At 38.5% G+C, this 544548-nt stretch overlaps 4 protein-coding genes, 2 non-coding genes and 1 pseudogene across 8 annotated transcripts; 4 read left to right on the forward strand and 3 right to left on the reverse strand.

The window, feature by feature from the left end:
• Positions 1 to 45517: 45517 nt before the first annotated feature.
• Positions 45518 to 45624, reverse strand: LOC134365152 (U6 spliceosomal RNA). The gene has a single exon (XR_010021941.1). It is a non-coding gene; the product is annotated as a U6 spliceosomal RNA (small nuclear RNA).
• A 62893-nt stretch (positions 45625 to 108517) lies between these two features.
• On the forward strand, positions 108518 to 395048 carry CERS6 (ceramide synthase 6). 2 transcript variants are annotated; one of them, XM_063106910.1, is made up of 11 exons: positions 108518 to 108687; positions 185089 to 185194; positions 197031 to 197161; positions 261044 to 261101; positions 317840 to 317890; positions 322124 to 322216; positions 340469 to 340597; positions 345225 to 345331; positions 390854 to 391010; positions 391613 to 391636; positions 394128 to 395048. In XM_063106910.1, the coding sequence occupies exons 1-11, from the start codon at positions 108518 to 108520 to the stop codon at positions 394278 to 394280; spliced, it is 1179 nt and encodes a 392-aa protein (XP_062962980.1). In that variant the 3' UTR covers positions 394281 to 395048. The 2 variants fall into 2 exon arrangements, with proteins under 2 accessions (XP_062962980.1, XP_062962985.1); XM_063106915.1 differs by lacking the exon at positions 391613 to 391636.
• Positions 395049 to 403936: 8888 nt separating this feature from the next.
• LOC134366240 (dolichol-phosphate mannosyltransferase subunit 3-like) lies at positions 403937 to 404215 on the forward strand (annotated as a pseudogene).
• Positions 404216 to 421721: 17506 nt separating this feature from the next.
• On the forward strand, positions 421722 to 481085 carry NOSTRIN (nitric oxide synthase trafficking). Its single transcript, XM_063112397.1, has 16 exons — positions 421722 to 421802; positions 431173 to 431258; positions 443584 to 443667; positions 446424 to 446486; positions 446673 to 446754; positions 450060 to 450122; positions 453356 to 453454; positions 460144 to 460269; positions 467589 to 467687; positions 467784 to 467909; positions 471732 to 471840; positions 472746 to 472834; positions 475524 to 475649; positions 476578 to 476692; positions 478407 to 478496; positions 480945 to 481085. Exons 1-16 carry the CDS (start codon positions 421776 to 421778, stop codon positions 481079 to 481081), a joined length of 1521 nt encoding a protein of 506 aa, XP_062968467.1. The 5' UTR covers positions 421722 to 421775; the 3' UTR covers positions 481082 to 481085.
• A 10839-nt stretch (positions 481086 to 491924) lies between these two features.
• SPC25 (SPC25 component of NDC80 kinetochore complex) lies at positions 491925 to 509073 on the reverse strand. The gene is made up of 7 exons (XM_063079691.1): positions 508998 to 509073; positions 508088 to 508232; positions 507921 to 507986; positions 499564 to 499710; positions 498354 to 498458; positions 495254 to 495352; positions 491925 to 492049 (listed from the first exon to the last, which is right to left on the reverse strand). Exons 2-7 carry the CDS (start codon positions 508218 to 508220, stop codon positions 491925 to 491927), a joined length of 675 nt encoding a protein of 224 aa, XP_062935761.1. The 5' UTR covers positions 508221 to 508232; positions 508998 to 509073.
• Positions 494723 to 494829, reverse strand: LOC134365090 (U6 spliceosomal RNA). Its single transcript, XR_010021927.1, has one exon. It is a non-coding gene; the product is annotated as a U6 spliceosomal RNA (small nuclear RNA).
• Positions 509074 to 524105: 15032 nt separating the features above from the next.
• Positions 524106 to 530918, forward strand: G6PC2 (glucose-6-phosphatase catalytic subunit 2). Of its 2 annotated transcripts, XM_063079259.1 has the most exons (5): positions 524106 to 524323; positions 524910 to 525019; positions 527299 to 527410; positions 529486 to 529601; positions 530407 to 530918. In XM_063079259.1, the coding sequence occupies exons 1-5, from the start codon at positions 524106 to 524108 to the stop codon at positions 530916 to 530918; spliced, it is 1068 nt and encodes a 355-aa protein (XP_062935329.1). The 2 variants fall into 2 exon arrangements, with proteins under 2 accessions (XP_062935329.1, XP_062935331.1); XM_063079261.1 differs by lacking the exon at positions 529486 to 529601 and having other exon boundaries at positions 530407 to 530431.
• The last annotated feature ends 13630 nt before the right edge of the window (positions 530919 to 544548 follow it).

Consider the following 544548-nt stretch of genomic DNA (forward strand, 5'->3'; position numbering starts at 1 on the left):
GAGACTCACCTCACTAGTAAAGACACACATAGACTAATAGTGAAGGGATGGAAAAAGATATACCATTTGAATGGAAACCAAAACTGAGTAGGAGTAGTTACTCTTATATCAGAGAAAATAGACTTTAAAACCAAAAGCTATAGAAAGAGACAAAGAAGGCCATTATATAATGATAAAGGGATCTATCAAGCAAGAAGACATAACAACCATAAATATATATGCACCCAACTCTGGAGCACCCAGGTATATATGGCAAACACTATTAGTCCTAAGGAAAGACATAGACCCCAATATGATAACAGTAGGGGACCTGAACACCTCTCTCTCAGCACTGGACAGATCATCTAGGCAATAGATTAAGAGAGAAACATAGGATTTAAACTACACTTTAGAACAATTGGACCTGGCAGATATCTACATAACATTTCATCCAACAACTACGGAATATACATTCTTCTCATCAGCACAGGGAACATTCTCCAGGATAGACCACACATTAGGTCACAATTCAGGTCTCAACAAATTTTAAAAAACTGAAATCATCAAGTATTTTTTTCAGATCCCAATGGATTAAAACTAGAAATTAATAACAAGAGAAACCCTAAAAACTGTACAAATACATGGAAATTAAACAACATGTTCCCAAACAACCTGTGGGTCCAAGAAGAAATTAAACATGACATCAAAAAATTTCTTGAAACTAACAAAAATGAAGGCACATCATACCAAAACTTAAGGGATACTGCAAAAGCAGTACTAAGAGGGAAGTTTGTTACAATAAATGCTTATATCAAAAGAATAGAAAGATTTCAAATAAACAATCTTATGCTATACCTCAAAGAACTGGGAAAAGCAAGAACAATCCAATCCTAAAATCAGTAGAAAGAAAGAAATGATTAATATCAGAGCAAAACTAAATGAAATAGAAACCCCAAAAAGATACAAAAGATCAAAGAAACCAAAAGTTGCTTTTTTGAGAAGATAAACAAAATAGGCAAGCCATTAACTAGGCTAACTAAAAAAAGAAGAGAGAAGAGCCAAATAACAAAAATCAGAAGTGAAAAAGGAGACATTACAACCAATACCACAGAAATACAATGAATCATTAGAGACAATTATAAGCAACTGTACTCAAACAAATTTGAAAACCTGGAGTAAATGGATAAATTTTTGGACACATGTAAACTACCAAGACTAAGCCAAGAAGACAGAAAACCTGAACAGACCAATAACAAGCAATGAAATTAAAGCAGTGTATTAGTTCATTTCGGTTGCTTATAACATAAATACCTGAAACTGAGTGATTTATAAAGAAAATGAAATATATCACTTACAGTTTCAGAGGTTGGGAAATCCAAAGTCCAGGGACACATCTGCTGAGGGTTTTCTATGGTGGTAGCTTAAAAGCAATGCAGGGGTCTCACATGGCAGAAAGTGGCAGATCAGGGAGAGAAATATTTCTTCATGCACTCTCCTTTTGAAGCCCTCTGAACCATGCCCCTGAGCAGTATTATTAATCCATTCACTACAGCATGGGCATACAATCTAATCATCTCTTCAAGGCCCCCCTTTCAATTACCATAATAGGATTTCCTACCCTCACCAGTTTCAATGGGAATTAAGCTTCTAATATATGAACTTTGGGGGATACAATTCAATCAATCCATAGCAAGTGGTAATCAGCAGTCTCTCAACAAAGAAAAGCCCATAATTGGATGGCTTTACTGCTGAATTGTGCCAAAACTTTAAAGAGGTATTAATACCAATTCTCTTCAAACTATTCCAAAAAATTGAAACAGAAGCCATTCTCCCAAACTCATTCTGAGTCCTACATCACCCTGACACCAAAACCAGACAAAGATACAATAAAAGAAGAAAACTACAGGCCAACATCTCTGATTAACATAGAGGCAAAAATCCTCAACAAAATATTAGCAATCAGAATACCGCAACACACCAAAAAAATTATACACCATGATCAAGTGGGATTCAGCCCACAGATCAAAGGATGGTTCAACATATGCAAGTCAATAAATGTGATATAACACATCAACAAAATCAATGCCAAAAGCCCTATGATTATCTCAATAGACACAGAAAAAGCATTTGACAAAATTCAACATCCCTTAATGATAAAGTCTCCTAGCAAATTAGGTATAGAAGGAAAGTATTTCAACACAATAAAAGCCATACACAACAAACCCACCACAAATATCATCCTATAAATGGTTTCAGTAAAGTTGCAGAATACAAAACCAACACGCAAAAACCAGTAGCATTTTTATACTCTAACAATGAACTAGCAGAAAAAGAAATCAAGAAAGCAACCCATTTATAATAGTCACACACACACAAAGAAAACCTAGGAATCAATTTAACCAAGGAGGTGAACAATCTGTACAATGAGAACTACCGATTACAGCTGAAATAAATTAAAGAAACACAAAAAGATGAAAAGATATTTCATGCTCTTGAACTGGAAGAATTAACAATGTGAAAATGTCCATACTATCCAAAGCAATCTACAGATTCAATGCAATCCCCATCAAAATACCAATAACATTCTTCACAGAAATAGAAAAAACAATCCTAACATTCATATGAAAAAAAAAAGACCTCAAATAGACAAAGCAGTCCTGAGCAAATAAATAAATAAAGCCAGAGGCATTATACTACCTGAGTTCAAATTATACTACAAAGTTATAGTAACCAAAACAGCATGGTACTGGCATAAAAACAGACACTTGGACCAATGGAACAGGATAGAGAACCCATACTTACAGCCAACTGATATTGGACAGGGGTAACAGGAGCATACACTGGGGAAAGGACTACCTCTTCAATAAGTGGTGCTGGGAAAACTGAACATCTGCATGTAGAAGAATGAATCTAGACCCGTACCTCTTGCCATATAACAAAATCAACTCAAAATGGATTACAGACTTACATATAAGAACTGAATCTATAAAACTATTAAAAAGGAATGGGAAACACTTCAGGAAGTAGGACTGTGCAAAGACATTATGAACAAGACTCCAAAAGCACAGGCAACAAAAGAAAAAATAAACAAATGGAATTATATCAAACTAAAAAGCTTATGCACAGCAGAAGAAACAGTTAGAGCAAAAAGACAACCTACAGAATGGGAGAAAATATTTGCAAACTATGCATCTGACAAGGGATTAATATCCAGAACATACAAGGAACTCAAACAACTTAACAGTAAAAACAAACGAGTAACCCAATTTAAAAAATGGGCAAAGGAGCTGAATAGGCATTTCTCAAAGGAAGATGTACGAATGGCCAACAGACACAAGAAAAAATGCTCAATGTCACTAAGCATTAGGTAAGTGCAAGTCAAAAACCACACTTAAATATCATCTCACACTAGTTAGACTGGCCATTATCGAAAAGATAGAGAAAAACAAATGCTGACAAAGATGCAGAGAAAGGGGAACTCTCCTACATTGCTGTTGGGACTGTAAATTAGTGCAGCCATTATGGAAAAATATATGGAGGTTTCTCAAAACAACTACCAATAGACCTGTCATATGATCTAGCAATTCCATTGTTGGGTATATACCCAAAGGAATTGAAATCATCATGTTAAAAGAATACCTGTACTCCCAGGTTCATTGAAGCTCTATTTTCAATAGCTAAGAGTTGGAACCAACCTAAGTATCCATCGATGGACAACTGGACAAGTAAACTGTGGTATATTTACACAATGGAATACTACTCTGCCATAAAAAAGAATGAAATTCTGCCATTCACAGCAGCGCAGATGAACTTAAGAGAAAATTATGTTAAGTGAAATAAGCCAGGCACAGAAAGAGAAATACTACATGTTCTCATTCATAAGTAGGAGCTGGAAAAAAAAAAAAAAAAAAGAAAGAAAGAAAGAAAGATACATCGATCACAATAATTTCCTAAACTTTCAAAAGGAGAGAATGGAACTGAGGCCACTAGAGGTGGGAAAAGGTGAGGGGTAGGGGGGCTAGGGAGAAATTGGTAAAGGGCCACAAAATATGTTTACATAGTGTAATGATAAAATTAAAAAATATTTACCCAGTTTTCTAGTATTTTATCACAGAAGAACTAGTCCAGTACTAATACCCCATCATGGCAAAAACCATAAGTTCCAAGACTATAAATTTTTAAACCAGAAATATTTTTTCCAAGAGATATAACTTTAAAAAGGTATTTTTAAATGATTTCACATTATCAAAGGGAATTGACATAAATAACAAATAAATGTGAGGAAACTCCAAGGTATTTAACTGTGGCTACTTTCATGCAGGTCAATGAAAGGTAAAACTTTAAGAACCAAGTAGTAATTATGAGCTTATGTCAAGGGTTTTCAGTGTATGTTCCTTACATTTTTATCTCTACTTTCATCCTTCAAAGATAAGCCATTCATTTGCAAAACTTTTCTTCTGAAATGAAATTATTCCCAGAAGGGACTTATATTTGATTTAATAAAGTTATTTGTAAAAGGCTTACTATACAAAATATGTCTTAAATAATCTGTAAGAGGAAATTGTATTAGCTAGATAATTACATGGGTTCAGAATAAATGCAAAATCTTTCCTTCTATCAATCTAATAATAGCAACAGTAAAAATAATAATAGCTACAACTTATATAGACTTTACTATATTCCAGGTAATCTAAATGCTTTACATATGTTAACTTTTTAATAAGCTTATGAGGTATATGTTATAATTTACTTACTCTACAGATGAATAAACAGAGCCACAGAGAGATTAAGTAATTTTCCCAAGGTCACACAACTAGAGTAATTCAAATGTATTCTGAATAAATTTTGGAGAAGATGCCTTTGTCCTAGCCAAAAAGAAAACTTAATTAGATGATGTAATCATTTAAATTTATAATCCATTTTGATTGCTGGCTCAGGTCCCAAACTCATACATAGGGAAATTTTTGCCCTATTAAATTAACTGAAGTGTTGCCTGCATTCATTGTATAAGACTTGTATCATAAATACCCTGTAACTAAGACCAGGATTTAGGAGAAAAGTGGCCACTTACATCAACAATGTTACTCAGGTTGAAAAACAAACAAAAAAACAAAAAAAATCCGTCTTTTTTGTTAGCTTTACAACAGTTTTATTAAAGATTTTTTCTTGTCTATTTAAATGAAAATGACATTGTGGGTTGGTTCACTAAAAGAAATTTTATATTTTCTTACAGGGTTGAAGTTTGAAAGACTTGGAAAATTGATGTTTTCCCTCCATATTTTGAACTCTTGGAGGAAGACAAATCTTTTTTCAACACATAAAATCTCAATGATTGAATTTTATGTGTTGAAAGCCCCCACGGAGAATTTCTCATCTTATTTGGTAGAGAATCTACTAATACAGGCAGACAGCAGTAGCCAAAAGAGGGAAAAAGAAGGAGCTTCTGGCAAAGGTAGGGGTGCTAGTTGGAGAAGAGGGTGGTCCGGTGTATTTACATCTTCTTTGGGAAAGAAAGAGGTATTACCTGGGACCATAGCCTACCTAGTACATACCGATTCAAGGGAATCTCTGGTATCTATTTTGCTAAAGCAACATATAAGTTATCACAGTCACCACAGTTCTGTTCATAACTGAACCAGAAAGAAGTGCCTACCTTGGTTGGGTGAAATCTCCCAAGACCCAAGTTATGGTAGACTGGAAAGATCTATGAAACCTTCCAGCAATGGCAGGAACACTACAAATGTGATTTGTCTGGAATACCTAAGCATTTCTGTAGGGACCTGGAACTCAGAAGCACATGTGGGGTAGTCAGGACTACTGATGCAGGGATTCCCTTTCATCTGAGCTGCTAGCTGACACAGATGAGGACATATATTGACTACATGTGAACTGAAATGCACTACCACCGGACCAACATGACCTGTCATGGTCGTGCAAACATATCCCCTCTGGATAGGATCAACTTGTGCCCTTTATAACCTCTAAGCATTGGAAAAAAAATTGGTACCCCTTTCCCAGCACACCTGACTAAAAATAAAAACAATATTAAGCCAGAACACACAAATTTTACACTAAAGAGAAAATAAAATAGTTTCTTTCTGGGTTTTCAGATTGATAAATTCATTGAAGCTAAACCTCTCTCTCTCTCTCTCTCTCTCTCTCTCTCTCTCCCCTCCTCCCCACCATACTCTCATTTTTTGATGCCCGAAGCATGTGTTTAGTCTGCCCGTTCAGCAGTTCACCACAGCCATTCTCACTAGCCAGCTCAAGTGTGAACATTCTCTTCATATTCACTTTCATATTTACTTTAGTTTTGAACTTGCATGCCAGTCATTCTCAACAGTAAGGAAATTGAATTGTTGTATGAGTATGTAGATATAGCTTAAATACTAATGCTTACTTTTGTAAAATTTTATGAAAAGCTCAAGATTTAAAAGAATTTCTATAGCACATTTGTCTTTCATCATCATTAAACATCCTGTAACTAAACCAGAATTTAGAAGTCAGAGCTACTTTGGAGACAGAATGAGGACACATGACCTAAAAACACATTTTAATAAACATTTACTCTGGGAAACAAGAGAATTGAACAATGAAAAACTTTGATATGGCACGGGGTAGGGAAATATCTAATAGCTAACCATAATAGTTAGGTTACAGAGAATTGGGAAACACTATAGTGGAAGAGTGAGAAAACATTGAACCTTTATGTATATTAATACAAATCTAATGCATTTGTCAATTTGTGACATTATTAACCTGTGTGCAAAATGAACATAATTTTATGATTACAAAATAAAGGAGTTAAATTTCTAAGAAAAGCATGTGAATTGAAATAAGTCAAATACTTCAGATCACTAACATTTAAAAAGCCATTTTATAACAATAATGAAAATATTTTAAATTAACAGTATTATTTTCCAAAATCTAAGTTAAGGAAAAAAAAAATCTTCATTGCAATTTTGAAGGTGGATTAATTCCTCTGAAAGTGGGGCAAATTTTTGCCATGCATTTAAACAAATATACAAAGTCTCTTATGTATAGAACCATATACAGAAACTAATTATTTGCAATGCAGATCAAACCTGCCTGAATAAACTGAAACACTTCATTTAGAACTTGGTAAACAAAAAAAGTTAATATTTATAAATATGCTACTTAGGCCAAGATATTATAGGTATGAAAACTGCTAATAAAAATTATGACTTACTGAAATTTAAATATGTCTTTAAATTTTTATTACTTACTCAAAAAGTGTTTTAAAATTAACTTTACCATTTTAATCCCTGAATTCAGTTTTCTTAGCAGAAGGGCAGATCCCATCTGCTAATTTACCAGTTATTTGGGTCTCTTGTCAACTGGAGTATTCCTAAATGTGAGTTATTTATACAAAAGCTCAGGGGTGAGCTATCAGACTATAGCTGCCTATGTCTTCATGAGATGAATATAAACTGCTCCGCCACACTCAGGGTGCAAGTAACATCAACTCTGTATTCTTTTTACCAAGTTGAATCAAAATTGGCTTAAACCCCTACCTGCTAGATTGGAAAGAAATCCCACAATATGCTCTTGAGGGTTCCCCAATCCCTGTCTGTGCTTATCCCAAAATAGCGGTGGCTTTTCATTCCAACAAAGAGTCTACCCACTTCCATTTCTACATGAGGCAGGACTTTGTGTCTCAAGGTCTGCTACTGCCTTGTGGCCATTGTTCCTTGCTGCCACATACTGCCCCTCTTCACTATCCACTTAACCACCCGGAGCCATAGGAAAGTCACCCTCAACCAACTTTTGCCTCAGGTCCCTGTACACTTTCAAAGGAGGCCACATCTATGGTTGGCTCCACTTGGCCCAGGGTGCCCTCTCTGGGTTCGCTTGACATCACCTAAGTGCCCATATGGCTGGATTCTTCTGCCACGAGTTTCTATACTTGAGATGATTAGAGGGTCAGCCCATCCCAGAATATGCAATGCTGTCCCTCTTCCCAGTCTCCGAAATTCAGGGAGGCTGGGAGAGGGGTTGGCCAGCCTCCTTTCCTTTCCAACTCTTAAAACACAGAATGCTCATTCCATACCCTTCATCAGAAAACAGCTTGCTTGCCTTTGAAAAGAACCCAGATTATGTTTAATGGGAAATACTTTCTCTGCTTCCCTGATCAGTCCTCCTGCCCAGGACAATTCAAAGGAATCTCTGGCATCTGTTTTGCTAAAGCAACATATAAGTCACCACCACCACTATCAGCACCACCACAATTCAAAAACAGAAATTACATCTTCACTGGATCATGCTGCCACCTTTATATCTAAAGAATCTTCAGGTGTCTCTCTATTTTTTAAAATATCTACTGTTTCCAATGCACTGTCTATATGTTCACTTAGGTACTGAATTTAGGTGAGAATTTTAGATGGGACCTATATTGTTGTCTATTCTTCAGGTAGAATACAGAGCCTTGAGTTCAGTAGAAATTTCTGTGATGATGGAAATGTTCTCTATCTGTGCTGTTTAATACGGCAGCCACTAGCCACGTGTGGCCATTGAGCACTTGAAATGTGGCATGTGAAATTGAGAAACTGAAATTTCAATTTTATTTAATTTTAAATAATTTAAATTTAAATAGCACATGTGGCTAACAGCTACTGCATTGGACAGTTCTAGTATTTTCCTTAATTATTCCTTATGAATGAACTTAATAAAAATTCACTTCTGGAGTGAATCTTTTTTCCTGAACTCTGAGTTTAAACGTGAATTTAATAGACTCCTCTTTTAAAAAAAAAAATTTCCCTGAAAAAATGTGTTTTTGTTCTTTTATCAAAACAAAAGCTTGTTGTAAACTTGAGAACCAGATATTTTTGCTGGATGAGACTTACCCATCAGCCTTTCCCTCTTCCACAGCATGGCTTTTATAAGTTAAACATTTGCAGTGGTAACATAAATAATTTCTCTCCAAAATTAACACACACTGAATTCTGAGAGCAGAGAGACAGTCTCTACCTATCCACCCCACTCAACCCATCTTTCTGTCAACATGACCTGTCTCACAGAGCTATTCTGTGAATTGGTTCATTTATGAAATGTGCTTTTTGCCTCTTAAAAATAAGACCCTACTGTGTAGAAAAACTGAAAATTAAAAATAAACGTGAACTCATGCTATTTCTTTAGACTATTTTTTTTTTGATAACTTGCTTTCAACTAAAACAGAACTGAGTTTGGTTAATAGTCTCATCCAACAGACTCGGGTATATGTCCCACCCAAAAAACTAAATATATATGAAGCTCAATTGTCTTTAGGAGGAGGCATTTTAACTTACAACAGGGCCACAGTTTTGCCCACAGTCACTTTTAGAAACATGTTCATATTGGACCACTGTATCTTTGGCTACAAGGACTAAAGTTAGGTGCCAAAGATCCGTCTATCTTCTCTGACACTTACTGGGCCCCCATTCTCTAAAATTATTTTTAAAGTGACCCCTCGGAAATAATTCCAATGTTTAAACATTATACATTTTGGGGTAGCTGAAAAGTGAAGCTGTAAAGAAAGATGATTCACTTTTTTTTTTTTTTTTTTTTTTTTTTGTGACCGGCAAGGGGACCGGAACCCTTGGCTTGGTGTTGCCTGCACCGCACTCAGCCAGTGAGCGCACCGGCCATCCCTATATAGGATCCGAACCCGTGGCCTCGGGGCTCCCAGCGCCATGCTCCCCCAAGTGAGGCACAGGGTCAGCCCAAGATGATTCACTTTTGATTCTGTAACAAAATCTAAGGAATTTCACTTGGAAAATAAATCAATATTTGAGAAGTCTAATTTATGCAACTTCTTATCAATATGTCCTTTAAGAAACAATTAGCATACCAAAGTCTTCAGTATACATGCTTTAAAAAGTGGCTCTGGAAGAACCTGTTTGAATAGAATTACAATTCAAATTTAGTTACCAGTTTGCACAACAAGGTGTTTTCTACTCAGATGGAAAATTATAGTTGATTTAAAGAATAAGATATTTCACCCTTGACTTTCTAATATTGTGGCCTGAGAGATGTGCCATGATTATAATAATAACTTATTTCAAGAATTCAGAACCTATGCAGTCTATATATAGTCTATATAAGTGTCATGCAAAATCACACTTACTTTAAAATGCCTGTTATTGAAGAAAGAGAGTCATGCATCAGAGCGTGCATAAGAAATGTACCAAGGGGATGCATGCAGTAAACAAATGGCAGGAAACTCAGTATGATGCCTGAGGAGTTTTCTCTTGTGGGTCTGAACATTAAAAAGAATTATATACTGAAGGGAGCATACTTGGACCAAAAGGTAATAACAGTGCATCATTGGCTTGGTCTCTGAGCCCAAATTGGGATTGATTAGATCTCTCATCCACATAATACAGCTAAGACAGTGCCTGGGAAACACACAGACATACATTATTTATTTCCATTGTTCTTAGCACAGTTGGATCTGGGCTCTTTAAACAATAACTACTTAGACATGAGATAGGTAATTTAGAGTCAGTGATGGATTTGTTATACCAAGTATGTTCCCTGTCTTCATCAAAGAAGTGATAGGAATAAAGGGACTCAAATCATAGCAAGAATTTTGCTTTAAGGGGAGAAATAAACTTCCTAAATGAAGTAATGAAATATGAAAACAACTCCTTGAGAACTGGTACAATCTCAGTCCCTAAAATATTTTCGAAAATAGGGTACTCCCCATCTATCTGGTACGGGTGCCTAAAATGCTTCGGAAATAGGAGCTACACTGTAACCAAGGCTGGGAGTTGCCAATGTGTGGCCATAAGTCTGGGATGTGGCTTTTTCTTTCTATCCATGGATGTCTGCACTGTGCACATTGCCATAGACCTCGTCTTGCAATTGAACCAAAAGGTCTTAATAATTATTTGTTGGATCAAATAAATGAATATGGAAAGAAATGAAGTAATTAGTCTCTATTGCTACATAACAAAAGTACCCTATATTTAGCAGCTTAAAACACAAACATTTATTATCTCATAGTTTGTGGGTGTCAGGAATTCAGAAGTGGCTTGGCTAGGTGGTTCAAGCTCAAGGTCTCTCATGAGGTTGCAGTCAAGGTATGGAGCTGTCATCATCTGAAGGCTTGACTGGGGCTCTAGGATCACCTTCCAGGATGGCTCCCTCATGTGGCTCTAGGCAGGAGGTCTCAGTCTCTCCTGGCTGTTGGCAGGAAACCTTGGATCATGAGCATCCTCACCACATGGTAACAACTTTGCTCTAGAACAAATGACCCACAAGAGGAATTCAGAAGCCAATGTCTTTTATGACCTACTATCAGAAGTCACACTGTCATTTTGCAACTTTCTATTGGTTACACAAGTCAACCTTATTCAATGTGGGAGGAGGCTGGCTCCACAGGGGGCAGGAATACTAGGAGGTGTGGATCTTTGGCTTTCCTGGAGGTTGGCTGCCACAGAAGGGTTATTAGAACTGCCAATAAAGTTACACACTACAGGTCCGTAGTGACTCTTATCCTGGAAGTGAACTCACTTAACAAGGCTGCTTGTGCTCATCTGTAAGACAGACGATTCCCTCTCTCCCACCCACTCTCCTGGCCGCCCTTCCTTTTTAATCCCAGATATGGCTCTAGGCAAAATTAAGAAGTTGCTACTTTGCACTTTCCTTCACATCCTTTTATTCGGCATATAGATTTCCCTCTCTCCCATCAGTGCTGGTCTTCCATGGCTACACTCCTCTTATAGATCCTTTCCACCAAAATGTTCTTGTTCTTTCTTTCTTCAAGGTAGCTAATCAAATCCCTGTTTCTGATGAATATGTACCAATAAGCTAGTATGTTGATATCACTCAATAAAAAGGAGTCATTTTAGGGAATGCCATGAGGATGGACTATGGAATTAGACGACCTTGTTCAAATGCCCTCTCCAGCTACATACTTGCTATGTCTCTTGTGCAAGTTTCTTAAATTCTTTCTGCCTCATCTGTGAAATGGAGGTAATCATAGAAGCTATGCGATAGGCCCTGATCAAGCCTGCTGCACTGAAACCTCAAGTAACCAACAGCATAGGAAGAAACAGAGCAGAGGGGTGTCTAATGGTGGTGCAACAAGAGTTTTCTCCTAAGGTAAGGAAGTGGGCCCCGGAGGGCTGGCAGGGCTCCTCCCCACAGCTGAATTGTTGGCAATTCCGGGTCTCTCCGACTTCATGGATTTTTCACTTTGTTCAAACTGGATGTACTTCTTTATGCTACAATTAAAAAGAAGTGCCCAAAAGCCAAGTGCATTTGTGTCCTCTGTATGCTTTTTTGCTGGTTTGATTCCTACTTTATCCTTGTGGCTAGAACCTTCTTTATAATCTTTGAAAATTCCATGAGCTGAGCAGTCCTTGTAAATGTCATCACATCCATGGAGTGGTACAGGTGATAGCTGCAGAGGTGGTGGATCAGTACCCAGAGATTTATCTTGGTCCTGAAATTCCTAGAGAATCTCAGTGTGGGAAGCCCCACTGGGTCTGGCTGGCTGCAGCAAGGACCTCAAGGGTCATGAGACAGTTGGAAGCAGAGACTGGGGAGCAGGAGGTAATTATTAAGGAGCAAGAGGCAAGCACCATGAAGATAGGTGTGGAGATCCCCAATTTAGGTGTGCCCAGAATGGGTCCAGAGGAAATGGAACTGTACAAGAAAAAACAAAGAAGTCAGAATGTTGAAGCAGAGTGAAGAGGGGTGAGCCAAGAAGCACCTGGATAGTCCATGGCTTAGGACAGAGAAGGCAAGAGGGCACATCACGTGGTGAGAAAAGAAAATAGGTTGTCACGTACCAGCCAGAAAACTCTGGTGTGGGCCCTCTGCTCTCAAAGTGCCTGTGCTAACTCCACCCAGCTAGGGAGGGTTTACAGGGGCTGGAGAAGGAGTTCAGGAGGTGTCAGAAGAGGAGGATGTTTTACCCTGAAGGCCACCTCTCTAGACAGATAGTTACCTACTCTCCCTGGGGTAGTCCTGGCCCAGCCTCTCTATTCCATTTCCATTAAACATTACCTCAGTCAGCTCCTGACCTTGCTGGCCTCTCATATATGACATCATGTTACTGCTTCTGTCACCATGGGATTCTGAAAATATACTCACAGCTCCCACAGATGCAACATGAAACCAATAAACATTAGACTGTCAGTCTCTGAAGATATGTCACATAATATGTACAGAATGTGCCTTTTATTATTTTTAAAACAATTGAGAAAATTAGAATATGGACTGGGTATCAGATAACATTAAGTAATAATCATTAATTTTTTTAGGTGTGATAATGGTACCACGATATTATTGGTGCTTAAAGTTCTAGAGGCCTAGCCTAGTATCTGAATGCAATCCCACTAGCGGATCCCTTGCCTACATTGCATAAAGCATGGCATAAGAATGCAAGGTTTGATGGAAGTAAGTGAATCACAAGTACATTCATTAGTGAAATAAGATTTCACAATGTCACTATCAAGTTTTTGCTCCACAAACTGGAATTCTGATTCTCAGGCTGCTGGAAGCAGCAAAGTAAATTCCCATCAAATTGACACTTGGCCTGGTGAGATTCTGTCTGAGATATCCTATCTGATGCTCAAAACAGGATTTATTAAAGACGATTCATCATTGGAGATGGCCACGTCTCAGGAGAAGAGAAGACAAGGGTGATGTATAAAAAAAGATTTGGAAGGAGAAAAACTCAAATGCATTTCTTAAATATGAAGAAGAAAATAACTGAAGTTAACATTATTGGAATTAATTCACAAAGCTGACAAACTGAAGTTCTCTTTTGCAAAACTACAAAGAAAAAATGAATAAAAACTGAGACCTCACAAGGTCTGATATCTCCAAAAGATGATCCAACAATCCCAACCTTTCTTGTATTTATCAGAGTTTTCCTGTCTAAAAAGAATAGAGACTAACTGTCACAGCTGTTGTGTCATCACCTGCAGTGAGCGCCTGTGGACAGTCCTTTGTACTGCTCCAAACCTGGCTTTGATCAGACAGCTCCCTAAGGAGAACACTCTCTATAAGCAGCAGAAAGAACTTCAAGGGAATATGATGGGGGGTGGGGGTGGGCAGAGAGTCCTAAAGCTATAAATGTAATAGCAAAAACAGTTATATTGAAAAGATAAATAGAAACTAGTAAGTGCTCTGAACATTCTGGTATATGTTTCAGACCTTTTTCTAGAAGCTAGAAATTATTGAGTCTTTGGGGACATAAATCGGAGCAATTTCCTAGAAGATTCTAAATGGTTACTGGCTGTCGTGATCCAGTCTGTAAATACTGGGAGGTTACTCCTCTCGTGAACTTTTTGGCCAGAGGATTTAAAACACTTTATTAGACAGACTTAGCAACTCCCCCCGCCTTCACCTGCACTGAGTAGTTTTGAATTTCATTTCATGAAAAGAAATACATACATAAATCAAAGTACTTTTATACATCAAAAAAATTGTAGTATAATTTTAAATATGACCACTTTTCCATTTAGCCTATATAGCTAAAAATGGCCAACCTAAAAAAACAAACATGTTTTTCCTGTTGCTGAATACAGCCTTCGAATTTGCAGCAACACTATAAACTCATTCCAAATGCAGGACTCTAAAGGATTTATGCCTTTTTAAGGAAACAATAATACCACCTTCAATGTTTAAAATATTGTGAATTATATGTGATGATTGATAGGGGAAAATTTGTGTTTGTAGTCCAAAGGATAGAATTCTCCAGAATCTTCTCAATTCTATTCTTTCCTTTCACAGAAATTCACTGAAAACTAGTACATTCATTATTTTCTATTGAGTACACTTAGCCACCAATTACATAAAAATGTATTATAAAAATAATTGCTTTTCACATCCTCCTTAACCAACTATTAGGAAGAAAAATGATGGAAAATCGTTCATCATTTTATTAATTCCACAAAAGTATTTCTAATGAATCCTCTTATCAAGTTATATGTAAAAAGCATTTCCCTCCCTATTTTCTAGTGAATTAGGCAGCACTTGAACAAAAAAGATAGATACTCCCATTACGAACACATTACAGCATTCCCTGTAGAACATGGAGACTCTTCAGCATCTCTGGGAAAAATTAAACCTTGCCTTCCCACTGTTCTTTCTCACAGGCTTTGTGGAAGATTTAATTGAGACTGGCACACCCTCCTAGTTTTTCTACACAAAATCCACTATTTATTCCTTTTTGAGTGATTGCAAGGAAGCTAGCACTTCCTTTAGATTATGTGTGTCCTAAAGCCTGAAAGGAAAAGGCAGCCCTCTCAGACATCACCATAAACCCACAGGGAATGGGCCAGGGAACCATCGCACCTGTGTTTTTGTCCCTGCCCTTTCCCTCTGGTGGATGCAGGCAGGATCTGTCTTCCCCACCCCTGTTTTGCCACAGTTGAGTCTCACTCATTTTCTGAAATGAATGTTCACCAGGGTGCTGCCTGATGGACTTTCACACCAGTTCACACTACCCACCTTTGGTTCAGGGCTGGTATATTACAGTGGGATTTCCATCTCAAGTGTCTTGTTACTCTCATCAATAATTTGGGAGTGAATTAACAACATGCAGCTTTAGCAGGTCTGAAGGGACCAGGGCTATAGTTTCATAAACCCCTCAACTGCCTTTTAAATCCAGTAGAGGTAAATCAAGTCTATTCAAATCAATAAAATTTAGTTATTACCTGCTCTGTGCTTGACACAGAGGACACAAGCCAGTATAGGATGAACTGCCAAGTGGCTTGTAGAAAAGGGCCCATCCGAGTCCAAAGCTGGGAGAGGGTTTTCTAACAGGGATTCAGTGGAGGCTGTGTGAAGAAAGGAACAATTGACCTAGGGCTTGGAGGCCACACAGGATCTGAATGGGCAGAAGGAGAGGGTAATCCCTGGCAGGTGGGATAGTATTAGGACAAATTCAGCTAGCAATACGGGAAGTGTTTCATGTGGACTATCACAAGCAGTCTGTCTGTGATAGAGATATGGTGGTTCTCAGCAGTGGTTCTCAAATTCAGAATCACCTGGAGGGCTTATTAAAACACAAGTTGCTGGGCCTTCCCACCTGCACCCCACCCACAGAGTTTCTGATGGTATAGTTTTGAAGCAGACTGAGAGTTTGCATTTCTCACAAGTTCCCAGGTAATGCTGGTGGGTCCAGCATCATACTATGAGAGCCCCCAGGTAAGAATGTAGCATTTCTAGTAAGATGTGGCTGAAAAGATGAATGAAGCCCAATTGTGAATAGCTCTGAAAGTCAGGCTAAGGAGTTTCGGTTTTACTATTTAGGCTGCGAAAACTGCTGAACAGTTTTTAAAGCAGGTGGTATGGATTTGAGAAATGAGAGAGGTGTTTTAGAAAAGATGCTCTGACTGCTATGCTGAGAATGGCTTGGAAAAGAAAAGGACTCATCAAAGGAGATTTTTGTAGAAGGTGAAGCCCAAAGTCTTGGGTTGTTAACATGGCTGTGGAAGAGGAACTAGAAAAAGAAAGGAGATGGTGCAAAAGCCCACTCATTCATTCTCCTTTAAACTACAATAAATTTAAAGCTACAAGACTTTACAAAATAACTAGCAAAGCTTCCAAGCTAGTAGCTATCAACATTTAGGACAAAAGGCTTACCAGAGAAGCTTGTTAAAAATGCAAATTCCTTCTAGGTATACACCCAAAAGAAATGCAAGGGATTCTAACAGATATTTGTACACACGTGTTCATAGCAGCATTATTCAAAATAGCCAAAATGTGGAAACAATTCAAGTGTCCATTGACAGATGAAAGGATAAACAAAATGTGGTATATACATAAAATGAAATATTGTTTAGTCTTTAAAAGGGGGAATTTTGATAAATGCTACAACTTGGATGAGACTTGAAGATGTTTTGATAAGTGAAATAAGCCAGACACAAAAGGGCAAATAGTGTATGATCCCACTTATATGAAGTACGTAGAATAGCAAAATTCATAGAGATAGAAAGTAGAATAGAGGTTACCAGGGGCTGGGAGAATGGAGAGTTAGTATTTAATGGGTACAGAGTTTCAGTTTGGGATGATGAAAAAGTTCTGGAGAGGGAAAGTGGTGATGGTTGCACAAAAACGTGAATGTTCTTAGTGCTACTGAACTGTACACTCAAAATGGTAAATTTTATGTTATGTATATTTTTCTACAATTAAAAAAATTGTGAATGCCTGAAGCAGCCCTCCAACTAGAGAATGTGGTTCATTGATCTAGGTGGGGCACTGGGATCTGCACTTTAACATCCCAGGGGATGCCAAAGCAGGTGTTATAGGACAAACAACTCTATCTTAACTCTAGGGAAAATTAGCTCCTCTGAAGTAAAGTCTTTTGTGAGTGAGGGGATAGGGTTTTGCTTAGTGTAAGAGTTTTCCAGGTATCAATTAGACCAGAAGTTTATTTCTCCCACCTAAGGCCAGAGATGTCCATAACATTTATCTGACTACAAGAAATCTGAACAGAAGAAGCCTTCATCTGGGGCTCTGCTCACCATCTGAAGACAGTCCCATGGGAGAGTCTCTCCTGCAGTTCTGGCATTGCATGTTTTCTATAATAAGTACTAGAAGCAGCAATAGAAAGAGCAATGTAAACACAGATGATGAACTTTGTGTAGTTGAAGCAGAATGCCTGAATTTTATGGCTTGAACTTTGTACAATTATTGACTGGCTGAGAGCTTACAATGAGTATTAATTAATGTGAGGCAGGAAACAGTCCAGCAGGAAACAGAATGGAATATAGATGAGGATAATGGGGGTTGGAGACACAGAAGTGGGATATTAATGTGAAGTAGGATCTGCATTAAGACCAAAATGGAGACACCACCTCAGCTGCTCTCTGAAGATTTAACCCTGGAGACCACAGAGGTTATTTCTCCCCAGCCTGAATGTGTGCATAACATAATTCTAGTATAAACCAGATTTACTTCTGTGAACATTTTTAGGAACTGAGAATTACAGGATTAAACATATGTGACTCTCCAGCCACTGCAAATAGTAATTTAGGGAGGATAACTCTGAGCTCCATTGAAACCAGAAAGACAGAAGTCAAAAGGGAAGAAGAAAGTCACTTAACATACAAATTATATGGCAATAAAACAAAATGAATTTTAAAGTTTTTTTCTTTTTTTAACTGGGAATGTGGTATAGGAGTGGTACAATGGTTAATTTTATGTCTCAACTTGGCTGGACTATGGGGTGCCCAGATATTTGGTCTAACATTATTTTGGGTGTTTCTGTGAGGATGCTTTGGATGAGATGAACATTTAAATCAGCAAACTTTGGGGCCGAGCCTGTGGCGCACTCGGGAGGGTGCTGCGCTGGGAGCGCGGCAACGCTCCCAGTGGCTGCGGTTCGGATCCTATATAGGAATGGCCGGTACACTCACTGGCTGAGTGCCGGTCACGAAAAAGAAAAAAAAAAATAAAATAAAATAAAAAAAAAAAAAAATAAATCAGCAAACTTTGATTAAAGATTGCCCCATTGGTAGGCTTCATCCAATAAGTTGAAGGCCTGGATAGAACGAAAGGAACAGCTTCCCTGGGCAAGAGGGGATTTGCCAGCAGATTGTTTGAAGTTCATCTGCAACCTCAGCTCTTCCTGGTTCGACAGCAGCCTGCTGGCCTTTGGATTTGAGCTGGAACATCAGCTCACCTTGGTTTCCAGTCTGCCAGCCAACTCTGCAGATTTGGACTTGCCAGCCTCCAAAGTTCCATGAGTCAATTTCTTATAATAAATCTCTTCACACACACACACACACACACACACACACACACACGGGTACTTCTAAAAGTTTGTGGGAAAATGAAATTAAAAGATAATATGAATCTTTCTATGAACTTTTGAAGATGCCCTCACAGAACAAAAGGAAAAGTTGAGAGAAAAAGAACGTATTCTTTGGAATTAACTATTTTCAGTTTGCTAACAACTAACAGATATATATTAGAAATTAAGTTTCTTTTCTCCTCTACAGCAATTATATCCTTAAAGATTCCTAAAGCAGAAAAAGTCACTAAAAATAGTTTAAGAAAGAGTTTGATTTTAAAATTTTAAACCATTTTATTAAGTTCCTGGATTCCTCAGATCACGAATTGAGAAAGGGCTCAGCGGGGATGACTTGTCCTCCCTCTTCACAGTGTCTGGGGTCTCGGCTGGGAAGACTCTGATTACTGGGAGCTGCAGCCATCTGCAAGCTTCTTCAGCCTCATGTCTGGCATCTGTGCCAGGATGACTTGAGGGCTGGGCTCAGTTGAGGCTGTCACCAGAGAGCTGCACAGGGTCTCTTGACGCGGCTTGGACTTTCTCATAGCATGGCAGCCTCAGGGTGTTCAGAATTCTTTCAGGGCCCCTCAGGGCTCCAAGAGTGTGTGTCCAGTGAACAAGGCAAAAGCAGCATGACTTTTATGATGTAGCTTCAGAAGTTGCATAGTGCCACTTCTGCCACAGCTTTAGTCAAAGCAACCACAAGCCCGATCAAATTCAAAGGGTAGGGATATGCACCTCACCTCTTCAGGAGAAGAATGTCAAAGAATTTGTGACCTTTTAAAAGAATACCACAGGCATATATTTTACCTTTCCTAACTTACTAGAAACTACAAATCTCCTCATCTACCACCTGTACTAATCAGGGTTCTTCAGAGGAACAGAGCCAATGGCATGTGTGCGTGTGTGTGCACGTGTGTATGTATGAGCGTACTCCAAAAAGTTCGTGGGAAGATTCTTATTATCTTTTAATTCTATTTTTGCATGAACTTTTCAAAGTACCCTAGTAGTTATAAAATGCAGAATTTTTAAAATTCATGGAATTATTACCAAGGGGAGCTAGTTGCACTAGTGTAAACCTTACCTACATTTGATAGCATGTGCTATCAGATACAATTTTGCCTGTCTATCTGATTGGGTTGAAGAGGTGAGCATAATTTTTTAGTGGGGTTTTATAAACCCCAATGATCACAGTACTCTCAGCTACCAAGAGAGATAATTAATATTGTTCAATGCAAAAAATGTTATTAAGCCCTGTTATATGCAGATTTGGGGCTCAAAATTAGTAAGAGAAAAATTACTCATTAGAAGCATATTTTAACTACTGTGATAAGGTATATATTTCATGATCTTAAAAGTGTAGTTACATCACCATCATCAGTTACATATGAGTTCCTTGAAATGAAGTTAATTCAACCATATTCATAAAGTTTTATAGTGTGTTTGTTATTCTACTGACAATGTAATGAACATTTTAAAAGTTAATATGTATAGAACCTGACCTTGTGAGTCTTCTAGTCTAATGAATGAAGTAAGATTTGCTCACTAGAAACGACTAGGCAATAGTGCTTGGTGGAAAAGGTACATTCCCTCCAGAATCCAGGAGAGTTACCTCTGAGTCTACAGAGCCTTTATGTTGGACATACAGAAAATAATTCCCTGAGTGAAAGGACATACATAATATCATTCCTTTTTCTAAGGAATTCTGGTAGTTTAAACTTGGCAAGATCCTTTCTGTATTTTCACAATGGCTGGTAACAAAACAAGAAAAGGCAAAATAAAACAAAAAACAAACTCTCCCCAGAACTGGCATGTACTGGATCTGGAATCTCGGCTAATTTTGTATTATTTTTAAATGTTTTTGCACTTGTTTCTTACTGTAATTAAAAATTTTATGAAAATGACTGCAGTAGATCAGTAAACAAAATAATCCAGGCCACACAAAACCTTGTTTTGTCTTTTCTTAGTTCCGATAAATACTGTGAACTAAACTAGACTTTCTCCCTGCCTGCTCTTCATATAAATAACTTGGTCCTGGGAATTCCACCTCCCTCGAGAGCTCAGTGGTCTGCAATTCTCTGTTTCTTGTCTCACACACTTCTGTCATTTCCAGAAGCAGGGAGTGTTTGGAGAAGGCAAAAGAAAGTTGGATTTTGGTTACAAAATCACATTAATCCCTGTAAGATAGGTACTCTATACTGTGAAAGAAATAAAAGATAGCAAACACAATTGCTGCTTTTAATAAACGTAATTTAAAAGAATTAGGAAGAGGAGGAGGAGGAAAAAGAGGAGGTGTAATAATACATAAACATTCCAAGGTTATAAAGATGAATGATTTATTTTAATAAGCTTACTGGAACTCATAACTCCTGCATGTTTCTTCTTACCTCTATATAACTTCCCATGCCTGTTGTCTCCTTCCCCTCTTCCTTCTCCTCCAAGTTGGCATCCTGATCAGTCCTGCCTTGAGCTCAGTCTCTGGCTTTTCCTTAGGCAGTCACCTGCATGGCCAGGAAGTGTGGCACCTGGCTTAGCCCCACTTTCTGATGTGCTTGTGTTAACTGTGTCCAGTGTCTCGGGACCTACTGAGTGCCAGATAACTGAGAGTCATCCTTTTAACCTTCTCCTCCTTAGTTCTCAGACCCGTGAGTTACCTACCTGGCCAATTTCCCTTTAGGTCTATAGCACTTCCCTGAACCTCACCTGCCTGGTGGGGATGGATTCGTCTGTCTCTTGACAGTCAATCCATATTTAGTAATCTATTGCTGCATAACTACCCCAGATGCAGTGGTTTCAGATAACCATGGTTTCTTCATGTACATATGTGGTACCTCAGTGCTCCTTGGTGTCTCTCTCTCTCTCCTTGATATCTCTCTCTCTTTCCAGCTATACTCATCTTTCAGGGCCTAATCATAGCTTGGTGGCTTGGGGTTCTTATGCATGAAGGGCTTAGGCTAGGGGGATTTCTTACCTGGCTCCTGGTTTCCTCAGAAGCAATGTTCCAAGAGACAGAATTTGGAAGTTGCTAGTCTCCTAAGGCTGGGGCTCAAAAACTGGCATGGTATCACTTCTGGCAAATTCTATTGGTCAAAACAGACACGGAATCTGTCCAGATTCAAGGTAAGGGGACATAGACTCCACCTTTTGGTATAAAGATGATCAAAGAGTTTGAGGCCACCTCTAATCTGCCATTACTGCCTTCCCCCAAAGTCCCTGTGGCTTCAGCCACTGGTAAGAGTCTGCTGTGGTGGACTGGAACATTGGGAGCAACCCAACAGAGCCGCGCCTGATTCCATCTGTGCTCATGCTGTGTCTAATAAATCACTGATGTGATGATTGCCTAAACCTTTCTCATGAGCTTTCTGCATCCTTTTGGGCACTGCGCCTGGGCTGCTCAAATGCCCTTGCTGGGAGCATCCTCTGTAGCCAGCTGTAGTAGTCAATGTTGCCCAGAGAAAAAGAACGAAAAGGATATGTATGTGTATGTATATAAATGTGTGTATATGTGTGTGTATAAGGAATTGGTGATTATGGAGGCAGTCACATCTCAAGATCTGCAGGGTGAATCAGCAAGGTAGAGATCCAGGTCAGCTGACGGGTTCCAGACTGAGTCTGAAGGCCTGAGAATCAGAACAGCCTATGGTGTAGCTCCTTTCTAAAGGCTGGCAGGCTTGAGACTCAGGAAGAGTGGATGTTTCAGTTCAAGTTCAAAGGCAGGAAAAAAGCTGATGTCCCAGTTCAAAGGCATTCAGACAGAAGGAATTCTCTTTTGCTTAGGGCAGGATCAGACTTTTTGTTCTATTCAGGCCTTCAATTGTTTGTATAAAGCCCACCACTACATTGGGAGGACAATCTGTTTTATGTAGTCCACCTACTTAAATGTCAGTCTCATCTAAAACACCCTCACAGAAATACCAAGAATTATATTTGGCCAAATATCTGGGCACACTGTGATCCAGTCAAACTTACACATAAAATTAACCATTGCACCAGCTCAGTTTCCCCAGTCCTGCACAGTCTCAGTAACCCTTGCCTCACTGTCCCTTGTGACAAAGTCTGCTCCATAATAACAAGAGATGCTGTACCTGAATTTTAAGAGAGCCATTTCTTTAAAATGTACCTCTCCTTCCAATAATGGCGCCATGGCTGTATGGCTTGTGATTTGATGATGAGGACAACTACTTAATAGTCGAACCAGGGACATATTAGGTAACAGAAGCACAGTTGTCCCTGTGTGTGCATGTGCACATGATGGCTGTGCAGGGGGATTACTGAGGTGTTTGCAGGAAAAAGAACTAAGGGATATCAATGATCGCAAAATCCTAATATTTGTCTAGTTCTTTACAATTGATAAGCGATTTTCATATACCTTACCCCCTGCAGTCCTTGTGATTCTTATAATTAGAATTGACCGCAGGTGTGGTAGGACCCGCAGCTTTGGAAAATACAAGCTGGAAGTCTTGGTGGCATCCATGTGGTGTTAAGTCTGCAGGCTCACAGAATGCCAGAGCTGTGAAGGCTTGGGACCTCCACCCAGATATCAAAGGATGTATGGAAAAGTCTGGGGACCTAGGAAGAGATCTGTTGCAGGGGTGGAATCACTGCAGACAACCTTCACTAGAGCAATGCCAAAGGGAAATGACCCACATTTGGGTCAGAGTTGTAGCAGAGAAACTCCATCAGCACCAGGCCTAGTGGAGCTGTGAGAGCAGGACCACCAGGGAGACCCCAGAATTGTGGAGCTACCAGAATGGAACACCAGCCTATGAGAGCTGAAGCATCACCTGAGACCAGGAAAGCCATAGGAGCAGAGCTGCCTGTGGACTTGGGGACACAACCCCCACACAAGGGTGCAGAGAGTTGAACATGGAGTCAAGGTACCTGATTTGCCAGCTTTGAGATTCAATTCCTGCCCTGCTGGGTTTCGGACTTTTTTGGGACCTATTACCCCTTTCTTTTGGCCTATTTCTCTCTTCTGGAACGGGAATATGTACCCTATGTTTGTCCCACCATTGTGTCTTGGAAGTAGGTAACTTGTATTAATTTCACAGATGGGACTTGGAACTTTAGACTTTTGAGTTGAAACAAGTTAAGACTCTGGGGATGAAATGAATGCATTTGCATGTGAAAAGGACATGAGTTTTGGGGGACCAGGGGTGGAATGTAATGGATTGAATTTTGTCCCCTTAAAATTCCCTGAAACTTGAATTGTGTTTCCCAAGTTTTATGTATTAGAAACTTAGTTCCCAGTGTGACTGTTCAGAGGGTGGGAAATCCCGTTATGGTAATTGAAAGGTGGAGGCTTAAAGAGGTAATTGGGTTGTAGGACCCTGCAGTAGTGAATGGATTGAAAACAGTGGTTAGGGGTGTGGTTCAGAGGGCTTTAAAAGAAGAGGAGGTTTCATCTCTCTCTGCTCTCTCTGCTCCCACTGTCTTGCAATGTGAGACCCCTGAGTCACTGTCACCACCACCACGTGGACTTTGGACTTCCCAGCCTCAAAAACTGTAAGCAACAAATGTTGTTTTTCTTCATAAATCACCCAGTTTCTGGTATTTTGTTACACACAACATAAATGGACTAATACAGTACTATAAAATTTGGAGAAGATAATAATAATAACAACACAGTGTTAAGTGACAGACCTGAATGGTCTCCTTTATTTTCACAACTATTACTCATTTATTTATGTTCATTCATTTATTCCACAAATATCCATTAAATGGTGGGTGCTAGAGATAAATTGGTGAGAGAAAACAGATGTGTCTGTTCTCACAGAACACTATGTCTATCATGGGAGACTGCTATTAATTAAGTAATCTCACAAATAAATATAAATTTAGAACTGGGATCAATGCCCTGAATGTGAGGTTCATAGTGGTATGAAAGGAACATTTGGGTCAGTTGCTGAGGAAGTGACCACCAAATTGGTACCAGAAGAAATGAAATTTATCAGGGTAAAGGATGGGTGGGATCCCACACTCCAGGGGGAAGAGAACAGCTTTTGCAAGAGTGCTGTGGTAGGAAGAGGTGCTTCCAGAACTGAAAGAAGGCCAGTGTGCCTACAGCACAGCCCAATGGGGTAGGTTCTGTTATTTATACTAATTCCATTTTACAGATGAAAATGAAAGACCATGTTTCTGGTCTTCACTTTTCCGGTAGTACAGCCAGGCAGCAGCGAAGCCAGACCTTGAGCATTCCCTAGCTTCTGTTCCTCCCTGAATGGCTTGCTGTTTGAGACAGGACAGTTTAAGCATTTTTGTTGGATAAAAATATAGCATGGCCAGAGCAAGGAAGAAAAAAAAATGTAGCATGGTCAGGGCAGGAAAATGCAAGGAGCATTCCTGCTAAAGAAAGCCTGGAGGAAGTGCAGAAAGACATAAGCTCGGAATTATAAGTAAGGGAGCTGAGCTCCTGCAGAGAACTTGAAGAAGGGATGACTAAGATCAAAGCAGTAAAAAAGGGGGGAGTGTATTCTGTGATTAGGATTCTGGATTTGAAACAAATGTGGGTCAATCACTCAATTAACCAATCACAGCAGAAGCTGAGTCTGGTGTTTGATCAGTCTGATCTGCCACATTTTTTCCTACTTAGTGGTCCTTAGAGAAGGATCAATGTTCATCTGAATAAAGCAGTTTCACTTTTATCCTCTCTGAAAGGTAGAGCTGAATGCACTCAATGACTTTTCAATTTCCTAGTGATTCATCAAACAGTAGCTCTTCTAAGTGTGTTCTGAAATACTGTTGGGTAGAGCGAGACCAAACTCTAAGGTTTTGCCTCCCAGGTGGAAGAAAATGTTTTGTTCCAAAAATCACTACAGGCTAAAGAAAGGCATACTGGTCAAGAGGAAATACCAGTGTGTACACAAAGGATACGAAGAATGCTGATATTTCAAGGGGAAAGACAAAGCTCAGGAAATTCATATATTTGGAAGTCAGTTTCAGATTTTCATTGTATGAATATGCCCAGCAGATGTGAAACCCAGGTCATACTGTTGGCAGGTAAAACCAGGGATACAAGCCATGTCCCTAGCAGAAAGCCTGAAATGTCAAAGCAGATGCTCAGGACACTTTGTAAAAGGAATGTTGAATAAATGACTGAGGGAAGTCTTATTAATGCTGATGATTTGGACTGATGACTTAGCTCAGAGCATCAGAACAATGGTGTGTGCCCAATATACAAGAGAATCAGGCAATTCTAGGGCCAGAATATGGGGAATGTTGTCTAAAAGAGGATACAAGTGGCTTCCTGGAGAGATGTTCTGACTTGAGCTGACGTCAGACCTGCTAAGTGTACAAAGAGACTGACCTCTATTCTCTAGCTATTAGGGATTTAGGAAATTGGAAGAGCTAAGAAGAATAAGCTCCCAAAACAGTGTTGGTTAAAATGCAAATCTCCAGACTCTATTCCAGTTCCACTTAACCTGAGCCTCTCTCTGGAGCAGGGAAGACCTGGGAATATGAATTCTTAATGTATTTCCCGGGGACTAGTAAAGGAGCTAGGCAGTGAATGAGTGAAGAATAAAAAGAAAGATTCCCGCATCTCACTGCGACCATGAGTCCCCCTGAGGGAGAACCACCCACTGGAGCCCAGTCAATCCAGAGAGCTGGAGAGATTATAGTGAATTTTTTTAATCCACTACATTTGGAGTAATTTGTTATGTGGGAATAGAGAACTGAAATATACTCACAAAGTCCAAAAATGTTGTTCCTGATTGGCAGGCAGCTCTTTTAAATCCCCAGAACACAGGTGCCTTCCATCTTGTGGCTTCCCCACCTTCAGTACTTGGTTTCTAAGATCACTGTGGAAAGGGAAGAACACGAGGGATAACACATGGGAAGGCTGTGTGGACCGGGTCTGAAAAGGGGTATGTCACTCCCACCCACATATTATTGCACAGATCTCATTCACACGGCTACACCTAACTGCAAGGAAGGTTGGGAAATACCGCCTAGCTGTGGGTTTAATGAATAGCTAGTCGGTCTCTATCTCCTGAACTGATGTTCCTCCTAAGTCTGTCTCTCACTGAGTGTGGGGTAGAAACAACTAAACTAGACAAACATCAATATATCAGTCTCTTCTGGTTCACACCGTCCTTTTACATTGTAACCCCTCTCCTTTCTCCTGTTCCTCACCAAAATGGTGATCTGGGTCTTTGCAGCTGGGGAGTAGGTAACCTTGTGTCTTGAGAGCACGGGTGGCTCAGATCAGCACATGTGGGTTCTAGCGAGACTGCTTGTTGTGCCTCTGATTCTCTGATTCTTACTTCCTGCACAGTCTGGTCTTGTTAGGCATTTATGGATGTTAGGCTCTCAGCCTCAGCTGAAATTGGTGGTTTGGCCTGTCTCTGCCTTTGGCAGCCTCTTGGATACAACCCCAGATCCCTGGCAGCTCAGTGACCCTCTTAGGACTTCTATGTCCCCTAAATGGGGACACAATGGGACTTTTACCTCCCTGCACTCCCCACCAGCATTCTGCTTCTAGGCTTTGGAGAATGTGGAGCCCTTTGGCTTGGATCCATTAGCTTGGACATGACATACAAAGAAAAGTGACAGTCCAGTATGTCCTAGAAGAAAACTGAAAAGGAATAAAAGGATAAACCCTTAGACTTCAATGTTTCTCTTTCAAGCCCTCAGCCTATCTTCTTTTCTATGGATCCTATCACACTAGTTGGCACCACAATATGAAATATTTACATAATCAAATACATTTTTGTTGAGATTGGGTTTTAAATTTTGTAAAGCCTCTGACAAAGCAAAGAAGACATACTAGAGAAAAATATGAACTTAACCTGAATAACTTACAAATTGTAATATGACTAATAATTAGAAGAGAGAGGAAGAGAAAGCGTAAGTATGTCAAACATCTCAGCTATCATTGAGGCAAGATAACATACTTTCTAAAACAGATAAATCAAGAACTCTAAGCATATGTATTTAATTTAAAGTTAAAATGTCAAGTACTGGAAGAACAAAAACAAACACAAAAGCAGCAACAGCAACAACAAAACTCTGGGGAATGGGAGTAGAGTTTGGAATGGACAGTAGGAGAAAAAGAAGCTTAAGTTTCTATTTTAGAATTCCTCTGCATGGCTTAAATTTTAAAAATCACACAGATAATACTTTAGTTAGGAAACACTAATATTGAATTTTGAAATAAAACAGGGAGATTCTCATCAATAAGGAAATTCTTAAATAAGATATAATATATTCATTACATTGAATATATACCTTAGAGGGAAAAAATGAACTAAATGTATAGATTCTGACATCATGGAAGAATATCTATGATGTAAGATGACAGAAATGATTTATAGAACAAGATAGTTAGAATGCCCCATTTATGTAAAAATGTTATATGTTCATATGTACAGTCACATGACATGTGCATAAATACAGGTTTGTGTATACAAGGAAAAAGTATATAGGGATATACCCCAAACAATTTGGATTGTAGAAAAGGGAAGACTTCTATTTTATATGTTTTATACTTCTCTCTTTTTTTTTTGTTCACTTTTTAAAAAGCAAAACAAGTCAGTTATTAATTCTATTATAGTTATGATTTAAAACATGATTTGCATATAGCACTGCCTCTCGCCAGCTCTATAGTATGGGGGAAGTCGTGCTACCCCTTTGTACCTCAGTTTCCCTATCTTTACACAAAAGCACTCCCATCCATCCCTCAGTGGAATGTGAGATGAAACACATGAATGTATCCTAGCAGCTTGTAGGGATTCCATATAAATTACATCCTTTCCTCTTTCTCCTTCTAGAGAGAAATGGTGGTGTGGGGTGACTCAGGAAGGGGATGAGGTGGAGGGTGGAAAGCAGAGGGTGGGGTGGAGGAATGATTCAGACAGTGTTTAAAAACAGCCCTCAGATGCACAAGTACAAAGCCATCTCCAGCTCCGAGATAACAACCCTCCCCTTTCCAGCAATGTTTTTCCTGCTCTCACCCTCATCCTTTCTCTCCTACACTCCTCTTAATATTTATTTTAACCCAACTGTATCTGTATAAAATGTTCAGAGATTATTAAAATGTTCCAAAATAGGAATAGCCTCTTTTTTCATGCTCTTCTACGTCTTCACACTAGTCAATGATGAGCACTTGACCGGTTAAGCTCCCGAAGGGTAGAGACCCTGTTCGGTAATTTTTTCTCAAGTGTCTAACATTATGCCTGATACATGGTAGTTGCTTAATAATGCATACTGAATGACTCCAGAAAAACTTTTCTTGGTCCTTTCCGTAAGATTCCCATTGCTCCCATGCTAGGATCATAGCTAGTCATGACAAAAATAATTTTCAAGGATGTAATGCATGTAAAACATCCAAGGTGTATTTGCTTATTAATATAAATGCACCTCTAATTGGTCAAAGTTCAGTCTGGAATATTGGTTTGGTGAGGTGAGGAAGAAGGAAAATGAAATCCTTCCTGTCACTGAATTTTTCTTATTCTAAGGACAAGCTACTTTAAGCCAAACTAGTCCCAGGTCTCGGATTCCGGCTTTTGTTAACTGTTCTGCATGTACCTTGTTAGTCTTACCTCAAACGGAAGACAGATTGAGACGGTGGTATGCGGTTGGGACCCAGCAATCTCAACAACCAAAATACAGTCCTACCTGAAGCACGTGTCACGCTCCCAACCCCGGCTGCCCAAGAGGATATGGCACAGACAGTAAGTCGGGCAATTTCACACCTTTTATTGCCATGAGGATTACATCTCCATCCTCAGTATGGATCCCAGGTGAGCTAGACCACATTCACGATGCTCTGTGCCGGTGCAAGACATAGTGGGGCTGGCAGCTTCTTCTAAAGTAGTTTCAAATTCTCTGTGCTCTGGACTTCACCAATCCAATACTGAGGAAAGGAGAGCCTCGCAAGCAGATCCAGCCCTCCCCCCACAGCCCATCGGTCTCGGGGTCCCTCCTTTGGAGATGCAGCAGGGAGCAGCAGGGCAGGGAGGTAGCAAGTCGCTGTTGGAGGCTCACACACGTGTCAGCTGGGAGCTCGTGGGCCTCCTGGACAATGGTCGCTAGAGAAGTGGGGGCAAGGGTAGGACTTGATCTCCTGCCTTTTTAATCTGGGGTCCTTCAGAGAAACCCCAGAACAACTTCCTGCTGTCTCTCATTTTTCTTCCCCACAGCTGACTCTGGAATTGCTTGGCTTGGCTTTGTTGACATGATAATAATTATAGTCATTTTCATTAATGGCTCCCTATTTGAGCCTAATTGCTATGGTGTACAATAAAAATTATGCACATCATTCAATGTGCCATATTAACTTCAGATTTTATTCCATTATAATATCAGATTTGGCTCACTTTTACACAATATCACTCACATGACTTGGTTATATACACATTTTTTTAAAAAAAATAAGGAAAAAGACGTATTTCAGTAAGCCAAATCAGTGTAACGAGCAGGGGAGCCTCAGGAGGGACCAGGACCAAGAGGAAGAAGTGTCCCTTTTTGCTTTTCTCTGTGCAGCACTTTGTTCTTATCTCTTTCTCCTGGTCGCCTTTTCCTGCTTCTCATGCACATGGCAGAAGATGCTCTTCCACATGGCTCTGAGTTTACACGGCCTCCATTGAAGTAAATGGCTTTAACTGATGGAGCTTTTAGATCTGATTCCAAGTTGCCAGGAGAAAGAATTCGGCTAACGCAGCCTGGTTGACCACTGCTGGTCCAATCAACTGGGGCCAATCGATGGGGTGATGTAGTTCGAGAAGAGCTTCAGGGGCTCCCACCCTGTGGGTGGTTGGGCAGATGAGGGTGGGGGTTGAGGGGTGCTCCACTTCTTTAAGCCTTTCTGCAAAGTAGGGTGGTGGTGAGTGTTGCAAGAAAATGTTCACAGAGTACTTTGTACAGTCCCAGCACATAGAAAACACTCAGTATAATATTTACCATTGTTGCCATTGTTATTACCTCTTCAGGTCCTTAACCACCCCACCCCACCCCCCTTTTCTCTCTCTCTTTTTTTTTTTTTAAGGCTTTTGGGCTTTCATAACTTGAAAATCCATAAAACCCACCTAAAGATTTATATGAGAAGAATCCAAGAATCTCAGAAAATTATCTCAAAAATTTTTTATTTATTTTTTCCCTCAAAGTTCTGAACAACAGCTTGGACATTTTCACACATTAGATCCAATTTTGGAGAGCTTTGAAACCTGGCATGTAGCACTCCACTAATCCAGGAGAGGGCAGGCTTCCCAAACATAAATTCTCTGTGCTCCTGAGAAAGGGCTCCATGAGAGACAAAGGGGATTCTGGTGAGAGCCGACTGTGGTATATAGAATCTGTTGGCTTTCAGAAATCCAGTCTTACCCTCAAGATACGTAAGAAATAAGAAGCAATAAAACAGTTTTAAGGACTAGAAAAATTTCTCATCTTCTCGTGACCACAGTGGTTCCTTGTCACCTGCTGGGCTTGGTCTGCTATAAGCTTGTGAAATAAGCAACATAAATTTCTTTTTTTTTTTTTTTTTTTTTTTTTGTTGTTTTTTCGTGACCGGCACTCAGCCAGTGAGTGCAGCGGTCAGTCCTATATAGGATCCGAACCCGCGGCAGGAGCGTCGCTGCGCTCCCAGCACAGCACTCTACCAAGTGTGCCACGGGCTCGGCCCAAGCAACATAAATTTCTGGTGCCCAGCCACTCTCATCTCATATTCGCCTTTGTTTCTGGGGCTCTGCCCCCTTTCTGCCTGTGTCTCCCTGCTTCTGCTTTGTCCCCTTCTCCTATGAAAACCTATCTTCAGGAAAAATAACTGTGATTTACATTTTAAAGAAATAAAAATCCTAGGAATTTTAGTTCACTGCAAACACAATCAAGAGTGTGATAGTTACTAAAAAAAGAAACTTGGATTTCCAGATGTCCTACCAGGACTCATATTAAGAAAGGTGGATTATTATGGTTCAAAGCAAGGGCATTGAAGGTAGACAGACCTGGGTTTACATTCTGGCTTTGGTTACCTACACATTACCAGCTCCGTGACCAGTTCCTAGCTCTGTAAACTTGGGAAGGTGACTAAGCCTCCTTTTCCTCATCTGTAAAGTGGGACAATAATAAAACTGTCTTAGGGTTTCATGAGGATTAAAAAGGATACTGCATGTACAGTGCATGGTGTCTGGCACAAAAAACACATTTAATAGTTGTTGCTCTTATAATAAAAGTTTTATTACAGCAGTATTACATCAATAATTATAGAGGCTGGCCAGTTAGCTCAGCTGGTTAGAGCATGGTGCTGATAACACCAAGGTCCGGGGTTCAATCCCTTTACTGGCTTGCAGCCAAAAAAAAAAAAAAAGAGATATAGAGATATGATTTATACTACTTTATGATTATATTTTTATCATGGTCCTCCTTTATCCCACATGTTAGACAATTTCTGCGTTGTTACTTTTCGGAATGAACTGGAGGAGGACGGCACATTTTAAATGGAACACTGGCATGTTTGAGAGAGCTCAGGAGAAAACAACCAGGATGGTGAAGTTCCTGGAAACTATCATATGAAAATTAGCTGAAAGGGTTGAGGTCATTGAATCTGGAGAGTGAAATATTCATGGGGAGCTTAAGAGCTGTCTTCAAGTACACAAATGGCTGGAGGGAGTCCTGAGAGGCCTGGACAAGGGCCTAACCCTCCAGAATGAGTGGGTTTTGCATTTATTTCTGTTAGCTGCCCAAGGGAATTACTGCCCTAACCTCAGTTTGTGTTTATTTCTCAGCCTGGGGTTTTTTGGGACCAACGTAATGACAGACCCATGGTTACTAATTCTCAAAGGAAGCTTTTCCTCCAGAGCCCAGACCAAGACAAAAAGGCTTCCCGAGCTAACAGGTGCATTTTTCCCGATTCGCCCTTTCACTGCTAGTGAAGGCCTTCTGAGGACTGGGCTTTCTGCAGGAGTCAGCCTCAACACCCAGCATTCTGCAGCTCCAATCTTCAATCTTGCTCTGGCCTGAGCATCATAACCCAGGCCTCTAGGTTGCTACACCTGGCAAGTCCCACCCTGAGTGACTGTAGCACCCACACATGCACTCGCTGCCCTAATTTTTCTTTCCCTCTTCATTTTTGACCCCAGGAACTTTCTTTACTCTCTTCCAGCATTCACCCATATCTTAATGAAGAGCTGTTTTATGGTATCCATAATTTCTGATTTTGGAGCTACATGGCTTTCTGGTCGTCTGGTTTACTGTATAACCAGAGACAGAAGTTAGTTTAAAAACTAATTAAATTTTTTAAATGTAATCATCCTATCTAGAGAGAACTTGGAAGTTCCTTTAAGGCAGATTTAAGCTGTCTGTTAAAGGATGCTACTAAGGAAATCTGTGGAAAGAGGACAAGGTTGTCCTATAGTGTGATAAGATCCAGGCAGCGAGGGCCCTGGTGACTCTATGACACCACATGAGGAATTAACTACCTCCTGCAAAGAAGGCTGGATCTGGTTAGCAATTTCACAGGCTTAAATCTAATTCTTTGTGTCTGGAGGACAAAAATGAGCCAAGACACCAGACTTGTTGGGATCAACAGAATCTATTGATTGGAGAAGAGTAATAGTCAAAATGCTGCTTCCTCTTTCTTCGAACTCTGGTCATGACGCTCTTGATAGTCTTTCTAGCTCTGTAATATTTTACGGTTTAAAGAGTTCTTTTTCCACATACATTTTCTTTGTCACAAGAACCCTGTGAAATAAAAAGAGATTATTGTCCCCATAGCACTTTGTCCAAGGACACACAATAGCAGGTGGACAAGACAGGACTTGACTTCCAGTCTTTAGGCCAGGTCACGTGATGCCAATTGTTTTATGTGAATTGTGTGATTTGTGCTCATTCTCATGTCTCTGACACAGCCCTTTCAACATCAGCAAGCTACCTCCTTCAGTTGTCTCTTTCGGTTGCTGTAGGTCTCTAGTACAGTCTTACTTGACTTGCCTGACTCTAGATATCTTCAAGAAGAAGGCGGCTAGTGAAAGGAGCCCAGTGACTTTGTTCTGCTTTATGGCTCAAATACTATGCATTTGGTAATATGACACTAGATTATAATCACCATCAGTATACTTGAATCATTAGACTAACTCAGAACAAGCATATTATAGAACATAGTAGCTACCAGAGAGACAAACTGGGGCTTGGGCCCATTCTTTCAGATACTGCTAGCAAGGTAAGTACAGTAGGTAGCACATTTTAATGGTAAACCAATTAGACTAGAGCAGCAATCACAGCAAGTCAAAAAAGTCTTCAGGTTCTTTAAATGCATGTTTGTAAAGCAGCATTCAATGCAAGTAAGTAAATTTCCTTCCACCCTCACTTCTATGCTCCAATCTCAGATAATTTTGCTCATTCATTATAGACGATGGAGGGCTGTGTGGGGACTTATAAGGGTTGCTCCAGTCATCTGCCACATTCTTTTTCTGAGGCTACTTCTCTCTATAGGATAGAAAGTGCTGGCCCCATACTAAAGTACAATGTTTTAGATTCATTTCCTCCCTGCTGACTTCACAAAAAGACTCTATGTGCCATGGAATCACTAACTTTAAGCTCGGCCTGCCTAATGGAAAGCATTCATTGAAAACACTACATCAGGCTGTCTTTATTGGTTGATGACATTTATTCTTGTCATAAACATCATTATATACTTTCCCCTAAAATCCATAGAAAAGCATAATAATAGCCAGAAATAATTAGAGGGAGCACAGAATAAAAGAGGCAACTCTGGTTAACGGCAGAAACAACAGCACAAAAGCCAACCAATCATGTCAATAGCCTTTTCATCTCTCTAGCCTTGGTTATGCAAATGTGATGGTGTTATAAAGTGCTCATAATCACTAATAACATTGGAAAGCTCTCATTATCTACTAAAGCAAATACAAGGTGGGATATACTCACTGTAGGAAATAAAGAGGTATATTTAAAACCTTGTGACTTTCAAAGCAGCCATGTGATGAAGATGTGAATTCCAAGATCTCATTTTCTCCCATTTAAAAGTTATGAGACAAACAAAAAATTGATAAGTGATTTCAGTCTCATAGAGTATAAATGCATAAATATTGTAGCAATGACTTCCACAAGGATGATAAGCATAGCTTGACCACATTTAATTCGGATGCAAAATCCAACTATAATATTATAACAGCAATTACCCTTCCTGATGGCCACAAGTTTTATGAAAAGGAGACAGGGCGACTTCAAAAGAGTAGCTGCATTTATGTGGTACAGGCTCAGCCAGCACTTGAGTATTCACCTATGCAACTTCTCTGTCTCAATGGGTTGCCAAAGCCTGGCTTCTCATTGCTCTGACCCAGAGTAAAATTGTGAAGTTTGTCTTTGAAGCTCCCAGAATCCTGGATTCACTCCTATTGTCAATAGAACCTTTCCATTCCCACTTAGAATTCCATTTCCACTTCTCAGCTCTCAAAAAAAGACAAGAAAACTAACCTACTAAAGTGTAAGACTGGTAATAGTTTAACATACAATCCTTTACTTTTCCTAGGGAAGTTGTAATTGAACAAGAATGAAAATTCTAAGCTAAACATGGAGCAGAACAGTGTTTATGGTAAGGAAATATATAATCATTTCTGCTTATATTTTCAAAACTAAATGATGAAATAATGAGACAAAATCTGATAAAAACAGATAACCTCTCTCCCATATAGGGGGGAGAGAATGGGGTGGAAAACATAGGTATAAAAACAATCCTTTTCTAAATGTACTTTGTTTTGTGGTTTTTACTTTGGCACAGAGGTGTGCTGGAGCCAACTTATACCAGCTAGCAAGAGCCAATTGTTAAATTTTCAGGAATTTTGTGAGCCAGCTATGAAACAGCTATTATAAAAAGGTAAATTATGTAAACTTAATATTAAATAAATTAAATTAAAAAACAAAGATAATAAATACTCAAAAATCATCACGTTTTAATTATTTTTACTACATTTTACTATTGTCTATGCTAAGAGATTATTTATATGTTTTATATTTGCATGATAGAAATACTATACAATGGTGTGTTACTGTTCACATTCCAGATTCTGCACTCAGTGACGTAACATTGCTATCTTGAAATTGGCCATGGTGCTAATATTTACACCATAGAAATTTGCAAAATCAGGGCTTTTATTCTGAGGGAGTTGGCTGTTAAATGTTTCCCAGCACAATGCTACTTTGAAACCACGTTAATATTTTACTTAATTTAGAAGTTAATATTTCCCACAATTTGAAAGTAAAATTTAAAAAGAGTAATCATTAAAAATAAAAAACAAACTGAAATAAACAAACATAATAAATGTATATCATTTAGCTGCCATAATAACATGGAAAAAATTATTTCAAGTGATATTAAAACTTAGTCTTTTTTTTCTGACCAGTAAGGGGATTGCAACACTTAGCACGGTGTGGTTCACACCACGCTCAGCCAGTGAGCGCACCGGCCATCCCTATACAGGATCCAAACCCTCGGCCTTGGCGCTATCAGCACTGCACTCTCCCGAGTGAGCCACGGGGCCAGCCAGAAAACTTAGTATTTTGACTATAAATTCCTACTAGAATATATCCTAATGGTAAAAAATGCAAAGAATTCTTAATCAGCATTAAGTAGCATTATCGAGTAGTAATAATTATGCTATTACTTTGAAGCTATTATATACATACATATATACACACATATATATACATGCAAATATTTTTTTATTAGAAACCAAGATTTCTTTTCAATGTAACAGAAAAGACATAAAATATAAAACCAAAAATTTTAAGTAAAACTTTATAATCTTAAATTTAAATTCTAAATATTGGTATAAATTTATGAGTTTTTATATAAATACTTATTTTTAAGCTCTGCACTGAAAGGACTTAGAAGTAATGACAATCCAGAAGAAATAAACATGCCTGGCACACAGATTATGGTTTCTAAATATCATTTCCTACTAACAAAAGGATGAGTGTTACCTAGATAAACAGTTTATTCCATATCTGGGTCAGGAAAAACATAAGATGAACATGGGATATTGCTTTTCTTCCAGAAAGCAAAGAAAGTATCAAAGACTACTCAGGGCATAAAAATAACTTTGAAGGGACTCCCTTTGGCCATAGATGGAATGGCTTGAACATAATACACACACACACACAAACACACACACACACACACACACACACACACATATTATATATATACACACATACATATATATTATATATATGTGTGTGTGTATGTCAGACTCATCAAATACATTAAAATCCATGAGCTCACAATGTTAACTTAAGTATAATTTTGTAAAGAAACTCAATTGTTTCCTTTAAAGGTTGCCTAAAACATCTAATTATTCTAAAACTGAGAAACATAGAAAGAGAGCATTTATTCTATCTTTTCTCTATGGATTGAACTACTGGGTAACAAACTAGGTGATACAGGAAGGATATTTTTATAAAATAATCCCAACTAATGAATGCAGAAATAATGAGAAAAATAATTATCATTTTACAACCATTAATAAAATAATGGTTGTAGGACATGAACATCCAATGACTGCTAATACTATTAAGTGAAAGGCTGATGGATTAAGACACTGGACATCAGACAACAAAGGATAGGGTTCCCTAAGAAATAGAAGCAATTGAGGTGAGCCTTACAATTGTACCAGCCAGGCAAGGAAGCAGGAAAATAAGAACCATGAAGAGGAGAAAATCAACCAATCAAAGTGGACTCAGAACTAACATAGGAGTTAGGATTAGCAGACAAGTACAGTAAATCAGTTTTTATAATTATAATTGTCCATATGTTTAAAAAGTTAAGTAGAGACAGCGAAGATATTTTAAAAGACCAAATTCAGACATGTAGACCTGAAAACTATGTCTGAGGTAAAATAAAAATACACTGAATAAGATTAAGTACGGATCAGATTTACAGACGTAAAGACTACTATACTTAAAAAGGTGGTAATAGAAACAATCCAAAATAAAACACAAAGAGAAAAAGGAATTTTACAAAAATGAAGAAAGCATTAGCAAGCTGTGGGACAACTCCAACTGGTCTAATACAGGTGTAATTCAAGTTCCTGAAGGAGAGGACATATGGATGAGGAGGAAGAAATATTTGAAGATGTAATGGCCAAGTTTTCAAATCTGATGAAAACTATAAATCACAGTTCCAAAAAAGTTTACTGAACTCCAAGCAAAAAACAAAAAACAAACAAACAAAAAAAAAACCTACATCAAGGCACATCATAGTCAAATTGCCCAAAACCAATGATAAAGGGAAAAAATTTAAAGCAGTGAGGGGAGGAGAAGTGCATGTTATGTACTGAGGAACAAAAATAAGGATAGTAGTGATTTTCTCATCAGAATCAAGGCAAGCAAGAAGACAATGGAGTTATGTTTTTAAAGTACTAGAAGAAAAAACATCAACCTAGAATTTTATACCCAGTAAAGATATCTTTTAAAAATGAAGATTGCAAAAAAATGACTACTTAGACACAAAAGCTGAAAAATATTTATCATCAGCAGGCCCACACTGTGAGAAATGTTAAAGTCCTTTCAGCAGAAGGAAATAACTCCAGATGAAAATATGGATTTATATAAAGAAATGAAGAACACCAGAAAATATTTATAAATCATGTATCTGAGAAATGAATTTTATCAGTTTCTTTTGTCCTATTATTTAAATCTATTTAAAAGATAATTGACGGGCTAAACAAAACTAATAGCTATATGGGGTGGGATTTACAATACAGTATATATAAAAGCAAAATATGTCAGAACAATCACTCAAAAGCTAACAAGAGAGAAGTGGAAGTGTACTATTGTAAGATTCATATACAATACATGAAGTGACAGAATATCACTTTAGGATAGATGCACACTATAATTTAAAGATGCACACTATGAATCCCAGAGTAACCACTAAAGTAACAAAACAAAAAACAACAGCTAATAAACCAACATAAAATAATATAACCAGGCATCACGAAGGTAATTTTCTAATGAAAAATTGGTCAATTCATCAGGAGGACAAAAAAATCTTAAATGTTTATGCCCCTAATAACAGAGCTCCGTATTATGGGAAGCAAAAATCAAGAGAATGGCAAAGAGAAATAGATTCACAGTATAACCAGAGATTTCAATACTGTTCTTTCAGTAATTGATAGAGCAAATAGAAGGAAAATCAATAAGTATATAGAAGACTTGAACAACATAGTCAGCCACCTTGACCTAATTGACATTTATAGAACACTCCTCTTAACAAGAGTAAAATATATCCTCTTTTCAAGTGCCCAAAGAATATTTGCCAAGATAGATCATATCCTGGGCCATAAAACTAGTCTCAAAACACTTAAAAGGCTCAAGTCATACAAAATGTATCCTCTGATCTTAATAGAATTACATTGAAAATCTATAGCAAAAAGAGGTCTAAAAAATACTAAAATATTTGGAAACTAAATAACATACTTCTAAATAACCCATGGGTTAAAGAAGAAAACAAAACAGAAATTAGAAAGCATTTTGATACCCCATAGACATGTACAATGAAAAAGTAAATTAAAAAAGAAAACATTTTAAATGAATAAAAATGAAAATACAACTTATCAAAATTTGTGAGATGCAACAAAAGCAGTGTTTGGGGGGAAATTTATGGCACTAAAACCCTGAGTAGCAAAAAAAGAAGTCTCAAATTAATGATTTCAGCTTCCAGCTTCAGAAACTAGAAATAAAGATCACATAAAACCCAAAGTAGGCAGAATGAATTCCCTTCTCTTTAATTTTCTCAAAATGCTGGTGAAGATTTGGTAGTTTGCCAACAGAAATTAAAGCAGACCTAAACACCTAAAGATATACTATGGTCATAAATTTGAAGGCTTAATATTGCTAAGATGTCAATTCTCTCCAAATTAATCTACAGATTAAATGCAATCTTAATCAAAATCCCCACACACATTTTTTGTAGAAATTGACAAGCTGATTCTGAAATTTATATAAATGTGGTGAAGACCTAGAATAGTTAAAACAATTTTGAAAAGAATAACAAGTCTGGAACACTAAATACTACTTGATTTCAAAATTTATAAAGCTGTTGCAAGACAGTGGGGTATTGGAGTCGAGATAGACAAATAGACCAATGGAACAGAATAGAGTCCTAAAACAGACCCAAACATAAATGAAAAATTTATTGTTAACAAAGGATAAAGCACATTCCTTCCTTGGAGAAAATATGCTCTTTCAACAAACGGCTCTGGAAAAACTGAATATCCATGTGCAAAATAAAAGAACTTCAATCCACACCTTGTACCATATGCAAAAATTAACTCAGACTGGATAATAGACCTAAATGTAAACTGTGAAACCATAAAACTTCTAGAAGAAAACATAGGATAAAATTCTTGCAGCCTTTGGTTAGGCAAAGATTTCTTGCACACAATACCAAAAGCACATACTGGGAGAAAATATTTGTAAATCATGTATCTGATAAGTGATTTTTAAGAAGATATCAAAATTCAACAATAAAAGAAAAAAACACTAACCAAATAAAAAAGGAGCAAAAACTTAAAGACACTTCATCAAAGAAGGTACATGGATAGCAAATAACACATAAAAAGATGCTTAGCATCTTTAGTCATTCGAGAAATGCAAATTCAAACCACAATGAGATACCACTACCCATCTATTAAAATGGCTAAAATTAAAAAGACTGAGCACACCAAGTGTTGGGGAGGATATGTAGGAACCCAAACTCTCAGAGACTGCACATATTTAAAATGTAAAATTTTAACATACGTATGTAACCATATGTATGTAAAATTGACATACGTATGTAACCATGAAATCATTGTAACAATCAGGATAATGAACACATTTACCATTCCCAAAAGGTTACGCACACCCCTTTGCAATTCCTCCCTTCCACCACTTCCTGCTGCTTCCTTTCCCTTGGTCCCCAGGCAACCACTGATCCTTTCTCTAGTACTATAGCTTGCATATTTTTAGTCTTTCATATAAATAGAATAATATAGTATGTATGCTTTTTGTCTGGCTTACTTCATGGGGCATAATTTTTTGAGATTCATCCTTGCTGTGTGTATTAATAGTTCACTCCTTTCCATTGCTGGGTAGTACTCCATTTCATGGATACACCAAAATTTGTTTATGCATTCACCTGTTGATGGACATCTGAGTTCTTTCCACTTTTTGGCATTTACAAGTAAAGCTGCTATGAGCATTCTTATATGACTTATGCCTTTCTTTCCTCAAGAGAAAGGGTATTATATGGCAGGTGTATATATATTTAATGTTTTGTGAAACTGACAAATTATTTTTGAAAACCTCTCAATGACCTATTGAGATGAGGATCATTACTCCCCTCTTAGAGATGAGGAAACTTGAATCTCGAAGATGGCATGTTGATTTATCCCACGTTACTCAGCCAGTAAGTGGTCAAACCAAAAATAAACTTAGTTCTCCCAACTCTACTCCCAGAGAAGCTTCCATCAGCCCACAGGCATTCCTATAAAACCTAGTCTCACCACTAATTTGCAGGATTAGTAGCACTGTTACTTGGAGACCTATCCTTAGGACAGTGCTTCAAAAATTTATTCCATGAAACATTAGTCTTCCAAGATGATGTGTGACACAAAGATTCCATGGTCAAGAAAGTTTGGGAAAGCACCCATTAGCCTCCTTCTGTAAATATATCACACCAAAATATTAAAGACATGAGACATTCTGTAGTAACAAAACCCATTTATATTTGTTTAATCAAGTATTTCCTAAAAATATTTGAACATATAAATTTTTTCTTCACCCACTGCAATGCCATAGTTGAATAGTTCTGAGAGACTACATGGCATGCAAAGCCTGAAATGTTTACTATCTGCTTCTTGATAGAAAGTTTGCTAACCGTTGGGAAAATAGAATAATTTAATCAGGACCCCTCGCCTTAGGCCAGGTTGGGGGTGGTGCAGCATTCTGTGTAAGCCAATTGTGTGTGTGTGGGTGGGTGGAGTTAGTGTGCATCTGTGGCGCCGTGACCTTGGCTGGCATCTGCATTGGGCATCTGCCCCACACGCAGCCATGCTCTCAAACCTACAGCTCCAAGGACCTTTTGGCTGGTTTCCTAGCTCATAGACCTGCTTCTGAGGGGTCTGGTGACCCAGCCTGGCATGTGAAGGGTTTGTGACCCAGTCTGGTCAATGGGCTTGAGGGGTCTGTGAGCTCCAGACCCAGCCCTAGCTCGACAATTGGCCCAGTCAGCAGGATTATGGGCAGGTAAAAGAGCACCACAATTGGTGTAGGACACTAACCCTTTATCTAGACAATCAAAAAGACAAACCAAGCCTTAATTGTAGTGTTTGCCAATTTCTATGGTGTCAGCACTCCCATCATGGCTGATTTCAAGCTACCACCATAAATGTCACTGAACACAGAACTGGGAAGAGACATGCAGTTAAACGCCATTATGTGGTATTTCCACCATTTATAAAGTGATAAACATAAATAACCCCAAGAACATAGGTAGTAATAAAATGTAGTAAAATAATCAGGAAATGATGAGTTTTGATTATATATTATCTTTGTTTTTATTATAATTTATTTAATTGTAAGTTCTTATAATCTACTTATTAATAATGGCTGTCTTTTAATGACTGGCTCACAAAATTTCTTGAAAATTTAACATTTGGCTCTCACAAGCCAATATGAGTTGGCTTCAGCACACCACTATCACCACTTCTTTTGCAAGGCATGTTAACCTCACTTAGACCAAAGGAACAGTATAGAGAATCCAGAAATCAACCCACATACTTACAGCCAACTAATATTTGACAAGGGTAACAGGAGTATACATTAGGGAAAGGACTGCCTCTTCAGTAAATGGTGCTGGGGAAACTGGACATCTGCATATAGAAGAATGAATCTAGACCTGTATCTCTTGCCATACACTAAAATCAACTCAAAATGTATTAAAGACTTATCTATAAGACCCCAAACTGTAAAACTCCTGAAAGAAAACATAGGGGAAACACGTTAGGAAGTAGGACTGGGCAAAGACTTTAGTAATAGACCCCAAAAGCACAGGCAACGAAGGAAAAAATAAACAAATGGGATTATATCAAACTAAAAAGCTTCCGTAAAGCAACAGAGCAAAAAGACAAACTACAGAATGGGAGAAAATATTTGCAAACTGTATATTTGACAAGGGATTAATATCCGGAATATTAATGCTACAAAGAACTCAAACAACTTAACAGTAAAAAATCAAATAACCCAATTAAAAAATGAGTTAAGGATCTGAATAGGCATTTCTCAAAGGAAGATATAAAATGGCCAACAGACACATGAAAAAATGCTCAGCATCACTAAGCATCAGGTAAATGCAAATCAAAATGCCAATTAGACTGGCCATTATCAAAAAGACAGAAAATAACAAATGTTGGCAAGGGTGCAAAAAAAGGGGAACCCTCCTACACTGTTGGTGGGACTGTAAATTGGTGCAGCCATTACCGAAAACTGTATGGACATTCCCCAAACAGCTACAGATAGAACTGCCATATGATCCAGCAATCCCACTGCTGGATGTATACCCAAAGGAATGGAAATCGTTATGTCAAAGGGATACCTGCAGTCCCATGTTTATCACAGTTCTATTCACAATAGCTAAGAACTGGAATCAAACTAAATGTCCATTGATGGATGACTGGATAAGGAAAATGTTTTATAAATACACAATGGAATACTACTCTGCCATAAAAAGGAATGAAATTCTGCCATTCGCAGTGACATGGATGAACTTAGAGAAAATTATGTTAAATGAAATAAGCCAGGCACAGAAAGAGAAATATCATATGTCCTCACTCATAAGTGGGAGCTAAAATAAATAAACAAACAAAAAAAAGAAAGATACAACAATAACCATAATTCACTAAACTTTCAAAAGGAGAGAAGGGAACTAAAACCACTAGAGATGGGAAAGGTAGAAGGTGATGGGGGTGATTAGCAAGAAATCAGTAAGTGGCCATAAAAAATGATTACATTGTGTAATGATAAATATAGTAATAAAAAAAGGAAAAGAAAAGAAAAAAAGAAAGAAAGTAGTGGAAAACAAAAACAAAACAAAGTCACGTCTCTTCCTTGTGGCAGTCATTATGTGAAGGCTGGGGGTATCTCTCATCTTGACAAAGCTCTAAAACAAAGTATACCCCAGAATTGGACCAGTTTTTCTTCTGGTTGCAGGCGATGACAGTCTCTGTTGAGAGAACAGGTGCCTGTGTCTACTTGGCAGTCGAGGGAGGGCTACAGAGCACAGTTAATGTATCGAACTGGTATTTTGCCCCATCCGGTTGTAGGCTGGTTCTTGCTAGTCTTTCAAGATTATGACCCATTTTTAGGTGTCCTTCACTTTGTGTCCCAGCTGCATCTTTTTCACGTAGACTTTCAAAGTCAGAACTCCTCAGAGTACCTATGTGCCTGTAGTGGACTCTGTGTGGTCTCCTTTTTTCTTTCCACTTGAGATCATTTCTGATGACCTTGTCAGCGTTTTGTTTTGTAGAACCTCCAATCTCTCTTTAGCCATATTCCTTCTCAGGCAATGGATCAGGCCTACATTTCTTGTGAACATCCTACAAGCTGCTTCCTCAAATCCCAGGGAAATGTCTAGCCACTCAATACTCCTCCCTCTTCCTTACCATTATGACGGGGTCATTTTCCCTCATGATTCCCATCTCTTCCATACCCATGACCAGTCTTTCATGTTGGCCAGAAGCGTGTCCAGCATAGCTGTTTTCTTCATCGTTTTTCCTACCCTAGCAGAGGAAAAATTGTCAATAAGCCAAGCCAAAGACTTATTAAATGCCCTCTGTGGTAGAATGGCACTTCTAACAGAACTATGACTTTCCGGCCCGTCATTACTAAATACAACCCTGGCACTGTGTCCTTCTGAATCTCACACTGGGTTTTATACCATATTTTTTTTTTTTTGCCATACTTCTTCCATGAGATTGATTTTTTTTACCTAGAGTTCCTTTCTAATGCTCCATTCCAGTGGACAGTTCTATCTTGTTGTGACTCTGTAACACCAATATTGTCATATTTACCTTTCTCTGTGAAAAGGTCAGCCTCATTTTATCTGTTACCTATGTTCTATGAAATATATTTATCTCTACATTTCCAAGCAGAGTACCTGGCACATGATAAATAGTCAATAAATGTGGATTGAATAGAAATGTCAGTATAGATATATATGAAGCCTTAAGTACATTTTTATTTTTTGCTTTACATTTATTTATTTATTTTTTAAATGTAATTTTATTAATATTATTTTTTACATTCTAGGATGTTGTTGCGGAGTAGTTGAGAGGGCGGGGAGAAGGGAAAGGGGAAGGAAATGGGATGGAATAAGGAAGAAGGAGGAAGGGTGAAATTGAGGGCTGTGGCACTCCCCTCATTGCCACAGGAGAGACTGGGGGCCTTCCAGTGGTGGTTTGTCATTGCTGGGCTGGGTGCAGATGTCAGGGGGTGTGTGGCAAAAGCCCTTTCCCCCCACCATTCCAACTTGGGAACCCAGGGCCCTTCTTGCTGTGGCTTGCTGATCGTTGCTTGACTGGTTGCATGTGTTGGGGGGGCGTGGCCAAGGCCCAAGGCCCCCACCATCCTGGGTCAGGAGAGCCCAGGGCACTTCCTTTGGTGGCTCAGTGGTCACTGCTTGGCTGGCTGTGTGTGTCGGGGGCATGGCTAAGGCCCTTGCTCCCCCATGGCCCCAGTTCAGAAGAGCCTAGGGTGTTTCCTGCCGTGGCTTGGTTGTCGCCACTGGGCTGGCTGAAAAATATGGAGTGCTTCATGAATTTGCATGTCATCCTTGCACAGAGGCCATGCTAATCTTCTCTGTATCATTCCAAGTTTAGTATATGGGCTGCCAAAGCGTGCACTGAAGCCTTAAATATTTTTAAAGATTCTCTCCCTAACCGTATTTTCTTGAGAATAACTGGCTCCTTTTTTGTTATTATTCTTTTCTCTGTTTGTCACAGACTTACATTCTATGGGTTTATGGATTCTGGAACTTGAGTTTCCAGGCCTGATAAGTACCTATGGGTTTACTAGAATTCAGAATTACCTCCGTCAAAGAGCAATATAGCATTGAGACTTGGTGAGCCCTAAATATAAATCCAAGGGTGAAATTTTGTTGTGAAACAGCCAAAGGACCAGGATTCCCATTATTACTTTAGACAAAAAGATCACTTCTTGCATTATTTGAAGCTGCTGCATGAGGGACTTGCCTGCTTTTCAGAGGCAGTACTGCACATTTTGGGCTGAAGGAAATGGGAAGGTGTAGGGGAAAGAGACGTTTGAAAACTCAGAGGCTTTATTCTAAGGTATAAACAAGTCTCTGAGAACGATGTTCCTACGAGAAGCCCACAAACACGTTTTATAGGAAAAACAACAAAAACTTACTTGAAGATTCAGGAGGAGTTGGTTCTTCTGACCTAGATAGATAAAAATGACATTGCAATGCAGATGACAAGACAATTATCATTTTAGGTCTAGAAAAGAGGAGTTAAGTCAGAAAAGTGAGGTCATATTTTAAAATAGATTAAAGAAAAAAAGGGCTGAATGGGATAATGGAAATATGGCAATTGTTTGGTCAGGGGAGCATGTCCAGAAGGCTATTTGCGGAGCGGACATGCTGCTTCTTTCTTGTTTCTCATCAGCAAATGGTGGGAACAACTGTCTTTTAGAGTTACGTATTTGTGCAGACCAAGTTTCTAGGAAAGCATTTGGTTTGGAAGCAAATTACTGCAAACACTAAAAAGAAAATCTTGTGTGATTCAGAGTGAACTTAAAGGTTCTAAAGTGAAGAAATATCATGACATATCCATGCCAAAATTTCCTCTGGATGATTAAGATTATTCCTGTTTCTTACACAATTTCTCTTTTCCTTGCTGATGCCGCAAGCCCAGCCCTCATCCTACTGCTCTTCTCTCTTGACACACTTTATCTCAGAACACTCATTGCCCACAAACTTTAGTTCCCCCCTCTCTACAGGTGAACACAAGTCTTCATCTCTAGTCCTGACTCATACCACCTCTTCCATCCCCATAACTGTGATAGTTACTGGATAATTCTCACTTTAACATTGTGCTGTGACCTCAAACTCCTCAGCCAAACTCATTGTCTCCTCACATCACACCTTATCATATCCTGCCATGTAAACTTTCTCCTTGGCAGGTAGGGGAGACACCAAAAAACTTACTTGGTATATGAGGGGCAGATAGAAGATATTGCCAGGTGCAGGCAGGGATGAATGGGACACACACAAGAACCTTCCTTTTTGCCTCTTCTGACCTCTCATCCTGAGCCTTGGTGCTATTTCACTTTCCTAACCCTGATCCACTGGATTGTCCTTGTTACTTTCAGGACTTAACTTTGGCCTGTGTGCCTAGAACTGGCCCATTAGTTTGACCCTGCCTGATAATCTTAACATTGCTTATAAGTTAGTATGCTACCATTTATATGGAGAAAAAGAGAGGATATATTTTTGTATGCCTGTATATTCATAGAATATTTCTAGAAGGATACACAAGAAATCAGTAAACGTTGCTGCTTCCAGAGAGAGAAATTAGGTAGTTGGGGCAAAGGGAGAGGGACTCATTTGTTAATTAAACCCTTTATATATTTTGGGTTTTTTACTCTATACATATATTAATTACTTTAAAAATTAAATTAAAAAGTATGGACGTGGTCATCATTTGTTCAGTCAAAAGATATTTATTGAGTGCCTCCTGTATGCGAGATACTGTTGAATAAGTAATACCTTCCTGGTTATTATCTACTAAATAGAAAAAGTCAACAAACAAGTAGACAAAACATAACAAGGTAATTTCACTACCTCACACACATTAGTATGGCTACTATAAAAAACAAACAAACAAACAAAAGCAGAAGATAACAAATGTTAGAAAGAATGTGGAGAAATGAGAACACGCATGCACTGTTGGCAGGAATGTAAAATGGTGTGGCTACTATGAAAAACAGTATGAAGGGGCCTCAAAAAGTTAAAAATAGAAATACCATATGATTCAACAATTCAACTTCTGGGTATATACCCCAAAGAATCAAAAGTAGAGCCTCAAGTAGATATTGGTACACCCACATTCATAGTAGCATTCTTCACAATGGCCCAAAAGTGGAAACAACCCAAGTGTCCATCGACGGTGAATGAATAAGCAAGATGTGGTATAGGCACACAATGCAATAGTATTCAGCCTTGTAAAGGAGGAAACTCTGACATATGCTACAATATGGTGAACCTTGAGGACATTGTGCTAAGTGAAATAAGCCAGTCACAAAAACAAATATTGTAAGATTCTATTTAAATAAATTATCCTATATTCATAGAGAGAGAAATTAGAATCATGGTTGCTAGGGATGGGGGCGGACCAGGGCTGGGAATGGTAAGTTAGTGTTCATGGGTACAGAGTTTCAGTTTAGCAAGATGAAAAGAGTTCTGGAGATGGATGGTAGGATGGTTACACAACAATGTGAATGTCCTTAATACCACTGAACTGGACACTTAAAAATGGTTCAGATGGAAAATTCTATGCTGTGTCTATTTTACCACACTGAAAAAAAGTAATCTAATTTCAGAAAGAGTAAGCAGTGTGAGGAAAACAAAATAAGGTGACAGGACAGAGAGTAGCCAGGACAGAGAGTAATGGAGTGGGTTCTACAGAGTGGGAGAAGAAGCCTCCCAGAGGAGCTGGCGTCTTAATGAGATGGAAAAATGGAAACAAGCTAGCCAGGAGAAGGACATGTCAGAAAGAAGCAGCAGCAATGGGAAGACCCCTAGGTGGGTGCTACGGTTGGAATGTTCCTGTGCTGGAAACTTGTTCCCTCTGCCCACATGAATGAATTAATGTGGCTATCACAGGAGTGGTTTTGTCGTAAGTGCAATCTCCCTCTGGCTCTATCGCTCTTGCCCTCTGGTCATGTGATGCCTCTGCCATGCTGTGATGAGCAAGAAGGCCCTCAGCAGATGCCGGCCCCTTAATGTTGGACTTCCCAACCTCCAGAACTATAAGAAATGGATCTGTGTTCCACATACATTAACCAGTCTCAGGTATTCACTCACAGCAACAGGAAATGGACTAAGACAATGGGAAAGAGCTTGGTGTGCTGGAGACAGAAAGCAGGCCTGTGCAGCTGAAATGTGGTGAAGGAGGCAGGAGCGAGGCAGGCACGTCCTAGCACAGGGGCACTGAGTGGCTGTGGTGCTGTACAATTCCAGCCAGCAGGCCAGCAAGTGTGAACTGATCACACTGTCTTACTCTTTCTTATGTCAGGATTCTAATTACTCTTAATACCCCACCCCTTTCTTTCAGGAATCAAGATTAAAATTTCTTTCTGATGAGCATTCTCAGGAGTCTAAAAGTGGGAAAATGCTGAGGCCTGAGGCCTGGGATGATTCCAAATGTCCAGAAATGCAAACAGTAAGTACCAATTCGACTCAGTTTTGAGTATTGGAAGACCAGCTTTTGAGTTTATGCTCAGATGCTTTCTGACTTGTGACCTTTATCAAGTTGCTTTACATCCCTAAAGCTCAGTTTCTCCATCTATCAGATGGGATTCATTTTAATACATTCCTCACAGTGCTATTGTGAAGATCAGATTAATTGTGAATAACTAGTTATCAACTAGTGCTATTTATATAACAGTTATCATTCTGCCATTGATTTTCTGACTCTGTCTTGTCTCACTTTAGAGTCGTACTAACTATCTAAAAGACTATCAAAATGAAATTGAGGAACAAAGAAAAGATGTGACATGTGGCAGTTTGGTGAGCACACCGAGAGGAGGGATGGTGTGATATAAAATGCTGACTCTGGCAACTCTAGAAAGGTGCAACGTCTGGAAGGGCAGACCCTGGGCAGCACACACAGCAGCTATGACAAAGGCAGCCATGTGTCCCATGGCACAGCTCCCTGAGGTCACAGAGTGGGGAAACCTGGGTTTCCACTTTTCAATGATTTGTTGGTGACAGAGAAGAGAAAAGCTTAAAAGAAAATGAGCTACTGAGATTACTTGAGTTTGTTCAGAGAATGAATTTTAAGTATCCCAGAGAACTTCATAGATGGAGGGAATTGAGAAACATTAAGTAGGATGAACAGAAAACTCCTTTTAATCTTGAACATTTTGATCATGGAATTATAATGTCTTTTGGGATTGGGGGATGCTTTGACAATCTTTCAACATATTGTAAATGAAGTACTCAACTGTCATATTAGCCCCCACCTAGATAATCTTTTGAACTTTTTACAGCACGAGCAAGTTGTCATAAGACACGTCTGGAAATATTATCTGTGGGAAAATATGCTTTGAACAAAAAGCGTAGTTGGATACAGGGAGAACACCTGGGGCAAATGATTCCTTCAAAGAGTGCACGTGGCAGCACATAGCAGACTCTCAATTACAATGCAAATTCCATGAGGCAGGGACCATGTCTATGTTGGTCACTTTTGTATCTCCAGAGCTTGTCAACTATCTGTTTATGTTTGTTAATTTTAATTAAAAGTGGTTTTTCTTCCTACAATGGTGGTTCCAATCATCAGCCTATTGAATAAATGCCTCTCATTTCAAAGGATGTTGGTTACTTATGTAGCCCTTAGGCAGAAAGCTGGCTCAGGGATTGTTGGGGGACAAAGGAGAGACCAGGAGCTGTGGGAAGCAGTCCTCTGACACTCCAGCCGTCTTCAACCAGAAGAGATCTGTTTTCATCTGCTTTGCACACTGGGAATCTGTGTACGTTTTATTTGGAAATATTTGACCAATAAAATAAAAATGTGAAAAACGACTGCTTTACATAGCTGACACTGAATGATTTAATTGGGCCTTAAGGAAATAAACACTTAATAAGAACTTTTGTAAGATAGTGATGAACATATACATACCTATCTGGAAAACTGTGCAACATTTCCTAGAACTTTCCTGCCTCCCCTTTCCTTTAATGAACTTTGAACCACCAAATATCTGCTTGCACTATGCTGCTGCCAGGCATTTTCTGGACTTTTCTCTACTATTTCTCCCAATAGGTTCATTACATCAGAAAATAACCTGTTATGGTTTCCCATTCCCTTAGGATTTGCTCTCTATTATGTAACCATAAATGGTAATAGTTTTAACTAGTCCCATTAGATGTGCTGCTACTCCCAAAACATCTTTACCAGAAAGCCCTTGGGACTAGTTCTTCTGAACCTGGGTAAGAGAAATAATTGGGGCCAAGAAGCTTTTCAGAATCCTGAAATCATCCCAGTTGGTCAGTTGCCCAGAACACACAGAGATAGCTTAAACTATGAAGCAATACTCTTTGAGGAATTATACCTTTGTGTATACCTGACCTCTCTAACTACTCTACTATTAGAAGAAAAATGTTCTAATTAGAAAACTTTTGCACAATTATATTTTTTTCCTATGGATGAAACCATTCCCTACATTTTTACTAAGATAAGCAAAGCCACCTACTAACATTATGATTATTTCTGCCAAGATTATATAGTTCAGAAAAGTGTCTTCATAAAGTTTCCCAGGAAACTAGCATGTAGGCAAGATATCATTGGGAACGACATGAAAATCGTGGGAGGTGGGAGGAGATGGAGAGAGAATTTTGTAACAGAATTTCAATAGAGTCAAAATAGTACCCACGAGTTCTGTGAAGGCTGGAAAATAACCTACACCAGAGAAATGGTTACAAACACACAAGATGAAGGCAGATGCAAAATACTGCCAAGCAAAGAAGCCTGGCTGAGCAGGGGAAAACAGTGACACATAAAGACTGAGGCATGAACTGGTAGAGCTAAACAGTAATTACTGACTGGATATTATACAAAGACTTAATTAATATCTCCATGTTACAAAAGAGCACCTGCAAGGCAGGGCACACTCACCCTCTAACAAGCATGAATTCATGCTGGGCCAGTAAAGGAATAAGAGAAACTGCTCCTGTCATTTGCTTTTGAGGCGGGTTGACAGACAAATGCAGTGTGCTTTTTTTCCTGGCTGGGTAATTTCCCAGGCCTGTTATTCACTTTCATCCTTGGAGACAGCATCTCTCTGTATGGGTTATCATAGGGGAGTATTTTTCCATCAAATATTCTATAAGTTAGGAGATGTAGATGTGGTATTGATACACCACCACCACCACAAACTGAGGATCCTTTTACAATGGAGGAAAAATTTCCTTCCTGACAATTAACATTCATAGGTAGTTCAACAAAAATATATCAATCATGAATTTCTGTTTTCAAACACAGGACACGCTTGAACTAGAAATCATTCTTTTATCTACCACTTGTGCCAAGTTTTAAAAGCATCAAAAACCATGTATTTTTAATGCAAATATTAAAATTTGATGAAATATTAAGAAGTTATCACCTTTGTTATTTATTTTATTTTTAAGGATCTTTGTTGGCATATATTCGGTGACACTTAGCACAGTATACATCTTTAACAAGTGAAATCAACATCAACCATAAATGTATTGAACAATATTTTCAAGACATTTTGTCAAATTAAAAAATGTTAACTAAGGTAAAAAAAAAAAAGACATGCTGGAGAAAAGAGGGGAGATATAAAACACTTCAAATCAGTGTATTCTCAGAATTATATTAGGTTTGAAATAAACATTATTTTTGTTAAACACACACACACACACACACACACACACACACACTCTCACTCATCCCCCAAACAAAAACTAACCATTTAATCTACTTGGTTTAAACATTGCACTCTACTTGAGGCTTTGTAAGAATGTTATAATTACAATATAAATAAGCTATTAAACTATTGAGAACAAGGGCTTCTAGTAGAAAAAAAAATTCTAAATAATATTAAGTTATTTTTAGATAGTGTGGTGGTACACAGAATAATGGTCTCCCAATGATGGCTGTGTCCTAATCTCTCGAACCTGTGAATATGTTACCTTTCATGGCAAAGGGACTTTGCAGATGTGATTAAATGAAGGGTCATAAAATGAGGAGATTATCCTGGATTATCCAGGTGAGCCCAATATAATCACGAGGGATCTTGAAAGAAGGAGGTAAGAAGATCAAAGTCAGAAAAGGAGAGGTGGCAATGGAAGCAGAGGCTGAAGTGATGCACTTTAAAGAGGGAAGAAGGGGTCGTGACCCCAGCATTGCAGGTGGCCTCTAGAGTCTGAAAAAGGCAAGGAATGTGATTCTCTCTGCAGCCTCCGGGAGGAACACAGCCTTGCCGGCACCTTGATTTCTTTAGCTCAGTAAGACTCATTTCAGACTTCTGATCTCCAGAATCATATGAGAATAAATTCATGTTGCTTTAAGCCACTAAATTTGTTGCAAGTTTTACACAGGCAATAGGAAACTAATACATAAAGCTTATGAAAAACAAAAAGTTTCTCCTTATTCCTTTCTCCACTGAGAGCCATCATGAAGTTCTGCTGTTTTCATATTTGCACATATATTCACAAACACACAACTTGCAAAAACAGGCATACCCTTCAGATTGCTGTTCTATCTAGCTTGATTTTTTTTACTTAAATTGTGTCATTGACATTTTTCTAAATTATCTAAATGAATTTTCATGGTTAACTTTTGGGGCGGCAAGGGACAGGGGCTGTAGTATAGTTTGTCTTAATGTGGCCAATCCAATTGGTGAATAATTAAGGTGAATTTTTTTCTCCATTTTTTAAAACTACTGTAGGCAAAATTTGATGAACAATCTTTATACATCAGCATTGCTCTGAACCAAGTAGTTCAGATGGAATGCAGTGAAAAACTTTACTGCATCATTAGACGAGCTCCACAATTATTCAAGTTGCTACTGTGATCATTTGTACCAGCTCTTTGTTGGTAATTTTTGAGTATTTTTTGGTCTCCTCTTTATTTCTTCTTTAATAAATCTTACATTTTAGTGTCCCTTTGAGATGATTATTTAAAATTTTGCATAAACTCCAGCTGTATCAGCCAGGTTTCTTGATAGCAAAAACAGAAACTTACTGATTATCCAGAAAAGAATTTAGTCACAGGATACTGGATAACTCAAAGAATGGCCAGCCCAGCTGAAAAACCAGCCTGGAAACTATCAGCCAGCACCAGCCACATCATGTCAGCAAGCTGGTTCTGCATTGACGTCATTGCTGAGCGTCATCAACGGTCTACACGCTGACACTGAACTCAGACACTGGCACCACTGCCAATCCCCCCTGCCCCCAAGTTCTTCCTTTCCACTCCCTCCCACTGGAACCCAAGAAACGACTGCCACTGCCCTCTGTCACAGCAGGTCTCCTCTCTTCCCGCTTATTTGGGTCACCCGCTCCCCTTTTAAAATCTGGGGAGGGTGTGTCTCAGTGGCTAAGCCTCAGTTATGCCCTTGGCCCTAGACACAGGGAGCTGAGAAAACAAGTCTTCGGCATTTTTAGCTCTTACAGTAGGAAACAGACTCTGTCTTCCATGTAGCCTCAAGGGGAAGAAGTCTCCAAAGACAGAAAAGGGTATTCAGATGATAAGCAGACAAAATATAATTATATATGTCCGCCACATAGGACAGTGGATCTTCAGCTTCTTGACTTTTTCTCCAATTGACTAATGGATAGGCTTGGTTGAAACTGATCTTCATTTTCTTGGGCTAAAATTAGAAGATATGGTGAGTGAAGGGAATGAGAAAGCACACTTAAATGGGAGAGAGACTTCCAGCACTTTCTTTTAAATGTTGATTTATTGCATGTTTCAGATGATAACTCTTCAAATTTAAGAAGAAATTGTGTATTTACAGATGAAAGGATGTGCTGTCTCAAATTTACTGCAAAATTGTATGGAAAGGTATTAAGAGAATGAGGAATAGATGAAATGAGATTGGCCATGTGTTGATAGTGGTTGAATCTAAGTGATGGCTACTAACGATTTAGTATTCTCTCTTATTTTGTATTTATTTGAAAATTTCCATAAAAGCATGAAAAAGAGGAAGAAATTGTGTAAGATCTATTTATTCAGGGATATATTAATTAAATCCTTTTAAGGAAGGCAAAGAAACCTCAAGTGGTTTCCAATGAAGAGTTCAGCCAGATCATCTCCATAGACATCTGCTTCTCTGTCATGATCCAAGAACCATTTGCCAAATGATGAGATGGGTTTGGTTACTCCCAATGCCTGGCTGTTCCATATGACTAAAAAAGTAAATGTACCTTCAGCTTCTGTAGGAAGCAACTACCACAGATTGGCTTTCTGCCATTTAAATTTATACCATCAATCTCAAAAATTTGGTCAAAGTACTTTAAGTGTTTCCATTTTTAAAAAACTAGAACTTCCTTCAAAAACAGTACTCACCACGCTCATAGTTTCTCCACTCTTATCTATTTCAATGCCCATACCAAGAATACCAATTGATATGGACTGAATGTGTCCCCCAAAGTTCCTTGTGTTAGAAACTTGGTCCCCACTGTGACAATATTAAGAGGGTGGGAAATCCTATTATAGTAATTGAAAGGCAGGGCCTCGAAGAGGTGACTAAATTGTGAGGACCATGCCCTAGTGAATGGATTAATCCATTGATCGTTTAATGGTGTCATGGATGTGGTTCTGATGGCTTTAAAAGGAGATTTGTGAGAATCTCTCTCTCTTGTTTCTGCCATTTTGCCATGTGATTCCCTGCACTGCTGTAGAGTCGCCACCAACAAGGCCCTCACCAGATGTGTTCCCTGGACTTTGGAATTCCCAGCCTCCGAAACTGCAAGCAATAAATACTGTTCCTTTATATATTACTCAGTTTCAGGTATTTCTGTTATAAGCAACAGAAATGGACTACTACACCAATACCTAGGCAACTATTAATTTTCAGTGTTATTTATAGAGAAAATATCCATGTTTTTTACTCTCTTCTCCATTTCAGTTCAGATACTAATGCAAAAGGATCAATTTCTTCCTTGTCTTTCTAGTTCAGGGATTTTATAACCTGCTAGAGAAAGGAACATTCTGTTTTTCTGATTCTGGTTTGAAATTTGACATACACTTTTGCCAGGAGAAAATCTTTAATACATGTAAAAGAAGGAAAAGAAGTAGTTCAATCCTCTTGTGTTTTCTTTGAAGAGAGAAGGAAATGATTTAATTTGGACAGGGATGATGCTCATAGGAATTCTGATTTAAAAATATTCATCAAAGGATAGAAAGGTGAACAGACTTTTAAATTTTCAGTGCTATTTCTTGGCTTTATTATTAATAATACTTTGCATTTGATTAAGAAGGGAATAGTTAGAGTTGAAAATATATGAATTTTTGAAGTAACACTGTCAAAGGGAGGTAAATCTTCAAAACTGTATTTTTTAAAAAAAGCCAGAAAGAAAAAAGTATATAACAAAATAACTTGCAAAAATAATGTCTCCATGTACGACCGTCCACAATCCTATATTCACAAAATAAAAAATATTTCAGTAGGCTCCACCATACATCAGTTGTCCGGAGGGAGGTGGCCAGAAAGGATGTCGCTGCCTTCTGGTATATAAATTTCCCTTTGAGTCTGAACTGGTTTGTAGCAAAGGCAGAGCTGGTAAAATAATGGAAGATTAGAATGGGAAAGAAGAGGAGAGAAACCAGAAATATTGCAAGGTGTAAAGGGGGCCACAGAAAACTTCTGCTAATACAAGAGTACTTCAAAAAGCTCATGGAAAGATTTTGTGTTATCTTTTAATTCTATTTTTCCATGAACTTTTTGAAGTACCCTCATATTTTAAGCTCTGAATTTAGTTTCAAATGAAGACAAATTAACTAGTAAAAGAGACCACAACAAAGAAATATGTATTTTGGACAGATGGAACAGAGTTGACCTAATCCCATCTTGACCTCCAAGACAGGCCCAGATGTAGCAGCAAAGGGCACGAGCACTAGACTCAGATAAATCCCTATGATTATGACTCCAGCAGTTGCTAGCTGCGTGACCTTGTACAAGTTATTCAACCTTTTAAAAATCTCAGTTTACTTGTCTATAAAATGGAGAGAATAACTTTGCCTACATTAGGTGACTGTTCTGGAGATTATATGTAATAATGCTTAGAAGATTTGTTAAATTAGAATAATATTCAGAGAACAGTAAGTCTCAAGAGAGGTTAGTTGCTTATTTCTATTATTGTTTTATTTCTGCCCTGTATACTGGCCTCATATTGTTCCTTGCACAAGCCAGACACACTTCTGCCTGGGCACTTGCACAGTGTGATCCCTCTGCTTGTATTTTTTTCCCTCCAGATGTCTCTGTGGTTTACTCTCTCAGAATCCTTAAATCTTTGTTCAAATGTTGCCTGACCATCCTATTTAATAATGCAAACATCCTCTTTTTTCATTCTGATACTTCTTATTCTACTCTTTTTTCTACATAGCGGTTATCACCTTCTGATGCTATGAAATTTACATATCTATCTATAGCCATCTATCTATCAGCTTTCTCCTCAGTAGAATGTAAGTCCACAAGCACAGAGGTTTTCATATGATTATTTTTGTTGATGTATGCCTAGCATTTAAAACAAAGCCTGGCAAATAAGAGGTGCTTGATAGATTATTATTGAGGGAGTGGTCAACTTCTCCAGATAATGTTATTATCAAAGTAAAATATTACTCCACTGACTTTTCCCATTCCACTGGCTTTGGGGGCTTAATTTTCCTTCAGGTTTGCTCTTAATGTTTATTTTAGTTTTTTTGTACCTGTATTTTCTCAGGAACTGAGCAAAAAATATGCTATTTATCCTACGTGACCACGCCTCATTCACTCCTCTTGCAGGTTACCATTTTTCAATAACCACTCATTTATTTTATTGAGCTTCTGAATTGATTACTAAGTGAAAATGCTTTTTGCTTTTCTATGGCAATAGAATTAAGCCAAGCCAAGCCAACAGGAATCTATATTTCCATTGCCACTCTCCCTTCACTGCCAAGAGAACACCAAATTTCTAACCCTAGAATTCAAAACATAGGAAATACAGACAAAACACATCCATTTTAAAGGAATTTGAAGTAGGCAGGAAGAGTGGGAGGGAAGGGGACAAGATGCAATGACCATAGGGCAGTAACAATTGTCAACCATTTTTGGATTGTTTGCCATTTCCCAGAAACCATACCCAACACTTAAAATACATCATTTTATTTTAAAATCCTTATAACAATCCTATGATGAAGTGCTATTGTTATCACTATTTTAGAGATGAAGAGGGAAAGCCTGGAAAACTTCAGGAACTTGTTTAGGGTCACATGGCTGGCAAGAGGCGGGGCCAGAATGCAAACCCCAAGCTCTCAGACCGCTGAATCTGTGTCCAACCAACGTGCTGTCCTGCTGCCTTGTGAGAATGGAAAGGAGAGAGTCAGCCATGCCTCAAAGGGAGAACTAGGAGAAGGTGTTGCTCCATTTCACCTTTCATTTCAACAACGGCCGAAGAACTATGAGTTTTACAACCCTTCAATCATTAGGCATTTGCTGAAACCATACAAAGTGCAAGGCAATGAGATGGACTCTGAATGGACACAAAAGTATATTAGACATGGTTCCTGTCTTCAAGTTGGAGAAATAAAACACAGACTTAATAAAAGGTAATGGTGCAAAAGAAATATTAACAGCTTAATTCATTAGAGCAAGGGTTGGTGAACTTTTTGAATAAAGGGCCAGGTAGTAAATAACTAAGCCTTTGTGGTCATATGGTCTGTGTCACAACTACTTAACTCTGCCATTGAAGCACAAATACAGCCATAGACAAAATGTAAACCAATGACAGTGACTGCGTTCCAATAAAACGGTATTTATAAAAACAGTTGATGGACAGCTAGATAGGAAAAAATGAGTTCTAGTGGTGTACAGAAGTGCTAGGTGTCCGTAATTAACAATAATTAACTGCATGTTTTCAAATGGCTGGAAGAGAGGAGTTCAAACACTCTCACCACATAGAAATGATAAATTTTTGTGATGATGGATACGCTAATTACATTGATTTGATCATCACACATTGTATTCATGTATTGAAATATAACTCTGTACTGCATGTATATGTGCAATCAATACGTGTCAAATAAATAAATAAGACAGTTGATGGGCTGCATGCCATGGCTTGCCAACCTTTTGTTAGTTAAAATCCCAAGACAATATTTCTGAGTGAGCTTTTGGGACATTAGGTGCTCTGGGAAATTTAGAGGTGGGAGAAAAAAGTGGAGACAAAGAAGTCAAGGGGAGCGGATGGAGGAGGAGGAGGAGCATCAGGAGAAAGCAGCATCATGGAAACCCAAAGAAAGGGAAGGTGTGGTTTACTTACGCTTCAAGGATGGTGAAGACTTCAGATGGGCCTAGAAGGATGAAGAGGATTTTTGGAAAATGGGGACATCATAAGAAACACATCACTATGTATAGGAGCCCACTGAGGCTTTTCAGATGAATCTGCAAGGTAGAGGTTGATGGGGAGGAGCGTGGTTTTGCGTGGAAGCAAAGCTGGCACTGGAAAGCCTGCACTGGAGAGCGGTGAGGGCGGACGTGTGTGGGCGTGTGGCCCCTGCTGCAGGAGGCGCCAGGCTCTCCCACGTCTCCAGCTCAGGCGGGCCTGACTCCTCTCCCCCGTCTCACCTCCTGTGCACATTGCCTTTCCCTGCTACCTTAGAGTAAGTGACAAACATTCCTGCCTCTTCACTTTTTGTGTCTTAGAGCAGCCAACTTCACTTATGCTGTATTTTAGACAGATCTGTGTTTCTTTGCATGAGTCAGTGGGTTTGGTTGCCCCCCCCCATTCTTTTACTTCATTTTTCAATTTCTTTAAAGAAAAACACAGCCCAAATAATCTATACTCCTAGGATTTTTGCTTTTTATTCATTCACAAGCAGTTATTTTATACAATTACAGAATGTTAGCACTAGAAAGGCTCCCAAGATCATTTAGTCTAACTTATTATATATTAATAATAGAAAATGAGGCCCAGAGGAAAGGATTTTCCAAGGCCTCATCATTCTCACCATTTGGAATAGCCTTTTTTTGTAACTTCTTGAATAACCTTTTTGTTGAGAAATATAACATAATTATTTGCTGAAATAAAACAAAGGTAGGTATAATTACTGAACAGATTAAACATTACCAGAGCAAAAATAGAGCAATGCCAGGCCCTTCCCAAATATACTCCCATACCTCCTTCCTGAAGCAACCACAAGCCTGACTTTTCTTTTTAATTGTGGTAAAATATACATAACATAACTTTACCATTTTAACCATTTTTAAGTGTACAATTCAATGGCGTTAAGTATACTGACATTGTTGTGCAGCCATCACCATTATCCATCTCCAGAGCACTTTCATCATCCCAAGCTGAAACTTCATACCCATTAAACACTAACTCTTGGGATATTCTTGATTAAGAATTTCCAAGATTTTCTAGAGTTTTGGTCTTTCCAAAGATAAAAAGTTTTTAAAGCCACATAGTGATTTGTGCACGTATCAGCTGAAGGGAGAAAGGTGGAAGAGAAAATTGAAACTACTTGGTGCTGTTTTAATATTTAGAGGATTTTAAACATCTATGGCAGCTTTGCAAGAGAATTAAGGCTGAAACTTATAACTGTTTTTATGTTGAAAAACAAAGAAAAGAATTTGAATGCCTAGCACTGAGAAGAGCCAATAAAGCCCCTTTTCAGGAGCTCTCTAGAATCAGGGGAGATGCTATGGAACGCTCTCTACCAGCCCTTAAGGAAGGCTTCCTTTTGGGGCCCTAAAGTTGGGAGCCACAATCTCTTAGTAACTGATTCCAAAGAGACAACTGCAGAATACGCTTAACAGATAAACAAGAGAACTCGCAGCTGTCTCCTCAACCTTTTATTATTCTGAGTGAAGTAATGGAATGTTCACAACTCCCCCATCTGAGTAGTTTCTCGTCACTGATAATAATTGCTGTTTTTCTCTTGCCAACCACATAAATAATGAAATCTTTTTTCTCACTTCTTCCAGAGTCTAGGAGCAGAAAAAGTCCCAGACAGGTTAGTGAGAATTCTGGGAGGTGCAAGAGAAGAGGTCACCAAGGCTGGGACTGCAGGTGCTAGGCAGAAGAGGGATGGGTGGACGGAGGTGGGGGCTGGCAGCAAAGACCATGCTTCTCTCACACCTTCCTCTCCCTCTCCTGAACATGGGCTTTCAGTGGAAACGTAGTTACAGGGGGCACCCAGGGCAGCCTGTAACCAGAATAGAGAGAGCAGCCAAGTGCATGATCATATTCTTCTGATACTATTTGTCTTAGATATAATTACATGTATGCCCAAGTGAATACAAAGATTCCAGACACTGATCATTTCCTTATCATGACAACTCCATTCCTAAATATTTTTTCTCTGCATTAGTTAAACCAAGGCCACAAACTTAAAAAAAAAAAAATGAAAGGTCAAAGCCAATTAAAGGCCACTCCCCTTCTGGCTTGAGGGACTATGTCCCCAGTTTCTGCTATTCTGAAAAATAAAACCTTACCTTCCTTCTCTGGTATCTGAAGTCTCAGTAGTCTCCAGGCTGAAGTGATTTGATTGCATCCGAACGCCTGAGAAAATAGAAATTCTATTATATTTTCAAATAAGTTTCAATTCTTCTATTGACCTGCAGAAAAGGACTGGAGTTACAACTTTCTGCACTAGTACTCTTAAGTTGCAAATTTTCTGAAATAAAAAGTAACTCTACCTTTCTCCAGGACCCTCAGTTTCAACCTTATTATCATCGAGACACATTTCTCCTAGACTGCTCACATCCCATGAGACTCCAAGTCATGTCGCCTTTATTTCTTGAAAGACCCTCACATCTCTCCCTTTCTGTTCCCACTGCCACACCCCTCTTACTCATCTAACCCATTATGATAATCTCCTGCTTCTCCTCTCTTTTCTTTCCTTGGGAAAAACACAATCCAAGCCCGTAAATGTGTTTTCTTCAAGCCTTTCCACTTTTAAAACTCATTCTTAAGCCAGTCTTCTCTTACCTCTCCCAGATTCCATCATTATCATCACCGTTGTTTCTATTTTTTCTTTTTGTGACTCGAGTTTGGGCCACTTAACTAACAAGAGGTAAATTTGGAATAAAGCTTTCAATTTTGATATTGATGAATTATGGCTGCAAATCTCCTTCCTGAGAAGGAATAAAAATGTATAATAAAAATCCAAAGTACAACAGAGGTGCTGACAAGCATCTGCATTGCTAGAACGAGTTGTTTTCTGCAGGCACAATCATTAGCATGTGGCTAAGTCAAGAGCTGATGGAAAGAGACAGGTTCAGTGATGTTTGAGAATACCGCTGTATCAGAATAAGACCCCCATGTTTTTAAACTTGGGTTCAAATAACCTTCTATTTCTAATTCATTGTTGCAGTCATTAGCTTGAAATTGTAGTTTTTCTTCCTAGTTTCAAGTCTCAGACTTTGCCAACAGTGTGAAAGCGAAAGGCATCTATGATATTACATTATGACTCATCAAGAATAACAATTAAGTCACTACTCTTCACATATTTTATGGTCTGGCTTTCAGCACCCTGGGGCCCATCTTTATCTTCCTGCATGCTGTGAGTTTTTGACATGTAATTTTTGTTTCAAGAGGCAGAAAAGTGTTGAATTATGAATTCCATTATAGAAAATGCTTAATTCTCAATGATCAGATGATCATTTTCAAGTGTATAGATGATCACCTTCTTTATATAGCAGTCAGAGTCGTCTTTTAAAAACCGAAATTTGTTCCTGTCACATCTCTTTTTATTAAAGCCTCAAGACCTTGAGCTGGAACACAGGCCCCAATGGCCTGGGCCTTCTCTGTCACGTGCTGCCTTCTTCTCCTGCTCTGGCTACTCTGGTCCTCTTTTGGTTTCCCCAATGGGACAGACCTCAGAGCTCTCGCACACTGCTATTCCTCTTGTCCAACTCTTGACCTGGCTAGTGTCTACTTGAACTCCAGGTCCCAGCTAAGATATTACTCCTTCAAAGGGGTCTCCCCTAACACCCCCCTCCCCAGTCTAAATTAAGGCAACATATTTATATTGTCTCACTGCGGCCTGTACTCTTTCCTCAAATCCTTAACACAATTGGTAATTATACAGTACATTGTATGATTCTTTGATCAATGTCTATATCCTTGTATTAGTCAGAATTGATCAGAGAACTAGAACCACCCTGAGTAATATTAAAAGAGAGGTTTATTATGGGGATTGGACCCGATGCAGTTGTGGGTGCTGGTGAAGAAATCTAGAGAAGGCTGTTGCCTTGCCTCTGGTGATGAGCCTGAGGTCTCCATAGGTCAGCAGGACTGGCAGCCGGGAAGAAATTTTAATCATAAAATGGGGAGACCTAGGGCAAGCAGGAACTCCTAAGGACAGACTGGAAACCACACCCAGCTATCTCCACCTCCAGCCTTGAAAATGTGGGAAATGTGCAGAAGAAGCTGGTGGCTTTCACCATGGAGCTGCACGTATGTCTTGCCAAGGACTCAGAGAAGCTGAAAGAGGAGATCTGGTAGGAGCTGCAGGGGCTGTTGGCTAGCTGCTGCCTGTCGCCAGCAAGGTGAGCTGCAGTTCAGTGACAATGTGGATGAGCTGCAGCAGTGCCCGGCACCTGACACTGACTTTCAGAGCTGCTGCTCCCTTCCTTCCACCTTCCAAGTCTCAACGCTGATGTTCCTTGTGATCAACGCTAAACCAGAATCATATAGGAAAGGGAGTTCTGAGAAACATGGCTTCATCTTAGCTAAATTGACATAATACAGAACTACCCATTCCCTTACTAGCCTTTGAATTCCATAATGGCAGGGAATATATTCTCTTTATATGCCCAGCACCTAGAATAGTTTTCAACACAGAGTAAGTCCTCTCTAAGTTGTAATTCAAGGGATGAATTTTTTAAAGAACAAATTATATTTTTGTCAATGAACAAAATTAATTGCATTCAAAAAATTCATCCTTTGAATGACAACATACTGAAGACTTGATTATAAACCGCAAATTGTGAAACTGACAAACTTTGATGCTATTTTAACAGTGCACTTAATAAATTTAACCACTGTTAGTAGCTTAATAATTGGTGCAAACAAATTTGCAAGTATCTCAAATTATTTCTGAATATAAATATAGTAAAGTAAAATTAATTTTAAAATGCCAGTACAGGCAAAATATAGCTGTTCCTTTTCTTGACTATGAAATGTATACTTTTAAGAAATCAGGAAAAAATACACCTCAACAATTCCCTAGAACCTTCTTCTTAAGATGTAATTGATGGTAAAGAATGAGACTACCTTTAGTCAACTGTGAAACCCTCTGTTTGGAACTAGCCTAAACTTCAACAACTGTATTGAAAATTAGGAACCTTTGGTGGGGAAGGGGAATGAGAAAACAGAAACTGTCCACTCCTGTTCACAGAGTTTCTGGGCCCTTGCAGGGAACTGGAATGTGAAAATCCACCTGCCTCCCTCTGTTTGACTATGGAAATCCCCAGGGACCTGGAGTGCCCCACCCAGAGCTGAACTTTGGCATGCCTGGTCTTTGGTCAGTGTTTGACAACTCTTGGGTAACAATCTGGTGCTTTGGTTTGGAGGACATGTTGAAGCCTGTCGCTGTACATTTTCCCAAGAATGACAACTTTAAGAAAATACCTTCTGTATGGTATGTTTATTTGAGTCATATTTAGTTTCTAATTTTAGGAAACTCCCCAATTTTTTATGATGTGACAGCACACTGGATGAGGAGGAGTAGAATCACATGGAATTGACCCAGTGTTAAGTATGTAAAAGAAATACTTTGGTATGTCAGTTCAAGCAGGTGAAGATATTTTGGGAAAAGCAACCTCGTAAAGAACATTGAGTTGTTACATGAGCATTAGGCAAGTTTTAAACAAGGAAAGACCCTGACACATCACTAGCTTTCAAGTTGCTGTTTATTTACTCATTCATTTGTTCCACAAATAATTTTTTAAGAGTCTACTACGTATTAAACACAAGTTAGGTCCTAGGATTATAGCAGTGAATGAATCAGATGAAATCCCTGCTCTTATTGAACCTAAAGGCTAGTGGGTCTATTCAGTCAGTAAACAATTTTGCAGATAACTGTATAACTATAATACAGGTTGCAACGAGAGGGCTAGCAAAGGGATCTAACTTTCAGAGTTCAGATAAGGTTTTTTTGCAAAGATGACCTTTTATTTACTTTCTCAAATTCTTGATAAGTTAAAATAGCAAAATTAAATGCAAATATTTAAATGGGACACAGGCATTATATTAGTAAGAAAATAAATAAATAAATGAAATAGATGCAAACTTTCTAAATAAATTATAAGCAAGTCGAATCTAAAATGTGCTAATAGTGATAAAAAAGTACATATTCCAGAAATAAAGTAATGATCAGTAGCAGAAATCTATGTACTATTAAGGTTGTTCATCTATGTACCAACAATGTTGTTCATCACCTTGACAGATTTTTTTACATGATAATTTCAATGGCTGCAAAAAACAAAACAAACAAACAAAAAACATCATGTAAAGCACAGCATTTATTCATGAAAAAGAAAAAAACTTACAGCAAATTAGGAAAATAAGAAAATTCCTTAACCTAATAAGAGGATATTCTTAAAAATCCTTCAGCAAATATATTTAATGATACAAATTTAAAAGTATTTCCTTTAAAGTCAGGAGACCACAGCTATTCAGTACTGTCCTAAGAGTCAGAAAGATTAGAGAAAGGTAAAAGAGATTAGAGAATCTATCAGTTACACTAAACATTATTCAGTTTGTTGTGGTTTGGAAATGTAAACGTTAACCACATTGTCCATTCTGAAAGGAAGAGACAAAATTGTCATTATTTGCAGATGATATAATAATCTTATCAAAATCCAACCCAAGGAATGAAAAAATGATTTTAATGCATAAGATAATTCAGCAACTTTTTTTTTCAGTAAGATAAAAGGTTAACATGAAATAAATCAATAGTATTTCTTTATGCCAATCATTCTCAAGAGCAAGCACAAATCATACCAAGTCATTCTCAAGAGTAGCACAAATTATAAAATGTAAAAAAATGAATTTTTCAAAAGTTAGATTTTTATAGAGAAATTATAAAACTTATTTTGAAGGACATTAAGAAAACTCGAATAAATCAAGATTATGTTCAAGCACGAAAGGACACACTATTATAAAAATAGCTCCTTGAATTAATCTATAAATGCAATAAATTTCTATAAAAATTACAAAATGATTTTCAGCAAACTTGACAACTTGAATCTGAAATTTATGTAAAAGATTCAAAGTACATGAATACCTAAGGCAATTTTAAAATAAGAAATATAAGTTACATATTTTTAAATAAGACGCCAAAAGCCACCAAACAAAAGGAAAAAATATGATAAACTTGACTAAATTAAAATTAAAATGTCTACAGAGTTAAAGACACCATGAACAAATCTGAAAAAGAAGCAAACAATTGGGAAAAGTATTTTCAGCACAATAATTAGCAAAGGATTAAGATTTAAGTCATACATATAGAACTCCTACAAATTAATAGAAAAAGGACAACTCAATAGAAAAAAGACAAAGGATATGAACAGGCAATTCACAAAAGAGACAATTCACATGGATAATAAATTCATAAAATGGCATACAACCTCATTAATATTAGGAAAATATAAGTTAAAACAACATGGAGACACCATTTTTAACCCATCACAATAGAAATATTTCAAATTCTGAAAATATCATTGTTGGTCAGGATACGGAGAAAAATGTACACTGCTGGTGTGAGTACAAACTGGTATAGACCCTTGGGAGAATGATATAGCAGCATCCAGTAAAATTGAAAGTATACATAACCTACAATTCATTAATTCTATGTCTCGGTACACACTCTAGGAGAACACATGTATTATGAAAAGGAAAAATATCAAGGATGTTGATGGAAGCACTGTTAGTAGAAAATAAGTGGAAAAACCTTAATGTTCCTCAGTAAAGGAATGGATAAATCAAATGTATTATGCCCATGCAATTCAGTACTCAGAGGCAGTTTAAAATATCTTTAACTTTATAAATATCAACATAAATAGATATCAAAGAGCAATGCTGAAAAATAAAAGCAGGATAGAGATTGATACATACTTTAATATGATATTCATGTATATCAACCATGTAGAAAACAATACTACATGTATTCTTAGTTCATCTTGTACAGATCCATAAAATTAAAATGCATAGGTATGTACGCGCACATAAATTTATATGTGTACATATGTATATGTGTGTGTACATAAATATGCATATATATCAATATGTAGATATATGTAAAACCACATGTAGATCAATGTAAATCTATTCCAGAACAGACTGGAGGAAAATAGACAACACTTCAAACACACCAGAGAGAGGGCTGTGGAGAATGGGAAGAGAATAAGCCCAGGGATAGGGTTTAAAGGAGACTCACTTATATCTGTAGTGTGCCATTTCTTAAATAAACAAAAGACTAAGAGACAAAATATCAACAATGTTTAATTCAGAATGGCTGAATAAGATATTTGCTGTATTACTCTTTGTAATTTTTTCTCCTTTGAATATCTTGAAATTAAGCACAATTTTTAAAATGTGTTTATAAATTCCTATCACACAATGCAAACATGCAGATCAAATGCCCAAAGTGTCTTTAGAATTTTCTTTTCTATGGGATCTGGTACTGGAGCATTATTGTATTCCTTTGCCAGTGTCATGTTTCCTTGTTTTTTGATGTTTTTCGCATCCCTATGTTACTGTCTGGGCATCTGGTGGAATAGTCACTTCTTCTAATTTTCTGGAGTAGCTTTAGAAGGGAGGAACTGTTTCTTGTAGATGTGTTCTATTGTGTCAGTTGGGTAGAGTGTTTTACTTTTGGTTAGGGGTGAGCACAGTAATGTAGTCTCTGTGTGATTTCTTCAACTGTATTCAACATTGAAGTTGTCTGTGAGTGTCTCTGTGGCCTTGGTGCTGGAGTGCTCAGCAGCTCCTTGCTGGAGTGAGTGACATTGGGCAAGGTTGCTGAGAGATGCACAGCTGTGCTCAGTGCTTCCTCAGTTGAAGTGGACAAACGTGGACAGGGCCAATGAGGTCGTAGTTGGGATGTCAGGATTCCAGGACAGGTGCTGTGGCAATCAGGTGAGGTGGGAGGGTGTGGATAGGTTGGTTACTGGACATAAAACTAGAGCTAGATAGGAAAAATAAGTCCTAGTGGTGTACAGTAGTACTAGGTATCTATAACTAACAATAATTTATTGTATGGTCTCACATGGCTAGAAGAAAGGAGCTGAAAAGTTCTCATCACAAAGAAAATGATAAAGTTTTGCAATGAGTATACTAATGACCCTGACTTGATCATCACACATTGCATACATGTATTGAAAAAGACTCTGTACTACATAAATATGTACAATCAATATAGACCAATTAAAAATAAATTCCTTTAATAAAAAAAAGAATTTTCTTTCCTAAAATTCCCTGATTAGAATAGTCAGATAAGTTTTCTTAACAGGACTGGCTAGGTATGGAAAGGGAAAGGTAGGAGAGAAGCTGCAAAATCTTTACCCCTTGAGACTCTTTCCTATACCCTGCAGATTCCTCCATCTGTCAGAGCATGGATGTGATGCACTAGTGAGCAGAGAGAGTAAATAACAAGGGAAGCAGACGTGTCAGCTCCCTTGAGGCTTAGACAAGACAATTTTGATAAGAATTTACTACATTCTTTTTATGTAAGAGGCCAAAAAAATGAAAAGTTGTGGTAATGCATAATAATGGTAGAACAGGGACTAAAATCCATCCTTCATGAAATTTATCTTGTGCTACAACAATCCATACTAACTTCAAACTCTCAGCAGCAATAGTAGACTGCTCTGCCATCACATGACTATAGAGCCTCTCAGAACCCAAAGACAAGTTTGGGCCACTTCTATTATTTTTGAGACTCCAGCACATTAAAAAAATGATGAAATACCAAAATAGACTTACAATAATTATACTATATTTTGTTTACTATTAATGATAACGCTTTTAATACTAATTAAAGTCATGCATCACTTAATGATGAGGATACGTTCTGAGAAATGCATCGCTGGGCAATTTCATCATTGTGCAAATATATTAGAGCGTACTTACACAAACCTAGATGGTAAAGCCCACTACACGCCTAGGCTATATGGTATAACCATTATAATCTTATGGGACTACCATCATCTGTGTGATCCATCATTGACTGAACAGTCATTATGGGTGCATGATTTTGTAATAAAATATTAAGTATGTGCTGTAGATTGAATGTCCCCCCCCACCCCCAACTGCATTGAGGCTTAATCCCCACTGTAACTGTTGAGGGTGGGAAATCCTATTATGGTAATTGTAAGGTGGGGCCTTGAAGAAGCGATTAGATTGTAGGACTGTGCCATAGTGAATGGATTAATAATGGTGGTCAGGGCATGTTTCTGAGGGCTTTAATAAGGGAGTGCATTAGGGACTATCTCTCTTGCTCTCTCTGCTCCACCATTTTCACAATGTGATACCCTGCCATCACTGAAGTCACCAGCAAAGAAAGCCTTCACCAAATGTGTTCCCTGGACTTTGGACTTCCTAGCCTCAGAAACTGTAAGCAATAAATTTTGTTTTCTTATAAATTACCCAGTTCCGTGTATTTTGTTATAAGCAACAGAAATGGATTAATACAGTATGCTAGTCATTGTAACCACAAATCATGAAAACATAAATTCATAGTGCACTATGGAAGTCTGCTCTATTGATGGGACAAAAATGTAAAGTTCTATAATAAATGTGTTTGTCTTTTAATCCTGTCAGTACGTCTGTAGTTGTATATAATATCTCAGTAGAAAATAAGGCTAAGAATGTACAATGAGTCCCTTTGTGAATAAGAGGTCAGGACCAAGTGGCCTTCCTTTGCCATCCTCTCCTCTCCTCTTCTGTTAAGTCCTGCTCATGGGGGTTCCCAACGAGACTGCAGAGCACTGACCACTGGAGAAGAATGACTGTGTCTTATAAGTTGTGTGGCAAGAAGATGAAAGGAACAAGAGTGGGACTTTGGCTAGACCTATGGCAGAATGGCACATACTACAAATCAACTGGGTGTAGAGGACAAATTCAGAGAGGACAACATAAAGTAGGGAAGGGCAGGAAGATGCCATAAGTCAGGCAAGTAAGATGCTGAGAGCAGATACATGTGCCTGGTCTAACCACCCGGGACAGAGCCTGGCGTCCCATGGAATGATGGTGGGGTGCAGAATGGATGGGTGGGATGAACTTTCAACTTCCTTCTCTATGCAACTCATGGTCTTGTCACCATGTTTTATTCTCATATTTCACTCCTCTAAAGGCTTTTCTACTAAGTCTTAATAATCATCGTGTTAACATCATGTTAACATTTACCTTGAGAAATTGTTGAAATAAGTGCCACATTGGGGGCATATGCTCAAAGAGAGTGGTGGCTTTCCCCATGACTCTTCCACCTCTGAAAACACACATCCTACCATCAAACTAAGCTTGTGGCTTAAAGACTGGAAGAAAGACCAAGTTATGATGACAACATTTGACTTTGATTAAACTCTTTTTGTCAGCCTGTTCCAACCTGGTGGGAGAGGGGAAGAAAATAGTAGAGAGAGTAGTGGGGAATGACCATTTAGGGACCTGGAAGAGAGAAGGTTTATTTGCAAAAGGTGGAGCCAATGTGGATTATAACTTAACATAATCTTAAAAAGAAAATAAAGAGACTTTGATAAAAGCAAAATAAAACATAAAAGCAAACTGTTTAAATTAATTCAGACCCTGGTAAGAAGGTAGTTTCTTTTGACCTTTAGCTAAAAAGTCCTTTAAAAAAAACCTGGCAGCCCAAAAAGGAAGGCTGTGTTTGCAGGGAAAGTTGCTGCACAGTCACAGAACAGTTAGTTTTTAGTCAAAGTTTAACACAAAATCCCCTGGGAGTCTGTAGTTCCTCCCTCTGTGTCATTTTGGGTTGCTGTTATCTGTCCCTAACCCCATTCAGATTAATCAGTGTGAGAGGATTTGGGAATGTTTCTGCCCATTCATTTATACATTTCTAATTTTAAAAAATACATAATAAACTTAAAATAATAGCAAGTCCAATAATAGTAAAAGCTTTAAAACTTTTTTCTAAGATGATGGTTTCTTTTAATTTAAAAGACTGCCTCAAAGAGCTTTGTTTAAAAATTCATGAGATCAACTGATCTTTTATCAAGTCACATATCTGCTTCTACCAAGCCATTAAGATCATGTGTTATTTTGAAATCACCAAATTCCAAAAATTCTTGTGAAAACTCTTCTCTTTCATTCTCCCTCCAAAGTAATTGTGGACAGAAAGGAAGTGGATTTGATAAAATATCAATGCATTGCTGGAATTTAAAATGAAAAGAGGGTTCCAGATGGAAGGGACTGCAGACATCAGATCAGTGGTTCTCAATTCTGGTTGCACATAGAATCACCTCTATAATGTTATTTCAGCCTTTTATTTCAACTCTGCTTCCTTAAATCCATCTTTGATTATTTCTTCTATTTCAAATCTTTTCATCTGCCCTTCCCATCCTACCACCACTGCCAAGTTCAGCCATGGGAACACCTATACTTCTCAGCCCTGGGCACACTTATTCTCTCTCTTGTTTGAGACCAACTTTTCTCACATCTGTTTATCTTTTCATATGAACTGAACTCTCATAGTGTTTCAAAGCTCTCCTCCACTTCATGGATTCTAATGCTATAATATTTATTGTTTCTAATGCAGATGTAATTAATAACAACCTACATTTGTTTTATTGTATTTGTTTTTTAAAGGTTAATATGTTTATTATAAAATAATTTAAAATATTTGAACTTGATAAGCATAAAAAGATACAATGATAATATGCAAAAAGGATATATATTTATCACACATATTAAGAAAATGTTCAAGGACATGCAAAATTGCTTAAGTATTATTTTCTTGTGTATTGAGGTAGAAAAGACTCAAATGTGTCATGCCTAATAAGATGAAATAGGCATTCTCAGGATTTTTAGCACACTTTGAAATACAATTTAACAATATGTATCAGAAGTCTTAAATACAATCATTTCCAAAACCTAACATTAAAAAAAAAAAAGTCAGTCATGTTAATGTCTCTGTCTTTCCTTTATGAATTTCTGCTCCTTTGTCATAATAGCCATGACTTTGGACATTGTGTTTAGAATTCCAATAAATGTTTTATGACTTTTTTCTAGTTTTTATATTAAATCACTTTTGGAAGTATGCATATCTTCTGAGTCTTCATCAAGGATGAATCTCTATTTTTACAGGCTGCCAGATGAGGGTCATAATGATACCTACCTCACAGTAGTATGTAAATTCAATGAATTTTTATGTGGAAGGCTGGGGTTGACCAACTAGTTAGAAGATTTCTGTAATTCACTCTGTAACTGAAGCCCAAGTTCTTGATCATCTGTGAGGCTGGTATGACGTAGCCAATAGCATTACATGTCTAGTCCATTTCCTAAATTTCCTCACATTGCTGTGAAAAGTAGTCATGGACAAGTTGGCTCCCGGGTATGCTGTGCTGCTGAGAGTGTGGTGGAGACCTTCTGGAGAAGCGAAAATGGAGGAAAGTCAAGGCCTAAAGGCTGTGGTTTTAAGGGGAGACATTTCCCATTCTGCCCATTTTTTCCAGGGGAGGGCTGCCAGCATCAAAAGGCAGCCAATTGAGACCGAAGCAGTTGGTTACCCTCCTATTTGCAGGCTGGGGTTGTGAAGAGCGTCCTAGGCAAGAAGGCATGGCTGACCTGTGAGTGCCAGCCTTACTGGCTAGGCCATACTTCGCCTTCTCCATGCCCTGCTCCTGCTTCCTAGTATTCCAGGTCAGGGCAGATTTGTCCCATCATGGAGGACTTCTAGAGATATGTTGTTTCTTTTCATGTATCCCAGGTCAGCACCTTTTACCTTCATTGACATAAAATGTTTATTTTTAAAAACAAACTTGAATTGGCAACCATGAGGGAAAAAACTAGCAAAATGAAAACACAGAATGATCTGGTTTCTAGGGTTTCTTTCAAGATTTTTCCCACTCCCTTTCTGTTTTTCTTCCTTCCTTCTTTTCTTCCTTTAATTTTTTTCCTTTTCCTTTTTCTATTTAATAAGCTTGTTGAGTACTGTGCTGGTTAGTGGTGAGTCAAGGATAAATAAGAGGCATGATTTTCTTCCCCTAATTTAGCTACAGTTGAGCCAAGCAGTGGCTTGGCTGCTGCAGCTCGTAGAACACCAGACCCTGCATCCATTTTCAATCCTATGTATGCCAAGCCTCATTTCAGCTGTTTTAGTCTAAGCCTCTCTCGGATGTTCTCAGTATCTGATTTTCTTGTGACATTTCTGTAGTCACTTAGCAATGTATTTATATTACTCTTAACTGCCACCCGGTGGTGTCTAATGCTGGAGCTCACCATTTACACATATTATTTATTTTAAATAGATTCATGGTAAAGTCAATATACTCCATAAAATAAAATATGAAGTCCTTAACCATTTGCTAATCACTAAATTTTGCATAATCACAACCAACATTTGTATCCTGCTTTATAATTTGCCAGGTTGTTCATACTATTATTTCTTTTGATGCCTCCAATAGTTCTTTGAGGTCAGTATGGCAGATGTTTTATGTGCCACACTTTACAGATGACAGAAAGGTAAGGTGACATGGTGAGGGTTACAAAAGTACTAAGCAGTAGAATAGGGATAAAAGGCTGATCCTCTGATTTTATATCCAAGCAACTTCAACACCATACTGTAGCATAAATATAGGAAACATCCAGGTACAAGTCCTGCAAATGCTAAACTAAAGCCTCAGTATTATAAATCTCTAGTCAATTATCATCCTCCTTGTTGCTTTTAGAACACTGTTGAAGTTATGTTCTAGGTTTGACATCCACATTTCCCATGTGTTGTATGGCTGAGACCCACATAGCATTCACCTGTCAACGTTGCAGTTTCAGGTAAAATATTCGTTGCCATTGTAATCCTCAGTTTCTCTCTAAGTTCAAAACACTTTCTTTTCTGTCTTATTTTGTACAATGAGAGACTGCTCCTCTTATTTTATTTTCCTTGCACAAGGACCTCTAAACATGATACACATCTAGAATGATATGATAACACATGACTGTTTCTCAGAAAAGAAAAAAAATTTCTCTAGTAACCAAGTTGCTGCATTCTCTTACAAAACTTAGCGTTTCAATTCTATTTTTCTCTTCTTAAAGAATCCAAGCCATTTTTTTCCCTTGTGGACAACTTAATGATGCTTTAAAAATAATTTTTAAAAAATCAGCATGTATTTTCTTCTTGACCATCCACTCATGGACTAACTCAGAGCAAACCAGTGAGATAAGAGGTATAAATAGAAAAAAAAAATAGTAGTCATAGCAATTTACATTTATTGAGCACTCACTGGCAAACAGATTCTCTGCTAACATTTAAAATTTCTTATAGCTTATTTAATCTTCACAAGAACCTTATGAGTAGGTACTTTTATTATCTGCATTTTCCAGGAAAAGCAACTGAAGCTTAGAGAGGTTTAGGAGTGTGAGTGTTAGAGCTGGGATATAAACCTGGATGTGCTAGAACACAGATTTAGATCTGCCTGACTCTATGTTTGAGTTCATCTTATGGCTTCCTAGGCTTGACGATAAGCCAGACTGATTTTTTATTCTTCCCGTCAATAACCATCCCTATCACACTCCTTTTGCTTTCCATCTTAGGGCTAGGAAAGTGTTCCACACATCACCACTCGACCTTTGGATGCTATTTGATAGCAGGGAAAATCTGTGCACAGCAACTCAGGGGAAGCGGATGCTGATGGATTCATGCTAATGACTTGCCCTATAATATTGGGCTTTTAAGGAGCTGTAATGTCAGGAATTTATCCTCCATATTCTCATAATCTTAGGATGTGGGTAAGGAAAGATTTCTCATAAAAGAAAGGACGTTTAAGTTCTTTAGAACTTAAAATACGCCTTTGTAGGTGTGTACTGAAGATAGAAAGGTTATTGTAAATATTTTAGCCACCTCAACTATTTAAGTATCTTCATTTATTCACTGACTACCTATTGTGAGCCAAGCACTGTGTTAGGGATAAATGACACAGGAACTGGCATAGAAAAGAAGAACACTACCAACAACATTAATTCAACATAAATTTATTTGACATGTATTTATTTGTTAGTTATCATATTTGTTACTAGGAATATACATATTACTATGACCTCTTTCCTAATTTTAAAAAGCTCCTGGATTGGAGAGGGAGAAGATACAAATTCAAACACTGAAATAAAATACAGTGAGTTCTATAATAGAAGTATATTTAAGGTGCCATGGCTTTAGAAAACGCTATAGAGAGGGGATGAAATTTGGTCTGAGTCTTAAATGAGGAAAAAGAGTTCTCTGTTCAAATGAAGGCCTTTCTTGTAAGGTCTTGGCACGAGCAGGGCTAGAGCATTCCAGATTGCAGGGTTTCTAAATTGGTAGTGAATTGACCCATTGGTTACACTCAGGTTGTCCTCTCAAGCCTCTAGACTGTTCAGCCCCCAAAGTAGTTGATTAGGTCTCTGCCTCCTCTTTGGGCTTTAGTTTTCAGGTGTGTGGCCTGAAATGAGCTCACTTCTTTATGCAACATCCTCTCCTCACTGACACCTCACCCTAGCTCCAGGACCAGCTCTCACCTGTGATCTCTCCCATTGCTGATAACCTCTTTGCTGGCACTAACTTTAGGTCATTCTCCAGGCAATATGGACATAGCATTCCAGGAAAAGGGGAGGCATGAGCTGGGACATATGAGTGTAGAGCAGCACAGTATGTCCAGGTAATGGCAATGGTTACTGTGATTAGAGTTAAGGCCTGTGTCAGAGGAACCCATGAGGGCACTAGGGAAGTTTGGCCCAGACTGGGTGGGGCCTTGTCCTCATAAAAAGGAAATTAAGCTTGATCCACTAGGCAGTGTGGAGCCATTAATAGGTTTGGGGAGGGAGACTGAGGCAATCATATCCCTGTTTTAGAAAGATGACTTCAATATGGAAAATGGATTGAAAGATGAGGTCACAAGAGATAGGGAAGCTAGTTATAGGAGGTTTGCCCTAATCCAGACAGAAAATGGTGTAGGGTGGAATCTGAGGCTTCACAGTGGAATGGAGTGGATAAGGAAGATGAGAGAGATTGCTTCAGAAATAAACTGATGAAAAACCTTTTGATTAATTGGACGTAGGTTAGAGGGAGAAGGGAGAGTCAAAAGGGATTTCTCTTTAAGCCTATTTGGAGAAGTTTGTGCCAATAACTGAGAGAGAAATATGGAAGGTGAGGCAGATTGGGGACAAGAAGATCAGTTCTGCTCTAAACATGAATGGAGAAGCTAAATGGGTATTAGACAGGCAGAGAAAGCACTGTGAGTTAGTAATGTGAGACCAAAAGAACAAAAAATTATATTTTGACCATAACAACTGAAGAAATATACTGCAGAGCACCAAGGGAGTGGCAAAATCCTTGTGGAGCATGGAAGACTGGGATAGCATCATAGTGAGCAGAGCAAGTCATCCTGCCTCAGCCTCTGCCTTGCCACAGGGACTGGATTGGAGTCAGGCAGAAAGAAGATAAACTGGAAAAACTCCAGCTGTTTCTGCTGCCACCACAAACACCAGCAATCCCTGCCACAAGAGAGTCTCCTGGTTCTCAGAGGCCCCACACTCTGGAGAGTAGCTGGGAGTTTGTGCAGCTTCACAGCCTCATAGTAGAAGCTAAGGAAGAGCAATCCCCACCCTCCTGACCTAAGTAGCTATGGCACAGCAACATCTTGAAAGTGAACCTACTGCTAGAGTGCATCCTGTTCTGGGGGCCAGAGGAAAGAGACTCCCTCTATCCTAAGGCCACTCCTTCATTCTACCGTATTCACACAGGTGCTGGTAGGACCACGACCTCAGCTGCATGGAGGCTAGGCCATACAGAAAGACTGAGACCCAGCATCTGAACGCATGAGGTACCCCTTCCCTCCAGGAGAACAGGCAGACCTGCTCAGTGGAAAAGCCACCAATAAGCAGCAGTTCACCACATTCATGCATACCTACCCTATACAAGCTGCTGGCCTGCTGAACCCACAGCTGCCTGTGCTGGTCTGAGGGCCAGTCTAGCAGAAGCTTCACTCCACCCCCTGTGGCCTTCCATGGAATTGCTGGGCCCTGCTACATGAGTCTACACAAGCTTCCTTACCAACAGCAATTGGACAGTGGTTTTGCCTCTCCATGGCAGACCTCTACAGAGCTGCTGGGCCTGGCTGCACCCTTCCTTGCAGGCCTGCTCTAGGCTCAACAGTTGATCTGGTGGTCCTCCATAAGGCTGCCAGGCCCTGCTGCACAGGTTCACACCTACCCCTTGCCTGATGGTGAACCAGGCTATAGCTTTGCCTCCACCTGGCAGGCCTCTATGGAGCTGCTGGGCCCTACTGCACCAATGCACACCTGCTCCCTCCTGGACAGTAAATTGAGTAGCAGCTCTGCCTCCGCCTGATGACCCTCCATACAGGTACTAGGCCCTGCTGCACCTATACACATCTCATACCTGCTTGACTGTGATCAAGCAGTGGCTTTGCCTCCTTGGGCAGGTGTCCATAGAGCCAACTGGCCCTGCTTCGCTAATGCTCACCAGCTCCTGGCCAGGCAGTAGCATCCACTTCTCTGACAGACCTTTCTTTACAGAGCCATTTGACCTCTTCATCTTGTGCCCAGGCACACCTATTTCCAGCCCAAGCTGGTCAGACAGCACACCACCCCCTGGGAGAGAAAACCTCAGAGCTTCATGCATATACCTGGCTTGATAGCTGGTCAGGCAGCATCTCTGCACCTCAGAGACACCACCAAACAGCCAGTTGGCCCTCTGTGCCTGCACATACCTAGCCCAACAACCAGCTTGAAGTCTCCAACCCAGCAAAACAAAGCCAGTGTTGGCCCAAACTCCTGCAGTCTAGGCCACTGAGGCATTTGTAGACATCAATGATGAAAATTACAACCAAAGAAACTGCACAGAGACTATATTACTGAGTCCACCTAAAGGCAAAGCCAATTCAACATATCCAACAGACACACTAGGACTGACATATAGGAAAAAGTTATTTCTACATAATCTATACCATAAAATTGGGAAAAACAACCATGCCATTAGATGTGCAGATATCAACGTAGGAACACAAGAAACATGAAAAAGCAAGGACATGTCATTCTCCCAAAAGAACACAATAAATTTCCAGTAACAGAGGCCAAAGAAAAGGACAGTTATAAAATATCTGCTGAGTTTCAAATAATGATCTTAAGGAAACTGAATGTGATACAAGATAAAAATGGGCAAACAATTCAATGAAATCAGGAAAACCATTCATGATCTGAGTGAGAAATTTAACAAAGAGATAGATATCATAAACAACAATAAAAAAATCAACCAGAAATCTTTGAGCTGAATAATTCAATGAATAAAATAAAAAATATAATTGAGAGTTTCAACAACAGACTAGATTAAGCAGAAAAGAAAATTTTTGAACTTGAAGACAGATATTTTGAAAGGCCCTGAGGGGAAAAAAAAGGAAATAAGAATGAAGAAAGCCTACAATACCTCTGGGACACCATTAAGTGAAAAAATACTCAAATGATAGTTGTTCCAGAGGGAGAAGAGATGAAGTAAGTCATAGAAACCCTATTTAATGAAAAAATAGCTAAAAACTCCCCAGTATTGGGAGAGATATGGACATTCAGATTCAGGAAGTTCAAAGGTCCCCAATTAGACTCAACCCAAATAAAGCCTCTCTAAGGCAAATAATAATCAGACCATCAAAAGTCAAAGACAAAAAGAGAATTCTAAAAGCTGCAATAGAAAAGCACCACGTCCCATATAAGGGAAGCTTCATTAGACTATCAGTAGATTTTTCAACAGAAACCTTGCAGGCTGGGACAGAGAATGGGATGGTATATTCAAAGTACTGAAAGAAAAAAACTGTCAGCCAAGAATACTTTACCCAGCAAAGCTATCCTTCAGAAAGAGGGAGAAATAAAGACCTTCCCAGACAAGCAAAAGCTGAGGGAATTCATCACTACTAGACCAGCTTTACAAGAAATGCTTAAGGGAGTACTACAGCTGGAAATGAAAAGACAGTAATTACTTCCATGGAAACATGAAAAAGTACAAAACTCACTGATATGGATTGAATTGAGTCCCCCAAGTTTTATGTTTTAGAAACTTAATCCCCACTGTGACTGTTAACAGGGTGGGAAATTCTATTATAGTAATTGAAAGGTGGGGCTTTGAAGAGGTGATTAGAGTCTGAGGACCATGCTCTAATCAATGGATTAATAATGGTGGTCATGGGTCACATCCCTGATGTGTCACAATACCCTCAATGAACATCAGATACAAAAAAAAAAAAAAAGAGCATGTGAGAGTTTATCTCTCTCTGCTCCACCATTTTTGCTATGTGAGACCCCTGGGTCACTGTTGCCATCACCAAGGCCTTCACCAGATATGTTCTCTGGACTCTTTGGAGACTTCCCAGTCTCCAGAAGTGTAAGCAATAAATTTTATTTTCTTTATAAATCATCCAGTTTCAGGTATTCATGTTATAAGCAACAGATACATTCACTTGTAGAGGAAAATCCATGATTCAAAGTTAGAACACCCTATTGAGGTGATGGTGCTGTCTAAATCTTCCAATCCTTTAAAGTCAAAACAATCAAAAAACAACAATGGCTACAATTAGGGGCTAAGGAACATACCATAGATACAAAAGTAAATTAAGGCAACAAAAACATAAATAGGGGGCAGGAGTCTAGAGTATTTTGATGTGACCAAAGTTAGGTTGCTATGAGCTTAAAATAGTTCATTATGTTAGCCCCAAGGCAGCCAAGAAAAAGAAATTACAGCAGATACACAAATGAGAAAGAGAAAGAAAACAAAGATTAGCACCACAGAAAAACACCAATTGACAGAGGTAAATAATAAAAGAAAAAGAAAGGAACTAAGCATCTACAAAACAACCAGAAATAATGAACAAAACATCAGGAATAAGTTCTCACATATCAGCAATAATCTTGAATGTAAATGGATTAAACTCTCCATTTAAAAGATATAGAGTGACTGGATGGATTAAAAAAAAATACCCAATGATATGCTGCCTACAAGAGACTCACCTAACTATTAGAGATAAACATAGACTGAAAGTGAAGAGCTAGAAAAAGCAAACAGAAACCAAAAGTGACAAGGAGCTTCCATAATTATACCAGATAGAAAAGACTTTAAATCAAAACTGTAAAAAGAGACAAAGAAGGTCATTATGTAATGATAAAGGGATCACTTCATCAAGAGGTTATAAGAATTGTTTATATATATGCACTCAACACTGGAGCACCCTTTATAAGACATAAGGGGACAGACAGGTTGCAATTTAATAAGAGAGGTTTAACACCCCACTTTCAACAATGGACAGATCATCTGGACAAAAATAAACAAAGAAATATCTGACTAAAACTGCACCATAGATCAAATGGACCTTACAGACATTTACAGAACATTCCATCTAACAGCTGTAGAATACCCATTCTTCTCATCTGCACATGAAACATCCCCCAGGATAGATTATATGTTAGGCCACAAAACAAGTCTACATAAATTTTAAAAGATAGAGATCATATCAGATATCTTTTCTGACCACAATGGTATAAATCTAGAAATCAACAAGAAAATCTTAGGAAACTTTACAAATACATGGAAATTAAACAACACACTCCTAAACAATCAATTGGTTAATAAAGAAATTAAAAGGGATATTTAAAAATTCCTTGATACAAGGAGAATGGAAACACATCATACCAAAGTCAATGAGATATGGCAAAAGCAGTTTGAAGAAGAAATTTTATAGTAATAAATGTCTATATCAAAAAAGAAGAAAGATTTCTAATATACAGTCTAACAAGGCATCTAAAGGAAGTAAAAAACCAACAACAAACTAAACCCCAAATTGACAGAAGGTAATAATAAAGCTCAGAGAAGAAATAAATGAAAATGTAGACAAGTAGGATTACATCAAACTGAAAAGCTTTTGCACATCAAAGGAAACTGTTAATAGAGTGAAGAGACAACCCACAGAATCGGAAAAAATATTTGCAAACAATACATGTGGCAAGGGGTAAATTTCAAAAATACATAAGGAACTTAAGCAACTCAACAGCAAAAAACCTAATAACCCAATTGAGAAATGGGCAAAGCATCTTAATAAACATTTCTCAGAAGAAGACATATAATTTGCCAACAGGCATATGAAAAAATGCTCAACATTACTAATCATCAGGGAAATGCAAATCAAAACAACAGTGACATACCACTTCACTCCACTTTGAATGTCTATCATTAAAAAGACAAAAGAAGACAAGTGTTGGAGAGGATATGGAGAAAAGGTAACACTTGCACACTGTTGCTGGGAGTGTGAACTAGTACAGCCATTATGGAAAATAGCATGGAGGTTTCTCAAAAAATTAAAAATAGAACTACCATATGACCCAGCAATCCCACTACTGTGTAACTACTCAAAAGAAATAAAGTCAGTATGTCAAAGAGATATCTGCACTTCCATGTTTATTGCAGCACTATTCACAATAGCCAAGATATGGAATTAACCTAAGTGTGCAACAACAGATGAATGGATTAAAAACTCTGGTACAAGTACACAATGAAATACTATTCAGTCATAAAAAAAAAGAATGAAATCCTGTCATTTGCAGCAACATGGATGGACCTGGAGGTCATTATGTTAAGTGAAGTAAGCTAGGCACAGAAAGACAAATACCATATGATCTCACTCATATGTGGAACTTAGGGGGAAAAAAGATACTACAGAGACAGAGAGTAGAACAGTGGTCACCAGAGACTAGGGAGGGGAGGGGGAAAAGGAAAATGGAAAAGTTGGCCAATGGGTGCAAAAATTACAACTAGATAGAAGTAGTAAGTTCTGGTGTTCTATTGAACAGTAGGGTGACTTTGGTTAACAGAGGCTTTTGAATGTTTTTGCCAAAAGGAAATGAAAAATGCATGAGGTAATGGATACTTTACCTGGACCTGATCATTATACAACATATATATGTACCAAAACATCAGAATGTATCCCATCAGTATGTACAAGTACAATATGTCAATTAAAGTAAATAAGTCAATTAAAAACAACAAACAAACAAACAAATGTCCAACACATTGCTAGTCCAGAAGACATGGTTTTAGTGAAGAAGCCATATTGCATCCAGCTGACAGTACACAAAGCATTAACCTTCAATAAGTCTATACTAAGGAAACAAGATGTAAACTGTATGGGGTGGGGGTTGGAAAGGCTTTTTATGTGTTTGTCTTTAAGATATGGTGCCCTTGAACATGTTTGTAGCCTGAGAGACTTGGGAAAGGAGAAAAAAAGCTAATTAATGAAGCAAGTCACAGAAAGTAGGTGGGACTGGTGTTGGGAGCACAGAAGGAGAGATTAGCTTTGGAAAGGAGAAGGCACACTTTTCTAAATAGAGAGAGATGTGTAGGGTGAGGAGAAAGGAGAGGTTTTCAAATCAAAGGCCTCTATTTCTCAGTGAAATGTAAGACAGTGATCTGCAGATTGAGGGGTCTAAGGAGTAGGGACTTGAGATGGGTGGGAAATGTCTGTGAGCCCTGCTACTGGGTCAAGTGAAATAAGGACAGCAGAGCAGGGGAGAGGTCAAGTCAATATTGAAACCACAGATTGCTTATTTTTCCTTTTTACTCCAATTGCCCGCTTTTTTGACATTTTAATGCTTACTGGTCTCTCTCCCAAAGGGTAAACTAGGAAAGAAAATAGAAATGGAAAACCAAATGTTGCAGGTAAGACTGGATGGGCCACACCTTAAAGTTTCTTCTTAAGCTTTGGTGGGGGTGAGGGTGGAGTGGGGACAAAAATAGGTTGTTAGGTTATAATTGGACTTCTGTCCTCCATGCTTCTCCATCATAATAATTCATCATCCATGGAGTTGGTTTGTCTTAGCGCTATCTAGGACTTGAAGCCTATGGTTCAGAGGATGAGGAAGAGTGTGACAAATCCCTTTAAGTGTAACTTTATCACACAAGCGTGTACCAGGTAAGCAGTACCTGTCACAAACCTGCCAATGAAACCAAGAAAGTTTATATCACTTCAAGATAGGGTTGTAGTAATAGCCAAACAAAAATGACATGAAGGCCATACTTACCTTCCATACCTGCAAAGGACATCCTCAGCAAGTCAAAAGATCTCTCGGTTTGAAGCAAAGTGACCCCAGGTAAGATATCCAACAAGATCTGCCTCCTCTGAGTCCTTTAAAACTGAGCCTGCGCTGTTGGCTTCAGAATGGCTTGAACCCAAATATCACAGGCCTTCCTGATAGCACAGCCCTAAGAAAAAGCTTGGTTTCAGGTTGCACACTGATGGGAGAAGCAACTAGATGTTGCAGAAATTAGATTAGACAGACCTGAGCTAGAATCCCTATCCCATCATTTCCTGCATGTCTGACAGTAAAGCAAAGGCAAAATGCCCACCAAACTGAGAAGGTATCTTAAGATGGAAAAATGAAGCAGGCACTTCTGTGCAGTAAGGTAAAGAATTTTAATTAAGAGGGCAATTTACTTACAGGATAGTGGATCAGGTAGGCAACAACCTAGGAACATACACAAAGGTTCTCCGTGCCACCTCCTGGCTGAGCCCAAGTTTATATAGGCAGTTACACAAAGCAGTGGAAAAAGCCAAGAAGCAATTACTAACTAACTAAAGGAATAGCTAATATCATTACTCATGACAATGATTATCTTTGGTGGTCTTGTGATGCAAATAGCCGAACCAGCTGTCCCATCCCAATACTTAATCATTAGGTACCTTGTTTGTAGTCAGCAAGCTGTTTCTACCTACTGTTCTAACTTCTCTACCCCTAGTTACTGTATAACTTCTGTAGGCAGGGCTCACACAAAGAAAGCCACTGGTAAGGGATTTCAAGATGGAGTGAGTTAGGCTCACAGTCTCACACTGTGTGTCACTGGGAAAATTACTGATTCTTTCAGTTCCTACTTCTTCTTAAATAAAAGAGTAATTTGAAGATTAGATTAATGCGAATATGTGGATGAAAGCATTAAATAGCAAGCTTGGCACATTGTTAGCTGGGCAATGAGTGTTGGAAATAACGGATTTGGATCACGATATCTGCAGTGGATTGAATGGCCCCCAAAGTCATTAAAGCTTAATCCCCATTGTAACTGCTGAGGGTGGGAAATCCTATCATGATAATTGAAAGTGGGACCTTGAAGAGGTGATTAGATTCTGAGTACCATGCCCTAATGAATGGATTAATAATTGTGGTCATGGACGTAGGTCGGAGGGCTTTAAAAGGAGAGCACATGAGGAGCTATCTCTCTCTGCTCTGCCATTTTCTGCCATGTGAGACCCCTGCATTGCTATAAAGCCACCACCAAAGAAGACTCTCATCAAATATGTTTCCTGGACTTTGAACTTCCCAGCCTCTGAAACTGTAAGTAATAAATTTCATTTTCTTACAAAGTACCCAGTTCCAGATATTTTGTTATAAGCAACAGAAACAGACTGATACAATATCTAATTTGATTAAAAGTTGCAGGTGGGGTCTCTTTTTTAATCATCTAAAAGACACTTGTGAAAGTCCTCTGTGGATACCATGTAACACAAATTCAAAGTGAAAAGGAGTTAGTCTCATTACCAGAAAAAAACCAACAGCAACAATAACAAAAACAACAAACAAATGAAAACCTGAAGACTCCTAGCAATTCATAAAAAAAGTTCTGTTCTCTCAAAGACTGAGATTCAAATTGCCAAAGACATTATTCTTTGATAAAGCAATGAAAGTAAATACAAAAGATATGCAGATACCCGCATCAAACAGCCCTTGGATTACCTCATACCACTGATACCAAACCCTTAGCAATTCCCCAATGCCATTCCTGCCCTTTCTAGTCTTCTCTTTCACTGACTTCTCATGACCTTTCAGCTCTGGTGAACTTGGATTCCTAGCCCTGTACTTGTTTTCCCAGGTTAGCATTCTTGTTCATGTCCTTCCATTTATGTCTAGAAATCCTTCTCTTATTCCTACTCACAGACCTACCTGGAAGGGTTTCCTCATCCTTCAAGACTTGATCAAATCTCCCTCCTGTCTAAAGTCTTTCTTATCCATACCTCCTCAGCATGATCACTCTCTGCTCCAAATCCCATGGTACTTTTGTTCTGTAGAACTAATTTGGCCAGCTAATTAGAGTGGGCATGAGCCATTTTTTAGGCTGCTTAGCACCCAAACCACTTTGCTGTGTTTGAAGGAAGCAGAGCCTGCCTCCCACCATGGAAGCTGAAGATGATCAGACTCTCCAGGACTGCCTTTCAGTTAAGATGAGGACACATGACCAAGGCTGAGCCAATCAGATGCATTCACCCCACTTTGAAGTGAAAGCCAGGGGTGTGGAGAAGCAGGGACAGTGCAGTCCTCAAGCAGTTGAGGGTGATGCCTGTGGAGACAGCTGCGTTCAGTTTCCTAGTCACCGACAGCAGAAATTCTAGCAGTAGTGGCAACTGGACACACTGATTGGTCTGTGCTCTGTGGCAGAAATGGTGAGGCCTTTACCAAACTAGCTTTATAGCATGATTTTGGTTGTTGCTCGTGACCGACCATATCCAAGCCTAATTCTCCAGCTTTGCTGAAGACTTCGGGCTAAAAATGGGAGAATTCAGCATAGTATAAAACAGAAAACATATTAAAATAGAATGCAAAGGCTCTCTGGGAATTGCTCACTGCTTGTCTTCTTAGAACCTTGCCTCCAGCCATGTTAGTAGGCCTTCTTTCCCTATGGGTCTTGCCCACAGAGGGATTTGTGGTGATAGTTCTGGATGCTGCAATGTTTAGGGGGGAATGCTGACAGCTGGAAGGGAGCAAAGATGTAATGTGCAGGACAGTCCCATACAATGAGGATTGTCTGGAGTCTCATGCCATTTCCAAATGTGTCCTGGACATTCATGTAGGTAAAAAATCCTGTTTATAATTAGCTGAGCCTAGAATCTGACTCTGTTTTACATATAACAACAAAATATTTGGGACTTTTTGAGGGAACATGGCATTTGGTTTGGAACCTCCCCAGGAGTCCTTCACTACTCAGGGACTTCACATCCCTGGGGATGGCAGTAGTGCTTGTGGTGTTGTCAGTGCAACACACAAGGGTTCAGGGTTGACTGTCGCAGCTGCACTTGCTGGACTCTGTGGATAGCACGGCATCTGACGCCTTCATTATATATTTTCTAGTGTCTTCCTGGTCAAGCATTTGTATGTTGAATACATATTTTTATGTATTATGTAAATTGCTGCCCTTTTATTCCTCCTTTATATTATAGTTAGGGAAGTATATTAGATTTTTTAAAAGCTTATTTGAATTTCATTTTAGGAGAATCATGGTGGCAGTCTAAAGTACTTGTTATGAAAATGAGGTGTTTCATCTAGCAAGATTATAAACCATGACCCTAAAGCCCTCTCTTACTTTCTCCCAGCCTTCTAGCCTAGCCCCCATCCCAACCTGTTGGTTACTAAAGATCCATCAGTGTGGAATTTAGAATGCTATTTATTTTTTTATACAACATACTTTTCTTCCTTTTATATACATAGACACCTTTAGAAAATGGCTCTGTTCTTACAACCAAAACATCTTGGGTTGATATTGACTGAAAGTTTCATGGCCCATTTCAAATGCTGAGGGAGGGAGAGCTTTAAAACCATCAACTATATTGGGTAGAGAGAGAATATAGTGACCCAATCCACACTCTCCTCTTGATGACCATGTCAGGGGAGAAGACTTGCTTTATCTCTAGATTCTTCTAAGGATTTAAACATAAATTAGCATGAGATTTGAAAAAGAGAAAAGCAGCAGCACTATATTGTGTTTTTCTGTTACCAACCATTAAGTTCCTATTGGTGAACTTTTGAGCAGAATGTGCTACTTGGCCTTATAGTGACAGCACTAAGAGACTCCAGCGACAAGGGGTCCTTCTCAGCCAGCTGTGTGCAGATTGTAGATAAAGCCTTGGTCCAGCCAACAGTGCCCAGAGCCTTCCTCCCCTGTTTCAGGCCTCTTCTTAAATGATAATAACTATGAGGATGACATTTCAGGAAGAATGTTTCCTGACAATGAAAAACAAAAGCTGGGTCGCATTATGTTTTACTAGTGGCCCTTGGCTGGTGATGATCTTAGTCTTGCAAGTTTTTGCTGGAAATAAAAGTGAAACAGTAAAATGCCTTTTCAAAACCTTATCATCTCAGCCTGCAGAGCCAGCACCTGAGGATTTACTGCATTGAGTTGACCTGTGTGTACTGAAAGACCTGCATGTACTTAAAGGGGGGGCTAGGGTTTTAAAACAGACTGAGTTTTAATCATTTTGAAACTGTATGAATTAACATGACTTCCAAAATCAACAGTCTGAGACTTTGATTTTATCAACTCAAGAATCCTTGGCAGAAGATCCGTGGGAGCTACACAACATGTCCTGGAGATTTTCATCAAGATGAGATAACACGTAAGAAAGTGAACTGTGAAGTTCCACACAAATGTAAGGTATTTTAGGATCGCCACTAACTGTCATAGTCTCCTGGGAAATGACATAGCATAAACTCACAAACAATAAAATAAATATTCTGTGAAGCTGTAGTCTCATATTTTAACAGCTACTCATTGAAAAAAAACAAAAAGTGGGCAATTTCTTAGGACATTGTATTAGCCCAGTTCTGTGGTTTATAACAAAATATATGGAACTGGGTGATTTATAAAGAAAACGAAATTTATTGCTTACATCTTCTCAGGGTGAGAAGTCCAAACTCCATCTGGTGTGGTGACAGTGACCCAGGGATCTCACATTGCAAGATGGTAGAAGCAGAGAGAGAGAGAGAAAGAGAGAGAGAGAGAGAATTCCTCATGCACTGTCCTTTTAAAGCCCTCAGAATCACACCCTGACCACCATTTTTAATTCATTCACTATGGCATGGTCCTACAATCTAATCACCTCTTCAAGGCTCCACCTTTCAGTTACCATAACAAGATTTCCTGCCCTCTTAACAGTCACAGTGGGGGCTAAGTTTCTAATACATAAAACTTGGGGGACACAATTCAAGCTTCAGGGAGTTTTGGGGAGACATAATCCAATCCACTACAAATGTTAATTAATAACTGTTTTTTAAAACTGGGTTTTACCTCTTTGATTTTGAGTCAACCAGATATAACCTGAGTGACCAAAAAAAAAAAAAAAAGTTATTTTTTTCAAATATACCACCTTTATATCCCAGAATTATTTGCTAAAGGTGTTATTCAAACATGTAAGCCACACTGGAGAGCTTTAAATAATCTTTTTTACACTGAAGTGTCAATTATTGCTCTATTCTTTTCAGATAGTTGAGTGGCTTGGTACCCTCTCATCATTGCCTGTCTCGTTTTCTTTTTTCAAATGCTAACCAAAAAGTGGCCTAGTGCTTTGTTGCATCTTCTTGTTTTCATAACCCCCACAGCAATCTCTCTTTTTCTTCCTTGTCATTTTCATAACTTTGACCTCAAGGATGTTTTTCAGCCCTCAGAGCAACTTGCAACTTCTAAGACTCCACTGTGCACACATGCCTTTCACTTTGTCAGAACTACCTATGCCTTGATGTGGTACAGATACTTCCCTTCCGGGAATTCAGTAAGGCACAGTAACTTGTTTTCTTAACTCACACATTGACTTAAACATTTATTATGCATACCATTCTGGGGATCTGGGGAAATACAAAAATGTCCCCTCCCATTTCTTGACTTTAAGAAACTTACATTTTCAAAAGATAGAAACAAAACATGCTGGGCCAACCCTGTGGCTCACTCGGGAGAGTGTGGCGCTGGGAGCATGGAGGCAGCGGGTTCGAATCCTATATAGGAATGGCCGGTGAGCTCACTGGCTGAGCGCGGTGTGGGCGACACCATGCCAAGGGTTATGATCCCCTTACCGGTCACAGAAAAAAAAAAAAATGCTAAATGCAACAGAACTGTGATATGCAATAGAACAGCCATAGTTAATTGGTTATTGAGTATTTGAAATGTGGCCAGTCTGAAATAAGATGCACCATAAGTGTAAAATACACATTGGATTTTGAAGATTTAGTGCAAAGTACACAAAACATCTCAATATTTTTAATATTGATTACATGTTGATGTGATAGTATTTGGAATATATTGGATTAAAGTATATAATAAAAATTAATTTCACTTCTTTTTTTAGTTTTTTCATGTGGTACTACAAAATTCAAAACTACATACATGGCTGGCATTATTTCTATTGGACAGAGTTGCTATAGAAGTTTAGGGAGGAGTGAGAGAGTACCTCATATGGGGATGGGGAAAGGGCATGGCGAGAAGAAAACTACCTAAGAGGAGTTAACAGTTGAGCTAAATCTTGAAGGGTGACAGCCTTCAGACATGCAGAGTAGAGAAGTGACTTCAGCCAACAGCCAACAATAGAGAGGCAACACCATGTAATGGGCAAGCCACAGTCTTTGGATGACAGGCCAGCTCCTCTTATTAAGTTAGTACAGGGCTTGGAACAAGAAAATGCACTCACTAAGAGGTATCTAATTTTACTAGTATGTGGAACATCAGCAGAATTCAAGGATGATTTAGAAGATGTTAAAATGACATTTAACCTAAAAACCATCTCCTCCACTACTGTACCAGAGACACAATCATTAAAGTCTTGCCTCTCTTTTCACATCATTGCTTATGAAATAATTGTTTATAATCTTTGTGAATCCCAAATTGTCAGGTCTGCCGCCGGCCAACCCGAACAGCCCTAGCCTCGTTCCTTTTGGTGGGCGAGCAAATGGCCCAGATGCCTGTTTTCCTCCAGTCCCCATTAGGAGGAGACGGGGGGAGAGAGCTGTGAAGAGAGGTGAGCACAGCCGCTGGCCCCAACCAGCCCGTTAAAGGACATTCAGACGTGGGCGGGGGGGTTCTGTCAAGCAGTTCTGTTTATTATCACACAAGCACTTGCTTTTAAAGGCAAATGGGGAAGGGAGGTTTTTACATTCTCCAACCAGCTTAAAGGTTATGAGAGCATGCATCCTGTCTCAATGCCTAGCTATTGCAATCAGGCAGTGTTCACGAGCGTAGAAGTGTGTATTTGGCCAATAAGGGCTAAGGCAAGGTTCCCGCAGACACTCCCACCCTACTTCCTCCCGGCGCCATCTTAGGTTGCCACGTTAATACACCCTTGTGGGCCCATAATGGCACCGCTTGTAATGTCACTTAAGGTGGCCTTAGTTTTTAAGGCCCGACACAAATTTTACACAGCACATATTCAGGAACAAACAAAAACACAAGGTATAGTTCCCAGATGATTTTCACTGTCCTTATTTCATAACTGACTTTATAACATTCTATACATACTTTTTATGTGTGTTGCAAAAAAGGTTAGAAGTAGAAATGTGCCACTGTCTTACCTTTCCTGTTGAAATCCTTGGTCTTTGGGAAACCCAGGAATATATTCAATGGCCCATACCTATCTATATCAAAATTATGGATGGTTCTGGAAAATAGAGCAAATTCTGAGAATGATGGAGTTGCAATTACCTTAGTGATGCAGGACAAGCTTGGCATATCCCCAAGTTCCCATTAAAGCAGTCTGACTTTACAGAAGGGCTTCATAACAGGTTGATAGCTTACTGAAAGATTCTAAGAAGCTAATATTAGATCAGCACATGATCGGTTACTTGGAGGGTTATCGACTGGAGAGATCATTATAATTCCATACAGAAGCTAGCTAGCTTCTGTTAAAGACTGGTGCTTGCCACAATATGGCTAACAATTGTGAGGGCCCCAGACATGACAGTGGCCCCAACAAATAGATTATCTCTTCCATCCTGAGGTTCTGGCTGCTGGAGTTTTAAGAGGAACTCTTCTAGAGGAGTAAAAACAAAGTTTATGCATGACTGTTGATTCAAGCACTAACCCCACAGACCTCTGCTCCTAACTCAGTTCTTTGTGCATTTCAGTCTCGCTTTCTCCTGGTTACCTGTTAAGAGAGCTTTGCTTAGTAATTGGCTTTTTTGTTATAATAAAAATATGAAACATTATTGAGAACTTACTGCTGTATTAAACATTATACTATTTTTAAAATTCTCATAACACCTCCATGTGTTAGGTATGATTACCCCTTATTTTACTTTTCCATTGTTATATAACAAATTACCACAAAACTTAGTGGCTTAAAAAACAATAATAATTTATTTTCTCTTAAGGTTTTGTGTGCCAGTAATTCAGGTAGAACACAGTGAGTATGATTCTGGGGTCTCAGCTGGAGAACTTGAAGACTGGGCCCTGGAATGATCACATGTCTGGGTGGTTAATGCTGCTGTCAGCTGGGGGCCTAGATGGGGATGTTGATTGGGACAACCACATATGGCCTCCATGGGGTCTGGACTTTCTGACAACCTAGTGACTGGGTTCCAAAGGCAAGTGTCCTGAAAGAGAGAAAGAGGGAGAGAGAAAGCACCAGATGGAAGGCCATTGCCTTTTATGACTTAGCTGGAAATCACATCACTGTGGCACATTATTTTGGTTGAGGCAGTTTCAAAATTCAGCCAAGATTCAAGAAAAGGGGAATATAGACTCCATCTCTTGATGAAGGAATGTCAGTACTTCATGAGAACAGCATGTGGATGGAATATATATTGGTGTAGCCATCTTTCAGAAAATACAATCTGTCATACACCTATATTTTATAGATGAAAAAACAGAGGCTTAAAGAGGATTAATAAATTGCTTGTGATCATGCAACTTGAAAAAAAAAAAAAAAGTCAAGATAGAAGTCTGCTGGCTTCCAGAATCCATCTTCTTAAAAAAAAATCACTGTTACACTATCTCCCACCTCAAATTATTTCCTGCTTTAAATTTTAAAAAATAGGGCCAGCCCTGTGGCTTACTCAGGAAAGTGCGGTGCTGGTAGCGCCGAGGCTGCGGGTTTGGATCCTATATAGGGATGGCCGGTGCGCTCACTGGCTGAGCGTGGTGCAGACCACACCGTGCTGAGGGTTGCAATCCCCTTACCGATCAGGAAAAAAAAAATTTTTTTTTAAATAATAAATTTAAAACTATTGATTTCATTTTCTATTATAAAAACCATGCCAAAGACTATACAAACCTGGAGTGGGGCAATGTAATATATCACAATAATTTTAATGTCCAAATTACAGGAGCTCAAACCTCTAATAATTTAAGCCCTTGACCTCACTGTTTTCTCCCAAATATTTCCCATTCTTTCCCACAATTTCTGTAGTTCCTCAAGGGGTGTGTCTCAAGTGCCCACAAACCCATTGGTCCTCCATGTAACAGCTACCATGTCTTTGTTTCCTCTGCTGATGGTGGGACTTCTGACAACACCAGCGACAGCTGCTGGGGGAGCAAGAGGGGAGCTGAGCCACACTCTGTCTTGCCACCTAGGCAGAAAAGCAGCCTTGCCTTTCCCAGAGAGTGACAGTTCTGTCCCGCATCATTTTCAATTCCTGTCACTGATGCAAGCCAATTCACCCCATCCCACCCTTATGCTGTCTACATCAAGTCATAATTCAGCCTGGGTCTCCAGACTCACTCTTGCAAGGGTAAGGAACATTTATCTTTTTCCTTTCCACCAAAAACCTGCAATAAAGTCTACAGGAAGAAGTTCAGCTCAATAATACAAAACATACCAAATGTCATCTCTGACTTCCAGGGCTGAACATACAGGTCTTCTGATTATTGGTGACCTCCTGGTTTCTGCCAAAATGATGGGTGGACATTTATTTTCATTTCTATGTCTCAAAGAACAATGAGGTAGCTTTCCCAGAACAAAAGAGGGGTTCATCTAAAGACAAATTCTCTTTTTGTACACTGCTCAAAGCTGTGAAAAAAAGTTTTCCCAGGCTTCTCTCTACTCTATCAATATATCAAGGTCATGTTTTGATCACAGCTTCAGAGCTCTTTGCAAGAAGGGAAGTTCTTCCTAAGTAATGTCACCCAGACTTGGTAACCCAGCTGCAGGACAGGTGGCAGAAAGCTTTATGTTCCCCAGCTGGCCTTTCCCTTGTGGTATTAGGATAATAATAGTGATAGTAGTAGTAATAGTGGTGGTAGCACTGATGAGCAGGAGGAGATGGGGGAGGAAGAGGAAAGAGGAACCAGAAGATACAGGGATAGAGAAGTAACATATATTGAATCCTTACTAAGGGCTGGCACTGTGCTAAATGCTTTCATTTAGTTCTTCCAACAGTTGTGTGCTATGTATGTTATATATATATGCATGTAAAATACTGTTACTGTTATGTATGTATGTAAAATACCCCGTTTTTTCAGATGAGGAAACTCAGGTTTAATGACATGGAATGTTGTCCAAGGCCACATAGCTTGTAAGAGGTGAAACTGGGATTTAGACCCAAGCATTTTTACTCCTGAACTCCTACACACTTCTTATCAACCATCTCCTACTCCAAACTAGCTGTTAAGCTGTTGTTTTCCTAAGAAATCCAATTAGACCAAATTTACAAAACACTTACCATGTGTGCAACTCTGTGCTAGGCCCTGGGTGATGGAAATAAAGTAAGAACTAGCCCTTGCCTGGAGGGAACCAGAGATTTAATGGAAAAGACAACATGTGTGGTGGGGAGGAATCTGAGGATCCTCTGGTAACACCCATCAGGAGAGATTAATTCTAACTTGGATGAGATCTAGGAAAAATTCCAGAAGGTGATTTTTGAGATGGAAATTAGCTTACAAGTACAATTTTGATAAAGAGAGAAGGAAGAGTGTGAAAGGGATTCTAAATAAGAGGAAATAGTGTAAAGGAAAAAAAAAGAAGAAAAGAAAGGCCTGTTAAAATGCATGTTGAAGAGAGAGGGAGGTTGAGTTGTTGGGGGAAGGGTAGAAATTTAGATGGTTTGGGTGAGGACCTCAAGAGAAGGATCAGTAAAGAGAGATGGAAGCCAATTGTGAAGGCCCCTGCTTGACCACGAAGGAGTCTGGATTTGCCCTGTAGATGGGGAGAGCCATGCAGAGGCTGGTGTATAGAGGAGAGGCAGAATCATGTAGGTATTTCAGACACAAGGCAGCTCCTCTAATGGACAGGTCTTCTGCATCCACCTTGCATACTATCAAGATGGTTAGGGCAGCCCAAAGGGAGGGCCAGACGACTCACTGGGCAGAAATCCATGGAAGCCTCATCTTTCACCTTCAGGATTCTATTTTGTTTCCTTGAGTTGGATTTTTGTGGCTTTGTCTTTTGGGTGGCTCTCATATTACTTATATTTTCCAATGGTGTGGGAAAAGAAAGGCTGAGATTTGTGCTTAAATTCCCAACCAGAGGCCAAATGTTGGCCACTGGCAGTCATTCCTAGAGAGGGCAAAGGTTTGCAGGGGGAAGAATGTGTGTGGGAGGAGAGCAAATGCACCACATGCCTGAAGGTGACCTGGGGGCGGGGGAAGGGGGGACGGTCACCTTCCAGTTATAGCCTTTTCCCTGGGCCTCTGCAGTAGCATTTGTTCACCTCTTAACAAATGTCTAGCCTTAAAAATGGAAACAAATTCCCATTATTTAAAGCCAAAGACATGAAATTTTTCTAGATGGTTTGTTATTCAATTTTAATACTACAGAGATCTTTTTTTACTGAGATCTATGGAGAGTTGAGTCCTAGTTAATTTGCATTTCTGAGAATGGTCTGGAGTCCAGAAAAGCAATGCCTGCGGTGACCATAGTATCTGTTTACCTTGGCTAACCTTGGAAAGCCTGTGCAGATGACTCTGTGCTGCCTGCTAGGTTAGAACAGGTGAAATCAGATGTTGGGAGAAGATAAAGCAGGCTTTTTGCCTCAGTAAAAATTTCTTCTTTCGAACTGACTACGATTTACAAACTGTCTAATTCGACATGGGCTGCCATGTTTCCCTTCAGGTTTTGAGTAGCTCTGGCATGCAGTTTGGAAGTTAGTGCATCGATCACAAAACAGCTATTGGTTGACCACTGAATTAGGGCATTATAATAGTCATAGAAAACCATATTCCCATATTTAAGTAAGTTAAAATTAATTAAGGAGATAATACATACTTGCATACCAATGCAAACCTTTCACCAAGGCAGTAGGATAAACTCCTTGACTCTGTGGCCTGAGCAAAGTTAACAGGAGAGAGGAGTAAAAGGAGCATAGAGGTGGATTCCGTACATCAGGACACAGGCAGGCCCTGGGGCCAGGAGGCAGAGGCCTGCTCAGGGCATTTGGTCTAGACTTCCTAAGTTTATGAAGTGCCTAAAATGTAGACAATTGACTTTTCAAATATATGTCAACATGGGATTAGTTCTAGACTTCAGAGATTCACTGACAGCTCAAGAGGGAGAAGATATTCCACACCAGCCTTAAGTGTATGTTCTAGACTCTACCCACCCATTGTGCTCTATAATTCATGTTTTTTAAACAGATTTTATAATTATCTTATGATGGCACAAATATATTGCATTGTGTAATGGCACAAGTATATTGCATTATCTTATGATGGCACAAGTATATTGCATTGTGTCTGTGTGTGTTAATAACACTAATTTTAAAAGTTTCTAAAATGGTCAATTTTGTAATTCTGGAGAGCCATTTTACTATTATTTTAATATCCTGGGAGCCTCAAAGAATTGAAGTGAATAGAACCTCACCTGACCTCCCTGGGCCCTAGATATGGAGACGCTAAGGGGGTTCCCAGCCCTAGAAAACACCTGCAGGCTTGGAAGAGTGCATTAATGTGAATTATGTATGTATCAGCACTTAAGCTTGCCTATTTTAGATCCTGTTAGCACTGAGCTGCCCATTTGCCCTGAAGCACTGCAGCATTTTCTTGTTCCCAAAGTATTTAAGGGGTAGTCTATTAGCACTTGTTAAATCTACCCAAAATGAGAATGTATAGATTTTGTGTAGGCACAGCACAGAAAAGAGTTGAGCTGAGAACATTCCATCCCGGGAGAATGAATAACACTGAAAGTGCTGTTAGCTAATCCTGCCAAATGTTCAACTTGGACTACACTTTGACAGATTCTGGTTTAACTCACCTGAGATGCACAGCTTCAGTGCGAAGGTTTGTGTGTGTGTGTGTGTGTGTGTGTGTGTGTGTGTGACTTCAGGTCCATGCACAGTTATTCTGATTAAACACCTGAGCCCATGTTTCCTCCACAAGATATCCAGCCACTTTCCTAGCTCAGATTCTAGAATAAATCTCTTGTTTTGATTGCTAGAGAGAAGTTTGACACTTTAAAAAAATCTGCATTTCACTCATTCAGCAATGATTTACTGAACTGCCACCATGTGTCAAGCACTGCCCAAGGTGCGGGGTAGAACTGTGACCAAGATGCCCAGGCCCTGCCCTCCCTGAGCCACATGCTCCAGGTAGTAGGACAGTAACAAACAAGTAAATAAGTAAACTCACAAGAAGATTTCAGATGGCCATAAGTGATGCAAAGACAATAAAATTTGATTTGATAGAGGGATTAGGTAGCAATTTTAGATTGTATGGTCAGAGTTGGCTACAGAGAAAGTGACATTTGAGCTGAAGATATGTACCTAAATTTAGAGCTTTTTATAGCTATATGGAGCTACGTGATCCAAGAATTCCAGAAGAAACAATGATTGCCTGGATAACACTCAAGTCTACTACTTAAAATAAATAGTTTCATACATGTATATGGTTGGTTATCTCTCAAGTTCAACCAATATCCTCTGATGACATTTGGTTTTTACTTTTGTGGAAAGGGCAGGCTGCTTGCTTGTGGCTAAAGTGTCAGTATAAGCTGACAGCTCTGGTGGGTAGAGCTTGGTTAGAATTGCCTGGTGTTTATTACAACCCTTTCTCTCCCTTCATTTTTTATTGTTGTAAAGTTTTTTCCCATAAGATTCTTTTATTTGAAGTATGATGACATCAATGAAACTGATATTGCAAAACACAAGTTTGTGTTGCCGTTTTGTCGTGACATCTAAAGTCTTTCTCTCTGGCCACCGCTTGGTAGCCAATGAGTAGGAGAAATACTTTCAAAGTGGCTGCTGACTCAATATCCATGAGTGGCCCACTGCTATTTAAAGATGCAAGGCATTTCTAAGCTTTCCATAAGGGAATAATTAAACCACTGCAGGTAACAAAGAATTAATTTTGAGGGATATTAAGCACCCTTAATTAGCACATTTGATTTCACTTCCCCACAGGGAAAATATTCTCATGGCAACTTGCCATGTCAAAGCCTCTGAAACTTTTCGCTAAGCTTAGAGCTGAAGTTAGTTTTACAATGCAAATGAGGACTGCAAAAATCTTTCAAGCCAAATCACTCATAAGCATTTAACAAGCTCCAGGGCCTCTGTATTTTGTTAATAATTCTATGGCAATCACTAGGGAGGTCTTCTGAAAAATATATAGCTGGTGAATTCAGAGTGCCTAAATCTTCCAAAACCCACATCTGTGCTGATTTTTGAAAGCTTGTTTTTTTCTAAATCCTGATTATGCTGTATTTTAATTGCATTTTAAAGTTTAAGTGAATTTAGAGGTCATAAAAATGCGAGACAAATAGAAATATCTCAGCCTATACACATCCATCACATGGAGTTGATCACTTACAACATCACATACAATTAGGGCAGCAGAAGGTATTACAGTTTATTGGTCTCAGATTCAATTCAATGAGATCAATTAATTCTTTGGAATATTTATGATGTGATTCTCCTATGTAAGCATCTATGTGGCACTGAATTTAACAATGAAAGTGGGCTGATCTGTTTGATTGTTATGTATATTGATACATATTTTCAAGTTTAGGGGAAAGACTTTTAAAATTATATGTACTTTCCAAATATAAGCATGTAAAGATTAATTAAATATATGTTAATGATTACCAGGTACTGATTATTGCAGACTTGAAAATGAACATTTGTCTTAGACACACTTTTGAAAGCAAAATTAGTGAACAATTATTGCAAGGGAAGGTTACCTTTGAGATTCTACTCTCTTTCTTGGATCCACACATGACAATAAACTTGAGCTCTAACAACTGATGAGGGAAAGAAAGAACATACTCATTTGATCTAGGATTGGTTCTCAGGTAGTATAAAGTGATTTCTGACATCTAATTACCTACTACTAAAAATAACACAAAAAATGTTCAAAGTGCAAGAGGGGGAAGTCAGTAACCAACAGGCACTGCCACTCTAACCATGTGGCCCCAAGCCCTTTGATTTTTTTTTTCACAATGGGATCCTGCAGGCAGCTAGTGACATATTCTGATATAACCCTTTGAACACTTCAAGACTTGGTACAGGGTAAAGCAAGAAGTAATGTACTTTTTTTGATTTTTAAATTTCTTTCTAACTTTTAGGCATTCCTCCATCTGACAGTAATTACCTCCTGCTTTTTCCTTTCCTTCTCCATTTTTTTTTTTTTTTTTACTTCCTTCCTTGTTCCTTCTACCCTCTAAGAGAATAGAAGTTTAGGACAGAAGAGGTCTTCTGTCATTCCCTCCTGTTCAAACACTCTGGTTTGTGTTATCAGAGATTTGGGGCAGCAGCAGCATAGGACAAGAGGCTAGGCCATGTGTGCAAAGCCATGAAGTGTGGTACTGCTGGGGGCCTAGGCTTGCAAACACACCTGCCAGTAGCTGGAGACAGTGGGCATCAAGATTCTGCAAGGCCAGGGTAGACATTTGGTATGAACATGAAAGCAATCAGAGGGCCGGTGACAGATGTATGTATGCCAAGATGCTTTAAGCATAGAACAGTTAACACAATGCACTGATGAGGACATCTTAAAAACAGGGAGACTGGCTTGAGCCAGTTATCTTCTTATATATGTCCTATTGGGCTATAAAATCCAAAACAGCAGGAGCTGTACCTCTTTTGCTCACCATTATATGTTTAGCACTTGGCATTGAGCCTCGCAAATATTTGTTGAATGACTGAAGTTCATTTTAGGGTATTGCAGCTCCGGATCTGCAGGTGGGAGCACAACTCTTCCTCTGCGTCTTCTGTATCTTCCTCTTCTTCCTTCTCCTCCTCATCAAAATAACCAAAGTTACTTTTCATTGAACACTGGCAAATAGAAACATCTCAGCTATACTATGTGTTTTATTTGAGATTTACAACAACCTTTTGGGGTAGGTGCTGTGTTCTTTTACCTCTTTAGTAGGAAATTGAGGCACAGAGGTTGTTACTTACCAATGGTCACATAACTAGTGAATAGTGGCCCTTACTCCAAATACAGGTGTTTGATTTGAGAACCCATGCTTTCAACCACTAAACTATACTGTGTTCAACAGCATCAAGATATGAATCAGTTTAAATGGGGATTTTTCAATAGGTGGCTTGAATGTCATGTCCCACTTAAGTTAGACCTGGCCCTATGAGCATTAGAAGCAAAGTCACTACTTGGTAGAAGCTATAACCATTAGTATGTGATTTATCATACTTCTTTTCCCTGTAGTAGTAATCTTGAAAATGCATCTTCAGTTAGAATTTTTGCCACCCTTAATCTCTTATTAAAATGAGATTCCTGCTAATTCATATTGGATATGGAGTCTGAATGAGAAATAGCCTTTACTTGTATCGAGCTGCCAAAAGTTTGTTTTTTTCATTACACAGCACAACAGTACTTATTCTGACTAATATAGAAGTTTCTCATTTCCTCCCCAAAGAATCTAAAGTCTTTCCAGAGTTGTTTACTTAAGGACATTAGTTATTCTCTAAGATATAAAAGTATGTTAAAAGAATTTGTTTAAAATTACTTGAAGATCCCATATGAACCTAAAAACTAATTAAGTCATTTATATGATGATATTATATAAGGCTATAAAATAATTTTAACACATAATTTCAATATCCTCATTAGAATGATCCATTTTAGTTACCCTCAGATGAGAGATGAATAATAGCTTAATAGTATTTCTCTGTACTGCTTCCTGTATCTCCTTTATTTATCACATGTTCTTGCATAATTTCATCTTTATTTTAGGCTTTCATTCTTCCTCCATTTGAGATGGTTAATGCACAGTCTCTGAGGATGAGAAAAGTATCCCTAGAATTAAATGGTTGGACTCACACAGCCGGAAGACCGTCTGGTCAGGGTGTCTGCTCTCCAGTGGATGTTCTGATTCTGAATCATGGCTCTCACCATCCGAATCGTTTATTGTGGTATGTTAACCTAGAAGAAATACAATAGAGAAAAAATATCTCCAAATATGTTGAGTTTATTCAGGAATAAAAATAGGATTATAATCTGGAATGCATACCATGGCAAACCACAAATGCATTTGGTGAGGGAAGAGTAAAAGAAAGCTTTTATTGGGAAAAAGAGAGGTTCATGTAAGCTTCTTGGAAACAGAGTTAATTGGTTTTGGAGGCTCAAAGTCAGATTTGTCGTCAGTTCATTGGTGGAGATGCTGTTACTGGACAGTTTCTTCCCGGAGCATCTTATCTGAATTACTGCAATTCTAAAGAATGTCTAATGATGAATTTTTTACAGAAATGTGTGTTCATGCAAAGCAGGAGATATGTGAAGGACACGACAGATGTGAAGGGATTTCTGATGGATTTTTAGAAGGCCCTTGGAAACAGTTCTTATTTCAGACAAGCAAGCATAAGTCCCCCTCCTTCGGGACTTTTCCAGTTCTATTTTGTCCGGGTCTGATAGAAAGTGATTTTATCAACTTTCACAGGTGCTTGAGGCCACAAGCCCAAGTTATCTTCAGCTCAAGAAGTTAGAAGGTGAGTTCCCTGGATGTCTGGACAGCTGCTGCAAGGGGACTCCCCGGCACACCCAGTTCTTTGATGTGATGGTAGGAGGGCAGTTGGTTCATTCCAGGAAGAGAGGTAGTGGCTATGTGATTAGATATGAATCTTGTCCCTTGCTCCACAGAGAGCAAGTTTCTGAACTTGGCATCCATGGACTGATGGTTGCAGTTGTAATTTTTCCCAAGTAACACAATAGGTTTATGGTTTATAGTAATTTCTAACCTTGCTGAGGAATGAATATAAATTTCCTGTCCTCTAAATCTATTGTTTGGCATGAAGTAATTTAGCTAATGAATGTGCCTAGCTAATCACACAGCTTCTATATCTAATGTGGTCTTTCTGTTCTCTACTTGTTTTCACACTTTTTATTTTATACAGGAAACTATATGCCATGATGTCATTCATGTTCTGTAGAATTCATGAAGATCTTAGGATTTAAACTTCAAGAGTTTAAATTTTTTTCTGTATCTACATGGCAAACTGATAATTCCCATGATGCCTACTTGTGAAAAAATGTTTTCAGGGATATCAGGGTACTCTTTTTATGTCTAAATTGAAAGGAGCTCAGAATTCTCCATAAACCACTTGGCAAATGATTGATCATTCTGAGGGCAAGTTAAACTTTTGTATTCACAGATGCATGGAACCCCTGGGCGACATGCAATATTACTAAGAGATGTTCCTAATGCCTGTATTTGACTTAGTGATTAGTCAAATACAGTGTTGCATTTTGTTCAAGGTTATGTGATTAGATATGAATCTTGTCCCTTGAGTTCTAGGTCCATCTAGCCAACATAAAAATATTATTTTCATTTTACAAATGTAAAAACTAAGAAGATTTTGCTAGGCTCATCAAGATCATGTCTTTATTAAAGGATTTTCTAACAGCCATAGGTGTGCTGATATGGAATGGGTCTATTTATGAGGTAGTGAGCTCCCTGTCATCAGAGATGTTTAATAACAGTTTGTATGACCACAGAGGGTGAATTGTACTCACTGACATATGACATCCCTTCCAATCCTGAGATTTTATGGTCCCATATAAAGTCAATAATTTCAAGCAACATTTTAGGTTATTCTCCTCCCACAAATTAGCCAGCTGATTGGTTGAGTTTTCTGTTTCTCTTTGGTTATAAAAATCTTTGCATAGTAGAAAGTAGAATTTAGGGTTTCTGGCTAATAAATTGGATGCCCTGCCTTCTAAATGCTGTTCCCCTATGTGTAAACAAAGAACATGGCATCATGGTTAACTATACCTGTAGATAGTTGAATGTACCTGTGAAATTATAGATGTAAAAGTATAACTAAGGTAAATTTAATCCCTAACTAAACAGCCCACAGTCAAATAACCTGGATGTTTCTCACTTTTCTTCTTTGGTAGTTTTGCAACATATTTGGCATACTTAAAATTTTAATGGGATTCTTCCACAATATAGTAGGTTAATGAAAGTTGCAAGGGGAACATTAACATTTAAATCAATGTTGATTATTAGAGAGAAGAGAAAAATCCAGCTAATGATTTGGTCTAGCCAGCAATACCAGAGTAATTAATGGTTGTCAGTATCAGAAAAGGTTTTGAAGAGGAAGGAATTGTCAAGGTAGAAGAGAAAGGAGAAAGATCTTCAAAACTTCACATGGTTGTAAGAAAGACTGTGAGCATGGGAGGGAGTAAGTCCTCCTAGAGAACTTGCGGCAAACAATGTATACCCCATTCTGCTTTAGATTACAGACCTTAACTCAGCCTAACTCCAATGCTGTGAACTAAATATTCATTTCCTTTTCTTAAGATGGCAGGAGACACTGAGTTTTTTGACTGCTCTGGGTGATTTGCACACTGAGGGGATGAATCCTACCTACTTCTTGCCCAAATCACTCCTCCTCTACCCCAATACTGTATAAATAAAAACCCAAGAGACTAGTACCTGGACAGCAAAAAACAAGTGTAGATTTAAGACAGCTATGCCAGCCTTAGTGAGAAGGTTTTGCATTCATGAGGAACAACTGCAGAAATAAAATTTAGCAATATTTCTATATTATTCCCAGTGAAAACTAGTTTCCTTTAAAATCAATGAATTGAGTGTTTAAACTGAATGCTTACTTTTAGCACCATCCTATGTTTTAAGCAATAAATTTTGTGCACAGTTTTTAAACTCATAATAGCTGAGTGTGTTTTGTGCACTGGGCATCATACCATAGACTTACTTAGATGCTATGATCATAGATAAAGTACAATTCTCACTAAATAAGTAGGAGTATTCCTTTGCCTCAGACTAATGGCCATCTGCAATCTGACATCTCAGAATCATTTTGTTTACTGTCCCTCAGCAAATTTTCCTCACTTTTTACCTCTGCTCATGCCTTTTCAAGTCTTTCTCATTTTTCGAAGTCTGGTTCCATTTCTGCCTCTTCCTTGAAGTTCCCTTGACCTCTTGAAAACTGAATGTCTCCTTCCTCCTCTGAGCAGGAAACCCTTTTCATCTGCAATACTTGGGCACTTATCAGTTACTGTCTAGTGCCATCTTGAGTGGTGCTGGTGTGCACTACTATCTGGCTTTTCATGGGAGCACAACCTGCTCCCCAAATAGATTTTGTGTTCTTTTTTGTAGAATAAGTACTATAATTTTATGTTATGCAACTCATAGTGCAAATTCTTCTAAGCTTCTGGCTGTTCTCCTGCATCCAAGAAGTGGAGATTTCTTACAGTGTGGACTCAAATATATATGGAAACATTAAGACCTGGGTGTGTACCTGAGAATGAGAAAAAAAGCTCAGCTTTGTTGATATTTTCTAGTTGCCTGGAAAAGAAGGCATATTCTCAGATGATGTTTCATATGCAGGAAACAAAGCCTGCTTTCCTAATATGCAGTGTAGGCAGTGTTATTCTGCCACTGCCCCTGCCACAAAAAAATTGTTCACCTTTTCTCTTTCCTTGTCTCTTCTCTTTATGGACCAACTATTCCCTTTCTCACTTAGCTACATGTTTACGTGATGCATAAGTTGTATTTTTTGTTTTCTGGGGAAACAATTAGAAGTCTTTCCTGCACAGATATAAAGTGGCTTCTTTGGGAGGTGTGCTGTGCTGTGTCCTTCCTGTGACCAACCCTCTCTAGGGCCTGAGTTGAGGTCAACACAGTGTTAACAACATACACTACAGGTAATGTTTTGGATAGTGAGACTCTTTTGGATTAAACCAACAGTAACTCAACCAGAAAGAGGAATTTATCATGAAGATATGAGACTAGCTCATAGAACCTAAAGATGAGAAGGCAATTGGCCCTAGGTACCACCTGAAACTTGGAGCTCAAATGCTAACAGGACCCTTTCTGTGTCTCTGACCTTTACTTTACTCTACAGGTCTACTTTCTTCTTCTCTCTTCTTTCAGACTAGCATCTGCTTTTTCTCAATGTACAAAGAAGCAAAGGGGCCAACAGCTTCTGAGTTAAAAATCTCTGAATCCAAATTTCTAGAGAAAGACTGCCTTGGCCCAAATCCCAGTACCTGAAGAAGGATTTTAATTGCTATCTTGGGCCAAGGGTCCACCCCTAGACCAATAAAATTTGGTCACATGTGGAATGATATTTTATTCTATTATGTTTCTAGGGTGATCATTAGATGCAGGGTGGTAGGAAGGGGTCATTGTCTACAGAAGATAAGCTAGACAGATAAAAGAGTAGAGTTCGCTGTACTATGTATGGGCATAAAATAAATAGTTTACAAGCCCTTTCCCATATGTTATCTCATGTAAGTCTCATTACAATCAGGTGACAGAGGCGAGACAGGCACTACTGGTTCACAACTTACACAGGAGGGCATTAACATGCTCTTAGAAACTAAGGGACTTATGAAGATTCACAGATAAGTACTAAATCCTTCTTTCACTCTCCAACAAAACTCATCTTTCAGTATGTTCCTAAAATCCCACCACCTTCTCAAAGTTGATGAGTGGGAGAGCAACATTATCTTTTGCACTCCTATTAGTCTGGCTTCTCTAGAAAAAAGTGAAGTTCTAGGGAAGTATAGTTTCAGGGAAGTAGGAATGAGGGAAAAGGAGGTAAGACAGAGAAAGAGGGAGAGGAAATATCAGGGGGTGAGTTACTGAGGTGGTCACAACTTTGAAATAAGCTGATTGGTTTGTATCACAGGATATATCCAGCAAAGCTGTTTGAAGCTACTGTGTGTGTTCGGGGCGGAGGGGGGAATAAAAATTCATCCATCCACTGGCTTTGCCCATGATCATCGTTCAGGCCACAGGTTATTAACTCACCAAGACTTACCGTTATCCATGCTTGGGGACATAGAAGGAGCTGCTGGACATCACAGAAGCCCCGATAGGAGGCAAAGTAGCATCAGGTCATATAGGAGGATATGATGCTGAGAAACTAGGGGTAGTCACAGAGGGGGGTTTGGCTGGCCCAGAGGTCTAAACTCCACCATGACATGTCCTTCTGCCATGAAGTTGGTGAGAGGCCTTAACAAACCTCTTTTCTATAGCTTACAAGAATGCATTTGGTGCCAAGGTATCTTCCAGAGGGCTATCAGTAACACTGAGCAGCTGGCCACACGATCTGGAATGGGAACGGTGACATTTACTCCCTGATGAAGACTTACTTCAATGACATGTCCCCTCCCCCACCCCAGAATTGACCAATATTTTCATGCCCACACTATTTTCACATGAGTCTAACATGAATGTTTTGACATTTAATGCAAGTATCCAGGTTTTTTCTCCCCTAGAGAAGATTTTTTTTTTGAGGTTGGAGTAAAGCTGATTTATTAATTGAATAGCTTATTGAGTACCTACTATGTACCAGGCAGCTTTTTAAGTGCTAGGGATAGAATAGTGGGTAAAATAGACACAAATCTTTAACTTTTTGAAGCTTACATTTTAGTGTGTATGGATAACCAATAAAGAAATAAATAAAACATATATCATGTTGATCATGTTGATGGCAATAAATACTTTGGAAGAAAACAAAGCAGGATAAGAACAGCAGGGGTGAGGAGTGAGGGTTTAGATCAACTGGGTGGCAAGGGAAGGCTCCACTAAGAGAGTGGCATTAAAGAAAGAGCAGACATGGATATTTGGGGGAAACGAGTTCCAGGGCCAGAGAAAGCAAGTACAAAGCCTCTAAGGCATAGCTGGTGTGTCCCAGGGAGGGCAGGGAGGTCACTTGGTGTGACCAAGGCAGAGAAAGGAAGAGGAGAGAGTATGAGGTTAGAGAGTTAATGTGGAGCTAAATACCTTAAGACATTGTAATGACTTTGACTTCTACATGGGGAGGGCTGTGGAAAAAGCAGGGTTTTAAGCATGGGGGTGATCTGACATATTTCACTCTGGCTGAGAATGGTCTATACAGGCATGAAGGTTGAAAGTGGGGTTAGGAGGTTTACTGGAGTAATGCAGATGAGAACCAAGATGGTAGCAGAAGAGGTGGTGAGAGAGGGTGTGATTATGGTTTAAAGTCAGAGATGACAGGATTTGTGATCTATTAGGAAGGAGGTATGAGAGAGAGAAGGGTAAAAAAATTACTCCATGTTTTTGGGCTGAATCAAGACTACAGGAGGAAGAGATTTTAGGGAGAAGATTAGTAGTTTAGACATGAAATGGCTTTTAGACATCCAAGTGGAGTTGCTGAATTGACAACAAGTGGATTTAGGAGTCTGAAGTTCAGGGAAAGATTCATGGGTAGAGAAAAAAAAATGTGGGAGCTATTAGTATGACATTGAAAGCCATACAGGTGTTTTTAAAAGCCATGAGACTGGGGCCGGCCCGTGGCTCACTCGGGAGAGTGCGGTGCTGATAAAAGCCATGAGACTGGATAAGATCAGCAAGTGAATGAGTCCAGATAGAAAAGTGAAGAGGACAACAGACTGACTTGCAGGCCATTCCAACTTTAGGGGTTGGGAAATAGAGGAATAACCAGAATGGGGACCGAGAAGAAGTGGCCATGAGGGAAGAGGAAAACCAGAAGAGTATGATTTCTGCAAGCCAAGAATGTTTCAAGAGGCAGGAAGTGAGCAACTGAGCCAAGGGCTACTGATAGAGGTGTTGAGAACACTATGGATTGAATATTTGTGTCCTTCCACCATGCACGTGTTGAAATCCTGCCCCTCAACGGGATGGTATTTGGAGAAGGAGCCTTTAGGAACTAATTAGCTCATGAGGGTAGTGCTTTCACGAATGGGATTCATGCCCTTATTAGAAGACAGAAGAGAGCTTGCTTCCTCTCTTTGCTCCCTCATGTGAGGATACAAGAAGACAGCCATCTGCAAAAGAGAAGGAGGACCCTTGCCAGACAGTGGATCTGCCCACACCCTTGATCTTGGACTTCCCAGCCTCCAGAGATGTGAGAAATAAATTTCTGATGTTTAAGCCAGCCTGTCTAAACAGTTGGAATTGACTAAGACAAGAATTGACCTTTGTGTTTAGCAGCATGCAGATCGTTGGTGACCTTGAGCAGTTTCAGTGATGCAGAGGAGAAAAATGTCCAAATGGAAGTTCAAAAGAGAACTTTTGAACTTTTTTGAGGGGGGAGAGAAACTGGAAGCAACAGTATGGGCCATTCTTCAGAGTTTTGCTTTAAAGGCAAGGGGTGAAAAGAAGGTGGTAATTGGAGGGGGAGGAAAGGTAACAAAACTCTGTGTGTGTGTGCCCACTGGAAAGGTCTAGCAGCATTTCCTGGCAGAACCAGGCAGAAAATGAATGATTGTGAGGAAAATGAACAAAACATCCCTTGGAACCAGGTCTACATGGGCCACTGAACGGATCCACACGTAGTTCCTGTATCGATGGGGAAATGTATTGAGACTGAAGGTGCCTGGGTCAGCCCTCAGAGACCTAATGCCTTAAAGGTTTCCGATTCAAGAGGCAGAAATAATGAGCCTGTCAAGTAGCACAACAGAGGTTCTTTCATGACCTACGAAGTCAAAATACGGTTTAGCAGCATTTCAGGGAGGCTGGTTGAGAAGAGTGGTTTTACAGAAGGCTGCAGTTGCTGTCATCACCACCACCACCACCACCACCACCATCAAATAGCGATTAACAATCAAATAGCAATTAAGTGACTAATTTCTTGTGCCACCTCATAAATCAAAATAGAGGGCCTTGTTTCCTAGGGGAACTGTTTTGATGAGAAGCAGTGGGAGTATAACGAGGCCGGAAGGTGTAAGATGGGGGAAAGACTGGCGTGGGGCAGAGGCAGAAGGCTCTTGCCAAACCATCCTGCCCCAGTTCCTGATTTTCACCCTGCCTCTCCAAGCGCTGGGGTGGATGCTCCTTTCCCTCCTACTTCTTCCTCCTTTGCTCTTTGCGCCCCCTACTTCTCCTTTTGCTGCCCTCTCTCTGCAGGGCTGGTTCTGAAGCTCAGCCTGCGCCTCTACCTGCCTCCCCACCGCCTCCGGGCGCACGGGAAGCGGACGAGCCCTGAAGCGCCAGTGGGGCCGGGGCCGGCGTTCTGAGCATGTGCGAGCAGGCCGGGGGGCTGGGGCGGATTCGCGGGGCCGGCCCGGCTCGCTGCTCTCAGCGCGCGTCGAGAGCGAGGCCAGCGCAGGAGCGTGAAGCGCTGCCCGGAGTGGTGCCCTGCGCCCAGGGCGCAGCGGCTGAGCCCTGCCCTCCGGGCGTGGGCGAGCTGGCCGCGTGTGCCTCGCTGCTTGACGCGAGGACGAGCCAATCAGGGCGAGCGGCCCGGGCTGCCATGTGACGGACGAGGCGGCCCCTTTCTCCAGCGCGGCCAGAGGGAGGAGAGCACCGGGGCTCGCCGCGAGCCTTCGAGAGCAGCGGCCGCGGAGGAGGCGGCGGCGGCGGCGCCTGCGGGCAGGAGCGGCGGCGGCGGCGGCGGCACAGGCTCGAAGCCATCCCCGAGCGCCCTGCGCGGCGTCTCGAGAGCTCAGCGGGCCGCGTGAGCCGCAGGAAAAGAGTGGACAAAGCAAGATGGCAGGGATCTTAGCCTGGTTCTGGAACGAGAGGTTTTGGCTCCCGCACAATGTCACCTGGGCGGACCTGAAGAACACGGAGGAAGCCACCTTCCCGCAGGCTGAGGACCTCTATCTCGCCTTCCCCCTGGCCTTCTGCATCTTCATGGTGCGGCTCATCTTCGAGAGGTAAGAAGGGCTGGAGCGCCTCCTCCCCTCCCCCTACACACACGCACACTCGCGCGCACACACTCGCGCGCACACGCACACAAGCCCCCGTGCCCGCTGCGCCCGCACTCACGCCTGCCAACCTTTGCGTTTGGGGAGGGGTTGCCGACCCCTCTTCCCCGATTGCTCCCTGGGGGCCAGAGAGGGTCTGGGGTGCTTATAGATTTCCTCCGGGGCGCCGGGGAGCGGAAGGGTCGTCCCCCGTACTTCTCCGTGGCCCGGCTCTCTCCTGGTCGCGGCCAGGGCGCTCGAACAAAGGTGAGCTCCGCGGGGCTCGCCCCTCTCCACACGCGCCCGCGCCGCGCTGCCACGCAGGGCTTCCCCGCCGAGGCTCGCCGCCACCCACCTGACAGCCAGGAACGTTCCGGACGCGCGGCCCAGAGGAGGAACCGCGCACACTTCCATTCCTTACACTCCGGCACACGGACTGTGGGGACTGCTTCAGAAGAAGTCGCCGGGGACTCTGGCTTCTGGTCGCTATTTGGTTTCCATTCGTGACTCTGAGTATCATGTTCACAGTCCTGGGAAATAGGTGACAATTGCATTTCAGGTCATTAGCGGTTTCTTTAAAAGAGGATATGATAGGACGTGTGCAGGTCCTGCAAAATGATGATATTAAATTGATAGTTGTGTCCTTTGAATAACCATAAACTTTTTTGATACTAGAACACACCTAAAGAATTGTCATATAATTGTTTGTATAGTCCCTCGATTTGGTTGGGTATCTCTATCGTGTCACGCACAAACTTGTGTTAACTCTCATGGAATCAGTCTTAGTCACGAAACTAGATTTTGCCTGCCATGCATTCACTGGGTGCTTTTGAAACAAAAACCGGGACAGCAGCACACACTTCTGTCTTTTTCTCAACTGAAAACCTCACCTTCCCCTTCTTTCTTCCTCCCCCCACCCCGTCCCCCAGTTCATCAGTAAAGGCTGAATTTCTTAGATCAGAAAGTAGAGTTTAGATTTCATTTCTCACGTCCACTCCACTCTCTTTCTCCACCCCAACTCACCTTGGTTGTTTCTTAAGCCTTTGCTCTGTTATCTTGTGTGCTGCTTCTGTTCTCCTAAAACCACTACTGAGGATGGCAGAATGTGTTTTTTGTGTCTTTTGGTGCTGGAAATGGCAATGAAGCTTCATGGGAATAAAAAGTATCTTTTGTTTAAAGAAGGTGTATTTTTCAGTGGGCAGTATTGTTGCTGGAGAACTAAGTCAGCTGTTCACACGCAGAAATTTACATGCACGCAGGAAGAGATTTAAAAACCTATTTTAAGATAATTGGGGATCCAGTACAGATATGTTATTGATCTAATCCAAAGCTGAGAGATACTGTGAAAAGTTTGCGTGTTCGCAGGTCTAGAGTTGCTTCTAGAGCAAATGTTTACTTAATGAACTCATATCTAACCTTGCAGTCTCTCCATCGACAAGCAGACTCTGAGGAACAGCAGGTTGCTCTGTGTTGGCACATAGTAGGGGCTCCCCACTCAATCACTGAATGACATCCTGTCAGTTTTGCCTGATAATTTCTGGCTGGAATCTCACTTTTAGATAACTAATGCATTTGAAAGAGATATGCAGCCTTATGTTTTGGAGAACTAATGAACTATGTGCGGAAAGCAGCGTTTTCCTGACATCCTTCTCTATTCTGTTTCCAGGCAGTTCATTAGGTTGGAAAAAATATTTATTAGAGAGCGGGGATAACTTTGTACTTAGACTCTCTGTCTTTAAAAAAAACCACTAGAGTAATAGTTGAAAACTGGAAGTTCATTTTTCCTCTTCCTGAACATTTTGTTTTTCTTTGAGTAATCCTGTGACTTGACTTACAGTCACACAAAGGGGTCAGCTGCTTTCAACTATCAGACACAGCAAATGTGCTCATATTGATATGTAGAGAGTTGGTCGGTTTCCTTCAGGCCACTGGTTCAAGTAGAAGTCATTTAATGACCTGTATGGAAAGTGAAAGTTTATGATTAATGTTCAGAATAATCCAACATGGGACATATACCACAGGATGCTACTGACTTTTGGAGGGATCTACTTTATTTTTTTCCAATGGTAGTGACAGCTCTGTTTTTAATCATTCAGACTTTCTATTATCCGAAAACCCCACGGTATAGTTGTATTTAAGTTAGTCTGCATGTTTCTTCTCTTCTTAAACTTAACGGACACATTCTGGGATCCAGCCTATGGCCTTCATCCCAGTAGCACTCATCAAGGTCCTGAATCAATATAACTGAGCCAGCCAATATTATTATCACTGATGCAACTTACTTTCAGTACACTTTTAACATGTTTTTCTTTGGAGTATTATATAATGTATAACATGATTTAAAGAAGCCTGTTGTGAATCCCATTATAAAATGAAATGCTTTTGTAATAGGAACAATTCCTTCAAGATTCTATTCCTTTTATGCTTCTATTGTCATTTATTTCAAAGCTGAGAACATATCTAAGAATTACATGATTATCCCAGATCCTTATTTCCCATTAAATGAGGTCAGTAATACCTTTATTGAGGCTGAAATTGTGAATTCAGATGCCTGTCCTCAGTCTTATGTGTTTCTTCTCTATGAAGAGAAACACTAAAGATTGATTAAACTGGGCTATAACCAGTTGAACAGCTCTATCTTTTTGTTTTTACCCCCACTGTTGTGGTGAAACAGTGCATTGGTAGCCAGAACATGCCATGGTATAGTACCATATGGACAGCAATATGGAAACCCAGCATGGCTGGTTAAAAATGGAGCAGCCTAAGGTCCATGACTTTTGGCTGAGTCTCAATAGCCCAAAGCTTGGTGGTTTTTAGCATAGCCTTACCACTACACTTAACTCTGGGTAGGGGCCAAAAGGGCCACTGTAGATACTATTTGCTTGACAAAGTAAATATCTGTTGTTTAAAAAGAACAACTGGGTGGTTTCTCTTAGAATGAAAATTGTAGCATATACCATTATATATTTTTGACTTGATTACAAGGAACAAAATATTATTTAATATTACCATCTATTTGATGAATTTTGTCAATTTAATGCTTATTTAGGTTCAGTAAGCCATTCTCGGGAATTATAATAAACGCTTTTTCCAACTTCACTTTTTTCAAAAACGTGTTTGCTATGGTGTTCATAAATGTAGAGTTAAAGTTCTGCTGAATCTCTGTTTGGAAATAAAGATTCTTTGAGTTATTGTTATAAAAAGTAACTTTAATGCCTGTTCCTCCTTGTGGGCTTAGGAGAGATACAGAAAATATTGGTTGGGAATCAGAACATTCAAGCTCTAGTCAAAACTTACCTCACACTGGGGCATCTCCTAATTTATCTCTGTGTATTTTACCCTTTGTACAGTGAAGTAAATGCCTTTGTAATCTAAGGTTGCTTTCACCCTCCCAACACCCTGATTCCTGTGAGTCCTCTGTATTTGAAACTTACTAATTATTATCTCGTGGAACTTTGAAACATGCTAAACATCATTTTTTTGGCAGGCAGAAGTAAGTCCTCTAAGAATAAAAAAATTTTTTTTTCATAGAAATATTTTAGTCAATTGTTTTGTTTCATGTATTTTTCAATTGTGTTTTGAGTGGGAAGAATCATTTGGATCATTATCATTTGTGTTCTAAAAAGCTACAATATTTTGGATTAGCCAACAAAGAAGATTCTAGAGAGAAAACAATTGCTCCCTTTCCTCAGACCTCTTTTTGATGGAACCCAAAGTAGACCTGGCACCTCATGTGATGACTGGGTAAGAAATGAGAAGCTCATTCCTGTTAGGATGGCTTGCAAAATATCAAGCTGTGTGAGGAGTGCTATACTTCATGAGGCTGACACTAGACAGTCTGGCCTGGATCATTCACCTCAAGAATGGTCTGCTACCCCCATACTATTAACGAACGACAGTGTCTCAGTTGTGTCCGAGGGAATGTCTGGCCGGTGGGCTTTTTCTTATGAATTTATTTAGTATCTTTGCCTTGCCAGTAGCCTTGGGTGAGGCCCTCTAGGACAGTTGGGGGAGGAGGGAAGGTGAATGGGTGAGGGAGAGGGGAAAGGAAGAATGATGTGTTCCTGGTGATTAGGGAGAGAAAACAGAAGTGAGTGAATGACTGCTAGGAAAAAGTCGGGTATTAAAATGGGTGAAGTTCATTACTGAAGGATGTTCCTGTAGTGTGCCTCATAATGAAGAGATGGATACAATCAGGTATATTTTAAAAGCATGAGAACAGCTTGCACACAAACATGGTTTTTCTCATGCAGTTAGTGCTGGATATTAAACCCTGTAAATGTATCTTATTTAACTTGTTAAATGATGGTGTGATTCAGATAAAACTATGGATACCTGCTTTGCCAGATACTGGTGTAAGAGGCAAGAGTTGGGTTCAGACACAAATAGGGTGCCTCTTACAGTTTCTGACTGGGATAGGAAAATTGGATGACAACGGATGGTTTGTTAGAAAACAACCTAAAATCAAAGGTGTAGTGTTCTTTGCAAAACTTTCGTACAACTTTCTAATCTAGCCAAATAAAAGGCTTGCATTTACATGGCGCAATAGTTTGGCTATTTGTGATAGGTTGATTTGTGGGTAAAAGGCATAATGTTACTCCTAATGGGCAGCGCCTTAGAATGGTGGGGGAGGCAGGTGAGATAACTTTAAATTATCACAAATGATTTAACATCATCAAGGATTATAACATGAATACCCTGAGTTCACTTATGACTTTTCTGTCGAAGGTATCTGAATTCTCTATGGACAGGGCTAGATCATTTTCTCCTGGATTCCTAGTTTGTAAGGTACTGCAGAAGTGGTTGCTCTTCTGTGATGGGGAAGGGCAGGTGGCAGTGAAAGGAAAGTAGGCTTTCATGTGAATTTCTTCCATTACTATTACTAGTCCCATGGTTTTGTCAGATATCACTGCACATTCTTCAGGCTTTACTTGTGTATTTTACTCACTTGACGAAACCTTGATGAGCACTAGAATCTAGGTCCATATTGTATACTGAAGATTTCAAATGTTTATTACATAATTTACATTTCTTTTTCGATCACCAGACGAAACCAGATTTTCTATTTCTTACAAAGTCAGGACTCTCCAAATGTTCTTGTACACCGTGCCCCGCCCCCAATCATTTTTTGATCAGTTCATTTCTTAAACACTTGAGTTGGGATATTTGGGGTTCCAGATTTTGTTTGCTATTAACTAGTTGTATCATTTAATGTTTTTTAGGAACCACATTTTTTTTTTAAGGTAAACAAGATTGTCCAGTCATTCTTCTATACTAATGATGCCCCGAGAATCTTTATTCCTAAGATTTTATTTTTTGGTTTCTCCCCCCGCCTTCCTTTTTTAAAAATTATTTTTTAATCTCTTTTTTTGTCACTCTTTCCTGATACCATAGTCTTTATTGACTGCTTCAAACACGTGTGCTATGGCACGATTGAAGACAAAAGGGTGATTCCCACAGTGCCTTTTTTGGGTGTATGGTTAGTCATGCTGTGGATGATTGGGTGCCCAGGGCACATGGTCTGAAGCTGTGACTTGGTGCTCACCATTTATTTTGTTTTATGTATGGATATTGTGAATAACTGCTATTTTTAATAAATAACTTTTTAAATTTTGAAAATAATAGTACTAATATTCCCTAATCAGTTTGTTACTTTAGATGAAACAAAGGATTAAGAATTTAGGAAATGCTCCTAACTTTATACAGCTTAAAATAGCAATGTAGGCATTTGGAACTAAGTTTCTTGCTCTAACAATTTTGGTGATCTCCTATTTTAAAGCAAATATTGTGAGATCATACTGTATGTATAGACGGTCCCTGACTTAAGACAGTTCAATTTACGATTTCTCAACTTTATGGTGGTGCGAAAGTAATATGAATTCAATGGAAACTGTACTTCAGATTTTGAATTTTTATCTTTTCCCAGACTAGCGATGTGTGGCCGATACTCTCTCAGGATGCTGGGCAGTGGCTACAGCTCCCAGTTAGCCACATGATCACGAGAGTAAACAACTGATACTCTTAACAATGTTGCCAAGATGATTTTGCACAAGTGTAGACAATTGTAAGTGTTCTGAGCATGTCTAACGTAGACTAGGCTAAGCTATGATGTTTGATAGAGTAGGTGTATTAAATGCATTTTTGGCTTATATTTTCAACTTATGATGGGTTTATCTGGACGTAACCCCATTGCAATTCAGAGAGCATCTGTACATGGTTTTAGATGCAACCTTTTGGCATTTAATGATATAATCTGAACATTTTCCATGTAGTTAAACTTACTCAAAAGTATTTTCCATGCCTGTACATTATTCTACACTATGGGTATTCCATAATTCACTTAACCAGTCCTCATATTTTTGTTGGACATTTAGGCTAGTTCTAATTTATGTATAGAAATGTTTCAATTCCTGATGATTTCCTGAGGAATGTTTCCTAGAAGTGGCATTTCTAAACCCAAAAGGATAAATGTTTTAGTGCTCTTGATAGATGCAAATTGCTAAACTGTTGTCCAGAAAGGTTATACCCATTTGCACTTCATTATCAGAATGTAGATTATTATCATGTGAGGAATTTTTGCTTTGAGAGTTGAACAAAATGTTACTGTTGTTATGTAAGTGTGTTTTTAGATTACTTATGATGATCTTATTTTAAAAATTGATTATCATTTGTATTTCACTTTCTGTGAATTTAGGTATATTTTCTTATTGGGATGAGGAGATTCAGTTTTATCTCTCTTTTTTTTTTTTTGGTAGGAAAATGGTGGCCTTCGATTTAAAAAAAATTTTTTTTTAATGCAGAATGGTCTGGTCTTGGTCTTTTTCTCTGGTCACGTTTATACTCTTTTATTTCTTTCTGCCTCCCGCCTCTTCCCCACAAGCTAAGTCACTACCATCAGGAAGGAAGCTTCTCAGATTCTATATAAATGGAAGGGGTGCCTTAAAGAAGGAGAAGTGGATGATACCCTGACGTTATTATGGACAGCAAGGCAGAGAGAAAGGGCTGGGGGGAGAGAAAGAATGAGGCCTCAAGAATGAGTGGGTTTTTTTGAAGGAAAACTCAGAGATGGAGCCTAAATTCCCTTATATTGTCTTTCTGAACTTTTGGATAAAAATGACTTGTGCAACTTGAAAAACAGTACAAATCAAAAACACAATGAGATACCACCTCATACCCGCTAGGATGGCTGCTATCAAAACAAGCAAACAAATAAACAAATAAAACAAACAGAAAATAACAAGTGTTGTCTAGGATGAGGACACATTGGATCTCTTGTGCACTATTGGTGGCAATGTAAAATGGTGCCACTGCTGTGGAAAACAGTTCTTCAAAAAATTAAAAATAGAATTACCATATGATACAGCAATTCTACTTCTGGGTATATTCCCAAAAGAATTGAAATCAAGGTCTCAAAAAGATATTTGTGCACAAGTGTTCATAGAAGTATTATTCACAATAGCCAAAAGGTGGAAGCAACCGAAGTGCCCATTGATAAATGAATGGATAAACAAATTGTGGTATATACATATGCCTCAGTCTGTTCAGGCTATTATTACAAGTGCCATAGACTGAGTAATTCATAAACAACAGAAATTTATTGCTCACAGTTCTGGAGGCTGGGAAGTCCAAAGTCAAGATGCCAGCACATTTGCTGCCTGGTGAGGACCCACTTTCTGGTTCACAGATGGTGCTTTCTAACTGTGTTCTCACATGGTGGAAGGGGCAAGGCAGCTTTCTGGGGCCTCTTTTATAAGGGCACTAATCCCATTCATGAGGGCTCAGCCCTTGTGACCTAATCGCCTCCCAAAGGCCCCCCTCTTAACACTATCACACTGCTAATTAGGTTTCAACATATGGATTTTTGGGGGACACAAACATTCAGACCATAACAACGTACAATGAAATATTATTCAGTATTAAAAAGGAAGAAAATTCTGCTACAACATGGATGAGCCTTGAAGATAGTATGCTTAATGTATGAAAATAAGTATGAGACAAGCCAGTCACACAAAAGACAAATACTGTATGATTCCACTTATACGAGGTACCTAGAGTAGTCAGATTCATAGAGGTAGATAGTAGAATGATGATTGCCAACGGCTGGGAGTGTGGTACAGAGTTTTCAGTTTCGATTTTGCAAGATGAAGAGAATTCTGGATGGTGCGATGGTTGCATAACAACACAAGTGTACTTAGTGTCACAGCACTGTACACTTTAAAATGGTTAAGATATTTTTACGTTATGTGTATTTTACCATAATTAAAGAGTAGATGGTACAGTGACTTAAAAAATTTTTTAAAGTCACTTACGAGAAATAACTGGCTTCATTTTGTTGGCTTGACATTTTTCTAAGTTAGAAACATCCCAGTCCTCTTGATCTCAGTTCCATCGAGCATTTTTTTTTTTTTTTTTTTTTTTTAATGCATAAGTTCCTTCAGATCCCAGAGAGCCCTTTTTCTTTTCAGGATCATCTGGCATGGATGGGTGGGAGGTGAGGTAATGGAAGGAAGGTTCAAAATCCAGAGAGCACGTATGTGTCCTGGAACATTTTTGGAAGGCATGTGAACTGATCTACTGCCTCAAGTGCATTTGTTAATATGAAATTTAACAGTAGTAAACTGGCATGTATGGAAAAGACAACCAAAGTGTCTTAAGAAAAGCACATAGCATAGTTTCAGAGGATTCCTAGGATTAAAGTAAAGGCATCCTAGTAAGTACACAATCCACTTAAGGCAAATCAGGGTGATAGGATAAAATTCTCCTAACGTAAGAGGCCTAAGCCCCAGATAGGTCCTGTGGATGCTTTGGGTGGGTGAAGATCAGATTTGACCCTCCTCCCTAACTTGTAATTTAATTTTATGCTCATAAGTAAGTAAGTTAAACACTTGAATACATGAAGGTGATTTTTCTAAAATGCTACATATTTTAGAGTTAATCAGTTTGTAAGCATTGTCAGGTACATATTATTGAACAGTAGTTTTTTAAAAAATAAATTTTATTATGTATATCTGAGGTTTACATACAGATACATATAAATAGTACAGTAGTTACTCTAGGTGAAGCAGATCAACACATCTGTCATCTCACATAGTTACTTTTTTTGTGACAAGAGCAGCTAACAACACCTACTTCTTTAACAAAAATTCCTAATACAGTACAATTTTACTAACTTTAGTCCTAATGTTGTACATTAGATCTCTAGGCTTGTTCATCCTACATATCTGCTGTTTTGTATCCTTTGACCAACATCTCCCTATTTCCTCTGAACAGTAGTTTTTGAAGTTTATTCTAATATCTGGTCATTGTGCAAAACACTGCTTTTCATAATTCATCCTTTTTTTTTTTTTTAATAAGGAGAACTTTGTTCCCTCACCTCTGGCCTTCCAAATGGACTTTTCTTAGACCACTCCTGCTTGCTTTTCCTACTTTTTCCTTTTAGTACCTCAAAATTGGATTGTGGGGGTTGTTTTTGGCAGATGTGAGGCAGGAGACACACAAATGGTTTTTAATTGCAAGAGAGAAACATTACTTTACTAGGTAACCTTTTTCACACAGTGACCTAGGAATGGCATTTGTGACTTGCCTTTGTCTACATAAATGTTATATCTTATCTTTGAGGTTTTCAGGTTACAAAGCTACTGTTGCGGTGCTGGAGCTGTGATTGAGATTCTATTTTTTTTCTTTTCCTCCCTTCCTCCCTCCCTCCCTCCCTTCTTCCCTTCTTTCCTACTTTTCTATTCTCATTGGTACGGAAACTTTAAAGACACAGGGAAGTCTTGGGAGAACAGGAGCAGGATAGAGTTAAGAGTCGGGAGAGGATAAAGGAAACCATCTAAAACCTTGTCCAGGGACAGAGTTTGGCAAGTGTCAGAGTAAAAGCTGCCAGCTAGTCTAAGTGGCTCTGTAGATCTTATTTTAATAGATCACCGTTTCAAAGCAGAATAAAGTGACTTGGTGATTTAAGCAGAGTGGCAGTTGTGGACACAATAGCTTGAGTGAAAGAAAATTGAGAAAGAAGAGATCAGTCATTTAGGCATTATGGAGATGGAGAGATTATCAGGGCTTTGTGTGTCAGTGGGTGTGTTTTTTTCTTTGGGTACAAAGGAGTAGACTTGATAGTGACAGTGCATTTAAATTATGTTCCTATTTTGTACACTTATTGCAGTTAATTAGAAATGTTAACTGGAATTAAAAGGGAAATGGATGGGATATCAGAAAGATTATAGAACGTAGGCTGAAGTCCAAACACTGCCCCTTCTCAGCTGTTTAATAGTGGACAACATACTTTCTGAAATTTGGTGTCCTCACTTGTGAAATGAGGAATATGCCTATTTTGTAGTATTGGAGGAGTCTGTAAAAGTGTATTTAAAGGAGACTCAAGAAAAACTGGTTCTTAAAAATACACATGATGTAGAAAATAATTGATACCATAGTACAGCATATAGCACCTACTGGAGAAATAATGTTCTGTAATGTGACTTAATGTGCTGGGTGTGTGTGTGTTGTGGGGGTATGGGGAGAGGGTGTAGCTTGTGGAAGCAGTAGGACCTGTTTATGTATTTGATTCCGGAACTGGAGGATTTACTTGTTCTGTTAAGTAAATATTTAAAGTTTCAGACAGGACTTCAAGCTCCAATCGCTTCAGCACTGAGCCTGTCTAGGTAGGAGAATACTTCTAAGCCTTTTCTTCTCAACTGTTAATGATGTGGATTGTACCCCAGGGGCCTGTCTGTATTTGGTGGCAGAAAACTATTTCTAATGGTGGGGTTTTACATAAGTGACGGAAGCTGTGCTACTTGGAGCCTGACACCTTCTCTGGAAGATAGTCTTCCACTTGTGGAGTTTTCTAAGGAAGCTGTCTTTCAGTGGAGGGAGGTGCAAATATCTTAACGTACTCCCTGCCTTTTTTATTGCATGTAGTCTCAAGGGATGATTGACTGGGTATTCCACCACTGGTAATGACAAACCTCATATTTGGCTTTTATATTGATGTAAGACCTGGACTGCATTCTGGCCCTGCCACTTATTAGCTACAGGTGTAAGAGCAAATTATTTAACTTCACCACACCCAGTTTTCATCTGAAACTTATAAGGTTACTGTAAAGATTAAATGAGATAATACATGCATTGTGTTTAGGGCAACGCCTAGCTCATTGCAGTAGTGATTACTTACTCTTCAGATTTATTTAAAGCACGCATGCACGTGCACACACACAGTCAACTTTCTGAGTGTTTGTTGGTACTCTTATTTCCAGAAATGAGACTTTACTGGCCTAACCGTTATGTCATGAACATGTGTGATAGACCCCATTTTTGTATGATAGACCCTATTTTCGCCAGTTAGGGTTGTTGGTGTGGTCATTTGGGTTTTAGTTTCCCTATTAACTTTCCTCTTCTCTTTTTCCTTTGAGGAAGATTCTGTTCTGGTTGTAGCTGGCAGGAAACAATCCTAGCATCTTAGTGAATAACTGGGTCTTGTTCACCTCACACTCATGTAATGCGTTTTGCTGAGGTTGTACGTTAATACTTAGACAGCGTAGCAATATTTCTTTCTTGTTAGAGCCTCACAGAAATAGGAAATCCTTGAACCTGACATTTGTTGATTTCTTTCAGAATTTTAAGCCTAGTGGATTATCTTAATTTGATCCTTAAAAAAAAGAAATTCAGTCTCGTGGTGTTGGGATCATATTTATGAAAATACAAACATTCAAAATTAACTTAAAATAATACTTATGTATTTTTTCCTTAAGAGGAACAGATTCTCACCCCCAGATTTGAGCTTCCATTGGTGTGCATGTGGCTGACCGCAAATTAGTTTAGAAGGGATTTGCACCTGTTTTCAGCTACAAGCATTTTTCTAGCTCTACTTAGGTTTAACATAATTTGTAAGTAGTTAGCCATGTAAATAATTTAACAAACTGCTACTTCTTTTTAAGGCATTGATAGAGGCATCTTAGGGTGATCAAATATGACACTTCTAGTGGGTTGTATTTTAAATAAGTAAGAAAGGCAAAGATGAAACCACAATGCTGTACAATGACTACCAAAAACTGCCTCTGTTTTAATTCATTCATAGTTTAATACAGTTATAGACTTTCTACTTAAAAAGGAAATTGAAACTTATTCATTCAGAAATGAGTCTATTGTGAGTCAGACAACAGTGGTAGACCAAAGAAGTGGGGGATGGTGGTGGGAATGGTCTTCCCCTACAGAGCAGTCTGGGTGCGTTACCTGTAGAGGATATGAAAAAAACGTTAAAATTGGCTAAAAGTTGGTCTGCTTTTTATTAGCACTGTGTGAAGCCAATTCTAAGCATAAAATTGACGGAAGTGATAAAATAACTTCTCCCCACTAGGGCGCACGGCTTTTACCCTCCCCCACCCCATCCCCACACTACTACCAGCCACACTTTGAGAAATAGTGGCAGAGATAAGAATACTCCACCTCGCACTTTATATAACAAGGTACTGAAGCCTAGAGAGACAAAGTGACTTGCCCTCTGCCACCCAGTCACGTGCTGGCAGAGACTGGCTGCTCTGGAGCCCTTGACAGTGCCATTGTAGAGTGACCATCTCATCTCGTCTTGGTTTATCTGAGACTGTCCCAGGAAATGCCTCTGTCTAGAGAGAACTGGAACTGTTGGTCACCCTGTCTGGTTGCTCACCCTGTTAAACCCATGCCGGTCCCAGTGAGGGACGTTGTCACAGTGAAAACGGCACCTCTGCCTCTCTGTAAGGGGGACTTAGAATGGTTGTGGGAAGAAGCTTCCTTGGTGATTGAGGTGTGTTGCTTGTGTCCAGTGTACCACATTCCATGGCCTTTTTTTTTTTTTAAAGGCAACCATTAAGTGTGTGTTGGAGCTCTGAGGACAGAATTCCCCCTTACCATACTGAGACCATAAACTTTTTTGTTTTTCTCTTCCTTTCATTTCAGTGTGTGTTAAGTTTGTGCAGCACCCATGCTTAAATGGCTGCTTGCAGAATTGTGAAGGGACTGGAGAGAGAACAGAAATAAATACACAAGGGGTGGTTGTTAACCAGACGTTATTTCTAAGAAGGGTTCAGGCAGTCAAGTGGTTTTGTAGATGTGTTTTATATTTGTGGTTTTCTTGAGTTTTACAATGTGTGGAGCTTACTTTGGCTAGCGTTAGGTATGGTTTATTTGAAAGAACTGGGCTCCTGAAATAAACATGCCAGTGAACTACATCTTAGAGTTTAACCTGGGAAGTGCCAGGAAATTCCAGATGCTCTGACAGTCCCTCCCTCAGAGGAGGGCTTGAGCTGTGAGGACACACTTGCCAGTGTCAATACCTGTGCTGTGCCCCCCAGCCCACCAGCTGTCCACATCTGGCACAGTATCAAGGTATGTAAGATTGGGCTGAGGGCAACTTGTCACCAGTTTAGGACCAGGCTTTTCATTTCACTCTTTTAACTGCTGGTTCCTATTTGCCCAGGGCTTCCACATCTTTTTACCTTCCCCTCTAGCTCACCACCTACTCTGTCTTCATATCTCAAGTATACTGGGTAAATGGAATTTCTGATTGGAAAGAGAATTTCCCTTACCTATATTTTGCCCTGAGCCCTGGTTATCAGCTGGTCTGTTATTACTCATATCTCTCAGGGCAATAATGAGTTTGGGGCAAATCCCTTTACAGGGATAGTTAATAAAATCTTTTGTCAACTTTTGCTAACTTTGATTTTTTGTGTTTAAAAAATATGTAATAAATAACGTGGAATAAATGCTCTTTCTGTTTTCAAAGATAACTTAATGGTTTTAGATTTTCTTCTGATTAAAAAAAAGAGAAATAAATTTGGGTTATTGCACTCCACAATTTTAAAACAATAGTTTATTGTTTGGCAAGAAGTTTTCCCTTTTGTCAGAGCTGAAGATGAGACAAAAATTTTGCATTAAAGGCAGGACCAAATCTGGGTAGCCTTTCTCTCCATCATTTCTCATTCTATTTTCCAGCCATCGTCTAATCCTTTACTTAAGGGTCAAATCTAAGGAATTTCAGTTCTTTCAAATTGTCTAAGGTTTTTCTGATTTGGATGCACTTAGTTTCTAGGAAATTCTTATTGCCCTATTTTAAAAGCTAATCTAAAAGAGTCAGGAGGCTGTTCTGAATGGGAACTGCTAAAGTAAATAGTGTATGATAATATATTCTGGATGTTGAAAACAGATTATACTGATCTTTGCAGATGAAGCTAAACAGCCTTTTTGGTTCTGAGGCCCAGTGTTCAGATTTGTTGGGGGGTTGGGGTGGAGAGAGAGAGAGAAAGAATGAATGAATGAATGAGCACGAGAGCGAGGGTGCGGACGCTGACTCTGCACAGCAAGATGGAGCACACAGAACCCTGACTTTAGCTTAAAATTTCATCTTGGAGAAACCCTGGTTGAGTGACCATTAAACCCTAGTGGGTATTAGCTATAAACCTCAGCACTCAAATGTGTAGTCATTACTTGCGTAACAAATGTTCTTATGGCATTGTTAGAAAAGTGCATTGTTTTTCTAAAGTAAACTTTTTATTCTGCATGTACATACAGATAGAAACATGCACAAAAGTACATCTTAATGTACAGCTTATTGAATTATCACAACAAAGTGAACACACTGTGTGCTCACTAATCAGAATCAAGGCATAGAACATTGCTAGCACCCAGAAGCTTCCTCCTTATGAGTTTTTATCCATTTTATAAATTAAGAAAAAATCATTTGCAGTATGAAGATGAAAGGCCTAATCTATGTGTTAGGCCTTCCCAGTGTTCCACTTAAGGTCTTTGGTGCCTTATGGAGGGAAATGCTGGTACTGGCACCTGCCATTACAACAGAACCCTCCTCTCTGGGTTGTTTGTACATATGCTTGGATGTGTGTGTACAAAACGTGATTAGTATTTGGCTATCCAGTTTAATTATGAAATTATTTGGATATGAGAATGTGAGAAAGTGAGAGAAAGAATCATAGTCAGAACACCCATTTTCTTTCCCACCTTATTAACTAATGATAATGTTGTATAAGCATAGGCATTAGTAAATGGACAAAAATTCAGTGTCTGCATTTTTAAAAAAACAAATTAAGGATGTTAAGCAGGGATAGGTTTGTAAGTTTGTTGATGTGCTTATGTATCCTATTCGTTGAATGCAGATAGTCTCATGGGATTCATGGTTTGAGACAAGGGAATCAAAGCTATTATATATATACTTTGAATTCGAAAAGGCTGTGTATTTTGAACATTCAGTATTGGTTTGTGACATCAAAATACTGTATTTGTTTTGAAAATAGTAACGTTAAGGCTTTCAGTGCTTTGCATTTTAAAAGTTACACTGCCCTTAAAAACATGTATCCTTTAATGTTAATTTTTCTTATTTAAGAAGTTTTCTATTCTGTTTTTGATGTATCTTCAATTTCCTTTGTCCTCTTCTTCAGGAATATCAATTATACATCTGTTGGATTCCTTTTGTCTACCTTTCATGTCCCTCATCTTCTCTATAGCCATTTTAATATTATTGGGTTTTTCCATGTGGCTTTAGTTTCTTCCTGCCTACCTACCATGTGTCTTTTTCAGTCATGTTTATTCATTTATTTTTTCTATTGCTCTTAATGTTTCTGTAATATTTTTGAAAATCTTTTCCTTCATACTATCTTGGCCTTTTTTGAAAATGAATTTTATATTGTAAACTTTATTATTTTTTTCTTTTTGAAATGAATAGCTTCAAAACTGTAGAAAACATTTACTGCTTATGGATTTGATAAAATTATAAGGTAAAGGAAGACTATAAATTTAGACTCAATTATTAAATTTAATGGATATATAAAAAATAAAGCTAGAAGTGATAATTTAATGAAAAATAGGTGATTATACACAATATTTTGCTTGGTATTTCATGGACATCGTGTCCAATGGTCTGAACTGGGAAACCACAAGTTTACAAGAAGTAAATAAGTAGTTGTTTATTAGTAATATATCTTGGCTTTAGAGAATCAGTATAAAGCACATCGGCTCATAAATCAGGTTGTTTGGCTCATTTATGAGTATATCAGGCAAACTTTCTCAAGATTATTGGCTCTTGCTCCTGATGTGGTAGTGTTTACGCTTCTGTGGGTCATGTTTGGTCTTGCAGCATGGTAGCTTCAGGGCTCTAAATTAAACATTTGTTAATGTGTAGTACATTTACCCTCTCAGATGCAGGTAAGGACTCACTATTCCTGTTAGCTAGGTAAGCCTAAGGCAACAAGTTGCAAAAGGGTTTAAATATATGTGATATGTTTATTAAGTAGGTGATCGCAGTAGATGTTGCAGGTTTCGAAATTATATACTAAAATAAACTTGTATTATTATTATTATTATTTCTATTTCCCATACAGAAAAGAAGAATAGCAAAAGAGGTTAGCTCATCTCCCCCAAGCCAACTCTTGGATAGAAAAAGGAATCACAGCTTCCAGCTATTGCATTAACTGTGCTTCTCTCAGGAATCCTCTTTTTCTTATCATCCTATTATTATCACCTTGCCCTGAGTAATTCTTGAGAAGGAAGCTGAAAAAGAAAAAATCATTACATGCATATTGTGAAAAAGTGTGAAACAGTAAAACAGGGTATACAACGAAAAATACAGCTCCTTTCTCAGAGACAACCATTTACAACTGCTTTTTGAAATTTTTTCTATGCATAGCCAAGCATATATGTTTCAGTCAATTTTGGCTGCTAACAAAATACTATACCTGGGTTAGTTTAAACAACAGAAATTTGTTTTCACAGTTCTGGAGGCTGGGTGGTCTGGGATCAAGGCACTGGCAGATCCAATATCTGGTGAGGATCCTCTTTCTGGTTTGCAGATGGCTGTCTTATCACTGTACAGTTACATGGTGGAGGTGGGCAGCGGGGGAGAGAAAGAGGGAGGAAAGAAAAAAAAAGAGAGAGAGAGAGAGAGAGAGAGAGAGAGATCATCTCACCCCTGTCTCTTCTTCTAATCCCATTCATGATGGCTTTACCCTCCCTCCTAAACCTCCCAAGGGCCTACCTCCTAATACCATCACAATGGGGATTCAGGCTTCAATGTATGAATTTTGGGAGGATGTAATCATTCAGTCCATAGTAATATATCTCTCTGTATACATTTTATTTGATACAGACTATATGAGGGATCTTCAAAAAGTTCATGGAAAGAATCATATTATCTTTTAATTCTATTTTTCCAGGAACTTCTGGAAATACCCTCATCTATGATTTTTTGTACTTTGTTTTTTACTTACTGTATCTTGAACATCTTATTATAGAAATACTTGAAAGTCAGCTTTTTTCTTGTAAATGGTTGTGTAGAATTTTGACATATATATTATATAGCCTATATAATACATGTAGTATATTTATCATAATTTACTTAAGCACTCTCCTATCAGTGAATCTTTAGGTCATTTTCAATCATATGCTATTAAAAGCAATGTCACAATGGCTATTTTTGTACATATGTATCTTTCTCTACATGTGAATTACTTTAAGATAAATTCCTATTAGTGTGGAGTTGCTGTGTCAATTTGAATTTTGATAGACATCGTCAAATTGTTCTCCTAGGGGATTGTACCTGTTTATTTCTATTAACTGAAAGAAAATTTCTAACTGTATAACTGAACTTTCAAATGTTTTCCAATTGACTATATGAAAAGTGGTGTCATTTTAATTTGCCTTTATTTTTAAATGCAGTTCAGCAATTTTTCATGTGTTTTAAAGCTACTTATGTTTAATTTTCAGTGAATTACTTACTCTTTTTGCCTTTTTTGAAATGTTTATTTTATAAAGTTTTTCTATGCAAAATAAATTGTCTATTTTTTATGTATATTGTGAATATTTGTCTATTTTTTATCTCTTGACTTTATGATTTTTTTTCTGGGCTGAAGATTTTTATTTTTATGTGGTTTGGTTAATCAAGGTTTTCCCTATAAAGTACTACAGTTTGTCTTGAGCTAGTTTCCCCAGAAAACAGCCCTCTTCTAGCCTGCCTGAAGGTTGTAAGTCTGCTGCCCCCATTCTCACAGCTAACCAGTGAGCTAGAGATGCACCCTTAGTCCTGTATTTTGGTCACTGTGCTCAGTGTTGCATAGGCCCGTCCTCTGTGATTCAGCCTCTCCAGGAGTAAACCACCCCTTCACTGCTGGGGCTGGGGAGAGTAGTCACTTGGCTTCAGGGACCCAATCTGGAGATCTGCCTGATCCTCATATAGACCTTAGACCAGTCCTCTCATTCCAGCCGATTCTTGCACCCTGACCTCTAGAGGTATGTGGTGACCACGGTTCTTGACCATTTCTGGCATTCTCTACTCTGAAGCCTCACTACTCAAAGTATGGACCACAGACCAGCAGCCTCTGTCCCCATCCCCAGGGAGCTTATTAGAAATGCAACAGTTCAGGCCCAGCATCATAGACCTGCTGGATCACAGAATGTACATTGCTCAGGATGGCCAGGAGATTCTTGTGCATATAAAAGTGTGAGAATGTCTTCTTTGACTTCCATCACCGCAGGCAGTTAGGCTTCAGCTGTCTCCACTTGGCTAATCAGTTACCACTCACTCTTCTGCTTTCTGTCTTCCAAATTTGGGGTGACATCTTGTATCTGTTACCATCTTTTGTCCTTTTGGAATTGTACCTTCTTTATTCTTGATAATGATTTTATTGGGGTTTTAGGAGAGCTTGGAGATAAAAAACATTTGCTTTATTTACTGTGTTTAATGAAAATGATCTCGTAGTATTTTATGGTTATATTTTTTGTTTAAAATTATTAAACAAAATTATTAGAATTAATTTGGGTGTAAGAAATGAGAACCTCATTAATCATGGTGTGAGAAATGGGAAATCTAGATTTAGTATTCTTCCCCTAATTGTGTAGCCAGTTGTCTTAACATGATTTATTAAATAATCCATATTTTCCTCTCTGAAGTACTACCTCTATCATATTCTAAACTTCCATTGTATTATGACTATTATAATTATTATAACTTTATAATAATATATCTTGCTGTCTGGTAGTACTAATTTCTCTTCATTTTTAGAAGACAGTTTTAAAACTCTGAGTTAAAATAAACAATTTCTCTATTTCCCATTTATTTTAATCTTCATTTTTATTTATTCCATTTTTACGTTTACTTATGAAAGTGATAGGGTCATTAACATTTTTATTTCTAACTAGATTTTAAAAAATATACTAAATAGATATGCTTTTTTATGTGCATACTTTTTTAAATTATAGACTTTATTTTCTTTTTTTACATATGACAAATCTGAAGCCATTCCCAGGAGAATCATTTCTTTCTGTCTTTTGAGAGTGGTACAGTGTAAACACTGTTCAATGCAATAGAAGGTTTTACTGCATGCATATGGCGTGGCAGGCAGCTCTAGTGTTGTGATTACTTGTACCCAAACGGAAAGGTTAAGTGCTTTCTCTGATCCTCATTAGTGGGCCAAACCAAAGCTGGGCTCTTGCATTTGAGTTCTCCCACCACCACTTATTTGAGCTGCGACCCTGAATAAGTTAAAGACTCTCTCTGATCTTGTAAGATGAAGATCATGTTTACCTTTCAGATAGTGAGGGCTTGAGTTAATGCAGTAAAGTACATAACTGAATCCTTGGCCCATAGGAGGTCCTCAGATAATGGGTTCTGCCTCTTTAAACTTGTGAGAGAATTTGATATGGATGAATCAATCTTTCAGAGTGTTCTAATCAACAGGGGCACTGAATTGCTCATTCAGATATGCTAGTAGAATAAAAGTTTACAGGGAAGCTTCCCCAGTGTCTGCCTTAGAGTTCATAATCAACTTTTAATTGTCCATACCAATGGAGGGGAGAAATGGCATGAGTAAATAACAGTAGCTAATATCTTAAGCTTTTAAACATGTCTGGGGATTCATTTAACACTTAAAATACAATAATAGAATTTCATAGCTGGAAGAAACTTTGAAGTTATAAAATGCTTTAATTTTACAGATGAGGAAACAAATCTAGAAGGTTAATGACTCACCCAAAATCACACAATGGTGTGATCTTAGTGGCAGAGTTAGGATCAAAAACAGATACGTTAACTCCCAGTTTCATGTTCTTTATTTACCTTTAAGATTTTATTTCTTTAGGTACATATCCAAAGCCACCCATGTGCCTGAGAATTGCTGTCTGGGACCTCAGCCAAGTGTAGGATAAGGGACGCCTGAGCTTGTAGGAACAGAGACACTTTTGAGCTTTTGCTCTCTCTGAGTTTTTTCTTTGCCAGGTACTCTCCTGTGACTCACAAGCACGGTTTCAACTATGTGATATTGGGGTGTTGGCCACTAAATTTAGGGTAAGAAGGTAGGATTGGGGAAAGTCATGCTAACAGGATAGATATACATCCAAGTCAGAATGAAAGTGAAATGTCGGAGCCCTCAGACAAGCCAGCGTCTGTTGGGGACATAAGTTGGGGACAGAAGTCCTGGGTAGGGTATGGATTCCGTGTCAGAAAGACAGGCAATAATAAGGACCACACACATATAATGGGCAAAGGCGAATGGTTAGAAGTCCAGGCTCATGGGTGGTATGAGCAAAAAGCATGTAGGAATGAAACATCACTTCAACAGATGCTGAGCATCTGGGCTCTACTCCCAGAGAGGGACCTGCATTGGGGATCCTTGGAATGCTTGTGTTTTGAAAGAGGGACGGTTAAAAGCCATCAGCAGCAATCTGACTTTGCAATTGAACACCTTTGCTCAGAAGGTTTTTGATTTCCTAGTCAAGTTGGATCAACTCTAGCTGATTGGGGTTTCTAGTGTAAGCACTAAATGGAGTAAATAAAGTAATTCCTGGGTAATTCTTGACCCATCTTCGTTAGCTAGCTCCAGACCTGAAGCTGCCCTTTAGAATATCTAAAGCTCTCCAATCCTACAAAATAATTTTGCTTTTGACTTTAGTATTAAGAAATAAATGCTTAACCTATTATATAAGTAGGAATAACATTGAAATCATGGCCAGGATGAAAGACCAGTTGTTTCTCCCAAATATGAGTTTACTTATTGTGCTAATAAGCCATTCATATGTAAATACATATATTTGTTATTCTGTTGGGTCTTTATGAACTCAAAATAGTACCAGCATGAACACATTTGATTTAGAAGTATTTTGGTTTAGAAGTTATTTCTCTTTAGAAAACAACAATTTAAGCGTAGGTTGAATAAGCTTAGAGGAATCTTTAAAAAACCTTTGTCAGGGACTCTCAAAACTTTTGTTACGGAGGCCTTAGAAATCCAATGAAAATGAACAATTTGATTTGTAGAAGTCATAGTTGGAGTTCAAGTACTGAAGTTAATTATGGCATTTAAATTTGAATCATAGTGTTTTAGGGAAAAAAATAAAATGAGGTTTTAAGTTTGAACTTGAAGAGTCTTGAGTGATGATGGTTGATGTACCTTAATCAGAAAATAAGATAGCTTTTGTTGGGTTTATCTTGGTTTAATTGAAATTAATTAAAACGAATGTTAATTTCCCATTTGCTCACTAGATTTAAATAATCAATTATGGGGACTAGATCAGTGGTCTCAGACGTCAGTGGGACACAAGCCACCAAAAGACGAGTGAGTGAGTCTGTGCAGCTGTTGGAGTCATTAGCTCGTGTGGGTTTTGCTGCTGCATCCACAGAAACTGAAGTGACCCTCCACTGTGTGCCTCTCACCTAGTTCAGGAATGTTGGCTTCCCAGAAAATGCACAGTATGAGTTGTGCCTTTAGCTTTCTCATACAATGAGTCATATTCTGAGTGGTCTCCCTTCTGTTCTGCTGTAGTGCATAATTCATGCAAAAAAATCTGATTTCAACTGTGTCAGCTTCAAAGGGTTGCGATCAGGCATATATCTAGAAGGATTTGCTCAGAGAGAAGTTTCTGTATAAATTGGAAATTCAGTCTATCTTTGATCAATGTAGTGGCAAGGAACTGAAGGCAGCTTTTTAATTTGCCAGGCTTACTTTTTAAAAGGCCTTTTGTTTTTCCTTAAATTTCAAGAAGCTTTCCAGGGTGAAGGCTGTGGACATTTACATCATTATCTGGTTTATATCTGTAAGAGCTAATCATTAAGTTGAAATAAAAATGAAGTGTCTGATGATTGGAATAGCTGCTAGTAAAATACCCATCTCTTAAGTTTTTTAATGACTTAATCTATTGTAAGCTTCATCATGATGGGATCATGTCTGTTGCATGAACACTCAACATGTGATTTTCTGGATAGTATAGAAAGTCTAAGGAAAGAGTAAAGTTAAAAAATGCCCAGTTCACTGGAGCAGTTGCAGTGGCAGCCGTGTTGTAATAGCTATAGTGGCAGTGGTGTCAGTGTCAGTACTTGTGGCTAACATTTATTGCAATTGTGCTACGTGCCATTCGTAGAGTCTTACATGGGTTATCTCATTTAATCCTCACATAAATTCTGTGAAGTAGGTGCTGTTTTCATTTCTGTTTTATAGATGTGGAAATTGGGCTTATAGAGGTACAATAATTCGTCCAGTATTACATAGCTAATGTTTCTTTTATGAAGACTGCTTACAACACTGCACTTAGAAGAGTAGAATCTCTGTGTACTTACTGGCCAGCTGGTCTTGGACTGGATACTGGTTACTAGGAATTCTGAGTTTCAGCTTCCTCCTGTGCAAAATGGGAAATTGAAGGAAGGCCAGCCCCTTTCGAGAGGGAGGCTTTGGTTCCCTCTGCTCCCACTGAGAAAGCAGACGTGGTTCAGAGTAGGCACTGAATATGAGTCTTTTTCCTGACTTAGAAGGTCCTACCCTTGCATGGTAGGGAGATGGGGATCAAGAGATGAGATGCTTCCCCAGCCATTCTCATGTTATGAGCATGAGGAGCTCCCCGAAGCCAGACTTCACTAAATAATTGGGCCCAGTCAACTTTGAGAAAGGAAGATAAGACTTGTTCTCATATTTATGAACATCTAGAACTATGGCTGTCAAACTTCAGTGGGCATCAGAGTCACCTGGTAGGCTCATTGGAACAGAGGGCTGGGCCCCACCTCATTTTCTGATCCAGTAGATCTGGATTAGAATTGCCTCTCTAACAAGTTCCCTGGTAATGCTGATGCTCCTGGCTCAGGGTCCACACTTTGAGAATCACTGGTCTAGAATATCTTGTATTCAAAATATTGTACTACTATGTTCAAAGCTAAAAGGTAGGCATTGTTTATCAAAATCACAATCAGGAGGAAATTCTACATGCCATTTAACACAATAAAAGTGCGGTTGTTTGTAATACTAGGCTTTTTGCAAGTCTTAAGAGGCAGGGAAGAAAGTAACCAGCCACTTTAACCACGCCAGTAAATTGATACATACCTTTGGAGACACCTAATCATAAATTTTCCTGAACTGAGCACTCCTCCGTCTTAACAGCTAGAAATGCTTAACTATTTGTTAATGGTGTTTTTGGGGGAGAGTTTATATTCACCTATTCTTCAAGTTAAATATGTGTGATTTTTTTTTTTCATCAGATGAGAACAGGGGCTTTAGAGTCTTTTCACTCAAAACTTCTCTCATGAGAGGCATTTAACACTTGTCCTGATATGTTGGTATTTCTGGCCATGTGAAGAGTCCTCAGAAGCTGCCCTTGATGCAGCTTTATGGGGATGTGAAGAGGGCTGTTTCCACAGGTAAATCCTTGGGGACTGAAATAGTGCTCCATATTCTCTCATGGAGGAATAGAATGCATCTTCTTTATGAAAATAAACAAATGGATAACTAGGCATATTGGACATTAATGAGAAAAGAACGTGTAGAAAATGATAGGCAGGCTCTCGTTAGGTGGTTTTCAATTTCAGCTTTGCCTCATAATACAGTTCAGGCTTATGAAGTTGGAGGAAATTAAAATGTCCTTTGGTGCCATTTAATAATCTTGACCCTTAAGTAAGAAACAAAAACACAAAGGTAAAGCACTGCTTTGCTTTTCTAAAAACAAATTAATAGACTGTTGTTTTGATCACTTTTAGGTTTACAGGAAAATAAATGGAAATAGAGCTCCCATATACGCTCCCCCAGTTTCCTTATTATTAACTTATTTTCTTAGTGTGGTGCTTTTGTTGCAATTGATTCACCAATATTGGTACATTATTATTAACTAAAATCTATAGTTTTACATTAGGGTTTGCTCTTTGTGTTGTGCATTTTGTGAGTTTTGGCAAATGTATAATGACATGTAGCCACCATTACACTGTCATACAGAATAGTTTCACTGCCCTAAAAATCTCTTGTGCTCACCTACCCATCCCTCTTTCCCTCCCCACAGAATACCTGGAACCAGTGATCTTTTTATGTCTTCATAGTTTTGCCTTTTCTAGAATGTCATGTAATCATTAATGACAGGGATATGTTCTGAGAAATGTGTCATTAGGCGATTTCATTGTTGTGCAAACATGATAGAGTGTACTTACAAACCTAGATGGTATAGCCTACTACGCACCTAGGCTACATGGTATAGCCATTATAATCTTATGGGACCACTTCCGTACACGTGGTCTGTCATTGGCTGAAACGTTATGCGCATGACTGCAGTTGGAATCATATAGTGTGTAGCCTTTTCACATTGGCTTCTTTCACTTAGCAATATGTGTTTAAAGTTCTTTTCATGGCTTAATAGTTAATTTTTTTTTTTTTAAATGGCTGAATGACATTCCATTGTATGGCTCTACCACAGCTTGTTTGTCCATTCACCTATTGAAGGACATCTTGGTTGTTTCCAAGTTTTGGAAATTATGAATAAAGCTGCTGTAAACATTCATATGCAGAACAATGTAAGAGTATGTTTAGTTTTATAAGAAAATGCCAAACTTTTCCAAAGTGGTTATACCATTTTGCATTTCCACCAGCGATGCATGAGAGTTTCTGATGCTCCACATCCTCAACATTTTTTGTTGTCATTGTTTTGGATTTTAGCTATTCTAGTAGATTTGCAGTGGTATCTCATTGATTTTATTTGCATTTTCTTAATGACATATCATGTTGAGCATCTTTTCATATGCTTATTTACCATTTGTATATCTTTTTTGGTGAGGTGTCTGTTCAGAGATTTTGCCCATTCTTTAATTGGGTTGTTTTCTTAAGTTTTTTAAGAGTTCATTGCATATTTTGGGTATCAGTCAATCCTTTATCAGGTACATATTTTGCAAAGATTTTTTTCTGCATCTGTGGCTTTTTCATTTTCTTAACATTGTCTTTTGTAGAGCAAAGGTTTTTAATTTTAATGAAGTCAATTTATCAATTTTTCTTTCATGGATTGTTCTTTTGGTCTTGTATCTAAAAAGTCACCACCAAACCCAAGGTCATCTAGATTTTTCTACTGTGTTATCTCCTAGGAGTTTTATAGTTTTTGCATTTTACATTTAGGTCTATGATCCATTTTGAGTTAATTTTTGTTAAAGGTATCTATATTCTTTTTTTGTTGTTGTTTGTTTGTTTTTGTGTATGTATTTCTATTTGTTCCAGAACCATTTGTTGAAATGAAATCATTTCCTCCTTGGTCCAAGATCAGTTGACTGTACTTGAATATACGTGTGGGTCTATTTCTGGACTTGGTATTTTAATTACAAATTTGCAGTGCTTGCTTTGGGTCTTTCCTCCTGTTGATCCTCCTTATAGTACAGGTCAGTATTTATATCCATGACTGCTGAAGGTCCCTGCTTGCTTGCGTAGTTAGCCTTTCACTCCTCCAGACATTCCTTGTGATGTAGTGAAAGGAGGACCAGTAGTTCAGTTCTCCTTGCCCTTATACTCTTATTCATCAGTAACTTTTGTTGGTAAAGCCAAACCTATTCTAGTAAATGAATTTAATAAATTCCACAGAGTCCACTTAATGATTTTTTCGGTGTGGTTTCCAGGAATGAACTGTATTGTAAAAGCAAGCCATGCTTATATTGATAGAACACTTTTTGTCTGTTGCCTCATTTATAAAATAGAAGTAATACTCCTTTTACCTACAGCAGAGTGATTTTTTTTAAAAAATCAAATAAAATATATGTTAAGATACATGAGGTGATTGAGGGCACCGGTAGTTCACATGTACTACAGGGTTAAGTTCTTTTCTTTCTCTTCATTTTATACTTTCTCCTAAAAAATTCATCTACTCCCCTAGTTTTAATTATAGCTGCAAAGTTTGCATTGAAGACCCTCACTCATGTGTTTTAAACAGCTGCTGAATTTCCATTGCAGAAGTTCCTATCCCCTTGCCTAATCTCTTCTCTCTACTACCATTTAAGAAAATGACTGGTGGAGAGGCGGAGTGCCTGCAAGTCTATAATTTCATAGTGAGAATATTTAGGTACAAAATATTGATTGGAAAGACATCTATCAAGTATAAACCCCAGAGCATTATTTTCATGATTATAATGTAAGATGCAGTGATAGGCATAATCCATTTGATCTTGTTGCTAATCTTTATAAGTCTAATGAAATTATAAGAGGCTTATCTATCTGTGTATTATATAGCCTTACGCTTGCTTTTAGTGTGCATACTCAAAATCTACATTTAGCTGCTTCTGAAAAAATTTTTTCCCTCAAGCTGCGTATATGAATTCTGTCTTCCCCAGTGTTATTCTCTAAATCACCTAACCTGTAACTTTTAATGAGAATCTCACGCCATTCCTAAAGCCTATAAAATTTTCTGTGTACATATGGAACTTAACACCTTTCTCAAACATTTAGTGCTTTAGATCTATTTGCTGTATATTGTTTTTTTTTTTTAAATAGACTATTGCCTTGATGTTGTCTGTCTTAGATGGTAAGTTCATAAAATGAAAGGGGTATTGTGATATATTTTGTAAATCATTGATGAACACAGCTTAATACTCTGGAAATGGTTTTATGAGTAATAAAGGAATAGCTACCATAAGTAAATATGTTAATATCAAAAAAATTAAAAACTGAAAATTGGGAGAGGCAGGAATAGGAGATTGGTTGAAGTTAATATAGCTATTTTAGCTTTCTTTTGATTATTACATATGTGATATGCTTTTTTCATCCTTTACTTTTTGTCTATCAAGGCCTTTCTATTTAAAATGTATTTTTTGTAGGCAGCATGTAGTTGGTTCTTGTTGTTTTGAAAAATTCTGGTAATCTCTTAATAAACACTAATAAACATACCTAGTCTTTTCATGGGTGTGTTTAGATCATTTACATTTAATATAATTATTGGTATATTTTGATTTAGATATACCACTTTATTATTTGTTTTCTGTTTATCTCCTCTGTTCTCTTTCCCTACTTTTCTTTCTTTCTTTTTTTTTTTTTTTTTTGTGACCTGTAAGGGGATCGCAACCCTTGGCTTGGAGTTGTCTGCAACGCGCTCAGCCAGTGAGCACACTGGCCATTCCTATATAGGATCTGAACCCGCAGCGGAAGCGCCACTGCGCTCCCAAGCGCTGCACTCTCCCGAGTGCGCCATGGGGCCGGCCCTCTTTCCCTACTTTTCTATCTTCTTTTGGGTTATTTGAATTTTTTTTCATATCTCATTTTATCTATTAGCTTTTTGGCTATCTTTCGTTGAGAAAAATATTTTTGGTGGATGCTCTAGGAGTTACTATACATACCTAAACTTTCACAGTCTACGTAGAGTTAATATTGTATCACTTCAAGTAAAATGTAGAAACCTTACAACCACATAAGTTCCTTTATCCTCCCCCATTCACCTGTATGTTATAGTCATGATGTGTATTACATCTCCATATATTGAAAACCCTACCAGTGTTGCAATTTTTGCTTCTAGCAATCATATGCTTTTTAAACAACTTAGGGGGAAAATAGCCTTTTATATTTACCCAAATATTTATTATTTCTATTCCTTAATTTGTGAAGATTGCAGTTTCTTTCTGGTGTCATTTCCCTTAAGCCTGAAGCACTCCTTTTAGCTTTTCTTTTAGAGCAAGTCTGCTGAAAATGAATTCTCTTAATTTTCCTTCATCTAAAAATACCGTTATTTAGCTTTCTTTCTGAAGGATGTTATTGATGGATATAGAAATCTAGGTTGGTGGGTTTTTTCTTTCATCACTTTAAAGATGTTTTTCTACTGTTTTCTGGTTTCCGATGAGAAATCTTCAATAATTCAAATCATTCTTCCCTGGTATATAATGTGTAATTTTTCTCTAGCTGCTTTGAACATTTTTTCTTTACTTTTAAGTAGTTGATTATGATGTATCTAGGTGTGATTATCTTTGAGTTTATTCTGTTTGAAGTTTGTGAATTTCTTGATTTGTAAATTTATGTCTTTTAATAATTGGGAAGTTTTTGGCCGTTATTTCTTCAAATAATTTCTCCACCAATCTTTTTCTTTTTTTTCTAGGACACCCATGACATGAACACTAGAATTTTGATATTCTCTTGCAGGTCTCTGAGGCTCTGCTCAGTTTTTTTAAAAATGTTTTTCTTTGTTCTTCATATTGAATAATTTCTCTGACTCTAAGTTCACTTACTCCTTCCTCTGTCATCTCTGTTCTTTTATTGAGCTATCCAGTGAAAGTTTTTATTTCAGATATATTTTTTATTCTCCAATATCCACATGGTTCTTTCTCTAGTTTCTATTTCTCTGTTGAGAATGTCTATCTTTTCATTCATTCCATGTCCTCATGAAGGATAGTTATAATATCTATTCTTCCAGGTCATCTCAGGATTGGAATCTGATTGTTTTTTCCCTTAAGAACTGGTCATATTTTCCTAGTTCTTATGTACAATGGTGTTGAATTATATCCTGGACATTGTGTATGTTGTGCTGTAAAGATTCTGGGTCCAATTAAACGATCTGAACAATGTTGATTTTTTGGGTTTTGGGTTTTTTGGGGGGTTTTTTGGGTTTATTTTAGCAGGCAATGAACCCAGTTAGATTCAGATTCTGTCTCACCTTTTGTGCTTCATGGTTCTAATCTCAGCTCAGTTCTCAAAGCCTTTGCTATGCTATTATGGGTCTGTTCCATGCATGTCCCTCTCTGGGGTTTATCTGCGACTTGGGCTGTGGGTTCAGATTTAGTTCAGCTCTTAAAGTCTATGCTGTACTGCTTTGGTCTTGTGCCATATATGCACAGCTCAGGGCAAAGCCAGGAATTGTGCAATTCATGTACAGAATTGGGGGATTCCCTTCTCCATCATCTTTTTCTCCATGATTCCTCCCATCTTCTTTGGCCTGCGAAGGCCCTTTTTCCAGGTTCTTGTGGCCAGATAGACAGGGTTTCATTTGGAGTTTCAGCTACTCACGTGGCTGCATTGCTACTGTGTTGTAGTGCTGTGGAACACTGTGACTGCATTCCACTCCAGGACAAAACTTCCAGAATGAAGAAAACAAACAGGAAAAAACAAAAAAAACCCAAACAAACAAACAAAAAGCAAAGAAAAAGAGCAAAACTGAAGAAATTCACCTCCTTGTAGGTCACTTCTCTAAGTTTGACTCCTCTCCATAGTTCATCCTATTTGTTAACTTTTCATTCCTTGGGTAGTTGCTTTTTGTATTATTTTGGTAGCTATTGAGTCCTGCACAGGTGCTTATGCTGTGTCTGGAGGGCATGACTTTTCTGACTCGGGCCACAGCCTGTCTTCCCCTTTGTTTTGCATCTCCGGCCCCAGGGACTCAGTTCTTGTGTCTGAGCTTCCAGCTGTAAAAAGCAGGAGAGACAAGCAAGCTTCAGTGGGCTTACCCCATAGAGGAACCAGAGCTCCCTGCTTTTCTTCTATTTCTGCTTTACAAAGCACTGCTGCACCTCAAAGGAGAGAATAAATGGTGATAGCGAATATGATGCCTTTATAGATTCCAACAGAGCTTGCAAAGAAGATCCATATCTTGTTAACAAATGACACTTCGGCATCAGGCTAATTTAAAGCAGTGATTTTCTTCCTTTCACTTTTTTGTGAGATGTACATTGTATTTATACTTTGGGGAGGCAGGTAACATTTTCTGAGAGGGAAACCTAAAGTCCCAAAGGAACTCGGGGGTATAGAAACTGTACCAAAGAGGTGAAGGAAGAAAGAGCCTCACAGTCTGCAGGTAGTTGCTTGTCACACTACGATGGAATCTGTGATCTGACTCCAGCTGATGCACACTGTCACTTTCTCTTCTCAAAGGGCTGTTTGAAAGAAAGCAGAGTTAACACATGTAGCATGTATTAGTCCTTTTCTGTTGCTTATAACAGAATACCTGAGACTGGTAATTTATAAAGAAACAAATTTTATTTTTTACAATTTCAGTTGCTGGGAAGTCTAAAGTCCAGGGAACACATCCAGTGAGGGCCTTTGGTGAGAACTCTCTCCTGGTTCTGTGGTGACCAGGGTGTCACATGGCAAGAATGGGCTGAGCAAGGGAGCTAACTTGCTCACTTGTTCTCCTTATAAAACCATGGGAACCATGCCCATGATCACCCATTAAACCATTAACCCATTATTCCATGAAGGGATCAATCCATTCACAAGGACACAGTCTTCGCAATCTAATTACTTCTTAAAGGCCCCATCCTTCAAATACCATAATCGTATTTCCCACTCTCTTAACATTGTTAGAATGGGGGTCAGGTTTCCAATACACGAACTTTTAGGGGGACACACTTAACCCATACCATAGCAAAAGATGATTATGAGGAGGGAAAGAGGATTAGGTCAAAAGTATTTAAAATTCAGGTGTGATTCTGCCTTCCTTGAAGTAGGGCTTTGAGCCCTCATTTGGTTGTGTTTCATTAAAGACAGTCTTTTAGTGTTTACTTGGTACTTATTCATTTTAGAGTGACAATCTTGGCTTCTTTATATTTGGCTTTATATGTAGGTGTGGGCAAAAACACCTCCTATAACCCTACCACTTGTCATATTAGTACATGTCCCATATGCTATTTGTTCTTTTTTAATCCTTGGGTGTTTTCTTTAATCATGATCAATGCTTATTATTTCTTTCAAATAGCAAGAAAGTATACAAAGTAAAAAAGTGAAAACTGACCCCCTGGGGTTAACTGTGATTATAGTGTTTCAAGAATTTTCTAGTTTCTTTTATTGGGAAGGGTTAAATTATTCTGTATTAAAAAAACTTTTGTCCTGTCATTTATGATAACTTTATACCTGAAGCATTTCCACCATTTTTGCCAATCATTTAAAAACTCTTACTAAGTGTAATTTTTTTTGATTTTTAAAAATTATGTGTAGGAGACATTTGAAGGGTGTAAAGTGAATGTTAAAATTTCTTCTTATTCATCATCTCAGTTTTTGCTCCCTAATGGGAACCATTAGTAATGTTGTTGCTTTGTGTTATTTCCAGAAATATTTTATGTATAAAAATAGATGTATTATTCCATAAAGGAGCTTATACTTCTTAAATTCTTTGCCCTTTCTCTGAATATGTAAATATTAGTAGAACATAAATATTTCCCCATTTGTTAAAAACTCCTTGTAAACTTAATTTTTAATGGCTACAAGATTTCTATTTTCTTGAAATTGGGTGTTTTGGTTGCATTACATTTTCCTTATAGTACTTTTAAAATGAAACTGTAGTTTGTTTTTAAATCAGCCCCAACAACTTCTCGGATCCATTTTATCTGAAACATCTGATCTCTGCTAGCCATTTAAATAAGATAACTTGTGAAAACACCGGGTTTGTCCCTTTATATGAAGTCATGAGATATGTTTATTCTGCCTCCCATTTCCTTAACTCTTTAACTCCTCACCTACCAGGAAAAGGCAGCTGCAGATCAACATAGGAATCAATTTTAGGTGAATGGCAATAACTGATATGTTTTACAGTCTTGTTGTGGGCAGAGTACCTGGTCTTAGGTGGTTATTTATTGTTAAAGAGATAAGGTAAGGCTCCTGGATTTGGCAAGACACCCATGACAAATACCAAAACCTTTCATAATGCAACATACAGAAGATACAGAGAGAGTAAATTAACATAATGAAAACACCACATGTGGAAGGGATCTAGAAGAAAGTCAAGTGGGACTGCTCAGACTAAGGATGAATCCTGCCTCTGCCCTTCCTCTCTCCTCTCTGAGCTAGAACTGCTTCATTTTTACAATGAAAATATTATTTGTTATTTTCCAGGGTTTTCTGAGGAATCAGCAAGGGTTCAGTGAATGTTTCCATCAGTCTTTACCATTCTATGTTGTGATATCCCATTATTTTTCCATTGTGGCATTTTGGCACTTGTAATTAAATTGTTATATATTGCTTGCCTTTTTCCAGTGCCTCCTAGCTAGAAGGTAAGCTCCCGAGAAGGTGGAGGTAGGGTGTGTCTTGTTCCCTGGTAGATTCCTAGTGCTTAGCTTTGTGCCTTTTGCAGAGCACAGTAGTTAAGAGCCTGAACTCTGGACTCAGACTGCCTCAGCCCCTCCCACCCCCCCATCTCTTTGACCTCAGGCTAGTTACTTAACTTTTCCCTGCTTTAGATTCCTCACCTGCAAAATGAGGACAAAAATGGTAACTATTATCTCTTTGGGTTAGTTATGAGGATCAAATAAACTTATACTTAAATGAGAACATGTGTCTGACACATCTTAAATGCATGTAAGTGCTTGTTAAATAAAATAGATAATAGCATTTGCTCCGTATCTGTTAAGTGAAAGAATGAACGGGTCTTTATCAGCCACCTCTGGTGAGTTGGGTGGAAGGTCATTTGTGTCTTTATCAGCCACCTCTGGTGAGTTGGGTGGAAGGTCATTTGTGGGCACTGCGTTCTCCTGGAATATTGGAATTCTTGGCTTAGACTCAGCTGCTGCTGAGATGCACAGTTCGGAACATGGGATGACGAAAATGTCACGAATAAAATTGTCCTCGTTTGGAACAAACAAACCAAGAAACATAGCCTTATAATTGCGATTTTTCTGACTCTCAGATTTCTGAATTATACTTAGTCAAAGTGAATTCTAGTATTTTATTGGTAGAGCAATAAAAACAGTGAGAGGAAATTGTTTAAAAAACTTAACCCCTTTCTCCTCTACTACTCTCTACTGAAGCTGTACCACATTCAGTCAAAAGTAAAGGGTATTATTTAAAGTTAAAACAATAACTAATCACCTGGGCTTTAAATTTTCAAATGCTTAACAGATGCCAGAAAGGCCAGAGTTGCAAAAACAAACAACAAAGGCAACGAAACAAAATAAAACAAACTTCCCAGAGAAGCCAAAGGGCCAGTCAGTCCTTGTAAGTCCTGAAGCTGGTTGGAGCGTCCAACAGTATTTTTGTGTTTTGTGCACATCGTCAAGAGCACTGAAACTTGAAATTGAGAAATGAAAAAGCCTCATATTTTTTTCCTCAAAGTAGTTATGACTTATACATGCATTCTGCTTTGTAATTTCCTGTGGGCTTTCACATACGGTATCTTAATCTGTCTCATAATCCCTTGAAGGGGGCATTTTTGTTTCCGTTTTGACTTTGCCCTGTGCACTCATCTGGTACAGTGGGAATTTTATTTTATTTATTTACATCCACCTGCTACAAAAATTCAGTAGGTACAAAAGGGTACTCAGCAAGTCTTGAGTCTCCAACCCCATCCTGTCTCCCAGGCTCCCAGTTTGTCTCCTTGGAGGCAATCACTTTTTATGCGTGTCCTTTGCATTTACAAATACATATACACATTCATTCTGTGGTCCTCACTGTCCGCCAGCCATAAATGTTAACACCACATGTGCTGTTGTGAACTGTGCTCTTTACTTATCATGTATCTCAGAGATTCTCCCATGTTGGTGCACACAGACGTACTACATTCTTTATGCCACTTACCCAGTATTCCACTTATTTAGGAAAGTCCCACTAAAAGACACTTATATAGGTTGTTTCCATTATTTTGCTTTGCAAAGACTGTTACAGTGAATAATCTTGTACATGTAGTTGACACATATACAATGATTTTAGTATAGTAGTTTTAAAAGTAATGGTCAAGCATTTGGATCCCTGTACCTGTCAGCTGCGAAAAAAAAAAAAAAAGATTATTTGGTTGACAGAGGACTTAGAAGTCATTATGTTCTTTGCAGAACAGCACCGTGAAATTGTAAGATATTACTGTATATACAAAATAACTAAACGTTTGTGCTAGAGTAGAGATTATCTTATACTAGATAAAAGTATAGTGAAATGGTAGCTGGTGCTCTGGATTTAAGACCAAAATGATAGGAAAGCCATTGGACTCCATGAGAGGGGTTCTTTTCTGTTGTGTCCCCACATTGTCACCAGCACCTGGGACACCAGTAAACAGAGTTAATTCCATAAGCATGTGTTGAATTGATAGTGGGTACATCCCTTCATTGCTGAGTCTCAACTGCTTGCTTGCAGGGTTGCTGTGTGAGTCCCATGAAATACCAATTTTTTTTTGTAAACCTGGAAGTACTACATATTATCATTGTATAGTACTTAGTTATATCATGTTTTTCATCTTACTTGTTTCTAGTAGCAGCCCTAGATGTTAAAGGAATCTAGCATGATCAAAAACAAGTTTCACTTAGGAATTTTCTGGATTAGCTTGAGGTTTGCATTTAAATTCTACAGGATGATTTTACTTTCAGCTTCATGACTACTAACTGGAGTTAGACGGAATCTAACCTTTTTTGACAATTGGCAACCATTATTATCAATGTTGGTTAATGTGTGTTAAATAAAGCCTAATATTAGGCTTTTTCCTACACTGAGTATCCTCAAACTTAGTGCGTGTTTTCTTTTTTGACCTTATTGCTGCTATTTGTAATTTTCTTATTGCCTGTCAGGCTGAGAACTGTTATTCATGCCATCATCACAGCTGTCTCTAAAAGTTTTCCCTCCAGTCTACCATTTCTAATCCAGCGTAGGCAGAGAAATCAGACCTGGATATTTCATAATTGTTTCTAAAGTGTAAGTAAACCACTATGAACCACAGTCTAAAGGGAGCATGGGTAGCCTGGGAATGAAAGGAGCCAGTAAGAACACTTTCTTAGACAAAAGAAAGTGTGGGAGATGGAGAAGATATAAGTATGAAGATGGTGATTGAGTTGTGTCTTAGAAACGGTTTTGTCTAGTCAGAGTATGAGGAATTAACTTGGATTCAAAAATGCAACAAACATTGACTGTGAGCACCAGTATGCCATAAGGCAATTAGTAAATGATAAAGAAATAGAATGTATCAGGTGCTGATAAGTACCACAGAAATAAATAAGGAAGGAAGGAACAGAGCGAAGGAAAGAGAGAAGAAAGGAAGCTAAATATGTAGGTACATGAATACATTACACACAGAGGAATGCTTTTATACTGGTGCTCAGGGAAGAATTCTCTGAGAAGGTGACCTCTGAGCAGAGACCTGAAGGAGAGGAGGGAGTCAAAAGCAAGTGCAGCGACCACAAGGCAGCGCCTGCATAACCTGTTCCAGGAAAAGGGGGGAAGTAGGTTTGGCTGCAGCAGGTGAGCAAGGTGGAGAACAGGAGCAGACGAGGTCGGTGAGGTGTGTGTGTGGCGGGGCTGATCCAGCAGGGCCTTCAAGACCCCTGGGAGGCCATTGGCTTTTATTGTGACTGACATGGGAAGCCATTGCTAGGTTTTGAGCAGCGGAGGGACATGAGCTCACTTTCTGGCTGTGGCATGCAGGGGGAGACGCAGGGAAAACAGTTAGGTGACTAATGTGAAAGCCAGAAGAGAGATGATGGTGGCTTTGAAAATCAAAAACTAAAGTTGCTTGGGCAAGTGGAGAAGATCAGTGAGGGAGGCCCTTATTAATAAGGGTGGAAAATGGCACCTGAACCTAAATGGGGGCTCTTGGCACCAAGCCTCCCGCACTCCCTGCACCCTGAGCCCTTCTCTGCTCTCCTGGCCAGTATCTTCATGTTCCCATTGCTTCCCTGGTGGAGCACACCTCAATGTAAAACACTGTTATTGGTGGGCTTCAGTTTCAGAAATACTGCAATCCTGAAGATAGTCATATTGCTGAAGTAGTCGCCAGCCTTGAAAACCCTTTTCTAAGGTTGTCAGTAACCTCCTTGTCAAGTGTAGTGGCTCTTGTGCCTTTCTAGTCCCCCTCATCTCTCCTCTGAATTTTATTTTGTCCTAATGCTGTGTGTTTGTATTCTTTCTCTTTTTCCTGACCCTTGTCCTTTTGGTATATGTCCACCAGGGTCCTGCACTTAGTCTTGGTTTCCTTCTTTATAAGTTCTGTCTTGGCAAATTCATTGCTCCTTTGGTTTAAGCCATCCTTTGGCATAGGTCACAGATCCTCACCTCTAGCCCTGACATGTCAGCTCTACTCTCTGTTGGCTGATATTTTCTTAAAACTGGCTCCTTGGCCCCATTTCTCTCACTGGTGCTTCATTCTTCTTACCTCAAAATAGAACCCATCCTGACACATTTTTCTTTTTCTTTTTCTTTTTTTTTTTTTTTTTCCAATCTGTTTCCAAATCTTATAGATCCTTTTTTCTGGAGTGTCTTTCAGGTTTCTACTGTCTTGTAAACTGCACGTCCTCAACCTTACTGTCTTATTCCTGGATTCCAGCCACAGCCTGTGGGTGGCTAATTTTGTTTCCAATCTCCCTCAGCTCCAGTTCTTCTGGCACAACAGTAATAATTCATTCAACACATATTTAATGAATGCTTGTTATATGCCAGGCACTGTTGTAGACCTTGGGGGTAAAAAAAAAACAGGCAGCAGCCCTTCCTTAAGGAGCTTACATTTTAGAGTGGAGAGTGGACAGCGAGCTAAATAAGTAGAGAAATATCTATGTTTGGTATTGCTGGTGCTAAGGAAAGGAAAAAAAAAAAAAAGGGAAGAAGAATAGGGATGAAAAATGCCAGATTAGGAAGTAGTTTGCAGTTTAAACTGAAATGGTCAGGAAGGGCTTACCAAGTAGGTGACCTTTTGTTAACTTATTTTTTATTGAGGTAAAATATAAAATTTACCATTTTAATCATTTTGAGTATACAATTCAGTGGCATTGAGTACGTTCACATTGTTGTGTATCAACCACCACTATCCTTCTCCAGAACCTTCTCCTCATTCCAAACTGCAACTCTGTACCCAGTGCCTGGTAACCACCATTCCACTTTCTTTCTCTATGAATTTGACTACTATAGATACCTCATGTAAGTGGAATCATACAATATTAGTGACTGGCTTATCTCACTTACCATAATGTCCTCAAGTTCATCCATGTTGCAGCGTGTATCAGAATTTCCTTCCTCTTTAAAGCTGTATAATGTTCCATTGTATGTATATACCACATTTTGTTTATCCATTCATCATTGATGGACATTTGGGTTGCTTCCACCTTTTGGCTATTGCAAATAATGCTGCTGTGAGTGTTTATATGCAAATATCCATTTGAGTCCCTGCTTTTAATTCTTCCAGGTATATACCTAGCAGTGGAATTGCTAGATCATTTGGTAATTTTGTGATTAATTTTTTGAGGAACCGCCATATTATCTTCCATAGTAGTTGCACCATTTTACATGCAAGAAAGTGACTTTCGAATAAAGACCTAGAGGAGGTGAGGGAGTGAACCGTGAGAACTCTGAGGGAGAGCATCTAGGGTCAAGGGAACTCAACATGTGAGGGTCTCAAGGTGGGAAAGTGGTGGCTACGTGTGAGACTTGGTAAGGAGATCATTGTAACTGAAAAGGAGGGAAGGTGAAAGAAATAGAAAATGAAGGCAGAGAGAAAACAGGTTTCCAAACCTCAGAGGGTCTTCTAGACCACTATAAAGACTTGGATTTTTCCCTCAGTGATGTGGAGAGCCCTTGGAAGATTGTGTAAGGGACTTCACAAAATTTGTGGAAAAATGGAATTAAGACATAATGTGAATCTTTCCACGAACTTTTTGAAGACCTGTCATATCATCCTACTATCATCAGGTCAAAACCCCATCTTCAGGTCAAACCCCATAGTAAAAAATCAAAGACATCCCAAATGCTTAGCATCTGGTCCAAACTGCTATAATTCTTTCCTTATTGTCTTTTCCTACTTGTTCCATCTCATCTATATTTTCACTATTAGCTTTTCCTCACTTAATTACTGGTTGCCCTTATAATCACTGTTGTCATATAGCAGAAAATATATTTGTTATGTGTTTTTCTCTCTCTGCTTAGGTGATGTATTGGTCCATTTTGTGCTGTTACAACAATGCCTGAGACTAGTAAATTATAATGAACAGAAATTTATTGGCTCATGGTTCTGGAGGCTGGAAAGTCTAATGCTGAGGTGATGGCATCTTGTGAGGGCCTTCTTGCTGCATCATTACATGGCAGAAAGCAGAAAGGCAAGAGAGAAAGAGGAGTCGAACTTGCCCTTTTATAATGGCACCAATCCTACCCATGAGGGGGGCTCTCATGGCCTTATCACCTCTCAGAGGTCCCACCTCTTATTATCTGTCACAGTGGCAGTTAAATTTCAGCATGAGTTTTGAGAGGATGAACATTCAAATCATATCAAGTGATCAGATTCTAGGTCAAGGGTCATTTATTATAGTGTTTTAGGTCTCCCTATAGTAACAAAATAGTGGTAGGTAATAATTATTTATATAAATAAGCTCAACCCCTCCAGTAAAGGGTAAGCCACATAACACTTGGGCACTTGCTTGTGGATAGGTTGATTCTATACTTGTTGGTGAGCATATTTTGGTAGTTTATAATATAGGTGATAAAATTAAGTAGATGTCAATCATGACCGTTTTACTAGTGTCTAAATTAGCATTTTTAAAGTTGAAACCTAAAGGGCTGTCTTTGAATTTGCTGTACGATTTTTGAAAGTTAGCTTGCCATCTTGGAGACTAAAGCATGCCAATTAAACACTTATCCAATTATCAGAGCTTCAGAGAAAGCAGTGGATTAGGAATTCTTTGTTTTACATTTATTTGAATGTCTGCCATCAGATCTGGTACTGCTGGAACTGAATTCTACTCAGTGTGAGGTTCCTACTACCTCACATCAGTTCACGTTTCTAACTGTACAGTCAAGACCAACTTTAGACCCTAGGCCTATGCCATTATTTTGTATTAAATTATATGGCCTAAAAACGATTCAGTAGATTGTTATAATAAGTAAGCCCCTCACTATCAATATAATTCTGTAACGGGTATCCATACCCACCATTCAGAATAGAAGATTGCTAACATTTTACCGCTTTCTCTCTTTTTTCCGTTAAAAAAATATATCACAGATAAAATTCACCTGGTTCTTCATTTGCAGTCTGATTCCCCTCTCCCATCCTACAGTCACTCGTAGTTGATTCAGTACCTCTCCTTCTAGTCTATTTCTTATACTTTTTGCATATATGAGCATTGTATTTATGAATTCAATACAGTTTTTGTTTTACCAGTGTTCTTAAAATCTACGTAAGTGATACATATTATGTCATCGTATAGCCTGCTTTTCTGAGGCATCCTTTGATACAGATCAAAGTTATTTAAGTGCGAAATAGTAATTCTGTTTTATGAACATGATGTTTTGTTTATCCATTTACTTATTGATGAACGGACATTGTGTACATCTCTTTGAACATATATTAAGGACTTTCTATAAGAAATAGCCCCCTGTGGCATGTGACTGTTTGTGGCACGTTGTTTACAGAGCACATCACAACTAAGTGTGATACATCAGAATATACCAGTACTGAGAATGGGAACAACTGTCCCAGTCCTTGAGGGATGCAGCCAGAGCCCAAAGTGCAACTGCTGCCCTTGAAGAGCTCTGAATTCAGTTGATGAGCCAGACTTGCAGGATTCATACAATAGACTGGTGTTCCCACTTTTGCTGCTTCTAATGCTGTTATTTAAATGACTCTTTTTGTCTTCATTCAAACTCCTCAAAAGAGAGGATCTGATTGATAGGCCCAAAATACAGTAACTTTCACAGGGAATAAAGCATTTTATCATTTAAAGCAGATTTGAGCCAATTAGATTGCCAGTTTTCTATATTGTAAAGTTTTAGTGGCTAAAAAATTCGGCTCATTTTCATATTGACATCCTTCTCTTCAATGAGATATATTGCCTAGGTTTTAAGAATATATATTTTTTCAAATGTATTAATTTTTTCAAAATAATTAATTTTGAAATTATTTCAAATGCAGAAAAATTGCCAAATGGAACAAAGAACTTCTGTACTTCTAGGTTCCCTAGTTGTTAATATTTTACTGTACGAGGGTACTTCAAAAAGTTTGTGAAAATGAAAACTAAAAATAACAAGAAAAGTCAAATAAATAGTTCATGGAAAAATAGAATTAAGAGATAATATGAATCTTTCCATGAACTTTTTGAAGTACCTCATATTTGCTTCATTGAGTGTGCTTATTCTGTGTGTGTGTGTGTGTGTGTGTGTGTGTGTGTGAATGATTTTTAGTCCTTTTCTTGACCCTGTGAGAGCAAGCTGCAGACATAGTAGTCCATCACCTCTAAGTACTTTAGTGTGTGTTTTTTCCATCAAAACAAGGATGTTCTTCTAAGTAACCAGTATACAATATTTCAAATCAGGAAACAAGCATTGGTACAGAATTACCACTCAGTTCACAGTGTCAACATTGTGAACTCAACAATGGCTTTTTTTTCCTTTCTGGTCCAAGATCTTGTCCAGGAGTATATATTGCATTTAATTTTTATCTTTTTTTGGACTCCTTCAGTCTGGAAATTTCCTTAGTCTTTCCCTGTTGTTTGTATCCTTGGCAGTTTTAAATAGTACAGGCCTTTCATAACATAGGGTGCAGGATCTTTCTGATCTTTCCTTATGACTAGGCTCAGTTAACTCATACTTGGTGGAACGCACAAAAACGATGCTGCATTCCTTCCGAGCAAAGTGGCGATAGTGAAATCAAAATAGTGCTTCCCATTTCCATCATTCCAACTACATTTGTTTGTTGGCATTCTGTTCTAAGAAACATCTTTCTCTTCTCCTTCCTTCCTCTCTCTCTCCCTCCCTCCGTTCCGTCCCTAGGAAAGTTCTTTCAGATTTATAACTATTAGATATATCAAATTTGATGTTCTTGATGCTGTGCATTAAGCACTCTAGAGAATAGGTGATAGGTACATTTAACACATATGTAAAAAATGGGCCATCTATGAGGGTACTTCGGAAAGTTCATGGAAAAATAAAATACAAGTCTTTCCATGAACTCTTTGAAGTGCTTTCATATTCTTAGACAGTTGCCTGTCTAAAATTGTATCAGTAAGTGTGAATGCAGTTGGTTCTTGATTTTCTGATTTGCTCTTGTCTGTCTTCTTTGATTGACCCTGATTTACCGCGTTCCAGTTGTGCAGTAGAAAAGGAAGATGCCTCATGCCTGGGAAAACATGCGCTGCTAAATCCTTTCTCAACAACAAATGGCCATAGTTTGGAAAACATTGATTTACAATAAGATTGTCTACTTCAGTGTTAAGTTTATCACTTCAGGGCACATGGTGTTGCACCTGGAGGAGAATCAGCAAAATCTGGATAAAATAGCAAAACCCCCTGGGTTGAAACAATTGGGTAGGGCTAAGTTAAAATTGACAAATGACATATAAAAGATTGTGTGCATTGCAGCGTCAGGCTGGCACTCTCTCTCAAGTTCATGTTTTCCCTAGACAAGGCTTGCACGGACACTTCCAGCTGTGTCTCTGAGCCACTCCCTCTCCTTATGCGCTTCTGTCCTTCCTTAAGCACTTCCATTGCACCCTTTAAGATTCCTTAGTATCTCAAAGAACATTACTGTCAACTGTTTTTAGATTTGAGGGACATCTTGCTCCTTAGGTGACTTTATATGTCTCTCATCTGTCTTGCGTTGATTTTGGAGTTTATTTTTTTTATCTTAATTTAAGTGGTAATTCCATTTTCTTTATTGCTATCGTTGCTGTGCAGTCATTCAGGCTGCAGAAGAGGTCAGACTAACTCACTCTTGCTAGTTTTTCTTCTGCTTTCAGGAGTGATTTTATACCCTCAGTTGGCTTCTTAAAGGCCCCTGCTGACTTAACCCCGGGGCCCTTTTTTCTGGACAAATTCATTCTTAAACAATTTCACCACAAATGATATTTGTTAATTTACTTTTTATAAAACATCTACAAAAAAACCCCATAGAGAGTAACATTTTTTCCTTTCATTCTAAAATTAACTGAGCTAAAAATTATCTTTAATTCATGCCACTAAGGCAACCAGTTTCACTCTTGAGCATATTACAAGTATTTACAGCACTTATTTTCCACTTATATTTTCACACATGTGTTCCAGTCATGCTATTGGAAGACAGTGGGTCTCTGAACCAGGAAACGTTTAAGGAGAACAGTGGTAACCACATCTGTGTTCTGCCTCCAGCATTAAGTAGCTCTGGCCCTGGGAGAAGCTCATGCTCTGTGTCTCAGTGTCTTCATCTGTGAATGAGAATGTTGGATTAAGTCATCTCTGAGGTTTGTAGTCTAAATATATTCTGGATGGTGGATGAGATGATGATAACATGATCAATCTCAGTATTTGTAGAGTGTTTGGCTGTACTGTGTAGTTTAAGGTAAAGACTGCTTTGAGCCCAGACCAAAGATTTCCTTTCAAAGGATGGCTGTGTTGAGATTTGAATTGTTTTAGTTTTTATAGTGTTTATCACTTTATTTCCATATGTATAGAAAGAAGGCAGTAGCAATAACATGACCCAAAAACATAATCACAAGAAAAATTAAGAAAAACGTTATATTTAATATAATAATATTGATGCAGTACTTGATATTTTACATTAATTGGTAAACAAAACAAAACAAAATGAAACAAAAAATCCAGCAATGATCTTTGCAAGAAAAGTTTGCCATATGATCTGTGTTTTATGTATCTTGGTGGATGTGAAAAAGGACATTTGGGCTGGCCAGTTAGCTCACTTGGGAGTATATGGTACTGGTAACACCAAGGTCAAGGGTTCTGATCCCCTTACCAGCCAGCCACCAAAAAAAAAAAAAAAAAAAAATATATATATATATATATATGTATATGTATATACATATATATATATATAAAAATATGAAAAAGAAAGACACATTTCACCAGCATACTTATCCTTCAGCAGATTCAAAATTTATATAAGCATTTCCTTTAGTTCTGATGTTTTCAAATGCAGATAGATAATTTTTTATTCAAAATGTATAAGATTCCTGCACAGCAGACTTATTGAAGACACAGTGTAGAATCTGATACTGTGTATTCAAAGAAGCATTCGTTTTAGTCTTTCTTATGGACTCTTAGATGGTTTATTTAGACAGTGGTTTTAGTGCTATACCTTTTAGTTAACAAGAGCCCATGGGCTCATTAGAAGATAATTTGCTGATAAAACAACATGAAGAAAATGTGCAAATGGAAACTTAAGCTTTTATGTGAATTTTTAAAAAATAGAAATAATTATAAACAATATATGTATATTAGCTAGCTTGAGAGTTTTGTAGGAATGGTAGTAAGATCTTTTTTCTTTAAATTATTTTTTCAAAGTAATACACATGCATGGCAAAAGATTATAGTACAGAACAGCTTAGTGATAATCTTATTAAAATTTTAAACATAGAAAAATTGAAAAAATAGTATAATAAACAACTATTCCTTTGACATATATTCAACAATTAATATCTAATTAACAAATTTTACATTTACTTTCCATTTTTATAAATATGTATACACACATACACATATATATTTTTTAAATGTGTACATGTGCACATATATATGCTATATATAAGTTTTTTCCCCATCTATTTGAAAGTAAGTTGCAAATATCATGATATTTCAATCCTAAATACTTCAGCATTTATCTCCTAATAATAAACATGTTCTCCTCATTTATAACCACAACACCAGATCACATACAAAATTAATAAACCTATAATATAACCTAATAACTGATTCTTATTGGAATTTTCCACTTGTTCACCCAAAGTCCAAAGTCTTTAAGCTTCGTTTCCTTTTTTAACGTGGCTCCCACTGAATTTCCCACAATGCTTTTGGTTGTTATAGAGGCAGCCATTTTAAATTCTTTCAACTGTTTCTTCCGCAGTTACCTCCAAATCACTAAACAGTATGCTTATATGGATACTTCTCAAGTAATTGATTAATTCCTAATATGTTGACATTCTGCTCTGACAGCTGAGGATTTAACTTTTTTATGCTTTCCCAACACCCTCTTCCTCTAGTCTACTGATGTGGTTTTATCACTATTTTAGTTAAATCAGTGATCAGTGTTTATATTGTTATCAATATGTAAGTATTTTTCTATAAAACCAAGAGCCATGGTTACATTTCCTTTTTTGTTCAGCTCTTTCCCTTTTTCCTGGAGTTTATGAGTATTTAAATTTATAGTGCTTGCTTGCTTCACCATCGTTATTACTATCATCATGGCCAACCTTTATTAAGGGCTTAAAGTACCAAGTAATTTCTAAGTGTTTTACATGCATTAATTAATCCTCACTACAACCTATGATGTAGGAATTCTTCCAGATGAGGAGACTGAGGAATAGAGCTAAGTAAATTGTCCAAGGCCATACAAGCACTAAGTGGTGAGCTGGGATTTGAACCTAGGCTGTCTGGGCATTGAGGTCATGCTCTTTACCATTTTGTTATAATATCTCCACTGATTCAAACAGAGTACTAAATTTCTTGGATATACTTATCCTTTCTGCTTTTCTCCATCCTCCTGACCCAATCCAGGCTAACTGATTTTCTAGGTGTGCTAAATGTCTATCTTCTTAAGGAATCTTTATTTCTGTCTTGGTTGAATTCATGGTTTCCTCTATCCTAAACCTTCTTCTTTCATGGTTTAATTCTACATTTTGCTAGAGCACATTTGTAAATAACTTCCTGCAAAAGGATGTCTAAAAGGATGCTTGTATTTGCTTTACTTACCTACCTATCTTTTCCCGTTAAATTGACAGTTTAGCTAATTAGAAGATTCTGGGCTGAAAATCACTTTCCTTTAAACCTTTGAAGCGTGGCTCTGCTGTCTTTTTGCTTCCTATGTGGCTAATGAGAAATTTTCTTGCCTGTCTGATTCTATTGCCTCTGTATGTCATATTGGGGTTCTGAAGATTCAGCATGTTGGACAAAAGTTGGTTTTGTTTTCCATCATGCTGAGCGTTTGTGTGTTCTATCAGTCTGAGGACTTAGAAACTTCAGCTTCAGGCAATATTCTGGTATTATTTCTTTGAAAAAGTCTTCCTTTGATTGTTCTTGTTCTTTTTTTCTGGAAATAGAATTTTTTCTAGTTTGCTGCAACTTCTCAATCCTCAGTTTTTCATATTTTTCTCTTACATTTAAAGTTTTTATACAATTAAAGTACAGTTTATGCACAATAAGTCACTCATTCTAGTGTACAGTTCTATATGTTTCGACAAATGTATGTAGTAGTAATGCAACAACCATCACAGTCAAGAAAAAGAATTCACAAAGGCCAAAAGGTGGAAGGAACCCACATGTCCATCAGTTGGGTTGATGGATAAACAAAATGTGAGATAGGTATATACAAAGGTACTTCTAAAAGTTTGTGGAAAAATAGAATTACAGGATAATATGAATCTTTCCATGAACTTCTTGAAAACCCCTAGTATATGCTTGTGAATGAGGGTACTTCAAGAGGTTTGTGGAAAAATAGAATTACAGGATAATATGAATCTTTCCATGAACTTCTTGAAAACCCCTAGCATATGCTTGTGTATGAGGGTACTTCAAGAGGTTTGTGGAAAAATAGAATTACAAGATAATAGGAATCTTTCCATGGTGGTTGCCAGGATGGGGAGTTGTTGTTTAATGGGTACATAGTTTCAGTTTTGTAAGTTCTGGAGATGGGTGGTGGTAATGATTGTTCAGCAATGTGTTCTTAATACCACTGGGCTATAGACTTAAAAATGGTTAACTCTGTACTGGCCAGCTGCCAAAAAAAACCAAAAAAAAGATTAAGATGGTAAATTTTTTTATTATGTGTCTTTTACCACAGTTTAACAAAGATATTGAACAGTCTCATCACACCTCTCCCCAATTCCTTCTCTCTTATCTTTTAAAAATCACTTTATCTTCATCTTTTTGATCTACATTCTGGAATATTTTTTACTATTTTCTATTGGTTTCTTGTAAAATTTCAGCAATTGTAGTCTTTTTAAAAATTTTTAAAGTGTTTTAATATTTTCTGATTGTTCCTTTTTCAAAGATCCTTGCTCATATATCATAGATGCAGTATCTTCTTTAATTTCTATGGGAGTACTAATTAAAGATATTTTAACAGTTCTTTAATTTTTCCTGGTTCTTCTGGGGGGAGTCATTGTACTATTGTTGGTTTATAGTTTTTTCTGACTTTTATTTTGCACCCTTTCCTCAAATGTTTAATTCTCCTATTTTATCTCATATATTTGAGATTGGGGCACTGCAATGTTAATTGAGAGATGTGTGAACAATAAGGAGGTCTTGTTGACTTTAAAAAAAGTAAACTTTTAACTTTAGAATACTTTTAGATTTACAGAAAAATTATAAAGATAGCACAGAGAGTTTCTATATATCCTACCTATTGTTTTGTATGTTAACATTTTACAGTAGCATAGTATATTTGTTACAATTAATGAACCAATACTGATACATTATTATTAACTAAAGTCATTACTTTATCCAGGATTCCATAGTTTATACCTAATGTCCTTTTTCTGTTCCAGGGTCCCATCCAGGGTACCATGTTACATTTATTCATATCTCCTTAGTCTCCTCTTTGCTGTGACAGTTTCTCAAACTTTTCTTGTTTTTGATGACTAACGGTTTTGAAGAGTACTGGTCAGGTATTTTGTAGAATGTCCTTCAATTAGGGCTTGTGTGATGTTTTTCTCATGATGGACTAGGGTTATAGGTTTGGGAAGACCACAGAGGCAAAGTGCCCTTGTCATCCCATCATGTCAAGGATATATAACACTGCTGGTGCTTACCTTGATCACTTGGCTGAAGTGATGTTTACCAGGTTTCTCTGCTGTAAAATTATTCCCCCTTTGCATACTTCAGTCTCTGGAAAGAAGCCATTGTATGCAGCCCACACCTAAGGAAAGGTCTTTCTTCTTCACCTTCCATCCCTTCTTACTCCAAGCCTTTGCTTTCTCTTTACTGTTGCTTCTCCTGCCTCTGGAACTTGGGCATGAGGTGGAGCTGGGCCAGAGCTGGGGAGTGAGAGAGGCGGTAATTCAACCAGATCTTCATGACCACTTAGCCTTGCCTTCTCTTCTTCTGTATCCCACTGGCCCTAAGAAATGCTATGTCTGCAACACAAAGTAGAAAAAACCTGTGCTTGGTACTGCATTGTTATTCTCAAGCACAATTTCTAAGAATAACAAAAGGCATGGTAACTTACATAGTGTTATTTGTCATTTTCAGTTTTGACCATGTTCTTTGAAGGGGTCTGGAAAAAATTTAAATGTTTTTCTGAAAGCTTTTTTGGCATTTTAGTTACTAACAATCTATCAGGCCAACTTTTTGAACCAATATTTGCTTCCTGGTCTTAAAAATTTCCCAAAGAAATGTGGTTATTTAAGTACTATTGGAAAGATAGACATGCACCATCATGTCACCTCCCTTCCTTAGGGTGTCACATTTCCTTTTCCATTGCTGCCAGCTTTACTTCTGATGAGGTTTGTTTTTCCTGGATTTAATTGGATCAAAGCATTTATAATAGTTTTCTCCTCTGTTGATTACAAGTGATTCATGATTGGGCAAAGAAAAAGGCATTGATGAGATACATGCCCTTCAGTCCTTGGGGTGCCACAAACGTGAACACACACACATGTGTACACACATGTACACATACACATACATATATTACATAATCTTTTTTTTAAAAAAACCTGAGAATATGGGATATAATTACAATGTCAAGTGTCTTTGGGGAAGTTTTACTTCTTGCCCCCAAAGAGCTGATTGCTTGCCAAGTGTGCTCATCAAAACTACTGAAATAGGTGCTATAAGACAGAAGAATCTCCTTTTCTTGGGTTAGTCATATTTCTTCGGGGTGTGTTTTTTTTAAGAAAATAACTCCTCAGATAAAGAAAAATGATAAACAGTTGAAAGTGGATATGAGTCGATTTCTAGTAGAAATTAATTTATTTGGGGAGGAAGGAGAACCTTCTAGAATGGTAATAGACTTAGAAGGACCTCTAAGATTATCCAGTACCTTACTTTCACAGTTGAAGGAGATGAGTCATAGTGAGGTAAATGGGTTGGCCAAAATATCAAGACAGATTTTTCAGCACCATCCAAAGCAGACCAAAGTTCATCAGAGTTTTAGTTCTGACTTCCTTTTACCACCACCAGTGGATTTCAGCAATGAATATGTCTATGCACACTTGTGTATGCAGGAAGATAATTTAAATTTCCTTATAACTGATTTCTTATATTGGAAGCTGGACAGTGGAAATAAAATGAAAATTTGGCATTTTAGATTTTCTCCTTGAATAAGCTTTAAAATTGCCATTGCCATGAATAAGAATTCATTTATTTTTACTGAACAGTTCAATTGCATATATTTAAGCAGTGCAAGAGAGCATAATTCCACTATTTAATAATTGAGAAATGACAATTATGTATTTTTTGCCAATTATATGTTAACACAGAAAAACATAATTGTATTGCTTAAATTAATCCCCCGTGTCAAAGTCCAGCATATAAATTAATAAAGTTACTTTTGGTCTCCTTAAATGTAATTTTTGATAATTTAACCATATGGTCACTGTGGGGAAAAACTTTATAATATGAATTTTTTTTTTAATTTAAAGATGGTCCTGGTCCAATATCTTTCAAAGCATTATAATTCTAATCACCAAGGGAGAAAGGAGTTGATGTGGAAAGTGGGGACCACTTTAAGTTCATTGCTAAATGTGTCAGTAAAATAATGATTCTCTCATTTTCCAGGGCTTCTGGTTCTCAGGCTTTTGTCTCAGGAGAAAAGTAATTGGCCTTGCTAAAAGGATAGCTTGACAAGTAATTTTAAGAGACATACTTTGAGCATTACTAGCGACAGAAGGAATGCAGTATTTCAGAAGTCAGGATCAGTAGGTTCCAACTTGCATGTGAAATTGGGCTACTATTTTTAAAAATACAAGTTGTGCCAAGAAGAGAATCTGTAATGAGATACTTTGTTGGAGAAATTTTCTGTACTGTAGCTGACACTATTCTCTAGCTTTCTGGGATCTTCTCTCTGGTGACTTTTTTGGAGAAACACTAACTCATAGAGATGTCTCTTGCAGTATAAAAGAACTAAAAAGAAATAAGGAACTTAAGCCCTTTTTGTTGGACAGTCTCCAAATGGAGCTGGAACTTCAGAATTCAGCTTATGTTTGTATTGACAGCTTAAGTTGCATCTTGAAATTTTAAACAATGGGCCAAGTCTTCCATTTGTAGTAGTTTAGTCTCCTTCTTGCAGGTGTAGTTTCCAGAATATTTAAAACTACCTACATTTTTTTTGGCTTGAGGTTTGCCAGGTAGTGGTGTTTTGGGGGCCTGGCTCAGGGGAAGATTGTAGATAAGATATCATAACATTTTCCTCTATAGTTCAAAGAACCAGAATGACCCACCATGAAATAAAGTCATAGCATGGAAAAGAATCCTAGAGAAGCTTTCTCTGCCCCTCGTTAATGTTAGGATAACGATCTAAATATTCGATGGGTGTTTGGACTCTGTAAAACTTATGATTTGGAGAAAAGAGAGGAACACATAAAAGGCTTTCATAATCCCTTAAGCCCAAATGAACCAGAACTGGGTCCCTTGTGTAAAGAATTTCTTTTCTCAGTGAATGTCACACTCAGGAGGACAGATTGCTGGGGGCAGGAGGACGATTATAAATACAAGTGGATGGGAGTGGTGACTTCGGAAGTAAAGCACTATCTACTGTTTTAAGGGGGATATTGAGCTCTTTAATACCTTGTTTTTAGCTGCAGGAGCAAAAATAGCCTTAGCTTCCATGGAAAGGAAGAGACACAGGCATCTTTTATTATTATTATTATTATTATTAAATGATTCTGCAAAAATTTTTCTTGGAAGTGGGATTAATTGTAAAAACCCATACTAATAAACTGGAGGGATGTCGGAGTATAAGATATTACTCCCTTCTTTATTATCTATTGGAAGACAACCTCTAAAATTTGTGAGGGAGGTGTCCCTTCCACTTTTTATTTGGCTGACATATACCAACTAATCAGTGTAGCCACAAATTCCTTTTAGGCTAAAGTAAAAATTAAGATGTACATCCTTAATGCATTGAAACAGCACAATAGTATAAGGCAGCAGTACACAGGGAGATTGTTCTTATGAATAGTTTTGCAGTGAATGACTCTCTGCTCTGAAAACACATAACCACTTTAAAGGACATTAGAGGATGTGTCGTAATTAGTTATATTGTCATCATTCACTTATTCTCCGTTGGGAATCTAGTTTAGATTCTGAAATCTGAAAATTCCCAAATCTGAAAATTCAGCTTCATTTTTCGTTGTCTGTGCTGTAAAGCAGAGCTGGCTCTACCACATACTCTAAAACTTGATTGTAAATTGTCTCATCTTCGGTTGTTTGGACCTGCAGTACAATAATTTCCTGGAGGGTGGGTTATACTTCTTTGGTTCCCCCTCTTAACAATAGCATAGAGCTTAGTGTCTTCTGAAATTGGGTTTGAACTAATTGTACAGGAAGATCACCATTAAAGCACTTTCCTCAGAACATGAAAACAGCTTTGCCTATATGTAGCAAATGACTCTTGAAATATGTAGGATTTCTGAACATTTCATAGCTAATGCTTATATGACTTACTACATATGTTGCTGGAAACCTATGTGTATGTATTCGTCTCTTTCTCTTCCTGCCTCCTGCCCCCCCCACTTCCTACTTTCTCCTGCCCTCTTATGACCGACATCTCCTAAGACTCAACTCTGCATACCCAGTGAGAGCTCTCCAAGCTGTGTGATGTGATCCCTTGGTTTTAACCCATACCCCTCTGCCTAATATTTCTACAGCTGCATCTCTAGGGCCTTTGACCACTTAGTCTCTCCCTCTTCGCAGTCCACACAGATCCAGCTGTCACTAAGCGTTGACATGTTGAAAATGGATCAGTTTCTCTCCCTGCAGAACTGATGTCTTCCTAAGTTTCTTTTTTCTGTCAGCAGATGGGAGTGCTTCTGAGACTGACCTCTGGTGTCCTCTTCCTCCTTTATGCTTCTCTCCAAAATGCCATTGCTTCCCACACCCTTCCCCCACCTACACATCCTTAGTGTTTTGCACAGTCAGTAGTTCCCAATCTGGCTGTACATTACAATTCCCCGGGGAGCCCTTGACAAAGTTGATGGCCCAATCCCACTCCAGTTGTGTTATCATATGTTTTAAAATGCTCCAGGAGATTGTATTGTATTGTGTTGAGGACCGTAGGAGATGTTCAGTAAATATTTTCAACTAATTAAGAAGTAATTTTACATACATCATAAATATGGATTAATGTTTTTGTGCTGATTGATATTCACTAGAATGCTGGCCTTGGTGGCATTTTTCAAATAGTCTTAGTGACGATACATCATAAATCACAGAGTCTTGCCGATACTCTGCTGTATAGGAAAAAATATATTGAGGGGTGAGGAGGAGATTTCTTTTTAAAGGGATATGGTTTAAAAAATTTTTAAGTATGCAAAAGACATTTATGATATATTTTCAATTAAATACTGTAAATAAATTTTGGAAATACTTCTAAACTCGTTTTTCTCCCTGCTACATAAAAAAAGTTTGCTCATGTTTATGAAAGCATAAAAATGCTATTTTCTATTTGTTATAGTTGTGTAGATTTCTGTTTTTCATAGATTACCAAATCAAGTTTGACAGAATTGGTTTAGGCTTAACTTCAGGGAATTAGTCTGATCTGATAATCAGAATTTGAGACCGACAAGGCAATACAGTAACATTGCAAAGTAACAAAGGAGATTCCAGATGGTTTCCACAGCAGAGATCAGGATCAGCCTAATACAGCCTGGTAGAGTGGTAATCTGTAAGTGAAATGTTCCAGTTTAATGGTCAGTGTGGGGCAGTGGGAAACCCAAAGCCCTATTTTTTTCCTGTTGATTTGGCTGTTCAAATTTGGGCCATATTTTTCTCTTCTCTAACAGAGAGAGAGAGACTGCCTACTCTATAGGCTTGATAGGCCTGGTAGATCTGTCATGCGGATCCCATAAGATAAAGTGTGACAGTGGCTTTGAAGAACTGGCCAGCACTAGGTGAGGAGAAAGAGGAGGAAAAGAGATGGGGGGGGGGGAGATGATGATAATGATGATGATGATGATGATGATGATGATGGTGGTGGTGGTGATGATGGTGATAATAACAGGCAGGGCCTGACAGTTCAGCAGGTTCCTAATGCAACTTCTTGGGTGCATTTGAAATGAAGCACTTCCAGACAGGGGTCTTGGGTTCTTCTCACTAAGTCAGAGCTGAAAGATGAGATGTTCTCATGTTGAACTAATAAATGACATTAGTAGGGCCAGAAGTTGAAAATAATTCTGCCTGTACCTTGGGAGCTCCCTTCCCTGTCCCCCTGAAGGTTTTCAAGGTCTAGGAGCCAAGAGATCTCTCATTTCTGACAGGAACAGTGGAAAGATCTAAATTAAAAATGGAACAGCCTTTAGAAACCCTCAGGCCCTAAAGGGCTTCACTGAGCATAATTTTCTTTGAATGAAAATAGAAGTTTATAATTTGTTAGAAGAAATTTTTAAAAGTAAAAAAGAAGCATGTTTCTCTATGCTTTTTAAATTTATTTATTGCCTTTCCAGCTCCTTCAGACTTTCCTGGGTTTTGATTCTTGTAAAATTTTACCACTTTATATGTCTTGACACAGTTGCATAGCATTGATCTTGAATACAGAAAAAGAAATTTGGAAATTAACCAAGATTGCGAGATCTGTATAATAGGTACAGGTGGCAGACGACTGGATGGACGAGCAGGTAGGTATTTGTGGGGTTTCTGATAGAGCCTGGCTACTTCATCTAGGATAAACTATTGGTTGTTCTGGGATTTATAAACTATCTTTTAAAGCAGATGTCATTTAGAACTGTACATTTAAAATATTTTTCCTCTTTGTTGCTGTGAGTATAACCTCTTCTGAACAAATATTCCTGTTTTTTAAAAATTTGTTGTTAGTATGCTGGAAGTGTTAGCATTTGCTGGCAGTTAGGAAGTGTGTCTCCCCTGTAACTTTGGTGAAATTTTGAATAAAGAGGGAGAAGTGGCAGTGAGATATCAAGAGCTTTTGTATGTTTTCTATTTATTTCAATGGATTCAACTCAATAAATATTCAAGTATTTATTATGTGCCAGGAGTGATAGTAGCTGTGGTAGTAATGCTTTTGGCTGAAAGTAACAATACCTGTTTGACACTGGCTAAATGAACAATGATTATCTTGCTTAACAAGAAGCATGTAGGTCACTGGTTCCAGTTTTGATGCAGTAGCTTTTCAGAGCCAGTAGAGACTTAGCATCTTTCTGCCTTTCTGCTCTGCCATTCCCAATGTGTTGGTTTTTGTCCATAAGCTTCTCATCTCTTGCTCCCATTGTGGCTGTAGCTGCTCCAAACAACACTTTACAATAAAGGAGGAAGAGGAAATAAGAGACTAAGTGGAAAAATAAACAGTTCTCTTATCAGGGGAGAAAATTTCTCTCAGTCCTTTCCACTACCCCAGCAGACATCTCCATGGCTGCTAGGGAAACAGTGGAAGCAAATGCCATGGATTGAACTGTGCCCCCAGAGTTCCAGGTATTAGAAATTTGACCCCCACTGCGACAGTGTTAAGAGGTTGGCAAATCCTATTATGGTAATTGAAAGGTGGGACCTTGAAGAGGTGATTAGATTGGGAAGACCATGCCCACGTAAGTGGATTAATCCATCAGTGGTTTAATGGTGGTCATGGGTGTGGTTCTGTTGGCTTTAAAAGGAGAGCATGTGAGCGTCTCTCTCTCCTTCTTTTACCCAACCATCTGTGATGGTGTACCCTGAGTCACTGAATAGGGTCATCAGCAAGAACATATCCCTCACCAGACGTGTTCCCTGGACTTTGGACTTCCAAGCCTCTGAAACTGTAAGCAATAGATATTGTTTCTTATAAACTACCCAGTTTCAGGTATTTCTGTTATAAGTAACAGAAACAGACTAATTCAGCAAATATTTGGAGATAAGAATCTGATATTCATGATTGCCGAAGACCAATCATAATTCATAATTAGCCTTTCCAAATAAAAGAGATGTTTTGTTTGTAAGAAAGAAGGAGGGGTGGTTGTTGGATGGGAGACCCACACTGTGTCCCAGAGTGGCATGTGCAGGGCTTTAAGAGGACAGAGCAACAAGCCCTGGTCATCAGGATCCCACTCCTTGATGGTAGGGAGAAGACAAGTGAAAGAATGACTGTAGTGATCGTGGAATAAGAGCAGTGTCAAGGAGGTACAAATGGAACACTGTTACAGGAAGATTTGGAGAGAGGTGCAAAGGGTCAAGAAAGACTTGCAGAAGGTAGCATTTGAAATAGGCACTAATGTTTTCAATAGGTGTAGATAGACAGGCAGCTGCCTGTAGACATCTGCAAAGACAGAAACCTTGGGTTTGTATAGCAGGCGTCCCAGGAGAGTAATCAGTGGGAATATTGGAAAATCTAAACATGCCATGGTGGTTGCTGCATTACTGTGTTAGACAGCAGCAAGTGAATGAAAGTGTAACTTAAGACCTGTGTGTTCTGTGCCAGGTGCCGTGCTGGGTGCTTCTGCAGATAAACTTACCTTCCCCTGTGCATGTGCTGGTGTTTCTCCTCTCTGTCTTCCACTCATTCAAGGGCCGCCCCATACTGCATTTAAAGTCGAACTTTGAGTTCATTTGTGTTTCTGAGGCCTATTGTTTGTAACCTGTAGATATAGGTAGTATTTTTTTAAGTAAAAGGAAGTGTCAAAGGACCTCGAGTCACAGTTTCAACTTTCTTAATGCGTTGTGATAATATCATGCAGTTTAATGAACTGTGGTAGGCTGGTGATTTACATTAGTTTCACTTTGAATGGTGTTTAATAAACCATACCAAGTTATTTTTGGTACAATTAGAGCTGTCATTGAGCTAATTTTTCTGTATGAAAAAGAAATTAATGAAAAGAAGCAGTGATTGTGAAAGAGAGGAGCTAAACCTTAGCCTTCTCTAAAGTCTCTATTCACATAGCCCAGTGCTGCTTCCTACTGTAGTCAAATGGAAGCAAGATTGGAGACTTGCGTGGAGAAAGAATTGAGAGACTTGAGTCACCTCTCAAAGAATGACATTTGTAGAAGGAAAAAAAATCCATGCAATAAAAAGATAAACAATAATGTTATTGTTGATATGCCACTTAGGTGATTGGAGTGACGATAAGGGGCTGCTGAAAACTTAGTGTTAATGTAGCTCCTGATAGCTGACATTCAGCTTCTACAATGTGAAAGATGATAATTTTACTCTTCTTTAGTTAATATGAGATTTCACATATATGACATATATATTTATGCATCTGTCTGTAAAAGGGATTTATTTTAACAGTTACTATGCGATTATCATACCCAATAAAATTAATTGTAATGTATATTTTAATATAATATTGACATATATTTTACTATGTATTATATCTATATTATATATCTAGACTGTGTGTCCATATCTGTGTCTCTGTGTACACATTTTACCTGAAGGAAAGATTCAGAATATCACAGCTGTTTCTGAATGTTGTAGGATTGTCACATGGAAGAAAGTTTTATCTGTGTCTTTATACCTTCTTGGTAGGAAAGGCCCAGTTGGTAGAGTTATGGAGAGACATTTTGGCTCAGTTCAGTGGAATAATTTTCTTAGAGTGCTCCCACAGGTGAAACAGGCTGCTTTAGAGAATTCTTTCAATCCTTAAAACCAGTCTGTTCAAGTCTAGGCTAATGCAGAGGTTCTCAAGCTTTAGCTCACATCAGTATTACCTGGAGGGCTATTAAAATCCAGATTGCCAGAGTTGCTGCCCTTAGCAGGGCTGGCCCAGAGTCCTGGAATTTGCATTTTTAACAACTTCTCAGGTGAGGCTGAGCTGCTGGTCTGGAGACCATACTTTAAGAAGCTCTTGGCTAAGTAAAGCATACTTCTCAAATTATACTGTGCATAGTAATCATATGGAGATTTTTATTAAAACACAGAATCTTATTCAATTGGCTTGAAATTGGGCCTGAGATTCTGCATTTTTAATGTCTCCCAGATGATGCCAATGCTCTTGGTCCATGGATCACACTTTGAGTAACTGGTGCTAGAGAACCCCTTTTCAGGGATGATGAGACCTGAGGAAATTTAAACATCCAGGGTCCAAGAGTTCTATATAACTCTGAGTTCTTGTGAAATAATTTTATTTTGGTAAGTCCCTAAAGGGGAAAAAGAAGAAGTTGACTTTTGCTTTTCTGCTTTTCAAAAAAATTTTTTTCATGGTAAAATATACTCTTTTCTTACAATTATCACACCATGATTACTAACATTTTATGACCTTTCTCTGCAGGTCTTTAAATAAGAACTCATTTAACTCACTCTATAAGATTTTGCCCCTCAGGAAAATGCCTCATTGATTGAATCCACTACTGAGCTTTAAATGGAAATGAACTTCATGTTCTTTTATTTAATTGAGCTCTTATAATTGCGTGCAGATTTGGTTATTTCTCATAAATGCCCCTATCTAAGAATTTTGAGGGTTTAATGCCATTATGTCCATTCAGTGTGCTTTCTAATGATGCCTCTGGGGTTGTGGCCATAGAAAGATTATAATAAATCAAGAGAGTACTAATATTTTAAAAAATAATGTGGATCTATATCCATTGCTTGGGTAATGCAAGGTTGTATTAAGGAAACAAAATGTCCCTCATGAGGAAATGCGTATTTTCTTATTAAGAGCCAAGTGAATATTTCATTCTGTTTTCTCCTATTTACTCCTTATGTGTTTTGCCTTCTCTGGCTTCAGAGTTTGCTCTCTGATGCCCCTTATTTGAGCTGCTCTTTGATGCTAATCTTGTGAGCCTCCATTGCTTTTTAGATTTCGGTTTTCTGGCATTAAGGGGATATTCTCATAGAATCACAAGCAGTTCTTAGACCACCTGGAAGTATAAGATGAAGATCTCAAAAATGGAAAGCTGATTATTAATAGCTCTTTAACCTTTTGATATGTAAGTTTTCTCATACAAAAAGAAAGAAGTTTCAAGATGGCGGCGGCTGCGGTGGCTGGCGCGGAGTAGCTGAGGTGGAAAAGGTGGCCACTGGGCCTCAGGCAGCCGGGAAACTTGTGGACCTTCCTCTGGCCATCTCTTAAGGGAGGACTGCTGCTGCTGGCCGGTCGTGGGGGCTCAACGCTACTTTGCCCCCGGCAGGAGAGGCTGCCTCATTTACAGGCAACAGCTTTGAAGTGTGGAGCAGGAAAAGAACTGATTCTTAGCTGCAAAAGTGAGTCTTGAAACAGGGAACACGGCGCCAGGGCTGCTGTGGATGCAGCCAGGATCCCGGAGGCTGGGGCCGCACTGAAGGCGGCCAGCTGCCCTATCCAGGATTCGAGGTTTCAGGCCGGCATTAAAGAAGACTCCTGGGAGCGCCCGAGCGGCGCCGCGACTGAACAGCCCGAGGCGGCAGCGCCGAGAACACGGAAGGCAACAAACCAGAGACAGAGCGAGCGCCCGACCTGGCACAGCACTGTGAGTGATCCCTGGCACAGCTCTGTTCGGGGGGTGGATGCCCACGCGGCTCCCCGCCTGCACCACCAGGCCACTCACTGCCCCGGTGCTGCCTCCATTTTCCCAGGTGCGGGCAGCTCCGCCCTGCTCGGCCATCACTGAGCCCATTTGCTTGGCCTGGCGCGGGGCTTTCCGGACCCTGCGGGCCGACCTCCTCTCCCACTCCCTCCACGGTTCTCTGGCAGGGCTGGGGGTGTGGGGCGTCCCGACCAGTTTTGGGAGGGCTAGGAAGTACGGGCGGGCCGACTGTCACTCCACCACACCCTGGACTCCGCCCCGGTAAACTTCCTGTTACTGGGAGGCAGATACCATCTCTGCGACCACCAGTTTGGAAAAAAGCCTAACGAATTTCTGGTTGGGAATAGTGTGGTAGGAGAGTTCCCAGGTCCGCTTGAACCTGCCGGAGAGCAGGCTGCAGGCGGGCACTAGACTCGGTTTATACCGGGGGGATACAAAGGTGAACAAGACCCGAGAAAGATCTACACAGTGCTACAAAGGCACCCAGAGAGACCGGTCGTCTGTGCCTAGCAGAAACCTGGTAGACTTCCTGGGCGAGGCGGTGCTGAGCAGGGTCTTGAAGGCCCAGCTGATAGACGAGAGGTGCAGAAGACACGCCCCAGCCCAGCACAGTGTGCACAGAGGGGGGAGACGTGCGGCCAGGGAGGCGGAGACTCGACAGAAACCACACACCCGGTGGGGTCGCCACTGCACGATCTAACAGCCTGGGCCAGAGCACACGGAACAGGGAGAAGTCCTGTACAGAAAGTGAAAGCTCAACAGAGATCACACACCCTGTGGTACGTGATCCACCAGCCCAGCAGAGTACAAGCTGACCAGAAAGGTGGATCCCCGGAGAAGCCCAAGACCCGAGGCAACCACACACACAAGACACTAGAGGCCAACTGAGCAGTCACGGCGGGAGCCATACCAAATTGGCAACCACAGCAACATCCTAGTTAGTCATTAGTCTTAAACCGGTGGACTGTGAAACCCCCTGCCACAATGAATAAACACCAAAAAAAAGACACCAGAAATACAAAAAATCAAGAAAGTACACCACCAAAAGTTAATAAATCTCATACTCTAGATCCTATAGAACAAGAAGCCCTTGAAATAACTGACAAGGAATTTCGAGTGATAATTCTAAGGAAACTGAATGAGATACAAGAAAACTCAGCTAGACATCATGATGAAATGAGGAAAAGTATACAGGATCTGAAAGAGGAAATATACAAGGAAATCAATGTCCTGAAAAAAAATGTAGCAGAACTTGCTGAACTGAAGAAGTTATTCAGCGAAATAAAAAACACAACGGAGAGTTTAACCAGCAGGCTTGTCGAAGTTGAAGAGAGAACCTCTGAACTTGAAGATGGGCTGTTTGAAATAACACAAGCAGACAAAAAGAAAGAAAAAAGAATCAAGGACATGGAAGAAAATCTGAGAGAGATATCAGACAACCTCAAGTGCTCAAATATCCGAGTCATGGGTATTCCAGAAGGGGAGGAAAATGGAGATTCCATTGAAAACATATTCAACAAAATAGTGGCAGAAAACTTCCCAGGTATAGGAAAAATCACAGATCTTCAGATCCAGGAAGCTCAACAATCTCCAAACGTATTCAACCCAAAAAGGCCTTCTCCAAGACATGTCATAGTCAAATTAGCAAAACTCAGAGACAAAGAGAGAATCTTAAAAGCTGCAAGAGAGAAGCATCAAATCACCTATAAGGGAGCCCCAATCAGGTTAACATCAGACTTTTCATCACAAACCCTAAAAGCTAGAAAGGAATGGGATGATATTTTCAAAATACTAAAAGACAAAGATTGCCAGCCAAGAATACTCTACCCTGCAAGGCTATCCTTCCGAAATGAGGGGCAAATAGTATATTTCTCAGACAAACAAAAACTGCGGGAGTTCACTACCACAAGACCACCCTTACAAGAAATCCTCAAGGGAGTACTGGGTTTGGTTCCTGAAAAATAACTACCACTGCCATAAAAACCTAAGAAAAATCTAAACCCGCTAGTACAATAAAAATGGCATTCATGAAGAGAAAACAAGCTAACAAAAAGAAAGAAAACCACTATTTGCCTGCCTACGTGCCATTTTACACCAATGTCTCATTTAATTCCTTAAAAAGACATGTAGTTGAGGTGATATGATTGTATCATGGGGAAACTGACTCAAGGAAGTGAAACAATTAACCTAACATCTCACAACTAGGAATTGGTCAAATCAGAATTTGAACCTCGGACCTGTCTCCAAAGCATTAGCTGCTTTTTATGTAATGAGGTTTCCTAATACAAATAGCAGATTCTTTGGAATGCAAATATTCCCTCATCACGTACCAATGGCTCAGGAACAGAAGGTTTTGAATGGGAGATGGAGAAAATAAATGCCCTGGTTAGTCAGTATCTCTTTAGTTTCTTATCCAGCAGCTGAAACTGTTATCAGCCTGTGCTATAAAAATCAAGTGAAGATGAACACCCAGTTAGCAGGAGCATCCCCAGACTGAAGATTTTGAATGTGTGAAGAATGCTGTGTGCTAATTAGTAAGCCATTGACGCTCAGCTCTAAGCCCACCCTTCAAATTTTGTGTTGTTGGGTCTGAGGCTCTAAAACTACATTTTTTTCTTTGCCAGCTCCTTCTCTGTAGTTTCTTTCAATAGGAGGCGCTAGAGAGAGACTGCTTGGCTGGAGGAGGGAGACTGGATATGCTTATCTAGTTTGTCTCCTTTCCCGAAAGTGTCACCTTAGCAGCAGTTCCTGCCATTTTTTTTTTAGACTTTATTTTTTTAGAGCAATTTTAGATTTTAGAACAAAGTTGAGTGGAAGATACAGAGATTTCCCATATACCTCCTGCCCCCACACATGCATAGCCCCTCAACATCCTCTGACAGAATGATAAATTTGTTACAATTGATGAACCTTCATTGACATATCATTATCACCCAAAGTCCATAATTTATGTTAGGATTCATGGGTTCATTCTTGGTGTTGGACATTTTATGGGTTTGTCCATATTATGTTGTTATAACAAAATACCCGAGACTGGGTAATTCATAAAGAACAGAAATTTATTTCTCACAGTTCTGGAGGCTTCCTAAAGTCCAAGATCAAGACGCTGGCAGTTTGGTGTCTTTGCTTCCAAGATGTTGCCTTGAATGTTGCATCCTCTAGAGGGGAGGAACACTGTTCGTCACATGGCAGCAGACCAGAAAGGCAAGAGAAAGTGAACCTACTTCTATGAGCCCTTTTTATAATGGCATCAATCCATTCATGAGGGTGGAGCCCTCATGACCTGAACACCTCCCATTAGGCCCTACCTCCCAGCCACAGTTGCAATGGGAATTGTTTCCAACACATGAATTTTGGGGGATGCATTCAAACCATAGCACTGTGTATCCACTATTATGTTAACATACAGAGCAGTTTCACTGTCCTAAAAATCCTTTGCTCAGTAGCTGTTCTTCACCCAGCAGAGGTGGTTTCTTCAATGATTGATTTTCCCAGGATTCCCAAGAGCAGTTGCATCATGTCCCCCTCAGAGGCATCGTCTCCACTTGGGTCCAGCTTTAGGGTTCCTTCTCAACCTCTGCTCTCTGTTCTCCCAGCCCTGGAGCTGGTGCCTGCTCTTGCTTCTTCTGTGACATTTCAGGATTTCCTTTGTGTCTTTTAGCACTCTGATGCCAGTTTAACTAGTTCTCTATATTAAATTATCCCTGTTAAAATAACTTGTGGTTTCTGTTTTCTTGAGTAGACTTGTCTGACACATGTTCTTTTGGAGAATAACTTCTAAGCTACACTGAAGCGTGTGCCATGAGCACACACTGCCAGAACATACACTCCCCATTGCTGACATGAAGGAGTTGGGCAGAAATCATAGAAAAACTAGAGGGATTTGCAAGCTAATTTTAGGTTCACATTTTTACAGCACAATTCAACCCTGCGATAGCATGTCAAATATAAGAAAAGAGTAGGAAACAGCAGCTGACTAAGAGAAGTGGTGTGTTCCAGCATCAGCTTTGCCTAGGTTTGGGAGCAACACTTTCTCTGGACCTCAGTTTCCTCACCTTTAGATGTGAGGTGATACCAATTATGAGGTCAAATGAAGTTAAGAGAATTATTTATAACAAGTACAAGGCCTCAAATTGAAGTAAACTCTCGTGATGATTAGATAGTATTGTAATGCCGTCATTAGACTTGATCTCTAAGTGAAGGAGTTTGCTGAAACCACAGGATTCTTAAGTGATGATGGGGTGAGGGCTGTGAGGGCTTGTGGAGACCAGGCCTGCTGTGTCCTGGCACTGCCCAGTATATTACATGTCTGTCCCTTTCAACTTTACCGTTTTATAGTAGACAAAACATTTTGCTGATGCTGAGAGTCAGCTTTCTTAATTATTCTCCATGCTTTCAGTGTGAAGGATGCTACCTTCATTTTGTCTCATTCTGTCCGTTGTTCACAGATCCTTGATTGTGAAGCAGGCACATGGCAGATAGTGGTGTTAGGCTGTCAGATTCTTCTGGGAAGAATTTTAGCATATTGACAGATGATGAGTTTCACTGAAAACCTTTATGAAATTTTTCTTCAGGAATTGTGGACTCTGTTTTTCAAAATTCCATAAAGTCATTGTGTTATTAGTAACCCACAATAAAAATAAGGGGGCACTATTGTCATTATACTCTACACACAAGCAGACATCTTCAGTAGTAGATTGTTACACTTCTCACTGTGTAACAGAGACAAAAAAAGGATTACTCAAAGCACCATGAATGTGATGAGAAGCCCAAAGGGACTGCACCTCAGCAGTCTCTGTTAGGAGGAGAAAACTGGGTACAGCCCCGATTCAAAGTTAGCTTCTGTTTTTTATTGTAAAGACAAGGAAGTTTCATAAGAAAAAACAGTTGATTCAAACATTACAAAAGGACACAAAGACATGGGCAGTGTTACAAAGGCTATTTATGGCTAAGTATAGCTTAAACAATGGAAACTAGTAACATCAGCAAAATTAACAATGTGACATCCCAAAGTACAATTAGTGAAAAGCTAGGTTGGTCAAACTGTGATCATTATCTAAAGTATAACCTCTCCTTAAATGATATAAGTAAAATTTGCATTCTTATGATAAAATCTAAGTATAAATATCTCTAAAGTTTCCACCAATAGACAGCTTACCCCTTAGCAAACATCTTTTCACATCTTTCCCTTCAGTAATTCTTAAAATCTCTTAACAGGATCAGTATGACAACCACCTGTTAGCTCTAAAATAATTGAAGTATACAATTCCATACCTAAGCAATGATTAGAGTTGATTAGATGGGCTGTTGCCTGCTGGCTGTAGGCTGTCTTCTCCTACCCGAGGACTTTTGCCCTATACATGCATTTACCTAAAAACCCTGTTCTAAAATCAAACAAGAATCAAGATTTCTAACCCTCTATAATAGATCAAGAGTAAAACCAAAATTTGTGGTTTTTGAGACACCAGTGGACAATTCTAGTCTGTTGATATCTAGGCCAAAAAAAAAAAAAAAGTTCACAGACCCATGAGCATGTATCATCAACTAAAAAGTGAGAAATATTGGGAGAGCTCAGTTCTTAGGGCTAGAATGACAGGGATCTGTAGTAGCATCCACCTCTTTTCCTTTAGTTTCTAGTTCAAGTCACCAAAACATTGGAATCTCTTCCTCACTTGTAAGACTGTGATGATGATATCTTTTGCTTATCCCTTGGGGACATTTGAAAGATTGACTGAGATAAAGCATGAAAGCAAAATTGTAAGGCACCTGGCAATTGTAATGGAATTAAAGGATTAATACATTACAGGAAGGCTTGAAGTTCCCTCAGCCTAATGGTTAGCCTAAGGGCCAATTTTGATTTTGAGACAAACCTACCAGTAACAAGGTCCTATAGGACAGTCTGTCCACAGGTCTCGAAGGCCTGCCTCTTGCAACTCTGCTTTCCTCAGTGGTCCATCTGAGAAGGATGAGTGATAAGGGATGCCCAGACCCTGTCACAGAGCAAGAGGCATGGGGACAGTGACAGGGAAGGTATCTGTAAAAGTGCCGAGGGGTACAGTTTAAAGGAAATTCGGAGGCATGCTGGTAGAGCTCTTGATTTCTGCAACGTGTCACAAGCTGACAGACTGCGGAAGCAGCAGTTAGAGATAGAGTTGCAGTCAATGAGGTAAAGAGGCATAGCTGGCAGTGACACATTCTGTGACAGTGTAGCTCTATCCCTCAACCAGAGGTCCAGATAGTATCATCTTGATGTGCAAGGAAGAGCACATTAAAAATAAAGCCTTAGTCACACGTGCTCTATTCGCAAAAGACTCACTGGCAACTATGGTAATTCTGTAAGCACTGTAACAGTATGAAAATATCAGCTAACTCGTAGTGGTAATGTCTCACAGACTTTCCTGAATATAAGGATATTTTCATTTGTAAATACATGCTATAAAGTCTTTCTTCTGATAAATATCTTCAATGCCTTTTGTATCTGGTTTAATGCAAAATACAGGGGCATTTTTTTTTTTTTTTTTTTTTTTTTTTAAAGATGACCAGTAAGGGGATCTCAACCCTTGGCTTGGTGTTGTCAGCACCACGCTCAGCCAGTGAGCCAACCGGCCATCCCTATATAGGATCCGAACCCGTGGCCTTGGTGTTATCAGCACCTCACTCTCCCAAGTGAGCCACGGGCCGGCCCAGGGGGGCATATTTTTTATTGCATAAGGTGAAGACACTTTCTTTGAATTTTGTGAACATCATTCTTTCAACAGCTACACTCTGTTTCTCTAATAGCTGAATTGAAATCATGATGAAATGTCTGATGTCTAGGGTACTTTTCTTCAGAATCCTGGAAATACGTAGCTAGGAGAGGCAGTTTTGACATTTCTCAGATCAACTTAGGCATTCCAAGGATCGCAGCTCTTAGTTTTTGACACTTAATGGCCTTTTAGTCTCTGATCTGCCCCTCAAGTGACGTTGGTGTGGACTTGACTGACAGATCCCTTTATTACTGCTATTTAATATTTAGCTATAGTTTTTAGAAAGCTTCCTGTGAATTTTTATTAACAACCACCACTACAAAAGTCTTTGCCCATAATTATTTATTAATAAAAACAGCTATTATCTAAGGGTCTAGTCCACTTCTTTAAAGTATAGTGTAAAATTAGATTCAGGAAAGAATCCCTAAAATTTTTTTTAAAAAAATTAATGTTAGAGAAAAAAAAGACTGATGGGGAAAGGTTTATCAGAGTCAGGCTGTTTATTCTGAAGGAGAAAGAATCTAGGATGACTTAATCAGCGTCTTCAAATATTTGAGGAGGTTGTGGACTGTCCTGTCTCTCTAGAGGGTTGAGAAAAGAGGAAATGGTTTTACATTTCAGCAAGAAAGAATGATGCAGGAAGAATATTTTGAGTCAAGCATGATGAAAAACTAAAATAGGACATCAAGGGACTTTTTTAAAAAAAATTTTTAATTTTGAAATAATTATAGATTCACAAGAAATTGCAAAGAAATGTACAGGGAGGTTTTGTGTCCAAAGAAAGATTTTGAATGATCTCTCTAGAGAAAAATCTGGCTTGGAAAAAGGATACTGGGCCAAGTGACATAGTAAGCTCTTAAGTTTTCTGCTCTTTCATGAAGCTGTGCCTTCCTTACCCTCTTCCCATGACAGGTTTCCCAGTACAGGTTACTGACCAGCACAGACTGGAGCACCTCCTGATGTGTGAAGTGTGTGCTTCTTGTAATCAAAATGTAAGAGCCAGCACTTATGGAGTACTTTACAAATATTGAGCTCTGTTGTGTGAGGTTTATATTCGTTCTGTCAATGCTCACACAAAATTTGCCAAGTAAATTTCATTGTCTCTGTTTTATAAACATAGTAACCAGGGTTCAGAAATATTAAACAGCTTTCCAACACTCCAAGCTCAGAGTAGGTGCACCTAGGATATGAGTTTGCTATAAAGGAATTGTCCTTTTTGCTATATGGTGCTACCTAGAAAAACAGTCATACTTTTTCCTCAGAAGAAAATTGTCTTGTGATTGCACACCACCCTGAGTGCCGTCCTCCTCTTTCTCTGTTCTTTTCCATTTGCTCTTAAGATGCCAGTGATTTGGAAATATTTCCCAACATGAGAGAGAGCCAAATTATGATTTTCATTATATAGATGGGGAAATGGAGAAGTTCAGTGGGGTCTGCAGGCACAGCAGTATTTTTTTGGGTGGATTTCAGATTTTCTCTGCAAATTTATTTAATTTTGGTAACATTTTTCTTGGAGTAATTCATTCAGTTGCATAGTTTCATCTTTTGTTGCTCTCATTGACTTGATAGTCATCCTTTTTCTACCTGACAAGGTACTGAAATATTTTATTTTTATTCCACCTACTGTGTCCTCCCTTGTCTCAGTCACAATGGAGTCCTTTGCTTGCAGAGCTCCATGGAATTGACTGAATTATGGCTGTCTCTGGGCTTTCCATCTTAGATTTGTGTCATTGAAGCTTCGAGTCTTTCCTAGGATCTTGTTCATCTCTGTTTTTAAAAATACTTTTAAAAAATTTTTGGTATTGAAAGTTTGCACTCTCATTTTAAGATGCTGAAAAATATAGAAAAGCATAAAAACGAATATTAAAGTAAGCTGTAATCCCATCACCTGGCAACCAACATGGCCAGCCTTTTAGTGTATCTTTAACGTTTTTTATGTCAGAAATTTATATGTATGAGTATATATAAATAGTGATCATGTAAACATTGCTTTATCTCTTGCTTCTGAGCCTTTTTCCATATTATAAAATATGAATTGAAAGCATTTAAAATAAATGTTATTTACCTTTAAAAATAAATATAAAGCACACATGTGTACAAACATAAAACAATACAGAAATATATAAAATGCCAATTAAGTTTTCTTCTTAACCCTAAAAGATTATCATCATTAACTATTTCTCACTACTCTTCCTGATAAAAATTTTTTCAAGTACACAGATAGTGTACCATACTTGTTCTGTATCTTGCTTTTTACGTTTTACCATTATGTCTTGAAGCACAAATCTACCTTGTTTTAATAACTTCATAGAATTCCATTGTATCCTTCTGATAAATATTTGTTTCCTGTCTTTTTGCTATCTGAAACAGTGCTACAACAAACTTTATTTTAAAAAATGCCAGTGTATCTGTAGGGTAAATTTCTGGTAGGATATATAACTTAGTAGTACTCACAAAGGCTTAGGAATTTTAACAATTTCCTAAATACTAATAAATTGCATTTCAAAGCTTGTACCAGTTTAGACACCCATCGATAGTTTGCCGGAGTTCTTGTCTCTCACCACTCTTGCCAGAATTGGAATTTGTAAAAATTTAAAATTTTGACATAATTTTTGATATTAGTTTTGCTAATTGAGTACAGATGACCATCTTTTCATATGTCTCTTGGTCATTGTTACTTATTTCTATGCTCTACCCTTTTATGTCCTTTGTGCACTTTTTATTAAACTTTCATGAACAGTGTTTTGGAATTATTCTTTCTTCAAATCCTTGGCTGTATGTAACCCTGTCGAACCCAGCCGGATGGGTGGGAAATCGTGGTGTTGCATTTTCCTGATGATGTTGAACACCTATCTCACTGTATGTTTGCTGCTATTTCCGTTTTCTCTTCTGTGAATTACCTTTAGCATCTTTTCCTCATTGTTCTATTGATTATGAAAAAATTTTAAGAATGTAAAATTTCAGGATGTAGAACAGTCTAGAGATTTACCTCTTCAAAACTTGTGGCTAATTTCTTTGAAGCTTTGGAAATGTTAACCAGCAAGGGTGAGCCTGCGTTCAAGTGGCAGAGATAGAGCAGATGGAAGATGGATCGTTATGAAGACAGAGTTATTTCAGTGGTCATTCTAAGGAATTTAATTCTTCAAATCCACCTTTGCTTGAATCATCTGTATCATGGTAACATGCTGGGACTATAACCAGAGTTTTGTACTGTCAAAAAAGACTAATGACTGTTTCCTGAGAGAGTCTTTACAACAGCAAGCATAAGAACAACAATCTAAGTCTATGTAACCATTAAATACTGTGTTTTCTGAGGATATGTAGTTTCCTGAGGGAAATATTCACAATAGAAATGCAAAACAGATTACAAAATACATATAGTGTGATGCAATTTTGCTAAACAAAAATATGGCAAAGAAATTCTAAAAAAAAATCTGGTAGAGTGTGGGGAGGGGTAGCAGAAAAATGTTCAAATGTTAATAATGGTTATCTTTGGGTGATGGCATTCCTGGCAATTTTAATATTAGTACAAAAATTTTTTTACATCTATATATAATGTACACTACTTCAGAAATTCACAAAAGTTATAAAAACGAAGACTCAGTAGCAGTTTGATGGGTAGTAAACATTTCTTGATCTCTTGGAGAACAGGGACTGTTGTACTATTTGTTAATTGTGTCTGCCCTGCCCATAGTTCTCTTTTACTGCAGGTTCATTATATTTTTGTTAACTCCATCACCTTTTTTTCCACCTGGATTTTATTGTTACTCAACAACAAAGGAAACACAAAAGAAATATAATGCTATGTTCCTCTGATATATCAACTGTTATTTTTCAGATTTTATTTTATCAGATACTTTATTTTATTTAGTGTACATATATGGCTTGCTTTTTAAAATTAACATTGTACTATAAATGTTCACGTTCTACATAGTTTACATGATATCCTTTTAAATAGCTATATAATATTTCATGGGTTTTTTGCACAGTAATTTTTTTAAAAATTAAACATTGGAGTCACCCTAAAGTTTATTTCTTGAATCTCATATTATACTCACTTCCCAGGTGATTTCCTTTGTCTTATGGCTTTATATGCCATTTGTATGTTGATGACACCAAATGCGTATCCCTAGCTCAAGCCTCTCCTGAACTCCAACTACTATATCCAATGGCCTACTTGACGTCTCTGTTTATAAGCCTAATACCCTGATAAGCAAAACCTCAAACTTACCATGCCTCAGCGTGAAGTCATGATCGTCATCACAACCCCCAAGCCTCACTGCATCGTTCCAGGTGCTCAGGCCAACAACCTGTGTTATTCTTCATTCCTCTCTTCCCTCAGCCTATGTTCAGTCCATCAGTGAATTCTGTGGGCCCAGCCTTCAGGACACTTCCAGGATCTGATTACTTCTCACCATCTCTTTTGCCACCATTATCTCTTCTCTGGATGATTCTAGAAATCTCCCACTTAGCCTTGCTGTTCCCATCCCTGCTTCCCTTCAATCTGTTCTCAACAGAGGAGCCAGTGATCCTGTAAAAATAGAAATCAGATCATTTAGGTTTTCTTCTCAGAGTCCCATAGTATCTTTCTACCTCATTCAGGGTAAAAACCAAAATCCTTGTAATGACCTACATAGTGGGCACCAAGGTGTGGCTGTGGGCCACACTCTGACCCCACTTTGACTCCTTCGAGATTATTAATTCTACTCCAGCCACATTAGCCTTCTGTACATGCCTTCGATATCTCAGTCATACCCCTTCCTCAGGGCCTTCATTCTTGGCTGCTATTCCTTCCAGAATGTTCTTCCCCCACTTATCCTCCTAGTTTATTTCCCTAATTCCTTCAGGAATCCGTTCACTTTCTCACGGGCCTTCTCTGGCTGGCCAATCTATTTAACATTGCAACCCCACACTGGTGCCGCTATCCTCAGCAGGCTTTATTTTTCTCTATAGCACTTTTCACTGTCTGGCATAATGTACCCCTCTTTATTTGTATATATATATTTTTAATCTCCTCCTGTTAGAATGTAAACTCCATAAAAGCAAGGATTTTGTTTACTGCTGCATTAGAGCAGGGCTGATGCATCATAGATGCTCAATGAGTCATTTGTTAGTGAATCATTACGCTACTTACCATTTTCCACCTCTAGATAATGGTGATGAAAATCTTGAAATTTATGGCTTTTTTTCTTAGTTTACAGATTTCCTTAGATAAATACCTAAAAGTTAGATTACTTAGTGAAAGTATATGACCATATCACAAATATCTTAACAGTGCCTCTTTACCTTATCTTTTTAAACATTTTTTTATTTTAGGGAGAGGGAAAAATATTGCCTTTACTAACAAATTATGTTAGGATTAACTGGGTGTAAAACTTGTCTCTAAGCTCTTTAATTAGCTTTAAGACCTTTAGCAGACTCTTTAACTTCTGTGACCTTTAGTTCACATTCCTGTAAAATGGGACTAATATTTACTTCAAAGAGTTGTTGTTGGTCTAAAAAAATAAAAACAAAACATTGCAAAGCACTTGGAACATGTAATGGTCAATAAATATCAGTCCCCTTTCTCCATCCCAGCCTTCTTTCTACTAAATATTTGTTTTCTTGAAATAGCTGTTATCCTAGATAGGTTGTAGAATATACAGTCATGTACATATGCCTACTCAGGCATGTGCACACATGTGTCTAAACATGTACCCACACATTAGCTTTCAAAATCCAATTATACTATAATTATACTATTTACATCCATTTGAAATTATTAATATGTAGTGTGATGCTAGCCATGACACACCCATTGCTGATGAGTGTTAGGGTCTAAGGAAGTGCTAATAATGAGGCAATGAATTGATTTAATTACATCTCCTTTTTTTCTTGAATTTTTACTTGTACATAGGTTTCTTTACAGCACAGTCTAGGGTGATACATATGTTATTTCTCAAAATTAGATTTAACTATTTTATCTATTATTAATTGGTTGTGATTACTGCAATTTCAAAGACCTTTTGAGTCCTTTTGTATTTACCAATATATTAGCCATTTCTGATGCTCCATTCATTCCTGAAGATCTAAGTTTCCCTCTGGTTTTGCAGCCTTTCAACCCAAAGAACTTCCTTTAGCATTCTTGAAGCAGGGGTCTGGAGGCCGCAGATTCCCTTAGTTTTCCTTTTAACTTTATTCTTTGAAGGATAATTTTGTCAGGCATAGAATTTTGGAGTGAGGGTTCTTTTTAATTTTGTTTTGCTTTTTTTTTTTTTTTAAAGTGCTTTCAGCACTTTAAAGATGTTATTTCACTGTAATTGAGCCTTCATAATTTCTGATGAGAAGACATTGTATTTCAAATTATTTTTCTCTGTATGTAATATGCCATTTTTGTCTGATGACTTTCAACATTTTCTCTTTTCCTTTAGTTTTCATCTGTTTGACTCTGATTTGTCTAGATTTTCTTCTTTTTGAAGTTATGTTTTTGGGGTTCTTGAGCTCCTTGAATCTAAATGTTTATGTCTTTTACCAGATATGGGAAGTTGTAGTCTGTTATTTATTCTAATATTTTCTTTTTCTTCTGCAGTCTGTCTCCTTTTTCCCAGGGACTCCAATTACCCATATATTAGACTTTTTGAAATTGTTCCATAGGTCCTCAAAGTCTTTATTTTTCCATTTTTTTCTTTCCTCTTTTTTTCAGATCGCATGGTTTAATTTCACTGAATTTTTTCTTTGTATATATTTTTCCCTAAGAGTGGGTCATATTTTCCTTGACATGGTTAAAGTTAGTGTGGGGTTTCTGGACTTTTTTACTTTGCTCTGAAAAATGTTGACGTTTTAGTTAACAGGCAATTTACTTAGACTCAAATTGCAGCCTGTCGTGCCTGCAACGAACAGTGGTTTCAGTCTGAGATCAGTTCTGTAAACCTTAGCTCCTAGCTGCGTTCGGTTTACCTTGCACATTCATGGTTCAGAAGTCAGCCATGATCGTGCTTGGTTTATACACAGCATTAGGGTTTGCTTCTCAGGCTTTTTCCCTTTCATGGTTCTCTAATCACTCTCTGATTTCCCCCAGGCTCTTTCCCATGTTTCCTCCAGCTAGAAGGAGGGTGCGTTTTTCTTTCAAAGGTTTACCTGCTACTGTGACTGTATCTGATCTCAAGATAGAGCTCCAAAATAAATATATAAATAAACAGGGAGCTTGCTCTTTGCTGGTTGCTTTTGACTCTCTTCCAAAGTCTGCTTTTATTCACTCTCCAGAGCCCTCAAATAGTGTTTTTCTTTTTCTTTCTTTTTTTTTTTTTTTTTTTTTGGTGGGGGGTGCGGTAAGGAGAGGGTGATGTGCAGAGTTTTTAAAGATGAAAAATGTTTGTTAGGAGCTCATTCCTCCACATCAAAAACAGAACGTACCTTCCAATTATTTTTAATTGAAATCTTTATTAAGATAGTTGTAGATTCACATACAGTTGTAAGAAGTAATACAGCGAGCTCTCATGTATACTTTACCCAGTTTCCTCCAGTGGTAACATTTTGCAAAACTGTGGTGTAACATCACGATCAGGATATTGACGTTGATACAATCTACCCATCTTATTCAGATTTTCTCAGTTTTACTTGTGCTCATTTGTGTGTATGTGTGTGTGATTTAATCCTATGCAATTTTATCAAATGTATAGGTTTATTTATCCACCATCATAGCCTTCCAACTATCTTTAAAAAGTCTAGGAATGCTACAGTTAGAAAGGACTAAAAATCTCTGGCCATGTATCCACTGAAGATAATAAAATATTTTTAAGTAATTAGAACAATGACATAGACTCTGTAAATGTTTCTTTTTTTTATAATCTACTTTTACAGATAGTAAACTTCTGTGAGTGCATGGATCACTTAAGGTTTTGTGTATACCTCTCAGCACACCACTGCCCAGATTTTACTTCAATACCTTGTGCAGATGTTTAATTCGTGTTTAAAATACAAACACTTATTGTTAAATAGAATGGAAAAGAAAGAATACCATAGGTGTTTTCTCTGCTTTTTAACCAAGACTGGTCTTTTTCAAAGCTTACATCTTTATTGTATTTACTTCCAAATATAGTACATGAAAGTACTGTACAGATGTTTGATCTTTTGAAGGTGGTGCTGCTGCCTTTGATAAAAAGTAATTAGGTGAGCATTTCCTGGTAGAAGTAATCATTGAAGCTTGAAAGTACATATTTCCTTTCAACTACTCTATTTGTATGTGCTCTGCCCTTTCCCCATCTATCTGTTTCTCTTTCTCTGGCTGTGTCTCTGTCTCTGTCTCTTTTAAGATAACTATTGTGAAAAGACAGCTTTTGTGAACTTATTTCTCTTAGAGACAGCACTGGGGAAAAAGAAAAAAAAAAAAAAAAAATCCAGGTCTTCTCTAATGGACCATGACAGTAGATGATAAAAATGTAGTAGTTGTGTCATGGGTTTATTTGGTATCTAATATGCTCTCTGAAAAAAAAAAAAAAAAAAAAAAAATACTACAAGTGATTCACAGATTCTCTGGAGATTAAACACGAAATCTCTATATTTTCTCATAATCAGGGATATCTATTAGGAAGATAAGAGTTATACACTCCCCTTCCCTTCTACTCTCATTTGGGATTTCAGATTATCTTTTTCTGTCTATTTTATGCATTTCTTTTAAATATTAGAAATTAAGTATTTGGCTCTCTGTACTGGATAAGTTGAATTGACAACATAGTGACATGGGAATTGTAGAAAATGGCTTCTCATATTGTAATGGTCAGTCTCTTTATTAGTCTATTTTGTGTTGCTATAACAGAATACCTGAAACTGGGTGATTTGTAAAGAAAAACACTTATTGCTTACAGTTTCTGAGGCTGGGAAGTCCAAAGTCAATCTGGTGGTAATAACAGTGACCCAGGGGTCTCACGTTCAAGGTGGTGGAAGCAGAGAGAGCAGAGAGAGAAAGACACACTCTCCTCTTCTTTTAAAGCACTCAGAACCACGCCCCAACCATCATTTTTAATCCATTCACTACTGCAGGATCCTACAACCCAATCACCTCTTCAAGGCTCTACCTTTCAATTACCATAATAGGATTTCCCACCCTTTTATCAGTCACAGTAGGGGCTAAGTTCCTAATACATAAAACTTGGGGGACACAATTCAGTGGGTTTTGGTGGGACATGATTCAATCCACTACAGTCTCCTACCCTCTGTGTCCCAATGACCCTGAGTAGATGTGGATATTCAAGAGAATTAAAATGTATAGCCTTGGTGGAAAAGATGATAAAGTTACACCCCATTGGATTTTAGCTGATTTGTTCATTCATTTGTTCATTTATTCACACATCCATCAAACGTTCATTGAATGCTCACACATGGTTCATGTGAAAAATTTTAGACAAGGGACTGTGTAACATCTTTAAACGTATACATGTATTTGCATGTATACATACATGTGCATATGTAATTAAAATCATTTTTTACATATGAGGAGATTAAGGCACAGAGAGATTAATTTCTGCAACTAGAACTCCACAACCAGATAATAGCAGAGATGATTCCTACTCTGTCCTTTGGATGTTGCTTTAAAAATCTGTTTACAGAGCATCACCTTTGAGTTTGGTGATCGAGGGTTATGCCTTCTTTAAGATGCTATTGCATTCATTCTTAAAATTTAGAGAAAATAGAACTTTTAAAAAGTGGTTTGAAGCTTAAAAAGAGGGATAGGGAGGTCTAAAACATTGTATTGTATAACAAATACTAAAAAAAATTTTATTTGAATGCTTTTTTAAGTTACTGGAAGGTGATAGCAAAGGTAAAGAAGTTGCTATTGAAGAAATTTTGTTGAGTAAATTTCTTGACTCCCCTAGTGCTTGCCCACACATTGTTACGGGGCACACAGAGAATGTCTGTTAACTTGTCAGCAGCACTTAAAACCATAAAAACCGTGAAAATGTATATACTGAAGAGAGCCAGCCGATCCCATTTCTTGACCCCCTCCTGTGTTTGCCCCAGGCATTGTCATGAGGTATACGGAGATGAAGTGATCAGCCTCTGCGTGTGAACTCTTCACTATTTAGAAGAAGAAGAAGAAGACCTTGTTCTAGATGGGCAGATTTTTACAAGGATGATGATGACAAAGTCCAAACGGGAATTTGATCACAGTGTATCAGAAGCCGTGAGAACAGAGAAGACGTGGGAGGGCTGGGGAGGAATCCAGCTGGGAAGGGTAGAAGGAAACCACTGGAAGAGTAGATTTTGGCCTTTACACCACATTAATTTGCTTTTTTACCTTGTCTGTCATTTTTATTGGACCTTGTGTCTTTTCACATCCTTCATTCTACCTGTGATGAGGAGGAGAGTAACCACAAAGCAGGGACCTTCTTTGTCAAGGAAACAAGTCTGCGTTCTACACAGGAAACTGTGGTCACTGCCCGTCACATTCCATTTCTTTTGCCACAATAGCTACAGCCATGCCTCCATGATTATTGTCCATAGTGAAGACCCACAGACATTAGGAGAGGGTTACACTTCTCAAGAAGGTAGGGACATAGGTAATATGTGTCAGAAAACTTTACAAGAAAAAAATTGAGAATGCAAATGTTTTGGGAAAACTCCAGTTTCTAGAAGATTTATATATTGGGAAAGGCTGATTATTCTTTCTTTCCCACTTTGTCCCAGATAACCCAGTGTAACAGGTACTGTATTGCATTTTCTGTGTTTATCTTTCCTGGTTTAAGCTTGCACGTGTACAGTGTTCCATTTTCCTGTTTGAATAAATTTCTTCATTTTTACTTGAAATAGGACCCAGTAGAGTATTATGTGGTACTGTGTATGTAAACCTCACTAGTCCCACTTAAATTAAAAAATCCTTTTTTGTGTGCTGTTCTTTAATCTTGTTGACTATTATTAAAGAAGCTTCATCTAAGATTGACTCATTTATCAGTTGTTACCTTTGGCCAACTTTAAATTAACTTGGTAATGCTTTCATATGATATTAAATTAGTCCATATTAGTAGAAAATGTTAAATGTCATTACTGAAAATGATTATTTACACAATCTTATTTCTTCAGCTTTTAGTCTAAAATAACTCTTAAATCTCTAAATGCTTTTTCTTTTTCACATAGTTTTTTAGAAATACATTCCACATGTTCCCATTCAGAGCCTCATTCACACATCAAATGTGACCAGAAGTGAGGGTCCATCTTCGCATTCTTCTTGACATAGGCATTTGCCTAAGAATAAAAACAGTTTAGCTGGTGCTCATAAATACTTAGACCTTTTAACTTTTCTGGAAGATCGTGCCGTTTGACTTCCTTCATTATTCCTTATGAGAAAAAAGCAAATAACTGCAAAACAGAAAATTTAAAGAAGCCACAGAGATTGGGGTAGAGTATAGCACATTTGGAGTATAAGGGCAAAGGTGGCCAAGCTTATGACTAGGAGTAATCAAGGGTGCTCTCTCTGCATGTGAAATCAGGTGCTTAGTAAACACTTTCTCCCAGTAAAAGTATATAACATGATTACTGCTATGTGTTAGTAAGAAGAGCATAAGTTATACGATTTAAAAATCATTAATTGTTTTATTTATATGAGGGTCCTTCAAAAAGTCCCTGGAAAAATGGCATTAAAAGATAATGTGGATCTTTCCGTGAACTTTTTGAAGTACCCTCATATGTCTTACGTGTTCACTTATGCTTTCATTTGATGGTCTGTCTGTTGAGTCTCATTAGAACTTGAGGATCAGAGGGTTTAAATGTTTTAAAGGGATTTATTTTTTTCCTGTTACTGCTGGGGCATAGAAAAACAGTTCAGTCTGCTTTATAGTTAGTTACTGATGTGAATGTTGACACTGTACACCCATAACATTCTATCAGCACTTTATTGGGACAATTTAGTAATGTATAACTGGTGGCATTGAAAACAACTACAGAAAGAATAACTTCTGACTTTTTTTTTTTTCAATTTTTAGATTTGTAGCCAAACCATGTGCCATAGCCCTCAACATTCAGGCCAGTGGACCACAAATTGCCCAGCCAAATGCCATTCTGGAAAAGGTCTTCACTGCAATTACAAAGGTATGACTGTCCCTTCCTAGAGTGTGAATTGTCCCGACCACCATTCTCAACCTGCAGTCATTCACTTCCTTCTCTCCTGAGTTTTGAGAGTCAACTTTTTGCTCGGCCTCACTTTCTGGAAAGAATTCAAGTATTTTTTATTACAATTATTGGAGCATAATTGATTATATGTATTTTGGAGGTATGGTGCTATCATTATTTGTGTACAACATATGATGATCAAATCATTATTATAGATTGTAATTATTCTTTGTGTCCCTTATGCAATTTCTCCCTAACCTTTCTCCACCTCCCCATTTCCCACCTCAAGTAAACATAGATTTGTTCTCTCCTTCTGAAAGAATTCAAGTATTGTGATTAGACCCGAACAGTAGAAGCTGAATTAAAGGTGTTAGACCTGCTAGTTTACTCCCAAGTTGATTTTAGAAGCTTGTCTGTGAAGAACAGTCCTGATTAGATTGTGATTAGACTAATTCTGAGCTTCTTTTAATCTCACGTGACGTGCAGCAGTACAGAAAAGGGCTGAGGGGGACTTTGTGGAGGCAACTGGGTAGAGCCAAAGAATGTAATTTGTGTGTGTGTGAAAAAAAGGACCTGTTTGCTGATAGCATTGTCCATATATTCAAGGAGTTGTGATGAATGGACACGTGAACAACAGCAATAAAAAAGCATGACTGAAAGAGAAAAGAGTTCCATGTAATAGACTGAAGGACTAGGGTTAGGAGAGCTGGAAGTGGAGAGACAGGTTCACTGTGGACAACGAAAAGACAGAAGATACTCAATTTGGTAAGAGTTAACTAGGAGTGGGAAGAAGAAAGCAGGTGAGGGCAGTGAGGAGAAAAGTCCCAAATTGATGATGAACTCCCAAATTGATGGGCAGGAGAAAGAAGTCAGAAACCCTCAATCTAAGACCATAAGACAATAAAGCAAATTACAGAGTTTATATATCGTATTTTTATGTATCTTATGTATCTCACATGTGTCTTATCTTACTCCTACCTGGACAAGAAAGAAAAAAAAGATCAGGAGAGGTATAAAATTCTGTGAAAAGTATCATGTGTTCTTATACTAAGTGGCTCATTTTCCCTTTTATTTTTCTGTGAAAATTACTCAGGCTTCTAAGATGCGATTTTACAGTGTTAAGCAAATTCTGTTCTTTTTGGCATTTGTGTTGCTAGCTGTTTATACTGTCTCTTGCCTTACAACGATTAATTAAATATCCTGTTAAACTTTCCTCTGTGTAACCGAGACAGAAAAAAGAGAAAGAAAGAAGTCACTCAAAGTACCATCAATGAGGCCTGGAGGGACTGCCGCCCATCAGGGGAGCAGCAGCGATCCAAAATCAGCCTTTCTTTTTATTGACAAGACAAGGAAGTTTCACAATAAAAATCAGTTGATTCAGTCATCAAAGAAGGACATAAAAACAGGCAGTGTAAAACTAGTAACAGCAGTAAATGAACAATGAGATCAATTCACCAACAAACAGCTTGTCCTTAGTGAGCATTTTCTTTTTTACAATCTTCCTACAGCGATTTCTTTAGCATATTTAAATAGCATTCAAGCATTTTCCTTAACATATCTAAAGAACAATCAATAGGTTAAATAGTCAATAGTCATTCAAGCTGGAATCAAACCAGCAACCTAAAACAAAGTACACAATCCCATCCCTAAATAGTGATTAGAATTGATTAGATGGCTTTTGCCAAACTTATCTGTGGACTTTTGTCCCCTGCTCAAGAGCCTTTTGGCTCATTCATGCATTACCTAAAAATCCTATTCTAAGATCAAAGGAGAATCAAGATTTCTAACCTACTACAATATCCAAATACTTCTGTTTTATGCTCTTCGTTTCTGCCAGAATTCTCTAGGGTTTCCCCCTCTTTCCTTTTAAAAATGGTATTTATCCTGGAAAAGTGTAAGAAAGCACCAGGTGTTTTTTTACATCTATGCTAGGAAGAAGAGAGGAATGAATGGAATTTTAGGAAGAGCTCTTTTGGTATTTTGTGGGATGGTTGTAGATTGCCAAGCTCCAGCCTGAAGGGACACATATCTATGGTATTTAAAGGAAGAAAATATTAAGAAAAGCTTGCATTTTTACTTAGTGTATCAATTTACTGCAGTGAAACACGTTTTTTTTTTCCCTTTTAAAAAAAAGCAGATATGTAGGGAATTATCAGGTCATTTTTAATGTGAATTACAACACGTTTGTATTTCATTTGTGAGCTACTCTAAGTGTATTACACAGTATACTAAATGAATAATAAAATGAGTTTTCAATCTAAATTTTATGCCTTCCTTTAAAAATCCTGCAGTGGATATTTTATTTCCCTTGCCTTATGTTTAATATGGTTACTGGAGAAATTCCCTCTATAAAGGTAATAAAAAGGTTTTGCAGCCAGGTTGATCGCTCTGCAGAATATTTGCTTCTAGCTAATTTTAATAGTCATATTCTCTCCGTTTCCAAGTTGATTCCTTTGGAAGGCTTTTATGTAATTAAAACAGAAGGCTCTTGTTTTAAATGCTGCCAAAGTTAGAACTGTTTTTCCTTGTATTCTTTGTAGTTCTCCAGTCTTATTTGTGATAATGAAAAAGTAACATGTGGGTTGACTAGAATAGGAAGAGCAGGGTTTGGAGAATCTGTATATGTTTGAGTGATCATCCAGCTTCCTAGCCTTGGCTACAGTTCCAAGTGACCTTTTGTAGAAGGCATGGTTATCTTCTTCAAGTGTCTAGGGATGTACCCTCATAAATCCTTAAAATCTACCATGTACAGGGCCAGCTACATAATTTGTGAGGCCCAGTGCAGAATGAAAATGTGGGACCCTTTGTTCAAAAAACACCAAAAAAGTGAAGTTAAAAGTACAAAAAAAATAAAGCTTTTCCCTTCCTGCCACAGTCTTTCAACCTATCAAGGTGTTTTTTATTTGCTATGTAATGTCATGCTCCCTCAGTCACAGGGATACTCACAAGGCAAATGCAGACCATCACAGGTGCCTGGGGCCTCACTCTGTGACTTAGTGCATACATAGCTGTCCAGCTGCCATGTTCCCCTTTTCTTCTGCCGCTGCCTGATACACTGTGCCCTGGCCAGTGGGGCAGTGAATTTGAATCAGGCCTCTCCCCTGTCCACCGTCCCACTGTCCCAGCCCATGCTGGATAGGTACCTCCAAGTTTATTTTTCCAAGTGCACTGGAGTGGCTGCCTCCATGCCCTGCCCGAGACACCTCGGGGTGTACAACCCCCACCTGCCACATCCTTTGCTTGCACTTGGGCCACTGCTGGGAGCTGAAGACAGCAGCAGTCACTAGGTAGTGGGAGAGAGGGAGACTGGTGGGTGCTGGGAGCCTGGGATGAGGAATTGGGTGACTAAGAACCCATGTGGGGGATGTGATGGGACTGTGCATGAGCTAAGACTCCAAGCCTTGGCACATGCTCCATTGCCCCACTAGACTTCACTTACATTAAGAATTTCAAAACGGCAGCCACAGAGCATTAAACCCCCAGTGTGGGCCCTTCTCAATGTGGCTACACGGTTCACATGCCCTGACTGTGGAGCACTCATCTATGAAATTAGTTGATAAATTTGAGCCTGTTTACATTCTCCAGCAGTTCTCCTTTTGAGGTAACACCTGTCTGTCTATTGTCTGACTTTCTTTTATCTTCCCCGTTCACTAAATCTAAAGTTTTAAAATCATTTTGGAGAGCCTACAACTATTAGAAAATAATTTGAAGTTGTGTGTGTGAGTTGGTCAGACACTGGCTCTGCTGCTTCCCAGCACTGTGGCCTTGGGCAAGTTTTTCAACCTCCCTAGGCTGCAGGTATCTCATTTATAAAAATCTTTGAATACATCCTCACAGGCTTTCATGAGGGCTAAGTAAAATAATGTCTGTAAGTCATTCAGTAAATGATAGGGCCAGTTTGGGCCAGTGGGCCGGTGTTTCCCCCACTGTAATTTGCATTAGGATCACCTGAGGAGTTAAGATGCAGATTGCCGCATCTTATTTCTGGAGATTCTGATTCAGTGGTTTGGAGATAGGACTGAAGAATGTGCAGTTATGGGTTTTCAGATCCTTTCAAATGAACAGAATGATTATTTCTCTTTAGTGAATATTTTTGAGTTCATGTTTCTTAACTGGTTATGTTCCGAGTTACCCATGCATATACAAACTTTTGGGGATTCTCCTGCTATATTATTTGCAAGTATCTATGATGCCAGCTACCTCATTTTTCTAATCAAATCAGTTCTTAAGCCATGGGGTTTAGAATATATGTCACCTATAAAGCCAGGTTTTGTGATCTAGGGAAATCATATCATAATCCACTTTTGGTATATTAGACTTTATTTTAAAATTATAGGCAGGTTCCCTGTACTTTGTTCTCCCTCATTGCCATCTTATACCTATTCTCCTTCTTCTTCTTCTTCTTTTTCTTTCTTTCTCTTTTCCCTCCCAGTACTGGTTAAGGTTCATGTTAAAATTAACCTAGGATGCTGGCTGGCTAGCTCAGATGGTTGGAGTGTGGTGCTGATAACACTAAGATATGGGGTTCAATCCCTGTACCAGCCAACAACAAAAAAAGGTTAAAAAAAATTAGCCTACGTATTTGTAGTATAAAAAGGTTTGTATAAGTCAGCATTATTCATTTCTTTCCCTGGAAATCTTTTTCAAAAACTTATGGAGAATAATAAGAACAACAAGAAAATACACATGCACAAGGAAGAAAGAAGAAAAAAGAAAGAAAATCTCACAAACTTTATATTTGGCAAATCAGAATATAAATATATCTATATTGTAAAATATATAGAAAGACTAACAGTTGGGATTGTGCAGAAGCAAGTAGGAGGAATTGAAAAACATGAAATGTGGACAGAGGGCCCAGTGGGGGTAGATTTCAGTAAAGCAAACAAAGAGTCACTTTGCGAAGGTGAAGATGGCGAAAGCTCCACCCACTGTTTGCACCAACAGGTGCAGGAACAGCAAGGAAAAAACAAGGAAGGAGCAAGGCTGGCAGGAGGAGTGGGGGAGGTACGCAGAGCAGCACCTGGGTGACACATCTTCAGGAGGCAGTCTCTCTCGGTGGCAGCTAGGCTGGAGGAGCATCTTTGCTGTTCCTTACGTTACAGGTGGCTGGGCAAGAAGATCCACCTCATTCTAAGATGATTAATAAAGAAACAACTCACGTTAACAGCAAAGACAATGAAAAGAAAATGCAGCAACGCTCATTAACAAAAAAGGTCACTAGAAAAATGAGGCCAAACAGAAAGGCAAATGAAAATTGTCATCAAATATTTTACCATAAAATTAAAAAAATGAAGCAATAACTCTGTGAAGGGAGATCACAAAGAACAAATATAAGAACTAAAAAAGAAATAGTTGCTCAACAAAAGGAGGTGGAATATGAGCTGATAAGAGTTCAGGAAAAGAGTCCTGAAGCCATCCCAGAAAAGAAGACAAAATTGGAAAGAACACAGGAAACACTAGAGACTGCAGAATACTCAGCAAGGAATATGGAAGATAGAAATAATAAAACTGTATGAAATGAAACAAATGAAGAGCTAAAAAAATTTGATATGTAGGCGATGCAGATCCAGCATCTTCATAACTGGAATCCCTTAAGGAATATCAAAATAAAACAATGAATTAGAACAAATTTTGAAAGATGTAATTTAAGAAATTTTTCCTAAAACAAATAGAGATTTATTTTACTATGTTAATAAAAATGTCATGAAAATTGACCCAGCAAGTTCAACACCAAGAGTAATTGGACTTGATAAATGAAGAAATAATGATTTGAGCAGCCAAGCAAAAAAATCAAATCACTATTTAGGGAAAATGTCACATGATTTTAGGCTTCTCTATAGTAATATTATCTGTATTCCCATGGAAAATGTGAACTAAGATTTTCATATCTAGCCAAAATGTTTTTTCTGTGTAAAGCCTACAAATATGTGAACATGAATAAATTTAGGGGAAATATTCTGTGAGTCTTTCTTGAGGAGACTATTAAGTCATTACTTTTAGCAGACAAAGAGATTTCTGAGAATGTTTGTGAGTTTTAAATATATTTAAACTTTAGAACTAAGAGAGAAAGAAATGTGAGGATTGGTGACAGGACAGAATATGACCATTCTGTATTCTCACAATGTGGAAACAATACAGCTAACAGTAATTGAGGGGAGGGGAGAAGAAAGTGGAAGGTAGAATTAGTTTACTGTTTGCATAATCGCTAATAGTTGGGAATTGAAGCCTATCAGTTACAGCTGGCAAATCAAATAGAAGCATAGCACATTTTCTGGTACAAGAGTAAACTCTCAGAAAGATAATATTATTGGCTAGTATCGGGTGGTGGAGCGGAAGGAAGAGGAAATAATGCTAGTTTTATATATTGGTTATATGGAATTATTGGAAATGGAAAAGAAATAGAAGAGTGATGTATGGATAACCACCAGAACAAACATTACCCACAAAACAAACGAAAATAGAACAAACCGTATAGTAAAATACTTTTTAAAATCATCAAAACAGAAAGCAGAACATAAGGTAGGAAACGATAAATGCATCATTTCTATCAATACATTTAAATGGGTTTAATTTATCTGATAAAAAATAATTCAAGGGCATAATTTAAATCATAGGCATAATTTAATGCTAGAAATTAGAAAACAGAAAAATCAGAGAACAGAAAGCTTCTCGCTCCTGAAAAGTTATAAATGCTGTCTCAACTCTTGGGTAAAAATAAAATTTCAGAATATTTCAGTGATAATGAAAGCACTACTCACAAGTACTGTGCCAAAGCAGTGCTCAGTTGAAAATTTATACATATATGAAAACAATAGTTAACCAGTTAATTAAATGTTAGAGAAAAAACAGCAAAACAAATGGAGATAAGCAGAAGGAAAGAAACTGATAAAGATAAAAGCCAAAATTAATGAGCTAGCAAAAGTATAGAATTAAAAACGTTTAATCCAAGAGTACTTTATTGATTTTTTTGCAGAATGTCAGCTAACCCTATTAAGAAAAAAAAAAAAAAAAAAAAAAGCAAGCACAAATATTGACATAGTGATTGACAACTACAGAAACAGAGGAAAATTAACAGTACATTTTTATTAGCTGGGTGAATATAATTGAAAAAATTGGATAAAATGGAAGTTACTCTAGGAAAATATAATTTAGTCCATGCATGTGTGTGTTGTGTATATGTACAAAGATCAAATTAGAAGAGCTCAAATGCAAAAAAGTACCAGGCTCAGATGCTCTCACAAAATAATTCTTTGGTTTTTAATTCACTCAAGGCATTTATTGAGCATGGAGGCATTTTTTTTTAACCCTTAGATGATTAGCATTTCTAAGATATGCAAAGGCCTAAATTCACACCTAATAATATCAAAAATTATATTTGCTCTTCCTCCTTAATTTTTTTATTGTATATAATTGAGGTATACAATATGTTTTGATGTACTGTACTTATACACAGTGAAATGGTTACTGTAGTCAAGTAAATTAATACATCCATCTCACAAAAATATTTAACATACTCTTAAAGAGAAGATCATTCTCAAAAAAAAAAAAAAAAAGAGCAGATCATTCTCAAACTATATCAAAGCATAGAAAATTAAGAAAGCCATCCAATTTTCTTTTAATTTTGGAATAAAACGTTAACATCAAGGTAGACAAAGATTTCACCAAAAAATACAAGGCTAGAGACCAATCATACTTATTAATATTGATGAAAAAATCCTAAATAAAAAACAGCCAACAGTATCTACTTTTTCAATAGGGAAGAGATAAACAATGATAACACATTAAAAGATGGTAACACATTAAAAGAATTACTTATCCTCACCAAACAGAGTTTATTCTAGGAATGCAAAGCTTTCCCTATATTTTATATTAAAAAAATCTATTTATATAATTCATCATATTAATAGATCTAAGGAGAAAAAGTACACGATATTCAGTGAATACTGAAACCTAATATCACTTTGGTTAAAATAAAATTATCTACCTAGGGATATGTTGTTTCCATTACATGGTAAATATATTTGGATCTCAGTCCCAAATCTGTCCACTTGATTAATGGGAAAATTAGAGGTATTCCCACTAAAGTCTGGAACAGATGGGAATGCCTGTTACAACCACTATTCTACACTGTGCTAAATTTTAAATTGAATTAGCAAGTAGATAAGAGAAAGGAAAAAAAAAAGTCATAAAAATTGAAAAGGAGGAGGCAAAACTATTGCTATTTGAAGATTTGTTCATTCATTCAATAAATATTCCTTGAGTCTTGCTATCATCTAGGTACTGGTGAAATAAGATACTAAAAAAATTCCTTTGTTTGTAGAGCTTACATTCCAGAAATATGCTGTCACATGATTGTTTACCTGGAAAATTAAGAGAATCAAGTGAAAAACTACCACAAACAATATGAAAATTTCGTACAAAGTTCATAACCAGAAACCAGTGGCTTTTATATATATGCAAACCAATAAGCAGTTGAAAGATATAAGAAAGTACCTTATTTACAACAGAAACCAAAAAAGATACTATCCCTAGGGGTATGTGCAAAACCTATATGAGGAAAAATTTCAAACACCCTAGAAGGACCCAAAAGACAAATTGAATGAAGATGCCAGTTCACCCCACATTAATTTTAAAATGGTATGTTCTAATTAAAAATGCCAGCAGTTTTGCTTGATTAGCCATTTGTTTATTTTGAAAGTAGACAAGCTATTTCTAACATTTATGTAGATAAATAAAGATTTCTGAGAAAGCTAATGGTGTAGTACTCACACATGAATAAGAGGGCAATGGAAGAATAGACTTGGTTTTTCAGTGGGGAAAAGATGAACTATGGTATTGGGATATTGGGTAGCCATCTGGAAAGAAGCAAAATTCAATTCATACCTCACTGAATACCAGTATACATTCCAAATGCTAAAAATTTTAGCATAAAAATAAAAATCCTAAATGTGTTAGAAGGGAACCTGGGAGAATTTTTTGAACATTTGGAGTATGGAAGGCCGTTCTAATTATGACTCCAAATCTAGAAGCTATAAGAGAAAAGATTGATAAATTCAAATATGTTTTTTAACAGACTTCTGCAAATAAAAACAAATAAGCAAAAACACCATAAGCAAATTCTGAAATACAAGTGACATACTAGTAAAAAGTATGCAACTTAACTGTACAGGCAATGGTTTAATCACCCTAATAAATGAAGAACTCTTACAAAGCAATAAAGAAAAGACCAACAAATCAAGAAAAAAAGCCAACAACAAAAAACAGGCAAATAGATTTCAGCATATTCTTCACAAAAAAGGAAACATAGATGATTTTTCAAATACATGAAAAGATGCTTCTATCATAAAAAGATCAAAACTACACTGAGATACTGCTTTTTATGTGTCAGACTGGAAAAAATAGAAAAGTCTGGTGTGCTTTGTTGAGGAGGCTTTGAGAAATGGCACTCTTGGTTATGAGAGTATAATTTTTCAACATCAAAATAAATTACAAATGCATAGACTACTTTGATCTACAACTTTCACTTTCAGGAAGTTGTCTCACAGATAAACCTGTACTAAGTGACCTATGGCAGGGTTATTGCAGCATTGTTTGTAGCAATAGAAGTTTGGAAGCTACCTAAATGTCCATTAATAGCAGAATGTGTAAATAAATAAATTATGGTATATCCCTATACAGAAGGAAGCTTTCTCTGTATACTAATACTCCTACAGGTTGGCCAGATAGCTTACTTGGTGAGAACTACACCAAAGCACCAAGGTCAAGGGTTTGGATCCCCAAACCAGCCAGTTGCCACACAAACACACACAAAAGAAGTATTCCAAGTTACATTGTATAGTGAAAAAGCCAAAGCCCAGAATAATATCTGCAGTATGCAACCACTGTGACAAGAAGTGATATTCAAATTTAAATACATATTATTATACATATTTGGATACATATAATGTATTTGAATATATATTCAAATTTGCTTATATTTGAATAAAATAACTAAAACTGATTTAATAATTGTGGTTACCTGGCAGGAAGGGGGGGAGGGTAGGGACTGAGAGGGTAGGAATAAAGTTGGAAGGTGAAACTTTGAATAATTTTTAATTTGTGAACCAAGTGAATGTTTTCTCTATTAATAAACTTAGAAAATAAATTGAAATTAAAAATAAATTCCTCTAGGAAAATGGTATAGCCCAGGTGTATCATAGGCAGTGAATTTTCCTCCACCCATATTTTTGAGCAAGAGAGATATGAGCGTAGATGGTGTCATTACTACTAAAAAAAACCTCCAAGTACACACCCAATTGAAAGTTGGTAAATAACATTTATAGGCACAAGGTCAGCACAATGTGTTTCCTAAGGCCATTTGCTGTCTTCTGGGTGTCTGACTGTCTTAGTCAGTTTTGACTACTGTAATGGAATACCGTAACTGGGTGGCTTAAACAACAAACATTTATTTCTCACAGTTCTGGAGGCTGGAAGTCTGAGATCAGGGTGCCAGGATGGTCAGGTTCTTGTGGAAACCCTCTTCCTGGTTTGCAGAAGGCCATCTTTTCTTCTATCCTCCCATGGCAGAGGGAGGAAGAACAAGCGCTCTGGGGTCTCTTCTTATAAGGGCACTAATCTCATCATGGCATGTGTATGACCTAATCACCACCCAAAGGCCCCACCTCCTAATCCCATCATATGTGGGATTGGGGTTTCAACATACAAAGTTTGGGGGACACAAACATTTAGTCCATAGCACTGACCCCTTGTCTTGCTTGAGATGCTTGTGAAAAGGTGTCATGTTTAGCTTCTATCCTTATAACTTGAAGGCTGCTCAGCCTGCCTTCTCCCTACCTGCTTTTTGGTTATTTTCCCTGATCATTATTGTCTTGTTAATATTAAAGCAAAGATAGAATCAATAAAGGAGTGGAACTCACTTGGCTTAGTTTTGTTGTGTAGTAGGTCACTCTCACGTGACTATTGGCAGGTTGCTCTCTCTGACAAGTTGAAGAGAGGGGAAGGATAGGAAGAGGAAAACTAACATTTATTGAGAGTTTTACATACATTTTCACATTTGGTTCTTACTGCAATCTCATTTAGGTTGATAAATAACCCTCTTCCTTTTTTTTTTTTTTTTTTTTTTTTTTTGAGTGAGGAGTTGAACCTGTACCTGTCATCTCAGGGCCATCTCTTTCCACTTCATCAAGTTTTGCTTCTTCCAGTAATGCATAGTCTTGGTGAAAGACTTGACTGGGCTACAGTCAGAGGGAATGACCAAGAAAAGAAGTAGAAGATGAATGTGTGAAGAATGCGGGAGAGTGAGGAGAGAAAGGGAAGAAAGAGAAAACACATTTGATAGTAGAAATGGTACCTTAGGCTAATGAGGCATTTTGGGATTTTTCCATGCTTTTTGTCTGTCCTACATTATCCTTATATGTGATAGTTGGGCTAACATTTTTTTCCCTTGGGAAAATATAAAATTTAAATGATGCCTGCTTTGCAAATTTACCTTCCCTTGAAGGCTGGTGGAGCTGACTCAGCCAGTCGGCTGTCCATCAAACCCTTGTTGCTCCTTAGAAGGGACATTGCTGATAAGAAGTACACCAGGTTCATGTTTTTTCAATGTTGTTTTATAATGAGTAACTTTTCTTGTCCTAGTGGATATTTATGTTCAAGATGCTAGTGGAAGGCTTAGGTCCTCATTGGTAAATATAGAAATCTCAGTAGCAGATAGTAAACATAGGAACAAAAAAATCTCAAACATAGATGGGGCATACTGTTTATGGTGAAGATGAAAATGGATTGCAAATGATTTTTCTGGTACTTTGTTTCATAGCATCCTGATGAAAAGAGATTGGAAGGCCTCTCCAAGCAACTGGACTGGGATGTTCGGAGCATTCAGCGGTGGTTTCGACAGAGACGCAACCAGGAGAAGCCAAGCACACTGACAAGGTTCTGTGAGAGCATGTAAGTTGCTGTTTTTTCTAGAAAAGCCTGCCTGAGTAGTCATGCTGTCTCTGAGGTGAAAAGTAGCAGATCCATGCAACCCCCAGCAGCCCTTAAAAAGCATGCCGTCAGGTGGGAAAATAGTTCAGGAAGAACTGGGGGAACAGCGGTTTGTAAGAATTTGTGATTTCCACTTTGCATGCAGTACATAAAGTTAACTTTTTAATGGAAACAGATTATAAGGGGATACAATGGTATTTTTAACCAGCCATCTTTGAAATATTGCATTAAAAGTCATTATTTGGATAGATGCTGATAGTTTGAATTTTAATAGAAGGGACGTAGTCAAGACATTCTTTCCACTGATAAGAACTAAGATACTAGGCTATACTATCAGAGTTTTGACAATGTCATACATTCATGGAGATTTAAGAAACTGCTGTGTTATATTACTGGGTGAGTTTTAATGAGGCATTGCTTGAAGATGGGGGATGGAATGAAAGTCTCTTCCATTTCTGAAATGTGAACTTTATGGTGTGTAAATTGTACTTGTATATCAATAAAGCTGTTAAAAATAATTAAAGACCCGCAGAGAACTCTTCTAACACAGTTATATTTGGAGGTAGTGATATTCAGTATACTTATCTATAGGAAAACCAGAGAAAGAAATATTGAAGCATTGAGCACATCCCCCCAAAATGGAAAATTCTTCCTCAAGAGTCATTACTCCATTTGGTCTTCATCATTTGGCATATGACTGTTCCTCTGTCTAACAGTTATTTTTTTTTAGGGATTATTTAAATAATACTGCTGTTGGTGGAGGCTCCCTTAATTGCAGGCACTTTCAGTTTGAGGTTAAAGTTGCATTTTCAGGTTTGGCTTTCAATTATGCTAAAAAAAATTTTAGCAATCAAAATCTAAGACTTAGAGGGAAACCTAATGTTGTAGGAAAAACGAATCAGAGGCAAAGTAATATCATAAATTCCTAGTGCTAGGTAAATATCAGAGCATAAAACCCGTCTTCAGGAGGTCAGGATATTTATACAGTCTGGAAAAACAACCTAGTAGATACAATCTGCAAAGCCCTTCCTATGGCTGAACTTAGTGGCAGTTTATGGAAGAATGATTTATGTATCTGGGCTCCTGATCAAAAGCCAGCTTCCTACTGGCCCTGCCATAATATACAGAGGGCCGGGGCTCCATCATTGAGCCAGAAGCATTGCTGGGTCTCAGCACATGCCCACATGCTGAAACTCATGTGCCATCTTCCCCTCCTCCAACTAGGTTCTTTGGTAACTCAGTGCTAGACCCTTCTATACTGAGTCTGCACCAATTTCTCTCAAATACCGATGTGTGTAGGCATCTGATTCACTTGATCTGCGATGGCAGCTGAGATTCTGCATTTTTAACAGGTTCCCAGGTGGTGCTGTTGCGGCTGGTCCGTGGACCATGCTGTGAGTGGCAAGGACCAACACTAGACCAGTGTCTGCGTCTTCTCCCTGAATTCAACTGGTCTTTACCTGCATACCATTATAAATAGAACAGTGATAGTTACTATCAATTAAAAATATTTCAGAATATCACTAAGAGGCATGGCAATGTGGAAGCACAGTGGTGGGGAGGGGGCAGTATATAGAGTATCATTATGATCTCTTCACTCAAGAAGCTTATTAAAATGTGTCAAGGAGATAAGATGTAATATCTGGGCATGTGTGGATTGATGATAGACTTTAAAAGATAATTACATATGTGTGTTAAATTATTAGTAGTATGGATAGTCAGTAACTAAAGATTAAAGGAAAAGGTCAGGTGTGGGGCTGCTGGGACTAGAGATGGATCAGTGCCAGTGGCCTTTGACCTCTCTGTTGCATAACTGTGTTGATGAGCTCTTGTTTTGAAACTCTCTTCCTTGGCATCTGGGTTGCAACTAGGTTCTCCTACCATTCCATGGCCTTTTGTTTGCATCATTTATACTGCATTTCCCCTGTGGTCTTTAATGTGCTACTTTTCCAGATCCAGTTATCAAGTGCTTGTTTTTCTTCCTCTCCTTTCCATTCCTGGTATAGAAATTATTTCTTCTCACCAACTTCTTCTGAAGCCACGTGTCCAGTGCAGATGTTTCTTCTGAGGCATCGTTCTGCTGTCTCCACTTGGTATCTCTGATTTGCTTCCACTCCTGACTCCCCTTTTCTCCTATTGTTTCTATGCCTGCATTTTGTTACAGGCTAGAAACTCAACCCAGTCGGCCACTGAGTTCCATCAATTCTCTGTAAATCCACCACTTATCCCAAATCCTAATCGCTCTCATAGTCTCCTTATTATTTATCTCTTATACTCATAGACATTTTATTTGCTACCAAAAAAACCCCAAAACATTTTCCTATAATACTACTGTCCCCATGTTCTGCTGCTTTAAAACGTTGATGATTTTTCTACAGGTTAAGCATTAGGCTTCTTAGCCTGATAACTGTAGAGTCTGGCCTTTGCCTGCTTGGTATCAGTCACCCAAATGACCTCTTCCTTCCAGAGAGCTGTGTTTTCACCGTTCGTTCCTTATTCATTCCTGCCTTGGTTTGTGCAGTGTCTCTGGCCTAGAATACCTACTTGCTCTGTCTTGCTCATTTATCCCCTATCCATTCTTTAAATCCCAGGCCTTCTCTAAAGTGTGGCCTGACTGCTGGGTTGGGAGTGAACACAACTTCTCTTTAGAGCCTTATCGTAAGCACTAGTAACCTAAGACTGAATCACATGCCGCCTTATGCAATTACTTAACTATTCTAACTTGGTGGTCTGTCTCCACCCCAGTTACATCAGAAATGCCCCTTGAGGGCACGAGGGCCATGTCTTCTTGTTCTTGCATTCTTCTCAGCCTTTACCACAGCATACAGACTCTGCTGAATAAATGTCAAGTGACTGTATGTTAAAATGGCATTGTTTTGGAAGGAGTTTTGATCTCAGTTGCCAGAGCCTAATATACAGTGACTTAGCTTAAAATTTGTCTAGGAGAACTACCTGACTATGGAAAACTCCATGACAATTTTAAAGACAGAAATTCAGAGGAAAGAATGGGATGGCAAAGAAGAACATTTAGAGAATACCATGAGGGATAAAGTAGAATTATATTGGTCTGTGTATGCATGTGTATGTCATTTTGCCTATAAAAAGTGATCTGCAATAATTATTTTTAACCAGGAGTGCATTTCATAATCACCTGGTGAGCTTTTCAAGATACAGATGCCTGGGCCCCACCCAGGGTGTCTGATTCAGTACAGTGACGCAGGTGGGGTCTGGACGTGTGTTTCCTAGAAGAAATGCCCCAAGTGCTTATGACACACATCCCTGGGTAAGAAAAGAGATGACTACTGTTCAGAAACACTAAACAAATTAAAAAGCAAGAGAACATAAATTTGGGATTTGTAGATATAGGACCAAAATGTAAAGAATCTATAGTTTTTCTATTATGTAAGTTATTGTTTTAGAATATATAGAATCCCTTCAGGGGAATTGTATTTCAACTCTCAGCAGTATGGAATAGCACCAATAAGCATGTCAAACGGTGCTTGTATGCATCTGCTGGCATGTCCAATTTTTGGCACACCCACTTAATGCAGATGGATAGAGAAGAAGTTGTTTACTTGAGTAATGTGCTGAAACATTGACATGGTTTCCCCCCCCCCCGTTTCTTGATGTCAGTCATTCACTGTCATGTCAATTTTGGTGGATATCTCTTCCAGAAGCATTTAAATCCTTATTGGCAACTAAAAAAGAGATTTCAAGAGGCAGTAAGGAATTTATAAAAATGAGATGTCGCATGAGATGTTTTAGGAGAAACTGGTTCAGAATGGAAGCTGGTGCTGGCTCAGATTATGCCTTTAGGCTTCTGAAGCTGTGCCACCCTCCTTCAACAACTTCAGAGTTGTGGGGTTTTGTCATTCAGGATAATATAAGTAATATCTGCAATAAAAAATATTTGCTGATTTGCACATTTGCATATTTGGCTGAAACAGGAAGAAGCAGAGGTAAGACGTCAGAACAAATGGCTTCACCGTAATTTCTACTTTACCTGTGCTCATCATTTCTGAATCTTGTGTAGTACATTTATTAGCACAGGTCTTGGAGTAAATATTATATTTAGCTTTCATTTAAGCAAACTCCAATCGATTGGAAAGGTGAATCTCCCATATGATAACCTAAAAATATAGAGCAAGGAATATTCACACTTTCTAGATTAGTACTAATTTATCTGGTTTTTTTTTTTTTTTTTTGTCCGTTTTGTGACCGGTAAGGGGATTGCAACCCTTGGCTTGGTGTCGCCCGCACCGTGCTCAGCCAGTGAGTGCACCAGCCATCCCTATGTAGGATCCGAACCTGCGCAGCGGGAGCGCAGCACCAGCGCTGCACTCCCCCAAGTGCGCCACGCGGTCGGCCCGTACTAATTTATTTGAATGGAAGTTTGCTCCAGATGGTGCTGAAGTTATAGAGCCTGGGTTGTGTAATATGAAGGCTCAAGATTCCTTTTTCTTTATGAATTTTGTTTTAGAGTTGATGCTTATTAAAATTACCCCCAAAATGCTGCCATATTTGGAAGCATCTCTACAGTGGCAGCAGACTCATCAAAATCTGGGAACCTTTTGAAATTTTGACCTTATTTCTGGGAAAAAGCCCTGTGATTTTCTTAATTTGTGATTGCATTGAACTCAGGATAATTCATCAGTGAGAAATGAGTGGCTTAGCCAATTGCCCTCATGCCACAAATTCAGTCACTGTGAATCTAGATAGCTGTTTTTACTTGGATAAATCAGCAGTGCTCTTTTGTGACCTCAGTAAGAAAATGGAGCCTAATAATTGGGGGAGTTTGAGGGGAGAGGGTTTTACAGGAAACAGTTGAGACTCTCATATCCCTTTATTTTAGATCAATCTTTGATCTGAGGAAATTGTGTAGCGAATATCTTCAACAAGTTTTTGTAACCAGTCACCTATTTGCAAAAAAATCAAAGAAATATTTGTAAACCGTTTCCATATATTTCATACTCTGGTGATGGACAAAGTTTTTTGCCAGAGAGAAAATTCAATTTTGATTATTTTCTCCATCAGATCATGAGATGAGCATCTTTTACTAAATTTACTACCAAAATTCTCCTGAAGATTGATGCAGTTTTTGAAAGGGGAATAAGTTGGTATTATTTTCTACAAAAATGGCATATATGATCAGCATTGTGTAGATACAGATCTTAGTCTAGAAAAAAAAATTAATCATAAAATCACAGCAGGATAGTCTCTTAGTTCCTGAAAAGTACAGGGTTGAGCTGTTTGTTACTGTTGTGATGGTGGTGGTGGTTTGCTTATTAATACAAAACAGTCCCTGGAGTAGTGAATAACTCCTGTCATCCAAAGTATATAGATATAGGTCTAGTTATTGCTCAGTGAATATCTTGGTGTCCTGTGGATTGTATTCAGGTCAGTTTTAACTTTGGGGCATAGGTCAGCAAACTTTCCCTGTAAATATCTAGGAAATAAAAACTTTAAATCATACAGACTTTGTTGAAATTACAACTCTGCTTTTGTAACTCAAAAGCAGGCAGAGACAATGCAAATGTATGTCGCTGTGTTCCAATCAATGATACTGAAATTTGAGTTTAACATTGTCATGTGTCATAAAGTAATATTCTTTTTTTTTCAACCATCAAAAAATTTAAAAACTGTTAACTTGTGAGCCATACAAAAACAGATGACAGGCTGGATTTGGCCCTTGAGCCACAGTCTCCTGAATCCTGACTTAGGGTTGTAATACCATTAGTAGTTCTTCCAGAGTTTCAGCAAAGAGAATGGGCCTCCTAGTGCTAGGCATAGTCATTCATTTCTCAGAGTTTCGTCATATATTAGAAACATTAGAATGGTTCTGTAATCGGTCTGGCCATCTCCAATATTCCTAGGACGTGGTACCTTGATGGCGTGTGGTTTCATTTAGCTCAACCAGGGACTCTTTAAGGCTGTCAGTCTTCTCAAGGCGGCATCACTTGCACTAAAAAATTCTGAAGATTGATGGACTGGACTATGAACAGTCTACTCTATTGCCTTGAATAAATTTTTGAAACTTTGCCCTCTCTTTTTATTCCAGACCTACCACCTGTGGCAAATGAACTCAAGTTTTCCATTTAGATCAAGCCTCCCACATTCCTTGCAGGCACATGGCTAGCCCTCTAATGCATGTGTACTGGCTAATTAAGGAAAACAGATTTTTGCTAAAAATATCAGACAGGCCATACCTTGGTTAAGCTGGCTACATATTAAGTACTGCTGTGCTATGCTTACTTTTGACTGGTCAGTTTTTCTTTAGAATCTAAATTTCTAAAGACTGTTTATTAGTTTTTCCAATAACTTTGTCCAACATGGAATTATATGGTGATAAGGAGGAGAGAATATATAGAGGAGCAACTGAATTTATTAAGGCCTTATTCTCTTATTTAACTCTGCTGGCCATTTTTAAACCTGTGTACCATTTCTCTTTGTTGTTTAATCTCTTTTAAAAGTTACTTGTTTCTGATTTAAAACAGAATCATGCAAATCATTATAATTGGCTTTGGTTATAAAGGATGTATAAAAGTATACATAATGTTCATAAAAAATTGGGGGAAAATACTCCAAAGCCTACTACTCAGAAATAAATACTTACTGTTTATTTAGTATTGTATTTTATACATGTGCCCACACAAATACTTATGCATACTGTGTGTCTATGCTTGGTGCCTGCTCTTTTTGAGATTTTGGTTTTTTTTAAATAGAAATTACCTCATCAGAGTGCCAGAAGAAAGCTATAGAAACATTATGTTTTATGCTTTATCTTCAGGATCTATAAGTCATTTACCTCTGAGTGGCAGTACAGTTAGTTGTGCTGTGTAGTATGACATATCCATTTCTAAAAATGGTCATACTGTGCAGAACTATATAATAAAACAAAACAAGATTAACATAGGACTTAGGAGAAAAAATGTGTTAGGGGCACAAAACTCAGAAACTTAGTGACATGTTGAAAAAAGATACGAACCTAATAAAAACAGCACATTTGACACATATTGAGTGGTTAAGAGATACATAAATATTATAATAATATGGCACTTTACCTTGAAAAATACCTTAAGTTTGTTTGTAGAAGTTTGTGTTGTTGTATTAGTCTGTCTGGGCTGCCATAACAAAATAACCACAGACTGGGTGGCTTAACAGACAGAAATGAATTTTCTCATGGCTGGAAGTCCAAGATCAAGGTGTTGCAGGATTGATTTCTCCTGAGGCTCTTTCCTTGGCCTTTCCTCTGTGTGTGCATATCCCTGGTGTCCCCTCCTCTTGCAAGAACACCAGTCCCACCCTTATGACCTCCTTTAACCCAATTACCTCTTTATAGCCCCTGTCTCCAAATACAGTCACATTGGGAGGTAGAGTTTCAGCACATGAATTTTGGGGGTACACAGTTCAGTCCATAGCAGTCTTGGGAGGGTTGCAGCTTGTGGGTTCCTATGAAGTGGTGGAAGGAGGATGATCTGAAATCAGAGGGCAAGTTGTAACACCAGATGGGTGTGGCCCATAACACATGTGAACCAAGGTGGCTGAGAGATGCTGGAGGGTGTGTGTGTGTGTGTGTGCGTGCGTGCGTGCGTGTGTTCCTAGGCCATTCAGGTCAGCCCAGTGCAGGTCTGATGGTGCAGTGTAGTAATGAAGGGAGTGAGCTGTGGTGCCAGGCAGTCTGAGTTCCAATCCTCTCTAATAAAAACCTGTGGGGTATATGGAAGCGTTGTTTGGCCACCCCAAGCTTTAGTTTCTTTATCTGTAAAATGGGCATATTAATAGCGCTTACTCCATAAAGTCGTTGTGAAGACTAAATGAGTTAATATACATAAAATGTTTAGAAAGGTGGCTTGCAGGTAGTAAGAGGTGAATAAATGTTAGCTGCCTTCAGCAGCCTCAGTTGTCTGTTGTTGGTCCAGTTGGTGTAACATGAGCAGTAGCAAATAGCCGTTAGTCTGTCAGCACTGTGCACTCTGGTGTTTGTCATTTTGGGAGGAGCGATCGGAGGAGAGCAGGCTCTCAACTTAGAATGAAGTTCTTTTATTCTGCGGAACCCCAAGGAGGCAGAATCCGTGGGGATTCACGGGACTGTCCATTTGGGCATCTCTCCCACACAAGAAAATGCAGCAAAACCGTCCCAAGTTCAGAGCGTCATTGCCCTTTGGCTTGCTGCTGTGTAGCAGCATGACAGAAGTGGCTGAGAAGAGGTGTCCTCCTTCAGGAGGGAGTGCTGCCGCTGTGCCTCCAGAAACTGAAACTTTTGAAGCACCACATGAGAAACGTCAAAACACACAGCGAATGGCTTTGAACCACAGAGATTTAAAATTTGCCCAGGCGATTCTGAGGAGGACACAGCTTGCCTCTACCAGGAGGGAGAGAGGAACAAAGCCTGGAGCTCCGTGGCACTAGGGCTGGGACAGTCCGATCAGACTCAGGAGGTCAGCATGACTCCTGGGAACAGTAGTTTGCTATTGAATGTGATATTTATTGGTTACCTCCAGCGGGCAGGTAAAATACAAGGAGCTAAGGAGGCGATTGATCTTGAACAAAGTTGAGGATGGGAATCAAGTGTCCCTGGTTCATGTCCTGGCCCACGCTGTGTCTTCCTCAGCAAGTAATTTAATTTTGCTAGGTCCCAGATGCCTCTTTGGGAAATAGTAACTCCTATTTATAGGGTCATTCTGGGGTTCACCTGAAAGGCTGTACGTATAATGTGCATCTTTCACTGTCTGGTTCCCTTTCACCTGGGGTCTCAATGTTGAGTAAGCAGGTTTCTGACATTGTGGAACTCGGAGGGGCAAGTGATTCTGCTTATTGGTAAAGTTGTTCAATACCTTAGATAGGGAGTAACTGAATTTATTAAGCTTAGTCTTATATTCTTATTTAACTCTGCCTGCCATTTTTAAACCTATATACCATTTCTCTTTGTTGTTTAATTTGTTTTAAAAGTTAAAACAATGTTGCAATTACAACTCTGCTGTTAGGGAGCCATAACCTGTGATACTTATGTGAAGTGGCTCCTTTCTAGGGTTACTGCCCCAGCCATGGGCTGTTCTGGATCTTGTATATTAATTTGCCATCAGGAGAACTGTATGTTAGATTGTTCAGAAGGAAGCTGCCCTCTCTTGCTCTCCTCTTCCATCCTACCCCCTCCCTTCTTTGCACTCACCTCCCACTGTCACAGGGGTGGTTGCCTTCTGCTTGGAACCAGAGTGTTTGATTTCTCCTGGCTATTCGCCTTTTCTGTGGTTAGCTCATGGTCACCACATCCCTTAGCTTGAAAGAATCCTCGGTCATTATGAATTTGACTGTGATTGTCTCAAAAGTTGGCACATTGCACAGGACTCCTGATGTCTGAATACAGCACCTTGTGAGGTAAGGGGTGAATGAGTTTGTGTGTGAAGTGGTGGTTGTGGTGGTGGTGGAGATGGGCATTTGGACTAAGCAGCAGGCTACTCAGCCATTTCCCCAATTGGGAGGATTTGAGCAGATTCCAAATAACTATTGGGGAAACATGTCTTCGAGTTTTATTTGTCCCCAAATCTAAATTCATAATAAACATTCCACATGATAGAAAACTTAACTAAAAGAAATGAAGGCCAACTACTTTATTTTAAATGCAAGTTGAGCTGCTGGCAGTGTCTGTAAGACTGTCAGGATTTGAGCAAATTAACATATTTTAGAAAAATCGCTGTAAATTTGGCCAGTATTTCTTATATTGCCTTTATACAGCCTTTCAGCAGTTGCCAACTGATGGGAGGCTATTTTCTGCTCTTAGGGATCAACTATGTAGGAAAGTTAGTGATACTCTTCTGCAGAGGATAGATTGTAAGTGCAGTGATTGGTGCAGTGACACACACAAGGTGCACCCTGTCACATAGGTCAAGGTTAACAGCAGAATTGGCATTAAGGGCTCAATTATTTAGCCACAGAGGTAATGAAATTGCCTATTTTCAGCTTATGTATTATTCTATAATAATAGATTTTCTTACAGATGTTGTTGGCACTTAATGCTGGCAGGAAACTTAGACCCCTAGAAGGATGGGGAAAGAGATATGTCTGAGGTTGTGTTGTATTCCAGATGCTATGATGGAGCCTTCACAATTAAATAACAATCCTATGTAATATGTTAGGTGCTAAAAGCCTTTCTTACCCGTGAAGAAACTGGAGCAAAGAGAGGTGGAGTTACTAACCCAACACCATACAGCTACTAAGCCACCGAGCTGGGATTTGTATCCAATGATGCCTAAATCCAGAGTCTTGTGTTATTTCACCACACAGTGTTAGAGAAAACTCGGGAATTCTGTATTTAGCACATTCAGAGCAAATATGGAAGGGGAAGTTTGATGTTTTGTTTGCACACCATTGCCCCTTTCCCTTTCCTTTTCCCTCCAGTGTATGGAAAACTGGGGTAAAACTCACTGCTTTGTCTTTGCCACACCTAGCACTTTGACTTATTCTCTACTAGTGCATTTGGAGACTTGCTCTTTTCCCTGTTTGCATCTATCTCTGCTCCTGAGCTGTCAATACTTTTAGTACTGGGACTGTGTCTTATTCACCTTCTCACCCCATAGCTCAGCACAATGCCTGGTGCTTTGTAAGACCCCAATAAATGTCTACTGAATGAATCAAGTAATTGGACTTAAGGGACTGGAGTGAACCTCTAGGGACTAGAGGGCTGAATTTAATTGGAAGAAACTCAAGTATATTTTTCAGATAGTGCTAGGGAAGGCTGACATGAGGAGGGAGGAGGTGAGAAAGGATTTCTGGAGGAGGTGACACTGCTGAATTTTCAGGGATGGCTACATTGGCCAAATGGATAAAGAGAAAGAGGGTGTCAGAGGCTCCTCTGGGGAGTGGAAATCACCTGAAGAGTAACTCCAGTGAGCATGGAGGGTGCATGAGGTAGGGAAAGCCAGGAGGCCCGGGGCCACCTGTCCTGCTCCCATCCGCATACAAACATGCAAAATTAAATATCCAAAGGAAAAAGAAATAAAGTTAAACGATCATCTCACTCTTGGCTATACTTACTGTGTCATATTTTACAGAAAAAAATGTCAGGGCATGGGACCCGTGACAACTGGTCATATGCCATTATCTCAGCCCTCTACAATGAAGGTCGAGCATTAAAAAAACCAAAACAAAACCAGGACATGCAGTCAGAACAGCATGCGTAGGCTTATATGCTTTGGGGAACAAGTGAAGATGTGAAATCAAGATTTCCCCAGAAAATCCAGATCAAATCATGCACTCTCAGGACTTGATTCACTTCAGTTTCCCAGATGGTTACAGAGGAGCTATTTTGTGGCAGGGACTTGTGGCTGGGGATTTAAAGACAAAGTTGCTGTTCTCTGGGACTTAGAGTTTAGGGGGAGAAACAGGCGCAACAATTTAGAATAGAGCTCCGGGAGCATCCAGCTCTCCCAGGGGACAGGGCTGAGTCATCATATTGTAACGAGCACTTGTGGGCACAAACCAAATTTGAGATCAGCAAATCTAAGAATTGGTCAGTGTAGAGAGCTTCTTGTGAATGCATTTTATGATGGATTTGGGGGGCAATTAATATTGAAGTATATAGGCTAAGTGGGTTATATCACAATTATATTTATCTAATTTTTATCTTTCCAAGGAACAGTGTTTTTCTAGCGATACCTGTGGTATAACAAGTGACCATCTTGAAGTAGGATTCTGCCAGACTGTCCTACAATGAAGCATATAGCATTATACCTCACTGTGTTTATTATTATTCTGGGTGCTAGGAGAGTCACTAAGCCTAAAAGTACCTTCCCTATGCGGGACCTTTGGTGCTCCTTGTCAGTGGGAACCAGCTTTCATCCAGTTATCACTGAACTTTCCTTTAGTTCTTCCTTCCTTCCCTGTGGGCGAGTGGTGTTGGGGACAGGATTTAGGTGAGGGGCCGGAGGAGGTAGGAATAGTGAGAGTGCTTTTTGGCTTATATCCCATGATCTGAAGTCCAACCCCATGATCTGGAGATTGAGATACTGCTTGCAGAAAAACGGAAGCCCAGTGAGAAATTTCAGTGTGTAAGGAATGTAGTATGTGCTATGTTTTGTGAGACCAGCTGAGAGAGACTTAAGCCTGCCCCTGTAGCACTCGTTGATAGGCCATACAGATCTCAGGAAGTAGCCAAATACAGAATTCCTTCAAAGTTGTCCTTTAGATGTACTTTTCAATAGACACTCTTATTTTTCTTCTATTATTCATGGAGATGGTAATTCTCATCTACTCTTTTCTCTCCCATTATTAATTTCAGTCAAGGAAATATGTCCCACTTGAACTGATTTTAGTTCTTATTAATTCCAGTTCTGAAATAGGACTTGTGCCTGTGTGTATCATTTTCATTTTACTGATTCAAAAATGAAATATTACCTTATCTGGAATTATAAAGTGTATACCTGAAGCCAGGCTAAACCTTTGGTGTATTAAAACTTAAAAGCTTCTCTTGATCCGTGGCTTTGTGTTCTTATTTCTTTTTCTCTCTAATATGTATGTGGTTCATTAAGCACTTTCGGAGCATTTATTATATGCTGGGTTCTGTGTCAGATGCTAGATGGAAAAACAGGACCTATTCCCTTGATAGATAAATGACACTATCTCCTTTAAAATTTAGTTTTCTCATCTGTAAAACAGGGCCGATAATCTTAAAAACCCGATGGAGTTGTTACAATGATTAAATAAGATAATTTTTATAAAACACCTAGGCTAGTGCCTAACATATAGTAACAGCTCAAGAAAAGTAATTGTTTTTGATCAATTCTAATTTCTGTTTATTAAAGTCTGGAAAAATGAATTGAATTTACCTACCTGGTCAAATAATATTATCCCAAGCTTGCTTAATGCTCTAGGTTACACATTACTACTGTGCATTTTTATCTGGGTATTATTTCTGTTAAATCCCCAAATGCCTGAAGATGTAATTATTTGGTAGGTTTGATAACGATGACTTTTGTTGAAGCCACTAAAGCTCATAATTTTCTTTTCTTTTTTTTCCCTTTGCTTAAAGAAAAACTTCTTGGAAGTTGAGATGAGAACATGGTTTTCTGGCTTTCTGATTTTTAAAGTGGCATGTAATTCAAACCTGCAATTCTTTAGTTGTCTTGAAACAGTGGGGTGGAGCCTTTGTGGTAAAACTGGGAGGTTTATATCTTAGGCCAAGAAGGGGCCAGCAGGCAAGTGGTCCAGGGTGCTGGCTCTACCTACCCGTCTTTACCACTTACCAACTTGCTCGGCCTCAGTTTCTTGAAACTTAACATGGATCGATATGGTACCTCAAATTGAAAATGGGGCCATAGAGTTGTTCTGAGCACATAAAGCACTCATGCTTTGCAAGTACTTAATAAATGTCAGCTATTATCATACTAATGATCATTAGTAGTAGCAGCACTATAATTATCACTGAGACAAAGAAAGGCCTTCTCCATGTGGGCTCACTTCTTGAACAAGTTTTAGCTTTCTTAAGAATTCCGTGAGGATTTGTGACAATCTCTTCCTCTCTGACTTGTGCCACTAAGTGGGGGTTCCATCCTCACTCCCACCCCTTGGCCTTTTACTCATGCTGTCCCCCCACACCCCCAGCCTTGGATGCCTTTCCCCCTGTCTTATCCCCTTGACAAATGCCTGCTCTTCCATCGAGACTCAGTTTACCTTCATTTAGGCAACTGTGGATATTTACTGAGTGACTACTTTGTGACAGGTGTGGTGCTCAGTGTCTAGTGGAAGGGAGACCTGGAACCAGATTATTAGGCCTGTGTGGTCTCACTTATTCTATGAAAGAAGCATCACACCCCATTCCCTTTTTCCCAAGTAGAGCTGACAGCTCCCTCCTGTGTGTACCCTTTTAATAGTAATGATTACAGTTCATTGCTCTTACTTATATTTCTTTTTATCGTCTAGACTATAAATTCCTTCAGGGCAAGGAGTCCATCTTATCTCTTTTTGAATGATTTTAGAGTTAGCAAACATATATTTTAGGGCTAACAGTCTTCTGCAGATTATTTGCCACATCTTTGTTTCATTTACTGCTCAAATATATTTTGAGTGCCTACTATAAGTCAAGCAGTCTTGTAAGTGCTTGGGATATAGTTTACATTTTATTGGCAGAGGAGACCATAGACAAATCAGTAAAATATGTCAGATATCAGTGGACTCAAAGTGCTATGGAGAAACATAAAGCTGGAAAGAAAGCTCAGGAGTGAGTAGGTGGACAGTGGCATGGGTAAGAGCATTTAGGGGTGGTTGGAGAGTTCTTTCCTAAGAGAGTGACACTTAGGCCAAGGCCTGAAAGAATAAGGAAACCTCATCCAAGTCAGAGGAGGAGCAATCGCAAATGCCCTGAGGAGGGTACCTGGCCTGTGTGAGGTCAGGGGTGTCGGGAGTCGAGAGTGAGGGGGAGACAAGTAGAAGTTGAGGTAAAGGGGGTGAGCAGATTGTGCATAGCCCTGTAGGCCATTCTAAAGACTTTGGTGTTTTGCTCTAAGAAGGGAAACCATTCATCCAGAGGGTTTTGAACCAAGGAAGGATATGTCTGATGAACGCTGTGACAGGATTTTATGTTGGCAGATATCTTTGGAATGGAGTGTAGGGAGGTAAGGGCAGGCATGGAGACCAGCTGGAAGGCTAGTAGTCAGCTGTAGTAATCCAGGGTGAGTTCTTGGTGGCTTGAACTAAGGTAGTAGTAGTGGAAGCAATGAGAATGGTTCAGATTCTGGATTTTTACAAGATTTTAATTTTTAAAAATTTCAAACATGTAAGAGAAAAACAGTAGTTTAGTGGACACTATTTATCACCCACATCTAATAATTGTTAACATTTTGACATACTTACTTCACCTATAGCTTTTTTTGCCAAACCCCTTTCAATGTAAATTACAGACATTGTGAGATTGTGTTTCAGCATGAATCTCCAGAAAATAAAGATCCTGCATAAACAGAAAACCATTATCATACCGAACTAGTACATAGCTCATATTCAGAGTTCCCCAGTTATTTTCCCTCAATGCCTTTTGTATATGTATTTCTTTCCAGATAGAATCCAGTCAATATTCATACATTATATTTGGTAGTCACGTCACTTAAACCTTTCTCTTCTATTTTAACTTTTTAATTTTGAAATAATTTTAAATTTAGAAAAAAGTTTCAAGAGTAATATAAAGAAATCCTGTATAAACTTCACCCAGATTCACCATTGTTAACATTATGCCATGCTCGCTCTGGTATTCTTTCTGTTCTCTGCATGAGCATGTGCACACACACACGCACACACACACAGACACACACACACAGAGATCATTTTTCATGAACCATTTGAGTGGCAGCTTCAGGTCAGGATTTATTTTGAAGACAGAGTAGACAGAATTTTCTGAGAGATTGGTTATGTGGTGTGAGAGAAAGTGAGGACTGAGGGTTTTGGCCCGAGCAGTTGGAAGGAAGGGGTTGCCATTTCCCGCAGGAGGAAGAGCCAGGTGTAGGAGCAGGTGTAGGAAGAAGCTGGGGTTTCGATTTTGCTCATGCTAAGTCTGAGATACCTAAGAGGTATCTATGTGGAGGGCTGCCACGGACAGCTGGGTGGGTGAATAGGGAGTTGAGAGAGGAGGAGTGGGCCGCACGTAAATTTGGCGATTGTCAGTGAGGAGGTGGCATTTATGCTTGAGACTGTGAGATCACAGAGAGAGTGGGGATCAGTGGAGAAAACGTCTGAGGACTGAGACTTGAGATGTGCTCTGTGTTAGAGATCGTGGAGCTGAGGAGGAGAGAGTGAGAAGACTGTGCAAGGGGAACCAGTGAGCAGGGGAAGCCAAGAGAAGAAGTGCGCAGTCAGCTGTGTCAGGCGCTACCGATGGGCCGTGGGACAACGCAGAGGTCACTGGGGTCTGTCAAGAGCAGCTTGTTGGAGTGGTGAAGCTGAAACCTCGCTTGAAGAGGGCTTAAGAGGAAATGGAGGAGAGAGATTGGAACATGGAAACTCTCGAGAAGTTTGTTATAAAGGGAGGTTCAGAAAAAGAGAGCAGTGATTGGAGGAGGAATGTGGGGTTAGGGATTTTTTTAAGAAGGGAAAAAAGATAGCATGTTTGTATGCTGATGAGAATTATCCAGCAGAGAGGGAAAATTGAGTGCAGGAGTTGCCACGGACAGGAGCACAGGTCACAGGAGAGAAGCCACTCTGGGTAGGGACGTAGCTAGGTGGCGTCGGTAAGTCTCTCCTGATGTCTTTATCATCCCAGTGAGATAGAAGCAGGGTCATCAGCGGAGAATGAGGAGGGAGGATGAAGTACTGGAATTTTGAGGCGAGGGGAGAAAGTGTGAAATAATTCTCTGCAGGTGTGTTTATTAATTTCTCTGTATGGAGTGTATTTATCTGTGTGTGGGTGGCAGGCAGTAGGGCCGAAGGGCATCAGTAGATTGCCTTTTCTGAGAACAAGGGGTATAGGCGTCTCTAGGGTGTGGTCACCCTTTCCCAATCCAAAAAGCTACAAGGTTGGGATGAAACTTCAGAAAGCAGAGAATGACTTCTTGAACAGAAAACTTGGTTGAAAGCAGAGTGCGGAGGTTTAGAGCCCTGGCTCAGGTGTTTGGTGCTGCTTTGGTGCAGACGTTTGTCAGACCAGACTGAAACTGATATCAACCAATAAGGATTCATTCATTCTTGATCCTTTTTACATTCATTGTTTACAGTAGAGGGAAGTCCCTTATGTCCTTCAGCCAGTCGGTAACTTTGGAAGATACTGAAGGTACAAAAACAACCCTATTTTGCATTTTGACTTCCTTTAAGGAAAACTGTTGCCATGCTAATAAAGCACTATCCTGTATTTTAGTTCATTATCCAGTGAGCTGCTGAGGTAGTAAATTCTTATTAAATTGAATGATGTTCTATTCCAAACTCCCTTCTGTCCTAAGGTATTCTATACCACATACTGAAGATTCTTAGGCCGCCACATGGATTTCTCTTGAGCTTTGGATGATTTGATGCATTAGACAATTTTATTTAATTTATGCTTTTAATGTTAAGAAACACATCCAGGTAAGCCTGCAGCCAACCAGCCGGTTTTCTAAATGTTCTATAAATAAGAAAGAGGAGAGGGAAAAAAAAAAAAAAAAAGACAAAAAAAGAGAGAAAAGAAAAAAAGCAAGCAGCCTGTTCTTTTTTCTCTTCATACTTTGCATGTTATATCCTCATTAAGTGTTTAGAACCAGGTTTCGTGCTTTGGAAATAAGGCTTTTATTAGGAAGACAACCAAATAAGCAAATCAAAAACTGGAAGGAATGCATTTTCATAAAGTCCTATGAGTATAACTTTTTTGGTACTTAAAAAGTAATCCGAAGTCTTTGATAATTATCTCAAATAAAATCTTTCCCTAAAATTATTAAATGTGTAAATGTCTATAAGATATGATTTAATAGCTCAACTCAAATAATAGACTTATGAGTATAAATATAATAGTTTTAATCTCAAGAGGCACAAAATAACAATTCTTTGAGTTATTTTTAACTTGTGAAAATTTTGATGTGCTCAAAAAAAGAGATAATAGTATAATGAATTTCTATGTGTCCATCGTACAGCTGTAACAATAATATGTATGCATTCTGTCATCTCCTTATGAAAATTATTTTTAAACAAAAAGTTATAAAATAATCAAGCCCCCCTCCCCTTAGGGAGGGTGGGCCTCCAAATTAGAGACCAAAGGCCTGCAAAGGTTTTTCAGTGGCCCTATCCCGTGGTTCTCCATGGGCTTGAGTTCACAGGGCTCACCAGTTCTTCTTGTCTGGTTTCTTCCTTGCATGTGGTGCTCTGGTAATTTACTTATACTCAGAGTTCTTTGCACATTCTGTCCCTGGGCCCCCCACCTCCCTCTTTCCCTGCCTTTGACTCCTACTCATTCCTTTAAAGTCCAGCTCAGGCACCCTCGCTTCTGAGGTTTCTCCTATCACCCCACCCCTTTCCTGTCATAGGTGTGCCCACCTGGAGCTCCCATAAGAGTCCTGCCACTCCCTGTCTCTGCCCTGGAGTAAAATCTAGACCAGGCACCGTGGCCTGCTGGGTTCTGCATGGTCTGGATCTTGGCTGTGTTCCTGTCTGGCTTCATCTCCTCTCCTGGCTCCTCTCACTCACTGTGTTCCAGTAACATCGAGGTGCTGCCAAGCTCGTTCCTGCCTACGGGCCTTTGCACTTGCTGTCCCCTCTTCCTGGAACGTTCTGCTCTGCGTCTTTAACCTTCTGGCTGCTGCTCCCCAGAGGCCCCATATGAACTCCTTGCCAATCAAAACACTACCTTTCCTCCCAAGAAATGAACACTAGGTCAACTTGTCTGGTAAACATTTTCTTAACTTTACTCACACTCTTACCACTTATACATGTATTCCAAACAATACAGTCTAGTTTAGTTTTGCCTACTTTTTAACTTAGCATGAGTAGAATGTGTTATAGATGTGTTTCTTATCCACAATATAAGGTGGAATTTTGTTTTATTCAGTCTGAAATATTTGTTCCCTTTTTTTTCACCAGAGCTTAGCACATATGTACTTAATATCTTAATTTGTAAATGCTCTTAAATTTTATTTTGTACTTTCTGTTGTTTTGTCTATTTTATGTTTCTTTTTCTCCTGTTTCTTGACTTGATTCAATTTTCAAATCTTAGTTTAGAAATTATAAACTCAATTTTCAGTTATTTGGGTGGTTACCCTAAGAATTATAATGGTTATACCTAAGTTATCAAAATCTAATGTTGATCTGTCTTTTACCCTCCTCTCAGAAAGTCCAGGGTGCTTAGAATACTATATTTTCACGTACCCTCTTCTGACTTATGCTATTTCTGTCATCTTTCACTCTGTGTTTTTTAATCTTAAAGACATTATCAACCTTAAAAAACATAGAGACATTTTTTTTAGATTTGCACACACATTTACCATTTTCTTTGTTTTTCATTCTTTTTTATACCTAGACCTTCCACTTAGCATCACTTAACTTTTGTCTGAAGATGCTTGAGGCTTGCTAGAGATAAATCTCAGTTTTTGTTGTGTAAAAATGAATTTATTTCTCCTTTATTCTTGAAAGTTTTTTCTGAGTACAGAATACGAGATTGGCAGTTGTTTGCTTTTGCACATTGATGATGTCATTCACTGTCTTTTTGCTTAATGGTTGTTATAGAAAATTGATTGTCAGTCTGTGATACCTTTGAATAATGCCCCTTTTATCCCACTTCTGTGCTTCAAGATTTTTCTCTTTGTCTCTCTGTTTTTCCAGTATGCTATGTATAGATGTAATTTTTTAAAAAATTTATACTTCTCAAGATTCTCTGGGATTCTTAAGTCTGTGAATTGCTATCTTTATCAGTTCTGGAAAACTCTGAGGCATTGCCTCTTCAGATATTGCCCTTGCCCTACCCTCTGTATTTTCTTCATCTTTAATTACGTTGAAATATATTTTAGACCATCGAACTCAATCCTAATGCGTCTTAATTTCTCTTCCATGTTGTCCATTTTTTTTGTTTGTTTGTTTCTCTGGCTGTATATCATCTGACCTGTGTTTCAAATCACTAGTTCTCTTTTAACTGCTTCTAATTTATTTCATTCTCTTCCTAGTTTTTAATTTGGTCATCATATCTTTTTATTTATACAAGTTGTATTTGGTCTTTTAAAACCCTGCTTGGTCAGTTTTTTTTCTTTTGTTTTCTGCAGCTACTTTTTACCTGGTCTTTTATTTCTTTACAAAGAGTAAGCATGATCTATATTTGATTGTTCCATCGTTTGTGGGTCTGTTTCTGATTCTGATTCATGGCACCTTTTTCTCTTTGTGTGCTTAATTTTGTACTGCTCTTTATTCTTAAAAAATATGGGGGACTGATTCTTGAGACCTAGGGAGAGGATGCTTCCCTCAGAGAGTTTATGCTTATGCTTCTGTCAGGCATTGTCGGATACTACCAGTCCAGGATCACCTTAAACCACGTTCATTGTTTAAGATTCCCAGGATCACCAAGGCAGAGTGAGCCTAGGTTATAGTCACAGTTATGGATCTCTGACAGTACTTCTTGTGAAATTATTTTCCCTTTTCTTTTTTCTCCTATTCTGCTTAGGGCCAAAGCAACCATCCCTGGAGTATCCCAGAGTTAGGGGTAGAAGTAGGGTTTGTATGGGTGTAACCCTTTGGGATTCAGCTTAATATGGATGGTATCTCCTGTAATATCCCTCATGTTGGGTGGACTCTGGGCCTTGGTTCTTTCCGCTTTTCTCCAGGAGGCTGCCAAAACAGAAACCCAGACTTACTGGTGGTGGCATACACTGTTATTTTAGATGATACCTCATTTTAATATTGATGTAAAGTTAAACAAGGTCAATTTGGCCTTGTGTCCAATGTGACTGTCAACTTGAACTGCAGCAGTTTACTAAAAGTGTAAACACCAGCTTAAGGTGCTTGCATTCACAGTGAGCCAGTGAAATAGCCATCTTTGCTAAGGGACATGTCCTTTACAAGACATGGAAGATATAGATTTGCCTACGTTGCTTTCTGGTACATATTGGGTAATAAACTAAGAGATTATTACCTAATATGCATCAGAAAACAATGTAGGCAAGGCTTGATCTTACAAAGTTATGCACAGACAAATGTAACTTAAGTTAGCTGGTTTGGGAAATGTTGATTATATGTGACACAGATTGATCAATTGGGTTGTGTTAAGCAGAAAATCTCTCTTAGAGGATGGAGATCTTGAGTAAAATTTTGAACCTTAGAAATACTCAGTGTGGCATATGAATAGGTAGAGATGGGGAGGGGGTCTAGACAGGTACAAATGAGTAGTGTGTGGGGATTGGCAAGCACGTCCTTCTGACGAGGAGAGACTACACCAGGAAAGTGACTGGGAAATGAACCAGCTAAGAAAGACGTGAGAGAAGAAAACTTTGTAGTTCTGCCATTCAGTAACAGCCCTGACCTGATTTGTGTAGAATCGAAGTCCAACTGCACTTGGTTTTTCAGCCAACCACAGAATCTGTTTAGCTTTCCCTGCTTCTTTCCCATTTACTTTCTCTTTTGACATTGAGGAGAAGGTTGCAGTTTAACCAGATACAATGAGCTGAGACCTCTTGGGTGACCTCCCTGGGTCTGAGATCAAACCAGTTATTAGGCCTTCAAAGAATAGTTTAAAAATACCAGGGCTTAATATTATCAGGGTTGTTTGAACTTTGGGAAGAAAATAATAAGCATGAAGTCAGACCTTTAGAGGACTGGATTGTCTAGAATTTGTAGTTAGTTGAAAGGCTACAAGGTCGATTTATTCATGTAATTTCATTTGCCTTCCCACTCTGATCTATAATTATTTGTTATCCGTGGATATGGAATTCATTCTATCAGTCAGTAAAATGAATGCTGACTTTGTGCTGGGTACTTTCCTAGACCTTGTGAATATTCTCTGGTAATTATTTTAATGGCCTTTTGCCATCTTGAGCTGGCTGTCTGCCATCATGATAGCATATAACATTTATCAAATACTGTTATTACCAAGGTCACTACCTGAGTCATTTTATTTAATCCTCACGACACTCTCATTGGGTACATGGTTTTACCCTAATTCAGAAAAGGTTAAGCAGTTTGCCAGCAATGTGTGATAAGAGTCAGGATCTGTGTGTGACTGACCCTAAAGTCCATGCTTCTTCCTTTGCACAGCCACTGAGATCGTGACTTTAAAAGTAAATTTTAATGGCATTGAATTCCTAAGGAATTTCCAAAGTAATCACACCTGCCTTTAAGGTTGACTTTCTCTAAAAATGTGGGTATTGCTCATTCTTTTATTGATTTATTTATTTTTATTTATTTATTATCCCATGTTTTTGGTTTTTGCATGATACCTATTCATGGAAAATAAAAGGCCCTTTCTGGCTGTTTTATTAATAATATTTATCTGCTTAGAAAAACTTCACAGTGGAGTCTATATGTATGGTATGTATGAGAAAGACAGACAGACAGACAGAGTGATAATCATGATTAACATATCCATGACTGTGTGAACTGATTGAATTGTGTCCTCCAAAGACCATATATTAGAAGCTTAATTCCCACTGTAACTGTTGAGGGTGGGAAATCTTATTATGGTATTTGAAAGGTGGGGCCCTGAAGAGGTGATTAGATTGTAGGGCCATGCCACAGTGAATGGGATTAATAATGGTGGTCAGGGACATAGTTCTGAGGGCTTTAAAAAGAGAGTGAATAAGGAAGTTAGTCTCTCTCTCTCTCTCTCCTCTGACATTTTCTGCCATGAAGACCTCTGGGTCCCTGTTGCCACTGCCATGGCCTTTACTAAATGTGTTCCCTGAACTTTGGACTTCCCAGCCTCTAAAACTGTAAGCAGTAAGTTTTATTTTCTTATAAATTATCCAATAGAAACAGACTAATACAGCAATCAAATTGTAGGTGCACAAGCACACAGCTCTATGGGTCTCACCAAGACTAAATGTGGCTGCATTTTCTGTCCTTTTTTACACAATTTCCCCATTTCACTATGGACTTCTCCCCTGTGATAGGGTCCCATGTGTTCTTCAGTTAATCCCAACCACTCTGTCAAAATAGACAGTGGTGTAATACCAATCACTTGGGGTTTGATAAAACTATTTGAATTAAAACTTACATACATCAGGGCATTCTTTCATTAAAATTGGGAGTTGCTAATTGGCAATTTGATATGGAGAATTTGGGGCTAGGTCTTTCCTTTTTTCTGCTGTAGACATAAACAAAAGCAGCTGCAAGAAATTGGTTTTTGCTTGTTTGATTTTTGTTTTATGAAATAAATAAAAGTAGTTAAGAGCAGGGCTTGGATTATTTTCCTGGGAAATGGTTGGAGGAAGTAGGAAATGTGTAAATAAATATTATCTCTAGATATATGGCTGCACTGGTCAATTTTGGAACGTTCTCAGTGAAAGAGACTAGCAGGAAGAGTTATCAGGATTTCACCTCCTGTCTTAAGAATTTAACAAAAACAAATGCCAGACCCATCTCTGCTGTGCTCTAAGAGGTGGTTGGCTCTTCCAGTTGAAATGGTAGTGAGCGTGCAAGGGGTTTGTGTTCCTTGACCCATGTCAGGAAACACACAACTCACTAATTGTCTGGGGTCCAGCCACTAAAAACTGGGAGATATATGCTCCCAGGTTGCTGAGTGAACAGCAACTGCCTGAGTCCAAGTGTTGAGGTTAAGACCAGATTCTTGGTCATTCTCCTTATTACTGTGTTGTTTCATTCATTCACTCATTCATTCATTCATCCAGTATATTCACTGAGCACCTGTGCCCATTGTATGCCAGGCAATAGGTGCAGGAGATACACAGTGAGGGACAAGACACTGTGTCAGCCTCCAAAGAGCTTGTGTTCTAAATTCTTCCCCTATCGCTCTCTCTCCCCAGGTAAGTATGGCCTCATGGTTAAGTGCTCAGGCTACCTGGGCTAAAGTCCTCTGCTTGCTAGGTACATGATGTTCGCCAAGCCAAATTTGCCTCAGTAATATTCCCTTTCTCCACCCATAACGTGGGTGGAAGGCAGATCATTTGGGAAAAGACTTTTCACAGTGCTTGTGGCACAGCAAATGCTCCATAGATGTTAACTATCACCACTGCAGTTTTGGTAATTGTTATGATTATATTCTAGCTTCAGGGTTTGAGGAAAAAGGAAAAGTGTTTAAAATGAATTGGAAGAATGTGTCTCCTGGGTATGCCAGAAGGAAGAACCAGATAAAGCTACAGTTCAAGCCCACCAGGGAAATAAATAGAGTTGATCCTTTGCAATCTTGGGCTGTATGTCTTCCTATATAACTTCTTTCAGGCATTATTTTAACTTGGTTTTTTTTCAAGTTCAAATGTTGGGCAGCTAGGGAGGGAAACAAGCAGTATGAATGACCCTGAATCTTTCATCATAGTAAGCATGTGTCTGGGGCAGGGACCCCAAAGGGGGAAACAGAAGTGGTTCTTTGTAGACAATATCTGTTACTGGATAATCTCCCAAATATTAAGGAAAAGTTGCAAAAAGGCATTTAGATCCATCAATATAAGTTTTCTTGAATGGCATACTTACTAGCAGTGGCAGTTTAAGATACTTTAAAAAGAAAGGAAAAAGGAAGTTGACCTTTTTTTTTTTCCTGTTAGATATTCAGAGATGACACTTTGACTTAGAATTAAAGAAAACCAGGACTAACACATTTCTTTCCTTTGTCCATTATAAAATATTCCTTAAAAGCATTTGTATAAAACATTCTCATTTATTTATTTGATGGAAGGCATTTTATTTTCAGTGAAAATTGAATTTGAGATAATTGCAAATAAGACTTCACCCAAGTATATATGAGGCATCCATTTATTGTTTTCCCTCCTTCACTTATGTACTCATGAAGTTTCAGAAGCTTGTTTGATCTTCGGAGATGGAAAAGACCATGTTTACTGAAAATGTTTTAACTGTGGAGTTACCTAACAGTAGACACATGTACAAAATTATTATTTAGGGTTTGTTCCATTTTTAAATTTTATTTTCCATAAGTTCACACATTATCATTGGTCTTGGAGGTCTGAAATTTAGTTTTGAACCCGTAATTAAGTAATACATGCCCCTGAGGAAATCACTTAATTTTTTAGTATATTTTTTGACTTAAAAAATGGGAATAATGTTACATACCTCAGAGGGGAGTTGTGAACTTTAAATAATACAGTGTGTTAAATTTCTTGGCACATTCATTGGTATACTAGGTGCTATGGTTTGAATGTCATCCCTCACCCCCAATCATATTGGAAGTTGGTCCCCATTGTAATAGTGTTTAGAGGGTAGGAAGTCAGACTACGGTATTTGAAAGGTGGGGCCTTTGGAAGGTGATTGGATCCTGAGTGCTCTGCCATTATGAATGGATTATTAATCCATTCATGGATTAATGGGTTAATGGATAAATTAGTTATCACAGGAGTGGCTCTGGTGGCTTTACAAGGAGGGCAGGTGAGCATATTAAAACACACTTGCCCCCTTCACCATGTGATACCCTGTACCGCCTTGGGACTCTGTAGAGTTTCCACCAAGAAGGCCCTCAAGAGGTGTGCTTCCTGGACCTTGGACTTCCAGCCTCCAAATTGTAAGGAATAAACTTCCTTTCTTTATAAATTACCCAGTTTTGGGTATTGTGTGGTAAGTGACATAAAATGGACTAAGACACTAGGGGTCTTTTATAAATGTTTGTTGAATGTTAATCAATATGTCTTTCAATTCTGGTTTTTCCATACTTGGATGCATATTACACTTGAGGATACCCCTCTCTGTGGATTTTATGAAATTATCTTAAAAATTACCATGGGTGACCTGAGGAGATCCTATCCTGTGGTAGCTACTGAGTATGGTAGCATATTGAGGAGTGTGACATTGTTTTGGTGGTGGCTGAGATACACCAATTTAGGAGATAAAGATAGAGCTGAAAATAAGAGCAGAACAGTGCTGTTCCTTGCCAAGGGCCTTTGTGTATAAGGGTTTTCTTGACCTCTGCCTCTATGCCAAGTGATGATTGTGTTAAATGCTTCTCTGCTTCCTTTTGGCCAGAGGTAGTTGCTAAGTGTCAGCTCCTGGCTGTGAAAAACCCTCTTTACCTTTCTGGAAGGACTGCAGTTTGAGAAAAGAAGGAGGCATATGATATACATGCAGAGTTAGTGTGTGATTAGTACAAAGTCATTTAAAGAACTTGTATTGAGAGTTTTTATTTTGGCCAATGTGGTTTTGGGGTTTTTTGTTAAATTGCATTTTTAAAAATAGAGCGTAATGACAGTATGGCATTATTGTTATTGCTAAAATTTATTGTGCACTTGGTTTGGGGAAGATACTGCTCTAAGGGCTTTATTTTTTATTTTACTTTAATTTTTAATTGTGGTAAAATACACATAACATAAAACTTACCATTGTAACCTTTTTTAAGCGTACAGTTCACCGGCATTAAGTACATTCAGTTGTTGTGTCACCATCGCCACTATCCATCTCCAGAATTCTCTATGTGGCAAAACTGAAACTCTGTACCCATTAAACACTAACTCTCCATTTCCTTCTCCTCCAGTTCCTCACAACCACCATTCTGCTTTGTGACTCTATGAACTGACTACTCTAGGTACCTCAAATAAGTGGGATCATACAGTATTTGTCTTTTTGTGACTGGCTTATTTCACTTAGCGTAACGTCCTCAAGGTTCATCCATGTTGTGGCATGTGTCAGAATTTCCTTCCTTTTTAAGGCTGAATAATCTTCCATTGTATGTTTATGCCACATTTTGTTTATCCATTCATTTGTTGGGGGACACTTGGGTTGCTTCTACCTCTTTATTATGAATACTCATAATGCTCCTATGAACATGGATGTGCAAATATCTGTTCAAGACCCTGCTTTCAATTCTTTTGGGTATATGCCCAGGAGTGGAATTGCTGGATCATATGGTAACTCTATGATCAAGTTTTTGAGGACTGCCATATTGTTTTCCATAGAAGCCTCACCATGTTGCATCCCCACCAACATGGACAAGGGTTTCAATTTCTCCACACCCTCACCAATACTTCTTCTTTTAGTTTTTCCTTTCTTTTTTCTTTCTTTCTTTTTTTTTTTTTTTTGATATTAGACATCCTAATAGGTGTGAAGTTTCAGGCCTTATTTTAAATATTTTAACTTATTTTGTATGTTAATATACTAGAGGGAGGTCATATTATCTCCACTTGAAAGAAGAGGAAACAGGGGCTTAGAGGTGTTGTGTGGTAAAAAGTGGAGCTGGAATTTGATCCTAGGCAGCATGGTTCTAGTGCCTGAACTCCTACTACCTGCCTTTCTCATTATATAATCATTGAAGCAAATTAAAATAATAGAGAAATGTTTGTGATAACAAACAAGCTTTTCCTCCAGCTCCAGTACCATGCATCCCTTAGAATTAATCTCTGAAAATTTTGGTGCGTTTTCTTCCAAATGTGGTATATTTTTGTTTTTATGTGTATAAATATAATTTTTATAGAGTTCATGCTTTACATTTTGTTCTAATACTTTTTCTACCCCACTTAATTTATGAAAGACATCATTTAGGTCAGTACATATAAAGGTACCTCATTCTGATTAATGAGTGCATTTGGCAGAAATTTAATTTGTTAATCATTGTTTTGTTGGTATAACCATTTAAAAGAGTTTCAAGGAACATTCTTATGTGCATATTTTATGTTAGTTTGTTTGTTGTTGTTTTTTGTTTGTTTGTTTGTTTTGCAGAGTAAGCTCCTAAAAATGGAATTTCAGTTAAAGGGTATACACATATTATGTTTGATTCTAGAGTTAAAAGCTGACTTAGGCAGACCATTAGTTGACCTAGTCAGACAAAACTCCCTGGCTGCCTCCAATTTGTTTAACAAGTGCATTACCCAGGAGAATACTCCAGAATTGATCAGACAGCTGGAACCTAGCACCAGAGGGGTTTCAGATGGGCATAGCGAGCTTCAGGGAGCCCAGCAAATCAGCGAAATGCAGTTTGACCCACAGCATTTGTTCAAATTATCAAGAGCTTTCTTGTGAAATTTCTTTTACCTGAGCAACCAGAAGAGGTTATGGTTGTAGCTAAAAGAGATAGAAGAGTAAAGCCTGTCCTGTTGTTTGAAAGATATACTTTAATTTGATCTTGTGGGCCATTTTTAACTTAGTTTCAGTAACTAATTTAAGTAGGCTATCATATAAATAATATCAGAGAAAAATTACTACTAAAAAAATGAATTAAACTAGCAGACTTTCTTATAGACATATGAAGGCCGTTTAAAAAGTTCATGAAAAGATTCATATTATCTTTTAATTCTGTTTTTCCAAGAACTTTTTGAAGTATCCTTGTAATGTGTATATTTATAGTTATGCACATACATTTTATGTGTGTGTATAATTTTAGTGTATATTAGGGGAAGGATACTCTTATTAAAGCAGGCTACTAGGAAATGAAGTTTTAAAGTAAAATTGTTATTTTACTACCATTATGTAAAAATATATAAAAGTTATAGAAGTTTGGAAAATAAAGGAGAAAAAGGGGAGAATATTTTAGTGAAATTAGTTAAAGCATTTTTCAGTGTACAATTTTGTTTTTTAATATAGTTGTGGGATCACATTCTATATACAATTTTCTCTCCTACTGTTTGAAAGTACTATATTTGAAAGTGTAGTGGTAGACATTGGGGTAAGTGTCCTGCATTCATTAACTTGTTTAATCTTTACAAAGTCCATCTGTGGTAGGTTCTGTTTCTGTTCTCATTTTACAGGCAAGGAAACTGGGACTTTCCTTCTCAGTTCTGGGTAACTTGCCCAAAGTGCATAACCTGGAAAGTGTATTACCACAAACAGTGAATCCAAATAACGTGCCCGTGTTGTCTCTCTATAGAGGGACAGGTGAGAGATTTGCATCTTGCTGCCTCATATGGCATTAATATCCCGTGTTAATGCCCTTTCTTTCTATGTGTTTGTTTAAATAGCTGTATAATATTGCATCTACTGGATGTCTCAAGGTTTGCTTCATTATTCCCCTGTTATCTAGGACCAGTCTTAATAAATTTTTATTATTGTAAATGTCTTAGGGCCACGAACAACTGTGTGTCTGTTTTTCCCCTTGTATTTTGGAGTGTCCTCTGAATAGAGTCCAAGTTAGTTAATTGCTGGATCAAAATCACCAAACTTCTCAAAAGATAAAGAAGCCTTTAAAATTATTCAAAAATCTCTGCACAATATTGTTGGTGTTATTTCCCTTTGTCTCTAAAAGATAGCAGAGGCCAAATGACTCCAACATCCGTATCATGAAATTTCATGTTGTCCCTAGAGGAAAAAAAATTTTTCACTATTACCTGGGAAGAATGACTGAAAGCTTGAGAGTTTGATATCTAAATGAAGATTACTAGCATTTAAATGAAATCACACTTTTAAATAACTTGAGTTAATAGTGCTGCCTAGTATACAGTGTGTGGCTCATCTTTGAAATACTCTGTGACTAATGCTTATGCAACCATTAGTCTTAACATTAGACTTATTCTTCTAATCAACATTATTATTCACTAAAACCTCCATTGTGGAAATTTTTTTGTTTTTCATAGTAGACCTTTTCCACCAGTACTTAAATTGTAAAATTTTACTTATTGGCTATTGCAGTGCCCCTAGCAAAAGATTTTTTTACCCTTTAGGAGTGTTTCTTGGTTTAATTTTATTGTTATAAAGATGCATAAAAGCAGATTCTAGAAAAGGTTTTTAAATTCTGGATCACTTGAATTCTGTGAAGTATAATTCAAAAGGAATAGTAACTGGGCTTTCCAAACCCTCCTTAGATTTTGGATAAGGGGACTGTGGGGGGATGTACGAACACTTTCTAAGGGAATAGAGTGGTTCTCTGCGTGGATCCCCCAGTGCTCAGATACATACACAACAGCATCAGAATAGGGAATATTAGGGTTGAGACATTCTTTTAAGAATAAGGCCACTTTGTTGTGTTGGCAACTTTCAACTGGGTATCACATCACAAATAAGTAAGATAATTTTGATGAAACTTTGGATTTAGAAGTGGAGGAGGAAGAAATGAGATGAGAATAAAGTAAATGCCCCCAATGAGAGGAATGTGTATTATGCCAGGCAGTTCATTTACAAAAGGCTGTGGGGCTTCACTTGGGGTGGGAGAACAAAGTTTTGGGGGAAACTTTGAAGGAGGAGACGGTGTTTCAGATAGAGCAGGAAAAATGGATTGAATTTGGACTGGCAGAAAATGGAGAATCAATAGGTAGAAAGAGTGATCCAGCCAAAGAAGAAGCAGGAGCCGAGGCGGAGTCCAGGAAAGTGCTGGAGAGCCTGAGCCTGCCTGTTGGCTGGAGCTCGGGACATGGGAAAGGGAGGTGAGGCTAGAGAGGCAGATGCAGCCTTGCAGGGGGCCCCAAAAGCCAGCAGCGGAATCTTAACTGGGGGGGCAATGAGCCGTGGCAGGAGGGGGATTTGATGGGAGCGGCACATAAAGAAGATGAAGCCTGCAGCAGTGCGGGGTGAAAGTGGGCTTTGCTGTAGTACCCTGCAGAATTGGAGGGAATGGAAGGCTGGGGGCAGTGGAGAGGAGAGATTTCAGGGATGGTGGAAGCTCAACATCTATTCGCGTTTTTTACCCCTCCCCAGCAGGGTGGAGGAGCAGATTTTCCTCAGCTGTTACATTACTGTCAATTGGACGAGGAGACTGGGAGACCAATATGATGACATAAAATGCCCATTCCTCAATAACAGCTTTGCTACAGAGGCCCATTTTGGGTGTTATTGTGTATATTAGTTCCTATTACTGCTGTAACAAATGACCATAAACGTAGTGGCTTAAAGCAACACAAATTTATCTTACAATTCTGGAAATCAGAAATCCAAAATGGCTTTACTAGGATAATTTCAGGGTGTCGACAGAATTTCATTCCATTTGGAGGCTTTAGGGCAGAATCTCTTCCCTTGCTTTTTCTAGCTTCTAGAGGCTGCCTGTATTCCTCAGGGTGGATCCTTCCTCTACCTTGAAAGCCAGCAGCGAAGCACCTTCAAATCTCTCTCTGCTTCTGACACTCCTATTTCTGTTTTCTCATCTTCTCTGACTCTGTTACCTCCCTTTTTTCCCTTATAAGAACTCTTGTGATTACAATGAGTCCACCCAGAACATACAGGATAATCTCCCATTTCAGGATCCTTAATTGAATCACCTCAGCAAATCCTCTTTTGCCATGTAAGTTAATATATTCACAAATCTGGAGATTAGGATGTGGACGTGTGTGGGCCATTTTTCTGCCTGCTACATTACTGTACAGCAGCTTGATTGTCATGAGTACCTTGTGGGAATCAAAATGCCCAGGCTGTTCGTATTCTCATTTGGAACCCCCGACTTTCTGAATTAATCCCATATTCACCAAGTGACTAAGTAGGGGGACATGGGAGGCATTGTGCACCTGCTCTCATGAAGGCCACTTGCCTCTTTCCAACTTTTGAAATTCTATATTGTGGTGATGGTGCTTATCAGTGGAATTTAAGCAATGGTTTGTAGTGATCTGTGTTTACATGTGGGCTCTCTGTGCACGTATAGGTGCATGGGCGTATGTCTTTTGGCGATATTACTTAGGTTAAAATTTTCAGGATCAGTTCTGGGTTCTATTTTTTATATTATCTAATTGAATCTTCACAGAAACCCACTGAAACAGGTTTTTCCATTTAACAAATGAAGCCGAAGAATTGAGAGGTTAGAAAAATTGTCTGTGATAAAACAGCTTAGATTTGAACATTGGTCTTGAATTTAAACTTTTTTTCACTTGGCCACAATATAATGATTTAAAGCTTAAAAGTGATATAAGAAAAAGAAAGCTACAAGAAACAAAAACAAACAACAAAAAGGTGATATAAATTCATATCTTCTACATATTTATACTAATAAGCAGTTCACAAAAGTACTACTTTTTTCCTGTCTCCTTATCAGCATTTTAAAAGTTAAAAAAAAGTTACTAATATGATTTGTAGAAAAGTGTTTTAATTTTATTTGCTTAATTATTATTAAATTAGGTGAATTTCTTCTCTAAATTGTTTGAATTATGTATATCCTTTTTCTGTTTTTTTTCCCCCTATTGGGATAGTAGTTTTTTTCTTTCAACATATAGTAGATATAAGCCCATTCTCTGTCACTTGTTATACTCCTTTTAGCTGTAAAGAAGTTGTCACAATAAGGTCAGGAGATTCTGGAAATTTTTTCCCTTTTTTTATTTTATAAAACTTTGTAGAATGTCTACCTTTTTCAGAGGTTTCAGCTCCCTTTAGAATCTGATAAAACATTTTTCCCAGAATAATTTATATTTATACCTGTCTCCTAAATTTGCATAAGATTCCAGCATTCTCTGCAAACTGTAAACTGTCTCCCTTGTCTTACTGTAGTAATGCCTGTGGCCCTGCAAACTTGAACCAGCACTCACAATGACCATATACTCCTCGTTACTCTGTTTTGTGTGTTAACGAGCACCAAGAATTGTGGAGTATACATAAAGCAAATGTATTTCACAGAGCCTGGTTTTCCAAAGCCCTGCAGTTTCAGGTTTAGCCTAACTTCTTGAAAGTGCATATAGAAATGTTAACCTTGCAAAAGACAGGAAACTTTCCTCAGGCTAGGGGCCTGATGTGGATGGAGTGTTGTGGCACAGCAAGGTTGCTGGCTCACGGACAGACAAGTTACTGATAGATATGTAAAGATACTGGGAAGCTGCTGCAGGGAGATAGAATGTTTGCTAAGATCAAGCTTTTGTTGGTGGATCAACTTAACCTTTTGCAAATTGCACTATGGAATGTCACTTTGCTTGTTCTGCTGATGTTACCAGCCTCTATTATTAAACTTGTTAAACTATACTTAGCAAAAAACCCACCTATATTCATTTCGTGTAACTTCCTGGTCTGGAGAATAAATGTGGGGCAAGAACCCCAGTTTGTGGTTAATTTCCCAAAGGAAGGAATGCCTCGCTCTTGAGGGTCCTGGGAAATTAACCCCTTCAGGGTCTCTCACTGCTCGGAAGAGATGGGCTTTGAGTAATCCTTTGCAGCTCTGTCACCCAGGGGAAGAGAGGTGACAAATCTGTGGGAGGCAAAGCAACAAAGAATGGTGTTGCCGTGTTACTTTTGCTTGTACTTTTAACTTTTACCCACTATCTGATATTTATGTTTTATTTTAAAACTTTCAAAATAATTTTAGATCCTGTGCCTTTGAGCTTAATATTTTCCCATTAATAAAGAAAAAGTATGTTTCATGAAAATATTGGTTTTACACTTACAAGAGTTATTTCTAAGGCAATATTTATAAAATTTCCTGAATTCCTTATTGTTAGTATCTTATATAAATCTCTTGGTGCTTGCTTGCTTCATCTAGTGACCCATTCATCAAATAGGAATACTTACTGTGTAGCAAGACAAGATGATTAATGGTTAAGATTCATTCATTCAAAAAATACTGACTGCATGCCTGTTCACTGGCACTTTCTAGTCTCTGGGGGCGCCGCAGTGGACAGAGCACACGTACTGCCCTGGTGAATCTTACATTCTCTGAGTAAAAGAGACAAGAGTGTAAGTCCAGGTACCAGTACTCATTCCTGTATGACCCCAGACAAGGCATTTCACATATCCAATCCTCAGTTTTCCTTGTTCATCAACTGAAAACTCAATTCAGTACAAACTCATAGTGAAGTAGCTCATAGATATGTCATGCACTACAGCATGTGGCACTAAGTAGGCTTTCAGTAGTCTTTGGTTATTTCTATCATTTTGTGACCAGCTTTTGGCCATATCCTGATAATATAGTGAACTAACTGTGCTAACATTTTTAATGTGGGAAGTTGAGGTATTATAATCACACATATCCGTTTTCTTTACATTCTCTGTTTATTACCATGTTTCCATTTAATCGTTCTGTATCCCACCTCTCCTTCTTCATCCTCTCCTTACCTGTCTGTCCATCCCCACACTCTAGAATCTAGCTCCACGTGCTCTCTTCCCTTCCAGGTAGACAGGGCTCTCAGCCTTTGCTGCACGTGCCTTCTCCTTTCTGTTTCCCGTCTTAGCTCAGCCATTCTCCCCTCCTCCCTTGTGTGAGTCCTACCTACACTTTAAAGCCCAGCCCTAGTCCTGTTATTACCATGAGCCCATTCTGCTCTTCTTTCTCACACGAATCTCTCCAGAGGTTCTTCCCCGAATCCCAGTGGAACTAATAATTAGCACTATCCGTTTTAGCCATTAGCCACTATTGAGAATTATTCCCTATTTGTTTCATGTATTGTAAGTGTTTGTTTTCTCCCCAGCTAGATTGCCTGCGTATGCAGGCTTATGCTCAGGGAATATACTTGTATGGTGGTTTGCTGTTTGACTCAGGGTGGGCTTATGTAATACATTTCCTTCCTTGGGGATTAAGAGAGTTGCCTAGTGCTATGTCAGGGCTGTGAGGATGTGGGAGTAACAGTTGGCAGCTAACTCTCAAATTCATCAAGGCATCATTGATGAAGGTGACCATTGCTATCTGTCAGAGTTTAACTCTCTGTCTTTCAGAGGCAGAAGAACCCTTTCTCTCAAGCCATTTTATGACTGCTTTTAGGAAAGGTGGTAGGACCCAGTTCTGTGCTTCTCATCAGGGGAAGCAATACATGTGCAGACAAGAGCAGACGTATTAATGTGCAGTGGTTCAGAATAATTCCACTTTGGACTCCTGACTGTCAAGTGATGAGATGTTTAGGAGAATATTTTGAGTCTGAAGAAAAGAATTACTATTTAGTCTGAGATTTTAGTCTGCACTTTCTTTTCATGTGGTTTCTACTTGAGAGTTCTTAGACCAAGGTTAGACTGAATGTGAGACACTTTGGAGAACATAAAAATCAATGAATGAAAGAAAAAGGTATAAATGCCATAATTGCATTTATTCATTTCTCCCTTTACTCTTTTTTTAAATCCTGTATCTCCTTACATTGGATTATTTATAATACCAATTTTCATTGACTGATTTGAATGACAGCATGAAAATGTTAAATTTAGGGCTGATGGTACTTATGAGTAGCATCTCTTATTTAATGTTATCATTATATATTCAGATATATTATAGTAAATGAATTTTAATGGTTGAAATTGATATCATCTTCACCTTTTCTTTATAGATGTCAAATAACATGTGCTAATGTTTGGCTCTTATGAATATTTCTTTATAATTGGCAAGACAGTTATGCTGATGTTTACATAATTATTTAAGATTACTGGAGGAGATTAAAGAGAAGAATTTTGTGGTTTTCTTTTTGGCGGACTTTAGTGTTAGTAGACTAAGTGGGCTTCATAGTTTCCTCCAGATGTAAGGGAAGATGCACAAATTAGCAAGACTTTAAAAATTATTATGAAAGCTGCCAAAACTAAATGTTTGTTGATAAATGTTCACGCCTCTGGCTAATAGACTTGGATTTTATTCATGAACCACAAGGGAAAGAGATTCAGTACGTTGTAGAACGAGTGGCTTTGGTTTTGGATCTCATTGAGGGTACTCAGTTCATTGTTGATCACAGGGTCATGTGAAATGGGACCTTGAAGGGGGGGATAGATTTTTTTTGGGGGGGTTGCATTTGGGGGAAAGCTTTTATCTTATTTCCTGGCCCCCTTCCGAATGCCATGTTCAGGGAAATGTAGATGGATGGATGACCTTGGCAGAACACAATATGAGTGGGAAAATGTGAGGTTAGTACGGCTGCTATGGAAAACAGTATGGCTATTTCTTAAACAACTACAGATAGATCTCTTGCATGATCCAGTTATCACACTTCTGGGTATATACCCAAAGGAATGGAAATCATCATGGAAGGGATACTTGCACTCCCATGTTCATTGCAGCTCTATGTACAATAGTCAAGATATGGAACCAACCTAAATGTCTGTCAGTGGACAACTGGATAAGGAAAAGGTGTTTTGTGTGTGTGTGTGTGTGTGTGTGTGTGTGTGTGTGTGTGTGTGTGTGTGTGTGTACAATGGAATACTACTCAGCCATAAAAAGGAATGAAATTCTGCCATTCACAGCAACACGGATGGTCTTGGAGAAAATCATAAGTGAAATAACCCAGGCACAGAAAGAGAAATACTGCATGTCCTCACTCATAAGTGGGAGCTAAGAGAGAAAGGAAGGAAGGAAAGAAAGACCACAGTGGTGTGTTGGACTTGCAGAGGGAGAGAGCAGAACTAAGGTTGCTGGGGTTGAGGGAAGGGGTTTGAGGAGAGGTTGGGTTGGGGACATGGGGAATAACTGCAATTTGAGGTGGTGGGCATGCTGATAGTATTGATCTGATCACCACCTCTTTGGGCACAGATGCTGATGCTCAGCTCAGTGCCCCGTGAGTATGTGTAATATAATCAAAATTAATTAATTTTTTAATTAAAAAATTTTTTAATTAAAAAAACCTTAAAAACAACTAATATTCAGTCCAATGGCTTTTCGTCTTGCCTTATTGTTTCAGGGCCCTATCCCTCTGTTAGTACACACAATTTGGAGTTAAGAACAAATGCAGTGGAGGTCATGCAACTTTTTGTTTGTTTTTTAGCTCTAATAAAAAAATTGAGTGAGAATTCTTTTGTCATAACAAAAGTGCTATATACTCTACCTGGTCTCCTTAAAATACAATGCTCTGTTCATGGTGTCTTTCCTATTTCTTGAACCCCAGCAGCTGAGCATTGAAGTCAATATTCTGACGATTCTGTGACTCACTTTCACACTACTGTGAGCCTAGCTTCTTCTTTTATCAATTGCTGTATTCCGCAGAGGGGAAGGTAGGCTTCCCTCAGATAGAAGACCAATTTCTCAATGATAAAAAATATTCTGGGGCTACCTTGAACATGTAAACTGTTGGAGATGAAATAATTAGCATGTATATTAATAACCTTAATTAATGCTGTATTTATTTAGGAATAATATTTTTCCTATTCACTTCCATGAAATAATTTATTCAAAGCTTACATTTGCATCTTTGATATCATTGCAGCTGCTTCGAGGTCATCTAGGACAGTGTGCCAGGGTACATTCCTTTCACTCCCATCAAAATTGCATAGACTTTAATGTGTTTGTTATCCACGTATGAAGTTATTTCTATAAATTTTATCCTAGGCCCTAGCACTCATTTTCCTGTCTTTCAGTCTATTTTTTTGTGTCCTCTGCCTATAGGTATATATGGGGGATCTCCAAATGTAACTATTTTCTGTCCTGCTTTTGAAAAAGATCTTTGAAAGCCTTGTTTACAATAACATCTAATACCAACGGTTATGAGATCACAACCCTAGAGGTAATGACTAAGTTTTTATTAAATTTTTTTACTTCCTTAAAATAGATGATTCTATCAGCTGACCTTCTTAAGCATCCCAAACAAGCATCAAAAACAAGGTTGTTTCAGATTTGAGTGTCTTTATTCAAAGTAAAGTGCTTGAGAGAGTATTCTGTAAATAAGAGATTGTGTGAAGACTTGAATACATGGTAATGCTCTCTTTTAGGGGGCAGAGAAAAGAGATTCTCAGTTTATACAGGGCATAGTAGATAACGAAAGGGTCTTCTTTTCTTTTTTCCCACATCTACTGGCAGAATTGTTTATTTTCTTGTTATACGTTCATATGCATTTTTGAAGATAAAAGAAATAGTGTAAGGGGCAAAAAAAGTGTTTTACAGGAAGAATAGGGAATTTAAATAGGCTACTGATTATCACATGGTACTTGTAAACCCTTAATAGTTAATATGTGACAATCTAAGAATATAATACCATCAGAGAAAATAAATTACAGGATTAATAGAAAAATAGGTTTCAATCCTCCAAACAGCAGAGAAAGAGAAACTAATGACTTTGCTTATAAGATATTCATTAATCTTTACTTCTGTAATGTAGAGTTATCATTTGATCTTTTGTATCTTAATTTTCATTTAAAGTGATCTCAAGTATTGTAGTGATATGACATAGGACAACTAATATAAAATCTGAACATTTTCTTTGAAGAGTCTGGTTAGTTTGGGAAGAAGAGGCATACATAGGAGGAGAATCTTACTGGAGCATGGTCACAAGTAATTCACCTCTCATGAGACCTTTTCCTGCCTCTCTTGTAAGAGAAAGACATGTCGGAAGAGGGTGAGGAGAGTAAGTGGGCAGGTTGTAATAACAACACTTGACATTTGTATAGCTCTGTGATTTTCAAGGAATTTTTGTGAGCATTATTTAATTCCATCTTCATAACAACTCTGAGATGTAGACTAGGGAATTAGAGGGATTCTCCCTCTGTCTCCTCCTCGTCCTCCTTTTTGTCCTCTGTTTTTTTTTTAACACTTAAGGAAACTGAGGCTCCAAGAGGTTACACAGATTGACTCAGGTCATCTTGTAGAAGATGGGAAAACAGGAACCAGCCTGCTTCTTTGGGTAGAGGAAAAATACTGCTAGAGTTGTGCAGTGCAGTGTAGTTTGGTTTTTTCCCTTCTTTCTAGCCTCTCAAATCCTGTTTCTCACTTCTCTTCCTTCCAGGGACAAGTAAAATGTAGTTGTGAATATGTTTTAGAGGTGATTATCCTAGAAATGTTTGCCATGAGTTGTTTCTTTTTGTAGAAGGGCAATAAATTCTTATCCTTTCTCTATTTTCAACTCAGCATTTTTACTCTTGCCAAAAACAAGAACGCAGGTATACTTAAGAACAAAGGAAATATCAGTGTATTTTTAAATGAACACTGTCAGGGTAAATCCAACTGTGAGCTGCCAGAATTTATTATCTTGTCCTGAAAAACGTCTGAATTTAAGTGGGTTAGTAACTGCGCTGCACACGTTTCCCCCCCACCCCCAGTCTTTTTAGATTAAAAAACATTGTTCTCAAGACGTAATTTCAGGAATAGGTGGCTGACAATTCTTTTGAGATCTGTGTAACATTCATTTGAGACCTTTATATAGGTTTTATATGTAATTCATATATATACACACACAGTATATATACAAGGCTACTTCAAAACGTTTGTGGAAAAATAGGATTGAAAGGTAATACAAATCTTCCATGAACTTTTTGAAGTACACTTGTATATATACATATATATATACTCATATATGTATATGTAGTTTGAAGATCATATAAACGCTTCTAGACTCTAATTTACCCACATGATTAAGAACATTGTTTTGAACTTCATGTGTGGAACCTGGTTAACATTCTTGGGTAAATTTAATTAAATGTTATAAGTACTTACTGAATTCTGAACATAAGCAGGAATGGAGTTGGTGATAGAGAGGTGAGCTTTTTCCCTTCAATGAGGTTAACACGCTGGGAGTAGGCATAAGACAAGAACAGGAATGACTGAAGGGCAAAGGAGAATGAATAGATACAAAAAGAGAAATATGAACTAAGCCCTTCAAGGGTTCAAAGGAGATAGTGTGCATGTCAGGTTGAGTCAGTCAGAATGAGCTCCACAGTCTGGGATGGGCCCAGGAGGAAGCATGTTATTTTGATGGCAACATGTGGAGGCAAGGTGTTCCCTTGGAAGAAAGCATGAGCAAAGGCCTGGAAGCAGGAACGTATAGTGTGTATTAGGGAAACAAGGACCCAGTTCAGAATGACAGGAAGAAAATGGAGTATGTGCTTATGTACATGGCTCTTTCCAAAGAGTAATGAATGTATTTGTGACCATTAGGTAATTTGGATTTTCTTGGGAACTAAGAAGAAAACTCCTTTTCCTTAAAGGAGTTTTGAAGAAAGGAAAGCAGGAAGCTAGTTGGTATGTTGCTTCTACCATGTCAAACTCATCATTATTGTATCTTGACCTCTCTCCTTTGATCCAGAACCTTCTTGCTGTGAAGGACCCAGCATGCAGGAGGGACACAGAAATCCCCTCTGCACAACTCTTGTTCTCCTTCCCTCCAGCCAACTCTCTACTGTCCTTCAAATATTTTCTTCCAGCTTCCTTACAAATTAATTTAGCGAGAATTTTCATACTCATTAATTCTTTAATGTGTGATTTGACCCAGGGATATTTGCATTTTTTATAGCCAGCAATTCCCTATTCAAGGTTTTTTTTTGTTTTTTTGTTTTTTTGTTTTTTTTTATCTCTAGCAGTATGATTTTCAGATACTGGCAATATACTGGTGGGGATTCAAGACCAGAATGGACTTTGAAGTCAGAGTCACCTGAGATAAAATCTGGCTTTCCCAAGTATAAACCTGAGACTCATCTGACCAGTGAAGTAATTAATGGTGTTGCAATGATGCTTACCTCCTTGGGTTGCTATAGTGTTTGTAACTTGCACGGGGAAGGCTTTAATACATCCTGCTTTCCCTTCCCCCTCCATCTTTCCCTTCTCACCATAAACATTATAGACGATGGTGGTGTCTGCTCAGTCATGGGCAAACTTATCCAATTTCTCATTCTAGGGTAAGTAAACTAGTATACTTCTCTTAAAGCAAGAGGGAAGTCTCTCAAAGTCTGTGCTGTTGCTCCAGGCCTTTTTCATAAATCCCCTTAGCCTCAAAGCATTTCAGTAGTTCAGCCACTTGGCATCTCACTCCTTCTCTGAAACCTGAAAGCACCTTGATAATATTTCTTTCACGTGTCTTCCTGAGTTGTGGTTATTTGTATATTTATTCCATCTCACTTCTTGACTGGAGGTTCTAGGCTGTACCTTCCTTAAAAGGATCTTTCCAGTTCCCATGGTATCTAGCACAGTGCCTTGCACTCGTTAAACTTTAGGATTGAATTAAATTGATCTGACGCCTTTGTAATGCTCCCATATAAACTGTAGCCAAGTCCAGTTCCTGCTTTTATATGGCACTGGGCAAAGTTAACCACCACCCCATCTCTGTTTACGAATACACTACAAAATATCTTCAGTGTGTCTAGAAACATTGCACCCAAGTAGACTTCATGGGTTGATTTCCATTACCCTTCGGAACAAATGCAGAATTATTACCATGGAATCCACGGCTCCTGCATCAGTCTCCTTAGACTCCCCACCACCCAGTACTTATTACACTTCAGCCTACGCCCCATGATTCAACAAGGCAAATTGGCTAGATATACTCCCTTTCACAAAGATTGATAAAAATATCCATTGTCAGCTGACATAACAGGTGGCTTTCTCTTACCACCTAAAATTCCATAAAAAATGTTGGCACAGTCTCCCACATAAGGTCATGGCCTAATCTGGGAAACAGTTTTGAACCAGCCCCAGTACAATTGTGACTCTCAGTACAACAGATCTCTTTTTTTCCTTGATGTTAACTCATGTTTTAAATTAAAGTTAATTTGTATTTATTGGTAGTATTGCATGCTCCTCTGCTGGTTGTTTGTGGACCTCTGCTTTCTGAAGACAGAGACCAATGATGAATTCTGATTAAACAGTTTCCCAGCACTAGCATTCAAATAGTCCAGCTATCTCATTTTATAGAGAGGAAATTGAAATGTCTCAGGTAGACACCAGTTTCTTGGCCTCAACTTGGTACCTTAAAAAAAAAAAAAAAAATTCAACTCACTGATCTTACGTTTGCTTGTAAGTTGAGCTTAAAAATACTGAAATAGAATATTTTAAGATGAATTCCAGAAAAGCGAGCATAGATGAAGTAAATTTACTGTCCTTTTAAACCACAAAATCATAAAATGAAATGCCATATCAATGAATTTGATTTAAACAAGGTTCTGGGAGGCAGTCAGTATGCTACATACATATTTCAGTAGTAACAGTGAGACTAAAGAAGGTAGTGGTTACAAATAGCAGGGGTATTGCATATTACAAGCATTGATCAGTTCTTTTTCTCTCGTTTAAAATATATAAGGGAATTGATTTTCACAATCTTTTTTGGATCAAGTGACATTGAAAATCAGTTTAGCAAAAATTAAGGGACATAGAAGTATTTAAAATATATGTCTGTGAGTGGGACTAAGAGAAAAAATACACAGATTATCTGCCTGCTATAGTACTTTATTCTCTATAATTTCAGTATCTTCCAAGAACATGACCTTCCAAGACAATGAACTACTTCTGTAGCACAGGTCACAGGTGAAAGAAGTTACAAGGGCATGGAATGTCTGCTGGGAAGGCTGCTGCCAGTGCATGGATAAAGAGGCTTCAGTGATCTACATTCTCTATAATTTCAGCATCTTTATAATTCTCTATAATTTCAGTATCTTCACTAAATGTATAAGTGCTAAAATGACATTGGCCCATTGCTAGAAGCAATGGCTTAGTTTAATCTATGTCTTTCTAGCTTTAATAATAATAAAAAAAAATTACCCAGATCAACCTACCTATGTGGATAGACTTTTTACAAAGGAACATGTAGTCAGATAACATTTTTGAGTACCCAGAATTATGCAGTGCTAGCATTCAGAGAGTTTAAATTAATAATTCGGATGTTTGCTCTTGGGGAACAGACAAGTAGTATCTATACATGCAGTTCAGTCAATGGATATAAATTAACTTGAATTCATTAATCTTATGAGTTGACATCAAGGACAGTGAAAAATCTGATCTAGTAAAGTTTAGGATTGTGGCTATTTTTGCAGCATAAAGAAATGGAGTTTGGGATTTGACCTTTGTAGTCACTCTCGGACAGTATTTTATTCCTAGCCCTGGCCTCTCAGTCCTATATAGGTAACCATTCAAAAAAAAAAAAAAAAAAAGTTTCCAGTAATGCCATGATTTTCGAGAAATTCTCGGCACTGATGAGTCTCCAGGATGAAACATGTTGCAGCTAATTTATTCCATGAATTTACATTTTGTAAAATGTATAGATTACAGTTCCAATCACCCCATCTGTCTAGTTTGCAATAAGCCATTAACAGTGATCTTCCATTCTATCGAAGGAGAAACAGAAGCTCAGAGTTCCTGACTTCTTTATTACTCAGCTGCTGGTCCTTGGGTTTGTCCTTTGTCCAGGTGATGCTTGGCACCATGTTTTTGCTGAGTGTCTTATTTTGAGAAGAGAGAAGTGAAACGTGCCTAGAGGGCTTATTGGGAAGAAAAAGTTCTGACCCACATTCCATATTTGAACATTTATTTCCCTTTCCATCAGCCCCACTGAATCACACTGAGTGACTTAGATGGCTACATGTGTTTTCTTGTTAAGACGAGAAATTTGAAAGAGCTGCTAAGTACTCCAATGAATGTTTGTAACATTGATGGAAAATAAATACAAGGAATGATTATCAGTAGGTATGTAGGTAGATCAACATCTGGGCATTTGATTCTGAAACATTTGAAAAAAATCAAAGAATGACTTAGCTAAACAATGCCTTGATTTTTCAAGAGATCTTAATGTTTGTGGATGTGCCAGATCTCACTGAAGCCCCTTTATCCATGCACTGGCAGCAGCCTTCCCAGCAGACATGCCCTGCCCTTGTAACTTCTTTCACCTGTGACCTGGGCTACAGGTGTAGTTCATCGTTTTGGAAGGTCATGTTCTTTCATAGCTGCCAGTGGGAGGCTGGATGGTAATTAAACCTTCTGTGATGCCACGTCTTTAAAAGCAAAGCTAGGCTACAGTTGTTGGCCTAATGCCCGAAGAACTATGGCTATTAGCAGATTGAAGCAGTAGAGGCCCAGAACGAGGAGCACCTTGGTGCTAGAGCGAGGTAAGCTTAAGAAATGGAGTTTAGGCAGGTGAGCCTTGTCTGTGGGTTGGTTATGTTCTCTTTAGTTTATACCCTGTATCCAAGTCTGTCTCTAGGTCTTAATCTCAGCATTTTAACAATAAAGCATTTTGGTTTGTTTGTGCAGTGGAATTATGGAGAACTGTTATTAGATATGGTTTGATAAGAAAAATGAAAAAACTTGTTAGAAGGAAGCAGAAATGTGTTGAAGGGAGTCATTCTCAGTCTGTCAGAGAAGACAAAACAAAGATTTAAGTATTTTTTACATCCCTTGGAGCCACTCTTAACTAAGACAAGTTTGATTTTAGTCCTTTTTTCTTAATCCTATTTCCCCTCCCACTTGAAAGTTATAAGCAATTTCTGCTCTAGGTTTTAGCTACTTGAGAGGTTATAACTTTCAGAAACACAACTTTGCAGAGGTGTAATTCCACATTGCCACAGAGAAGTATGTTTGAAAAAATTGGTATGGGGTGTGCGTGTGAAAGAGAGAAATTGAGCAGCGTGTATCTGTGTGTGTGTTAGGAGTATGTTTAGGGCAGAGGTTGACAAACTGGCCAGTCAACCAAATCTGTCCTGCTGCCAGCTTTTGTATGGGCTGCAAGATAAGGATGGTTGTTACATTTTTAAATGGTTACACTTTAAATGGTTATATAACTCCTGTACTTACATAATATCCTGCTTTTGCCTCTTGGCCTACAGATCTTAAAATATTTACCAGCTAGCCTTCAAGAAAAAGTTTGCCGACTCTTAGTCTAGGGGATGGTGTCTCTCCTGATTTTGGTTATAAAAAATATTCATACCCTTTTGTTCAACTCTTTTAAATGTTTTTTCCAGTGATCAAAACTAGTATCTTTTAATATAAATGTCTCATATTTGTGCAGTCTTTTCAGGGTTTATTTAGGGAGTACAAAAGCCTTGCTGCAACATATTTAAAAAATCACCCATAGTCATTACAGTATATTCTGGAAGTATACAAGGAGAAGAGAATGACAGAATACCCTCCCCACATGAAGAAGATGGTGCTAGGTTCACACTGAATGGAACATTCCCTAAGCATTTTCTTCCCCCATGAAATACATGGGGCACCAGTTCTCTCTTTTTCAGTGTTTGCTCTGTACTTCTGAATGCATCAGAGAAAGAACCTCAGTTGTGATTACCCTGTAGAGCAAACAGAACCCTGAACAGCCAGGGTAGAAAACTTGCATTCAAAGAGCTGCTGGAGCAGAACCTGGGAGGAGTGGAGGTAGTGTTTTTTGTTTGTTTCTTGTTAACAGGTTTATTGAGGTATAATTTACATACCATAAAATTCACCCATTTTGAGGGTACAACTCAATGATTTTTAGTAAACTTATAGAGTTATAAGTATTGCAATCCAATTTTAGAACATTTTGCATCACCCCAAAAAGATAACTTGTGCCCATTTACTGTCACTCCCCATCCCCTTTTACTCCCAACTCTAGGCAGCCTTAATCTATTTTCTGTCACTAAATTTGCCTTTTCTGGACATTTCATGTAAATGGAATCATCTGTTTGTGGCTGACTTCTTTCACTTAGCATAATGTTTTTGAATTTTATACATCTGTGATATGCATCTGTATTTCATTTGAATGGATATAGCTCATTTTGTTTATCCATTCACCATTGGTTGGGTGTTGGGTTTGTTTTTGTATTTGGCTATTATGAATAATGCTGCTGTGAACATTCACATACAAGTCTTTGTGTGGACACACGTTTTCATTTTTCTTGGGTAGATACCTAAAAGAGGAATTGCTTGCTGGATCATATGGTATATTTATGTTTAATTTTCTAAGAAATTATCAAACTGTTTTCCAGAGTCTGGCAATGGCAATAGCATTTCATATTCCCACCAGCAGTATATATTTGGGTTCTATTTTCCCTACATCCTCAAAAACAATGTGATTATCTTTTTGATTATAGCCATTTTAGCGGGTATGAAGTCGTACCTCATTGTAGATTTTATTTCCCTCATGAATGATGTTGAGTATCTTTTCATGTGATTATTGGCCATTTATATATTTTCTTTGGTTATATGTGTATTCACATCTTTTGCTCTTCTTAAGCTTTTTATTGGGTTTATCTTTTCATTATTGAGTTTTAAGAGTTTTAAAACATATTCTAGATATAAAACCTTAATCAGATATCTGACTTGGTAAACCTTTTCTTCCAGTCTGTAGTTTGTCTTTTATTTCCTTACTAGTGTCTTTTGAAGGGCAATGCATTTTTAAACACGAATTATGAATTCATAACATGGAAGTAGTTTCCAATATTTATTCTTATGTCAATTATTTTATTCCAAAGCTGAGGTTTGTGGGAACTTATGGAACTCTCCAATGAGTTAGTGTTAGGATTGGTGATAGTGTCACTTCTTTGGGTGGTTTTAATATTTTGGATACTCACACAGTGCTAGAGCTCTAGGCAGCTCCAAGTTTACTGCTGCCTGTGTCTGTTTATTTTAATTTCCATTTAGAGTGTGGCTGTCAATAGTGACTTCAGTGACACCAGTAAAGGAAAGGAAGTTATCTTGGAAGATTGGTTCCATCCTGAGGATAGCCTGAGGATTTCATCCTCTCAGGACCACAAAGGCCAAAGAATGGGAGTGTTTCTTTTCGATGTTTCTCCACTCACCATTCATTTAAAAATCTGTTTTCCTCCCATGACCTCCCTTTCTGATGTAAGGAGAGGAATAGTTCTTATGTTCAACTTTTTTTCCTACATTTCCTGTCTATAAATGTCAAGCAGTTAGGCAGCACTATTTATTGGACAGTAAATGAGGCAGTACTGAATATTGGTTGAGGGCAGGGACTCTGATTCTGCCACTGACAAGGCACAGAGCTCAGACACGTTGCTTGATCTATGTCTCCTTTCACATATCTAAAATGGGGGTAATATCTTTCAGGACTGTTGTGAGGATTAATGAATTTGAACGTGTAAAGTGCTTAGAAGCGTATCTGTTGGTCATCACTTGGTGTTAGCTATTATTTTTGTTATTGCTGTTGTTAAATGACAGAGTGCTGTTTGTACAAACAGCACAGACTTTAGTGTCAGACGTTCTGGGTGACATCTGAGTTTGGTTCCTAGCTTCCGTATTTACTAGCTGTTCACCTCAAGCAAGCCATGTTTGATCTCCGTGCCACAATCTTCTCACTTGTTTAAGGAGAAAATACTAGCTGTCTAGAAGTGTTGAGGTGATAAAATGGAATTACTTATGCAAATGCACGTAACAGTGGCTGGATAATAGTAGGTAGTCAGTAAATATATTTGTTGCTGTTTGTTTTGATGTTAAGGAGGCATGATTAGCAATGCAAAAGAATCCTATAACTTTCTAGGGAGGGTGAGAGTACTGCAGGAGTGGGAGAAAAAGGGAAAGTCTTGCAGAGAAGCGATGAGTTGAAGTCCTGTAGGGGAGATTGGATCTGGATACATGATGAAGGGTGGTCAAGGCAGCAGCAGTCCTGAGCTGATGATTCAGGAGACACATCGGGCTAATGGGGACCGAGGTAAGAGTCTAAAGGTGGAATTTCATTATTTAAAGTTTTAAAAGCCAGACTTATTTCATAACAGTGTCTTCAGAGTTGTTCTTTTAGAAGCCTCAATCTGGCTACAAATAGACAAAATCTTGGAGTCAGAAACCACTTCTAGGAACACTGCAGGTTTTAATTATTTACCTCCTTAGAAAGAAGTCCTGATCCCCAGGCTTCATTCTGAGAAAATCTATATACCATCCTTTTGCTAAAGACCTGTCTGCTCTCTATCTTTCTCCTTTCTTGGCAGCGCTACCCTGGTTAACCTGAGGTTCTACATGAAAGAGCTTTTATAGCTCCAGGAAATAATGTTACTCTAAAGTATGCAATGGAGCAAAGAAAGAATGTGTACTAATTATATTAGCCATTATATTCCAAATATGTACAGTGATCATAAAGAACCACTTGAGAATCAATTTCCTACATGATTGTGTATCTCTGCCTTGAGTTATTTAGTATATATGTTGTAGGAAAATTGCAAATATATTTTATTTTTGTAATTTGTTTCCCCTTAACATATGCCATCATTTGAGATGTTTTGACCCATTTGCTGTCATAACTCTAATTGTAAATTTCTTACAGATTGCCTCCCACATCTTCCATCTACCCACTCTCCCTGCCCTTCCTCCTCCTTTCATACATTTTCAAACTTAAAAAAAAAATTTATGATCAAAACTTTGGCAATGTGATGGATATTTTTGTAATAACAATTCCTTTTTGTTGTTCCTCAAAGTGTGAATGTTGATATACCTTTATTGTCCTTCTTATTTGAAAAGGAAAGAGAAATATAAGAATATAGTTGTATTAATCTGTTTTCTGTTGCTTGTAACAGAATACCTGGAACTGGGTATGAAAAGAAACAAAATTCATTTCTTGCAGTTTTGGAGGCTGGAAGTCCATAGTCTAGGAGGTGCATCTGGTGGGGGCCTTCTGGGTGGGAACACTCTACGGGGTCCTGTGGTGAAGCAGGCAGTCACATGGCAGGGACGGCAAGAATGAGAGAGCTAATGTGCCCACCTGCTCCCCTCATAAAGCCGCAGGTGCGACTCCATCATAACCCACTAAACCCATTACCCCACAAATGGATTAATCTGTTCATGAGGGCATAGTCATCGTGATGCAATTACTTCTTAAAGGCCCCACCTTTCAACACTGCCATAGTCTGATTTCCTACTCTCTTAACACTGTTACAATGGAGATCAAGCCTCAGATGAGTTTTGGGGAGACATTCTGAAATAGAGCTCCCTTCACCCTCATAACATACACTATCTGCTTCTGTAGAATTGCTTGCTTAACTTAAGTAACTCCATTTTGCCCCGTCTGACCTGCCCCCTTCTGCAGGAGAAACCGCTGACCTTCTCATAGAAACAAAAAACAATTACACAAAAACAGGAGCCATACACAGTGAATTATTACATGGGAACAGGAACCATACACAATGAAAACTTGTATGCTTGATTGCTCGAACGGCTCGTTCTTGGCCTCTGTGACCTAGCCCCCTAGCTTGCTCTGTGCACCTGGACAAACCCGTGTGCCAACAGGATATAGTTTTTGTCTTTAAAAACCCTGCAAAACCAAAGCCCAATGCCGCTTTTCTTTGTTTGCACCTTGGGAGACGGACACTGGCCAGCTGGAGTGAATAAACTGCCCTTTTCTTCACGAGTGGCGTGTAAGTGCACTTCTTGTGGGAGGGTGCCTCACAACAATGCAATCCACAGCAATAGTTCGTAGTTCATTCTTGATAATTGTTTCTCAAGAATCCTTTAGCCTCTAGTCCTTTTCAGGTTCAGAACAGTACTAGAAAAGGCCTTGCCACCCTTGGCTCCCATCCCCGTGAGCTCTTCTTCCACCACTCCACTAACGTGGAACAGGGACCTCCACATGCTTAACGATTTCTCCCTGCTCTGTGTTACTACTAAAGTCTTCAGAGTATTCAGACATTGGGGAAACTATTTAGCTCATTGGATCTTTCTCTTAGCTTTGTTTTCTCCCTAGTTCTCTGCTGCCTTTCTACTCAACCACTTGCTTGCCCCTGTTACCCAGAGAAGGGACCAGGTGTGACATCATCTCTATCTTACCAAGGTTTCCAAATCTAACACGGAAAGATTGAGTTCTCCAGGTATTTTTCCCTGTTGACACTAGGGTAGTATGACCTTGAGCATAGAGGTTACTCTGTGGATATTGTTACAAGCTGGGAGTGCAGAGAGAAGATATGAATGACTTCTTAGAATAGGTGAGGCCTTGATAGATTTGCAGCTGTAGCCCATCAGGAAGCAGCTTTATAGATTGTCAGCTCCTTGAAGGAGGGACCATGACTTGTTTATATTTATATTCCCAGCACTGAGTAATATATCTTGACATTTAGTAAATCCTTAACATATCTTTCATTATGAATGGCCATCTGGTTTTTAGTATAAAAACAAATGGAGTTTCTTTAACTTGACTTATTTCCATTTTTATTGGGCGGATGTTTTCTGAGAACTAAGCAAGAGTTCATTAGATCATTACAAAACAAGGGTCAGTTTTTACCCATGAAAATTCCATGCTTTAGGAAAGCAGACAGCTCCATTCTGGATTATTCATAGAGTTTAACCAGTAAGAGTTGGAGATAAAACATCCCACCTATCTCTGCCACGTACTTATAGTTAGTTATACAGTTAAAGAGTTTAGAGCAATGGTTGTAAACTGATGGCCCCAAGTTGAATCCATCCTGCAAGATTTGACCTGTATAGTGTTTTTGTTTCTAATGGAATTAATTGTCAGCAGTCAAATTTGATTTCATATAAAATATCAGATCGCCAGCTTTCTCTGAAAATTGGGGGGAAATCTGGCAACACTTGAGTTTGCATTTTCCCTTGACATTTGACTGTCCCTTTTCTCAATGGGGTAGTGACTGTGCCCCAGTTCTCAGAGAGCTAAGCCTAACCAGCTCCTGCCTGGTCCCTGTAGGCATTTGTTTCCAACTCCTTGTTTAGAAACTCTAGGTTTAAAGGTTTTAAATGATGACCTTGAAGTTTAGATATTTAATTTTGTAGCTGTAAAATATCTCATTTCAAAGGGGTTTAAAACCCCATGAATAAATACAAAACCATTTTGTTCATCTGTACATCTTCAGTAGTTGATTTACCTATGTGTCATATCTTGTTTATAACACCGCATTGCCATGGAATTTCACTGCTGTACTTTTCACTTCCCAGCCCTACTAAATTTTACTCTTAATGTTTTCAGAGTTGCTTGTACAATGTACAGATTTAGTGTAGTAGCAATCTCTAGTGGTTTTGTAACATTAAATATTTAATAGCTTTAAAACTGCAAACAAGGGAAAAATAAGAAGTCAGCCAAATCTTAACACATAAATTTAATGAAAAAGCAACAGAGTCGCTCATTTGCATGACCACTTTAGGAGAATGAAGGAAGGCCTCCTCTACTCTTATATCTTCTTCAGATTTAATAAGAGATGTGTGTTGTAGAGTCACATTCTAGTTTGGTAGTCTGTCCAGTCATTGACACTGGTCCATATAGTTAATCATTAAACTTAACTCAGAAATCATTTACTGGGTACACGTCATATACCAGCTATATAAATATAGTAATAACAAAGAGTTATTGAGCACTTGCCATGTGTTGAATGCTGTTCTATTTACTTTACAAGTATTGCCTCATTATTCCCTATTCTAACCCTTTGAGGTAGTGTTATCTTCATTTTGCACACAAGGAGATAGGGCACAAAGAGTGCCCAAGATCATGCAGACTGTGAAAATTGTGGATACAGCATTCCAGTCCAGGCCATATGAACGCAGCCTTCTGAGAGCTAGTCCTGGGTGGAAGATTTAAGATATGGGTCTTTCACTCAGAGCTGAAGAATCCAACTGGTTGTTAATCACGTAAAGGATAACTATGATATGTTATCTTAATGTTGGAACAGTGTCATACTTGGGAGGTGTAGACCAGAGAAATCTTCAGAAAGGTCATGAAAGGTTGAGCTGTACAAAGAGGAAAATTTGGGGTTAAGGTTTAAAAGAAAAAAGCATCAACATGTGATAGAACAGAAATAAGATTTGTCTAGTCACCCCAAAGAGGTGATCCCAGCCTAGGCTACAGTAGCAGTTGATTGGCTTTATCCAGCTAAGGAAAGGTAGGGGCACAGAAACATTGTATAAATTGCCCTTGTATAGGATGTTCTGAGATACAGGTTGGGGGAATACATTACAACACTGGGAGATTAAGAGTGTTGGCCTCTGGACTGGTAAAACTTGCTCTTTGGTGGTAGTGCCTTAGCCTATCTATCTGAGCCATCTATCTGTCTACTTAAGATCACCAACTCCTCTTGTTCTGTTGGTATGTTTTACAAGCAAACTCCAGATTATACTGTGGATTATTGTGTAGATTTGCCTGTAGAACGAGAAACGCTTGTTCATGCCAGTGCAAATATTCTTGACTTAGTGACTATTCTCTTTCTCGTGATTAAACTAATCAATTGACAGTCTGACTTAAATTTCTGGCTGTGGCACTGGCCGATCTAATGCAAGAAAGGTGGAAAGTAGGTGTGCTGGGCTAGGGGAGGTGAGGGAGCAAAGGAAGTCAGTGAAAGAGATATTTCTAAGGCAGAATGTTGAGATTTGATGACTGATGAGATAAGAGGTTGAGGAAGAAGGAAGACTCAAGAATAGGACACAGAATGGAAAGTAGTGTCCTTGACAGAGATGGAAGGCAGAAACAGTGGATTTCTGGGGAAAAGAAAAAAAAATGTTTGGTCTTAATCTTGAGTCTGAGGGGCCTACATTGGTGGAGGGGTCTGATGCTTGGGTATCCAGGGCTCTGCAGCCAGTTAGAGGCAGCAACTGCATGTCGTACACAGAGTGGGTGAGCTCACCTGGAGGGAACACATGTAGTGAAAAAGAGGTTGAGGATGGAACCCGGCTGTCACTGGCATTGATGGACCAAGGGCAGTCTGTGCAGGAGGCAAGAGAAGCAGAGAGTTGGGAAAAAAAGGAAAAGAGGAAAGCAGCAGTGATTCAAGCAAAGCAGAATGGCCAGCTTTGTCAAATATTGCAGCATCGAAGTGTAAAACTTAACTTATATAAGACTTGCACTGAGAATATGAGAGTTCAAGAGACACATATGAGTTTGATGCTCAAAGTGAAAAGAGGGCACTGGCTGTTTAGAACATGAAGTGCTGCAGTATGAACACAGCTGGTGTGTGAGCAACCTTTAACTCTTCCAGTCAGCCAAGAGTTTCACTGTGTGTGTTGTAACTGGATTAGATTTTGTGAAATGGCTTATTGTCTTGTGCAGAAGAGCAGGTTGACTGACATTTGTTGGAAAAATCTCAGTGATGACAGATTGTTAGTCTGATTATGTCCCTTTCTCTGAAAAAGGAGCAAGAGCATCATTCTTTCAAATAGAAAATATTATTGGTTATTGGTCAATTATTGGTCAGATGTCTGCACGACTACATTTGTTTCCATTTGGGAGATCCTTGACATATAGGAATTTAACTTCCATACGTATATACATAAATACACATGTGAATATATATATACATATTTTCATAATATATGTATGTGTATATGTGTGAACATATATGCATATGCACTTACATATACATATGTAAAGATCTATATACGCATATATTTTTTTTTCACAAACTTAAAACTTCGGGTGAGACATGATTTTAAATGTCTGCCTGGTGAGACTTGTATGAGAGTACGTCAAGAAGTTCATGGAAAAATAGAATTAAAAGATAATACAAATCTTTCCATGAACTTTTTGAAGTACCCTCATATGTCAGGTTGAAGAAATAAAGAATGAGCCTAGTCAGCAACCAAAGATTCATTTCTGTTCATCTCTCTCTTTTTTTTTAATTTTATTTTTTCCCTCTCATTGAATTCTCCTAACAGCCTTGAGAAGTAGGTATTTAGTCCCCATTTTCAAATGGGAAAATGAAAGAAATTTTATGCTCAAGTCATAGGGATAAGTGATAGCCTCTACCCACATCCCTGTGAAAGTTCTGCTGCTCGGTCTTAGGAGGCATTCAGTAGAGCTTGCAGTAGAAAATTGACACCAAACAGGATACTAGAGAGGGGAAAATTCACTTCCTTCTTAAAATCAAGTGGACATATATTTTGAAAACTGAAGTAATGTTGGTTCCAATTTTCTTTTTCATGCAGTCACAGCATCAGTGTTGAACAAGTGGCTTTTTATCTTCAATCTCCTTTCAGATGAGAAAAGAATTATTTGGAGACTATGAAAGCACTTGATGTTCAAGGGACATATGACATTAATTTGACTATAGATGATGATAAATATTTGGCTGCTTTGCCTCAACCACACACTTAAGAATTGTGACATTTGCAAGTGCATGCTACAAAGTCATATTGGCTGAATATTGGTTTTATTTCTCTTTTTTTAAATATTTACCATAGACAATTGTTAGTTGGAAAATGCTCACTGATCTTTTTCTGGTTTCTACAAATCATGACCATTGAAATGAATATAAATGGACTTTAAGCTCACAATTATTAGTTTAGTCTGTTTTCAGGGGAATTCTAGGAACAATGAGGAGGAGTATTTTATAAGCAGAATGACCTAACAGAGGTGTAATTTATGGACATTGATTTTTGACAGATGTATTTCTAGTAGATTGTTGGGGACTGGAACTGGTGTTGGAATGACTGATGGAAACAAATACCAACTATGCTGAATTCTGCCTTGCTGGGTGCTTGACAAGGGTCATCAGCCTGGGGAGAAAAGGATGGATCTCAATAAAGAATCAAAGAAAGAATCAATATAATCTCGCTGTTAATGGAGCCTCTGAACGAAGCATAAGAAAACAAAATCAAAATCAAAGTTAAATCTAAGAAACCGAGCACAGTAGCTTTAGAACTAATTATAAAATGCATACAAAATCTGAAACACTTCCAGTGGCAAGTTTAGCCCTAAAAGCATGAATATAATGACAGGAAACAGTAAAATTAGTTTAAAAAGCTTACAAAAGGGTGCTTGGAGTGAAGACGTAAAGATAGGTCATTCATGGTGGTCATTCATGGTTTTTAGGTGTGAGAGAAGGAAGAGATGTAGTCATTTAATATGTTTTTAGTGAGCATAATTATTTTATTCTATCTTTTAGAAATGAATATTTTAAAATACAGAGATTAATATAACAAAAACCTACTCAGTTCTATCTGATCCTCTTTTAAAGGACTAGAATATTACAGAATTAGCAGAAGCTCCTTGTATATATCCCTTCTCTGTTCTCTACCCTATCCTGAATTTGGTGTTTATATGTCCTTGTTTTGTTTTGTTTTTTGATTATATATGTGTGTGTGTATAAAATATATGTAGTATTGTTTTGCATATCATTAGAATATACATAAGTGCTGAATTTATTTTTTTTTGAACCAGTGGTTTAATAATGAAGACTCTTCTGTTCAAATTAAGTAAATTCACATCTGATCTGAGAATGAAAACTGAATAGATTTGACTTACCTTTAACCTCAGTGACATTGCATTGATGAGTCTGCTGTTTCTCAAACAAACAGCTGAGCCTTCAGAAAATGAGGAAAACAATTTGGAATCACAGAGTTCAGTATTAATGGAGGTAGAAATAATTTCAGGAAGTGTTTGCCTTGAGGCTAGAACTCAAGTCTGCAAAATCAGTTTATGGGCTGAGTAACATCTTTCCCCCCAGCTGTAGTATTTCTTTGGACTCCAAAATTAATGAAAATTTGAAAGCTTGAGAGATACCCTGGGAATTTAGGTTGTGTATCAGAGTTCCCCAGAAGGAATCTTTAGTCTCATCTTTATTTCATTCTTTAAGATATATGAGATATTTTCAAAGTAGAGTCAATTTACTTTCTCCCTCATTGATGAACATTTCTATTGTACTCTAGTAATAAAGTCAGTGATAGCTTGAAAAAGAGGCTACTAGCCTAAAAACCATGTTACATGTTTTTAAAAAAATGTTTTCAGATGAAACCAGTTAACCAAGACTTCAGGTCTATACCTCACTTCAAAATATTGTGTCAGCTGAACTCATAGAAACAGAGTAGTATAGTGGTTACCAGGGGTGGCGGGGGTGGGGAGATAAATGTTGGTCAGAGGGTACAAATGTTCAGTTATAAGATAAATTGAGAGGATCTAATATATAGTGTGGTGGTGTAATACGTGTTTAAAACTAACTTGATGTGGTAATCAAATCATCACATTATGCGTCTTAAAAGCACGCAACTATATTTGTCAATTATACCTCAGCAAAGCTGGAAAAAATATGGTGAGATTTTATATATATTTTATATATATATATATATATAAAAAATATGGTGAGATTATGTATGTACATAAACACCAATCTTTGGAGGGTGGCTAAAAGCCTGAGGGACAAGAAAGAAATGTCTGCATCATTAACATGATTCTATGGTGTCTGGTGGCTTTGTTAGACTTACTAAGTGCAAAGTAAATGAAGGGCCTTATTTTGTTCTACAAATCAAAAATCCATCCACCCAAACAAACAGATGTCTGAAACTAGTGACTTTTTAAAAAATTTAGGTGTTGGTTTAATTTGTAAAATTTGATATCTATACACTAATTAACACTATACTGCCTTCTCAGAGAATAGGCAGGATATTGGGTATCTGCTGAGTTTTTTCTGACACTTAGGTGTAGTTATCCATTTCAAGTCTTGACTTTAAGGCCACAGGGCTCCAAAATGTAGATGAAGACCTGGTGTGAAAAATGTGGAGACCTATTTTCTTTCACCAAGTTGCCTGTAAATAGAAGGAAGTGGCACAATTCCCTGTACCCAAGTGTCCTCATCTGTAGCAAAAAGGGGAAGGAGGACTCCCAGGGTCCCTACCTGGCTGTTAAAAAAAAAATCTCCTATTTGAGGAAATAAAAAGATGGAAGATTGTATACACCGATTTATGTATACAGAAATATACTGATGTTCCAGTAACACCCAGAAGACCAAACTCTTTGCTCCAGTGAGCTGTTTTCCTGTGAGGGTAAGCAGCATACATTCACGACACCAAGTCTGAATAGAGTTCTGGTTAAGTCATTTCTCTTTGCGTGTGTGCTTTACATTATGCAAAGAAAGGAAGAGAAGACAACAGAAATTCTTCTTGCCTTCCTGCCTTAGCATAGAAAGGAGCTGCAATGGAGGTGCAGCTGTCAGATTAATTCCACTGGGAGTGTGTGTCGTGTGTGTGTGTGTGTGTGTGTGTGTGTGTGTGTGTGTGTGTGTGTGTGTGAGTGTGAGAGAGAAAGAGTGTGTGTGAGAGAGTGTGTGTGAGAGAGAGTGTGTGTGAGATGGGAGAAAGCTGCAGAGTAATGTTACAGTAAAAGAATAAGTTTAATTTTAATTTAGGTTTTAAAATCAATATTTAGTAGTGAGGAACGTGGTTTCTGGAGTCAAATTGCCTAGATATTAATCCAAAATTTGCTGCTTGCTAACTGTTACTTAAATTCTGTCCTCTTATCTGTAAGATGGAAATGATAATAGTATCATAGGGTTCTCATAAGATGTGAATGAGTTGGTATATGTAAGACTCTAACAATGGAACCAAGCACAAAGTAATACCAGCTATTATTGTTTTATAAAAGTAAATAGGTGAACCCCCGGAAAAACCTATAGTAAGTAAAAAGGACTTCACAAGGATGACTGTTTCTATCAGGCTTGAAACCACAATCACTTCACATCAAAACCTGGTGGAAGTGAGTATGTCAGAAATAATACAGAAACCTCTTTGGAGTGTTTTTATAAATCCAGTTGTGTATGACTAGAGAAGTGATAAAATATGAGTGTAATGTGTTTATCCTGTAGCTTTGTCCATATCTTATAAAGGCCATTAGCTATGCGTTTTGAGTAGAAAAATAGGTGCTTAATCTACTTTGTGCTTCGAGGTCAAATTATAGATTTATGGATTTTAAAGTAACAGTAAGATAAAGTCTATAATAACTTATTTCTAAATATATTCTGTTCATTTTTCCAACTATATAATTTTATTTCATTTGTCATAATTTGTAAAATATAGCAGAATGACTTATATTAAGTGTTAAATTTTATGAAAGAAAAATTTTAATGCCATAGGTATAAGCCCTACTTTACTTCTCTTCATGTATTGGATTAGAAATGAGTTAATCTTTTTGCTTTTGTTTAGCTTATGGAAGAGCTGACATGAGAAATTTCTCAAAATTAATAAATTCAATTTCAGAATCAAAAGAACCACGTACTATTTTTTTGTGCTCTAACAGTGTCTCCTAGTTTTGCACTCAATAATGGTATATTTCTTTACTTAGAACATTCCAGAGTTGACCATCTTTGATTCCTGATTTCTATTATACTGATCATCTTTAAAATTGCATTGGCAATATATGTCATATCTTTCCCTTTTCTTGTTCATATTTGCATAGTTTCCAGAAATAGTTGATAAATTATTTGAAGGACTATTAAACTTTAAACGAAGGGAGTACTCATACTCTTAATAAAAATTTTGATGTTAATTTAGGAGCTATTCTTTACAAGGTACTATATTTGCTGTCAGAAATGCAGAGATAAATAAGACTCAGTCCTACCCACTTGGAATTCACAAACAAGTCAAAGGTTCGTGGCCGTAATCAAACATGGAGAAAGGAGGTAAAGAACACAACACGAGAGAATTACAGTGTTTTCAGTGTTGCCACATTAAGAAAAGGTAGCTTCATGGAACAACTAGCATTTGACATAAATCCTGAAGGAGGGATAAAAGTACCTCAATATGTAGAGAGATAATTGGGGAGGACTGAGAGGGCCCCCAATTACTGTTGACTTTATTTGATAAAGCCTAGTATTATTTTAGCTGTCCTGGTATTAAAAAGAAGCACCAGTGCAATCCTCCCTTATCCCCAGATTTGCAAGCAGTCAATTTCTATTCATCAGGGTAGAGACTGTTGTCATTATGCGGCATCCATTAACATCCACAAGGTTGGAAACACCATTTTATCTCAATACATTGCCTTCACTTCATGTCTATAAAATGAGGAAGAGGCAGCATTGTCTAATGGTTAAGAGCTTGGATGCTAGAACCAAGCTGTCTAGCTTCCAATCCCGATTCCCTCCCTTGTTAGTAATGTGGCCTTGGGCGAGTTATTTAACTACTCTGTGTTTGTTTCATCATTTGGGAAAAAAAAAAAATGTGGGGGGGATGATGATAATAGTGCCAACTTTGTTATATGGAAGAGTTTTATTAAATGACTTCCTATTTGTAAAGCGCTGGGAAGAGCTTGGGGCATAGAGGAAGCACAACATCACTGTCATAAATAAAATGGCCCTATCTGCCTCCCCTGCTCTATATAGAATGGCATGCTGAGTTGAGCTCAGGGGCTGGTCTGGATGTTTTACCCTGCTTCTGCCTCCCTGTGCCATTTGGGAGACACCTAGCATCAAGATATGAGACCTCGAGGCTATGATTCCCTGCTTTTAAGACACATTTTATTAATCTTGATTTTAACAAAGGGCTGTGTTCATCCTTGTTGTGTAAGGACGATTAACCACATTCCGTGCGTAGTAGTTTTTTACTAGTTTCCTATTCTCATTTTCAGGTTTGATTATAAAAGCTTTCCACCTCCAAACAAATGTAGTGGAACACATTGACTTCTGTAGGCAAAGAAGTGTGCTCTAGTTCTGCAGAATTTGAGAAAGGGCTTTAGAGTCAGCACCAGGTTCATGTCCTGGTTTTGCTGCTTACCAGCTGTGTGGCCCTGGACAAGCTAATCCCCAGACTTGGGATTCAAATAGAGGTTCCTACCTTGCAGAGTTGTTTCCTCATCTAGAGTCTTTCTGGAATTCTGTGGTCCTTCTGAGCATCCTCCATGTACAGCTTAACATTCAGCTCCTGGTTCTGCTAACTAAACTATTTCCGCCCCTCCCACCCCACCCCTTTTCTGTTTTCTAGGCTCCAAAATGGGGTGGTTGACCTCACTTCTATTTCCTGTGTCCTTGGGAGTGTATGCTTTACTTAACAAAATCCCTCTTCTGCTAGTTTAGTGCTACATTCATAAAGGTATGGAGGTAAATTTATGTGTTCAATTTACCATTTTTACCCAGGAGTTGTCTTTAAGTTTTTAAGGAAACATTCTTAACTGTATTTCTCTTATCAGAACAATAGACTCTTGAAATTTCCCTGTAAGAATGAATTTAATGCTTCCTTTTTGTTTCCTGTTTTCATTAACATAATCTGAGAATTTGTTTCTTGATTATTGTTGTTAAATACTTTATATTAAATCATCCCTTAAGAACAATAGCATTTAATTTGGTAACAAATTTTAGGGCAATTATTTATATTACTAACTATAGTCCTTTTATTCTAAAATTATAGTTTTTGAATTCTTAGTTTTTATTTGCATCTTAGCAGGTTGGAATTGGCCTAAGTAATTTTTTTAGTAAAGGTTAATAAGTAATGTATTTTCAGAGCCTTTGAATATATGAGAATATCTTTCAAATTCCCTTACATATATGGCCAGTGCTGCTGGCAGTAACTTTCTTCGATTGAGTCTTCCCCTTGTCATGACATTTGGTAATACAGAGGAGACATTTAAGACCAACTGGATGTTTTGTTTCTTTGACTGTGACTTGTTTTCATTTGATTTCTGTATTGACTTTTGTTTTCATGCCTCAATACTAAAGGATTTTTTTTTTCCACTTTAACCCTAGGATTCAAAACTTTTGTCAGAATTTGACTGTGAGTTGGTATTGTTTGGAATACAATTTAGTCCTCTTCTTTTTTTAGTTGAGATTTTTTCCCCCCAATGGTGGTGTTTGATTATTACTTCTATTTCAGTTCTTCACTTGTGTTTTCTTAGAAACAACTATAATTAGATTTGTTTTTATCTGGTTCTCCAGATCCAGGATGTTTTTTTCATCTGTTGGTTCTTTTCTCTGGCCTATAGGGTATTTATGTCAGTGATTTAATTTTACATTGTATGTATCTACATTTCCCCCCATACCCTGTGTGGATAATATAATGCAGTAGTTCATTTTTAGAATCTCTGTAATGCTTCTTTATTTCACCTATAATCTCTTTTTATCTTACCCAGCAGTCTTTCATTGACTTGTGGCTTTCTACTTTTGTTTCTAGGGATCATATCTTATTATACTATATTGATGCCAAATACTTTCTTAAAAATTACTTCTGATTCCTTTAGGAAGTCGTTTTTAGGGGACCATTCTTCCTTTGAATCTTTAGCATGCTCTTTTCTTTCCGTTTTCAGTATTACTTAGTAGACCCATGCTGACATATAGCTGTTATTTCCGTTCCTGAATTTCAATATACATTTAGACCTGCTCATAGAGGATGCGAGGACTGCCTTTGGCCCCACCCTTTGTCCTCTTGTTTGCTAGCAAAAATCCTCTTTTAGATCTTTGGCTTGTAGCAGGTTGATGTTTATGGGATCTGACCATTTTCAATGGACTAGAAGAATTTCATATAAAGCCGCTATCTCCGGTGCCTTGTTCTCTGTTACTTTACATAGTTTTATGTAAGAATGCCAACCCCCAGAATGCAGTACCTTCATAGATCATCTTGTCCATAAATCTGCTTTTCTGCAGCTGAAACTATCAGGGTACAAAGCACTGCCCCTTTGTCCCAGAAGTCTTTTAGAAGTAGCAATCACTAACCAATGGGATAGGGGATTCTCCTGCTACCTCAAAAAGCATCGTTCATGACAAAGAGCTGTCTAGGTTTCCGAATAATACAGATTTTTGCATTTCTGTACAAGATGGCAGAAAATAGAAAAAGGGAGATATTCAGAGAAATATTTCCTACTTCATTCAAGGCTTGTAGCTTGTTTCTTATCACCCCAATCACATTTTTAAAATGTACTTTTATTCTTTTCCTTTGTAAGAATTCTTTCCTGATTCTGTCAATAGGTCTAAGGTCATATCTTCCTTCTTCTGGTTGCATGTACCTTTATTTATCTCTGTTTTTATGGCTATTTTAGTGGAAAGCTAAGGGTCTGGTAACTAGCATTCAAAATGATAACTTATGTCAGACTCCACAAATAAAAGTACAAAATGTTGCAAAATGCTTGAAAATTTTGCCTCCTGCAGATATGTTTTGTAAATAAACTCTGCCTTATAAATATTCATCATAAGTTGTTATTCAAATGATGGAGACATCAGTGTTCATGTAATAGAACCTATGTCTTATGAAAACTAGGTCATTTTAGTGAAATGAAATGTAGATCCCTAAGTGATGGTAGGAATTCTAATGACTTCTATAAAAATTTTTATTATCCATAAATGCCTGATCACTGCCTACTAACAAGAGCCTTAGAGCTGAAATAACAGTTATAAATTATTTAACGTAGGTGTTGCAAATTCAGTTGCCTCCAGGGGTCAGAAAAGTAAGGCAAATGCATGAGGTAGGCTAGTTCAGTACAATAGGGAATGGGAGTGACTAAAGAAAAGTGGAGATTACTTGTACCACTGAATACTTGATTATACATCATTATAGCATAAACCCACTTTCCCATTATAGAGATGAGTCAAGGCACATTAACAGATTTGCCCAAAGTGAAGAGAATCTCCATCTTAACAAAACCAGCTACATAATAGCAGGACCCCGTGCAAAATAAAATGCTGGGCCCCTTGCTCAACAGTTACTAAGAATTTCAAGACGGCAATAGCAAAGTATTTAATCAAGCATGGGACCCTGTGTGACTATGCAAGTCACATGCCTATGAAGCTGTCCTTGGTTTTAACTTTTATCTAGAATTTGTACATCCAAACCAAAACCGCAGAGGCACTCTCATCAACAGCTGCCAAGAAATTAATAATGGAAATGGGGTTAAAATTAAGTTTTTGACTTTGATACTACAAGTGAGCCATCTTTACCTACAAGAGAGCTTTTGTATGAGGTTTTAGACGCATGGCTTTTCTATATTGTTTTGAAGTTTTGTTTAATCATTACTGCTTCCATCAGTTTTATTGTTCTTTCTTGAATTTAGGTTTTATGAATTGATAGTTGAAGATTTTCAACCCTGAAATTCAAAGCTCTTTAAATATTAGTTCTGACTTGAATTTCAGAATGTTCGAAGATTTCATCCCAGGAATGAATGTGCCCATGAAAGTCTGAAGAAAACTTCTTTCTGCTGTTGGGTCTTACTCAACTCCTGGAAACCCCATAGTTTTACTCCTTCCTCTTACCTGACTATAATTGTCATTTTTTTCAGATGATTTTGTATGTAACTTGAATCATCTCCTGAAATCACCTTTTATTTTTACCTTATTTGAAATTTTTACATGATTTGCAAGCACAAAACGCAATTTGCCTTCTGAAGTTGACTAGTCACTTTCTCCTTTGTGTTCATTTACAATTTATAACCCATGGTACCACTAACAACATGACCTCAGGAATACTGTTGTGAAATCCAGCCAGCTTTTAAAGGCTCAGCTATTCATATTCAGAAAATACAAGAAATAAAATTAGGAATTGAATACCTAGGGTAAGAACTTTTTGTAATACACACACACACAAATGCATATCTTATACTTTAAAAGACCTAAAACATTTCAATCACTTAAAATCAAAAGAGAACTTAAAATTTTTTACTCTTTTAAAAAAGTAAAAGTTTAACAGCTAGATCTACATTTTGGAATGGTATGAGATTGTCATTTACAGTTGTAATTTGATTTAGATTCTATGATGCCTTCCTTTAGCAACATCCACAAAGATGTTGATGAAAAAAAATTGTTAAAAGATACAGAAGAAAATTCTTACCTAATTGAAAAATATTGAGGCTTATATTTTTAAAACAAATGTGAACTTCAGTTAAGTCAAGTTATTTACTTAATATCTAAATCAAATAATTCAAAACTATCTTATACACCTTCATGTTGTTGAATCATATCAATTCATGAGTGATTAACAAGAGGAAATTCACATGTTGGGGAAATAGAAGATGAGCAAATGGGCAAATAAAGTAACTGAGAGAAAAGTTGTCATGAATATAATCATAGGCATTTCTCAAAGGAAGATATACAAATGGCCAACAGACATATGAAAAAATGCTCAACATCGCTCCACATTCAGGAAATGCAAATCAAAACCACACTGAGATACCATCTCACCCCAGTTAGGATGGCTAATATCCAAAAGACTGTGAACAATAAATGCTGGCGAGGTTGCGGAGAAAAAGGAACTCTCATACATTGTTGGTGGGACTGCAAAATGGTGCAGCCTCTATGGAAAATGGTATGGAGGTTCCTCAAACAATTGCAGATAGATCTACCATGTGACCCAGCTATCCCACTGCTGGGAATATACCCAGAGGAATGGAAATCATCAAGTCGAATGTATACTTGTTCCCCAATGTTCATCACAGCACTCTTTACAATAGCCAAGAGTTGGAACCAACCCAAATGTCCATCATGAGATGAGTGGATATGGAAACTGTGGTATATCTACGCAATGGAATACTACTCAGCTATAAAAAAGAATGAAATACTGCCATTTGTAACTACATGGATGGACCTAGAGAGAATTATATTAAGTGAAACAAGTCAGGTGCAGAAAGAGAAATACCACATGTTCTCACTTATTTGTGGGAGCTAAAAGTAAATAAATAAATACACAAACTGGGTGAGGGGAGGGAAGAAATAATAATTACAATTTCTTTTTTTTTTTTTTTTTTTTTGTCGTTTTTTCGTGACCGGCACTCAGCCAGTGAGCGCACCGGTCAGTCCCATATAGGATCCGAACCCGCGGCGGGAGCGTCGCCGCGCTCCCAGCGCAGCACTCTACCAAGTGCGCCACGGGCTCGGCCCAATAATTACAATTTCTTGAAGTTGATACGACAAGCGAACAGAAAGGACATTGTTGGGAGGGAGGGGGGAGAGGGAGGAGGAGGGAGGAGGAGGGAGGAGGAGGGAGGTTTCGGTAATGGGCCACAATAATCAACCACATTGTATATTGACAAAATAAAATTTGGAAGAAAAAAAATATTTTAAGTACTTGTTGTAAGCCATGCTCATGAGTATATATATTCAGCTCGCACTGAAATTGTTCATTAAATTTAATCCCTGGTTGTGGGGGAGGTCAAATTTAATTAACTTTTTTCCCTCACATATTTCAGAATATGCTATGAAATATATGAACTGAATATCATAGAATTTTTTTTTAACCTTCTACAGGTGGAGATTTTCATTTTACCTTTATGTATTTACCTACGGAGTCCGGTTTCTGAAAAAGGTAGGATCTGTCAAACTACTTTGTATAATTCTTATGTAACTATAAGCCTATATCCCTTTTTTTAAAAAATGTCTGATCATAGTAATATTTGAAGCAATCATAACAGGCTTCCTAAGAATTATTCGTGCATTTATATATGACTTACAAAAATATTTTGCTGCTCATTCTTTATAGTAAATCATTTTTAGGCATATATCTAAAATACTTTTGAAAACAATTTGTTTTTCCAATGAAAGACATTGCTAAGTCCCATATCCACTCTAGCTGGTTATTTTTTACTTTTGTGCATTAGGATCCTTTTAGAATCCATCTGATGCTTTGAAAGAAGTTAGAATTTCCATATCACACAACTTGAAAACATCAGTTGTTGCAATGTCCATTATCAATGTAGTCTTCACCAATAGAAATTACTGTTTTAGTGTTCTTGCATAGTTGATGGAGCAATACCGACTGCTGGTGGAAAATTCATTTCCTTTCATAGTTTGTGTTTCCCATTCTGCTTTGCTATATCCTCCATGAACCGAGGCCCCTTAATCTATGAAAGTAGTTCTTTGGGTGCTGCCATAGTCTTTTCACAGGTATTTCAATTCTTACTGGTACTACTAACAAGTTAGGCTGTTTAAATTTAAGACTCATGAAAACTCATTTTTTCATAATCATGCACATATTAACAATAGTGATTTGGCATAAAATGGGAAATTATTTTTGAAAGTACTTTCCAGTATTAACCTCCAAAGTGATATCAGTCTTATCTTTATTGCTAAAATTTTTCAAAAAAAGGGCATGGGCCAAGTGGCATTTCTTGTTAGTAAATCTTCTTGTAAATATTGACATGAAAATTTCAAATACATTTTTATTTTTAAAGTCTGAGTTATCAGATATTGTCTGCCTGTGGCGAATTCTATTATAAACAGTGGTAGTTTCCCATTATTGTGTTTTCCTTGAGGAAATATTCTCCTACTGTCTTTTCCTTCGATAACTGCACTTATTTTTCACATAATAAGACCATATGGCCCAGAGGCCATTTTAATAGACCTAAAAGGAAGAACTTCACTCTGTAGGCTTTCTAAGTATGAAGAAATTCTCAACTGGGGTAGATAAACACAATGAAAACTTATTATTTTGGAACCCTACTACTCTAGTTTTCAGATTTACTTATCTACAAAAAAATAGAATGGCGGTAGAACTTTTATGCTTACAGCTTTATTATTTTGGAAGAGAAAATAGCTTTGGATGGAATTTCAGCTGTTAATGGGTGAGTTGTGCTTCATGGGAATGTTGACTTGCTGACTGAGGTCATGGTTTGGAACTCATGTTTGGTTCTGTATGTGGGGGGCTTTGATGGTGAAAAAGAAAAGATGGTGAGAGACAGGAGCACTTTTTTGCCTTTCTCCTAAATCTGCTGGATATAGTCTCCTTTTGCTGTCATATGGCAAACGTGGCTCTCTGTCATCATAGTAGGAAACCCTCTTGGTTCACTCTGTCCCTGAACAAACTGAATGGAATGAGAATCGTTTCTATCCACCAGTCCTCACTGGGTCTGTACGAGTCAGTAAGGAGGCCTCTCAATAAGATGTTTGCTTGGAAATTGTTTTCCTTTCAACTATACCAATTTTCTTTTAACTGCCTCTGGTTAAAAAAAAATGCTTTAAAAAGGGGGAAAAAGCTAGACATTGTTTTTCTTGTTGAATTAATTTGTATGGGGGATTTCTTTCATTAGTACTATCTAAACAGCACTCAGTTTTGCATGAGCTGTATGGTTTAGTCTTATTTATAATGTGCAATAGAAATATGTACATAGAATCCATGTGACTGAAATAGCTGTGGAGGACTTCATAAGCCATCGTGTTCAACCCTCTCACTTCACAGCTGAGGAAGCAGAAATCCAGAGAGGGTAGGTGGCATTCTGAAGGCCCCATAGTTAGTTTATTGAAGGCTGAACCTGAAATGAAATAAACACTGCTGTCTCTTATTCCAGTGCTTTCTGCACTTTGCCAGCTTGCCCTAACCTCACCATGATTTCAAGATCACGTCCTTCTTTGGTTAAGTTAGCAAACTTGAAACCAAGTCATTATTCCTACTTATAAACTTTAAATACTTACTTTAATGTATATTTAAAATATATATTTATTAACTTTCTTGTAAGGGGCAATATATTTGCTCAGCTCAACAGAGAGAAAATTATTATGGAGGTAGCATTGGAAATAATCAAAACAATGTGATTCAAATTTTCATAATACCCTAAATATTTTACAATAACATACACACATTTCCATCAGTACAACCTAAATTTCTTTGCACTCAGGATTTTCCAAAAATTATAATAGGAAAATTTTCATATAATACCAGAGTAATGGACCAACCTTTAGAGGTGAGAGGCCATAGCTACCCCTTACTCCCAGCATCAAAAATGTGGATTGTTACTGTTAGAAAAATACATCGGCAACTTGCCGGTTTTCCTCTGTCTTCAGGTCAAACACATCTGATGTGTCTCTCTTCTAGGGTGAATTAATTAAGTGCCCTTTCTACTTTAAAAGACGAAGGAAGTAGACACTATAAGGCATTGACCTTACACACATGTTAATGAACTATTCTTTTAATGACAAATGATATCTTATTTTATTTATTTATTTTTTGGTGGCTGGCCAGTACAGTATAGGGATCTGAACCCATGACTTTGGTGTTACCAGCACCATGTTCTCCCATGTGAGCTAACCCACCAGCCCATGTTAGTGAACTATTAAGTAAAGTTATTGCTAGTTTGGTAGGAAATATTTAAACAGTTGAAAGTAAACCTGAGTCAATAGTCTATACCTGTAATTGCGGTACACAAATGACTGTGCCCTTAAATATAATTGGCAGAGACAATGTAAAAGAGGAGACAAAAAAAAGACCCTTGTAAAAGAAGATCCAAGTCCTAGTGTACAGTGTATCATACAAATTAATACATTTTTCTAGGTCCTGAAAGAAACCACATATCAAACCTTTAAAAAATAGAGTAAGCTATCTCTCATTTACTATTACCTTTTATTCTCGCCTGTAGATAGAAGTTTCTACTATGTAGAATTCTTTCGAATATTTTTCCTTGAGTTCTTTGATTTATTTATTTTTTAAATGTAGTGCCACAGGAAGGCAATGTAGATATTGCAACTGGGATTTAGGTAAATATTTTTTCTTATAATCTTTGTGTAGGTTAATTTATTTCTAACTTTTTGACCATATGGTCCATTTCATCTCACAATCCATTTTACATACATGCATGTATATAATTAAAAATTACTCAAGATGTATTCAGAAAACTAACTTCAGTCAGGAGCTCATTAGGAGACAGACGCCACAGTAGTTATTTTAGGAGTGACTATAAAATAATCATTGACCGGGGGAACCACTGAGGCTGTACTACTCAAAGTAATTGATCTGCTGATTGTTTACTACCAGTCTGTGATGAGATGAGGAGTTTGCACCTGAATATAAATCAACTCAGTGCTTCTTTTTGAGAAAATCTACCTATGAAGAAAAGTCAGTTGAACTAAACAGTGTGCTTAGTGATAGAAGTGATACTAAATAGCCTGCTTGGAAGACAACATAGTGTTGCAGAATAATTATAAATATGTTCAGATATTTTGACCTGCAGTTCAACTCCTATGAATTTATCCTGAGGAAAAGAATTACACAGAAACACCAAATATGGATGTGTAATTTATTACAACTTAAATACATATGACTATATACACACACATATATGTAAAATAGCAAATCCAAAACAACTTAAAACAATGTGTAAATTTAATAGAATTATTTAATTATCAAAGTGAAAAAATGTCATATGATCATTTAAAAATAATTGTAAAGTAACTATATTTATAGTCCTATTAAAATGTTCAGTAGAACTTTATATGAAAATAAGTAGCAAACTCATATGCATTTTTCTGTAATAGCCATATATAGATAAATGAAGAAATAGGTAAAATAAAAAGACTCCTTTTAGGGAGGTAGAAACTTGGATTATTTTTTTAAAAATATCTTTAATACTTTCTTTTCTATTAAAATTAGCTCTACGATGTAGGAATTACAATGGAAATTATTATGTGTAGATTTAGGTATACCTAGGTTATAAAAGAGTATGAAGTTGTGAATTTTAAACAAGAGAAAATAAAAATTAAAGGTCAAATTCCATTTAATGGCAAAGAAATACAAAAGTTTGGTCCAAAAAAAAAATCTAGCTGTGTGCCTAGTTCTTGCTGCTGTAGCCTTTCAATTTTTTCTTGGGGCTTCCTTTCACATGGTTGCATGCCCACAATGTCCAGGAATGGCCCTACCATAGCTTTATAAAGAGCTTTTGTAGTCTCCTGTGTGATTCCTGTAAGATTCAAGCATTATTTCCATAAAAGATTTACATGGCCTGCATTAGGTAATAACTTGGAATTCTTCATTCTTCAAAAGTCTCACCTCTTTTGGAGTAAGATAATTGCTTGGAGACATTACTGGCTGAATGCCAGGATGAAATCCTGAATGGCTGATAGCCATCATTATTTTGAAAATGATTATGATTGCTATCTTGTGTTGAGCACTCAGTATGGCCGGGCCTGTGTTCATCACTTCAAGCTCACTTCTCATGTTCTGTGCAATATCGCACCTCATCCTGACAGATGAAGAAACCAAGGCTTACAAAGAATCAATATTTTGCCCAAGGTCACATCACCAGTCAGTGGAAGGGCTGAGATTCAAATCCAGGTACTTTTGTCTTCGTGGCCCACATATAACCAGCTTTCATTACTAACTATATAGATCTGCTGGGCTGATCAGGATTGACCAGTTAATAAGAAAAAGCTAAGGCTCTTTCTTATAACTCTTGCTTGTATTGAGACTACACTGTTAAAAATTTTACTGATTATATTTAAAAGCCCCAGATTAAGCACCACACTTGCTGTATTTACCCACTTCCAATTGAAGTTATACAGGCAAAGCCAAGAATCTGAGGTTGCTGTATTCTTAGTATTTTGGGATGTCATCAGAAATCATCTCCTGATTTTCATACTGAAAACCCTTTTTACACAAACCTAATATACTTATGCAGCACAGTGTTTTCTCTCCTGTGGTATGTATTTATTTTCTACGATGTGGCTAGCAAACCATTAATATACTATTTATGATAAGAAACTGGTTGGCACAACTTAGTATTTTGTATGTTTTGCGAAATATACTTTAGGTGAAATTGTTCACTGCCTAACATAAGTTAAAATTTCTTCATATGATAAAGGCATTTTATCATCACTGAGGTTATAGCTTATAGCTTTTTGTTTAATGATGTGTAATACTTTGATTTGGGTTGTATGAAATTTTCTGTAAAGAGCGTTGGGAAGCCTGTTCTTCAGGCTGTGTCTTGAGAAAACGAGATTTTACACTGACAGCTTTCTCTAGGCAGTGAGGCAGAAAGACTTCAGGACTTCATGAAGCTGAAATGGATTTTTGTAGAGGTTATCAGGGAGTGCTTGATGCCCAAGTACAAATGGTTACTGCTGCCTTACTGAGTGATACTTGCTCTTCTGTTGTTATACAAGGGATTTGGGTTTGGTGCTTTATCAGACCGTGAATCTTATCTTTTCAGCTCACTTAATAACATTATCAATTTTGTAGAAACTCTAGAAATAGAAAATGAACTTATATTTCAGAGGCTGCCAAAATCACACTCATTTAAATGTGATGTTCATTATTAGACAATCCCCTAAAAGGCATGATCTTCTACTTCTTAAAAGTATAGAGCTAAACATACTATGAAAAGTATTGGTCTGCGTTTATATGCTGTGGCAAAACTAGCTTTATAGGCTTCCTTTGGCTGTGGACAGTGCCTGAGAACTGGATTGCATTAGTATTCATCCCGTTTCCATGAGAAATAGAAAACTAGTGACTCACAGAAGAGTTCAGGTAATTTGATATGAAATATTGATCCATGTATCAAAAAATCTGTACCTGCATATTCCCTCTGCATTAGCTGAATCAGCATCAGGGACCTCTCTGGTACTCAAAGAAAAATCATTTACTGAATTGAACAAGGAAAGCATTATTTTGTTTAAGTGTGTTTTAATAAAATCTGAGAGCTGATGGCTTTCACACACAATGATCACCATAGTAAAACATTTTCCTCCTTCACAACGATAATGAAACCAGCTGTTCTTTGCTTAAAAGCACAGCTTTCTGGGGGAAGTAATGAGATGTTCTCCTTCTGCTTGTGAAACCAGTGTTCTTTCTCTGCAGTGAAAGGCCTAGTCTTGTCTGGGTGTGTTTGGAGTGTGTGTGGGGGGGGAGGGTACTTAGGACAAGTACTTGATGTGACGAAGAGCAGAGGGCATTCCAATTCAACCAGCTCATGCTGTGATTATAGCTCTGTGTTCTGTGTGTGGTTCTAGAAAAACTAGTTCAGGGAGCGTCTGGAACTGGGTCTGCTGCAGTCCACTGTAAGGTGGAAAAAACAGCTTAGTGATCGTATTTTGTTTTCTGCCTCCCTTCTCATTTATTAATGCATATGAAAACAGACCTGCCTGGCAAGGGCTATTGCTGTCATTGTTTAGGATTTATTAAGTAAATCCCTGGTGATACCAGTCATCTTGGAATGACTATTCCAAAGCACCGAGAAGATGGCCGTTTTGTACTCAGGAATTTAGGCTTCCATAAGGAAGAGAACAATGAAAAAGGATAAAATGTCTTTTTCGGGCAAAATTAGTCTATTTCGATAGAGATAGTTTTACCGGAGGGAGGGGGACCATGAGAGAGCCAGCTGGAGCGAGTGCTAGAGCTATTCTTGATATGTGTGTTGTCAGTGTGTGTGTATGCATGTGCGTGCATGCATATGTGCACATATACAGATGTGCAGACACGCATCAAATTTTTATGCCTATAGGTTTATGCACTTTACCTTATGTAAGTTATACTTCTGTTAAAAAACAAAACAAACAAAAACCTTTATGTGTGTAGCTGCCACATAAAGCAGTCCCTGCATGTTGCTGAGTGGAAAGGTAGGCACAAGGCATTTGAGGATCAAAAGGTGTGATTTAAAGGGCATTTCATTCATGGCTACTTCCAAGAGCTTCTGTTCATTAATGATGGGAGATACTGGTCGCTGTTCATTTGTTCATTCTTTCATTTAGTATCTGTTGAGCATCTATCCTATGGCAGCAATTACTTTAGGCACCATAGATGAAACTGCAGGACAGTCTGAGTCCCTGACCTTGTGGAGCTAATGTTGTTATTGCTCTTTCCCCTGGTATCATCAGTTGCATGGGAATCTAATTCAATTTAGCTGACATTTACTAAGCATCTGTGCACGAGCCATAGTGTCAGATACAGGAAAGCGAAGGCATGCTTCCTGCCTTCAAGGATCTTATAATCTAACAGAGTAATTGAGGTTTGTCTAAAAATACTTATGATATGAGGCTTTGTGGTAAATGGAGTGTTACACTGAAGATATTGAACTTTATAGCTAAAGAGGGCTTAGTTGTCCTGCATGTCGTCATTGTAAGGTACCTGGTTTGTATGTAGAAAGGACATTCCTCCTTTTCTTCCTCCCTGACCCCAACCTGTGGTCTCTCATCTTATTAATCCATGGCTCTGCCTCTTCCTCATGTCTTCTCTGTGTTCCCTCCCCATCTCTGTCCACATGTTCAAAGTGGTGAATGAGTGGAGTTGGGGATTGAGGATGATGGTGGAGAGTCCCTTCCGCTCTTCTCCTCTAGCCCCTGACCCCATCCATGTTTGGAATGCTGTGGAATTACATCCTTCATCCTGGCCAGCAGAGTCCCACCACCAGACCTTGACGTTACCATTCCTTCATTACTATTGTAACCTTGTTACAAGCAGCATGATTGCTCAAACCAATCCTTCCCCGGTAGTCCCACTTCACCCTTCTCTGCACTACTTTCAAATTCCGGGTAGGTATTATACCCACTAGAAATGTCTGGTTTTTTGTTTTTTGGGATTTCTTTCAATTGAACTGATTTTAATCAGTTTTGCTGATTAAAATGGAAACTGCACTGAACGAAGTCCCCAGCTTTTTCCCTGGTCATTAGACCTCTGACAAAGGCAAACATGGGATAAAACTGTCCCCCATCTCTGTACCTTTCCACTGCTCCGAACACTCCAGTCCCAGGCAGTCTGGACACATGGCTGTGACTGGCTTTGCTTATATAGGTATAGCATCACTTCCTTAGAATGTCCTTCCTCATCTTTACCCAAAACTAACCAGCTCAGATTCTTCATGGATCCCCACACCATCAAACACCTGTAACTTAAAGCCTTTAAATCTCCACTTTAGTGCATGTGTTGCAAGGTTGTATTGCACATCTTTAAAGCAGCTAGCTTGGTCCCTGAGCCATAGAAGATGTTCAATAATTAGGAATTATCATTATTATTATCACAGAAAGTGTCATGTCTGTGTGCTTTCATCTCAAATTTATTTCTGTCAGGTTCTCTAAGCTGCTCAAAGCAGGGCCTCACACCCCATCTGAATCTGTCTATAGTGCTTGATATCCGGTCATGAATAAAGTATATAGTTCACAAAAACTTGAGTAATGAGATGAAAAATATGCCACTTTGGTGTTTTTTTAACAATTTAGTTTACAACTTTTAGGGAAGAGAATTAAAAGTTAATGACTGAAATCAAGTTGAGAATTCTCCTTATTTGTGGTTACTCCATTTCCTGTCAGTATTGTGCATGGGGTTGGCAATAAAAGTTAAATTACTTTCTTTCCCTGAACTGGTTGATAGTTGGAATGCTAGCCTAGACTCTTCCTCTTATATGATTAGGACATCCAACCAGATCTACCCATAGAATGTTAGTTCTGAATAGTTGATAGTTAGTTGGGGGTTTCTAGTATTTTCCTCTGATGGCTAAAGGAGGGTGTGTGCATGTGCATGTGTACGCACATGTGTGATGACCTGGTTAGTGAAGCTGCAGTAATTGTTATCCAGTGTCTCACCACTAAGCTGCGACTGCAGGATGCTTTACCATGTCTAAGGGATTCCATGACTACGTTGTGGCAAGTTCAAGGTGCCCTCGTGGTATAATGAAAGTTGCAGAGTGGAATATAAGTATTTCTCATTTCACTTTCCCTTTGTGGCCACAATAGAGTCAAGGCCCATATAGCTGAAGACCCTTAATTGGTAATATTCTAAGAATTGTCTCTTAGTGACTTGAATAGTAGGGGGCATTTAATATCCACAGCATAAGTAAACATAGTCTGTTGCCTCAGTCAATAACCCTGTTGTGTGTTGTCAGTGTCTCCTTTATGGATGTGTGTTCCTCTCCGTAACAGAACCTTGATTGGGGGTTAAGAGTAAACGATAAAGAATCACAACATAGACTTTCTTAATAGGGTGTTTGGTGTTCAGTAATAGCAGAAAAGTTATTTGGCACCAGCCATTTATATAACTAGACTGCAGTGTTCTGGCTGTGTGTGTGCACATGCACACACGTGCACATACATGCACCGCGTCATTGGTATCTCAAGCATGAAGCAAAGAATGGCTCCTCTGACTTTGTCCTAATTACAGCCCCTCCCACTTTCACCTCTATTTTTTTTCTTAAAGTAGTGATTGAGACTGTAAAGAAATTCATAAATGTAGTACTTTGCTAATAAGCTTGATTTGGTGTGAATTATGAAAAAAGCACTGTGGAAACAAAATTACTAAATTCTGAGGGATAAACCTTGAGCTGTGTCCTGTCCATCTAATTTACAAGGATTTTTTTTTTTTTTTGGCCCCAAGCAAGGAAATGGTTTCCCACTCGCCTTTCCTTATGACCCGATTCTTCAATCTCAGAAAATGAACTCTAGTTGATTTCTTTATAGTGCAAGAAGCATGATGTGTTTGTTAGAAAAGACTGGCAAATTCTGATTACTGAACACTACCACAGAAAACATGCAGTCCTATAGATTACTTATCATAACTTTTGTAGTCTTTTTTTTAGATGAGAGCGTAGACATTCAAAATAGAGTTAAGGTTTTGATACTGCTTTATTATGACTATCTCTTATCAAGATATGTCATTTATTCATTCAATAAATAGCTGTTTGTGGTATTAAATCTACTTTTAAAAAATAGTAGGAATTATAGGTAATATTGTGTAAAAGTTGCACCTAATGGCCATTTTTAGGCATCATATTGGAAATGCTATTCTTTTCCTTTTTTAAGTTTCTCCTGACATAACATTTGAATTTTTTTTAGACACTCTACCTTAATACAGCTTTGGAAGTTTTATCCTCCTGTGCTGTGTGGCAATTCTAGGCCAAGAAGTCAATAGGAGTACAGAGTAGATTCCCTTTGAATAATAGAGAAATTAGCATTGTGAGGAAGAAATACTGACTTGTGTTTCCATTTATTTAAAATCTGTTTTGCCTGCTAAGAGAAAGTACTTCATTTAGTAGCTGCCTCCAGTGAATGAATGCATTCACACTTAACTTTGCTAGTTCAAACTTTTAAGCACAGATGAGATAGACTTTAGATTAGTAATAGCTTCTGGTGTTGTTGTTTTGAAGGTTTTTTGCTATTTGTGCTGCAGTATATTTGGGATGTGTCTGCTGTTTTTTACATTGTGTTCTCATAGCATTTGTTTCAAAGACGTGCTATTCTATTCATTTCATCCTTTAAAAATGCCTGACATCCTTTTAATTACCAAGTTCAAAGAGAAAATGTTATAGTAGTGGTTCTCAAACTTGAACATGCCTCGGACTCATCTGGAGGATTTGTTAAATGACAAATTTTTGGGCATTCCCCTAGAGCTTCTGATTCAGTAGATCTGGATGAGGCCTGAGAGTTTGCATTTCCAGTACGCTCCAAGATAGCGATGTTGGCCTAATGACCTCACTTTGAGAACTACTGTGTGATATTGTGGTGCCCAGAAAGACTTGTCAACCGAGGTAAAATAATCACCTGGTTGAGATATAAAACAAAGAGGGTTTATTTAAGAGCCCGTTAGGACTGCAGCTTTGGAAACAGATTCAAGAGACTTTGAAAATGTGCTCCAGAGAACAAAGGGGAGTCTGGGCATTTAAAGGAAAAAGACCACAAAAAGGAGGGGGCAGTTACAGAAGTTGTCTGCCATAAGTTGTGATTGGTGCTAGTATAATTCAAACAACTTTGTCCGTAAGGGATTGGTTGTAACAGTTCTTTGAGGTGGGCTTTAGTCAGGGATCTGACAATTTGGCAGGGAGTAGTGAAAAGTAGCAATCAGCAGATTCCTCAGAAGTTGTTCCTCCAGGGGTCATGACCTTTGTGATGTGGCCAGAATGTTCTCAGTTAAGACTGCCTGAAGCTCAAGCTGAGATGGCCTCCCACCTCCATTTTAGGTGCCTTGACCAAACTGATATCATTTTCCCTTGCCTGACCAAATACTCGCCATGTGTATTAGTTTTTCTATGGCTGCTGTAACAAATTTCAAGAAACTTAGTGGTTTAAAACAACACGTTTATTTTCTTAAGGTTCTGGAGGTCAGAAGTCTGAAAGCAGTGTCACTGGACCAAGGTAAAAGTATCAGCAGAGCTGGTTCCTTCAGGAGGCTCTGACAGGAGAATTCCTTTCTTTGCCTTTTCAGCTCCCAGGGGCTGCCTGTACTTCTTGACTTGTGACCCCTTCTTCCGTCTTCAGAATGCATCACTCCGTTCTCTACTTCTGTCATCATATTAGCCTCTCTTTTGTAGTCAAACCTCCCTCTGTCTCCCTCTTATAAACCAGTATAATTTCTCCATCTCAAGGTCCTTAACTTAATCATATCTGCCGAGTTTCTTTTGCCATATAAGGTAACATTCATAAGTTCTGGTGATAGGACGTGGATATTTTTGGGAGCCATTATTCAGCATATCATACCATGAAAGTTCCCTGCTCATCTCTCTTGATCTCTCAGAAGGCATTCACTAGGATATCCAGAGGGAAATGCCATTTGGTGCATTTAAAGATGGAGCCATTTCTCATATGAAATTGGAAATGATTTGCATGTGGTAATACACCTGCTTCTGCAATAAATATTCATGGAATTTTTATTATCTTAAGACACTATGGAGAAACAATTAACTTAATTTTATAACAAAATTTTGATTTTATTAAGAACTGATACAGCATAAAAGTTTTTCTATGGAAGGGGCATGTATTCCTTATCCTTAAAGGCTTACAGGCTAATAGAAGATATGACTTGCTCACAGGTGTACAAAAGTACATGAGAAAGTTCATGAAGAAACAGAATTAAAAGATAATACGAATCTTTCCATGAGCTTTTTGAAGTACCCTTGTATTTGACATCAGGCAGCTCTGTAACGGTAAGCACTGTAATGGTGGTATAAATAGAATTCTAGGATTAGAGAAGTGGGTGGGAGGATTTTGGACAGGGTGCTCAGGGAGGTCTGAACTGAGGATGTGGCACTGCGGATGAACAATGAGGGAGGTTTCAGCTGATGAAGATGATCAGAGCAGGTGAAGGGGAGGAATTAGGAAGGACTAGAAAGTGGTAAGGCTGGAACTTGGGGAGGGTTGTGTTTGAGGACCAGAGGAAGGAAGAGGGGAGGCAGCAGGGATGATGATGATTTTGATGATGATGATGGTTATGATGCTGGTGATCATGATGATGCTGGTGACCATGATCATGATAATAATCATGATGATAGGCAAGTGGGGCAGATGAGCAAAGGCCCTGATGGCCAGGTCAAGAAAGAAGTGGCAGACAGTTGAACTAGAGCTGGAGAAAGGCCATCTGGTTGCAGTGTGAGGAATGGATTAGAAGTGGCAGAAACCAGCGGCAACAAGACCTGTGTTGGCTGCTGCAGCAGCGTGCTAGCGGTTGTCCATGGCACTGGCCCTCATGCTGTGAAAACTGGCTCTTGTGTATCGGTTGTGGATTTTGTGTTAGGGACACCCGAGAAAAGTTGGCGGAAGGCCAATTTCAGATGGGTAAACCGTGTCCTGCTTGTTATGAAGATTTATCAGGCCCCAAAGAGGTAAGGTTGAGCTTCAGAAAAGAGAAAAGAGGAGACAAGAAGAAAGTTCTTAGTGTATTGAAATTAACTTCTAGGATTGGCCAGTGGCTCACTTCAGAGAGTGTGGTGCTGATAACACCAAGGTCAAGGGTTCGGATCCCTGAACCAGCCAGCCACCAAAAAAAAAAAAAGAAGAAGAAGAAAAAAAGAAAGAAAAAAGTAACTTCTAAAAGAGGAGAAAAGAAAAAGCAAAAGTTTTAAAATGATTACTCCTGTTTGTTTTTTTCTTTTTTTTCTTCTCCAGAATGACTACTTATTATCTAGCACAAAAATGAAGCTATTTCCTTTGTGATCTTTTCTCACAGGGGTGAGAAAGCACCTTTTCATTTATGAATCTCTAACTTAGCAGGAGGTTAAAAAAAAAAATTAAGGGACATTTCAAAGAAAATAATGAATACCTTTTGTTTGAGAGAAAGAATACTCCTTCGCTTTTTTAAAAAAATTTTGTTTAGTCCATAATACAAGTAATTTGAAAATATGCTTTAGTTTTGTGGTGTTTAGAAGAGCGAAGGCAGCTGATTTCAGGGAAAGAGAAAGAAGGGCTTTCAGCCACAGCAGTCACATGCTTCGCCACCCACCTCCTTGAGCTGTGCTGTGCTGAGTCCCTCAGGGTGATATTTCATTGATCTTCTCCCAGGCCCTCTGAGGTTTTTGTTATTACTCCATTTGAAAGAGAAGCAAGCAGTCTCAAGTTAGGTAACTGCAAGTGCCAGCACCGGCGCTGGGCGCCAGGGTGTATGACTCTTCACCCAGGTCCGTCACTGTTAGATGGCCTCTCTCAGTAGGAATACCCCATCTCAGTGTTCAGTCACATCCTAAAAAGCAAACTTATCCCATCATATTGTATTATGTCTTAATGTTGATAATTTATGCCAGAAGATGGGAGAGAAATGATTTAAATATACACACATATATATATTTAGCTTTAAAAGTGTTTAATTTCTACTAAAATTATATAAGCTTAGGGTTTCCAGAAATTCTGTTTTTATGTTTTGTTATCTTACTGTACTGTAAAGTAGAACATTTCACTTTGTAACAACTCTGTTTTGCCAGTGGTTGACAAAAACATCAGCCCTTCCTAACTCAGCTAACTCCTATGGATTACATAAGTCTTTGTTCAGTCCTCCTTTGCTTTCTCTTCTCTCCTCCGTCTGGGCTGTCCTAAGTCCCTGCCATACCACCCCACCCATAACAGCCTGTGCCCCCATAGTGGACTCTGAAGAGCTCTGTGACTGTACTTGTCACGTGGTTTCTTTCCTCTGTGCTTCCCCAGCCTTAACTGTAAGCACCGCAAGGATAGTTCCTGAAAATACTCAGTATGTAGTTGTTGAACTAGATCTGCTCCTTGTTTATGAAATAGATGTGGTTGAATTGATAGTACAACATATCGAGTAAGGTATATTGAGAATTGAGACAAAAATTTCCAAAATAGAGAAGGGATAAAAGCAATAGGAAAGTTAACATTCTTTAATTTGTGTTTTAAAAAAAGGAGGTGGGGGAGTAAACTGCTGTTGTATATACTAATGCTTGATCTGTTGTTGTTTACTTGTTCCAGGTTGAATTCTGACATTGGGGGAACAGATAGTAAAAGCCAAACATCTATTTGGGTAGGATATGGCATATCCTGATTTTCCGTTTTCATTCCTGCAAACGTTGGAGTTGTTGTCTCATGAGAGCAGGGGAAGGACAGGAGTCACAAATGTCAAAGCATCCAGTGGTCCCAGTAGAGAGCTGGGGGGAAAGGTGCCCTCCACTCTGTTGCTGTGGTGTCCTTTCATTGACAGAACTTGTTAGTTTGTGTTCCTTCCTGCTCTGAACAGGGAGAGTGGCTCGTCCATTGTTAAACTCTTGACATTTCTTTGGCCCTACCAGCAAACATCGTTTCCTCCTTTAATGAAATAGCCCAACTCCTGAAGCCTTCAAACCACTGCCAAATTAATTCATAGAAAGATTCTGGCACCATTTAAAGTACCTCTCTCCCCTTTATCTACTTATCACCTTCTAGAGTTAGTATCTGGTAGCTTTTATCTACTTCATCTGACTTCCAGTGAATTTTTTTTTTTGAAGAGATTTTGCCAGAAGCTTGCCAGGTCTGTGGTGATGGCAGCTACATGGTGCATTAGTGTAGCCCTTCAATTATTATTAAAATCTATTTCACAGGATTTCTGTATAGTGTTGAATATGCATTTTGTTTTTCTTGCTGCTAAATAGTCATCTTTGTAAAAGCGTCAACAGTAATTGGTTGTCTCACATCCCATTTTTATCAGTATCTCTCTTCTTGAACAATATAGGGTGAAAATTTTTCCTTCTGCTTTCAGGACTGTGGAAATCCTGTCGCTTGTGGGGAGTGGGTATTGGGGGAAGGGGTGAGAAATAACGAGATTGGATGGTGGGAGAAACAGAAGTGGACATACGAGGGAGAGAAAGTTTTTATTTGTAAATGAATGAAGAGGGCTTGTTGGGAGGCAAACATTTAATCAGTGCTATAATTTTTCTTAAATAATGATAATTAGATTTGCTTACTCTCTTATATATAGTAATACTGAGATTACTAAAGAGAAGGAATTTGTCATATTTTGCAGTGATGGAGTTTCCAATAGCAATCCCAGTTCCAGTTTTACTTAGATTTTTACGTCTTATGAGGGTAACAGTTTCTCCTCCTCCTCCTTTTGCTGGTCACTAAAGGATAGTCCATTATAGCCAAACCATGTGTTTCTTTTCCAAACTGGTCATTTATATTCATATTAACTCTCTCCTCCATAGCCCTTAAGACAATTATGCATTAATTCTATGAATTAAAGGGAAGGAGAAATAACTTAAGATTTTATAAATGACTTTAATCTGAGTCAGACCTAACATGTCTAAGCCCTGGTCCCTATTCTAAATATATATCTTTTGAAAGAGTGGATAATATCCCAGTTATAAGACAGTTCATGAAATAAGACCTTGCTAGAGTAGTGATTGATAATTAGCTGGTAAATAAAGCATATCTGTGTGGTATGTTTACATATCTCCTTTTCATACACTATTTTTAAAAATTTTTTGGTTTTTGCAGTTTCACAACAACCCTCATATAATTAGACCTTATGTAAGACTGTTTAAGAAAAAGAAGTTTAAGTGATTGCAAATTGCAATCACATTTGCTGATGGGCTGCGATGGCTCTAATCAAATAAGGGAATTTAGTTCAAGGAAACAAGTAATTAGGGTCGCCAGTGGATCTTATGGCCAGAATATTCATTAATTTGATAATATCCACTCTCTACTGCCAGTTGACCTCTGGATTTTTGCCTGTGTTCAGGTCGATGATCAAAACATTGCCTCTAAAAATGGAGTACCGGCTAATGACAGGAGCAAGATTATGAATAACTCTAATAAATTTAATTTCCAGAGATAAGAGTTAGTTCAGTTCCTAATTTATTGCTTGATCATAGGGATTAGGACATGCAGCCATTATCTGAGCTTAGTTCCTTTGTTTTCAATCTGAAAACTCAAGCATATTTAATAAACCACATTATTCATTTATGGTCTGTAAGTCCTAATCCTCATCTGCTAAATAAATGGATATTTAAAAAAAGAAAAAAAGAATGGATTGCTAATTGTTTTTTTAACCTTTCCTTACTAGTTATGTTTCAAGTTTAGTCTGACCTAAGCCTTTGCAAATAGGCAAAATGATGGGTGAGGAACAAAAGAAAACCAATTTATTGTTACATAAGTAACAACAAAAATATCCTGGATATCTGGCTCTTTCCTCCTCTCCCCACATTGAGCACATAAGGAGTGCTTGCATCCATCCTAAAGGAATCACACCCTTCCTCTTGCTCAGCTGTAAGTCGCACAGACACATGCTCTCTCATGTCCATTCTGTTTTGTTCCTTATAAAAGTAAATGAAGAGTCATGTTGGAAAGATAACAAGGACACCTGTTTTAATTGTGTGACAAGTGTTGACTGTATTCTTTTTCCATAGACATCTTTGTTCAACAATAAGCCATTATACGTGTTGCATATTCAGGTACGTGGGATGAGTAAAATACTCGTGATGTCTGGCTTCTCTAATGGTAACTGGGCAATAGCATTATCAGGTCATTGGAAGTAAAGTTAATTATTAAGAAAAGATTTTCTTAAAAACAGTATTGTCATGAGTATTAAAATCATTTAAGGGTTGCAAGTCTCTCAGAAGAAAAATGGAGTTAACTGTATTTGTAAATGACTGGTTTTTTCAAAAATGAAACCCTGAAGGGAAGACATTTAAACCCAGACTGCACCCTAGTGGGCTTTCCACAGCTACCATTCCCAATGGCTATTCCACTTTTCTTAATGGGGGGCATTTTTCAACTAGATGGCTTTGACACAGGTAATGGCCATCTTGATTGCATCAGGAAACTATTCATAAAATAAGAACATTCAGGTGCAGGTGAAATTTTTTTCCTGTATTACAAAGAAGTATTATAGTTCTCCCTTGAAATAAGACTTTAAAATCATGTTTTAAAATTATGTGGCCTGAGAACATTTTATGGTATGCTGCATTTGTTTAATTATCTTAGATATTTGTGAGTTATTGTTTTCAATTGTCTCTTAGACCTTACATTTATCAACTCCACGTGGCTGTTTTAAAATCTTCATCACTATTTTTTGGCTCCCCTGCTTTTTATTGCTAATTTAGGATATCTCTTCTGTGGACTACTGCAGCAGAGAAATGGTATCTGGTGCCAGCAAAGCTAACAACTGTGACAATAAAATTCCGCCAAAACCAATAACAAATTGGAACTTACAATTTGCCCTGGGACATGGAAAACATTTCTCTCTGATGAATAGTTAGAAAATCATCTGCTTGAATGTGGTTTTCAGATGGCGCCTTTTGGCACCAAGTTAATGTTGGCGAGAAAGGATGCTGGAATGAGATGATACTGATTATCAACCATTCTCTAATGTGTATCTGTCTATATATAATCTTCCTAATAAACTTTAAAGTTGAAGCCTTTGGTTTTAAATTACTAATAAGCACTTAAATTCATAAACTTAGATTCTTTATGCATCTCAGGAATCAAAAGACATCAGTGCCTAGAAAAAGAAATCACAAGTTGTTATAGTAATATCATATAAAATGTTTTATAAAATGATTTAGATTTTGTTTTTAGTTATTGGAATAGGATGTTGCTAAAGACAAGGTTATAGGTACTGTCTGTCATGAAGGTCTGTGAACTAACTGTACATTTAAAAATGTATGCTGTAACTCACCATACAAGATCTATAGAACCATATGTATGAGTCATGGTGACCACACTACTGCAAAACCAGTTCTAAGAATGCTGTGGCCATCGGTAGTAAATTTTCTGTAAAAGTATATTTTATGTCATGACATTTCAAGCCCTGTTACTTAAAAATAAGTAATGGTCCTTACACTTATGTTGTGCTTTTATAGAACACTTTACTTTTACAAAGCCCAGACAATACATTCTTCTTAATTATATCAAGAACCCTGTGGTAGATGGGAGTTTCAAAGCCAGGAAGTTTGATTTGACCAAGGTCCCGTCTTCACACGTGGTTGGCCCAACCAGGACTTTAACCTAAGCCTTCTAATCCTAAGTTAGTTGTTACAGGCTGCTAGACTGCAGTGCTGCATATAACCCTTAAGAAATATGGACAGTACTTACAACTGAAGAGCAGGAAAACAAATAACCCAATTAAAAGTTGAGCAAAGGACCTGAACAGACACTTCTCTAAAGAAGACATAAAAATGGTCAACAGATACATAAAAAGGTGCTCAACATCACTAATAATCAGGAAAATGCAAAAATTAAAACCACCATGAGATACTACCTGACACCCATTAGGATGGCTATTATCAAAGAGACAAGAGATAACAAATGTTGGCAAGGGTGTGGATTAGAGGGAACCCTAGTTCACTGTTGGTAGATATATAGATTGGTACAACCAGTGTGGAAAAGAGTATGGAGGTTCCTAAAGAAGTTAAAAATAGAACTACCATGAGACCCAGCAATCCCTCTTCTGGGTGTAAACCCAAAGGAGATGAAATAACCACCTTATGAAGATATCTACACTCTCATGTTCATTGAAGTATTGTTCACAATAGCCAAGATACAGAAGGCAACCTAAGTGTCTGTTAACAGATGAGTGGATAAAGAAAATGTGCTCTATGTGGTATACAATGGAATATTATATAGCCTTAATAAAGGAGATCCTGCCATTTTTCCCAACATGGGTGGACATTGTTATAAGTGAAATAAACCAGACACAGAAAGAAAAATATTGCATGATCTCACTTATACTTTTATGTGGAATCTAAAAGAAAAACAAATGAAATATACAGAGACAGAGAATAAAACAGTAGTTACCATGGGTAGGAGGGTGCAAAGGAAATGGAGAAAGGTAGGTGAGAGGATACAATGTAGCAGATGTGGAAGATGAATAAGTCTAGAGACCTAATGTACAACAACACTAGGCCTATACTTAATTACAGTGTATTGTATTAGGGATTTTTATTATATAAGTTAAGTAGATTTTAGCTGTTCTTGTCACACACACAAAAAGAACTATGTGAGATGATTGATATGTTAATCTGCTTTACTATAGTATTCATTTTACTACCTATATGTATCCTATAACATCATGTTGTAAACCTCAAATATACACAGTAAATTTATTAAAAATAAATAAGGACAGTATGCATTTTGGCCTCTAAGAGGAAAGTACCATTTTTGCTTGTGGGCTTCTTGTTATTTATTCTTCTCAAGGTTGATAGACCTTTGCTGCTAATTAGGTCCTGGAGATTAGGAAGAGAAATTCTGCCTTGATGGTACCAGCTGTTTATCCCAAAGCAATCATCAACCAAAATATATGGAACAAACATTCCTTTATATGAGGTTAATGTGTTATTATCTAGATGGGACCTAAACCTTGCCAGAAAGCAAGGCTGTTATAGAGTAAGCCTCTTAACCTTTTTGGTGGAAATGACGCATTGATATGGTATGTTATGACACAATATAGTAGGTAAGAGAATGAGCCGAGCCACTCTGATGGACTTAAGTCTTGGTTCTGCTGTTTCCTAGATGTACTGTAAGTTATTTGATTTCTCTGTGCCTCGATTTCCTTATCTGTAAAACTAGATGATAGTTAGACCCACTTAAGAGCTTTATTTTAAGAATTAAATGAGGAATGTCCAGTGCATAGTTTACACTCAATATAAACAATAATATAAACATAGGTAACTTTGTACAAGTTTTCTCTTGAGGGGCTCCTCAGGAAGTAGGACTGTCCCCTACAGTAGAACTTTGAGGCCTCTATTGCCTTTGTCTTGGTGGAATAGAAAATATTAAGAGCAATTTTCTATGAAGTATCCTGGCTTTGTGATGACTTGTGACTCATTTCAGGTTGAAGGTGATCCTCTCTAGCTTCTGCTCCTTGCTGGGCTCCTGACCCTCACCAGAAGAGGGAACTCTTTGCTGGGGCCTAGGAGTCTGCACATGGCTAACAAAGACCACAGTAGACACAGAGAATAAACCAGTAGTTACCATGGATAGTATATGCTAATATACATTGTCGTTCACAGTACTTTTTTAATTTTAAGATTTCTATTTTAACTATAGAAATTATTTTAAATGTATAAATAACCCCCAACCATCATTTCCCACCTCCCTAATGTATCCAATGTTAACACTCCCCATGTATGTTCCCATGGTACCTTATCTTAATTATAATATCCATTTTACCCTATCTTCTGATTTTTATCACCTGAGCTGTGAACTCTGCAAATCTGGATTGTGGTTTGGTCATTAATGTCCCTGGTGTCTGACACAGTGACTAGCACAGAGTGAACATTCAACATGTTAAAGCAATCACTGAGATGAAAGAACATAGTGTTGAAGACATCAGTGTCATTTTCTTTGTATACGACATTCTGTAAAAAAGCCAAAATGGAGCCTGAGTATCGCAGTATGACCCAACATCAAGAAAACAGATAATTTCTTACTAAAGAGAAGAGAAGAGTCAGATGGAATAAAAACGTGGAAGTGCTCTGCTTGCAGTGAGTGTATGCTTTCTGTTGCCAACATAACAGCAAGGGCACGTGGGTCCTTAAATGACTAGAATGTAAATGAAAATTCTGTCTGTGTTTAGATGGCTGGCTGGGAAATTTACTCAGCAAAATATTCAGCAGGCATCTGTTGAGCGGCCTCTACGTATGGGTCATTGGGTTAAACTGGGCAGTCTAGTTATAATTTCTGCAGTTACATATAATTTCTGCATCCACAGACAAGAGGTTGGTTAATGGACGTATAATAGCTAGACAGGAAAAATGAGTTCTATGGGTGTACAGTTGAGCTAGGCGTCTGTAATTAACAATTTACTGCATGTTATCAAATGGCTAGAAGAGAAGGGATTGAATGTCATCACAAAGAAATGATTAAGTTCTGCAATGATGAATATGCTAATTACCCTGATTTGACCATCACACATTGTATACATATATTGATATTCAACTCTGTACCCCACAAGTATGTATTATCAATATCTTTCAATAAAATAAATGATAAAATTTAAAATAAGACTCTAAAACCTAGCTTTATCCTGCTCATCTGTCCTGTCTTCCTCCCTAAATAAAGAAACTTTAAGAGAACCTTCTAACTTTATCCATACCATGCCTGGCTAATTATCATGTAATGAAGTTTTTGTCTTTAATGCTTTCTAACAATCTCTCCTTTTTGTAAGGTCCCTGGTAATGTTTTCACCTATAACTTGCAATGCCTTTTCACAGTGAAGCTTTTCTTTTCTTTTCCCCCAAGAGGTAGAAAAATGTTTTTACACTGTTCATTGTAAGCTCTGTAAGAAATAGAAAACAAACATATAGCAAGAAAAAATTTTGTTCAGGATATATTTTGACCACTATCTATGGCTTTTTAAATTTGTTCACACGAATTAAAAAAAGAAACCTTTGTATAGCATATCTTCTTTTTTGTATTATCTTCTGTGTGAGAAAAATAGCAAATCTGTTATTATCTTGGGGTATCCATTTTCTCTAAAGATTTTTACACTGTCCATCGCTATCACATCGTCTCTTTTCATTATTTTCTTCTTGCTTCAGTTTGATTCTGAATCCTTTTGAAAGAAAAATTATTCTGTGCTTAAAAAAATTTTTAAAAGTTCTCACTATGGAAAGAAAATACTTGACCTAGAAGCAATTTCAAAATCCATCATCTCTCTCCTAGAGTATGTGCTTTGGATACATTGAAATTGGATATTTAAACATGGAGGCATAATAATGAGAAATGGCTTCTGGTTTTAATTTCACAGAACAGAGTGTGCAATAAATCTGTAGGGGCTCCTACCTGAGTGACGGTAGGGGCAGGGGTCACATGCAGTCAGAGCTACCTGGGATGCTGGTTTAGCAGCAGCAGTTCTGCAGTATCTGTGTCCTGGGAGGAAGCAGGTGTGACTCAAGAAAAGAAGGAAAAGGAGAAACCAAATCAAGTATAGTTGTACCATAACAATGATCATGCTAGAAAAAGGCTTATTTAAATTTGCTATCATTGGTGTCCTTAATTATATTTTTAAACGAAATAATTAGGAAATTAATTAAGCACTTAAGATTTCTCATAGACTAGCAGCTAGAGAATTATGAGATCTACTAATTAGAAATAATTTCTCAAATACCAGATGTACCATTTGTCGACAGGCTATAATTTACAAGTTATGGGCAATAAGTGGAAAGGAGCACAGTGATTCACCTTTTACATTTCTGACAAGACCTTTCTCCCCTCTTAGGGTTATGGGAAGACGCTTTATATTTCTTATCTTCTGCTTGTATTTCCCCAAGTTATTATTAGAAGTTCAGAAGGTCATTGTTATCCAAGAGCAAATTTAATCCTGACATTTTCTTGCCTCAGATTTACCATTAGTTTTTGTCTTTCTTTCATGCATTTGGTGCAGGCAACGCGAAGTTGTCGGGGGTGTTTAGCTAAGAGTCACCAGCACCTTTGAAAACTAGAATCCCTGCAGAGAGCCAAATACACAAAGTAACAAGGCACAGAAACATTAATACTGCCTGGCTTCCCACTGCGATGCAGTACAGATGTCGCATGGAATGAGGCATGCAGCTGTACTTGATGGAAACTGTACACTGGTTGTGCATTGTGATACCTTTTATTCTATCTTTTTTGTATTGCTAAGAATCAAAGGGTAATTTTTACGCTATTTCTACCAAAAGATTTATGGATATTGCTGTCTTGTAAATAAGAATATCCTGGTTTGTAATAAAACAGTTGGCAAAGTGTCAAGAAAGATTATTACAATAACTGAGTTCTTGGTTATAATTGTTTCAGCTGAGATCCTTGAGCCCTGGTGTACCATTGAAAGCTGTCTTAATTTTTAAAAATTATATACAGCTTCTCATTCCTAAAAACCTGGCTTCTGTTTTTATTTTTGCTAATGAGAATATACTTTTGCTTACCAACTTTAAAAAGATCATTTTGGAAGCAATGTATTTCACAAACTTTGTTTTATATTCAGTGATTTCTGGATTTCTCACAATAGTTTCTTTTGGCTCGTACAATTGCACAATTAAATAAAACAAAGGGCGGAGGGTTGCTGTAAAAGGAAGAGCATCACTGGTGAGGGCTGGCGACAGGGCAGTGTCTGAAGGGAGCAGTTGTCCTAACAAGACCCTGGAAAGGAAGCTAGATCTGGGATCCTCCAGCCCAGGTTCCCACAGGACAGGAAACATGCTGTAAAGTCTCTGGTGCCTCCTGCCAAACATGTTGCTGACATATAGTAGATACTTAGTAGCTATCGAAATGATGATTCAGATATGCCATGAAGAGTGGTCAGGCATAGCTAAAATAAGGTTGGGGATTTTTAAAAAATTTATCCCGGTGATAATGAAAGCCTGTAATTGTATGAGAATGTAGCATATTTTTAGGACTTTAGTTTCTGGGTAAAGACAGGACTTTCTTCAGTTCAAATCTTTAGAAGGTCAATGTTTTCACATTTAATTAGCACTGTGGTTTTCTTCCTTTGAGCTTTTGAGCTACTGATTTTTATTAATGCTTTCACACCACATCCAGTTAAGCACTTGCAGGTTATATATTTTCTCTTTTTCCAAAGTTAGAAGTGATAGTAATTTTAAAGTGTATTTTAGTTTGGTTGGTGATTCATGTCCCTTTGAAATTCTGTACAATTAAGGATTATAACTTAAAAATAGTGCAGAAGATCATAGGAAAATGCAAAGGCAGTCAAGCAGTTCATAATTGCTACTGGAATGCAGAATTTAAAAAACAATTGTAATTTTAAATTCAACATCTTTTCCATGTAGAGATTTTAGGAACTATATAAAATTACTTTATGTTGACTACTATTATTCATGTACATGTGTTACACAGTTCACATTATATTGTACCTTGCCTTTTCACTTATGATTACATGGCAGATATTTCCCCATGTCTTTAAATAATGTTTGAAAATATTATTTAAATAGCTGCATAAAAAACTGGCAGAATAGACGGTTCCCCAGCGTCACTCTCTCCCACAATCAATCAACTATTAAAAAGCAACGACTGCCAAGCTGGGGCTGTTAGAGCTCAGAGGAAGAGGAGGAAAGACCTACAGAGTTTATGAAAGAGGAAGAAGCTACGATGAGAGAAAGAAAGGACAATTTCAACCATTAGGAGTCCCAACTACTTCAAGGCTGGCCGTGGTGAGTGCACAGAGCAAGAGCTGGCAAAAGCTGCAGCTGTGCCTTCCTATGAAATTGGAAGCTGCAGGGGAGAAGAGGGCCTTGGTGGCCCCCAGGCCAGCTAGACCACTAACAAGGTTCCTGTGGACCCACATAGGAGCAAGGGGACACAGACACCTGAAAAAGGAGCCACTCAGAGGCTGGTGAGTCTTTGCAAGGGACCAGCGCATGGCCCGTCCTGTGGGAAGTGTTTGGAGTGTGGGCCCACCAGGGGAACACTGGGACACAGCACGGAAAGCTGATCTGCCCTCCAATCGGTACAGGATCACTCAGTGGAGATTGGTCAGGAATATAGACTTGCAGGGAGTGCAGTTTGCTGACAAAACTCAGGCCCAGACCAGTTTCCACACAACCCAGGTGTAGCAGACCTCACGAGACCCAGAAGTGCTTACAAGGTCAACCATTAAAACCTGAGCTGCACAAAAAGCCTTCCCCAGGGAATCAGCAGCAAAGCAACTCAAGCACAGGGCTCAAGTGCTGGTCCCCACAGGAGGTTCCCTCGTTTGGGAAGTAGGCAAAGAACAACAAATTAGTTCCAGTGCAGAGTTTAAGTGGTGGGGGTAGCTAATAATCCAACACAGAGCTGAAAGAAAAAATAAAAAAAACCACAGATTAGAGACAAAATTTTGATATTAAACAGTAAAGGTTTAACACCACCAAAAAACAGCTATAAAACCTAGAAGGAATGGAAGACCTCTGGGCTCCTGAGCCAGGGTGGGGAGAGGGCTGAGGGCCTCAGCCACGCCACCCTGGACGTCCATACCCAGCTCAGCGATGACTACCAAGCTGTCACCGGAAGTGCCCCAGGCTTCTGAGCCAGGGTAGTGGGAACCAAGGGCCTCAGCCATACCCCACCAACTTCTGCATCCAGCCCAGCGATGACCACCACTGGAAGCGCCTCAGGCTCCTGAGCTGGGGTGGGAGCACTGTGGGCTTCAGCCTCATCCCCATGACGTCCACATCCAGCCCAGCCATGATGGAGCCACACTGAAAGCCCCCTGGGCTCCTCTGCCAGAATGAGGGGGATACCATGAGCTTTGACCATGCCCCCTCCCCCCACTTCTTCCCCCCCTCCCCCTTCTTTTCTCTCCCTCTACCCCAACTGCTCCACAACATCTTAAGATATTAAAAAAAAAAAAAAAAGATAAGAAAATTTTTTTTAAAAGTAATTTCTTTAAAAAAACAACCCCAGAAAACTTGTAGTGTTATATCCAGTGCAGACTTAAAAAAAAAAAAAAAAAAAAATCAAAAATCTCTAAATCTTGTCTTAATTTATTGGAATTTTTTTTTTTTTTTTTGGTCTTTCTTTGATAGAATTTGGATCAGTTTTTAAAAGGGGGTGGGGGGTGCTGCTTGTCAGTAACAGGTCAGTAACAACAACCAAATTCCCTTTTCTCCTAGCAACTACATAAAATCTTGCAGACAGAAAGGATCCTTCTGCATTTCCATGGGAGTTTGTGGTTGCGGACTGGGATGGCCATTGTGTTTTACCCTTCAGAACAGTTGTCGTTACCTGTCTGAACCCATTCTCCCTGTCTTTGGAAAAACTGAACACACAGCTGTCAACAAAAACAACCCCTGCCTCACTTGCAGCTAGAGGCTAGGAGACATTTTTGGTGGTTAATATAACATACCTGAGAAGTGCCATGGGGAGTGCGCTCGAGAAGCCTCTTCAAAGGCAAGCTAGAGGCCCTTCCTTATCTCTTCCCACTCCTTCCACCCCAGTGTGATGGCTCTGGCTGCTTTCTGGGACTTTAGGGACTAAGTTCAACCTTAGGAGTGGCAGAGGAATGAGCTGGGAGCAGCCCAGGTCCCTGATGACTGTGGAACCTTGATACCAGCCCTGGATCACCTCTCTCCAGGCTTTTTACATAACAAATGAGCAGCTACCTTTTCTTCAACCCCTTTTCTTTGAGTTTTTCTGTTCTTTGCAGCCAAACCTTACCTACACAAATACATTGCCAAAATCTTTTCTCGGATCCTTCAGCATCATTATATATGAGATTTCTTGGCAGAGGTGAATAGAAAGGTATATGAAAAGCTGGTTTTTACTAGTAAACAACCGCAAATTCTACAAGTGCTTATTTTTCCTGAAGTGTCTCTTACGGTATTTAAATTTCCAGCTTTCGGTGATACTAGCTTATGCTCTGGCTTTTTATTTATTTATTTATTTTTATTGTAACAAAATTGATTGTGCATATCTGTGGGGTTGCTATATAGCATTTTGAGAAAAAAATTGGGAATTGAAATATGGTTATGAAAATATAAATTTATTCAAAAATTTACTGCTATTTATTTAAGTATTTGCTTGGCAGTAATTGTAGTAAGAGGCCACCTTTGCTAACTGAGCACTTTCTCTGTGCCAGGCACTGTTTATTGAAGCACCTTCCATGGGAGATCTCAAGGAACGCTGCGCCCTCAGATGGTGGGAACTATTATATCCATGTTAGTAGATGAGGAAATTACTCCTAGCCCACCCTAGTAACCCTGGTCCCCCTTAACCTGCTCTCCATTTTCTTTTTTCTGTAGCACTCATCACTTTCTCACTTGCTGTATAATTTACCTTATCTGTTGGTTGTTTTTAATTGTCTGTCTCTGCACAGTAGAATATAACGTCTGCGAGGCCACGTATCTTTGTGCGTTCACTGCTGTATGCCACACACTTACAACAGTGACTGACATATAGTAGTTGCTCAACAAATTCTCACTGAAATGAAATAGATTGTGTTACTTGCTCGTGATTATGTAAGTAGGAAGTGCAAGAACTACAATTTGAGCCCAGGCAGTCTACCTCAAGAACTTATACTCAGAAATTTTATGGTATATTATCTTCCAAGTTGCTTATTTTATCTAACTGTTGACAAAGTGCAGTCCTAAATTATTAAATGGCTTGGAGGTTTTACGGTAATATGCTTTTGAAAAACTAATAGACTATATATTTTTTTCAGAATGATTTAGGTTTAGAGAAAGATTGAGCAGAAAGTACAGAGTTCCAGTATACCCCTCACTCTCCCCATCCCTCCCTGTTTTCTCTCTTATTAACATCTTGCTTTACTAGAGTGGTACTTGTGTTGCAGTTGATGAGCCAATACCGAAACATTGTTATTGGCTAAAGTCCATAGCTTATGTTAGGGTTCCCTCTTGGTGGAGTACAATCTATGGGCTTTCGCAAATGTATAATGACATGTAGGCACCATCACACTATCATACAAGATAGTTGAACTGCCCTAAAAATCTCTTGTGCTCCACCATTCATCCCTCCTTCCCCTTGCAACCCTGGCAACCACTGATTGTTTTACTGTTTCCATAGTTTTGCCTTTGCCAAAATGTCATATAAATGGAATCATACAGTATTTTTTCCTTTTCAGGTTGGCTTTTTTCACTCAGCAATATGCATTTAAGGTTCCTTCATTTCTTTTTACCTGTGAATAATATACCATTGTGTAGATGGTACAACAGCTTATTCACCTGACATCTTGGTTGCTTCCATGTTTTGGCAATTATGAGTAAAGCTGGCAGAAACATTTGTGTGCAGGTTTTTGCATGGACATAAGTTTCACTGAGAAGCAGTTTAAATTTGAGTAAGGTGTGCGTGGTGCTGAAGGTTTCCTTTCTCAGGCTCTCCTCTCTTGGAGAGGCTCCTACAGCTGTATTCCAGTGCTGTGTATAAAAGGCCTGAGGGTTATGCATAAACTACAAAGACATTGTTTCAGTAGGGCTCAAATCAGCTCTCACGTTGTCAGTATTTCATAATATTAACACATATCTTATGTTTATATTGTGCCATGCCACACTAATTAAAAGGTAATTTATACCCATTCAATAATCTTTGTTAATTTTCAGCAAAAATAAAAGTGTGCATGTCACAGAAAGCTGGCAAAAATTTTCACACATGATATGGATAAGACTCCTCTGTTTTCTGCAGTATTGCTTGCCATTATTTTCTCTCTTTATTATAAATAAAAAGTAGCAAAGCAACATATGAGAGTACTTCAAAAAGTGCATGGAAATATTATATTTTAATTCTGTTTTTCCGTGCACTTTTTGAAGTACCCTTGTATTTCTGGGTTGGGATTTGCTGTGTTTAACAAATGGATGGTCCATGCTGTCCTAGTGGCATTTAGAAAACCTTTAGGCTGGTAACACCAGACCTTATCTGACAGTGCACTTGGTCAGTGTCTTGACACACAGTTGAGGATGAACAAGAAGCACAGCATCTTGGTTCTGCTGATGGGCTGTTGTGTAAGTGAAGTGGCTGTTGTGTTCTAGTGGCCTGGAGATGTTTCCTGAGGTGCTTTTCTTTGTCCAACGTAGTCCTGCCTCTCGAGCACCCTCGTGCTTTCTTCTGTTTCATACTCCTGCCTACCTGTACTGAACATAAGCTGATTCTGCACTGTTGATATATTTTGACACATGAAATAAAAGTTATCAGAGACTTGAGTGTATTTGTTTCCTCTTTTCTTTATATTAAAGTCTTCTACTTCCATTAGCTATTTGGCAGGGGTTTTTTTCCTACCTTTTTCTTATCTGGTCTCTCCAGATAAAAGCCAATGCTGTATTATTCACCCAGCTCTGACAATTCAGGGTCATCATTGATTCCTTTCTGTGTTCCAGGTAAGGAAAACAATAAGCAAAGCACGGAGGCATCGAGCGTGAGCCTCTGTTAATTAAGCAGGTATTGGAGTACTGATCAGTGTTGATGTGTTGTGTCCAAGATAATAGGCCAGGACCTCAAATAGTGCTTTCTGGTGTGGGCAGCATACGGGTAAACAGTTATTCATGCAACACGGATGCATATTGTGAAAGAAATATGCATGGGAGTGGGGTGCAGGCGTCTATGAAGCTTGTGTGGTAGAAACTGTGAAGTTATGTGTGACTTGAACATAATGCCTGTGTGTTTGGGCCTTGTGGAGAAAGAGACAGGGATGTTAAGAGCAAATCTAAACAGGTAGATTGAAGCCAGGTTATAGATTGCCTTGAAATCATAAGAAGCCTGAGTAAAGCCAGTATTTTTTTTTTTTTTTTAATAATTGGTTCAGGGTCATCAAATGTGTTTAGATGCAGAAGAACAAGCAAACCTGGATTCCCATCCTGTCTTCTGACTTTCTGACTTTGCATTGTATGTTATAGACATCTCAAAAGCTCTGAAAGATTGAAACCAAACTTATCTTCCTTCCCCATTGTTCCTCCTCTGGCCTTCCCCATCTTATTTATAGACCTTACCTTCTTCAGTAATAAAACAAGCCAGAGATCTTGGGGTCATCTTCACCTCCCCTGTCCCCTACTCCATTGTCAACAAGACAGCATATCCCAATGATTCCTATGAATGTTAATCCCCTGCTCTCCATTTTCAACTCTAATCTTTTATCTATTTAGTGCCATTAAGCTACACTGATTATTCTTCAGTATATACAGATCAGGTAAATTATTTTAATTTATTGCTTCAGCACATGGGGTTGAAATACTATTAAATCTTTTGATAAGCTTAAAGTTGTTTATATGCAGCATGCCCTTTAAAGATATTGGAAATAGTATCAGTGCATTAGAAATTAATAGGGTGGGCACTGTACACCATTGAAATCCCTCTCTGACTCTATATATCCCTGGTGTTCCTCTCTATTATATTAGTTAGGATTAGGTTTGGAGCATATAGCAAGCAAGCAAGCAATCAATCATAGTGGCTTACATAAGAAAAAAAATTTATTTCTCACGTCGAAGAATTCTGAAGTCTGATATGATGGCTCCATTATATCATTAAAGATAACAAACAAGACTTTCTACCCTTCTGCTCCACTAGACAGCTTCTATCTTCCAGATTATTTCCTGGTGCAAGGTGGCTGCTGGAAATCTGATCATGATAGACATCAATGAAACAATTCCCCCCCAAAAAAGGAAAGGTGGACAGGTTACTCTCCAGCCAAATCATCTCTTATTAAGCAGACTTTATGGACGTCAAACATACCCTTTTGACCTCATGGATAAGAACTAATCACAAGACCCTGCCTAGGCTGCAAGATGGCTGAGAAATGTCATCTTTGTCTTTTCAGAAGACAGTGTGTGCTTAACTTAAAACCAGAGTTCTATTCTTAAGGAAGAGGATGATACTGGGGTAGGCAAATAGAGAAGGAAGCCAGGAGGACAAGCATTCTGCACAGGATAGATACAACCTTCCTCATACTGGATGAAATAAGTCTATTACTATTCATACTATTGGGTGTCTTATGTCTCAGATATTTATGCTGTGTGGCTGCTATTCTAGAAAGTATATTCATTAAAATAAACAGTAAAATCACCTTCCAAGTTTCACTTTCTACTCCCCTGCTTGTCAAGTCACGTGAAATGTCAGGTACTTGGAACCTGAGCACTGTTCTTCACAAAAAGGTAGGAACATACGTAACAGCTAAATTAGGTGATGACAAACTTCTCTTCTATAGAATTCCTCACTTGATACGTTATGTATTGTAGGTTTCAGCAGCTCACATCGGTGCAGTGGCTCTCAACCCTGCAGCAAATCAGTCACCTGGGGAGGTCGTTAAACATACACATAACTAGGAGCTAACCCCCGTGCCCCAAAGGTTCTGTTTCTACAGGCCTAGAGTCCATCTCAGGAGTCTGTAAGTTAAGAAAATAAAAGTGATTCTGATGTGCAACCTCAGTTGAAAATCATTGTCCTCGTGAATTTGCAGCATTTGATTAACAAAGATTTCCCTTCCGTGTCTCCTAAGAATAACAGCCATTGCATAAAGTCATATACTCCTGGGTTATTCTGAGACATGGATTATGAGGTTGTCAGAACAGATTAGCATATAATTTTATCAGAAGAATGTGTATTATAGGAAGAGCAGATTTTTTTCAACGATGAGACTGATTAGACACATGGGTCAAATATATGTATTGAAGAATTAAGTGTTCCTCATATGGATCTTCAATGTAAAAACATGGGTTCAGAATCCCGATTATACTATCAGTATAAGCTCCATTTAATTCATTTTTATGTCTCTCACTTTGCTGTTATTTTCTGTTATCACAATATGTTGTGATTGGTGTTGTCTAAGGAATAAAATTAATGTCTTCCATTTCTACACTGTTTTTACTTTTACAATTCTTGCCTCTTTACGTCTTCAGTTTTATAAAACCTTGTGATAATCATCATGGCCATTTTTTAGAGCAGAGAACTGAAACAGAAAAATCACACTATTTTTTAAGCTGACAAGATGTTCCTTCAATGTCAATTTAAATGAAGAAGCAATTAAGGGATTCATGCAGAAAAACAGTCAATTTGTCTGCATTTTTTTCCCTCTTTTCATTTTCCAACTTGCCAGAGAACTCTGTCCTTTGTGGAAGATCTGAATTCCAGTGACCCCCTCCCCACCCCCTTCCCCTGGACAACTGGGTCTCATTACTCCCATCTCAGGGCTCTTTCCAGAAACCATAAATAGAATTAGCAAGAACCACACCAAAGGATGCAACTTAATACTCACAAAATGATACACAAACTTGCAGATGTAGAAAGCAGCAGTGAAGTTACTGCCAGTTAAAAGCTAAATTTCCCTCTCTTATTTGTGCCTTCTCCCCCTCTGTGTGGATGCTTACTTTATTTACATGCAAATAAATGTAGGACCTAGAAAATAATATAGTCAAGACAGAAAGTGAAAGTTATAATGGCAGTATGATTTTCTTCAGGTTTTTACTTCAGCAGTGCAGGCTTCCCTGACCACTCTATCATTATCAATTCCCTTGCAAACCCTCTGACATTTCGTAGTCCCTTTTCCTGCCACATTTTCATCATATATAACATACTGTGTATTTTTGTTTATTTCTCTTGTTTATTGGTAGTCTCCTTCACTGGGAAGTAAGTTTGTGAGAGCAATGATGTTCTTTGTTTTGTTCACTTCTAAATCCCTAGCACCTGGAATACTGCCTGGCACACAGAGCAGGTGCTGGGTCAGTGAATTTTATTGAATGGATAGATGAGAATACATTAGGAACTTAATCATCCTAGCATTCAGTTTGATTATTTTTATACCACTTGTTAAAGTGCTGTCATTTAAATAAATACAGTCTTAAGCTAAGGAAATCCATGGTACAGCTGACCTTCTAGTTCCATTTTGTTGTTAGTGAAGCTTGTTACAGGTGCTAATTTTCCCTATTTAGACAGTTTTTGATTACTTCCTGATTAGAGTAACTATAATTTTCCTCTCCTTGGGTGTCCTCTTCATTTTTCCAGGGACCAAATTACAGTGAGTTCCATTATGAAACAGTTTGATGTGACAGTGAGTGGACTCATTTTTATCTTGAATTAAATTTTGCTCACTGGAACAGTAGCAACACATAATATAATCCTATTATGATGCTATTATATGAAAGATGCATTTATTTCTATTTACAACCAATGGTATGTGAAAATAGAACAGTTCTTTCAGGATCTGTATTCTAGAATCAGAAGCTAAGTTGATCATTCTCATTCAGTTTATGTTATAAAAAGTGTGTATTGAATTGGTCACTGCTAACATTTAAGCACTCCAAACTGAGTTATCCTTATAGAGTTGAAAATATTTTTATGTGGCAAAACCTCTTCAATTAGATTATCTTAGAAACACTAATTAGAGACCTAAAATAACAATGTCATTTAACTCAATGATGCATCTATGAGAGGTCTTCAAAAAGTTCATGGAGAGATTTGTATTATCTTTTAATTCTATTTGTCCATGAACTTTCTGAAGCACTCTTGTATTAAATGGCAGTTACACCTTACCTTGTTGTGAACTTTTTAGATAATAACTTCTTGGTGATAACAGAACAGTGTTTCTACTCAGCTCCATCACTAAAGTTGTTTGTACTAGAGCTAGTAAAATGTCACTTTCTCGTGGCCGTTTCCCAACTAAAGGTTGCTTCGTGCATACATTCTGAGTCATGGCCCTTGGAAGTGTCAACTGAAGTCATGAAGTCAATTGTACAACTTAGCCTGGAGGCCAGTTTGGTTCATCTTCATGGCCTTTTTCAGCCTTGCCACTTTCTAGTACAATAATAACCTTGTTTTTCACTTGTTTGCACAGGCAAACTCTGTAATTGATAGTGTATGTTTCTGAAGGATCAGATATTTGGCAAGTAATAAGGGCAGCCCCACAAGAGTCTGAGCCAAACTACAAGAACATAAACATCGATGGGTTAATATTGTGGACATCAGTGAACTCAGAAATTCATTAGTTGTTGGGATAAAGAAAACAAAGAAGGATTCGAAAAATATAACAGAAGATAAAAAGGACCTAGATCTATTTGGTATATTCTACTTGCATAGATGTAGGTTGGTCAGTGATATACGGTGGCTACTTGGATGTCTGGTTTTTGTTTCCAGGTAAATAGGTAATTTAAGATTATGTTTTCAATATCATGCCACTTTCATTAATCACCCAGTCTTTGTCTTATTGATTTTAAGAGCTTTCTTTATCCATTGGAAGGGAAGCTTTACATATATTTAGCAAAGCTCTCCTGTATTGCTGATTCAGCCCTTTGATGTCATTCAGTTGCGTTAATCATTCCTACTTGATTGTGCAGCTCCTCCCTCAAAATGATTACACATTTCTGAAAGATTAGAAGCTGGGGAAACAGGAAGATGGCGTGATTAAAATCAGAAACTGATGATAAAAACTTAACTGCCTGGAGATCAATTCCTTCTTTATAATTAACTCAGTGACGCAAAGGATAATCTCTCTATCCTAATTATAAGATAAATAATATGTAAAGACGTACCACTCATTTAAAAGGTATGGTTTGATCAGTTATCTTATTAGTATTGAGTAATGATAAACCAAATTCGTGACTCCCTACTGAATTTTAATATGTGAAAGTAGCTGTAAGGAAAGGAGGGGGTAGTTCTTTTCCTAAATTAAAATAACATCATCAAATTCTCATCAGTGTCTAATTTAGAAAATTTTAATCTTTAATACCAAACATAATGTAAAATTTAAGCCTCACAATTAAAGGACACATTGGGAAGCAATTACTCATTTTATGAATTTTACTCAAACATCACAAAATTGAGCAAATGAGCTTTTTATTGTACTGATTACTAATAATGTTCTGATTGTGTTTAACAAAAGTGATTCAGAAAGTTTAAATTGCGGTGGATAAATGGGGTCCCTATAAAAATAAGAAAAAGGAGGGTCACCCTCTGATGCTGGGTTTTCATTCATGGAGTCAGCATCAGCACCATGGTCAGAGCTTAGCAAACCAAAATTAGTCTTTTGGGAGGAAAAAAAGGTGGCATAGAAGGTGGTGAAATTTAGGGCTTAATGAGATCCTATAAATTGTTCAGTCCAGCTCCTAATGTCACACGTGAGCAGCCAAATGGGTGAGTTGACTTAGCCAATGCCATTCAGCTGGTTAATGGCAGACTGAGGCCTGAGAGTGGGGCTCCTATGTCCTTTCTGGTTCTCTCTTCCTTATTATGTGCTCTTTCAGTAATTGCAGGGATTGAGAAATTAAGGAACTTTTAGCTCTCTATGTCTAGATTCCACTGCCCTTTATAAAAGCAGTATTCTCTGTTCATATAAATTCACATTACAGGTATTTGACTTCTGTGCAAATGTCTGAATTCTGTATTTTCCTGTAATGTTCTCAAATAATGATAGTATGATACAATTAAAAAATTTTACTCATGTAAAATGATATGTTTTCCGTGGCCATATGTGGCCATTTCTAGACAGAAGATTACTGGCAGATTCTCCTAGAAATGAATTTAGGAAATACAGCACCGTTTATACTTAATATGTTTGGATTCATGATTAATATAATGTGACCTATTAGTTGCAGGTGTTCAGATATAGTATACAGGCATGGTGACAAGACCACATTTTAAAAAGTGGGGCTGGCTGGTTAGCTCAGTTGATTAGAGCACAGCCTTATAACACCAAGGTCATGGGTTCAGATCCCTGTACTGGCCAGCTCCAAAAAAAGAGTCAAATTTCACACACAAGAAAAGTCAGGCATAGAGTACCCAGTATTTATGAGAGAGAGAGAGAGCACGCACTATGGCTTTTCACTCTTTTCTTATATAATTTCTTTAATGTATCCTCAGAAAGATGATTTTTTAGTAGAGAGATCCTAGCTCAAGGTAAATTCATTTTAAAAAATTGATGACTGACTTCTGAACATCCTGAAGGTCTCCAAAGCTGACCCTTATTCTCTTCCACAGCTAAGGATTGTCTAATTAAACATTCTTATTGCTACCACAACAAAAAATGTCTTCCCCCACTCAACCTGATTTGACTGTATGGCTTTTGGATTCTTGGTACCAATTTTGGCTTTTGGCTGAGAAGGTTGAGAGAGGGATTGCATCAAACTGAGCATCAGATACAGTTCATGTGACACTGCACATGCAGAATGTTGTTTATTTGGCAAATATATTTAAAGGAACTCATTTCTTGAAAACCAGGACTCTTCCTGATCTGCATATCTGTTGCTGTATGTGCCTTGAATTGTCAGGATAAGCTGTAGCAGTAATATAGCAAAGATACTCAGCATGGCTTAAAGGACAAAGAAGTCATTTCTGCTTCATGTAACAGCCCCAGTATGAGTGGCCTGGGTCAGCAGGGCAGCTCTGTTCCCAGTGGTCTTCAGAGACTTTAATTCTGTTCTTTTTTTTGATTTGCCATTCTTGGGGCAGTGGTCCTCAAACTTGTTGGTTTGAGGATCCTTCACCCTTGTAATAATTATGCAGGATTTTAAAGAGCTTTTGTTTATATTAGGCATATCTATTGATATTTCTTGTATTAGAAATTAGTACTGAGCAATCTTAAAAACATTAATTTTTAATTAATTTTAGAATGACAACAATAAAAATTCATTACCTGGTAACTTAAATAATATTGGAAGAAAAATAACTATTTTCTAAAACAAATTAGAGATTTTTGCAACTCTCTGTAATATATGGTTTAGTAGAGGAAGTCTGGGTTCTCATTCTTGTTTTTACATTCAGTCTGTTGTGATGTGTTGTTTTGATTGAAGTATATGAAGAAAATCATGAGATATGTAGATAGAATAGAGAAGTATCTTAATAGTGCTTTTCAGAAAACTGTTAATATATTCTTCTCTTGATACTGTGTATAGCAAAACTTAACAAGTGGTCATTTCTTTAATGTCAGTGAACTTTTTGTAATTAGGTATATCAACATCCATTGAACTATCTTTCTGTTTGAATGGATCGTTCACTCATGCGTGACATTTTAACATCATGCATTAGTCACTTGGAAGTTACTGGCTTACTGAGTTATGCGAATTTTACAAATGTTTACACACATCATTATAGAATATCAAAAATACACATTAGTTAATGCTTTACTAATCACAGAAAAAGTTTTAACCATTAAGAAGATGTTAGGCTCGTAGTATCCTATACATATTTTTCAAAGCAGTAATATTTGCTTGAACACTTGAATTGCTTGAACACTTGAACTTTATTTTTGGTGACAAATACTGTCATTTGATTTTCTTGAAGTGACAGGCTCAATTTGCTCCTTTTCGAGACCATGTCTACAGATTCTCAATTCGGAGTAACCACACCTTGTCAGTTGTACTTTTGTATACAAGTAGTGTTTCATGGAAAAAGGGCCTACGTTAGCCCGCAGCTCACATGAGACTCACAAGCTGCTTTCCCTTCAGCGCCCACGGTGTATTGTGATGCCCTGAAAGTGCTTCTTTCACACTTCCCGCTTCGTCAGACAGATGTGTACTCATAGGCAGAGATTTAATGAAGTTAATGGTTTTTACCGCCTCATCAAGGATAGTCTTAAGTGAAACTTTTTCTTTCTAGTTGTGGTTGTCTGACGGTGAAGAATACAGTGACTACAGTTTGGTGTTTCTGTCTCGTTTCCTGTGAAAGCACCAGCATCGTTACACAACATTGTTTTAGTGCCATCAGTACAAGTATCAACACTACAAAAAGGCACATGTCTTAGAATGATTATGAAAATAATTTTGACCTCATAGCCCCTTGAAAGGATTTCAGGGACCCCCAGAAATCTGCAGAGGGCACTTAGCGAATTGCTGCCTGAGGTACAATGAGGCCGGGGGGGGGGGGGGGGGGGGGGAGGACGGGGACTGGATCCCACCCTCATCTGGGTCCCCGCTGGCAGGATGGGGGAGAGGATGTGCAGGAGGCCTGCTCACTTCCAGCTGCAAGGAGGCTGGGAAGAATCATCCAGCCGGTAGTCAGACTCCCACTGTGAGTCTGTTACCCTTGGGTTACACTTTCCTCTGCATAACCGAGACAGGAAAAAAGAGAAAGAAAGAATTCACTCAAAGTACCATCAATGAGGCTTGGAGGGACTGCCGCCCATCAGGGGAGCAGCCTCGATTAAAAATCAGCCTTTTCTTTTTATTGACAAGACAAGGAAGTTTCACAAGAAAAATCAGTTGATTCAGTCATCAAAGGACATAAAAACAGGCAGTGTAAAACTAGTAACAGCAGTAAATGAACAATGTGACATTCCAGAATGTAATTTGTGAAAAGCTAGATCAATTCACCAACAAACAGCTTGTCCTTAGTAAGCATTTTCTTTTCTACATACTTCCCACAGTGATTTCTTTAGCTTATTTAAACAGCATTCAAGCAGTTTTCTTAACATATCTAAAGAACAATCAGTAGGTTAAATAGTCAATAGTCATTCAAGCCAGAATCAAACCAGCAACCTAAAACAGTCAAAGTACACAATCCCATCTTGAAACAGTGATTAGAACAGATTAGATGGCTTTTGCCAAACTTATCTGTGGACTTTTGTCCCCTACTCAAGAGCCTTTTGGCTCATTCATGCATTACCTAAAAATCCTATTTTTTTTTTTTTTTTTGTGACCAGTAAGGGAATCGCAACCCTTAGCTTGGTTTCGCCCGCACCGCGCTCAGCCAGTGAGCCACTGTCCATCCCTATATAGGATCCGAACCTGTGGCGGGAGCACCGCACTCTCCTGAGTGAGCCACGGGGTCGGCCCTAAAAATCCTATTCTAAGATCAAGAGCAAATCAAGATTTCTAACCCCCTACACCCTGGAACAAGGGAAGAACAAGGTTTTGGTTCACAACTAATAAGCCTTTGTGAGAAAAATAAATTGCCAACTTTCCACTCACGTTTTATTGTTTGTTTTGTTTTTTCATGTGTCCTCTACCTTCATATTATGTTTCTCTCTGCCCTAAATAAATGTCCAATATAGGAATGAGAAGACCTGTCTATCCGTGTTAATTATGCTTTTATTTCCGGTCTTCCATCCCTGGTGGGCACTGTACCCTGTAGGAGGGCACGTGGCTCCAGGAGCCTCACGAATCCCTCTGAGAAACACATTCGACTCTGTAGGCAGATGTTTTGTGTCAGTTGCTAATTGGAACAAAAGCACACAGCCCAGCTCCTTGGAAACATAGGATTAAAAGTAAAGAGACTCTATATGTATCTAGATGTGTCTACCAGGGATCTTAAAATAGAATTCTCCCTCTTTCTTTCTCACCTGGCTGTGGCTCCCACTCTTGATCTTTCTTTTTTCTTTTTGACAAAACTATGTTATTTATGAAAAGCAGTTATTTCACTTAAAAATACTGTGCAGAGAGATGAATGCCTCACTCATACACAGCTAAGACATGGTTGACAGAAGGTTCAGTTTAGGTCTTCTGCCCATGATCTATTCTCCTTATAGCACTTACAGGATTTTTGATGAGCACCTGACACAGCAATGCCTAAAACTACAAGTAGGTCTGGTATTGTGCCAGACATCAAGAAGGGGCCCATAGTATTAGTTTATTTTTTCATCACTCGCCTCTTTGCACTGATCCTTATTGCTTTTACTTATTAGTAATATCCTATAACCTGCTGCCTTCCGTGTGCTTAGAAGTCCCCTTAAAAGCTGGCAATTGATTAGGAAAATCAATGCCAAAGAAACTACAAGGAAACATAATGACGCTTTTTAAAAAATGGAAGTAATGTATGCTCTATAAACATTTTAAAGAAGCTGGAATTCAGTGGAGAGAAAGGCTCATGAAAGGGCTGCTCATAATGATTTCTGGAGGAAGGAAGCAAGCAAACTAGAGCCTGGCAGAGTGGGCAAGAGGCAGAGGGTGGGAGATAGGATGCCAAACAAGGGGCAAGAGTAGTTAAGGCATGGAGATAGGAATGCATGGAACACACATAGCAGGGAGCTTGGCCTGGGGAGAGAAGTGGGTACTTGTTTGAAAGAGTGGACTTGGTCTTGCACGGCCACAGTGGCTAGCCAAGTTAGCAGGAGCCTGGAAAGCCAGGCGGAGACATTTTACTTTCTTGGTTGGAAATGCAGAGGCGGCTTTTAAGATTTTTTTCTCTGGAGAATAATACAAGAAAAGGGATGATTAGGAAAAATGATACTACTGGAGGTATGACTGGGTTCTTGAAATATAAGGAAGTACATGTTTTTCCTTCTGTCTGTCAGTTCCTCTCCTCCATGTACAGACTAATGACCTTCTGCTTGGGCTGCTCTCTTCAACTACTGTGGCACCTCCTAGTGGAGCCTTCCCTTCCTACCCCACCCTTCAAGACTGCTATGGTTTGAATTTTGTCCCCTCCAAAATTCAGGTGTTGCCATGTGATAGTATTAAGAGGTAGTACCTTTAAGAGGTGATTAGGCGTGAGGACTCCTCTCTTGTGAATGGGATTAAGGCCCTCGTGAAAGAAGCTTCACAGAGTTTGGCTAGCTTGTCCTTCTGCCTTGTGCCATGTGAGGATGCAGCAAGAAGGCTGTCACCAGACCAAATGCCAGCATCTTGTCTTAACTTCCCAGCCTCAGAACTGTGAGATTTAAATTTACATTCTTTGTAAATTACCCAGTCTCAGGTATTATGTTGTTGCAGCACAAGTAGACTAAGACAGTGTCTTTTTATGTACTTCTTCCTTGCACCTTGTAGTTATAACTGCTATAGCCTGTAATGTAATTATTTTGGTTACCCAGGAGATGGTAAGTTCCCTGGGAATGGAGAGCTTCTCGAATGTATTTTCATGCCTAGCAAGTGGCTGATTCATGGTGGCCACTCAATAAATTCTCAAAAGTGTGTGAATGAGGATAGTGTAATAATATTAGCAGAAAGAGGTCAGGGCCTAGGCAGATTCTTTTTAGAAGTAGTGAGGGAGGGGTTGAAGGGTATCTTGGAAAGGTGAGAATAGGTGGGATGGGTGGCAAAATGATTGATTATCACTGTCATGAATGCAAGGTTTTATTCTGGTTTTTGTTCATCTTATATATCCCCCATTTTGCACTCTCTTAATTAGGAATTTAGAATTATTAATGATTTGTTTATGCTTGAAATATCACTGTCAACCTACAAAAACTCCAGAGACAGCCATTTTCTATGCTAGCTTTTAGTTTAAAGTTAATTAGAATTATTGAATAATTTAAGAGTGGCAATGTATTATTAATTCTATTAATGTTGTTCTAAATACAGTGCAAATATGTTTTCTTATAAGACCTGTTAAAACTGCATGAACTTGGCTTCTTTTTATTTTTCATATAAGACCTGTTCCTTGCAGGAAAAAAAAATATATAAAATAAGCTGTGTAGTTTAATAGTGATATGCAAACATAAGAAAAAATAAAAATTACCTGAGATAATCATTAGTGAGAGATCATCACTAAGTAACTTTTGGTAAATATACCGTCAGACATTTTGTGGTGTGTGTGTCCAAATATATATCTACCTTAAATAGAAGGTACACTGTATATTTTGCTTGTAATCTGATTTTATCTTAAAATATGTTACATCGCCTGAGCCCATCTGCTTTTAGCCTGCATCCCAGTTTTCATCTCAGGGTCTGCTTCCAGAGAATCCCAGATTAAGAAAATGTCAACCCCATATTCTTGAACAATTAGATTTATTTCAATTTTTCATTATTAGAAAAAGAGTTGTAATGGATATCCATGTACAAATGCCTTTACGTATGGGTCTAATTAATTTTTTTCTATGATAAATTCTGGGTCAAGGATATGCACATTTTAAAGACTCTTGGTATATGTTACCAAATTACCCCTTAGAAAGGTTGTTCTAGTTTTCCTATACACTGATGACGATTGGGTATTAATTGTTTTAATATTTGTTAGACTCTCAGGTAAAAAATTCTGTCTAGTTTTAATCTGTAATTTTTATGTCTGCTTTTGGTCACACATATTTTTGTTTAATGCATTACCTGTTTGTAACCTCTTCCCATTTTTCTCATTGGCTATTTAAATACTTACTCAATTTTAGAGCTCTTTACATATTAAAGGTATTAATCCTTTGTCATGTGTTATAAATAATTTCCTAAATTGTCTTTTGACTAATTTTATGATTCTTAATAGCCATTCTCATTGGCTTCATTCCCAGATTCAACATTGGCTTGCATGTCTCTATTCCCCTGTGTTTATATTCTCACCACTTTCCCTTCCCTTTATTTTATTTTATTTTATTTTATTTTATTTTATTTTATTTTATTTTATTTTATTTATTTTATTTATTTTATTTATTTTATTTTATTTATTTTATTATTTTATTTATTTTATTATTTTATTTATTTTATTATTTTGTTTATTTTATTTATTTATTTTATTTATTTAATTTATTTATTTAATTTATTTTATTTTATTTATTTTATTTTATTTTATTTATTTTATTTTATTTTATTTTATTTTATGCCAGCTGGCGAGAACAGGTATTCAACCCTGACCTTTCCCCTCCCATTACATCTTTCCACCTCATTTTCTTTCATCTTCTCTTTCCTTCATCTGGTTTTTTTGTCCCTAATTCTTATTCTATTGTTATAGATTGTACTAATCTATGTTATTGATTAGTCCATTCTGCTTTGCAGTGATTCTTGCTGGGCGTGGAGGAGAGTCCACATCAGAATCTATGGGGAGGTGGCTTTTCAAGCCCCACATTCCCCCACACTCTTGAGAACCACAGTGTGCTGCTATGACTGTTAGGTGTGTGTAGAATGCCTCAGCTGAGCAAAGGCAGAGAAAGTTGAGGACCGCCGCCTTCACATTTCTCTTCTCCGTTTCTATGATAAAACCCTCATAAAGATCCTATGACCTCAGGGCCCATCTCCAAGGAACTATTTCTACTTATGTATGCTTGGCAGCTCTGCAGATTACTTTCTAAATTGATTGTGGAATGTGCTGAAGACACATGCTAGATGAGGTCTAGAAGCCCAGCATTTTTTTTAAAAGCCTGATCAATAGAAAAGGCTACTATATTTACATAATGCCACAGGGTCAAGTCCAAATTACATTTCAACATCAGGAAAGCTTTCAAAGCTAATGCAGGTGCCATAGGCCTCTAGGGAGAAGCTACTACTCTGCTTTGTAGATTTATAGTCACACATCTACTGGTCCAGGAAAAGAGGAAAGGGTACCTCTTGCATTTGGGGGAGTGTGCTAGGCTGCTCACTAATGACCAGCAGCATCTTCAGGCTGGGAGACTTCTGGCTTCATCCTTTCACCCCAAACACAATTTATGTATGCATTTTTAAACTCACAAAATGTGAAATGTTTCTTTGGATTCTGATTTATTTTACAATGTATATTAAATGAAAACTACAGATTGTCATCTCAAATTGATTTACTGTAATTCATTTAAATCACACAGTTGAAAGTTTCTTAAAGAGTTTGCAATGCTTATATAATAACATGATTTATATAGATATTAAACATTAAAAGAATACACATGAAAGGAGGAACAAGCAAAGATGCTGAGGCAATTACAGTTGCTGTGACTGAACTTTAGAATTAGATCTCAGCTTCCCAAAACTAAGGTTAAAAGGTAACAGTGGGGTAACATAATTCTTACTTGGCAAGAGGAATCAAGCTAAGCATTCACAGAAAAGAAGTATTTTTTCCTCCTTTCGATTTAATTTTAAAGGAAAAATATCATGTGAATCTTACCTATATTGGACTCAGAGTGAACAGCAATAACATTTCCAATATAAATTCATTGCAGACATGGAAGCATTTTTCTTACGTTTGTTTCTTTGTAAACCCTCAATATAAGCAAAAGGTACAAGGTTTTAGATATAACTCAGTAAGTGTTTTTTTCAGAGTAGATTCAGTGAAAGTAATTTCAGAGTAGTTCAGGGATCTAGCTTTCTGGTCTCTTTGGACATAACCCAAGGATCCATGTATTTAGGACCTAAACTGTGTAGAGGACAGCATGTCTCTTAGATTATATTCTTTGTTGTATCAGCTGGGCTTTGTGAAAGTCAGGTAAGAGTTTTGATGGAAACAAAAGATGAAATTTTGCCTCTAAGATGCTGACTTTGGGTAAAGACCTTCCACATTTTTGATGGAGCAACAAAATGTCTTCAGTACTTTATATGATTCATGTTCTTCTGTTAAATCAAAATAGTTATTAATTCAAAGAAACTGCTATTCAGCCACAGGTATCTACTGATTCTTGGGGGCAGGGGTGAAGAGTATATATGAGGGTGTGTATGTATTTATATGTAACCATTTAACACTTACGTGGCTAACCAGGTATCATTTCCTCTGGTCTTTTGCTTCAGAATCTCTTTAGGTATATACACTAACATGACAAGCACCAGTGATCTCAGGTAGCCTGTGCTTCTGGAAATTTAATGATCAGTCTGTCATCACAAGAGGTGGTATGGAAACAAAGATTTGTTGGTTTTTTAAACCATTATTTTCAGGAACTGTGTCAAAAGGAACTGTAAAGACATAAAATAAGACCACACCTATCTTATTACACATGGTGAAGTAGAATAATCAGACCTAATGTATTTTTTGTGAGTTCTATTACGATAAAACCTCTACAGAACAGCTGATAAAAGAAGAAACCTGCTAAAAGAGCAGATTTACTGACATTTAAGGAGGCTTTTCTTCTCTTAACGACAAAAAAAATTGTAGAATAAATACCACTCAAGTCTTATGGGTATGGTCAAAATGCACACGAAAGCTATACGTGACCTCCAGCTGCACTTCTGGCCTCCATTTTGATGCTGGGATTGGGTTTGCTCAGACACCTCCTGTGGGACTGTGTTATTGATGGACATGATTGCTGCCGAGTTGTGTCCCCAGTGATGTGTCTGGGAGCAGATGTACATAATGTAATGAAAAATCCCATTATGCATTGTGGTTTAGATTGAGAGTGTGAGAGGCAATTTCTCATCCACTAAGATATGGCCTGTCTTAGTCTTATTTGGATGTTTTATTGAAATTATTCAATCTGTAATTTAATAGCTGTTAAGCACCTTTTATGAGGACTCTTCTTTTGCTGCTCTGTTAGCTCAGGCTGCATAAGAATGTATCACAGACTAGGTGGCTTAAACAACAGAAATGTGTTTCTCTGCCACCTTCTCACTGTAGTCCTCACATGGCCTTTGGCTCTGAGTGCACATAGAGACAGAGAGAGAAATCTCTCTTTCTTCCTCTTTAAGACCACCAACCCTATCAGTTTAGCGACCTACCACTATCATCTCAGCTAACTTTAATTACCTCCTATATACCTTATCTCCAAATACAGTCATATTGGGGGATAGGGCTTCAGCATAGCATATGAACTTTGGGGGAACACAATTCAATAACAGATGCAAAAAAAAGTGTTGATACAATTTCTGTTGGGCAATAAAAAAGCAGGAAGTAAGCCTGAGGGATCTTATCAGTGATTGATAATCATGCAGACACCTGGTTATCCATCTGGACACGTGGATTGTTCTATAAATTAAACAGGATTTGGAAGTCCTTTCTAATCCTAAAATTCAGTGTTTTTAGGTAGTAACTTGTTTTCAGGAATCAATTCCAAATGCCCCTATTATTTTTCTTTCATTACTCATTCTTGCTACACCCAGAGTACCTAAGAGAAGCTACAATTGAAGAACCTGGCTGGCCTGAGTTTCATTTCTACCTTCTCTATTTACCAGCGGGGTAGCCTTCAGTTAATTACTGTACCTCTCTGAGGCTATTTGTCCACAAAATAATTAATGATACCTTAATGCATAATTAATAAGACTACAGACTATGCTACTGTGTACATATTTATATATAAAACAAAACAAAGCACAATTAGCTTCTATATGAGAGAAATGGTGGGAATTTATCTTATACGTACAATGCAGAGATAAGCAGACCAGGGCTGGTAGGAGGCCTCTGACACCAGCCTCAACAGAAACTTCCATCTCAGGACCAAAGGTGACTGCTGCAGTTTTAATTGTTTCCCTCTGATGAGAGTGGAGGAAAGGGTGAGAGGAACTTGTTTACATTAATTTTTAGGGGCACCATCCCAAAGTGGCACACATAAATTCTGCTCACATCCCTTCTACCAGGTATATGGTTATATCCAATAGGGAGGCTAGGTGAGAAGCATTTTCTTTAGCTATTGTTTTGCTAGCAATTTCTGCATCTGATGTTTATTATAAAGTCAGAAATAATTTGTTAACTTATTCATCTACGTTAAATTGTGAAATATTACAAAGTATTTAGCAAGGTGCCTTGTACCTATAAAGAAGATGAAATTACCAGAAGATTCCAGAACCACTCTAAATTAAAGGCATTCAGGTTTTTTTTTTTCCTAATTACCTTTGCTCTTTTATGATGTCTAAATATTTCAGTTTTTTATGTTCTTAATTATGTTACTATCCTTCAAATTGTGTGATAGAATATTCAGATTTTGACATCAAACGAATGTGAAAATGATTCTGAAAAAGATACCTAGAAAAGTGGAAAAATGTTATCAATGGAAAAATTGAAAAATTGATAAATGATAATGGTATCAATTCAAATTAAATAAGTTATTCTTAACGTATTAAATTATAAGTAGCCAATCCAGATTCATACCTCAGTTTTCAGCTATATCAGAAGTTAGGAGAATCACCTTCTCATGGACTTCATTCAGTTTTCTCATCTATAAATTGGGAAAGATATTTGTTCCACCCATCTCAAAGTGTTTTGGAGGCATAAATGAGATCCTAGAAACAGGTGCTGTACACGTAGAAGACAATATTAATATCTAGTATTGTCAAAGTGAGAGGTACATGTGAATGTGCATTATATGTGAAAGAACTTATTAAAATGTTTGGCAAAAAAGCTTGCAGGCCAAGCTAGGGCCCTGGTAGCTCTGTTAAATTCACAGTGTCCAGGTCTTTGCTCTTGCTTCAGGTGGGCAGGAGCCCAGCGAGAGACAGGCACTTGTCCGCTGTTTCTGCAGGTCAGTCAGGTAACAGGAGCAGGTGTATGTGATGCACATCTGATGCACACAGGGAAAAGACTGGGTTTTAGAAGAAAACCCATTAGCCAGGAAGCTCGCAGAGGAAGGGAAGCTCTAAGTTACAGGTTTTTCTGGGTCACCGGGGGTCATACCTTTTCTCTCCTGCCTGTGACTGGAACAGATGGCTGCACTGGAGAAGATTCCTCCTGCATCTTTAGGGGCAAGCAAACACATGCCCTGTGGGCTTGGCAAGACTGCTAATTCATAGAAGTACTACTAGGTTTGTTATAGGCCTTGCAAGTAATTCTGTATTCCTTTCCATTAGTATTCAGGAAACAAATGCTGAACATATTGGGCATAGATGCTGGGGGGATAAACATATGCATATGACATAATTTTACTTCAGGGGCTTTCAACTAATTGTGGATGTAATAAACAACTTTATCAGAGAGAAAGGTAATAACTAACCTTTGTACTATACTTTAAAATAGATTTGGGTGTGTTGTGCCCACACTTTTAAAACATGCATATATATGTGTGTTTAAAAATAAACCAATCTATGTATCTCTATATTTATATCGATATTACCAAAGAAAAAAGGCCAAAAATGGTCTGTACATCAAAATGTTAATGAGAATTTATTTTTATTTTATTTTTGTTTTTTCTATATTTCCCATATCTTCCTTAGTATTGTTTATATAACTATATAAATACAATACCATCAAATATTTGAAGCCTCCAAATATGTTTATACACACTATGTCATTTGATCCTCACAATCACCCTGTGAAGTCAGGAATGAGCATCGATGTTATAGGTGAGTGAAACGGAGGAGACACATGCACACAACTTGGATGTTCAGAAAGTTAAGTGCAGGGAGATTGCATGATATGGACATTTTTAGGTTTAGGGCTTGGCATTGCTTTTTGTTACACCTTCCTCTGTGTAACTGAGACGGAAAAAAAGAGAAAGAAAGAATTCACTCAAAGTACCATTGATGAGGCCTGGACAGACCTACCGCCCATCAGGGGAGCAGCTGCCCATGGAGGGACTGCTGCACATCAGGGGAGCAGTCCCGATCCAAAATCAGCCTTTCTTTCTATTGACAAGACAAGGAAGTTTCACAAGAAAAATCAGTTGATTCAGTCATCAAAAAAGGACATAAAAACAGGAAGTGTAAAACTAGTAACAGCAGTAAATTAACAATGTGAAATTCCAGAATGTAATTTGTAAAAAGTTAGGTCAGTTCACCAACAGCTTGTCCTTAGTAAACTTTTTCTTTTCTACATATTTCCTACAGCGATTTCTTTAGCATAGTTATTTATTTATTATTTTTTATTTATTTATTTTTGACCGGTAAGGTGATCACAATCCTCGGCATGTGGTCTGCACCACACTCAGCCAGTGAGCGCACCAGCCATCCCTATATAGGATCCGAACCCCTGGCCTTGGCGCTCTCAGCGCTGCACTCTCCCAAGTGAGCCACCGGCAGGCCCTCTTTAGCATACTTAAACTGCATTCAAGCATTTTCCTTAACGTATCTAAAGAACAATCAATAAGTTAAATAGTCAATCAAACCAGCAACCTAAAACAGTCAAAGTACACAATCCCATCCCTAAACAGTGATTAGAATAGATTAGATGGCTTTTGCCAAACTTATCTGTGGACTTTTGTCCCCTACTCAAGAGGCTTTTGGCTCATTCATGCATTACCTAAAAATCCTGTTCTAAGATCAAAGGAGAATCAAGATTTCTAACCCACTGCATTTCCCCCCTTCTTCTTATAAAAATCGGAAGTGATGAGGGAGTCAGAGTCAAAGACGTTCTGATGAAAAACAGCACTGCTTCAGCCTGACAAGTCCATTGGTACATGGAACATAACAGTTTAATCACTATAAGAAAACACAAAATACATAAGACACTAATTCCAGCAATAATCCAAATTCTTATATTTAAACCAGAAAACCAATGGGTAGGATTAAGCCAATGAGCCAAATCATTTAAATGATTAATAGTAATCTTTTGAGTTTCTTCTTGAAGCTGTGTCATTTGTTGTTGAAGCTTGATTATTAAGTTTTGAATATCTCCATGTAGATCAGAATGAAAAGCTATGTGTAAAAGTTTTTGTATGTTTTGCCATGTAGTGGAGGAATTAAAAGGAATAGAAGTTATACACATGGAGCTATATCCTGCATCACTATAAACATGAGAAATATTAAGATTAGAGATATTAAAGTGTAGGGGAGATGGCAAATATTTATTGTTGTAGTCCATTTTGTGTTGCTATAACAGAAATACCTGAGACTGGGTGATTTACAAAGGAAAGAGGTTTATTTGGCTTACGATTCTGGGACAGCTGCATCTGGCACGGGCCTCAGGCTGCTTCTACTTATGGTGGAAAGTGGCAGGCAGCCATCAGGTACAAGCACATCACATGGTGAGAGAGGAAGCAAGAGAGAGAGAGAGAAGGTGCCACGGTCCTTTAAAGAATCAGGTCTCGTGGGACCTAATAGAGCGAGAACTCACTCACTACCCCTCCTCCCACGGAGAGCATTAATCCATTCGTGAGGGATCCGCCCCCATGACTCAATCAGTTTCTAACACTGCCACATTGGAGCTCAAATTTCTACATGAGTTTTGGAGGGGACAACACATCCAAATTCTATCATTCCACCCTTGGCCCCCCAAAACTCATGTCACTCTCACATAGAAAATACAATCATTCTGTCCCAACAGTCCCAAAAGTCTTAGCTTGCTCCAGCACCAACTTAAAAGTCTGAAGTCCAAAGTCTCATCTGAGACCAAAAGCAAAAGTCCTTCCATCTTTGAACCTGAAAAACAAAACCAAATTTATCTACTGCCAAGATACAATGGTGGAACAGACATTGGGTATACGTTCCCATTCCAAAAGGGAGGAATAGGCCAAAAGAAAGGAAAAACAGGCTACAGACAAGTCCGAAACCCAGCAGGGCAGGCATTAAATTTCAAGGCTGGAGAATCAGATACCTTGATTCCATGTTTGACTGCCTCTGCACATTGGTGTGGGGGTTGGGTCCCTAAGTCCTTGGGCAGCTCCGCTCCTATGGCTTTCCTGGTTTCAGGCCACACTTTACCTCTCCCAGGCTGGTGTTCCACTCTGGTAGCTCCACAGGTCTGGGGTCTCCATGGCGGTCCCGCTCTCATGGCTTCACTAGGCATGGCACTATTGGGGTTTCTCTGCTGCAACTCTGACCCCACATTTCCGCTCGGCATTGCTCTAGCAAAGGCTGTCTGCGGTGACTCCACCCCTGTGACAGATCTCTTCCTGGGTCCCCAGACTTTTCTATACATACTTTGAAATCTGGGTGGAGGCTCCCAAGCCTTCCCAGCTCTGGCATTCTGTGAGCCTGCAGACCTAACACCACGTTGACACCGCTAAGACTTCCGGCTTGTATTTTCCAAAGCTGCGGGTCCAGCCACACCTGGGGCCAATTTGGCCATGGCTGGAGGAGCCAAAGCAGCTGGGGTGCTGGTGCTAGAAGCAGCTTCTCCAGGTGGCCCTGGGCAGCGAGCCCATGGAGGGTGCCTCGGGCCTGTTTGCCAAGACCATTCTCTCTCCCTAGGTCTTTGGGCCTGAAATGGAAGGGTTGGCCCCAGAGGCTTCTGCAATGCCTTCAGGGCCTTTTTCTCCTTCTCTTGATAACCCCTTTCCTTTGTACTGATCTTCTTAGCTAATGGTCAGTGGGCTGCACCATTGCATGCTCTCTGCTTTTCTACCACATGGCTGTGCTGCAAATTTTCCAAATCTTTATGCTGTGCTCCCGTTTTAAATTCTGGCTTTACATCATGCCTTTTCTGCCATAACTCAGCATAGGCTGTTAGAAATAACCATGCAGCATCCTTAATGCTTTGCTGCTTGGAGATTTCTTCCGCCAGATGCTCTGGTTCACAACTCTTAAGTCCCATCTTCCACAAAGTCCAAGGGCATGGACACAACACAGCCAAATTCCTTGCTGTGGTGTAGCAAGGGTGATCTTTGCCCCAATTCCTGATAAGTTCCTCATTTCTATTTGAGACCTCATCATCCACATGGTCTTTACAGTCCACGTTTCAATCAACATTCTGGTCACAGCCGTTTAACTAATCTCTAAAATCTTCCAAACTTTCCCTCATCTTTTTCTCTTCTTTTAAGTCTTCAAACTCCTCCAACCTTTGCCCATTACCCAGTTCCAAAGCTGCATCGACGTTTTCAAGTATCTGTATAGCAACACCCTACTCCTCAGTACTAATTTTCTGTTTTAGTCCATTTTGTGTTGCTATAACAGAAATACCTGAGACTGGGTGATTTATAAATAAAAGAGGTTTATTTGGCTTATGATTCTGGGACAGCTGCATCTGGCACAGGCCTCAGACTGCTTCTACTCATGGCGGAAAAGTGGCAGGCAGCTGGCAGGTACAAGTAGATCACATGGTGAGAGGAAGTAAGAGAGAGAGAAGGTGCCAGGGTCTTTTAAACAATCAGCTCTCGCGGGAACTAATAGAGCAAGAACTCACTACCCCTCCTCCCCCAGGGAGAGCATTAACCTATTCATGAGGGATCCGTCCCCATGACTCAATCGGTTTCCAACACCTACCACATTGGAGATCAAATTTCCACATGAGTTTTGGAGGGGACAACACATCCAAACTCCATCATATATGGATCAAAACTTAGCCAATGGTAACAACTTATTTTTTGTAAAATTATTTAAATGGCAAGAGACCCAATTAAAGTCCAGACCATTTCCAATAGCAATCCAGGGGTGAGAACAAACAGGAATATTGGGTTTAGGATGATTGTTTTTTTATTCAGAATTTTTACTAACTCCTGTAGTTTGAATAAATGTTTGCTGTTTCACAGCTATAGTACAATTAAAAGTTGTGAAAATGTGATTTATATACCATTGTGGTTGAAAGGGAATGTAAAAGTTGCTAGCAGTAAAATTAGTGCTATAATTGATTTTGTAAACTTGTAATGCACCAGGAGACCTCCAGTGTAAGCAGCATCATTAGATGAAAGAGGAGGCTCTGAAGCACCCCAAGTAAGTAGTTCAGAAACAGGAGGATTTAAAATATGGGTCCAATAAACACAGAAGGCTGACTAAAAAGGAAAAGCCCATAGATAATGAACAGGCATGTTACCTCCAGACCTTAGAAATTTATAGTTACATGATTTTAGAGTTCTGGAATTGGATTTGTTGTCGCATGGTGTCACATAATAGGGGCAAACGGTCTTTGCGGGTATCCAAAGTGCCTGTAGGAGAAAGAACAGAAGACCGACTTCCCCATATTAACAATTTAACAGGTTTTCACTATTGTGGTCCTATTGGTAGGCGATGGTAGGGCAGTTTGGTCATATCTGAAAGCATAACATTTCAATTAAATCCTAGGTAAAATAACCAGTGTTTTTAATTGTGTCCTGTTATAAGAAGAACAGTTCTTTATCGAACTTATGTTAATAGCTATATTGTTATAAAATGACAACAGTCATGAATAGTTTTTAAATCTTGGAGGGATCAAGTAGAGAGAAAAGTAAATGTTTCGATTTTTGTTCATAAACATATACCTTAGCAAACTGTTATACCTTAAAATATCTTTTTAAATCTGGAAAACAAAACATTAAGAGAACTAGCAGTGTTTCAAAATAAAGAAATAGTAAAAACCCATAATTTTTTTTAATCAGTTCATTAGTTTTATGTAATTAATTTTCGTTGTTTTGACATTGGTGAGTAATTTCATAAACCCATCAGTTTCTTTATTAGGATTTTGGAAATTTAGTTTAAAGGTATGATCTCAAAGTTTGTCAGGAAACTGTACCTGTAAGAGTTTTTTCATAAAATATTTGAAGACATAACATTTTAAAATTATAATTGAACCAAGATTATGATTGATAGCATTTTATAAGACATAGATTTTTAAGAATTTTACATAATTGGGGACATATATTTATGAATCTTAGTACTGACAGTGTTTTCCCATATAGTTTAATTTATCAAATAAGCCAATTGGTTTTAATATATCTTTATAATATATATATATATATATATATATCTTTTGAGAAGCTTCAGGGCCCTTGGAACCTCTAAAAGTTAGTTTAAGTTAAAAGGTTGAGTTTTTAGAATTCGGTTTTGGAAAATTTGTTAAGTAAAGGTTTGAAACATTCAATTAGATAGGATCACAAATCATTATAAAAATAAAACCACAATGACAAAGGATTTCAAAGGCAGAGAGCACAAGAAATTATCATACTAAAACATGAAATAAGCTTCCTAGGCCAGTTACCTAAAAGACAAAGAAAACCTTTTACAATTTTTTATTAAGAGCAATTAAGTGCTTTTAGGAAATCTGGTTGTTCCATTGCAGGTGAGCAAACTCTAACCCTGCATCAGAATGTCTCTGACATTAATTTTTAGAAAAACTCACACATAATTTGTTTTTAAATCCAGTTAATCTTTCTACTGTAAAACCCTTTTAACAAACTTATCTACATAAACCATTATCATGACTGACTTAGACATTTTGTTTTTGTCCTATACTGACTGCTTTCTAAATAGCAAGTCATTTTACTCTAAGACAAAAATACACTGTATCAGATGCTTTCTCACATAAAAATTATTTTTCCTTCTCTCTAGCCCCTCCAACCATAACCACATCTCCACATCCATAGCCTTCCTCAAATCACCTTTTTACATGCTTTTTTTTAATCAATGTTAAATTGGCCTAATTTGTCTAAAAATTATATATTGAAAGGTTTTTTCTCGATTTTGTTTTTTGGTTTTGGTGGGGTTTACAACTTAAAAGCTTTCAGCAAAGACAAATGTAGTCCTGTTTGATTAGTAAACCCAGGCAACAATGTGTGTTGATAAGAACATTTTTATACATTTAGATTAGTAAATAAGGGTCCATTTGTCAGAGCAGATTACATAAAGCCCCGTTTGAGTCTCAACTATTTTTTACCAAATAGATGTTTATGGTTCCTAGCCAAAAGCTTGGTATATTTAGAGACTTAAAACCAAAAACAAGTTCATAACAAGACATGTGCAAGGCTTTGGGAGAAGCCCAGAAGCCAGATTTCTTACAGCTTTTAGTCCTTAAACTAATTAAACAAGCATTAAACATACCACAAAATGTGTTGACCTAAAGACAAATTTAGGCAAAAGGTTTAAATCAAATTTTGAAAATATATTTATTTTATCAGCAATTTTAGAAAATTAAAGTCATATGAACTTGAAAAGTATACTTATTTATTTAATGAGTGCACACTATTTATAAGCCAATTTGGTACCATGCAGACAATACGAACACACATAGACATGAACATGTAGACATAACATACGTTTACATACATATACATGTAGACATAAACAGAAACAAGGATTTTATTTAGTTTGTCTAAGATTTTCAGTTACTGGCAAAGATTAAGGTTTATCCTTTTTCAGTGACATAAATATGTCTTTGTTTTTTGTTAAGGTCTAGAATAGGTCTCAAAGCAACTTGACATAAATTCCAAACCATTAGATGAGAAGCCTGAATTGGACCTATTTTATTTTTTAACGGTCGAACAATTTGTTCCCAACCCTCAATACTAAGATTTCCTTCTTTAAGGTCCTGAGGGCATTGTTGCCTAATAACTAATAATAATTTAGTTAGTTGACACTTAGTTACTTTATACCCTGCTGCCTTAAGGAGACATTGAAGTTGTGACCTATATTGAACTTCCCTTTTAGACAGTGAGTTATGCATAGCTGGAAGAATAGATAGAAAATTGAGAGAAAGCAAAACCTCCAGGTGAAACCCTAATTAGACACTGCCGCAGGCGTGCAATCGCTAATCAAAAGCTGTCTGTGATTCCCTTACCAGGATGCATCTCCCTAACTAGGGACTCCCTTGCCAGGATGCGTTAGACGTCCTTTTCCTCTCCAATACCTGGCAGGTCAGTCTCTGATCTGTGGGGAACTCCTCACATGGGGCACCACTTTGTTACACTTTCCTCTGTGTAACCGAGACAGAAAAAAGAGAAAGAAAGACGTCACTCAAAGTACCATCAATGAGGCCTGGAGGGACTGCCGCCCATCAGGGGAGCAGCAGACCTGATTCAAAATCAGCCTTTCTTTTTATTGACAAGACAAAGAAGTTTCACAAGAAAAATCAGTTGATTCAATCATCAAAGAAGGACATAAAAACAGGCAGTGTAAAACTAGTAACAGCAGTAAATGAACAATGTGACATTCCAGAGTATAATTTGTAAAAAGTTAGGTCAATTCCCCAACAAGCAGCTTGTCTTTAGTAAACTTTTTCTTTTTTACATACTTCCTACAGCGATTTCTTTAGCATATTTAAACAGCATTCAAGCATTTTCCTTAACATATCTAAAGAACAATCAATAGGTTAAATAGTCAATAGTCATTCAAGCCAGAATCAAACCAGCAACCTAAAACAGTCAAAGTACACAATCCAATCCCTAAACAGTGATTAGAATAGATTAGATGGCTTTTGCCAAACTTATCTGTGGACTTTTGTCCCCTACTCAAGAGCCTTTTGGCTCGTTGATGCATTACCTAAAAATCCTATTCTAAGATCAAAGGAGAATCAAGATTTCTAACCCACCACAGCTTTTTAGCTCAATCTGGCTCCCTACACTGAGATCTGGTTTAGTTTTATCAGACTCAGAGACAGAATGCACAGTGGTTACATTTGGGTTTGGGACAGACAGTCTGCATTTGATTTCCAGCTCTGGCACTGCCTAGATATTTAACCTCAGCAGTTATTTACAGACTCAGAGCCTCTATTTGCCAATGTATAAAATAAAGCAAATACTACTAGGTACTTTAAGAATTAAATGAGTTAATATATATAAAATCCTAAGTGAATGGGTCATAGGGAGGACTGAACAAATATTAACTAATAGCATCATCCTTAACCTTATGGTATAGGGCTGATGGTGATGTTGGAGGATTAATCATAAGAGATATACAGATGTATATCAATTGTATATAAGTGTATAGAAGTAAGTGTTGATAGCTAGAAGAGGGATGCAAACGAATTATGAAGTTAATACAGAAATATGAGAATGTTTATGCTGGTATTATTGGATGGTTCAGCTGTGTTTAAATCCATACCAGCCCCTCCCTGGTTATTAGGAGTGTTTGAAATCTGTGTGTACACTTAGATTTTCTGCCTGATTATACAGTTTTATTAGGCAAGTAATTGCCATCAAGTTAAGAATGATTGTTTTGTCATAAAAAGACCTTGCCCACAGGTTAGAGGGTGAGTGTGCTATCAGGGTTAGGCTGAGATGTAAACCCACATGTCACTGATCCCTGGTCAAGGCATAAATAATGTTGCTTTGTAAACATTGAGTCTGAGGAGTTTCAGAGTAGTTTGTGCCAACTGTCAGCACTGTTTGTTGATAACAGTGAGATGGATGATTTGGGTCTCCTGATGAGAGCCCCACAGGGCTCTGCTGTTGCGGCTTGTTACATAGCAGGAATATGTCTAAGTGACCAGCAAAATATAAAAAAACACCAGCCAGGACTCCATCCCAGAAGCAAACTGACATGCTACCACCTGAGTTTAGACGATTACCCAGAGAGAATGTATGGTAGGATACTCATTGCCTTAATATTTAATTCCTAGTTAAGCCCTTCAATACTCACACAGGTAAATTATCGAAATCCCAAAATATTGGAGGCAAGAGTCAGTCATAAACATCTCTTATCCTGCTTTTTTCCCAAAACATGTAAAATATGTTTTTATCATTTGTTTCAGACCCCCTGGTTGTGGAATACAAGGCACTGCTGGTACAACTACCCCTATCAGGTAAGGAGACATTACTGTCTGGGTTTTTACACATGTAGAGTATCTTCCTTAGGTTAATTTCATGATTTCAGGCAGGTCCCAAGAGGTTGGCCAGCCATCTTGCTTTTTGGCCCCACCCCACTGATCAATTCTGGATATAACCTAGGGAGGAAAAGGATTTGTGTGCTCTTAGTGGAGTTCAGAATCAAAGTGCAATTGCTTTAGCAGATGGAGTAAGCTTGGAAGGTACATCTGCTGAGTCAACAGGTGGATGATTCCTGTTCATAACAGCCGAGCTGCTTCTAGTTACTGAGAAAAGTGAACACCCGTTGACAGCACAGGCCTGTCTCCACAGCAAGTGGGAAAGCTCAGGTGTGGAGCTGCAGCAGGCACACTGAGTCTGCTTCACTTTGTAGCTTAGGGCAGCCTCAAATATATAAATCAAGTACCATTTCCTTGAGCACAGAAAACTAGGCTTGTAACATTATACAAGGACAGATTATTTCTGCAACTAAAATAAATCATCCGTGAAAATGAGATTAAAATCATATCCCAGAAAAGGATCATTTTAGGTCCCTGCCCACTGACATACGTTTGCATTTTCCCTGAATTCAGTAATATTAGCATGTGTTGTTGTGGTCTCCAGATCAGTTAACGTTTTAATATCAAAGCTGCCATCAGGTGCTGGCCCGTTAGTTCAGTTGGTTAGAGTGAACCCATGGTCAAGTGTTCGAATCTCCGTACAAGCTAGCCACCAAAAAAAAAAAAAACTGGGAAATTTCTATAATTTCTAGTGCAGTTGGGATATGTTATAAAAGAGCAGTAAATGCAGCTGGGTATTTTGGTGACAACATAAAGAGACATACCTTATAACAAACAACTTGGACTTTTTATTTTGACTGGGGTTTTTCTGGGTTACCTTTTTAGAGGCATTTGGTCTTTCTGGTATGCATCAGGTTAATGGGGATCAGGCATGCCCTCTGTCTTCCCTATCAAACACAGTGTTGCAACAGCATGTAGGGATGGCATTGGATACTCCTGGGGCAAGTTCAAGGCTAAGCACATCTTGAAATGGAATTCCAGTTTGCATTTCCATCTCTTTCAAGTAGTTTATTCAGATTAGAAAAGAATGTAAATAAGCAGCAAAACATGGTTAGAGCTGAGCATTCGGGGATATCCGATAGAGACTAAAGCAATGTTGAAACCGATGTATTTTACACAATATAATTCCCAGGCCCAACTGCTGTTTTACTATCTTAAATACTTGGAATGTTGTCATATAAAGCTCTGTTTGTATCCTGTAATGGTATACTGAGTGGCAAAATCCATATATATCTAAATTTCTATTTATAAAAGTACATTCAAGTCTTCTAGAAACCTTAACTCGAATGTTGGCATGGCAGCTGCTGTAATGCACCGCATTTATGAAGTAAATTCTGTCACATGAAAGACAAATCCATATGAAATGTAATACCTACTCTTCTTCTTAACTATAATGTGGTCCAAAATAACTTTCATGTTTATGGCTGGAGCTGAGAAATTGCTTATTTTTGAGAAAGATGAGTTGCTAGAGCTGTGGCCCATGATGCAGCTGTGGACTGTTTCACAGACAGCAATGTAGATTCAACATGCAAGTTTGAGGGTCTGGTAGATACAGTTACATTTAAAAAGAGGAAACATCACTGATATGGAAGGAAAGATGTCATATGTGGGGATTCAGATCAAGACGGCCTTCTACTGGTAAGACATCACTGCTTAATGGTGAATAATTCAGCATACAGCTCCCAAAATCTAGGACAAATTCATGATCTCTTGTAGGAACAGTAATCATCCTTGATAGACACCATATGCTAATAAAAAAAAAATAGCTGCTTGCTTTTTGTGTGTGTGAGAAAAAAATTAAACAGTATATAGCTATTATGTATGTAATTAGAACACTGTGTGTGTAATCATGTCTATGTAAATATATAGACTGCAGGTCAGAGTCAGTCTCAAGCTGTAAGAGCATTTTTAAAGATTGAGTATGCTCATGAAACATTATGTCTTTAGCATTATATATTAAGTAATTGAACAGATTTTGGATGAAAAAGTAGTGGTCTACTTCAGTTTTATTAAGGACACACTACTGCTTGTGTATGAGTATGTATATATCATTTGTTGCGTAAATAATAATTTGTATGTACATGTGTGTATTTTAAGATTAAAATAATGTAAAATTGCATTCAGCTGAACCTTGTACAACTTGTTATAAGGAGCCCAAGTTGGGCATGAGAAGCCCTAATGTGATGGTCACAGGGCTTCATTAGCTGTGAGACTTGGGTTCAGCCTTTTAACCTGGATTAACTGTCAGTAGTTTCCTATCAACTGTACAATCTAGATCTAGAATGATAGCACTAACTTCATAGGATTTTTATGAATGAGTGAGCTTTGTCAACTGCAAAGCACTTCACGAGTATAGTAATTATATGGTGATACTCTCTTATGAATGCTCCAGTCTCAAGATGCGATTTAACTTGTCCTCATAACCCCTCTAGGGCATCTTCCCAGGTGGTGATGCTGGGAGTAAGAGAATCTCATTAAAACTACAATTTAACTTTAGCTCAAAGGCTCTTGAAGCCAGGGCCCTATTTTCTAGACTTCCTTGCTGCCCTAAATACCCATCTCTCATTGTTAATGCCTTCAGGTTTTAAAAGGACAGTTCAGTGGGAAATATTTTCTCCCCAGGGCAATGCGCTGAGCTTGATTAAAAACATTGGTGCTTGTCTCAGTCAGTTCAGGCTGCTATAACAGAATACCGTAAGAGATTATGTCCCTTCCTGTAAGAGCACTAATCCCATTCATGAGGGCTTTACTCTCATGACCTAATTACCTCCCAAAAGCCCTCCCTCCAAATTCCATCACATTGGGGATTAGGCTTCAACATCCGAATATTGGGAGGACACAACATTCGGTCATTAGCAGTGCTCACTGATGCTTGGAGCTTAGGATTGCTGGTTGGAGAGCATCCTGTCCGTTGTGCATTTTGTTCCCCAAAATTTATGAGAGGGGCAACTACATTTTTTGGTTCCCATGCTTAGAGCTGGAAGTTGAGTGCCAGCTTCTCAGGAAAGTCATTCGTTGTGCTGCTATTGGTGTACAATGCATTTACGTTTCAATTGCATTTATTATATATAGCATTACCCCATGTATAGGGGTATGGACTAATTTGTGTGGTGTTTTGAAGGTTTCTCATTCATTCTGATAAAGCAAAACATTTTTTTTTATCTTTAAGAAACATTTTTAAATTTATTTTTTGAATTGAAACATAATTGGTTGTACTATTTATGGGGTACAGAGTTGACTGTCATTATTTGTGTACAGTTATATCATGATCAAATCAATATTATTAATGTTTTCATCATTACAAATCATAACTATTCTTTGTCCCTTACCCAATTACTCCCTAATCCCCTGCCCCCCCTCTTTGATGAAGCAAAACATTTTATTGCAACTCAGTAAAACAATTAAAAGTAACTCACCAAAAATGTTTTGTAAAAACAATTTTGCTTTTATGGATTTATGTGTAAAGTAAATACTCCTGATTTCTACTGCTTCTCTCAGCCTCTCCCCATCCCCGAGCTTCCAAGGCAGTTTAAAACAGGTATTACCCCCATTTTACAAATAAGTAAATTAAGGGCCAAGTTTTATACCTACTAAGTTGTGGAGTTGGGACTTGATCCCTGATTTTCTGGCTGGGTGCCTAGTCTGGTATCTCTTGGCCATCTCCCTATCCCTCTAATCTTTTAATAAATATATTTGAATAGTTCTTCTTGATATTTGCAATGTATTGAACATTTCCTTTCATAACAAGAAAGCTTTCTGATTAATGCAGAACTTGAAACTATCCCTCAGTGACCCAGATAGCACTCCAGTTTCTGTCACCCACCTTCCTTGTCCCTGTACTGTAGAATATCACAGCAGTTGTCCAGGGTTACTCTTTGTGTGTATGTATTAGAATTTTTTTTTTTCAGGTTGCCTAAAAATTCTTGCAGATACTTGTGTCAAATACTGAATAATTAATTGGGCCCCCAGATGTTCATGGTGATTGATGCTTTATGGTCTGGAGATGAAATGAAAGGAATGCCATTGAGCATGGATTAGAGGCATCCTTCAAAGCCCCATTATGTCACTTTTCAGCACTGAGCTTGAGATGTTTGTGATACAAACTGGATTACCTATTAACTATCAATCTTTCCTTTTTTGTTTCATCCTCAGCCGCTCACAACTGACCTTCACTACTATTACATCTTGGAGCTGTCGTTTTATTGGTCTTTAATGTTTTCCCAGTTCACTGACATCAAAAGAAAGGTAAGAGTGGTTATGTCATAAAATGTTTGTAAACATGAATCTTTGATCCTTGGCAGGTGGGTGTAGAGTCTCCAAGGCACTCACCTCTCTTCTGGTAGTGCTTATGTTAGCACTACTTTCTACATCATTACAGAAAGTTCTCTACCTTTGTTTATGCTGTTTTGTATTTTGTTCCTATTGTCTTTTTACTCTTCTGCCAAAACCCAGTGTTCTTTTCTCTGTGAAAAAATATAGCGTGAATCCTGACAGCAGTAATTTTCTCTTAGTCTGATTCCCAAGTCTCTCTGTTCTCCAAATTAAATAAAAAGTAAAAATTTTATTTTTATCTCCTGGGAGACAGTAAAATAATAATCAGCCCAACAGAATGAATTCCCCAATTAAAGGGTTATCTAGTATGAGAATATGTCACAGAAATGCAACTAAATAAACTGTCATCTGGTTTTCACCCCTCCGCTCCACTAGAATCACTTTTCCTGAGAGTACCCATGACCTCCCAAGTGTTAAATCCACTCACTCCAGCTTCCATTTTACCAGCTTCTTGACAGAAATGGCACTTTTGGCTATTCACTGCTTATTTTTTCCGTGATTCCATTTTCTCAAGATTCTCATATTTGGATCAATCGTCCAAAGTGGTCTTGCTGTTCTCCATCTTAATGCCATGTGCTCTACATATTTGCGTGCAGTAGAGTTCTGGACCTGGATTACAGGATATCATCTCCCCAATGATCAAATTTATACTTCCTAACACTTCCAACCATAACCTATATGCCAGTAACTCCCAAATGTTTTTCTTCTGCCCCCAGACCCTGCCTGTGATTAGAATATACCCTGTTTTCCCCTCCTTACCAAATAAGACCTTAGCCCAAAAATAACCTCTTCTTTGAAGTCTTATTTAAATTCTCTCAAGGTTGACCACTGCTTCATCTGTGTTTAGTTTAGAAGTGTCCTACAGTTACCGTATTGTATTTTTAACAGTGTGGTGAAATGACTCTGCCCCTTTACTGGACATGGAGGTTGAAGAGCAGTGTCTTAGTTCTAAAAGGTCCCACCTCCTAATATTTATTGTCACTTTGGGTGTTAGGGTTTCAACCTACAAATTTTGGAAGAATGCAAACATTCACTCCATAGTAAGCAGGATATGTTTATTTCTACACCCCTCATGACTATCAATGCACCTGCTCATGGTGGGGATCAGTAAGTTTAGGATGAATGCATAAATAGACTCAGTTTCTTTGCAAGCAGGACTGTACATTAATTATGATGGGGCACAATAATGTATCATTTCTTGGTTAGACCAGTAATCTGCTAAATTGAAAAGTGCTATCCAAGCAGCACTTGAAAAGCATTTAGGAGTCTATAGGCCCCTTTTCCCAGGAACACTCCTTCCACCATCCTACAGCTTACTTGGCTGGCAAAAAGCTGTCTTTCCTGACTTGTGTGGCTGCAAGGCCTGAATTTGGCATATGTCATCTTATTCTCAGAAGTAGATGGTATCTGTCAAGGCTAGCTTAAGCATAGCAGGTAAGTCATTGACTCCCATAATTTGTGGTTCCCTTATTCATTGCATCAAACAGACTGAGTCAGTATCTACAAACGTTTAAAGATCCTTTAGTGATGGTATGCCAGCTGAGTCTCCTCTGTCTTACGTGAGGAGCCTTCTTCATTCATGTAGTCAGTACAGGTTGAGTATCCCTTATCCAAAATGCCTAGAAACAGAAGTGTTCTGGACTTTGGATTTTTCGGACTTTGGAATATTCACAGAGTACATACCAGTTGAGCATTTCTAATCTGCAAATCTAAAATCCAAAATGCTCCAATAGCTTTTCCTTTGAACATCATGTCAGCACTCAAAAAGTTACAGATTATGGAGCATTTCAGGTTTCAAATTTTTGGAGTAGGGATGCTCAACCTGTACTTGTAGACTGATTTTCATCTATGTGCTGGACTCATCTTGCATCTTCTTTTCTTTCTTTCTTTCTTTTTTTTTTTTTTTTGAGGAGCCCTTTTGTTCAGGTAGTCACCCAAAACAGTTATATAACCAAGAGAGAAATAGAACATTCTTCCCTTTATTTATTTACTTTTTTCTTAACTTGGGAAAATTGATACACAGTAACTTTGTGTAAATTTATCAAGTCTGTGCCACGTGGGAATGAATTAGAGCCCAAGTATACCAAGCAAAATCCTGTGATTACTCTCAGACATGTGCACAATTCTTGCCTCACTTTGCCATGCTCTTGGCCTTAGAGATAATAAGCCTTTCACAACTCTTTGCCATTTTATTGGTTCCTATTCTAGCGAGATATTGTTATTCCAAACATCACCTAGTCCCCTCTACTTGCTGGAGCTTTCTTATAGTGTGTGTAATATGTCTTACCAGTAAGCTAACAGGATTCAGGGAGTCTTCATTGCTTTAAGCCAAATGACCATTATCTCAGTCGTTTTTGTAGATAGATTACTTTCAAGGATTGAAGTATATCCTTTTGTATGACTTTAACATATTTAGCATCAGTGTAGAAAACACCTGTTAAAAGGATAATTTCACAGTGAAGTTTGTGAAATTGACCTAGGCCTATATATGTCAATGTATAGAAATTAATTTTTTTTTTTTTTTTTCTAGTCATCACCAATAGCTTGTTTTAGATGTCTGGCATTTTACTCTTCTTCTATTGGTCAGAGTACTTCTGCACATTCCTGGTGCAGCTGGCTTATTCTTGTTTCTTGCACAAAATGGGAATTTGGCTACTACCAGACATGCTGATTACTTGGCCCACGTTTAGTAAGGAAGGCCTTTCCCTCTGCTGCTGTCTGTCATTAGTGAGCTGCAGGCCTTGCTTTTCACCTTCGCATCTTGCTGTCTGGCCCTGTGGGTCCTTGGTGGGCCTGTCCTCATTACAGCACAAGGAGGACCTGCTGTTCCAGCCATCAGTGAGGATTTATGGTATGTTCTGGCTGCCAGATACACTCCCCACCTTTTATATCAGAGCTGCTAACTAAACCTTCTAAAGATGCCTGCTTCTTAATTAGGTAATAGAGATGTTTGAAGACACCCGTTGGCAATATAGTATGGAAACCAACTCTAATGGCTATTAATGAGTTCTTTAATAGAAGGGTTATCAAAATGTTTCGTGGGCTCCCCTATTAAATGACAATGAGCTCGGATGGCTATTTTCAAACAAAAACCAGGATTTATAAACCTTTGATCCAAATGGATGCCTCAGACTCTTAGAATCAGTACTTTAAATGAAGTTTAGAAATCACTTTTTTCAACTTAACATGTTCATAAATCTTGTAAAAATGGCTTTTATATTTACAAACTGTCCTCCCCTTTTTTGCCATCTTTTAAAATAGTTACTCTTTTTCCACATAGATCCTGGAGTTTAAAAATGAGGGTAGAACCTTTCATCCCATGATGACAGAGCACATTGCCTCTCTCTTGATCATTTCCAGAATTGGTACTTATTTGGTCAGTGATAAGAAATACTATTACTCTTCCCAGAGGGAAGGGACTAGCAAAGACATAATGGACGTGGCTATATTCTATTATATGCTACAAAGATGTGTAAACCTATTTGAAGATTTTTTATTAGCCTTTTTTTTCTTTCTTCCATCTATTTCTCTTTCCTTCCCTCCCTTCCTTCTCTCTTCCTTTCTTCCTTTTCTCCTCCTTTTGTTTAAAAAAAAAATTAAGGTATTTTCTTAAAACAATGGGTGTATTCTTGGTATTCAACATTGTTTGAAACATCTTTTATTACTCAAAGCTTAATTTCTATCCTTTAGCACCTGTTCACAGTGAGTATTTCTCCTGCACATCCAAATTTTCCAAGGGAACCTAATAAATACTCTTGTGTTGGAGCTCAGAACAGCTTGCTTACGTCTAAACCCTATGTCCCTTTTAACTAAGATGCTGTTTGGCTTGAAGGCCTGGGCCCTTGGCCAATGAGTCCTGCTTGTGTTCAGAGTCCTTCTCGGGAAAGCATCCTTGGCAGAGTTCCAAGACCCAGCTGGTCAAGTCAACTTGTTGCTCTTTTAGTCTTTAACCTGAGCAACACTATATCTTATGAAAGATTTCTGACAGAGAGAGGTATAATGATTAAGTTTAGCAAGAAACTTATTGATGGGCTTGTGTTTGCCCTTTGCTAGCTTTTTGCAGAGAATAACCAGCATCCCTTACTGTGAGTGCTTTAGCTGTCTCTTGGGGCCCTGCCATGGTCCAGATCTTTCCTGCCTCGGTTCGTTTTAGGGTACAGGAAAAAACATGCTTTCATCTTCTTACAAGGAAGCAGTATGGCATAGAATTAAATGAAATAATGTGCGTAAAACCATCTAGTACAATGTTTTACAAATAGAGCTTAGAACAGCACCTGGCTCATAATGACCAAAATTTTGTTGAATCAAACCTAGTGTTAAAACAAACAACGCAAAGCTAGTCATCACAGATTTTTATATTTTTGGTGAATTAAAATTAACAAAATAATAATGAGGAAGAACTAAAGGTTTCCAACCTTGTATACTTTTTCTAGTAAGGAAAATTAAAAAACACCTACCATTTATCACCATTAATTCATAAAGGAAAGCACATTTTAACAGAAAAGGAGAAAGGACATCTTGTGATAAAGGACAATCCTTTAAATTTATCTTTATGAAAAAGTCCTTATTTTTATCATTTTGTCCTAGACTAGGAAAAATATTGCTATGGGCAGTATGGCTTAGAGGTTAAGGGCCTGGGCTCTGAGTCTGTCTGCTCACCCAGCTGTCTGCCCACTTCTAATTTGGTGTAACCTTGAGCAAGTTACTTTACCTCTCTGTTTCCTGATCCAAAGAATGGAATTTATATAACCTACCTCATGGGAATGTTGTGAGTGTAAATAAGTAATACATGTACTTAGAACAGTTCCTGGCACATCATAAATACTCAGTAAATGTTAGCTATTGCTGTAGTCCTTAATGCAGTCACCACTTACTGCCAGCTGTCTACCCTCAGGCACATCTAGGATTGTGCTTTTCAGCCAGCACTGTCTCACTCCCTCTTGTGGTTGGGTGGGGCCATGTGACTAGTAGGCTGTGAACAAGATTGATATGAGTCACTTCTGGGCTGAATTAACTACAGGTGAGAGACCGTCTAGAGCTCTTACTTGTTCTCTAGTATAGTGATTGGTAACATTGGAGATGGAGTCTGCTCCATCCGCCTGGGTCCCTGAGTGACTCAGGCCAGCAGACCCCCTCCCTCACCCCCAACGGGTAGTGATTAAGAAATAAGCCTTTGTTTTAAACCACTGAGATTTTAAGGGCTTTGTTATTGCCACATAACCTACTTCATCCTGACTGGTGTAGATATTATTAATAATATGGCTAGTTATAATTTCCTAGCACAGTAGTTAGAAGCAATTTGTCTAAATCAGCAGTTCTCAAAGTGTGGTCTTCAGATCCCTGGTAATCCATAAGACCCTTTCAGGAGGTCTGCAAGGCCAACACTGTCTTCCTAGTAGGACTAAGATGTCATTTGTCAAAATTTGTACTGGGAGTGCAGAAGTAACGGTGGGCAAAATTGCTGGCAGCATTCATTGTATTCTTTACTGCCACACGTTTGCAGTAAGAAAAAAATGTCAGTTGCACTTGAGAATGCTCTTGATAAAGCAGTAAAAAATACCATATTAATTTTTTTAAATCTCTATTCTTCAGTACACATTGGAAAAAAATATTTCATGTGATAAAATGGGAAGTAGGTAGGCATAACGTACTTCTGCTGCATAATAACACACATTGTTGTCTCAAGAAGAATCACGTGCAGTTCTTTGTGTTGTGAGCTGAAGTAGCTGCTTTTTTTTTTTTTTTTTTAATAGAATACTACTTTTACTTGAAAGAATGACTGACAAACTATGGTTATTCCAATTTATGTATTTGGCAGGTGTTTTCTTAAAAATGCACAAACTGAACTTTTCAAATTGTTTCAAGAAAAGCAATCAACATTATTTGTCAATGATAAAACTCAAGCTTTCAAGCAAAAATTAGATCTTTAGAAAGTTTATGTCCATTGGTGAGAGCTTGATAGTGTCTCAATACTTAGACTTTTCTGATGAGATCGATAGTGATACTAACAAGTGTGATTAAAAAAAAAAATTCTATGACAAAATATATTATTAACTTAATTAACCAGTATTATCCAAATGACTAATGCATGATGTTGTAAAATTATGCATGAGTGAAAGATCCATTCAAAGGGCAAGACAGACCAAAGGGTTTTAATGTAACAGAATATGAAAAGTTTATGGATATGGTTTTAGATTCCACATTGCAACTAACCTTTAAGAATATCTGACTTGACAAGTTTTGGTGCAGCGTCAAATAAGAATATCCATAACTATCCAAAAAAGCTTTTAAGATATATCTCCCTTTCCCAACTATATTTCTGTGTGATACTGGACTTTCATCACATAGTTAACCAAAGCAACATATGGCAACAAATTGAATGCTTATACAGTTATGAGAATCCAACTCTCTTGTATTAAGCCAGACATTAAAGAGATTTTCAATAATGTGAAACAAGGCCGCTCCTCTCACCAATTTTTTTTCGTTATTTTGGAAATATTTTTTGTAAAAATATTTAATATATAATGGAGTTTTTAATTTAAAATAAATTAATGTTTTAAATGTTTTTTATATTTCCCATTTTTAATATCTAATATGGTAAATACTGATAGATATAACCCATATAAACAAATATGAGAGTACTTCAAAATGTTCATGGAAAGATTCCTTGAATCTTTCTTTTAATTAGTATTATCTTTTAATTAGTATTATCTTTTAATTCTATTTTTCCATGGACTTTTTGAAGTACCCTTGTACTGTTTGTTGTCTTCAATAATTTTAACACATATAAAGGGGTTCTGAGACCAAAATGTGTGAGAACTGCTGGTGTAGTTATTTTTAATCTTTCCTGAGAATATGACTCCAGGTAGCCCCTCAGATCGTATCAGCATGTCCTTGCTTTGCTTGAAAAGCTAAAATCACACCAGATGACATCTGATCATCCTGACAGGGATGGAGAATGATGTGTAACCTCAGTGCTCCTACTTGGAGACACAGTCAGACGGGCCACTTCACCTTCCTTTCACAGAGGCACAAAGTTGCTCTTTTGTCTCTCTGCTTATGATTGGGATCACAATATTCGGCCCTTGAAGTCTAGGTTTCCTCGGGGCAGATATTCCCAACTCTTAGGCCTCCGTCTTCTTTTTCATTACTGTGTCTTCAGAATATAAGCAGGGAAGAAGAGGAAGCTTACTTTAGTAATCTACCATCTGTGATCAAAGCATTTCAGCCCCGCGCTGCGTGCAGGCTGGCAGAAGAACAATAGAACACTATTGTCTGGAGGAGGAGTGTTTTATGGGGCGATTTTATGTGATTTTATTGAAAGGCTGCCTTAACTAGTGGCTTACTCCGTCATCAGATGTCCAAGTGTCCTGCCAAAGGAGAGGATCTTAAGCATAGTTAGATCTCACAGTCAGATGACAAAGGAGAGGATCTTAAGCATAGTCAGATCTCACAGTCAGATGATGGGCCACTGGGCAGCACTGGAGTTGTCACATGCTCAGCCATGTACTGCTGTTCGGGGTGCAGGAGAGTGACAGAGCTGCCTTTCAGTTTGCTGCAAAGGGCTACAACACTGGTACATTTCAGAGAGACCCACACCCCAGGACCCACACAGTGCTGCTGGCCTAGGGCTCTAGATCTTTAGGTCTAGGGCCTGAGGAGACCCATGCTCTTTCAGGAAGTGCCATTGGCCCTTGGGAGGTTCCACCTTCAGGGGGGGAAGTTTCAGTCATTCAGTTTCCTCTGGGAAGCTTCTCTCAAGCATCCTAGGAGTCTTGGAAAAACATCTACTTTGACTTATTATCGCTCTGTCTCCCAGGAGCCATGAACTCCCTCAGTTCCTTTCCCCATAAATATAAACAAACCCATTCTTATATCCTTCCTTTTGGTCTGCTAAGAAGACCTTCTACTCAGGGCTAATCCTTCCACTCAAAGCTAATCCTTGTACCTTTGCTTTGATCCTCCATCTCTTCCTGTCTTCTAGGAGTGGACCTTGTTCTATTTGTTAGTCTTACTTATATGTGTTTTCTAAAGTATTCACTCTCTACTGCCTCCTTCCTCTTAGTCTTTCCTCATATGTGTGTTTCTGAGAAGCAGCCTGCTGTAGTAGTTAGGAGCCCAGCTCTGGAGTCACTGAACTGGATTCAGATGTGGCTCCAGCCTATCCTCATTGTGCAACTTTGGGAAAACTATGTAGCGTCTGTGTGCCACGTTTTCTACATAAAATGTAGTTCAAAGTAGTACTTGGTTTACGGGGTGGTGGTTCAAAATAAAGCAGTGTCAGACAGAGCCTTTGGCACAAGAGAATTAATAGGCAAACTGGAGGGTAGATAGAAGTTCACCAGGCAGTCAAGGTGGAGTGGGGCTTGGAAAAAAGAGGAGGGAAAACACATGCCTTCCAGCCAGAAAAATCTGCATGGCCAGAGGTCTGCATGGAGACAAGAAGAAGCTTCTAGTAAATTCTGCAGGTAGAGTTCTGGGTATTTGTGAGGGTTAGAGAGTGGGCAGCTCAGGCAGCTGAAGGAAGAGGAGTTAGAAGGAAGAAGAAAAGGCTGATAAGAGTAATGACTTCCCCTGAACCCCCCTGACAACATACAGTACCATCCCAACCTGGCGGACTTGAAAAAGACTTTTTCCATCTTCTATCTAAAGCACAAAATTGAGTCCTTGATTGCTCATTGTGATTTGGGGCCTCAAGACCTTCATGGCAAAAATGAAGGTGATGGCTTTTGAGTCTTTGGATATTTCTGATTTTAGTTGAGCACAGTCTGCCCCCTACTGATCACTCTAGATGTTTTCAACCCAAATGAGTTTACTTGATAACATAAAATGTTGCCATCACCTTTGTCTCCAGGGATTATTGGAAAAAATGGACAGTTTTGTCTGCTAACCCTTGCATCACTTAAGACGGTTATTTTGAGTATATTCTTAATGTCTCAAAAGTGACCTTTCTCTGGTAAAAGCTGTACAGACTAGTGTGACTGGGCCAAGGATAATTTAAATAAAGCCCAGAAGGTGTATATAAAGGCCTTTGACTCCAGGAGCTTGTGATTTGGCAAGGCTTGTCGTGACAGAGAACTTCTGAAGACATAAAATTCAATGAGAAAAAAGACATGTATAATTAAGAAAAATATCTACATCATTTGAAAGCAGAGTGCATATGGAGAATGTGGTTTCGGTGGAGGGAGGAAGGAAAACATGAAGGACTCCAGAGCATTGCAAATCAAGCTTCATGCTGTGGCCAGGCCCAGTCGTGTGGTGATAGAAACCATGGAAGGGAATAAGTGTCACTATCTTATTCTTTTCTCTTATACAAATAAAATTTTATTGCATCCTTTTCCACAGTAATAAAATCAATTAAAGATTAAATATTAACTAAATAATTCACAGCAGAGAAGATTATGAGTTCTTGATCTTGAAATGGGACCATAAATGTTGCACAAGAGAAAGATTAGGTAAACACTGCTTATGCGGCAGTTCTTTATTTCACTTTTATATGTTTCCGGAAGCCATAAATGGCATTTCTAGCAGTAGAGAAAGTAATACTGAATCCAAACAGACAACTCTTGCTTTCAGAAGCCTGTGAAGAAACTCCTGGCTTTTCCAGTTATCTTGAAGTTGTAGTTATAATTGATCGTGAGAATTTTAATGGTGATATGTGAAAGAACTCTTTCTTTATAGTTTATCAGAACTTTGAGAGTAATATTTAATGGGTTACTTCAGAATAACTGAAAATTAAATCTCTTACACATTCTTTGTCAGAAGAAAATGTGGTGAAGTTGGCCATGAGACTGTGCAACTGCCACATCTCAGATTACATGACTAAGTTTCCCATAATATGTCCTTTGATGTGACTCTAAGGAGTCATGAAACTTTTTTGTAAAGAGCCAGATAATAAATATTTTAAACTTGTGGGGCATGTTCTCTCTGTTGCAACTACTCAACTCTACCACTGTAGCAAGAAAGCTGTCGTAGGTAACAAGTAATCAAATGGGCCTGGCAGTGTTCCAGTAAAACTTTATTCACAAACACAAATCCAGCCCTCTGGCCCTTTGCCTGTCTCTGTCTAAAGTTGAATAACCTTAAAGAGAGATACAATAATCATAATAATTCATTGAGCTTTCAGAAGTAGAGAACCGAACTGAGGCCACCAGAGATGGGAAATGGGGAGGGTGACAGCGGTTAGAGATAAATTGGTAAAGGACCACAGAAAATGATCACATTGTGTAATGTTGAATATACTAATTATCCTGATTTGAGCATTACATATTACACACAGGTATGGATGTTTAACACTGTGCTCTACAGATATGTACAAGCAATTATGTTTCAATTTTTAAAAAAAGTGGAATAACCTGATGTGTATATTTGGTGAATGGCAGGGATGTCAGATTTGATAATGGCTAGTAGAGATACTTAAATCATACCGGTACACATTTTAAAAACATTTTGATAGTAACCATAGTAAATTCAAAGTCTGTAACCAGTTAATTTTTTTGGCATTTCATGTTTTTAGAATGATGTCTGTGTGTGACATTTATTTCCCTCAAGGACCTAAATCTGTATACATTTAGTCCAGAGGGAGAAAAATCTGATCTATTGGAAAAAAGTGCTGAAATAAATTTGACTCCCAATTTAGTGTGAATGAGGCTATATTCACAGATTGAGTTTTAGAGGAGGAATAATTGACTTCTTCCTGCCAGGACTCCTCCACTTTATAACTGAACAAACATTTCCCAAAGAAGCTGTACTTTTCCTTTCCTTTCCAAATTTTCCTGTGAATATTTGTCCTAGGGTGTATAGGCTATACCTGAGAATAAAAGTGAATTCTAGTTATAGTTTTTGAATAGCCATATTATTTGAAATATCTTTCTTTATATGGTTCATTTACCCAACTGTATTTTATAGTCATCCAGAATTCAAGGCCAGTTGAACAACCAGATTAAATTGTGGGAGATTGCAGATACCCAAACTTTGGTATTTGCATACGTTATATGAACTCTTCACTTCATGCACTGGTATAGAAAGTCATAATTTTTCTCAGATTGCCTAATGTGGGGCAACTCATAATCAACTGATTTCCATAAATCACCCTAAAAATACTTTAGTTTTAGTCATCATCTCAATACTTAGTTTTTTAGTCTCATTCCTGTGTTTGGTTTGGTTGTTTTTTAACCAAATTGTTAAAGCTTTAGAACTTATGCTGCTAATTATTTTAGAAACGTTCTTAAAGCAGGACAAAGCAGCTAATTATAATGTTATGAATTTCTGGTACTATATTTCATTTTTGCTTTAATGACTTATTTTATGATTTATTTTTAATATAATACATTAGTTTTCAATATGAAGATTTGCTAATACATTATTTTGGAGTTTTTTTTTTCTTTGTTTTTTAAGACATTTATATATATTCATGCTATTACTCAGCATTTTAGTTACCCATCTCCAAAAGTTAAGAAGCTATTATATTTTTATATTTCCTCAATGGAAAAACTATTGAACTCTGATTATTCCTGGCATATGTAAGTTTTGTTGAAATCCTCACTGTCTCCATCTGTTTATTTGTTCTGGAATGGAGATGGATCCTGAGTGGCCACTCTCCTAGCATGTTGCCAATTTGCATGCTTGAAGTCCTCTTCCTGCACAGCCACGCTGCTCCTAGCATTCAGAATTTTACCTCCAGTTTGCAAAATCCCAAGTGAAAAGAAAGGAAAACTGTTTATTTTTACTTTCTAGAAAGAAGAGCATATTACTCTGTTAAAAGTCATTCAACTTTCTATGTGCCTCGGAGGTTCAAATAAAGAAACTTTTTAAAAAATCTATATATGTATGTAAGAGACATACATATGTATTCTATTACATAGAATTAATGTTAATATTTCTATTATTACTGTGCTTGCCATAAGTGAGATTTCTATTACTGTACTTGCCATAAATGAGATCAGCTTTAAGCTGTGCTGCTTTCCTTTTCCTTCTGTTTCTTAGAGTTTGAAAATCTTTTGAATGGGTAGTCTGGTGGCGTTAATTGCCTGCTTTCTATTCATATAATTTATATTACAAGTTTATTAATTATATTTACTCATTTTATTAAATTTGAAAAAGCTAATACATGTCATTTGCATCTGAGAGAGAAGAGTCTTTTCTTTGCCTTGCACTTTAGAAGTATTTCATATTCTCCGCCATCTGTGCATATCAAAATCAGCCTTCAATTAAAATCTTGGTCTTTTTATTCCTTTTATGAGGAGGTTTACTAATATTTTTCTTTACTCAGTTGTAAAGATTATTCCTGAAAGAGACTGCATAAAATTATTCATACTTTATCCAGCAAATGAGAATTTAGGGAACAAATTTCTTTTTTTTCTGTGTGTGTGTGTGTGTGTGTGTGTTTTAAGTGAGAAATTAGTGAATTTGGTTTCCGTAAAGGCATGTGTATCAAGATGTGGTGCCATCTAATGACAGAGCATGATTATGAAGACTCTCTACAGCCTGAACATTGTGAAGGGAGCTCAGTCATGTCGAATCTCAGACTTAGGTCTTAATGAGAGGTTGGTCCCTCTGGCCTTTTAAAGCTAATATTTTACTGTGCATAAAATTCCCCTGCAGAACTGAATTAAAGATTCTCATTTTAACAGCTGAGAATAGAACCCAGGTAGCTGGAATTTTACGTGTACTGAGAAGTTTCTCATGTGGAAGCTACACAGAACAGACTGTTCTAGGTTCCCTTAATGCTATTTGGAAATGTAATAAGGAAAAAACTGCATTATCTTACCAGCTTTTGATATTAAAATGGATGGCTCTTCCTTGAACTCCTTCATTTCAGACTTATTCTAATCAAGTTTGAGTCAAGACCACATCTGATTTTTTTTTTTTTTTCCTGTTTCTGATAGTTAGCATAGGAGAAGCGAATGAAATAAGGGATGAGGTTAGAGTAAATATCAGTCAGGGAACATAGAAGGAGCCCTTGGTTATGGCTGTGAATATGTCCAGAGCAATATGGCAGCACAGCAGGAGGAGGGGACACCACTGAGGCAGGTTTCCAGGCCATTCTGTTTTGAATACGGGCTTTGCGATCAGTCTTCAATCTGAGGGCCAACACAAAAACACAATTTCTCTACTCAATTGCTACTACAGAAAATAAAAGAAAACATTTCCAACCTAAAATGCTAATGTTCTTTCAGCCATGCCTGTTTCTACATACACACTAATCACTTTCAGCAGTTACAAATATGAGGATGGAAGTTTTCCATCCTGCAATGATAAAATCCAAATTGACAATTTGTTTAAAAACTGTTATTTGGACTGGATTCAGTGCCTACTCAAAGAAATGTGTCAGAGGGAGATGATGTGAGTAATACATAAAGTAATGACTGCATGGCTTTTATTAAAGGTATTTCATTGTGCATAATGCTTTCTGAAGCAGAAACAGAAAAGACAAAATCCATTATTCATGCATTTTTCATATTCATACAAATATGACTATAATGAAAATTGGTCTTTTGCCATGGGGATAACTCTGAGCCCCTCAGTAATAAAACAAATGTTTTCTAGGACCAGGGGATTTATATACAAAAATCATCTTCACAAAGCAAACTTTGTCTGAAAAACAAGACTCTTGTTTTTAAGGAGCTTTGCTATATTGCCAAGGAAGTTGTATTGTTTATTGACATTTATGTAATGTAATACTTAGGAAACTTAATTATGAAATGGTCCTAATCCTCCATGAATGTTTTAATCAATTTATATTTATTCATTTTAAAATTGAATAGAGAAAAATTTTTACTCTCTTTCAATGATCCAAGAGCAATTATTCAGGGCTGACCAATGGAAAATGTGGAAAGTATTGTTCTGGGTAGGTACTCAGCTGGTTAGACTTTAAAATCTGCTTATTAAGTAAGTGCAAATATATACTCACTTGAACTGTTGAATTAAGCACTCTATGTTTTCATGTAATTATATTTAGGAAATAGTTTAAAGTATTAGTTGATAGGTTAGCTCTACCTTAATTGATTCATTGTTTTGAAGTAGTTATTGTCTTGTAGAACACTATACTCCAGGTGATGGAACCTAATAAACAATAGCGTGGAGACAATAGATTTCATCTTTCAAGGGAAAACATTATCAGTGCAATTTTTATTGTATGCCTACAGCATTTTGGTATTATCTAACTTTAGTAATTCAGGAGAACACTAGATACTACAAGAATGTCAGAGAATTTCAGAAGTAGGGAAAACTGGTGAGTTGCATTTGTACATAATCACTTAGTAAACTCAGATTATGATCATTGTTTCTCTTCTGCCAGTGAGCTGAGAACTAGATGCAAATGTGGTTTTGGAGGGATGAGCATAGTGGTAGGTCAACTTGCAGCAAGAGTCTGCAATACTCAGTTCTGCTGTGTCCAGTTAGAATTAACTGATTCAAGACAATGATACCCACCATCAATGTAACACAACTAGTTTGGAGGCTAGAAAATAAAAGGATAAGTTGCACTTCATTTTTTAAAGTTATCTGACTTCATTTAGGAAACGAATATACTGTTTATTCTAGTAATAAATCAATATGTATGGTTACCCATAAATGTTAGGCACTTTCCATGGGAGAAAAGTAACCTTTGGGTATGTACACAGAACCATTTCAACAAGGTTGTTGAAGCTGACTTTTCAAACCCCATACCATAGTGACATCCACAGCTACTGAGTTACTGAGTAAAGAGCACGTGTGTGTGCACCTGTGCTCGCTCGCTTGCTTTCATTCTAATTTACACAGGTATGAAATTAGCAGATTAAAGATTTCAAATGCTGTTTAATCACTGCAGCTACCAAGCCTAGATTATAGAATTGACAGCTCAGCTTAAAAAGAATCTGATCCAATGTTTTAATTTTTAAGATGAGGAAATTAATGCCCTTACCAAAAATTACAAAATTAATAAGAATTGGAGCCCAGATTACAAATTGGTTCTCATGTGATATGTGCTCCATAATTGTCCATTGAGCTAAATAAGATGCATACATTCTTCAGGAGTCTAGTCATGTTAATAGACCCTGGTTTTATCTTTCTTGAACTTTTGTTTTAAAATAGAACTTGCTCTAACCACAGACAAACTGAATAAAGAAATAGCTGTTTAATTGAATCGAACTGCATTATAGAAATTAGAGAGACCTGTCTGAGTTGTGGAAAAGGTGACTGTAGAACCAGGATAGGTAAGTAGGGTTCCAAAAGAAAGTGGCTCTTCCAGTCAATGCATCAGGGACCAGGGCAGGAGCCATGAGAGTTAAATGGTTGCAGAGGGAAGGTTCAAGACAGCTCAGAGAAAGAGGAGATACCACTAGGTCCTCCACCTTCCCATTCGGTAAAAGAGTGAGTTGAATTTGCAAGGAACTGAGGGCTCAACCTGATCTAGTTGTCGGTGCCTATGTAAATCAGAAAACAGTCAAAGTAGCTTGATTGAAGGACTGTTGCCCACACTGATTCTCAGAACAAACCTAAGAGTAGTCCCAAGGGAACCTCCAAGGAAGGAGTTTATAAAGACATGTTTAGGAGTGAAAACCTAGCCCAGTTTCATTGTGATGATGACTAGGAGTAGTATTAGAGAGTGCCTGTACGTGCTTTGTAGCTGCTCCAATGTGTAAATAAAATTAAGTCTTTAAAGTCCTGTAAATAATTTTATTCTTGACTCTTTAACCTTTCAATTTTTATCTGTGGGAACAAATGTTGCCTAGAGTGGTTATGTATAAGATATTAAGTCATGGAATGATTACTTTCTATTCAACAAAATTAAAATATCTTTTAAAAATAATGGTAGTAAGTAGAAAGAAGCTAGTAAGAAAAAAAAAAAATCTGTGATGCTTCCACTCTACCCTCTACCCCTCCCGCCTCTCCCTCTACTCCTGCCACATGAACCTCCTTGCTATTCCTTGATATGTCAGGATAAGGGAAAGATGATGGCTAGAGCCTGTGTCTTGTTTGCTTTCTCTGCCTGGAATATTCTGTGTACTGCTAGCTCCCTCATCTTATTTAGGACACCTTCTCGGAGCGGCTGACCCTGACCCCACTCTTTACTATTGTCATCTACCTCCCCCAGCAAGCGGGACCTCCCACCCCACTTATCATGACGGCTCCTTTTTTCTTCATAGCACTTTTTACCTTCCAACCTAAGGGATCATTTATTTATTATGTTTGTGGTCTGTTTTCCCCCCAGTAGAATATATAAGTTCCACCTGGGCAGGAATCTTTGTCTATTTTTTTACTTATGTATCCCCAAAGCCTAGAACAGTGTCTGGAACATAGTAAATGTTCAATAAGTATTTTTAATGAATAAATGGCCATATGAATGTTGATTTCCTGGGATAGAAATTTAGAAGTTCCCCCAGATTTAACCCACATGTTGCCCTTTTTTATAATCAGAATATGTTTATAGGTCTTTCATGATATGCTTTTCATTTCGGCTAATTTATTTGTCTCTAGATGAATGATATTTAGGGAAGTGGTCTCCTTTCTCCAGAGGCTTCAAATACAGCATCATTAGGGCCAATCTTGGCATTTTAATCCCAGAGAATAGGAGAATTATAGATTAGAATTACAATATTAGTGAAAGAGAGATTATGTTTCTAAGCAACAGAAATTCCATATTGCAGCAAACCGTGTCCAGATGATCAGGAGATAATATCAGAGAAAAATTATCTTGTCACTTGGGCCAAGAAGTAGCTCCCTTGAAGCTGACCAAAATAAAGATGGTTGATGTACTATTTCTCTGCCAAATGTTTTTTTTCCAATGACCATGGACAGATAATGGTTAAAATTCAGGGCTTGTTTGTATAGGACCCATCAGAAAAGCCAACATATTAGGATTCTTAGATTCTCTTCCAAGAAATCTATGAGATAACAAAAAGCAGTCACCACCTGTCTTAATCTGTTTGGATTGCTGTAATAAAATACTGTAGACTTCTGTTGTAAACAACAGAAGTTTATTTCTCATAGTTCTGGAGGCTGGGAAGTCCAAGGTCAAGGTGCTACAGATTTGGTATCTCATGAGGACTTGTTGCCTGGTTCATAAGTGGCATCTTCTAGCTGTGTCCTTACATGAAGGAAGGGGCAAGGCAGCTCTTTGGGGCTCCTTTCTTAAGGGCACTTAATCCATTTTGTGCTGCTGTTACAGAGTACCACAGACTGGGTAATTTATAACAGGCAGAAATTTATTTGACTCGTGGTTCTGGAGGCTGGGAAGTCCAAAAACCATGGCACTGGCATCTGGCAAGGGCCTTCATGCTGTGTCATCCCATGGCAGAAGGCAGAAAGGCAAGAGGGCAAAAATCATTCTTATAACAAACCTACTCCCACAATAACAAGCCTAGTCCCATGATATCAGCATTAATTTATTCATGAGGGCAGGGTCCTCATGACCTCATTACCTTTCATTGGGCCCCACCTCCCAACACTATTGCTTTGGGGATTAAATTTCCAACACATGGACACATTCAAAACATATCAGGCACTAATCCCATTCTTGAGGGTTCTGGCCTCATGACTTCATTTCTCAAAGGACCCACCTCCTAATACCATTACCTTGGGTGTTAGGATTTTAACCTATGAATTTCGTGGGACACAAATATTCAGACCATAGCACTGCCTTAAACCTTACCATATGGTTTATCAGGCCTTCTTTAGCCTGCACTCTCATGTCTGAGAGCCATACAGTGCCCTCTTCCTCTTACCTTACCCTGTTCTCCCCACAAAGATGCCACACTCTGGTAAGGAACACAACCTGTACCTTTAGAAGCCCAGCCTCCAGTACTCAGAGAAAGGTTCAGTTGGACCTACATGCTATCCTTAAAGATCTTTCTAAAGTTCAAATTCAGGTAGTGCCCTTCTTCGCTTAAAATCCTGTGGCGATATCTCGTATAGCTTCAAATACTTTGGCTTAGTACAAAAGCCCTTTATGATCTGGCCTTTGTTCTGGCATTGATCACATTCTCCATAGTCACTGGTCTCCTGTGATTCTCACCCACTATATGGTAGACTCCCAGAGGATAAGAATGATCTCTTACTGATTTTAGTATCCCCAGTGCTAGGCTATGGAGGTTTTCAATAAGTATTGATTCAGTGGTTGAATGGATGAATGGAAATGTTATTGCTAAACCCTAACATGGATGTGTTTTTTCCTTCCCCAAGGACTTCGGCGTTATGTTCCTGCACCACCTGATAACTATTTTCTTGATTACCTTTTCATATGTCAACAATATGGCCCGAGTAGGGACCCTGGTTCTTTGTCTTCACGATTCAGCTGATGCTCTTCTAGAGGTAAACATTTTCTTTCATCTATAAGAATACAAAATCCAGAATTCAGGAAGTCCCCAAGGTCATCAGTTCTTCTGCTATGCTAGACGGTGTTTGGGTGTGATAGTAAATGACTGCTTTGGAACTGCAGAGTGTTTCTTTGTAGGTTAAATTGGTGAAATGAAACTTTAAGTTAGTATATAAACTTTTATACAAAAAAGTTAATCATGTTAGCATTCTTTATGAATAGAATGATTAAAACCTTTCCTATTCCACACTTAAAAAATGAATGATTTTATAATAGGAAAATCATTTCTTGAATAGGTTTTGTTTCTTGTGTTGTAAGCTTCACACTGGTTTATATGAAAATTGTGTATAACTCAGTTTAGTTATTGATGGGAGTTGTACATCCCAATGAAATTTAGTCATCGTAGTCTTATTGCCAATACACATATTGTCCAAGTATTTTTACAGTGAAAAGGACATATGCATTGCAAATTACATAGAAACTATGTTTTCTATGTCATATAAGTATAAAGAGTATCTGTGGAAATATTGGTTGCACTTGAGTCAACTTTCTAAACCATTATCATTTAGAAGCCTTTAGTAGTAAAATAAATAAAATAAAAATGTTCTAGTGTATTTCAAAAGGTAAAATCCCGAGGAAGATTTTGATGTGGTATTTACTCTTAATTATGACTCCTGTGTAGAGTCACACTCAATAATGTTATATAATTACATAAAAATCTTTTGACTTTATACTAAGAAATTTGTATAACTGATCAAAATTAACTTACAAGAATACAAATCCCATGTAGAAATGGGTCTTAGAATCTGTATCCTGGCTGTTGTATTCCTTTTGGTCCACAGTTTTGCCACCTTTGAAGCATTTAATGTTACTGTGAATATAGAAGTGCCTTCAAATAATGATTTGTTATTGTAATATAAGCAGAATTTCTATGACATAAAATTGAATCCACTATAAAGGCAATTAGTTAAGGTGGAAGTATATATAGCATTTTATTAAGAACTCTGGTCCTTAAATATTTTGAAATAGAAAAATAGTCCTAATGGGCTAGATAAATCAGGTGATAGTTTGGCACTATAATTTTTAAGTGATTCAGGCTAAACTCTATTCAATGTATTTTTTTAAAGGAGAAATAAAATTAGTATAAGGGCAGTCCCCTGCAAGTTAATTACCATTTGGTTAAATCTTAAGTATGCTTGGAAGTAGAAATGTATACAGCAACCTACAGTTTTAAAATCAATTCTGTACAATCAGCCAACTTTAATGCCTTTGGAAATGGCTGGCATAATGCTTGGTAGGGCCGTGACTTAGAAAACGTTAACTGAATTGTCATCTACCACTTTTATGCAGAAAAGAAAAATAATTCAGGAATCCCAATAATGGGGCTTAAAAGCAAATGTTCTTCATCACCTGGATTCTCTTTGACATTATAAAATAATGTTTGAGAATATCCAATTAATGAATGAATTAATATCAAATTAATGTTGACTCTCTTCCAAATGGGATCTATCTATGGCCTAGACATTTCTGGAAAGTTGATGTTTAATGCTTATTTATTGTATTCTGGTGACTGCATGTGAAAGAAAATTACATAGGTCAACTAGCCAGAAGAAGAAGGTACTTTTTTTTGCTTTTTCTAAAAATCAATTTATTTTTAATTGTATTTGTGGGATACAGTGTGTTGTTTCAATGCATGCATATATTGTACAATGATTTACACAGGGTACCTAGCATATCCATCACTTACATATTTATCTTTGTGCCGATTAAATTCAAGGTCCTCTAACTATAGTTAGTCTAGAACAGCAGAATTCATTCTTCCTATCTACCCGTTCCTTTGTACCTGTTAATCCATCTTTTCCTGTCCCCCTGATCCCTTCCTCTCCCATCCTCTGGTAACCATTATTCTACTCTGTACTTCAATGAGAACCACTTCTTTTTTTTTTTTTTTTTAAGATTCCACATATGTGTGAGACCATGCAGCATTTGTCTGTGCCTGAGTTACTTAACATGATGGTCTCTAGCTCCATCCATGTTGCTGCAAATGATAGGGTTTTATTTTTGTAATAGCTTAATAGTACTCCATTGTTTATATATACCACTTTTTAAAAAATCTGTTCATCCGTTGATGGACATTTAGGTTGATTCTGTCTTTTGGCTATTGTGAATAGTGCTGTAATGAACATGGGAGTGCAGGTGTCTCTTTGATATATTGATTTCATTTCCTTTGGTTATGTACCCAGTCGTGGGATCCCTGGGTCATAAGGTAGTTCTATTTTTAGAACTACTTAGTTTTTATTTTCTATTTTATTTACAAGGAACTGTTTTCCATAATGGCTGTATTAATTTACATTCCCACCAACAGTGTATGAGTTCCCTTTTCTCTGCATACTCACCAGCATTTGTTATTTTCTGTCTTTTTGCTATTCTAACTGGAGTGAAATGATATCTCATTGTGGTTTTAATTTGCATTTCCCTGATGATTAGTGATGTTGAGCATTTTATGTGCATGCCTATTGACCTCTGTTCAGGTTCTTTGCCTATTTTTTAGTTGGGTTGTTTTTTGCTGTTGAGCTGTTTGAGTTCCTTCTTAATTCTGGATATTAGCCCCTTGTCAGATGCATAATTTATACAATATTTTCTCCCATTTTGTAAGTTGTCTTTTCACTTTGTTGATTGTTTCCTTTGCTATGCAGAAGGTTTTTAGTTCGACATAATTCCATTTGTCCATTTTTGCTTTTGTTGCCTGTGTCTTTGAAGTCTTGTTCAAAAAAGCATTGCTCAGTCCAATTTCATATAGCATTTCTCCTATGTTTTCTTCTAGTAGTTTTGTACTTTGGGGTCTTAAATTTAAGTCTTTAATTAATTTGAGTTGATTTTGCATATGATGAGACATAGAGTTCTAGTTTCAATCTTCTGCATGTGGATATCCAGTTTTCCCAGCACCATTTATTGAAGAGCCTCTCCTTTTCTCAAAGTATATTCATAGCACTTTTCTTGAAAGTCAGTTGGCTGTAAATGCATGTATTTATTTCTGGGCTCTCTATTCTATCCCATTGGTCTATTTGTTTTTTATGCCAGTACCATGCTGTTTTGATTACTATAGCTTTATAGTATATTTTGAAGTCAGGTAATGTGATGCCTCCAGCTTTGTTCTTTTTGTTCAAGATTGCTTTGGCTATATGGGCTCTTTTGTGGTTCCATACAAATTTTAAGATTGTTTTTCTATTTCTGTGAAGAATGTCATTGGTATTTTAATAAAGATTGCATTGAATCTGTGGATGAGTTTGGGTTTTCATGTTATTAAGTCTTCCAACCCATGAACACGGGATATCTTTCCATTTGTTTGTGTCTTAGAAGGTGCTTTTTCTTTTAACATAATTCTTGGTGTTACCTCCAAAGTATTCATGAAATTGGAAGCTCATAATCCTGGATTCCACTCAGTTAATAGATTTCGCCTTAGGAATACATTTCTCTCATAGCTCTGTGCTTTACTTAAAGCTCTTAAATTATAGCTTCTGTGGATACTGTCAACAATCTTTTCAAGTTTGACTCAGCTAATTTAACTTTTCAAGAAATAGAAAATCATGTTACAAATTCAGAAGACATCTTCAATTTATAACCCTGTGTATAGATGCTGTGAATTCTACGTATAAATGTAAAAAGAGGTGATAGAGCAAAATTATGTTTTTAGACTCACCTGTTCTTTCTTAGAATCATTTGTAAAAAGTAGATCATAAAGGGATGTGATTTCTTCCCAAGACCGATTTATAATACAAAAAGGTAGTCACTTAAATCACTGTCATAAATTATTAGTACTTCTCACATACTTTGAACATAAGTGACTTTCATCTAGAAAATGACCCACTCTAGGTAACTTTGAAAATTTTATCTGAAGAATTAGTTGAAATAACATGATCTTGACACTTTCTTCATTTCCAAGTTTATGAGAATAAACCAGGAAACTTATCTGCCAGAGTATGGCCTGTGCCTATTTAAAGAAAACTTATAATTCTAAGTGGAAAGAAAGAAAAATGCAGAAAAGTCCCATATATTCTATATAAAGTTTGTGGCCTTAGTATTTGGGATTCATTAAAGGTTTAAAGGATTATTTAGCACTTTTTTTTTTTTTTTTTTTTTTCGTGACCGGCACTCAGCCAGTGAGTGCACCGGTCAGTCCTATATAGGATCCGAACCCGCGGCGGGAGTGTCGCCGCGCTACCAGCGCAGCACTCTACCAAGTGCGCCACGGGCTTGGCCCTATTTAGCACTTTCTATTTTGACCTGTTATGCCACTTATTTTTTGGAGCCTCTGACTTGCTAATATCTATAATGCAAGAATTTCTTATTTTTCTGTTTTCCTGAAATCAAGCATATAATTGAATTTTTCAGGTTGCTGAATATTTTATTAAATCTGTGACAGTCAGTAGTTCTACTTTTGGCTAATGCTGTATTTCACCAACTTCTAGATAATTTATGAATACTGAAGTCTGGTGCGTGGCATTTCAAAGTAGCAGGCAGTTTTATGTATCTGGTAGGTTATAGGGGATTCGTGCATGTTGAAAGAAACTTTTTACTTATCAGTTTAACTAAATTAATATATCTTATTCCTTCTTTTTGTAGGCTGCCAAAATGGCAAATTACGCCAAGTTTCAGAAAATGTGTGATCTCCTGTTTGTTATGTTTGCCGTGGTTTTTATCACCACACGACTGGGTATATTTCCTCTCTGGTGAGTATGCCAGTCTCCTTTCTGATAGGGCCACCCCTTCCAGATAAGCTTTATGAACCATTTTCCTTCTGAATTTCACTCCAAATACTTAATAAGAGGTTTAAAGATAGTCGGGGAGGGACTCAAGAAATAGCTCGATTTCCTCTTTCAGAAGAGAGTTGCACTTTTTACTAGTATTTCTCATAGACTAGTTAGAGAAGGAAGTGGCTAACAGGTTCTGAAGCCACGAAAAGCTATCTGCCATTTTAGGCACTAGTCTAAAATATGACTTGAGAGCCTCAGCTGTGAAGATTTGAATTAAGAAAGGAAAGATGGTGTTGCAGCCAGGTACATATCAGAGGTCTCCTGTACCAGGGGGTTTACAGTGCATTATCCCTGGACCAGCCGCAGCACAAACTTGTTTGAAATGGAAATGACTGGGCTCCACCACAGACCCACTGAGTCAGAAACTCTGGAGATGATGCCTAGCAATCTGTTTTGATAAGTCTTCCTGATGATTCTACTATACATTAAAGTTTGAAAACCACTGTCCTGAATAATTCTCTTCATCAACTGTATTTACAGCTAAAGCAGATGGGAGTTATAACTCAAAAATAACCCCTGAAATTCTTTCTGGCTCCTTAATGTCTAGATGTCTTTTCTTTTGTTAAGAGCTAAGGAAAAGATATGACAGATTTTGATGGAATTTAACAACCCTTTCTATAGAAAATAGGTGCACTGTCATTAATCTGTTTCTGGAAAGCTATTACTTGAACTAGGAAAAAAAGAACCCTCCATATCACACGAAGTCTACTACCGATGGTAGATTTTTTTTTTTTTTTTCCATTTGGAGAGATGGCTTTGAAAGAGAAATTCAGGCAGTGGAAACTGGAGAAAGCAGAGAAATGAAGGGGTGCAGTAATACCTTGACTTCCTGCCCTAACAGAAAAATAAAAATAATGAAGTTGGGAATTTTAAGTGAATAAAGTCTGTCACTGGGATTCCGTTAACAAATTACACACACACACACAGACACGGCTTCTCCTTACACACACACACACACACACACACACACACACGGCTTCTCCTTACACACACACACACACACACACACACACACACACACACACACACGGCTTCTCCTTGAAGCTCCCAACCCTTTTGGACACTTGCTTATTAGGAAAATAATTTCCACACAGCAGCACTGTGTATTGGCAACAGACATGTATAAAATCTCATTATGGTTTAATATGATTGTAGGTAGGAAACATTGAAGGAACTTTGAAAATAATGTGTCTATAAATTATTTCAGGGTTGGAGCTCTTTCAAGATTATTAGCAGAACTAGTGGTAAGAATTTAAATAGAAGAAATTCAAACAAAATCCAGGAAATATTTTTCAGAATAATAGAAAGGTTTCCCTACTTAGGATTTCTGAGAACCCAAGTTTTAAAAAATAGGCATCACTATCAAATACTTGGATTTGCCTACTTCCCTTTAAGGGTAGAATTAAAATTGAGATACCGCTTCTCTCAGGTTGGTGTGTAAAAGCTCTTGACATTTAGAGAGCAGTTACCTATAGCATAGACCCCAGAATGTAAAAGTTTTGTCCTGCTACCAGTAAGATAACTCATAGGTATGGTATCTGGTGATGACCCATACTAGCTGCTTAAAAAATCCTTATAACCAAGAACAAAACAAGAGCTTATAATGTGAATGTATAGGGTTCCTGCTATCATGCCTGTTAGTGCAGCCAAGTTTTTCAAAAAGCACCTTATGGAGAGATATTTTATTGCTTATAATACAAGAAAGAATCTATATCCCTGCTGTCATTGTAGTTGGGCATCGTGTGAATAAAATCCTTTTCACATCTGTTCAGTAAGTTATGTTACTGGATGATCTTTGTTTTGATCCTGATTCAATTACTAGTATGGGCATTGTGATTATTTAAAATTTTAATGCAAACGACAATATCCAATAGTATTTTAAACATTTACCTTAATATTGTGAAATGATTTAAAAACTCCTTTTAGCCTAGGAATTCCTAATATTGGGAAGGACAGTTCAGTTTACCAGCTGCAGACTTCTCCCCCACTCTGCTCATGATAGGAATTCTTCTATTTGATAGGAATTTCCCTGACCAGGACTATTGCTGTAGAGGTCAAGGAAGAAATAGTTTCTTATATTAAATGAAACCTGCATCCATATAACTTCTAGCTAAGGATTCTTAGTTTAGTTTAGAACCCCCTAAAATTGTATGTAAAATGTGTGTGTTTGTATTTTTTTTCCTGGGGGCAGGGTGCATTGCTTTATCAGATTCTCAAAGAGATCTGTGACTCCCTTCCCTCCTCAAAAATGTACGTTCTGGAAAACAGGCTAAGTGTACCCTACCACTTCTATGGAAAACTCTTAAGAACATGGAGATTTCTAATATAACAACTGTAGGTTTTCTCTTCTGCAGAAAACATCTTTAATCCCTTCAACTGTTCCTACTTGTTCTTCTCTTTTGTTTGTTTCCCAGAATTCCTCTTGTCATGATGTTCTGAATGTGGGGTGGCTGGGACAAAATATAAAGGAACTAACAACAAGCTGTATTTAGCATTGTACTTCTAACCAGCGTGCCATTGCGTGAGCTTTTTAAGCAGCTTTCACCTTGCACTGGTGGGGATCTGATATACATGTGAGCTGCTGCCAGACTAAATCTCCCTCATCCTAAATTTATTTTATTTTTACATATTTGATTCCTAATTATGACTTATTTTCATACTAATAACATAAACTATATTTATCCCTGTTAGATTTTATCATGCTGTTTTCAGATACCCTTTTTTTTTTTTTTTTTTAGGGGGCCAGATTTATTTATTTATTTATTTATTTGTCGTTTCTTTGTGACCGGCGCTCAGCCAGTGACTGCACCGGTCAGTCCTATATAGGATCCGAACCCGCAGCGGGAGCGTCGCCACGCTGCCAGCGCAGCACTCTACCAAGTGCGCCACGGGCTCGGCCCTTCAGATACCCTTTTTGCCCAATACGTCTTCCGAACTTACATTCAATGTGATACTTATCCCTTCCAGCATTGTGTTGTTTGCAAATATGTCTTTCATGCTTCTTCCAAGTCATTGAAGAAAAATGTTGACCCGAAAGAACTTCTAGTACACTACTGAATTTCAATTGCTTGCTAGTCACATGTAGGTAGCATATTGGACAGTGCAGTTCGACAAAAGAACAACTACTACAACCTGTGGCAGTGATCAGATTGTATACATTTTCTTGTGTCTAGGTATCTTGGTTGCCGTTCTTACGTCTGCTGTGCGCTACTGTTCGTACGAGTCACTATAGACAGTGGTTAGCTGGACATTTAAACCAGAGTGGCTGCATTCAAATCCTGCTTCCTTTGTATATTTAACACCTTTGTATTGAAGTTTCCTCATCTCTTCCATAGGAATAATGGTGATACCTACCTCATAGGGTTACTGGGAGCATTAAATGAATTAATATCTCTATAGAACTTTAAAAAAAAAAAAAAGTCCAGTTCATAGTAATTGCTATGTAAGTATACTGGCTTTATTTTGTAGGTGAGATGATCTATTTAACACGAAAAAAGAGACTTCTTAGGGACGAGTAAGAAAATCAATAGAAGTATTTGGAATGGCTCTAAGTAGGTTCAGTTCAGAAAAATATAAATGATAAAATTTTAAAAATACACTTAACCTCACCATGAGTTTAAGAAATGCAAATTACAGCTTCTAGAGATACAAGAGGTCTTCAAAAAATTCATGGAAAGATTCATATATCTTTTAATTCTGTTTCCATGAACTTTTTGAAGTACCCTCATATGTACAAATCAGTGTTTCTAGAAGGTAGGACTGAAATCTGGGTTGGCAGAAGTCTCACTTGTCATATACACCACTGGTTCTTACAGGTGGCTGCACAGGAATACTCAGATTTAAAGTATGACTGAGACCCCATCTACGCCCCTTGGAAATTCTGATTTCACTGGTCTTGGTGGAGACTGAGCATGGTTTTTTAAAGCTCCCAAGTGATTCTGCCATGCAGCCAGGGTAGAGAACCACTCTTCCAATTCTCTTGACTCTTTATCCCTACATGTGTTTACTGTCAAAGATATTAATATAGAGAAATGTCAATGATATAACAAGTGAAAGTCAAGGCATAATTTTAGTGCCTCATTTTTTAAAATTTACAAACTTTGAAAAAAACAGTAAATTACATTTATGGCAAGTTATCTCTGGGTCGTGGTTGTATTAGAGATGATTTCTTCATACTTTCTCTGTTTTAACCTTTCTGAAGTAAACATTTTAATTGAAAATCTTTAAGATTTATGGTCTTCCCTCTCACCTAGGTAATTAACCATCTACAGGAGTAGAGATTTGTTTTTGCATGTGCGTTAGCAAATTAATTTCTTATATCAACTTTACTGAAATGTAATTACAGGCCATAAAATTCACCCTTTCAAAGTACACAACTCAGTGGTTTATAGTATATTTACAGAGCTATGTAGCCATCACCGCAATCAATTTTAAAATATTTTTATCACCCCAGAAAGATAGATCACCCCCATTAGCAGTCACTCTGCATTCTTCTCTCCCATCAGACCCTGGCAGCCACTAATCTACCTTCTGTCTCTGTGAATTTGCCTCTTCTGCACATTTCATATAAATGGTTTTATACTGTTAAAAAGCTTGAGACCTGTTAAATCTAACAAAGTTTATGTGAGCAAGAAAAAGGTTGAGATTGGCTGAGGCTCAGTTGCTTGTTTAGGAGGGTATACTCTTGAGCTAGGTTGCACCTTGCTTGCACATCAAGCTAGCTTGCAGTTCAGTATATATGGAAGCCACTTCTGGCCAAATGTTATCACTCAAGTATGGAGCCCAGTTTAGGCCAAATTTAACAATACATGTAGTCTTTTGTGACTAGGTCCTTTCAGTTAGCCAACTGTTTTTAAGTTTTTTCCAGGTTATAGCATGTATCAGTACTTCATTCCTTCTTATTGCTGAATAATATTCTGTTGTATGGATATAGCACATTTTATTTGTCCATTCATCAGGTGATACACTTTTGGGTTGTTTCTGCTGTTTGGCTATTACGAATAATGTTACTCTTAAGATTTGTGTACAGGTTTTTGTGTGAACACGTTTTCAGTTCTCTTGGGCGTATTCCTAGGAATAGAATTGTTGGATTACCTTGTAACTGTGTGTTTAACTTTCTGAAGAACTACCAAACTCTTTTCCAAATTTGCAGAAGAATCATTTTACATTCCCACCAGCAATGTATGAGGGTTCCAGTTTCTCCAAGTTTTTGTCAACACTTGCTATTATCTATTTTGTTATTATGTTCATCCTAGTGGCTATGAAGTGGTATCTTACTATGGTTTTGATTTGCATTTCAGATCCTTTACCCATTTTTGATTGGGTTATCTGTCTTTTTATTGTTATAAGTTTGTTTTATATAATTACATATCTGCTAAGTCCATTATCAGATATATAATTTGCAAATTTTTTCTCCTTTTTGGAGGAATTTTTACTCCCCTGATGTTGTCCTTTGAAGCACAAAATTTTCAATTTTGATAAAGTCTAATACACTTATTTTTTCTTTTGTCACTTGCGTTTTTGGTGTCATATGTAAGAAACCATTGTCAAATCTGAGGTCATGAAGATTTACTCTGTTTTTTCCATAGAGTTTTCTAGTTTTAACTTTTGCATTTTGGTCAATGCTCTGTTTGGGGGTAATTTTTTTATATGGTGGGAGGGAAGTATCTCATTTCATTCTTGTATGTGAATGAAGTCATCTGCACCCCATTTCTTGACTAGCTGTTGTTTTTATTACGAACATCGTCATATAACTCCAGTGGAGCAGACTGTTCCTTGTCACATTACTCACTTCATTTTTACTGGCTTGGATCCATTTCTGCCACTTGGAATCACACTATTTTATCTGTGGTGTGCTTCCTATATTGAGTCATTCATCCTGCCTAAAAAACCAGGAGGTAGAGACATATTTGTATAGCCCTTTCTCCTTCTCCCCAGCCTGGGATGCTGTTTCAAGGAAATGTCCAAGGTGATCATTTCAGTCAGGAGGATATCTGTGGTGTTCTCTCTCTCTCTCTCTCTCTCTCTCTCTCTCTCTTTCTCTCTCTCTCTCTCTCACACACACACACACACACCCCACCAGAAAAGATCTTACCATGTGTTTCCTTTCTGATACTATCACTGTCCTTTGTGGCTTCCTGTGTAGACCGCCTCAGCCAATGCCAGGGCTTGCTGTTCCCAGTACATGCATTACCCCAGAAAGTGCAACTTTTATATCCATTGTGTGCTGCCCTTCGCCCTGCTAAACTGCCCGTCTGTTTGGGAGAGAGGGTAATTAAAGTAGCAACCACTCCTTTTGGCCATCAATGCCCTGCACACAGTCTCACAAGAGAATCCCTTGCCTTGCCTGTTGTCATTCCCAGTCTGTCTAGGATTGGGGAGGAGAATGTGATTTGGGAAGAAACCTTCATTGTCAAATAATTCACTCACTGCATGGATAATACCAGTGGAAGGAAACCCACCTCTAAAGACACTCTCTTCTGCCACAAGCTGTCACAGTTTATCTCCTGATACTTTCTGCCTTTTGTCCTAGTTCTGACCCTAGAGCTATATACAATATGTAATTCTTTTTCTGTACCACAGTTCAGCAAGTGTTATAAAGCAAAGAAACTTTTATGCCCCTCTTACCTGTTATTTTTGTCAAAATAAACATCATAAATTCCTTCAATCACCTTTTCTCTAGCTTTCATGCTTGTCTCCTCTGATTCTGAATTTTATTGTATCAAATCATCTATGAAAGTTATATCATTCTTCAACATGTAAGCCTCTCTACCATTTGTATTAATAATACTTTGTTATTTTGAGTTAATACTCTGATAATTGTACCATATAATGACTGACGTAATCTTGTTAATAGTATTATGGTTTCCTCCAGTTATATGATGGTAAACTTTGCAGAAGCATCGTCTTCTCACATTTTACTGACATGTAAGACTCTGGAATCATAACTTCATAATGTGACTATCCTGGAAGCCAAGAAAATTGGTGTATGTTTCCTATTCTCACTGATAACTTTCCTCTGTCATAATCACACAGCTGTTTGCCAAAATCTGAGTAGACGTGGATGGGTTTATACTGTATTAAGAATTTCACTACTTTACTGGTTTAATCAAATAATAGAATTTTCAGCAGATGGTTTAGGACTTATCTTATAGGAATTATTTTCTAACATATTCTTAGATAATTTGATTATCCCTTTGTCAAATGACATCTGTGGATTCAGGAATTTTCACTGTTGATACAGTAAGCAATGGACTTTCATATTAATACCTTCTCCAGATGTATGCTTATTTATTCAATATGGTGTGCTATATATGGTCAGAAACAAATTTTATCCAAGCCTTTATATAGTTTGAAAGATTTGGGGTTGCAGTTGGTATTCAAAAGCTCCAATAATACATACTGGAGATATTTTGCACTACTATTACCAAACAAGTAATCACGGGTACCCCAAATACATGTATCTTCTTAATCTAGCCATCATTCAGAAAAATAGTGTTAAAAACCTAAATATTGTCTCTTGCATTTAGATTTTTAAAAATTTGTGTCTGATTAGTTCCCCTGAACTCAAAAACCTATGTATTTTAGCCTGTTCTTCATAGTTGGGCGGTCAGTGATTTGACCCTTTTTGACAGTAAACAACTTACATCATTGTAAACTGTTACCATTTGTATCGATCTGCAACTCTCTTTCTTATATCCCATTTGGGTGCAGTCTCTGTAGTTCCTAACAATTTCCCATATTTTATGAAGCTGTGGTTTGGACATGGTATAAAGTAGATTGTGCTGAGACTCATTATAGCATCCCTCACAATGCCTTGCTCACAATGGCTACTCACTACCTGTTGTGTGAATTAGGTACTCTAATTCTGAGTGGTCTCACATCTGTTTTCTTAATTGTTCTCCCTAAATCTTTGTGAAGTCAGATAGATGCAGTTTCCTCCTCATTACACAGAGAAAACCAACTCAGTTAGTCAATGATTCACCCAGGCTCTCTGGACTCTGGTCTCCTGTTATCAGTTTAACTCAACGCGTACTTCTTAGGTTCCATTTGTTCTTCCTACTATACAATACTACCTTATTTAAGGCCGTAAAGCAATTGATGAGATACATTTTTGGTGGTTGTTAAATAAAAAAGTCATTTAAAAATGATTGCCCCTGTCATTCTGCCCAAGCCAAGATACCATATTGTAAACACCATCATCTCTCAGCAATACATTCAATTCTGGTCTGAAAAAAAGCAAATCCACAAAAAACCTGAACAGGAAGTGTCATGGTGCAGTCGATAGGAAGACTGCTTGTTTGAGTCATGGTTCTCCCCTCACTGTGTCTGAAGACCAGTGTGTAATTTCTCTGCACCTATGACCTCTCAATAAAATAAGAATAATAGCAAATACTCCACCGACCTCACCAGAAATGTTAAGGTTCAAGTGAAACATTTTCTGTGGCAGTGCTTTATGAACTATAAAGTATTTTATAAATATTAAGCATTTTTCAAAATTTGCACTTGCTGTTAAAGATGAAAATTTTCATTATGGACAAGGGGTCAGAAATTTTGATTACGTTTTATAATTTCCAACTAGTCTAGATTAAGAAACCACAACCACAGTTACTTTTAAAATAAAAATTTTAAATTCTGTCTCAGTTAAGAGTCTTAAACTGTCTTGTTTTGGTTACTTCTGTTCTCAGTCCTCAGTGAGCATATAATATTGAACATGTACCAGTTTGTCTTATTCCCCCAAATCCCAAGTGATTGTACCTGCCTCGAGCCACCAGTAGGGACTATTACTATTCACAGAATCTCACAGAAATTCTTAAAATGCAAGTGTGCATCAGGTTAGTTGTCTCCTCATAAGTCACAGATTCACAACTCATTCAAATAAGAATGGACATACCACAACTGCCCGAACCTCCTCCTGTGACCAGATAATGACTCTGCATCTCCATTCATGTCCTGCAAATGCCAGCGCCTTGCTTCCAAGAGGGCTAATCAAACGTGTACCCTGTGATCTGCTGCCATTCAGACAGAGGCATGTACCTTCTCAGGATGTTACTTTCTGTTGATCCCTCCCCTGCAGACTAGGGGAATTATTTGTGGATTTGTACTCTCAGATGGTTTCTGCAACTAAAAAACAAAAGATTACGGAGGAGCCTCCATTGTTCTTTTACCATTTTCCATGGTAAGATTTGAAATGCATCCAGATGCACAGAAGCATATCAGCTTTTTCTCTGATTTAGTTTTCAAAGTATATTTTACCAAAGTAGTATGACTTATATGCTTTTCTGACCAGCTGATAAACAGATTAATGTCAGAGTTCAAAAATCTGGAAAAGCTGATTTTTTTTTTTTTTCTTGGAATCCCTTGACAAATTTACTCTGAAATTTGCCTTGGTGCTGGTCTGTGTTAAATGTATGTGAAATATAATGGATGAAACCTGACATCTTTTGGCCATTAGGTATTTTGGTATGTTTTGAATAATACTTAACGTCTATTAGTGTCAGTTAATGCCTTTATAAGGTGGAGTAGAGTTAGACGGAAATAATGTGTGTTGAGATGTTTTGTCTATTTTCATGTGAACATAATAATTTAATTTTAGGATTGAGGGCTAGACCCAGGGGTCCACAAACTATGGCCTGTAGGATAGAGCAGCCCCCACCTGTTTTTGAAAATAAAGTTTTTTTGGAACCCAGCCTCGCCCATCTGTTACATAATTGTCTTTGGCTGCTTTCTGCTACAATGGCATGGTTGAGTAGTTGTGACAGAGTTATGGCCTGCAAAGCCTAAAATATTTACTGTCTGGTCCTTTATAGAACAAGTTTGCCAACTCTTTGGCTAGGCCATTCAGAATTAGTCTGATGAGTAAGAACATAAGGCAGCGGGGGAGTGATGTAGTAAATGTATTTGGCCTTGGGATATTCTCTAGAAGTGCTGTTTACCTTAGGCCAAAAAATTTGCAGGTATTCTTAACATTGTGTGTACGGGGGTGGGAGGTAGACAGAATGTGCTCCCAAATAGGTTTTTCCTTTTGTGACTTAAGTCAACAAAACATATGCAGTATCTTAGTAATGCTCTCCACACAGAATTAGTGTCTTAAGTGTTCCTTCCTTCCCTCCCTCCCTCCCAATCACTGCAGAGAATCCTTTGTTCGGGGAAGAGAAAAAAATTAAAAGATTGTTTGCTCAGAGTATCATAAAATGTGTTTACATACCACCTATGGAAAAAAATTCAGTGTGGCCTTTTTGTATGTTTTAAAAATATGTGAGTATTATAATTAAGTCTAATGCCAGGACCAGAGATTTGAACATATTTGATCAAGGGTCTCTCTTATTTGAGAGAACTCATGCTTTTTGGAAAATGCTATCACACATGAAGAACCGCTGACTGTGTTTCTGTTGGCCTGCGTTATTATGCGGCACAGTTGTGTACAGGACCAGTCCTTTCCCCCCTCACTTCCTCTCACCTCCCTGACTTTGGTCCCTAGGTCTGTCCTGCCAACTTGCCACTCTGGTCCATGCTGAGTTCCTCTACTGTCCAAACTCAGCCTTGGACTGGCCCATGCCTACCCTTTACCAGCTTCCCTGTCCAGACCAGTACCTGAAGCATCCCAGACCCTCCCTGCAGGATCCCAGTGTGCAGGGCTGTATGGCACTGTCAGCACAGGCCTCCCTGCCTGTGTCCTTTCATTCACAGAGCCTCTTCCATACCTCTGAGTGTCACCACAAGGAGACAGAACCCCAGCATCACTCGCATCCCTAAAGTCCTCCTGTGCTTTGTGGGGATATGTCTTATCGTATATTATCGTTTAATTTTCTATGTCTTTATGTCTTATGTCCCAGACAAGAGAGCAAATTCCTCAAAGAAAAAGAGCCATTTCTTCTTTATCGATCTGTTTAACACACTCCACTGTGAGCCTGCTGTGTGTCAGGCACAGTGAGGGTATTGGGGGAGTACATATTGATTAGGTACTGCATTACTCCATTTCTGTTGCTTATAACAAAATACTTGAAACTGGGTGATTTATAAAGGAAAACAAAATTTATTGCTTACAGCTCTGAGGCTGGGAAGTCCAAAGTCCAAGGAACACATCTGGTGGTGGCTCACATTGCAAAATAGTGGAAGTAGAGAGAGAGAGAGAGGGAAAGACAGACTCTCCTCTTCTTTTAAAGCCCTCAGAGCCTCGCCCCTGACCGCCACTTTTAATCCATTCACTACTGCATGGTCCCACAATCCAATCACCTCTTCAAAGTTCTACCTTTCAATTACCATAATTAGATTTCCTACCCTCTTCACAGTCACAGTAGGGGCTAAGTTTCTAATACGTAAAACTTGGGGAACACGATTCAAGCCTCAGGGAGTTTGGGGAGGACATAATTCAGTCCACTACAGGTCCTGAACCCAGGAACATCCAGCACTAAAAAACCATCAATAAATATTTGTTTAGTGGATAAATGAAATTTTAGAATTTCCCATGAAGTTTGGAATACTCACAACTGAGCCTTACAGCCCACATGCATCTTTCCTAATGATACAGAATAGGCCCAGTCAAAGAAGACAAAGATGACAGTGACTTAGTAGCTTTCAAAGTAGCTTTCAAACACAACAGCATTCCAGCCACTGAATTGTTTTGATCAACGGGATTTATAGAAACAGAATTGTGCCATTGTTTAATAAATACTGCCTTCATCCACAATAGATCATAAAACAGAAGTGCTCGGTTTATAATGTGAAATGTCAGTGAATTGGAAATTAACAGGAGATAAATATGCTGTGTATAAGGAAAATCAGAAAACAAATCAATATGCTAAAAAAGGCAAACAGCAGCTAGCAGCCTGGCCAGGGGCTTGGAGAGCATTTGTTACGTGGTGGATCCTACATGAGGATAGAGAGAGGAAGGAATGGACAGGATGTGAACTCACACCCAATTTTCATAGACCATGGTGTCTTAGACTACTTTTTATCCTGCACAGTCCCAACCCATACTTTAAATAGAATTGTTGCAAAATACATAAGGAATTTGATTTGTGGGTGGCTAATACATTGTGTTGTGATCTTTGAGTTATATACTTAGTAGTTATGAAGAAATGTGGTATACAGCATTCTTTGAAATATTTATTAAAACTTGTTCAAAAAGACCAGGAGAAATATGTTCAGAGAAGTGATTCTGAATGCATTCTGTTTTTTAGTGGCCGTATAAGAATGGCGAGACTGAAACAATTCCAAGTGTTTTTAAATTCTGAGAGATAAAGAGTACTATTTTGATTACTTAATATTTTTAGATTGTATTTTTAATTGAAATATAAATATAGCAAAATGTATCTAAGGAAATGGAATCATCTTTTAACTGTAATTTTACCACGTGGTAGTGTATGCTAATCAAATAAGGAATTATTTGGGCTATTTCCCAAAATAACTTCAGGGAGTGCTCTGAGTCACTTCTGTTCCAGGCTAGTCTCCTACCTGCTACACCTGTTGTGCTCTACAATCGTAATTGGTGGCAAGGATATCAACCTAAAGCAGCACATGATTGTGAACCATGAAATAGTGGTAAAATATTTTTCAATGACTTTATTATTAGGTGTTTTGCCTGATAACAAGCAAACAAGACAAAATAAGGAAAAATTTCTAGTTCTCATTAACTAGAATATTTCCATTAATCAAGATTTTAATCCACCAAATTTTCCTTATTGATAGCCCATGGAAATAATAAGGCTGTTTTATCTCTTGTCCGCTACTGAAGGGCAAACACCATGATAAAGCAATGAGCTCTGTAAGTTAATCTTAGAGTACCATGCGAACATGTCCTATTCAGTCAATTCAAAAGGTATGTGAAGCACTAAAGGAATTTTTCTTTGTGCACAAGTTCCTTAAATTACCTCCCTTTCCCAGAACACTACATTATGTTAGGAGCACAATTTGCAAAGTCAGCACTTATAAAAAAGGGTCAGAACCCTTTCCTATGCATTAAGAGTACATTGTCTTCCAGAAATGTCAGGTGCTTCACAGAATAGGTTAAAGCTGCCATGAAGAGTTACAGAAGAAAGAGCTTGAATGTCTAAGTAATGAATTATTCATGTCACTTGACCTCCTTTTATCTTTTCTCTTCCTAGCCATAGGATTGCATTTCTTTCAAATTATGCCTCCCCCACCCCATTTAAAAATTTAATTTGATGTTTAAGTCCCCTACTTTCAGTAATCACATAGCACTTTCCTGAAATACCCTTGTAAAGGTATTTGTTTGATAATCATTCACTTTCTTGTCACCTTTCTCCATGTAAGAGTGAGTTCCAACAGGGCTGGGACTACATCTCATTCTCCTGTTATATACCCAGTACCTTGTGCGATACCTGGTGCTGACTTATCTTGCAGTAGATGCCTATGATTTATTGTACATCTTAACTTAAAATTCACTTTCATAGAGGTGTTCTCCCCGGTCGTGTTGTTTTTTGTTTTTGGTGTTTTGTGGTTTTTTTTACTTATTTCAATCTAAAATGATATAACCCTTTTTATTTTCTTTCTCCCAAAATCGTGGAGAAATATTCTAAACGCCACAGTAATGCTTACTTAACTCCTCTCTTCTTCTGAGCCCACATATCCTAGCTAATTCCTGTGCTGTTATTTGCCCGCCCCATGTGTGTTTCTCGCAGCTGCTGTTGCTGGGATGAATTCTCTTTAAGGCCTAGTGTAGGGGACTGGCCTTTGGGTGGCTACATTGGACACACTGACTTGTGACTTATCTTTTTTCTTTTTTTTTTTTTTAACTTGATCTCTGTCCATCCTTCAAAAGTTTGGGGAAGATGATGAAAATTGCCTTATTCTGAAAATAACTGCATGCACAACTAGTATCATTGTTTAGTTTTTGTCTTTGGGCCTACTTTTTCCCAAAAAGAGGTAAAGTGGTGCCCAGCTGTGTGTATATGATACAGATAGATAAATAGATATAGCTATTCGATTATATATGAGAATATCATATATGTATATCAAACAGCTGTATCTATATATAGTGTATATAAATAAAAACCATACAGTGAAACTGAATTTTACATACACTTACCAGCATCATACTAGCTGCTTCCATGAGTTCATGGGGCCTCTCTTTTTCATAATTAAAATGTAGTGAGACTATCGATAACAATCCTAATTTTCCTGCTGTAAAAGGAATAAAATTGAATAATATATTCGACACATAAATAAGGGCCTTAATTGTGTTGAGATTTCGGGTAAAACAATTCCATTGCATTTACATGAAAACGCTGTAGTTTCATTAAAACTGTATTTTGCCAGCACTTCTTGTGCCTACACAGTCTTGGTGCTACAAATGGGCGTGAAACTTGCATGTCATCATTTACAACTAGGATTAGGATATACGTTCCTGGGCCAGTAACTTGAGAACTTTGAAAAATAGCCAAGTAGATTTCCAAATCACATGAGAAGAGATCCAGACTGTTTTCCACTAAGCAAAGAGGAAAGATTAACACTCTTCAAATTAACACTCTGTCTCTGTTCTGGTATACAGTGACAACTTGCTGCTGCTTATTGTTTCTGCATCTGAGACCTTCTTGGCAGTAAAAAAAAAAATGATGCGCTTTCCCATTGGAGAAGAGGGAGAAAATTTTGACAGTAACGTATGACAGTTACTAGAGTCATCATTTAACCAAATCAATATCTTATAGTAGAAGAGCAATATATAAAGTTATTTTTTTTCTAAGGTATAAGCAGCTCAACTGCAGCACAGGAAGAAGACTAAGTACATTCGTGGCCAGTTCTCGCAGCAATAACAGAAGTCTCTGATGATTATGAAAATAGCTTGAAAGAAAGTAAAGTCAAACATGATGTTGGTGGAGGGGTAGGTAGGGGGTGATAGAGGCCTCGCCTGAGAATCTGGGTTGAAAGAGACACATGATAGAAATCTTTTCTTATGTCTGATGTAGTTTATGCTCAGGAAATGTTCTCAGGCCTTCTCTTTGAATTGATCAGAAAAAATTTTGATTGACAATATTTTATATATTTTAACCAATATTATTCAGAAAAATGGATGGGTCCATGATATCAAATACTGTAGGGGAGATCAAAGCAAATGAGACCACTGGTCATATGAAATTGTGTACATGCTCTTCTTCATCTGTAAAATGGGAGAATTGGCGTAAATGTCAGATAACTTCCTGTCACTTTGCCCCCCCACAGATTTGTCACCCCACTTCCCCTGGGTGACGGAGATGCAAAGGATTACTCAAAGCCCATCTCTTCTGAGCAGTGAGGGACCCCAAATTGGTTAATCTTCCATTGGAACCCTCAAGCAAGAGGCATCCATTCCTTGGGAAATTAACCCCGAATTGGGGTTCTCTTCCTGCATTTATTTTCTAGACCAGGAAGTTACAGGAAGAGAACATAGGTGGGGTTATAGTTTAACAATGTAGGCTGGTAGCTTTCAGTGAAACAAGTCAGATGACAGTCCATTAGACAGTTAAGTGGTCCTATCAACAAAAGCTTGATCTTAGCAAACATTCCTTCTCCCTCCACCAATTTTCCAGTATCTTTACATTTCAATCAGTAACTAGTCTGTCCTTGAGCCAGCAACCTTGCTGTGCCACAAATCTTTATCTTACACCAGAGACTTTATAGCCTGAGGAAAATTTCCAGTCCTCTGCAAGGTCAATATTTGAAACTGCAAGGCTTTGGAAAACCAGGCCCTGTGAAGTACATTTGCTTTAAGAATCCTTTACAACCTCCAGCTCTAACGTTTCTTGAGTCTGTGATTTGGCAATTACAGATGTGTTGGTGACCATTCAGTAAGAGATTTTTATAGAGTGATTCCTGCAAGGGATGCTGGGGGGTGCCAGGGGAGTAGGTGATGAGCAAGAACAAGAAGAGACAGTGTACATAGACTGCATGTTTAAAATTTTTGCTGTGTATAGGAGGAAAGAAAGAAGATCATCAGGCATTGGCTGGAAGATGCCCAGGAAGAACATACCTCAGCTCAAACACTGGGGCAGACTCTGATGGCATTGCCACTGGGGGCTGTTGGTGAATCTCACTCTTCACAGCTGAATGATAAGCTCTGTCTGGAAGGCAGATCTGAGCAGCACACATCCTTTGTGTAACTTATGCCACTTTAAATAGGAAACTAACACTGAATCATTCAAATGAATGAATCCAGCAGGAACAAAAGACACACAGATGGACATGGTGGTATCTGGCATCTAGCAGTAGTCAACAGGGCTAATCAGGTTGTATCTAAGGCATACATGGCTGTGCTTTCTTATAAAGTTAATTTTAATGTGAACAACAGTGATGATAAAGAATTCATCCTATATCAAGCACTGTGGTTTAAAAGTTGCTTAGCAGTGGGACAAAAACAAAAGACAATTAGGTTTATATTTAGTGATCTATCTGTATGCATCTGGAGCACATTTCGGGAAAAATTCAAAAGGGACCAATCCATTTCGTGCCTCCTGCTACTAAATGAATGTGGGAGGCAAGCTGCTATGTTCACAGTGTAAGACATTTACTGTTGACTTAAAAAAAAAAAAATTCTCCCACCTGTACATAATCACTGTCCTTGTAGATGAAACTATAGAATTTCATCTCCTTAAGCATAAGGTAGAACACTCTTTTAAAAAAATAATAGAAATTAAGCCTTATGAGTTAAAATTAAAAATCAGTCAACCATAAATGAAAGCATTTAAATACATACATTCTTCCCTAATGGACCAATTCTTTACTAGTATGAGTTCTTTAGGTTGACAAGACTGATCTTTGTGTCTCACCCTCCTCAACTGAACAGTACAGCACTTTGATTATTCACTGTGGGACGTTTTAGCTCTCTGCCAGGCTTATTCGCAAATGTCAGTGTTAATGCAAGTTAATGTCATCTAACGCTTTTAACACATTTCTTCCCCATATCTTCCCCACCCCAAATATACATATATATATAATCAGCACCCAATTTAATTGAGGTCATGGTAGATTTAGGCCTATGTATTGTTGTATCCACCTTAGTCCCTTCTGCTTCCTAAAAGTTTATACAAGAACAGTTTTCTCTGAACTGGGAGGAGGGCAGTTGACATTCTAATTTTATTTAGATTGTGAAAATATTTATAATCAGTTCTCTTCAAGCCTCTAACAGTGTGTGATCCTTGGACTGAAACAGTTCCTGAGCGCTGGTGTGAAATGCTGGTAAGATTTTGTCACCATCACTTAAATATTTTTCTAGGCTGACAGAGATCAGAAGGAAAGGAAAGGAGGTATGGGAAGGCTGAATAAACTATAAAAACTAAGTGAAGTGCTTTATAAAAACTAAAAAGCAAGTACTGAAATGCTGTTGAATTAAATATAGGTGAGACAATTGTAAAAGACTGGAAGGAAAATCATAAAAATTTAGAAGGCTCCTGCACTCAGATTGCTTCCAAATGGCTTTATGTTTTCACTCAAAGAAGCCCAATGTGAAAATAAAAGGCTTTGCCTTTCAAGAATGGTATATGCAAGGAAGGCTAACCAGAGAACCCATACTCAAAAGGAAAACTTTGCCCTTTGCCCTACATCAAAAAAATGGGTGAATGAAAGTGCATGTGTGAGCTTAAGGTGTGTATGTATCATTTTAATTATTGTCTTCTTTGTCCTACTTTTCCAATTACTGGAACCATTACTCCCAATTGAATTGAATAATGACAAAGCAACCTATATGAGCATATGTATGAATGTATGAGTGTGTATGATATAGAATGTGTCATTTGTTGGCCAGGGATATTGGGAAACTATTTCCCAATATGAGGCTGATTGTTTTTCAAAATATCCTCTTAAATGAGAAAATGAGGAAATAATATTAGACTAGGAATTAAGAATCCTGTTCAAGTTTTAATTTTGATGCTAATTTGCTCTTAGTGAGCTTAATTAAATCACCACTCTCCTTTCTACTTTTGTTACCTCTGCTGTAAGCGAGTGTAATAAAGCCTTTTTTGGCCAAGAGTTTTTGTGTGTATTGAATAAGAATGCTTCTAAAAGTATATGGAGAGATTTAAAGCACTATGTAGCACTGTATATAGCTCATTTGGCTCATATACGTAGATGAGGACTTTTCAGACACGGAGGACTTTAGAGGAGGGTGCTGAAGCAAAGGAGGATTTTTTGAGAGAATAAGGCTTAAGTAGGAAAATGTCTGGCTGTTTGAATTAGAACAGGGAAAATTAAGACTAATTCAGCTGCAACATTTAGTTACAGACGAGCATTATCTCCTAGCTAGCATTTTCCTTTCAGGTTCTCAGATTGAGGTGATTCACATGTAAAGATAACACTGGCATGGCAGGCAGTGATATGATGGGCTTACAAGTGGCATGCCACTGGTGCCTGCCTGCCCCGTAAGTCCCCTTTACGCTTGCCCTGCCTTGTCCTCAGAAACCATGACAGAATTCTGTTTTGCTGCCTCACCTCTGGTCCTTGTTGGGTAAATGTGTGGATCTGACTCTGTGCTTTGGCAGATTTGTCTAGAATTTGTGCTAAGGGAGTAGTTGGTGGCTGTACCATCTCTTTCTCTCCACTACTCTCTTTCTGTTCCCTGTAAAGAGCCATTGCTTCCTGTGTCTGTCTACCTTGACCTCTTCTTGACCTGATAGGATGCCAGCCTCTTAAGAGGCATGAGCAATTGTGTCAGAGACCAGACTGAGGAATCAGATGACAGCATCTTCCATTAGAGCTGTACTTACTATGAATACGTCTGTAGAAGAAAAACACAATGAAAACCTTTCAAGACTGATTCAATTAAGTGCCTCCCAGGAGAGACTGAGCACCAGCAATGGAGAATTCAATATTGGCTCACAGAAAGACACTTCATCTCATAAATGTCCTTTTTCTCTAATGTGTGAGGAAAAAGATTTGCAGCAACCTTTTGAAAAATATGGCATTTGATTTTTTTTTAGAAAGTACTAACTTTCAAATTCTTTAATGCCAGTATTCTCTGGAAATTCATTGAGTGAGTGTGAGATTATAAAATGAATGGCTGCAGTGTCTAAAACTAATTGTTCAGATGCAGAGTAGAAATCCTACATGAAATTATTTATCTTTGTGACCTTAGGCAAGGTTCAAAACGAAGAGTGCTGTCGCGCTTCATATGATACCGTGGGGACAAATAATTTTGTTCTTTTAGGTGAATAAAGGAATATAATGTGCAATTTCTTTCCAAAAACTGAAATTGATGTTAAGCAGCATTCAGGGAACATGCTGTTTCTCTTTGTCCTAAAAGTAGCATTGTAATAGTCTATCATCAGCATATATATGGTTTATAAACAGCCTTTGAGCTGTTCACAGGGAAATATTCAATGAGAAACATTTCTACAGCAGTATCAAAATGGGGTCCACGGTGAATGTTAATGTCTTTAGGTGTGATGATGGCATTATGGTTAGGCTCTTTAAAAAGAGTTTGAAGTATTTGTACATTAAATAATATTTTGCCACGTATTAGGTCCTAAATAATCCAAGGTAGTTGGGGGGAGAGATGCATAGCTGAAAACACATTGACCATGAGTTTGATCATTGTTGAAGCTGCCAAAGAGTGTGTATAGAGGGAGTGTAGTCATAATTCTACTTCCTATTCATATATGTATTTGAAATTGTCAATAATAAAAGTTAAATCTAAATATGAAATTTAGTTCTATTTTACATATGGGGTGTATATATCTGCACATTTTATGCAGAGACTCAAATTATGAATTGTTTGACTTAAGATAGGATTCCCTCTGTGACAAATGAAGTTAGGTATTAAAGTCAAAGCATTGCTTTCTGCTAACAATTATCTGCACAGAACTTGTTACATCTGACCAACAGGAAGAGGTGTGAATCAGCTTTACTCTGCGATGCAATGTTGATGGATGGTATGAAAAATTTAAATGACAGAGGGTGGTGATTATTAAATGATATAAATAACGGCAGTTTGTTAGGAACCAAACAGAAAATAGTCACTTTATGTTTCTGGTATGCATCTAAATTGTCCTGTTATATAATGACTGTTTTAACACTATGATATGTGTACTGTGCTGAGACTGGAAGTTCAGAACTTCAGAAGGTTTAAAACTCTATCTTAATGTTAACCATTATTCCTGAGAATTAGAATATATTAAACAATTAGTCCATTGAGGGATCGACTTTCATAGTAAGTACAAAATAACATAACTTGGCGTTTGTGTCACTGTTGTTTTCATAGGTTATTGCTCAAAGAAAATTTTATGATATTTTTATACCAAATATAAATTATCTAAAGCTTATTCAAGCTCATGGCTAACCACAAGGGATACAAAATGAATATGATACCCCTGCCCTAATCCAATTCTAACATGGGATAACTAGCTCTAAACCACAGCAGGCAGCTAGAAGTAGTAAACAGGTAGAAAATTTTGCAGTGGGGCACAGTAGAAGTTTTGATTAATTCTGGAGCAACAAAGCAAGGATGGTTTAACAAAGGAAATATTTGATCTGGGCCTTGAAGAGTGAATAGGTAGTAAATGGGAGGAAGGACAGACCACCCTAAGGTAACACCATGAGCAAAAGTAGAGAGGGGAGAACAAGATGTGATGTGTAATGGAATCTTACTCAAGAAATAGGTTCTAAGGTTGGATCACATGGTAAGGATGGGTAAAGGAGATGGATGTATAAAGGCTGATGCCACTGTTTTTTAATTATTATTATTTTTATTTTTATTTACTTATTTTATTTTAACTTCTCAATACATTGTACTTGATTTTCGTGACCCTTTACCTGTTCCTTTCCCCCCCTCCCTTTCTCCCCTCCCCACGTACATCATATCTGTTCATTTGTCTTAACAAGTTCAAGGAATTGTTGTGTTTGTTGTGTCTTCTCCCCCCCACTTTATTTGTTTTTATGTTTATTTATTTTTAGCTTCCACAAATAAGTGAGAACATGTGGTATTTCTCTTTCTGTGCCTGACTTGTTTCACTTAATATAATTTTCTCTAAGTCCATCCATGTTGTTGTGAATGGTAGTATTTTGTTTTTTAATAGCAGAGTAGTATTCCATTGTGTAGATATACCATGGTTTCCTTATCCGCTCATCTGATGATAGACATTTGAGCTGGTTCCAACTCTTGGCTATTGTATATAGTGCTGCAATAAACATGGGAGTACAGGTATCCTTTGGCATGATGATTTCCATTCCTCTGTGTGTATTCCCAGCAGTGGGATAGCTGGGTCATATGGTAGATCTATCTGTAATTGTTTGAGGAGCCTCTATACCATTTTCCATATAGGCTGGAGCATTTTGCAGCCCCACCAACAGTGTATGAGAGTTCCTTTTTCTCCACAACCTCTCCAGCACTTATCCCTCTCAGTCTTTTGGATATTAGCCATCCTGACTGGAGTGAGATGGTATCTCAAAGTGGTCTTGATTTGCATTTCTCAGATGCTGAGTGAGGTTGAGCATTTTTTCATGTGTCTGTTGGCCATTTGTATATCTTCCTTTGAGAAATGCCTATTCAATTCCTTTGCCCATTTTTTAATTGGGTTATTTGGTATTTTGCTGTAAAGTTGTTTGAGTTCCTTGTATATTCTGGATATTAATCCTTTGTCAGATATATATTTTGAAAATATTTTCTCCCACTGTGTTGGTTGTCTTTTCACTCTGTTGATTGTTTCTTTTACTGTGCAGAAGCTTTTTAGTTTAATATAATCCCATTTGTTTGTTTTTCCTTTAGTTGCCTGTGCTTTGGGGGTCATATTCATGAAGTCTGTACCCACTCCTACTTCCTGGAGAGTTCCCCCTATGTTTTCTTTAAGGAGTTTTATTGTTTGAGGATGTATATTTAATTCTTTAATCCATTTTGAGTTGATTGTGGTATATAGTGATAGGTACAGGTCTAGTTTCATTCTCCTACATATGAATATCCAGTTTTCCCAGCACCATTTGTTAAAGAGGCAGTCTCTTCTCCAGTGTGTAGACTTGGTGCCTTTGTCAAAGATCAGATGGCTGTACATGTATGGGTTGATTTCTGGGTTCTGCGTTCTATTACATTGCTCTGTGTATCTGTTTTTCTGCCAGTACCATGCTGTTTTGGTTATTATAGCTTCATAATATAGTTTAAAGTCAGGTAGTGTTATTCCTCCAGCTTTATTTTTTTGCTCAGGATTGCTTTGGCTATGCATGGTCTTTTGTTATTCTATATAAATGTCTGGATAGTTTTTTCCATTTCTGAGAAAAATGTCATTGGAATTTTAATGGGAATTGCATTGAATTTATAGACAACTTTGGGTAATATGGACATTTTCACAATGTTAATTCTTCCAATCCAAGAGCATGGGATATCTTTCCATCTTCTCATGTTCTCTTTAATTTCTCTCAACAGTGGTTTGTAGTTCTCTTCATGAGAGATTTTTCGCATCCTTTGTTAACTTTATTCCTAAGTACTTTTTATTTTTGGTGGCTATTGTAAATGGACTAGCTTTCTTGATTTCTTTTTCTGCATGTTCACTGTTGGAGTATAGGAATGCTACTGATTTTTGTGTGTTGATTTTGTATCCTGCAACTTAGCTGAAATCATCAACTTTAAGAGTTTTTTTGTAGAGGCTTTAGGCTGTTCAATATATAGGATCATATCATCCACAAACAGGGACAGTTTGACTTCATCTTTTCCAATCTGGATGCCCTTTATTTCCTTCTGTTATCTGATTGCTCTGGCTAGTACTTCCAACAGTATGTTGAATAGGAGTGGTGAGAGTGGGCATGCTTGTTTAGTTCCTGTTCTTAAGGGGAAAGCTTTCAGCTTTCCCCCATTCAGGATGGTATTGCCAGTGGGCTTATCATATATGGCTTTAATTGTGTTGAGATACTTTCCATCTATACCTAACTTGTAGAGAGTCTTTATCATAACAGAATGTTGAATTTTGTCAAATGCTTTTTCAGTGTCTATAGAGATGATCATATGGTTTTTGTCTTTGCATTTATTGATGTGGTGTATCACACTTATTGATTTGCGTATGTCGAATCAACCTTGCATCCCTGGGATGAATCCCACTTGATCATGGTGTATAATTTTGTGTATGTGTTGCTGTATTCTGTTAGCTAGTATTTTATTGAGAATTTTTGCATCTATATTCATCAAGGATATTGGCCTGTAGTTTTCTGTTTTTGATGTGTCTTTGTCTGGTTTTGGTATCAGGGTGATGTTTGCCTCATAGAATGAGTTTGGGAGAATGACCTCTGTTTCAATCTTTTGGAATAGTTTGTAGAGAATTGGTATCAGTTCCTCTTTGAAGGTTTGGTAGAACTCTGCAGTGAACCTATTTGGTCCTGGGCTTTTCTTTGTTGGTAGCCTTCTGATAACAGCTTCAATATCTTTTATTGTTATTGGTCTGTTTAGATTTTCTGTATCTTCTTGGCTCAGTTTTAATAGTTTGTATGTGTCCAGAAATTTATCCGTTTCCTCCATATTTTCAAATTTGTTGGTATATAGTTGTTTATAGTAGTCTCTAATGGTTCTTTGTATTTCTGAGGTATCAGTTGTAATAACCTTTTTCATTTCTAATTTTTGTTATTTGGGTCTTCTCTCTTCTTAGCCTTGATAACGGTTTGTCAATTTTATTTATCTTTTCAAAAAACCAACTTTTTGTTTCATTGATCTTTTGTATTGTTTTTTGAGTTTCTATTTCATTTAATTCTGCTCTGATCTTAATTATTTCTTTCCATCTACTAACTTTGGGTTTGGATTGTTCTTGTTTTTCTAGATCTTTAAGGTGAAGTGTTAAGTTGTTCATTTACTATCTTTCTATTCTTCTGAAGTAAGCATTTAATGTGATAAATTTCCCCCTTAGTAAAGCTTTTGCAGTATCCCACAGGTTTTGGTATGAAGTATTATTGTTTTCATTAATTTCAATAAATTTTTTGATATCCTGTTTAATTTCTTCTTGGATCCATATGTCATTAAGTAGAATGTTGTTTAATTTCCATGTGTTTGTATAGTTTCCAGAGTTTCATTTGTTATTGATTTCTAATTTTAATCCATTGTGATCTGAAAAAAATACATGGAATAATTCCAATTTTTTAAAATTTGTTGAGACTTGATTTGTGACCTCTTACGTGATCTATCCTGGAGAATGTTCCATGTGCTGATGAGAAGAATGAATATTCTGAGGTTGTTGGATGGAATGTTCTGTAGATATCTGCCAAGTCCAATTGGTCTAAAGTGTTGTTTAGATCTTCTGTTTCCCTCTTGATTTTTTGGCTATATGCTCTGTCCAATGTTGAGAATGGGGTGTTCAGTTCCCCCACTATTATGGTATTAGTGTCTATCTCATTCTTTAGATATAATACTGTTTGCTTTATAAATCTGGCTGCTCCAACATTGAATGTGTATATATTATATTTATGATTGTTGTGTCTTCTTGGTGGATAGATCATTTTATCATTATATAGTGGCTTTCTTTATCTCCTTTCATGTTATTTGCTTTAAAGTCTATTTTATCTAATATAAGAATAGCTACTCCAGCTCATTTTTCATTTCTATTTGCATGGTATATCTTTTTCCATCCTTTCACTCTTAGTTTATGTGTGTCTTTACAGGTGAGGTGAGTCTCTTGAAGGCAGCCAGTTGTTGGATCCATCTTTTTAATCCAGTCAGTCAATCTGTTTCTTTTGAGTGGGGAATTTAATCCCTTTAGATTTAGGGTTATTATTCAAAGTTGTTGATTTACTCCTAACATTTTGCTGATTTTTGTTTAGATGTCTTAAGCACCTTTGGTTCCTTTCATTCTAATTTTCTGTTTGTCTTCTGTATTCATTGGTTTCTTGGGATAGTAGATAAACTATTTTTTTCTTTATTATTAGCATTTTTGTTTTATTGGTAGGTTTTGTTCTTTCTTGAGTATACATGGCAGTGATGGTTGTTTTGCAGGTATCAAACCCAGTACTCCCTTGAGAATTTCTTGTAAGGCTGGTCATGTGGTAGTGAACTCCCACAGTTTTTGTTTGTCTGAGAAATGTACTATTTGTCTTTCATTTTGGAAGGATAGCCTTGCTGGGTAAAGTATTCTTGGCTGGCAATTTTTGTCCTTTAATATTTTGAATATATCATCCCATTCTTTTCTGGCTTTTAGGGTTTCAGATGAAAAGTCTGATGTTATTCTGATTGGGGCTCCCTTATAGGTGACTTGCCACTTCTCTCTTGCAGCTTTTAAGATTCTCTCTTTGTCTTTAAGTTTTCCCAGGTTGACTATAACATGTCTTGGAGAGAACCTTTTTGGGTTGAATTTGTTTGAGGATCTTTAAGCTTCCCGAATCTGAAGATCTATGACTTTCTCTGTACTGAGGAAGTTTTCTGCTATTATTTCATTGAATATGTTTTCAATGCCATTTCCCTTTTCCTCCCCTTCTGGAACACCAATGATTCCGATATTTGAGCACCTAATGTTGTCTGTTATCTCTCTTGGATTTTCTTCAATTTTTTAAATTCTTTTTTCTGGTCTGCCTGTGTTAATTCAAACAGCCTATCTTCAAGGTCAGAAATTTTCTCTTCAGCTTGTTCTAGCCTGCTGGTTAGACTCTCTGTTGTGTTTTTTATTTCGTTGAATGAATCCTTCAGCTCCACAAGCTCTGCTACATTCTTTTTCAAGGGCATTGATTTCTTTATACATTTCTTCTTTCAGATCCTATATATTTTTTCTCATTTCATTGTGTTGTCTGAGTTTTCTTGTATCTCATTTAGTTTCCTTAGAATTGTTGCTCTAAATTCCTTGTCAGTCATTTCAAAGTCTTCCTGTTCTATAGGATCTAGAGCTTGAGAGTTATTATTTTCCTTTGGTGGTGATGTACTTTCTTGATTTTTCATATTTCTGGCATCTTTCCCTTGGTGTTTAGTCATTGTGGGAGGGGGTATCACAGTCCACTCGTTTCACCCTGATGTCTGGCTTGGGTCCTGAAGGAACTGCCAATTCTGGGCAGCAGGAACTAGCCTAAGCTAGGGGTCCCACAGTGCTTGCCTGTTTTGGCACATCTGATTTGGGGCATGTGGGCCCGGCAGCTCTCAGGCCTCTCTGCGTGGTGGGGACTGGACTGGGGGGTCCCACGTCACTTGCTTCTTCTGGCCCTGCTGACTTGGGGTATGTGGACCCGGCAGCTCTTGGGCTTCCCTGTGCAGCAGGGACTGGCATGGACTGGGGGTCTCATGGTGCCTGCCTCTTCCAGCATGGCTGACTCAGGGCATATGAGTCTGGCAGCTCTCAGGCCTCTCTAAGTGGCGGGCACTGGCCTGGACTGGGGTCCTGTGGCACGTGGCTCCTGCGACTTCCCACGCAGATCTTGGCCTTCCTGTTCTTGCTTTTTAATAGTTGCAAATTGGTCAATATGTGGGAGAAAGCAACACTAGGAACCATCTGCTCTGCCCTCTTGACCAGAAGCCACAACTGTTTTTACTTAAGTAGTTGAGGGCTGAAGCCATTAACTGAGGTGAAGAGATGGTGGTTGACAGAATGGACTTTGGATAAACCCTGTATGTGTTCAAATCCCAGCTCTATTACTCTGTATGATACTGAGTGAATTATCTATTCACTCTAACCTAAGTTGACTCACATGCAAAATTTGGTGATGAAAGCAATAGTATATCTCTGGAGTTATGATAATTAATGATAGGAGTGGCAGTAGTGGTGGTAGTGTAGTCATGCTATTTGGAATAGGATTAGGGTTGGAGAGGGAATATGAATTTGGTTTAGAGGTACCTCATAAATATCCAAGAGGAGGTGCCAAGCAGGCAGTTATATATATGGATTTGGAGCATTAAAAATGAAAAAAAAAAAAAAAAAAAGACAAACTTAGCTGGAAAACCAATTGGAGAATCATAAGGATGATTTTGACTGTTACTTAGCATGGTAGTAATGAAACCAAAGTTCATATTACAAATAAAGAAAATGTTCATTTCAGGGCCACAGGCCTTAGCTCAGGCAGGCGTGCTTTAAAGATGTGTCCCTACCCATGTCCAAAGACCATGGATGTTACTGTGCCCCATTTGGAGAGCAGCAACAACAGCATTCTAAATATTGGTTCCTTGGTGCAAGGAGCACGTATATAACATAGAAGGCCAGGGGTACACAGTTGGCATCTGAAAACATCAATTTCAGCACAGTATTCATTTCAAAGGAAAGTACATTGTTGGCAGATACGCAGTTGTCAAGGGCCCAACTTCAGTCAGAGCATTAAGGAAAGAAAAGAAATTTGAGCTTTGACTTGACTATCGTTTGTCTTACTCTGTAGAGGAAAAACAATCACAGTGTATAATGATAAAAACACACAGTGTTAGTTTTTTGTTGGTATTGCAATTTGCTTCAGTTCTGCATGTTATGCTGTTCAGTTTAAACGGCTTCCAGAGTCGCTTTGTATCAGCCTCAATGTGAGGTTTTATCCTCTTTATTGCCTACCATTCTAATAACTTTATTTTCAGGAGCCTAATGTTCTCATTCTTTTTTCTGTGGCATGTCTAATGCTTTTGCTAAAACTAAAGTCTGGGCAGTAAGTAGGCCAAAAACAATTATCATAGCACAATGCACTGAAAAATTATGTCTATGGGTATAAATATTACAAGAGAAGTGTGAGGAGCAGCCCTGCTCGGTATGTACTTGTCAATCAGTGTGTCCAGCAGGGACACTCTGTGGAATGCTGAAGCGAGGGCCTAGCCTGATGTCAGCTTGCTTGGAGTGGGAATTGATCCAGTACCCCTATTTTCAGCACCTAGTCTTTTATAAAGAGTTCATAAGTGCTTTGGCAGATCTAAAGCAGGTCAAACGCACACAATCATTGCACTGTTAGAGCTTATGCTTTAAAGTGGGAGGTGATAAGATCATGGACAAATATCTAAAATGAAATAGAAACACAGTAAAGGACAAGTCACAGGAAGAGGCCAAACAGTGGGATCCACTGGTGCCATTACCACCACCTCCCCGGTGGGAATGGCCATGGCCTATTCCTGCGACAGAAGGAAGACTGGGGAACAAGAGGGAGAAGGTAGGAGCTGAGGTGGAGAGATAGAGGAGCAGCCGATTAGGGACTTCGTGGGCCTTGATGTAAAGTGTGTGGGGTTATACTCTAATTGCGGCGGGTGGTCATTAGAAGGTTTAGAGCATGAAAATGGTTCTAATGATTGTGATTATCCCTGAAAGCTTTCAGCATCCCCGAACAGCAGGACCACTTTGAGCTGCCCTTCTGTACTCATCCCCTTGGGCTGGTTGCTTATTTGTGACTTTGGCTGCCACGTGGGCTGATTGTTCACCTGTATCAAAATCTTAGGTGGAGAAGGTGTGGTTTGCCCCAGAACCACACACGACTTGGGGTCATACCTAACCGTCCCAGTTAGAGAAGTAGAGTAATTAAGATGGCGGGACAATGTCCATATTTATATTTGCCATTTTGACGGAAGAGACAACTTGAGTTAAGGCAAAGAGACAATCAATTACTAGTTAGAGACTTATAAGAATTATTTTTTAAAAATCAATATGAAAATCTCCTTTTATATAATCTTCTCTGGTGTTTTAAACATAATAAGTAGCCTAGTGCTGTATCTTAGGAAATTTGATGATATTGACTGAATCTAAAGAGGAATATTTTTATTAAGTAAAAATGTATAGTGAACATTGCTCTCTCTTTAACAGAGCAGATACTAAGTGATCCAAGTCATCGTGGCAGGGTTAGGACTCACAAACACTCACTCATTAGGTATCCAGCACAAGCCAGCTAAGTGTGTGCTCAGGACAGAAAGTTGGCAACAAATATTTTCTTTAAATATTTTTATATTTGAACAGAAATTGACTTGATTGCTCATGTCAGAAAAAAAGAAAAAGAATTTTTAGAGACTGCCTTATATTGCTTTGTATTTAAGAATCGTTTTTGATATGAGTTACAGGTGGGCAGAGATAAGGATACCATCATCTTTTGGGACTTAGGCCTTCTTTATCTGATCCTATGGACACTCCCTTCACTGTGTCGCACTTTACTTACTGCCTAAATGACCATAAGTAGCCTAAGAGTAAAAATCATTTTCCGTTTGTACGCTTAATAGAGCAGGAATGAGGTTTAGAATTATAGAATCGAAAGAATTTGGGTTATTTATGAAAAGGCTTGTCTAATAGAATTTTATTACTGTCTTTCAACTGCTTATTGGGGGTAAATTTATTTCATTATTTTACTTTATTGCCATTGATGATCCAAGAAGGATGTGTAGTCTGTGCTGGAGACCTTCACAGCAAGCTCACGTCCCATGGCTCTGCCACCACGTTTCCCCACGAGACCTCTATCTAAGGAAGAGTCAGGCAGAGTGACCTGACCAGTCCCTTCTGGCCTCCTGAGGTTCTTCTACGTGGATTTGTTTCTTTAGTATTGTCTGAGTGCCACACTGAGGACACTTGCTCCCAGCAAGACTTACCCTGCCACTGGCAGGCTCAGCCTCTGAGTTTTACTCCCTTGTGCATATTCCTGAAGCTTCTCAGACTCGGCGCTGAAGGTTCAGCTTCACCTTTTCCCTCTGTGAGTTGAACACAAATCAGTATTTCTGAACCGATTTGAAAGGATCAAGGTCTTTTCTTATATCATCATCCTTGAAAAAAGTTTTACAGTAAGTTATCTTCTCTGATTATAAGAATAATATCTGCTCATTTGGGAAATGTAGAAAATATTTTGTTTTAGTCCGTGACTTCTCCTCCCCCTCGCCATGTATCTGCCCCAAGTGAATCATTGTGCGTGTGTGTGTGTATTGAAACATGCGTGCATTGAAACAATATACTGGACCCCACAAATACATACAAGTAAATGTTAAAATAATCTGAAGCTTAAAAAAAAAGAAAGAAAACGTTATATTTTAGATCCCAGGAATCAGAAGTAACTAATGTTAATTCCCATTTGGGGATTTTTTAAAATTGCATTTTAAACATATGTGTATAAAATGTTTGTCTGTATGAGAATTAGAGATCATACTGTATATAATTTTTAATCTGATTTTTTTCACTTTGTATTAAATTGTGAGAATTTCCCCATGGAATTAGATAGAAGACATGGTTTTAATGTATGAATAGCATTCTACCATTATAGACATGCATCTTTAATCATTTATTTGTTTCTTTTTTATACCATTAGAAACAGTATTGGGAAAACATTATTGAATTTAAATCTTTATTGGTAACCCTTATTTCTTTAAAGATAATTACAAAATTGAATTTGAGGTTTAAAGAGTCATTTTTAGATATTCTTCATGTATATGGCCAAATTATTTTCCATAAAGATTTCACCAAACACTCCGACCGACCATGTATGAGTTTTGGTTTCACATTACTTTTGATAACACAGTGTTTTATCTTATTTTCATGTATGCATTTGATGATCTGGTAGTTTAAATGTTATCTCTTTTAAATAGTTTGAACATTTTCAGACTCACAGAAAATTTGAAAAAACAGTGACCGTACACATCCCTTACCTGCACTCACCAACTATTAACACTTACAGTACCTATTGCAGTTCCTACACATGTGCACACACATGCACACACACACATCTGCCAAATAATATGAAAATAGGTTGCAGACCTCGTGACACTTCAGCATATGTGTATCTTGTTTTAATTTGTATTTATTGGATTATTAGTACAGTGGAACATTTTATTCATGTTTTCATATGCAAATTGTATTTCTTCTGTGAACTGTTTTTGTGTTCTTTGCCCACTTTTCCCTTGAGTATGTAATACTTTTCTCATCTCTGTTACGATATATGTGAGTGAAAGCTGCACTAGATGTTACCCAAATGCCACTTAAACTCCTAACAGGGAGTGAGGCCCTGTACGCTCAGGTAGCCAATTGTGTGTAAGAAGCTTCCTCTGTGATTTAAGGTCTGGCTGTTGCTCTTTCTGTCCGTGAGAGTAGAAGTCTTATGTTCAGCTGTTGACTTGTAAATGTTCTAGTCATGGTCAGGGACTATGGAAAAAAGTAATTGAAGTTTAATGGATAAGCACGATTAAACTCAATGTAACTAGTAGAAACACAAGAGAGTACCTTGTCCTCTTAGTGAAATGATTTTTTAAAATTTACTTTTAGATGAAACTCCCTAGGGTTGAGGATTGGAAGATTAAGCTTTATTCAATAAAACCCCCATCCCTAGACCCACTATGTGGATGTGTTTGCAGTGATTTCTGCAAAAGACCTCATTGCTATCCGATTCCTGAATCCACCCATCCTCACCAAGCAGCTGGCCGGGGACTGCTTGAGTAAAATTGTGTTCGTATTTCTTTCTTTATCAGTAAAGTGTTATATTCACATGTCCCTGAGCTTGCCAGCAAGTTGACCACAGAAAGCAGTTTCCCAGCCTGGCAGTCACAGGTGGAAGAAGCTTTCAAGTGTCAGGCCCCAGATTTTGCACAGGGTCTTCCCTCTCCTGAGTTCTCTTATGGTGCTCTTTTTATTAGTGTAATGTTTAATCCCAGAAATGGGGTGGTATCGAATGCCACCCTGAGTTTGTGCAAGGCCTGCCCTTGATTCGTGATAGAAACACATGCAGTGCCCATGGCAACAGATCTCTTCTGTCACTCCTCCTTTCTGTCTGCCTTTTTCCCATCCCTCATTCCTGCCTCCCCCCACCTCCCCCTGCCTCGCCCCACCTCCCCCTGCCTCCCCCACCTTCCTCCTCCTCTCTCTCCATTCTCCTTACCATTCCTCCTTCCCTGCAAGAAAAGATGTTAAGTATTGTGCGCATAGTTTCCAGACGTGCTCTCTTATATCTTGCAAAATACGTTTCTTTTGCAAAGGCATGACATAGGAAAGTAACAGAAGAGCAGTGCAGAGGCCAGGCACTTTTCACACTTTATGGGCAACTATGAAGCCCTAAATACTGGGCACTCTGACAAAAACAGTTTCAAATGTGCCAACAAACCCACATTCCATTCCGGGGACAAAAGTTAGCAAATTTGCGTATATGTGTTGACCCCTCTCCACTCTAAAAATCCCCCTGCTCATAACCATGGATGAAGCTAGAGAGCTGCTTTTTTTGTTCAGAAGGAATAAAAAAGTTCATCTTTGGAGTGAGAAGCGTGCAAGCCCATTCCAGGTAGGCTTTCCCCTACGCGTGTGCCCTCCTTTTCGCTGGGCTCCTCTCCTGCTCAGGACTCCAGGAAGCCACATACTCCTTCTCCCACTCACGTAAAGCCTGACAGCCTGCCCAGACAGAGGGCGGCAACTGGGTTGTCCTCAGGGACTGCGTCCAGTCACTGTCTCCTCTCCTGGAGCAGGAAGCTGGGACTTTGAGAACAGCATGTGGCCAAGAGAGTCTGCCCTGCTGGGGTTCTGAGATACAGGAATGGTGGCTTTCTGGAAATTTATCCTGCTCTGCAAAAGTCTGTTTTAACTCTTTGCCCCAGTTAAGACATTTATTGGCTTTTGTTAACACTTGGCTATATATTATCATTCTCACGTCTTTTCCTCAAACTTTACTTATTTAATACTTATTTATGTGATTATATACATGTTAGTTATATATTCATCATAGAAATTTTTTAATAAATTCATTATAGAAAACCACAAAAAAGAAAAAAATACATCCCAGTCCTATAGCTCTGACATAACCACTTTTCTTGGTTTGATGTCTTGTTTTTTAATACTTTATATATATATGCTTAAAATTATCTTTTCTTTACCAAAATGGGTCATCCTGCACATACTATTTTATAGTTTATCTTTTCTCATTTACATTGTACTCTGAGCATTTTTTCATTTCATTAAATATTCTATAACATAATCTTATTTATATAGATTATTCTACCATATGAAAAAGTCATTATCAGTGCCCTATTTTGGGACATTAGTTAGGATGTTTCTAGTGGTTTGCTATTATAAATAATATCTAAATGAACATCCTTATGGATAAATCTTTCCAAAAATCCCAGATTACTTCCTTAGCCCAAATGTTTGGAAAGAAAATCACAGGCTCAGTAGATATGCACATTTTGATACATATTGTATCTTTACAGCCAAATAGAGTAGACCAATTTATATTCTAACCCCCATTCCTCAACTGGAGTATGAGTTCTCTGAGGGTCAATGATATGTTTCCCTCATAGTTCCTGGCATTGTTGGGCATACAATATAGACTTAACAAAAGTAAAGTTAATTCCACTTAACTTTCTTGATTACCATATAATTAACCAAGCACCCCTTGCTGCCTCGCTTCTATGTTATAGATGCAAAAGGTACATGTGATCACTGGGCTAAATACTGATGATAGTAATGACTCTGATCAAAGCCTTGTTACCTCAAAAGGGATTCTAATGGCCAGAACAAATGTGAGGTTATAATAATCGTAGTTTAAAAGAATCTGCAGGCTCGAATATGGACTGGAAACTACTTCTTTACTACGATACTAACAACTGCTTGTTCTGAACAACTTGATCACCTTTCCTCAAGAGGAAAGGGATTGAGAATGTGGTTTAGCGTGTGGGCTGCCACGGGGCACCTTGTTATCGCCAGGTACTGTGATATGAACAGTACTCTCCCACACTCCCAACACAGAGCACTGCGGGGTGGGGGTGGGGTGAATAAACTCTCCGATGTGAACCATTTCAATAAATAAGCCAAGACTTTGTTCTCATGTGAGGAGCCTCATCTTCTTGTCTGTCCTTCTCTGTCTCTGCTCTATGTCACTCTGGAGTACTTGTTCCCATGAACTCTAATCACTGGGCAGTATTTTTAAAGAGCAACTGTGTTTCTCAAAGAAACGGTTTTCTTCCTTACTCTTGTTTTTAAGATCCTGGTGTTCTCTTGACAAGATCTCTGCAGTGGCCTCCTGACCAACATCCCCACATTCCCTCTCTCTCCTAATGGAAACCATCCCAAACATAGTTTCCAAAAGATTGTTCTTAAGTCAATGCCTTCATTTAGTCCACCCAGCCAGCCACTCCCATATCAACCAGAATTTCTCTTGTTTTCTACTTTAAGTTCAAACTTCTCTTCCCAGCAAGAAAGACCTTCCACAGAATGATGCCAGCTAATTCTCCTTCCTTCACTACTGCCTTACAGGTACCCAGTCCAGCTGCTCGGGATTCCTCATGTACTTGCTCTGCTTTTCTAGCCTACTCATGCCTTTGCTCAAAATGTTCCTTTTGCCTGGAACACCTGTTATATTTAAGATATTCTTCCTTAATTAATCAGTGTATTTGTATGACTCTCCTATACTTATTATAAACTCTTTGAGTACAGACACCAAGTCTTATCTATCTTAAAATCCCTCTCAGGGATACAGTGGCATTGATGGGTGAGGGGGGACCCAGATATCTCATTATTTTAGGAGATGTCATTTTTTATATTCTACATATGGGTCATGGGGGAAAAAAACTTAAGAATATTGATTGTGTTTGACACTCGAATGTGCCCAGTGGTGTCAAGTTATGTAGTCTGTGCCTCAAGCCTTGCACACACAGAAAATTACAGAGAGCAACACTGTAAAACTTGCCGGTAGCTTCCAGCTTTACTGGATTAGACAGGAATGTGAGGTGAGAACTATCCGTTCTGCTGCAAGTCACACCCAGCCCGGCCCTGTTTGTTCCTGACCACCTGGTCACATGGAAGCTGGTGATGGGTGCCAGCCAGAAACTTGGCCTGTAGCAGGCAGCTGCAGCACACCTAAGCTGAGAGATGGCTGAGGACTCCCTGTAGCCACTGGAGTCTGATTTAAATGTCCCACTGCTGAAGGCCAAGGCTCTGCACACTGTCTCATTGAGCTGCGGAGCTAGAGTTATGCAGAGGTTTGCTTTTATAACATTTGCTCAAGACCTCATATCCTTCCTTGTTTCCTTCCTAAAGATGGGGGTTTATACTTCTTTCCTTGTTTTTTACTTTCTTACTTTTCCCCGTGTATCTAGAGGTAAAACAAGAACAACGACAAAACCTTTCCTCTCGTTTTCTTGAACTGTTCAGTTAAATTCATAGAAACAAACATGCCTGACTTGAGAAGAATGCATCTATTTCTCTGGGGTATCTTACACATAGAGAAAATAATCAGAACAAGTGAAATTTTAGGTAAATCTGAAAACAGAATTCATAAAACTATTTATGTTACAGTTTAAGAAACCCTTAGTAGTCATCCTGTCTTAGGCCTTTATTTGTAGATGAGGAAACTTAGGCATGGGGAAAAAAAGACTCAGCATCAAAACCTGAGCCTGGAAACCAGATGTTTTCACTTCTAGTTCAAACATAATGCTCAATACTGTCAGTTCTTTTCTGAGTACAGTCACTTCTCTCCCACACTCCCAAGCATCCATTATATTCTACAGCAATTATTCCGATAGTTAACATTATTTCAATTCTTTTTTAACCAGAATGCTATGATTATGTTTTTGTTGATCAATTGCCTTGTTATTATTCAGTGCATATGGTTTTGTGTGCATATATTTTTCTTTCAAACTTGTGAAGCTTGCAAAAGCAAAATTTTCTTACCTAAATCTCTGCATTCACTCTCCTGGGGTTTTTTTTTTTTTTTTCTTTTTTGAGGGATGGGGGGTAACTTGTTTCTTTTTTCTTGATTTTGAGCATGTAAAACTCAGTTTCATCAACTCCAACTTAATCTGGGGGGGGCAAATTTTTGTTAAAAAACATGTTTAGTGTTACTTTTCTTGCCAACCAAAAGATAACAAAGATGATATGGTACAGAGTATCCCTTATGGCTGCAGGCCTGTGATACATTCTCTCTTTGTAGCAGCACTTCCAAAATTTTTAGGGACATTTCTCCAAGATAAAACTGAAGATTGAATCCTGAAAATATTTAAATAAAAACAAAGATTTTCTAAAGAAAAGTACTGTAACACTTCCAGGAGAATCCATGCATATTTAGAAATTCCACGCACAGAGCTAACCAGAAGGGAAATTGAATACAACCTAGGTGGGGGTGAGATCCTACCTCCTTCTTTCCCACCACCCCTGCAACTGCTTTCAGCCTTCCTCTCTTCCTCCACGAAAGTGGAAGGAGTTGCCATGGGTTGATGTGGGGGGGGGTGTCAGGGCAGTGTCAGGACAGGGACACCCGGAGCAGGGAGCGTGAGGCAAGGCCAAGTTTTTCAGGGCGTGGGAAGCCAGGCATCTAACACTGGGGAGTCAAATATAGAGCTCAGAGAGCCGGAAGGAGCTGTGGGTCAGTCTCAGAGCTAAGGAGATGTGAGATATGGGAACTAGGAAGTCAGGAAGGAGAGTGTTTTCCAGGAACAACTAGATACCGTCTAGCATCCATTTTGGACCTACCAGCCAGTTGGTGCATGCTAGGTGAGTGGGCCTGGGTTTCTTAAGGAGCCAGAGGACATGTATTCACTAGTGAGGGTACATATTTTATATAATTAACTAATGCATAGTTAATATTTGTTCAGTTCTCAGAAATGTTTTAGTGATGTCACATCAACCTATTAGTTAATATGTTGCTTTAGGAAAGCCATTGCCTCCTTGATATGGCAGAGAAACCTCACGACCGGGCATGTAGGTAGATGAGCTAGGGCCACCTGAAGTTCCGATAACTAGAGTGTACACACAGTGTCTAAGGTGAAACTGACTCTTTTCAAGCTTCTAAACAAAATGAGTGGAGTTTGGTCCCTGGATAATTAAATATTGAGATTGTCCCAGAGCTAAGACCCTACTGGAAATTTCTCCAGGCATCTTTACGAAGCAGAGGGATGGCATTCTTGCTGTCTTGCCAGACTGCCAGCCTGAACAGAATGGCTTCTGAACCTCCTCACTTTTAGCTCTTATTTGCTAAAAATTTTATTAAAAATACACAGTCTCTGTTTTGATGTAATGTTTAAAAGAGGGAGAAAAAGAGACCTAGAGATAACATGTTTAGTTTTAAAACAACAAAACCTCTGTATTGAGACCTTGAATAATTAAATATTGTTTTGGGATCTTGGTCTCCTAACCAAAAAGTTAGTATTACATCTGCTCTGCCAACTTTACAGGTTAATAACGAGACTCAATCTAATAAATATGAAAATTCTTTGTCTTTCAAATGGGAGGAAGTATTACCATTATTCAAGTGCTCTTAAATCCTTCAGTGGACTAGATAGCGACATATGTTGCTAATGTTTCTTACCATTCAGCCCTAGGGATGTTCATTTTAAATCTCCATGTGTAACTCCCAGCACAGATGATGATGATGGAGCCGCATGCCTCATTACCTTCTCTAGTGAATGTGCAGACCACACCACTCCCATGCGCTGTGATCAAGGGAATAGTTGTGTGCTGGAGCCTTTCCCACACAGAAGTTGCTATTTAAATTGTTAATGAGAAAATATAAATGGCTCCAGCCCCAGCAACTACCTGAATAGGAGGCCAAAATGGAAGGTATTTCCAAGAAGCAAGTAACTAGAGCGGCCCCTCCGTGTTCCTGTTGTAAACAGCCACACAGTAGATGGGGTCTTTCTGCCAGGCATCTAGACCTTCCCTCCCCACTAATTCTAGTTACTGTCACAGGCCAGGGGGGATCCTCAGGAATGAGTTCAGTGAATTCTTAGAATGACCAAGCCTTTTCTACTTTAACTGAGTTAATTGATGAGATCCAAAAACTTTGAAGCTAAAACAGATGATCTCACATCCAGAATTCCAAATTATGTGTTTAGCCTTTATTTTCTCTCACCCCTACAAAAATACTGTGCACATCTCAAGGGAAGGGAAAAGGGAGGAAAAGGCATGGAAACCCATGACAAGCTGTGAGCATTCTCCTGCTCTACCTAGGCCCAGGAGAGCTTGGCCTGCCACTGGCCTTGCTAGGAATGGTTCCTGCAACAGACCTGAGCAAAAAGTAGCCCTTCAGGAGAGGTGCATGTAAGTTTGTAGAAGTTTCTGAGCCTGTTCTTCCATCATGCCCCTATGAAGATGGTTTTATACTCTTTTAGAAAACTGCAAGAATGAATCCCTGGAATCTCAGGCTCTGTTAGATTTCTACCTGCCAGCAGCAGTCAACCTTATCTAACCTTTTTATAAAGTAAAGGATGTTTGGAGATATACATGTGCCTCAAGCCTTTCAAAGGGAAAAGTAAATAAAAGGCCACAGGGCTGGTGTTCCCATTTTCAGCGTTGAATTTAGAAAAAGAGCTTTGATTTGAATCTTAAATATTTCACATACCTGACAAGGTAGTAGTGAAAGGCATTACATGATTTTCAATAATGGAGAAAATTCTTTTTTAATGTTTTTTATTTTTATTCAAAATATTTTAACATTTACTTGCATATACTTGTGGAGTACAGTGTGTTGTTTCAATGCATGCATATACTGTGCAATGAGTCACTTAGGGTAGATGGCGTAGTTTTGTGCCCATTAGTCCACCACTTCTCCTCTACCCCCACCCCACCCCCACCTTTGTAACCATTATTCTACTCTCTACTTCTATGAGATCCACTTTTTTTCCTTTTTTTTTTTTTTTTTTTTGAATTTAATAATGGAGATAATTCTTTTGGGATTTAAGAGTAGGATGGAGTGGGCCAAAGTGGGGAAACCAGTTAAATGAGCTCAAATGGGTCATTTAAGCGGGAAGGTCCTGGTATATGACTACCAGAAACCAGATTATGAGCCCAAGAGATTAAAACATAGTAGGAAGCAAGAGCAGGGAATGACAGGCCGAATGGAAAGACCCACGCAAATGCTAAGCAGCAGATGTGTCTGTGTGCTTTCTCTGTCATAATGTGGGCTCGCTCTGAGCAGTAGCCAAGGGCAGAGAACTAAGAAAGGCCTAGGAGAGCTGGGTAAAGAGTGAGAAATAGCAGGCCCTGAGAGCCCAGAGCAGCAGACAGCGGAGTTCAAATTCCAGTTCTTCCCCCACCTGCTAGATCTGACCTTGGGAATGTTACTTATACTTCCTGTGCTTCATTTTCTCATTTGAAAAATGGGTTTAGTAACAGTACTCACTGCAGGGGGAAAAAACAGAATTTATCCTGTAGGATTTATTTCATGAGGCTTAAATGAGTTAAAATGTAACATGTATGAGTCCACTTCCTGCCACATAGTTAGTGCTCAGTAAACATTAAGTAGTGTTACTACTAGGTAGGTAACTCACAGGGATGTTGAAAGGATAGAAGGAAGCAATACATGTCACATATTTGTCATAGTGCCTATACATAGGATTAATAAAGAGCCATTATAGAGAAGCAGTCAAAAGTCTGTTTTATAAGAATGTAGGCAACAAAGAGCCAGACAGAGGGTTGAAAACAAGCATGTTGGAATCAGGATAAATCCTGAGACACACAACCTTGGCTTAGAAGGATTCAGGTTGGGAGATCAGGAACACAGAAATACAGACTAGGCAGTGGAGGTGTTACGACTTAGGCAGACAGACAGCAAATGAGCACCCAGAAGGCAGTGACTAATTTTGAGATAAACGCCTGCCCCAGCCAGGAAGTCACCAGTTATATATTTCCTGTGACAAGGGACCGATTCTTAAGTCTGGTCAGGCTATGACCTAAAAGTAAAAAAGAAATTCACTGACCCATGTCATGTTGGATAGGGACACAGAACTAAAATGAAGATACTTCAAAAATTTATGAAAAGATTCGAACTGTCTTTTAATTCTATTTTTCCATGAACTTTTTGAAGTACCCTCCTATGTCCATTGCTAAATGAAAGATAGATGTTTTATCCATGTTCAAGTTCAGATTTCTATCAGGGATAAAGAAATCACTTCCATATTTGCTACAGACTAATAGATTAGTGAATCTATTATTCAAGATAATTAGGCACCCTCTACCCAAAACTGTCCTCCCAAAATAGGGAACTTTCTAACAGCACCAGTGTTGTGGAGAAATCCCAGCTACGGGTGGTGCTGTCCTTGTTAAAAGGGGGGAAACTGCAAACGTGGTTTTCAGCCTTTTAGCAGTCGTGACTGTAAAACTCTTGACCAAGATGTTGTTTAGGCCTGGAGCTTTTATTACCTTAGAAAAACCAGCACAATGAGGGTTGCATGCAATAATGAATTAATTACTTGACTTTCAGGCTTTAAGTGCCGATGGTTTCTGTTTAGAGTAAATTTTAAATGCATTTCTATGAGCATCTGCTTTAAAATGGGCAAAACATGCTAGTAGATTATTGATAGTCTTCAGGTAGAATCTACTTTTCATTTATGTTTTGTGTAGGTCAAATGAACATTTATGCCAGAGAAATACATTATGAAATATACTGAGGTCTGTCTGGGGAAGCAAAGTCAAGACCATTCAAAATCTCCAAAGTAAAGAACACCCCCATTTTAGCCACAAAGTGCATTTTACCTTTCAAGATATTCTCATTGGCATTGTATAGCACTTCTCAAAGTGAGGCCCTGACTCTGTTTCCTAGAGAGGAAATCTTGACTCTCTTTGGGTATTTGCTGGGGGTCTAATTATTGTTGTGGTTTTTATATAGATCATTCCAGAAGCATACAACCCAGGGCACAAATGGAGCTCCTTGATGGGGGTTGAAGGGAGAAGAGGCAGAGGCAAAGTTTGTGATCGCTAAAACATTTCCTGTAACTCATTCATACAGTGGGATCACATGGGCCATCTTTAATATCTCAATTACTACTATATGCTTCTACCCGTATATCACTGGAGTATTTTAAAAGTAAGATACATGGAGCTGAAAGTGAGATAGTCCATCTAACTTTACATATTACAGGTAACAGATTTAAACTCTCAGTTGGGGGTCATGATAAGAAGGAAGAAATTAAGCATTGGAGATAGCTTTTCTGAATGAGGTGCTAGTGGAGATCTTTTTACACTGTGCTGTATGACATTATGAGGCCTTTTGATTTTTGAGGCTTGGGGAAAAGCAGAACGCTGTAAGTCACATTGGTGCTTAGAATGCTAATGGAGTAGGGCCTTACATATCTTACTAAAATGAGACTACTCTGTGTTTTCTTTGCATAACAAAAAAGGTTGTAAAGTTTTCTGCATGAATGTATACCCCCCCAAACACATATCCTGTATACTATTTCTGTTACAATCAAATTTAAGATGAAGAATGCATAAAAGGTAAGAATGAGCAAAAGTAACTAGACAACATAGCAAATTAAATTTTTATGATTCATTAAACAGCCGTAAAAATAACCCACCAAGGCTAAGCTCTGGGGTGGTAACTGGTGTATCTGCACATGGCCGGTGAATTGCATGGAGCTCAGCTTTGTCCTGCAGGCATCCATTTCTGTCAAAAGTCATGCAGGAAGAAGAAAACTCAGATTGGAGCCTCTCCATTCCATTGTTTGATGGGATTTTTAGGAGAGGAGATGTAAGCCAGAGGTCAAGTGTTTTGCGTGCTGGGACTCACCTTTGGCAAAAGGCTCTGGCAGAACAGACCTGTTTGACCATGCTTTGTGCGTGCGATCCGCCATCTAGTGGTTAAGTGAACCTAACGTTAATGAAAAGAAAAATGGCTTTTTCTTGTCCTTTCTGCCTCCATACTCTCCACCACTTGAGTTAAGCAGCAATAGAAGCTTGATGCCATAGGGTAACTGTTATTTGGGAAAGAAAAAAAATTATTTTCTTAGATCCCATATGTCAAACACAAATTATTGTGGGAGGTAAAAAGCACTGATATTATAGTAATTATTCAAATCAAAAGTTGCAAATTGGCAGTATACATATGTGTTTTGTTTGGCTCACAGAGTAGTTGCTTCCACTTTATTTTACTGAGGTACAATTTTACTGAGTGTAGTGCACAAATCTTCAGTATACAGCTTTTTGAGTTTTTCCATATGTATGACCCATGTAATCCTCCCCCAGATCAAGATGCAGAAGTTTCTAGCATTCCAGCAGCCTCTGTCATCCCCCCTCCTGGCCAGTCCTCCCTGAAAGATAACTGCTATTGTGAACTCTATCACCATAGATTCATAATGGCATCATTAAAGTACGTACCCCTAACCTCCCAGAAAGTCAAATTCTGTAATCACCATTTTAATAGTTTGTCCGAAAAGGGACAGTTTCCTCAACGGTGGCCAAATAAAGGCTCTGTTTTCTGGTTTTACTGTATTTCAGAGTCCGGGTGTCATATTATTATCTCTCTCCCCAGTCTAAATTCCTAATATACTGTCTTCCTTACTCTCACTGGGAGATACATCCATCTGGTGCACTGATTGTATTTTCCCAAGTGTCTCTGCAGACAGCCAAGTCAATTTTCAGAGAAACTCATTACTTTTGAGCAGCATCTCAGAGGTGTCACTCACCGATTGTCGTACACAGCCTGTGAATTCTGATGCAGCATTTCAGAAATCAATGTGAATGCCATGTCGCCAGCAACTGCTCTGACACACTGTTCAAATTAAGCCAAGCAGTAGCATCAGTCCTAGCGTTGTAAGGGTGCGAAAGGCTCTGATGCTATAACACAGCAAAAGCTAATTTTTAATGAATAGCATAATGTAGTCATTGTTGCCGTTCATATAGGACCTCTTTCTGTTCAAATGAGATTACATTATCTCTGACTGTCAAAATGTATAGTATGTCAAGAAGCAGAGCTGGTTTTGAAATAAAATTGTCCAACAAACATGTTACTTCCAGGTGTCTTGCAAGGTGTGGGAAATAGAAAAACAGAAGGTATATGGGCCTTTCACTGCCACGGAAGTGAGCCCTGTTTAGACCCCTTGTCCCCTTGCCAGTAAACTAGCGTTCAAAAAGTTCACTGCCTCTTAGGGTAACAAACAAGGCAGGAATATAGGCGTTATCCTAATTTAGTTCTTTTTACAAATAACTCATATTTTTTTTCTAATTATTTGTCATGAATTTGGAAAGTAGAAGAATATAAAGAAGAAAATCTAAAATTACTTAATCCACCAGAGAAAGTCTATAATGGCTGTGATTAGTTTCTTTTAAGGAATTATGATTCCTTTTTTCTGTGTGTGTGTGTGTGTGTGTGTGTGTGTGTGTGTGTGTGTGTGTGATTATTTTATGGAGTTGAGATGATACCATGTATTTTCCTCTATCATTAGAAACTCTTGGAACATGTTTAATATTTTGAATGACTTCATAATTTCTAAAATAAGAATGAAAACTAATTTTTTTAACCATTCCCTGTTATGGAACATGTTGTTTGCTGTTTTCAAAATGTTTATAGGTACTTTATATAGCTATGTATTTAAAATTAAGCCTTTAACATCATGCCGTATTCAATGGCCAGAACCTCCAGACTGGTGTTAAAGAACAGTGGCAATGCTGTTCATCCACGGTTTGTTCCTGATTTTAAAGGAAGTAACTCTGGAACTTATTAATAGGCTGATTTGAGAGGGTTAAAAAATCTTAGTTAAGTCCTTTCAGTTCTAATTTTGGAACATCAAGAATGGGAAATTGAGCCTTACCAAATGTCTTTGGTGCTATTGAAATAATTAGTCTTGTACCAATTTGGCCTATGGATGTGATATATTAACAAATTTCCTAGTATTAGTCCTCCTTCCCCAGAGTGAATTCTACTATATCATGGGTAAAAGTATAAAAAGTAAAAAGAAAAAAAAGTATAAAAAATAAAATAAATGCATATTATACTTTCAATGAATTTTCAAATTTAATTCCATTCTATTGTTTTTAAATTTTTAACATATATGTTTATGATGCATTGTTCTTTGGAGACAACTAGTGTGGCAGGGTTACAGATAAACTCTGTTGGTCCCATTCCAGTCTGAGTGGGGGTGGCTGAGATTGGGGGTGGATAACCTATTTATGTCTATTTTTCATTCTTTCTTTCTTTACCTTTTATCCCAACTGCAATAAGTGGGTTTTTTTCCCCCTTTGGTGAACTCACAAAGTGCTTTTCTTAACCTCTCTCAAAGCACTCATCACACTGTTTCTTATATTAAGATCATCTGTATATTTGTCTTCTGTTCTTATGTGAGTGGTTTGTATCTTAAATTTGAGTTTTCTGCCCCTCCACCTTAGCCACCATGTGTGGTCCGCCTGGCAGCCTCTCCTGTGAAATCCAGTTAGTCCCAGCACAGGGCTGCAGCACAGATGGTGGAATCGCACTTAGATTAATTTTGCTGTGAACACTCTTAGATCTCCACCAGCCCTGTGAGCTGAGGGGGAGAGCAGGGAATTAAGAGTGATTCCAAAATTATGTGGGTGTCATGCTCCTCTGTGGCAGTAATAAGGGTCTAGAAGACATGAGTCAACTTCCAAGGGCTTAGGTGCAGACACAGGCGGGGACCAGAGCAGAGATTTCATGTCTGTGCTCCAGGTGGCTGCTCCATTCTGGTTCTGGTTGTGGGTTACAAAGATAGCCAATTACTTCGAATGATTTTTCCTAACTCAAGTACATTCTCTTACATACTCTTAAAACTAAATACATTTATTATACTCTGATAATTTTTGTAAAAAATTCTTCTAATACTCATTTCAAGCATTACTTCAAAATGACATCTCTCAATTGTCAATTCTTTCCCAAGCCTTACAAAATTATGGACCCTCTAATGGCTCCAATACTAGATGTAAGCCTATGTCTCACTCATATTCAGTGCTTTGTAGTATGCTAGGCATATGGTTTATACTTAATCTTTCTGGAGTTAATCTTTTTTCTTGCAATGTAATGTTATTGAATGGTATTCTTCACACTTATTTTAAGCCCAAAAGCAACTTCAAAGACCATGCAGGCCTTTTAATAAGTAGTGAGATGTAGCATCACAACCCCCCAAATTAATGAAAATCAATGGAAGAAATGATGACAAAAGTGAAGTGGAAACCGTGTGATCCAGCAATTCCACTTCTGGGTACATACCCAAAAGATACATACTCAAAGAAATCATTGTACGCCCATGCCCATAGCAGCATTATTTGCAATAGCCAAAAGGTGGAAGCAACCCAACTGTCTATTGATGGATGAATGGATAAACAAAATGTATATACATATAATTCAGCCTTTAAGAGGAAGGAGATTCTGACACATGCTACAACATGGATATAGCATCCTTGAGGACATCGTGCTTAGTGAAATAAGCCAGTCACAAAAGGACAAAAACTGTATGACTCCATTTATATGACATTCCTAGAGTAGTCACATTTGTGGAGGCAGAAAGTAGAGCGTGGTTGCTGGGGGCAGGGAGAATGGAGAGTTATTGTTTAATGGGTACAGAGTCTCAGTTTGGCAAGATGAAAAGAATTCTGGAGATGGATGATGGTGACAGTCACACAACAGTGTGGATTTACCTAATGACACTGAACTGTACACTTGAAAATACTTACATTAGTAAATTTTGTGTTGTGTATTTTACCACAATTTTTAAAAAAGTGAATAGAGAAAAGTATACTAGTCAAGCTCGATTCAAAATGAAGGTCATTCTGCCAGGGCAATAATTCAGGTGATGACTCCTCTAAGTACCTGGTCAGCTTTCAGATCAGCTTTCCAGGGAGGGAGTAGTTAGGGGATATGGTTGACCTCGTACTTCTGTGCAGTAACTAGAGTTCCTTTGAAAGCAAAGTGAAATGTTGTGTTCTATAATTACTTTCTTCTTTTCCTTAGGGTGTTAAATACCACATTATTTGAAAGTTGGGAGATCGTTGGACCTTACCCTTCCTGGTGGGTTTTTAACCTACTGCTGTTGCTAGTACAAGGGTTGAACTGCTTTTGGTCTGTCTTGATTGTAAAAATAGCTTGCAAAGCTGTTTCAAAAGGCAAGGTAAGATAAAACTCACCCTTTCCAATGTCCCAGAAAATGTTGGTTTTTTCGTTTCCTTTGAATCAGCTATTTAGTATTCCAGATTTATCAAAACTGGTATTATTTCTTCAAAATGGAGCAAAATCACTCCAGAACACAAACCAAATTTTCATTTTCTTTTCTTTTGTTCATCTTTTTAAGTCTTTAGTTTCGCTTTGCTGATGATGATGCCCAGTGATCTGCATTTGTAATTTTAGATTTAACAATGATATATTATTTACTGTATTCTTTCTCTCCCTCTTTCTGTATCCCTTGGTCCTTCTCTGATTATATTTACACTGAACAGAAATTTAATAGCTTCTTTCTCTTTATGAAAGAAGCTATTGGTGCGGTATGTCCATTTAAACAAACCTTTTTTTCAAATTGAAAAATAAATCCACTCATGACTTTTCCAGCAAAATTTAGTTAAATCTTGGTTCTAAAAAAGAATGGACTCATGAGGCTAATTGTAATAAAGCTTCCTGAGTCTCATCCCTTCAGTAGGGCAATGACTTTTCCAGATTGTTCTCTGTGACATTTTCTTACTTTCGTTGTTTGTTCTCTTCCTTCTGCCACCCTGGAAGGCTGGGAAGTGGAACCCTTTACATGTAAGTTTCTCATACTCTCTCCCTGTCCTGGGTGCCACTTGCCTGTTGGAGGGGCGCTCAAACGCTTTTGTTTCCGTACATCTTGTTCTGTTTGATGGCACTGACTAGAGGCTTTATGTGAGGTGGAGTTTCCATTAGCTGCAAGGGACGCTAGGAACCGCTCTGTGAGTGCCCTTTTGTGTGAGTTTGTATTCTGCTAAATTTTGCATGATCCAACAGAGGAGAGGAGTTTCTTTCATTGGTGCTTAACAAGTTGGCTCAAGGACAGAAATAGAAGGTGAAGTAGTTGACGACAGGTTCAACCCAGTGCAGGATGGAGGCCGGAGCGATAGCTGTTGGCTTCATCTCTCTGGGGCCACAGGGCAGCACCAGGCCACTTTGTCCTCATTGAAGTCAACAGAACTGGCCCATGCCACAGGGGAAGTCGGGGCATCTAGGCATGTATTTTGAAGCCACTTCTCAGCATCAGCTCCTGTGTAAGTCCCCCAAATGTTGATCAATTAATTGCTTAGAAACTAAAGTTTATTTTTCTCTGTGAGCCTCTTACTCTTTAAAATGAGCTCATATTTCATTAGAAAATTTTCTTGTCCTCATTTGGATGCAGATTAAATCAACGTGCACAATACTCTCAGTATGCTAATAACTAAAGATGCACGAATGCTGTGAATTAGATTACTCATATCCTTATTGCATTGCTATTTCCACCAGAAACTGTCTTCTCTCCAGCTTATTCCTTCAGCATTATGAAGAGATGATCATTAATTTTGTTCCAGATGTCAGGCTTCAGAATATCTTAACTGCCATTGCTGCTGTCACCTAGGACAGTAAGATTCAACTTGGCCATGGGTTATTTTCCTGTGCATTATTTTAAGATATTCTTAATTGTCTTATCTTTGAAGGTAACATAAGTATAGATTTTCTCAGATGCCATTTAAAGTAATCTCACTAAGCATGCAAATGTAAATTAATCACTCTCTAAAACTAGAGTTTTCTGTTAGCAGCTTAATTTATGACTAATAGACTGATAAACATGGTGCAGCTTTACTATAACACTGTCAATGCTGTCTTTGTGACCCTGTCTATGTTTTTTAAGTTACAGTATCCTTATCATGTAGTCATTTTGATGTCTTGGTATCTAAATCTTTTTGGAAAGGGTCTCTGTGAATTCAGTCCCATCTCAAGGAGCATTGAAGTGAGGTTCATTTTTACAATATTTACTGTGTCACTGGTTGGAATGGAACAGTAAACTGGAAAACTGGAAAAAGTTCTCAGCTTTTACTTTCTCCTGTCCCCACCCACCTGGGAGAGATGACATTCTCCCATAATAACTGTGTTTTCATGTTGGTGGGTAGATTCCAGGATCCTTAAGTTGGATTATGGTATAAGCACAGAGAAAATGTGATGTGAAAAAATCCCAGTTAATTCTGTCTTATATACCTCCCAGGAGACTTTGCCAACCTCCCCAGCCGACCCCCTAGAGAATCACAGGAGACTTGATTGGGAAAGTTTCCATGAAACTAGGCCACCAGGTCCCTTTTGCCACTTAAAAAATAATGGTGCTTGGTTATTGGAAGATCTTAGGGCCTCCTGGGTAAAAACGCTGACCATAATTTAGACATATAGAGGAGGAGGTTCAAACTATTTTATTTTAAAAGCAGTAGAGTATTTCCTTAATTTCCCCTGCAATTATTTTACTGCTAGACAATAGGATTTTTTTCATCCTTTATGGTAATACATAGATTTATATCCTGGTGCCTTATTTTGCCTTCCTCATTATTCAATGAGACTGAATGGGGGATTGAAGAAAGTTGGCCTGATGGGAGCCAATTTTTGATGGTCCAGTCAGTGGATTTTCCTCAGGAATTATTTTAAGCTAGACCTTACCCAGCAGGTTCTTAAAATGTCTTCTGCTGCCATTAGTTGTTATGTGATAGATAAAACAAAATTTCTAATTAATTTTAGCAGACAGAAAAGAAAAACAAATTAAATCATAAAACAATGCATTACAAAGCCAAATAGGAATGATTCTTTTTTTAATGGTTTGAACGAGTGAATATCTCAAGTAGCGTGGTTAATTAAGAACTGACTTTAAATAATTCTCAAGGAGAATGTGATCATCAGAGAATAAATTCATTCATTTGTACCAAATGTTTATAATGCCATTCCAGTAGTACATCATGTCACTTTTTGGGTAAGAGTGGGATTCATAGTCTAATATGTTCTTAATATCATCTAAAGGTACCTTAAAGAGGTCAGTAAGTCATCCCTCGGTAATGCCTAATCTGCCTACATTCCTTTGTAACTGACTTTGTCACCCAAATTGTATCTCCTCAGTGAAGAGGAATGATTTCTGTGACAATGTTCTTATCCTCTATGATTTTTTAACATTTGGATCTGTTTACCTTTGTATATGACTGCATGTGCTTTTGAGCATGCCATACCTTGATGATTCCTTAGGAGCTGGTTACACTCACCTTCTTGTATTCCATAGGTGTCCAAGGATGATCGAAGTGATATTGAGTCTAGCTCAGATGAAGAGGACTCAGAACCTCCAGGAAAGAGCCCCCACACTGCAACAACCACCAATGGGACCAGTGGCACCAATGGATATCTCCTGACTGGCCCCTGCTCCATGGATGACTAATTACTGAAAACTACAAGTCCCGAACAAAGTGAACTATTTGTTGCTGGAAGTATTTAATAAGTGGCAAATGCAGTTCCTTTCATAATATCTCAGCACCAGAAACAAAAATTAGGATTATCAAAGCATTTTGAATAGTGCACTGCCATATGTCCTGTCTGTGAATGAAGAATTACCATTCTCTATATGTAGGCATGCTGTATGTAATTGACACAAGGGAACAGTATTTGCATTTGTACTGTCTAGACTATTATTTATTTTTTGTATTTGTTTGTAAATCTGTGGACAAAAGAGGGTTTCCTTCCTCCTTTTACTCTCTGGGTTCATGACAGTGAAGGAGATGCTTCATCCGCTTCTGCCCTTTTCTCTTGCTGTGGTCTAGTGTGCTGTGAGCATCGGCTTAATTTGTCACTTAGAGCAAGCAAAACCCAGTGCAAGATCCTCATACCGCTCCAGATAGGTTTGCTTTCTTTGTGTTATGGTGCCCATTTTGAAATTGCCTATATAGTGTCAGTGACCATTCTCCCAGTGTAAAGTTTAAACAGGATGAACTTTGGTTTTTAATTGTCACTCTTCATGGTCAATTAGTAATTCAAGTTAAAGAGGATGGTTATTGTAGAACTATTTTTGAATTATTTTATGTTAAATTGCTTTGGAATAGACGTCATTTCTTGTGCACACAGCCAAGATTTCTTCAATGAGTGTGGTAGCTAACTGGGGGATTAAGCTTATAGGTTACGGAATTTTATGACCTCTGTGATGGAATTTATGACCTCTAGCATGAGGACAGTGCTCTGACTCTAAACAAAGATATTTGCTTGAGCTCATAGTTATAAACAAAGAAGTCACTCTTAGTATTAGGAATTTGTCCCATGTTCTGGGAATAAAATAAAGATAACTGATTTCAGCCAGGTTTTGCCACTACCCGTATAATTAGCTCAGTCTTCTGTCCTATCATGAAAAAAAGAAGCTAAGTATATTTTGGGACAGAAAAGGAGTATTTCATGAGTTGGCAAAGATTACTTCCCGTGCAAAGCACTTTGTTGCAACCAGCTTGCAAGAAAAAGCCCTATCTAGTATTTGACCTTCGTGTTTTTATTTTGCTGAGCAAAATAAAGTCAGTGGGAGAAAGATTATTTTACTCTTTGCTTTTCTCCTTAAACATAACCGAGAATGGCTTTCCTGTTACTAGAAACTGAGCAGCATTGCACTTAGTTTTTTTGTTTTGTTTTGTTTTGTTTTCTTCTCTTCTTTGAAGACTTGTTTGGTTTCCAGGAATTTTTTTTTTTCTTTCAAGTGGGGCTATTTCCAGAAAAACAACAAAAATTCTGTTGGACAATGGCAATATTTGCAATGAGGAGAATTACTGAAGGATAAGTTCCCATAAGGCTCCTATATGGCAGTGTTATTTAGGTATAGATAAGAAAACATAAGCCAAAGATTTTATTTCCTTCTAACTTTCAGTAAGGGGGAATAAAAAGGGATTAAAATACTTATTTCATAAAACAAAAAGACGTTTATCCAAAACAGGAGTCCAAAACAAAAATGCAGTAATATAAATGTGTAAATCAGAGCACGATTAAGACAACAGCAAAATACGAGAGTGCATGTCCTGCTCAGAGCCATTACATTCAATTTGAATTTTTTAAAAAATTAAAGCTTTGTGTCCACAATTTGCAACCTGTGAGTTAACAGCTGAAAGAATGCTCCCAAGCAAAAACTTCTCACTGTAATATTAAATCTTTCCCCACCTATTTACAAAATAGTATGTTTGTGGTATGGTTCATAGTAATAACAGAAGAGGCTTGGAAATATGTCTGCTTGTTTATTGAGAAAACAGTGCAACTAATTCTGCGTGTCGAGTTTTATTTATTTATTTCAAAAAACAGGAGTGTAATTTGTGGATGGTTGAGTTTGTAAAACCAACCATAAAACACCAAAAGTACTTGTAAGTTATCAGAACATCTACTAAAATACATATACAAATAAAAAAGTAATATTAAGAATATTATAGCTGAAAGTTTGGAGAAGATGAAAGTTTCTTATCAACTGAAATATGGAATATACAAAGGTATTTCAAAAAGTTCACAGAAAAATAGAATTACAGGATAGTACGAATTTTTCCATGAATATTTTGCAGCGAGTCCTCTTGATGGGTGAAATGAACTAGAGAACCACATTGTGTTCAAGGTTGGGACATATGACACTCATTAGCACAGAAGGATAATTTCAAGAAGACCAGTGTGTAAATTAATGGTTTAGAAGAGTTGCATAAAATGATGTAAATTGAGTCTGTCCTTAGCAAAGACAAATCTAAACAATCTTGTTTTTTCCAGAAGTCACTTAAAAAGAGGACTGGAAATACTTGGAGCCTCTCTGACTGATGACATTAACTTAATACAGTCCTTTACATATTTATAGATTTTTATTTTGTTTTACATTTTAGGGCAAAGAGTTCTTTTTGGCTAATTAAAATGGAGTGTGTGGGCTTTTTATGGTGTAGAGTAATATGTCTCTGTCTACTGCTCTCCCGTGGTGGCATGGTAAGGCTGCGAGAGAGAACTATATTGAGGTATCTTATCTTCCACCTGTGCCAGGCCAATAGCTTTTGAAGCATACTTTGTAAATTCAACTGTAGGTTAGTGAAAGTGTTGTTTGTTGTTAATTAGGCTTTGTTGATATCTCCTTCCTCCTGGTCACATTCAAACCTTCCTAGGGTACAAAGGAGTATGAAGAAAAGATTCTAGAAAAAGTAATATTTTGTTCTCCAATATTATAGCTTTTCTAGATCTCTTAGTGGAGGAAAAAGTAGAAAATCAAGTAGAATTTGGCCTTGGGTCAATAAATGATATAAAAATATGTAATCTATGGACGTACATGTATGTTTCTCCAAAAATATCGTAAAACCATACATCAGACTCATTCTTATCCATATTCTTTCATAGAAATCGTCCACCAGGTGCAAGAGAAACTTCCCTCCCCTTCAGCCAGCCTCCTGGTCATGCTCCCCACACTGCTGACAGTGAGGAATCCTTTCGGCCTGGTAGCCACAGAGCTGAATATGGGCGAGTCTAGGTCACAGAGCACCTCAGCTCACCATATAAGCCAAATACAGTTCCCATTTCCAAATTTAGTCCTATGGATGTTGGGAGTAGGGGAGCAAATATCAGTATTTTGGATTGTAAATGAAAATGATTGCCTCTTCACCCCAGGGTTTTGCTAACATCTTACTCCCTCTGGGCCGCCAGACAGATGGTGTCCTGAGCTACCGTACAATAATGCCACAGGCATGGGACAAAAATGAAAGTGGCAGAAGAGGTAGGCAAGAGGCAAGATAAAATCAGATCACCTTTCATCAAAATGGTGGGTGAACCCTGAAATGTCCAGTTCTGTTGCCAAACTTTCCATTCTGAGTATTTGATAGAGTTTGAATGTGAGCGAACACAGAATACTTTCACTTTAGGTAGAAAAATTCTGAATATTTCACTTTGTATTCAAACCTCATTATTGGGCTAAGTAAAAAGATTTTATTTCAGGTTACTTGAGTCTTAGCTAAAGAGCTCTTCTGAGAGAGCTTTATGGACCCGTTCTGTTCATGATTTTGCATTAGTAGTTATTTTTGTCCCTTTTTGGAAACGTTACTGGCAAAGTTGCCTGAATATAAAAAGTATGTGGAATAATTCCAAAGGTGTTAAAAGCGTCTGCTTATCAGTAGGTGTGATGTCATTATATCCAGAGAGGCTTCAAGAAATTCTTTGGAAATAAAATGTTAAATGTTTACATTTCATATGGTATTTGAGGCCCTAAGGTTCTAATTAGCTTACTTTTTTTGTTGTCTTTGGGTGATTTCTGCTTTGTAGATAAAGTAATAATAGCCCCAAAATGTTTCTAACATCCAAATAAGAAAAAAATCAAGTCAGGTCAAAGTCAGCCTAATGGGAGAGTAACACATGGCACTTTCACTTTCTAAGTAACTTGTATGCAAAGAGGAAATCAGTGAGCTCTGGTTATTGTACCATGTCTAGCATGCTGCCCATGGAAGGAAGAATCATAAACAGTTCAGTAATCATAGACAGTTCCTGAAGAAAATGCAGCCAGATATTTTATTGTTTTTTATTGATTTTTATTTATAAATGAAGCTGTTGTTGTCCCCAGAGTCAATTTAGGTTTCTCTTGGTAAAATGAAATTGTGCCATCTCAAATTACCACATAGTAATTAGCACTGGTTTACCCACAGCATTTTAGTTCTTCATGGTAATTGGCGAGAAAAAGGCACTGTGGTTTGCCTTGGTGTGCACAGTCCCCTCCTGTCCCCTAGGGGGCACTCAGCAGATGCTGAGAAGGCCTGTCTATCTGCTGTCGGGACTTCTCTAGTAAATACTCAGAGGTAGCATACCTGGTGCTGGTTTGCATGGAGAAAATTGTATTAGAGAACATCAAACATTGTAAGTATTGTTAATTCGATCTGCAGACACCCAGAGGAGAATCATAGTCTTTTCTAGGTATTTCCAACTTGAGTTTAATCTGAAGCCTTAGAAAGGAATGCATTACCAAATGGCCGCACACTAAGTCCCTGCCGGAATTAAAATGTCTCAGCAGCCAGATAGCACGTGGTGTCTCCACCAAACTGGGCATTCTCCAGATTGCCCAGGAAGTGGTATGAGGAGACCGCCAGCCTAAGATCTGCTTGTTTATCTCATTCACAGCATTCCTTTCAGCCTTCTGGAACTCTTGATAAAAGGAAGCCAGGATGTTGTCAATTTTCTGCTGTCGAGTTTCCAACAGCCTTTGGATCAGTTGTTACCCACACTTTCTTCTCTGCCTGATTCCATTTTTCTGAAAAGAGTATTGTACCCATGTATGTGTGTTTTCCTTAACACAGATACATGAAAACTTAACTCCCAGTTTTGGTGTATGTTGCACAGCTTGGAAACCAGGGAATGACAGCTATTGGTATGGTTTCTCTGTTCAGTGAAAAATAGATTTCATTGGGATTCATTTTCTTTTTTAACTACAGAATTTTTTTAAAACTGTTATTGTAAAACTACGCTTAAAAAATTAGGAAGTTTTAAAGGTTAGCTCCAAAAAAAAGAAATTAGCTCTATAATAGGAACAGACATGTGACAGTTCTGGAACTTTAACTTAGAATTCATTAATTTAAGTGTGGAAAACACCCTCCAAGTTTGATTTCCCAAAATTTCATAAAGCCTCTGAGTTCAACTCTTTGTTTGCTCACATAGTCATTTGCCTCCACGACTATCTGTTGTCAGGGAAGAGAGTGATGGTTAGGTTGTGGATTTGACTTTTTTTCAACTTGCAGTGAGAAATAGGATAGGTGACCAAACCTTACTTGTTTTCTTAAGACAATTCAGTGCTCAAGCATCTCTGTCAGAAATGGAATGATGTGCTGTTACCAATTAGAATTATTTTATGTATTGTTATTGTGTTTTGCCGATTTTTATATGAAAATATAATTATTCATTCTCGATTTCTGGAAGCAATCATTATTATGACGATCATTTTACTTTGGAAACACTTTCATAATAAAGATAAGTATTAAGAGTGCAGTGTAAGTGCCCTTTACTGGAAGCGCTAATCAGCTTGTATTGGTAACATGTCACACCTTCCTGCATGAGGTTATTAAAGGCTCAGATCATCCCAGTAGTTTCTTCCATGTCTCTTCAAATCTCAATATCACTATGATTCCTGAGAAAGTAATGTTATATTGTGACACAGTATAGTATCTCTTTGAAAATTAAGATATAAAAACTTCAATGTTAAACTTTATGTAGTACTTCATTCCGGAAAAAATAGGGTTTATAGAAATATCTATTTAAATATATCAGACTGTGCTAATTTTTCCAAATTATAAAAGAGGCTCTTAGGACAAATAACACAAAGCATGACACAAAGCTGCCCCTCTTTGTATGTACGCCTCATTGGAGCTTGGCCAACTTCATCTTCTCTGGCTTGGTTAGACCTTCTCTCCCTCTTTCTCTGTCTTTCCTGTGAAACTCTGTCTTCCCCAACCTGCTCTTCTTCTGCTCTAAGCTTAGTCCTAGTATCTCAAAAACCATAAAAATAGCACTGAAATTCACCAAGATAACCCACCATAGCCACCAGTAGTATGAAAAAAAATAAGAGTAGACACCCTTTAAAAATCTTATTAAAATCAACCCCAGCAACAATCTGATTTCAAGCATTAGTTTTTCTAATAAACCACCAAAATTTCTCTGAGGCACAAAAAAATAGACTATAAGAAAGAGATACCACTTTGGAAGCTATGACTTCTCCTAGTTCTGAAAACATAGGATAACCTAATGCTATAAGCGTCTCTTAAATAGCCACAGTGCCACTCAGCTCCTCCCTAGGCCCCCTTCCTTTCTGCTGAGGCTGCCACATCCAATGTAAGCACATGTTATTTCTGTCCCCCTAATTCTCTTCCCAAAAACCCTGCACCTGCTTCAACAGGAAGAGTGACAGCGATGCCAACAATGTTGAAAGATAGCAGGACAACAAAGCAGGGGGCTGTGTGCAAGGATCTATTGGGATGCTGGGTGTCCTTCAGAGCCAATCACCATGGTGACTGGAGCCAGGGACCCACACCTTCGATTATCCCCAAAGTGCTGTCGCATGAGGAAGCAAAAGTTGTATCATTCATAAACATTGAATTAAATTATATAAAGCCTGTATTAGCCAGGGTCCTGGTGGGAAGCAGAAGTCACTGTCAGATGGTTAAGTTGATGAAACGTTCATAAGAGGACTATTTTCAAAGACATGGGCTGGATTACAAGATCAAACAAGGGTGGGCAAGACACCCAGAGGCTAGCAAGCATGGGAAGCCGTTATCCTCCCTGGGCTGTAACCAGAGGCCAGTGAGGGGGGAGTGTGGAGGAGAGGCTGCCTTGTGGTGCTGTACACCTGGGTGGTGAGCAGACACCTGCTAGCGCTCTCTTCCTGCTTTGACATGCCACCCACCCACTGGCTGACTTCAGCCAGAAAGCTTACCAGTGTGGAGCCCGGGAGATGTGGGGGACAGGGTTCTGCTTCCCACGGTGCGGAGCAGGGCAGAGACTAGGTCTGGGGGAAGCAAACCACGTAAGCAGCATAAAGCCGGTATTCCTAGAGCCTCGCAGAGGGTCTGGCACATAACAGACACAGTAAATGTTTGTTGGAGAAATAAATGCAGTCAGGAGAGAACTGATAAGATGTGAGCTATCAGCAATTAGCGTTGCATCTGTTAGGAAACAAGATGAGCATGGGGAAGTACTGTGTCTCCAACTGTTCCTGAACTCAGGATATCCCTGCATGGGTTCCAGCCTCTCTCACTGGCACTCAAGCACAGAAGCTGAGGGGCTCTGTGGCAGGGCTCAGGAGAGGGAAGCCACCTGTGGTACCAGCATCCCAGGCCCAGGCATCAGTGGAGGAAGGTGCAGGACTGAGGCTAGAAAAGTGGCTAGAAGCAAGCTGAGAGGAACTGAAGAAAGAGGGTATGGAGACCTGGAGAATGAATGAAAAAGAATTGTGAAACAGAAATGGGGCAAGAAGGTCTAAGATCTGGCACTTGTGACGGTTTTGAAGCAATTCTTCAGGTAAGAAGTTGTTTTTTTACCTTAATAAATAAAGGAAAATATTTGCATAGCCAAAGATAACTTGAACAGCAAAGGCTCAGGTCCCTGATTTTATCATTCATGTGTTCAAAAATACTTATGGAGAGACCACTAGGTGCCAGGAATTCTTATAGGCACGAACGATAGGATGGGAAATAAGACAGATAAGGTTTCAGTTTTCATGGAACTTACAGTACAGGAAGGAAAGGAAAAAAACAAAACAAAGAAACCAGGAGCTACACACATAAGTCATTAGGGAAATGCAGATGAAAACAGTAGGATATCACCACACACATATTAGAGTGACCAAACTCCTGAACACTTACACCACCAAATGCTGGCAAGCATGTGGAGCAACAGGAACTCTCATTTGTTGCTGGTGGGAATGCAAAATGGAGCAGCCACCTTGTAAAACAATGTGGCAGTTCCTCATAAATCCGAAACTCTACCCAAAGGAATTGAGAATTATGTTCACACAAAGACCTGCACCTGGATGTTTATAGATACTTTATTCATAGCTGCTAAAACTTGAGAGCAACCAAGATATTCTTCAGTAGGTGAGTGGATAAATAAACTGGTACATCCAGATGATGGAATATTATTCAGTGCTAAAAAGGAATGAGCCATGAAAAGGAATGTAGCCATGAAAAGATGCGAGGACTTTTAAACGCGCATCTCTAAGTGAAAGAAGCCAGTCTGAAAAGGTTACATATTGTATGATTCCAACCATATGACATTCTGGAAAATACAAAACTGGGGAGACAATAAGAAGATCACTGGTGTCAGGGGTTGCAGGGGAGGGAGAGGTGAATAGGTGGAGCACAGAGGATTCTGAGGACAGTGAAACTACTCTGGATGATACCATGATGGTGAATACAAGTCATCATACGTTTGTCCAAACCCATAGAATGTACAACACTGACACAGAACCCTAATGTAAATGATGGACTTTGGATGGTTATGATGTGTCAATGTAGGTTCATCAATTGTAACAAATGAGCCACTCTGGTGGGGGACGTTGATAATGGGGGAGGCTATGCATGTGGTGGGGAGTAGGGGATATGTGGGAAATCTCTCCATTTTCCTCTTAACTTTGCTGTGAATCTAAAACTGCTCTAAAAAATAAAGTATTTTAAAAAGGGAAAGAAAGAAATTAGTTTGCTAGGGCTGCCATAACAATATATCACAGACTGGGTGGCTTAGAACTGTGAGAAAATAAATTTAACAGAAATTATTGTTTTCACACTTCTGGAGGCCAGAAGGCCAAGATCGAGGTGTCATTGGGGTTGATTTCTCATGAGGCCTCTGTCCTTGGCTAACATATGGCATGTCCTCCTGCTCCCTGTGTCTTCACGTGGTCTTCCCTCTGTGTATCTGTCTGTGTCCTGATCTCTTATAAGAACTCTAGTCATACTGGATTAGGGCACACCCATATGACCTCATTTTACCTTAATCACCCCTGGAAAAACCCTATATCCAAATATTGTCACATCTTGAAGTAGTATAGCTTAGGATTTCAACATGAATTTTGGGGGGGACACAATTCAGCCCTTAACATGAGGCAGTTTCACATGGTGACAAAGGACAAAAGTAATGAAGAAACAAGTCACTTTGCATAGTGTCTGCCAGGGCTTTTCAGACTGGCTGGTCACAGACACCTGATGGACAGGTGATCTGAGCTAATACCTTACTGACAGGAGCAGCTAGGGAAGGATTTTGGGTAGGAGCAGTCCAGGCAGTGGCAACTGGAAACACAAAGGTTCCAGGAAAGAATATGCTTTTAGATTCAAGGAACAGCAATAAGGTCAACGTGGATGAAACACAATAAACGGGGGGAGAGTGTGGTGATAAGACTGGAAAGTTAGGAAGAGATGGATCATGCAAGGCCGGTATCCCACGGTAGGGAGGGCGAGTTTTAGGGTAAGAGCAATGGGAAACCTTCTAGGGACATGAGCAGAGAGTAGCATGATCTGATTGGTTGTTATCTTTAACAAGAGAAGGAGGTCTGGGCTGCACGGGGAAGGGGAGATGCGGGGCAAAAAAGTGATCATGACAAAATTAGCACAGTGGCTTTGGAGACTGGCACTCCTGGGCTCCACCTGGGTGTCCCTGACCATAGGACCCCTGGGCCTGGAGCTGCCCTTGTCCTGCCAGGACGTCCTGTGACCACAGCCAACCTACTTGCTGGTGTCCACCAGCTGCTATGCCCTGGACACTGTGGGCTATCGTGTAGCCACTTTTCATGACTTCAAGGACACAGCCCATGAGCTGCAGAGACAGATCCAGGAGGCCAGAGCTGACTTGGCCTGCAAGGGACTGCACTTCTGACACCCTAACCCCATTTCCACCCAGACAACCCTCCCTCCCATTCCCCATTAAAGAACAAGTTTATTAAAAAAAAAAAAAAAAAAAAAGAAGAAGAGGAAGAAGAGAAAGAACATGGGCTAAGCAATGCCCATCCTTACCACAACCGAAAAGACCCTTCTCAAAGTCCTAGCGTGTCTGTCAGTATTATTTGCAGATGTGTGCTGGGCATCACATGACAGGATGATGGGCATGTGGCCACTGAAAGAAAGAAAGGACTAAGCATCACTGAGGATTCAACACAAAGGCCATGATGTAAGTCCTAACGGAGAATGACAGATGGAAGGTTTTGCTTTAAGGATGCTGAGATCTGGGATAGGAAAACCCTGCAGATCCCTTCAGAGACAGCAGCCTGCTAATCATCAGCCAGAAGAGAACCTTAGGTAAGAGGGCAAACTTCCTGACTGAAGGTAGTTCTTTTCCATTGTTATTGTTAGCACCTTTCTTTGCATAGTTCAGAGGCATCTAGTGGACTGTGAATTGATGGATGAGAGCAGTTTCCAAAACACGTGTCTGGGGGAGAAGAACAGCCAAAAATGCAACACTCGCTTTTTGTGGATTCCAGAACCACTGGTTGCATGTGAGTGAGCCTGCCCGGTTTAGCATCATGCTACTAGCACAGGGAGGTGAGATGAAGAAGAGAAGAAACCTTTTAGGTCTTTCCTACTGTGCGTTAGGCATGTGCTTGGTGTAAAACTATCTCAATCAAGCCATTCCCTAAAAGGCAGATACAGTTGATTCTTGTAATCTGCAGTAGCTATGTTCTGTAAAGTCACTGCAAACATTGAATTAGCCAAAACTGAACCATTGCTCTCAGAGGAAATACAGGGTTAGGTTCCTGGAAGCTTTTGTTCCCAACATTTTCATCAACCAATCAACACCTAACCCTGTTTAATATGTGTTTCTGTTTAAAAACACCTTATTTTACATATGTTGTTGGTTCGTTAACATCAAACTCAGCCAAAGCACTATAATTCACGCCTGAACGAAGCTTATTATTTTCTCTATAAGGCACATGACAGCCTTCTTGCACTTGGGAACACTAGACAGCACTTTAGCCCTACACTTGGGGGTCATTGTAAACCACAAAATCACCGAGAAAAAGCACAAAAATGAAAAAGACATGGCACAGATTGAGACCGTGGAAAGGAAGCTCGTTCACAGTATGAGAGCTGAAACATGAAGGCAGAGAGCATCGCCTTGTTCAGCTTCAGCTGGAACGTGCGTGTTGCGCAGCTGAAATTTTCACCCATCTGCACGTGTCCACAGATGACAAAGCACCACATATTAGTCAGGGTTCTCCAGAGGGAAAAAACACCATTAGAATATATACATGTATTCTATATAGGTGTGTATATATGCATATGTGTATATGTAGCATGTGAATGGGCCTGCCTGGTTTAGCATCACGTGTACAAATATGGGTGTGTAGATGTGTGTGTGTATAAATATATATGCATTTTTAAAAGTTCTTGGAAAGATTTGTATTACCTCTCAATTCTATTTTTCCATGACATTTTTGAAGTACCCTTGTATATATGTAGAGAGAGAGAGGAAGATTTATTATGAGGAACTGGCGCACACCAAGATTATGGAGGCCAACAAGTCCCAAGATATACAGTCAGTGAGCTGAAGACCCAGGAGAGCCGATGGTGTAAGTTCCAGGCCGAGTCTGAGTCCAGAGGCAGGAGAAGACCAATGTCCCAGCTGGAAGTCAGTCAGGCAGAGACAGAACTGAATTCTTCCTTTCTCAGCCTTTTTGTTCTATTCAGGCCTTCAGTGAATTGAATGAGGGCCACCCACATGGGAAGGGCCATCTGCTTCCCCCAGTTTACCAATTCAAATGTTAATCTCATTCAAAAACAGCCTTATGGATACACCCAGAATATTGTTTAACCAAATATCTAGGCACCCCACTCCCAGTCAAATTGACACAGAAAATTAACCATCACATGCTGCAAGCATTGATTTGGGGTTCACAAATGAATTTTAGGAAGTAGGTGAATTCACAAATACAGAGTACACCAATTATAAGGATGACTATTATCCATCAGTGGTATGTGGGAGTCAACTCACGCCAGCTTGCATGAGGTGATTGTTAAATGTTCTGAAATTTTGCAAGCTGGTTATCAAACACAGCCATTATTAAAAATTATTTTTACTTAAAAATTTAAATTGTATTAAAAACATAGATAATAAATACTCAAAAACATTACTTCCTAATGATTTTACTATATTTTACCATCATCTGTTGTGTCTGTTTGATGGAAATCAATCGTGTGCTGCTGTGCAGTTCTTCCCAACTCTGTGTTCAGTGCCATTGCATTGGTAGCTTGTAATTAGCTATTTACAAGCTAATTACTCTTGGAAGTATTTACTTTTTGGAAATCTGTGAAAATTGCAAATCAGTTTCTCTCTTTCTATTTTCTTTCTTTTTCTCTATTTCTTTTTTCTTTCTTTCTTTTCCTTCCTTCCTTCCTTATTTATTTATTATGAGCTGGTTGTTAAACATTTACCAGCACACCCATAAACTATGGCTCAATGAAGTTAAGTAAATTATCTCTTGTCACCCAACTAGCAAGCACTAGAGTTCAGATTTGACCCTAGACCTGAGTGATTCCAAAGCGTATGCATACTCTTCCTGGGTCATTACACTGCTTTCCATGTTTGCATTTGTTTCTGAAGTCTTGGGCTGCCAAGATTTCTACTGCATTTAAATTTTCCATTGTTTTTTTTTTTTTTTTCTTATCCACCTTCTTGAGTTTTCCTTACAGAGCTTTGATTTTTTCCCCTGTAGTTTTCACCCCTGTTTTCCCTCTCTACAACATTATATTGTTTAGTGCCTTCAACTACATCAGAAGTGTTTCTTGGGGATGACCCTCAATAAATCTAATATATCAACAACTGAACTCAATTTTCTAGGCTCACTGCATCATTCCAATTCACAAAGCACACACCTCCTTTCCAACCTAATCCTGGGAATCTGCAAGGGCAGGCAAACTTGTAAGCCAGAACACAGGTTCAATAGCAATCAGTCCATACAGTTTGGTAATTTGATCCATTGCAGACTAGAAGGATGGAAGATATCTAGGTGGTAGAATTAGTTATTTAGAGGTCTGGGTTTTAAGAATGGGTGGGAAATCTCACAGGGAAATACTCCTAGGTGTGAGTAGTAGGTGAGAGATGGAGTGCTGCAGAGTGAAGAAGTTACTGGAAGTGAAAGGGCAATTACCAGCCCATCTTTTTTTGAGTCACAGCAATTAATTTGATTCATCAGGATTAAATGCGTGGCTTCTTTTATTTTCCTGACCCAAGATGCTAGTAACTATCCGGTAAGCCATTAAGCAAGCAATGTGTAGGATGTCAGGCCAGTTGGAGCTATATCACCAAAGCTGAGTTAATAAGGATGTGTACAGTTTTTGAGAGTAATGAGTGCTTTTTTCTTTCAATTGAAGGTACTAGATGGTACATAGAACAGAGCCCTGACATACTCTAGTTCCAGCGCTGCTGTTTCTTAGTTGTATCACTTATAAGTCATTTCCGAGGACATATAAAATCGTTTATAATATGCTAACTAAAAACACACAGAGCCAGAATGCTAATGAAAGCAATAAAATGCACATCAAAATTAAGTTGATACATGTGCAAGGTACTTCAAAAAGTTCATGGGAAGGTTTGTGTTTGAGTATCTTTCAATTCTATTTTTCCATGAACTTTTTAAAGTACCCTTGTACTGAGCACCAACTCTGTATGAGATGTTACACTAGGCTTTGTGAGTGGTATAAAGAAGTCAGAGGCTAAGCTGCTGCATTGAAGGGTTCTCAGTCTAGTTAGGGAAGCAGGGCAAAAGCAGTGGTTATTTTAATGGGGTCAAGGTAGCCCTAAAAGAAATACTTGTTCTATTGTGCAAATCAAACTTACAGAAAAAGGTAAAAGGCTTCTGAAGATAACTACTAGACAGATGTAAGATGTTTTTATCATCATCATACCAAATATATTGTTAGAATAGTAATTATCAGAAAGGTTCAGAGGAGAAAGAGGTTGCCTCAGGATTAAGCAAGAAAAGGTTTCAAAGAGAAAGCCAAAAAGAGTGGATAAGAGTTAAATAAGTTGTGGGGAAAGAGCAAGGGCATTTGAGACAAAAGACATAGTGTGAAGCAATGAGTAAGCCCCTCAGTATCCCTTCTCTCCCACCCTGCTGTTAGTGGCCTGAATCTGCCCTCCTGCTCCATCCCCCTCCCTCACCATGGGCTCTCTGGACCACGCCCAAAAGTCTGCTGTCTCAGAATGAGCCATGCCCTGTGATATCTCCAGCACATTGGCCATGCTGTTTATTCTGTCTCAAAGGCCTTTCCCCTCTTGTTCAAGTAGCTAACCCTTACTTGGCCCTCAAGACTAATTTATGTATCCCTCCTCCCAAATTCTCTTGGATTTGGTGCTTTTCCTAGAGAAGAAAAGGTACAGCCACTTAACCTCTGTCAGAATGCTCATCACACTGCCTCCCCTACTTGACTGTAAGCATCTTGAAGGCATATACCTTCGAATACCATATCTGGATCCTCATCATCAGCCACAATGTCCACTACATAGTGGGTGCTCAATAAATTCTTGTAGCTCTGCCAGGAAGCAAGCAAGAGAGCATGCCCAGGGTCCTAGGCAGGAGCTGAGGTCAGCCCCCTTTGCCCAGAAGCAAGTGAGAGAGCAAACCAGGGATCTAAGGCAGGAGCCAAGAGCAGCCCCTTCAACCCAGAAGCAGGCAAGAGAGCACACCAAAACACCACTACCATGCAGGTGGCTCACCACTGCCACCTCCACAGCCACAGCTGCTGAAAAAGTAGCTCAATGCCACAGCAGTAGCCACTGCCACTGTTCAGGTGGCCCACTAGACACTTGACTGCATTGACACAAGGAGAGTCAGCAGCAGAGACCAGAAAAAGAAGAGAACATCCCTCTCCTCAAAGCCCACTCCAGAGTAACAGAAGAAGCAACTGCTCTACCAGATGACCAGATATCGATGTAGAGATTCTAGAAAAATGAAAACCCATGAAAATATGAGACCACCAAAAGAATACAGTAATTCTCAAATACCAGACCCTGTAGAGCAAGAAACTCTTGAAATGACTAAAAAAGGAATTCCAAGCAGCAATCTTAAGGAAACTTACTTAGATAGGAGAAGACTAAGTTAACAACATAATGAAATGAGAAAAAAAAAAAAATCCAGGAAATGAAGGAGGAAATTTACAAAGATTAATACCTTATAAAAGAATGTGGCAGAACTCATGGAACTGAAAGATTCACTCAACGAAATAAAAAACACAACCAAGAGCTTAAGCAGCGGGCTTGAACAAGCAGAAGAAAGAATTTCTGATCTTGAAGATAGTCTTTTCAAAATAACCCAGGTGGACAAAAAGAAAGGAAAAAAGAATTTTTAAAAATGAAGAAAATCTAAAAGAGCTAGGAGACAACCTTAAGCACACAAACATTCAAATCTTGGGTGTTCTAGAAATGGAGGAGAAAAGAAAAGGCATGGAAAACCTATTCAATGAAATAATAATGGAAAACTTCCCAGATATAAGGAGAGACAAGGACATTCAGATCCAGAAGGCTCAAAGATCCCCAAACAGATTCAACCCCAAAAGATCCTCTCCAGGACACATTATAGTCAAACTGGCAAAGCTCAGAGACAAGGGAGAATCTTAACAGAAGCAAAAGAAAAGCATCAAGTCACCTATAAGGGAGCCCCTATCAGGTTAACAGCAGACTTCTCAACGGAAACTCTACAGGCCAGAAGAAAACAGGATGATATATTCAAAATACTAAAAGAAAAATACTACCAGCCAAGAATACTATACCCAGCAAGGCTATCCTTCAGAAATGAGGAAAAAATAGTGTATTTTCCAGACAAACAAAAATTGCAGGAGTTTACCATCACATGATTAGCTGTTTAAGAAATCCTGAAGGAAGTCCTGCATTTGGAATCCAAGAAATGATCATCACTATGTCAAATACACAAGAAAGAGCAAAACCCACTGATAGAGCAAAAATGCAAATGAGCAAGAGAAAGAAACTAAATTTTACCACCACAAAAAAACATAATGACAATGTAATAATGCCCCTGCTTTATTTCTGATTTTAGTAATTTCAGTCTTCTCTCTCTCGTTTTTTCTTGGTCAGAATAGATAAAGGTTTGAAAATTTTGTTGATCTTTTTGCAGAATCAACTTCTGGTTTCATTATTTTCTCTGTTGTTTTTTAATTCCCTATTTCATATATTTCTGCTGTAATCTTTGCTGTTTTCTACTTATATTTGCTTTTGGTTTAGTTTGCTCTTCTTTTTCTATTTTCTTAAGGTTTTCTTAAGATTTTCCTTAATTTTAATATAGGCATTTACAAGTATAAATTTTCCTCTAAGCACTGCATGAGCCCTGTATCCTATAAATTTTGATATGTTGAGCTTTGATGCTTATCGCCAAGTAATCTCTAATTTCTCTGTTTTTCTGTTTACCATTGTTTAATTAAGAGAGTGTTGTTTAATTTCTACACATTTGTGAATTTTCTAAATTTCCTTCTGTTAGTGTGGTCAGAGAACAAATTTTCTATGACCTTAGTCTCTTTAAATGTATTAAGACTTGTTTGTGGCAAAAAAAAAAAAAAAAAAGCTTGTGGAATGAATGTCTATCTTTACAGAAATAGGAATTTTGGGAAGGTGACTTGGTTTTGGAAGAGAAAAATGAGCCAATTTGGACATTTTGAATTTAAGTTGATGAGAGTCCATTGATGTGGAAATGTCTATCAAAAATTGGAAATATGGGACTGAAACTAGGTGCTGTTATTTTTCCCACTTTTTCAGATGAGGCACCTGAAGCACAGAGAGGGTAAGAACGTTGCCCGTGGTCTTGCAGCCGGGAAGCGGTGATGCAAATAACTCAGCCCAAGCTCTGCCTCATTCCTGTGTTGCCTGCTGGAGCAGAATCTCAAGAAATGTCCATGTTTGGGAGATAAGAGGAAGAAAATAAATCAGCAAAGAGTGATAAGAAAGATAGGAAAAAAAAGGTGTTAATAATAATGATGACCTTCCCATTTTCCTCTTTGTCTTTTCTCTCCCTTCCCCCTCATGCTGAACTGTTTAGTTCTAAAGCCTCAGATGCAACAGAGCAGAGTGGATGTCTGCGCCAGGTGGGGGAGTCGTGGTGGCCCAGAGTGGGGTATTGGGGGCCAAATGGGGGTATGGAGGTGTCTGCACAGGAGGGCAGCACAGCAAGGGGAATCAGGGCCCATGTGGGATGAAGAGGGTATCCATACAAGGGGGGTAGGTGAGGAGGAAGCCTGAGGTATCAGAGCCCAGGCAGGATGCTGAGGCCATCCCTGCAGAGGCGCAGCCTGGCACAGGAGGTCAGAGTGGCAGCAGTGAGGGGCTGGTTACGTACAGGGCATTGATTAAATATGAAAGTCTATTAAGGATAATGGGAGCCAGTTTCTCTCTGCTAGAAAAGGGAGTTACAAGTATGGAGGAGGAGAAAACTGAATGAACTTCGTAGTATTGGATTAAAATTGTAGGTATCCATGTTCAGTTTCTAATAGATAAATAAATATCAAAATAAACTTCGATGTAAGTGTATATCTGCATACATGTGTAAGTGTATATATTTACATATATGTAAATACATATATCCACATATATATATGTACCTTAACTGTCTACCTCAGGGCCCAGAATCAGTGACTCCTCAATAGCTCCCCCTGAGCACATCTAGTGCCCCAGGTCTTGGTTTCTAAATTCATCCTAAATCCATTGTCTACTAAAGGGAACCAGGGCTCCTTGAAGAAGTAGCCGAATCCAGAACTGGAGCAAGGAAGGCACAGGCTGGGTGTGGAACATTGTGTTGGGCCAGAAAGCAAGGAAGTGCTCAAAGAGTGATAGGGAGATGCTGTGAGGGCATAGAACCAACTTAAAGGGGCTCGTAGCCAAATCTGGCCACACTTTGGGGATCTGGCCAAATCTAGCTATGTTGTGCATCAAAATTAATGACAACAATGGATTATAATGCATTGAATAGAATGCGAAACTGTTCATAAGATATAAATTAATATATAATAAATTAAAAGTTTGATGATGAACAGGTGTTTGCCTAGTGTCCAGGTGCATATCCACAAAATATTTATTAACTGTAAAGGTAAAGGTTGAAGTAGTAACTTCACAGTGAAGAAGGCTGGCAGACACCCTCTTAATCCAGTAAACACCATCAGTAATGGGACAAATGAAGTCATGAGTTGCTTGAATGGATGTAACAAGAACACAGAATTGCTTCTGTGATATTCCTGCCAAAGATGCACAACCTGAATCTAATCATGAGCAAACATCAGATAAACCCAAATTCAGGGACATTTTCTAAAATAATGAACTGGTAATCTTCAAATCTGTCAATGGCATGAAAGTCAAGGAAAGACAAAAGAACTGTTGGAGAGCAAAGGCGGCTAAAGGGGGGCGACCACTGAACACCAGGCATGATGCTGAGCTGCATCCTGTCACTGCGCAGAACATAAGCAGGACAATCGGTAGAACTGAGGATTAGATGGCAGTAATGAATCAACTCTAATTTCCTGCTTTTGATGGTTGTATTTTGGTTCTGTCAGAGAACATCCTTGTTTATAGGAAATGCACACTAAAATATTAGAGGGTGATGGAGGATATGTTGGCAACTTACTCAGAAAAAAAGAGAAAATGCTTTCTACTGAACTTGCAATTTGTCTGTGACTTTGAGATTATTTTTTAATCAATCTATTTGTTTCAAAACCCTCATAACGTCCCAAGTGAAATTTTCAGACATTTAGATGAAGCGATGTCTGTTTTTAAAAATAAGAATGCCATCTTTGAATTCCAGGAGCAATAAAATGATAGAAAATGCCTCAGCCTATGAAAGGAGAATTTAGTGAAATAATAAAATACATTAACTGAAACGTCTTGAGAATTCTAAATTGTTTGGCAAGTAGTCATGTTAGTTTTTTCAAGTTTTTTAGAGCGGTTGTATTTTTTAGTATCTTATATTTGTAATACACAATCATCTTTAATATTTACTCTGCAAAAAATAAAGTGACAATGATAACAGCAATAACAGCAGCCAATGTTTATTGAACACTTATATACTCTCCGTTTTACATATCAGGAAACTGAAACTTAAAGGGGTTAAGAAATTTCCCTCAAAATTAGCATACTAATGTGTAGTGTAGCCAACTTTTGAAGCCTCCACACAACAAAGCCCGTACTATTAATTCCTGCCCTATAGTGCCTCCTATGGAAGCCATAGAGAAGGGAATTTTAAGGAGGATACCAGAAGCCTGGACCTCATTCTAGATTCCTCCTGCTTCCTCATTACACACCCCCAATGTAATCCATTACCAAGTCTTTCGGGTTCCATTTGAAAACTCTTCCCCTTCCTCTTCATGTTAGTTAAGGCCTTACAATTTTTCTCCCAGTTGTTGGCAACAGACTCTCACTCTTTCTGATTCTGATCTCAGTCCTCTTTATGGTCTCTATACTGTTGCCAGAGTGATCAGTCTAAAATGCAAACCCAAATATCATAAATGTGCTTAAAATCCTATATAGAGAGAAGACCCCTGTGTGGCTCTAGTGTCTTTGAGTTAAAGTTAAAACACGGCACCTGAGTCATCCCACAGTCTGGCCTCTCCATCTGCCCAGCCTCATCAACTACCCATGCAAACCATGTACTCAAGGCATTCTTGAAGGTGTATAACTCTCTGAATACCCCAGCACACATTCTGTTGTGTAAACACAGTTAATACGTGCATTTCAAGCACCAGCCAGTGTGGCCATCTCTTACCAGAGTTTTCTGTAGTTCTCTTCCCCAACCTGGCTGAGTTGGACACTTCTTTGGAATTCCCATCACATTTCTGTAAAGGCCTCTTTTATGTAATCTATCATAATGTAATGTAACTGTAGTGGATTGAATTATGTCCCCCCAAAACTCATTGAGGCTTGAATTGTGTCCCCCAAGTTTTATGTATTAGAAACTTAGCCCCAACTGTGAGTGTTAAGAGGGTGGGAAATCCTATTATGGTAACTGAAAGGTGGAGCCTTGAGGAGGTTATTGGGTTGTAGGACCATGCAGGAGTGAATGGATTAAAAATGGTGGTCAGGGGCATGGTTCTGAGGACTTTAAAAGAAGAGGAGAGTCTGTCTGTCTGTCTGTCTGTCTTTCTCTCTGCTCTCTCTGCTTCCACCATCTTGCAATGTGAGACCCCTGGGTCACTGTTGCCACCACCAGATGGACTTTGGACTTCCCAGCCTCAGAAACTGTAAGCAATAAATTTCGTTTTTCTTTATAAATCACCCAGTTCCAAGTATTTTCTTATAAGCAACAAAAATGGACTAATACAGTAAATTTCCTTCATCAAATTGTGCACTCCTCGAAAGAAGGGTTTGGGGCTTGTTCGTCTTTGTATCCTTCATAATGCCTGGACGAAGAGAGTGCTTCATAAAAAGTCACTGAATGAGTGAGTGAATGAACCAATATACATCAATGAGTTGTCAATTGTGTAAAATGCTACAGAGGGGCGTATAGAAAGAAACATCCATTTTCAGTAGAACATTTCAGAAGAGTTATGGGAGAAGCTGACTAAGGGGCTAAATAGTTTGAGTAAAAAAACAACAGGGGAAGATTTTTAACAAGTGCACAGAGGGCAGTTTGAACGTAAACTGAGTGAACAGGCTTTATACACTGTGTGCCCTCATTCCCAGGGGTGTGCAATGGCTTTTATAGGATTAGTTTCTGCTTCTGAATACAAGTACAGCATATAAAATTTCAGGCGTGCAAAAGGAAATAGAGTGAAGAGTATGCTCTCTGGCCTCCCCACCCCCACACCTCAGCTCCTCAGCTCCTGCTGCAGATGGAAATACAATAAATAACCACTTGAATGCTTTTGTTTTCTCCCTAAGATTCTAGCTCCATAACCCGGCAATGATTTATAGGAAGTAACTATATATAAATGATTTCTAGATTATAGAGGGAATCAAGGTGGGAAAGGCAAATAAATCTGCAGATGACACTTTACATATGCAAAAATTCCTAACTCGTAATTTGTGCTGGAGACTAAAACAACCATATACTAGACATTCCAGTGTACATTTTAACTGATATCTATAAGACTGACCATAGATGAGCTTAGAAAAGTGTAAGTAATGGCATATGAATATTAATATAGGGGATCAAATGAAGATATAATGTAATTTGGACAAATCTGCATTTATAAAATGTCCTGGTTCTTCTGTTTTTCTTTTGGAAGTTAAAGCCATAGATCACGGCTGTAGGTTAATTTTACTGTTAATTAGTTGTTCATTCATCTTCATTTCCTAGGGCTTATTGGGGAAAAGTAAATTTAGGCTAATTTGTTTTATGCAAATTAATCAACTTGATTTAATCTTTTTTCTGCATTAACACCTGGAGTTTTTAAATTATTATAAATGAAACTTGGGCATGCATAATGAAAATTAAACCCTAGCACCTGGAATACAGGGCCAGTTTGTATATATAAAGTAGTTAATTACAACCACTTGGGCTAGTATTAAAAAATTAGGTAATTTTCATGAAATGGTAAGAGGTAAAAAACTTATTTTGTGCAATTTAAAGTTACAATATAATTAGTAAAAACTGAGGATAAAAGTTATCCTTAGATGCTACCAACTAGGCTGGCTATTAATAATAACAATATCAGTGTGTTCCCCCACTGCTTCTGCTAGTTTAAAATACTCATTAGCGCTTCTAAATTGGATAGTTCTTTTTTTTTTTTTTTTAAATAAGCATTCAGGCAAGGCTTCAGAAATGTATCTTCCAGCTTTGGGGAGATATGGAAATTAAGGGAACTCATCACTGCAGCAACCAGACTAAAAATAAAAAGTAATTTAATCAGAATGAGATTGCTTCCGCACTTCTGTCTGAGGATGGTTGGTAGAAATGATGTCATGTATTATTGTAAACACCAACCCTACCTGAAATGGCAGCACAGAATGGTACTGCTCCTCTGTCAGCTCAAACACGCCAAGCACTAGGCATCATTCAGGACTCAGAAGTGGGAGCTGGCCTTGGGAAGATGTGTCAAGATGTGTCACCCACGTTGCAGCTAGTCCTGGGAGAAAAGTGCTCTTGAAGATGTGGCCTACTGATGGCCAGCTGCTCTACCTGACCCCTTCCCCCCTGGACCCTAGCAGCTTGGCCAAGTGCCCCTGCCCACTCTGTCACTGGTAACAGCAGGCCAGTGGCCCAAGCCCAGGCACTGTCCCTTTACATTCATCTCTCTGTGAATATAGCAAAAATTCTCTTAGATGTGCTTGGCAAACTTTTCAGAGCTCAGCTCATTTTAGACTGCCGCTTTCCTGAACTTGTTCTTAACATTAGGGCACTCTTTGATTTTATTCTTAGGCCCAAGACTCTCCTCACCTGTTCTGTTTATATCTTTTTAACCAACAAATCTTCAAGAAAGTTCTCTAAGTGGCCCCTTGGGATTTTTGCTGAGTCCTTGTCAGTTTCCTTCTTGTCAAGGCCATTTTTAATCAGTGTCAGAGCCTCCCAAGTGCATTTGAGCCATTTCCCATTTTAGAATTCCTGCCCAGAAGGTCACACTTATCTTCCCCCTGTATTTTGAACTCTGCTTCCTGATAGCTGAGGGTATCGGCCTACCCGTAAGCAACGTTCCCTGCCTCATCAGTAAAGAGGAAATAGCTAATGGGCTCACATAAATCTCAGTATTCCATTCCATCAAATAAAAGCAATTATTTATTGTATACTTACTTTGCTCCAGGTACGTGGTTATAAGGAGCTCATTGAGTAGTATGGGGGAGGCAGACCATTAAGCTAATAATTTCAGCACAATGGAATAAATGAATCAGAAGAGGTGCGTGCAGTGGATAGCACTAGTACAAAGGCAGGAGTGTACTCTGTCTGGAGAACATGACACAAGCTGAACTTTGGAGATAAGTGAAAGTTAGCTAGGCCAACATAAAGACGGAACAACCTCCAGGTAGAAGGAACGGGCATATGCTGGGACCTGGAGATAGAAATAACAAGGCATGCTGTCACCATTTTGCCTATCAGTTCTGCCTTTTTAAAATTCAAAGTTAGCATAATTGCTATTCTTTTAAAAAAGTTTTTTACTTGTTTTTTTGGTTTCTAAAGCAATACGTGTTTTTTCCAAACATTAAAATTATACAGAAATGTATGACTAGAAAGCAAGAGTCCTCCATAATCCCAATCCTCAGAGATATACTGTGGTCTGTCTGGTATATATGTGCCTAGATCTTTTTTTTTTTTTTCTTATATAGGTATCAAGCTAGAATAATATCTATTCATTTGCAACGTTTTTCTAAGTCAGGACATATAATAAATGTTTTATACTATATCTTCATCTTTCGGATGTTTGGTAATCCATTGCCTAGATTAAGTGGCAATATAGCCCAGTAATTAAACATGGAAGCACTGGAGTCAGATGAGTCCCAGTTATACCACTTATTAATCGTGTGACATTGGGTAAGACACTTAACTGCCCTGTGCCTCAGTTTCCCTGTGTGTATTATAAGGATTAAAACAACACATATCTACCTTCAATGATTGCTGTGGTGATTAAGTTAATACAATCATCCCTAGATATCCATAGGAAATTAGTTCCAGAACTCTGCAGATACCAAACTCTGTGGGTGCTCAAGTTCTTGATATAAAATGGCGTAGTATTTGCATATGACCTATGTATATCCTCCATATACTTTAAATTATCTTTAGGCTACTTATAATATCTAATACAATGTAAATGTTATGTAAATAGTTATTATATGATTTGTTTGTTTGTATCATTTTTTATTGTTGTATGGTTGTTTTGTATTTTCTTTTTTTCCTGAATATTTTCAGTCAGAGGTTATTTGAATCTGCGGATTCGGAACCGTGAATATGGAGGGCTGACTGTATGTATAAAGCACTTAGAATAGTGCCTGACACATCGTAAGTCCTCTCATGTGAGCTCATGTTACCCTAAGGTATTTAACCAGATCCCTATTGATGATGTTTATGCTGTTTCCAATTCTTTGCATACTTTGGCTACTAAGGAAACTACCAAGGCAAGTTTTGAATTGCCCTTAGCCTCTATTACATTTGGGCTATTGTTTCTTACTAACTTACCAACACCCAACACTGGTTTATGAATTCTTAATAAATGTGTACCAATGTTGACTCCCTTAGAAGCCACACAAAATGTGGTAGGTGGAGTCCAGTGAAGTGGCTTCCAGGCCAGACCCAAGGGGAATCCATTGCAGGTTTTCTTTCTGCAGGGAGGCCATGCTGGGAGGCGCATGCTGAGCTTGGACTGGGAAAGGAAGAACAAAGATTAGGATCTGAGAGGTCAAACAGTAAGTCAGGCTGGAGCCTGGCAGGAAAGAAGCCAGAGAATGAGGTGGGGTCAGAAATGCTGGGCTGGAGACAAACCTGAAGACAGAGAACTCAAAAGGATGCTTTGGGCACTAAATTTTTCAGACAATCAGTATGGTATACCTTCTTTGAGGAGATGCCACACTATATATATGTAGTTCTCATCAACTTGTAAATACAAATGAGGTTGTGTTAATATTAATTCCAAAACTGTAAGGCTCTTTGCCTCTCTTGCTCACACAAAAACAGCCTCCTCCTTCCAAAGGCTTCCTGGGCCGTTTCTGGGAGCAGAGCTTGGGGAGCACTCACAGGTGAGAGGACAAAGTTACTCACTTTGGCCCCCTCTGGCGTCCTTGTCACAGTGCCTCACCGACCTCAGCCTCTGCGGCTGGAGACACCTTAGAGAACCCTGCTCTGCTTCTGCCTCCTCCCCCTTTCTCCCCAGCCCAGGAGAGGGGTTCTGTGCTGTTTCTTTGGCAGAGTACGTGTGGAGTGGGATGTGCGGTCAGAGAGGAGAACAGCCCTGTATCCAAATCTCCATGTAGAGTCTCTCGTGAATTTGGCTCCTCTTATTTCTCTGCCTAACCCCAATCCCTGCTGAAGTTCAAAACCTGTCACCCCAGGCTGGGTTGGGGGAAGACAGAGCAAGACACACCAGCTACCCTCCTGTGTTCTTTCTGCTTTATCTCTGTAGTCACTCCAGAACAAATATTGACTGACCATTGTAGTAGATTGAATGTAAAACTAATCCCAATTCTCTGCCCTGCTCTGTATCTATGCCCTTTGCAATGAGTCATTAAACTTTCCCATTAAGGGGTGAAATCTCCCCATACCTGCTTGAATCTGGGCTGGGTGACTGGCTTGGTCAGCTGATGTTGCTGTAGTTATTATGGTGTATCAGTTTCAAGCTACGCCTCAAAAGGCCTTGAGTTCTTCTACTTACTCTCTTGGCTCCTCTGCTGTTCCCTGGGAACAGCCTGAGTTCGACTACTGGCTGCTGAAAACTTGTCTCAGCTCCCAGCCAGACCCCAGCCAGTGACCTGCCCAGCAAAGCCCAGAGAGCTGCTGTGCCCTGCCCAGCCCAGATTAGCAGAGCTATGTAGATGACCGGCTTTTGCATGAGTGAGCCCAGGGGAGACCAGAAGAACCACCCAACTAATAAAGTCAATATCACTTGAAGCAACTCACTGGTTTTTCTCTTTGTTACCCAGCATTTTTGTGACAAGGGGTAAATGATACAACCCTCTTTCTGACCTCTTTTTGTAGATTCAAACATCCTTCTGAGAAGCTCAATAAATAGCCAAACTCTAATTCTCTGTCTGGATTTAACCAGGCCTCCCTGCTGCCCTTACAACAGCCTGTGAGAGGGACACTGTAGCAAGGTGGAGATATCTTAATTTAGCACGTGTCCAGGGGGGCTAAGGGAAAGCTAGTCAGCCTCTGAGAAACGCACATGTGAGAAGTTTAGGTGCAGAAATGCCTACCAATCTGCAATCAGACTACAAAGATCACAGTATGCTTAGAGTGATGGCGTGTCTTATGGGAACTGGCAAGGGAGGCAAATCTCCCCATTTTGGACTAAATTGGGACTGAGCTGAGACAAAGAGCAGCAGGAGGAATGGGGCAGGAATCACAGAGAAAACACTGAACTGCCCATTCCTGGAAGTGAGGCTCTAGCCAAGTTTATCCAAAATCTCTGGGACAGGGAAGCCCTCCAGAGGGAATCTCAGTGACATGTTAGCAACCTCAGGTTATAAACTGTCTCTTGACTTCTTTTGTTATGCCTGGTTGCCTGGTCTACTTCCAGCCACTTGATAGCTGCTCAATGTTTTAACCTCCACCTTTGGAGGTTGCACCTAAAGTTCCTTTGGATAAGCCAATTGCTGTATTTGATTGGTGGTCCCTGACTAAGGACCCCTCTTCTGCACCCTGGTTGCATGCAAATCCTCCTCCCTTGTTGTTCCCTCTCTCTTCTACATTTTTTCTGGGGACTTTGAATGGTGCCTGCATACCAGGGGCAGATGAATGGAGGTTGAGCCAGCTGGGCAGGTGAAAATTGGACTTTTTAAGCTCTGAAGTGTTCTAATGGTCTGTGTTGATGGTGCACCTTTGAGGCTGGGACCTGCCAGTCAGAGTAAAGCTACCCACAGTCTAGCAAATGACTGTCACAAGGCAACAGGCCATTAGTTGGAATCTATGGATTGACAACTGGGACCACAGGAGCAGAGAAAGCAATAAAAAAAATAAGTTGCTGATGGTTGATTTCTAGTTCTGTCTATGCTTTAGGGTGATGAAAATGGGGCCACACATAGGCAAATACTTCTTAATCTGATAGCTTAGCCTCTTTGTCCTGTTGGGCTAGGAGTGAGGGCTGGGTTGAGTTAGGCCCGGAGAGGCGGTTAGTGAATGCCCTGCTTCCTGGTAGCTGTTTCTGGACAGTTTCTAGCTATAGCTATAGTTCTATAAGGGTGGTCTGTTGTTGCTCAGTACCTGGCTCTGGGGTGATCTAGGGCAGGGGGGATATTGGCTTGGTGTATGAGAGTTAGATAAAGGAGGCACTTGGGGGTTTGGGCTCTGGATTGGTTGCTTTGCATATCAAAGGTATGCTTACAGGCAAGTTGTTTGCTATCTCTGGGAATTAGCTAACCCTTAGAGAGGTAGCCCCTACCCAGGCCGCAAGATCCCAAAATGTCAGAGCATCACAAAATGCAAAAAATAAAAAAACATGACTAATACAGCCAGCTGACAGAATATGAGTCCCTCTGCCATCATACTGAGCGCCAGAATTATCAGGGACATTTTGCAGCTTCTGGGCCTTCTCTCAAGGCCATGAAGGACTGAGTATCCTGCCCTCTGAGTATTTACAGAAGTCACTCTCACCACCTCACACTGACTCTCTTGACCCAGAGCAGTTCTTTGCTTTTTCAAAAAACAAACGGGATGAAAGTCCAGGCTGGGACTTCCTCCTTGGCATGTCTGACAGGGACTGACGTACTCTAGGCCCTTTGAATCCCGGAAGTCCAGGACACACCCAACCTTGATCGTAGCGTCCAGAATGCTCGAGCATAGGTAGAAAGACAAAAGCAAAAACGTTGCAACATGAGGGACCCACTGGCAGCTTGTTCGGTGAGTAGCTCCATGGGGTTTGTGTGCCTGTGTGTGAGAGGGAGGGTGGAAGGTAGATTTATATATTCATGGATTTTTAACTTAAGAAATTTGAGACTCTCAGAAACCAAATATGTATATTGGCTGTGGTACAAAATTCTGTGGTTTTTCTTTGGTTCAATTTAAACAGACCCTTTTTTAAAAAATGACAGGGCAGGTAATTGTCATCTTTCCTTCTCATATTCTTGGAAAAAGTTTGAGTGAATATAGCATATTTGGATCTAAATGGTGTCTGTTTAGAAAACATTCTTAAGGCATATACCAGTGGTCCCAACATCATGTGTGCAGTGGATACAAAAACACAGAATGTCTGCAGCCAATCTTTGGCTTGAGAATTAAGTCAGGGAGGAAGATTTTTGCGTATTTTCCCATATCGTTTAGGGTCAAGGATTCCAAGTCCTGCACAAGGGACAGACGCTGCACTTGGTCCAATCTGTGGTGGTTCTCAGACTGCTTTACCAGCAAGCTTGTTCCAGTCTTGGGAGTATTACCAGAAATAGAGGATTGGTCAAAATTCCAAAGACTTGTGAGGCTGTTAGCAACCTCATGGAAGTAAAATAATCAAGGGTTGTCAATGTATTATTCCAATAAATGGTGCTGAAAAGCTAAAATTGGTGACATCAGGAGCAAGGGATTGCAGTCATTCTTCATACATTTTATTTAAAAAGAATCTGTGGAGAGGCAGATAAGTGGAAGCTGTAATAAAGCCATAAAGAAAAAGATCAGTGGAAGATTACTTTTTATTACTTGTTTATTCAATGCATAAGGAAAGCACATGCTCAGAAAAGATGGAACTACAGTGCTATTCCACAAATGAGTCCAAGAACAAGATGAGGTACATAAGATAAACTCATAAATGGCTAGTAATATTAAAACGACATAGTAGCCAGCTCTATCTGATTTTACTTTTTTAAATGCAAAAACAATATGTACTTAATGTAAAAACAAATTCCAACCATATGGTTGTATATAGATTTTAACAGTAAAACTTTTTCCCTTTAGTTACCTCAATCTCAATCTTCTCTCCATTGGTAATGATGATAACTTTTTCTTTAAAGTCTTTTATCTTTTACTTATTTGTTTATTTATTGTTCTCTCCTTGGGTTTGCTCCCTTACCAAGCTGTTAAACCCTCTCCTGTCTCAACATTGATACCTTGATGATGTTTTTGTATAGGAGTAGTAGAGAGGGAGAGGGGTGGGCAGTGGAGGCAAGAATTTGGCACTAACAGTAACCGAAGGAGAAAGTCAAGACCAAGGGAAGAGTGCAACAGTCAGAGAGGAAAACTGAGGCAAGGTTCAATTAAGATAAAAAATAAAATAAATTTTTTAAAAAATAAGAAAGGAAAAGCTGCTGAAAGCCTAACACCCTTTTGCAGGCAGCAGAGTCAGTTTTTAGGTCAGGACCATTGAGAAATGTTTTAAGCAGTCCCAAGACAAGCCATCACTACACTTCTGTGTCACTTGACAGCCCCACACCCTGGCATGCTGAATAGTTCTTTGTCCTATGCTGAGCCATTGCCCAGAGGACTCCTGTCCTTGTCCACAACTCTGAAGTTCATCTCTATGGGCCCATTGCCACCAAAGTTATCCGGGAGTCAAGCAGAGGCGGATATCCCTTCAACTTGGGTTTCTAAACCCTCTAAAGTTTCAGAATATTTATTTATTTGCGATTGTTTCATCTTCATCAAGTGTTCAAGTTGATTTCCTGGTACAGTCCTAGCTTGTACTTGGGGAACAATGCTGGGTAAAAATGAAGGCACAGTTCAGGAACATCCTAAAACAAAGGAATGGATTGCAAATGAATGCTTCTTGAAACACTTAGTAGTTTTATAAAAGAACCCAAAGCTTTAATCACCTGTAAAATGTCCTATTCCATGAGTGCCTCGGGTTGTACAGAAAACAATTCATAAAGTCTTAACTTAGCTGCAGTTCTTAACCTGGTCCACACCAACGGATCCATGTATGGAACTTAGTGGGTGACATGAACTTCGATGGGCAAAACATCTCTGTACTAATTTCCAACTGAAGTTTAGTATTTCTTTCAATTCTGACTGTTGGCAACAAACCTCAATACTACAGTACTGTGACTGTAGAATAGCAGTGTCTGTGATTTTGTGACCGATAAAAATCACAGATATTTTAATTTTACAGTTGTTGCAGATATCTAGAAATATTGTTTACACTCAGCCTGACTTAGAAATTTTGGTAATTCTTATGACTTGTTATTTATTATATTACTAAAAGAGCACACATAATATCACAATGTAAAAAATATATTTTTATATATCTAAAATGTATGTGTATAATATATTTTACATATATAATCTATATACAAGAGTACTTCAAAAAGTCCATCAAAAGATTTGTATTATCTTTTAATTCTATTTTTCCACAAACTTTTTGAAGTACTCTCTTACATATCAATAGAATTAGTTTCTTTTATAATTTTATGTTATTTTATTTTTGCATTTGAAAATATTATTCTGAGTAAAATGGGTTTTACCAGGCTACTAAAGGTGCCCATAGAACAAAAAAATTTTAAAAACCTCTTTAAGGTCATGCTCCAATGGGCATAATAGGCTGATAGGTGGGCCCTTCAACCTCAAAGAGCTGGGTCAGCATCTGTGTTCAAATTATTGTCACCAGGGTAGTACAAAGATTGCCTAAAGGCTGTGCAGGGCTTTTAACAAATCTCAAGAGTGTCAGAACTTATTTGAAGAAGGTTTTTAAAAGTCCTGTTTTTGAAAAGAAAAAGAATTGGCTCTGGGCCTTGATACCTTGATGCCTGTGAGCTTAGCTTCTAAACCTAAAAATAGGCCAAGGGAAATCATCTTCAAATCCATATGCAAGGCAATAGGACCAAATTATCCCCAAAGGAAATAATCCTATTATTAAAAAAAAAAAAAATAGAAGTAGCACCTTTGTGTGAAACATTGCCATAGAAATCAAGGGCAAGTAACAAGCTATAACCAAGTTTTTGCATTTTACGCACATATAGAATATCTAGGTAGAGGCCTGTCAAAGCAAGCCTCCTGGGCTCCACACAGTCAGCACCTTCCCTCATGTCAGCTGTTGAAACAGCCCCAGGCTGCTCCTCCTCAGGTTGGTAACCTGGTTCAGATGACAACCTGGGCTCTCCATTTTGGCAGCTCAGCCTGGGTCACCAGATGGTGACTGGCACCAACTCAGAAGATGCTTGTGTAATGGTGCATGCCTCCTGAGGGATTCTGATTCACTGCAGAGGTGGATGGAGCAGGCCGAGTCTGACATGCACGTCGTGTGCCCTGTAGCGTCCCCAGTGTGCATCAGTAAGATACGTAGCACGCCTTTCCACACTTCTCGGGCCTCTGTTTCCTCATCTGTAAAGTAAGAGGAGGAGAGGATGGAGCAGACTATGCCCTTTAATGTTCTGTATCTCATAATCCATGACAGCCTGCCAGGGACATTCCAAATATTACACAGATGGCTAACAAATACAGGTCATCCCCTAATTAGAGGGGCAGTGCTTTGATCTGAGGGTTTTTTTGTAATGGCAGCATTTATGCAAGTGAATTTACTTACAAGTGCTGGGCAAAAACATTTTGCTAATGGCTGAATGGGAATGTCTGTGTAGACCAGTTGTCTATATGAAGGATTTTTTTTTTTTTTAAGGGACTCAGAAATCTCCCAAATATTTCATCACCAGCCTGAAATCCATTTACCAGGGGGGAAAAAAACGTTCATTTTTTTCTAGTCATTAATAATCCCAGGGAGAAGCAGCATGATAATATAAATTCATATGGAGATGTAAAATCAATAGTAGATTCTTTCCTGGAATGAATATTTGGTAGGGGCTGGGCTATTCAAAAGCTCAACAGATAGGAAAAGAACACCAAACATTCGCCTTCCCCTGACTTTGACCATCGTAAATCCTTCCTTTTGTGCCAGTTGAGACATTAAGAAGCCATCTGTACTGCTCCTAACACTTAAAGGTCACTATCACTCAGAGTAAACTTAGTGTGATTATACTGATTAGCCATTTATAAATGTATTTGTTTCTAAAGGAGTCTCTAGTTGATTGGCTTACCTAACATTTCTCATCACAGTTCTGTCCCTAACTAATGAGGTTGTCTTCAGCTCTTTGAGCTTTAACTGTAAATAAGGAGGTTGGACTTTAGTGGTTTCCAAACTGTTCCATAGAACCTCTTGAGAGTCCTTTCTGGTAGATGGGAGTGGGGTGGGACAGGAGCAGGGGAAACAAACCCGCAGTCAAGAGATTTCACTCCCTCAAAGTAGATATGGTACAAGATTTTCTGATCTCACGCACACATGTGCACATGCTGGACTAGATGGTCTCTGGGGTCTGCTTTGGCATTTATGTAAACCTGCTTTTCACAGTTTTTGTCTTCAAGTCTGAGTAGATAGTGAGGCAGGACAGAGTAGGGACACGTCCCAGGGAGGCTGCTCATAAATATTCGGACTGGATTAGCCAGAGCCTGTGCACCAGGAAGGACAGGAAGGGCAGAGGTCAGCCGTCAGGAGTTTGCACGTGGGACAGAGAGGATGGAGAAAGTCAGGGGCATGTGCTTCTCTCTCTGGTAGAAATGCCTGTGCACTTCCTTGGCATGTACGTTTGGTAATAAAGCCCTAACATGTTTCTCTGTCCGTCGCTTCCTTTCCTTTCGCCAGTGCCATGAAAAATTCTTTTTTCATGGACTAAGAACCTGGATATGCCACTCGGTAACAATGGTACATGATGAAAGGTACAGAATCACTGTAAACAAAGGGTTATGCTGAGATAATGGAACTATTCTTAGCAACTCTTTTGCTTATTGATGTCACCTTTATCTCAATCTGGATCAGAATTTGTTGGGGAGTCTCCAGCACATGGTAGACAGGGTCAAGGATAAAGATTCTCTTCATTGCTGTTACAAGCAGAACATCCCTCTCTCAGCTGATCATTAGGTTAACAACAATGTAATGTATTGCAGAGCTTCCAGAGTGTCCCGACTTGTGTGTGCCTAGTCATACTGGAGTTTGGGGAATGGATTACAGGTGTATCTGAGATACAAATCTCCTCAGCCCTTGAATGGTAGAATGTGGCTAGGGGGGCAGAGCCATGGGCCAGTTGCCTCCACTTGGAACAATTTTGTCCATTTACCATACTGTTTAAGTACAGATATTTTCTGGTGTGCCATGATGTGAAAAAAAGTTAGGAAGTACTAGTCTATTAAATGACGGAAGATCATGTTCCAAATTCTCGAACTGGCAGCCCAAGGGTCAATTGCAGCCATCAACCGTGCTTTGTTAGAGCAGCCCCTTGCTTTAAAAAGTTGAGTGTAAGTGCCTTTGGGGAGACACTCGGGCTCCACCACTGCCACTGCAGGCACTTGAGTTTTCAATCACTGGTTTCCAAACTTTTAGAACAGTCTGGCCTCCTGAAACTAGTTCCTTGGAGACAATATATAAAAAAGTGTCTTAGAGAGTTGTGATGGCTTGATGAGTTTGGGAACTGCAGCAGCCCCTGCAGCCCCAGCACATAGAAAAATTCTCAGCAGGTTTGACTCATTTGCACAAAGTTTTCCCTACATGCCCTCATCCTCACACGTAGTGTCCAAACTCCTCCATTCTCTCCCCAGGACTGTTGTGAGCAGACTGTTCTTAGGGGGGGGTGAGCTGGTGGGGGCCCTCCCCTTGGGACATTTCATCTCACAGTCCCCTCTTTCTACTCTTGGTTCTCCTGATGGGAGCTTCCTTTCCTCACTCGCACTCTGAAGGCTCCAAACCCTCCAATCCATCTCTGCTTTGTCTTCTCCCGTTCCCAGACCCAGCCTTACATAATGTCTGAGAGCAGAAAAACTCCCTCTGCAAGCATGTGTCCAAATCTTTCTCTCTCTCTTGCATGTGGCCCTGTGGTTTCTCTGTTGGGTCTTCATTTTTGCCTTGCAATGGGCTGGAGAGAGAAGCAAATAGGACAATACATAAAAATACACAGCCTAAAACTGTGAGATAATTCTAAACAAATCAAATAAAAAAGCCACAGGACATAGAAAGAAAATCATAAAATTTTATTGAACATAAAATAAGGTCTGAACAAATGAAAGGCCTGACTGTGTCCTTGGATGGAAAGTCTAAATACCATAAAAAAGTCAATTTCCTCAAATTGGTATATATATATGTGTGTGTTATGCAATTCCAATTAGAATTCCATCAGGGATTTTTTTTAAAATTGTAATTAGATAAATGTTCACGTGGAAGAATAAGTGCCCAAGAATAGCCAAAGGAATTATGAAAAAGAAAAAATAGTTGTTTAAAGAGAGCAGAGTGTTAGTATCTCTATAGCTTAGGTAGTGAGTACAGAATGTGTACCATTATTATGTTCTGTATCATTACTGTTTTATAAACCATAAAGATGTTTTAAAATTTAACTCAAAAAGTTAAAAAGACTGTGTATGAGTTAGCACTATATTCAGCTGCATATTAGAAAAGCCCCTAAAAATGACTTTAAAAACATCCTTGTATTTCTCTCGCACGTAGAATAAGTCCAAAAGTAGAGCTGAGGCTGGTGTGTGGCTTCCACAGCCACCAGGGACACAGGCTCTTTCTGCTCTGTGATCTTAGCACATGATATCCAACCTCAATACCACTTTATGACAGTGGCCATCGTTTCCAAGTCCAGGAGGCAGGAAAGAGGAAGAAGAGACCTTCACTGAAACGCCACGAAACTTTCGCCCACGTGTCGTTGGACAGCATTTAGTCACATGGCTGTACACCTAAGGGGAGGAGGCTGAGAAATGACTTTATTCCGGGGCTTGTACTCTGCTAAACATTTGTGTATTTTCTTCTCATGACACTGAGGTGTGTTTTGTGGGATGCTGTGAGGTGTTATAAGAAGAAAATAAAAGTCTTAGGGAGGAATTTAATAAAAATGTTTAGATTACATAGGAGTAAGCAAAGAAACTAAACTAGTTTTACAGCAGGACTTCTCACAGTTTTAAAATTCTCACCAAGACTTTCCCAGTGTACTTGAAAGGGGAGGAAGGAGGCCTTAATGGTATTATATAATTCATAGATGCCAAATTAGTTTCATTGGAAATAAAAATTAGAAAGCTTGGTTGGCAAATGGTGATTTTACTCTTACAACTCGCAGAGGAGAATCTTTTCCTTATCATGACAGAGGCTACAAACTGAAGCCTCACAACAGGTGTGTTTTGCTTACGCTGCAGAGAGTTTTTTAGTTTGGAAATTGTTGACTACAATTTTTTTAAAAAATCATATTTCAGATGCAAATCCTGATTTCAGCTTTTTTGAACCAACTGGGAGATCTGGCTGTCCTGGGCCACATTCCCATGTGGTAGTGATGGGCCAGAGTGGGTCAGGCAGCTGCCTCTCCAGCTCGTGGTCCCCACCCTGCTCTTCACTCATCCAGGTGCCTGGCTGGTGCCTGTAGGCACCTGATTGTGCAAGGAGCTAATGATTTCCTTGTAAAAACTTTGCACCCTCACTACTCTCCTTGTGTCAATGAAGCAATTTACTACTACTGTGTGTCTGCCAAATCCTATCACAGCTTTCTGTGTTAAATGCAGAGGAAAGTTAAACTATCACATAAAGACAATAGGTTTTACTATCTGTAGGACAGTTCCTATATCCTGGTGTTGGGAAAGTAGAATAATTTAATCAGGCCTCCTTGCACCTTAGGTCGGGTTGGGGGTGGTGCAGCGCATTCTTTGTAAATAAGTTGTGTGTGGGTGGAGTTAATGCACATGCGCAGTTCAGCGGCCTGGCTGGCGTCTAGTGCCTCAGGCTGCTGCGCTGGATGACTATGCTCTCAAACCTATGGCTCTAAGGAACTTTTTGCCATTTACCTAGCTTATAGATCTGCATGTGATGGGGTATGGTGACCCAGCCTGGCGTGTGAAGGGTTTGTGACCCAGTCTGGGCAATGGGCTTGAGGGGTCTGTGAGCTCCAGATCCAGCCCTAGCTCAACAATCGGCCCAGTCGGCAGGATTACAGGCAGGTAAAAGAGTTCGACAGTTGGCCCAGTTGGCAGGATAACGGGCGGGTAAAAGAGCTAAACAATTGGCGACATCGGCAAGATTCCAATATTAGCATAAGCACTACACCTGGGTATTGGTTTGTTCCATCCCAAAAGTAGGAGCCTGGATCTGGTCATTTCTCTAGGTCCTTCCTCCTCTGTGGCCCTATGTCCTTGTTGGATACTCTGCTAGCACTGTACCAACTGAAAGGTGCTGTCAACCCTGAGGGTGTTCGTGTTTGTGAATGTGCCTGCTGCATAAGAGGCACTCAGTAAATGTGAGTTTCCTTCCCTTTTTCCTTCTCAGTATGGTGCTCAGCTGAATGCTGGAGACATTTAAGCACTGGAAGAGGCTGGCTTATTGCATGAACAAAGAGTCATGGCACGGCAGTCACTCCACACAGAATTTGGGTCCTTTTCTGTAAAATCTCATTTTGAAAAATGCAATCTGCTGTTGTACCTCCCAGGTGGAAACTAGGAGAGAGGGTGTTTGGGATGTTCCATCATCCAATTCACCTGCTCTGTCAGAAAAAAGCTGCAGAATCACCTGACATTTACCTTCTCTGTTTGAGCACTTACAGTCTATTGCCATCAATGTCTACATTTACAAATACAATTTTCAGAATGATGTTGTAGAGTTCTAAATCAAGTAGCAAAACCTTTTACTTGAAATTCTTATGTCTGCAGGCTAAATTCATACATAAATAAATTTATAAAGGTTTAATTATAAATTTATAAAAGTTTGGTTAAACCAAAATGTTCAACTCATTATTATAACATTATTACTAAAGTTAAATGAGACATAGAGGGGACCAGGACAACATTTTATTAAGTTATTCACTTACCTTTTCATATTTCAGCCAAGAAGTCTCTCACTTTAATAGTTCATGGTTTGTCATGAACCCCCAGGAATATTATTTTGGAGTTTATATGTGTGGGGGTGGGGAGGGCACAAAATCGACACATAGTGTTCTGCAGAATGTACTTTTGACCATCCTGGGAACAATAGGGGTTTTAGGCAACCAGACTCCAAATGTACTCCACTGCTGAATTGTTTGCATTTGGCCTAGCGGAGAAGCAGATAGACCAGCTTTATTTTTGAAAAGTTCTCCCGATCTTTCACATCCAGACAGAAGAGACTTAATCTTTATTTTGAGAACTCATCCAAAAGGTGTGCATCCCTGCAAATGCAAGATCATTTACAATAAAAGTCATCATTACAGCAGCATTCTGAATTTATAGGTGCTCTATCTTTGGAAGTGCTCACAATCCTCCTGCTCATCCGTTGTTTTTTTTTTTTTTTTTTTTTTTTCAGTACAATAAAGTATACAAGAACCTAAAGGAGTTTTCTCAAAATGGAGATAATTTCTGCAAGCAGATCATATCTGTTCTTCAGCAAAGGTACAAAATGCACATTTGCAATGAACATTTCTTGCTTGTTAGTTGGAGCAAGCAACACGACTGGAGGAGTGATTACAAGCTGTCTTACTTTCCAGAACACGGGGTTATATTTTGGTGCTTGAGAGTTTGGTTGGAAGAGTGATTCTCCTCTATTGTACATTTATCAATTAGGTACTATAAAAATCAAGGCACGACAGGAAGTAATTCTGCTTGCGAAGGCTCAATCAGGTCTCTTCTGATTCCTGACTAGGTTTATCACCCGTGTGGGGGCCCCCTGTTATATCTGATGTATATGCTCATTGTAGTACTTTTCACACTCATGGCAATTATTAGTTTACATTTCTATCTCCCCTACAGCGGCAAAGGCTGTCTTATTCATCATTGTATGCTGAGCTCCTACAGACTAGCCTTTTGATTCTCTTGGTGAATGATGAAGGAATGAATGGATGGATGAAAAGTCATCATTTTCAGTGTCATCTCTTAATCCTAGGTGGGATCATGTGTAAAGCTGTTCACTGGGCTGAAATGAGCACATTTAACTCAGTCTAGAAAGTTAAAAAAATCCCTGCTTAAAATTAGAGAACCCAACGACTGAATTGGGTCATACAGAGCCTTTTAGCCCTTTTCCCTACCTCTAGAGAGCTCTGTACTAAACAACTCTAAAAAGACCTTCAGAAGAGATTGTTCGTTCTTTTAAGGTAAACTATTTCAAATTTAAAATATTGTATGTGTGCCATAAGAATAAAGGTGCCATGGGTCGATTGCATCCTGCATGATAGGTCAAGATCATAATAGGTCAAGATTAGTTTTATCAGGACAAATGAATGAGGCCAAAGAAAGATATGGAGGAGCTCAAACAGGCTCTTATAAAGAAAAAAAACCAATTTATCAAATGAAGTCAAAAGCAAAATTTTTTAATATGATGTTACTTTTATCCTAACAGCCAAATTGCTTTGATTCCATGAAAGAGAAAAGGGAGAGGAGCCATCTGGGAGGGAATTTCTTCTATAAGAAAATATTCATTTATCAGTTTTAAAGGAAATTATTTAAAATAAGAACAGTTAACTATTCTAAAAATTCAACCCATTACCTAGATTAGAAAGCATCTCCCTCTTGCAGATAAGGGAGAATCTGTACACGGATTAACCATGTATGTGATGTGGGGTGCAGTCATCTGGGCCTTGATTATTTGGTGTTTAAGTGTTCAAAGTTAGTGCCTAGTAGAAAGCTCTGAAGACGGAAGGCAGATATAAGTGACACCTGCTGTGAACAGACTCAATGGTGAGCTGAAAAAAATTTGTGAAGTGTCTATAGGAAAATTGCTTTATTGTTGTTCCCTTGTCCAGATTATCCCCTATCTCCACAGACATGGCTACTTTCTTTATACAGTCAAGGCCTTCATCTCTCATCTATGTCTCCCTTGAAGCCACTTTCCAAGGGCTGCCATCTGCCCTGTACCTATTAATGGGCAAAACAAGCCCAGTGAGGAGAAAACACTTGGGTACCTAAAGATATCTTCCTTCTAGATTTTACCTCCTTACGGAGCAGAATTTAGAGTTTGAAAATCTAAAGTGCTATTGATTAGCAAAATTACAAGCACATCTCTGGATAAAAACTGCATAGCATAAATACAAAAAATAGATCTAATATTTTACCTAAACTAAATAAATTATGCTAGATACTGGGTTGTTTATGCGATAGATGCTTTCCTAAACATTCTGTCAAGCTAATCTTGTACAATGAAATCATCTCCCCTTAGCCAAGATGCCATTTTTGACTTGCTTTCTATTGATTGCCAATAAATGTACATTTGCAGTATCTCATTGTTACCGAACTCAGATCCTTCTGCCTGCCTCCTTGAGAGGGAAAGAAAAAAAGACTCAGAAGGCAAATGGTTGGTGTTAGAAAAGCAGATGTATTCAGCTGAAGGAGATGGTAGGCTATCCCATCTCAATGATTTAGATTTACTGAGGAGTTTTTAAAGGAGGGGTTGAGGGAATGGAATATGGGAGGTGAAAAGCAGAAGAGAAGGAGATGTGAGTTATGAGGGGTCAGTGTCTATGGGTCAGGTACAAGGTCTCGCCAAGGCCTCATCTGGTTTCTGTTCTCATCTTCGCTGTTATCTCAGGATCCTGCAATATTTTGATTTGCTCCAGTGGACTTGGCTGGTGCCCAAGGTCAGGTTCCATTCGTTTGGCCTTGATCATTTCTCAAAACTCTTTAAGTCTCAAAGGAAGAGCTGTTAGCCTTGCAAAGTACTAATTAGCTTCTCAGCCGTGTAGACCGTCCTTTTTAAATCACCACCATCAGCCTCCCCTGCCCTGCCACCAGAGCCCAGGTGGTTTCAGGTCCCAACATGGCTTCAGTCCTGCTCACTCCAACATCATCATACTGGAGCTTTCAGGTTTCCTCCCCTTGCTCAGTTTTTTGATCATGGAGTCAACCTGAAAGATGTTTGTCCACACTAAGGGAAATGGTATTTGGGGAGAACTGTTTTCTAATGGTTACAAACACTATTAATCTATGAATACGTGGCACATTGTTTATTTTTAGACTGTATTCCTATGTCAGCTGGCAAAGACAGAGGCCTCTTCACTTCCCAGGGTTGGATCATTTCTCTTTCACAGAAGTGATATGATTCTGAGGTCATACCTCTTCCTGCTGTGTTTGAACTGAGTCAACATAATCACCACACCAACAAGAAGGGATGGCTACAGCATTGCTAGTACTACATTCACCTTCACTCTGCCCATTCTGTGAATTCAGAAATTATTTCCCTAGACATACATGAGCTAAAAGGCTGATTCCCACCAGCTATCCAGAAATGAGCCCAGGGCTTATTTTCCTCTTAAATGGGTGGTCTTATTACATATGAATCAGTGATACAGTTCTCTTGTATTAGAAAAACACCTGGAAAGCTAGTACTCTTTAAAAGAAAGTAGGCGGATACTTATAGACAAGTAACAGGAAACCCCATAAGAGAAGTAAAATGATACAGGTTGAGTGTCCTTTATCTGAAACGCTTGGTACCAGAAGTGTTTCAGATTTCAGACTTTTTCAGATTTTGGAATATTTGCATATACACAGTGAGATATCTTGCAGATGGAACCCAAGTCTAAACACGAAATTTATTTGTATTCAAATAAAGGTATATTTTTGTACACCTTATACACATAGCCTGAAGATAATTTTATACAATATTTTTAATTATTTTGTGCATGAAGCAAAGTTTTGACTGCATTTTGACTGCAATCTGTCACATGAGGTCAGGTGTAGAATTTTCCACTTGTGGTGTCACTCTGGTACCCAAAAAGGTTCAGATTTTGGAGCATTTTGGATTCTGGATTTTCAGATTGGGAATGCTCAACATGTACTGTTGGAACACAAATAGTAGGCATATCCAATGAGAGTTAAGACAGAAAATCATGAAGGCAAATCCAGTAGCCAGTGTAAGGAAAGATATAGTGAGCACATGGAGCTTTGAATTGGCGGGGCCTGCCACATAAAATGCACTCAGTAAATATTTGTAGATTGAATGAGTAAATAAATAAAAGATAGTTAAGGGGTTTTTGTTGTTTTTTCCCCCCCATTACCTACATTATTAGAACAAGGTCTTTACTACCTTTGGAGGTTTACATTTCCACACACCTTGCTCAAGAGTCCATTGGAATGAAATTCTGTTCAACAGGTGCATACAAGAGGCAGCATCACAATCAAGCTGTGAATCTAGATAATGTTTCCTTTCCAAGCTCAGCTGCCTTCTTGCATTTATTCTAATTGGTGTTGACAGAAAAGCGCAGTTGTCATTGAAATGCCATTTTACCTGGAAATTCTGCAATTCACGGTCACGCTTAGCTTCTTTTATCCAATTAGTTACTTCAGTTTCTTTTTGCAGGGGCCAACTCAGATTTGGCCAGAGTCACACAGCAGCTTCTGTGATGCCTAATGCCAAAGTCATCAGGTTTACTTTAATATAATTACAGATCAGATTTAAAGAGACAAAGACATACTCCCAGAAATTATTTATGAGTGTTTGGCTCCCTGCACATTCACAGCTAATGTTTAAACAGGCTTTAATGGGAGAATCGATCGTTCTTCTGTAAGAAAGCTTAAGACCGGGGTTTCAAATGGCAAGAATTGCTGCTCTGAACATAAGCAGGAGGAGGAGGAGGAGAAAGGGGGTAGAGGTGTAACTGGCCATAGAAGAAGAAAAAGAAAAGGAAGAGCAGGAGGAAGAGGAGAAGGAGAAGAAAGGGAACGAGGAGGAGGAAGGGGAGGAGGTGCATTGGCCATTTGTCCCTCCAGTGATCCATTGCAGACATTGTCAACAAAGGAGCAATAAATCGAAATGAAATCTTTGCTAAGCCTCACGCTTCCTACTCTCCTCATCATCCTGGTGCTCTTTCCCGCAGCTGCAGCTCTCTTGCCTGTTGACGACTTCCACATGTATATTACCAGGCACCGTGTCTTCACTGTACTTCCACCAGATATTCAACAGTATATGGGACATTGCCACCTACAAGTCCCATGGAGCCACAAAGTCAACATATCCAAAACAGAGTTTATCAGTTTTTCTCCAAAGCTGGTACTCCTGGATTTTTTATCATGGTGACTGGGACCACGGTCCACCTATCAGGCCCAATACCAGGAGCCACCCATACTCATGATTCCTTCTATCCCAACTCACGACCGAGGCTTCATATTTCTCTCCTCTAAACCCTCTTTATATCCATAGCTTTTTTTTATTTCATGGCCTCTTCCATTGTTCTGGCAAAACTCTCTTAACCTGCTCTTCTGTCCAGGGGTCCTGCCTCGCAGTTGTGTGGTCTGCACAACGCACAAAGGCACCGGCCGAGCGGGTGAGTGGATGCAGAAACCCAATGCACTCTCACCCCTCCGGGCTTGCACCCTGGCTCAGAGCTGTGTCCCTTCAGAGGGCCTCCTTTCTCTAATCCCAGCAAAGATACCTCAACTTGTGGGCTGGTTGGGCCCTGTCCCTGTCTCTAAGGCGTCTCGCTCCCATGACCTTTAGGATAAAATTTACTCTCATAGTATTTTATAAAAAGACCTTTGAGATCTGAGCCCTGCCTTCCTCTCCTTCTTGTCTCTCTCCAACTCTCTATGACCCCTGTCCCTCTCCTTCTTACTGAACCACTTGCATTACCCCTTCCTTCATGTCCCCCTAAGGTTCCCTGCTGCTTCCACCACCACCCGTGGGTCCCTGCATTTGAACAGGCTGTGTCACCTGCCCAGTTGATGCTCCTTCATCTTCACTGCCTGCCTTCATTCAGCACATTCTTCAAGATTCAGTCATCCCACTGAGGCAGGTCTTCCTCCACTCCAGTCCCCAGTCTCAGAAAAGTGCCCTTCAGTTTTGTGTGCAGAATCGGTGCTGATCTCTTCTGTAGCTCTCATTGCCCTACACTGTTATTCTCTGCTCGCTTGTCTCTCTCCTCCACTGGAGGCTGACTTCCTTGAGGGTCTTTGCATCCCACCTGACTAGCATGGATCTGGCACTGAGTAGGTGTTCAAATGGATGCATTAATGTATAAGTGACTCCGCGCCTCAGGCACCCGTAACTTTTAAGTTCAATGGAGGCTATTTCTGAGGAGCAGTGAGTGGGTATGTCAAAGACACTGACATAGAATGTAGTATATTATTTTGAACAAAAACTAGAAAAATAACAAAATCACAGAAGAGATCATTTATCCAGCACAACCTATGAACCAGGCACTGTGTTAAATGTGTCTTATACTTGGTCACTTAAATTCTCACAACGCAATGAGGTGCATATGTACTCTTATCCATCCCTAATTTACAGATGGGGATACGGAAAAGAGGATACAGTTTCATTCCTCCCTAGCCTGACCCGGCTCGGTTCAGGAGCATCCTCCAAGTTGGCAGCAGTTTTGGACGCTGCTATGGGAATCCCAACGTGCTCAGGGGTCCTGGTCCAGCTCCTTCATGGAGTCTTCAGGTCGTCGATGGGAAGGGACCTCTGCAGTCATCAAGCCCAGTGGCTTTCACACCTTATGGCTCAAGAGGTGTGTGGCAAGCCTCAGGGCTACTTCAGGGGGCTCCCTCCTCACACTCTCTCCTACTTAATCAAAACAGCTTCACTAATATTTATAAGATATGGTGGGATTCTGCATAAAATTTTGTTTCCCAGCTAAAAAGCTTTGAAAACCACCATTCTTGTGCACTTTATCTGACTTCCCCACCACAGTACCCCTCTCCCCCACACACATAAATGCACTCAGTTCAGGAATGAATGAACGCATGGGATCTGAAGTTCTAGAGATGTCATAGTTTATGTGTTCTCTGGGCCTGAGTGAGCAGCTACTTGGAGGGACTCTCAGTCTGGACACCCAAGGTCTTGTCCTCCCATCCCTCCTCCTCCCAGGTCTCTTCCCACATTTGTGCTTTTCTCAGGAACCGGAATTAAGGCTACCGGTAGTGACGAAGTGGGTGTTGTGGGCTAGCCAGAGAATCCAGCCACTTGAACAACAGAACTTCAGTGTACCTTTCAAATTGCCAGTAAGGAACTTTAAATACAACCTATTTATAAGATGAACTCCTGATTATCTTTCAAAAGGCAAACTGACAAAGATTGGGTAGAAAACATTAGCATATCCGGCCCCAAGCTGTAGGCTGTTGCTGATAGAAAGTAGGAGGCAAGAGACTGGTGATGGAGGGGTTAGTGATATCACAGTCAAGGGTTTGAGGTTGCAAAAATTCCTTAATTCATAATGAAGGGAGGGTTCCGTCACCTGCTTTTTTCAAGCATAAGAAGGCCTTAGCTAATTCCTCATAGACACACTGGGCAACTGCAGTTTTTTTTTTTAAAACCAATTTTTATCACCGTAATTTTATTATAGGAGGATACTCTAAAATTGATTGCATGGTTCCTTATACTATTCTTATAGTTTAATTTGTGCTCTGTCTAAAATATTGAATCTGAAATCATCCATTTTCCGTCTCTTGCTTCTTTCTTTCAAAAGCATAATTTATTTTAAAATCTTCATTGTTACTATGAAAATGTATGATGGAACTATAATAAAGCAGTGAGATTAAACCAGTTTACGTGGATGCACATTGCCACCTCTGCTTTGGGAAGACACTGGGGCCATCTCATTCTATTTAGCAGGAATCCTGAAGATTACGTATATGTACTTCTCATTACACTTAGCATGGGAGAGCCACACAGCAGTGTTTGTTTCCATTTATAAACATTCAACTTATGAAAATGACGGCTCTCTCTATGCTTGCCAGTTGGAACCATGCTTCTTATGAAAGAGCGATTTTTTCTGGAGAGGAACTTAACTGTTAACATCTGTTGAGATAAAAGCCAGTCAGGGCCAGAGGCCTGGGAGCCTGTTCGCCTGTTAGTCACAGGCAGAAAGAGATCACAGTGATCGCCCCACACCCACTCTGCCCATCACATTTTATTTCCTTTCCTTCCAACCTGCAGAGCAATCTGCTGAGGTTCCCAAATGGCTATTGGGGTTTAAAATGCAAGAACAGATGACTGCAGTCTGCTTTGCTTGGTTGATTTGAATACTGGTTCTGAAACCCTTTGAAGTCATCAATAAATTGCAGGCAAAGAGATAAAGGACACAGTTGTGTTGTTCAGAGAGGCTGTGTCCAACTCGGTCCAGCCTCAAAGGGCTAGTCTGGCAACATATGATGTCAGAGCTCCTGCCCATCCACTTTTCCTGACCCTAACACCCCACCATCATCCTTGAAAACACCTTACAGCTGCACAGATGCATTGGGGATAGGCCTGGGCAGCGTGTCCATCTGCACCGTGGGGCTGTGGATTGGGCTTCCAGCTGCTAAGACACAGGAGCAGTGGGATTCAGAACACTGCGACTAAAGGCCAAGTGAGAGGGGGTGTCAATTTTTAAAAGTACTTTTGTTTGACTTTCCCCACAATTCTCCATCTTCAGCCTCTTCTGCGCAACCTCAGAGGCAGGAGTACAGAGTGGTGAAGTAGGCAGGTTCTCCAGCCAGACTTCCCAGGTTCAAATCCTGGCTCATTCACTTTCTTTCATGTGTGCCCTCAGGAGAGTGACTGACTAAACTCTCTGTGCCATGCCTTCCCTTCCGTGAAATGGGTAGAGAAAGTGTGCCTCCCTCATGGAGGTTAACATGGACTAAATGAGGAAATATACCTGAAACACTTGGAATAGCGCTTGGTATGCTGTACGTGCCTGATACCTGCTGGACGTTACTATTTTGTGCGTAGGCAGAACTCAGGTCAGGCATCAGCAAAAGGTCACAAAGGTGATTGCAGCACATTTGCCAGGACAGCACTGCTTGACACACACCCCTCATGTGCAGGATTACAGGAATTTTTAACCTGTATACCAACCTGTAGACCCACAAATCTGCCCTGCTACAGATTTCTAAGATACTTGTATCTAAAGGGGAGCCTTCCAACACAAGAAATGCTGTATGGCAGTTGAATCTCTTTAGGTTGGTTCCCTACCGTGCTCAAGAGAAATTCAGAGGACATACTGGGACTCAGGAGTAAAGATGGCCTGGCTCAAAAAAGAAAAGCCGAATTACCTTAAAGTGAACAAAGACCCTCTTTCTTGCCACCAAAGGCAAACTTATTTTTTTCCAAGTGGAATCCAATTAAGTAAGGTAGCAATGTAAAGGAAAGCAACTCATCTTCCTGGTGGTTGTCCTTTTTACATCTGCTTTGCTTCTGCAGCACCTTGCACAGCCCTCAAGAACTTCCTGAAAGTAAAACGAAATTCTTTTTTTTTTTTTTTTCTTTTGTCTTTTTCGTGACCGGCACTCAGCCAGTGAGTGCACCGGCCATTCCTATATAGGATCCGAACCCGCAGCGGGAGTGTCACCGCGCTCCCAGCACCGCACTCTCCCGAGTGCGCCACGGGCTCAGCCCTAAAACGAAATTCTGAAGAAGATGCTATGCCTGACAGCCTTGCCTTTCCTGTTAGAAGACTTTCGGGATTGTCCTGCAGTCGATGGAAAAGGAAACTGTGCATTCTTCCCCCCACACCATCCTCACCTCTATGTACTTGGGCTGTTCTAAATTTTTACAGATCCTTCTGGATACATAATCATCATATTAGAAGAATTAGTATTTATTAAGAACCTCTTTTATGTCCAGTGCTGAGATGAGCACTATAAATGCATTATCATATTTAATGCTTTATGCACTGCTTCCAAGACAGAATGCCATGCTGGAAAGGAAAGCCCTAAAAAGCCCTGTGGTTAGCAATGGACTAGGAAGGGTTTATGTGTCTAGCTATTTCAAGTACTAAAAAGCAGTGTACTCTGATATCAGGGCTGAGCACAGCTCACACTAGTAGGAATGCATCTAAACAGCTTGTCGGGGTAAAGTTTTCAAAAGTGGTGAGGCAAGAACAGATTTGTAGCAAAAACCAGTAAGAATTCTAACCAAGACCTGCTGGGAAGTCCATTTACTCATTCATTCATTCATTCATTCATGACATACATACTGAGTGCCTACTATACTCCAAGCACTGTTTTAAGTCTAGGCATATAGCAGTGAAAAAAGTAATTCTTGATGCTCATGGAGCTGTTTACATTCTAGGAGTGTTCACAAGAGTTCACTAAAAATTATAGTGTGATATGATATGTGTAATATAATAAGTGCCAGGACACATAAATAAAGCTGTTATGGAATAGGACAAGGACCTTCTTTTCGATAGGGCAGGCTCTGAGGAGGTGACATTTGAGCAAGACCTGCTGGGGATGACGTGAAGAATAGCATGTGCTTATAGAGCAGAAGGAGGACTCAGAAGAGGCCACAGCCAGTGCAAAGGCCCTGAGGCAGGATGGCATTTGGCCACTGAGCAGGAGTAGAATGAGCAAAGCATGACTGGTAGTTGGGAAAATCAGAGAGGGAGCCAGGGGTCAGATCAGGCAGAGCCTTGCAGATCAGTAGTAACTGCTCCAGACATTGAGTCCTTACTAGGCTTGGGTTATGTATGAGTCTGTTTCTGTTGTTTATAACAAAATACCTGGAACTGAGTAATTTATAAAGAAACAATATTTATTGCTGCAGTTTCAGAGGTTGGGAAGTCCAAAGTCCAGGGAACTCATCTGGTGAGGATCTTGTTTGTGGTGACAATGTCAAAGGAGTCTCACATGGCAGAATGGCAGAGCAGAGAGAGAGAGGGACTCTCACATGCCCTCCTTTTAAAGCCCTCAGAACCATGCCTATGAACTAGGGCATGGTCCTTATAATCTAATCACCTTTTCAAGGCCCCACCTTTCAATTATCATAGTAGGATTTCTCACCCTCAACAGTTACAGTGGGGATTAAGTTTCAATGACTTTGGGGGGCCATTCAATCCACTGCAGGTTAGCACTATATTTTAATCTCATAAAACCCCTTGAGGTAGGTCTAATAACTCCCTTTTAATGTTTCTGAAGCTACCCACTGAATGGTAGACATCTCCTGGGATTCTAGAGCATCTGAGTTCATCAAGGGTGATGACTCTCCCAGCTTGCTGTCGACCAGCGCTCTCTTTTTCTCTTGCTTTCTCCATCAATTGGAACATATTCCTTACCTGGGCAAGTTCCAATATCAAATGGGTATTTTCTGCACCTAGGCCTTAACATACATTCTATGATGGCCTTTTTTCTTTCAAAAGTGGTAAAAATAACTTAAAGCACAGCTGTAATAACAGGAAAAAATGAATAGAAATTTAGCAATAGATCAATAGCCCATGAACTCTGGATTCTGTTTTATAAAAGAGAGCTGGCTTTCTTCATTTAGTCTATAACACTGAGTCTAATTTGTATGAAAACATGCAGGTATTAAGTTAGTTACTGGAGAGTACTGGGATTGTTTCCCAAATGAAATAAAGTCATAAATAATTCTAAAAATATTTTACAATAAAAATAGAATTTAAAGACTGAAAAATGTAACAAAAACTCTTACGGTTTATATTAAGAAGAAAAACATAAAGTGAACTTAATTTCCTACATTTTATTATCTGCAGTGAAAAGTGAGATGAGTAAGAATATGTCCTCATTTTAGCTGCATATGTGCCTATAAATAGGACATGGTAAAATCAGTTTAAGGTGAGAGTGATTCAGTCTGTCCAAAAGAACCAAGAAGTTTGCTTTTGAAGGGCATGCCCAGACTTCCTACTGCGTCTTGTCCTGCATAGAAAGCAATGGAAGTTTATTTTCTAAATCTTGTGTTGGCCACCACAGCAGATTCCCATTAGAAAACTACTGTTTGGTTAATTCAATCATAATTTATCATTTTATTGCCAGCTATTATAATCTAGAGCTAATTGATTGGTATTAATGTCCCAAGATAAGTAGGGCAGTTTTCTTTCTTTCTTTCTTTTTTTTTTTTGTGACCGGTAAGGGGATCGTAACCCTTGGCTTGGTGTTACCTGCACCACGCTCAGCCAGTGAGCGCACCGGCCATCCCTATATAGGATCCGAACCCACGGCCTCGTCGCTCCCAGCGCCACACTCTCCCAAGTGAGCCACAGGGTCGGCCCCAGTTTTCTGGTCCTTACTAGCTATATTATTAGTTTTCTAGGACTATCATAAGAAAGTACCACAGACTGGATGACTTAAACAACATAAATTTATTGTCTCATGGTTCTGGAGGCTAGAAGTCCAAGATCAAGGTGTTGGCCAGGTTGGTTCCTTCAGAGGGCTCTGAGGGAGAGTCTATTTCATGCCTCTCTTCTGGCTGTTGGTGGGTTGCTGGCTGTCTTTGGCATTCACTCCTTGGCTTGTAGATGCATCACTCCAATATGTGGCTTCATGTTCACATGGCATTTTCCCAGTGTGTGTGTTTCTGTGTCCAAATTTCCCCTTTTCTTAAGGTTACATCCATATTTGGTACAGGCCTACCCTAATGACCTCATCTTAACTTGGTCAGCATCTGCAAAGACCCTATTTTCCAAATCAAGTCACATTCACAGGCACTGGAGATTAGGACTTCAACATATTTTTGGCAAACACATTCAACCCATAACACTGGTGTAAAAGAGGCTTAAATAAAAAAACTCTCTCCCTCTGTAGGATCCTCTTGGATATCCTTAAGGATTATGCTTAAGGGTAAGAGAATCCTTGTAGTAAACAAACCATCATTTCTTTATGTAGGCATTATATTTCAGTCTAGGCCCTCCTGTGTGTGTGTGTGTGTGTGTGTGTGTGTGTGTGTGTGTGTGTGTGTGTGTGTGTGTGTGTGTGTGCGTGCGCGCACGCAAGCGCACGTGCATCTGTATGTGTGTGTGGTTTTGCTTGATTTCTGGCCAGTACATCGATTTAACAACTAGCCCTTTGCTAGCAGGGCAAACCTGGAGATTAGCTATGCCAAAGGACTTCAGAAACTGGCAATCAAGCTGAGCAAGGTGTTACAAAGCACAAAGAAAAAGTAAGTATCATGGCAGAGGTAAGGTAAAGTCCTTCTTAAAAGTAATACAAAGTGACATATGTTCCATCCCAGCTTCCTCTTATAAATGTGGCAGGTACCTAATGTCAGGCATGGTATCCAGGTCTGGGGTACTGTGCTAGGCACTGTGTTATATGCTTTGCAGTTATTCCCATCTCATCCTCACAACAACCCTTGAGAGGTCTTACTATTACTCCTATTTGCAGAGAATGACTTGAGGCTTGGAGAGCTTAGGAAACTTCCCCTGTCACACAGATAGAGTTGCAGAGCTGGATTCATCCTGGGTCTTTATGATGCCTAGGCCCACATTCATAATAGGCCTTGGTGATGATATTTAACTTGGGAAGTGATATTGTTAAGACAGAGGGTCGTAGAGTCAGGAAGTGCGAATCTTGCTTTATCTCTACTCTGTGACCTTTGACAAGTAACCCAGCCTCTCTGTGCCTTGATTTCCTCCTCTGTTAGATGGAGTAATGATATGTGCTCATGTTTGTGTTTGTGTGTGTGTGTGTGTGTGTGTGTGTGTGTGTGTATGGGGGAGAGTGCATATTAAATGAGATAATGTATATAAAGAGCTTAGCAAATTGGGTGCTAAAAAATGCTGATTCCCATTTTCCTCATTATATTGCAGCACTAAGAATGAATTAGATTCCTTCTTTTGGGAGAGAGAAGAAAGATATTGATATTCTAAAAATGGCCCATAGTGATAATTTGCTACGGAGATTTTTGACTAATGCATGCAGGTGTGACGCTAAACTGGCAGTCAGTGCAAAGGCCTCTTTTGATGATGAAAGAGGAAGGAAAAGAAAAGGAAAAAAGGAAGCCTTGGGTTCAAATTACCACTCCTCTTTAGGCATCCTCTGTAGTAGAGAATGATAGCTTTAAAATTCCTCATTTAGCTTTATTTTTACTTTTACAGTAGTATTTTAGTAGACCACAAAGAAGCCAGTACAGTACAGTGGTTGAGTATAGATAGACTTTCATTTAGACTGCCCAGGTTTACATTCTAGTTCTACCATTTATCAGGTGAGTGACATAGGACAATTTATCTCACCTTACAATGTCTCTTTAAAATGGAAATAAAGCCTACCTCATATGGTCACTGTGAGGTTTAAATCAGATAATACAAAAAGTGTGCTTAGCAGAGTACCTGGTATGTAGCAAAAGCTCCGTAAAAATGTCCATTATGATTCTGATTCCAATTACCTCCTAAAGAGTGAGAGGCATAGGGTGTAGGGGAGTGTTTTATTGTGTTGCAACCCCAGAATCCAGTGTAGAACTACCAAAGGGTTGGCGTGTCCAAAAATTCAGTTAACCAGAATTAGTACAATATTTAATAGTAAACATTCATTGAACTTTTATCTATACCAAAATCTGTGTCAGGAACTTGTACAGGTATCTCAAGCTATTTCTCTTTTAAAAGATCAGTAAAGAGAGGGTCAGAGAAATCAAGTGATTCTTCCAAGCTCATGCAGGAAACAAAGGAAGCATCATTCAGACACTGGCTCCCTGAGGCCACGTGCTCGGCTTCGGGCCCTGCTGCCCACCACCTCAGAGGGGCAAAAGTCAGATTCCCTTCCCACGAGTGTGTGTGGCTTCCTTTTTAAAAAATCAATTCTACTGAGGTTTAATTTACATGAATAATAAGCACCCATTTTAAGCATATGGTTTGACCAATATTGACATATGTATACATACCACATAGCTACCACTAAAACTAAAACATAGACATTGCTACCACGCCAAAAAATTTCTCATGCCTGTTTGCATTCCTCCCCCACCATCTCTCCCTCCAACTCTCCAGGCCCCAAGCAACCACTGATCTGCTTCCTGTCAATATAGATTAGTTTTGTCTTTTCTGGAATTTCCTATAATTGGAAGCATACAGTAAGTAGACACTGTCTTGTGCCCAGTTTTGTGCCTGGCTTTGGATGTGTAAAAAATCTGGCATCTTTTGGTCTAGTTCTCCCATTCTCAGACTGCAAGGTACAAACTAAGCCATCTGGAGGCAAAAACCTCTGCACATTCTGATTTTGGCAGGAATGCAGATTCATTTTCTCCCTCTCCATTGAAATCTACACACGCCTCTGTCGCCAGAGTTTATTGGTGCAATTGGGCTTATTGTCCTGACTTTGAAGGCAGACTATATGGGACACTGTGAGCTGAGAAAATAACATCATACTTTCTAATACTCCTTCTATGCTGTGAGAGACACAGCAGTGCTATCCTTTGTCTTAAATTGGGATACCACTCAAAGGACCATAAAATGTCTGAGCTGTTGTCCTAAAATCTTGCAGGCAGAAGGAGCTGGACCCCAACCCCAAGAGCAGCAAGCAGGATGTGACCAGGACTCTCCTGTCCTCTATCACTTAACTTCTCTAAGTCTCAGTTTATTCTTCTATGAAATGAGGATCCTGAAAAGATTGTCCCTGAGGCCTTCTAAGCTTAGCATCCTATTGCCCCCGTGTTCTCACCCTTGGCTGTTTTATTTCCCTGATTTTCTACAGACAAGGAACAGAAAATGAAAATCTAAATGAAAGAGGACTGGGAAAAAGCAGTATATATAATGACTATAGTGCAAATAAATATATTGGCTGACTTTAATCTCATGGAGAAATTGAAATAGGTTAGGGAAATGAATGCAATTGCTGAATGCCATGAATCAGACATGACGCTTTATTTCTCAGAGTTTACTAGGAAAATGACACCCACCTTGTTCCCCTGTGTTTTGCCTCTAGCTGTCTCAGCAGTGCCTGGGCCTGGGCCTCAGAGGGCATGAAATCCACAGCGGACCTTCATCAGTGAGTGCTCCAACCCCACAAAGGGAGTTGTAAATATTTAAAGTGGGTGTGCTACAAATATTCCAGTGCAAACTCACACTGAATAGATACGCCATAACACACCATTTTATTTCCCCAGAAAGTAATTTGGAAAGTAGATGTAAATGCTAATACTGTGTCTGTGTGTCTTTTATGTTCTACTTCCAGAAAACTTGGCAAAGCAATTGAGTTGGAAGCAATAAAACCGACTAATCAAGTCCTCAGTGCACAAGAGAAGAAGAAAAAATCAGTGAGTCAGAACCTTCCTTTTCTCCCGTTTAAAGCAAGATTTCTGTCTTTGGCCCAAGGAAAAAAAAGGGGATCTAAAAGTGTTACTAGGTTTCAGGAGTTTATCATAAAAATAATCAAAAACATGAACCCAAGATGTTTCCACAGGGTTGTTCGTTAGAGCCTTGTTTATAATAATGAAAAACTGAAAACTACTTTATCATTAAAAAATAAATTATGATAAACTCAAACAATAGAGAACTTCACAATCATTAAAAATCTTAATCTAGAAGAATGTAATCACATGGGGATTTTTTTTCAAGATGTAGCATTAAATACAAAAGCAGGATGAAAAATATAATGAACAAGATAATCTCAATTTTGTAAAATAAATATGTATACATGCATAGAAAAAAAAAACTGGAAGAACTTTCCCAATATGTTAATAAGAATTATCTTTAGATCATAGAATTAGAGGTTATTTTTATTTCATTTTTTATACTTTTTTGTACTTTCTTTTCTATAATTTTATTTATTCTATTTGTAAATAGAAGAATGATAAGCACAACTTTTTTTTTTTTTTTTACTGATGGCAAGAACTGTTTTATTTCTGTTTTGGTTTGTTTGTTCATATCCTTTTCATTGACTTGACCAACGGCAAAGGGTTCTATTTAGAGACCAGCAAGAACAATGTACAAAGGCACAACTTTTAAAAAGACACTTTCTATGCTTGGTTGGCATTATGTAATGGTTCTAACAGGTGCAATCCTCAAATATCCTTAAAATTAAAAAAAAAAAAAACTATACAATCGTTTCAGGCGCACCTGGTCCCCTTACAGCAAGCACACTCTCTGGTTTTTCTATGCGCCTTTCCTTCCAGAACACTTTCATTTGTGCTCCTTTTCCTTTTTCTTTGCGTGCCATGCAGTTGTTAAGCACTTTAAACTATGTTTGTGAGCAACATGAATGGGCATTTAGCAAATGCTGCTTGGCTCTGATAGGGGTGGGCTCATGGTCACTATTTGTTTCAGAGCCAGCCGCAGGTAAGAGGTTCCTAAGCCACATAGGTGCTCCTTGTAGAGGGAAGGGGCAGAGGCCAAAGGGGGTTTCACAGGACCCTGGCCCTATGAAGCAGGCCCTAACAGTAGCTAAGTCAGGAGGCTGAGGGGATTTGTAAGAGCTCTGATGGAAGAGAAATGATAGAAAATTTTTATTTGAACTCATGAAACTGAGTCGGGAAGTGGAATTGATGTTTGTGTGTGCATACCTGTGCTTTACCAAAATGGATGTTCTATTTAGGGGCAGGGTAATGGGTAGAGATTTGTAGACATTACTAGAAAGCCAAATAATCTTCTGCCATTGCAAACCAACAATAAAAAACAAACACTAGTCTATATCACATTAATTATAAAATATTTTTCATACCACAAAATAATATAATTACTAACATTTCTTTAGTATTTACCATAAATTAGGCAGAATGCTATGATAATTTATCACGGTGTTTTAGATAACTGATGTCATGACCCCCCCCAACTGCCATTTATAATCTTTTCAGCATTGTCCCTACCCACCGCACCCCATGACCCTGTCGCACTCTCTCACAAAAGGTAAAATATTAGATTTTATTTTTAAAATGAAATTATTCCTCATTCCAGCCACCTGCAGAGTCAAAAGTAGCATAGTGCATGAAATTATTTTCACTGTATTTGTTACAATAAATTATACACAGTCATGAGTCACTTAATGACACGGATATGTTCTGAGAAATGTGTTGTTAGGTGATTTCATCACATGCAAACATCATATTGTGTACTTACACACTCCTAGATGGCATATTCTACTACACATCTAGGCTGTGTGGTCTAGACTATAGTTCCTAGGCTACAAACCTGTACAGCATGTTACTGTACTGAATACTGTAGGCAATTGTAACACAACTGTAAGCATTTGTGTATCTAAATCTATCTACAAATTTAAAAAGTACAGTAAAAATATGGTACAAAAGATAAAAAATGGCACACCTGTATAGGGCACTTACCATGAATGGATTTTGCAGGACTGTAAGTTGCTCTGGGTGAGCTAGTGAGTGAGTGGTGAGTGAATGTGAAGGTCGAGGACATTACTGTGCACTACTGTAGACTTTATAAACACTGTACACTTAGGCTACACTAAATTTATATTTAAAAAGTAATTGTGCTATGACATTATGACAAGTGATAGGAATTTTTCAGCTCCATTATAATCTAATGGGACCACCTTCATATATGTGGTCCATCATCAACTGCAAAGTCATTGTGCAGCACATGACTACTCGAAATTTAACCAAATGGGGGAGAAAAAGTTCAGTGCTTGCAAGATTTCAGAGTGGTTGAAAAATGGCTGTTCTATCGGGTCTGTGGTCCAGGAGAAGATTCTATGTAATTTACATCTTATCTCCCTGGGGGGTTGCCTACATCAATCTTCATCATTATTATTACTGCTCTTTTAGCTGTTTAAAAGTAGGGGAAAAATTTATCATAATTAGGAATTCAAACTCTTTGAAATTAAAGCAATATTCACTTCAGAGAAATAGAGACACTAAGTAAAACTAGCACTACTAGAGCTGTACCCATGTCATGGTGTTGAAGTTTTTGCCGCATGGATTGATGCTGAAGAGGCTGTGACGGGACCAGCAGTATTACCAACCTGTGCAAGGGCCTCCTCCACTTGACTATGCATATGTATGTGCTTCTTACATTGCTGTAGATTAGAAATAATTATATTACCAAGTTCCTGTCAAGAGATACTTGACACAGGTATAATACAGTTCTGCTACTTTCCTCAAGAAATATGTCCAGTGTAGGATTTTGAAATTCCCACGAATTGTGATCATGATTGTGCCAGAATTAATAAGCCAGCACTGTGACTGTCTTAGTCTGTTCAGGATGCAAAATACCATAAACTGGGTGGCTTATAAATAACAGAAATGTATTTTTCACAGTTCTGGAGGCTGGGAAGTCCAAGATCAAGGCAGCAGTAGATTCGGTGTCTGGCGAGAGCACACTTCCTGCTTCTTAGATGCCATCTTCTCACTCTGTCCTCACGTGGTGGAGGGGCAGGGAGCTCCTAGGTCCTCCTTTATAAAGGCACTAATCCCATTCACAAGGGCTTCACTGTCATGAGCTAATCACTTCCCAAAGTCCCCACTTCCAAATACCATAACACTTGGAGAATAGGTTTCAACCTATGAATTGAAGGGGGGGTTGACACAACAGTGTTGTCTACAACAGTGACTAAACTAGAAGAAAGTAAAACATTCTTTTTCCTTTTTTTTCTGTTCCATAGCTTGATAATGAAGTGGAAAAGACAGCAAATCTTGTTATTAGCAACTGGAATCAGCAAATTAAGGCAAGTATCCACAAATACCATTTTTTTAAACTTAGTTTTTAGAATTAAAGCTTTTTGTTTTTGCACAAATATTATGATGTGATTTAGTGTTAGCACTTCTAAGTGCTAACTGAAAACAAAAATGTTTCCTCACCTGAGTTATTACATAAGATATATCCTTCAACTAAGACAATAGAAGAACATGGATCTAAATATGGTTATTATTTATAGCTGACACTTGCATAGCATTGATTATATGCCAAATGCTGTATATTTATACATTTAGTCATTACAACAACCCAGTGTGATATGTGGCCTTGCATTGTCCCATTTTACAGATGGGGAAACTGAAAAACAGGTTACAAAACTGGTTAATGGTTGAACCAATGGTTATTTCAAGTCGTTGGATTCTGGGATCACTGCTCTTTACACTGTACTATGTAAACCATTGCACTACACTGACTGGCTCTCTGTATAATTTGCAACTTAGGGCAAGTGACAACACCAGCTGAGTTTTGTTTTTTCATTTGTATAACAGTGTTAGTGATCTTTACCTCACTAGCGAGAGGGGCACAGTGAGGGGTAAGTAGTGATACGTAAAGGGGAATGCATATATCAATTCCATAAGCATGTATGGTTCACTTTTTGTGCACAACACTATACTAAGACACAATCCTTGTTTTCAAGTAATTTAAAATTTAATTGGCTAGTTAACATATGTGCAGGAACTAGTGAATGAACTCTAAAGAGAGAAATTATGTTGTGGTATGAGAAGCTAGAGCATATCATTATAAGCAGAGAAAATAACAGATGGAATCCATAAGTAAAAAGATTATTCTAGAACAATCTAGTATAGGAGGAATTCATTTCAAGTAGAAAGGACTAGAAGCCACAGAATCTGCTAAGGAAACTCAGTGAACCCCTTTGAGAAGACTTGTGCTGCAAGAGTTGAAATTTTCTTCTTTCATCTCCAAAGTGTTAGTGCCCAAAGAGAGCCTTTGTGAGGAAACAGCCACTAGTGCCAAATAACCAGAGATGCCCTCAGAAACAGGTGGCCTCAGCGTTGCTTCTGAAGCTTCTGCTGAAACAGAGGACTCCATAGGATCAAGGACATTAGTAAGAAATGTTTGAGAAAAATGGATTTTGATGCCCATAGTGGCTTTCCTGGTAAAAGGATGCTCATGAGAATCATTTTTATAATAAATATTTAAAAGTCTCAGAAAAAGTATCCATCATTTGTTTTTAGTTTTGCTATTGATTTTATGAGGTTTCATAAAAAGAATTTGTTTTTAAAAAATCAATTTTCTTTCAATACTTAGCTTTCACAGGAAACTCAATACGATGAACCGAAAGCCAGAAACATTGCTCGGAAGTTACAATTACTTCCAAGAACAAAAAACATCTTTTATTATTTCCCAGTTTCCACCAATTCATTTTTTCTAAGTAGAACGATTTTCTTTTTTATTAAGAGTGGCAGAGACATTAGAGAACATACAATTCTCGAGCTATAATAATTTTCTCTGCAGTTACAAGGCAAGGGATTCAGCATGTTTGTGATGAAGTGCAGTCTATTTGGGAGACACAAATGAAAAGCCTTAAAGTAGCAAATCTTGCCTCACATGCTCATTTATCAGCAGGCACGCCACTGAATGAAGGTGGAGAAACAGGGCCATGAGCTTCGGATCCTTTAATTCCCCTTTGTAGAGCCTTCCCACGTTTAGAGGAAGGCAGAAGGCTTTGCCTCTGATTCCCAACATAAAAAAAGCCCAAGAAAAGAGAACCCTGAACTTTTCCCCTTCATTATTTTGTTTTACACTCCTTGCAACTTTGAGGTAAAAAGCCAAATAACCTTTCAATCAGCTGAGTTCCTGAACAGATTGAATCCAACTCAAGTCAAACTCCACTTGATTACTTTATTTCTGGAGCACCATCTTCAGCCAAATTCAGCTGTGCGGAATAGAAAATGGCCATGTGAGTTATAATCCACTCCGAGGTTTCAGGCATGAGCAGGGTAGGGAGACTTTCCACCTCTTCCCTCTCCTCCGTCCTCAGCAAATGCAGGGCATTTCACAAAAGATGCCAGGCAGATGGAGCAAAATTTTCATCCTTGCTGCAAGTTTTTTGTTTTGTTTTTTTAAATTTTTTATTTTTTTTAATTTTATTTTGTCGATATACATTGTGGCTGATTATTGTTGCCCATCACCAAAACCTCCCTCCCTCCTCCCTCCCCCCCCTCACCAATGTCCCCTCTGTTTGCTTGTCGTATTAACTTCAAGTAATTGTGGTTGTTATATCTTCTCCCCCCCGCCCCGGTTTTTTTTTTTTTTGTGTGTGTGTGTGTGTGTGTGTGTGTGTGTGTGTGTGTGTGTGTGTGTGTGTGTGTGTGTGTGTGTGTGTGTGTGAATTTATATATTAATTTTTAGCTCCCACCAATAAGTGAGAACATGTGGTATTTCTCTTTCTGTGCCTGACTCGTTTCACTTAATATAATTCTCTCGAGGTCCATCCATGTTGTTGCAAATGGCAGTATTTCATTCGTTTTTATAGCTGAGTAGTATTCCATTGTGTAGATGTACCACATTTTCCGTATCCACTCATCTGATGATGGACATTTGGGCTGGTTCCAACTCTTGGCTATTGTAAAGAGTGCTGCGATGAACATTGGGGAACAGGTATACCTTCGACTTGATGATTTCCATTCCTCTGGGTATATTCCCAGCAGTGGGATAGCTGGGTCGTATGGTAGATCTATCTGCAATTGTTTGAGGAACCTCCATGCCATTTTCCATAGAGGCTGCACCATTTTGCAGTCCCACCAACAATGTATGAGAGTTCCTTTCTTGCTGCAAGTTTTAAGAGAACATCTTAAAACAACCTCAGTTGTGGCCCAGGTTGATTTAAAAGAATGATGCTGGCAGTCCTCCGTGTTTATTGTGACGTTTCTGGTGGTAAAGCCATTATGCCAGCTAGAACACTGTTTTGGAGGCTTGCCAGCCGTCTGTGATTTTGCAAAATGTATAACCCTCTTCGGTGTACCCAATATAATAAAAATATATATACAGAGGTTCTCAGGACAAAGTGCTAGCTGCTGTGATATTTTAGGTAGATTTTGAAGGGAGGACAGGAATGAAGAGATAAATAATAATACACTATTATTAAAGCTAGCACATGAACACACCTTGTTCCAAAACAGAAGAGGTTTTCTCCTGATATCAGTTTCTGATCCTTTTTTTCTTGTTTGTTTCTGACTCTAGGCCAAGAAGAAATTAATGATGAGTACCAAGAAGCATGAAGCACTTTTCCATCTTGTAGAAAGCTCCAAGCAATCCGTGACTGAGAAGCAAAAGCGGAAGGTAAGCTGTCGTGGCAGGGTTGGGGCTCAGAGGCTGTTACCCCAAAATGTAGTGCTTTGACATGCTGGAATTAAAGAAGCAGTCTTTAAAATGTGAAAAAAGTAAGAAGCAGCCTTGAGGTCTCTCTGACTTCCCCCTGCCCCCCACCTTCCCCCAGTCCTCTGTCTCTCTCCAAAGCACAGGATAAAACTGTTCCCTTATCTGTCTAAAGTCTGGACCTGCCTAAAAAGACAGTTACCTCTGGTCCCTTCCCTGAGTTTTCATTAACTTAGCTCTTATCACAGGAAGAAAGACTGGAGTCTGTTAACACACCTGGACAGACTTTTGCCACAGATCATTGTCTTCTATTTTGGTCCCATTCAGTATTTTGAAGAGAATAATTTACCAGTCACTGCCTGCTCCGTGGGCCAAATGGGCTTTGTCCCAGGCCATTGTATATTTTTCAAGCCCATTGAGTTCTCCTTAAAAAAGTTTACTCCCATACACCCCATCTCCCCTTTCCCTATGAAGAGAGGTATATAAGCATCTGCACCTTACTGGCTTATTGAGCAATCATTCCATAGGGATGGACGTCCTGCCCTTACCTATGAGCATAAGAGAACAGGCTGATTCCTTCCTCTGTGTGGGGTCTCTGCAGAGCTGCAGCTTGGTAGAGCATGAGAAGGGATTCCATATCATTCCAGGCCACATATATTTTGTTTAAATATTATTAACAGATGACAATGAACCAATGGTGTCCCAATTTTTTGAAAGGGAACCCTATTAATAAAAAAACAAAAAAAATCTATCAGCTCCCACCCCAAATAAGTAAAAAATACATATACTTTTTATATGTTGTATGCTATACATAGTAATTTATGTATTAAACTAATATGTTATGAACATTATAAAATGTAAGAAAGTAGAAGTGATTGTCGGATGAGATAAGGATGAAATAATATTTGGCATGATTAGAATCATGATGTCTTATGTAATCATGAAGTAATGTTACCAGGCAAAACATACACTTGGAGCAAGGTTCAGCCTTCACTACAGTAAATATCAATTCATATTTCTAATAGTCCTCTTGATAATTTTAAATTTTTTCATCAATTTCTTGTCACATCTTACTAGATCATCCCTTTTTTTTTTTTTTTTTTTTTGCCTTTTCATGTGGGTGATGATGTGCTCATAACTAGGCACAGGAGAAAGCATCAGCTCTGACATTTGTGTGTGTGTGTGTGTGGCTTCCTCATGTTTATATTGTTAGTAGTAACATCAATCCACAGGTTTTCGGTAAAAATCTTTTAAAGGTATTTGTGCATTTTGTGTACATTAACCTAATTGGAGCTAGATAATAAATTTGTAAACCTGCACGATCCAGGCACCTGCCAATGGCCACATGCTCCAAGATGCTGGAAATGCATACACTTGTGAGGGTCCACAGCAGCTTCTCCTGTTGGAGGACCCCCACTCTTCCTCAGGCCACTTCAGAATCCACAACTGTCCATATGTAAGCACCAATGTCGACTCACATACTAAAAAGTAGTAAGTTTGATAAACTGTGTTCTTAGGCAAAAATGAACACAAATAATATTGGGGTGCAGGAATAAGTTCGAGTATTTTCTGCCTACACCCCAATAGATTATCTTGCACACCTCTTGTGTTATGTGTTCCAGATCGGAAATCTTTGCAATAGTCAATATCTCCTTCAAAAGCTGGAGTCCTCCTAAGAAAGTGCAGCCAGCATCACAGCAAACCCAAACATTCTTAAAAGGAAGATTGTCACTGCAAGTAGCTCTATCATTTTGTCTGAAGAAACTATTAGTTGAAAAACTTAACATCACTGTTAGCAAGATTTTATAAGGTTATGTCTTCACATGTCAGTCGGCACAGTTTGAAATGCTCACAATCAGTATTGGGAGGAAGACAACCCACAAGACGGTGAGACACTAACTTCCAGAACCTGCATTCTGAGCTCTCATTAGAAGCTAATCTTTACTGATGTCAAGCAATAACAGAAAAAAGCACGCACAGCTAAGTGGTGAATTGCTTCTTCCTACCCTTGTTAGCTTCTTCCCTGGGAGGGCAAAGTCCACAGTCCTCCCTTCCCTCCTTCAGCTGGCCGTGCAACCATAGCCTTGGCTCCTTGGCTGTCATTACATCACAGATGCATGCCATCCACAGTGCTTAATCTGGCAGTTTTGGAGGCCCTAAAGCTGAACATCTAAGGTGGCATTCATTTCTCATCTCGCATAGAAGCACCCATGTTCTTCAACCTGAGCCAGTGTTCTGTGCTGCTGAGCAATTCTTCCTGCTTTCCTGTGCAGCAGTCCTTGTTCTCACCAGCTGATCAAACTCCCATTCTCCTTGCACCTCTGTCCCCCCACTCCAGTCAGACTTTCTTGCCTCCCACCTCACAGAGTAAATCAGAAGTCAGCAGAGCTGCTTATCTGCAACAGAGAGGCCAATTCTTCATCCCGTGCTCTGATCCATTCATTGGGCCTCCAGTCAAGAGGCCCCCTCTTGATTATCCCGCTCTCTCCTGTGTCTTGGACAACTCCTCTCTAATTTCCCGCCCATCAGCCTTCTCAAGTCGCCCGTCTTAGTTCAGGCTGCTATAACCAAGGACTGTAAACTGGGTGGCTTAATCGATAGACATTTATTTTTCACAATTCTGGAGACTGGAAATCTGGGATTAGGGAGCCAGCATGGTCGGGTTCTGGTGAGGCCCCCCTTCAGATTGCAGACTGGCAATTGTTTGTTGTGTCCTCACGTAGCAGAAAGAGGGCAGGGGGCTCTCTGGGGTCTCTTTTATAAGGGCACTAATCTCATTTGTGAAACCTCCACCCTTATGACCTAATCACCTCCCGAAGGCCCCACTCCCTGATACTATCACATTGGGGGTTAGGATTTCAACATATGAATTTGGAGGGGACACAAACGTTCAGTTCCTTGCACCCCTTATCTTGGGAGAGTAGGGAGTTAGGGAGACACTTTTTTATGGTGTTTCCTGTTCCTCTCCAGATATTATCATCTCTCCTTCTTTTTACAATAAGATTTACTGAAAGGGCTGTCTGTGCTCTGTGTCCACTTGCTCAACTCCTGTTCACTCTGCAAACCACCCGAATCAAGCTTTCCCCACCATTCCACGAAGAATGTTCTTGCCATTGAAAACAATGTCCTGCTTGTTGCTAAAGCCAATAGGTACTTTCCAGTTCTTACCTTATTTAGCTTCTTGGAAGTATTAAGCATTGTTTATTTCCCCTTTCTAGAAACATTCTCTTCTTTTAACTTTAGTAACAACTCATGCTTTTGGTTTTCCTCCTACTTTTCTGGAAATCTTATCATAGACTCATGGAATCCTTTTTCTGCCTGACCTTTTATATGTTGCTGTTTCTGAGGATTTCTCTGGGGCCTGACTCTCTTTTATTCACCATTTTATCTCCAGTGTTCAGCACAGTACTCTCAATATCAGCTACTCAAAAAATAATAGATAATAAATATATTCTTAAGGATTCAACTACTGTATCTGTGCTGACAATACCCAAATTTCTATCTCCAGCCCAAACCACTCTCTAAACTGTTTTCTGATGACTCAAACTTAGTATCTAAATCAGACAGTTTTTCTCTACTGAAGAGATTCCTTATTCCTGTGTTCTCTATGTCTTTGAATGTCAGCACTCACTGTGTCCTCCCGGGTCTACCTCCTAAACCAAATACTCCTCGAACTTGTCACTTATATCATACTTGTTACGTATATCTTTCTCCTCCGTCCTGGGCCACCATCATGTCTTGCCAGGTTTACAGTAACTAATACACTGGTCTCCTTGCTTCCGGTGTTGCCTGTTCCTATCTATTCCCCATGAACAAGCCAAGCTCACTTTTCTAAAACTTGAATCTGAACATATCAGTCTCCTTTTAAAAGCTGTCAAAGGCTCCCCAGTGACCTCAGAATAAAGTACAAACTCCTTTTCGTAGCCCTTAAGACTGTGCCTGACTTGATCCATGCCTAGCTCTTCAATGTCATCTCTTGCTAGTCTCCCTCCCAAACCGTGGCGTCCAACTTCACTGAAAAAATTTTTCTATATCATGTCATGCTATTTTTGCCTCAACAATTCTTACTTTCATTTTAGGTTTATATATGGGGGCAATTTTTTTTTTTTTTTTGAGGACCCACTATGAGCTAAGTTATAGCTTAAATGCCATTTTAAATCCAAGGCTAGATTAGGTGCCTGTCTTGGTGCCCCAGTGATACATATGTACTTCTGTCATCCTGGGATCTAGCACACAGGATCGTAATGGCCTGTATGGGTCCCGGACTAGAGAGGTAGCTGAAAGAAAGTGAGCCGAGATGCCGGGTGCTGATCAAGCTTTATTAAAGGAACAGAATCTGCCGGGCTGCACTCAAAGTGGAGGGCAGCTTGGGGCAGCCCTCAAAATGGAGGACAGCACCAGATGTGGGGGGTGGGAGAGCTTATATGGACTGATACAATCAAGGAGGGGCATTATGCTAATGCAGAAGCTACGCGACTAAGGTGGAGAACTGTGCCCTTGAGGAAGCAAAAGGGTTTGTGTTTTGCAGAAGTCAGGAGGCTTCTCGTAAAGGGAAGGGGGAAGGGGGTTTGTGGTGGAGTGGGAGACAAGGCCGGCAGCTATGTTGTGCTTATTGTGTGCACAATGGCGCCGGTCATGTCCAAGATCCATCAGTAACCTATCTGGTTCCCTTTTCTACTCCCAAAGCCTTGCACATGACACATTGTAGGCACTCAATCAACATTTGGTGAGTAAATGAATGAGATGTTTGTTCCAAGACAAAGAAAGCAGGGGGCGGGAGGGGGGCAGAATTAAATCTTTGGGGCTGGCCCGTGGCTCACTCGGGAGAGTGTGGTGCTGATAACACCAAGTCAAGTGTTAAGATCCCCTTACCGGTCATCTTTTAAAAAAAAAAAAAAAAAAATTGAATCTTTGATAAATTTTAGTAAAGGTTTCTGAGAAGTTCCTTAAATAAGAATATGAGCCTACATTCTTTTATATCTGTTTGGGACAATTTGTTGTAAATTTGTTGAGCTTTTAGTCAACAGCTGTGTAGCATAGGCTGATGAATGTGAGTGGTGGTCCAGAAATGACACAGTCCTCATTCCTGGGAGTCTGAATATTCTCAATAAGAATCGAAGGACAATGATTTAGCAAAGTATAACCATAGCACTCTTCGAATCCTTTCACTGTATTGTTATCAGGTTAAAATTCACAAGCTCATGTTTCTACAGATAGTGTTTCATTACACTTGATATACAAAACCAAATGTGCCCTCTGCAGGTCATACATTGAGCCCAGGAACAGTTGAATAGCATATCAATTCAAATAATAAAGTGACTGATATTAATATTCAGCATTTTGGATGAATGTTCTTCAGGACTGTAATGTTAGTCTAAATGTCCTTAAACATAAAAAGGGCCCATCTTAAAAAGCCTTTGTCTCTGTCCTTGAAACTTCTAAACTGCATAAATGGGGGAGGGGTTCCTTGATGTTCCTTAAAGAGTGGATTGAGGACCATTTGCAGCAGAATCAACTAAGGACGTAGTTAAAATTCAGATTTCCCAATCCATTACAGAGCTACTGTAATCAGGAGGACCCTAGAACTTGCAATTTTGGAAGCACTCTTGGTCATTCCTAGGCATACTAAAGTTTGAGATTCATTCATGTAATTGAACTTCCTCATTTCTCAGAGGTGTGAAATTACCTGTCCCTGCATCTTGAGAATCAACTTTAGCAACCCTGCCAGGGAGTTTTGTATTACTGTGATTTTCCAGAAGACTTAACAATCAGAATGGCAAATTTTGGTGATTGTCAAAGGTGGGGGGGTGCTCTTTGTGAAGGAGCAGATCACTGGGGAGCAGGGCAACAGGAACCACCTGTCTGGATGTCCATAACTTGCAGTGAACATTGGTTTGGATCTCAGGCTTTTCCCCGATGATAATTGTGATCACTAATCTTTGAGGGCTATCCCAGGTGTGTGCAGTGTGCCAGATGCCTCCCGTGCTTCACCTGCTCCAATCTTCAAAGCCACCCAGTGCAGCAGGGGCCACCATTATCCCCATCAAAGAGATGGAAAAACTGTGGCTCATGAATGTTGTCATGTGTCTGCAGCCAGAGCCAGGACTGTAATCCTGGAAGTCTCATTACGATGCTCTACTGTTGGGTTTTTATAGTAAAAGTGAGATTGCGGACAGGATGGTAGCCAGGCCCATTTTAAAAATTAGTTCTGAAAATTATATGATTCCACAAGTCTCTACCTGTCCTGGCAAGAAATGCAGGAGCCTAAAGATTTACCAAGTAAGACTGTAGGTTTAAATATAGATTACAGTCCGCTGCAGATCCTTGACCTTCCCGGTCCATTCTCAAATGCACTGTCATTGGGTCTTCTAGATTTGATGAATGTACACAAATCACTTCATACTTAAGGGCCTCAGTTTCTTCGTATGTTAAATGGAGGGAGTCATACCAAAAGGCCCTTAGGTTTCCTTCTGGCTCTGCCATCCCTTTTTTCTGAAAAAAAGTCTTTGGTTTTGTCATCTATAGTTACTGTTTATGATGCTAACTAAAAGGTCAGAAACATATCACTTGACCACATATAATTCTTTCTTCAGAATTACAAAGGGCTTTCATAAATGTGTTAATGAATATGTAACACTAATGTTTTACTTTAGCTCCTCAATAAACTGAAAAAATCAACTGAGAAGTTGGAAAAAGAAGATGAAAATTACTACCAAAAAAATATGGAGGGCTATTCTACAAGATTGAAATGGGAAAACACACTAGAAAACTGCTACCAGGTAAGTTGTGCATTCACATTGTTTCTTTTTTCCATGGAGTTTTGCGTAACTTTGAAAATGGAGGTCAGATCTGCAGTTACAAGACCTGGTCTCTGTCGTAGCTGTGACCTTCACTCACATTGTGACTATAGAAAAACTACGTTTCATCTTGCTTCAGTTTCTCCATGGATACAATTACCAGTGAAAATTTATGGGTATCATTGGCCAGAGTTTCTGCTCCAAATTCTCACTGGACACCAGAGCACTCAGCTAACTTCAAAAAGTACTGACAAAGTAAAAGTAAGTTAAGGCTTAGATATTGGGTACTCGGAAATGACTCTTAGGCATGAGAGCTGATTTATACAGTGATCACTTAGGAAGTTCCTTTGTAGGTCAGGTGTTGTGTTGGGCACTGGAGATATAGCAATGACTAAAGTACCATCTCAACTCTTTTTTCTTTATTTTTTTGGCATCTGGCCAGTATCACCTCAATTCTTGAAATGTGCACACCTTAGTAGCAACAATAAACACATAAAGAAGGCATTGTGGCAAATCACCTAATAAAAATAGGCAAAAGATGTGAACAAGCAAATCACAAAATACCAATAAACGTATGAAAAGACATTCCATCATTTCTCAAAAATTAGAAAGTGATAATATCAAGTGTTGGCAAGGATGTTAGGAAGCAAGAATTCTTGTACCCTTCTAGTGGGAATAAATTAATGGTATCTGGTCAAAGTGAAATGTTCGTATACTCACAACACAGCAGTTTTAGGCATATACTGTTTACGGTATATTTTTCTTTAGAAAAATTTACTCCTGTACTCCAAGAGTGATGCACAAGAATTTTGATTGCAGAATTGTTTATAACTGCCTGGTGAGAAAAAATTGTACACTATCTTTATACCCATCAATAGAAGAATTGCTCTTAAAATGTGCTCTAATTTGGAAAATGGACTAATATATGGCAATAAGAAATTAAAACCATATTTAAACATGAATTAACCTCAAAAATATGAGTTGAAGGAAATAAATACACCATTTATGCTATCTATGTAAATTAACATTTTTTTTAAACCCACACCCAAACTCTACTGAATTTATATGTGTGTGTTTGTAACATATACATATAGACTGGATCTATGATGGGTGGGGGAACGGAGTACACCAGAGCTGCCCCATACAGTTACACAGCTTGTGGACAGCCCCTGGCCAAGGGATGCTACAAGCCCAGGCTCAAAACTTACTTCAGCTGTATACTAGTAGCTTAGTTGTCTATTATTAAGTCAACATAAGTATGACCAAATTAAACAATCGTTGATTCTGAATGATAAGAACATGACTATTTTTGTTTTATTTTTTTTTCATGTGTTGTAAGTTTAAAAAAAAAAATGTTTACAGCAGGTACATACAATGGGAAGAAGTGACCTAATGGCCACCATGTAACGCGTGCTTGGTGCTGGGTGCAGCCAGGCACTGTGCTAAGTACGTTCATACACATTATATTCTGTATTCATGACAACATTATCAGGAAGGTAATAATTTTATTTCCAATTTATAGTTGAGGAAATTGAGGCTAGAGAGATGAAATTGCCCAAGATGGTTTCAAGATTCAGTAAGAACTGGGAGAGGGAGGGTATGCGGGAGGCCCAAACCCAAGGGCTGTATTTAAATCTGCAGTTCAGCCTTTCAGGGTAGGAGAGATGCAGGGTTAGAGAAGACAGGGGAAGTGAAAGGAGAGATGGAAACTCAGAGGGAGGAAGAAAGGAGAAGAAACCTGTCTTTACACTTTTGAACACAGGACCCTGGGACTCCCCCTGCTGGATAGGTTTTAGGTGAAGGTGATGGGAAAAGGCCGGGGACTTAATTCCAAGTGCACCCGTTTGAAGCGTGGCTCTCCAACCTGTGCTCTGGTCTTGTCTCACCTCCTGGGACTCACCACCGGGGCTGGCTTCCTCGGATGGCCCCGGCAGGAGATGGGAGAGACATTGCTGCTCCCACTCCACCTTCCTGCTCCCTTCAAAGGCTGTGAGAAAAATATTTAGCCTCAGTGTGTCCATCCTCGTCGCCCCTCTCCCTGTGTCCCAGCAGCGGGAGGTCAGTGTTCTCTCCTGGACTAGCTGACATCTGGCGGGCTTTCGGTACATGTCAGGTGTCGCTAGTGGTGTGCCCGTTATCAGAGCCTCTTACTAGGTCTCCCCTTCCTTGATCTCAGTTTCCTTTTCTCCTGTAAAGCTTCTGCTATACCTTCCCCCTCCACCCTCTTTTCAGCCGTCCCAATTTTTATATTGAAAAGTATGGAAATTATCTTCTTTCCTTACAAAGTCTTCCTGATGGTGACAAACTATTCATACATTTATATTTCAGAAGACCTCTTTTCAAATTCAGCTTTAAAAATATTTAAGACCAGGTTTTTTAAATTTAATTTTCTTTTATTAGAATCCAGGTCACATGGGGTATCTATTCAAAGTCATCATGTCTTTGAGGAAGAGTAGCATTTCCTCTCATCCCTCGGGAATCCTGGATTTTGCTCCCCACTGTGCTGGAGGTCACCAGTCTTTCACTCCCACTCCTTTTCAGTTCACACAGCTCCTCTTACCCCACCTTCCAGTGAGCTCTCTTCTGCCTCCTGAATGCCAGCCCAAGCCCGTTAGACCTGACTTGAGACGCCTCTCTCGAGCCATCTTTGCTTCTCCCTGACTCCCAATAACGATGCCTACTTTGTGTTTCCTTGGCTTGTATGTACTTAGTCTATACCACCCGGTCATTGACTCACATATGACTCTATGCATTCTATATCTTTTGAATGTTTACAAATTCAAGCATTAAATGCTAGATTCATGAACACATATAACAAAAGCAGGCTAAATTGAATTAAAGGGGAATTTTATGATAAATGCGAGAGATGGAAATGGGACAAACTCAGCTTCTTTTTTTCCTCTATTCTCTCACCATTCTTATGCAAAAGTTGAATACAAGAATTCATGTTAGGGTTCTCTGAGGTGTCCTCTTGCTCCTTCCTTCTCTACAGGTTGGATTTACAAATTCTTTCAGAGAACACTCATTGAACTGTGTTCAAGACAGTTTACTAGATACTGTGAGAAATATTATAAAGTCTCAACTGTGGCTATTAAGTAATAAAACCAATTCCACAAGCCACATGCAAAAATTAATCGTATATACTTCTTAATCATACTATGTTTTAGCCACATTTCCTACCTTCCAAGAAGAAACTATTTAGTTGATAGAAATAATCTATATTAGCTGGTGGGTTAGCTCATTTGGTTAGAGTGTGGTGTTATAACACCATGGTCAAGGGTTTGGATCACCATTTTGGCCAGTCACACACACACACACACACACACACACACAAGAAATAATCTATAAATAATGCCACACTACCAAGAATTACCAAGAATCAAATGCTTGGTGCTGAAAGTACTTACCCAAGGAATTATTTTAGAAAGCAATTTGCAATATGTATCAAGATCTTTAAAAATGTTCCCTTTCTCAGCCAGTGTTCCTCATCTGCACCACAGAACACAGAAAGTGATCTGATGACTGTTTTCTCAGTTCTCCCAGGGATGGTGCTTGACGAGCACCACTCTAGATGCAGACAGATGGTAATGTTACAAAGGACACCTTAGGACTTTAGGGCTCAGTTTTCTCCTAGAAGCCCTACTGAAAAAGGTAATTTCCTTTCTATAAATGTATCTTGGGAAGTAGATGAAAAATAAGACACAGATTTCTGTTCAAAATACATTAAAAGTAAAAGGGAGGAAACAACCCAAATGGCCAACACTAAAGGGAAGATTAAATGAATCAATACATACCTACACGAAGGACTGTTAAGAAGTAATTAAAATGGTGTTTTTGGAGATTAATGGCATGGGAAACTGCTCATGTACAAAGTTAAGTGAAAAAAACAGGTGTCAAGTTTGAATAATTTCATAGACAACTAGAAGTTAAAATCGTATATACATACATACCTAGACTGAAATACTTCAGAATGTTAATAGCAGTTGTCTCTGGGTGGAAGAATTACGAATGATTTTAAAATGTATTTACTCATGACCTTTTGTGGCCCTAAGATGATGTCTCAAAGTACCTGGGCTGCTTATTAAAATTCAGATTCCTGAGTGCCTCCCTAGACCTGGTGAATCAGAAACTCTGAATGATTTTAGGTAGCAATTCAGGTGCTTTCTTGGCTTTTTTTTTTTTTTTTTTTTTTTTTTTGATGGTTGGCCACTAAAGTAACTGGCTAGCCCTTCATTTTTTTATTTTTATTTATTTATTTATTTAGGCAGCTGGCAGTACTGGGATCCAAACCCATGACCTTGGTGTCACAAGGCTGTGCTCTAACCAAGTGAGCTAACCAGCCTGCCCTTGACATTCTAAATTTTGAGAGTCCCTGCTCTAGAAAGAACATGGTGTTCTTTTCTCAGTTTTATGAAAACAATTTAAATGAAAACGAATTCCCTCCACACTCCTTCTGTAGCACAAATCCGAAGGCCAGGACAGCAGGAACTGAAAAGAATGAAGAGCGTGAATTATGGCCATGCCTGGGCCCCCGACAAGCTCTAAATCTGCTGTTTCTTGATAGCTCTCTGACCACACTTTCTTCCTGTGAGCTATTGTGAAAGCACAAGAGGACAGTTTGAGGTCCTGCAGAGTATCTTGCTTCTCTATTGCCTATTTTATACAAGAAGAACAATAAAATGGAAAGCAATAATTCATTAAATGAGATATAGATTTTCCCCTCTTAACAGTGGAATTTATTTCCGCCTGTTTTCATGAGCACACATAGATCATTTTAATGATTTCCCTAAAATGTAATTAAAATCTGTTAAACATTATCATCTCCACCAAGGGACACTGGCTGTTCTAGTCTCAGATGGATGCTGGTGGTTCAGCACTTGTCAAAATAAAGAAACAGCTGCCTGCGAGGGATGCAATATCTGCTAAAACCTGGCTTTAATTTTCTCCCCTGTCCTTTGCTCATAGTGCCAAACTAGAACAGCTGATCTCTAGATCTTTTTAAAAGACTTTTTCTTTTTGCAGATGGTCCTATATGAGGGCCGAACAAGTGAGCAGAAATTATTTACATTTTTCTTATGAGGCATATAGATTTTGCCCTTTGAAGAGGTAATATGTTTGATAGGCTTTAATCTTCTGTGTCTTTAATCCTTTATCTGGGAAACAGAAGGGCACATGGCCACATTCAAATGGCTGGTGCCTGTGACTTTGGAAAAGGACTCAGGAGGCCACCAGCAGAAACAAAGGTATTCGGCTCCCATTGACTTACAGAAATTGTGGAGCTTCTGACACAGCTAGGCAGGTGGCCATGGGGGCACAGCTACAGGCTTCTGATCCAAATGTCAGTACACACGGCACAAAATTTAGACCTGCGGGCTGACCCCGTGGTGCACTCGGGAGAGTGCGGCGCTGGGAGCGCAGCAGTGCTCCTGCCGCGGTTCGGATCCTATATAAGGATGGCCGGTGCGCTCCCTGGCTGAGCGCGGTGCGGCCGGTCACAAAAATGACAAAAAAAATCTAGATCTGCATGTGATTAGCACAGACATTCACAATTACTGCCTGAGACTTTTACTACCCGCACTTAAAAGCAGTGTTAAAATAAGTTTATACCAATAAACAAAATGTGATATATACATACAATGGAATATTATTCAGCCTTAAAAAGGAAGGAAATTCTGGCACATGCTGTAACATAGATGAGCCTTGAAGACATTATGTTAAGTGAAATAAGCCAGACACAAAGGACAAATACCGCATGCTTCCTCTTACATGAGGTACCTAGAATAGTTAGATTCATAGAGACAGAAAGTAGGATGGTGGTTGCCAGGGACTGAGGGGAAAGAGAAATGGGGAGTTATTGTTTCATGGGTACAGAGTTTCGGTTTTGCAAGATGAAGAAAGTTCTGGAGATGGATGATGGAGATGGTTGCATAATAAAGGGAACGTGCTTAATGACACTGAACTGTACACTTATGGTTAAAATGGTACATTTTATGTCATATAAATTTTACCATAATTTAAAAATATTTAAAACATTTAAAAATATACTATCTGCCACAGATGTGATAACACAAAGACGAGGAGGAACACCATCCTGGAGCAGGCAGTGGGCCCCTGCGGGTGTGCTGAGAGGCAGGACGGGAGAACCCAGCACCCTTGTGACTCTCTCTGCCCCCACTGCCCTTGCCCTACCAGAGGCCCTGAGACATATCCATCCTTCTCCCTCCCTGTGGTAGCATTTCCCACTAGTTTGTCCAAAGCCTCCTTCATGAAAGATTCTTGCTAAGTGCTCTTTACTTTGTGGGATGGAGGAGATGGGTGGGTACGAGAGCAACCAACCTGGCCTTCTCTGGATTAAAGGATAAATGTCCTTACATGGAGAGTTTGGTCTTGGATACCTGCCACCTCTGTTGAAGCCCAGTCCTCTGGGCACATACCCAGCAACCTCATGCTGCCCCACATGGCCCAGGAGTCCCCCTGCATACTCCACCTGACCTGGGCTTCTCCATCGATGCCTCACTGCTGAAATCTCCCACTCTCTAAAAACCACTAGCCAACAACTCAAGTGGCAAGAATCTAATAACTTTTCCTAAAATGTTAGTAGCTAACAAGGCAGATGTTACACCCCTCATGTCCTTATTTATTTTTCCTAGCTAAAAGGCATGCAAGTCTAATAGTAAAGTTTTGGTCATCCCACACAGAATGAGGAGGCTATTTTCCCACCTTCAAACAGTGGGCTTTGACCCCCAGGCTTAATTTTAGGCCAGGATTACGCATTGAGCAGACTTTGGGACTCTGCTCTTGTCAAATATCCTTAAACAGAGAACATGTGTCTCATCCCCTTTGCCCCTGCAGCGACTAGCATAATGCCTTGTATGCACTATACATGATTCTAAAAATATTTAGTGTCTACGTGCATTTTCAGGACACAGACGTGGGTTTCACTGGGCTATCCTCTCTTTCTCTAGAATGAGTGGATGCTTCTTAAATGCTTCCTTTTCTCCCCCTCCTTTGTGATTGTCAGATAATGCACAGCATCTGCCTATATGCCTTTTGGGGCAAAAGAGCCTGGGGAAAGTGTGTGAGTTAAATTAGTCTTAAAGAGGATAACACGACAGACACCAAGTCACATTCCTCTTCTGGAAATCTCCGTCCACTGCCATTTGGCTATAATGTGGTCAGGAGACAAATTATGACAAATTATGACAGTTTGCTCAGGCTGTCTTCAGGTGTGTCAGTGTCTGATGGCTGATTTCAGGTTTGCATAACAACTGGCTGATCTTCTCATTTTTCATCTTTTTCAGAGCATCCTAGAGCTGGAGAAGGAAAGAATTCAAGTTTTATGCAATAACTTAAACCAGTACAGCCAACATATTTCTCTTTTTGGCCAAACCCTGAGCACAGTGAGTAGTGAAAGCTTCTCCGTTTCTGGTGTGCATGGTAAGAATTGAAGGGAACGTTTCTTCAGCAACCTTGTTCTGCTTTCCTTGGCATTGCAGTGTCACACACAGATTCACTGTGCCATCAGCAAGGTTGATGTCGAAAAAGATATCCAGGCTCTCGTGGAAGAAACTGCCATTTCATCTACAGAAAACAAATCCGAGTTCCTATTAACCGATTACTTTGTAAGTATGGAATGGAAGGAAGTTTCACTAATGGGGAGTCTTAGTCATGTTGAAGGACTCACTCTGAAAAAATTGAAAGCAACTGTAAAGGAAACATCTTGTTTTGTAAAAGCAAATTTTTCTTTTATAGTCCATATAAATAAAAACCAAAGCATGTAATTTGCAAACTGGGCAATGGAAACATGTCTTGGGTATTCTCTAGAAGGAAAGAAAGTCAAGCAGGGTTTTGGACAGAATCTTCATTTTCAGTCTTTTGTAAGAGTAATGCCAGGCAGACATGTTTCATGACCTATAAATAATCACAGTATATCACATAGTGCTTGTGTTAACTACACAAATTGCTGTGTAACAAATTACCCTCCAAACTTAATGGCTTAAAACAAACATGTACTATCTCACAGTGTGTGTGGATCAGAAATTCAGGCATGGCTTAGCGGGTACCTCTGAGTCATCACAAGGCTGCAGTCCAGGTGTCAGCCGGGGCCACATACACCTCAAGACTTTCCTGAGAGGAGACCAGTTTCCAAACTCACTCCTGTGGTTGTTGGCAGACCTGGCCGGCTGTGGGGTGGAGACAGCATTTCCTTGCCAAGTGGGTCACTCCATGACTCACAACATGGCAGGCTGCTTCCCCCAGAACAAGTGTTCCAAGAGAGACAGAGACAGAGTGCCCAAGAAGGAATGAAAGTCTTTTATAAGCTAATCTCAGAGTGACATCTCACCATCTTCTATTTGTTAGAAACAAGTCAGTGAGTGCAGCCCTGGGCTGGCTGGTTAGCTCAGTTTGTTAGGGCATAGTGTTAGAACACCAAGGTCAAGAATACAGATCCCTGTACTGGCCAGTTACCAAAAAAAAAAAAAAAAAAAAGTGCAGCCAGTGCTCAAAGGGAGGAGATTACACAAAGGCATGAGTTCCAGGAGGTAGGAATCATTATCAGCATTTTCAGGGTCCCTTCCCTTGAAATACTTGACCCAAATTACCTGAGGCTTATTTGAAGGGCATTTTGGTGATTCTACTATGGAATGATCTTCCTTGCTGAAAACTGATTAGCGTCCCTAGTCAGAGCCCAGGTATCTTTCCTCTTTGCTGCCTTGGGGTAAATTCTTTGTTCTCTTGGGTCATGCCTCAAAGATGTTGGCCTCTGTTCCCCTCTTGTTAGTCATAACTGTAGTGTTCTAAGAGCTGATCATTAATTACCAAAATCTGCAGAAAGAATTCCTGATAGCTCTTCCCTGGCCCTCTGCTCTATTTTATTTAGACCTTCAAGCTTCCGATTGCAGGAGTCTCATCCCTCTGTGATATGTAGAAGCAGCCCACTGGTCATGTCCTCCTATTGGATTAAAAGTACAGCTGAAGCCATAATCCCCGGATCCTACTCAGGGAAAGAGATAAGGGGAAAAGGGAGAGGTAGTTAGATCAGGCACAGCAGTGAATCCTGACCAGCTTTCCCTCTCTCCCCCCTCCAGGCAGTAGCAAGTGGCCAGCTATTTATTTAATTGAGTCTTTTCTTCCTACCCTGGCAAAGGCGAAGTATGTTAGCGATAGCAGTGTTTGCTCAAAGCAGAAACAAAGGTAGAGATGGGAGTGGAAAGGAATATTTGATTACATTGGGGAAAATATTTTTCTTTTTTTGCTTCCAAATAGTGTAGGTGAGCCCTGGGATGGGAAAATGTACAATAAAATATATCTACTACTTTCTTACAAAGGATTATTAAAATGTCCCTATCAAATAACCAAATAATTGTCATTCTCCTTAAAAATTTGTCTAGGGTTCTATTGAAATGAAAGGAAGCAGCCACGATGATTTATCTTTAATTGACATGCTGATGGGAATTTTTGATTCCTATGAAACTTCAGTGCATCAGAACTAACCATCACATATCTGTTGTCTAAGAGAAAGGACTCTGTCTCAAAATGAGTGAATAGGATTTTCTCAATATTTTTAAAGCAAAGTGCCCCAGTGTCTGAATTTATAGTCATTGGCAAAGAGTGTAGACTGGCTTTTATCCATTGCTATGAAATTTACATGGACCACGGTAAGACAGGAAAACAATCTGAATACACAAACTGGAGGGCTGGTGACCAGTGTGAAAATATTTGTAAGGTTACTGTAAATGCCATATTCAAAAGATTGTATCTATATTTTTATATGCGTTCTCCAGTACTGACCTTCTTCCTAACAAAGCTTTGGAAGAGAAGGCTGAATTTAAGAAAGCTAACAAATGGTAATATACCCCATCCTCAAATTGATCCAGGAGCAATCTATTCCTAGAAGGACATGTTGAAACAATTTGGTGTCCACAAACAAGCCAAGTGAAGTTTCGGACTGGTAGGGGAGCTAGAGTATCATTTGGATTCCTCCACCAAGGAAGGACTTAGAGTTGGAGCTAGACATCCCAGCAGTTTAGTCAGAGCTCACCTGGAGCTGTGACATTGGCTTGAGCCTCTGCTATTGGCAGACAGGTGAAAGACTGGTAGAGAATTTGGGGTCAAAGTAGTTGGGTTGCAGGAGTAAACATTTGCTAGCCGGTATTGACTTGGGACTTCTTTTATTTCTCTGTGTCACAGGTAAAATGCGGAAAATAAAACCAACCTCAGAGTTGTAAGAATTGCATGTAATAATATACAGAACATTTTATAATGCATAATGCACAATATGTAAATAAAATATTTTTAGCTATATACAGTATTATATTTTTATAGAGGCTATTCAGTCCCTTCACTGTAAGTCCTCACGCCTCATGATGATCTATCGAAAGCTAATCTCTCCACCAGCATTCAGGATCCTGGTTTTTCTCCTTCCTCGTCAGAGCAGCCTACCTCCTCTGCTTTTATCTCTAGTCATTAGTTTCCCCTCTTTCTCCAGAGGTTTCTGTCTCTCTGCTACACTCATATTCAACCACTTCCCCACCTCAACCCCACCATCCTAATTTTTTTTTCATTCAACCCTTGGAATAATGCATGGGAAAGTTCAAACATCATTAATGATTCCTCACAGCATATGATAAAATTTCTACTTCGGCCCTAAATCTGGCCTCATCTGCCTAGACAACTTTTTTCCCCACTATTTTGCCCAAGAAGCTGGTCTATTTATTGTTTCTGATATACTTCCAACAGTCCTCCCTCTGCCTTTTGGTTGCACCACGTCTCCTGCCTGGAGTGCCCTTTGCCCTCCTTCCACTTGACTGAAAAATCCTAGCCAAGTCTTCTTGCCTCCTTGAAGCTTTAAGCCACCCCAACTCTTGGTGTCTGCACCATTTATGAATGAATGCATGTGGCCTTGTGTTGCTAGTTCTCCTAATGTTAAGCTTCAAGGCCTAAGTAAGTCATAAACCCATTTTGGGTAGAGCATATATGTTTTAGCTCACAGTTTCCCAATATCAAGCCAACATAGAACTCAACATTTGTTCCATTCCTGAGGCAGTTCTAGCCCAAGGCACATACATGATATCATATTTGATCATTAAAGGACTCTACCTTGAATAAAGATAAATAAGGAGTAATAAGTATCCAACAAATAGATTCATTTGTCAAGAAACTGAAATGACTATAGTAAGAATCATCTTCCAGGAATAATTTGTTCTATTAAAGAAAGTGCTCAGCCATGTACTTACAGGTTGTGGACAAGGAGATGCTTTCATGTTAATCTGGTCTAGAACAGGTAGAACAATGTGTGCAAAACCAAAGATTATCCTGCTTTTATTTTTTTACTTTTTTTCATAAAGTTATGATTAAATGCAGTCATTCTCAGTAACACTGGGAGTAGCAACTCTCATTGTTTTCCCCTTAAGTTATTAAACATTCATTTTTTTTTTCTAAAGGAAGAAGATCCTAACAATGCAGTGGATAAAGAGAGACGAAAGTCCTTAATAAAACCAAAATTGTTGAGACTGCAAAGAGACATTGAAAAAGCCTTGAGAGAAAAGGAAGGTGTGTAATCATCTTTTCAGATGGTTTGATTAGGGAAAGGATTATACTCAGAGTTTTCATTTGGAGTCAGAATTAATCTGCTTTTGCTGACTGGGCAGGGATCACCTCATTTGAAGAGCCATATATCAAACCTAAGCTGGGTGAATAAAGAAAAATAAAAAAGAAGAAAAGAGAGCAAAAAAAAGGAAAATATTTCAGTCTATTTGTGAGAGCTATATAAGTACTATGTAACTATTTTCGGACATAGCATTTTACTGTGTTTCTGAAATTAGCTAAAATGAGAGACAATTAATTTAGTTTAAAACATGATAAACCTCCTGTGCACAGGGCTTTGAGGTATTTGTTTGTTTGTTTTTTAACTAGCTTTCAAAACTATTCAAATTATTATCATCATTCAAGTTAAATTTTGTACTTAGAAGGCAGGGATTGCAGGATGTGAAGCTGCTCTAAAGCAACGCAGATGACATGAATGATTGACTCCCCGCTCAAGGTTCTGATATGTACAGCTGGTTCTGTGTGCACCACAGTAACTCATGCCGGGTAGGAAATCCAAGGTAGAAACTACTTAGTGAGGTAAATACTGTAATGAAGAACCTAACACTGAGTAAATGTTAGGAATTGCTGGAATGGGGTCAACCAAAAGGAATTCAAAATCTCAATTTGAAAATAACAATCAAGATACTTTAAGCACCAGCATCTCTCAAATTTTATTAAATAAAGGTCAGTTCATTTATCATTATTCATTCAAGTAAAATTTAGTAACAACTACATACAGAAATTCCCCATCCCTTTAGAAAGCCCTGCTGGCTTCACTTCTGGGTTCAGGCTCCCTTTGAAGGTGGTGACTTCCTGCTCTCTCACCAGGACAGGATGAAAGGTGACCGAGAGCATGATTTCATTTTCAGGCCTGGAACAAACGCTTAATGCATACTCCAGCAACTCCTCCTTCTCGGACGCAAAGAGCCAGAAAGACACAGCAGCATCAGTGGACGAGGTAAATACTTGCAGAGTGCAGTTTCCTAGATTTAGTGATGAAAGGGTTATTTCTAGGCTACTTGTTTTCTGGCCCATTTGACCTCTGTTTGCTTTTCCTTTCTCATGATGTAGAACAATCTAGCCAAGCACTTACAGGGTCTGCTCCTTCATAAGTAGTTAGAGGGATCTGGAAAATTCCAACTACCTAGAAATGTTTGCTTTAATGTCCTCCTAGAAAAAGAATTCTGTCTAATTTGAATTCTCCAAAATAGTTACTTCTTAAGAGTCTGGAAACCATGTGCTCTTTAACCCAGTTAGGAAAAGAGACCAAAAAGACAGGGTCTGCATTCAGAAAGGCCTGTATTTGGATACAGGTCTGCCATTTACAGGGACCTGGGACAACTTTAGTTTTCTCATCTGTAAAATGGGGTTATTGGTATCTACCTCATAGGGTATTTCTGAGGATGAAATATTGTTTAGAAAATGCCAGCACAGTGCTCAGAGTAGGAGCTCAAAAACTAGTAACCTATGTTAAGATACTGTTTTCCATTATTCCCTTGGCTGACATCAGGGTCCCCGGAGAATAAGAGGAGAAGGAAAGATGTGGCCGCACAGAAGGAAGAGGGTGGTCTGGGGTGTAAGGCAAAAGCTTCTGAGGAAACAGAGCAACTTTAGAGGCGAGGTTCTTTGTGGGGGGTGGGGGGGGTCAGAGATGGTCAAAGATGGGCAGGAGAGAACCTCCTGTCTTCTCGTGGACAGCCTGGACTCCAGCAGCCCCACAGATATTTGTAGGGATGGACATTTGGGCTGCTTTGGAGGAACCCACATTCAGAGAGCAGTTAGCAAAAGACCCATGAATTTTATATAGGAATAAAAACAAACAGGTATTACCCGTGTGTGCAAGATACAGGTTTCAGCTGTGATTAGAGTGATCAGAAGTGGACTCAGGTTAATCTGAGAAGAATTTAGGAAGAGAGAAAATTTTTAACAATGCTTGGAAGGACACAAGAATCTAGGCCAGCTTTCTTTATCTTGCATGTAGCGTAACTCTCTTGTGAAAGCAGGTACCTAATCATTCTGCCCACACTGGAAATTTCAATTGTTCCTTGGTGAAAGACAGATGCAGCCTGGTAGAGCTGATCTATTTTTTAGTATAGGTTTCCTTTATGGGCAATGCTGTTACAAAAACAAACCTAACACTTTCTGTGAAAAAAAGGACCGCATTCTGTTCACTTGAGAACAGAGGTCTAACATACTTGTCATGACACATGGCTATAATTTTTATGAAACTATAAAACAGAATGTAGGACATTTTCGTATTAGCACACAATGTGTAGCTAATTAATTCAATGCAAATAATGTTTACCAAGAGAAAGTCATAAAAGAGCATTTTATAATGCCATTGGGTAATATGTTTATTTCTTTGGCTGTTCCTGCACAGAATTTTGTCATTGTCATTACCTGCACAGAGCACGTATAGGTCATCTGGGTATACAATTAGCCTGACTCACACAGTGGAGATGCAAGGTGGGAGAGGATCTAGTGGAGGAGCAAGTATGAACCTTCAGACAGTGGATGCCAGATACCCATGTCACTTCGTTACATGGGTTCTGCATCTGGTGGAGGGAAACTAGTGATACTGGTAGATTTTGTGTTACTCAGAGAAGGTTTCTTGGAGGCAGAAACTTTATTTCATTTAAATTCTTTCCTATTTCATTGTCTCTTGATCTTAGAAATGCCATATTCAAATCAAGAATGTTGGCAAGACATGTTATATGAGAAATTGTTGCAGAAACTGGGGGCATTTAGATTAGACACTGTCTTAAGATGCCGAGTGCCACATATCAGAGGAACTAGGCTGGCTCTATGATGTTTTCAAATGCAGACGGGGTCTAATGGTAGAAGGTATGGGGGGAGCTTTTGATTTCATTTTAGGGAAGTCTGTCCCACAAGGCAGTAGGTTGCTCCAAGGATTAGAGACCTTCCCCACCCATGGGAGGTGTTCTGTCCATGGCTGTGACCCCCTGGCAGGGATGATAGGGTTAGGAATCTGCACGCTGGCAGTGTGGAGAAGAGAGAAGGGTAAGGAGCGGTCTGGATAAGCAGGACCCTTCCATTGTGTCGGTTCTGTTATTTAATTTACTTTGCCTGAACACAGCCTGACAAAGAAGTCATTATAAAGTTTCCAGTTCAAAGTCAAATCAAGAAAAGAACAGGAAGAGATTCGGGGTTTATCTGTAGCTTTACTCCTTATTTTTATACTCAAATACCATAGAATATTGTTTCCAGTTTTCAGAAGTGTTAGTTACTGCAAACTTTCTGGGTTAGATAAGACCCCACCCCCTCAAAGAAAAAAAACAACTCACATGTGTTTTAGTTTCGTTCTATTGATGCTAGTTCAGTTCAGCTCACAATATCGAGCACCTGTGGCTCAATTGTCCTTCCTCACGGCCCATGGAAATTCTGCAATCAATACTTATTACTCCCTTTCTCAATAGATTCAATATACTCAATATATAATACACTGAATTATATACCTACTAAGGTTTCCTGTTTCTCCTATTTACAAGGGTACACACTCAACATCTAATACTTCCCTCTAATAAACCCCTTTGTCATTTTGAAAGTTATCCTGATATCCTTTTATCCACCCAGTTGTGCCTCATTTTCTAGAAGTTCACTGACATGGCCAAATGATGTATCCACAGAACAATTTGAAGCTAGACCTTTTGCAAGCGAACTCCTATAAACTGGCATCAATATTAGCAGAGCTTGAGCAAAGACCTAAACCCAGCCATCCCTGTAGTACCTCCATCTTCAAGTGGAAAGAAAAGGTAAAATTGAAGAGACTGGTTGTAAAGTCTTGATTTGGGCTTGCTGGGTGGAGTGGCCTAACGTAGCGTCAAGGCAAAGAAGTTGTTATGAATTACATATGCCATATGTCCCAAATCCTAATTGCATGTGTTAAGATCATTTTATTTGTATTCCTTCGAGCACAGTAACAACAGCTAAACACAACTTAATAAATTCTTTGTAGACTAAGTTACCATAAGGAGTTAAAAACACTTTGGGTTTCTTTTTCCTCCTCATACCTTAACTTTATCCTTTGAATGTGCTTTTATAGTAAAATCTATTAAATTGAAACTTTAGTATTCATACAACCTAAGTTGTAAGATGCTGTAATATGCATTAGTCTCATCTGTTTAACATAGTACAAAATATAAATAATGCATGAGTACAATTTTAAAACTTCACACACATTTCTTACCAGTGTTACTTCCTCAGGAATTGGTGATGAGCAGGTGAAAATGCACAGGTAGCTCTTGCTTGTAGCTGTTTTTCATTACCTATTGGAAAGGGGAGCGGTAACCATCTCGTGATGAAGGGACAGTTTTCTTTGTAACAGGCTCAAGAGCTCTAAAATGGTCTCAATCACTTAGTCATGATAATTTCACTTGTATTAAGCCAATTAAGGTCAAATTTATAGAAATAATGCTACGAATGTTATTATTTGCACTAGACAGAATTAGAAACACAGGCTATAGAAAATAATACGGTAATTCTCACTTGAAAATATTAAGGCTTCAGAAACAAGAAAGCTCAAACATAGGGCTTATGAATATATTGCATAATTTATTTTTACACCCTCCCCCATTAAAAAACACATTTCCGAGGAAAACAGCTACAAAAGTGTTCATTTTCATGAATATTTATGATAATAGTGTTGTTTAAAATGACTTTTTTTTGCAACTGTTTGAACAGGAGTATACTCATAGTTATGTAAGAATATCTCGGCCTTTTTTGGTGAAGAGGTTAGAGAATGCTCTGAGGCTGGCATCTTCTGGCGGCCAGAGCAATCCACGTTCCTCATCTTCAGGTAATCCCGTCCCAGAGTAATTTGGGACTGGGTCCTATTGGTAAAGCACATTGCTATATTTAAATTTTATTTTCAGAGCCACATTGACCTACATCTGCTTAAAGAAACTTATATTTCAATTGGGACTGATTAGTTTGTTAGAATTTGTAGCTTTATGTGCAAAAGTAATACAAAAGATGGAAACAAGACAAGAATAGAAGTTGGGGAAAGTATTTTATAAGATGAGAAGTTACCTCAGATGTTGGATGACTGGTGTCCACTTCATTCAAACAGCCTGTAATTTGCAGTCCACCCCTAAACTATTCTGAGGAGCTTTGCAGCTTTGTCTCTATGCCCTCTTCCAAACTTCCATGGAAATCCTGTCCTTTCCGTGAGAAACATGTGATCCAGGTGGTTTTCCAGAGCCACACTTGGGCTTGGAACTCATGGCCTACCTACCCTTTTCTTCAGCCATCTGACCTCAGTCACTCGTCCAGCCATACCCACTGCCTTTCCCTTTCACACACACACAGACACACACACACTGTAGTGCTCGGCTAATGTCAGAATCCTGCCGACGATGCCAATTATAAAGCTACATGACTACGCCAGTTGTCGTGCTTGGGCTCTTTTACCTGCCAGTAATCCTGCCGACTGGGCTAATTGTAGAGCTAGGGCTGGGTCTGGAGCTCACAGACCCCTCAAGCCCATTCACAGACTGGGTCACAAACCCTTCATACACTAGGCTGGGTTCCCAGACCCTTCACACGCCAGGCTGGGTTCCCAGACCCTTCACACGCCAGACTGGGTTCCCAGACCCTTCACATGCCAGACTGGCTCACAGACCCTTCACACATAGGTCTATGAGCTAGGTAACTGGCCAAAAGGTCCTTGGAGCCATAGGATGGAGAACATGGCCATGTGGGGCAGATGCCTGAGGCAGTATACACCAGCCAAGGTGGTGGCACTGCCCATACGCACTAACTCCACCCACAGACAACTTATTTACAAAGAATGTGCCACGCCACCCCCAACCTGACCTAAGGCGAGGTGGCCTGATTAAATTATCCTATTTTTCCCAACACACACACACATATGAGCACACGGGCACATGTGCACACAGTGGATGACGTGTCACTTCCCTCACTGTTCAAGAATAGTTACTATAATCTCGACTCTCCAGTTTCTTGATTACAAACAGGCAAAAAAGAGTTTCAGTAAACCTGGGACATTATGGTTCACACAGAATATGAAAGTTACCATCACATTGTTGGAGAAATCGTTCCATAAGTACCTAGGGATGATAATATGTGTACACTCCAAATATCCCCTATCTGTACCTGAGTGGTAAAACTGGTGTATGTTTTCCACAACATTCATGCAACTACCACACATTTTATCTAGATGGTGTTGACTAAGCTCATGTGGGAAACAATTTTAAATTGTCATCTTTATTACTATTATTACTACAATAACTTTTTTCTCCAGGCTTATTACTTCCTATATTATGATATGGTTTTTGGTTATGTACTGTACACAGTCCATACACATAGTACATCATAAATGGTTATTAAATCAAGGAATGAGAATTATGCAAAATTATAAACTTTCCTTTTGAGAAATTTTCAATATATTTAAACTCTGTACCACACCATTAAGTAACCAAAGAGCCTTCAATCATATTCCTCTTGCCTACTAACATGGCATAATAATTATAATTTAATCCGTCTTTCAGCCTCTGGTGTGGCTCAGCTCGGCAACAGTCTTTGCAAGGCCTTATATGCTTTCCAAGCCAGGCAAGATGATGAACTGAATTTGAAAAAAGGTAAGAGTCATTCTCTGTTTCTTTGCTTCCCATGGATTTGTCACCCCTTCTCCCCTGGATGATGGAGCCACAAAGGATTACTCAAAACCCATTTTTTCCAAGCAGCGAGAAGCCCCAAAGGGGTTAATCTCCTGGAACCCTCAAGAGAGAGGCATTCCTTCCTTTTGGGAAAATAACCATTGAATTGGGGTTCTTGCCCCACATTTATTCTCTAGACCAGTAAGTTACAGAAAAAGAACATAGGTGGAGTTTTTGCTAAGTATAGTTTAACAGGTTTAACAATAGAAGGTGGTAACAATTCTCAAATGTTTTAATTGCCTTCCCATGTTGAGATCCTTAATGTAAATTAAACCCTGTCTTAACTCAGCAGCTGCAAGAATTACTACCATATATAACCCGTCTTCTTAGAAGATAAAGCAAATCAAAAACTAAAACTCATATAATGGTAATAGCTGACACTTATTCCATGTTTACTATGTGCCAGACACTGTTACAAACATATTGTCCAATTTAATATTCATAAAAACCCATTGAGGTAGGTATGTGATTTATTCCCATTTCATAGCTGAGGAGACTGAGGTACAGAAAGGATAAATACTTTGACTAGTCACAGGTGGTGGAGGCACAGGATTTGAACTCAGAAACTCAGTCATGCTCTTAACCGCAGTGCTATAATTGGGTAAAGTGTTGCTACTGGAAAGTCACTAGTGATGTATCTCCACCTTTTTATTTTTCAGAAGCTAGACGCACAGGAACATGAAGTGACTTCCTCTTTTGACTTAGCGTAAGAACAGGTTCTAGAACCTAGATCAACTGACCCCCTGCTTAATATTTGTTGTACTTACTGCTAGCGAAAGTGTTTATGGTCAATCTAAAGAATCAGACCCCCTTCTTGGTGTCACAGCTTTTTATTTAACATGTAAAGGTATTATGTGGTGGGTTATATAAACCTCAACCTTATTAAACAAGAAAAAGTCTACAGCCTCAACTCTCTTTATGTGCCCATTAGCAACCACATTTGGACATTAAAGCTAAGGCAGAGATCTGGAAATGGAAGCGTTGGTGAGAAAGATGTGTGTGGTAGGAGAAAGTTTATTGCCCCTGACCATGACTCAGCTCCCAGAGCCAAGCAAAATCAAGGCAGCCAAACAACAGGGACGCCACATACTTGCTATTGTTTAGTGGGTGCTTCCATTCCAGTGTGCCAGTCAGATTTCTCCAGGCAATTATTTTCTTCTTATATGAATAAAAAAACATTTCCCAGATGCCCCCTCGGGGGTCCTGAGTTTGAGTTACATGCTTCACAATAAATTGATTATCTTGTTAGTTTTCAGTTCTTTGTTGATTGCGAAGCTTACTTATACTTAAATTCATAGTAGTTTCTTTAAATAAAATGCAACATTGGAGGCTTAGCTGGCAATTCCATTTTAAATCATTTGTTTGAATTCCTGTTTAATAGATTATGTCAAACAATTTACTGACCTGAGAGAACTCATTAGAGGGAGAACATAGACTGGGATTGACCTCCTACAAGAATAAATAGTGACTTATGACTAAGCAAAGATGACAGGAGAGCAGTAATAGTCTTCTTTGCCTTAGAAAGAAAATTGCTGGGGAAAAGATTGAAAGAGAGATTGAAAAATTACCTGAGAATGATGCTAAAGACAAAGTAGCTCTTGGATCCTGAAGGAAGTGGGTGGTTCTACTTTGATGTACAGAAAGCAGCCAGAGAGAAAGGGCTCTTTCTCTCAAGAGAAGGGCTTAGCCAAAGGATTTGGGGCACCGGGTAAAGTTTTAGAGTTATTAATATCAGAATGATATTATTTAAAAAAAAATAAACAATTGGACAAGATCAATGTTTCTTAGGAAATCTATCTATTGGAATCATTGCTTTAAAAAGTATTGTCTTCAAATTGATGTTTTATTAAAGATACCCACATTGTTGAACGGGAAGTTATATTTCTGTGCCAAGCTGTGAGTTAGAATTTGGGACTGTGAAGCCAGGTGTAATGGAGAGAAGCTGACTTGATCTTAAGAAAGGACTGTTAGGTGAGACACACATCAGTCAACACACCGAACTATCAGGGCCACTGACATGTGAAACCCTTGAAGCCTGGACACCAAGGACAGTTTGGTGACAACCCATCCACTCGATGCAGAGAGAGCCAGGCAGCACAAGGACATATGAGCCAATGTTATTCTGTTTTTTAGCAAACTATTTTATGGCATAACTCATGAATATGGTTGTTCGTTATCTTTCTCTTTTTAGTATTTGCTGGATTATGCCTGCTTCATACAGAGGTGTTCAATAAATTTTGCTTAATCTAAATCAAGTGCAGAAAATAATGCTTCCAAGTAACTCCTTGAAAGCAGAATCTCCTTAAAACTCTTCCCCATCAGGCTCAAATTGCAGAGCCCATTTGTCTAACTAAATGTGTATGTTCACAGGTGACATTGTGACTATACATGAGAAAAAAGAAGAAGGATGGTGGTTTGGATCTTTAAATGGAAAAAGAGGCCATTTTCCTGCCACTTACGTGGAGGAGCTGCCTTCTAACGCTGGGAACACAGCTACACAGGCATAAACCAAGACACTGAACACACCACTTTACACACTCTGTAAATTGTGCAAATAAAGACCAAATGCTATTATCTTTACAAGCTTTTCTTTTTAAATGGGTGATGGGGTCCCACCTGCATGTCACAGCACTTTCCTGTACTGGTTTTTGCTTGAAAGAGAGTCAGATAGAACATGGATAGGAGGAGGGAGGCAGGGAAAAAGCTCTGTGGTTCCTAGAGTTTCTGAGTTCTAAGAGACCCTAGAGATGACCTAGTACAACCGCTAGTGTCACAGAAAGAGAGAGTGAGTTCAGAGTGGGTTCAGCTGTTTGCCTGAAGTTACATAGTTATTTGGTAGCGATTAGGATTTAGATGTCCTTTTTCCTTTGGGTGGCAGCAGGATACAACAGGCCAAGGAGTCAAGCAGGGTCTGGAAGATAAGGAAGAACACACATCAAGTTCAGGAAGAATAAAGACAGGCAAGCAAGACACCAGTGAGATAGACCCAAGTTGGGAGATGGCAGAATAAAGGATCAGGAACCAAGCCAGGAGTCTGCAGGATCAGAAGGGAGTTGGGGCTGTAGTCAGTAGGTCCAGACCTAGGCAGAGGACCTCAGGGAAGAAGGGAGTTTCATCCTGAGCCAATGACCTTCCGAGGCAGTGGCTTCTTATACACGTTCCGCTCACCTCTAGAACTGCTCTTAGACTGAGGGTGAGTGTGACCCAGAGATGGCTGGGGATATGAGAACAAGAGCAAAGTGGCTAGGAAAGGTTAGGAGTGTCTGAAATTACTTGCCTCCTTGCCTATTTGGAAACTTCATTTACCAATTCACAAACAAGAACATCTGCACTTTCCAACTAGGTCATTATGGAAGGAAAACCCTAAACAACTTCCTAGTGAAAGGAACTTTAAATGCTAATGAGTCTCGAGTTTGGATGGAAAGTTCTGGAAATCAACCTTCACTATCAAAATGGGATATTTAGGGAGAAGATTTATGCTGCTTCCCCAAATGCCCCATAATGAGAAAAGGTTGGGAATCAGAGAAGCTAGGCCCCACAACTTCTTCTTAGGGGAACAGTTTAGAATGGAGAGCAATGTTACAGCAGCATCTTTCAGAAAATGGCCTGCCTGGAGATCAGACACTCCATTGAAAGGGAAGTCATGATGTCAATAGAAGCACTGGGCATGTTTACTCTTGGGCCAAATAGAAAGTCTGTCCTTTAGATAAAACTTCAATATGGGCATTAAAGGAGGAATTAAAATTCATCCCATTACTCACCTGCCCCCTACCTTTTATTATTTAATTCATCAAATAATAGACTTTCAGGGCCGACCTCGTGGCTCACTCGGGAGAGTGCGGCGCTGGGAGCGCCGAGGCCGCGGGTTCGGATCCTATATAGGGATGGCCGGTGCACTCACTGGCTGAGAGCGGTGTGGGCAACCCCAAGCCAAGGGTTACAATCCCCTTACCAGTCACAAAAAAAAAAAAAAAAAAAAAAAAATTTGTACTTTCAAAGAAGAAAAGTTTTCAAACTAAGGTACACGTATTTTTTATACTCTGCCACTACATTCCTATAGCAGGATATAACTAACACAACAGATATTTATAGACACAGATATCAAACCCAAAGGAGCTCAAGTTAAATTTGTTATGGGAGACATAACTTACAGCCTAGAAGAACAGATCAAAAGTTTTAATGTCATCCTTAATGGTGTATTAATGAAGCCTTTTTGCATATAGAAAGTTGGCTGAATAACAGGCCACTAGACCATGAACAGAGAATTTGAATTTATATTTCCTTTTCATCTTACTTCTTTCCATTAAGCCCTGATGGATAAAAAATTGTGTAGCAATTGACTGCAGCCTACTTTAGCCCTTTTTGTATAAAATGACGATAATGGTGGTTGAACTCTGAAACTCTTTTGAAGTAATATTCAAAGAAAGAGACCCGTCTTTCTTCATAAATCAGTTGTGCTTTGTGAAAACATAAATGGTTTTTCTGTTTTGGAATGTTGCTGCAAATTCTTTTTGCATCTGTGACATATAATTTTTAAGCTTCAAAGAAACACTACAATCTTAAACTAGATAAAATACAAATATAGTTGGGTATAACAGACTTGCTAAATATCTTTTTAGTAGGGTAAGAATTTTCCAGTTGGAAAGATGGGGATGGTACCCCTTAGATTTAGGATAAAATTAAATACATAGTGTGGTGAAGATTAATTATGTGCCCAAGTCTTCTTTATAGAATAATTTTAATATTAATGCTTTTAAACTATTAATTGGGCTTTCATAATTATATTCCACTAAGCCATTTTGTATGTCAGGAAGTTTTTAGCACCATTACCAACCTGAAGGAACTATAGGCTGCAGAGGCCTGAGCCAGATTTTCACTGAACACATAGATGTTATTCTACTTTATCTCCTTTCTAGTACAGTAAAAGCTGATATATCCACCATGCTATAAACCAGAAAAAACTACTAATTACATTTTTTGTATTTTCAATTACACATAATAATTAACATTCAGGACAAAAGGCACTTCAATCACTTAAAGTGTCTTATGAGCCATCAAAAATTCATATAATATTCAGTTTGGGGTAAAGCAAATTTTATTGTACAGTATTATAAACCTTTAACTGATCAGTAGGTTGAGCATGGTTTAATTTAGTTCCCCCCTCCAAGACAAAGCCCCTCCTCCCCCCAAGGCTTTGATGGCCTTGAGAGGTAATCACCTGACTGGGAGCAAAAGAAGTTTATTAGAAGCAAAATGACAGCACATCCTCCTATCCTTTGCAATATCATATAGGAAGAATGTATAACCCAGGGGAGATGGGCCTGGGGGTGTGCATCATAAGAAGATGGGACTCAGACTTGGACTGGAGTGTGGAGACACAGCAAAGAAGAGCAAGAACCTTCTGCAGAGAGAATGCAGCTATGTGGATAGGACTGGAGAGGGTCTGGGCCCCCAAACTTTCTGTGCTGAGCAGGAATAGGAACAGGAGTAAGAAAACCAGCAAGCTAGAGAATCTAGGATTGTGGAAATGCAGATGGGAGCTCAGCTCAGGCAAACTAAGGAAAAGCATGGATGTGCTAGGTGAGGGAAATCCTGCCTAAGGGAGAGGGCCCAGGGATACTAACTTGGTCATGGGGTCAGACGAATGGAGGAAAGTAGCTTTGCCCTGAGGTTGGAGTAAATGGACCTACACAGAGAGTAAAACCCTCTTTCTCAAAAGGAGCCATGGAATTGGAGAAGCAGACCTAGGTGGGAAGCAAATAAACGGGTTGGATGAAAGCCTTGGTGCTAAAGCTCAGGACAAACAGAAGGGTCTGGGGACAACAAAAGGAGTCGAACCAGAGAGCAGGAAAGAAATTGGGGCCAGGCAAGCCAGATATGAGTGACAAATGTGTTTTTGATCTCAGTTTTGACTGGCTGGTAAATGGAGTTTTCCTCAAAAGGAGTCAAATGGTAATTGCTTACTTTTGTGATTCTCTAGGTGTAGTGACCAAATAACACCTTAGAATATGTTAGAAATGTAAATTATCAGCCCTTACTTTATACTGTGAGTGAAAGACCCTGGAGGTGGGACCCAGCCATCTGTGGGTCTAATGATTCTCAGTTGGAGAATCATAACTAGATGGTTGCCTCACTAGAGGGAGCTGGTCCAGACTATAGCAGACACACCCAGGAAGGAGGGCTACTGGAGAAGGCAGAGAAAACCAAACACCCAGGGAGCAGGTTTTAAAAAAGAAATATAGCCTCCTTTTGATCCAATAAGTTTTTTTAAGATGAATGGTGTTGCAGACCTAGCTGGAGAAGTCTGTCTCCATCGTGGGGCTGCTCTGGTTAGGTGACCCCTTTTCCTCTTCCTCATCACCTTTGACATGTTTGCTGTTTGCCCTGAAATGGTTGCTTTAATAATTTTTTGAGTTTCATATTTGTTTTTTAAAGGGAGAGAAGAGCCCAGCCCCTTCGCACTACCATTATCAGAGGTACAACTGGATTTTGAAGGGTAAATAGAAGTCACCATGTAGAGAGCTTGAGAGGCAATAGAACTGTCAATACTAAGTCTACAGACAAAAATCCCAGCACTTATCCACAGTCCTTTTCCTCAGAGCCCTCAGTCTCTGTTCTCATAAGCGAGTGTTGGGAAAATAGGATAGTTTGGTCAGGGCCCTCACCTCGGGTCCCGTTGGGTGTGGTTCAGCACGTCCATTATAAGCAAATTGTGTGTGCATGTGTGTGGAGTTAGGGTGCATCTGCCCCAATGTATCTTTTTAGTTTTGTTGCTATTCTCGTGTTCTTCAGAGAGAGAGAGGAGAAAGGAGAAGAGAGAGAGTTTTAGTGAAGTGGGCGGGTGGGCATTGGCCTCGGGCTTCAACCCCGCACAGCCATGTTTTCCAACCTATGGCTCCAGGGACTTTTTGGCCAGTTACCTCACTCACAGACCTACATGAGGAGGTCTGGTGACCCAGCCTGGCGTATGAAGGGTTTGTGGCCCAGTCTGTGAATGGGCTTGAGGGGTCTGGGAGCTCCAGACCCAGCCCTCGCTCAACAATGGGCCCAATTGGCAGGATCACCGGCAGGTAAAAGAGCCTGACAACTAGCATGGTCGCCTAGCTTTACAACTGGCGTCACGAACAGGATTAAGAGCTGGACAATTGGCGCCATGAGGATTCCAGGCCTCAGCCTAGCCAGACAGCGAGACAGACCAATAAACTACAATGGACTGGGATCAGTGCTATAACAGGCTACGCCAAGAAGGTTATGAGGACATTTAGGAGGGGTATTAATCAGAATCAAGGAGGTCAGGGAAAGTCTGAGCTGAGTAGGAGACAGTCAAGTGAGAAGGGTGGGGTGAGTGCTACATGCAGATGAGAAAAATGGCGCACAGCTGACCACTGGAAAATACACACTGTAAAAACTGATCACATGCCAATCCACAAGTAAGTCTCTAGAAAGTACCTAACTACCATCTAAGTAGAAATCATTAAAAAAAAGGTAACTGGAAAATAACTCCTATGCATATGAAGAAACATATGTATCTGCATATGTACACACACACACACACACACACACACACACACACACACACACGCACATACTCTCTCTCTTACTCTCACTCCTAAATAACTCGTGATCAAAAAGAAACCTTAATGGAAAGTAGAAAATGATAAAAATTAAAAAAAAGAAAAATACTGTATATCAAAACCTGTATTTTCAGGAAAGTAGCTTTAAAAAGTGCTATAAGAAAAGGAAAAAGGCTAAAATTAATAAACTTAGCATCCTAATGGTGAATTTATCAATCTAACAACAGAATCAACCCAAAGAAAGTAAAGAACACGAAAAGAAAAATAGAAATTAATGAAATATAAAAAAATAGAGGCTGAACAAGGCTATTGGTTGGTTTGTTGAAAGAATAAAATGTAAAATGAACAAACCTCCAGCGACATTAAAGGAAAAAGACATAAATAAATAATATGTATAAGAAAAAAGTAGACTTATTATAGATGCAGCAGATATCTAAAAGATAAAATTATATATTATCGACAACTTTACACCAATTAATATGAAAGCAAGCAGAAGAGACAAATTTCTTGAAAAATATTCATTACCAAAACTGACTCACAAAGAAATGGAATAACTGAAAAATTTAATAATCATTAAAGAAGTTTAACTAGTAATTTTAAAAGTCTTCCTAAAGAAAACACAAAGCTCAGATACTTTTATTGGTGGGTTCAAAAACAGATAACCTTATTCAAATGTTTTCAGGAAATGAAAAAAAGGAATGTACCTTCAACTATTTTCAAAGGTGTAGGACCTAAGACATCAGATAACCTCGATGCCAAAACCAGACAAAGTTAATATACAAAGGAAAATTATAATGATTATAGGGGTAAAAATTCAAGACAAAATAATCACAAGCTGAAGCAAACACTATATTAAAAAAAAAAAAAAAGATTGCACATCATGGATAAATTAGATTTACTCCAGGAAGGTAAGGTTGATTCAACATTGTTTTAAAAATCTATTAACATAAATCAACACATTAACAGGTTAAAGATAAAAATCTATATAGATGCAGAAAAGTATAACATTCAACATTCATGATAATTGCTTCATTCATGATAATTACTTTTAGTTGACTGTGAATAGAAAAACACTTTGATCAACAAAAAAGGAAATGGCAAGTCTGGCAAACTATACACACATAGTACAGTATGGCCGGAAGAGAAAACTGACTCCCAAAAAGTCATGTATCAATTGCCCAAGATCATGTTTAACAAATACTTGACAGCATCTTAACTCAACTTTTTCCACAATACCATGTGGTGCCAGAAAATAGAGCTTTTTACAAAACCGAGAGTATTCAAGATTTACCATTATTCATATCACATTTGAGTCTCAAATATTGCCTCTTTCCAAAATTCTCATAAACGTTGAGTAAAACTTCTTCATTGAAATTTTTCCATTTGTTAAATCTTATTCTCAGCTGCTGCTTCCAGCTTGCCTAGTTGCTAAGGGAAAGGAAGAACATAACCTAAACTTGAAACACTGTGCACACCATACGAAGTTTTCATACTTCACACCACTGTATATTAAACATACCAAGAAAGGGGCTGATTTTAAATAGCTTGTCAATCTTCTTGCTTAATTAATGGACTCTTTTTTTTTTACTAAGATTAAAGTCATCTTTATTCAGAAGAATTTTGTTCTCAATCAGCTTCTCAGAGTCAAGAATTGCCAGTAGAGGGGCTGAGCCCGTGGCGCACTCGGTAGCGCGCTGCGCTAGCAGCGCGGCGACGCTCCCGCCGCCGCGGGTTCGGATCCTATATACGGATGACCGGTGCACTCCCTGGCTGAGCGCCGGTCACGGAAGAAAAAAAAAAAAAAAAAAAAGAATTGCCAGTAGAGACATCTCTATCTTCTAAAAATGGCCAAACACCTCAGCAACATGCTGCAGGTATTCCTGAACAAGCCAGCTCTTTTTCAAATGTGAAATTTTCATTCCCCATTAAATAATTTCCTATTGAGTCTTGATAATAGGTTCAACATTAACAAATATTATGAAGCTTCTACTATTTGCCAGACTCTATGCTAGGTGGTAGCTAAACTGGCAACTCGCTGCCACGGTATACAAATTAAAACATAACTAATTACCTCTGTACAGAATTCCTGAATTAGAAGAGAGGCAACACTCTCTAATTCTCATTAGCTTGAAAAGCGAAACTTTAAGTCCATTAGTAGAACTACTTAAGAAGATTTTGTGCTCATTCTATTTAACTTAAATTATTAGTGACTGAGTTTAATTTTAGAGATCTTCTTCCATTTTATGACAAAATATGGAATAGATTAGTCAACCCCATTTGGATTCCATTTCAATCAGTTTTACTGCTTGTGCATATTTTCTCATTTAAGAAAATCTTTTATCTTTGTATCTTGCGCTTTATGTCCACATTAGGGAAGATTTTAAATGCTTAAAATTGTTATTTCATTTTTACAACATACTATCTTAAATATAATGTATAAAAAAAGCAAGTTTAATAGGATAGCTTGGTTTGCCTTTTATATGTATTATTAATCATTTGAAGTGCAAGTTTCATAATACATCAACTTTAAAATTCAAGCTAAAATATTAACACCAGGTCCAGAATATGCCTATATTGGTACATAATATGCCTCAAAAATTAAGGCCTTTTTATTTGATTGAACCGATTAAAAACGTTTGCAAAATCAATAGCCCTCCCATCTACAATTCCCATAAAAACCTGGATTGATGACTGCAGTCAATTTCTAGAGACTGTTCTCAATTAGTCACCATGATTCTAAACACCAAGCACTCTGCTCACTTTCCCTGAAATCTACAGCTATTTTGTCATTTTAGTGAGGCTATTTCCTAAGGATCTAGACAAAACATATTCCTCCCCTGCTTTTTTTCCCCTAATTGTTATAATTCTATAGGAACATGAAAGCTAAATTATATTACAGAAGTTCAAATTCCTTCAGAATCTTTGTTAATAACTGTCTTCACATACTTTCCCTGCAATATAGTACAGAAAGGCAATAAGGTGGTATCTAGGTGAAGCTCATAGATTCAGGTGCCAGGCTATCATCCAGTTTTGAATCCCAACTCTAACACTTACCAACTATGTAACCTGAAGTTATTTAAACTTTCTGTACCTTGGACACCTTATGGGTACAACAAGGTTGTCAAAGTATCTACCTCACAGGTTATCATGAGAGAAGAAATGAGTAGATACATGTCAAGGGCATAGAACAGCACTGGGCACGTAGGAAGTGCTAAAAAGTAAGAATATTATTCTAAGGCAGCCGCTTTACCAGGCTAGACTGCAAGGATAACCCCCAATCTTGGAATGAGTCAACTTTCCTGCTAAGAAAACAAATCAATATAAGTCCTATGGCCTAAGGCCCTTTGTTTGGCATGACCGAGCACTTTTCTTTGCACAGTCCACTTTGGTTCCCAACAGCAAGGCTGGTTCTGATGCTACACTTTTGTGACTTTCCTGTTATACGGTCTCCTTCTCAGACCTTGCACCAACTCCACCCACCAGTTAGAAGGGGAAAATGGCTGTTCCTTGAGGAAAAATGAGCCCTCAGTGGGGAGCTATCCATGTCTTCTCCAATCCCCATTTTTCTAACTTGCAGGTTAAAGAGATCCTTCAGAATTTCTTCCTACTGAAGCAAGCCAGGTCAGCCTAGTACCTTCTCCATGTGGTTCAAAACATATTGTCAAGAGTCTGTAGTATGAGACATGATCTTTCTCTAGTTTTGCTTGAGACATCTTCCCTCAAGTTTTGTTAAGTTTGTTCATTACAGATATATTTCACGCAGAGGAATTCAGTGAACATGTAATCACTATAGTGATCATATGACATTTTTTGTGCCAATATCTAGGTTCTCTTTCCCTTTTGAGAACTATAACATCCCAACTTTTATTTCAGTTATTGATAACTGTCTTCACTTTTAGTCCAATTATTGAGGTTAGTCTGCCTCCATATCTGGATTTCAGGGGGGTCTTGTACAATCCAATGCATGTATTTTTACCCCCTTGATAACCAGTGATTGGTTCAGGGACTGGTATGAGCTTGTAATTTCTGGATCAACCACATGGAACCTCAATAATAAACAGCTCAAAATAGAATCCTGCTGATATAATTTGAGCTCCAAATCAAGCTAGGTACACAAAAACCAAAGCTGTGTTTCGATAAAGTTTTATGTGTCTATTTAAATGTAGGTGTATCAAATAATAAAGCCAAATGTGAAGGTCTGCATAGGAAAACTGGACAGTTTGCTCACTGTGCTCCCCCTGTTAAAATATTCCCTTTAGCCAAGTTCATGCTGAAATAGAATAAGCCTATAGCCAGTAGCACACATCCCCATCATTAGGGCAGTTCATTAGCCTTTTATCTGCAGCAACAATACCAATCAGTGGATCCTAAAAGTTGGTCTGCACACTGGTATGGACCAGTAATAACATTTCCATCAGTCCATAGCACTGCTCTCAGATAAGTTCTACTGCTATACAAATATGTCAGTGAGCAAAGCCCTGAGCCAAGTTCTAGACATGATATAATGGCAACTGAGAGGGTGCTCCGAAACTCCTTTCCTACTTTCCCTAACCAGTCACCTGGCCTGAACTTTCCCCCAGACTATTCAGGAAGACAGATGAAGCAACTGGAGGCCTTCACGCCTCCATGGCTTCATGGCTTTTAGGTGTGACCAAGATATACTGAAACAGTTTTATATGGCTTCCTCAATACCTAAATACAACAAAATTTTACAAGGAAAAGATGGTGATAAAAACGAAATCCTAGAACAAGTCAATATTTGAGCTCTAGTCTGTGTTGAAAAGAGTTCCAAGATGACAACCTTATATCCAGACCAAAACTAAATGATATAAATATCACAAAATGGAAATATTAATCTCCACATTACAATGTTCAAAAATACATCCTTTTCTGGATATCGGAGTAGAGTACTGCCACCTTTCTTCTGATGTAAAAACTGCCCTTCATTCTAACTATAGATGTCTCTTGATATAAGATAAAAATATTCTTTCTTTTTTGGCATTAGAATGATGATAATATAATAAGATAGGATGATGTATTAATTTTGCTAAGTACATTAAAAAAAAAACTGCCAACTCTAGGTTGGGCCCAATTTTTAACTTTTTAGTATTAAGAGTCCACGACCTTCTAAAGCTTAGAGGCCACTGAGACACAGTGCAGTTCTACAGATTTCTGTTCCCAGGGCTGCCGTAAACTATCTATGCCTGACATTTAAACAAACAAAAAATTAAAAAACATATAGGATACTAATTATATTTCACTTTTAAAAGAACACACTTTACTTCATAATTTTTTTTTCCCTAAGATGCCCCTTATCTGCGAGGGATATGCTTGTTTTTAGACCCTAGGTAAATGCCTGAAACCGTGGATAATACCAAACCCTATATGTACTATATTTTTTCCTATACATAAATACCTGTGATGAAGTTTAATTTATAAACGAGGTAACAGTAAGAGATTAACAATAACTAAAAATAAAATAGCACAATTATAACACTATCCTGTAATAAATGTTAGGTGAATGTGGCCTCCCTCTCTCACAAAATCCTATTGTACTGTACTCGTCCACTTAATATTTTTGGACCACAACTAACTGAAACCTCAGAAAGTGAAACCACAATAAGGAGGGGACTACTGTAATTTAAAAATATACACCACACAGAAATATGATTAAAATACCAAAGACTTATAGGCAGACAACAGAAAATGAGAATCCTTTTTAAAAGACATACATGATAGAAAAGAAAAAAAACCACCTTTATATACTATTTATACATTAATTATAAACCATAGCAGTAAAAGCTTTCCGAACATTGGCAAGAAAAGCTGAAAAATTGTTGGTCTTCCTTACGTTCTCTTGAAATTCTGCTAGGCACTCAAGATGAGGAGTACTATCTGACACTGGAAGAAAAAAAACAAAGACAATTTCAATGAGATTTCTTCATGAGAGAGAAGTATTTCTAATTTAGATGCTCTCACCTGATTTGAATGTCAATTCCACTTTATTGAAATGTTTTCAGCATAAAATTATACACCTGATTTTCATATGCTCACTATTTTGGGGGCCTTTCCTTTGTTTAATCTCTAAATATTCAAATCTTAAGTACTACTACTATCTTGTTTTAAACTTAAACAGACGGTAATCAAGGGATTGAAGAGCTTAGTGATGCAGAATGCCATTTCCCATCATCTTACACCTATATATTTCATTTTAAGTATTTTTACTGTTTTAACAGTTTGTTTTAACTGTTAAATCCTTTTTCTCTGCAAAACTTTGGGCTCACTGACTTCTAGTTTCTGGCCATTGGATAAAAAAAAAACCTTTCACTGCCATTGCTTAATAACATACAATTATGGAAAGAAATATGTAAAGTTTTACAAGAAAAATGAAAGACATCAGAAAATGTGTGCTATTCCAAGAGTGGTCTTCAAAAAGTTCATGAAAAATGTGTGTAATGAAAAAACTATGCATGGATTTCAAAAATTTTTTGCACCAAAATAAGCTCGTACCAACTTGTTATAACATGTCTGAACAGGATCTAGTTTAAGACAAAAAGAAGGATAAGACATCATTTTGAAAAGAGCCCCTGTCAGAGCAACATGAATTCTGTTATAATTGAAACAAGAACAAACATCCAATTGATGGTGAAGCTTAGTGAAAGAATGGTGAAAATTGATACTTTACAAAAAATTTATGTGGACAATGCACCAAAGAAATCAGCAGTTTACAAATGGATAACTCATTTTAAGAAGGGACAAGACGATGTTGAACATGAAGCCTGCAGCAGCAGACCATCCACAGCAATTTGCAAGGAAAACATTAATCTTGCTCATGCCCTAATTGAAGAACACCAACCATTAACAGCAGAAACAATAGCCAGCACCACAGACATCTAAATTGGTTCAGCTTATGCAATTCTGACCAAAAATCTACAGCTGAACACACTTCCTGCTTGATGGGTGCCAAAACTGTTACACCCAGCAGAGCTTTCAATGGAAATTTTAAACAAGTGGGATCAAGATCCTCAAGCATTTATTTGAAGAACTGTTAACAGGAAATGACTCATGGCTTTACCAGTACAATCCTGAAGACAAAGCACAATCAAAGCAATAGCTACGAAGAGGTGGAAGTGGTCCAGTCAAAGCAAAAGCAGACCAGTCAAGAGCAAAGGTCATGGCAACAGTTTTTTGGAGATGTTCAAGGCATTCTGCTTGTTGACTTTCTACAGGGCCCAAGAATGATAACATCTGCTTATTAGGAGAGTGTCTGGAGAAAGTTAGCCAGAGCTTTAGCAGAAAAATGCCCAGAAAAGCTTCGCCAGAGTCCTTCACCACAACAATGCTCCTGCTCATTCCTCTCATCAAACAAGGGTAATTTTGCAAGAGTTTCAATGGGACATCATTAGGGATCCACCTTATAGTCTTCAGTTGACTCCTTTTGATTTCTTTTTGTTTCCTAATCTTAAAAAAGTCTTTAAAGGGCATCCATTTTCGTTTAGTTAGTAATGTAAAAAATTTTGCACTGACATGGTTAACTTCCCAGGACCCTCAGTTCTTTGAGGATGAACTAAATGGCTGGTATCATTGTTTACAAAAGCATATTGAATTTGATGGAGCTTATGCTGAGAAATAAAATTTATATTTTTTACTTTTATCTTTTAATTCCATTCTTCCACAAACTTTTTGAAATTCCCTCGTATTTATAGGGCCTGTTACTCAAATAAGACCCAAAATCACAAAAAACAGTATTACCCTTGTATGTATTATACCAACTGGTACACTGGGAGCAAGTCTCCAGTGAAAGTGTTCAATGGAAAAAAATGATCCTACTTTCTCTACCATCAATCTTGTCCTTTGTCCAAGGGGAAGAAATTAGACCTTATCAGATTTCCAGCTCATTGGTAGAGATTGCTTAGGAAACAAGGTACATGATCACAGCAGAGAAAGAACAGCAAAGAGCACTTGGTTTAAAATTTATCTTGCAGACTCTATTTTAATACACTCTCAAATACTACGAGACTATGTGGTAATAGAGGATATTCAATTTAGAGAAAATTGAGAAGCTAGGTAAGAGGTTTTTTTGGGTTTGCTTTTTAAAATCTAGCACTCACTAGATTGGAATATATTTACCTAAACAGAAAAAAAAAACACAAATTTTTGTATATGAATTAGATTCCCAAAACATAAGTTCCCTAAGAATAGGAATTGAGTCACCAGGGCACATTAGAGCACCAACTCAGCAGTTCACCTGAGCGTCTATCAACTATAAATGATTTAAGGTGATAGCATAAGTGTAATGAGCTAAGAATCCTTTTTATGAATTCCAATAAATTAAGGATTACTTGTAGAGGGACATTAGAAGAATAAAAAAGAGATAAATAAATATATTTCTACTTTCTTCTTGTTCACACTATTATCGATCATGTACATTTCTCATAATCAAAGTCTTTTTGGCTTGCTGCAGAATCAGTAACTAACCTACATTTTGAATGCGTGGGATTTTCAGGATGGGACAGGTTTTATAAAATTTATTTATTTATTTATTATTTCTTCCTGTAAACAAACAGGGAGCCAAAAAATATGGAATGCTTCATGAATTTGCTTGTCATCCTTGCACAGGGGCCATGCTAATCCTCTCTGTATTATTCCAATTTTAGTATACGTGCTGCAGAGGGGAGCACTATAAAATTTATTTTGGGGAAAATAAATTATCACATCCTGATGATTTTACATTTGATTTTAAAATCTCTTACTTGGATAAATTATAATATTAACATTTAGGCAGCCATATTTTTTATAGCTGTAGCTTTGGTTTACGTTCTCTAAAAGGGCAATTCATAGCTGCACATGAAATGCAGTGATCTCTGGTCTTTTAGACTTTTCGCTTACTGTGGAACTGTACCGTCCTGAGGAGCTGTTACTTATTAAGGCTCCTAGATAATATTTATAAATCAAAGCTATTTTAGAAGACAATATCACAAGAAAGAAGATTGGAAAAGGAATATCTTGTGAGAATATTACTTTTCTTCATATTACTTTATATTCTGATTGAAATAACAATTGGGGATGCCAATGTTAAACAGCAGTAGAGACAGTAGTACATACCTTCATAGTCCCTTGCTTCATTTAAATGCAGGGAAAACATATATGGGCTTTCAAAATGCTTAGGATCAATATTAGTGAATATAAACTGCAATTTATCACCTGAAAAGAGATTAAATCATTTAGTATGAGAATATTTTAGTGTGTCAACACATTCAATGGATGTTCTCTTACCCGTCTTTGATTAATATCTGCAATGTTAAGTGTATATACTCACTTAACCAACATCTCCAAATGTAGATGTTACTAATTAGTTTTTAAATATATTGTAGTTTAAATATGACATGAAAAACAAAGGCAATAAAAAATAGATAAATTGGACTTCAATAAAATTAAAAAATTTTGTCCTTCAAAAGATACTATAAAGAAAAGGAAAACACAACCCACAGAATAAGAGAAAATATTTGAAAATAATTTATCTGATAAGGATTAAATATATAGAGTATACTTAAAAACTCTTGCAACTGAACAACAACAAAAAAACAACCTACCCAATTTGATAATGGACAAAGGATTTAAACAAACATTTTCTCCAAAGAATATATACAAATGGCCAATAAACACATAAAAAGATATTCAATATCATTAGTCATTAGGGGAATACAAACCAAAATTACAATGAAATACCATTTCCCACCCAGTAGGATGTCTATTAAAAAAAATAATAATAAAGGAAACAGAAACTAACCAACTAAGTATTGGTGAGGATATGGAGAAATTGGAACCCTTGCACATTGCTGGTGGGAATGTAAAATGGTGCAATTGCTATGGAAAACAGTTTGGCAGTTCCTCAAAATGCTTAAATATAGAATTACAATATGACTCAGCAACCATTCTTAGGTATATACCCAAAAGAAATGAAAACAGAGATTCAAACAGATAACTGTATCCCAAAGTTCATAGCAGCATAGCAATATTCACAGTAGCCAAGAGGTAAATACAACCCGGTGTCCACCAAAAGATGAATGGATAAACAAAACATAATATACAACAGAATATTGTTCAGCCATAAAAAGGAATGAAGTTCTGATACATGCTACAACATAATATTAAGTGAAATAAGCTCCACTCAAAAGGACAATGTATGATTCCACTCATATCAAATATCTATAACAGACAAATTCACAAATAGACAGAAAGTAGATTAGAAGTTACCAGGGAATGGGGTAGGAAAAAATGGGGTTACTACTTAATAGGTACAGAGTTTCTGTTTGAGGTGATGAAAAATTTTAGAAATAGATAATGGTTGGTGATGGTTGCACAACACTGTGAATATAATTAATGTGACTGAATTGTACATTTAAAAATTGTTAAAATGGCAATTTTAAGTTATATATATTTTACCACAATTTTTTAAAAGTATTGTTAAATAAATTTAATGTGACATTTTTCTGTAGTTACCTGTACTTCAAGCCTATTTTTCAAAAGACCTCCAAATGCTCACAAAGGAGTAAAGGCCTGGTGGAAATCCAAAATGGTAGCCACTAACTATATATATTCACATGCATTTTAGGTGTTATTTCTTTCTAAAGCATAAAAATTAGAAAATTTTATTAAAAATTATTTCAATTATAAAAAGAAATCTTCAGGAACTTTAAAAAAATTTGTTTTGCATTCTACTTTAGAATGAAATAAGTCAGAATACCAGATTTTTAACTTTTAATAATAATGGGGAGAGGTGCATACCAAGGAAAAAAGATTTCAGAAGATATTCAGTTAGGAAAAATGAAGGGTTATAACTTGGGTTTTCTCTTCTTTAAAAACGTTATTTCCTTACTAAGACAGTTATGACAAAGTTCTATTTTACATCTAAAAATAGTTTTAAAGCCTTAAAACTGACTGTTAAAAACAGACCTAAACAAAAAATGTCCCCAGGATGACAGTGAACATATACTTAAGAGTTCAATGAATCAAAAGTTCAGAGTTGGTGCTTATATTCTCTTATAATCAAAAGGTTAATTTTTTTTTTATTAAAAACTCATTCCAATTAATAGGAAAAATCCCAAAACCAGTAGATATATGAATAAAGGACTCAACAGGCAAAGGAAGAAATATAATTAGTAAACAAATGGAAAAAATGGTCACCTTTTCATTAATAACCAAAGAAATGCATTTAGAAAAAAAATTTTTTCCATTCATACCTAGTCAACTTCTTAAAAATACTTTAAAACATACAATCCTGGCAAGAATATAATGAAATGGGTTTTCTCATACACAGTAGATAAAAGGGTTAACATAGCAGGCCTGAGCCTGCTGTCCTCAGAACCTTAGAAAGGCTTGCTTGCTGGTTTGCCCCTGGGCTGGTGTGTCTTGGGTCCCTAAGGCCACCTCAGGTTTGGTGATTCGCTGGGAGGACTCATAGGACTCCCTTGGCATACAGTCATACTCAGGGCTAGGATCTAATATAGCAAAAGGTTACAGCATAACCTGCAAAGGAAAAAGATGCACAGGGCACAGCCCAAGGAAAACAGCACCAACTTCCAGAGTCTTTAATGAGTTTCCTGGGGGATAACACCTCACACGTGTCATCACAACTTGACACTGAAGGAATTAAGCACTCCACTAGGTTAGGACTCGTGAAAGTTTGTCCCTCATTTCCTCTAGACTTTGCCCCACGTGCCGTTTTTAATTTGCTGATCCTGTTTAGTATCCTTTCACTAAATAAATCTTAGCCACGAATATGAGTATAGGCTTGAGTCCTGTAAGTCCTCCTAGTGAGTCAGCAAACCTGAAAGTGATCTTGGGGAGCCTGACACAATAGACACTGCTGTAAATTAGTACATTAGCACATGTGATTGCCATAAAAATATCCGTGTGTTTCCTCTCTGGGAAACAATTCCATGAAAATATACAAAAAATGGGAGGTTTATGTTCACAACCATGCCAAAAATATACTTATAAAAATACAAGATAATAAATAACCAACACATCACTAATTATGTTAGGGTGATAAAAAGAAATTGTAATTTTTTCCTATTTTCTAAAAAGTTAATACCCAATATGGTCATTATTTTATTTGAAAATATTTTTTAAATTCTCCTCTACTCAAGAAAAGATAATACTCTTCCAATCTCCTATGTTTTACTTAAATTAATACACATACCATAAATTTTTCGAATTTCTAGTCCAAGTCGATCTTTATATAAGTCTGCAGATTTCTGTAGCCTTTTCAACCGCTCTTCATTAGCTTTGTTAGCACTGGAAATAACTAATGAAAAAACAAACACACATAGTAACAAATATTTTAAATGCCACTCTATTAATGCTCATTAAATTAATTTTTAAAACTTAAAAACCAATGTAAAAATGATGCCAGGCATATGAATCTGCTTACATTTGTTCAGTTTTTATCTCTGCTATTAGCAAAAAGAGCCTCTGTTCATTCAAGATGGAAGGAAAAATTGCTTGAGAAAATATGTGTAGATAGTGGAGAGGAAGAAGTTTTGTTCTATCTTATTATGTAAGTACCATGAATAAATAGGCCAGACATTTGCATGGCTAGCATAACAATAAAAGACTTCTTTTATACTATTTTGCTCTTCCTTGATGGCCAAGGGTACACTAATTGTTCATGGAGAAAATACTCTATTCCCTTAATCATAACTATTTCTCATGAGAAGTCAGGCTTATTTCATGCTAGTTTAGATTTTTTTTTTTTTAAGTTTGCACAATAGTCCCTAAATAATACCTAGCAGATGAGAAAAAGAATTCCACAATTTAGACTTGGATAAGAATCTACAAGAAAAAGAATTACCAAAGCAAACTTTGCTATTTTAAAGAGCTTTGAAGAATTGATTACTTAGTTTGTGGGCAAATAAGGCTCCTTTCTAAAAGAAGCATTCATTTAAATATGAAAGTTTTCTAGACTAAGAGACTATGCAGCACTATGACAGTGCTTAATATCACCTGGCAGAGAATGTATGTTCAATAAATATTTGTTGCATAAATCACAAACTATGGCATCTCTAAGGCAAATCTTATACAGTAACATGGTCTCCCTCTCCACTTAATTAAACACTCATATCTATTTCATTATTACTCTGGTTATATTAGAAACCAAAGGATTCTTAGTAATTATATTAGGGTGATAAAAACAATTTTAAGTAAAACAAAAGACTTTTAAGTAAAACAAAAGAAAATAAAACCCACTTAGCTAACTTTACCAACACCTTGCAGAGACAAGTGGCTGGCTATGCCCTGAGGTATTATCCATTTTTAGCAACAAGCAGCAGGCAATATGTACATAATAATTGTGAACCATTACCACTTTGAAATTTAGATTGTTTTAAATATGATTACAACTAGGAACTTACTTTCCTTCTTCCTAGAATATTCTTCCTTAAGATTCTGGATATTTACAGCCAGTACTTCCAATTCCTGCTTTTTGCCTTTCACTTCATCAATCAGCCTTGACAAATTATCTTTTTTTTCTTGAATGAGCTTATTGTGCCTGGAGATCTCTGTAAGAAGCACAAGGTATTAGCTAGAATACATAAGCTTTGCTCTCTGACATGTATCTAAAACCAAAATTTATAGACTTTCATAAGATGAATAAAGAATGTTTTGATTTATAAGCATTTCCTAACAATGCAAAAATTTTATAAGACCAAAAAAGAAAAAAATACTAATGTATTCTTTCTTGTCTTTGAAAACAAAAATGAGACAGAAATGCTTTCTAAAATGAGAATACCAAATTAAATCAAGAAATAGAACATCAGAATAATGACCCTTACAACTCCTCCCTCCAAATAAGTACATAGATTAAACTCACCACCAAAGACAACCAAACTCTAGAAGACGGCTTTACACAGTGCTTTAAAGAAACAGCTAATTCTAACACTATATAAATTATTCCGGAACACACCAAAAAGATGGAAAGAAGGAAAGAAAGGTAGGCAGGCAGGCAAATCTTACAAAGTTAGCATAATTCAGAAACAAAAATCCAATAAAGATAACACCACCATCCCTCCATCCACAACCATATAAACTAATATCACTTAAAAACATAGGTATAAAAATGCTTAATAAAATATTAACTTACATTAAAAATAATACACTAAGAGCAAATATGGTTTATTCTAAGGATATATAATGAAGGTGTAATATTAGAAAAATCTATCAGATGAATAGGAATTGAAGAGACATTTTATGTAAATTTAGCGCCTACTCCTAATACTACTGATTCTGAAGTAGAGGGACATTTCTTTAATATGACAGAAACAAAACAAAATTGTTTCAAATCTCCTAACATACTTAAAGAGAAACACTGAGAGGTATTTCAAAAAGGAATAAAACAAGGATGCTTTAAATAACCTTAAAATAATTGCTATCATCGTTATTTAATATTTTCCCTAGAAGTTTCTGGCCAACTCAAGATATATAACCAGTAAAATCACTGGAAAGGAAAGACAATTTTCATCATATGTAAAAAAAACCAGATATCTATCTAGAATACTCAAATCTACAAGAATTTGCAGTACTAAGTAAACAAAATCAATAGCTTTCGTAAATGTCATCAATTAATAATACATATATGAGAATAGTTGAGGTAGTTTTTGCTATTCCATGCTATTTTTAAGTACTGAAATACTGCTTTTTATGGCTCTCTCAGATACTGGCCAGCACCTCATTCCCCTTCTGGCTTCAGTCCCTTCCCCGTCCCTGCCTTCCCCAGGTCACCATCACTATCCCTACAAGCCCTCTTAGCCCTCTTCCAACACTCAGCTGCTGCAACTACCCACACCCTATGCACAACCAAAACAAAAGTAAGAACAAAACCCATTCATGAACCTGGCCAGACCTCTCTGCTGGGAAAGTGAATAACACCGGCTGGCCCACTTCTTCCTGTGTTGGCTGGAAAACAGATACAACTGCTGTTACTCGGGGCCTGCTGCCCAGATACAGTGGTCCTAAACTGTGTTTTAGGGCGGGAAGCCACTAAAAGCCCAAGAACTCTAGGGCAGAGGGTACTGAGGTCAAAGAAGCAAAGCCAGTAGAGTCCAAAGGGTGCTTTAAAATGTGCTTATGAATTTTTTAATTAAATTAAATATTTAGTTTTACTAATACTTAAATGAAATTAAGACACTTTAAAGTAAAATGCCATTAATAATACTAGTAGTCTGGCATTATTGTCACTTAATTCCAGAATTGGAATTACAAGTAAATCTGTATTCCAAGGATAAATGATGTTAGGAAATGTTTTCTTAGAGTTAAACAAGTTAGTCTACCACAGAACCTCTGAGGACCTTAAATAAACACTGATGGATTTTGGACATGGCCAGTGCCATTGTGCACGCAATAAGCACCAGCACAAAATAGCCGCCGGCCTCATCTTCCATTCCAGCACCAAGCCCCCCACTTCCCTTTACGAGAAGCCTCCTGACTTAGAAACAAGTTTCCGGCTTCTGCGTCGGGGCAGTTCTCCACCCAGTTACATCAACCTAATGGTCCTTCCCCCAGTACATTTTGCGCCCCAAAGCTAATATAAACTCTCACAAACCCATTGTTGGGGCTGTCCACCATTTTCAGGGCAGCCCTGGGCCCTGTGCCACTCTGAGCACAGCCCAGCAGATTTCTTTCTTTAATAAAGCTTGAACAGTACCCAGCATCTCGGCTCACTTTCTTTCAAATACCACACTAAAGGGAAATACGCTTGATCTATTTTCCCAAATTGAACTGAGCATGGAATTCTTTGCTTGAGGAACATCTCTCCATACCATCATTCCCCGGCAACAGGGAAATCTAATTTACAGTGGTAACAAAATATTTGGGAAGAACCTAGATCAAGAAATATGTAGGCTCTGTATAAAAGAAACTCCAAAACTTGCCTGAGACACATATTTGACCTGGATATATGGAGAGACACTTTATGCTTCTAAATATTATAAAGATGCCAATATTTCCCCAATTCACTTCTATATGTACTTACAGCCCCAGTGAAATTTGAGGTGAAAAGAAAGGAAAGATCTAACAAAAATAATTATTAAATTTATCAGACAAATACACTGGTGAGAATAGTTAGGAAAATATGAAAGGAAAAATAACAAGGAAAGGGACATGCCCTATCAGATTTAACATCTGGGACTGTGACACGGTAATATAACAGTGGGGTACTGACATATTGCTCAGCGAAACAAAAAAGAAATCAGCAAACAAACATTAGCGTATTTAAGAAGAGAACATGATAAGTAAAATATCATATAATCAATGTTCAAGAAGTGGATTATTCCCTAAATAGTGCTGAAATCCAAAATAAATTCCACATTAAACATTTAAATATAAATGAAATCTTACGAATCCTAAAAGCAGTATCCGTGAATATAAAATTAACCATACGCATGGATATAGATCTTTTTACTCAAAGGCAAAAAGATGATCTTTTTACTCAAAGGCCAAAAGAAAGCAAAGAGGCATATATTGGCTACATGAAAATTAACATGCAAGTGAAAAAATTCATGCTTGACTCAAATGAGTCCAAAATTCTACTATACGGTAGGTACTTTACTAAGTATCTTATATTTGTATAAATTTACTTAAGTTTCTCAATAATACTATCATGCAGGTCTTACTCTCTTCTTTAAAAGAGGAAAAAGACTCAGCAATTCAGTAACTTCCCAAAGCTGTATTTGCCAGGATGCAATAAATAAGACCTGCATTCAAACTCAGATCTTGACTTCAAAGGCAATGCTTTTGTTCATTAAACTATCCTCCTCCAACAATGGGTTACTATTTTAATCGAAAGAGGAAGACACAAATACAAATTCCTAAGGGAAAAAAAAGGGATAAACAGATGAAACAGAATATAGATGGTTGATAAATATTAAAGATAACTTACCCCGAGTAATTACAGAAATGTAAGTAAAGCATTTTCATTTATTACACTAAAGTTTACAAAAATAATAGCTAATTTGAGAGGAATGCAAAACACTAGGGTCCTTCTGGAAAATATTTTTGACACTGTAAAACAAAAGAGCGTTTAGCTCAGTTGGTTAAAGTGCAGTGTTATAACACCAAGGTCAAGGGTTCAGATCCCTGTACTGGCCAGCTGCCAAAAACAAAATTTAATTAAAAAAAAAAAAAAGTTTGAAGGATATTTATCTTCTTTGGTCTAGCAATATCATTTTTACAAAGTTACCCTAGAAAACAGGATATGTGCAATGTTCCATTTACTTTTCTGTATTTTCCAAGAATTTGAACATGATCATATTATGTCAAGGATAATTTAAAAATAAATATCTTATCAGAATTATGAGACAGAAAAATGCTACTTTAAAAGAAATTAAGTAGAATTATACTGCAAAAAGAAATTCAGATTTAAAGTCAAAAGGTCTCAGCTCCAATCCAGCTTATCAGTTGTTACCCAAGGATCTTGCCAAATTACAACTTCTGAGGCTCTCATTTGCAAAATGTTAATAATAAAGGTTACCCCATCCATTTACCTCACAGGGTTAGAGTATCTAATAACAGTGTAAACACGTTTAAGCTATTAAGTGATTCATACATACTACACATCAAGTGTTTTTATGACAAACACTGTGAAAGAACTGTGCGGATTTGTGCCAATACAAAATGTAGAGGCCCTTAGTGTTACATGACTATTATTGTCACGTGTGCACAATAATAGGCTTTCTCTTTTATTCCCAGGGCCAATATTTAACTTTCTCCACTGCTCACCACAGAAACCCTCCCTTGAGCTTTCCCTTCAATGAAGAAAGATCAATTTGGTACATTGGAAAAAACACTGATATGTTGGCTGCAATCCTAGATCTTGTATTGATGTGAGGCAAGTTTCATAACCTCAGTAAACTTCAATTTCCTCATTGTATAACAGGGATGATTGCTGTCTGCACAGATTGCAGTATTTAAGATAATTTAGAGCCTAGCCCATAGTAGATGGTTCTCACTTTCAACAGATGATTTTCTTCCTTGTGATAACTAGATGAAACAAATGCTCCAGGTGGGCCAGAATTTCCGGCTACTCTGTTCTCTGCAGTACCTCCCTGCAAGGGTATCTGGCACAGAGTCGAAGCTCAACAAATATTTGTGGGTGAATGAATTCCATAAACCTTCCCTACTCCCAAAATATTATTTATAACAGTGGCTTCTCTTTTGCCAGAGTAACAGTGACTCCTTCTCTAATCCAAGGCTAATCCAGATTCCCTTCCCTCTCTTCATCTAATTATCACTTCTTTTTTTCATATCTTCAAAATCTACTTCCCCTCTGACTTCTTATATGCAGCAAATAAAAATGCTCACTTTAGGATGCACACCTTAAAAGTGAACAGAAAAGCTCAGCCATGTCACCCTATCTCAGTGTAACTACTATCTCTTCCATTTAAGCTTCTTGAAAGCATTCCACACTATTTCTTCATCTCCTAACTACAAAGGGACTTGTGCCCACAACACTCCACTAAAACTGGCTCTCACTTAAGGTCTTCCAAATTAAATAACTTCTTTCCAAATTATTAAATTTGGAAAGAAATGATTTTATATATTATTAAATCTAAAAATGTCTTACAAATTATTAAATTCAGAGACTTTCAGTCTTATTGGACCTATCTGTGACTTCCCAGTGTTGACAACACCCTTTCTTGGTTCTCTTCTTTTCCAGTTTCTGTGACCTCTCTTACTTCCTCTGCTCTCCAGTTGCTAATTTTGTCTTTCCTGGTCCTTTCCATTTATCTCCCACTCAAATTATGGAGAGGCAATGGAATACTGTGAATGTGAGGTCTCTAAGTCAGACTGTTTGGGGCAAATCACAATCTCTCTGAACTTGTGGTCTCATCACTAAAATGGAAATAATAACTACAATATCTACCTTGGAAAACTGTCATGAGGATTCAAGGAGACAGTGTATGCAAAGAGGGTAGCACAGTACCTGGCACATAGCAATGATTCAATGAATATTAGTTATTATCCTAAGCAATCTTTTCTCATTCTACACATTCTTCCACAGCTTCAACCCCTCAAATACACTAAAGACTCCCAAATCTCTATATTCAGCAAAGATTACTTTCCTGGCTAGCCTCCAGACTGATATATCCATTTCATAGCAGACATCTCCACCTGCAAGGCCCTCAACATATTCACTCAACATTTGAAACTAAACCCATCTACATTTTCCGCCCACCCCTAAAAACATGCTCCTCCTCTTCTAACCCCTCGCTTGGTAAATGCATCACCTTGATCCGTAGTCCGCGTCAGAAGAAAGGAATCATCCTAGGCCACATAATGCCCTTACCTTCAGGCCGGCACTCATGAGTCTACCTCCTCAGAACCATGACTAGTCCTCATTATTTGCCTGCACCAATACGCTTTTCCCTTTAACTGGTCTCTTTATGGCCTACCATCTCACTCCCCTCCTGTCAATGGTGCATGACACTGCCAGAGTGCTTTTTCTGTAATACAACCCAATGTCATTTTCTAGGTTAAAATCCTATAGCAACTCCTTATCTCCTGAAGAACAAAGTCTATATACATAATGTCCTCCTCCTCTACCATCTGGCCAATCAGTTCTCCTTCCAGCCACTTCCCTGCTACTTACCATCTACACTATACTTTAGCTATCCCAGACCTCAACAAGCTTGTGTTTCTGCCACATTCCATGTACTGTTCTCTCTTCCTAGAATGTAACGCTGAATCTGATGAACTTCCCCAACTCTCCTCTATGTGATCTTCTCCAGGGTAGTGTGATAGAATCAACTGTGTAGGTTCAAATTATGTTTCTGTTCATTACCAGCTGTCTTACCTTGAGCAAGTTACTGAACCTCCTCTCTGTCCCTGTCTCTTCATCTATAAGGTAAGATCAAAAACAGTATCTATACCTCTTGGGGTTGTTGTGAGGATTCAATGAATCAATATATGCAAAGAGTTTACAATAGGGCCAGGCAAATGGTATATGCTGTGGACTGAATGTCCCCCTAAACTCAATGAAGCCTAAATTGTGTCCCCCAATGTTCCAAGTATTGGAAACTTGGCCCCCACTGTAATTGTTGAATGCAGGAAATCCTATTATGGATGGTAATTGAAAGATGGGGTCTTGAAGAGGTGATTAGATTGTAGGACTAAGCCATAGCAAATGGATTAATAATGGTCAGAGGCATGGTTCTGAGGGCTTTAAAAGGAGAGCACATGAGAGTCTCTCTCTCTGTGTTCAGCCATTTTCTGCAAAACCCCTGCAAAGCTGTAAAGCCACTACCAAAGAAGACCCTCACCAGATATATTCCCTGGACTTTGGATTTCCCAGCCTCTGAAACTGTAAGCAATAAATTTTGTTTTCTTACAAACCACCCAGTTGTGTTTATTTTGTTATAAGCAGCAAAAACAGACTAATACAGTATATAAGGTAAGGAAAAATCAAGCCCTCCAAATTCTATGGTTGCATAGCACCTATGCCATTGTTATAGCAACTATTACAATGTATCTTCCTTGTGATTTCCCTGTCTATATTTGCCACTAAATTGTGAGATTATACCCTATGCATTGTTGTCTTCTCCATGCTGGGCAATAGCAGTTAAATGTTCACTGAATTAATTAAACTTAGGTAAATTATATTTCTGTTCAAATACAAACTGATTTTTTAAAAGAAAAATATTGATGAAGCTTTTAGACTATTTAGAACACATCTTCACACTACAGATAATCTAAGAGCATGCTTTCAGACTCACTAGTAAAATTGACAAACTTTTTACCCTAAAATTGTTTCAAACTTAATATTCTAATCCCTAAGGATTCTACAAATCAAGAGTGTATAAAGAAACCAAACTCATTCTCTCTTTTTCACACATGCACACAAAAAGAGGTCTTCCTTTTTGCTTTTGGTTACAGAAGGTGCGAGAGAAGCAATGAAAGGACATGGAAGTTTCGGAGCAACTTAGAAAGTAAACATGGGGGCCGATCCTGTGGCTCACTCAGGAGAGTGCCGCGCTGGGAGCGCGGAGGGTGTGTATTCAGATCCTATATAGGGCTGGCCCATGCGCTCACTGGCTGAGTGCAGTGTGGGCGACACCAAGCCAAGGGTTACGATCCCCTTACCAAAAAAGTAAACATGGGTAAAAGTCTAGCATAATAACCAACCAGGGGTTACAAAGTCAAATGCCTTTGTGGGCCGTACCATGAGTAAAGTGGGCAAGACAAGGCAAATGGGGACTTTGCCAAATGGGGACTGTGGCAAATGAAAGAACACATGTTTGTGTAAGGACATTCCAATTTAGTAATGTTTAAAACATGGTGCCTCTTTACTGAGTACCTCTCATAGAATTTGACCTGTGGCCACAAGTTTGTGGCCTGTGCAGAAGAGTTCAGTAAAAGATACTGATCCACTCTGGACAATCTGGAGTGTGGTAGAAATGGAAGGCAAAAACAGAAGTAAAAACATGGAGAGAAAGACTGTCAGAATACTAACACTACCCCTTACCCCAAAGAGCTGAGAATCTTTTCAATCCCCAGGCTGTGATTTCCAATGTGAAAACAAACACGTTTTTAAAAAAATACTGGCCTTTGTACATCAGCATAAATAAATCTAACAAGCATAATGCTGAGTGAAAAAGGGACAGAATCCATACAAAATGATGTCATTTATATAACATTCAAAAACACAATAGTAAACCACATATTTATCAGTTAGTTCTGGAAGACTAAAAAAACTTGTGATCTACAGTTTTTCACATACGATTTTTGTATTCCAGAAACATCTCAACCATTCGCTCTTCCTCCTTTAATTTCACGGACATCTTTTCTGAAAGAGAAATTGGAATTGAAGTTTCGATTTGGCTGTAATAACACTAAAAAATAAACAAGAACAGCAAAAACAGCATGTTACAAGTTAACTTTAGATACCTGCAAATACTTTAATGGATTCCTTGTTGGTACCTCTTAGCCCCATCATCTGACAGGAGGTGTCAGTGCTTGTGAATTTATTCCAAAATTCATTTATCCTTTTATCGACTAGTGCCAGTTCATCTTCTACCATTATGAGACAATGCTGCAAATAGAACACACATTGTAATTCTTAAGAATTATTGAAATCAAATCAGCCACATATTCCAATCAGGTATTTTGGCAGTCTGGCTTTTGCTAGAAAACGGCTAACAACTTATCTTTAACTCTACATATTCCAGGGTAGATCAAGCCACCTGGGCTTAACTGTGGTTAAGGTACAGCAAGAATCCAGGACACATTTAACTCGTTAGTAGTTAAGTGTAATTGCACAGGATACTCACATGGTTTACGACCCTGGGAAAACGACCCTGATTCTGTTTTTTCACAAGTAAAACTGGTGACTTCTAAGGCCCTGTCCAACTCTGACCTTTTCTGATTCTAGACTGAATAGCCAGGTGGTCGACCCCCCTTCCATAGGATAAGACCCCACACATCCACATATCTCTCCCTCCCACCCCAGATCAGGAAAGGTAGCAGCAGAAACTGGGTTCAGTCCAAGACGTGTACAAGTAACCACGATTCTCGGCCTCAGGATCCTCCTCTATAAAAGGAAGTCCTAGAAGACTCCAGGCCCCAACAGTTCTCTGTGACGCTAAAACCTTCCCAGGAAGGCCACAGACATCGTTTTCTGTGAAACAGGATCCGCGGCCTCGCCGCTGTCCACCGCGCCAGGTCCCAAGGCCTGAACAGCAACAAGACTCGCGTTTCACAAACACCGCCCCAAATACCCACACTCCGTCCCCAAACCCACTTTCCACTATCGCGACAGGCGAGTTGAGATGCCCAGCTCGGCCCCCACATCCCTCACCTTCACGGGCGGGCCTGAGCCCCGCCGCTTTCCCCAAACCAGGTCGGCGCCGCCTTGGGCCAACAGCCGGTGTCCGACCCAGCTCCCGGAGCCGCGCCAACTTTCAGATTTCAAACCCAGAGCACCTCCCGCCACCCGCCTTAGGGCGCCCACTCGCCTTCTGATTGGTTGATGGCACTGGCTTTCTATGAAGGGATTGGTTGATTTCACTCTCCGGGATTCTCGCGGATATAATGAGGGAAAGGGCATTCTGGGATTGGTAGTTTTTTCTGAGCGACAGCTGTGCTTTGGAGTTAATAGCTCGCAGGGGACTTGCCCCAGGACAAGCCATTCATCGGTTTCAAATACAGCCTTCTGCAACAAATATAAATAATGAATTTTAATCGTTCTTTTGGAATATATACCCTGTTCTTTGATACTACCCGTAGCTTAAATAAAGCTAATTAAAAATAATAACGCTAACAAAAATGCCACTGCTTAATCTGTGTCTCATCATTTGATAACTCTTCACTGAGAAGTGGCTGAAATATTACTGTTTACTGGCTTCTGACATTAACAGCCCCCCAATTTCCTGATTCTCCGTTCTTAACCATGTAAATTAAAACAGAAGCATTAAAATGCAGCAACTAGTACTAGTAGTCACTACCAATTCAAACTCAATGACACAAAACTTTTAATGGCCAAGATTCTTGACACTTGCCTTCTCTAATAGGCCGTGTTGCAGTGACAAGTGAAAAGGAGAGGAAGAAGTCAGAGTTAATTCCAGGTTTCTAGACTGGAGTTTGACAGAATAGTGATGCTGCTGGCAGAACTGAAATTGTCCACACAGTTGGTTTGGTGTGTTGGCAGAAGGATGTTGCAGGGAGGCAGAGGCATAATGAGTTATGAGTTTAATATATTGATCCAAGTGTTACTATCCTGTATGCAAAATACATCTCTAATTAATTAGCACAGTGGCTAATTGTTCCAATTCTGCAATAAGACTGCCTGGGTTTGAAATCCAGGCTCCAACATTTTACTACATGTGAACTTGGCAGTTTACTTAGTTTCTTGATCCTCAGCTTTCTCATCTACAAAGTTAGGGCAATAATAATAATAATAATTCCTTCTTCATATACCCAACATACAGACTGAAAGAGATAATAAATGCAAATGCCTTAGAACAGGTCCCTATAATGTAGGTACTCAAAAGAGTTTCTTGTTTTTCTGATTTATACCATACCTACTTTCTATGCGATAGGCTGGCATATTAAAACACATATAAGTAACACTTTAAACAGAACAAAATTTTAGTGAAGAAATAGGTAAATTGTTCCAGTTGAATACTTACTTTAGCTAAGGCAATACATATTACTCCTATTTACAAGAAAATAACACTACTTGTAGAATCCTGTTTAAACGAAATGTGCATTTGCTATATCTGGAAATACAGAATACATCCAGTCCACCCCAACTCAAGTTGAATTAATCAATCAGTTAGGTGTGGTTATTTAGCATTATCCACTTAATAATTTGCCAGTATCTCACAAGTACAACAACTTTAGTTTCAATACAATGGGTACTAAATTTTTAACAATAATCAGAAAACAGCTTTAGTTATTTCTTCAGGTCCTTACTAGTTCAAGAAAGTAAATTATTTTCTCAGCTTGTAATAATGCTTGGACCATCTCCCTAATGCATTCTTGATGAAATCTGGCAGAGCATGGATCTGGCAGATCTATGTGCAAAATGGAAAAAGAGTTCATCAGCAAGGCTTTGAAATATTTGCCACTAACATAAAGCTGCAACTGTATTTCTTAGCTGACTTATTTTTCTGCCCTCCTTAGTGGACTATTTTTGTAAAGTTGACTTCAATTATGAGTGGGCAGAAACATTTATACAGTCCTCAGAATAGGCACTTACTGTTTATAAAAATTCCCTCTTTTCTACTCTCCTAACTTCTCTAACAATGTTTTTAGGGTCTACTAGAACAATATTTGGCTATCTTGCATAACTTCAAACTCAAAAGGACTAGAACACTATTAAAATCACCTGCTGTGATCCTTGAGGACAGGAAAGCGGCACAAGCTATTCAACAGATTTGCCAAAGAAAAGACAAGCTGCAGGGAAGTTCTGTTGTCCAGGATCTCCAAGTAAGTGAAAAGGATTCACATCTGAATCCTTCTTAGTAAAGTTGAGGAGGAAAGAAAAACAGATAAAGAACCCTGAGGATATCTCCTCTAAAGAATGGAAGATAAAAATGGCTAGTAATGTGAAGTCAAAGTCATTATTTTCATCTTTGACCACGACATATTTTTAAAAATAAAGCTCCGAAACCAAACAGTAAATCAGAAAGCAAGGAACAAATGACACCTAAGACAACCAAACAACCAATAAAATGCTAGGAATAAATCAACACCTTTCAATAACAACTCTTAATGTTAAAGGCTTAAATTCCCCAATTAAAAGACACAGACTGGCTGACTGGATCAAAAAGCAGGACCCAACTATATGCTGCCTACAAGAGACCCACCTCACCCATAAAGATTCACACAGACTAAGAGTGAAAGGATGGAAAAAGATTTACCATGCAAACAGAAAAGAAAAACGAGCTGGAGTAGCTATTCTTATATCTGACAAAATAGACTTTAAACTAAAAACCATAAAAAGAGACAATGAGGGACACTACTTAATGATAAAAGGACTGATCCATCAAGAAGACATAACAATCATAAATATGTACGCACCCAATGTTGGAGCAGCCAGATTTATAAAACAAACTCTATTAGACCTAAAGAAGGAAATAGACACTAATACCATAATAGCAGGGGACCTGAACACTCCACTGTCAATATTAGACAGATCATCTAGGCAAAGAATCAGTAGAGAAACACAAGATCTCAACAAGACTCTAGAACAATTGGAATTGGCAGATATCTACAGAACATTCCACCCAACAACCTCAGAATATTCATTCTTCTCATCAGCACATGGATCATTCTCCAGGATAGATCACATATTAGGTCACAAATCAAGTCTCAATAAATTCAAAAAAATTGGAATTATCCCATGTATCTTCTCAGACCACAATGGATTAAAACTAGAAATTAATAACAAACAAAACTCTGGAAACTATACAAACACATGGAAATTAAACAGCATTCTACTTAATGACATATGGGTCCAAGAAGAAATCAAGCAGGAAATCAAAAAGTTTATTGAAACTAATGAAAACAATGATACATCATACCAAAACCTGTGGGATACTGCAAAAGCAGTATTGAGGGGAAAATTTATTGCATTAAATGCTCACTTCAGAAGAATAGAAAGATGGCAAGTGAACAACCTAACACTTCACCTTAAAGAACTAGAAAAACAAGAACAATCCAAACCTAAAGTTAGCAGACAGAAAGAAATCATTAAGATCAGAGCAGAACTGAATGAAATTGAAAACCAAAAAACAATTCAAAAGATCAACGAATCGAAAAGTTGGTTTTTTGAAAAGATAAATAAAATTGACAAACCATTAGCATGGCTAACAAAAAAAAGAAGAGAGAAGACTCAAATAACAAAAATTAGAAATGAAAAAGGCGATATTACAACTGATTCATCTGAAATACAAGGAATCATTCGAGACTACTATAAACAACTATACGCCAACAAATTTGAAAATCTGGAGGAAATGGATAAATTTCTGGACACACACAAGCTCCCAAAACTGAACCGTGAAGACGTAGAAAATTTGAACAGACCAATAACAATAAAGGAGTTTGAAGCTGTTATCAGAAGGCTCCCAACAAAGAAAAGCCCAGGACCAGATGGATTCACAGCAGAATTTTACCAAACATTCAAACAGGAATTGACACCGATTCTTTACAAACTATTCCAAAAGATTGAAACGGACGCAAATCTCCCAAACTCATTCTATGAAGCAAACATCATCCTGATACCAAAACCAGGTAAAGATATAACCAAAAAAGAAAACTACAGGCCGATATCCTTGATGAATATAGATGCAAAAATCCTCACTAAAATACTAGCAAACAGAATACAGCAACACATACGAAAAATTATTCATCACGATCAAGTGGGATTCATCCCAGGGATGCAAGGTTGGTTCAACATATGCAAATCAATAAATGTGATACACCATATTAATAAAGTCAAACAGAAGGACCATATGATCATCTCTATAAATGCTGAAAAAGCATTTGATAAAGTTCAGCACTCATTCATGACAAAGACCCTCTATAAGTTAGGTATAGAGGGAAAGTATCTCAACACAATTAAAGCCATATATGCCAAACCCACTGCCAATATCATCCTGAATGGGGAAAAGCTGAAAGCTTTTCCTTTAAGAACAGGAACTAGACAAGGATGCCCACTCTCACCACTCCTATTCAACATAGTGTTGGAAGTACTAGCCAGAGCAATCAGAGAAGAGAAGGAAATAAAGGGCATCCAGATTGGAAAAGATGAAGTCAAACTGTCCCTGTTTGCAGATGACATGATCCTATATATCGAAAAGCCTAAAACCTCTACAAAAAAACTCTTGGAATTGATAAATGATTTCAGCACAGTAGCAGGATACAAAATCAACACACAAAAATCAGTAGCATTTCTTTTCTCCAATAGTGAACATGCAGAAGGAGAAATCAAGAAAGCCTGCCCATTTACAATAGCCACCAAAAAAATAAAATACTTAGGAATTGAGTTAACCAAGGAGGTGAAAAATCTCTATAATGAGAACTACAAACCACTGCTGAGAGAAATTAGAGAGGATACAAGAAGATGGAAAGATATTCCATGCTCTTGGATTGGAAGAATCAACATAGTGAAAATGTCCATACTACCCAAAGTGATATACAAATTCAATGCAATCCCCATCAAAATTCCAAAGACATTTTTCTCAGAAATGGAAAAAACTATTCAGACATTTATATGGAACAATAAAAGACCATGCATAGCCAAAGCAATGCTCAGCCAAAAAAATAAAGCTGGAGGCATAACACTACCTGACTTTAAGCTATACTACAAAGCTATAATAACCAAAACAGTATGGTACTGGCATAAAAACAGACACACTGACCAATGGAATAGAATAGAGAATCCAGAAATCAACCCACACACTTACTGCCATCTGATCTTTGACAAAGGCACCAAGCCTATTCACTGGGGAAGGGACTGCCTCTTCAGCAAGTGGTGTTGGGATAACTGGATATCGATATGCAGGAGAATGAAACTAGATCCATACCTCTCACCGTATACTAAAATCAACTCAAAATGGATTAAGGATTTAAATATACACCCTGAGACAATAAAACTTCTTAAAGAAAACATAGGAGAAACACTTCAGGAAATAGGACTGGGCACAGACTTCATGAATACGACCCCAAAAGCACGGGCAACCAAAGGAAAAATAAACAAATGGGATTATATCAAACTAAAAAGCTTCTGCACAGCAAAAGAAACAATTAAAAGAGTTAAAAGACAACCAACAGAGTGGGAGAAAATATTTGCAAAATATACATCTGACAAAGGATTAATATCCAGAATATATAAGGAACTCAAACAACTTTACAAGAAGAAAACAAGCAACCCAATTAAAAAATGGGCAAAAGAGCTAAGTAGGCATTTCTCTAAGGAAGATATCCAAATGGCCAACAGACATATGAAAAAATGCTCAACATCACTCAGCATCCGGGAAATGCAAATCAAAATCACATTGAGATACCATCTAACCCCAGTTAGGATGGCTAAAATCCAAAAGACTATGAACGATAAATGCTGGCGAGGCTGCGGAGAAAAAGGAACTCTCATACATTGTTGGTGGGACTGCAAAATGGTGCAGCCTCTATGGAAAATGGTATGGAGGTTCCTTAAACAATTGCAAATAGATCTACCATACGACCCAGCCATCCCACTGTTGGGAATATACCCAGAGGAATGGAAATCATCAAGTCGAAGGTATACCTGTTCCCCAATGTTCATCGCAGCACTCTTTACAATAGCCAAGAGTTGGAACCAGCCCAAATGCCCATCATCAGATGAGTGGATACGGAAAATGTGGTACATCTACACAATGGAATACTACTCAGCTATAAAAACGAATGAAATACTGCCATTTGCAACAACATGGATGGACCTTGAGAGAATTATATTAAGTGAAACAAGTCAGGCACAGAAAGAGAAATACCACATGTTCTCACTTATTGGTGGGAGCTAAAAATTAATATATAAATTCACACACACACACACACACACACACACACACACAAACCGGGGGGGGGGGGAGAAGATATAACAACCACAATTATTTGAAGTTGATACGACAAGCAAACAGAAAGGACATTGTTGGGGGGGAGGGGGGGAGGGAGAAGGGAGGGAGGTTTTGGTGACGGGGAGCAATAATCAGCTACAATGTATATCGACAAAATAAAATTTAAAAAATAAAAATAAAAAATAAAATAAAGCTCCTGATTACACGGTCTTTACTATGCTACTGTTTGCTTTAATTATCATTGACAATCCAACCACCAACAATAACAGAAATGTGTAAATAACATGCTCAGGGGTACCAGATATTGGTCATTGTATTCCCAAAAGCTAAGTTAAGACCCATGAAATCAGGAGAAGTTATTATTATTAATATTTAACACATCACAATCCATACAAAATTCAGCTTCTAGCCTCGGGACCATTATTAAAAAACTTAGACTTACAGTTTGCTATGATAAGCCTTCCTTCATTTCACAAATATTTGCCCAAGACCTTTTGATTTTAGATATCTAATAGTATTTATCTTAAAGCAAAATTTTATGGGTTGTGCATCTCAGAATTTCAGCTGAATGAGCAATGGAGCTCATTTCTAGGGTTTTAATTGCCCCAGATTAGTGAATATAGCACTTATAAAATTCATGAAAGGGTGCTGACTTGGTGCCATGCTGACAAGTCACTCACTGAGTTTTTATATTGGTCTTTATTAGGCTATTGAGTGAAGATGCTAGCTCTTTTTGGACCCTGGACTGAGGGGAGTGATTGCCCCAACAATGTGCAGTCTTCAGGGCAAACCCGTGGTGTCCCTTGTCTTCTGTTCTTTCTCAGGCCTCCCCCTGCCCCGAATTAAGGGGTCAGGCAGAAATTTCTATGTCATTTCAAAATTTTCATCTCTGGAAGACTGCATGACGATTTTTCTCTAGTCCCCCAGGCATAACTAAAGACAACTGGCTCTTCTTTCTGCTCCATGCACAGACTAGAACCTCCAGATTTCTCAGTGTTAGAAAAGAAAAAAAAAGCAGAAGCCCCCCATCACCACCACACAATACCATCATCACCACACTTATGTGCCTTTCATTTCAGCCCAACCAGGACTTACTGAGGATCTATTATGTGCCATGTACTGAGTTGGGTAATGCCTTCTCTGGGGTATATAATCTGTGGCCCAGGATTGGGTTTCTGCAGGGTGGGGAATAGGAAGATGGCACATCTTTCCAGTCTGAAAGTGTTTCTGGGTGGTGGCGAGAAGGAGCCTTGCTTCAGACTGACTGAAAACTCCATTGCTCCTTCCCTGAAAAATTAATTCTTTTTCCAGTGGGTGAAGGATCATGGGGTACAAGTAGAAAAGGTCACTGTGCCCTTTGGCACATATCTTTACTGGATAGATCCTTACCATTTTGGAAGCAGAGCTACAGATAGAAATGATAATGAGTAATGCCACATTTAAACTAGAATTTCCCTACCTTATTAAGTACAAGACTCACTCTATGATGTCTACATCTATGTTGAACCCCAAAATGCTAGTCATGTACTTTCAACATCCATTCACTGACAAAATTAGAAATTATAAAAGCTACTATGAATTCAGAAGAGAGCTCTTCCTGCAGGTTCCAGGTTAAAAACCTATGATATTAAAAAAAGGCGTACTGCATTCAAAAGACTCTTGAACAGAAACTTTAAATCCTCAAGATTTCTGCATGGCCTATGTGAGGAAGCACTGGAATAGAAGATTCAAGACAATGGGTCTTCTGATAATTGTTATAATCGACGCACAGTATCCAAAGTAGAGTCAACCTTCAGTGCCAGGTTACACCTGAAATCTTTCATCTCCTTTCTAAAACTGAAAAAAAAAAAAAAAAAAAAATGAAGAAAGGGCTGGGACCTCCAGCACGGTGCACTGAGGAAGTCACCAAATCCTCTCGGTTATGGGAACACAGAGGCCTGATCAGAATAGGGAGTACACAAAGGGCAAAAGCCTTAAGTGCACAGGATCAGAACTATATGTGCTGAAAACAGTACACACTAAAAACAGCAAAAAATGTTCTGATTGAGTAGCAGAGAACACTGAGATCATTTTCTGCCTGTTCACACACTCCTTTCTGTGCTTCTTTTGATACTGTGCTTAGTTTGTTACATAGCCAAGGTCTTGACATAACAACAGAAGACGAGACGTGCCCGAGCTCAGGCCTGCACCTTTCCTCTCTCTCTTTGCACTCTCTCCTTTCTTGTGGGAGTTAGCCTGGTGTAGTCCTTCTGGGCTTTCATTGCTTTCATGAAGTGGGCTCTGAGTAATCCTTGCATCTCCATCACTGAGAAGATAGTGACACTCTGAAAAAAAAAAAAAAACTATAAAACTGGCCAAAATTATCAAAAACAGCCATTTCAATGCCATAGAAATTGGCTAAAGACTTACAGCAGACTAAGAAGCATTTATTCATGAAAAACTGCTCAAAGACATTATGCTAAGTGAAAGAAGCCAGATGCATTATTATGTATTATCTGATTATGTATTATCTGAAAGTCACTAGGGTTTAAACTCAGTCTGAAATAAATCCATTCTACATTGCACGGTGACACGGGAGAGACCTCAAATCAATTTATTTTAGAGAAAGCAGATAAGTTTGTGGTAAAAGGATAATAACCATGCAAAGACATTAAAGGTCAATGCCTCCAAAATATATTTTTGTTTACTGCCCCTGCATAAGTGACACAAGCTCAAGTCAAATATCTTTGCGTGATGTTGAATTGCAGTGAGCACTATAACTCAGAGATGAATCATTCATTTTCTGATAAGAATATGTCTTGTGGTTATATAATATTTGATATGGCAAAACATATTGAAGAAATTCTAGCCTCTGTCCCACAGGTTGCAAGATAAGTGAAGCAGGCAGGATTTACTGTAAATCAAAACCTTGGGAAAATTTAGATGAATCAGACAGAGAACATTCTGGAAAGAACTGGAAGTATTCAACTACCGGAATTAACTAAAACAAGGCAACAGTACAGGGTTTGGAACCAGTTACAGTAGCCAAGGATTTTTTTTTTTTTTTAAATCATTAAGAGGAAGGAAGTCATTCAGATGAGGACTCTCAATCTCTGGGGAGATTAGAGGATTATAGATATGTCTGAGGAACATGGGGAAAGGAAGGGATCCTGGGTATAGTTACCACGGACAGTGGATGGGAGTTCAGTTAACCTCATGCTGTACTTAATTTGTCTGGGTCAGGGATTCCATTGGGAATCTGGTGAAAGCTGTGGCTTTCTTCCAAGAAATGTGCACAAGCACGAACGTTCTGCATGCAATTTGAGGAAGTTCACTGACCCCTAAGTAAATCATTTCAGGTTACGCTGCCTAGTGACTAAAGAGATTTGGCTAAGATTAGACCCAAACGCACATACTCATAAAGATTTCTTCCACTCCAAAAGTGTTTTTCTGCCACAGCAGAGTTCTAGTCATTGAACACTGAGAGGAATCAAATGGAGAGTTCTACTATAGCAGGAAGAAAAGGACATGATCCTGAAGGGAATGGTGGTTGCTGTGCAATTTTTTGAAGCCCCTTTATTACACATAGGACATTTGGCTTGATTCCCAGATGCAACAGTGAACAATTCAGACTTGTTTCTGCTCTCTTGGAGCTGTCTTTGCTCTCAGGCTCGAAGGTAAGGTTGAAGACATTGACCAATTCAAAGACTTAGACAATTAAGTATTTAGTGTGAAAAAGAGGGAGGGCAGGACAGAGGGAAAAAGGGAGTGAGAGAGATGCAGAGAGAGAGACTGACAGACACAGACAGACACACAGAGAGAGACTAAAAAAGGAAGAGACAGAGAGAAGAAAAGAGAAGAGAGAAAAGAAAGGGAGGAAGAGGCAGAAATATCAGAGTACAAGATAGAAGTAACATAAGAATTGTGTATAAGAGTGACATTTTATCACTTTGCCCTATTTCTGCTCTGATCAAGAATCTCAGAGTTGAAATTCAACTCCGCTTTTACAAATATTTGGCAAAATAAGAATAACTAATATTAATTATAGCTAATATTTTTTGTATATTCACCATGCGCCTTGGATAAACAAGATAATAGAAAGGAGGTTCTAAAAGGAGGGATGTAAGAACAGCCCAAGCCTGCATCCACAGAAAAGAGTAAAATAATACAGATCCCATATAAGGTAAATGGGAAAAAATGTCTTAAGGCAGCAGTTGAGAAAGTGGTGCAAGAAAAGGCCACCTCGAGCTGGCCGGTTAGCTCAGCTCATTAGAGCGCAGCCTTATGCCTCCCAGGTCATGGGTTCGGATGTCTTTCCGGCCAAACACCAAAAAAACCCAGTTGGCTCAGTTGGTGAGAGCCAGCCTTATGGCACCAAGGTCATGGGTTCAGATTCCCATACTGGACAGCTGCCAGAAAAAAAAAGAAAAGGCCAGCTCCACACAGGAGGTGTACAGACACCTCTCACCAAGGGAGAGGTGAATTAAGACAGAGCTTCTAAAATTTGATGTGTATTAGCACCATGTAGGGAACTTACTAAACCACACACTTCCGGACCCTATACCCAAAGAGTCTGATTCTGTGATCTGTAGTGGGCCTGGAAATCTGCATGCAGGTGGCAAAAGGCAGGTTGTCCATAAATCACACTTTGACAAAGACAACCTCAAAAAGAGGATAAGAGTATAGGCAGGTCTCTCCTCTTTTGGATCTTGGTCTGGGGAGCATGAAAGTGGCTTTGCACCATTTGGCGAGCTAATATGAGACAGACCTTGAACTCTAACAACCTTGGCTTTGAAATGACAGCTTGTCATGCAGGCTCTGTTATTGAAGGGAAAAGCTTCACTGGAAGATTATTAGTGTCACAATGCACCAACCTCCTGTATCTTCTTCCTGCTGGAACCCACATAGGATAGGTACTGGGAGCAACCCCACCCTAAGCCAGGGCAACTCTGGTAGCAGATGGCAAACGGAGAAGGACTAAGAAAATGCTTAGGAAGAGAGTTCCCACAGGAACAAATCATAAAATACATATAAGTACTGAAAAGCTGGAAGTGAATAGTTCACCAGTATGATGGGTCAAGTGTTGTTTTCATTTGTTTCATTTTTAAATTTTGTCTGAGTTGCTTTCTAATTTTAATTTTGTTTTATAATTATGTAAAAGATTACATGGTTTCAAAATCAAATCTATAAAATAAATATGTTTAAAGAGGTCTAGTTCTTATCCCTGTTTCTCCCACTCTATACTCTTCCTTCCCTTACAGGTAAAGTTAAAGACATTTTTTGATTGTTTTTTCTTCTATTCTCTTTAAACATAAGCAGATGTGTACACATATTACTCCTTTCTTAGATAAATGTTACATGTACTCTTCTCCACCTTAAATAAGCTTTCCTGATCTTGCCACTTTATAACATTATCTCTGTGGGGAAATGCATTTTGAGTTTGGACTATCCAAATAAGAAACATATTTTTTAAACACAGCCTCTTTAGAAGTTAGTACTCATACCAACTTTTGTTCAATTATTCAATAAATATTTACCAAATAACTATGATGGGCCGAGGGACAATTCCAGGTTTTGTGGAATCCAAAGCTCCTGTTACATTGGTGGCCTCTTTCATAAAAAAGAATATAAAACTATGAATATACTCTATAACCCCCAGCAACTCCAGCAACAATCTGCCATCTCAGGGGCCTGTGCAAACTTTGCTAGTTTCATGGGAAATTGGCCCCTGCATTACCTGAGCTAGGAACTATACTAATGGCTGGTACACAAAGCAAACATGATCTTTTCTTTTATGGAGCTTATACTGTAGTGCAGGAGAGAGATACTAAACATTTAAGCTCAACATAAATATACAATTACAAATTGTGTCTAAATCCCTGTTATGGGATGAATTGTGTCCCCCCAAAATTCATATGTTGAAGTCCCAACTCCCAGGATCCCAGAATCTGAATGTACAGTCATACAGTCATGCACCGCATAATGATATTTTTTGGTCAACGAAAAACCGCATGTACAATGGTGGTCCCAAAAAACTATAATGTCTACCCCACATAGTCTAGGTATTTAGTAGGCTACACCATCTACATTTATGTAAGTACACTCTGCAATGTTTGCACAATGACGAAATCACCTGTTTGCTCAATGATGAAATCATCTAATGATGCATTTCTCACAATGTATCCCCATCGTTAAGTGACACAACTAGATTCGGAAATACATAGGGTCTTTAAAAAGATGATTAAGTTAAAAGGAGATTACTAGTGGGCCCTAATCGGATAAGACTAATGTTCTTGTAAGAAGAGGAGATTAGGAACAGACAGAGGGAAGACCATGTGAAGACAGTGGACGGCCTTCTACAAGCCTAGGAGAAAATTCTCAGAGGAAACCAACCCTGCTACAGCTTGATTTCAGACTTCTAGCCACCAGAATTCTGAGAAAATAAATTTTGGTTGTGTAAGTCACCTAGTTTGGTACTTTGTTATGGCAGTCCCACCAGACTAATACAATCCCCTGAGAGAAAAGAATGTTCAAGAGAAAGCATCATCAGGGGAGAGGTGAGGATACTGGTCAGGGAAAGAGTTGCTGAAGAAGTACACAGAAGCTAAGTTACGAAAAGACTAAAAATGACAAACTATGATGAGTAAACCATTAGGTTCTGGGAGGATTGCTTAAGATGGCGCCACCCAAAGATACTCAAAATGGCGGTTTCTGCCCTATGGCACTTCCCAGGAAATAAAAAGACAAAGGAAATCATAACTGCAACAGAACTCCATGCCATTGGCCCCCTCTGAAACCATCCTTTACATACTGAGGGAACCAATAATGCATATCTAAAAATCACCTAATTAACATAAGGCCTCAACAACTCCCACTGGATATTTCATTTAATTCCTCATTAACATAAGCTACAGCCAATCAGAACAACACAACTCACCACAAGAGGAAATATAAGCCCAGCCCCCAGAGGGGAGGTGGGGGCGAGGTGAGGCTACGTTCTGTCCCTATGCCTTGCCACACTGCCTGTGCCAGTAAACTTCTAGCTTGATTTTTCGTCTTGGTACCAATTCTTTCCGAACCTTTCGTGAACAGATTTAGCAGATCCTGTTAAAGGGCAAAAGAAATCAAGGTGCTTTTGCTTCAGTTAATTATTCTACATTCTACAGCACCAGACAGTCCTCGAGAGACAGTATTTCTAACTGTCTAAGATGAAAAGCTAATGCGCAGCCAACTTCACCACAGTTCACAGACTCTGAAGTATTGAATGAGCATGACGTTTAATTTTTAATTGTAAGACAAAATGTATTTGATATCATTTATACCCTGACTTAAGGACAAGATATTTCTGAAGATGAATATTATGAAATATGTAATTCACAAATTTCTTAGAAAAAGAATAAAGGGAGATTATGTCCTTCCTCAAGGCTCATTAAAGAGATTATGGAAATTATAGAACCAGAATATGCAAAACATTAAAGCCAGAAGCAAAGACTGTGATTAGCCTCATATGAATTGCTTTAGCACAATGATGCTAAGCTCCTATTCCACCCTGGAATCACTTAGGAAGTATTTTTATAGTACCAACGCCCAGGTCCCATCACCAGAAATTTAATCCACTTGGAGTGGGACAAAGGTGTGGCATTTTAAAAAAGCACCCCAAAAGATTTTAATGGTCAGTCAATGCATTTTTTCCAGAGGAGGCAACAGAGGCCCAGAAGGTACCGATAGACACTGGATCCTCGTAACAATGGTGCTGTCAAATGATGGGACACATCTCTGAGAGACATTCGAAGTGATAGGTACAGCCTGTGAAGGTGTCTAGTGAAGGTGGCTGTGATTAGCAAAGACAACTCAAATGGTGAGATAACAAGGAAGGTTGCCCAGCTCCACCCTCACCACCTGGTGGGGCTTACCTGTGTCCACACCGATCCTCCTAGACACAGTTTAGCTCTCGAAAACTGGCAGCTCACTCTGACTCCGATCCATAGGTCTCTTTGTGCTGCCCTTCTGTTCATTCCCCATCTATTTGTTTGTTTTGGTCCTTCTACCTACCTCTACTGAACACTCTTTTCAGCAAACCATTTTCCCCAAGTCTTCTCCTTTGTCACATGAGCAGCTCTCCACTCCTCTCGATGGTATTCTCAAGTCACTAAAAAAAATACAACTTAGTTCAAACACATTTCTATTACCCAAGTGACCTCCATTTCTGCTTCCTTGCCTCATAGTCAAAAAGCAACACATTTCCCTCCAGATTTCATATATCCCATATATTTCCTTCTCTATTCTATATCGATTCTATTATTCTCTTTGGCAATAAAAAAATGTCAAAGTATTTTTATTTTAAAGTCTGTGGTCAGAAAACAATCTGGTATATAATTTTTTCATGCCCAGATATTTATTCAACCATTTTCCTCAAAGACCCAATAAAAGAGTCAGAGACCGCAATCTATCTTAAATTAAAATGCACGGCCGTAAGGGTTATTTGACATGCAATAATTGTTTGCATAGTCTTCTAGCCAAGCATAGAAATTGCTAATGTCTGCCCTTGAAGGAAATGAACTGTGCAAAAAATTTCAAGCAAACATGATCCAACTGTTCACACAAAAGAGAGGTTGCATAAGAAATTCATTGTGTTTCTATCCAAATTTCCCCTCAGATTGCCACAGATCAGCATGTACTTTCCCACTAATTAAAATCATAAACAGATGAGCTTTTTAACAGAGAAGGACCAATGTGCCCTTTCCACAAATGGTCAGCATCACATGTCACAGTAATGTCTCGACACGCCATAAGGGTACAGTATAAAAACGGTGGGATTCAGAGTGCTTCAGCTACAAGTGCTCTATGTTTAGAATTGCCTCTTTTTCAAGATGGATTTCCTTCATAGGAATGGAGTACTCGTAATTCAGCATTTGCAGAAGGACTACCGAGCTTACTACGATTTTCTAAATTTTATGTCCAATGTTGGAGACCCCCGGAATATCTTTTCTATTTATTTTCCACTTTGGTTTCAACTTAATCAGACAGTTGGAACCAAGATGATATGGGTAGCAGTCGTTGGGGATTGGTTCAATCTTATATTTAAATGGTAAGATTCTGTTTTGTTTCATTTTTCCTAAAACTTATTCTTAAATTTGTAGCTTTGGCTTAGTGATCAAATTTCAGATGTATATAGTTTTACCTGGAAAATATTTCAAACATACCAGTTAATTTGAAACAGCAGATTCATAAATAGAACTTACAAAAAGCATAGAAATGTATACTTTAACTGAATTGTTAAGTAAACTCTAAAACTCTATAACACATATTCTGTGATTAACTAGAAGTTAGTTAAATAAGCAGCCCTGTAACGAACAGACTGATGATACCGAGGTCACTTTGATATTCCTAGTATAAATATCCAAAGCACCCATAGTATAGTATCCCCCCACCCGAGGAAAAAAGTCCCTGCATTTACGGGAATCTAGCGTGCCAAAACCTTATATGACTACCAGCCTCTATAATGAGTGAGAGACCAGAACCCAAGTTCTTTCAAAGTCTCTTAATCATAAGCTTTCCCCACTGACCCTCTGCTTGAGTCCTTTTTATAGGAGAAAATAGCTAGTCTCCAATTTAGTAACAGTTGTGTATTTATATATATTTATATATGAATATTTATATTTCTTTAAATACAGGATATTATTTGGTCATCGGCCTTATTGGTGGGTCCAAGAAACTCAGATTTACCCAAATCACTCAAGCCCATGCCTTGAACAGTTCCCCACTACATGTGAAACAGGTCCAGGTAAGCAATTACAGAAGCCTCAAGCGACTGAAGATATTCCAGCAGGAGTCATTATATGTGTGATCATCAACTAATACCTCATATGACACTAGGCTGGGTACTAAAGAAAATGTCATGGGTGAGGATGCTAAAAGTTCAAAAGCATCAAAATTGCTAATGAGAAAGGAAGGAAGTTTTATGAATAATCAAATTCCATTTTGTTATTTTTGAAAGGGTAGGTTGGGAGAATACTCCCCAGATGATTTTGTATTTGGGCATTTACTTTTTTGGAAAAATGTAATGGGTTGATACTAAAACAGAATTCAGTTAGCTCGAACAAATTCTCAAAGAACAATATTAAGATTCTAGAAATACTCATTTATCTGCGGCTGAGCAACTTTCAAAGTTATTATAGCAATTCTGAGAATCTCATGAATGAGGAAAGAATAAAGTTTTCTGTAATAAAGGTAAGGACTTCTTGATGTTACTACTGCCAATAAATAAATATTGTCTAACCTTAGAACAATTTCTTTAAAATTTCTTTTTTTCTCCTGTATGTGTAGTATATAATATAAAGCTTCTTGGGCCACTTCCTTACATAAGTAAGATTCTATATGAGTGTAAAATCTTTCCCATGAAAGTTGAGTAAGACTATAAAAAGGTTTTTTGAATTAAGTAAAGAAAAATTATATGTTGTTTTATTTCTTAAGAATGTATTGCTACATTGACTTCACCACAGTTTGTTACATAGCATAAAATCTTGCAATTTGACATCCATTGAAACTAGCCCTGAATATAGTTAATGTGTAAGTTCCTAATGAGTTTCCTAAATAGCTTTCTTTTTCATTCTCAAAAAAGCATACATATGTCTTTTATCTCACTTTTCACACTGTACTATAATTAGTCCTTTATACATCTGGCTGCTTATTAGACTGTGTGTTCTATCAGGGCAGTGATGATGTGTATTTTATCTTTGCAAAACCAATGTGTGAAGAATGGATGAATAGATGGATGGATGGACAACCTTTGACACAATTGAAATGCTATTTTGGTCTATCCTAGCACTTCCCAGCATGTGTTCCCTCTTATGAGACATTTTCTGGGGGGAAAAAAGAGAGGAAAAAAAAATGCTGCACTCTATATTCACCCTTGGGAGATTTACAATTCACTAAAGCCTATAAAAGTCTCTAAAAATTCCTGCAGATAAGAAATAGGTTTGTCTTTTTTTAACAAAAAAGGGACTAGTGTTTTGTTTTTTAAAAGGAGACTGTTGTCTCCTGAAGGGATGTCTACTAAGTGAAAAATCAGGGAGAACATCTAAGTAAAGAGATTTAAAAAAAAAAAAAATCAAGCAGCAAGGAAAAGACATTCTTGGAGATGAAGGGCTGCCTATTTGCAGGCTTTTTTTTGCCAGGATTAATGCCCCATTCACAGCTTCTCCTTGTCCCCCATTTCATAACAAAGATTCTCATTGCAGGGGTAGCTACTTGTACATTTTAAGTCATTTGTAAGTCAGTCAGTAAACCACAGGCATAGCAACAGCATCCTTTAGAATGTGACTTTTCAGCCCAAGGAAAATAAACTGATTCAAGATCCCATACAAGTACTTTGATATTCCTGTCAATTAAAAACAAGTAGAGGGGGGCCGTCCCTGTGGCACACTCGGGAGAGTGCGGCGCTGGGAGAGCAGCAGTGCTCCCGCCACGGGTTCGGATCCTGTATAAGGATGGCCCGTGCGCTCACTGGCTGAGTGCGGTACGGCCAGTCACAAAAAGACACACACACACACAAAAAAAAACCAATTAGAGGCGCCGGCCCGTGGCTCACTCGGGAGAGTGCCATGCTGATAACACCAAGGCCACGGGTTCGGATCCCATATAGGGATGGCCGGTTGGCTCATTGGGTGAGCGTGGTGCTGACAACACCAAGTCAAGGGTTAAGATCCCCTTACTGGTCATCTTTAAAAAAAAACCCAAAAAACAATTAGATATGAAGAATAAGTAGGGCTGTGGCAGATTTTGGTAGAACAGCATGAGTTCTTAATTAGCATTGAATATAATGATTTCTGGAATTCAATGAGCTTGAAAATTTGAGGAAAATTTTTGAAATAGTATTTTTGAGATTCAGTTTGACTCAATTTTCCTAATTTCTACCTATTTCTAAACATTAAATACAGCCTGTGCCCTGTGTTTTTTCCCTGAGTTATTTGTAATTTTCATGGTGAATATGCAGTTCTGTTGTCCATCTCTGATTTTGATAGTTTACCCCCTTTCAAATGAATGTACACATTGTTGTTGCAGGAAGTCCATCTGGCCATGCAATGGGCTCATCGTGTGTCTGGTACGTCATGGTAACAGCTGTCCTGAGCCACACTGTCAGTCGGATGGATAAGTTCTCTATCACTCTGCACAGGTCAGCTCTGCTCCAGTTTCTGTAGCATTGCAATCTGACCATTTCAAATACCAAAAGTCTTTTCTAAAAATTCATTTTAGTGTGTTTAAGTTGTTGAATGAATTGTGCTTATTCTATTTTATCATAGCCAAGAGAGAAAAATGAATAGAAAATTAATATTGTGCTTTAAGATAATGTCTTAATTAGCTCACAACTATTGCCACTAGATAGGATTGGAAATGTTTAACTGATTAATGACTTGCTAAATGTGCCTTTGGGTTTCCAAAATAAAATAATCATTTTGGTAGCTCATAAACAAGTCATCAAAAATTACATAAGAAAATATTTTTGCATGCACATTTCCTCGCTTTAAGATTAACTGAGAGTTTTGAGAATCATCATTCCCCTTAAATACATCAGCTTATTTAGTAAAATCATGCTTCCTTCTTTGAATAGACAATGCTTCTGACATCGATAACATGTATTCTAGCTTTAAAGACTATACAACCTTTTTAATTAATGTATTCTAGAGGCAAACTTAAACTTGAATTTTAGTAGATATGTTACTAAATTTCTTAATGTTTAGAAAGGTATAGAACTTTAATTTAAGATTACTCCAATTTTGTAGGAATTGGGCTGTTTCCTTCTCTTTTTTCCTAAAACCCTTGAACTATCATTAAAAGAAACCTGACCATCACTTTAGTCATAAATTATTAGGCTACCTGAGATAAGATTTGTTGTTTAACTTTTTAAAAATGCTATATCATATACCATTATGTAAAAGCTCTTCTTAAATAAAAAATGTCCAAGATCCATCACATATTCTACTTTCTGAAGTAGTAGTGAAAGATATAAGAAACAAATGGCCAACACAAAAATCAACTATATTATATATTGATAAATTAAAATTAAAACAAAAACAAATGACCAAAGGAATTTGGGCATCTTTAAAGTGTATTCTAATGAGACTGTGACCTGCATGCCTGAACATTTTCATTTTCCAACCCACAACAACAACAACAGCAGTAGAAAGTGTTATAATTTAAAGAAATTAGCATTTTCTAACAATAGACAATTTTCAAAGTAGGAATCTAGATAAGCCTCTCCTCTTCTCTCTAGTTCATTCCTTCCCCCAATTACCAAATCTGAAAAATAGGTGTTTCTTCTAAAAAAAAAAAAATTCTCGAAACTCCTTTTCGATTTTTATAACTACAATATTTCCTTCATCTAAAAAATGTATTGTGTGCCCACTCCTTACTTTAACATTACCAATCTTTATTTATTTTTCTTCCACATGGATAATTCCTGCTTACTTCCTCTTTGAAAGTCTCATTTCTCTCTATTGTTTGGTCTTTCTATAACCAAATTTTGGTCTGATTACCGGGAACGAACTATTCAAGGATTCCTAGGACTCAATACTGTTAACTCTCTTTTGAAAATGATAAGTATTGCTTGGATTTTTAATATTTTTAGACACTTTTTGCACATTGCTGCTTCTAATCCAAAGCATATAACCTATAAGTTAATTTCCTTGTTCCTTATTTTCTGTATCTCAAAAAACAAGGAACCAGAACTCTTGAAAGTCTGTGAAATTGAACCTAATGAAAACTTGCCTTTGATGGAATGCTCATGAGCTTTTCAGCTGAGTGGCAGCTGCCTCTCCAGTGAGTTTTCCTCCAACAAAGAAAGGTTGAGAGAGAAGAGTAAAGAGGAAGCACACATGACAGGGAGTAAAAATATAGTCTATGGTTCATTTGTGATCATTCTGGATGTTACAAATTCACCCAACTCAAATTTCCCCTACTCCATTAAAATGGTTATCCTTATTTCAAGGATGTAAAAATGGCTTCCTTTTAGCATTTATTAAAATCTCAGGACATAGCACTGGTTAAATTTAACGCATTGAGAAATATAGAAACCTCTTTTCAAATCCTATAGAGCACGTGGTAACATTTTGAAAAAAGACTCTAGAAGTACGTTATGTCACAGCTAGAAGATTCTTCTGAGAAGGATCATCTGGTGTCACCCCCCCCCCTAATTTTATGAGTGATACAATTTCTCTGCTTTTTACACTTGTATCTATTCTTCCATCGTAGACTGACCTGGTCATTTCTTTGGAGTCTTTTTTGGTTGATTCAAATCAGTGTCTGCATCTCCAGAGTATTCATAGCAACACATTTTCCTCATCAAGTTATTCTTGGAGTAATTGGTGGTAAATATGATCACTTACCTTTAGTTAAGTCATTTGAAAGCTTTAGCTTCATTTCTTTTATGGTGTTAGATTTTCCCTGGTAAACAGTTTTCCAATTTCAGAGGTAATTCGGTCAAGTCACTGGCACTAAATGCTACCCTGGGAGCTTACGTGGTTCAACACACCTCTCGTAGTCTCCACAGACACAATGGCACAGTCTCACTCAGTGGTATAAATGCATGACTGCTTAGTGAGATGGGCTTTTCTGAAGAGTGACTGGAGCTAAGCCTGACTCCCAAACCATCACTTCAGGCAGTGTGCTTGTGTCTTGGTTCGGGGGACTTAAGAATGATCCTCCAACCTGCACATCATGCCACTTTCTCTGAAACATCTGAAGTGTTTCTTACAGGGCTATGGACTTCATTTAGCAGCTGCTTTGTATTTCCAAAGTGGCGTTCAGTATGATTGAGTTTCCACTGTTCAGCTCCCACATACCTTTCAATGGCTCTCTAAGTTAATTGGCTATGGAAAATGAAATTTTACTTGCAAGCACCTAGATCAGTGCTCTGCCTATAAAATGGGTTGTCAGTCAGTGCCACCAACTCCTGAATGATCCTTCTGGGCTAATATAGAAAGCAAAAAGACCACAGGGTAAACATGTTTTTAGTCTCTGCCTAAAAAAGGCTTTAGAAAATTCATAGAACCTAGGTGTCTAAAGCCCCGTATCATTGAAAACTATGGCTAAATTCTTTAACGCATAGAGGAATGATTCCCCAGGGGCTCAAGGGAACACAGTCACCAGTCAGTGTCTCTTTCCAACCCCCAGGCATGCTGGTGGCAGAGGCCTTTGAACACACTCCAGGCATCCAAACGGCCAGCCTGAGCACATACGTGAAGACCAACCTCTTCCTCTTCCTGTTTGCACTTGGCTTTTACCTGCTCCTCAGACTGCTCGACATTGACCTGCTGTGGTCTGTGCCCATAGCCAAAAAGTGGTGTGCCAACCCCGACTGGATCCACATTGACACCACGCCTTTTGCTGGACTCGTGAGAAATCTCGGGGTCCTTTTTGGCTTGGGCTTTGCAATCAACTCAGACATGTTCCTGACAAGCTGCCGAGGGGAAAACGGCTACAAGCTGAGCTTCCGGTTGCTCTGCACCATGACCTCGCTGACCGCACTGCAGCTCTACCATTACGTCAAGATCCCCACTCACGCAGAGCATTTATTTTATGTGCTGTCTTTCTGTAAAAGTGCATCCATCCCACTGGCTGTGGTTGCTCTGATTCCCTACTGTATTCATATGTTAATGAAACCAAGTGAAAAGAAGATTAAATAGAGTCGTGCTGTGTGGTCACAGGACCTCCCTTCTCCTCCACCCACCAGTAGAACCACAGAGCAAGGGGAGACTTCAGAGGCTTCTAGTCAGAGGTCACAAAATGGTGGCAACAGGCCCATTCCCACCCACACATATGATCATTTGGACTTTGCAGGTGTTTTTGTTTTTGTTAGTTGCCAACGTTTAAAAACCAGAATATTTGAAATAAAAATCTGAATTTCTGTATTTTCTTGAAAAATTTGACCATATGTCAACATATGGACTGCGTTGCTACCTGGAGACAATTGACTGTAGCTGAGGACTGATTGTCCCCAGTAGGAGGCAGGGATTTTCCATTTTATCACAGACTTTCGCACCCTACAGGAGTCCTGGGATCGGATACCTTTATCATCTTAAGGACTGCCTGCTCTGGCTCCTGTTGGCATTTTGTGGGGACTCCAGTCAAATGCAATCCCCTCAGTTTTCACATAAGGAAATGGAGGTCCAATCAGGTGGAAGAACTTGCCTGTTCGTGCGACCTTCAGAACAGGAATTAGAACCCAAGTCTTCTGACATATTTCCATGACACTGAGTTTTGTTTCTTCATTTACAAGAGGTAAAAATCAGCAAGAGCAAATGCTTTTATGTATTCTGTGATTGCCACATAAGTCAGCTACTTTTCCAGAAATGACATTAAGAATACCATTGCAAGCCACGTCCTGCTTGACTTATGCTCTGCATGCAGTGTCTGGATGGGGCCAGCCATGGCCCTAGCTATGTATATATAAGCACAGGTGAAACAAAACAGACAAGCTACTGTCTGGACTTGAACCTCTGCTTTACTTCCGGTCTCTGTTTTATAGTAGTGCTCACCAATATTTCAATAAATCCTGCTAAAGGCACTCTGTGAGGACATTATATACCTAAAAAAGGATTATCTGTCACTGTGACATCCCCATACATTATTTTCAGGAGCCAATCTTTCAAAATAAGAAAAATCAAGTGCCTTGCTTAAAGTCATGCTCTAACCCAGGAAAACTACTAACTGCTTACATCTGTTAACTGGATTAATCACTATGTATATTGGACCATGATGAAAATGTACAGCTTTACTTTAGAAAATTATTACTGATGACTATGGTATTATACTAACAATTTCTCAGTAACAATTTCTCCTCAATGGATGTAGTAATTCTGGACTTTAAGTTGATAACTTTGTCATTTCAATCAAGTACAAGGATTTTGAGTCATATTTTGCTACATATCTTAGTGGTCTGTGATCCACCACAATGTTCTATGTAACCCTTCTCAAGAATATCAATACATGAATTATTTTAGATGATGACATATTAAATAACTATAAATATTTATGAAAACATAGCAGTTTAAGTGAGTGCTATTTGACAAGATATTAGTTGAGGATAACAGACCCTCTAAAAATTGAAGTAATTATTGACTCTTTTCCAAGTGTATGTATAGAGTATATGCTGTTGTTTTTACAAAACACACTTAATAGCTTTCTTTTTAAGAGGTAACAGAACTTGATTTCAGTGGTTGGGTGATTCCTAAGCAAAAAGCTGAAGGATAAAGAAAAACTATCTTAAGAATGAAATTTGCCTCATATTGGTAAGACATCCGGGTGATAGAAATAGACAAGAATGATTCCTAAGGTGACGACCTCTTGTTCATTGGTTCAACCCTCCCCCAATCACCCTGTTGTACCTTTAGAAGGTCACTTCAGTCCTTTAACATTTTATGGTGCATTCATTCACCTCATCACATCTCCTACACATGTCAGAGACCTCATTTCTGTATAAAAGCCTTTTGTTAAACTTTCACATGAGGTAATTGTATTATTCTGTTTCTATTCATTATAATGGGTAACTATAAAGAAATGAAATTTATTTCTTACAGTTTTGGAGTCTGGGAAGTCCAAGGCTCAGGGAACACCTCTGGTGAAGGTCTTATTCTTTGGCAACTCAGGGTGTCATATGGTGAGAATGGGCTAAGCAAGAGAGAACTAACATTCTCACTCGCTCTCCTTTTAAAGCCATCAGAATTATGTCCTTTGCCCCTTGAATGGATCGATCCATTATCAAGGGCACAGTCCTCACAATCTAGTCACCTCTCAAAGGCCCCACCTTTCAAATATCATCATTGGATTTCCCACCCTCTTAACACTATTACAATAGAGTTCAAGTTTCTGATACATGCAATTTGGGGGGACACATTTGGCCTGTAGCAGTAAATGTTGTTAGTCTTGAGGAGTTCTCCATCCTGGTACAATCTCAGCCTGCTCTCACCAAGGCCTGAGAAAACTGGTGCATTAATAGCCAGGGAATTCTGCTGCAGTGCTTGACTCTACCATAAATTCCTTCTTGATTTCTATAGTCTCTTCAGCCACCCCGCAGTGCTGTCTGTTGATCCTCAGACAGGAAATAGGATGAGGTATGAACTTTTTTTCCTATACTTAATCCCCAATAACTCTTCTCCTTTCACCATAAAGTCCCAGAGTCCCATGAGAGATTTCCCTTTTTACTCTAGTTGAAGTCTCCTGGAGGGATCCCTACGGTGGCAAATTGCTTTTGCAGTTGGAACTGCTTAGGCAAAAGGAGGAACAGCTTCTCACAGCCTTGGAGAAAATGCCTGCCCTTGATAATGATGGAAAAGACTCTTCTGCTTCCAATTTATTTGTCAGAAATGAGCAGAATTGAGCTCATTTAACCTACTGTTACTATAGCGATGTGTTCAAAATGTCCATAAATCTCCATATACAGGAAAGAAATGTCAAAATCATGAGCTTTTAGAATAAAGTCTACACAAGTGACTTGAGAAATTGTCCAATCAAACATACAATTGAAAAGAAGTGCAGAGGAGTTTATTATTACTGAAACTAGCTATCAAGAAGAATGCAGTCCCTTTCTTTGACAAGCTATTGATTGGACCTGTGCCTGAGAAGGTTAAATTGGAGACTTCTCTAGATCTATTTCACTATAATAGAAACCAATATAAAAAAAAAAATGTCCGTGAAGCTCAAAGACATATCTCTAAATGCTTTATACTTATTCAAAATTTTGTAAATAAATTCAAGATCAAATTGGTAGATACACATACAAACACTCTTGGTATAAGAGAAAGTCAAAAGACTTGATTTTTAAAATGCAATTCATCTCTTAAGTATATTAAAACTATGTAACCCAGCACTTTTCAGCTGAACTGTTTACAGTGATGGACATGTTCTATATCTGTGCTGTCCAATACAGTAGCCACTAGCCACAGGTGCTGTTGAGCTCTTGAAATACAGCTGACACAACTCAGGAACTGTATTTAAAATTTTTATTTTTAATTAATTTAAATTTAGATAGTCATGTGTGTCTAGTGGCTACTGAATTGACAGCACAAATCAAGTCCCACAGTGCTTTTCCTTGAAAGCAAAACAAAAGTATTTTGCACACTGTCACCTATACCACTTTCCGGCAGAACAAAATGAATCAGTATTAACTGCTATGAGATGGTAATAGTATATCCTGTTGCCTTTTCTGGAGGAACCCTCTGTAGATCTGAAATTCTCTCTCTGCAGCCCCCTTCTGTCTTACTCTGAGACCTCTAGCCACCTTGGTTTCCCTGGACTATAAGCTCCATTGCCACAAATTGGGGGTCTGGGATCCCACTCCATGCACCATGTCCTGGAAACCCTCTAAGGACCACAAAACTGGATGAAGTTTTATTCAGTATTTGTGACCACATTCTGGATGGCTGGAAGACTTTCTGATCCAGTTTTCCCACTTTTCTTGGTCTAGCATACACGTATGCCTGACACCACTACTTCTGTGGATATTCAAAAAATGTTCCAAAAAGGATCACTACTGTCCAGTTGCCCCTGGAGATGTTGCCCTTGTTTACAGTCTGTCTTAGCCACTCTGGAAATGCAAACAGCTTCCTGGATGAATACCTGGACCTCATGTTGCCAAGAAGCTAAGATGATGCTTCTGACTTCCCCCTCCCGTTACCTGTAATACATTCAGATGGTGATTCCACTCTGAGGGTAATGTGGTGCCATTTGTCAGTACTTCTAAGTCTTTATTTTGTTTATCTTTTTTTTAAAAAAAGTTAACAGTAGAAAAGATCTATAAGAAGCAACAACTCCAGAAATTTCTGCCAAATGACAGCAACTCAGGAGAAAATTCTGAGTTCAAAGGGCTTCATTTTCAGCTCTGCACAGGACAAATGCAGTTTGTGTCACATATGAGGCTGGTTTGGTATGGAGTACTAATTACTGTCTTGGCTATTCTTTGATGGAGATCACAGTAATGAATTAGAAAAAAAAATCACATCTTATTTCTTTTGGCAGCACAGACGCGATTTCTCTAAAGGAGGGAGAAAATTCAAAGATTGAGGTTATAAAGGTTAGCATAAAACCAATTAATTATCTTCTGTTTTGAATTTTTCAATTGCTTAGAATCTTCTCTCTTCTAAAATTTTGCCATGTGATTTCCGAAGAGAATATGTCCTCAGTTCAAAAACCGTGATATTTCCCCACAGAACATACGACGGGTCTCAAAAAATTCACAGAAGGATTCATACGATCTTTTCATTGGATTTTTCCATGAACTTTTTGAAGGACCCTCGTACGTTCTGAGGCGCTGCCAGGACGGGGAAGGCAAGGAGTGAAAGGCAGCAGCTTGGTCCTCCCGGGTGGGGCTCGCGGCAGAGACCAGGGCTGCCAGCAGGAGCGCTGGCTGTGGCTGCATCTCAGCCCCTTTCCAGTGCTGGCCCAAGTGAGAGCTGAACCCACTTCCCCGGGAGACGTGGGTACTCTGCAGGAGGCGCAGGCCGTAGGGGTGCCTGGAAAATAAAGCAGCAGCTGGTGAAGACGAAGCGCTTCCCTCCAGCTCTCGCCTGCGTTGTGCCTCATTTGCGCTAATCACGCCCTAACTCCTATCCAAAGAAATGACTTTTCCAGGATTCAGCCTTTGCCTTATGAAAGTATTGGCTAGATTGTCATCCGTGCTCACACATCCTGCCTTTAAAGGAGGGCGTTTTCTCAAGGTGGGCATTGCATTCATCTATCACTACCGCTTTCAGACACCGCCCTTGCCCTCGAGCTCAGGAATTCTGCATCAAAAACATCTGATCCTTGAGATCTCTTTTTCTTCATAATCATTCCAAATTCTACCTTTTTAACAGGTTTTCGAATGAAAGAAATGGTAGAGCCCTTGCTATCTTTCTGTATGAAGACTGCATTACCTGACAAAAGAAAAGTAAAGCACCTGAATTTTTGAGATTATACGTGCATCTTATTCCCTTAGCTCTGGAATGTTGATGCCCCGCCCCTCCTGGCCAATCCAGAGGCTCTGCCACAAGTCTCCACGCGGATCTCAGAGGGTGTCAGGATGCAGGGGGCAGGTGCCAGTAAATTCAAAGGTATGTACAAGGGACTTTGTGGAGTTCAGCAGCAAACATTCTGGACTGGAGCCATCACACCTACATTCTAGTCTGGCTCTGCAGCTGACCCCTGTGACTCTAGGAGGCCATTTAACATTGGTGGCCCTGGTTTACTAAGGACTCAACTGAGGGATAGAGTATGGGCTTGAAATGGAAGGTCATTACAGCTGCAACGTTCTGCAACTCTGAGGGTCTCATTCAATCAAATTTAATATGCTCTGGCTCTTCATCCTACTCTATTTTGTTTGCTCTTTGTGGAGCACTGTCTTTGTGGAAGACTTCCAGAGGACATAATGCTTATTTTATAATGGTGCACAAGCATATATAAATTAATCTCAAAATGTGTTTGGATACAGCAACCAAAACTGCAGTCTTCTATTTCCATTTTTCTGAGAAAAGGAGCACAAAAGGTGATAAAGAGACCCTGGCAAATGTGTTCCATAGATATCAGTTTTAATTTTACTTATGTGGGATGAACAAAGTTGTAAATTCTAAAGAGTCCTCTATTTTGGGCCGACCCCGCTGGGAGCGCAGCGACGCTCCCGCCGCGGGTTCGGATCCTGTATAGGAATGGCCGGTGTGCTCACTGGCTGAGTACCAGTCATGGAAAAGACAAAAAAATAAAAAAATAAAGAGTACTCTATTTTGAAATTTGCTATTTTATTAAACAATTTTGGATGTATGAGTATATACTACATTTCAGTCTTCAAAACATTTTATTCCAATTAGAATCTGAATTTTATAGTTATGAAAAGAGGTACATGGAGATGTGAAATGATTTAACTGATACTATGGGGCAAATTTAATAACATGAAAATATTCATAGACTTCCTGCTCACCTATCTTTCAAAAGAGGTGTTATAATCAAATTACCTACTCCACTTCCCCTTCCTTGACATCCTAGAGAGGAAATTCTTTCTGGAAGAGATACGAACCACAGGCTGAGTGAGAATCGGGGAACTTTGCTTTGTGGAAGGTAGGGTTGGGGCTGTAAAAGCAACTCTGCTGTGTGAGGGAAGTGACTAGAAGTTTGAAATAGCATCTTAGTAAGTTTGTTGTGGACTACTTATGGATCTCTCAAAGACATAAAGATAAAATTTACTTTTAAATTCTTTATGGCTGTTGAAAAGTGCTTCTTGAACGTCACACAGCTCTAACACCAAATTACGTGATGTCCAGATTTTTGAGGACGACCATAATAAATGAAATTTAGAGATCCAGTTTCAAAAAGCTTCCAAATATTCGGTGGCTTTAACAAGAGAGGGGTGTCTTTTTCTCTCATGACAAGATGGCTGGAGGCTCAAGAATGTCCAGAAATCAGGCTCCGTCTATCTGCTCTATCATCCGTGGTGTGTGGCTTTTGTCCAATGACCACAGTGTGGCTGCTGTGCATCCAGCAGAGAAGAAAGGGGGAAGGGAAACAGGCTTCCACCAAGGCTTTCTCTGGGAAGGGACAGTCTACATGAGCCTTGTGCCTATATGTCTTTGACCAGACAGTGTCACCGGGCCTCCTCTGGCTGCAAAGCAGTCTGAGAAGGTAAATTGAATGTCTAGTAAGCCAATCTATGACACCTGCTATAGTGAATTCTTAAGTACATAACAACAAATGCAACTTACAGCTGCCTCCCTACCCTGTAACCTGCTAAATGATTTCACAATCACATACTGAAATTAGGAAGACAAAATGCTAAGTTATAAAATGCTTTATGAATGATATCATGCGGTATATTTAAATGATTGTTTGAATTTTCAACTTTCAAGAAGTTTTACTAAGACATTGCTCATCTCTTTGATCCTATACTTGATATATTAGAAAGCAATACTCTCACCCAATAGGATAGCACTAAGATTTTCTTTCTAAGATTTTCTTTCTTTTCTGTAATCTTTCAGAATAATTGTAGACACTTGTTTTGTGTCACCTCAGGTGGACATTTCTCTATCTCCAGCTATTCTGTTCTCATGTTTATCTCTTTGTGTCTGAGAGCAGGAGCTGTACCTGAATTATAGGAAGGAGGAAATTGCCAACTCACCAGCTGGTTATGTATTCTTCTTATTTATACAGCATATCTTGTCCCAGCTCTGATGTATTGGGTTGAGTAGTGGCATCCAAACAGCTGCATGCCAATCACGTGTACCCTGATTACTCATTATGAGACTTAGGATACCATGCAACTCACTAATGAGCACCTTATAATGCTGGCCAGTGCTAATTAGATGATAATCATGTGCATTGCTTTATTTACAGTCTATCCATTCAAATTAATTTGGCATTTAATTGAACACAGAGTGAAAGAAATTGGGACTGGGTTAAGAGGTTCGTTGAAGTTACTTTCACCTGCCAGCTCATATGCACGTGAGATTATTCACTTGATCTGGAAATTTAAAGAAAATAAAAATAGACATAATGCTTACTTTATAATGTTACACATGCATATGTAAATTTATCTCAAAATGTGTTTGGAAACAGCAACCAAATTTGCAGTCTTATATCTCCACTGATATCCTTGGGTGACCTGATTACAGAGAGATTTTTATGCATAAAAGATATTTAGTAAATTAAACCCTTAGTTGGAAATATGGGGTGGGATCCTAAACCAATCTGATGGGAATGTTCTGATATGCATGTAGGATAAGAAACTTACCTTTAATTCTTGAATAAATATATGGCAAACTATACCTAATTATGATCCTATGTATTTTTCCTCTTTTAGGACATAATACCAAAATATTTCAGGTTTTTACATTTTTACATGAGTGTATAATTGCCAAAAATTGCATGCATGAGTGTAGCACTAAACCCAAAGTGTCTTTTCATTAAAATAATTTTCTAAGAGCACATGTAGAGTAGACCTAAGGTAACAGTATAAAAAAACAGTTTTTAGACAAAAGAATATAGAGACCAACTCTTCTATTTTTTTTTTTTTCTTAAATAGTAGCCTTTCTGATTTATGCGCATCTGTTTCCATGCAATTTTGAGATGAACTGAATAACTTAGGGTCTCTTCCCAAAAGAAGGTGGAAAATGTGCTGCTCCAATTTCTCATAAGAATTGTTCATAGAAAAAAATCATCAACGATTCTTGTAAGTTGATTGGAACACAACTTGTTTTAGGAAGAGGTCCTCAGAGGCTTAGATAACATGGAAGTTTTAAAGTTATATTATGCTATGCTAAATCTTAGTTCTTTCCCTTCTGATTGTCAACTCAAACTGGTGAATCAAATAAAATGAATATTATAAAGGATTTTAATCTCTTCTGATAAGGGCCAGTATGATTCTATGTACAACTTCTGACATAAGAATAACTCGTTTGATTATACCAAGGTCTTTCTTTAATCCATACTGATGCCATGGAAAACTAAAAAAGTTTTGCAAAATTTCTGAGTACAGCATAAGAACACATTGTAGGGGAGAAGCTTGGCTTGTGTTTTTATAAGACTTGAATTGTAGCGGGACAACTGAGGTTCAGACTAGGAAATCCATGAATGTGGAAGCTCTAATCCTGTACTGTCCAATATAGTAACCACTAGTCACATTTGGCTATTGAAAACAGAACTTGACATGTGGTTTGTTTGAACTAAGATGTGCTGTAAGTGCAAACACACATTAGATTTCGGATATTTAATATTATAAAATAATGTAAAATATCACAGTAATTTTATATTTATTACATATTATGATGGTAATATTTGGATATATTTAGGTTAAATAAAATACATTATTCATATAAATTTCACCTGTTTCTTTTCATGAGACTAGAAAATTTAAAATTACATATGTGGCTTGTATTAGTGGCCCATATTATATTTCTATTGGGAGGCAGTTCTTTAACCTAATGGGAAAAATGGACATTTCCCCCTTTTATTAATTGTCTTGGGGTTGACAAATTATGGACCACCTTTGTGAATTTAAAAAGATTATTCAACCAAAATGTATTAAGATATCACTGTAGGCCAAGTACCGAATAAGACTCTGGGAATGTTAAGATGAACTAAACACAGTCTCTGCCCTCAAGGACCATAGACATTTAGGATGTTCAGGGAGCTCTGGTCACACAAAGGACAAATGGAAGAAAATTAAGTTACCAAAATTTGTGGGGAAATCCTTCCAGACATCTCTTTATGTGTACAAGTATGTACAAGTGCACACAAACTTGGACACATATACACATAATAGATGTATGTATGTGTGTGTATGCATAGACGATAGGGAGATAGATAGATATATAGATGGGTGGATGGATAGACAGACAGATGTCATCATACCATGCATGATGATCTGAAACTCGCTTTTTCTATACCACACATCATGGGCATCGTTCCACTAAAACAGTAAACATCATCATTTTTTTGGCTTCATGGTAAACGATATTGTATATATGTACCCAAGCTTATTTGATTATTTTGCCATCCTCTTATTTATAGACTTTAGATTGTTTCCAAGTTATTGTGAACAACGCAGAAAGAGAAAACTGTGCTCACTTTTGTGATCAGAAATTTAGAATAAATTATGAGAAATGCGATCCCTGGTGAATCTCTTTCTGGACTCTCTTCTATTTGCGTGATGTGACTTTCAAATCTAGCTTCAGTATCTACTCTTTTAACCATTGTGTCTCTGTGTTTTTCCCCCTCTTTTTTGATTTAATTCTTTAACTTTTTTAAAAAATTAAAGATACACATGTGCATAAATCCTTTAGCTATTCCTTTTGGTATTTACCTTCATCTTTTAAAATAACATATTTTTATTATTTGTTAACTGCTTATTTGTTTATTAATTTTAACTGTTCATTTTCCATCATGAAATATGAGAAATATAAGGATCCAGTTCTTTTACCCCCATGTACTATCTCATCCCCAACCTTCCCCAGATATTTTCTCTTCCCTTTCATAACCTGTCTATAATTTCATTTTAGATCAATAAGCGTTTACATAGATATGACTTTGCAAATAACATTCTCAGGTGAACCATGCAGTGCTACATAAATATATTTCCTTTTTGCATAATTATTGTATGATCCTGCCCTTCCAAGGCTAATAGCTAATAACATCCTTTCTCTCTTCCCCACTCCTTGTTTTCTATTACCCATCACTAAATTACCCCAAACTCTACCAGAGGCTATGTCTCCTCTCACCATTCAAAGCCATCAGGTATTCTAGCAGCATCATATTTTCAGTCTGGGCTCCTGCACTGGCTACAGCACTTCCTAATCATCACCTCATTCTCAAGTTACAGAATGTTCCTATATCCCATATCTTCTTTCTTTGTTTATTCTCTTATTTTAGGGAGCCCCGCCTTCTGTGGCTTCCTCAGAAAAGATGCATGGGGAATAAGTTTGAGACCTGGCATGACTAAAGAATTTCCTTAGATTTCTCTCATTCTTGAGAATATAGAATAATTTCCCCTCAGAATTTTGAAGGCAAATGTTTATGTATTCTGACTTTTTTATTGTCAGGAGGTCCTATGTCTTTATGATTCTTTATTACACGTAGCATATTCCCCCTTTCTCCTGGAAAATATTGGTAACTGCTACTTTTCCTCAGTTTTCTAAAGTTTTATAACAATGTGCCCAAATAGGATCTTCATTTGTTTTATTCAGACTTGGTGAACCTTTTCATCTTGAAAATTTATATCCTTCAATTATAGGAAATGTTCTTGAACTACTTCTTTAATAATTTTTTCCCCTCAGTTTTCACTGAACTCTCTGGAACTGTTATCAGCTAATTATTGCACTACCTGGATTGTTCCTCTAAGTTTTTGCTTTTCTTTTTTTCTCTGCCACTTTTTATCTCTATATTTTTGTTTTAGCTTTAGAGAAATTTCCACAATTTTATCTTCCAATCCTTCTATTTTTTTTCCTTCTGTAAACATTTATTAAGTGGGGTTATGCGGAGAGTTTGAACATGGCCCAAACGCATTATGAAAACATTAGGAAATTACAGGAAGACTTGCGATTAGTGTCAGACAGAACAGATTAAGCCAACCCTTCAGTCATCTGAGAAACACTAATAATATAAAAATGCGGAGACCCATTCTTTATTAGCAATAGAGGATGCAGGATAAAAATGGAAACATTGACACCCACTGGTGTTGTAAATAAATGTGCAACTATTTATTTATTCATTTTTGAGGTTGTAAATCTTTCTTGTCACTGAGCCTCAAAAAACAATTGTTTTCCCAAACCATTTCAAGCCCTCTCCAGTCAATCTTTTCCCTCTCACCAATAACTTTCAAGAACCTTATTTGAAAAAGAGCTCTTATTCATTCCTTTTCTGCACAAATTCCATTCCAAGAAACTGGCAAATTCCCAGCACAGAGCCCATATTCTCCCTCTTTGAAATGCAAACCCAAACAAATGCATTTCAGTCTTTCTTCAAGAAGGAAGGATGAGCATGCATTTGCTGCAAAACTTAATTCCTTCTAGCAGGCATCTTTATTCTGCAACTTTCTTTTCACTGCCATTTTTCATAGTTTAATTGGAATCCATTACTCCACCCTCGGCCTCCCTGACTTGACAACCATCAGCAAATCTGGCCTGGCTAGTTAACCTGCTGAACCATCTTTGCAGTTATTTACCAGTAAACACTGAACAGGAGACATAAATAATATACCTCAATAGACCACAGCTCAGGCTTAACTCGTAGGCAGAATTTCACTTTTTGGCCACAGGCTGAAAAAATAAATGCACAAGTGGGATTGGGAGGAAGTTGGAGGAAGAAGACTCTGTGATGGTAGGATGGCTTGGTGGGAAATGTGCAGTCCTGCTGTTGAATTTTTCATTTCTGCTATCAAGAGCTCTTTTCTGTATGATTATTTTTTGCATGTTCATTTTTATGGACTTCTGTTTTTGTTTAAATTGATGGAAATATCTTCTCTTGTCTCACTGAGGAAATTTATTATCACTCTTTGCGTTGATCTTTGCATTGTCTCTGTTTTCTTTAATTTCTTCCCTCCTGGGTGTTCTATCATCATCACTTTTCTTCAGTGTGTTAAAAAATCTCCTTCACGTTTGGCAATCCTGGGCAGTCTATTCCATGCAAGAGGGAGACATTGGAAAGCCAAGGGAAGTTCTAAGTGAGTGGTTCATGGTGTTGGCTGGTGGGCTTCACAGGAGGGTCATCTGACTGGGAATTTTCTTTGGAGGATTCCTAGCATCAGGGTCATAGGTCTCTTCTCTTGAATTGGCCACTTTCCCCAGAGAATCATTCTTTGATCTCCTGCCAGAGGAGGGAGGCTGGGAGTTTTTCTGTTCATATATAGCTTTACACTCAATCCCCTGTCTCCTGTATGTCAGCGCCCCATCCACTGCAACTCGTGTCCCCAAGTGCAAACCTGACTGCAAGTTTCCCCAGAGAGGGAGTATCCAGTCTTCTGCTGGGACTGGGGAAGAGCAACCACCTTGCTGCAGGAGGGGGCTCCGCACCTCTGTTTCTATACAGCCATTCAGCCCATTCTTCTGTCTCCAGCCTCATCTGTCCCCTTTCTTCCCTCTTCTAGAAGGACCCAGTGTCTTTATATCCTGAGCCTTTCTAGGGATCCATGGTATAAGACAGGATGACCCTAGGCTTCCCCCCAATAACAGATTACATTTTTGCTTTCTCTCATCTTCTAAATTCGTTATCAGTTATCCATTTGCTTTCTGGCTCCCAAAATTTTGTTGCTGACATCATTTTGTTTCCTTTATTGGTATAGATTTATGTCTTCTTTACTTATGTTTAATGTCATTTAGAGGTGTTTTGAGGGATCAGGGACAAACACAAGTATTTTTCTGCCATATTTAACTGACTTTTTTGTATAACACCTTAGGAGGCCACAGCAAATGTCATTCCATGAATAAGATTCTGTAGAAATAAGGGACAGCAACCAATGTGCAGGCAGGTGATGAGGAGTACATGGCCTGGGATAGAGTCCCCTGCTCCAACCACACCAGCAGAGTCTAGTCTAGCAATGGTGACTTCACCACACACGCACTACACCCTGAACCTACAGCATGAATGGACATCCCTAACTGGTAAGCCACTGCTAATATTTGCCCCCTGCCTCCTTCAGCCCAAGAACATCCAGTGTGTCAGAATTCTCCTTTCTCTATCTTCAGCCATAGAGATAAATGAATCTGCTTCCACGTGCAAGAAAACTTTAGTTAAGAAATACAGCTGGTCTTAATTCTTTTCTTCTTTTCACTTTTGGGCCAGCTCAACAAACATTTGTTGAAT

This window comes from Cynocephalus volans, chromosome 1, assembly GCF_027409185.1.
Source record: "Cynocephalus volans isolate mCynVol1 chromosome 1, mCynVol1.pri, whole genome shotgun sequence".
Classification (NCBI taxonomy): domain Eukaryota; kingdom Metazoa; phylum Chordata; class Mammalia; order Dermoptera; family Cynocephalidae; genus Cynocephalus; species Cynocephalus volans.

What these genes read in the sequence shown, in the direction of transcription:
- CERS6 (XM_063106910.1), top strand. Translation starts at nt 108,518, where the DNA reads ATGGCAGGGATCTTAGCCTGGTTCTGGAACGAGAGGTTTTGGCTCCCG. An exon ending in ACAAGGTTCTGTGAGAGCAT is followed by an intron (nt 197,162 to 261,043) that starts GTAAGTTGCTGT and finishes AACCTTCTACAG; the next exon opens with GTGGAGATTTTCATTTTACC. An exon ending in TCACTGACATCAAAAGAAAG is followed by an intron (nt 322,217 to 340,468) that starts GTAAGAGTGGTT and finishes TCCTTCCCCAAG; the next exon opens with GACTTCGGCGTTATGTTCCT.
- NOSTRIN (XM_063112397.1), top strand. Translation starts at nt 421,776, where the DNA reads ATGAGGGACCCACTGGCAGCTTGTTCG. An exon ending in CACTAGAAAACTGCTACCAG is followed by an intron (nt 460,270 to 467,588) that starts GTAAGTTGTGCA and finishes CATCTTTTTCAG; the next exon opens with AGCATCCTAGAGCTGGAGAA. An exon ending in AGCCTTGAGAGAAAAGGAAG is followed by an intron (nt 471,841 to 472,745) that starts GTGTGTAATCAT and finishes TTTCATTTTCAG; the next exon opens with GCCTGGAACAAACGCTTAAT.
- SPC25 (XM_063079691.1), bottom strand. Translation starts at nt 508,220, where the DNA reads ATGGTAGAAGATGAACTGGCACTAGTCGATAAAAGGATAAATGAATTT. An exon ending in ATCCATTAAAGTATTTGCAG is followed by an intron (nt 507,987 to 508,087) that starts GTATCTAAAGTT and finishes TTTCTCTTTCAG; the next exon opens with AAAAGATGTCCGTGAAATTA. An exon ending in AGAAATTCGAAAAATTTATG is followed by an intron (nt 495,353 to 498,353) that starts GTATGTGTATTA and finishes ATCTCTTTTCAG; the next exon opens with GTGATAAATTGCAGTTTATA.
- G6PC2 (XM_063079259.1), top strand. Translation starts at nt 524,106, where the DNA reads ATGGATTTCCTTCATAGGAATGGAGTACTCGTAATTCAGCATTTGCAG. An exon ending in TTCAATCTTATATTTAAATG is followed by an intron (nt 524,324 to 524,909) that starts GTAAGATTCTGT and finishes CTTTAAATACAG; the next exon opens with GATATTATTTGGTCATCGGC. An exon ending in TTCTCTATCACTCTGCACAG is followed by an intron (nt 527,411 to 529,485) that starts GTCAGCTCTGCT and finishes CTTCCATCGTAG; the next exon opens with ACTGACCTGGTCATTTCTTT.